General features: G+C 42.3%; 3 protein-coding genes, 1 long non-coding RNA gene, 1 other non-coding gene and 1 pseudogene across 13 annotated transcripts; 3 read left to right on the plus strand and 3 right to left on the minus strand.

The window, feature by feature from the left end:
- The first annotated feature begins 36,302 nt into the window (after positions 1-36,302).
- On the plus strand, positions 36,303-424,068 carry NHS (NHS actin remodeling regulator). 5 transcript variants are annotated; one of them, XM_054473235.2, is made up of 10 exons: positions 36,303-36,407; positions 51,901-52,207; positions 375,412-375,564; positions 380,000-380,133; positions 407,344-407,406; positions 409,451-409,643; positions 412,325-412,456; positions 413,397-416,378; positions 416,691-416,817; positions 419,926-424,068. In XM_054473235.2, the coding sequence occupies exons 2-10, from the start codon at positions 52,177-52,179 to the stop codon at positions 420,530-420,532; spliced, it is 4,422 nt and encodes a 1,473-aa protein (XP_054329210.1). In that variant the 5' UTR covers positions 36,303-36,407; positions 51,901-52,176; the 3' UTR covers positions 420,533-424,068. The 5 variants fall into 5 exon arrangements, with proteins under 5 accessions (XP_054329210.1, XP_054329206.1, XP_054329209.1 ...); XM_054473231.2 differs by lacking the exons at positions 36,303-36,407; positions 51,901-52,207 and adding an exon at positions 55,905-57,131; XM_054473234.2 differs by lacking the exons at positions 36,303-36,407; positions 51,901-52,207 and adding an exon at positions 323,380-323,480.
- On the plus strand, positions 38,836-38,939 carry LOC129025576 (small nucleolar RNA U13). Its single transcript, XR_008497321.1, has one exon. It is a non-coding gene; the product is annotated as a small nucleolar RNA U13 (small nucleolar RNA).
- Positions 339,552-425,085, minus strand: LOC134739038 (uncharacterized). Its single transcript, XR_010125426.1, has 3 exons — positions 424,776-425,085; positions 421,669-421,722; positions 339,552-339,641 (listed from the first exon to the last, which is right to left on the minus strand). It is a non-coding gene; the product is annotated as an uncharacterized LOC134739038 (long non-coding RNA).
- Positions 425,086-425,483: 398 nt separating this feature from the next.
- On the plus strand, positions 425,484-442,970 carry SCML1 (Scm polycomb group protein like 1). 4 transcript variants are annotated; one of them, XM_054473239.2, is made up of 8 exons: positions 425,484-425,735; positions 431,961-432,109; positions 433,346-433,429; positions 433,907-433,987; positions 437,397-437,501; positions 437,891-438,290; positions 439,812-439,963; positions 441,251-442,970. In XM_054473239.2, exons 2-8 carry the CDS (start codon positions 432,077-432,079, stop codon positions 441,383-441,385), a joined length of 990 nt encoding a protein of 329 aa, XP_054329214.1. In that variant the 5' UTR covers positions 425,484-425,735; positions 431,961-432,076; the 3' UTR covers positions 441,386-442,970. The 4 variants fall into 4 exon arrangements, with proteins under 4 accessions (XP_054329214.1, XP_054329213.1, XP_054329216.1 ...); XM_054473238.2 differs by having other exon boundaries at positions 425,498-425,735; positions 433,904-433,987; XM_054473241.2 differs by lacking the exons at positions 431,961-432,109; positions 433,346-433,429 and having other exon boundaries at positions 425,513-425,735; positions 433,904-433,987.
- Positions 442,971-456,931: 13,961 nt separating this feature from the next.
- LOC129025434 (protein FAM136A-like) lies at positions 456,932-461,783 on the minus strand (annotated as a pseudogene).
- Positions 461,784-479,394: 17,611 nt separating this feature from the next.
- On the minus strand, positions 479,395-542,167 carry RAI2 (retinoic acid induced 2). Of its 2 annotated transcripts, none has more exons than XM_054473067.1 (2): positions 541,967-542,167; positions 479,395-481,380 (listed from the first exon to the last, which is right to left on the minus strand). In XM_054473067.1, the coding sequence occupies exon 2, from the start codon at positions 481,354-481,356 to the stop codon at positions 479,764-479,766; it is 1,593 nt and encodes a 530-aa protein (XP_054329042.1). In that variant the 5' UTR covers positions 481,357-481,380; positions 541,967-542,167; the 3' UTR covers positions 479,395-479,763. The 2 variants fall into 2 exon arrangements, with proteins under 2 accessions (XP_054329042.1, XP_054329044.1); XM_054473069.1 differs by lacking the exon at positions 541,967-542,167 and adding an exon at positions 541,378-541,774.
- Between the last annotated feature and the right edge of the window lie 34,549 nt (positions 542,168-576,716).

The following is a 576,716-nucleotide window of genomic DNA, read 5'->3' on the forward strand; positions in this document are numbered from 1 at the left end:
AGCAGGGTTGACTGGTAAGGGTCTTTCCCTAATGAAGCCAGTTCATAAAGATTAAAAGAGGTGACTGCTTCTTCAAATGTGCAGACACCAATACAAAGCCACAAGGAACATGAAGAATTGGAAAAAACATAACACCAACAGAGAACCAAATAAAAATTTAGTGACTGACCTCAAAGAAATGTAGATCTACACATTTTCTGACAAAGGATTCAAACTCATCATCTTAAAGAAGCTCAGTGATCTACAAGAGAACACAGAAAAGTAAATGAAGTCAGAAAAACAATACATGAACAAAGGAGAAGTTAAATAAAGAGATAGAAATCATAAAGAATCAAATAGAAATTCTGGAGCTGAGGAATAAAATGACTGAATTGAAAATTCAATAGAGAACATCACACATATACTTGACTGAACAGAAGAAAGAATCAATGAACTCGAAGACAGATCATTTGAAATTATCCAGTCAGAGGAACAAAAAAAAGAATGAAAAAAAAAAAGAGTGAAGAAAGCCTATGGAACTTATGGAACACCATCAAGTGAACTAATATAGACATTATGGCAATTCCAGAAGTAAAGAAGGAAGAGAAAAAGGCAAAAGCTTATTTTTAAAAATAATGAATGAAAGCTTCCCAAATCTGAGGAGAAAAATGAACATCCAGATTCATGAAACCTAAAGAACCCTAAAATATTGAACTTAAAGAGGTCTATACTGAGATACATTATAATTAAATTGTCAAAAGTCAAAGACAAAGGAAGAATTTTGAAAGCAGCAAGAGAAAAACGACTTGTTACTTACAAAGGAGCCTCCATAAGACTATCAGCAGACTTCTCAGCAGAAACTTTGCAGGACAGGAGAGAGTGGAATGACATATTCAAAGAGCCAACAGGAAAAAAACCTGGCCAACCAAGACTACTATACTTGACAAAACTGTCCTTCAAAAATGAGGAAGAGACAAAGATTTCCCCAGAAAAACAAAAACTGATGAAGTTTGTCACCACTAGACCTGCCTTACAAGAAATGCTAAAGAAAGTAAAGGGAGTTCTTCGAGTTGGAATGAAAGAACACTAAAGAGAAACATGAAAGCAAATGCAAGTATATCTCTCACTGGTAAAAGTAAATATATAGACAAATATAGATTAATGTAATATCCCTGTGTTGTTCAAGGTAGACTATATATTACTACAAAGAAATCAAATCAAAAGAAAGATGGCAAAAGAAAAAGAGAGGAACAAAAGAATCACAAAACTGACAGAAAACAAATAATGAAATGGCAATAATAAGTCTTTACCTATGAATAATTGCTTTAAATGTATATGGATTAAAGTCATCAATAAAAAGATATGGCCAGGTGCAGTGATATGCATCTGTAGTCCCAGCTACTCAAGAGACTGAGCTAGGAGGATTGTTTAAGCCCAGGAGTTCAAGTCCAGTCTGTGCAACATAGTAAAACCCAATCTCTTAAAAAAAAAAAAAAAAAAAAAAAAGATATGGAGTATCTGAATGGATAAAAAGAAGTTCCAAGTATAGGATATCTGCAAAAGACTCACTTTAGATTTAAGGATGCACATAGGCTGAAAGTGAAGGGATTGAATAAGATATTCCATATAAATGGTAACCAAGAAGGTTTAAGTGGCTATACTTAGTTAATTAGACATTAAGTCAAAAAATGTCACAAGAGACAAAGAAACATATACAATGATAAAAGGTCCATTTGACAAGAAGATATAACAATTATAAATAAATATGCACCCAACATCAGAGCACCAAAATATATAATGCAAGCATTGACAAATCTGAAGGAAGAAATAGACAGTAATACAATAATAGTAGGAGACTTCAATACCCCACTTTTATTTTTATTTATTATTATTATTATTATTGAGACATAGTCTCACTCTGTCACCCAGGCTGTAGTGGAGTGGCATGATCACGGTTCACTACAGCCTCGATGTCCTGGGCTCAAGTAGTCCTCCCACCTCAGCCTCCTGAGTAGCTGTGGCCACAGGCATGCACCACCACATTCAGCTAATTTTTAATTTTTTGTTGAGACGGGGTGCTACTTTTAATAATTAATAGATCACCCAGACAGAAAATCAACAAGGAAATAGCAGACATGAACAACAGCATAGACCAAATAGACAGACCTAACAGACATATACAGATCATTTCACCCAATAGCAGCAGAATATAAGTTCTGAAGCACTCATGGAACGTCCTGCAGGACAGATCATATGCTAGGTCACAAAACAAGTCTTAACAAATTTAAGAAGATTGAAATCATTTCAAGTATCTTTTCTGACCACAATGGAATGAAAGTAGAAATCAATAACAAAAGAAAAACAGCACAATTTAAAAATAAACGGATATTAAACATTTTTAAACAACCATTGGGTCAAAAAAGAAATCAAAGGAAAATATCTGAAGATCAATGAAAATGAAAACATAACATAACAAAACTTATGGGATGCAGTAAAAGTAGTACTAAGAGGGAATTTTATACTGGTAAATGCCTACATTAAAAAAGAAGACCTCAAATAAACAACCTAACTTTACACCTCAAGGAACTAGAAAAAGAAGAGCAAACTAAGTCTAAAGTTAGCAGAAAGAGGAAATAACAAAGATTAGAGAGAAATAAATGAAATAGAGAATAGAAAAACAATAGAAAATTTGATGAAACTAAAGGTTGGTTTTTTGAAAAGACAAAATTGACAAAACTTTAGCTAGTCTAAGAAAAAAAGAGAGGACTCAAATAATTAAAATCAGAAATTAAAGAGAAGACATTGCAATGGAAGCCATAGAAATAAAAAGATCATAAGGGACGATTATGAACAATTATACACCGACAAACTGGATAATCTAGAAGAAATAGATAAACTCCCAGAAATATAAAACCTACTAAGACTAAATCAAGAAAAAATAGTAATTCTTAACAGACCAATAACAAATGAGATTGAATCAGTAATCAAAAACCACTCAGGAAATTAAAGCCCAGAATCTGGTGGCTTCACAAGTCAATTCTATCAAACATTTAAAGAAGAATTAATATCAATTCTTTCTAAACTCTTCCAAAAATAGAACAGAGAACCCTTCCAAACTCATTTCATGAGGTCAGCATCTCCCTGATATGAAAGCCACACAAAGACATCACAAGAAAAGGAAACTATAGGCCATTATCCTTGATGAACATATATGCAAAAATCCTCTACAAAATATTAGCAAACAGAATTCAACAGCATATTAAAAGGATCATTTACTATGACCAAGTGAGACTTGTCCCCTGGGATGAAGGGGTGGTTCAACATATGCAAATCAATCAATGTGATACACTGCATTAACGGAATGAAGGATAAAAATTACATGATCATTTCAATAGATGCAGAAAAAGCGTTTGGCAAAATTTAACACCATTTTATATAAAAACTTTCAATAAATTAAGTGTAGAAAGAACTTACCTATCACAATAAAGGCCACATATGAAAAGCTCACAGCTAACATCATATTCAATGGTGAAAAACTAAAAACTTTTCCTCTAAGATTTGGAAAAAGACATGGATGCCCGTTCTTACCACTTCTATTCAACATAGTACTGGAAGGCCTAGGCAGAGAAATTAGGCAGGAAAAATAAATAAAAGGCATCCGTATTAATCTGTTCTCATGCTGCAAATAAAGATATACCTGAGACTTGGTAATTTATAAAGGAAAGTGGCTTAATTGACTCACAATTCAGCATGGCTGGGGAGGCCACACAATCATGGCAGAAGGTGAAGGAAGAGCAAAAGCACGTGTTACATGGCAGCAGGCAAGAATGTGTGCAGGAGAATTTCTCTTTATAAAGCCATCAGATCTCATGAGACTTATTCACTATCATGAGAACAGCACGGGAAACCCCCCCCCCATGATGTAATAACCTCCCACAGGGTCCCTCCCACAACATGTGGGGATTATAGGAGCTACAATTCAAGATGAGATTTGGGTGGGGACACAGCCAAACCATATCAGCATCCAAATTGGAAAGAAAGAAGTAAAATCACCTCTGTTTGCAGATGACATAATCTTATATGTAGAAAACCCTAAAGACACCTAAAAATCCCCAGAACTAATGACCAAATTCAGAAGAGTTCCACAATACAAAATCAACGTACAAAAATCAGTTGTACTCCTATGTACTTACAATGAATTATCTATAAAGAAAGATAAGAAATCAATACTGTTTACAATATCATCAAAAAGAAGAAAACACTTAGGAACAAACTTAACCAAAGAAGTGAAAGGCTTACACACTGAAAACTATAAGACATTAATGAAAGAAATTAAAACAGGTATTAGTAAATGGAAAGATACTCCGTGTTCATGCATTGGAATAATTAATATTGTTAAAATGTCTGTACTACCCGAAGTCATATAAACAGAGAGTAACATGGTGCTTGCCAGGGTATTGGTGAAGAAGGAAATGTGAAGGTATTGGTCAAAGGGTTCACAGTTTCAGTTATACAGAATGAATAAGTCCTAGAGATCTACTGTACAGCATAGTGCTTATATTTTACAATACTATGTTGTACATTTTAAAATTTTCTAAGGGGAAGTCTCTTATGTTAAGTGTTCTTATCACATGAAAAAGATGATAAAGATGGTGGAGGAAACTTTTGAAGGTGATGGATAGGCTTATGGCATAGATTGTGCTGATGGTTTCACAGTTGAATGCCTATATGTAAACTCATCAAGTTGTATACATTAAATATGTACAGCTTTCTGTGTGTCAATAATACCTCAATATTGAGGAGCGCCTCTGCCTGGCCGCCCCGTCTGGGAACTGAGGTGCACCTCTGCCCGGCTGCCCCGTCTGAGAAGTGAGGAGCGCCTCTGCCCGGCAGCTGCCCCATCTGGGAAGTGAGGAGCATCTCTGCCCGGCCGCCCCTTCTGGGAAGTGGGGAGCGCCTCTGCCCGGCCACCCTGTCTGGGAAGTGGGGAGCGCCTCTGCCTGGCTGCCCCGTCTGGGAAGTGGGGAGCGCCTCTGCCCGGCCGCCCATCGTCTGGGAAGTGAGGAGCGCCTCTGCCCGGCTGCCCCGTCTGGGAAGTGAGGAGTACCTCTGCCCGGCCGCCCATCGTCTGGGAAGTGAGGAGCGCCTCTGCCCGGCCGCCCCGTCTGGGAGGTGAGGAGCGCCTCTGCCCGGCCGCCCCGTCTGGGAGGAAGTGAGGAGCACCTCTGCCCGGCAGCCCCGTCTGGGAGGTGTACCCAACAGCTCTGAAGAGACAGCAACCATCGAGAACGGGCCATGATGATGATGGCGGTTTTGTCGAAAAGAAAAGGGGGAAATGTGGGGAAAAGAAAGAGAGATCAGATTGTTACTGTGTCTGTGTAGAAAGTAGACATAGGAGACTCCATTTTGTTCTGTACTAAGAAAAATTCTTCTGCCTTGGGATGCTGTTAATCTATAACCTTACCCCCAGCCCCGTGCTCTCTGAAACATGTGCTGTGTCAACTCAGGGTTAAATGGATTAAGGGCGGTGCAAGATGTGCTTTGTTAAACAGATGCTTGAAGGCAGCATGCTCGTTAAGAGTCATCACCACTCCCTAATCTCAAGTACCCAGGCACACAAACACTGCGGAAGGCCGCAGGGACCTCTGCCTAGGAAAATCAGAGACCTTTGTTCACGTGTTTATCTGCTGACCTTTTCTCCACTATTATCCTATGACCCTGCCACATCCCCCTCTCCGAGAAACACCCAAGAATGATCAATAAATACTAAAAATAATAATAATAATAATAATACCTCAATAAAGTGGCTAAAAAAGTTGTAGAAAGCTTACAGAAAAGGAATCTTGGAAAAGGAATCATATGTGGTCAAAGTTAGCTAACATTGTTTATTTATAATGTTTTTAATGAAATGAACTTCAGGCCAGGCGTGGTGGCTCATGCCTGTAACCCCAGCACTTTGGGAGGCTGAGTTGGGCAGATCACCTGAGGTCGGGAGTTCGAGACCAGCTTGACCAACATGGAGAAACCCTGTCTCTACTAAAATTACAGAATTAGCCAGGCATGGTGGCGCCTGCCTATAATCCCAGCTACTCGGCAGGCTGAAGCAGGAGAATCGCTTGAACCCGGGAGGTGGAGTTTGCGGTGAGCTGAGATCACGCCATTGCATTCCAGCCTGGGCACCAAGAGCAAAACTCCGTCTCAAAATAAATAAATAAATAAAAATAAAAATAAAGAAAGAAATGAACTTCAATATCAAAAGTACACTGATACAGTTTGGTTTTATCTCTGTTAAAAATGACAAAGTAGTCTTGGATTGCTGATCTGCTCTTAATAAGAGATTATAAAAGGTTTTTCTTTACCTTTTAAGTAACCCACCTAGATAAAAAAGATTCTGTGCTTTATGTTAATCATTATCATGTTCTTAATTATGTAAGAGGACTGAGTCTTTTTACTTTTTTTTTTTTTTTTTGAGATGGAGTCTTGCTCTGTCGCCCAAGCTGGAGTGCAGTGGTGCGATCTCGGCTCACTGCAACCTCCACCTCCTGAGTTCAAGCAATTCTCCTGCCTCAGCCTCCCCAGTAGCTGGGATTATAGCTGCCCACCACCACGCCCAGCTAATTTTTGTGTTTTTAGTAGAGACAAGGTTTCACCATGTTGGCCAGGCTGACTCCTGACCTCGTGATCCACCCGCCTAGGACTCCCAAAGTGCTGGGATTACAGGCATGAGCCACCGTGCTCTGCCTTCTTTTTACTTTTTAAAAGAGCTAAGGTTTTTGTACAATTATGTTACCTCCTATAGTTATTTTTGAAATCTTTGATGTTATTTTGGTTAAATAAGTAACTAAATATTGTTTCATAGTGACATAGAATCCCACTTAGCCAAGTGTTTAAAACTTTTGACATCTTTAACAACTTCCTCTTGGGTTTTTTTTTTTTTTTTTTTTTTTTTTTTTGAGATGGAGTTTCGCTCCTGTTGCCCAGGCTGGAGTGCAATAGCGTGATCTTGGCTCACTGCAACCTCTGCCTCCCGGGTTCAAGCGATTCTCCTGCCTCAGCCTCCCAAGTAGCTGGGATTACAGGTGCCCACCACCACACCTGGCTAATTTTTGTATTTTTAGTAGAGACAGGGTTTCACCACGTTGGCCAGGCTGGTCTTGAACTCCTGACCTCAGGTGATCTGCATGTCTCGGCCTCCCAACATGCTGGGATTACAGGCATGAGCCACTGCACCCGGCTGACCCAAATCAATTCTAAGTTAAATTTTACTGATCTCAAACTGACTTTGAGTTTTCCCAAAGGACCCTGGGAAAATCCTAAAGGATTTGTTCACTTTGTAAAAATAAATTTTTTTAAAAAAAATTAGGTTTACTTAATATGTTGAACTGCATAAAAAGCATTGTCAATTAAGAAGAGATGCTTAATCTTCCCTAGGTAATATTAGCATGAGTAAATCTTTTTTTTTTTTTTTGAGACAGAGTCTTGCTCTGTCATCCAGGCTGGAGTGCAGTGGGGCAGTCTCAGCTCACTGCAAGCTCCGCCTCCCAGGTTCACGCCATTCTCCTGCCTCAGCCTCCCGAGTAGCTGGGAATACAGGTGTCTGCCACCATGCCCGGCTAATTTTTTGTATTTTTAGTAGAGACGGGGTTTCACCGTGTTATCCAGGATGGTCTTGATCTCCTGACCTCGTGATCCACCCGCCTCGGCCTCCCAAAGTGCTGAGGTTACAGGCGTGAGCCACCATGCCTGGCCAAGGAAATCTTATTAATATAAGTATGCCAGAAATTGTATAAACTTCCTAGCAACTTGTGAATATCCTTGGTGTCCATGGTATGTCCTGGTATAATGTTATCAGTCATTATTCTGGTTCTTATTTTAAAATGTTGTATGCCACAGAAATAACCAAATTTCCTTGTCAAATGAATTCTTGTCAGATCTTTAACCATTGCTCTTTTAATTCTTTTGTCCTCCACAGATAGTTTTTGTTTTCCTCTTATTTTTCTCTGAAAGCATTTGCAATCACCTACAAGCCAGAGTGCCTCATCTTCAACAAAAAGTGACTGTCCCATAGATCTATGGAAAGGACTATGACAGGCACTCTAGGGTACAATCTTCTGATGGCATTGCTTAAATAACTTTGAGACCATACCACTGGACAGAGGAAGGAGTTCCAGATCTCCAGTAGAGAAACCAGTGGGTTCATAAAATTGCTAACCCAAGATCAAGTACAGTGAGAATTAATTACATGAGACTGAATAAACTGACAAAGAAGGATTATGATTTTTATGACTTTTATTTGGAATATTGCTGGTTCTCTAACATTCCATTTTCTGAATATAAGGAACCCCTTTCCCCTTGCTCTTAAGATATCTGTAACTCATAACAATTTATAAGATTATACTTTTATAAACAGAAATGAAATATTTATCTTTTCTTCCTGCCTAGTCTCTTCATAATTTGGAAACGAAGTGTTCCTCTTCCCATGATAATATAATTATTCACATGAGTTCAATAAGAAACTGTTCTTCTTGTAACAGGACACAATTGGAAAAATTAGTTATATTGTCAAGGCTTTGACTGGAATGTCACATTTGAGAATGATGCATAGAATCAGATATGAACGGACAGTTTTAAGGAACTCAGGTTGACTTTATGGAACCAATGCTTACAAAACCCTCTTGGAAAAGCCAGCCTGGTACCTGGCTTATAGTTCTCTCAATTTTACAGATAAGTAATCAATGTCACTTCCTGGCAGTCCCAAGAACCTTAGGGCATTTTAGGGGACTTGAGAAGAAAGGAATTCACTTAAACCTATAGATATTGCAGGTGAAGTCTGAGGTGAATTCTTGGCTTGGTTTCCTAGCCTCAAGAGGGTTTTTTGTTTGTTTGTTTTTTGTTTTTTTTTTTTTTAGAGATGGAGTCTCTCTCTGTTGCACAGGGTGGAGTGCAATGGCGCAATCTCGGCTCACTGCAAGCTCTCCCTCTTGGATTCACGCCATTCTCCTGCCTCAGCCTCCCGAGTAGCTGAGTAGCTGGGACCACAGGCACCCGCCACCACACCCGGCTAATTTTTTGTATTTTTAGTAGAGACAGGATTTCACCGTGTTAGCCAGGATGGTCTCAATCTCCTGACCTCGTGATCCGCCTGCCTCAGCCTCCCAAAGTGCTTGGATTACAGGCGTGAGCCACCGCGCCTGGCCAAGAGGTTTTAAAAAGTCTAATCTGAGATGCCTTATGAAAAACAGGTCTAGGTAGTCAATGATCATTCTTGCTGCACCTACATAAACAATAAGGACAAACCTAAGGAAGCCAGACTTGTTTTGTAAACAAGAATAACCTTATTTGCTTATCTTTGATCAAAAATAGGGGATGACTATAGAGAGAAATTTTATATTTCAGTGGAAAGTCATAGAACACCCTTTTGGATTATCAGACTCTAATCCTGCTCATTGTCTTTGAGACCTTGTTATCTACTTGTAAATTGGACTGGCTCTTGCCATCTTGCACATTTTGACAGTTATTACCACCAATTTTCCTTCCTTCCTTCCTTCCTCTCTTTCCCTCTTTCTTTCTCTCTTTTTCTTTCTTTCTTTCTTTCTTTCTTTCTTTCTTTCTTTCTTTCTTTCTTTCTTTCTTTCTTCTCTCTCTCTCTCTCTTTCTCTCTCTCTTTTTCTCTTTCTCTTTCTTTCTTTCTTTCTTGGGTCTGGCACTGTCACCCACTGGAGTGTAGTGGCATGATCTTGGCTCACTGCAACTCCCCCAACTCCCGGCTAAGGCAATCCTCCCACCTCAGTCTCCCAAGTGGCTGGAACCACAGGCACACACCACCATGCCCAGCTACTTTTTTGTAATTTTGGTAGAGATGAGGGTCTCGCCATGTTGCCCAGCCTGGTCTCCTGAACTCAAGGGATCCACCCGCCTCAGCCTCCCAAAGTGCTAGGATTACAGGTGTGATGCTACCAATTTCCAATTCTTTCTAGTTTCCTCCAATATCCCTGGCTACAACTCTCCAACTTAACATTTTCAATTTTTCTCCCACTCTCCTGACTTGGCACCACTGAGAGCTAAAACCCGATTGCCAAGAACTTTATTGGGACTCTAAGTTGTTTGTAGCTGATTTCCCCCAGGACTTAAAGAAGCCCTGCAAACTGAAGCTAGACAATGAGGAACCTTCGTGCCTGGAGCTGCTGCTGTGTAGGCCACTCAGGATGCTTAGAACTCAACATCTAGAAATCTCCTTGATTGACTGCTGTAATACCAAATCTAACAGATAATTCAGCTTGTCCCTAATGAACAAAAGGCAGCCAAATAAGAAATGGACTTATATTGTTCAAAGGAAAAATGAGTCTCTCTTCTTTTAGCAAGAATATGACTAAGTCAGTTTAACATGAATCCCCCCACCATTAATATCCGATTATCTTGGCTTACCTTTAGCAAGAATCCTAAGTAAATTTAGCAAGAATCCTCCTTCCCTTGATGTCTCTTCTTAGTAATTTTTATCCACTGATTCCCACTCACTCTGCTCGTTGGTTATAAATACCCAGTTGTCTTTGTTGTATTCAGAGTTGAGTCTGGCCTCTCTCTCCTATTATGATAGTATTACAGGAAAGGGGTCCTGATCCAGACCCCAAGAGAGGGTTCCTGGATCTCACACAAGAAAGAATTCAGGGTGAGTCCACAGTGCAAAGTAAAAGCAAGTTTATTAAGAAAGTAGTGGGCCGGGCACGGTGGCTCACGCCTGTAATCCCAGCACTTTGGGAGGCCGAGGCGGGCGGATCACGAGGTCAGGAGATCGAGACCATCCTGGCTAACGCGGTGAAACCCCGTCTCTACTAAAAATACAAAAAATTAGCTGGGCGTGGTGGCGGGCGCCTGTGGTCCCAGCTACTCAGCTACTCGGGAGGCTGAGGCAGGAGAATGGCGTGAATCCGGGAGGCGGAGCTTGCAGTGAGCTGAGATTGCGCCACTACACTCCAGCCTGGGCGACAGAGCGAGACTCGGTCTCAAAAAAAAAAAAGAAAGTAAAAGTAAAGTAGTGAAAGCACAGCTACTCCATAGACAGAGATAGACAGAGTAGGACATTCCTGAAAGTAAGAGGAGGAATGCACCTACCCTAGGTACAATGCCTTTATATATGGGGAGATGTGCTCTGCTACAAGGGTTTGTGACGGAGGATTAATTTTCTTAATTACTATATTTTGCAAGAATCAATATTATTATCTTTAAAGCAAAATTAGGAATGCCTTTGTTTTCCAGATATCGGGATATCTGGACACTCTCAAGTCTGGGTCTGTTTAGTAAACATTATTAATTTGTTCCCTTAACCTTAAACATCTAGAGGCTAGGAATGCCTGATTTTCTGAGAACGCAGCCCAGCAAGTCCCAGCCTCATTTTCCTAGCCCTCACTCAAGATGGAGTCGCTCTGGTTCAAACGCCTCTGACAATAGTGCTGACACATATTGCAATAGTCCTGAATAAAGTCATCCTTACTATTATAACAAGTGTCAGAATTTTTTTTTCTTAATAATGTTAAAGATTTAAGTCATTAGTAAGGGAACTGGTAACATGTTACAACCAGTTGAAGGGAGAGTCAAAGAACAAACACGTTTATAGATCAGAAATATTGAAATGAATATGCAAATTGAGGCAAAATTGGTCTCTTCTACAGTGGGGGAAGGAAATAATTTAAACCTCTACTGGACAAATTATAGAATTTACATGTCTATGGACACAAATTATTTTGCAAATACAGAGTTGTAAATTAGCTCAATGGCAATGAAAGGCTAGAATCATATAACCAGAAAAGTTGTGCTCTAGATTACTGATCATGGGCCAAATGCAGTCCATTGCCTGTTTTTGGAAATAAAGTTTTATTGGACACATTCACTCGTGTATTGTCTATGGCTGGTTTCATTAAGTTGAGTAGTTGCAGCATTGGCCACACAGCCCACAAAGCCTAAAATATTTACTACCTGGCTCTTTACAGATAAGATTTCCCTTTACCTCTGTGCATAATTTTCCACTATTTTTTTCCCCTACTAATAAGGAACTTTACAAAAAGGAAACTAAGACCAGTAAGTGGAGAACCAGAACTCTAACCCAGGTCAGTCTGATTCTATCATTCGTGCCATGATCAGTGAGCAATTTAGCTAGCTCTAGTAACAAAAAACAATCCTGAGGCTTGTTATAAAGCTCCAAGCATTTCAACTCTTTAGAAATTATTTCATCTTTAAGAAAGAAAATGTCGTCTTTAAAAAGGTATGGGTGCATGTGCATGTATTTGTGTATGTGTGTGTGGAGGGGTGGGATTTGGGAAAGGAGTGACTGCTTTGTTAGCTAATTAGCAAGATTTTACTTTTATTCCTTGGTCTAAAACTACTTTCACAAAAGCAAATGAATTAAATTGCAGCACATTTGTTCTAGACAGGGCTGCAGTTATACAGCATCGAGCAAGGAATTGAGCCAGAAACTGAAAATTATTTCAATTTTGTAGCATTTTTCTTTTAACATTTGCTCCTTCTGAATCTGTCCAGCACCACAGCTCTCTCTATACTCAGTACAAGTTCACTTTGGTTTTTGCTTCTTAAAATAGTTAACTCTTTCCTCCTTCCCACTTTTTACACCTTTTTTCTATTTTAAGGCAGTTGAAAGTTCTAGTCTCTGAAAAGGATTATGTAGGTTAATTAGCATTAAAAAGCCCCGTTTTGGCCTGGTGTGGTGACTCACGCCTGTAATGCCAGCACTTTGGGAGGCCGAGGCAGGCAGATCACAAGGTCAGGAGATCGAGGCCATCCTGGCTAACATGGTGAAACCCTGTCTCTACTAAAAACACAAAAAATTAGCCAGTCGTGGTGGCACACGCCTGTAGTCCCAGCTACTTGGGAGGCTGAGGCAGGAGAATTGCTTGAACCCTGGAGGCAGAGGTTGCAGTAAGCCGAGATTGCGCCACTGTACTCCAGCCTGGGCGATAGAGTGAGACACTGTCAAAAAAAAAAAACAAAAAAAAACCCCTTCTTTTAGTATTTAAAATCTCTAAATACCACCCCCACTATCCACCCCTCCCCTATTTTTTGAATAGGAAGGTAAGATGAAACACTCTAGGGATAAGAGAAAGTTCTGAGATCAAGCCCAGCCCAGTCTATTCTCCAGTCATCTGTGGTAATCAGGTCTTTAGTATCAGGTTGCATTGGAAATCTTTGTTAAATCTTTTTTTGTACATGCTCATAAATAATGCTTCTTGGAGTATCACTAATAGTCACAAGACACAGTGGTGAATTTCAATGACTGAACTGCCATGGAGAAAATGAATAGACTGTTAATAGGATCACTCTGGAATAATAGCTAAATTATTAAACCGTAGTGTGGTGGGTGTCACTTCCTTAGTGTGGCAAATTAGATTTGAAGGTGCAAGTGTGAACGTCTCAGGAATATTCCATTGCACAGCCCTTTGGAGTGATTCTAAACTTTTCTGTAGCCTTCTCTCCTTTACCAGAGCTCACGATTATTTTATTTTCCATTGGCTTTTATTAATAAAGGATGTAGCTGACAGTATCAGTTTTCTGCCATATCCCCTCTGTATCCACCTCTACACCAAAAGCTCTTTATTGCAAATACCTGCAATGCTTTGCCGGAGGAAATTTTCTAGCCCTAGGAGCATCTAGGACTGCCCTCAGGGCAAGCCCAAAGGGTTGAAGAATTAATCCTTCAAAAATGATGGATGTGAGTTGGTGGATCAATACACAGCTTCCCCACTCCTCAGCTGGAGTAGCTATGAGGTAGAGTAGCTCAGGGGTGTGGGGCAGCCATGGCCTCTGGGAGTTCCCCAGCAGGACTGAGCTCCAATTGTCCCTCATGTTTGGTAATGCTCTCTGTATTGGCTGCCTCCCCTTTCTGTCTCATTTCACCTGCTGTTTCTTGCTCCCAAAGGAACGACTTGCATTCACATCCTTGTCTTAGGTTCTGCCTCCGGGGTAACCCACATAAAGACAGACAGTGAATATAAAGATTTTTCTTCACCAATTTATCATGCAGCAAAGGAGAACACTGTAATTAACTTTCATAGAGCAGCCTTGCTGTCTCAGTCCGTCTGGGCTGCTATAACAGAATACCATGGACTGGGTGGCCTAAACAACAAACATTTATTTCTCACAGTCCTGGAGACTGGAAAGTCCAAGACATAACACCAGCAGATTCTGGGTCTGGTGAGGGCCTGCTTCCTGGTTCATAGATAGCCGTCTTCTTGCTGAGTCCTCACATGGTGGAAAGAGCAAGGGAGCTCTCTGGGGGCACTAATCCCTTTCATGAAGGCTCTGCCCACATAATCTAATCACTTCTGAAACCTACCTCCTAATACCATCATTTTGGGGATTAAGATTTTAACATATAAATTTTGAGGGGACACAAACATTTAGTCCATAACATTTCCAAAGTCCTTTGCTCCTGCAGGAAGGCAGCATGTTGTAGCGGGAGAGCTATGGGCTGTGGGGTTAGATTCAACCTTGAGTTCAAATCCTGCTTTTGTCATTGACTGGCTGTTTGACCTGTGTGACCTTGCTCAACTTATTTTGCCCCTGTGAACCTCAAGTTCCCCATTTTTTAAAAAAGAGAGATAATGATACCTCCCTCCAGAAATGCAAAAGAATGAACTATGTAATGTATATCAACAGCTCAGTACAAGTGCTTGGCATGTAGTAGCAACCCAAGAAATGTCAGTTTCTTGACCTCCAATAAGTTTCTCCTCAATCACTACCAGTAGAATGCAGTGTTCTTGTCCTTGCAGCATTTCTCATGGGAGAATAAAGCAGATACCCAGAGTGAGAATATATCAAGATACCAAGCTTCATGTTATTGCAAACAATAGTAAAGATAACTGTAAAGAAAACCTTGTCTAGCTACAATGTTTTTCCGGTCTATCTTTTATTTTGAAAAAAGTTTCTAACATTACAGAAATAAACTGAGTTGTACTAATATTCCATTCTTGTCATTCCATGTATAAATAACTGGATGGTAAAAGTGACATTTAATCTGCCTTCAATCATACCCTTCATTCACCCACAGGGCGCCTGTTGCCTTCCTGCTGCTATCTATTGTCCTCTGGCCTTCCACTTTCCACCTGCTCTCCTTTCTCCTCAGTTGTCTGGAGCCTGCAGTTTTTGGCTTTCACCACTACCAGTGACCAAAGACCTTACCACTCAAAGTCCAGCCCCCCAGAAGATCACTGGACATGGAGACAGGCATGATTAAAGGAGACACACAAAGCTCTAAGCATAAAAGGAAAACAATTGATACCTTCTGATTATACTTAAATGAAGAACTTCTGTTTGACAAAAGACATTATTAAGGAAAATAAAAAGCTTCTATTTCTGTAGGGAATACTAAAAAATAAAAATAAAATAAAAAAAGAAAGAAAGAGAAAAATCAAGCCATAAAGAGAAAGAAGACATTTTCATCTCCTGTACTCAATAAAGGGCATTTATCTAGAACGTATGAAGCACTCCTATAAATTAAGAAAGAAATAGAAACCCAGTAGAAAAATAAGCAAGAATTGAACATAAACCATACAAGATATCCAAATGATCAATAAACATAATAAGACATACTCAACCTCATTACTAATCAGAAAAAGGCAAATTAAATTCTTCACTATGCACCAAATAGATTGGCAAAAATTAAAACATCTCACATTACCGAGTATAACCTAGGATGTGGAGCAACTGAAACTCTCATACACTGGTGATAGGAATGTCAATTGGCACCATCAGTTTGGGAAACAATTTGACATTTGCTGTCAAAGTTGAAGATACTTATACCTAATACCCCCACAACACATACTGTATAATTCCATTTACATAGCTTTTGAAAACAGAAAAAAAACAGTCCATAGTTTATGGATGCATACTTATGTGGCAAAAAAATAAAAATAAAAACACTGCAAGGAAGTTATTATCATAAAGTCAGGGAAATGGTTACCTCTAGGGAGGAGAGAGGGGTCTGTGACGAGCCAGGAGTACAGAGGGGTCTAGTGAAGGGGTTAGCAAAGTTCTATTTCTTGACCTGGATAGTAGTTACAAGAGTGTTTGTTCTACAATAATTCACAATGCTGCATGTTTGTGTTTCATATACTTTTCTATATGTGTGATCTATTTCATTATAAGAAAGTAAAAAAACTTCTTCAAAGTCTACCCTGAGAAACATTGGTTATGAGATTTTAATATACCTTACAAAAAGATTTCCATGATCAAACACATTTTGGAAGCACTGAAGTAAATGAAGGCCAACAAGCCTTTAATATGTCAAGGTATACTGTGAAATTCCCAGAGGAGTAAAGAGTGTACTGTGACTTGTGAGACCACAGAACCCATTTTCTGAGGGACCTCTTACAGAGCACACACTTAGGAAAAGTAGGTGGAAAACAACATCATAGAACAAGTGCCTGTTTCATGAGCCATTTGAGCTTGTCCAACCAAAGGCTTCAAGAGTCTTATGCAAAACAAAATGCCAAGTAGCAAGTAGCAAACAAATGAAGTTTTAGGTGGTGCTGAATTGGAGGCCCTTACTATTCTTAAAATCCTTATCATTTCAAGTGTCTACTCAGTTGATTCCAAACACTGAGTGGTGAGAGGTCAGTCCATACCCATACCCCCACATAATAAATCTGGCCCGTAGCCTTACTTATCTCTCTAGCTATATTTGTTCTAGTTTTCATAGTGACCATGTTGATAACTGTTTTTCTGTGGATGGATGGGCCATTCCATATTTTCTCACTTCCTGCTATTTTATGTCGATTTCAATAACAGCTGTTTATAAGTAAAATCATTCTGACGGAATCAATCATCTGCTGTGATGCTATTGATACAATTCTGTCCTCACTGGGACATGATATCAGTTAGCTTTCACTGTGTAACAAACCACCCCAAATCTAGTGGCTTAAAACAACAACAACAATAATCCTGTGGTCTGACAATTTGGGTTGGGCTCTGATGGATGAGTCTTCTGCTGGTCTCAGCTGGGTGATACTCATGTGCCTGCAGGCAGCTGCTGGGTCAGCAAGGATATTGGCTGGGTGTTAGCTGAGGCAGCCATTTGAGTTCCAGCCATGGATCTCTCTCATCAGCCACCAGGCAGCCCTGGATGGGCTTGTTTATGTGGCAACTTTCACAAAAGTCCCAAGAATAACAAGAGAGGGATGGCTTTAATGTGGCAAGTGCTTTTCAAATCTTTGTTTGAATCACATTTGTTATTGTCCTACTGGCCAAAAAAATCATGTGGCCAAACAGTATAGAGTCAGTATAGAAGGAGACTACCTAAGGACAAGGGTACAGAAGACTTGAACAAATTGGGGGCCATTACTGCAACAATCTCCCAAAGGGACTTCTGGTATCATAACCATTAATTGTCAAAAGTATCTCTCAAACTGAGCTGACTTATGGTAGCCTCTGATACTAGTCAAGTTCACCACTCAGTTCTATTTTTAAAAACAAATGTGTTCATCATTCTTTTGAAGGAATGATCTGAATAGAAAATGCTGATTTAAATGGAGGTGTATTAGGGCTCTCTAGAGGGACAGGACTAGTAGGATATATGTGTATATGAACAGGAGTTTATTAAAGAGTATTGACTCACAGGATCACAAGGTGAGGTCCCACAATATGCCGTCTGCAAACTGAGGAGCAAAGAAGCCAGTCCGAGTCCCAAAACCTCAAAAGTAGGGAAGCCAACAGTGCAGCCTTCAGTCTGTGGCCAAAGGCCCGAGAGCCCCTGGCAAACCACTGGTGTAAGTCCAAGCGTCCAAAAGCTGAAAAACTTGGAGTCTGATGTTTGGTGGCAGGAAGCATCCAGCACAGGAGAAAGATGAAAGCTGGGAGACTTTGCCAGTCTAGTCCTTCCACGTTCTTCTGCCTCCTTTGTCCTAGCCATGCTGGCAGCTGATTGTTTTGTGCCCACCCAGATTGAAGGTGAGTCTGCCTCTCCCAGTCCACTGGGATTAACAACAAAAATGTTAATCTCCTTTGGCAACGCCCTCACAGACACACCCAGGAACAACACTTTGCATCCTTCAATCCAATCAAGTTGACCTCAATATTAACCATCACAAGAGGTTTATTTCATTTACAAAGATATGAAGAAATGTAAACAATTTCCCCTAAGGAAAGTGTGCAAGGTGATTATTCAAGGAAAATTTTATTTATAACCTAAAAAACAGAGGAATTCTAGCAGATATAGATTTTCATTACGTTGCATTTGTTATAGAAATACAAAAACTATGACCTTTCCTTGGTTTGTTCTTTTTATTTAAGAAAATCTGTCTGTTGTGTGTGATTGTTTTTTAACATGACTCTGTCCTGTTTACGGTTTAACCGTTGCAGGCTTCAAATTATTAATCCAAGACTGGATATATTAACTCTGTCTGTTGGAAGAGAAGAAACTTACCACGTTGGGTAATTATGACTGTAGGAAGGCAATAATGAAAAGGCAGACCAGGCCCAGGCCTGCTTTCTGTTGTCTTCAGGCGTTGACAGTCTATGGCTGTGGCCATGCTGAGTTGGAATGGGACTCACATCTCCAAGTCACAACAGTATCTGGAGGCAATTTCTCTCAGGAAATGGCAAGGATCATCAGGTGACTCCAGATGGGATCATCAATCTTGATTCCCTTTGACCACCTAAGGCCACTATCTTGTATCATGACCACAATAAAAGACTGTCACCAAGAATTTTATGTTCCCAGTCCTGTCTTCCACAGTAAAGATCTCCTATATTTTTGCTTCGAATGACATTGAGCTCTATAGGTAATTTAGAACTTGGTGGAGTCATAGTTTTTAAACTTTCTGTTGATGAGATGATAATGATGATGATGAACATGATAGAGAGTAGCAGCTCTTGCCAAGTTCTTGACAAAAGTCATATCATTTAATCTTTATAACCACCTTCTTGTCTCTATTTGACACACACAAAAAATCAAAGGAACCAAGAGATTGATTTGCCCAAGGACCCATGAGCCACAATGGTGGCTCTGAGATTTGAACTTAAATACAATCTGACTCTAAAGTTCTACTCTTAACTACTCAGCCACATCACCCCCGTTAAGAACTTCCTGGATATGTCTGAACATCATCATCATCATCTAGACTTTTGTTGGGCATTTGCTGTTTGTAGTGTGTACAGAACTGTGCTGGATGAGTGGTATAAAAATGCCTCTTGCACAACGGAATGTGGGATAAACAATCTTATAAATAGCTGTCTCTAGTTAGCTGTCTTGATGAATGGGGAAAATATAAATTATAAGAACTTGTCAATTGGCAAACCTGCTTTTAGTTAGAGGCTTAACACCCTCCACCCCCTTTAATAAATTCCTGCGTAAGAGTTGATAACAAGCAGTGAAATTGAACCATTTGAGTTCTAGCACATCTTCTCTATCACATCCACTCCAACATTTTATTGTTCAGTGAAATCATATAAAGTTAGGAAACTCAAGAAAGACCAGGGAGCGTCCTGGATATCTCACAGCTGTAACTTTTAGAAACCAAATCGTTGAGAAATTACCTTTCAGATTAGGTATGGCTTTGTCTCTTGAGTCATGCTAGTTAAAAGCACAGACTCAGAAAGTAGATTGCTTGGGATCAACCACAGATCTGTCATTTCACCAGCTGCATGAGCTTGTACAAATTACTTAACTCTCTGGGCCTCAATTTTTTGAACCAGAGAAATGGAGTGATAACAGTACACTCTGCAATTGAATTAGCATGGGGATTGAGATAATATATGTAAAACATGTAGTGCCTAGCACAAAGTAAGTACTATTTAAGTGTTAGCTATTACTATAACTATTGTGCTAAACAGCTGAAATCAGGTAGAGGCTTTCTTTTTTCTACTTGAAAAATTTTTTAATAGAAAAAGCTATTCTTTTTTCTGATTTTAAAAGTAATGCATCTTCTTTGTAAAAGTTCAGAAAATGCAGAGTTACTAAAAATTGCTTTAAACTTTTAAGTATCCAAATTCTATTATCCTGGTGTCTTAGTTTGTTCAAGTGATAACAAAATACCTTAGACTGAGTAATTACGAACAAAAGAAACTTGTTTCTCACAGTTCTGGAGGCTGGAAGTCCAAGATCAAGGTGCCAGAAGATTCAGTGTCTGGTGAGGACCTATTTCTCATAGAGGACACCTTCTGTGTCCTCAGATGATGGAAGGGCAAAAGGGTGCTGTCAAGATTTATTTGTAAGGGCACTAATTCCACTCATGAGGGTTCTGCTCTCACGACCTAATCACTTCCCAACAGCCTCACTTCTTAATACCATCACATTGGGGATTAGATGTCAACACAAATTTTGAAGGGACAAAAACATTCAGACCACAGCACCTGAGAGAATATATCAAATCATTTAGAACTCAGTGGCTTGAAGCAAAAATCAATGATTACCTGATGGTTCTGTGCATTGGCAATTTGGGCTGGGCTCAATATATCTCTGCAGTCTTCTAGAGGCTTGGCTGGGGCTGGATGGTTGAGGATCGCTTCACTCACCAGCTGACAGTTGGCCAGGGCACCTCAGTTTTCCTCTAGTCATGTTGTGATCTTGTAGTTGCAAGTGCAGCAGCAGAGGCAAAGCTCCAAAACAGAAACCCTTTTCAGGCCTCCACTAGTACATCTGCAAATGTTCCTTTGCCCAAGCAAGTTACATGGCTAAGCACAGGATCAAAAGGTCAAGACATAGACTTCGCCTTTGAATGGGAGGAGTGCCAAAGTCACATTCCGAAGATACAGGCATACAGAGATAGAAATAATTAGTGGCCATTTTTTGCAATTCACCACAGCCAAATACTGTTAAAAACTATATACATATGTGTGTGTACATATATATATGCAGAACATGAAAAATACACACCCAAATGAAATATGAAACATGATGTTTTGTAACTTGTTTTTTTCCCATTAATTACCTACTGGGGACGTTTTAATGTTCTCACTTTAAGGTGTGCATAATTTCCCAATGTTCAGTTTTATTATGACAGATTTAACCAAAGTCTCTTGTGCGACTTTTAGGTTGTTCCCAATTTTATGATAAGCTTCTATGTACATACATTTTTATACATTTTTCTCATTAGTTCTTTGGTATACATATTTGAACTTCTGATATATAGTCAGAATACTCCACAGAAAGATTGTATTCAGAGATGATATTTAAAATACTTAACCACAGAATGGATACTAACCTTAGCATTGAGCAAAGTCCTGGAGGTAATCTTTTAGTTGCTGAACTCTGGAGAGGTCCAGGTCCTGTGGGAGAGAGCTAGGCAGCTGGGGTAGTGGGTAGGGGTCGGATAAGTTATTTACCTTTATAACCATACTGAATATTAGTCACAGAGCAATGTGTGGAAATCTCTTTTTCCCATCACCGTCTCCAACCTGAGATTTTGTCTACTTTTTTCATCTTTGCTAATCTGATCCATGATAATGATGAAAATAATACCATATTTTATTTCGTATTTTCCTAGTGAGAACATTTTTTAAGTTTCATCACCGTTTGTATTGAGTTGGTGTTGTTGCTTTTAATGAGTTGTTTGTTTATGTCTTCTGCCTATTTTTCTTTGAGATGTTAATTTTTTAATTAAAAAGCTAGTATTTATTGATGCCTTACTATGTGCCTAAGCCCTTATAAGACATACCTATTTTAATATTCACTATGACCCTACAAAGTTATTATTATTCCTATTTTAGAGATGAGAAAACAAAGGCAGAGGTTCAGTATTGTGCTGGAGTCAGGATTCCAACCAAGACAGTGAGAGTCCCTAACTCAGGTTCCTTGTCCTTCTGCTCTTTTCTGTTGCCTCTGCAGTATTTACTGGTAAGAACTTTTTACATAGGTATATGTAAAAAAAAAATTATGAGATGCCTCAAACTGTGTCATACATGTTGCACGTTTTCCCTAGTTTGTCATTCTTCTTTTAACTTTCCTTACTGTATTGCTTACTGTACAGGAGTTTAAGCATTTTATGGGAACACTTTAAACTTCAATAAGAAGTTCACAAAACTACTTAACGTGGTCAAATATTTCAGGCTTTTTTCTTAATGGATTCTGCCTTGAACATCATTCTCAGATGTTCCTCACGTGGAGAGTATAAAAATATTCATCTATATTTTCTTCTAAGATAGTGAACTTCAGAATTATCTGAATTAACAAAGTACTTAGGTTCTTACGCCCTGCCTCAGACCTAGTGAACCAGAATCTCTACAATAAGGACTAGATGTGTATGTTTTTAAAAAGATACCAAAACGTCTAGTCCAAAAGGACTGGTATACATACATTTACCTCTTCTTATTCCCCAAAGCACGTGAAATTGGCTGAAGAAATAATAAATTAAGAATATATCTACAAAATCAATTCCAGATGGGTTAAAAGCTTAGTTGTAAAATCCCAAACTTAACTTTTAGAAGCACACATAGGAGAATAGTTGTGTTAGTAAGGGTTCTCTAGAGAAACAGAACCAATAAGATACTTATGTGTGTGTGTGTGTGTATACATTTACATATACACACATGTGTGTGTGTATACATTTACATATACACACATACATACATATATGTATATATATTATAATATATTCATATATGAGAGAGACAGAGAGAGGGATTTATTTTAAGGAATTGGCTCACACAGTTGTGGGGGCTGGCAAATCTGAAATCATCAGAGCAGGCCAGCAGGGGAAATTCTGGCAGGAGTTGATGTTGCAGTCTTGAGTCCAAAGGCAGTCTGGAGGCAGAATTCCTTCCTCACTGGGGGACCTCAGCCTTTTTTTCTCTTAAGGCCTTCCAACTGTTTGAACAAGGCTTGCCCCCATTATGGAGAGTAATCTGCTTTGTAAAGTCTACTGATGTAAATGTTAGTCATATTCAAAAAACCACCTTCACAGTAATGTCTAGATTGGTGTTTGGCCAAACAACTGGACACTATAGCCTAGCCAAGTTGGCACATAAAAATTAACATTCACAATATCTTTTTGACCCTGTGATAGGGAACAATTTGTTAAATGAGACACACACATACACACTCACTGAAGGATTTGATAAATGGTTTGAACAGGAAAAAAAGTGTTGTGTTTTCTCTTTCTTTCTTTCTTTCTTTTCTTTCTTTTTTTTTTTTCCAAGATGGAGTCTTGCTCTGTTGCCCAGAGCTGGAGTGCAATGGCACAATTTCGGCTCACTGCAACTTCCGCCTCCTGGGTTCAAGCAATTCTCCTGCCTCAGCCTCCCAAGTAGCTGGGATTACAGGCATGTGCCACCAAGCCTGGCTAATTTTTGTATTTTTAGTAGAGACAGGGTTTCACCATGTTGGCCAGGCTGGTCTCAAACTCCTGACTTCATGATCCACCCGCCTTGGCCTCCCAAAGTGCTGGGATTACAGGTGTGAGCCACCGCGCCCAGCCAAGTGTTGCATTTTCTGACCTTGTATAGTTCTTCCCCCTCATTTGAGATGTCCCGAATAGACCAGAGTCCACATTAGATAATATACTTCATGGGATCATCACGACTTGCTTCCTTGCCAAAGAGCTATTTTTTTCTTTCATTTCTGTAATGCCTGATAAACACCAAGAAACATAGTACAAGAACATGAAAGAGACAAGTGTGTTTTAATTTAGGTATCCACAAACCTAGATATTAGCTGTGGTACCACAATATCCCAAGCCAAAATACCAAACAATGATGGATTTATTGTTGCCTTAATTGAAAACAAGTCTGATTTATTTTGTAAAATTCAACCTCAAAACACAACTCACCAGACGTGATATGGAATGCTTTTTATGCCGAACTAAAAAACAGAATGCTACTCAGTACAGTGGACTTGAAAATTATCTTGCTATTAATAGATCTCCCGAATGGCTGTGATCTGTTGGATTTAATACATTCAGGTTTTGGCAGCTGCTGAGGACTGAAAACAAGCCGTTCCATACATTATTACTTGATAAAGAAACTAGGTCACAAAATAGCCCTTTGGTGAATTTTTAAAAAATATTTTGAATAGCCCACTTCCAACTTTGAAAACTCTTTGTCACCAAGTACGCTTGGCAAAGCAGCAATGTGATTAGCAGCTTCCTTATCTGAAACTGTGTTAAATTGGGAGCAACTTGGTGTGCTGTTACTTTCATCTCTTCATTTGGCACAGATGCCTCAAACATGGTGCGCCCACAACAAATATTTGCTCAACAGAAAAGCATCCCCCTCTTTCCTTTTATATTTTGAGGGCCTGACACTGACCCACTGATTCAAATGTTTGAATTGGTCACCTTTAGGAACACATTCTCATGGGACAGGTAAAAACTTTTTCAAGAGTTTAAGGTAGCACTGATCTGCTCTGCTAGGCTCAAAATGTTTTTTGAATGTTTAATTGCAAGACATTTCCACCCACTGGTCCCTTTAAAAACAAACTTTTTTAAAAAAGATATTTTTAAAAAAACTAGTGGATTTTAAACTTTGGTTTTTTATTTCAAAACAATACTTGTTTTGAGTTGGATTCCCCAGTAGTGGCCTCTGACATGAAGATTCAAAAAATCCAGTAAGGGAATGGGAGCAGAAAGGGTAGAGTGCCCAGAAGGTGAGATACCTAGCAACGTCCGGAAGAGGCGGACAGCCCTACTCTGGGGGCAGTGTAAGTCCTTATCAGGGAACAAGACAGTTAGACTATTTGTAGACCCTCTCCCCACCAACACCATGATAATTAATGGATCCGGACTCCCTGCATCATGGACTGCCCGGCACTTCTGGCAACCTGAGGACTGTCCTTCATCATAGAGATGCAGATGTCAGCTGTGTGTGGAGCACAGGGGGACAGGTGAGGATGAAGATGGTAAAGGGCTCCAAGGCTCCAAGTGAGACATCGGATAGCATCTGCCTCACTACTCCTCAAAGGATCATTTGCGAAGGTCTCCTCTACAAATGAAGAGGAAGCCCAGGATGAGGGGAAGGAGGTACTACATAGGTAATGTAAGATTTGAGGCAGGCAGCCATATTTTCTTTGACGTCCCTCCCTCTAAGTTGAGTCAATAGAAAAGAGGTTACAGAGGAGTTTGGCTTGAAGATGGATGACTTCAAGTATATGATACTTCCCTCATGAAGGCAACTCTACCAATAGATCCCAAAGGCTGGGGAGGTGGTGGACAGTGAGAAGGTCTGGAAATCAAGAGCAGAAAATCAATCCTGAAAGGGATGCTTGGGTCAAAGACTGAAAAATTAGCTCAAGTTAGGGCTTCACTGAGAAGAAGGGGATTGGAGGAAAAAACTGCAACTGGAATAACCATTATTATAATACAGTTATAAAGCTATATTGTACAACATATACAACAGTGCAATACACAAATAATTTAAATAATTGCAGTACTCAGTATCCACATTTCAAGTACTCAGTAGGCATGTGTAGCTAGTGGCTACTGTATTGGACAGCAAAGCTCTAGGACATTCCATCACCACAAAAAGTTCTGTTAGACAGTGTTCATGTACAGCTTATTGAACATATTAAGAGTTGAGATGTAATGGCCTCACTTTCATCCCAAACTCTTGTTACCTCCCTCTTCATATTCAGCTTATAATAAGTCAAATTTAGCCACTGAAATTTCCCTGAAAAATTTGGAGAAGCAAATTGAAGATGAATAGTACAGAAACATTTTAAAAACTTTCTGTCAGGAGCTACTTTTCTTAAACGACATTTGATTTCTTAGGTCTAACCTGAGTTTTTAGAAGTGAAATGTTAACTCAGAATTAGTAGAAATTGAGCTTCAGATGAACTATTAGAACAATCAGAGTCATCTTCACTTTCTTTTTAGATTGCTGTTTTGCATTATTGATTTGTTTGTGTACTTGTTACTCTTTATAAGGGAAAGGAACAAAATGTGATCTTAAGAAGGAGGAGACAAGAAACCATACAGGAGCAGAAAAAGTGCCAGGATCCAACTTTGTCACTCTCTCCTCCACTACGATCTCCACATGGCCAGAGGACAGGACTTAGCTGCTGGGAGAAATTCCCTCCAGACCAAGTGACCCAGTAGAATTTGGGCATGGTATTTGCACCATCTTCAGATCTGCTGCTGCTTTCATTCACATCCAAGAACATTTGCAAATTGTGGATTGCCTCCTGGACCACCAGTGAAAGTCCAGGGTTGAGGAGATCCTGTGTTATCATTGATCATCTTTTCTCCAAAGTTGAATTTTAGCTTGTCTTAATTTGGGGATCCACAGAAGACCCTGACACAAGGATTCAAGTGCAAATAGTTTATTCATGGGTGATCCCAGGAAAGACTGGTAGAGGGGGTGGTGGGAAAGAGAGAAGAAAAGGAAGGAAGCCAATAAAGGATACACTATCAAGCAAATTTCAAAGTGGAAACTCTGGGATCCAGTGCCTCAGAGTTATCCCACTGAAAGGCAAGAGAGCTGGGGCATTTATCCATCATCTCCCAATGGCCACTGATTAAGGGATGCTGGAGAGTAGGGTACAGGAGCACTTTGGGCCTATTGTACGCAAGAGAAGAGAAAGCCCTCAGGCAGAGAAATGCAGGTTTGGTCACTCAGGCCGACATGCAGGGAAATGGCAATTAATGTGAGATACAGGTGCAGCCTCTACAATCTGCAACATGATTTATTTTTACTTTTAAGCAGGCAATATAGACCTAAGTTTATTAGAGTACAGCCCATCCATGTCCCAGTAGGGCTGACCCACTGGCACAGAGAAGATAATGAATCACTGTCAAATGCAAAAACAAAAGAACCTTTAATGAACAATGCAGCCTTTGGTCAAAACATCTCAAATAGTTGAGAGTGAGGATGAAGCCTTTGGTATTAAAGGCCTCTGAACTGAAAGAGTGGGGAAAAAGTGCTCTGGCTTTCACACCAAAGAAGACATCAAAAAATTTATTTTAACCACTTGCCAGAGGATACATGGGCTGCTTGTGGATTCTGGAATTTTTGAAAGAGAATTATCAAAACTTTCTGCTGAGTCTGATGAAGCCAAGCTGGGGCATCTGTGGGCCAGGAATAAGTACATATAATATATGTATTTATTTATATTATATAGATGCATATATATATATGTTAGTTGCATCTGTGCCATTGTTTATCTGTTTGCAAAACATGCCATATGTTGACAGCCAGACATATGTTCAGCTATATGGAAGATCAGTCAAAGAGAAAGAAGAGCTGAAGCAGCTAAAAAAGGGAGGTAGAAGGAAATATATGAAAGAGAGGAAAACAAACTCTTGTGACTTTGGCTAGATGGTGAATTCCTTGAGCATAAGGGGTATGTTTGGATCATCCTTAATCCTCATTGCCGATAGTTGTGCTGGGTACATGAGAGATGTTTAGTGTATCCTGAGGATGAAAAGAGGTAGCACGTGTGGGGTGCTTAGACCCATGTCTCCTACATACATAATGCATGACAAGTGTAAATTGAATTAATGAAGGAGAAGCTGTTTAGAGCTAAAAAGACTCTTGAAATTTCTTTATATCAGTCTCTTTCTTTTACACATAAAACTTAATTTTGGAGGTGTAATGTGGCAGGTTGGGGCTGATTCTGATCCCATTCTGTATCCTTTTCATCATTACATGGAAGGAATATAAGAAGAAAAAATTGAATAAAACTTTAAAATGTAGCCAGTCAGGGATCATTTTGTAGTGCAGTCCCTGAGCTGCCTGTGGTATCTGCAGGAAGATTTTGCCTGTCTTTGACCGTTTGCTGTTCCATGCACATTTTTAAATCTGCTTATCAAGTTTTACAGAACAAACAAGTAGAAACATTATTATTTTTATTGAAATTACATTGAATTTGTGGACTTAAAGAGAACCAACACTTTCATATGTTGACTCTTCTGATTCATTTTGATAAACAATCCCTTCATTTATTTAAGTCTTCATTAATTTTTGTAAACAAAATTTTGTAAATTTTTTAGTGGAGATCTTGGACATATTTTGTTAACATTACCTTGGATCTTTGGTATTTTTTTGATGCTATTCTAAATGGTATGTTTTAAATTTTTCATTTTCTGTTTGTTGTTGGTATATAGAAGTGCAATTGATTTTTAAATGTACTATATATCCAGCAACTTTGCTAAACTCTCTTATTTCTAATTAATTACCTGTAGGTTATTTTGGATTTCCTTATGCATACAATCACACCATCTGCAAGTCATGATGGTTTTCTTTCTTTCTTATTTTTAATTGTTTTCCTTTTCATGACTTTTGCACTGCCCAGAGCTCTCAAAACAATGTTGAATAGAAAATACCCTAATAAGCACACATGTCTTATTTCTAATATCAGAGAGAATACCCTCAAGGTGATGGGTACATGAGTATTAATTTAACAATTTCTGCACTTTGTATATGTTTGAGAAATTGATTTATAACAAAAAAGTTATTTCTAAGGGAAAGCTTTCAACATTTCATCGTTAAGGATGATGTTTGCTGAAGGTTTTTGGTAGATACTCTATCAGATTGAGGATGTTTTCTTCTGTGTCTAATTTGCTAAAATCTTAAATCATGAATAGAAGCTGTACAGATGAAGTTTTTGTTGGCATCAATTGAAATGAGCATATGATTTCCACCCTTTGGTTGGTTATTGTAACAAATTGCATTGATTTATTTGCTAATGTTCAAGCAGCCTTGCATTCCTAGGACAATGCCAACTTTGCTATTAGTGCTGTATTTTGTTAATATTTCATTAAGGATTTTTACATCCACCCCATTCTGTCCTTGTGGTGTTTTGCTGCCTAGGTTATACTAGGATTAGATAATAAGTTGGGGTTTACTCCTTTTTCTATTATCTGGAGAAGTCTGTGTAAGATTAAGAGCTACAGCCGGGCGCGGTGGCTCACGCCTGTAATTCCAGCACTTTGGGAGGCCGAGGCGGGTGGATCACGAGGTCAAGAGATCAAGACCATCCTGGCCAACATGGTGAAACCCCGTCTCTACTAAAAATACAAAAATTAGCTGGGTGTGGTGGCTTGCGCCTGTAGTCCCAGATACTTGGGAGGCTGAGGCAGGAGAATTGCTTGAACCCAGGGGGCAGAGGTTGCAGTGAGCCGAGATCGTGCCATTGCACTCCAGCCTGGTGACAGAGCAAGACTCCATAAAAAAAAAAAAAAAAAAGATTAAGAGCTACTTCTTTCTTAATTGTTTGATTGAACTAATCAATAAAGCCATGTACATCTGGGATTTTCTTTATTGGAAGGTTTTTATGCATTAAATTCATTTTGTGCTCTTCTCCACCAAGCTTTTCTATTCTTTATCGTGTAATTTTGATAAGTTGTCTTTATATAGCGATTGTCTATTTTATCTAAATTTTCTTTTGAGTAATATAAAATATTTATAATGTCAATTTATCATTTTAGTGTCTATATGAGTTTTTCAGTCCTGACTTTGATAATCTGTGCTGTCTCTTATTTTTCAAGATTAGACTAACCAGAAGTTTATCAATTTTATTAGCCTTTTAAATAAAATCAAGTTTTGGCTTTGTTAATCCTCTGTAATATATATTTGTTTTCATTTCAATATTTTTCTTTTTTATTATTTTTGTCTACTTTCATTGGATTTATCTTGCTATTCTTTTTCTAACATATTAAAATGAATATTTAGCTCATTAATATTAACGTTGTTTTATGCATTTTAAGGCTATACAATCCCCTCTAAACGGTACATTTGTTGCATCTCTCATGTTTTGATATGTAATATTTTTTTCATACTGTTCAAAATAATTTCTACCACAGAGTAAAAAGTTATTTGAGAACAGGATGTTCACATCATTTCCAACTATCACATTACAGATTACTTATTAATTACAAAGTGAGAAAAGTACCTTGTGGCTCCTTGATATTTCACCTAACCTAGTGATCAAACTTGGCATCATCAAAAATGGGATAAACACATTCTATGTCTCCTGATGTGAGGCAGTGGGAAGCACACAGCATTAACTATGTAGTTTTCTCACCAAAAATGTTTAAGCTAAACCTGATAATGAGGAAACAATCAAACAGGGGGTATTCTATAAGAAAATCAGCCTGGACTCTTCAAAAATGTCGATGTCATGACAGACCATAAAATAAAACAAAGAAAAGAGGATTATTCTAGATGAAAGGAGCTAAAGAGCCATAACAACAGAAAATAATGCATGATCTTTAACTGGTCCTGAATACAAAAACAAACAAACACAGCTATAAAGGATATTATTGGAACAATTGAAGAAATTTGAAAATATTCTGCAGTAAATAGTATTATAGCAATTCTAATTTTCTTGGGGCAGTAAGGATTTTGTGGTTATATAGGGGAGCATCTTTATTTTTATAGAATATATAGTAAAGTAACATGGTGTCTGCAATTTTTTTAAACAGGCCATACACACACATATAGAAAGAAAGAAAAATAGTATGACAAAATGCTAACAACTCATGATTCTAAGTGAAGTGTATTCAAGTGTTTTTGTATTACTTCAAATTCTCTATGATTTTGAAATTTTTCAAAATAAGAAGTTGGGAAAATATTTTGTAAATTTTAGTGTAATTTCTTTTTTGAACCCATGAGTTACTTAGAAGGGAATCTCAATCTTTACAGATTTCTGATCACTTTTTGTTATTGATTTTTAAAATATTTTCCTTTCAATCTGAGAACATATTTTTCAAGACTTTAATTTTTTGAAATTGGTTGAAACTTGTTTTGTGGCCCAGTATATAGTCAATTTTTGTAAATGTTCAATGTGTACTAGGAAATAAAAGTGTATTTTGCAGGTGTTGGATGGAGTATTCTATAGATGCCCATTAGATCAAATTTGTTAGCTATTTTGTTCAGTTCTGTATTTTTACTGATTCTTGTCTGGTAACTATCAGTTATTGGGAGAGGGATGTTATAATTTCTCACTATGATTGTGGAAATTACCTATTTCTCCTTGTGGTGTTGTGAATTTTGCTGTATGTATTTTGAAGCCATGCAATTTGCATATCAACTTAAAGTTATTATATCATCCTGGTAAATTTTATCTTTATTATTACAAAGAATGTTGGCTTTAAAGTCCATTTAGTCTGATATGGATGAAGCTATGCCTGAATTCTTTTTGTCTGTGTTTGGATGGTATGTATCTTACCATCATTTTACTTTCAATTGTTCCATTTTCTTTTGTTTCCGATTATTTCTTATAAACAGCATTTAGTTGGATTTTTTGTTTTTAATCTATTTACTTCAACCTATCTATATCTAAGTATATTTAAATAAAATTTCTAAATCCAAAAGATATTACTGTTTTATACAGAATTCATTTACATGTAGCCACATATTTATCATTTTCATAGTTCTCTTTTTCTGCCTTTCTAACATTTGATCTTGTTTCATTTTCTTTTTTCCTTCTGCCTGAAGAGCTTCATTTAATGATTTTTAGCATTCTTTAGCATTGATTTGCTCATAGATAACTCTCAATTTTTGCCTGAAATAATATTTATTTTGCATGTTTTATTGAAGAAAATTCTCACCAGATATGGAATTCTAAGTTGTCAGTCATTTATTTTCAGTACATTGGATATATTAATCATCTGTTTTCTGCTTTCTACTCTTGCTGTTGAAAAGTCAGCTGTCAGTCTAACTACTGTTTCTTTTAAAAGTATCCGTCTTTTTCTCTGATTTCCTTTAAAAGTTTGTCTTTTTGCCTTTAGTTTTCTGCAATTTAACTATGATCTGTCTAGGCTGGATTTTATATATAAAATCGTCTGTTTTTCTGTCTTCTCTCCTTTGGGAATTCCAATAAACATAATGTGGACCTTCTCATTCTGTCCTTTGTAATCTCACTCTTCTATAGTTTCCTCCCTTTGGTCTCTCCCTGTCTTAATCTGGATAATTTCTTGTGACCCTTCTTCCCATCCACTGATTCTCTCCTCAGCTGCTGATAAAGCTGTCAATTGAGTTGTTAATTTTGATCATTTTATTTTTCAGCTCTAAAATTTGTGTTTTCTCTTTGAAGTTGGCTTTGTCATGTTTTATATTGTCTCTTTCTTGCTGAAATTTTCATGCTTGGCTTTTATGTTCTTCAATATAATAAGTGGTAATTTTACAGTTTGTATCTAACAATTCTATATATGTCACCCATCTGTTACTTTTTTCTATCATCTGCTGTTTTCAATTACCCTTAGCCATGCTACCTTGTTTCCTCATGTCCCTGGTTATATTTTATTGTGTGCTGGATATTGTATATAAAAAATTATTTGTATCAATTATTTGTTACCTAGGATGATGCTGCTTTCTTCTGGAAAAGATTTGCTTTTGCTTTTGCTGGATCCTGGGGGTGAGAGCAGTCTAGTATCACCTTTATTCAAAGTCAAAGGTTGGACTTTTTAGAGCCCCCAGATGATGGTGAAACCAAGCAGCAAATCCTGTAAAGGCTCATTTACTTCCTTTTCATTCTTCCTCAAAGGGTGCAGCCTTCAAGATCTCAGTGAAAAGAGAGGTACTTTACCTGGGTTCTCACATTCTGTGGGCCTAGATTTTAACTTTTATCCCCTAGTCCCATGAAGCTGTTGAAAGTGCGTCTCAGTGGTCCCTTCCAAATCAGAAAAAGCCCCTAGGACAGAAGTTGCTCTGAGTGCTTTTCTTAACTTTTAAGGTTACTGTCCTTTTCTGGATCTTAGTCTGATTGTTGCTCACCATCTCATAGCTCCTAGATGATTTTTAAGATGTTTCATATATTTTGTGCAGGTGAGTAATGTAATTGTCTCTCTGCTCCAAACCCATATGTTATAGACTGAGTTGTGTCCAAGCCCCCTCCACCCTCCACCCACACAACCACACACACACAAATTCCCATGTTGAAGCCTTAGCCCCCAATGTGATTGTATTTGGAGATAGGGCCTGTAAAGAGGGAATTAATGTTAAATGAGGTGATAAGAGTGGTACCCTAATCCAACAGGACTCATGTCCTTATAAGAAGAAGAGTCATCAGGGATGTGCATACACAGAGGAAAGGCCATGAGAGGACACAAAAGGAAATCAGCTGCAAGCCAGAGAGAAAGGTCTCAGAAGAAACCAAGCTGACTGACACTTTGATCTTGGACTTCCAGCCTCCAGGATTGTGAGAAATAAATTACTGTGGCTTAACCCACCCAGTCTGTGGTATTTTGTTATAGCAAGACTGATACAACACTCTTCTATACTCCATCCTGTGATGTTGGGGCAGGGACTGTGCAAACCCATTTTTTCTTTTCAAGCTGGCTACCTAGGGGGCACCAGAGGAGATTGGAAGGCAGGAGATGGAGGAAAGGGCATTCTCCTTCCTGTCTGCTTCGTGTTCCTGTGAGCATCACACCAGAAGCATGGCTCCTTGACAATGGCAGTTAAATCTAGTTTGCAATTTTCTAACACTCCAGATCACCTTCATTGCCACCCTTCCCCACCACCACTCCCCCATGAGATACCAGCACCACTGGTTGATGTCACTTCCTGAGAGGTCTGGGTCTCAGCCCAATGGGACCCTCCTCCAAGCTTCTAAGTTTTTATAATTCCTATATCTCTTTCCTTTGCTTCCCAGCCTCAGGAGTTGTAGCGGCCTGCAGCAGATGTTACCTTTGTAATAACTTAGTGTTCTCGTTTTGCATTTTCCATTACCTGGTTAATAACTTCATACCTAGTTGACAATTCTTTATGTTAAATTATCTTCATTAAAATGGGTGATTTCTGTCTCTTCATTAGATTTTCATTGATTCATATTTCGTTAGTGTTTTATGTGTCTTCTGTGAGAGTGTTGGTCAAAATTGCTGTTCTCCCATTAGCAAAATTAGAAGCTCCTGCCAAATGTTATTATTATGTTATTCAAACAATGGTTGCATTCGTTGCATCATCACTAAGGCCAAACCATGTAGTTTTTGCCCCAAGATAGATGATGGGGAAGTCCTATTTTTAAATGTGTCATTATCCTCTTTCATGGGGGAGGGGATCTTTCAGCTCTGTTAGGAGAGATGTACACCTCTGGTCTCATAGGGGGCTGTTCCCCTTTCAGACTGGATACAATGAAAGGTGGCCTGGCCTGCAGTTTAAAGGTTTGTGAAGAGTAGCTGATATGGTCACTCGACTTGAGACATCACCAGCACACATCATTACTGCATTTTGACTCAGGCTGAAGATGGCTTACTAACCACCTTGGCTTTTTAGACTTACAATGATGTGTCTGAACAGGATCTTGCCTATCATCTGGTCCAATGCCCTCCATTCCTAAGTGAGGAAACTCAATCTGGAGGTCCTATGGCCTAACTAATACAAATCAGGAGTAGGACCCAGAATTGCTGACACTATTCCAGTTCTCCTTTCCTTCTTGGCTTTAGTTTCTTATGTGCCCACATGCCCATCTACCTCCGGCCTATCTTATGCTTTGTCTTCTGCTCTCCACCTTTCTAGTCCCCTTGTCTCCCTCAACCCTAATGCATACTGTGCTTCAGCTGAGCATCATCGTTCATTCTTCCCTGAGCACAACACTGATGGTCTTTCTTCTGGACCTTTGTTCCCTTTGTTTCCTCTGCCTAAGATTCCCTTCCCCCTAATCAAACTGTTAAAATCCCCACCCATCTTCAGGGTCAGTGTAAATGCAATCTCTGTCATGCATCTTTCCCTGGAATACAAAGCTGGAAACAATTTCTCCGTCCTCTGTGTTGCTATGACACTCTGTATTTCTGTTGGAACATCCATTAGTTGTACCTTTTTTATAGTTGTTTATTCTCATTTTTTCTCTATAAAATTATAATCCACCTGCATGCAGAGATTCTTTCATCTTTGACCCTCCTCAGTGCCTATCACAGAAGCTTCCATAGAGTAATAATAATAATTGGTATTAAGCCCCATGTTTAAAGTTTTACGTGGATTCTCCCAATAACCCTATGAAGTCAATGCCATTATTAGTCTCATTTTACACATGAAGAACCTGAGACACAGAGAGATTGAGAAACTTGCCTAAGATAACACAACTGGGGACTCTGTCTCAGGGCTGCTAATGCCAAAGTTCAAGCTCTTATCTACAATGCTACACTTCCTTCTAAGGACTATGTGGGGACCTGAATCTATTTTATTGTTATTAAACACTGAAAAGATAATTTGTACTTGGAAAGTATTAAATACTTGAATCTATAAAATTAGTTGTTCTCCAAGTGAACGAAAACACTAAATAAAGGTTAAGATCCCTCAAATTTTTCTCAGTAAAAAGTGAAATGCACTTCAAATTATTTAAAATTTCTGATCTCCTCTCTCTATTTCAAGAGTAAAGTGTAAGTCCTCTCCCAGAAAAGAATGATTTTATAAAGTGTAATGTGGTTTATGAAACCTTTAAAACATACGGAAGGAAAGAGAACAACACGAGTCATTATTATTAGTTGGCTTAAATGTTATGAGAACTCTTGTGGGTGAATAAGGGCTGGCATCACTTCAGGAGTCTGCCATTCTTGGATGGGTGTGGGATTATTGTTCTTTATTTTTATCACCTCAAGTGGGACATAACTAACTACAGCAGTGTCAGTTCTGTAGGATACTAAAGATTAGTATAGGGCTCATTTTCCTCACTGAACCCCCAAACCACTTGGTAGTTGAGGGGATTTTAAATGCAAGGATACATAACCAACCATTCCTCAGAACAAGGCCTTCTAAAACATTTGGCCCTGAAAAGAAACCCAAGGAGTTAGGTCACAGTTGGCTGGAGTTACTATTATATTTTACTTGGAGAAACTACAACAAGGAAGTGATGGGTTAGCAGCAAGGTGGGACACAGTCTTGTGTTTACCTGAGAGGCTGCATGGTGAAGTGTTCAAGCCTAAGGAAGCTTTGACAGCAGACAGACAGACCCCAGACCGCCCATCTGGGCCTGCCATTTAATAGCTCAGTGACATCGGCTAAGTTACCTAGACTGTAAGCTGCACTTTCATCCTGAGTCAAATGGGGATAATGATACTCATCTTAAAAGGTTGTTATGATGACTAAATAGCACAGTGTGGCTTCCCAGACCTGAGTCATTCCTATGTTACAATATCTGTCAGGGTAATTTTGAGGAAAGTTTAGGAAAGGGATCTGTTACAAAAGTGTGGGCAGGGCTCAAGGGAACCAGCTGAGGGACAGGGCAGGACCCAAGGTTAGCAATTGCGGGGAGCTGTTATCACGCCAGGCCTGAAGGGGACAAGAGGAGAAAACACACACAGGACTGGGGAGCTGTTTAGAGAAGGCTGCAGGACCATGGCCATCAATGAAGGGCCCAGTCAGCCTGCAACAGTCCAGCTGAAGAGGAAGGAGGGAACCGAGCATGTACCTCAGCCTCACTCTCCGCCTACCTGCCATCTCCTGCTGGGGCTTCCCATTGGCTGAGCCCAGCAAAATGCCAGAAGCAAGGGAGTTGATGATATGGTCCATGTCAGTCAGCTTCCTGGTAGAGGACAGAGGGAAGGAGGCAGACAGAGGTGGGTGCAGAGGGGAAATGGAACCTATCACTATACTGCCTTGATTAATGTTTGCCCATTTCCCTTTTAAAATAAAATTTCCTTTTATTAACTGAAATAAATTTGCTTTCTAAAAGAGACTTCTTAAACCTCATCCTAAGCAATGATATCCATGAAATCATAGGTTGGATGTGCTAGTTTTTTTCCTTATAATATACAGTAAAATCAATATTAAAATGGAAAGTGCACATATGTACTACATTTTGGGAAGTTTGGTCTCAGTTCAGAGCTTGGAACATAGTAAATACTCAAGACAGTGGTCATTTCTGTTGTCGGAAGTTGCAGATGAACATGCAGTGGAGCACATTGTGCATATTCAAGCTAACTTTAAAAAACGTATGTTACTATTACTAACATGATGTTTTCTCAATGCGTTTTCTGACTATATATTGCTAATTTATAGAAAAACATGATATAAGTGAGTTTTGTGTATTTTTAAAATAACTGGTCCATCTTAATAAATTTGATTATTTGGTCCATTGATTTTCCATTAGATTCCTTTGCTTTCTCCAGGCAAACAAGCACATCAGTTGGGAATCCTGACAAGTTTTTCCTCTTATTGCTGTTTAATGATGTCTTATCATAGTAGCTAGAGCCTATAGGGCAATGTTGAACAACAATGGAACAACAATGGTGGTATCTGGAATTCTTTGTTTCTTCCTTACTTCAGTGGAAATGCTTCTAGCTTTTTGTTGTTTGATGTTTTTAGTAACATTAAACATGATGTTGGCTATTGGCTTATGAAAGATTTTTTTATCTTGTTAAGGCAGTGTCTTTATATTTCTGGTTGACGAAGAATTATTATCAGAATGGGCATTGTGTTTTACCAAATACTTTTTTTTTCTTCTTTCTAATTATTTTTTATTTCAATAGCTGTTGGGGTACAAGAGGTTTTTGGTTACGTGGATGAATTATATAGTGATGAATTCTGAGATTTTAGTGCACCCGTCACTCGAGTAGTGTACATTGTACCCAATATGTAGTATTTTTTATCCCTCACCTCCCCCTTCTGAGTCTCCAAGGCCCATTTATATCATTCTGTATGCCTTTGCTACTCATGGCTTAGCTCCCACTTATAAGTGAGAACATACAATTTTTGGTTTTACATTCCTGAGTTACTTCACCTAGAATTTGGCCTCCAGCTCCATCCAAGCTGCTGCAACAGACATTATTTAATTCCTTTTTAGGTCGGAGTAGTATTCCATGGCCATATTTTATATATATATATATATATATATATATATATATATATATAAAATTTTCTTTATCCACTCATTGGTCCATGGGCACTTGAGTTGGTTCCATATCTTTGCAATTGTGAATTGTGCTGCTATAAATGTATGTGTGCAGGTATCTTTTTTGCTTGATCACTTCGTTTTCTTTGTATAGACACCCAGTAGTAGGATAGCTGGATCAAATGGTAGATCTACTTTTAGTTCTTTAAGTAATCTCCATATTGTTTTCCATAGAGGTTGTACTAATTTACATTCCCACCAGCAGTGCAGAAGTATTTTCTTTTCACCACCTCCACACTAACATCTATTGTTTTTTGACTTTTTAATAATGGCCATTCTTGTAAGAGTAAGGTGGTATCTCATTGTGATTTTAATTTGCATTTCCCTGATGATTAGTGATGTTGAACACTTTTTCATATGTTTTTTTGCTGTTTGTATAACTTCTTTTGAGAAAAGTCTATTCATGTCCTTTGCCACCTTTTTGATGGGATTATTTGTTTTTTTCTTGATGATTTGTTTGAGTTCCTTGTAGATACTGGATTCTAGTCCTTTGTCAGATGCATAGTTTGCAAATATCAAACGCCTTTTAAATGTCAGCTGAGACCTTACATTTTTGGAATAAACCCTGCTTGATTATGATGTATAATTATTTTATTATATTGCTTTATTATTCTTCCTAGAAGAGTTAGATCTTGGTTGAATAAAAGGAGAGTGTGTATGCCTAAAAAGTCATGTTCAAGATTTTAAAATTTTTTAAAAATTATTTTTAAAGGTTTTTGTGGGTACATAGTAGGTGTATATATTTCTGGGGTACGTGAGATGTTTTGATACAGGCATGCAATGCAAAATGAGCACATCATGGAGAATGGAGTATCCATCCCCTCAAGCATTTATCCTTTGAGTTACAAAAATCCAATTACATTCTTTTATTTAAAAATATGCAAAGAAGTTATTACTGACTATAGTCATCCTATTGTGCTATCAATAGTAGGTCTTACTCATTCTTTCTATTTTCATTTGTACACAGTAACCATCCCCACGTCCCCCCCCACCCTCCACTACCCTTTCCAGCCTCTGGTAACCATTCTTCTACTCTCTATGTCCCATGTTCAGGATTTTGAGGAACTAAACATGTACATAAAATTCAAGTACATAGTTTTCTGTGGTTCATAAGCATGATTATTGGGTTTTCATGCTCATGTGTAAGATGTGCCTCCCTCAAACCTTGTTATGACGTTGGCACATTACCCATCTGATGTGAAAAAAATTACATACTATTTACTCTGATGAAGAATAAGGATGTAAGAGCCTGTTAGTAAAATTGTACGTTGTGTGTAGAATAACGTTTAAAATAATGTTATATGAGAAATAACTGTAGTTGCAGGTTCTCAATAAAATAGAAACATCCTTCACTGGTATGCAGGCTATTGAGTCACTATTTTACCTCCAGCACCTTAGTAGTTTCTCAAAGAATGGAGGGACCGAAAGTTAGAAGATTCTGTCTCAGCTGTTCTTACCCTTTCAGAATAGAATTCCAGGCAGAGATTAATTGGGGCCTTGAAAATCTTTCTACTTTTTTTCTGCTTCAGAATCAGACTTTTCTTTTTCTGTACCTACTTAGAGTAGGTAAGTTTATCCTAGTATGAGCAAAGACAACTAAGTAAGTAAGTGACAAACCAAAATGTAGCATAAAGGAGTTGTATGTATGCGTGTGATGCACACATATGCATGGAAGGGATGTACTTTACATTTGTTTTTTTGTTGTTGTTGTTGTTTTTTTTAATTTTAGTAGAGACGAGGTCTCACTATGTTGCCCAGGTTGGTCTCGAACTCCTTGGCTTAAGCGATCCTCCCGCCTAGGCCTCCCAAAATGCTAGGATTACAGACATGAGCCACCATGCCTGGCCACCTTTGTAATCTGCATAAATCTGGGCCACCCTAATGTTCACCTCCGCTTAGTGCATATTCAGAAGATACACTGCTCTAGCAATCCAAAATAATTGAAAACCTATTTAAATTGTTTACAGCAGTATCCACAAAATGTAAAGAGGGAATTCCATTCACAGCACTCAGCCAAATTCCTCTTCACTCACCTTTCATCATAACTTCATCATCACAACTATTGCGTTATGAGAAAAGCCCCATTTCTTTTCAATTTCTTTTCTCTTCCTTGAAGTTACGTACTCTCGACCCTTCCCATTGCAAACCAATCAAACTCTTTTCAGTTCAAGCCCTCACCCATTGGCCAGATATGTATGTTAAGGCCCAATAACTATTAGGCAAAGGCAAAATCCTTACTAGGCAGAGTTTTTATTTTGTTTTGTTTTCCTGTAATACATGCAGAAACAAAATTTCCAGGCAACCTTTAAATGTCTGCTTACCCAGGCCTTTAATTTTCCCCCTCCAGTAAATATTTCACCATGTTCTAATGTGATAGATTCTAAATCTCCTCCACCTCCATCAATGAAATTATAGAACAGCCAATAAACAACAAGGGGTCAAAAGCAGGGAGACCTGGGTAGTCCAGGACCTAGCAAAGGAATTCTGCAAGTAATGGAGTGTTGCATTTGTTGTCAAAAACATGGTCACAAAAAGTACCGTCTCTTCTACTTGGCGTGGTTCCCTCGAAGCTGAAGTTTCCCAAAAAGTATTACTAAAGTCTCAAGAAAGAGCTACAGGAAGACCAAGGTGCATTAAGGTGTCTCTCTGCTTCTTAGAGCTGGAGGGTTTCCAAGGGCTGAGATACATCTAGATGGAGGAGGGGGCCCTGACTGCCTTGGGCAGTTTCTGTCCCTGCCTTTGCCCCTGCCCATGCCCCTCAATCTCTAAAGCCCAGACACCCCCTCCAGCAGAGTGATGAGCCTATTTTTAAAGACGAGGCATACTCTGAATGAATAATGACTTCTCTTTTTCTCTACCCTGTGCCAATCAGTGACTCATCAACCATTTTCTAAATGACTATGTTTTCATTCCCCAGTTTCCTTCACATTGCGATATTAGAGAAGATTAAATGCAGCCCCTAGCTGCCTCCCTCTGCTTTTCTGCGTCTTGTTTTAGAGATGTTAATGCCCCCAAAATAGAAGCATTTCGTTGAATACTGATCATTTAGTGACAAGTGAAAACACACACACACAGCCATGTTAGGGAAAGGTTTGTTTGACTTCCAGGAGGAGGATGGGTAAAAAGAAAAGAAAGTGGTATCTTGGACTATGATGGCAAATGTGGTATCTCATCTGGACCTCATTCCCTGCCCCTCACTGGACTCCTAAATTTCCAGGCTGGGGCCCTTTATTAAGGAGCTACCTACACTTTGTATAGTCACTTTCTACTCCTTGCTATTCTCTTACTGCCAAATCGTTGTTTTCTTTTCTAGGGTTTTCTCTTCCCACTCCTGCTCCCAGACATCACTGTTTCCAAAATGAGGCTTGCCTTTTGTCCCAGGGGAAAAGGGAGGGTTTGGATGGTGAACATAAACTCATCACCATTTTTGGGCTAGTTATACTTCACTTATCCTGCTGCTGATGGGCCTGTGGTCCTATCTTCTTGACCAAAAAGAAGAAAAAAAAAAAAAAAGAAAAGACAAAGAAACCCAACAACCCAATCCCGATCCTTAGATGCCCCTCCTCTACTGTGCCAGGGATCTTCTATTTGTTCTTCTCCACCTTGCTCTGTGATCCATGAGCTTCATTTACATGGATTACATCAACAGAATTCTCTAGTCCACAGACTTCCAGATGAATTTGAACTGGGGAGAGTATCAGAAGTAGATTTGGTGGGTTGGGGGAGGGAGGACAGTGAGATTTAGGTATTTATTCTGCTCAGTTCCATCTTTGGCCTGATTCTGTCCCATGCCCTAAGGTCACTGCTTCTTTCAAGAAAACCTGCCTACATTACTCTCTCCTTCTGGTAACCACCCTTCCTTTGGGCCTAGGGGTGGTAACCTCTGCTGCTAAGTCCTGAGTCCTTGCATTGTGCCCACTTGCTGCCATTGTGTAATTAGTCCCTCAGTAAAAGAACACCAACATGGCACATGTGTACATATGTAACAAACCTGCATGTTGTGCATATGTACCCTAGAACTTAAAGTATAATAAAAAAATTAAATAAATAAGTAAATAAGTACAATAAAAAAAGCAGAGTTCATTATTTGTTTACAGCTTTTCCAAGAAAGCCTTATCGAAATATAATTGCTATTCAATAAAGTGCACATATATAAGAAATTAACTGTACACTTATACGTGTACACTCATGAAATCATAATCACAATCAGAATAAAGAATATATCCTTCAAAAAAAAAAAAAAAAAGAATGCTCTTCAAATCATTAATCGGTTTCCTGTTAAGATCCCAGCTGGCCCTATCTTCACCTGTTCTCCGTCCCCACCCTGCCCTGTCGTCCTACTTTGCTCTGATTTTTCTCTCACTTCCTGCAGCATCTTCTGGCCTCCTTAGGCCTCTAGCATGAAGCACAGCGAGGCTTCTGAGGCATCTGCTGACCCTTAGAGAAACAGCATCAAAGGGGCACAGTGGCAGGGATGAGCCTTTCTGGAGCAAGAAGTACGGCCTCTCAGAAATCTTCAGACTTATGATCTCAACGTGTTGTGCATGAGCTTCAGTTGCTGGGGTTAAAGGATGAGGATTGATTTGGAGCTGGTATCCCTTGACTAGAGCAGTGATTGAAAAAAAAATGGAGGTGGATTTTTTTTATCATGGCTCAAGCCCTCCACATTACAATGTACCTGTCCTGAGCCTGCAGGACTTCTTCCTCTGTGAATCATTCCCAGATCATCTAAGGCCACAGTAAGCTCTACAGCAACTGCATCTCAATAATCATAATAATCATAATTATAATCATCATAATGGCTACCAATTACTGAATGCCAACTCCGAACCAGGCGCTCTGCCTGGTGTTTTGCTTCAGTAAACCAAATGGAAGTTTCCATCTCACTCTTAAGGGCTGGCTTCCGCACGGTATTTGAGAAAAGGTCACATTGAATCCCGATCCATTCCCAAGTTGTCCACTGGTGTCTCTTGGCTTCCCTGAGTCACGTGTTACTTCAGGTTCCACCAGGAGGAGCAAAGAACTTCACTGTGGGTGGAGGTCTGGAGCCCTAAGAGTGCCTGCACTTCGGTATGTCTGGGAGTTTTGCGGGGTCGGGGTGGAGGGGGGTGTAGTGATGATTGCCGAGTCCCAGCTCTCACTTTCCTTCCCGACACAGCCAGACTGTGATGCGGGTCTGTCAGTCTGTGAGGAAGGTTTGAGTAGCATCAAAGGGAAAACCGCCGTGAAGGGAAGGATGAAAAATCGCAGGACCCTTTGAGGTGTTTAGCTGTCACAGGGGGACTCTTAGAAGCACACCCCAGTTCATGTCCTGGCCCTGGTTCTCCGCCTCCACCTCAAGTCAGCTCTCTCTGTTGAAGCCCTTCCTTCTTCCACCTCTGCCTCTCCCCTTTTGGAAATGTTCATCCACTGGGACCGTTCTCACCCCCAGGATGCATCCCTCTTCCCCCAGCAGGACCCCTCCTCCAGTGTGAGTTAGTCAACGAGAGGACCTCTGCCCTGTCCCCTGGGTGGTATATATCTGTTCTCTCTCCCTCAAGACCTGCACGCTAAGGTGAGGGACAGATGCATGTCTTTACTCTTCAGCTTGTCTTGACAGTAGCTGTGGGCAGTGCTTTCTCTCTCTCTCTCTCTCTCTCTCACACACACACACACACACACACTTGCAGAGATCTCCCAAGGATAAATATTGATTCTCGGGGTCAACATAGTCTACACCTAGATGGAGAAAGAATTCTTTCCCTAAGTGCTTCCACACTTTGCAAGGCCCCTCTTCCGCAGTGAACTTGGTACTTCACATCATTATATGATAGCAGTTGGTTTGTCTATTCATTTTTCCCTTTCAAGTTGCTCAGTCTCAGCCCTTTGAGAATGGACTCTTTAATGGCCACCCCTTTCTCTATGCAAAGACCCAGTCCAGGTGGAGAGATGGCCAACTATATGAGATATTGCATTTCTTAGTTAAGGTCCCTCCTCTGCCCGATGGAGTGGGTTTGGTTTCATTCCTCCAGTTCCATATATCTTAATCTCTAGACCCTCACAACTTCCTGGGGTGGCTGAGATTCTTTTCCCACATTCTTTGCCCTAGTGAATGGCCCATCAATCTGGGGACCTAGGAATTGACCTTTTCTCCTTTCATGCTGTAGCCCTTATATCACATACATTACCAAGTTCTGGTGATGTTAACTCCTTGACTGTTTCTAGAACCTATCTGCCTCTTTCCATTTCTCCCACTTCCACCACTCCCACCACTGCTGGCATGGTGGCTGCTAGTCCGTTTATCCCGTCATCCTTCCCGTCCTTTATCTGCCATTGCTGTTCACTTTTTCACTACTTGTATGTGGTCATGCCTCCCCCAACTAAACTACAAGCCCATGAGGGCAAGAATTTTGTCCATCTGGTTCACTTCTGTATCCCTTGTGCCTGGCACAGTGCCTGGTAGGTAATAGGTGTTCAATACTTACTTGCTGAATGAATGAATACATTGTTGAGTCCAATTCACTTATCTCAGAGGCTGGGAGATAAAGCCCCTAGCACTGTCTTGTATACAGGAAGCTGTCGAAGAATACCTGTTGGATAAATGAGTATTTCTTTTGCTCAAGGCCATGTAGCTAATTAGTGGCAGCACTTAAATCAAGTCTTCTTACTCCAGTTGATTCATATTCTTGGCTGTACATTAGAAACACCTGGGGAGTTAAAAAAAATTCCTGATGCCCAGGCTATACTCTAGACCAATTAAAGTAGAACTTCTTGGTGGGGTCTAGATGTAAATATTTCTTAAAGCTTGCCAGGTGGTTCTGATGTTCAGCCAAGGTTGAGAACCGTATTAATCATGAAGTAGGGCCAAGGTAATCCCACACTCCTCACACTGCATCTAATAGAAAAAGTTTGAGAAAAATTAGAAACCTCACTGAGTGAATTGAACATTGAATGCCCTCAAATAGTGGTAGCTTGTGGGAGAAAGAGAGCACATCATCATGTTGGGTTGGGGCCATACCCTGGTAAGAACCAACATGTGTTAATCTCCAAAAGTGAACCCTGAGGGCAGAGAAATTGTTTTGTAAGGTGGGTGTGGGCACTAGAAGAAAATAGGTAATAAGAATGTATTCGAGACTGGTTACTGGGAAGCTATTGCCTAATAATCCCCTTAGACCACAGAAGAGTAACTACAGAGATTTGAGGTGGATTTTTTGTTTGCGTCATTTAAAATGGGCAAATCTCCAGCTGTGTTTACCAAGGAAACCCTTTTAGGCAATGATGGGTAATAGGTCGGAGGAGTTGTCTTCTCCCAGAAAAACATCATGTTGGATAGCAGTAGTACTTGGTGGTTCATATTATCCCAGAATTGCCAACCCCTTTGCTTGAGGCTTGTTTTCAGGACTGCCATATGTGAAGCTGGAAATTATGACTTGAAAGAGAAGTGAGAAAAGAAAGGATGGGTGACTTGCCCAAGGATTGCTTTAAGTCACTGAAATCACTGGGAGAGAATGCTGTTCTCAGAGTTCCCAATTTTGAGCCCCTGCTCCATCCTTGGGATGTTACCCTGACCACAGAGGGCCAATGTCATGCAATTAGAACTCCTTACAATGACAGTTTCTTAAATACATTACTGGGTTTCTTTAAATATGAGGGAACAGCAAAGTAAACCACTGTCCAATAGCTCAGAATTAGATTTTGTCTATTTGTAACATATATAATAAATAGATACTGACATTAATATATAAAGTACTTAAGTTAGGTATTATGACTCAATACAATGTTTAATCAAAATACTGTTTACATGGCCAATACTTCTATTTATAAATAATTGCCCAGAGGGATTTTGCAGAGCTATGAAGATGCATGGACTAGCCTGTCAATTTATTCTAAGTTTTAGCCATTCAAGTGGCATACATAGAAGAAAAAGACTAAGGAGGAAGAAAGATTATACCGATTCCAGGGCTTTACTAAGATGGAATCCTGTTTTGGGTGGAAAAACCAAGCCATAGTTATTGTAAAGCTGATGGAATTGGCCCAGATGGAAACTCAATTTCAGTAGCTTTTCTTACCTCCCAAGTCTAACAGTTCTCTCATGTTACCTTCATTTTACACATTGCTTTATTCCTCTGGTGTGGACATGATCTGCAGTGTACATTTCATGTGTTTTAACATGAAAAACAATAAACCAGCATGCAAGAATTCAGCATGGATTAATATTGAAAACATCAGTGGTTGGAAACATGCAATCTTGAAATCAGAAGGGTCATTTAGGTCAGTTCCTTCCCTCTAGGTATTTGAATGTTTAAACACCAAGATGTTGAGTTTGGAGACAGGTCATTGTAAAAGATCTCTAGGGCTAGAGAGTCCATAAACTCAATTCAGGGTTTCTACAGTCAAGAGACTTGTATCATTTGTTTATTTCATATCTTATCACCTTTTTTCCCTTGGGTGAAGCCCAATTCTTCTTGTTCAGAAAAAATTACAGTATAAGAAGATAGGTCCTAGGGCAGAGGAAGGTTTCATAGGCTATGGGACACTAACAAGGTAGTCTTTGGCAAAAAAGTGGTCACCTTAGGGCTGTGCAATGAAAGAGTAGGGAAGAGTGGGGCAATGTTCTACTTTTGAATACTTAAGAACTGTTATCTAATTATCTACTAATATGATAAAAGATTAAGTTCCCAAGGCATGCTACAGCTGCAAATTGAGCTTATGGCAGAACAATCATAGTTACTCAGATCATATGTGATTTCAAAAATCAGCTATCTCAGCATTTCCATTTTATGGACACTTGAATCCCTTTGAAAGTAATGCCATCTTTCCAGTTCCTTAAAATATTAAAAGATCATTTTCTTCTTTTTGTATGGTAAATAATTAAAAAACCCAATTTTAAGCAAATACTGTTTAAGTTTAGGTTAATAATTGATTAAACAAGTAATTAAAACTTACTAGGAAACACACAATGTAATTTTTTACTACTATTCATAATCTATAAAAACAAATTTTAATATTTTCCTATTTAACAAATGACATTATTTATTGGCCTTAAATTGCTTATATAATAAAAACTAGACTGTCAACAAATTAAATTGACATATTATTTTGTATGTGGTTCTGGGACTGAATGTACATCAAAATTCAGTAGAAATTTAAATCTATGTTCAAACATCAAAATAGACAAAAACTGTTTTCATGACATGATGTTAATAATTTATTTTGTACTTTTTATATATAACACACTTGAAGGTTTTTAAAAATGATAATGTAGGATAAAAGTTTTAATGCTATTTTCCATGAGCACAACAAATCACAGTGTGAATAGTTTTTATTTAGTGCAAATGCAAAATGGTAAAATTATCACTATACTTTCTAAATTTAACATTAATTATTGAGGTACCAGAAACATCCTGATGAGTACATAAGATTTTGATAAGTTGAATACTGATCTAGAGGAGATTATCATAATTATTCCTGTTTTTATGCTTCACATTAACTTGTGCCTCAATATTAAGAATCCTTATGCATCTTATCTTATGCACTGGCCAATTGAGGGTCAAATTATGATTAGTAGTTAAAACTATTAGCATGTTACACTGGTCAGAACCAACAAGGTGGCTAGCTATGTTTAGTTGGATGATGATATATTGTGTGAGTTATAAGCAAGCCCCTCTAATTTCTACTAACCTTAATTCAAATGGGAATGTTTTCTGATGGTTTGTTCCAAAGGAGAAATGCAATAAATTCTATTCCTTATTAATTAAAGAAAAATGGCAACAGACACTGCCTTAGATCAGGATCCCAGGAGCAGAACCTGAGGTGGGGAATTTTCAGTGCAGATGATTTAGTCAGATAATGCTCCCAGGAGAAACCTGTGAAGTATGAAGGAAGCAGAGGTGGCAGGGGAAGGAGCTAAGCAAAGATGTGGATTCAGGAGAAGGCCAGCCTCAGCCTGATGCCATAGAGAGTGCTGGAGTGTGAGTACCAGCACAGGGTTTGTTTTGCACCCTACCATTGAGTCATTGGCCATGGGCTTCCCTTCTTGGGGGATATAATCTTCCAGGTGGGACCCTCTGAGATACAGGAAATCCTCCAGAGCAGGGTGCACCTGTGAGCAGTTAACATCCACAGCCATGGGGGCTGAGTGTGCTGGCTGGGTGAAGGGAATCTGGAAGGGGAATCAACCATCATCTGCTACAGACATAATTTCTTTTTATTATTTTAAGTATATAAACCCAGTAGAAGCAGCTCCTGAATACATAAACTGTTTGTTGTGCCTGTCTCTCCCTAATTGGAAGTTAAGCTCCATAAGGGCAGGTCTTGTTCTCATTAGTTTGCAGATGATTCCTTGGTTCCTAGAATAGTCACAGACACATAGTAGGTATTTGTTGGATAACATCTATGGAATGAATGAATGAGACAGATCCAGAACCCTCATCTCCTGAATTTTGTAGCATTGCTTTGTAGGGAATTGGTACTCCTGCCAGTCAGAACCACATCTGACTGCTTGTACAGTGGCCGACCCAAATAGGGGCATTTTTCTCATAAATACAAGAAATCTGGAGTGGGGCAAATCCAGGTATGGGAGGACACTTGGCTTTATTATTTATAATCCAGGAGCCTTCTCTCCTTTACCATCCTTTGCATGTGACTTTTATCCTCATGTATGACACAGTCACAGGATGGCCCTTCCATCTCAGTCTGGATTCCATTCCGGTGTGTGTGTGGGGGGTGGGGGGAGATGAAAAGGGAAGGAGCAGGAAGCAGCAGCCCCTGTATCAGGAAAACAGAAACATTTCCAGAAATCTCTAGCAGATTTCCATGTAGATGTCCTTGTCCAGAACTGTGTCATCTGGCCAATCCTGAATGCAAGGGAGTCTGGGACTATGAGCAGATTGGCTGGTGACATTGCCACACAGGACAAAATTGGGATTGTGTTAGGAAGGAAGAAGGGGATAATGGGTGTCTGCCACTGTAACAAAACTACACCAGGCCTATGGGTGTGTGAATACAAATACCCAACAGCAAAGAAGGCAACATTCAAATAAAAATGGAAAATAATTTTAAAAACTCAAAATCCCTTCTTTCTTCTTTTTCTGCTTCTCTATCCTTTTATTTTGACTTTCTTAGCAACCAGAGGTGAAGTTGTCCCCAAAGTCAGTAGGCAGGAAATACTTTAAACGTGTTTCAAAACAGATCAAAATGAAGCTGTAACTAAGGCACTTGCCTACAGCCCTTTTTTTCAACAAAATTCTTGTACCACTGTTTATTTTCATCCTAGTGGCCTGGTATTCCATCTGTACACTAGTGAGTGTGTAGGATGGTCACCTTTTAAATTCTTTTTCTCTACAGTAGGAAATTCAGACTCCTGCAATGTTTCTGCTAGTGTTGTCGTTACTATAGGAGACTCCTAGCTGCTATTGTGCTTTATAGCAAGTCTTGAGTTTCTCCATGGAGAAGGTTTTATTATTTCCAGACTCTTATTGAACCCATTATGAGGCCATCGAGACAGGATAAGAAATAAAAATGACTACTTCGTGCACTGGGCTCTTATTCCTGCGTCTTTACAATTGAAGTGGAGAAAGAAAACACCTCCGAAAAAATAATTTAAGAGGCATGGCTGGTTGGTTGTCTCAGATTTGATCCCAGGAGTCCTGTAGTTCATGCACAAATATGAAAAGGACCACATAAGTACATTTTAGTGACATTTTTTAGTTACAAATCTCCTGGTGACAAAATCACCTTTCCCATTAAGGGTCATCTGGGTGCACAATTTAAGGGTTGGCCTTTCTATTAAAGTGCCTTTGCTCCAAGAGTTCTGAATTTCCATTTACAGAGGAGTTCTTTCTCTGAGTGTGTGATCATGCTGGGTTTGAAGTGGTGTGTTGATATTTTTGTGCCTTTGTGTTCCCCATTCATAAAATTGGCTGTAATTTTGGTTGTATTGATGAGGAGGCACTGAGTCAAATATCCTGGCCCCAAGAGGGTAAGACACCATTTCTGCAAGTAGATTTGTTAGCTAAGTTCATCAGAAGGGTATAACAGTTCCTTCCGAAGAATAAGACTCTCACCTAGTATTGCTAGTTGGCCAGATATTGTTTTTGTTGTTTGTTACAGCTTGTCTAATGCAATATCATATATTATTATCCAAGTGAGCGTCTTACAGTGATGTTAACTTGTTATACACCCACATAAAATACATTATTCTCTGGTTTTCTTATTAGATTTACTAACATGTCATTGTTGTACCATTAACATTTAACAGCCTAGGAAGAGGAAAGAACATGCTATATTATACAACTCTTGGCAAAGCCAACACTGATATAGAGAAGTCATTAAGCTTCGGGAAGTTTTTACTTTCTTGTATGCAATTTCTTATCATTAATATACAGTTTGTATTCCTCCCAGGCCCCCTGATTTTGTAAAGGAAATAGAAGGAGAGAAAGGGGGAGGGGAGCCAGGAAGAGCCATTTCTAGTGCGTGCACTTACATCAGTGATTAATCAAACTAATGGGGAGTTCTAATTCGGTGCTTTGCTACCCTTAAGCCCTGTAATTGCGGTGTCTCTGAACCCAAAGGAAACACGTTGCGCTCTGCATGCCCAGGCGCATAGCTTTTAAATCTTCATAACTCTGTAATTACTACAGTGCTTTCCTTCAAATCTGGCTCAATTTCACTTCCTTAATGAGCACCACAATCTTGATAAAATTTGAAGTTTGCTGCCTCTGCTGTTCACAAGGACTCAACCCCAGACTGATAATGTGAGTTGTAGATTTTACTCCCTCAAGTTTCTCTCCAAAAGAGCTGATTTATTACAGGACCACCACAGTCAAAAGGACTTCCTCTGAGTCAAGGCCAGCACTGGGTGTTTTCATCACAGAAGGGTGCTTGGGGAGGAAATTCTGAACAGTTAAAAAGTGGGGAGAGCTTATGAACCCCTGGAGAATGGCCGTTTAGCTTTATTAGCACCCTGTGCCCTAGAGACTGTGGTTCATCCTATCTAATTGAAGACTTTTCTTCATAGGAAATATATTAAAAATCTTCCACTTCCTCTTTATAAACTGAGCCCTGCCAAAGAGTGAAAATTATAAATCAGCTATTTTTTAAAAGAAAAAAACCAACATAATTTCCACATTATTTCTCCTACCACCTGGTTTTCAGGGTTTTTAAAAGACTTGTTGGGAATGCCATTTAGTGATTATAGTCAAAAGCACATTTTCTCCTGCAGCTGGTTGGAGGGTGCCTTAATTTTAGCCACTGTTTTGTTTTTAACCATGTAGCGCTGCCTCGTCTTGGCTTTGGTCTTTCCGTTTCTAACCTGTGAGAACCAGTGCCGAAGCTTGCGTTGTCTTTAGAATCCCTGCTCCAGTCTATGTTCCCTCCAGACAGTGTTAATCGCTCTGGGATTCTGAATAGCACTTAATTCTTATCTCTATTATAGCTTGCCTGGCGTTGCACTACAATTATTTGTTTACGTGTCTGTCTACCCCACTAGACAGCACCCTTTGAGAGCAATGTTTATGTCTTCTTTCCTTTTATATCTCTGGCATCTCACAGAGGCCTAAGCACCCAATAAATGTTTGCACTCAGTAAATGGAAGCATCCGGTCAATGTTTGTTACATCACCAAAGGAACGAATAAGTGAATGAAACTCCATTGTTGTTTGCTATCACCATCTGCTTTAATTCTGTCAGTTATTCTGAGTTACTTATTTGCAGTTCTGACTAAATCCAGATTTGGCATGTTTAAAATTATATTCAGTTGTAAAATGTGAGGCTAGGATTTTTGAAGATTAGAGAGAAGTAAGAATTTCTCCCACAGGAAACAATGTGAGTAATCAACAGTTCTCTGCAAAGGAAGATAAAAAGGCTGGTTGGAATAGTCTTTGTATTCACAGTCTTTGGCATTTTGGGAAAACCATTTTAATAGCATTATTTTTTCTGCCCATGTTTTCCTATCAATAAAATGCAGAGAGAAACCCCTGTCCTTCACACTTGATAGACTAAATGAAGATTTTTAAGGAAGAAAAGCACAAGCTGAAACAAGGGAAAACCTTCAATGGTGGTATATAGTCTTTTTTCTCCCTCGAAACTATACACATGGTAGTTATCAATATATGTGTAAATATATTTATGTGTATGGTGGATTAATATTTTGATGTATTAATGAATATGTTTCTCTCCCAGTGTTTCATGGGAATACCTGTACACAAAGCCACATTCAAGGTTCCTGAACTGGAAGAACTTGGACTTTAGAGTTGCAAAAAGTAAGCTATGAAGGCTTTGGACATCATAAACCACACATATGGAAGAATGCATGCTTCCTCATTCAAGATGGCATACAACCATGGGCTGTGAACTTCCTCCCATGAGCCAGCAAAACTAAAGGAAAGAGGGATTTGGGGACTCTCAGAGCTCAGCAACTAACATTAAACTTCGGAGAAACTCTTGGAAAGCCTGACGATGGTGGCCTCCTGGTGTGGGAGAGAGAGGAGTGAGTAACATCTTTCTGTGACCCTTCAGTCGGCTATGTGTATGAGCTCTTTCCATATGTTTTAAGGCTCTCTGAAGTTTATCCTTTATTTTTCCCTTAAGGTGTTGTTCTGTACTGTAACTTTATTTGTAAGTACGGTTTAAGTGTAGGATAGCCATGAGCTCCAAAAAGTTTTCTGCTTCATTGTGAACCACATGACTCTCCAACGATTTCCCAAGAATGACAACCTCACCCTCCTCCACTCCTCACCACCCAGTTTCAAATCTGCTCTTCTTCCTTCATGAGATATTTTAACATTGCATTTTAAGTACAAACTATATTTATTTACTTTCAAATTGTAGCCCTTCACCTATGTAAACTTACTATATTTTTCTATCTGTGAAATGGTTTAAGTAACTTAGGTTGGGATGGAATGCTCATAATTTTTTCCAATAAAATTAATGGAAATATTTTTTATTTAACAGGTTTTTACTTAGTGGCAGGGCTTTTTAGGAGTAGATTACATTGATTAAATGAGGAATAGGTGCAATTAGGTGGAGCAAAAGACACTTCAGTCACTATAATTCAATGATTATGCTAACGTGCCCCATGTATCTCCTGGCATTTCTTAGCCAAAAGAAATATTTTCAAGTATAAATAATGGTGGGATATTCGAATCAGAACATTTTTAGTGAAGAGTGTTTTAGGAATCTCTGCTTTGCTGCTTGTGAGGTTCTATAGGAAGCCTGACTAGGGTTCCGTGGAGACATGAGGACAGCCAGGTTGACGACAGTGGTGCCTCACGGCGCTCTCAATGCCAATCTTCAAGTTCAGCAAAGCCCTTCTTCCTTCTGGGCTGGAGCAGGCAAGAATGTAACTGTGGGGCGTGGTGACACAGACAGGATCTTTCATTCATTTTACAATGGCATACAGTTTATACTGACCAAACATTTGAATTTATGGGCAAACTGTGCTGGCCTTTGAGCTGCATGAATGACTGCTGGGAATTAGGCGATGGGGTCATTTAAAAATATTTCCTTTCCCTTCTATTTTGGCTACAAGTGCATGGTAAGTAAACATGTGTACATGAATAGTGGGGAGGCGCTGTGATTGGGAGAGATCAACACACACATAACAATCTGGTGTAACAATCAGGTGTAACAATCTGGCTTCAGAAAGCAACCTTGACTTCATCAGAACCTTTTGTGGGAAAATTTGGAGTAAAATGTCACAATTCAGGATTTAAACAAGAAAGACACAGCTCCCAGGTACACTGAAAACTCATCAGCTTAAGACTATTCACATGTCCTGTCAGGATTATACGTGTTGCTACCCTTTTTAAAATTTCAGTATTTTAGTTCTAGAAAGCAGGAATAAAACCCAGAAATGTATGTAGGGGTGTGTGTGTGGGGGTAATTCACATGGGAGGGACTTGAGTTGGGAAAAGGGTAGGATGGGGCCAGCAGGCTGTCTTGAAGCTGCCTTCCCAAAGCTAGCAGTTTTTTATTTAGATGGTGTCACTAATGTGAAACAATCGTTACATTTTCTAAAGATACCTTTATTCATATCTTACAGAGGACTGGGAAAACATCAACCAACCGTATCAATGAATATGATCATTTGTATTAGTTTTGGTTTTGGTGACTTTGAAGGAGGGTGTCTTTCTCCCCAAATAAAACAAAAATGTAATGTGGTCTTGGAAAGGTCACTGGGGACCACCACAAAAAGAAGGGGAGGGGACAGCGAGAATGAAGGAGATCAAAAGCCAAAATTAAAGGTTTTTAAAATTTTAACCAAAGGGCTTCATTAGCACACAGAGTCGAGGAGATTACAAAGAGGGCACTCCTTTTTGCATCCTTGAACTGTGCTTTGAATCATTTTGAAATCTCGGCTTGAATCTGAGCTGATCACTTGGGGGCACACACTAAGGTAGCTGGCCTGTTTTTTAGCTTAATTACCCCCTTGAACCCTTTCTCTCCTGGGCCTTTGCCCTTCCTTTCTGATCACTTATTTTGGGAGCCCTGGAAGGAACTTGCCAATAATCTGAAACTCCCTTTAGGAGTGAGAGTCCCACACCACTTATTCATTGCCCCTGTCAATGCTCAGATGGGCCCACTCCACTGACGCCCTTGCTATTAATAGGACAGGGCTAGGTAAGGGAGAGTGAGAGGCAGGGCAGCCTGTTGCCACAAGGCTTGCTAACCAGATGCCTTTAATATCCCTCATTGTTCTCCATGCTTCCATGTGTTTACGGAGAAGTGTCTGGCTTGCCTACCCAGCAGAACTCATGTTCAGAATTTTGAACGTATTAAAAAGTCAAGCTCAATTTAAAAACAGCTAGCTCAACGCTTTTCAGATTTGGGAGATAAAAAACAAACCTTAAAAGACCTTGTTCCAAAATATTCTTTTCTTTCATTTTTTATTTGGAAAGAAAACCAAATTTAAAGTTGCAAGAAATGTACAATGAACCCTGATATGCCCTTAACCTAGACTATTTTGAACATTTTGCCATATTTTGTTTTTTTGTCTCCCTTCATACATACACATCTTTATTATTATCATCATTCTTCTTGTTGTTGTTACTGAAACATTTATGTGTACTTTGCAGACATCATGGCCCTTTACCCCTAAAGCCTCAGCCTGGATCTTTTATGAACAAGGATATGTCCTTGCCAAAAATTTTGGTTTTTTTTTTTTTTTTTTTTTTTGTAGAGTAAGACAAGGGTTTGTTGAAGCCTTTAAAACCAAAGCGTGGGCCAGTCCAAAGTGCTGACTGTTGGAGCCTCCTCCCTCTCCCGCCTTTAGAGGGTGGAGAGGAGACACCACCGCAGGTCTGGAGGACTTTATTGTTGCCATAAAACATATTTTTCCATGTTCTCTTTAGAAACACGAAAAGAGGCTGCATTCCCAAGATCTGGCTTGTGGCTTTAAAATAAAAAATATTTTTACAGTATACTTTTTGGAGGCATGAAAGCACGTGTTTTATTAACATTTACCAAACTCTTTTTACGTTTTAGTCTGACGGCATACAGCCTGCAGCCTGCTGCAGTCGAAAATGCATGCCTTTTTAGAAATTATACCTTTCAGTTAACTGAAGGGGAAAAGTTTCCCTTCCTCTGTAAATCATCATCTCTCTGATGGAGAACTTTAAAAATCCGGTGTGTGATCAGCACAGTAGGGTGACGAGGAGGTAATGCCGTTTATCTCACCCAACGTGCAATGAGTTTCGTAAGCAGTTTTCTGGGGATTTTGCTCATTGGTGGTTTGGGTCTCATTCATGATATTCTATACAGCCCGTGCCCAAAGCAGGGGGCCACGTGATGCCTGGGAAGGGGTATAAACAGCACTCTGGCTGCTCTGGCCACATGGAGATGCGCCTACGCCCTTCGCCCTCCCCAAGTTGTCTCCTTGCGTTCATAGAGCCAGGGGATCTCCGAGGAGCAGCCCAGTTTTCCCTGTAAGAACCCAAAAGTCTTGTACAGAGCTGGAATTCGGCGAAAAACTTGCTCCAACACGCCAGATCTGCCGCATCCCCAATACCCCACCCTCTTCCCTCTGCGCTTACTGCCCACACCCCTACTCCCAACTTGAGGACTCCCCGCCCCCACCACGCTGACAGTCTCAATTCCAACCCCTTGGATGTGAGGAAGTGTCTTTGCGCCTGAACGCGCCCAGCACGGCGAGGCCACCAGTGACTCCCAGCGGCCGCACAGGGCGCTGCGCCCCCCTCGCCCCGGCCTCCCCCGCCCTGCGTCCGCCCCGTCACCCCCGCGCGGCCTCCTGCGCCCGGGCTGGAGGCAGATTCCTCTCTCCGGGTTTTCAGAGCGCCTTTCCGAAACCTCCTCCCCGCCCAGCCAGGGAGAGAGATCCCGGGCGCAATCGCTCCCCGGAGCGGCCGAGGGGCGCGCGGGGAGAGGCCTGCGCCGGGGTACTTTCAAACTGAGGCGCGCGCACACACTCACACCCACCCACCCACTCACCCACACACACAGACACACGCACGCCCATTTATATAGGCGGCGGCGACGGCAGTGGCCGGGGTGGCGACGGCGAGCACAGAAACGATGGAGCTGAGCCAGTCGACCCTGGTTGGAAGCAAGTGAGAAGAGACCAGGCGCACCCCTAAATTTCTGTGCGGGGCGCTTGTCATCCTCCCCAGGGAACGGTGCACCCAAAGGAGGACTGGCTGGACTGATTTGCTAGGGAGAGGGCGGGGAAGAGGAGGCCAGGTGAGCAGAGAAGCCCCCTGCGTATCCGGACTGCCAGATCGCGCTTTTGCCGGACTCCTGCCCCCTCCCTGCTCAGGTGGGCGCGCCCGGTCTCCAGCTCACAGGGGCGCTCGGAGGAGACCAGAAAGTCGCCACCTGGCTGCGCGGGATGCCTTTCGCCAAGCGGATCGTGGAGCCGCAATGGCTGTGCAGGCAGCGGCGCCCTGCGCCCGGCCCAGCAGTGGACGCGAGCGGAGGCAGCGCTGAGCCGCCGCCGCCGCCCCTGCAGCCGCCCGGCCGGAGGGACCTGGACGAGGTCGAGGCTCCAGGGCCAGAGGAGCCAGCCTGCGCGGTCCCTGCACCTTCAGGGCTGCCACCGCCGCCGCCGCCACTGCCCACGCCGGCCGACCAGACTCTGCCGCCTCACGGAGAGGCGTCCGTGGCTGGCGAGGAGAGCACGGCGGGGATCCCGGAGGCGGCGCCCGCAGCTGGCGAGGCGTCCTCGGCGGCGGCGGCGGCGGCCGTGCTGCTCATGCTGGACCTATGCGCGGTCAGCAACGCCGCTCTGGCCCGTGTCCTCCGGCAGCTCTCGGACGTGGCCCGGCACGCTTGCAGCCTCTTCCAGGAGCTCGAGAGCGACATCCAGCTCACCCACCGCCGCGTCTGGGCGCTGCAGGGCAAGCTCGGCGGCGTGCAGCGCGTCCTCAGCACGCTTGACCCTAAGCAGGAGGCAGTGCGTGAGTACCCGCGCCGTCCGCCCGCCGGGCTATGGGTTTCCGCGCAGCACCCTCGCGCCCTTCCCAGCAGCGGCAGTCCCAGCCCCGCGGCGTCCCGCCCGTTGCAGCTTGCACCTTACTACTCTCGCCTTCCCACCCTTCCCATCCCCTGGGACCCACCCCAATCCTCCTGAGGCTGAGTGGCTGGGCTGGACCCCGATTCAGTGATGCAGACGTGGACAGTGGAAAGTTAAAAGGGCGACCTCTGAAGTCGCAGGCAGCGTGGGCTGAGAAGGAGCAGAAAGCGAGCGTTTATGGGAGCACAGGAGGCAGAGAGGGTCTGTCCTTCACCACCGGGGCTCGCCTTTCACGTCCTTCACGGGGGGTAGGGAGGAGGGTTGCAACTCCTGTGGTTTCCAGAAGCCCAGCCCTGAGCCCTGTAGCCCACACCATGCATGTTCAGGGTTGGGGGTTCCAGGAGTAGTGAGTGTTCTTTTGAGACTGCTGCAGCATCGCGGCTGTTTCGTCACTCGCTGTGACCTCAGGTGCTGCCCCGAGCTCCGAACTTGTGCCTTGCCCTCGTGTGCGACGTAGCGTGGCGCTGCTCGCCTCCTAGACTGAACTCCGTAGTGCTTCTGCCGAAAACCCTTGTGGCCCGAAGGGGCCGCGGGGAGGGTCAGGGAAAGATGAGGCGGGGAGTGTCAGGGGCCCCGGGGAGATCGAGGAGACCCCTGGGCATCTTTTCTGCCCTGAACAGCCCAGGGTTCCTACTAAATGGCTCTGTGCCATCTGCCCCCAGAGGATCCCACAGGCTGTCTTCCTCCGCCCCGGTGCACTGTCGCCCAAATTTACTGGCACGTGGACTTAGGTATGAACTAGTCTGCTAGGCGGGCTGCAGGGAGACGACGAGGAAGGAAGTCTGGGAGACCCCTGGGCATCTTTGCTGTGCGTTGACTTCGCTCTTACGACACCCAAGGGCCCCCAATAAATAGTCATTCTATGTCATCTCCCTTCCGAGGGCAGTCCCCTTGGCTCAGGATCGCCCAAATCTGGCGACGGCAGAATCATTTAGGAACGACCCAGGAGGTAGACAGGGGCGCTGGGTTGGCGCGACGGTCCTTTGGCGCCTAGTCAGGCTGCGACGCTCGCGGCGAAGGTGATGTCAGCGGCTCTGACTTACGTAAGAAGCTTCCTCGGTTGCTGCAGCAGCTGCGCCGGTGCGCAGTGGCCTAGGAGCGCGCGGGGCGGAGGCGCTTTGGAGGCATCCTTCCCTGGGGATTTCCGGGCACCTCTGCCCCACAGCCCAGCTCAGCCTCCTAGCGGTCCCTGCCCGCCCGCGTGTTCTCTCCCTCTTCCCCTCCTCCTCCGAAAAACCCTTTGAACCCCGTCCCGGGAATTCACTGCTTTTCTGCAATAACAATAGTAATAAGCGTAATGAATAAATGATGTGCTCGATCGGTTTTCGCAGCTATAAAAGACCCGGAGTTGGGTTAATGACTGGTTGTTTAAAACGGCAATTCCGGGGATGAGTTCTGGAAAGAATTAGGACTGCCGTAGGCCAAGTCGTATTTTACTTTTGGGACTTGAAATGAGCGCTTTAAATCCTGCCTCCTTTTTACCCCAAACCACACAGCAGGGACAGGCCCTTCACTTTCAACAGCGCAGGTATCTGGGGAGTGCGGTTGTGGGAGTGGTGATTTCACTTCCAAAGAACTGGAGGGAAGTTTTGCAGACTGTTGAGTGGTGCATACATTTCCCGTGTGTGTGTGTGTGTGTGTGTGTGTGTGACACACCTCTCCTTAAGTTAGATTTCACGCGAGTGAAACTCACTGCCAGAGCAGAATGTGCCCACTTCTTTCTCTCTTTAGATGCAGCAGTGGGCAGTTATGTACCTGGAACATATCAGAGTTCTTTCAAGTCCTTTTAACTGTTTGGGGTACAAACTAATAGTTAGTAGAAATAAGAGAGGATCTTGAGTGTGTGCATATAGTTGGTGAATATGTACTCTATACATATTTGTACATGAATAATAAAGATGGGGCTGATTTCTACCTGGGATAGATTTAAAATCTCCTATTATTTTAAATTTTATTTTCTAAAATGCTATCTCCACACTTTATGTCCAGATCTCTCTCTTCTCTTGTTCATTTAAATTTGGGATGGCATTGTTCTTGTTTGATGTCATAAAAGGCATTACCTTTGGGAGAAAAAACACACTTGGTTTAGGTTTCCTAGAATGCAGAGCCTGAGACAAGGATTTCAATGCAATTAACTTATTTGGGAAGGGTTCCCGGGAAGCACAGAGAGAGGATAGGGAAGTGAGACAGGAAAGGGAGGAAAGAGGAAAGCCAGTACACCGTGTAAGCTGGTTAGCCCTGTGGGCAACTGGGGTTCAATCCAGCTGGCGACCCTCTGAGCACACACCTCAAATGTGTTCCACTAATGATTAAAGAAGCTGGAGTATTTATGCACCAGCTTCTTCTTCTCACAGATGGAAGGTAGCACCTGGAGCATGAACTCCATGGCTTCTGGGTCTTGCCCCACATGTAGTCCCAGCATGCTCCCAGGGCCAGGTAGAGAGATGCAAAAAGCCTATGATGTGCACAGGAATGTTGACAGAGGTCCTCTGGGGGAGGGCAAAGTAGCTGTGGGTAGGTCATCAGTGGCATCAGCTGCATTATGCATCTATCTCCCTTTAGTATTGCTCAGGCCTAGGGGAGTTTGAAAGGGAGAGGAAGCCTAAAAGTAAACCTTACTCTTTTTTCTCTTCCTTTGAGGGTGCCTTCACACCCCCTGTATATCCTTGTCACCTGGTCACTATTCCCCTGCATAATCTGCTTGCTATTTCATCCTTGGACAGCTGCTTCCTGTTGCCCTGAGACAGGCTGGGGGGCTTCTTGCAGGGGCAACATGATCTGATGTACACTTTGGAAGAGTCACTCTGGAGGCAAGTCTGGCGGCTAGTAAACCAGTTAGACATTGTGACTGGTGATGGTGGCTAGGACTAGGGATGTAGCTGTAGAGACGGTGAGAAGTGGTTAGATTCTGAATTCATTTTGGAAATAGGATTGCCAGGACTTAACTGATTTGATTGGGTACAGGGTGTGAGAAAAAAATAATTAAGGATGACTCCTAGTTTGTTGTTTTTGCTTGAAAAGCTTAAATAACTTGTAGAATGTGGCTGGGCACGGTGGCTCATGCCTGTAATCCCAGCACTTTGGGAGGCTGAGGCGGGCAGATCGCCTGAGGTCAGGAGTTCGAGACCAGCCTGGCCAACATGGTGAAACCCCGTCTCTACTAAAAATACAAAAATTAGCCAGGCGTGGTGGCAGGCACCTGTAATCCCAGCTACTTGGGAGGCTGAGGCAGGAGAAATGCTTGGACCCGGGAGGCAGAGGTTGCAGTTAGCCAAGATCGTGCCATTGCACTCCAGCCTGGGCAACAAGAGTGAGACTTCGTCTCAAAATAATAGTAATAATAATAACTTGTAGAATGTATTACCGTTTGTAGAAATGGGGAAGGCTAGTGGGAGAGTGAATATTTTCTTGTGGAGGGAATGGAATCAATAGTTTTATATTTGAGCCATGTTAAGTTTGAGATACCTGATGTGTCTTACATAATTACATGTGTGAGTTGAGAGGTCCAGGCTGGAGATGTGAATGTAAGACCTAAGCATAGAGACAGTTTGTGAAGCCTTGGAGCTAGACACAGTGGAGATAGTAAAGAAAAGGAGGCCAGGACTTAGCCCAGGGCAGTCCAACTTTGAAAGCTTCACAGGGAAGGAGAAAGGCTGAGAAAGGACAGCCAGAAAGCTAGAAGGAAAATCAGAAGAGTGTAGTATGGTGCAAGCCAGGAGGTGTTTCCAGAACTGGGGAGAAGTCAACTTGGTCAAGTGCTTCTGAGAGGAAGATAAGCACTGAGAAGAGGCTATTGAGTTTGGTTACTTGTAATTAATTAGTGGCCTTGAGAGGTGCCATTTTATTGGAGGGGTAGAGATGAACGCCAAATCAGAGGTGTTGGAGAAAGAATAGGAGAGGTGGAGAGGAAATAGCAACTACAGACAGCTTTTTTTTTTTTTTTTTCACTCTGTCACCCAGACTGGGTGCAGTGACTTGATCATGACTCACTGCAGCCTTGACCTCCCCAGGCTCCCATCTCAGCTCCCCAAGTAGCTAGTACTACAGGTGTGCACCACTATGCTAGGCTAATTTTGTTTTTTTTCGTAGAGACAGGGTTTCGCCATGTTACCCGGGGTGGTCTCGAACTCTTGGGCTGAAGCAGTCCTCATGCCTCCCAAGGTGCTGGAATTACAGGCGTGAGCCACCGCACCCAGCTCTACAGACAACTCTTGTAAGGCGTTTCGCTCTGAAGGGGAGTGGAGAAATGGAGCAGTGGCTGGAAGGGAATACAGTATCAAGGAAAAATGTCTTAAAAGGTATTGATATTTTAGGCATGTTCAGATTCCAAGAGATGGGTGAATTGATGATCCTGGGAGAGAGAACTAAATAATTATGGATATCATTGAGAAGCTGAGAGGGGATGAGATGAGAGCACCATTTCATCCATGGCCCCCGGAGGGAAGCTGAAGGATACGAGCAGGGAGGCAGGTGGGCTGGTGAACTGCTGGTGGTGGGATGGGGTGTTCTTCTATAAGGGGATCTATTTTCTCTGTAAAGTATGGGGTGAGGTCATCAGCTGAGAGTGTTGGCAATGTGAAGAGAGAAGAGAGGGTGTTAATAAGTTGTCTCAGGGAGGGAACATGAAGGCATTAAGGAAGTGTATTGAGATGATCTCACTGTGTTGAGAGCCTTCTGAGACATGGTCATCAATTCGAAGAGTCCAACTTTTCAGTCACTGAAACCTGAGACTTTGGAAGTACTTCATGGGCCTTGACTCCAGGATGTTCATCTTTAGACATTTTAATGTTGCTGGCATTTTGGTTGCTGTTGATTTATTTAGTTACTGAGTTTTAAAATAAATTTTATATTAAAGTTTAACATTCCCACAGAAAAGCACACAGACCATAAGTGTTCGTCTTGGTTGATTTTCACAAAGTGAACAGCTCATGTAAACACCACCCAGATCAAGAAATAAAATGTTACTCCACCTGAAACATCCTCCCCTCCCTTCAAGCCACCTTTAGTCAATATCCCCCTTCCCAAAAGTAACAACTTTCCCAATTTCTACCCTTATCAATTAGATGTTCTTGTTTTTGAAGTTTATATAAGTGAAATCATATATACTTCTTTCTAGCATTATTCACTTAACATTACGTATGTAAGATTTTTTCATCTTATTGCATATATAGCTGATTGTTCATTCTCATTGCTGAATAAAATTCCATTGTGTGTACATACCACAATTTCTTGATCCATTCTCCTGATGATGGACATTTGGGTTGTTTCCATTTGGGAGCTATTGCGTGAACAATTTTTTCTACATGCTTCTTGATGAGCTTATGTATACACAGTTATTTGGTATGTATCTAAAAGAGGAATTGCTGGATCAAAGGGGATGATTTGTTTGGCTGAACAATTTTCTACACTGGTTGTACCAATTTATAACCCTGGAAGTATATGAAAGTTCTGGTTGTTCCACATCCTCACTGATATTGGTATTGATGTTTAAATTGTAGCCACTTTGGTGGATGTGTAATGAAATCTCGTACTGGTTTTGATTTGCATTTCTCTAATGGCTTGTGAGACTGAACACCGTTTTATATAATTTTTAACTACCTAGATATTCTCCTTTGTGGATTACTTGTTCAAGATGTTTGCTCATTTTTATTTCTCTTTTCTCTCTCTTTTTTAACTTTTATTTTAGGTTTGGGGTACATGTGCAGGCTTGATATATAGGTAAATCATGTGTCGTGGCGGTTTGGTATACAAATTATTTCATCACCCAGGTAATTGCTCATTTTTCAGTAAGGTTCTTTGCACCTTTTCTTACTGTCTTACAGATGTCTTTTACGTATTTTGAATATGAGTCATTTGTCAGCTGTATGTATTTCCAATACCTTCTCTTACTCTGTGGCTTGCCTTGTCACTCTCTTAGTGTTATATTTTGAGGGCAGAAGTTCTTATTTTTGTATAGTCCAGTTTATCAATCCTTTTCTTTATGGTTAGTGTGTTTTTGTGTTCTCTTCTGTTTGTTCTTAAACAAATTATTCACCAACCTCGAGGTCATGAAGATATCTCAGAAGTTCTAGAAATTTTTTGTTTTGCCTTTGTCATTTAGATCCATGTTTCATATGGAATTGATATTTGCAAATGGTGTGAGGTAAGGCTCAAGATTACTTTTTTCCCAAATATGGATGCACAATTGGCCTACTGCCACTTATTGAAAGGACCATCATTTCCCCATTGTACTGCAGTGACACTTTTGTTACCTCCCCCACCTATGACTTTTCTAGAACTCTGTGCTCACCTTTATCTTAGCTTTTTTCATTCTGTACGGTAGACATTGCTGGTGCCCTATCTATATTCCTTTAGCTGTCATCTCTCATGCTGAAGGCTACTTACTGCAAACTCCCGTAACTCTGCCTGGAACTTTTGTTTTGTACTGGCTTATGGACCATGCTTGGCCTTGCTTGTTGGGAAGGCCAGAGGTGCCAGCAGGTTAATGCCTCAGAAGCAGCACTCAACCAAATATGGACAGGGAGTTGGTGGATGAATGCACCAGTGCCATTACTCCTTGGATAGGAGAACTCTGCAGCATTTTCTCCACCATTTCTCAGAATTCTCAAGTAGGACTGAGCTCCAGTTACCCACAGTGATGACTTATTTGATGACACATCCTATCTTTGCTGTCTTCCTTCCTCCGTCTCACTTCTTCAATCACCTATGGGTGTTTCTGGAGTCACCTCCCACATAAACTACTTGCACTCAAACCTGTACTTGCAGTCATAGGGTCTACTTATGGGGGAACTGCAACCAAGACAATCTATTTAATCTTTAAACTGTGAAGGCAAAGACCTAGGGCTGGGGGTATGGTAGAGATGAAGTTTCTCACTCTTTTTCCTTAAACTATTTAGCCCAGGATTATTATATTAGCCACACCCCCAGCTCCTCCCAGAACACTCTATGGTGTGTGTATTAGTCTGTTCTCTCACTGCTATAAAAAAACTACCTGAGACTGGGTAATTTATAAAGAAAAGAGGTTTAATTGACTCACAGTTTTGCAGGCTGTACAGGATCCATGGCCAGGAAGGCCTAAGGAAACTTACAATCATGGCGGAAGGAAAAGAGAAAGCAAGCACATCTTCACATGGTGGCAGGAGAGAGAGCAAGAGCGAATGGGGAAGTGCTACACACGTTTAAACAACAAGCTCTCAAGAGAACTCACTCACTATCACTAGAACAGCAAGTGGGGAATCTGCCCCCATGATCCAGTCACCTCCCACCATGTTCCTCCTCCAACATTGGGGATTATAATTCAACATGAGATATGGGTGGGGATACAGAGCCAAACCATATCAGTGGGTCTGGAAATAGCTGTTACTACCATTAGTGGATGCACAGTTTGAATCCCTGTCTTGGCATGGGAGAGCTTCAGTGCTTCAGCAGTGAGAAGGGTAACAAAAGGAACTCAAATCTATGATAATGAAGACATACCCCCTAAATTTCTCCATGTTCTATTGACAAGCCTTTGAGAGTGTTGTTTATTGCCCTTTGGAATGCATAAGTGACAGCCCCAGGAGATCCAAACTACCTATTTGAGAGAGATAATTTTCAGCCAGAGCAGACACAGAAACTGCTAACCTCTGAAAGGAAGCAGGAGGTAATATATTGGGTGAATTGATCATTTTGGGTTGGTGTGGCAACACTGATCATGGGCTCATTCTGGTTTTGGAAGGATGGTCCTGCTTTTCCTTCCCTTTCTGTTCACTCTACCACTTGTAAAAAACCTTCACAGTTTGGTTAATGTGTTCTCTTGGATGTTTCTGTAATTGTGGTTAAGTTTCTTTTCCTCCTGGCCCTGCTCAGTGAGCTTCTGTGAGGCATTATGAGATCCTAACAGCTTCATTGAAAGCTGCTTTGAAACCCATCACAGAACAGCTGAGAAGAACACAATCTTTCAAGGGTTTAATAATTCATGGTTGTAATTTCCTCATAACCAGTAACAGCATCACATTTCTTTCTAGACTTTTCTTGTTATACTGGATTGGGCTTTTAAATCAAAACTCCTGAATTACTTTATCTGAGAAATCCTTGAGATTCTGTTGGACTGATATTACTAAGGTGATAATGATAAAGATTTCTTTCTTCTGTGTGTGGAGGCCTTTTCTACACAATGCCATCAGGACAGTGTAAAGTCCACATAAACTCTCAGAAACGTCTTCAGTCTCAGCACTTCTAGTCTAGTTTTAATGGGCATTACTTTTAAAAGGCAATGACATATAAAAGTCTCTCCTATTGTCCCATGTTAGTCCCAGAGTCTTGAAGATTCACTGATTTTGTATGACATTTTGAAATTTTAGGGTCAAGGACAATTTTAAATGTAGTTGGAATTTTATTTGATGGTTCAGCTTAATTTCTTTTTGCTTTATTAAAAATTGTGGGGCACAAGATTTTGAGTGACATTCTATTAAAAAATCATAGGAGGAGTAAGACTGGAACAAACAATCACAAAAATTCCTGAAAGTTTTTCTTGCATCAAGAATTCTTCATGAATCCTATCTTAATAACAAGTGGAAACAAAAATAATGAGGTAGGAATGGTTCCTGAATGCAAGGATCTCATTCTGGGGTTGAAATTTGTTGAAACAAAGTTTTGGAGAGCCCACCCACCAGACTAAGCCCAGAGGGCAGGGAAACTGTCTATTTTTGTGAATGACTAAAACAGGTATGTTCAAGTTTTGTTTCTGACGTCTCTCAATCCATTAATGTACATGAGGTTTGCTGTATTGAATGAGTAATCTGAGGACCTGGGCATTCATGTGCTAAAAAATTGCTTAATTCTGGGAGGCCAAGATGGGAGGATTGCTTGAACCCAGGAGTTCGAGACTAGACTGGGCAACATGGTGAAACCCCATCTCTACAAAAAATACAAAAATTGGCCGGGCATGATGGCATGTGCCCGTAGTCCCAGCTACTCAGGAGTCTGAGATGGGAGGGTCGCTTAAATCAACGAGGTGGAGGTTGCAGTAAGCCAAGATCATGCCACTGCATACCAACCTGGGTGGCAGAGTAAGACTATATCCAGAAAAAATTTTTACTTAATTATTATTTTTTGTTTTCATTTTTATATGTTCTAAGCTTAATTGGTGACAGACATGTGACATCTCAAATCATGAGGTTGCTCCTCAGTTTTTAAAAACACTACATAATATTCCCCTGCACAAACCTGCTCAAAGCATTTAACCACCTTTTACCCATATGGTAGCATTTTCTTGGTTTTAGTTATTGTAGACAAATCTCATATAAACAGTTTCCATATATATATTTGCTTATATGTATGAATTTTTAAGAATGTTTTCTTAAAAGTGTAATTGCTGGATCTAAAGATATCTGTGCCTACATCCTTCAAAGTGAAATTAACCAAGAATAAAGTTAATTTAACAAGAGTCCTAGAATCTTGGAATCGTAGAGTTGGGAAAGACCTTAGTACCCATAGAATCAAACTTCTCACCCAGAGTGGAAATCTTTTTTAAGATGTCCCAAATGGCAGCTCATCTTGTTTCCATGCCCTCTGAGACTCCAGGGAGTGGGAAGTGGCCACCCCTGCCCCAATTGTATTGCTGGATAGCTCCCATTCTCAAACATCAAGAGCGAATCTGTCTTTTTGTAATGCAAGCCTTTTCATCTTTGTTCTGGTGTCTCATGTCATACGGAATCTACCTATAACTGCTTTTCTAGAACATCTTTTAAGGGTCTGGAGGTTACTGTTATGGCACTGTCTAAGCTTTCTTCATCCCAGGTAAAACAGCTTCAATTCCTTCAACCAGGCTTCCTAATGCCAAGTTTCCAGGCCATTCCCACTCTGGTTGTCCTCTACCACAGGTGCAGGGCACAAATGGGCCTATTCCTTTCTTTATAAGAATGTCCCAGGCCAGGCGTAGTGGCTCATCCCTCTAATCCCAGCACTTTGGGAGGCTGAAGCAGGTGGATCACTTGAGGTCAGGAGTTCAAGACCAGCCTGACCCACATGGTGAAAACCCGTCTCTACTAAAAAATACAAAAATTAGCTGGGCGTGGTGGCATGCGCCTGTAATCCTGGCCACTCGGGAGGCTGAGACAGGAGAATCGCTTTGAACGCAGGAGGCAGGGGTTGCAGTGAGCCGAGATTGCACCATTGCACACCAGCCTGGGCAGCAAGAGCAAAACTCTGTCTCAAAAAAAAAAAAAAAAAAAGAATGTCCCTAATGTGGTCCTTGTTTTAACCATTGCATGACACTGTTGGTGTAAAAATGCTCTTATGGCCCAGAAAACTCCCTTCCTTTATAGTGGCAGTTTTTAACATGAGGTTTTCTTTATTCCATGTGTGCAGTTGGTGTTTTGAACTTAAATTTCACAAGAGTCTCCCATTGTCTCTGTTAAACTGAATCTTGCTTGCTTTGCTCTTTCATTTCCAATCAGTGGTGATGGTTTAAAATCTTGATTCAATGTGTCAGCTACTGCTCACAGCATTTTGCTCTCTGCATACACCATGAACAAGATTCTAGGCTATCACCCACATCTTTGATAAAATTATTGTTCAGATGGATTCAAGGCCGGAGCCCACTGGCAGGCAGTACTAGCAATGTTTCTCCAAGTTGAGATTAATCAACATTCTCTGGGTATCATTGTTGCAGCAGCCACAGGTGCACTCCTCTACCTTCCTGTTCAAATCGCATTTCTCCACCTTACTCACAATATCTATCATCACGAGCAACTGTTAAGTGGTTTGCTGAAATCGAGATACCATATGTCTGTAGCATTCTTTTGATCTCCCGGTGTAATTACCCAACTCAAAAGGGAAATGAGGTTAATCTGGCTCAAACTGGACTCAATTCCAGCAATCAGAGGGGCCATTTTAATTTTCTTGTATGTAATGGGTAAGGGGTTTATTTGGGGGAAATCTGCTTTGGCATGTTGGTCACAGAAAAACTGTAATGTTGGACTACAGGGGAACTCTGTGGGTCTTACAGTTCATTTCTCTGACTCTAGAGTGTCAGAGTGCTTTTCCCTTCCTTTCCTTTAAGGTACCTGGATGTCCTTGTTCTCTATTCCTCAAGGAAAGGTTGAAATTCATGACCTTTTGGCATTTGCTGAGGCTCAGTTTGAGTAACATTGGCAAGTGTCTGGTTTAACTAATTGTTGAGAAGCAAGAGAGTATGTGGTTGAGAGAGTAGACTCTGAAGCTGAACTACGTGGGTTCAAATCCCAGCTCCACTCCTTCAAAGCTGTATGACTCTGGACAATTTACTGAATTTTTTTTTCTTCATCTGTTATGGAATGGAGATAAAAGCAGTATTGATTGCATCAGGTTGTTGACAAAACTAAGAAAGTCAAGGTGTGCAGGCACTGAGAACTGTGCCTTGCTCATGGTTAGCCTCTGATAATTATTGGCTATTATTGGCTATTTTATTGATACTATAATTGGATCAGACAGAGTAGGAGGTATGTGCTAATTTCTTTCAAGTAGGTGAAAACCTGTGCCTGAATCTGTGAAGTGCTAGCTCAGGGTAAAGTATACAGCTGACCGAGCAATGCTGTGTGTCTCTGCATGGTCAAAGATGTCTATTAAGGTTCTTTGTTGTTGTTGTTGTTGTTGTGGCTTCTTTTTGTTATGCAGAAAAGTAGAGAAAAAATTGACCAATAATCTTATTATCCAGATTCATTCATTTATTACACAGCAGTCACAATTCTAGGCCCTTGAGTTTCATCAGTAAACAAAAAGTTACCAGGACCTTATGTTTCAATGGAGAGAGACAAATCCTAAATAATAAACACAATACATTTGACGAAATTACAAAACATGTTAGGAGGTAGTAAGTGCTGTGGGCAAAAAGAAACTAGAGCAAGGTGAAGGTGATCCAGAGATTTGGGGTGGGGTTACCATTTTAAATGGGGTGGTCAGGTGAGCCTCATTGAGGAAGTGGCATTTGAGCAAAGATTGGAAAGAGGTAAGGGTAAATTACATAGACTGCTGGAGGAAGAGTGTTCCAGTGGAGAGAAACAGAGCTAGTGCAAAGGCCCTGAGGTGAGAGCATGCCTGGTGTGATCCGGGGATGGCAAGGAGGCCAGTGTGGTGGGTGAGGAGTTAGCAAGGAGGAGAGTATGAGGATAAGAGGCCAGCAAGGAGAAATGGCAGTGGGGCGGATCACCTAGGGTCTAGCAGGCCATTGTGAGGACTTTGCCTTTTGCTCCGAGTGGAGTGGGTAGTCATTGAAGGCTTTTAAGCCCAGGAGAAACATGATTGATTTAGAATTTAATAGGATCACTTTGGGTATTGTGGCAAGAAGAGACTGCGGGAGAGGCAAGAGGGGTGGAAGCCAGGAGACCAAGTAGGAGGCTTTTGCAGTAATCCTGGTGAGAGACAGTGGTGGTCTGGTAAAAGTATTGAGAAGTAGAGCTGTTGATGGTTGTTTCATGTTTGGGGCTAGACATGCAACTCATACAGAAGGGTACAACATTGAAAAGAACAAGAAAGCCCTCCTCTCCCCTCTTACTCTGCCGGACTTGCTCCAGACTTTTGCAAAACCATTGAATGTTGAGGAAGTAGGCACTTCTCCTACGGTCTTGTTGATTAATCTGCTGTCTTGGAAAAATTTAAAAAGTGTCCTTACTAATACTCTTTTTAAAAAATCAAGATATAATTTACCTGCAGTGAAATGTACAGATCTTGATGAGTTTTAACAGCTGTATCCACCTGCATAACACACACCCCTATTAAGATAGAGACCATTCTCCTCACTCCAGACAGGTAATACTACTTTCAGGTAGGAAAGCAGTATTTGAACTCTGATAGCCTAACACTATCCCCTACCAAGGTTGTTGTATGAATATGGTCACAGAAGAAGATAATTCCATGGGGGGCTTCTGGGCTTTCGACCAAGACTAAGAATTAGTGATTCCAGTTATAAGATATCCAAGACAAATTGAAACAGTGGAGTTTCCTCACTTTTGGTCTGATGGTGTTGGGCTGTTTATGACATCATTGTGCTGGATTTTAGGGAGAATCAGGTTTTTGACAAGGATAGAAATCTAGCCTCAGAGGCCCCAGGGGTAACTTAGAAGTAGGAGCCTTTTATTTTCTTATTTATTTATTTATTTATTTATTTATTTTTTGAGACAGAGTCTCGCCCTGTCATCCAGGCTGGAATACAGTGGTGCAATCTCAGCTCACTGCAACCTCCGCCCACTGGGTTCAAGCAATTCTCCTGTGTCAGCCTCCCAAGTAGCTGGAATTACAGGTGCCTGCCACCATGCCCAGCTCATTTTTGTAGTTTTAGTAGAGATGGGCCATGTTGGCCAGGCTGGTCTCGAACTCCTGACCTCAAGTGATCTGCCCATCTCGGCCCCCCAAAGTGCTGAGATTACAGGCGTGAGCCACCGCGCCTGGCCAGTAGGAGCCTTTTCTATGATAAAGCTAAAATAACATTTTTAAAAAACATGAAAAAAAAAGACCTTGATACTCTCTGGTACATTTCTAAGTAGCAGGAAATACTGATTTGCAAACTGTGTTTTCAGCTCATGCTGATGCTCGAAGCCTGGATGGAGGACAAAATTGCTTAGAATTGGATTTATGACTGTCCTAAGTGCATTCAGATTTGTGAAATAAGAAGCCCTATTCTAGAGTTCGGTTACTCTTGATTTTTCCTACTAGAAATCTAAGGGAAGGAAGAGGTAGTAGCTGTGAGGACAGATGACAGCCCATGAGATCTAATGTTCATTAGAATATAACATCAATATTTATGTTTCTCTCCAGTCTACATCTGGACTCTGTTCCTTGAGCCTGTATTTATATTTTAATAATGCGAGGAAAGCTTTATTTTCCTTTTAAATTTTGTGTCAGAGTTCTGCTACCTCAGCCCACCCCCTCCCCACCCCTGAAGTGATTCATTTACAAGATGGCGCATGTTTATTCAGAGTTTGATTCTAGAGATTAACTTCAAGAAGTGCATCATGAAGTGCAGCAGGAATAAATACCACAGAAATCCTTTTCCATGTGAGAAGTCATAGGGCTTTCTGCTGCACAAACAGGAGAGACAGAGGCTTCAAAGTTTGGGGCAATGTGGGGGAGAAGTGGGAAAACCTAGAAGAGACATTGGGAAGGGTTCCCTGGAAGATTTTCAAACAGTATCACTTATGTTAAATGCCTTTGGTATGAGAAAAGAGATGTTGGAACCCTGCTCAGGTATCAGATGTCACCCAGTACTCATCTGGCAAACTTTTAGCCTTTGCTAATTAAAACTAATCCAATTGCATGAAGAAAAATATATTGGGTAAGCTTGCCTCTTGTGTGGCTTTATTTTAACCCTTTGCCCCATATCCTAATACCAGCGAATCTCAGGCTGGTTATAGGGTAGAAGATGATAATGAGAAATGGGATTCACTTACAAATAAATTTCAGTCAAGACAATGAGTGGAGCAGGCTGTTAAGAATATTGGCTTGTAAATGTAAAATTGAAGCCCTTCTGGGTTTTCTTGATTGATTTGTCAATTCAAAGGTTTCAGTGGCTGTTGAGTGGGAAGGAAAATTAAAACAAACAAACAAACAGACAGACAGACACCCTCTTTTAATTATCAATTTATGCTTTGCTGTCTTTCCAACTTCCTTTGTGTGCTTCTCTGTGGCCCGGCCAGCCTGGTTGGATCAAGCTTTGCATTTTTAAATCTTAGGTTCAAGGTTTGCTCTCTGAGGGACTGGAGTTTTGTCATGATCACATGCTTGCGTTCCTAACCTGAATAAACTTTCTACTTAAGAGTATATCTCAGTCTTTGATTCTCTCAGTTCCACCACTTAACCAGCTGTGTGACCTTGGACAAATTCTTACCTCAGTTTGCATATCTGTGAAATGGAGATACTATTGGTACTCATTTTTTAGAGTTGTATAGATCAAGTGATTAATTCATGGACAGTGCCAGCAGTGTATGGCATATACACAGTATACATACTATGGGCTAATACGTGTACACCGTTGATAGTACTACTTTTGTTGTTGTTTTATCATTATTATTATCAAGAGGCTTGGGTAAAGGATGTAGGTATAAAAATGGATAAAACCCAGCCCTGTGACTTCTGAACCAGTGTAAATGCTCCGGTCAGCTGGATGCATGGTGAAATGGGAAGAGAAGAATGCTGCCCATTTTCTGCCTTGGCTCGTCTAACTCACGTTGTGAAGCACTGCAAGAACAATTTAGCATCTGGCTGCCATGACACTCTCATTCTTGGGGAAAGTGTACTTCTGCTGATGGGTGGAGGAGGCCTGGATGTGAATGTTTGCCGTCACGGAAGTGGTGGTGTAGAAATGCAAGCACCCATGCCTTTGCTTTGTGAGACCGTCTGTATCTTTTCCTATAATGACGGTATCCTCTCCTATAATGACATGTCTTCTCTTTGTAGTCAGACATCAGGCATGGAACAGCTAGCAGAGGGGAGATTATGGATCTGGCATGGCAGAGAATGCCTAGGTGTTCACCAACTCCTTCCCTTTTGCTCCTGGGTGCATGGCTAGACTACATTTCCCAGCCTCCCTTGCAGTTAGTTGCAGCCATGTGACAGAGTTCTGTCCAATGGAATGTGGAAGTAATAATTGCTCCAATTGTAGGAAGGCCATATAAAAGCTCCTAAACAACCCTCTGTAGTTTGTTTCTGTAGTTTGTTTCTTCCCCACTCTGCTGGCTGCATGCAGAGGGTTCAACAGATGATTCCGAGGCCCTAAGGGATGGTAGGGCCACCAGATGGAAAGAGCCTGGGTTCCTGAATCACCACATGAAAGGCTATCTGCCAGTACTTGATTTGATTTCATGTGAGGAACAAGTAAACTTTTATTTAGGAGATGTTTGTTACAGCAGTTAGCCAACCATGACTAACACAGAGGTACAGTGCTGGGAGCAAAAAGGGCCAGTTTTCCTGAAAATGTGCAGATGACAAAGTTACTCCAAAGTATTTGATGTTCCTTCCCTGAATAAAGGATGTACTAAACTGCAGAGTTTTCTTTTTTGAGAGATACAGAATTCCTATGTGTGACCGGAAGCCATGTGACAGCTTTCCTTGAGTAAGCAAATGGAAATAAAAACTTGTTAGCAGAGTTCCAGTTTCTAGAGAAATGTTGCTACCAAAAGAATTCATTCTGCCTCTCTCCCTTTCTCTCCCTCTTCATATATAAATGATATAGATTGATCTGTGACATGTTTAAAACCTAATTATAATGCAAATAACAAATGTGCACAAATCATGTGTGTACAGCCTCAATGAATTTTTGCAAACTGAACACAGCTTTAAAACTAGTACCTGGGACAAGATACAGAACATTTTTAGCCCTCTAGAAATCCTGCCAATGTTCTCTTCTGATCCTGCCTTCCCAAGGGTAGCCATCATCCTGACCTCTGACAGCATAGATTACATTGGCCTGTTTTGGAATCATATAGTATGTGCCTTTTCTATATCTAGATTTTTTGTTCAAAATTATATTTCATGATCCATTCATGTTGTTACATGTAGTTGTAGTTCATTTATTTTCATTGCTGTATAGTATTCCTTTGTATGAGTATACCATGGTATGGGCATCTGGATAATTTCCATTGTGGGCTATTTTGAATAATGCTGCTGTGAATATTCTAGTTCCTGTCTTTTGCTGAATGTACCTGCACATTTCTGTTGGGTTAAAAACTTCTTTCCTTGAAGTTTTACAAAACTTTCTTCCTCAATAAGACATTTCAAGGCTGTGACAATGACTGTTCTTATTCCTTGCTGTACCTTGACTTTCTGATCTACACCAAGCAAAAGCTTTGATCTGTTTTTCTGTAATGTAAAAGATTATCACTGATGTTTAATAACAAAGTTCTGGTGCCTAAAATAGTGGAAACCCGATCTACTTAAAAGGAATCCCCCCAGCTTTAAAAAAAAATTGGAGCATAGTTGTGGGGCCTTTTGATTCACAGACAGTGCCTCTTCACAAAGCCATGTTTCAAATCACTTGCAAACTCTGCGTAATTGGCGTTTGACATCAGAATCTTTATTGGCACTGCTTCAGCTCTTCCTCTGTGAGGAGAATCCTCTTGGATTTTCAAATTGCATCCTTTCCTTGGGGAAACAGTGGAGGAGGAAGAGTGATGAGTTCTTTAATCACTTGGTTGGATTAGCCTTAGAGTTATCGGGAGTTGCCTTCTCTAAGTGCCCCTACTATCAAGGTTTCATGGAAAATCTAGGCAAGGCAGAACTTCCTCGGAAGGACAAGAGACAAAGAAGTGGGGAGGCCCTCCTATCCATAGCTGAGAGGGTTTATTTTTGTGGTTCTGCTGTCAGAGCCTTGGATGTCTGATCTGAGATGGAGCAACCCCAGCTAGACAGAACTTTGTAGATTTGGGGGTTTAAAAGGCCTCAAGCAAATTCTAAAACTTTCTTTGAACCCCCTGGCATAGGCTCAGTTTCCCTGACTCCCTTGCTGAGTTTGAAATACTGGACTCAATGAATAGTACGACATTCCACCCCCCCCCACCGCACCCTCAGCCCCACAGGGTCCCTCACTGTTTGGTTTGAAATGACCATGATTGGAGAATTGAGGGGTGAATGTTTTAGTCTGAGCCTTTCCCTTCAAGCATATCAGAAATATGTGAAACATCTTTGAGGCCAAAGCAGACCGAAGGCTGCCTTGTGTTTTGATTGAACGTTTAGTTCACTTTGGGCGTGAGGTGTGTGACGCCTTTACAGTTAAGTCTGAAAAAATGGTCGTGAAAAGCCCCCGGGGGACCTGGCTGCTGAGTGACACACAGCTGGGCCTTTGAAAGTGGGCTTTTATGATAAATTTGAACATGGTTTTAGACCTTACTCTAAGTGCTTCAATTTTATCCCCCTAACTACAGAATAAGTGAGCTGATTTTTCCATGAGGGAATTGCTTTGGAACATTAACCAAGATTTTCTTCAAATATAGAGGTGACTATGTAATTTGCTTGTGCCTTTTAAAAACCGATGGAGGCCTAGTGAGGCATCTCTGTGAAGTCAGAAGTTAGACAAGGGATGCTTTTCTTCACTTGCCAGGTGTGGAATGCAAATGAGCTTCATGCAGAATAAGAGGCCTTTAAAACTCCAGGTTGCCTCTGAGGACCTGGTAACTCTTGTTTCAATCCACTGCTTCTCCCAGGTTGCCTATCTTTTCTGTAGGTGACAGCTAAGACCATGGCCTACACTTTGTCTTTCTTCAACCCCCTAACTTCTTCCTATGGCCAACCCCACCCCCAGTTTTTGGAAGATCCCTGATTTTTTGTCTTAGATGACTGAGTGTTATCAACAGGATTCTAAATGTGTTGAGGCAGATATGAAACAAATTCACACATACCACCCCGACATTTCTTGTGTGACTGCCTTCTGCTAGTACAATGTCACGTTATTTCACAAGCCCCTCAAAATTCTGTGATGGAAATATTATAATATTCTTTTGATACATGAGGAAATGAAGGCTCCACTAGTGGCTTTAAGACCACAGTGTTAAAAAATTGTCTGGTCTTGGATTCAAATGTGGTTCTTGCATCTTCAGTTTGGGCGCCTCCTCTGCTCTACCCTCCTTCTCTCTGTCAGCCTACTACTCTTCCTCCCATCACCACCACCTTATGGCCACTGAGGTGACATTCTCCCTCCCAGTTTATGATGGAGAAACAGAGGCAAAGAAAAAAAAAAAGACATGAGGACAATGTCCAGGTGCAACTTTGAACACTCAAAAGGGCTGGGATTAGAATATCTAAGCATAAAGGCCCATGAATCAAGAGGTACTTCTGGTGCAGCCAGAGCAGGCATACAACTGGGTTATAAGTTAACACGTGTACTTGGGTGAGGCTGTGGCTATATGTCTGGTTCTAATTAGTTGCTTAGTTTTCCCCCAAAATTAATAGGAACATGCTGATTGTCTAAAATAAGTCATTCACTATAGCAGGAGTCATTTTATATATCAAGGCCTTTACTATCTAAAGCCAAAACATTCATCTCATGGATACACAAGTTTCTTTTCTAGCTCAGTGGTCACCCTTTTGTATTCTCTAAGGTTGCTTGAAGGCTGGTGTAAATGAACTGTGGGGGACCCCAATTCAGGAACAAATCAACCCAAATTATAATAGATTGCCATTTTTTTCATTTATTCAGATAGGCCAAGATGAAAAAATGATAACGGTCAAGTCTGGGGTGGGTACAAGGGTAATTTTAGACACTACTGATGGAACTATAAATTAGTATACTTTTTCTGGTAGGCAGTTGGCATACACAAAAAGCTGTATGCCAAAGATTTTATTTCAGAATTTGATCTAAGAAAATAATTGCAAAAGTAAATAAAAGAAAATAATATATAAACACTTCAGTGCTGCTTATAAGTAAGAAATATTGGAAATATCCTAAATGATTAACAATAGAAAATTGGCTGAACAGACAACATTACTGTGCATTGGTATATCAAACAACGTTACTACACATTGGTACAGTGAAATACTTTATCACCATTAAAATGATTATACAAATGGATATTTATTAGCCCAGAAATATGTTTATGATACATTCCAAAGTTAAAATGACTTGTTACCAAATACTATGCATTTTATTGCATATTTATTAAGAAGATATAAGAATACAGGAAAAAATCTCTGGAAGGGTATATACCAAATCAGTATTTTAAAAACATATTTTGATCATGATCCACTATGAGAAATACCTTTTACATTTGTGAGTCAGTAGACACATGTAGCTGAAACAATAGTTTATTAAAAATACTTGTATTTTCTTATGTGGTACGTTCTGATATATTTATTTATTTATTTTCTCTTTTTTACCGTATTATCCTATCCTATCCTTTCTTACCCTATTCTACTTTATTCTAATTCTATTCCTTTTCTCTTCTTTCTTTTGTTTCATTTTTTAAAATGCTAGTCATGACCTATTAAGTTGATTTTATGATCTCCTATGAGCCACAAACTGCAGTTTGAAAAACTGCTCTCAAATGTTAACAGTAGTTATGTCTAGTAGGTGGTGAATAACTCTGTTTTGTGAGGAGACAAGATTACTGTGACTTCTCTGTGTTATTTATATGATCCAAAAACTAATGAAAATTTGAAAAATGGTATAATAATTCCATTTATAAACAAATTGATGCCCACAGCTTTTTAGGAAGATACTGATTGTATAAAGTAAGATGCCTACTCTGCTCTACAGTTATTGGGCATTCAGAATGTTCTGGGAAATTTAAAGAACATTATGGCAGGAAAAATATATCCATTGAGACACATAGTTTAAATAATAGAACAAAAAGAAAATAAAACATGACTTTACATCTTCAAACTCAAAAGATCATCAGGCATCCATACATATTGCTTTACCCCAGCAATGTTGCATCATGTCTGTGGGATTTATTTCTATTTCTGATCCAGATTGCATTTTTTTCATACTCATTCCCCACCTTAAAAAAAAAGCTACTAAATTCACCAGGCTTCTTTCTGGCCAGATTATCTTGGCTTACAGTACTGTTGAAGTTAGCCTCCTTTAAAGCTAAAGATAAGTTTAAATGGAAGGTAGTCATTAAGAACTTAGATCAGGAAGCAAAAGCTTTAAAGGAGGATGGGAAGAATCTCGGGCTAGAGCCAGTACACTTCCCTATGGGCTTCCTGCTTTCAGCACAGAGCTGCAAATCTGCAGAACAACCCCAGGAGCCCCTCCCAGCATGGCCACACAACCAACCGGGTGGCATGTTAAGTGAGCTTTCCCTGGGTCTTCTCTGGGAAAACCTTGATGAATAATAAATTCCACAGAAATGATGCAGCATCACTGGGGTAAAGTGATGTGTATGGGTGCTTGGTGATCTTCTGAGTTTGACGGTGTAATATCATGTTTTATTTTCTTGTTCTATTAAATCTCTGGGCACCATGAGCTAACTGCCCATGAGGGAGGGTGATCTGCTGGGTTGTGGTTGGGGAGAGGCTGGCTGGCATTTTCAGGGAAAGAGTATGGAGAGAGATGCTTCCTGCCTTTGAAAGGAATTAATGATAGGAAATAACCGGGGTTGCTTTTCAAGATGTAGTAATTTAGTTACTATTCTTTCAGACTTTATGCTGAGAGTAACTTGGCCTTGCTAAAAATGTAATTTGGAGCCCTGGCCTTCTGCTCATGGAGAAGGCTAAATTCATCCTACCTTTGAAACACTGTGAATAACATATCAAAGTTATTCATGTGCTCATTGATTTATTCATTGATTATGCAATAACTATCCATTCATGTGGTTGTTTGCTCATCCATTCATCCATCCATCTATCTATCCATCCATCCACCCATTTTTCCAGGTATCCATTTACATGGTATTTCTTGGCTAGATGCTGTGTGTTGAGGGATGTGGTAATCACTGGGGTGGGAGAAGGGACTCCAAAAGGAGGAATCTGTCTGTGTTGTTGAGTTGTTCACTGTCTGGTGAAGCAGATAGGCAAGTAAACAAATAATTGCCACAAAGAGTGGGCAGTGATACAAAAGGGACTAACCTGTCTTGATTCATGCGAAACTACTTCTCCTCTTCAGGCCTACAATCATGGAATGTTAACCTAACAGAGGCCTTAGAAAAACTGAAGGAGATAATGTTTTCCAGACTTTATCTCAAGATCCCTGAGGTGCCATTCCAGGGTGTGAAGGTGGGAGTAGGAGAGAGGAATGAGAGGAAAGCTGAGCAGAAGTTCTGGAGCTTTCTCCAGAACCAGAACAGATTCCTTTTCATCTATTTCATATATTGAGGTTGCTTGTAAACTATCATTTGAGGAAAAGGGTTGGCTGCTTAATAATAATTGCAAAGCACTTGACCAGTCCACCATCTTTCCTTGTTTCTCTTGTTTAAAGATCGAGACTCAAAAATGTAAAGTGATTGGCTCAAAGTTGTAAAATCAGCATGTGAACAATCCAGGAATAAGACTTGGTCTTCTAACTTTATGTGGACATTGCCTCTGTATCAGTTAGCTTTTGCTGTGTAACAAATAACCCTAAAAATCAGTGGCTTAAAACAACCACCATTTACTTAGCCCATAATTCTATGAGTTGGCAATTTGGGCTGGACTCAGCTGGGTAGCTCTTCTAGTCTCAGCTGGGCTTGTTCTTGTCTGTGATGAGTTACTGGTCGGCTGGCAAGTCACCTGAGAACTGACTGGTCTAAAGTGGTCTTACCTCTCAGGGTTGGCTGGGTGTTGGCCAGAGTAATTGGGTTATTGAGTTGATAGTCTCTCTTCTTTAGCAGAATTTCAACAGAGCAGGGAAGCATGCACAGCCTCTTGAGGCCCAGGCTTAGGGCAAAGCAAATCATGAGACCAGTTAACACTTAGGGAGTGAAGAAATAGACTCTACTTCTTGACTGGAGAATTTCAAGGTTTTTGGACACAAGGAGAGGAGAATTGTTGCCTTTTTTGCTATCTACCACAAGAATACTAAGTTATTGCTATATCTTTTCTTCTTAATTTAGACACTGGAAAAATACATGTTTGAAACGCTATCTAATTCTAAAGCCATTTTTACAAGGATCTGAAAGCATGGCTCTTTCTGTACACCATGGTGATTCCTACCTACTTGAGTTTTCTCTTTTTTCTTTTCTTTTTTTTTCAGACAAGGTCTTGCTCTGTTGCCCAGGCTGGAGTGCAGTGGTACTATCTCAGCTTACTGCGACCTCCGCCTCCCGGGTTCAAGTGATTCTCCTGCCTCAGCCTCCCGAGTAGCTGGGATTACAGGTGCATGCCACCACGGCTGGCTAATTTTTGTATTTTTAGTAGAGACAGGGTTTCACCATGTTGGCCAGGCTGGTCTAGAACTCCTGACCTCAAGTGATCCACCCGCCTTGGTCTCCCAAAGTGCTGGAATTACAGGCGTGAGCCACCATGCCTGACCCCTACTTGAGTTTTCAAATTGTTTATATTTGAGACAGGTGATAGTTACTGCTTGTGGTAAGGGACACTGTACCCTAAGAACATTCCTGCTTTACTCCCAGTCACAGTCTTTCCATCAACAACTCTTCCTATGGAAAGGAACCTTCAGCTCTTGATTCTGTTAGGTGTCTCTGAGGGATAAATTTATCCTCATCATTTCCACAAACATTTATTGTTGAGTGACTCTTACGTATCATGCACCTCTCTAGATATTGAAGATACAAATAAGTCTAAGATAGACCCCTAACTTCAGGTAACTCACAGTCTGGCAGGGAAGGAAGAAAGATATACAGATAGTTACAGTGAAATAAGATGGGGAAGATGGCTGGAAATTGAATTTTTTCAGTGGTCATTATTTTCTTTGTAATAAGAAGGTGTGATTGTATGATCACGAAAATGGATGTAGGAATGGCATTTGACAAAATTCAAATCTTTTCATGACAAAAACACTTAACAAACTAGGAGTAGAAGGGAATTTCCTCAATCTGATGAAGTACATCTATGAAAGACTTACAGCTGACATCATACTTAACAGTGAAAGATTGAATGCTTTCCCCCTAAGACTGGAAACAAGACAGGCTGTCCATTCTTGCCAATTATATTTAACATTATACTGCAGATTCTAGCCAGAGCAATTGGAAGAAAAAGAAATAAAGGCATCCAATTGGAAAAGCAGAAGTAAAAGCATCTTTACTCACAGATGACATAATCTTATATATAGAAAATCCTAAGGAATCCACAAAAATTATTAGAACTAATAAATGAGTTTAGCAAGCTTTTAGGATACAAGATCAATACACAAAATTCAGTTGTATTCTATACACTAGCAATGAACAATCAGAAAAAGAAATTAAGAAAACAATTCTAAGGCCAGGTGTGGTGGCTCATGCCTGTAATCCCAGCACTCTGGGAGGCTGAAGTGGGTGGATCACGAGGTCAGGAGTTCGAGACCAGCCTGGCCAAGATGATGAAACCTCGTCTCTACTAAAAATACAAAAATTAGCCGGGTGCAGTGGCAGACGCCTGTAATCCCAGCTACTCGGGAAGCTGAGGCAGGAGAATCACTTGAACCCGGGAGGCAGAGGTTGCAGTGAGCCCAGATCGTGCCACTGCACTGTAGCTTGGGTGACAGAGCAAAACTCCGTGTCAAAAAGGAAAAAAAAAAAAAAAGAGTGAGAAGAAAACAATTCTATTTACAATAGCATCAAAAAGAATAAGATATTTAGGAATTAATTTAACAAAAGAAGTGCAAGACTCATGCACTGAAAAACATCAAAGTTCATTGAAGGAACATAAAGAAGATTAAATAAATAGAAAGACATCTTGCATTTGCAGATCAGAAGATTCAATGTTTGCAAGATGGCAATACTCCCTAAATCAATATACAGATTCAATGCAATCCATATCAAAATCCCAGCTGACTTTTTTGCAGAAATTGACAAACTGATCCTAAAATTAATGTGGAAAGGGAAGGAACCCAAAATAGCCAAAAAACAGTCTTGAAAAAGGACAAAGTGGGAGAACTCACACTTCCCAGTTTTGAAACTTATTACAAAGCTACAGTAATCAAGACAGTGTGGAGCTGGTGTAAGGATGCAGATATAGATCAATGGAACAGAGTCAAAAGCCCAGAAATAAGTTTTTACATTTATGATCAGTTGATTTTTGATAAAGGTGCCAAGACAATTCAATGGGGGGAAACAATAGTCTTTTCAACAAATGGTGCTGGGACAGCTGAATATCCACATGCAAAAGAATGAGGTTGGGCCCCCTCCTCATATCATCACAACATTTAACTCAAAAGCAGTCATAGCTTTAAATTTAAGAGTTAAAACTATAAAACTCTTATAAGCAAAGTAAGTCTTTATGACCTTGGATAGGGCAATTAATTCTTAGATATGAATCTTACAGTACAAGTGACAAAAGAAAAAATAAATAGGACTTCATAGAAATAACTTTGTCCTTAAAAGGATGCCATGAACAAAGTGAAAAGTCAACCCACAAAATGGGAGAAAGTATTTGCAGGTCATTTACCTGAAAAGGCACTTTGTATTAGTTTCCTAGGGCTGCTGTGACTACTTACCACAAACTGGGGTGGCATAAGACAACAGAAGTTTATTTTCTCAGTTCAGGAGGCTGGAAATCCAAAATCGTGCTGTTAACAAGGCCATGCTCTCTCTGAAGGTTTTAGGAAAGAATCCTTCCTTGCCTGTCTCTTGGCTTCTGGTGGTTGCCAGAAATTCTTGGTGTTCCTTGGCTTTTAGACACATGATTAAATTCTGTCTCCATCTTTGCATGGTGCTGTCTTCTCAGTGTGTCTTTACATGGCCTTTTTATAAGGATAACAGTCATTGGAGCTAGGGCTCACCCTAATCCAGTGTGTCCTTATCTTAAATTGATTACATCTGCAAAGACCCTATTACCAAGTGAGGTCATATTCACAAGTACTGGGGATTGGACTTCAACATATCATTTCGAGGTGCACAATTCAACCCATAACAGGCTTGTATCCAGAATACATAAAGAACGTATGTAACTCAACAATAAAAAGACAACCTAATTTTTTAAATGGGCAAAAGATTTGAATAGATATTACTCCAAAGAAGACATAAAAATGGCCATAAGCACATGAAAAGATGCTCGACATCACTAGTCACCAAGGCAATGCAAATCAAAACCACAATGAGATACCACATCATCATACCCATTGGGAAGGATAAAATAAAAAAGGCAGACAATAGCAAGTGTTGCTGAGAATCTGAAGAAATTGGAACCGTCATACATTGCTGGGGAACAGTTTGGCAGTTCCTCAAGATGTTAAATGTAGAGTTACCATATGACCCAACAAATTCACTCCTAAATATATATCCAAGAGATCTGAAAACATATTCTCACATAAAAACATGTACATTGATGATCATAGCAGCACTATTCATAGTAGGCAAAATGTTGAAATAGTACAGATGTCCATCAACCGATGAATGGATAAAGAAAATGTGGGATATCCATGCGATAAAACATTGTCAATAAAAAGGTGATTAAAGGCAATAAAAATTATTGATACATGCTACAACATGGATGACCTTTGAAAACATGCTAAGTGAAAGAACACATATTGCATGATCTCAATGATATGAAATATCCAGAACAGATAAATTTATAGACAGAAAGTAGATTAGTGGTTGTCTAGGGCTGGGAAGAAGGGAATGGGAAGTGACTGCTAATGAGTATGGAGTTTCTTTTAGGGGTGATGAAAATATTCTAAAATTAGATAGTGATAATGGTTGTGCAACTCCGTGAATATACCAAAAACCATCGAATTACACATTTTAAAGAGTGAATTTCATCTCAATAAAGCTGTTAAAAAATAAGATGATGTCCTTTACCAAGAGTAGAGGGTATTAGGGGACTTGAGGAAAATGTTGAAAATTTGAAATTCCCATTCAAAAGAATAAGAGAGGGAGCTGTTTTAGTCATATTAGGCTAGCTGTTATTAGTAATAAACAGACTCCAACTTTCAGTGGCTGAACACAAGAAAAGTTTATTTCTCTCATACAGTTGTCTGATCTTGGTTAGGTGACCATCCTCAATGGCTCTCCTCCAAATAGTGACTCAGGGACCCAGGTTCTTTCCATCTTTTGTCTCTGCCATCTTTTTGGTCCTTGGTCTTTTGGATCTTTAGGTCCTGAGCCTCCCCACCCATATGCTGGATGGGGAAAGAGAATGGAGGATTGAACCTGGGAGGGTTTTATGGAACAGGCCTGGAGGTAACTTCCTTTACTTCCACTCACATTCTTTTGGCCAGAACTCAGTCACATGGCCACACCTAACTGCAGGAGAGATTGGCACATACAGTCTACTTATGTGTCCAGGAGGAAAAGATAAACAGGTTTGCTGAACAGCTAGCCAGCTTCTGCTACAAGGGCTGACCAAGGACAAAGAACGATTGCAGGCTCCAAGCCCAGCTTGAGGTGGCATGTTTTCGTGGCTGAGAGCAGGGCTGGATCGTTTTCTCCCGCCGTTCTTGGTGGAACATTCATAGGTTGAAAGTACTGCTATGGGGCACATTCCTGCTGGTAAATGTAGCCCAGTCTCCACCAGTAATATCTGGTGATGGAATAAACACTAGAGCAACCTTGAACACTTTGGCATCTCACCCACAGAATGAGAAATGTAGCCATGCTGTCCACACTGTCATTCAAAGGGGAGCAGGAGATGAATGTGGGAAATAAACTGCTCTTTCTTTGCACTTGGACAAGGGTTGAATAAAAATAAGACTCTGTCCCCTTTTAAGGTTGTGCTTTAAATAGAAATCTGCCCCAGGCCCTTCTTGATCTTTTTCTTCCTGGCTCCCTCTCTCTTAGTGTCCTTCACTCCTGGCCACATCTGCTCCTTTGTGGCTGAGGGGCCTGAGTTCTCCTTGGGAACCAGATTGCCTGGTGGATCCCTCAGATTGAAGCCCCCTCCTCACTTACCTTTTATAAGTTTCCAGTGCTACCCGGACAGGTGCAGCTATTTTAGTTATATTTCTATAGTGGTTGTGCCTGCCCTTCTAGACAACTGCCACTTGTCTTTCTGACAGACTGTTTGCTTGTGTCTGGCTGCTAATGCTGTAGTAAAAATCACCTCGCTGTCCTGTCCTTGTTTTCAGAGGCACTTTGTCTCTTGGTGTAATGCTGGATGTTTAATGGGCATTGTTTATAAGGAATATAAGACGGAATAGTATAGCCTCTTGCTTTGTGTCGTAATTCCCTCTGGGCTTGCTGAAAAGGATGCTGGGAGTGAGGCCAGGCTGGCAGGAAGAGGGATATAAATTAGAAAGGGAGGGAGCACCAGGGCCAGAGAGAAGTGATTCTGTTAAGAGTGGGCCCTCAGAAAAGGTGGCCAAAGGTTTAAATAACAATGACCAAAGTGTGCAGTAAGGAGGGTGGGATCCGGGTTGGTGTCCATGTCTAAGAGTCTGAAGCACTATATTGGTTTCTGGAAGAGGTTTTCAATTGGTGATTATGTTTGCCTTGCCTTATTCTCCCCTAATCCATTCTCTACACTCCTGCAGAGTGAAATGTTGCAAGGTACAATTCCTAGTTCACATTCTTCCATGGCTTCTTATAATAATATCTAAATGAACTGGTTTTCAAGACCATATGAGCCTGCTCCCAGCCTCTGTCCAGCCTAACCTCTCCTTCTGCCTCCCTAGATTCATTGCCATGGCCTCAGTTCTAAGATTCTTCTGTTTCCTTCTTATACGCCAGGCTCTCTAGCACCTCATACAGCTCCCTCTGGTCCCAACTTTGATACCACTTTTTTCCTGGTAGCTTTCCTGACTAACCCTCCCCATTGAGTTAGTTGCCCGTAACACTCTGTGTCTCTCTCTCTCTCTCTCCGTGGCAATTATCTCACTCTATTGCAATTACCTGCTTATTTTTGTGCTCCTCCACTAAACTGGAAACTTCATAGGATCAGGGACCATGACTTAGTCCACATTGTACTCCCAATTCTATAGTCAGAATAGGCTAATTTCTGTAATAAAGAACCCCAAAAGTCTCAGTGTCTGAAGACAACAGAAGTTTTATGTCTTACCCACGTGGAATTCAATGTGGGTGTTCAGAAGATAACCTTCCACACTGTTATTCAGCAATTAGGCCCCTTTCATTTTGTAGTTTTCTTATCTCCTAGGGCTGTCCTCTCTTTCCAAGCCTGCATCTGACAGACAGATGGAAGAAGAGGGAACGGAGAATTGTATAGGAAGGTTTTTAATGGGCTCTGCCTGGAAGTTGGGTACTAAACCCCCACTCATATTCCATTGGCTGGAACTTAGTCATATGACTGCATATACCTGCAGGAGCTGCTGGAAAATGTCATCTAGCCATGAGCAGGCTTGGTGAGCAAGTAGTGGGTCTCTGCATGCCACCAGTTAGTGCCTGCCTGGAATGTGGTAGGAGCTGAGTGAATATTTGTTGAATGAGTGAACTTTGGATTCTAGGTTTCATCTTGATCATTAGGTGATTCAGTTTAATCATCAGGAGGGACATGTGATGACTGATCACAGTGGATTTCAGGGCTCTGGGCACCTTGGAAGGGTTACGGATAACGATAGAGAGAAGAGTAGTGCTGCCTAGGAGTCCAGCTCCCAGTGAGGTGCTTTCCTTCAAATCCAACAGGGAAAGAGATTTTTAAAAATTAATCTTGAATTTTCATTTTTTGGAGAGGACAAAGGAGGAGGTAACAGAGAAGAGGAGTGAGGACTGCTTCCTGGATTTTGTAGACTGTGACAGTGTCAGCTTTTCCCACACATGCCTCCTAGGTTGATGGAAGCAGTGTGTGACATGCTGGTGCATGCACCCAGCTGCCTGTCACTCCCCTGCCTGAGAGGGAACAGGTGTGTAGTAGCACACGTGATGTGTCCACTCTCTGTTTCACAGTTAGAGCATCCCTGAGGCCATGCTTCCTCAACTGAAACATCCACTCAGGCTTCACCCACAATCCAGTTCCCTATGGGTGGAAGAGAACTCATTCCCCAGGTGGGTAGGCAGAAGCAAGATAACCACGTTGTGAGAGCTAGCATGGACCAACAATTTAGTTTGAAAATTTGCCTCCAAAGACAACTTCTGGATGAGCTGGGATATAATAACTCCTTACCTGTGGGTGGCTCTTCAGAATTTTCTAAAGCACTTTCCCACACCTTATCTCATTTCATCCTTGTAACAACATGGTGAGGTAAGAAAGCCAAGAGTTATGATGTCAGTCTTACAGATGATAAAACCGAGGCTCAAAGTAGCTCAGATGACTTTCCCAAGACCACGTGGCTGCTTTTCCTCTCCTGCCATTTCCACCCCAAACCCCCTTGTCCACGTTGTTAAAGCAGTTTCTAGAAGATGTCCTCTTAGTTTGCAGTCAGGGAGACTGGAAAATATGTCTCATGACTGACCTTATCCCTCAACACTGGCCATTTATTTTCCTGTCTAAACAAGCGGGTCTGCAAGAAGCTACCACAAAATCCTCCCCTATGTTTACATCTCTGTGAGCTGTGGATCCATGCCTTCCAGTGTCCCCTTCGATTGTTGGTGGAGAAAACCAAGACAGCTAAAATGTTTCCCAGGTTGCAGCACCCCACATCTCAGCTAGTTACAGCAGTGTCTAGGTAGAGTTGTGCCATGGGACTCTTTTTCATTAAAACCAAGCAAAACAAAGCAAAACACCACAGAGCTAGGACATTTTAATAAATGTCTGTGTGTGCGCTTGCTAGGACACACTACTGTTGCACTCTCAGGAATCATTAACGCTGTCTCCCAACCTTACTCAGACAGAAAGCTGACGTTACCTTGCCATCCTACCTAATTAAAGACGAAGGCTATAGTTTCCCCAGTCTATTATAGTCTAGTTTCTGTATTTTGCCATTGCAGAGGAAGAGGGAGAAGCTAAAGGTTGACTGTGATGTGGGAGGATGCAGCCAGGGGCAAAGAGGGTGAAGATGAGTTGCTTACCCCACAGAACCTAACACCAAATTTTTAGCATCAAAATCCTAACAGCAGAAAAAAAGTATCCCTGTGGAAGAAGGACTGGGCCATGTCAATTCCCAAACTTTCCATCCTTCCTTCCTCCCAACGGCTCAGGTATACCTGAGAAACCTACATCTGCTGGCATCATCTCCCATGCATTGTTTTTGCAGAAGCAGAGCATGACCGACATCTAATAATATCTATGTTGGTATCTGTCTCAGCAAATCCTTTCTGTATTAAAAGATTAATGTAGTAAATCCAGAGTTACAGGGAGATTGTGGTGTTTCCTCTTCTGGTGTCAGAGTGTTGTTTTTTTAACACTATATTTTGTTTTCCTTTTTCACCCTCCCTTCTCATTCCTATAAACCATATTTTGAAGCCCTTCTCCAATTGCTTGATTTTCCTAATAGTAATAAAAAGCCTAGACAATTTGGATGGCATCTGTACCACCTCTTTTAGGGATTATAACCCAATTTTTCTTCAACAGTGAAGTTATGGGTCTTTTATGATCTGGCTTTAGGTCTCTTGAATGAGGCTGACATGAGGATGTAAGGCTTGAATCATAAGATTTTAGGAAAGGCTCTGAAAAGCAAGCTCTTTCTGAGGAGTGTTGATGTTTTTTGGGGGGGAGATTATTTTGCCAGTGTTCAGGTAAGAATTCACATCTGCTTCTGTTACTAGTCATGATAGCTGAATGGTGTGCTTCATTCAGATACTGTGTAGTGATCACTTACTTTGAATTGCATATTAAGACATGTGACCACATAACCTTTTATTTGAACCAAGCAATTTACATGGTGGAGCTGAAGATTGGTTGTTACTGGTTCATTTTTAGTGAGCACTGACTGTTTATAAGACTCTATCCTGGTCAGACTCTCTCTTGAGGTCTCCCAGGGTAAGTCAGCCAGACTGAGACCGACCCAAGGAGATGGGGCAACATTCTGAAGAAAATAGAAAATAGTGCTGTCATGTGGTGAAGAGGCCAGGGAGCATTTGTTTCCCCATGCCCCTATCCACCCCGTTATTTATTGATTCTGCTCATAACGTAACAGTATATGTATTTTTGTTGTTGTTGTTGTTGGAGACAGGGTCTCACTGTCACCCAGGCTGGAGTACAGTGATGTGATCTCCTCTCACTGCAACCTCCACCTCCTGGACTCAGTCCTCCTACCTCAGCCTCTCTAGTAGCTGGGACTACAGGCATGTGCCGCCATACCTGGCTAATTTTTGTATTTTTTGTAGAGATGGGGTTTTGCCATGTTGCCCAGGCTGGACTTGAACTCCTGGGCTCAAGTGACTCTCCCACCTTGGTCTCCCAAAGTGCTGGGATTACAGGCATGAGCCACTGTACCTGCCTGAACAGTATATGCACCTCTATAAAGAATGATCAGATGATAAATATTAATGTATTGCTTGGTTCAACTCCCAGCGTGGTGTTTAATAGCACATGGTGGGTGCTCAGTAGATGTTTGTGGTATTGAGCAATGTGTTTATTCTATGTGTTTTCCACTAGATTATGAGTTCTTTGGAGTCAGGGCCCATGTGTCCTTTGTCTTTGTGTCCCCAGCCCCATCCCCAGTGCGCAGTACATAAGGAGTATTTGTTGAGCTCCCACAAAACAACATCCGTCTGTCAAGGATTGTTCAAATCCCTCCTCCCAACTTGTTCTCCCTTCTCCCTTAGGATAAGCTCTTTTCTTTTATTCTAGTGCCTCAGCCCTGAGAGAATTTTTTTTCCAAGTAATTACCAACTCATGTCATCGGATGCCCATTTGACTAGTCCCAGTGTGTATTAGTCTACTAGGGCTGCCATAGAAAGTACCATAGATTAGGCGATTTAAACAACAGAAATTAATTCCTCGTGGTTCTGGAGGCTGAGAAGTCCAAGATCAAGGTGACTGCCAATTCAGTTTCTGGTGAGGGCCCTTTTCTTGTCTTGCAGATAACTGCGTTCTTGCTGTATCCTCACATGTTAGACAGAGAGAGGGAGAAACCGACGGAGAGAGGAGAGAGAGAGAGAGAGAGAGAGAGAGAGAGAGAGCGAGGGAGCATACAGGCTCCCTGGTGTCTCTTCTGATAAAGATACTAATTCAACTGGATCAGGGCTCCACCCTCATGAACTTGTTTAACCTTAATCACTTCCTTAGAGCCCCTGTCTCCAAATACAGCCCCACTGGGGGTTAGGGCTTCAGCATATGAAATTTGGATACAAACAATCAGTTCATAACACAAGGTACTTGTTGCCCACTGTAACATCTGCTGTTTCCCGATCAAGACAAAGGTGATGATAATTAAACATGGTACTAGACTATTCATGTTAAAAAGCATAGTACTGTGTGTGAAGTATCTTAAATGAGTCAGGCAGGAGCACTTAATGAAAATCTATGGTCAATTGAACATAGGTTTACTGTGCCCTTGTCTTTTCCTTCCATTATTTATTTATTTATTTATTTTTAAATTACTATTCCATGGGGATTCTCCTAAGCTTGTCAATTACAGACAGGTGCTCTTGTTTTGGAGACAGAGCAGCAGTTGTAAAAAGAGGTGAAACTGGAAGGTCAGGATAAGCTGGGTTATGCCATGGCAATAAACATCTCCCAAATCCCAATGGCTCATATAACAAATGTTTCTTTCTCCCCTACACTACATGTCTAAGGGGTGTCACCAGGGGTGCTCTGTTAGTTGTAATTGTTCTTGGATCCAGACTGATGGAGGCTTCATTTTGACACGTGTCACAAAGGAGAATATAGTAAATTGTATACTGGCTCCAAAGTTTTCACCTAGAAGTGCCACATACCACTTTTGCTCATCCCTCATTGGCTAAAGCAAGTCACATGGCCACATCCAACCTCAAAGAAGTAGGTGAAACAATCTTACTAAGAAGGAGGAGAGCTAAAGCTTTCCTTTGGCAAACGGCACTGATTAATACTATAATGGGGTAATAATGAGGCCTAGGTAAACAGGGTAGGACTTGAGCAAAACTTGTGGCACAAATGAGAAATTTTATGTACCTAATGCTTTTTTAGAAAAATGCTGCTTCCAAAACAGCTTTAACATCCAGGATTTCTTGCCTAGCCAGTATTTCTGTGCCTAGAGTGAGATTCAGAGAATGAAACCCTTTTTTACTGAGATCCTGAGAGTTGCCTTTCAAGTGTCCATAGAGTATAAATAACAATAGCCTCAAAGAAACAATTAAAGGCTCTCCGGGTGGCTTATCTCAGATCCACTGAGAAATGAAAACCCCCAAACATGCCAGAACACTAAAAAAATGGCTGTGTCTGAGGGTGGTCTCCTTGTCATGATAAAGCTTTCTCCTCATCCTTCCTGAAAGTGATACCACCCTCATGTTAGCAACAGTATCGCTGTCTGGAAAGGGGCTGGCTGAATCTGGTGGGATTACTTTGAGTTGCATAAACACAGATTGAATTAAGCATGGCGAGTTGATGATGGGGAGTGTAGGAAGAGTCAGGACCTTGCGTTGGGATAATAACTAGTTCATTATCTGCCCAGATAAAGGTCGTACAGGCTTTTAGCAACAGCATGGAAAGGAAACCAGATTGACCTTTCTGACGGCAACTCTCTGCTTTTTCTTTTTTTTTTTTTTTCAGACCTTAGAACACCAGTGAGTAAAGAAATCCGTGTCCCTCCTGACACCTTTCCTTTCCCTTTCCTGGCGTTCCCAAAACGCAGGTCTTCATTTCCATTGGTTTTGAAATGGCTGCCTTTGTTTAAATTACTTATAATAGAACGTTCCTGGAAAACTCTCACATAAGCCCATGAGCAGATGTTAGTATCTTATATGCCTCCAATTTTATATGCTATATCACACCTCTTCCTTCCTCCAAAATTTTGCCTTTGCATCAAAAAAGGCAAACATCCTATCATTTAGTCAAAGGAAACTTCTGCTTCTTGGGCTATATCTTCCAAATTTCTTTAAAAGAGCTCATTATGAATCATTTGGAAGGAGCCAGCACACCATATTGTCTTTGTGTGAAACTTAGAAAGCAGTGTGGTGTGGGTGGAGATACGTCCAACTATAAAGAGAAATTGTAGTTACAAGTGGCTTTCAAGACATTAAGGATATTTTGGAGTCCTAAATTAAGCAATGGCAGGTTAATCTTTTCCCAAGAGGTGGTGATTTTGGCTAAGTATCATAAAAGGGTTATCCCAATGTTTTCAATGTGGTTTCAAGTGAATGATCGTCTCTTATTCATTTTTCATAATCATTTTAATATGCCACATATGTTCCAAAATGGGTTGGCAAATTTATTTTCTTTCTGCTACCTTAGAAATCTTGTCAATAAAATGAAGACTAGTAATATGGATTTCTTACGTAGCTATCATTTTTCTTTGTGAGGGAGTTAAGATGTGTACTTCAGTAAGAGGAATGGGCTGTGTTGAATGCCAGATCATAATGAGGCCTCCTGGCGCCAATAAATTACATTTGCTCTAGGTTGACTAGCCATGGAATGAGGTCATGTATCCTTGATCCAGATCATGAATGTGACAGCCTGCATCTACATACAGTATAACCCAATCATTGCTACCGTACTATATTTCATCACAGTCTGTGTCACCTTCAGGGCATGGGTTTGACAGAAGATGACAGTAGTGATGCATATTATGCTCAATCCTTAGCCTCAAACAACAAAAGGCCTTACATTTAGATTTTTTTTTTAAAAAAGAAGACAATTTTATATCACCTACAGATAATTAACAGGCTCTGTGTGAAAAATGAAATTAGGAATATTGAACTTAGAAATAGAGGAAAAAAATCAAATATTCTTTGAAATATATCCAGGTAGTGTAGAATAACCCATGACCATATTCTGTAAGATTTTCCTTTTCCTGGCTCCCTACCCTATGTTTATATTCACCTCAAATGCACTTTTAATCACAGCTTTTTCTCCATGAGAAATAAGAACAAGTAATTTTTTTTGAAATAAGATAATCTGTTTTGTAAGGGGTAAGTGATTGTTTTATCCAGGAAAGATGTATTTCACAATGGTATTAGAATTATGTGTAGTTTCATACTTTTGGTAACAGGAGATTTTTAGATGAATGTTCAGCCACCCCTGATTATTTATATAGCTCTCTGAAGTTTGCAGTGACATAGAATGAAGTGATAAAGAATGATGGTAAATGCCATTATGGTGTTAAGTGTATCTTTTCATATGAAATAGCGAGAAAAGCCTTGTGCATATATGAAGCTCTTGAAATATGGATGAGTAACATTAGTGTGGCTCCATTTCAATGATATTTATATACTTAAATAATGTATTCTTTTATAATATATATTATATATTAAGATAATATATATGTATTCTATCATCATATCAAGAACATAGCTCAAAAATGTTTTCAGATAAATTGAGATTGAAAACAAGCGTTGCTGGGTGCAGTGGCTCATGCCTGTAATCCCAGCACTTTGGGAGGCCGAGGCCGGCAGATCAGTTGAACCCAGGAGTTCAAGACCAGCCTGGGCAACATGGCAAAACCCCGTCTCTACTAAAAATAAGAAAAAATCAGCTGGGTGTGGTGGCATGCACCTGTAGTCCCAGCTACTCAGGAGGCTGGGGTGGGAGGATCACCTGAGCCCAGGAAGTCAAGGCTGCAGTGAGCTGTGATCACATCACTGCACTCCAGCCTGGTCAATGGGAGTGAGACCCTGTCTCAAGAAGAGAGAGAGAGAGAGAGAGAGAGAACAAAGGTAGCAATTACGCTAAGTCTCAAAAGTTCCTTTTAACTGAATACTTAGTGTGTCCTGATATTTAACATCACTTTCCAATAATCTGAAAAAAGTCTAGTGCTTGTTGACTCAAACTTGAACAATGTTTGCATGCTGACTTATGTGTGAGTCAGAAGGTATCCATTATCTTAATCAAAGATTCACAATTTTTTTTCTGTAAAGATCCAGAGAGTAAATATTTTGAGCATTGCAGATCATGAAGTCTCTGTCACAGCTCTTTGTCACTGAGTGCGAAAGCAGCCATAGACAATACGTAAATAAGTGAGCATGGCTATGTTCCAATGAAAGTTTATAAAAAACAGGTGATGGGTCAATTTGGCTTGTGGGCTGAAGTTTGTCAGCCTCCAATCTTAACTATGAAGCTTTTAAACTTAGCCTAATTGAAAAACTATTTCTATATGGCACCTAGTAGAATATGTGACTACCTGTGTATTTAGTGCTTGTGTGTGTGTGCGTGCACACACACACACACATACACACAAGAATGGAGGTTTACATGCCTTTTTGAGATCAGTCTGGAAAAACTCCTGTACATGTAATTTTGTCTTACAGTCAATAAATATGTTCCATTTTCTAAATAAATACTCCGATTCTCTATGGGATTGTGGCTACCTTATCCAACTAAAGTTTAGTAGTGTTGTCATTGTTATCATTTCTCCTCTCAAGTTCATTGCATCATGATCATATGGGTTGCTTAATTATTACTCTTTAGTGGTGATGATGCTATTCACATGGACTTTTTAAATGTGGGCTGTGCAAGTCGCTTTTGTTATGAGTCATTCTCTCTTGATGTCATTAGCTGTTTTAAACTAGGCATCAACTGAAATGAAACCACAAGCTTAGTTAGATTGATTAATCTTTTCAGAGTCTATTCAAAATACTTTTCTTTCTTCCCAGAAAAAGAAAACTATAGTCATTTGCCCAGAAATGGGAGAGAATCATGCTTTTCCAAAGGCAAAGACTGTTTGTTTTGAAAACTGGATTTATTGGGATGATAAATCTGGCTTGTACTATCTGCTCACCTGTTTGTCCTCAGGGGAGCTATCACTCTATTAATCCTTTTACACTGGAAATGTTGAAATGATAGACAGTTTCAAAAGTTGCACCCAAAGAAAAAGCAGATAAGCATAGAAAAAAACTTACTCTTCTACTTTGGATATGCTTTGAATCAGCATGCTGGGGCACTTCCTTATAAGAGGAAGGCAATCAGACAAGAGCTTTGGTCTTTTGTAACCAGGTCCTGCCTTGTATTTGGGAAGCTCTGTCATACAGAGAATCAGGCTGCAGGTCTTACCTTCTAAACTCTCAGCTTTCACTTTTCTTTCCTGTTTTTTTTCCCCCCCAAAGAAATAACTGATCTTTCCACATCTAAACTGCAGGTGCAGACAGGCACACAAAATGACACTGTCCCAAGGTCCAGGCTACTTCTTCTGGACATTTGATCTGCCAGGTCAAATTTCCAGGAGGACTGGCCCAGACAATGTCAAGATGAGAATTTTTTCCCCTACTGCTTTCTGTGCAATTGGTTGCAGCATCTCTGCAAAACCACTGACATTCTCTTAACCTTAGTTTGCTTTTTTGTGAAATGAGTGAATCCCAGTACAAGGCAGCAGCAAACAAAGGTGTAAAAATCACCTGAGGCAGGAAGGCCAGAAACGAATCCTGGTGGCTTGAGGTACAGTTGTGCATTCATAAATTCCATCAGCATGTTTGGTCATGAATGTCAGTGTGATGTTTCAGTCATTTAAATCATTGATGGTCATGTACTTTTATGTGCAATTCGCTTCTAAAAATATGTGGGCTTTCCAGGCTTTTATTTCATAATGTTCCCCCCACCCCACTCCCCGCGCCAGTGAAACAATTAGGTAATATGTTTTAGAGAATGCCTCTTCTTAGCTTGGGCCTGTTTTCTCTAAGACGTTACTAGCAGTTTGCTCATTAGCAGTGACCAAGAAATGGCACCAGAGATGCTTTCCTGAGAGGTCTCCCTACACTGGGACCTGGGAGGTGAGCCACTGGGTGGCTGAGACCCTGGGAGTTTTAGCATGAGGGCAAAGGGGAACAAGAATTTTCCTAGCCCATAATGTTTTCAGGTATCCACTCTGAAAATGATGAATTGGATGAATTCTACTTTAGGATAGGCAACACAGAGAGAAAGACAGACAGACCTTCCCCCTCCTTGCCGCCTTCCACAGAGGCAGCGGAAGAAAAGATTAGAGGCAGAGCAGCAAGGATTCAAGAATGGAGGACAGAAAGGCAGAAGAGAAAATGGTGAGGCTGCAGTTCTCTGTTGCCCTTGGCAGCACTGCATGGGGGCGGGGGTTGGCTGGTATCTTGGTACTGAGCCTGCCCTGCGCTGCCCCGGGAGGTCGTGGGATATCACACAGGGGTGGAGACCTCGCTGGGGACAGCTGAGCAGGTGACAAGTCTGCACCAAGAACAAGCAAATGTTCTCTGCCGGGACACTGGCTCTATCTATCTGGCTCCTTCCAGGACCTTTTGAACTTGTTCCCTGGGACATGATATAGCCCGCTTGTGGCTCCTCTCGATATTTGTTTTTCCTAAGTGCATTGATCTATCAGAGTAAAAACTAGCCAAAAATAAGGATGGGGAATGAATCAATCCTCTGGACTCCTCTTTCCTCTGCGTTCCCGAGTCTCAATGGTATCAGATGGCCGGTTGCAAACATTTACTTCTGACTGAGTGCCCTGATTTCTTTAGTCTCTTATCTTCTCCCCTTCCCTCCCTCATTTCCTTACCCCTTTTCCCCTCTGCCCTCCTCTCCCCACAGCTTTGGTAAGAAATAGCCAGCCTTGAATTCAAGCATAATTGCTCGGCTGGGGGGACTTCCTTGAAAAAACCTCAAATTTTTGGGCTGTAACAGTGGAAATCTGTTTGAACCCTTGAACTTCCTTTATTGTTGAAATGACCACCTACAGAAACATGCTGGGGGAAAGTAGCAGAAGCACAGTGGTCCCTTTTATGGGAAAAACAGTAGCTGGAATTATTTCACTTTTGCAAGAATTCTGTAATGAGGAGGCATTTCTGAAGGGAGAGTAAGGCACAAACATTCCACAAGTTGGAGATGTCTGGGCTGCGATCGGGATATTGTAATAATCGATGTTTCTGGGCTTAGAAACAGAGTCTTCTTTCTTTTTTTGACCACAAGCATAAAAGCTGGTAACTGTAGCATTTCTGTCTACTTTTGTTGCCATTTGCATGGGCTCGCTCTGGGTACTGGAGATTTTCAGGCGCACAAGCTGCAATAGAAAGGCGACTGGTATTTGCCTCATGCTATGATTTGTATTTTCCAACCAACAGACTGTGTGGACTCTTTCCTCGGTTCACTCAGGCACCAGGATATCTTCCATTTATGGATGCCCTGTTCACTCAGTGTGCCAGAGGGCTTGTGCGTGGGTGGAAATACACTGATAAATCTGGGAAGTCGTTGCTTTCAGTCTCTCTCTCACCCTCATCCTCTCTCCACCCTATCCCCCAACGTTTTCATCTTAAACCGAAAATCAGAGTATGCCATTTATCTGCTTAACAAATGCCTATAACCCTCACCTATACAAGATAAAGTTCAAACTCCTTAGCAAGGCGTAGGTCTGAACCCAGCTCACTTTTCCCAACTCATCTCTTTATACTTCCCTGCTTCCCCTGGACTCCAGCACATGTGATGTGAAGGTCTCCAGATCTACCATGTTTATTTCACTTCATTGCATGTGCTGTTGCTCCTGCTGCTTAAAATACCTTTTCTTCTCTTTTTCACTGCAAACAACTCCTACTCAGACTTCCAAGCACAAGTGAAATATAACTTCCTCTGTGAAGTCTTCCCTAACTTCATCTGCTCACTCCATCCACTTTGCTGCTAAAATGTTTTCATATTTACAGATATTTCTCTTAACAATAATTACTGCATGGGACTGTAATCAAATGTTACATGCCTGTTGCAGTCTGCTGCAAGCCTGGTGAGGGCTGGGGCCATATGGTATTCTGTTTTGGATTCTTAGGGCCCAGCATAGCACCTGGCATCTAGTAAGTGTTCAGTAAATATTTTCTGAATGAGTGGTTGGGATCCATTAGGAAAATGTAGGAGTATGTGTGTGTGTGTGTGTGTGTGTGAGAGAGAGAGAGAGAGACAGAGAGAAACAAACTAGGGAGTGCGTGTTTTGAGTTGGAAGGCAGTTACTGCGATTGGTGTAAATTGTTATCTAGTTACAAAAGAGTCATAGTTTTCTTTCAATGAGCCTTGAAAAAGGGGGTGTTCTCTTCAAGAAATAGATAATTACATTCACCCTCTTTATTACCCTTCTGGACAAACACTTCAATATTGTTATATGATGACACAATGCTTCTGTATTTGTGGGTCTGTGTGAATTTAAGAAAACAGAATACACACACACACACACACACACACACACACAGAGTCTGAGTTTCAAAGACACAAAAACTAAGATTTTTTTTTTTAATTGAAGTATTGCATACCAGGGTCAGAAATTTTTTTTCTGTAAAGGACCAGATAGTAAATACTTTAGGCTTTGTGGGACATTTAGTCTTTGTCACAGCTACTCAAAGTCTACTGTTGTAAAGAAAAAGCAGCCATAGACAATATGTAATTTACAAGAACATATTTTTTTAAAAGGTTTTTAAAATTAACATACAAACTCTCTACATTTAAATAGTGAACATTCAGTAATGATTTTATCTGAAAAATTATTCTTTTCCTGAAACCTTTTCAATGATATAAACCATGTTAGGGTAGATAAGCAGAGCAGCAGGAGCAAATGCACTAAGATTGGGTGATTGCGTCAGAACCACTTTGGTTTCATGTCATCATGTCAACCACAAGACTTGTGATGAAACTCTTCCACCTGCCAAAAGTAAAACAAAATGCAATATAAAATCCAAGTTTTTAGCAATAATTTTACTAACTTATGGCCTTCAGGGTCCATTTTGTCATTTACAGTGATTAATCATTGGCTTATCTGAGAAAGAAATTTTTTCTGCATTACTGTTCCTTATTGGCATTGTGTTAATCAGACCAATCCTAATTGGGCATTAAAAACATGTTCGTAGAAGTTACAGTGTGGTCAAGATATCTGCATATTCTGCAGAATGTTCTGTGAACAGTCTAGTGACTTACATTTGGATGAGAAATAAAAGGCCACGGATTTTGTGTGTCAATGTTGTACCTTTGGTTAATTTTGCTATTTTCCATTTTGTCAGTGATGGCTTCCATTTGCAGCCACATTTGGAGATGCCTCATTTTAAGCAACTCAGGTCAGGATTCTGCTTGATACCCAAGAGCGTGTTCATGAAAGAACTTCAAAAATTGCAAAGTCCTGGAAAAGCATAGGCTTCATTTTTATTATTTATCATGAAGCTGCTCAAATCTCCTCTTAAGCATGAAGCCTGATATTTTCACTGCAGAATATTTGGAAGGTGGTGTCCTTGTCCATCAAGGACTCTTTCCAACAAAACCAAGTAGCAAGACATTAATGCAAAAAGAGAAGGTAAACAATGAGCTAGATGGCAAATGTATGTGTGAATGCCTTAATGTTATGAGAGAGCAAGATGGTGCATTCAGAGAATTCATTCATTCTCTGAATGTTGGAGATGTTTTACTATTGCTTATTTAAAAATAGGCTAGAAGTGTAGAGATAACCTCTTCATCATGCTGAAATGGACTGGCCCCTCTGGGTAATTTCCTCCTACATTTCTGGGAGAAATTTTACAACTACAGTTTCTTCAGCTGGGCCTACCTGGAGAATGTCCCCAGCGGTCCCAAATCTAATCTGTCAAAACAGGATAGTTTCTTTCTCCTCACTCTTGGCTGCCTTCAATCCAATGCCAAGGAGGCCAGAAATTCCCTCAACTTCTTCCAGGTTCGGGCTACTTTGCAGAAAAGATAAATCTCTATTATCTGAGAATTTGTGCGTCCTCAAATCTCTATGTGACATTAGAGCCTATGACATTTTTTTTGCAAAGACCTGGTGAAATGGTCCTTCCCAGTGCGTTTTCACAAGGCTTCTCTTTGTGATGATGTTTATTCAGCCCATTTAATTTGGAAGTGAAGGAAAGAGGAGAAATGAAAAGAAACTGAGGGCATGAGAGAGTCAAAGAATGAATAAAGAAAACTAACGGACGGAGGAAAAGAAGAAGGAAAAGAAAGAACAGCTCTAACAGCAAAGAGCAAGTAGAGGAGAATATTGATGTCAGGCTGGAGACTGATAAACTTTAAGTTTCACAGCTAAGGCTCTCAGAGCAGAGACCACTCCTTCCTTCTCTTGTATATGTATTTGTGGATAGAACCAAAAAGGAATGGGATTATTCTGCTGTAGATATTCTTGTCGCAGTTCTATCTTAGTGTCTTTATAGTTTAACATATATCCTTTCCTTTTATTAAATGCATCGTAAAATCAGCAAGCTTTGCTATAGACTTCCATAAACAGATTTTCCCTTTTTAGTATGGAGCCTGGAAATCTGAAGGACGTGGTACTGCTTATGGGCAGATCATTTGTTTAAACTCTTCAATGGCCTGCCATCAGCACCAGGAACATTTTTAAATTGGGTTCTGAGCTGTTAATCTTTGGTTTGCACTAAAATTCTCAATTGAAACATTTTTCTTTTTCAAGTGGACCTTCTGAATCTGGACATAAACTTCTACCATCTAGTGTGTTTCTCAGAATAGGAACATTTAAAGAAAGCTTTTGGGTGACTGCTATTTCTGGATTGAAGTGAGAACAAAAATGTAGACAAAATGCACATGTAGACAACATGAAAAAAATAACCGTTGTCTTTAATGCTGTGGGAAGCCTGGGTGGTATTTGCCCTGAATTGTGTCAATTTATGTAATGTTGCTTAAACTTGGTCTGCTGCTTTAAGAACCATATATGTGCCCATGTGTGCATATATATGATAGAAAGAGAGAATATTTCTAGATTTAGTGTATAAAGAATAATGGCCTAGGAGTTCTAGAAAGTGAGAATCCGTTAGTCATGGCCATGAATTGCCCACCTCAAGGATCTGTTGCCAACCAACTGTAAGGTATGTACCATGAAAAGCTAAAATTGTTTCCTGATATCACTTTAAAAGGTAAGGTATATGATAGCTTCTTTTCTAGAAAGTCATAATTTTGAATTGTCAAAGTGCCTTGCTTATGAATACTTTTGGAATAAGTAATTCTGTCTTTCCTAATATTTCTAGATATTGGGAGCAAATTCATGTTTACCTTGTGTGTATCCCTCATGGATTTTTCCATTTCCATTGTATTAACTGTGACTTTCTTCAGCAAATCTGGTGGTTGTAGATTTATTTTAATTCTCTGTGCCATAGTATTCTACCTCAGCATGCAATCTGCTGATTCCTTCCCCTTTCTAAAATGAGCTTGCATTTTAATTTTTAAAATTAGTATTAACCGGGTAATAAATATTAACTGAGTACCGACTATGAACCTGACTCTGAGAAATGTCATAATGAGATATTTAATGACAACAATTTGAGAAGCTAAAAAATAATTTGCCAAAGCATATAATTTATTTGCTAGTGCTTTGTTCATTCATCCATTCATCCATTAACCTGACTTCCATCTTCTTATTCCCTATCTGCTCATCCGTCCACCCATGCACCCATGCACTCATCCAAGAATCCATTCATTAATTTATTCACTCATCCATTTATTCACACACTCATCCACCCATCCACCCATCTATAAATCCACCCATCAATTCATTCTTCCATCCACTCACTTACTGAACTATCCATGTACCCATCCACCCATCTATTCATCCACTCATCCATTCTTGCACCCATCTACTCATCTACTCATTCACCCATCCACCAGTCCACCCATCCATTCAGCCACCCATCCACACTTCCACCCATTCACTTGTCCATTCATCCATCCATCTGTCGTTCACCAGACAGATGCTGAAGGCCTTTGATGGTCTTGCACTTATCTTGGCATTTTAAATATAAAGTTGGCAAAGTAGTTCCTGTCTTCTTAAAGCTCAAAATCCAAGCAAGGAGACAGACCACACAAAAAATTATTTGTAAATATTTTGAACTTCCTTATAGAAAAGCAGTCTTCAACCTCACAGTGGCCTTATCTCAGTAAATGTGTATTGGCATTCTTTAATAGTTATCATTAAAAAAATACTAATTTCTCCTTTGGCAACTGAATATTGTTTTCCTGCATTCTTCTGACTTCTTACTTAGAGTTATAACATTTTTATAATGATCTGTAATGGTATGCTTTTAAAATGGAAATAAGAAATATAGAGACAGGTGTTACATGGAGGGGGCTACTAAAATGTAGGAATTCATTTGGGGGACAGACGAGAATTTACTGGTTTTAAAAGTACTTGCCATCTTTTTTTTTTTTTTTCAGTAGCAGGAAACTAATGATTTCTTTTTATTCTTGGGAGGGAGAGGGCAGGGGTGGTTTCTTAATTATGAAGTGCAATTGTTTAGATTTTTAAGTAGTGTTATTCCTGTTATGAGCTGCCCCAGGCAGCCACATCAAAAGCAGCTCTACGTGTGTGTGTGTGCGCACACACACACACACACACACACGCCAGCCTGGATTGTGGAGACAGACCTGGTCTCTCAGACCTGGATTTAATTTCATTGCTTGAAGGAGAAATAAGTTGGTGTGTTCTTTCTGGCGGAGAGTCCTTTTTTCCTGCCTTGTTTTCTAGCTATTAAGTCTGTATTTGCATTTTAATTAAGAAAGAAGACAACTGTTGGAAATGAAATTTGGATGAAAGCTGTGAATGTTTATCATTTGAACGAGTGGTGTTAACATAAGTCTACCTGTTGAAAACAATGGTTTTAAACTTTTATACTGTGGCTGATTTTTTCTTTTTTGTACTTTTTGTTTATATTATTTTATTTTATTTTTGAGACAGAGTCTTGCTCTGTCGCCCATGCTGGAGTGCAGTGGTGTGATCTTGGTTTACTGCAACCTCTGCCTCCCAGGTTCAAGCAATTCTCCTGCCTCAGCCTCCCAAGTAGCTGGGATTACAGCTGTGCGCCGCCACACCTGGCTAATTTTTGTATTTTTAGTAGAGACGGGGTTTCACCATGTTGGCCAGGCTGGTCTTGAACTCCTGACCTCAGGTGATCTGCCCACCTCGGCCTCCCAAAGTGCTAGGATTACAGGCGTGAGCCACTGCGCCCGGCCTCTACTTTTTATTTTTAATTAATGTTTTCCTTTTCAAAAAATGAGATATAACTGACATACAGTAATGTGAATAAATCTTAAGTATATGACTTGACAAATTTTGATGTGTGTACACATCTATGTGACCACCAATCAGATACAGATATAGAACATTTCCAGTGATCCAAAAAGTTCCTTCATGCACCTTTTTCAGTCAATACTCATACCTCGCCTTTCACAACAGTAACTACTATTCAGACCTCTGTTATCATAGATTTATTTTGTTTGTTTTTGAACTTCATATAAATGGAATCGTACAATAATATGTATCTTTTGTGTTGGGTTCTTTTGATCAATATTATGCCTATGAGACTTCTAAAGTAAATAAACCTTATGCTTTTATTCACAGACTGGGGTAACAAAACTATCAGGATTCTACTTAGGTTCTAAAAAAGTGGAATTGCTAACTAAGTTGTTGTTAGTTGGGTTTGTCTGACTTTGTTTTGGCAACAGGAGTTGGTCCCAGTGATAGGGCAGCTAATGATTCAGTCCATCAATCTATAGGTTTTTATTGAAAACCCTCTATGTGCTTAGCGTGTGTCTCATCTCGATGGTTCTTTTCAAATCCAGGGTTTCCCACCCTCAGCACTACTGACATTTGGGGCTGGATCATTCTTTGCTGTGGAGCTGTCTGTGCACTGTAGGATGTTTAGCCACACCCCTGTTCTCCACTCACTGGGTACCAGTAGTATCTACTCCTCTTTTGTCCAGTTATGACACCAAAAATGTTTTCAGATATTGCCAATATCCCTGGTGAGGCAGAATTACCCTCAGTTGAGAGTCACTGTCATAAACCTACTGCCACTGCTTTCTACATTTTAGTTCACAAACTTTTTTGGGTACTTTCTGATAAGAAGAACCTATGAGACACTTTGGAAGAGTAGGGAAGGTGGGCTCCAAGTTCTTTATTTGTTGTGTACTTGGTTGAGTGAAGCACACAGTTTTCATTTCTAGGGGTGGGTAATATTATGAAAAAAAGGTGGAAATTGGTAAGATTTGGTGATAGCTACTGACAGGGTAACTGGGTCAAACTTCAAAGTGGCAATTCTGAAAATGCACTAGCAGTCTGAATCTCCAAGTGATTTTTAGACCTTTTGAAAAATCCAAGGAATTCTAAGACCACCACAGTTTGGAACCATGCCTTGAGTAATAGGCCTGGGATAGACATGAAATTCCTACACTGCATTTAATTAGGAGGTTTTGATCAGGGTTCCAACTGGCATTTGCAGCTGAGGTTTGATTAAGTCCTGTCTCAAAATATGAGAAAACTTGAATAATAAAAGCACTGTGCCAATGGCTTTTCATGTATTTGTTTAGAACCTGCCTTGGTTCCAGGAAGGATTTAATGTGGATTTCTATCATTGCATGTGCTGTCTTCATCAATGGTTTAAAATATCAACCAGGGTGAAGATATAAGAAAGGAATATCGAATCATTGCTTAGAAGAAGACTTGAGCAGGCATCTCCTCCTCCTCCATCTAAGCTTCAAAAGAGGCCTCCCCTAACCAGACAGTCCAGTGAGATAATGAATTAATTAGAGACTTGGAAGGGTTAGCATGAGAGCCTTGTCTGTCTTGCCTCTGGCCCTCTGTCTGCTCGGCTAGATCCTGGTTAGGAGCTTTTGGCAGTCCTCAGGTTGGGGATGAGATACCTTGGCAGGCTTGAGTGGGCATCAAAGACACCAGGAAGGATCCCAGCCCAGTTTCTGGCAATTCTATCTGTCACTGGGTTTTATGCCTGTGTTCAAAATATTCCATTTCTCCATCTGTAAAATGGAGATAATCCTTCTTCACCTTGCAGGGATGTTGGGAGGATTAATTAGCTAGTGTTCCTCAAGTGCTTTGAAGATGAAAAGGCTTGTGGAAGTGCTAAGTATTAAGGCAAGGCAGTGAATGCCTACTGGAAGTGCTCTTCCTTTCCTCATCCTCTTGTCAGCAGTTGTGTTTCTCTTGCCTTTTCTGCGTGTTTCACAGACCAAAGTGCTGGCATGGTAGGTAGGACAATGCATGGATCAGCACAGAACAAAGACAGTAACGCCTTATTTTATGCCTTGCTGCTAACTTGGCTTATCAGTTGGCATGACCTCTGAAGATCTTTTTGCTCCGAATGTTTTAATCATCAAGTTCTGGTGGTTATCCAAGGTGATCCTAATCTACTTTGGGGTGGAGGGAGGAAGTAGTGTCAGGAGAGGTCAAACCAGACCACCTTGAGCTGGAAGCTCCGAAGGAGAAGGATTCCTTGAAATGGAGGTAATTTTTGAGTTATAATAAGTGAGAAGACTGCAAGGGAGACAAGCTGAGAGACAAATTCTCTGTGCTTTTCTCCTCACTTTCACAAACAGGAGAAGAACTTCCACTGACCTAGCAGTAGTTTGCTCCTCCAGGCTGTCATGTCTTCTGATCATGTCTTTTATGAGGTGAATTTCTCCTCATGAAAGACCAGACTTTGAGGAGAGATCCTGTGCAGGTCTCTACAGTGTGGAGATGGATTGATTGGGCCTACAGATTGCAGCTAATCAATTCATCCTTTGCTTCCCAAAGGTTTATGCATTTGGGTGGAGTTCACAATGAGTAGTCTGAGTGCAGGGCTGTGTGGAGAAGCATGTCCACCACTCTTGCCCCGGTGGCTTCTTTAGATAATCTTGCAATCTTCACAGGTTCTTTTCTAGGTATGTTATTGTTTGGAATAACTCCCTTGAGTTTGGAAGAAGAAAATGAATAGTACCAGGTTTACTCAATCATTTGTTAGTTTGCTTGTTATCTTAAAAAATTCTATAAAATTCTTTTGAGAAGTTTCTCTGCTCATTGATCTTGAAAATCTCCTTGCTTTAGAGAATGGATGTGCTCCTCATATGCTAAGGATAAACCAGATTTTGGTAAATCAGGTTATCTTAGGGGTCCCAGATGAGTTTGCCATTTTAACGATGCTTAGAGTGAATCCTTGTATAAGGGAAAGTATCTTGTATATTCTGTATCCTTTAGGAACTCACGTTTGTTGACTTTATCAAATGTTGGGGTGGTGGTGAGGCTAAAGACCAATAGGCGACATATGGCAGGATCTTCCCTCCAAGTGACCCTCTGGAAAGGGCTATACTTACTTCATTTTGGTGGAGCTCATCATAGGGTCAGGAAACCAGGGAGAAAGCTGAGCAACTGGCGTTTATAGATCTTTCTCTTTAAATCAGGTTTGCTTATGATTTGTCTGGTCTTTATTCTTCTCCATGTCTGAAACTGAGTTCCTTGGATTCCCTTCTCTTCAAAGCTCTCTTGGCAACCTTCCGAGGAATGGCAGAGTTCATTCTGATCCACGTCCGGTGAGTGTAGCTCAACCGTGATGGAGCTTGACCTGTCAAATTCACAGAAAAATGTCTGTTACATATTCCAGCTGTTCCTTAAACATGCTCCCTAAGAGCTAGTTCCATTTGTTAGCTGTCAGAACTATGTGGAGGAATTGCTCCAGACCCTCAGATGTCATCAACCACTTTTGTTTATACACCAGTTATTTTCTCTATTAGCAAATCAATGTTTGGCAAAAGAAAGTGCAGGCTAAGAACTTTTCCTGATGAGTTGCTGCCCCCAGCCTTGGAACTCTTCTCAGCCAAAAAAAAAAAAAAAGAAAGAAAGAAAGAAATTGAGGAGGAATTCAGTTTTACATGTTTTCCTTCCTGCTTGCATGAACTGAGGAGGCCTACCTGAAGCTGAATCCAAGCACCGCCTTTGACGTTGGTAAAGATGGGGCTCTGAGCTCACATATCACCTTGGAAACTGGATCCTGTTACTGCTGGGAAAGGAATGCTTGGTTGCCCAAAGCATTAAGGTAGGGAATGTGGATTCCACCTCTCAGTGCTCCTGCCTTGGATCAATTAGGTAGGACACTACCCAGAGATACAGACATGATGGACCAAGTAACTTCTCCAAACTTTGATTCTCTCTGGATCCCGTGGATATGGGAACTGTGATGTCCAGGAGATCCAGAGAGAATCAGAGTTTCAGTGAGTGAAACCTAGAGTGTGTGCTGCTAGGATTTTCCTCATAAACCTGGGTGTTTTATTCTTATGGGCCAGAAAGTTATTTCGTTCCTGAACCCGTGATGTAGACTTCTCAGAAATTCCAGTGGTGTGGAGGATCCAGCTTCTATCAGCTCACAAGAGCTGATTGCACATATCTCTCCCCAACTGCTGTTCAGTGGCATCAAGTTGGTAGCTTGAAATCTGCCATGATGAGAGTATTTACACTATAGAAATTAGCAAATATGGCAAATAAGGGTCCCCACCACCCATGCTTGTGAAACATCTGCCAGCACACCTAGGAAATTATCCTAACACGTAACATCCCCTCAGGCTCACTTATGGGGGCTGTTTAGCTTCAGGGGAGGAAATCCCCTTTGCTCTGATCTCATTGTGTGTACCTGCTTTGCATAGGCAGACTACCCCTTGTTCTCTCATCTATTAAACTCGGCCTGAGAGAGAGCTTCATGAGATGGGTTGTGTGACAGGAGATCACCAGGGTAATGAGTCTGTTCCTTTCGCTGCTCAGCTATATGACAGGTTATTTTACCTCTCTAGGCCTCAGCTTCCTCTTCACTATAATAAAAGTAATTTAGATCGTTAAGTAATTGCTAAGTTTCCTTGTAGCTTCGACATTCTGAAATCTGATGAGTGCTTGGCTGCTGGAAAATGTCATGTGTTTCAAAGGCTTGGGGCACATGCACATCATTCACAGTGACCAGCTGAGCTCTCTCATTTTCTTTCTGGATCTTGGGCTCCCAGTAATTCTACTTTTATCTGGACTTCTATCTTCAGCATGAATGAGCAGGGTGCCTGTAAGTGAGAAGCATAATTGATTAGTTCCTTCCATCTGGGGGTGTCAAAGCACTTTCAAGTCAGTAGTCAGTATCCATCATGGTTGCTCTGCAGGGAAGACTGCCTGAGAGTGCCTGTTTTGCAAGGGATATATCACAGTGGTGGACCCAGGACCCAGAATTATTGACTTGTCTTTTAATCAGAAAAGGGGCTACTTCCTGGTCTTAAAGAAGTTCCAGCTTTGATATTAATCTGCTGTCTATAACCCCAGATCACTTGGCATGCTCGTCCTGGCTGACCTGCTGACAGAACTTGATATATTTCCCATCTCTCTGACATGGAGATAAACCTGAATAGGATTTTGCTAGTTCAGAGGATTTGGGGATACATGTTTAGGTAAAGTTTTCCTATAAAATTCCTTAAAAGAGGTGTGGTGTGGGTTTGTGTTGGGAATAGAGGCTACACTTAATGGAATGTGGAAGAGACCAAATTCACCTTTATGGGGTGCCTGGATGGAAAAGGGGTACTGATAGGAAGTTGGGACTGACCACAGACTTGGGCTGCTTTGTGATTTTGCTTACAGTCTTGCCAATACCTGGCATCTGCCAAAACACGTGTCTCTGGGCCCTCTCTATTGAAATGTACACATTGACATGCACCAACTCATGCCGCTGTTGTTATGATTGTGTTTATGAAGCCATTTACTCTTGAATCAAGAACCTGAGTGCCTTGCTGATTGTTTGTAGGTTTGTTGTTCACTCTGCCAGCGGACTGCGCTGTGTGTGTTCAATGGCTGAAGCCATGATTCCCACAGCTGAAGGTTTGGTCCATTGAGTCTGCTACCATAAAGCACAAGTTATGTGAAGGGCTGGAAAAGAAATAAATTCTTCTGGGATTAACTCCAAAGCAGAAGTACAGTTCTGTCTTGCACAGATAATAGAGGCTGGGTTCAAACTTCTTGGGGTCAGACTGCCAGCTGTGACCCACATTGGAGGTCTACCACCTTTTCTTGTTGGAATTCTTCCTAAGACTATATTTTAAAAAAAATCAAGCACCCCTTGTATATTTTACATTTGATGTCTGAATTTTCTAATCATAAGTTGAATTGAAACCCATCTCACGTGCAGAGACACACATAGGCTCAAAATAAAAGGATGGAGGAAGATCTACCAAGCAAATGGAAAACAAAAAAAGGCAGGGGTTGCAATCCTAGTCTCTGATAAAACAGACTTTAAACCAACAAAGATCAAAAGAGACAAAGAAGGCCATTACATAATGGTAAAGGGATTAATTCAACAAGAAGAGCTAACTATCCTAAATATATATGCACCCAATACAGGAGCACCCAGATTCATAAAGCAAGTCCTGAGTGACCTACAAAGAGACTTAGACTCCCACACATTAATAATGGGAGACTTTAACACCCCACTATCAATATTAGACAGATCAACAAGACAGAAAGTCAACAAGGATACCCAGGAATTGAACTCAGCTCTGCACCAAGCGGACCTAATAGACATCTACAGAACTCTCCACCCCAAATCAACAGAATATACATTTTTTTCAGCACCACACCACACCTATTCCAAAATTGACCATATACTTGGAAGTAAAGCTCTCCTCAATAAATGTAAAAGAACAGACATTGTAACAAACTGTCTCTCAGATCACAGTGCAATCAAGCTAGAACTCAGGATTAAGAATCTCACTCAAAACCGCTCAACTACGTGGAAACTGAACAACCTGCTCCTGAATGACTACTGGGTACATAACGAAATGAAGGCAGAAATAAAGATGTTCTTTCAAACCAATGAGAACCAAGACACAACATACCAGAATCTCTGGGATGCATTCAAAGCAGTGTGTAGAGGGAAATTTATAGCACTAAATGCCCACAAGAGAAAGCAGGAAAGATCCAAAATTGACACCCTAACATCACAATTAAAAGAACTAGAAAAGCAAGAGCAAACACATTCAAAAGCTAGCAGAAGGCAAGAAATAACTAAAATCAGAGCAGAACTGAAGGAAATAGAGACACAAAAAACCCTTCAAAAAATAAATGAATCCAGGAGCTGGTTTTTTGAAAGGATCAACAAAATTGATAGACCGCTAGCAAGATTAATAAAGAAAAAAAGAGAGAAGAATCAAATAGATGCAATAAAAAATGATAAAGGGGATATCACCACCGATCCCACAGAAATACAAACTACCATCAGAGAATATTACAAACACCTCTATGCAAATAAACTAGAAAATCTAGAAGAAATGGATAAATTCCTCAACACATACACCCTCCCAAGACTAAACCAGGAAGAAGTTGAATCTCTGAATAGACCAATAACAGGAGCTGAAATTGTGGCAATAATCAATAGCTTACCAACCAAAAAAAGTCCAGGTCCAGAAGGATTCACAGCCGAATTCTACCAGAAGTACAAGGAGGAGCTGGTACCATTCCTTCTGAAACTATTCCAATCAATAGAAAAAGAGGGAATCCTCCTGAACTCATTTTATGAGGCCAGCATCATCCTGATACCAAAGCCTGGCAGAGACACAACCAAAAAAGAGAATTTTAGACCAATATCCTTGATGAACATTGATGCAAAAATCCTCAATAAAATACTGGCAAACAGAATCCAGCAGCACATCAAAAAGCTTATCCACCATGATCAAGTGGGCTTCATCCCTGGGATGCAAGGCTGGTTCAATATACGCAAATCAATAAATGTAATCCAGCATATAAACAGAACGAAAGACAAAAACCACATGATTATCTCAATAGATGCAGAAAAGGCCTTTGACAAAATTCAACAACCCTTCATGCTAAAAACTCTCAATAAATTAGGAATTGATGGGACGTATCTCAAAATAATAAGAGCTATTTATGACAAACCCACAGCCAATATCATACTGAATGGGCAAAAACTGGAAGCATTCCCTTTGAAAACTGGCACAAGACAGGGATGCCCTCTCTCACCACTTCTATTCAACATAGTGTTGGAAGTTCTGGCCAGGGCAATTAGGCAGGAGAAGGAAATCAAGGGTATTCAATTAGGAAAAGAGGAAGTCAAATTGTCCCTGTTTGCAGATGACATGATAATATATCTAGAAAACCCCATTGTCTCAGCCCAAAATCTCCTTAAGCTGATAAGCAACTTCAGCAAAGTCTCAGGATACAAAATCAATGTGCAAAAATCACAAGCATTCTTATACATCAATAACAGACAAACAGAGAGCCAAATCATGAGTGAACTCCCATTCACAATTGCTTCAAAGAGAATAAAATACCTAGGAATCCAACTTACAAGGGATGTGAAAGACCTCTTCAAGGAGAACTACAAACCACTGCTCAAGGAAATAAAAGAGGATACAAACAAATGGAAGAACATTCCATGCTCATGGGTAGGAAGAATCAATATCATGAAAATGGCCATCCTTCCCAAGGTAATTTACAGATTCAATGCCATCCCCATCAAGCTACCAATGACTTTCTTCACAGAACTGGAAAAAACTACTTTAAAGTTCATATGGAACCAAAAAAGAGCCCGCATCGCCAAGTCAATCCTAAGCCAAAAGAACAAAGCTGGAGGCATCACACTACCTGACTTCAAACTATACTACAAGGCTACAGTAACCAAAACAGCATGGTACTGGTACCAAAACAGAGATATAGATCAATGGAACAGAACAGAGCCGTCAGAAATAATGCCACATATCTACAACTATCTGATCTTTGACAAACCTGACAAAAACAAGAAATGGGGAAAGGATTCCCTATTTAATAAATGGTGCTGGGAAAACTGGCTAGCCATATGTAGAAAGCTGAAACTGGATCCCTTCCTTACACCTTATACAAAAATCAATTCAAGATGGATTAAAGACTTAAATGTTAGACCTAAAACCATAAAAACCCTAGAAGAAAACCTAGGCATTACCATTCAGGACATAGGCATGGGCAAGGACTTCATGTCTAAAACACCAAAAGCAATGGCAACAAAAGCCAAAATTGACAAATGGGATATAATTAAACTAAAGAGCTTCTGCACAGCAAAAGAAACTACCATCAGAGTGAACAGGCAACCTACAAAATGGGAGAAAATTTTCGCAACCTATTCATCTGACAAAGGGCTAATATCCAGAATCTACAGTGAACTCCAACAAATTTACAAGAAAAAAACAAACAACCCCATCAAAAAGTGGGCGAAGGACATGAACAGACACTTCTCAAAAGAAGACATTTATGCAGCCAAAAAACACATGAAAAAATGCTCACCATCACTGGCCATCAGAGAAATGCAAATCAAAACCACAATGAGATACCATCTCACACCAGTTAGAATGGCAATCATTAAAAAGTCAGGAAACAACAGGTGCTGGAGAGGATGTGGAGAAATAGGAACACTTTTACACTGTTGGTGGGACTGTAAACTAGTTCAACCATTGTGGAAGTCAGTGTGGCGATTCCTCAGGGATCTAGAACTAGAAATTCCATTCGACCCAGCCATCCCATTACTGGGTATATACCCAAAGGACTATAAATCATGCTGCTATAAAGACACATGCACACGTATGTTTATTGCGGCATTATTCACAATAGCAAAGACTTGGAACCAACCCAAATGTCCAACAATGATAGACTGGATTAAGAAAATGTGGCACATATACACCATGGAATACTATGCAGCCATAAAAAATGATGAGTTCATGTCCTTTGTAGGGACATGGATGAAATTGGAAATCATCATTCTCAGTAAACTATCGCAAGAACAAAAAACCAAACACCGCATATTCTCACTCATAGGTGGGAATTGAACAATGAGAACACATGGACACAGGAAGGGGAACATCACACTCTGGGGACTGTTGTGGGGTGGGGGGAGGGGGGAGGGATAGCATTGGGAGATATACCTAATGCTAGATGACGAGTTGGTGGGTGCAGCGCACCAGCATGGCACATGTATACATATGTAACTTACCTGCACATTGTGCACATGTACCATAAAACCTAAAGTATAATAATAATAATAATAATAATAATAATAAAAGAAAAAAAAAAGAAAAAAAAAAAAAAAAAGCCCATGGATCCGAAGTCACAATGGGCGTTGCAAAAAAAAAAAAAAAAAGAACTAAGTAGTAAAAAAACAAATAAATAAAAGAAGAAAAAATAAAAATAAAAAATAAAAATAAAAAAAATAAAGCACCCCTTGTATATTTTACATTTGATGTCTGAATTTTCTAATCATAAGTTGAATTCATCACAAAAGTATATTTTCCAGCACATTGTATATTCTCACAGCTCAAAGTCTGATGCATGGGTCAGCAACATCAGTATCCCCTGGCAGCTTGTTAGAAATGCAGAATCTTGGGTCTCTCTCCAGCCCCACTAAATCAGAATAAGCATTTTAATAAGATTCCCAGGTGATTCACATGCACATTTAAGTCTGAGGAGCACTGGTGTATATCATATACATGCTTTAAGTATATCTTCATTAAAACCTTTCAATTTATGAAAAAATTATTAGATCAGCATACATGACCTAACTGCAAAGTCATTTCTTATTGTCAAACCATCAGCCAAGCCAGATTAACTTTTAGTCAGTATAAAGAAAGGGGTTTCTTCATTGATTCAGGTGAATGTGTTAACATGTGTACTTGGCCAATCTTCATCCTTCTGAGTTCTGGTTTTAGGATAAGTAGGCAGCTGGCTGGCCAGATAGATCTATAAGGCACAAAGCTGTGCTATGAATTTGTTGCCTGAATAAAATATGGCACTGTGGCCTTCAAATTTTTTTGAAATGTTCTTTCTTTGCCCTGGGAATTTTCCTTCTAAAGTGATGCTGACTCAAATGATACCTCGGTTTGGGGCTGGGGAGATTTTTACTCCTTAGGAAAATGCACCCTCGTAAGATTGAGAATAGGTGGGCAATTTCCCTTTCTTTATTAAAGGAGGAGGAGGGCAGCTGTGAAAAACAGAATATGGAGAAACAGAGCTGCACAGAGATGGCAGGTCAGCTTTGGGAGGCACGCATATGGAAGCAGAAAATATGGAAACTGAATCTCTTAAAGCTATCCATATACCTACATACTGCCAGAAAGTCTCTGGAGACCCCAGTGGTAGGTGAGCCCAAGTTTAAGAAAATTGAGTTGGAGAATCAATTAATACCCTTTTGGAACTTCCTGGTTTCCAGTCTTTTTATCTCCTTGAATGCATACGTCTCTCTCTCTCTCTTTCTTTCTCTCTCTGTGTGTGTGTGTGTGTGTGTATATAAATAAGAGTCATTAAGCCCCAATTTACCACAACCAAAGCTTTTGCCTGTTCCCTCATCTCCTCTTGAATTCCAACTGCAATTAAATTTATCAAATATTTATTTAATCCAACTGCGCATCAGGTACTACACCAGGCACTGGTGATGTAGAGATGACCAATGGAAACAACAATAGTTATTGCTGATAACGAAGACACACACACTTGTGGAATTCTATAGAGATTTTCAGAAGAAGGGATGGCAAGCAACTTCCAATGTTATCCTTGGAAATCAACCTCCTTATTAGGGGGGAAGTTCCTAAAGAAAGGATAATGAAGTCTGCTAAAGAAAAGATGCATCTGCCTGTGTGTACTGGGGGATGTGTGTGTGTGTGTGTGTGTGTGTGTGTGCGTGCGTGCTATACAGATCAAACTATTGCAGACCTGCAATGTTTTCCAAGTGCTTTAATGTTTAATTCCCTTTGATTTGGTCCACAGTGACATCAAGTGTTCCCGCGGGCAATTCCAAGGTGTCTGAGGACCCTTGCTGGGTATCAAAATCCAGTAAGACCTTTGGAGAAATTGAAGAAGGGGAACTTTATTGGTTTTTAGGCCAGTCTTATAATTTCATTCTGTTTTTTGTCTGCAACACACATGCACGGAATCTTTTATCGTCCGTTAGGCATGTGTCCTACCAATCACAAGACTTAAGATGAGAAAAATAAGCAAATGTTTGATGGAGGGAAAACAGCCGTTGGAATCCTGTGGCTGTTCCCACACTGGGGGGATCAGGCAAACCCAGGATCCATGCATTAGAAAAGAATGGTGCAGAGAGAGCTGTTGTCCCCTTTGAGCTGTGGCCCATGGTAAATTGTTGACTCTGATCCTAGGGTCAGGTTATTGCTGAGTTGCTGTTAGCATTAATAATTATATAATGGCCTTCCCATTTTTCTACCCCATGTGGATCATTTTGGGTGTTTGTGGTAAGAATGTTCTCTAGGTGGCATCACAGAACTTCTCACCAATGCTGTTTGGGGGACCCTTGGGCCCAGTGTCCTCCTTCCATGCCTGACCTTGCAGCTTGACCTGCAGCACTTGCTGCCTTTTGCCCCTCACTGTAACCACTTTGGTTAACTTGGCTGAAGGCTGGAAGCCTCATGAAAGAGGTTCATGGCTATGAACACCCAAAATGATCTCAGATTCAGATTATGCACATATTTTTTCCTTCCTTCCTTCCTTTCCTCCATCCCTCCCTCCCTGCCTTCCTTCCTTCTTCCTTCTCCTTCCTTCCCTTCTTTCCCTCCCCTCCCTCCCTTCCTTCCTTGCTTCCTTCCTTCCCTCCCTCCCCTTTTTCCTTTTCTTTCCTTCTTTCTTTCTTTCTCTCTCTTTCCTTCTTTCTTTCTTTTTTCTTTCTTTCTCCTTCCTTCCTTCCTTTCTCTCTCTTTCCTTATTTATTGGGTGCTAAACATTTATAGCGTAAAATGTTTATTTTAAAAAAACATTTAAAAATAACAGCTTTATTAAGATATAGTTCACCCATTTAAAGTGTACAGTTTAGTGGTTTTTAGTGTATTCACACAGTTGTGCAGCCATTACTACATCCATTTGTAGTCACTCCCCATTTACTCCTTCCCGCAGCCTCTGACAACCACTGATCTACTTTTTGTTTTTAAAGATTTGCCTATTCTGGACATTTCATTTAAATGGAGTCACACAATATGTGATCCTTGGTGTCTGACTTCCTTCCCTTAGTGTGATGTTTTCAAGGTTCATTTATGTTGTAGCATGTATCAGTATTTCATTCCTTTTTATGGATTAAATACATTCCATTCTATGGATATACTACATTTTATTTGTCCATTTATTCATTGATGGACATTTGAGCTGTTCCCACCTTTTTGCTATTATGAATAGTGATGCTATGAATATTTGTGTGCAAGTCTTTGTGTGGACATATGTTCTCATTTCTTCTCTTATATACCTAAGGAGTGGCATTTCTGGGTCATATGATAACTCCATGTTTAACCCTTGGAGGAATAGGTTATGCATTTTTGACTTGTTATTGTCCCATGAGGTCTGAAGGTAGGAAAGGTAGGGAGAATAACTTCTTATGGGGTAGACATCAATGGATCTCAGCAGTGCCCAGGCTGGCAGTGCCATTTTTATGAGTGTAACAAGTTTATCTTCTTCAGCCCTTTGAGGCCTCATTCTCCAGAGACTACTGGCCCTCCCAGGTCTGTGACCCTGGCCAGAACTAGGATTTTTTATTTTTAACCTCTCATAAGGGATGCCTATGAAATATGACCCACTAGAGTGCTTGGTGGACTGTCAACCCTGTATCTGTGGGGAACAAAATCCAGCTGTTCAGCTCGGTTAGCTGCCGTCTCATCTGGAACTGCCTTTCCTAGGCTTATTTCCCCAAACAATGGCCCAAGTTATAGCCTCATGGTTGCCAGCCCCCTTTAATTTGGTCCTTAGTTGCATAATCTGTTATTTGTGCTGTGACTGGCTGTGATTGAAGGCGTATGCTTTTTCCTAAACTCAACAGTGTAGTAAGATGCTTGGTGGACTCCATTAATTCATCTATCCCATGGAGAATGTGAGGAGTGTGTGTAGTGATGGTGAGGGGCATGGCACACTGAGGGGAAAGTACCTTTAAAACAGAATACTGAATTTAATATCAGATCAGGCTGATGTTAAACCTCTGCTTTCCATATGAGAACACTTTCCCAGGGGCTTTAATTGTAAAATGACAAAAGGGTCTTAGTGCAATTTCATTGACAAATGACCTTCTGGTGTGGATTTCCATGACACAAGCAGGGCCAACTAAGAGCTTCGTCACTTATGTTCCTGGAGCACATAGAACAATTTTCTCCCATTTTGTTGAACTTACTTGAACTTGGGGTAGAATACCTCCTTGGACTTATACTACTAGCAGGTTTAGGCTCCCAGTTTCGTTTATGTGTCTTCATCCCATGTATAGCAGTGGCTCCCACCATTGGCAAAGACTGAGCTTGAAATGCCTTGCTCTGGAATTCAAGACCATCTGTGATTTAGAGTATAGTGGATAAGGATGACAGCTATGAAGCTACACTGCCCAGGGGGTAAACACAGCTTTGTGTGACCCTGGACAAACAATTTAACTTTTCTAATCTGTAGAATAGGAATAAGAATACTACCTACCTCATGTGGTTGTTGGGAGGATTAAATAGGTTGACAAATGTAATATATTAGAAAGGTGCTTAGTCAGTGCTTAGCTGTGTTTGTTGTTATTCTTATCCTATGTTCTGTCCACTCATGGCTGTTGGCCCTGCTCAGATACCATCTCTTCTATGAAGCTGTGCCTGAGTGTGTCTTCCTTACTGCTTTGTGCACAGTACCAAACATAGTGCCTAGCATATAATAGATACTCAATAAATATGTGTTGAATGAACAATGAATGAATATCTGTTGAATGAATGCATTTTCCCACTTGGGAGCAATCCACTGTTCCTCTATGCTTTTATATCACTTTGCCTCTACCTCTTTTTATGGAATTTTCTACATTTAACCTTTATTTTAGCTAATTGTGCTTTAAATGCAACCCCTTCTCCAGAAGGTCAGCCCTTGGAGAATAGTGCCTGGGTCAACTGTTTTGGTATTTCCTGTTAGGACTTGCATGGAGGGCAATAAATACTTGGTAAATAATTCATCCCTTTTGGAAACAATGTTCTTAAACCATTAAATTGCTAGGTGTTTTTTTTTTTTAATTAACTGAACACAAACACAGAGACATATGCATGCAGAGACAGTATCCCTCTAACAATTTCATGACATGTTGCCTTCTTTTTTGTTTTCCTAAAGGAAGTGATAAAGGTAAAAGTTGAAGAGGTGGGCAACAGTGGGAGCCAGAGACTCATAATAAATAAAAATGTGAGTTCAGTTCAAAGAACAGGTTGATATTAAAGTTTAATTGGAGTTCAACACTTTCAGAAAATATATAGGTTTCATTCTTCTTTGAATTCCTTCAAACGTTATTTTTGCTCCCCCTTTTTTTTTGAGACAGAGTCTTGCTCTGTTGCCCAGGCTGGAGTTCAGTGGCACATGGTGCAATCTCGGCTCACTGCAAGCTCTGCCTCCCAGGTTCACGCCATTCTCCTGCCTCAGCCTCCCGAGTAGCTGGGACTACAGGCACCTGCCACCACGCCCGGCTACTTTTTTTTTTTTTTTTTGTATTTTTAGTAGAGACGGGGTTTCACCGTGTTAGCCAGGATGGTCTTGATCTCCTGACCTTGTGATCTGCCCGCCTCAGCCTCCCAAAGTGCTCCCCCTTTTAAATAAAAGCTCACAAAGCCACTTGGTTGTCTGAAAAATAATGGAATATTTGACTTGAGTTCTGGGATTGGAAGCTAGTCACTGTTGCTGTGCTTCTTTGATTCATAGCTGGAAATGCTGTGGTTGTCTAGTGGGGAGCTGGGCCTGCCTATTCTAGGGCATGGCTGGTTAGAGAAAATGAGAAGTCACTTGGCTGGTGATCCAACAGATCAGAGCAGAGTTAGTCCACACACAGGCCAGGCTCCTTCCTGGATGCCTAGAGGAAAGGTGGCAGGTCAAAGGGAGATGGATGCCAACTGGCACCTGAAAGGATCCCTGCACTTGGTTTAGGATCAGACAACACTTGACCAAACTGGAAAGTAGAGAAGTAGGTTTTACTGAACTCTTTCACACATATTCTAGGGGAAGAAGCTGTGTGCCTGAAAAACAGGAATATGGAGTGGTTCAAGGTGATTTTTCTTCACTTTGACCTTTGAATTTATGGATTATATGTACCCTGAAGTTTTGGTAAGTTGGTGCAGTTTTAAAAAATGTATATTATCCATGATAAACTAACTTCTATAACATCCCCAAACCTCAGTGACTTAACCCAATAAGTGTTATTTCCCACTCATACCAGTGTGGGCTAGCAGCGGGTGGAGAAGGGTGCTAGGCTACATATGGTCACTCAAGAACCCAGGCTTCTTCCATCTTGTGGCTTCATTCTCTCTCGGGCCTTGGAGTCCTCCACTGGATCTCGAATTCAGCCAGCAGCCCAAGGATGAGAGCAAGTGAGTGTAGGCGAGTGCAAAGGCAGTTTTTATGGGCTTTGCCTGGAAATGGCATTTATCACTTCCATCCACATTCCACTGGGCAGCCTTAGGCCACACCTAGCCACAGGGAGTTTGGAAGCTGTGGTCTAGCAGTGTGTCCAGAGGAAAGGCAAATGGTTTGGTGAAAAACTAGTCAATCTCTGCCACAAAAACCCAACTGGAAACTTCCCCTCTCAGTTGGCGTAAGGAGAAACAGAATATTTTACTGTAGTTTAGAAAATGCTTGATTCAAAAATTGCTACCAGTGTGTCCTGGGGAAAGACCCAGTGCTGAAGACACCAAGCACATTCATTCATTCAAACAATTTTTTTTTTTTTTTTTTTTGAGACAGAGTCTCGCTCTGTCACCCAGGCTGGAGTGCAGTGGTGCGATCTTGGCTCACTGCAAGCTCTGCCTCCCGGGTTCACGCCATTCTCCTGCCTCAGCCTCCTGAGTAGCTGGGACTACAGGTGCCCACCACCACGCCCTAATTTTTTGTATTTTTAGTAGAGACGGGGTTTCACCGTGTTAACCAGGATGTTCTCAATCTCCTGATCTCGTGATCCGCCTGCCTCGGCCTCCCAAAGTGCTGGGATTATAGGCGTGAGCCACCACGCCCGGCCTCAAACAATTTTTTATTAAGCACCTACTCTGGCCCAGGCATTAGGTTGGGTGTGAGGGCCGTGATGGCAAGCAATACCCAGAAGCAGCTCCTGCCTTCTTGGAGCTGGCATCTGTTGGAAGCCAGGCAATTGAATGAAGAAATTCCATATACTATGAGGGCAATGTGAGGAAAACTAGGGGTGTTATGGAAGCTCATAGCTGGAGCCCTGGGCCAGGCTGGGAGAGCCAGAGAAGCTTCTAGAAAGAAGTGACATTTCCACTGACACCCAAAAGGAGGCATATGAAGAGTTCATCAGCTGAAGGAAGGCAAGGCAGTGGATATGTGCCAGGCAGAGGGAAAAGCTCAGTGGTTTTCGGCCTTGGCTGTACTTTGGAGCCACATGAGGTAGACTGGGCCAATTAACTCAGAATCTTGGGTGGGGTGAGGGATGGCAGAGTAGGTCCAGATATTAGTTTTGTTTGGTTTTAAAAGAAACTTTCCAGGTGATCCTGATGTGCAACCAGGGTCAAGAGTCATTAGAATGGTAGGCTCAAAGAGAGGCCAGGAGGAGTAAAGCACCTAGCTGTTATGTGAGGGACTGAAGGCTTTCCAGGTTGCTGAAGGCATCCCAAAGTGAGATGTGTCATGGGATGGGTGGGGAGCAGGGCAAAAGGGGGAAAATGGTTCATTGAGGAGAAGCCACTTCCCAGGCACTCTTTCCTGCGTGTGGAGACAGGGATCCTTTTTCCCCAGAGCTCCAAGCCTGGTGGGCCTTCACAAGCAGTGAGATTCTGCCTGCGGGCTCTAATTATCTCCTCCCCTGCCCTTGGTGATTTGGGGAGGGCAAGACAAGCACAAGGATTGGGAATGTGAAAACCTGCCTCTCCCTCTGAGTTCTTAAGCAGAAAAGGGCCAAAGGGCAAGCCCTGCTCCAGAGTTGCTGTTGTTTGCGTTTCACTGGGGTTGGGCAAGTTGAAGCATCAGAATTGTCAGCTTATGGTTCAGCAGGCTAGTGAGCAGGGTTACAAAGAATCCATTGGGATTTATCTGGTCAGCATGGAATCCTGCACATAATGGAGGAGTCCACTGGCTGTTGTTTCTGCCTCCTCTTGGGCCTATCAGTCTTTGCCGCCATCAGGAGAACCGTGGAGACCCTCAGGTCCCAGGCCTGCATACTAAACAGGCTTGGGTTTTGCAGGACTCATGCTGCCTTCCCCAGGCCACATTGTTTTGCTCATGTGTTTGGAATCCCCTGAAATCCTTGCTATCAAAGATGCCCGTGCCCACCCAAGAGGAGTTACCTTAAAATGAAAAGCAAACAACTTTGCTCTTATTTAGAAAGCATGAAACCAGTGCCTTAACCTTATGGTTTTATCATTCAAACTACAGACTTGGAAAAAGTGTGTGTGTTTTTTTGTTTGTTTGTTTGTTTTTTAAAAAAACTTCAAAAAGTTGGGGCTGGGTGTTGAATTGAAGTCAGGGTTGTGTCTCTCAGAAGGTTGTGAGGTTTTGGGGGAAACACCCCAAATATAGAGGATAGCTTGTTTAAGAATAAAACTGAAGGAAAAACTTAGACCCATTCCTACTATTTTTCTCACAAAATCCCCTATCGTTATTGGGTTTTTCTCAGAGATTTAAAGAAAAGCCCTCCCTTTATCTGAGCTCTGTCTTCTCATGGGGGCCTCTTGGGCATGCATTTTTCTAGACACCTTGGACACTTGGTGTGGAAACAAATGTTTGGAAATGATCTATATCTGGATGCTTTCCTCATAAATATATATGGATATATATAAACTACTTTAAAAATAAAATTTTAGTGATTATTTCTGTGTTATATACTGCAGCCATTTTGCCGGGAGATTCTTGGTAAATATTTAGGCTAAAAAAAAAAAAAATTCAAGCCACCTCTCCCCTTGGTGGTTTCCTGCTGCGGGGGACCAGCTGTGGCAGACCAGCTGTGGCAATATGGAGCCTGACTTGTATCTTTTCAGATATGTGAGTGTAATATCCAGCTGAATGCCTGGGTTTCTATCACCACACAGGAAAAAAAAAATCTGCTAGAATCCAAGAAGTCCAGGGGAGTCACCTTGGGTTCTGTGCCAGAAACAACCTCTCTTACCTCAAAGTTCTCCCATTTGACAGCTGGGGAAACAGAAGACCTGAGATGCCAAGTACCTTTTCCAAAGTTATGCAACTAGTTAGTGGCAAAGCTAGGACCAGAAACCTGGTCTCCTGATGCTCAGGGAAAGCGCATTACCTCAGCAGAGATTGCAGGCAGGTTTCCTATTGCATGCCATCATCACTTGATAGTAGCTCAACACTATGTGGAAGCACTGTGTTGAGAAGGATGCTGCAGCTTGATATTCACACACCCGGAAAACATGCGGTGGGCCATTAGCTTGGTCTGCCTGAGGTACAGGTGAGAGGATTCGTTGCACTTTGTGTGTGTCTCCAGCTGTTATACCATGCTGTGTTTTGATTTTTTAAGTACCATAGGTTCAAGAGTTCCTGTTGCCCTCCCCTGCTGGTGCAAGCCCAAGCTTCTTTAGGATGACCTGACAGACACACATGCACACACACATTGTAGTCCAAAAGCACCAGGAAAACCATTCATCGTTTAGAAGAATTAGATGCCTTGCACTAGGAGGTTTTGATGCGTTCCTCAACTTTGACACATTGAGGTTAGATTGTCTCTCTCCTCTTACCGTTTGTTCTCCTTCCAGTCACCCATTTCTCTGGTAGGCAGGCTCTTCAGGCAAGGGTCACAAAGTGCTGTACCTTCCCTCCTTGGGAAATGGGGCCCAGATCCAGGACAGGAATGAGATCCCTGGGCCTCTCCCAGGGAGGCTTCAGTTTCCAGTGTCATAGTGATCAACTCCCTGGCATCTTTTTGGATCACAATTTGGGAAGCAATTGACATTCGGGTTTTCCTCATCAGCCAGTAGCACTTCCTGTAAGGTTTGATTGAATTGCCTAACCACACTAAGCCTCAGTTTTCCCATCTGTAAAATAGAGATAGTGATAGTTTCCACATCACAGCACTGTCATGAGGATTCAATAACACATATAAAGTACTTGGCAAGTGTCCAACAAATGTTCCGTGTTATTTTTAAGTCACAGATACAAGCCCTTGAGGAAGCATCAGTTGTGTGTGCTAATTTTGTGTGTGCTGTGTGTGAGCATTTCAAAGAGAGGGAGGGAGAGGAAGAGCAAACGAGCGAGCTAGTGGTCTGTGCCTAGGATACATTTCAAAACATCATGCTGTATGTGATAAATACAATTTATATTTGTCAATTAAAAATAAATTTTTTAAAAGGTGTAGTGACACGTGGAGAATTGCCATTAGGTATGCGGGTTTGTGTATTGTTTAGGCTGGTGCATTTGAAACTTTAGTGCATATGTGGATCATCTAGGGATCTTATTTAAAATGCAGATTCAGTAGGTCTGGGCTCAGGGCCTGGGATTCTACATTTCTTACAAGCTCCCAGGGGATGCCAATTGTGTTGGTCTGTGAACCCCACTTTCAGAAGCAGAGTTTCAGGGGTTGATGCTGTCCATTACATTTGGAATAGCCAGAAACTTCATGGCACCACGGCCAATTAGCTGGATCGCTGTATCCAGCAACTGATACCTACTGTAGAAAAAATAATGAAGCACAACTCTGAAGAGCCAGATCCTAGTCCTGAAAGGCAGTGAGTGAGTCATTTTCCTCCCTAGGCCTCGGCAGCTTTCTCATCTTTAAAGGAGGAGGGAAAGGTGCTCTGAGACCTTGCTGTTCCCAGAGTGATTCTCGGCCCGGCATCATTGGGCCACCACAGATCTCCAGCACCCTAAACATTTGAGCAAGTTCCCCAGGAGATTTGCTTGCACATTAACATTGGAAAAGCACTGCTCTAAGACTCCTTTCAGCTAGAAGATTCTGTGAATCTGAAAAGTTCTAATTCCAGCTCTGGTGACAGAAATCTACAAAAACAAATCACTCCAGTTATAAAATGGGGATGTCTTCAGCAAGAAATAGTTCTCCAACACTCTCCTTGGTGATATACAGAGATGGTCAAACTAACAAAATTTAATCTGAACCAGCATTTGCCTGAATTTGGTTGGGAGGGGAGAGTGTTGAGGATCCTGATAGAAATTGGAAATGAGGCACTGGATACCATATTTAGATTCTGTGGCTTCTCTAGACCCAGGGGAGGTGGTATGGGTAGTGTTGGAGAAGCATGTGGTCTGGAGTAATGGCCTCCACCATTACTGACACCTCTCTAGGGAACTCAGTGAATTTCAGCATGATCTCCCCATCTTTCCAGAGAAGTCCCAGACCTAGCATCAGTTCTTCCATCTTCCTTCAAAATTGGTGCACATTGACAGAATGGGGAGAAAGATGGCAGGGGTGGGGGGTGGGGCATGTGCCCATTGGTCTACATCCTAAGGTCACCTTCTGCTCTTTGATGGGGATTGAGGCAAAGAGAGAAAAACTTGTATTCTGTTGAATCCAAAAGGAAGAAGCAAAATTGTCCCAAGACTTCTGTTCCATGGAGGAATTTTTTTAACTATAAAAATATCATATACATATGAAAAAGAGAATGCTATAAGAAACACCACCAAGATTAAGAAATAAACTATTACAAAGAAAACTGTGATTGTAGATTTCTTCCTAATAGCATCACCTTCTTCAACCACACCCTGAAATTTGGTGTTAATAACTCCCAGCCATGTCCTCATATTTTAATATATATTTATATATTCCTAAGCAGCATTTGGTATTATTGTGCATATTCTAAAATTTGTAGATCTTGTTTTGTACTGTTTGTATCTTTCTGCAACTTGTTGTTTTTGCTCAACGTTATGTATGGAGATTTATTCATATTGTTACTTGTAGCTCCCATTGATTCCTTTTTAATTGCTATATAGAGTTCATTATATGAAACTACTTCAGTTTATTTATCTATTCTCCTATTGATGGACACTTCAGATGCTTCTAGTTTTTCTTCCTCCAAACAATGCTACAATGAACGTACATTGCTTTTGTGCATATATGTGTGAGCTTTTCACAGAGTGTGTTGTGACCCATTCATTGATCACAAACTTGAACAAATGGGTTGCAAATAGTATTTTAGAAAATGACATAGAATCAACGGCTTTGGAAAATATCAGAATATGTTGCACATGGTAAGAGTAGTTACTGTTTCATTAAACTTGTCTCAATGACAAAGTAACAAAATTTACTTTGACACCCAATTAAAATGGAAACGAGGCCAGGCGTGGTGGCTCACACCTGTAATCCCAGCACTTTGGGAGGCTGAGGCAGGTGGATCGTTTGAGGTCAGGAGTTCGAGACCAGCCTGGCCAACATGATGAAACCCCCGTCTCTACTAAAAATACAATAATTAGCTGGCTTGGAGGCCCATGCCTGTAATCCCAGCTACTCAGGAGGCCAAGGTGGGAGAATTGCTTGAACCCAGGAGGCAGAGGTTGCAGCAAGCCGAGATTGTGCCTGTGTACTCCAGCCTAGGCAACTGAGCAAGACTCAGTCTAAAAAAAAAAAAAAAAAGGAAACCAGTTTAATGATACAGTAACTACTTTCACCATGTGGGTCACAGTCAACAAATGTGAAAGTTCCAGGGTGGCAGATACACCTAAGGATGGACTTGCTGGGTTGAAGGCCATGTATGTCTTTGGCTTTGTGGGAGATTGCCAAATTGCTCTTTCAAGTGTACCAGTTCACAAGTCTAGGAGATTTTACATCGCAAAGTCCAAGGAAAAGAAATGAACCTCAAGGACAGATGGAAGCCAGAGATTGAGTGAGAAGAAAATAAAGCTTAAGATTGCCACCTTCCTTGCTTTTCTTGTATGCCTCTTCACCCTAAGTAAACATTATGGGTTTTCATGACCTTGTAAATTTGCTTTTAATCTTAAAAAAGAAAAAGGTTTGGAAGTTTGGAAGGAAATTCCTTGTCTTCCTGTCTCTCTGGCCTCAGTTCAGGAAGGGGCGAACTGGAAGGAGGTCAGAAATAAGCAACCCCTTTCCTTTTTGGAATCCATTAATAACAAGTTTGAGGTGAGCTGTGGCTAACCTTTGCTCTCTAGCTGCCATTTGCAGTTTTTCAAAGTTAGACAAAGATTTCTCTGGATCAGAGTCAATGGTGCCATTGTTGCTGTTTGTTTTAAAATTAAGCAGGGATTTGGGGAGCCTAAGGAGCTATCCTCCCATAGGTCATCTCTCTGGGGGACTGGGTCAGTTTCTGTTCTGGTTCCAAACCCTCCCAGGAAGGCCAGGCTCTCAGTGACTGCCCCTCACCCACCACTCCCAGCTGTGAACTGTGTTCTGTCTGACTTATACCCTATTTTCCTGGAAATGTGTATTCTTTTCCACTCTGCATTGCACAAGTAAGAACTAGTGATATAAAGATGGCAGACGTTGGGGAAGAGGGAGCTCCCGAGTCCTTAGCCTGGCCCCTCCTCCGTGCTGGTCCTGGTGCTCTGCACCTACCATCCGTAATCTCAATTCATCCTTGCAATACCCTTTTCTATAGATGAGGAGACTGAGGCTCAGAGAGGTTGGATGATTTCCCCAGGTCAGTCATCAAATAAGATGTAACTCCTAATCTTTATAGAGCACTTTCTACATGCCAGGCATTATTCTAAGCACCTTACACGATTCTCTTTAAATCCTCATCTCATTCCAATGAGAGTAGGTGTCATTATTATCTCAACTATATAGATGAAACTGAGATACTGAGAAGGTGAGAATGTTTACTGAATTGTGGCTTGAGCAGTCACCTAATATTTTGGCGCTTGACACTTTCTATTTTCTGAATGTCAGTAATTAGTGACTTGGTTTTCCTGCCCTGTACTGTATCATGGGTAATGCCCCTTCCCACCTTCCCATCTCCCTCCTTTCCTCCTTCCAGTCTTTCCTTCCTTCCTTCCTTCCTTCCAGCATTTACCAATAGGCAAGGGAGGTGTTCTCTGCCCCATGGGAACCTGAGACAAGCATGCACAGCACAGGGGAAGCAGTGTGGTCACAATGACAGTGACCATATGTAGTTAAGGACCAAAATGAGTGAATGGCGCAGAGATCAGAAAAGGAGGAGCTGGGTGAGCCTTGCGGGAAGTCTTGTAGATTTCACCAGTGAATTTCTACTCACTTAAGCCAGTGGTTCTTAAACTTGAATGAGCGTCGGAATCACCTGGAGGACTTGTTTAAACAAGATGTTTGGGCTCACCACCCCTGTCCCCAAGTTTCTGATTTAGTAGGTCTGGAGGGAGGCCTGAGAATTTGCATTAGTAATAAGCTCCTGCTGCTGCTATTTCAGGAACTACACTTGGAAAATCACTGACATAAACAATAAGTAAGATTTTGTAAGTGGCAAGATAAAGGAAATGAGTGTGATCTGTGTATTAGTCAGGATAGGTTAACTGTCATAACAAATAAATGCTAAAGTCTTTGTGGTGTAGCACAGTAATATTTGACTTCTTGCTCATGTTACAGTCCAGTGTGGGTTGATAGAAGAGTGCCCTGCTCCATGCAGTCATTCTAAGGACCAAACTCCTTCTACCATTGGCTCTGCCACACCCCAGTGCCAAAGAGCCCTGAATTGAGCCAGCAGATGACGGAGGAAAGTATGGCGGATTTGGCAGGTTTTTATGGGTCAGACCTAAAGGAGAAACACATCACTTCTGCCCACTTGCCGTTGGCTGGAACTCAGTTACACACCTCTACTTAACTGCAAGAAAGTCTGGGAAATGTGTCCCAGCCACGAGGTTCCACATGGAACTTGGTTTGACTAGAGAGGAGCATTCAACATTCATGTTGAGAGAATAAATGGATGTTTCATGCTCTTCCAAGGAAATTTGCATCAGACAATTCGGGTCATTATTTAGCATAATTATAGCATAGATTAGAGTGGGGGGTAAATCACCAGATTTAGGCCCAGATGCTCTTTATTCAAAAGCAAAATAGCTGACTGTAAAGTTACATAACTTCTCAGTACCTGTTTATTTTTTTCTCTATAAAAACTGGGATAAGATATATGTGAAAATCACTAGCGTGGTGCTAAGCACATAAAAACAGAGTAGTTATTCCCGTGTTTTCTGCATTCAGATGGACAGACAGTGACAAGCTGTTGTGGCCCTGAGAGCCCCTTCATGTGGACAGCTGTGGGATTCACAGTTTAAAGGACACGGGCACGACCTAATCTCAGCAGTTGCATGGCTATTCTAAAGACTGCTACACTGACGTCTCAGATGTACCATAGGAAATCAGGCCATGCCAGCAAGGCCCAAGGGAACACATAGGCCTCAGACCACAGGATTCATTAAGTACTTGGTTTCTGGAGTCATACTCCCTAGAATCAACACTATTACCCAGCTAGATGACTTTGGCCTTTGGACCTCAGTTTTCTCATGTGTAAAAAAACACGAATTATATTACTGTGTTATAGAGTTGTTGTGACAATAGAATGAGAAAAAGCCAGCGACTATATACTGAGAAATATTTTCGTAAATTTCCTAGCCTCCTGTGGTATTTTACCATGTCTTCCTCTTGGCATGGTTAGCTGAGGCCAATATGGATAGAGGTTCTTTGAGCATGTAAACATGCTATTCTCTGTTTGGTCTTAGGATGGCCACCTGGTGCTTTCCAGAACCGTGTCCTCTCCCCATAGCTTGACTGTCCATGAATGATTCCGGGTCCCCTGAACTGTCCATGGACATGAAAGCAGTCTGAGGGAGGAGGTGGTGAGGAATACTCTGAGCTCTTTCTTAAGGCTGCACCTACATGCTTGATTAGTGGCCCACCACTGAGTGAGCCCAGCAGTGGAGATGAGTCTCCTGGGCTCCTTGATGGCAGTAGCAATACCTTTAAGGTTCTCCACCTCCCCATCCCAGCCCCATTGCAAATTTCCTTCATTCCATCTTGTAATTTGCTCCTTTCAGGTCTGGGCCCTTTAAAAGCCTTTCCCTCCGCCTTGTTCAAATGGTGCAATTGTGGGTGATTGAAACCACATTTTTATACGTGTCGAAATCAGTTCAGCCCTTAGAAAGAAATCTTAATATAAATTGGATCATATATCCTAAGTGGATGCCACCAGCTAATTCGTTTGTTAGACATTTCAGCTACATGGGATTAAGTGAGTGTTTACTCTTAAGCAGTTACATGTGGGCTTCATTAATACACACACTCTGGCATGGCTTGTGCCTAATATCTTGTCAAATAAGGGAGTGTATAGAAGTAAGGGAGCCCTTACTTCCCCAGTGGAATCAGCCTCTCTTAGCTACCAGGGTGGGACTGAGGGAGGTGACTGGCTCTCTCTGACTTGATGTTCCAGAAACTTGGTGTCTTGCACTTCCATTAGCTTCTCTGTAAAGCAGAGGAGGGCAAAATGAGGGCCCATACATATGCATTAGTACAAAGGGGACATGGATCTGGAAACTCATTGTGTGCAAGCAGGCACAAGGGGCTAGAAAAACATCTATTTTGGAAAATGTTTCTGCCCCTAATTGAAATTAGGTTTCCTGCAGCTCCTGACAGGCTGTGGTCCATACCCTTACTAGGCCAGGTTGGGTCAGGGACCAACAGCACCACATTCTTGAGTCCCACCCTAGACCTACTGAAACAGAATCTAATTTTAATGTCCAGTGTATGTGCATTAAAGTTTAAGAAGTGCTTCTCTAAGCCATTTATTCCCAAACTTAGCTGCACGTTGGATATAACTGGAGGGTTTATTAAAATGCTGGTGCCTGAGTCCCATTCCAGACATTCAGAAGTAATTGGTATAGACTGTGCCTGAGCATCACATTGGGATGTCTAAAAGCTCCTTAGGTGATTCTAATATACAGCCAAAGTTGGGGAGCACTACTCTCACTGGCTGTGCCTCAAGTTTCCCCCCATATTTTAGTGCATTGCAATGCCTGGTTTGTAGTTGGGTGGGAGGATTTGAGGAGGCAACCCTGGGAATTTACCCAGCACACCCCAGGTACCCAGAGGCCTCTCTTCCTTCCTGCCTTCACCACATTTCCTTCTGTCCTTCCTGACTTCCCATTTGTCTACTTCCTGAAGAGTTGCTTTGGCCCAATATGTGAGAATGTTGGGAAATGGTGCTGAGAAGGGTTCTGGAAGTCTTACACATTTTTTTTTTCCATCCAGAACTGTCTTGTTGGCTTTGTGTTTTTGCAATGTTGTAGCAAGAGCATCATTTATTTATGACGGCTTTTATTTCACCCCCAGTTCATACTATTTTTTTTTGGTACTTCCAGCCAGTGAGCACTGAAATGTGGGGGGAAATGAGTTTGGAAATGCTTCCTTCCTGGTGCGTGTGCTGGGATGCAGACTTGTATCTGAAATTTTGGATATGTGCTATTGGCTGGTTGTGGCGTAGATCAGAGCCCAAAGGGCACATCAAGCATTTCATTTGGCCACCAGATTGTCTTTTACAACAGAGGAGGTAAGGTATTTTAAACAGGATCTGTGTTAGGCTGGGAAGCCCACAGAAGATGAGAAAGACTCATTTCTCCTAGGAACTTCCCCCTAAGTACAACCAGAAACCCTGGAAATAATGCAAAAAAATAAATAATGCTAACAGTATCTACTTACCCCAAGGGTAAATGCTGCCCTAACTTCTGACATCATAGTGTTATCTTGCCTCTTTTTGTGTTTTAGGTAAATGGCATCATTTAGTTTGTGCTAAATGATTTTTTATGTGTCTGGCTTTTTCCATTCAGTGTTATGTTTTTGAGATTCACCCATGTTGCTGTGTGTAGCTGCAGATTGTTCTAGGGAAGAATTTTGACCAAACATTGATCTTGGACTCTTGGCAGAGTTAAGACTTGAGTAAAACTGAATCTTGAGGCAGTTTTTACTTTTTCTCTTAGTATAGAAGCATAAAACCTATTAAATTAACAGAATTTTAAAAATAAAGATCATTGTTCTTTAACAAACAATTGCTCGCTCTACATTTTCTCTTTCCTCCCAAATCGCTGAGGTCTCGACTTATTTCACTGCTTTAAAAAAAAAAAAAAAAAAAAGGGGGGGGACTGTATATTTTTAAATGAAGAGTGCTGTTTTTACCAAAATCAATCTGGCCTGGTATATGACAACATTAAAAAAAAAAAAAAAAAAAAAAACTCAAAGATAGAGCCTAAAAACTTGCCGACCAAGCAAGTAATTATGCTGAACCCCCTTGGACCCCCTTGGATACTCTCTAATTAGGTGTCCTGGGTCCTCCCAATTCTTAGTCTTTTAATATCCGTTTTTCTCCTTCTCATATTCAGACCTTATGTCTTCGGTTAGTTTCTCAATTCATCCAAAACCGTATCCAGGCCATCATCAATTATTCTATATGACAAATGCTCCTTCTAACGACCCCACAATATCACCCCTTACCACAAAATCTTCTTTCAGCTTAATCTCTCCCACTCTAGGTTCCCATGCCGCCCCAATCCCGCTCGAAGCAGCCCTGAGAAACATCGCCCATTATTTCTCCATACCACCCCCAAACATTTTTGCTGCCCCAACACTTCAACACTATTTTGTTTTATTTTTCTTATTAATATAAGAAGACAGGAATGTCAGGCCTCTGAGCCCAAGCTCAGCCATCATATCCCCTGTGACTCGCACGTATACATCCAGGCGGCCTGAAGTAACTGAAGAATCACAAAAGAAGTGAAAATGGCTTGTTCCTGCCTTAACTGATGACATTACCTTGTGAAATTCCTTCTCCTGGCTCATCCTGGCTCAAAAGCTCCTTGTGACCTACTGAGCACCTTGTGACCCCCGCCCCGGCCCGCCAGAGAACAACCCCCTTTGACTAATTTTCCTTTGCCTATCCAAATCCTATAAAATGGCCCCACCCCTATCTCCCTTCGCTGACTCTCTTTTTGGACTCAGCCCACCTGAACCCAGGTGAAATAAACAGCCTTTTTGCTCAAAAAAAAAAAAAAAATCAATAAAATAAAACTAATAACAATAATCTCCAACTCTGTCACCCAGAGAGAATCACTGTTAATATTTTGGTGTATATCCTTCGGGTTTTGTTCTGTACGTGTTTTAATAAAAGTGGCTTATAGTCTACGTGTTGCTTTGTAAATTGATATTTTTCACTTATTAGAGCAAGAATATATTTCTGTGTCACCAAATATTCTTTTACAACATCCCCTTTAATTATTGCAGATTTTCTTTTTTGGATAACAAAATTAGGCTTAATATATCTGAAACTTCTTTTTTTTTTGCATGAACTTTATGAGTTGCTTCAGCTTTCACTGTCATAAAGATGCAATCAGTAAGTAACATTGCCAACTCTTTAATTTTGGCCTAAATGGCGCATTTGACTGCACCTGGCTTGTGGGTGCCAGTTGGTGTTTGCTGGGTGGTGAGAAGCTGCGTAAGATAGTTGTCAAGATAGGTCTTCATGTGTTTCTGAAATGAAGGCCAATATTAATTGTCTGTCTTGATTTCTGCTTATTTTCAGAAAGCCAGGAGCTAAGGGGTGATGTTTCACTGACTTACCTTTAGGGTAGGGATTATGAATTTTCTCTTTCCCATCTGCCCCAAAGTCAAATTGTGTCTGCTAGGCATTAGGATCACAAGATTCTAACTCTGAAAGCACTTCTTTTTAATTTTACGAAATAATTCAATTCTGTTAACTAGCACCTGTGAGCATTGGTTGATTTTTTTCCCCCTCTTTTTACCACAAGAAATTAAGTGGGAATTAGATATCTAATTATTATGCAGTTTTCTAACTGAGGGCGAAAGGGACAGGTGGACATTGTAGTTTTTATTGGTGATGCTATTGGAGTGTTTATAAAACACAGAACTATTTTGGAAAACTTCAAAGTGTTTTAAGCCAATAAGCTCACTAATGATGAGGAAAAGGAAATAAAATTTCATTGTTTTTATATACATGCAATGGCCAAAGTCCAAGTAATTTTGGCTAATATCAACATTTGCTGGCTAGCACTTTGAAAACAAATAGACACAGTATTAGCAAGATTTTGAGTCAACAATAAAAATTTGGACTTTGGCCACACAGACACACACACACGCACACACACACACACACAGAGAGAGAGAGAGAGAGAGAGAGAGAGGATTTTCTGGCTCTTTCTTCTTTAATTGTAAAACAAGAAGAAATAGCTAGATCTGAAATTCTTTGAGATCTAAAGAAGTATAACTATTTTTGCTTAGAAAGACATTTCCTTATTTCATACAATATGTTACTGGCCATCCTGGGACTTCAGAGTCTTTTAGCTCCATCGCTGTTCCATTCCCAAGTCCCCTCCTTGTTGAACTGATCTTTAAGATTGGGTTTTGAGTTGCTTCCTTCTGATCCTTTTATGTATAGCAGTATATTTTCATCGCATGGTAACCTCCTGGGTGAAATGTTGGAGACAGATATATTACAGGATATTTGTAATTATACTAGAAGATGTTTTAGTGGGAAAGTTCCTTACTTATGATCACAGCATCTCTAAAAACTTTCACTGCTGTCTAGAAAAAAAATCTTTAGAGTTGTCAAATATATTCCCTTTAGAGCCAAGGACATCTTGATACTACCTAATGCCACTTCCCTATTTCTCTCCAGCTTGGAGATCTGGGACATTTCATAGATGTCATGGAATTCTAAAAGTCAACAGAATTTGTAAGATGATACTCTGGGATGACTTGATTTTGTACCTAGTATTTGCTCTAATGAGAATTCGAGTAATCAAACTGCCTTTCTCCTTTCATGAATACCCACTGTGGTTGGGGGCCCATGAATCAGGTCTCCCATCAGGAATTATGGCCATTTGGTGACTTCCAGCTCACATAGTGCCATCTCAGAATGAGTGAACCCAGTGTGCACTCAGGGAGGGAGACATTTGAGTTCTCCAGACCTACTTAAGGCAAATATGTTCCTTATGAATGAGGTTCCTCTCCTTGTTTTACACTTCCTTTACTTTGATCTCTTGCCTCTGGTTTTTAATGAGCAGGAGCTTTGTAGGAAAGTGAGGAGAATTTTTGTCATCTATAGCCTGAGCAGAGGGGAGTTGAAGTTGCATATGTGTGGGCATATACACACACACGTGTATGTAAGTATATGTGCATATATATGTGTGCATCTGTGAGCATGTGGTTGTATGTGCACACTGCACGTTTGCTGGTCTAGGCATTAAGGGTATTGTCTAGATTATAATAATAATAATATCTAATCTTTATGAAGTACCATGTTTCAGGCAGTGCTCTAAGCATTTAATCCCTAAAATATCTATGGCAGTAGGTACTGTCGTTGTCTCCATTTTTCAGATGAGGAAACTGAGGCACAGAGGTATGAAGAAATTTACCTGAGGTCACACAGCTAGAAAATGAGAAAGCTAGGCTTCAGACCCAGGCTGGCTGTTTCCAGCTCTTAACTTGCCCACTCAACTGAAAGGGAAGTCCCTATGGGACGCAAGACCTCCCCTATCTTGCTCCAGATAAAGCTGAATCTTGTTATAATTCAGCTCATTGCCCATGGCAGTGGGTCTGATGTCCTACAGAGCAGAACTAGAAGTGGATTTTGGATACCTGAGAACCTAGAGCTGTAGTGTTCGTGCATTAGGGTCAGAGGACCTGAGTGTAGCATGTTGATGTGTTTGGGGACCCGTCATCCTAGCTAAGGCTGCATTTCTGATAGGAAAGAGAAAGGTGGCATATCAGTTACGTGAAGTTCAAAACCAACCAAAGTCCTCCTCTGAGATACAGGTCAGAAGAGTGATTATCTTGGGAGGGGCCTGAAGAAGTTTGCTGGAGCACTGGGAATATTCCATATTTGGACCTGAATGACCTTAACATGGCTGTATACTTAAGTTTTATGCACTTTACTGTATGTAAGTGATATCTCAATTAAAAAGTACATAAAAATGGAAGCATTTAAATTGACTTGTGCCACTATTGTAGAAGAAGTGTGAGGGATGCCAGGGGAGAGGAATAGACATATTTGATGCAGATTTAAAGGAAAAATCAGTCAGAAGTTTAGAGATGTAGATAGCTCTTAATCTGTAAGAATCAGAAGTGATTTCCAGGAAGACATAATTGCTTATATCCGGAAGACAATAATTTTATTGCTCTTAATTTCATCTTTTTTTTTTATTTGTATTTTGGCTTCGAATCCCCCTGAGCATTTGTGTGTTTGCCCTGCCTTCATTTGATTCTGGCTCTGCCTTTTAAAACAGTTGCTGCTGCCACCTCTCCCAAGTTCTGAAAGATTTACAAATGTTTGAACAGAGAAACAAAGACAGAAAATGGGAGACATGGTCTGGTTTGTTGCAAATGGCTTTTCCTGCCAAGCTGCGGGGAATGGTATTTGGGCCAGCTTTGCCTTCCTAATTGGAACCATAGCTCCTTGGATTGCCTTCAGATTGAAAACTTGAGGGTCTGCCACTCTGCAAGGACCATTTCATGCTGGGATGCTACGTACCAGGATTCTCACTTTCATTGGCCTGTAAGAGAGAACAGCAGAGTTCCCTAATCAGTTTGGCTAACACTGAAAGGGGAGTAGCAAACTTCTAATTTTTTGTAGGTTTTATACTTCTCTGCTACTCTCTTCATGCCCCTCTCCCCCAGAGCTGTAATAATAATACCAGCTAACATTTATTGATAGCTTACTCTGTGCCTGATGTCACTCTAAGCATTTTGCATGTGTTAATTCATTTAATCCTCACCAACTCTGGAAGCTGGTATTGCTGTTGCTCAATATAGATGAAGAAATTAGGCACTGAGAGATGAAGTCAGTGGTCCAAGATCACACAGCTGGTAAGTGACAGAGCCAGCATTTGAACACAGTCTTGTTCCAGAGTCTGAGCTCTTATTCACTGTCTAAATAAAATTGATTACCTGGGCCGGGCGTGGTGGCTCACGCCTGTAATCATAACACTTTGGGAGGCCGAGGCAGGTGGATCACCTGAGGTCAGGAGTTCGAGACAAGCCTGGCCAACATGGCAAAACCCTGTCTCTACTAAAAATACAAAAATAAGCTGGGCATGGTGGTGCATGCTTGTAATCTCAGGTACTTGGGAGGCTGAGGCAGGAGAATCGCTTGAACCTGGGAGGCAGAGGTTGCAGTGAGCTAGGATCATGCCACTGCACTCCAGCCTGGGCAACAAGAGCGAAACTCCGTCTAAAAAAAAAAAAAAAAGTTGATTTCCTGGTGAGGTGATCTCCACAGCTGTCTTTATACAAGCTAGACCTGCCCCATTCAGCCACTAGCAAAACATGGCTGTTAAGTATTTGAAATGGGGCTAGTTGGAAGTGAGATGTGATGTGCTGTACGTGTAAAATACACATTTGGTTTCAAATACTTAGTACAGCAAAAAGAATGTACAATATTTCTTAATAAGTCTTTGCATTGATTACATATTGAAAAATATTTTGGATATATTAGGTTAAATATAATAAATTATTAATTTTACCTGTTTCTTTTTACTTTTCTTAATGTGGCTACTAGAAAAGCTAACATTACATGTGCGACTCATATTGTATTTCTGTTTGTTTCTAGTGCTGAGCTAGACCTTCCTTCCAATCTGCTCCAAATACAGTAAAATTTTGTTCTAGCATAGTCATGGGTAAAATGGACTTGGGAGTAACATACCACACATTAAATTCCTATTTTCCACCACCATCACCTTGCTGACCATTTACAATTTGACAGTTTTTTATATATGAGGGAAAAAATCCAAACCTTTAATGAATGCCTGTCATGCACCAATTATAGTACCATGTCCTTTCACATAATTAGTTGCATTTAATCTTTGTGACTTTTCTATTAGGTCCGTATCATCAGCTTCATTTTACAAACAGGGAAATTGAGGTTTAGTTTAGCAACTTGTCTAGATTTCTATTACTAATAAGGGGGAAGAGCAAGATTTAGATATAGGTTAGCTGACTCCAGTTCTAATAGCAATTCTCCCCCCAAATGGTCTATCTCTTATAGTATGTATCTCATTCTGCATTGTGTTTGAGATAGTTCTGCATGCTTTACCCTCTTATATTTGTTAAATCCTTATGAAAAGGTAGTGTAACCTATAGGAGGTCACAGTCAATGTTCAGTGAACCGAATTGCTTTAACATATGTTGTATGAAAGACTTAATTCTAATATTCTCCTGTGGAGTTTGGTATTTGCCCCATTATTTTCCTCTTAATTGCTGTGGCTAGATTACTAAACCTGCGTCCTTAAATTGCTATTTTATGTCTCTATGGCTTCCTGAGTCTTTGGAGCCTTGTTGATTTATGTAATTCTTTGATTTAATAAATATTTATTAAGTATATACTATGGGACATTTACTGTGCCAAGCCATGGGAATCCAAAGGAGACCAACAATTCCTGAAGGGTCCTTGCCCTCAAGGAACTTATGGTTAATTGGGAGGTAGATACACGTAAATAGGCAATTATGATGAACATCGTTCCTGCCTTGATAGCAGTAGGTGAAAGGGTTTTGGGGGCACATTGTTGAAGCACCTCACCCAATCTAGAGGATATATGAAGGCTTCTCAAAAGAGGGGAAGGAAATGCAAAGTTTCGTTTCCAGCTTAGTGAAAATAAAAATATGATTTTTTTCTCTAACGCCCTGGATTTTATTCATGAAATTTTGCTATGTAGATAGGAAGTGGAGGCTTTACAGAGACAGGAACTAAAGGATAATCTAAATCTGGGGCCTACCTGGGGACCCTGCAGTGGGGCCCCCCCCGGGGACCCTGCAGTGGGGCCCATGGTCTCCAGCGCAGTGCTCCACCATTCCCTGGGCTCAGTATCTTTCTGTTTGTTTTTTTTTTTTTTTCCCCTGTAATTACCCTGAGTCAAATTCTGGGCTTTCCTCTGTACTTTCTTTCAGCTTTGACTTCCACCTGTAATTGCATTTTTGCAGTGTGTCTCAGTTCACATTCTCCAGGGGAGCATGAGAGAGAGAGGCTGTCTGATCTAGATCATTTTAAAAATTATTATTTTCAAGCCACATCATTGGCTGCTTACCAGGCAATAGTTAGGTTGCCCTTGAATCTGGTGCTCACCCTTGGTCCCATCAACTATGGCATGAGAAGGGTCAGGAACAGTTGGCAAAAAAGAAAAAAGCTGCCAAAGTCACTCTTCTATGTGCATGTCTTTTCTGAGCTGTGGTAGGTTGGGCAGTTTATCCAGGGATGTGGCATGGCAGGCCTGGAAAGTTCTTTTAATACCTAGAGAAACAATATAATGGATGACAAGTGAGCAAGTTGGAAAAATCCACAAGCCTGTCTCTTTAATTGTACCAGGGGCGGTCCCTGGATCCCTTGCTTTGAGATTATTTAGCTGTAGTTAAACCAGGCTTGTAGTGCCATGTCCCAGAACATAATCTTTTCCTCATTGTCAGGGGCTCAGAGTGTTATTTCAATATTTAGAAATTTCCCTCCCCCCACCACCAAAAATTGGCTGTTGACATACAGTCTCATTGATATAGGTAGCTCACTGAGTTCCTTTTGAGCAGTCTATCAATGTGGCTTGTCTCTAGGACCAGGGGACAAAAGTTGATCCTAACCTGAAATCCACACCCCCCACCCAAAGGACCTGTGTATAGAAGGCATGGCATTCAGGAAAAAATGACATCTTTAGTTTCACTAATTTTGAACTGGAATTTAGCATTTCCTTCCATTACAAATAAAGACACAAATCACAGTAGTGTTAGCTGTACCTGTAACTTGGTCACTAGCAGAAATCTTAGACATTTCTGTATCATGTTACAGTTCCTATAGAGATCTCATTATTACTTCAAAATTATGATGGTATAAGACTCACTACTAGATCTTGTTATTCAACGTGTTGATAAACAAGCGCACATTTTACTGTATGACAAATTTGCTGTTTAGTATTTGGATAACTGTATTTTGATACAATTGATTTGCTTTATAATCCCATGTAGTTTACCTTATGCATTTAAAATAACTGTTCTGACAAGGGGTCCATTGGCTTCACCAACTTTCCAAAGGGGCCAACACACAGCAAAGGTTTGGAACCCCTGCTCAAGGATGTAATCCTTTGATGAACAAACTCATCATGGAGGTCACTGCTCACTCTAGGAGTTCCTACTGATATGTATCAGTCTGAGAGAGAGAAATCCTGAAGCTGAAATCTTACAGTGATCCTGGGGAGGATGATTCAGGTGATTTGTAGTCAAGAGACAAAGCTATGCAAGTAGAACAGTAACTTAAAGAAGATGGCAGCAGGGGGCCTTTAATTAAAACCATCCTGATGCACCCACACCCATGGTATGTCTATGTCTATGAGTGTGCTCCACAGAGTGCATGTTTTCTTGTCTGATTGTTAATCAGCCCCACATGTTTGTATTGTTATTGAGTGATATGAGTACTTAAGTTGATGCTTCCCTTTCCTGGATTAGAAGGAAGTAGAGCAGGCAAATTTTGTATAGGAGCCCAACTCTGAGTCTTTGGAGCCCTGTTGATTTATAGGCTATTTGATAGCATTGAAGCTCATTGGTTAACCAGTCCTTTCCCACTAGAAAGCCAAGTAAAGGAAGATGCTGGGTAGATGGAATGAAGGAATAAACTCAGGGCAGAAGAGACCACAGAAAACATGGGCTACAGCAAGTCAAGAACTCCTCATGGACACCATCTGGTCAGTGGTCCTAGTCACTGGCAATCCCAGGTGGACATTCATATAGGCTACTTCTGAGGTTCTCCTGGTACCTGACTCAGAGCTACTGACTCCCTTTCTATTCTAGTCACAAGCAATCCATTCGCTCATTCTGCTAGTGGAGATTTACAAGCTCGGTTCAGCAGCTGAATGTTGGCTAGAAGGCCACTTGGTGAAAAGAACTCAAGTTTGCAATAAGGAAACCGAAGTTCTAACTTTTACTGTTCTAGTGACAGCTCTGTGATCTTGCGGGAGCCATATTGTCTCTGTCCACTTCAGTTTATTCATCTGTTAAATGAGTTCGGTAATAAGTTGCCTTCTAGAATTCCTGTGAGCATCAAAGGGTATGAAAACACTTGAAGAAGAACAAAATTTTATGAGTGCACAAGGGACTATCATAAGGCATCTATGGACTCCATCATAAGAGCTTCGTGGCAATTTCTTCTTCCTGTCTTTCCATTTGGTGTTCATTGAAGAGAAGGGCCTGAGGGACTGAAGTTTGTTTCTGTGCCTGGGATACCACTAATGGTCATCTGTCAAATTGCAATAGGAGAGTTTAATTTTATGTTCAATCAGAGCAGGGTTCCTGTTGGTTTCTACCTCTTAGAGGTTGAGCTCCAAGCTTAGGCATGAGGGATATGTGCAGATTTCCTTCTTTACATGGGCTTAATATGGCTATCCCAGAGGGTGCCAGAGGGGAGAGAGGGTTATAGGTAATAGTGAAAAGTAAAGTGGAATTGCCCTTTAATTTCCCCTGTACTACTGTTGTCAGGGGCTGGCATTCCCAGCAACTGTAAGCTGGAATCCCAGGGCTTTGGAAGGATCAAATGTAGTTTCTCATACAAAAAAATACTAGAAATGTTGGTGTTGGAAGAAGAGTTTCACAAGACTAATAGCTACCCCTGGTTACCTCCCAATAGCTAAGACAGCTCCTCTTCCTCCTTCTCCTCCTCCTCATCATCATGGTCATCAACATCACCACCACCATTACTATCACCATCATCATCACCATTATCATGATAACATATTCCATAGCTCATTCCTATGCCAGAGAGCTGTGCCAGGTGTTATGTACATAGTCTCATTTAGCTTCAACAACCATACTCAATTGAACGTAGGCAACTGAGACTTAGAGAAGCCAAGTGGCTTGACTAAGGACACAGCTGGTCAAGTGGTAGAACTGGAAATTGAGCAGGTCTGCTTGAACCCAAAGCGCGTGCCCTCAACTAGCATACTATATATAGTCTCTTTGGCACTTGATAAACCTGTGACAAACACATGAGCAAATGGATAAAAGAATAAATACCAGAGGATGGAAAAAAAGGACTAGGGTTCATGGTAGTGGATTTACTGCAGTGTCATTTATTCTATCATTGTCTGCTCGCTTTGCATCCCAAATATTATTAAACCCTGTTGTCCTGTTCCTGTAAATCTCAACTCAGAGTTGAGCTGCTTTTGCTTGATGTGGCAGTTGAACCCCTCCCTAAATGCCACCATTTTGCTACTACAGGGCTCTTGAACCATGGACTGTAAGGTGGTGTGTAATTTGTAGCCAAGGCAGGCAAAATGGAGCTCTTCACAAAATTTCCTGGAGATATTTGCAGGCAAGCAGCCCCTTCCTGAGAGGAAGGAATTTAGAATTTACAAAGGGGCTGTGAGGTGCATTTTATTACCTGTCACCTCAGCCTGCCAGATACCAGAAGAGACGCTGCGCTGCATTTGTAGAAAAACGAATATAATATGATTTTTTGCCCATGAAGAACTCATGTATGGAGATCTATGCATACAGACATAAATGTGTATACCTCTACACATCTTGGTTTGTATAAAATCTAGGCTCCTGGCCCCTGGGAGATCTTATGCCAAATTATAAAATGAAGTCCATTTGTTCATCTAGAAGAGTCTGGGTTATTGATTTATAAAAATTTGCCCATTGTGAGGCCTCTGAGCCAGTTTAGATAAACAGAGATGGCAAATAATTATCTGCAGATCTGGGATTTCAAACAGGACAAGGGAGAGAGGAAAGAGAGTTGAGCTGCTATTTTTTAATCCAGGCTTCCTCAGTTCCATGTTGGGGATCAATAAACTATAAAAACAAGAAGAAAAAGCTGCAGAGAAGAGAACCAGTTGCAGCTGGCAGAAGAAACCTGCCATTGAAACTGGTAATGCCATTTTAATTAGGCTAAAACATGAATGAGCGCCGCGTTAAGACCTTCTCCTTGGTGCCCTGGGTCGCTGGGAGAGAGAATGCGCTCCCTTTGTGTGCTTTGCCAAAGCCCACCAGCTGCTACCTTGCAGGAGAGTTACATCTGAGTCACTGGTTTCCAAAAGGGCGACAAGTAGGCTATGTGTGGCTGAATGAGAGGGGCCTGTCTTTTCTTGATCCTGCCAGCTTGGGCCTGGACTCAAGCCATCACAGCAATGGCTCTGATTTGTAAATGGGTTGGATGTTTCAAGAAGCTGCTACAAGAGCGGATTGGGGGAGGATGGGAAAACCAAATAAGGTGAAGAAAGAAAGCTGTAGGACTCTGCTGGGATTTTTGAGGCCCAGAAGGCTGTTTTGTTTATCTCAATCTCCATAAGCTGAGATGTATCTTGCCCTTGAGGGGGTCAGTTTTTAATGATAATGATGATGAAGATAGTGTTGATAATAATAATGCAAACAAAAATTAACAGTGAACATTTAACAACCCCTTTCTGTGTATCAAGTGCTGTTTTAAGTTTATTATGTCAATGAGCTCAGTCTTGATTCTAGCCTTGTGATAGCAGTTCTCCTATTATTTCCATTTTAGAGATGAGGAAACAGAAGAACAGAGAGGTCGTCTTAGTCCATTTGTGTTTCTATAAAGGATAACCTGAAGGTGTGTAATTTATAAAGAGAAGAGGTTTATTTGACTCACAGTCCTGTAGGCTGTGCAGGAAGCATAGCACCAGCATTTGCTTCTGGTGAGCACCTCAGTAAGCTTCTACTCGTAGTGGAAGGTGAAGGGAGTCACCTGGCATCACATATCAAGAGAGGAAGAAAGAGAGGGGGTGGAGGGAGGGGCCAGGCTCTTTTTAGCCATCAGTTCCCATGGGAACTAATAGAGTAAGAACTCACTCCTGGGCACCAAAGCATGCATGAGGGATCCACTCTCACAACCCAAACATCTCCCACCAGGCCCCACCTCCAACATTGGAGATTAAATTTCAACATGAGCTTTGGAGGAAACAAATATCCAAACCATAGCAGAGGTTAAGTAACTTACCCCAAAATCCATAGCCAGCAGACCAGGATTTAGAGCTGGAGACTGCGATATTCAAGGCAGATCTCAGAAAAGGACCCAGTGGGCTTAAGGTTTAAAGTATGGAGAGCATCATATACAGTGAAGCCTCAGACTCTCGGCTTTATGAGGGTAGAAACCATGTATATCATGTTCATCGTGGGATCCAGCACAGAATGTATTCCAGGACTGACACAGTCCTTGTGCTCTTTCAGTGCTTGTTGACTCATTTTTGATAAGGCAGAGAAATGCACAACCAAGACATGAAACTTTGTTACATAAATTTAATGAACAAATGCCTATATTTATATTTGTTCTTTTATTTAATAAATATTCTATTGAGCCTCTACTATGTGCCAGGTGTTAGAAGTAGAAAAATGAATACAATGTGGTTTTTTTGCCCATGAAGAACTCATGTGTGGAGATATATGCATACAGCCCAACCTTTTCTCTCAATTTCTCTCACTTGCTGTCTGGGTCTCTCCTAAGGCTCATCACGTGTTACCTGGTGTTAAAGTTTTGTTTTTCATGTGTTTGTGTGTGCATGCATTCTTTTTGTTTGTTTGTTTGTTTCTTGACAGTGTCTTGCTCTGTGTCCCAGGCTGGAGTGCAGTGGCGAGATCTCGGCTCACTGCAGCCTCCGCCCCCTGGGGTTCAAGTGATTCTCATGCCTCAGCCTGCTGAGTAGCTGACACCACAGGCGCACACTACCACACCTGGCTAATTTTTTTATTTTTAGTAGAGGTGGGATTTCACCATGTTGGCTAGGCTGGTCTCGAACTCCTGACCTCAAGTCATCCACCTGCCTCGGCCTCCCAAAGTGCTGGGATTACAGGCGCGAGAGGGAGTCTCACTCTGTTGCCCAGTTTGGAGAGCAGTGGCTTGATATCGGCTCACTGCAACTTCTGCCTCCCGGGTTCAAGCAATTCTCCTGCCTCAGCTTCCCGAGTAGCTGGGATTACAGGCGCCTGCCACCATGGCCAGCTTATTTTTATATTTTTAGTAGAGTTGGGGTTTCGCCATGTTAGCCAGGCTGGTCTCGAACTCCTGACCTCAGGTGATCTGCCTGCCCTGGCCTCCAAAAGTGCTGGGATTACAGGCGTGAGCCACCGCACCTGGCCTGTGCGTGCATTCTTTAGGTCCAGTAATTGATTGTAGTTACTTCAGGCAAACTCCACCTATTATTCACCTTTGTAACCCCAGGAGCAGGGCTACTCTAAGTTTGGTCCATGGACCAGAAGCATTAGCATCACTTGGGAGCTTGTTAGAACTGCTGACTCTGGACTCTACCCCCAGACCTACTGCACTAGTAGCTCTGGGGGAGGGACCCAGGAATTTGTGTTTTAGAATTTCTCCGGGAGGTCCCCATGCATGCTCCAGTTTGAGAAGCACTGCTAAGGATAGGGAAGCCAGGTTCTGTCATGTGTGGTTGCTCAATAAATAATTTTTGCTTGATTGCATACATAAATTACTGTATGAACAGGGAAAGTGGGTTGGTCTTACTAGGTCTGGGCATGACTCCAGGCATCCATTTTGCCAAGTCTGCGGAGACTGTGAGGAGGTGGAGTCGTATTTCCTTCCCTCTCAGAAAATTTGGATGGATGTGTTTAAATGGCTGGGAAGATAGACTCCATCAGCATCAATGTGGGAAATGGTGAGCAACTGAGCACGGAACCTGGTGGGAACCAAGTGAATGGGCCAGTTCGTAATGAAGGCCAGAAGATAAAACAGGGTGGAGTGATGATTTCACAGAAGGGCTGAGAACTCTGTGCAGATGGTTTGGGGCAAGATGCTAAAGCCACAAGTTTACAAGAATTGTATGCTTGGGACTCTTGTCTGTTCCAGGGACTTATTACAAATTAAGCCCTCCCTATTCCTGCATATGTGGCAGAGCGTTGCAGTAAATCTATTTCAAACTGTTTTTTCTTTCTCATCGTATTCTCCTTTTCTCTTTCTTTAACTCTTCCTTCCCTCTCTATCTCCTTTTTTCTTTCTGACCAAGAGGCTATTGTTGTCCGTGTTTTGATCAGGGCAAAAGCTACCCTGTGGCATAACATTTGTTAAGGACAAGGATGTGTGGGTTTTTGTGAGTAATCAGCAGCTGCTTTTGGAGTCATGGTTTTAAGGAATCTCCCTCCCTCAATAGTGTGATCATTCCCTCCTCCCAACACCCCCTTACAAAAGAGAAAACTTGCATAAGAGCAGTTGGCTGAATATAATAAAATACAGCTTGGCATCATGAGCTATATAAACAAGAGGCATTTAATATACTGCATAGAGTTTTGGCAGTGGGAGGGACAGTAGCAGCCAAGGAGACACATATGGCTGGGTTTAGCAGCATCCTGGGCTCATGGGAAGAGGATCCCCAGCTTTAGATCCCTGTAGGGGGGAGGTGGGGTGAACAAGAGGTTAGAAAGATGAAGATGGTTCAGCATCCAGGGAACACTGTTATACCCACATTTTCCCAAGTACAATGTTTATTTATTTATTTTTCATAAACAATTACCTAGTGCTTATTTTAGGTCAGGCACTGTTCTCTAAGCCTTTACATTTTTCAAAGCAGCTTTATTAAGATATAATTTACATACCATAAAGCTCACCTATTTTAAATGCACCATTCAATGATTTTTTTTAGTGAATTTGCAGAGAAATGCTACCATCTTCACAATCTGATTCTGTCACCTCTTATGCCCATTTACAGTTAATTCCAAATCCCACCCCCAGCCCCAGACAACCATTAATTTACTTGTTCTCCCTATTAATTTGTCTTTTCTGGACAGCTGATATAAATTGAATCATATAATATGTGATCTTTTGTGACTGGCTTCTTTCACTGAGAGTAATGTTTCTGTTTGTTCCTTTTGATTGCCAAATGGCATTCTGTTATATAGATAGAGTGCTTTAAATTTATAACCTCAATTCATTCTTATAAGAACCCCATGAGGTAGTTGCTTCTGTTATCAGCAATTACAGATGAGGAAACTGAGGCACAGTTAGGAAGTTGAGGGGTAACGATTCAAGCCCAGGGAGTCTGACCTCAGAATCTGTGCTCTTGGGCTCTCTTGCTATGTTGCCTCTCCATAGGTACAAAATATGTATTCACTTCTAACTTGGAGAGTTTCTTTTACATAATGACCGCTGAATTTCTTGAATACCTACTTTGTGCGTGGAACTTTGCTAGGTACTGTGATGGACTGAGACAGGTTTTGTACCTTCGAGGAATGTAGCATTTTATTTGGTAGGGAAGACTCAGATCCACGTGATCAAGTGGATTCTCTAGGGCCACACAGGATTCCATATGATCCAAAGCCTAAATGTACACGCCAGGTATCAAAAGTCAATGAGACAATGATGGTAGTGAGAAGAGCCAAGAAAAGCTTTTCAGGGGAGGTGACATTGAGCTAGTTCCATCTCCTTGGCCTAATCAATCTGAAATTCCATGAATGGAAGCTTGGAATGATTTAGAGCCCACCGTTTGTCATCATGTCCCTTCCAAACACAAAGTCCTCTTCTTGGTGTGTTCCAACTTTTAGATCCCATGTGTGTGACTATAATTACACCAAGAAGCTTTTCCTCTTAAGCTGTTTTTAATAGAAATGTCTTAAAGAGGGGTTGTTCTCTTTAGAAAAACCAGTTGCTCCACAACATCCAATTCTTGGGCTGGCCACAGAAGCCTGGCAGACAGGGAATCAGAAGTAAGAATGGTACATGGAACTACATGTTAGACTCTACAAGGCCCGTTACAGTTAGCTTGTGCTGTGTAATAAACCACCCCAACACTTAATGGCTTAAAACAACAACCATTTATTTGGCTCACAATTCTGTGGGTCATCTGGGCAGTTTTTCTGGACTGGTTCAGCAAAGCTTTTGGGCTCACATATGCATCTGTGGCCAGTAGGGCTTGTGGCTGAGCCACAGATCTGGCTTTTGGCTGGCCTTTGGCCAGGGTGACTTAATTCTCTTCCATGTGGTCTCTTATCCTTCAGCTGTCTAGCTTAGGCTCATTCACAAGGTAGACAGACACAGGGTTCCTAAGAGCAACAACAGAGTCCCAGTTCCTAAGCCTCTTTTCAAGCCTCTGCTTGCATTATGTTTGCTAATGGCCCATTGTCCAAAGCAAGTCACATGGCCAGCTCAGATTCAATGAGTGAAGAAATAGATGCTACATCATGATGGGAGATCTGTAATGTTATATTGCAAGGATGTTAATGTAGAAAAAGGATGAATTTGTGGCCATTTGAATAATTATCCACCAAGTTAGAGAGTATAATAGAGACAAGGTCAGCCAACACATTTATTAAATGTTTACAGAGTGAAGGTACTATTTAAGTACTATATATATATTCATTTAAGCCATACAACAGCTCTGAGAGCTAGGTGTTATTTTTTCCCTTATTTTTCAGAGGAATGACTTGTATCTCTGAGAAGTGAAGTAAAGTGAGAAGTTGGCCAAAATCATACAACTAGTAAGAGGTGGCCCCAGGATTCTTTTCCAGGCAGTCTGGCTTCAGAGTCTGTGGGCTCTTAACCACTATACCATCCTGCCCATTATGAGCTTATTGAAATTGAGTTGATGTGCCACCAAACTATAGGGATAATGATTAGTATGTAGTAACATTAATTGAAGACCTAGGATGTGCCTGGCACTGTTCCAAGTACTTTACATACGTTATGGTATTTAAATATATGTAAAGTACAGTGAAATGTACTTTATGAAAGTACAAGGCAATCTGATCCATCAAAGACTGCTTTTATCCCCATTTCACAGTTGAGGAAACCAAAGCTCCAAGAAGTAAGTTATATGTTGAAGAGGTTGCACAGTTAGTATATGGGCAAGTTAAGATTCAAATCCAGGTCTGAAGGGTCAACTGTCTTATCTAATTCACGGCATCATTTCACTTATTTACACTTTATTTCACAGTCTCAATTTACAGACATGGGGGAGGGGGATCTGGAAACTCTCCAGAACATAGATGATAATAATAAGAAAGAAGAATAAGGGGCATAGAGCAGAGCATCTAGAGTCATTGTCACAAAGCCCATGTATTTGCTGGGGAAGTTTTTTAGTTGATATTAGTATTTCTTGTCCATTGTGTATGTTGGAGCTGACTGTGCACTGCCCTCACTCCAAGGGGCACCAGTAGCATGAGCCGTGATGCAAATAGCACACTGGGTTGTGCAATGTGGCACCCATGCAATGCTCCCATGCTCACTCATCTGGGTCTCCACCTTGCATAAATTAGCAAAGCAATTAAAATGGACTTAAGTAAAAAATCTGACAACAGTTTATAAGCTCATTACCATAGGACAATGAAGGAAATCTCGGAAGAACTAGTTTACCAAAAAGCACAACAACTCAAAGTAAGAGAGTTTGGGCAGTTGATGTAGAGACAAATAGCCCATAAAAAGCACCATAGCTCCTGGGGATTTGCTGGCGGGGAGGGCAGGTCATTGTCTTGCTACTTGGTATAATGGCGGGTTTTTTTTTTTTCCCCGGAGGAAGAAAGTTTAGATTAGATTTATATGCTTTGGTGCTCAGAGGAAGGAATTAAATAATGTAATTTGGAAAGGTTGTCATAGATGATCATGATGATGATATTAGTATTTCTTGGGTAAAGCATGTCATACCCTGAAAGGCCAGATAAATAGGATATTATTGAAACTGATATTCCAGGGTTGCTGTGGCCTCTTGTGATCCCTGACTTTTCAGATTTTTGCCTCTTGATTTTGTTGGGGCCAAGAGAAAGGTTCCCTTTTGCCATCTGGAGGTTCGCTGAAAATCACCGGCGAGAGGCAGATTGATTAAACTGTTAAAAAGGCATGTAAATGTATTTAGCATGTATACATGGGAGCCTTCAGGATGAAGACCTAAAGATCCAGGGGAAATTGTCCATTTTTATGCTTAGGCTTAACAAAGTATGGAGAGCTGTGGAGAAACAGGGATAAAAAGGGCCTGATCGAATGCTGATAGACTGAGTGGGGAAACCCAGCAAGGCCTGTCAGTCCAGATCCTTCTTGGCCTCTCTGAGCAGCATTCCTTTCTCCTGGGTGTGGGGCAGAACCCTCTGGAATGGGGGTCTTATGACCTGCAGTCAAACAAAGTAGGTCCAAGAATTTCTTTATAGCCAATTTTTACACAGAAAAGCAGAGTGAAAGTTAGAGTTGTATTTTTAGGTTTATGGCTGGCTTTGGGGAAAAGGTGTTCTGGTTTCTATGACCCGCCTTGGGGGAGAGGGATTCTAGTTTCCATGGGTAGCCTTGGAGAGAATGGGACTGAGAGATAGAGGCAGGAGAAGGTCAGAGAAAAACTTTTGCTTCTGAGGCTGCTGCTGAGGCCTTCGTTTTGGGATATTGTTTTTTGAGTCCCACCAGTTTCCTGTAGGGTTGATGTAATTCCAAAGACAGAAAAGTGAGGACTCTCAGAGATCAAGGAGATGGCCCAGTGACCCTTTAAGACTTGTGAAAGAGCATGACTCAAGCAGCTTTCAGACTCAAGAGGTGGCTGGTTCCTCACTGGGAGGGTTTGCACCTAGCCTTGAGGGTGGTTGTGAAGAGTCAGTGCATAACAATGAGAAGCCACAACAAGCAAGTCTGTCCTGGATTGACCAGTGTCCTGAAATGAGTCCCCACCTCCACACCCCACCTCCTATAATTAAGTGATGGAAAGGACTCCCATTTCTAAAATGCTCAGAAGATCAGATAACAGAGGGAAAATGAAGATAAGGGGAGAGGTGATTCTTCTGAATCTCTAGGGTTGGTGCCAGCAGCCAGCTGCAAGAATCAACTTGGAAGATCCCAGCTTAGTATTTCACTGGAAAATGGCCCACCATTGTGCTCAGAGAAAGCTTTCATCCTCCCTTTGTCCTACCATTGTACTCCTTTACTTTATGAGAACTTTGAGAAAAATCCTAGAGCCAGATGCCTTATGTCCCCATATATAGCCAGGCCTGCCTTTGGTCCACCAGCAGCCATGTCATGGTAGCGGTGCATCTGTAAAGGGAGAAGAGGAGGCTAGAGCCAGCTGTATGGAAACACCAGCCTGCCAAACCAAGGCGGGCATGATCTCTGATGCTCTAGCTGGCAATATGTGGACACTGGTATTATATCGGCAAAGTGCTTTAAATTCCTGGGAAGAAAGATGTAGAACAGAAGGGGGGAACTTGCAGCCAGCTTATGAGAGCCATTACCATGGCCAGCAAGTCACTGATGCACAAATGTATATTTATGGGGGCAGCAAGGAGATCTATGTCTCCAGGTAAGTCCCTTAGAATGACTGCAATTGTGGATTGTAGGTGTCTGGGATGCTGAGTTTGACCAGAGCTCAGAAACTTTTGGATGGTTTTGGGAAGAGTGCGATGATACTGTGGGGCAAATAAACGGATGCAGTTGGCTGCTTGACTCATAAAAGTCTTGGTAAATGCCCCAAAGCAAAAATATGGAAGGAATTAAAGAAGCACTTTGGAGGCCTCGATTTAAATTTCTTTTCTGTGTATCATATGTGGTCAAGACAGCAGCAGAGACATTAAAGGAAAGGGCTCTTTGTGCCCTTGTTGGTTCAGGGCTCAGATAAGGGTGAGGTTGTTCTTTGTTAATATTTATAATGGTATTTGTGGAGAGGAATAAAAATGAAATTCCCTTTGGCTAATTTCTCAGATTGCTGGAGGAGTAGATGCAGAGGCAAGAATAGGGTTGCATGCATCTCAGAAGAATCTGCTCTTCCAGGCCAAAAAAAAAAAAAAAAATTACTCCTTACATAATGGAAGCTAGAATCTAAGAGAATGTTCCCTTTCTCTGGGAACACATCAGTTTTGCTTTTCACTGTTTTATACTTTTGTGTGTGGCAATTTCTATTTGCCCTGTCTATGTTAAAGCATCATATTCATCAGTGTGTGGTTCTGCTTTATCATGTGTAATGTCTAACATGCCAAAGCTGTTTTACATCCATTTCCTGAAAGAGCTTAAATCTTGCTGTGTGCTCACCCAGCGACACCCTCCTTGCCCCTGGGGAAGCAGCATTCTGCCGGTCTATTCTTTTCTTTATGGCCTACCTTCGTTATATAACGGAATTTGAAGGTCTAGCATATGGCGATTAGCTGGGACACTGGGTGTGTAAGCATGCCCTGCAAAATGATGTGCATCTGCATGCATGTGCCTTCCTACAAATGCAGAGCACAGATCACAGATGTGGTTATTGTGGAGGTAATTATACATTTGGTCTGAAACCAAATAAAGTTTTGCCCTCCTGCCCTGTCGGGCATCATATTTACCTCATTGACCAAGAGAGAGCTGCAGTGGGGCAGGCAAGAGGGCGAGGCTGGAGAGAAGGAGATAGAGATGCCATATGGAAGTGGTTGGAAAACAGATGGGGGAAGTCTGGAAAAATCCACTTTGTTGTTCTCAGGTGTTTAAAGGAATAGACATTCCATGTTAGGACATTAGAATGGATTTCAGTGCTCAAGACAGGTTAGAATTAGATGATGCAAGGCCACTTCCCAGGTAGAATTCCCAGGTAGTATTCAAACTAAGCTTTGAATAATGATGTTGAATTAGTGGCTGATCAATAAATGGAAAGGCTAGGTCTATTTATTAGGCAGGCTTGAGTGGAAGAAGTTGGCCAGAGTTGGGCTAGTCAAGCACCTCGTAGTGGAAAGAAGAGTCTGAAAATAATCTTATTGTAATCTTGTCAACAATAAAATGGGCTGGAGGAACAGAAAGTTCTTTGCTGGAGGGTTGACGAATCCGGTTGCATCACTGGGGCAGAAGCCACTGCCAGGAGATCTGTTATCTAACTCCAGACCCCTAGCATCTCCTTTGTTATCATCACCTCAGAGGGGTGTTTTGATGCAGTCCAGAAACATAGACCTTCCTGTCCTGGGCAATGCACATATCCAACTTTTATGCCATTGTCTGTACCTTTAGAGGTGATAGAAGCTTGTTTGATGTGTTTGATCCCGTGATGTGAGAAGCTGGACACTCTCTTTGTAGATTCCTTTCATGGGCTTCTGTTGAAGAAAATCAGATTTGAAAACAGTCATGCATAAGCTCTGGATGTCCACGTGAGCCTGCTGTTAATGTACAAAGGCCAATGGACCCACAAGGAGTAAAAGATTTCTTTTTACTGGCTCCTGTACTCAGCATCTAGTCTCAGGGCATAAGAGCTTAGCAGGCCCTGGAAGGGCTACAGATTCATGGTCCTCAGACATGGTAAGAAGAAGAGAACAGCCCTGGATCTCCTGCTTGACTCCTAATCCAGTGGTCTTTCTGCTCTACCATTTTTCAAAATTACCTTTTCTTCTACATTACCTTAATGTTCCTAATTAATGAAGATGGTCTTACTGAAGTTGCCTTTTCTTTCTTTTAAATTCCAAAAAAAAGAAAAAAAGACAGAAATATACTTTTACTTACTAAGGGGAGTTCATCTAGTTTCCCAAAACTGTTGTTCTTTCCTTTCAGCGACAAACACAGCATCTCATCTCTTGGTTTCATTTAAAACTAAACAAATGAACTTAATAAGGTTTCATGATTACAGGAGTTGGGCATATTGAGTTCCTACTTCCTTAGGACTCTTTCTTGAGAATGGAGGGCCATGGAGAGGTGACATTAAATTTCATAGTGATTAAAATTAGATTTTTAGTTCATAGCAATTTAGTTTACCATTCTTCCAAATTATAATTTTGCCAATTATAATTGAACATGTTTTTAGAACCTGAATTTTCTCACTTAAAGTTATTCCCCTAAATATCATTTTAAAAATTAAATTAATTACCATTGCACTAATTAATTCCTTAATTGGCTCTTAACCCAAGAATTAGATTGCCTAGATTTTAACAGAGAAAGCAAAACAGACAAAAACAACAAAACCACACAAGGATTTTTTTCTTAACCAGAATATTCTGAAGGGATCATTTGATCAGATCTATGGTATATAGGTGAAACTGGGATAAAACATTTTTTAAAAGACATTATATAATTAATAAGAGCCATATTTTTGACTTGATTAGTTGGCTATTTTGAATAATTAAAAATATGTAAAATATACTTAGACCCTCTCCATGAGAAAGAACAAATTTGTGGATTTGAACACATGATTATAAATAATCATTTTTATTTTTGTCTCTTACCATCCCCCACTGCCACCCCAGGGATTTGGGAATGGGCTGTCTCTGCTTATATTAAGAACATGTAAAAAATAGACTCATTGATCTATCACAACAGGGAAAGGAAACAAAGCCATGGGATTTCTAGACATGACATGTAATTCTCATACTCTTCTCACCTTCCATACCCTCTGCTGGTTTTTCCCATCATGCTATTTGCCAGTGTTAAAAAAAAATGAGGAATGAGCTCACCATGTCATCTAAAATAAAAAAAGAAAAGTTCCTTGCCATTGATCACAGTTTGTAAAGTACTTTAAAATCTTTCTCTTGCAGCTTGAGATGTGAGCCTTTGGCAGCTTCAGCCATATATGAGGGGACTGAAAGAAGGTGTCTCGCAGTGTGGAAGTTGCTGTTTCCATTCACTCTCAGCTCATCATTTAAAGAAATTGGGAGAGAGCTTTTTTTTTTTTTTCTTACTGAGAACACCAAAACCGATGATCACCACAGGAAGACTTACTTACTATCACAGCTCGGCCTCACCAAAAATTCTTTTTCATTTTTTTAAATTTTTATTTATTTACTTACTTACTTACTGAGACAGGGTCTTGCTCTGTCACCCAGGCTGGAGTGCAGTGACATGATCATGGCTCACTGCAGCCTCGACCTTCTGGGCTCAAACTCTCCTCCCACCGCAGCCTCCCAAATAGCTGGGACTACATGCACATGTCACCATGCCCAGCTAATTTAAAAAATTTTTTTGTAGATACAGGGTCCTGGTATGTTGCCCAGGCTGGCCTCAAACTTCTGGACTCAAGCAATCCTCTTGCTTCGGCCTCCCAAAGTGCTGGGATTACAGGTGTGAACCACCTCGACTGGCCTTAATACATTTTTTAAATTGAAGCATAACATATACATATAAAACTGTACCAAAATTAACAGTATAGCTTGGTGAGTTTTACCAACGAATATTGTAAGCACCCCAGAAGCCCTTCCTGTCTCTGTCTACCTGCCCTGCCCCCAGGATAGCCACTCTTATGACTTCTAACCCCATAGATTAATTTTCTTGTTTTGAACTTTATATAAATGGAATCATACAGTATGTGCCCTTTTATACCTAGTCTCTTTTGTTCCACCTTATGTTTGTGAGAATCAACCATGTCATGGTGTATAGCAGTGGTTCATTCATCCATGTTGCATTCCATGGTGTGAATAGACCACAGTGTATTGATCCAGTCTGCTCTCTATGGGCATTTGGATATTTTCCAGTTTGGGGCTATTACTAGCAGTGCTTCTGTGAACACTCTTGGATGTGACTTTTGGAAAACATGCATTTGTATTTCTGTTGGGTGTATATCCAAGAGAGAAAATTCTGGATCATTCAAGAGGGACTATTCATAAATCTTGTTTTGTTTTTTTCCTCCATCTTCTCTAAGAGAGGGTAGTTATGGGATTTCAGGACTGGAGGAGGCCCCACAGAACATGTATCTGGCTGGTGTTTTTCTGATTCTGCCTCAATATCCTCTAAGGAGTTCAGGCATCTTCAGTGAGGGGAGAAGCGAGCTTGTGTGGGGCTCTGGGGCTCTGCTTCAACCAGAGCAATGCCCCCTTCATCTGATTCATAGACAGTGGTGAAATTACAAAGAATATATTGTTTCAAGAATGAGTTCTATAAGTTTGTTTGAGTCTCACTGTGTCACCCAGGCTGCAGTGCAGTAGTGTAATGGCGTGATCTCGACTCTCTGCAGCCTCCGCCTCTTGGGTTCAAGTGATTCTCGTGCCTCAGCCTGCCAAGTAGCTGGGATTACAGGCATGCACCACCATGCCTGGCCAATTTTTGTATTTTTAGTAGAGAGACAGGGTTTTGCCATGTTGGCCAGGCTGGTCTCGAACTCCTTACCTCAGGTGATTGGCCCGCCTTGGCCTCCCAAAGTGCTGGGATTATAGGCCACCATGCCCAGCCGTTTTTGCTTGTTTGTTTGTTTTTTGTTTTTTTTTTAAAGAGTTTGAAAAGAGATGATTTGAGTTTATTGTTTTCACTTGAGAAAGGGGAAAGCAGGCCTACACAGCAGACTGGGGTGGATTGATGTACGTGGGGGGTGCTGGCATTTTTTGGGTGCTATTTTACTCAACCCTGCAAATCAACTCTATGAGACAGGCGTGTTCTTATCCCTATTTACAGCTGGGGAAACTGAGGGGGTGAAGCAGCTAAGTGACATTCCTAAGGCCACCCATCTAAACGAGGCAGAGCTGAATCCAGGTGGTATGACTCCAGGGCTTCCCCCTGCTCCCTTAATTATCCAAACCAGAATACTCTACTCCCACGCACTGCCCATTTCACAATCTCCCTCACAGACTGTCAAGGGCCTGCATGAGCCATTATGGTGACAGTGGTTTACTCTTTGGGTTTTTGTTTCTCTGGTATGTAAAGCTATTGCGCAATAAGCCAAGGCATAATATAGAGACAGACCCACATGAAACTGACTCCCCCACTTAAGTTCATTTCAAAGCAGAATGTAATCCTTCATGCTTACCCTTTCACATGCCCGATGTTATATGATTGTTGCTGGAACCCTGTGAGATAAGCATGGTAAGTACTACTGGCCCTTATTTTGCCAATCTCTCTGCCCAGGTCTCTTTACCTGCTCACTGCACTCCAGCTACCACTGGCTTCCTAAATATGCCACAGGTCATTTGCACTTATTGTTTCCTCTGGCTGGAATTCTCTTTTCTCAAATATTCTCATGGCTTGCATTCTCGGTTCCTTCAAGGCTCTGCTCAAAATCATCTAATAAAGTAGACCTTTTCTTACCTCCCTATCTAAAATGACATCTCCATCATGTTCTACTGCCTGATCTACTTTACTTTTCTTCAAGGCAAGTCTGCTTCCTGACTTGTGATATATTTATTTACTTTGTTTCGTAGCAATTGACAGACAAGGTAGGCTTCAGGTGGGATGGGAGTGGGGGGGTGTTGATCATTGTGTATCTCTGGCACATCAATAAATATTTAATGAATGAATGAATGAATGAAACTGGTGTTAAAATTTAGATACTTTATACCCAAGGAGGGTAGCTGGAAGTTATGTTTAATGGGATAAGCTTGTAGGTGCTGTATCTCCTTACATTTCTAATATTTGTTTTGCTTTCTCTCTTTTTTCTTGATTATTCTTGCCAAAGGTTTATCTTTTCATTGAACTTTTCAAATACCCAGCTTTTGGTTTGGTTGAGCCTTTTATTCCATGCCTTTCTTCTTGTTCAGCTCTATATTTATTTACTTTGGTTTGTATATGTCTGTTATATCTCTGCACATTAAAGATTGTTTGAGTGCAGAGACCATAGCCAACCACAGCTATGATGAGGCTTGCTGACTAGGTTAGACCTTTGAGCCACCATGTCTGGGGGTCTGTGGTTTAAATCTCTCCTTTGCCAAGCTTTCCCATTTTTCCATGAGCCACCGGGGTGGAAAACAGCAACACTTAGATTTTTAAAAATAACAAATTATCCAATTATCATTTCAACTAAGCTATTTTAAAACAACATTTCAATTGGTATGGACTGGTTTCTAACCTATGAATATGATTGCTGTTATAGTATCATTTGTTAATTCCTTTATAACAAATGTCTTCTATAGCTCGCAATATTACTTATATTATTTTACTGCTGTAATTGAAACCATAGGGAGATGAAGGTTATGCTAGAATGAAAAAGTTCAAACCACATTTTGGGGCTCTTTTTTCCAGATCTAAGTGAAATCCGTGTTAGAATAACAAGACAGAAAATCTGTCTCTATAATTAGGAAATTACTGGAGTCAGAATCAAACTGTAGGAAGGTGCATAGCTAAGGAATGCTTCTAAGACAGTAGAAAATAAAGCCTTATGTGAAGAAGGAGAATCTCTGCATGGACCTTCAGGGATGGGGATATGTGCTTGCAGGGCCAGGGAGGGAATTGATGGGAGCTCCATATCTAGTTAAAGCACTTAACCTCTGGGGTGAAATCTTAGTCCAGAGAACACTGAATGGTTTCACAGCAAAATGTCATCTGATGAACCCTGCTGTATAAAGTGGCAGAGAAGTGGTCGTAAATTTGTTCGGGGATTCTTGTGTCTCATTCTGACTTTGGTTTGCAATATAATAGGTTTGATTTTCCTAGGAAGTCTCCTGATGCCATGTCCACTTGTGTTAAGATCAAGGCATTTAGTTCGTATGTGAAATGTGATCAGGGAATGCACCAAAGATTCGGCATCTTGGGGGCATTATCTCTGATCCTAAGATAGATCAGAGAAAGTGAACGGGAAGGAGAAATGATGAGGGAGGGCAAGATAGATAGATATTGAAAGAGAGAGAGAGAGAGACAAGAGACATAGCTGGGCTGTTTAGGATTATGAAAAAGCATATCTGTAGTGCCCTGTTAAAGATGAAAATTTTACCCCAACCCCATTTTTCAGGCTCCCACCATTAGATCCACAGTGAGAGAATGTGAGAGAGACAGAGAGATCTGATTCCCAATATTCCTTTTGGCTTGAAGCTCCTTTGATTCTAAATGCAGGGAAGGACATTCTCTGCAAGGCAGAGCAACTTTCAACGTACCTTGAGAGTTCAAAAGTCAGTGTTTATCTCTAAGTGCTGTTCAACTATGAGCACAGGAAATGTTCCCTGCAAATCCTGTGTCCAGGGGAGATTGCATCCAGCATCCAGACCACCATAGACCCAGGTTAGGGTGCTTTTTAGAGTCGGATGGGAATCAGTCTGGATTTTTTGGACCCAAAGGACACTGACCTGGTGGAGTGATGTAGCCACCGTGTGCAGAACAGTTTTCATGGGTGAGTCTCTCAACGTGTGATACCAAAGGCGTGTTTCTTTCAGCAAAGGGAATTCAAGTTCCAAACAGCAGCTGTAACAGAAGGAAAAGGTTGTATTCTACTTTTTCAAAGATGTCAAAGGAATAGAGACCATGGATTAAGTACAAATTTGGGTAAGGAAGATTCAAATTTTCCAGTGATTTGCAGACACTGAAAAGTTTGAACATAAACACACATGATTTATTTACCACAGAATATCAAGACTGTCGAGCCAAGTCAGGAAGCAAGCGTGTGCCAATAAAATCTTGACAGATACCAGAAGAAAAATGAGAACCCAACTTAGTAAGTGGTGGGAAAGAATAAGTGGTGGTAGATGGAATCCTTTTTAAAGAGCCCATATAGAAATGAGTGAGTGTAGTGTTCTTGAACAGTGGCCCATTTATACTGGAAGCTATTTCTTTGACATATATGAACCAGCCAGATCACTGAGAGGGAGGATGCTTCTTCCCACAAGAAGAGTAATCTGATTGTTTTTCCTCAAATAAATAACCAATTTATTATCGACCCAGACATGCAATTGTTAAAGACACTAAGGTTGTGCTGTTCAATATGGCAGCCTCTAGCCACAGAGCTGTAAGCACTTGAAATGTAGTTAGTGCGATTGAGGAGCTGAATCTTGAATTTCATTTAATTTTAATGAGTTTAAATTTTAAAATGGGTGTTTGATTCAGTTATTGGAAAAGTTTTTGTTCTTTGCAACAATTCTGGTATGTGAATCTACTTTTCAACCATTTCATGAAATCTAAATATAGATCAAGTAATTCTGATGAAAATTTACCATCCAAATTGAGCTGTGCTTTAACTGTAAAAACACATGGGATTTCAAAGACTTAATATAAAAAAAGAGAATGTAAAAATCTCATTAGTAATTTTTTTACATTGATCACATGTTGAAATGATAATATTTTAGACATAATGGATTAAATAAAACACATTATTAAACTTAATTTCACCTCCTTTAAAAAAATTTTTTATGTGGTTATTGGAAAAAATTTAAATTACATATGTGGCCTGCATTCTTGCATTATATTTCACATGAACAATGCTTTATTTATTTATTTATTTATTTTTAACTTTTATTTTAGGTTCAGGGGTACACGTGAAGGTTTGTTATATAGGTAGACTTGTGTCATAGGGGTTTGTGGTACAGATTATTTCATCACCCAGATATTAAGCCTACTACCCAATAGTTATTGTTTCTGCTTCTCTCCCTCCTCCCACCTTCCACCCTCAAGTAGACCCCAGTGCCTGTTGTTCCCTTCTTTGTATGAACAAGGTTTTACGTGCCACATTTGGTGGATAAGGCTAGCTTTGCCACTGAAGATCGAAATGAACTGGGAAATGAGAAAAATAGTGAATCCTTTACTCTTGTATGAACTGAAAGTTTTCCCTGCTCTTCCCTTCTGTTCCTGAGCCTAACCACTAGGTGATTTATTTAATGTAAGTCTTTATATCCTGAGAAAGCTAGGTATTAATGAACTTTGTCATGTGCTATTTAAGTCTTAAGCTCAATGAAGAATCTAGTTTGTAAGTGATTTTAGGACAACGTGCTTCCTTCTTACACATCTGTCTTAGGTTGGGTGCCTAGGACAGACTCTGAGATGGAGACCTGTGCACAAGAAAGCTACTGGGGAGTGCCAGTGGAATCAACACCTGCAAGGAGTGAGGGAAGCAGGGCTGGGCATAGGGAAGAGCTGAACCACCATGCAGTAGTACAACAAAGACCTCAGCTGTGGAAGCAAGCTGGTCCTTTAGAGTTGTCCCAAATTGAGGCAAGGGGGCCTGGCCTTCGTATTTTCCAAATGACCAGTCTTTGGATGCAAGTTTCCTCTAGGTAGGGGGCAGGAGCTTGGGCGAGGCAGCTCCTTTCTGCAGAAGGCAATTCCCAGAGCAGGAAAAAGCTGTGAGCTCTCAGAAGCCAATAATCCCAGCAGCTGGGAGATGGGGTACCTCAATCCAGAATGAGAGGTCTTGGAGGCACCCCACAGCATCCACTATGACATCTCAATCTTGTTCTAATCATAAGCCCCCAGCCAGACCCAGACAGGCAAAGCCTTTCAAATGGCATCATCCTAGACCTGGGGAACTGAAAAAACTCCCTGTGCCTGAGAATGAGGAGTAGGGTATGTGTCTTCTTGCATTCCTCTCCTTCCTGCCCTGGAATGAGCCATAATTTCTACAACACAGAAGTAATAAGGGATTGGGGGAAGGGAGGGAAAAATAGAGACAGATAATAGAAGGATGAATCAATATGACTCAACCACTTATAAATCCCCCAGTGGCATAGATAGGCAGAGAGCCATTTTACTTTCCTCTAACTTCTGAATTGGGCTGTAGCCACAACCCAGCAGCTATTTGGAAGTGTGGAGAAGGATGAGAAGGAAGCCTGGTCCCAGAGCAGACACCCTGCCCAGATCAATTTAGAAAGAAGTCAAGACTGTCAGCTTAGGCTAGTATTTCACTGACTTCTAGTCACACGGAGAACGAATGTCATTCAGATAATAAGCCAAGAAAGAAAGCAGGTCTTGGCCTCCAGTTCTTTCAGAGAATGACCTGCGGTTGCTGCAGAGGAAATAAGAGCTTGGTAGCCATTCAGTCCCTGAGAGCTTGACCCCAATTCTTCTCTGTGTGTCTGTCTGGCCATCCATCTGGTTGTTCTGTTTCCCGTTTTCTATTTTGTCCTTTAGGACAAATTTGCATCTTAGTATGGCTTCTTCCCAAGCATCTCCCCTGCCTGTTTGCAAACACTGATTCATCAAAGATGCCCAACAGCCTGTGATCATTGGGCAGGGGCATTTTCCCATAAGCCTTTGCTGCTTCTCCTGCCAGTTATCTTTAATTTAATAGCTGTGCATGTCACACATGTACATACTCACAGAGGGATGCACACATTCTTTAACTCACACACACCTCTAAAAGCACATTAGTGCAAACTGGGTTAAAGCTACTTCCAGCTACCTCACTTCCCTTCCTGCCCCCCACCTCGTCCCTTTCCTATCTTCAGCCGCCTTGCTCTTTGCCTCTCATTTCACGCTGCCTCTGAGAGAGAAATCTCATTATTTCTGATTTAGGAGCTCCTGTGCCCTCCCCTGCTACATGTCATGCCCGCTGCCAGCTTGTTACAACATCACAAGAGAATTCAGAGCTCTGATTTATCCGCCAGAGGAATGCCTCTAGGGAGGATGGGGGTGGGTGAGACTGGAGACCAAGAAAGGGTGTAAAAGTGGGGAGGGATTGGCAGAGAAAGCCTGAGTTTTTAGAGCCTTGGTAGCTTCAGGATGCTTGGATTAGCTGGGTTAGACCACACTATGAATATAGCACATTTTATCAGAAGCCTAAAGAAGAAGCAGTGCAGCTTTTGTTTATTTGATTTTGGAGATGGGCTGAGGACATGTCATTGGGGCTTGGGCAGAGCTATTGAGGGATGCTGTAATGGGCTTTTTAATCCCTCCCTCTCCTTTTCCTCCTGGAAAGTAGTAAATGGTGAGGACAGTCATGTAACTTATAATTTAACAGTCTTCATAAATCCATCTTTGCCCCATTCATTAGCCTAAGAGCAGGAATTAGATGTCTGTGTTGAGCTTAACACGTGGGCACATAGTGGGATTCAGAAAATGTTTGCTCTATATGTAATGCAGAAATCAGCCAGGTTTCCCTACTGTCTTGGATTTGGTTCCCCCAGACACAGATCCTGGCATAATGATTCAAGTGAAGGTAATTTATTTTGTGTGTGGGTGTGTGTGGGGGGGTAGGATACAGGATAACACTACCTGTAGGTAGTGAGAATATGATACAGGGAAGGAGGGCAACAAGTAAAGGACATTATCAAGCTGAATCCTACAGAAGGATTATCCCACCCAAGGGGCAAGGGAGCTGGAGTATTTATACACCAACCTCCCAATAATCATTGCTTGGAGGCTGCTCCTGGAGGCATTCATTAGTTCTTGGCATTTCCAGCCCACCTCGTGCACGGGCAGAGTGACCTTCTACAGTCCTGGTTCAGGAAAATTAGCCCGTAGGCTCAGAGATGCAGGCACTAGCAGTTGGAAATCTCCTGGTGCTTACCTGAAAGGTCTGAGGGATATGTGCAGGGGCACTGACAGAGTCTGCTACAGTAGCCAAGTTTCATACATCCATTTATCCACTCAACAAATATTTATTCAACCACTCCTATGTTCCTGGCACTGTTGTAAGTGTTGAGGATACAACAATAAACAAAACACATACAGATCTGTTTTCAGAGAACTTGCAGTCTAGTGGAGGTGACCAACATAAAATAAATATGTTATACTCTCCTTAGGTGATGACACTGTAATGAAAAGAAAAATAAAGTTGGGGAATAAGGATTGCTGAGGGTGCCATATTAAATCAAGCAATCAAGGAAAGCCTCACTGAGAAGTGGATATGTGAGTGAAAACCTGGAAGGAATGAGTCATGTGGATATCTGAAGAAGAGAGTTCCAAGCAAAGGAAATAGTAAGTGCAAAGGCCCTGAGGCTGGGGTGTGTGCCTGTCATATTTGAGGAATAGCAAGGAGCCTGGTGTGGTCAGAGCTGCATGGGTAAGGCATGAGCTGTGGGAGAAGAGCTCGGAGAAATCCCAAGGTGAGGGCAACAGTGCAAGACATGCAGGATCTTTTGGGTGATTGCAAGGCCTTTGCCTTTTACTCTGAATGAGATGGAGAGTCATTGGGGGGCTTTTAGCAAAGAAGGGACACATTGTGGCTTATGTTACTGTGTTGGGAACATACTGAGGCAGGGCAGGGGTGGATGGAAGCAGGGAGATCTTGTGCAAAGCACATCTTCTAGGACCGTCTATTTTACTCCATAATAAATGAATTAAAGATGAGAGTGGGAACAGGTCTCTTGAGCCCTACATGTGGAACTGGCATGATACAATTTTTGCTTCATTTTGTTGGCTAAAACAAATTATAAAGTGAGACTAATTTCAAGGGACGGAGAAATAGACTCACCTAGTGATGGGAGGGGTTGTAAAGTCCCTTCGCAAAGGGGTGTGGATAGAGGAAGGCAAATTATTGTGGTCATTTTTTGCAAATAATCTACCATTGCAAATGACCTGAAATTGAACTTTGAATATCCCTGTTCTTAAAATATCCTGGGGCTACCTCACCTCATGTTATGGAGTAAAATGGAAGGTCCAAGAAGATATGCCACGTTCATTTTAGATCCTGCCCACCACAGATGTCAATGGGTATTCATGTGCCAGGCAGAGATGAGGAACTAATTGTGAAGCTACTTCCACTTAACCGCTTTGCTCCTTTTAACCTTAATACCATGTCCTTTGGCCAGCTTCTTCTTTCCCTTCTCATCCTTGCGTCTTCCAGTTCTCCTTGAGAACAAACACTCACTCCCTTGTGTCATGAAGAAGATTTTGCCAGATCTTTAGTAATCTTGTTCCTGAACACTTTGCACCAAGTTTCAAAGTTCACATCAAGTAGTGACCAAGGGATTTTCCCAGCCAAAATCAGACCTCCATCTCTAACGTGCTCAAGATGAATTCTGTGCCAGTTGTTAATATAATCCATTTTCGATGTGCTTTATAAATGAATGGGCTTGACCTTGAAACCAACACCAAGGTTCTGTGGATTGGGTGGAGAATGGTATTATAGATGTGGTGTTGATAGAGGTCTCATTCTATGCTCTTTTACTAGTGTAGTTTATGGCTATTGCTTCTTGAAGCCAAGGTCTGTGCCTGTTTCTTTGATTCCCCTCCCAATACCTAGGACTTTGTAGACTCTCAAGTAATGTGACCTTGAAATTTAAGGTGAGTTTCTACAACACTCTATCTAATATCTTAGACCTTCCGCTCTTCTCAAGCTAGGAGGGAAGGATCTCAAAGAATTCCCATAGATTAACTAGATTTTTGTATATCTAGACCAGTGCTGTCCAATAGGATTTTCTGTGATGCTGGAAATATTCTGCATCTGCAGTGTCTAATATGGTAGCCACTAGCCACTTAGGGGTATTGAGCACTTGAAATGTGGGTAATGTAACTGAGGAACTGAATTTTAAATTTTCTTTAATTTTAGTTTAATTTTATTTGAATTTTTTTTATTATACTTTAAGTTCTGGGATATATGTGCAGAAGGTGCAGGTTTGTTACATAGGTATACACGTGCCATGGTGGTTTGCTGCACCCATCAACCCATCATCTACATTAGGTATTTCTCCTAATGCTATCCCTCCCCTAGCCCCTCACTCCCCAACAGGCCCTGGTGTGTGATGTTCCCCTCCCTGTGTCCATGTGTTCTCATTGTTCAACTCCCACTTATGAGTGAGAACATGTGGTATTTGGTTTTCTGTTCCTGTGTTAGTTTGCTGAGATAGATGGTTTCCAGCTTCATCCATGTTTCTGCAAAGGACATGAATTCATCCTTTTTTATGGCTACATAGTATTCCATGGTGTATATGTGCCACATTTTCTTTATCCAGTATATCATTGATGGGCATTTGAGTTGGTTCCAAGCCTTTGCTATTGTGAATAGTGCTGCAATAAATACATGTGTGCATGTGTCTTTATAGTAGAGTGATTTATAATCCTTTGGGCATATAACCAGTAATGGTGTTGCTGGGTCAAATGGTATTTCTGGTTCTAGGTCCTTGAGGAATCACCACAGTGTCTTCCACAATGGTTGAACTAATTTACCAACAGTGTAAAAGCATTCCAATTTCTCCACATCCTCTCCAGCATCTATTGTTTCCTGACTTTTTAATGATTGCCATTCGAACTGGCATGAGATGGTATCTCATTGTGGTTTTGATTTGCATTTTTCTAATGACCAGTGATGATGAGCTTTTTTTCATATGTTTGTTGGGCACATAAATGTCTTCTTTTGAGAAGTGTCTGTTCATATCCTTTGCCTACTTTTTGATGGGGTTGTTTTTTTCTTGTAAATTTGTTAAAGTTCATTGTAGGTTCTGGATATTAGCCTTTTGTCAGATAGATAGATTGCAAAAATGTTCTCCCATTCTGTAGGTTGCCTTTTCACTCTGATGATAGTTTCTTTTGCTGTGCAGAAGCTCTTTAGTTTAATTAGATGCCATTTGTCAATTTTGGCTTTTGTTGCCATTGCTTTCCATGTTTTAGTCATGAAGTCTTTGCCCATGCCTATGTCCTGAATGGTATTGCCTAGGTTTTCTTCTAGGGTTTGGACTCTCATTTACAATTGCTACAAAGAGAATAAAATACCTAGGAATACAACTTACAAGGGATGTGAAGGACCTCTTCAAGGAGAACTACAAACCACTGCTCAAGGAAATAAGAGAGGACACAAACAAATGGAAAAACATTCCATGCTCATGGATAGGAAGAATCAATATCATGAAAATGGCCATACTGCCCAAAATAATTTATAGATTCAATGCTATCCCCATCAAGCTACCATTGACTTTCTTCACAGACTTAGAAAAAACTATTTTAAATTTCATATGGAACCAAAAAAAAGAGCCTGTATAGCCAAGACAATCCTAAGCAAAAAGAACAAAGCTGGAGGCATTATGCTACCTGACTTCAAACTATACTACAAGGCTACAGTAACCAAAACAGCATGCTACTGGTACCAAAACAGATATATAGGCCAATGGAACAGAACAGAGGCCTCAGAAATAACGCCACACATCTACAACCATCTGATCTTTGACAAACCTGACAAAAACCAGCAATGGGGAAAGGATTCCCTATTTAATAAATGGTGTTGGGAAAACTGGCTAGCCATATGCAGAAAACTGAAACTGCACCCCTTCCTTACACCTTATACAAAAATTAACTCAAGGTGGATTAAAGAATAAAATGTAAGCCCTAAAACCATGACGTTTTAATGAATTTAAATTTAAACTTAAATACCATATTAGCCTGTGCATCTCTAGATAGTGCTTCTCAAACTTTTCTATTGAAGTGCTCTTGATGGTAGAAAAAAGATAATGCATACCCTGATGGTTTGGGGGCTTCAATTTTTCAAGTACAAAATTAGTTTGAAGTTAGTTTAAAAAATGCATGGCGAGTTTGCATTTCTCTTTATAATATATATATTCTAACATGGAGCCAAGTGTATGGTCTAGAAACATGTGCCCATGACTTCCTTATTACACGGCTTCCATGTAGTCTTGAGGGGTCATGATGGCCAGTTAGACATAGATGAATGCATTGCAAGTAAGTTGGCTTAAAGTTTAAACTTTACATTCTTCCTATTTTTAGTGCAGCCTGAGAATAAAAACATCTCATCAAACACCCATTCAGTGTTATGAACGACCTTCTGGCTGGTATGGGTTATAACCGTCTTACTGCAGTGCAAATCTACTATTTGATTTAAAAGAAAATTCTCTCCCAGAAATCTCTTCAAGTGCATTTAATGAATAAGGTGGTGTCCGTAACTTTCTGTGACATTTACTTTAATAAGCCATGGGAGTGATTTAGTGATCAGTGGGCACTGACATTTGAGGAGGGAAAGATAAACTCTGCTGCTTCTGACATGACTTTTTTTCTTCTCCTCTTGACTCTGGTCTTGCAGCCATGGAAACTTTGTTTCCTGAGAGAGATGCTGTGTTCTCTGGCTTTTGGAAGTAATCTATTTTTTTTTCCTTTAACAGGCAGCCACAAATTAATTTCTCTTTTGTGTATTTGATGTTGCAAGTGTTTCTACTGAGTAGAGTATGTTTTCCACAGTATTTGAACTTTCTGTCTTGTTTTGTCTTGTGTGTGTGTGTACATGTTTTTCCTCAACATGGAATTTGTTCTATCATGTTTGAAAGACAAAACATGGAATAAAAAGGATTTTAAAGGGAAGATTTTAAAAAATCACTACACAAATACATATATAACTACAATTATAACCCTGACTATATATATATCTGTACAACCACCATACAGACCAAGATATATAAGAACATTGTCCTTACTCCTCAGGAGGTTCTTCTGTGTCCCCATTCAGTCCATACACCCTGCCCAGAGGCAACTATTCTGACTCGTGTCACCATAGATTAATTTTTTCCTCTTCTTAAACTTCGTGTAAATAGAATCATATAGAATACAGTTTTCACTTACTCTTAGCCAAAAGGTCAAGAAGCAATCAAAATGCACTTTTGACATTATGTCTATGACATTCATCCATGCTGTGTGTATCAGTACTTCATTTTTAAATTGCTGTATGAGTCCATTATGTAACTATATCACTATTTATTTCCTGTTGATGGGTATTTGGGTTGTTTCTAGCTTTTGGCTATTACGAACAAAGCCGCTGTGAATATTCTTGTACTTGTTTTTTGATGGACTTCTATACTTTTCTCTTTGGGCATATACTTAAGAGTAGAGTTGCTGGGTTATCAGATTAAAACGAAGGTTTGGCTGCTCTAACAAAGACCCAGTATAACAGTGGCTTAGACAAGGTAGAAGTTTATTTCTTTCTTATATACTAGTCAGGGACCTAGGATCAGTTCATCTTGGTGCTCTGTTATTCCCAGGGTGAGGTCCTCATTCTGGTGGTCCAAGATGACTGACCGCCATGTCCACATTCCAGACAATGGATAGGAGAGAAAAGGGGGAAGTCAACAACATGCCCCTTCTGCAGAAGACAAACTTCCCTAGATTCAGGCACAACACTTTTGCCGAGACTACATGGATCAGTATTTGATTCACGGCCACCCTCCCACAAAGTGCAAGGAGTCATCTATATTTTGGGAAGCCTTATGCTCATCTAAATATAGAAGAAAAGAGGGATAGATATTGGAATATTATGAACATCTTCTTCCAAAGCTTACTTCTTGGGGTTGACAGATGCCCCACTTGGGAAAATGAAGGTATAAGGTCTATGTTGCAAGGTTCTTCCCTAGCCCAGGAGAACCTCTGAGAACTTTCTTGACTCCTTGGAACAATTATACCAGCCATGCCACCTAAACTTACTAAGCATGGATGTTGTTAACTCGTCACTTGTGCACAGCTGTCTTCCCAATAACTGATCTGTTTTCTATTGATATAGTTTGGATATTTGTCCTCTCCAAATCTCTTGTTAAAATTTGATCCCCAATGTTGGAGGTGGGTCCTAGTGGGAAGTGCTTGGGTCATGGGGTTGGATCCCTCATGAATGGCTTGGTGCCCTCCTCAAGGTAATAACTTCTTGCTCTATTAGTTCATGTGAGAGCTGGTTGTTTAAAAGAGCCTGGCACCTCCTCCCTTCTCTCTTGCTGACTCTCTCACCATGTGACATGTCGGCTCCCCCTTTGCCTTCCACGATGAGTGGAAGTTTTCTGAGGCCTCACCATAAGCAGATGCTGGCACCATGCTTCTTATACAGTCTGCAGAACCATGAGCTAAATAAACCTCTTTTCTTTATAAATTACCCAGCCTCAATTATTCCTTCATAGCAATGCAAATGGACTAATACATCTGTAAATAGAATATTGTTACACTTATTTTTTTCACTGTTTATTGTTATTTTCCTAGTAGGAGACTGCATCTTGGCTCAGTCACTTACAGTTTGTGTTGTCTCAGAATAGTTGCTTATTCTCTCTGCGCCTCTGTTTCATCATCCATAAAATGAAAATAAAAATGCCCATCTTGAAGAACTATTTTCAGTAACAGAGATAATATACACCCAATATAACTGGAGCTCCACCTGGTCCAACCTTTGTGTAGTATCACAATAGGAAATGTGTAGCGACCAGAAGTGATAATAGAATGGAATCCTTGTTTCTCAAAATGTTAAAGGAGATCCAATTCACAACCTACAGAAACAGTTCTTTTTAAAAAATCTGCCTCTTTTCATCTCTCAAAGACACCTAAGCATCTCAGAAGGTTCTTTCTCTCTTTCGTCTCCATTCTTCTCAATTCTCACAAACTCTCCTAGACTCTCTAATAGCCCATCTATACGGATGTTTATTTTCCATCCCTTTACCCACTTCTTTCCACCTTGATTCTTTTCCTCTTAGAAGGAAAGAGGCCATGATTTTGCTTACATCGTTAGTGCTTTTGTCAGTAGCAAGTGTCTGATGTGTGTCACATAGTAGACAATCGGTGGTTGCTATTTGCATTACTATCAAGATGAAGATATTGGTCTTCTTTGCTTATCTAGGCCCCACTTAAGGGTTCCAGTAGAGATGTTTACCACTGAGGTTGACCCTGACAGCAGGGATATGTGGTGGGTGGGCTGTTGTTAGTCATGACAGCTGTTATGCAGTTTACAAAGTATTTGAGTTTCATTCATTCACTCATTTAATTTATATCGATTCATTTATTTATTGATGCCTTTCAACGGTTCCAAAAGAATCGACAGAAAAACATCCAACAGAGGATGAAATAAATAAATAATAAATATGATCAAAGATAAATAAAACAAAGCCCCCCAAAATGCATACCCCAAGCTGATGTTCATCTCAGAGGCATTGGGGAAGCTAGAGGAATGTGACTATCCAGCCTCGCAGTCATTTTGAGGATGAAAGCTTAAGAATCATGTGATAATGCCTACCCAGGTATAAAGTGCTCAAGAGATTATGTGGTAAAATGAGCTTTATCTCCCCAGTGTGCACCTTTGTGACTATGGTGGATGCCTGGTCTATTTTGCCTGATTTCTGCATTGCTGCCTTAGTGGCTGGCTTTGAACAGAAGAGGCACCACGCTATCAGCTCCCAAGATCTTGCGGCCCAGCTGGACCTCAGATACGCTTAATCACTTGTTATTCGTCACAGACAGCTTAGTGAGTTTTTGGTATTCTGAGGACTGTTAAAAGATGAGTTTTTTCTTTTATTAACCTTTATTTTATGTACGGGGTACATGTGCAGGATGTGCAGGTTTGTTGCTTAGGTAAAAGTGTGTCACGGGGGTTTGTTGTACAGATTATTTCATCACCCAGATATTAAGCCTAGTATCCATTAGTTATTTTTCCCGATCTTCTCCCTTCTCCCACCCTCCACCCTCAGGTAGACCCCAGTGTCTGTTGTTCCCCTCTATGTGTCCATGTAGTCTCATCATTTAGCTCCCACTTACAAGTGGGAAGATGCCATATTTAGTTTTCTGTTCCTGCATTAATTTGCTATGGATAATGGCCTCCAACTCTATCCATGTCCCTGAAAAGGACATGAGTCCATTCTTTTTTATGGCTGCATAGTATTCCATGGTGTATATGTACCACATTTTCTTTATCCAATGTGTCACTCATGGGCATTTGGGATGATTCCATTTCTTTCCTATTGTGAATAGTGCTGCAAAGAACATAAGCATGCATGTGTCTTTATAATGGAACGATTTATATTCCTTTGGGTATATACTCAGTACTTCATAACAAGTTTGGGTGCTGGATCCTTGGCTGTGGTATACGGGAGCCAGCTTGTTCACAAGAGCCAGTTGTGTGCATTTCTTCCCAATTCCATGTTCAGTGACATTACATTGGTAGCTGATGTGAAGTCATCCATGGTGGGAGTATTTACACCACAGAAATCAGCAAGCACTACAAGTCGGACTTTTTTTTCCCTATGGAAAGTCATTTGCTAAACACTTACCAGCATAATGTCAAGTAAAATAGATGCTACTATTTCGAAGAGCTGTGGAAATAATTTCAAGGCATTCTCTGGACTCAAAACTGCTGTGTGACATTGCAAAAGAATTCCAGATAATGCTTACATCTGACCCGAGAACCTGAATGGAATTACCAGAATTCCAGGTTGGGAGACTCAAAGGTTGAACATTGTGATGAATGTCCTTGATTTGTTTGAAAATCATATGGGAGAGAGGAGGTTGGAATTTTCTGCTGAAGCCAGAAGCTGAAAGCCTGATATCACATCCAGGGCCAGGACTCTGAAGCATTCCCTGCAGGGCAGCATGGAGTTCAGCTGAGATGATCCTTCCTGACACATCCTTTAAGAGACAGAGAGGATGACAAGAGAACAGAGAGGCTTATCTCTGTGCAGCTGATGCCCTTGTCCTAGTAACTCAGCTGACAAGGCATCCTTTGGCTCCCGGTTGTCAAATCAACCAGCACTTTCATGTCTTCACAGCCAGTAGCCAAGGCTGGTGTGTTGGCTGTAGCCAGAGAGTTGTTCAGGATCAAAAGTCACCACAACCCCTCAAATACTGCTTTAAATGTACCTAATTAGCCAGGAAACCTTTCAGTCTTTGTTGTTCTTTCAGGATGCATCTAGTTTGAATAGTGACTAACAATGTAGGCTTTGGAGCTTCACTAAATTGGGTTCAGATCCTGCTTCTCTTACCTACCACCTGTGTGACCTTGGGCAAGTAGCTTTACTTCAGTTTTCTCATTTCTAAAATGGGGATACTAATAATATTTAGCTCAAAGGTTTGTGGAGAAGAACAAAAGGACTGCTTCATCACATGTTTCTAAGTGCTTTGAGTAGGCCAGGGGAGCTCCTGCAGTGGAATTTCTGCTGCCAACTTTTGGGTGCCCACTCATTCCCAGTGGGAAGGATAAGAGATATCTCAGGGCTTTTTTAGGGAGCTCTTGAAATGTCTCAGCAACATGACAAAGTAGTAACTGCCCAAGCAGCAGTTTATCCACAGTCCCTCTCTATAAGGTGAGCTCCATTTCCTCTGCAATGCTTGAGCCTAACCAGCAAAATTATTTACTTCCTAAACATTTTTCCAACCTCCAAAACAGCTCACAGGTGCAGACACTCTGGCCTCGAGGAATCTTCTAGTGCTGAAGGTGCCATGTCTAGGTTTTCTGAATCATAGATCATGGCAGAATATTCGTGATTGGTACTGGTTGAGCACATCCACTTGCCATGTTTCCAGGACTCCAGAAGTAACTGTGGCCAGTTCCTGTAGGAGTCAAAGCATGAAAGTAACTCAGGAAACACCCAGTCAGTGGGGATGGAGTTGGGAATTGCATCCGGTGCTGTCATGGATTGGAGAGCCTTGCCTGGGGCCAGGTAAGCCATAGTTAGGATTTCTGGTGGGTAAGAGAGAACACCAGGCAGTAAGCACCATCCTCCTATTCAGTGGATTTCTCTTTTAAATTTTTTTAAAGTTTTATTTTATTTTTAATTGACAAATAATACTTGTATGTACAACTCATAGAATTAGAGAGTAGAATGGTATTTACTAGAGGCTACAGGGAGGGGATGGGGAATGGAGACATTTTGATTAGTGGCTTTCTTGATGTTCTGACACCTCGTGGGGACACGGAGCTGAGACTTTTCCAGGGGGCATCTGCTCCACTGCTATCACCCAAGTAAGTCTGTTAATGCCCCAGAAGCTGTGAGAATAATAATAACGATAATAATAAAGTAGCTACCATTTTTAGTATCACTCCAGGGATTCTTGTTGTTTGTTTGAAATATGGCAATCTAGTGAAACCTATGGATCCCTTCTCAGAATAATGTTTCCTAATGCGTAAAGTATAATACATAGGATTACAAAGGAAGCCAAGTATATTGAAAGACAGTTATTAAAGTATTTTAAAAATTCCAATATTATAATAGATATATGCTCCTTTATTACTACATTAAATAACAAGAGTTAGTGGTGAGTCTAACACACATTATAATTTGAAGTAGTGGTGGTGTAAATAATATTTCAATACAGCAACTTTAATGTGATATGAAAATATCTGTAATTCCTATTGGTAAGAAACTCACAAGTACTGCTAATACCACCGTGGTTTGTTACTTTCACTCATAATCGAAGGAAATATTAAATTTCAGTTACAAATGAATGAAAAATATCTATTTGTGGCTCTCTTGACCAGTTTAGGAACTCCTGTTTGTGTCAGGCATTGTGCTATTCTCTGAATGTACATTATTCCTAGCCTTACAGTCCGGCAATATTGGAGTTCTTATTCCCATTTTACAGATAAGTGCCCTGAGGTTTGGAGTCAGACTAACTCAGCCACGGTCACATAGCAGTGGAGCTTGCTGTCCAGGCCAGGGCTTTGTGATGGCAGAGCTCAGGTTTTCCCTCTCACACCTTGCATGCCTTGAACTCCTGAGCCACATTTCCCCCTGAGAGACACTGGCATAAGAGATGCCCGGGGACTTTTAAAGGAACGTAGTAAAGGCACTCTTTCCTAGACTTTCCATAGTTCTCCAAAGAGAAAGCAAGCTCCTTTCTTCTTCTGAAAGCCTGTCCTGTGGAAGTATCAAGCAGCTGTACTCTTGGATCTCCAGGGCCACATTTTGGGAATTCCCTTGAGTCTCCCAGCAAATGGTAGGTGGTCCTATTCCATTGATGTGCCAGAGCTGACATGTAAAGGCTTGCAAGAGCCAATTGTGTACATCTCTTCTCACATTGGTAGCTTGAAATCAACCATGGTAGAACTATTTACATCATGGAATTCCTAAACACTACTAATGAAAGCGTTTTTATTTTAAAAGCCAGTTGTTTAACATTTACTCTTGAACATGCTTCTTTGTCCCTCATGTGTTCCCAGTTCTCACTCCTTCAAAGGAAAGGGTTTGAGCAACCAACCACCACACAGCTGGAAGAACTAGCTTGCCTTGGTAACATAAGGTCTTGGCTTACTTGCTTGCTGTCTTCCTCCTTCCTGGGTACTGAAGCTGTTTTAAAATGTAGGTTTTATTATTATTCAGGCACAGTGAGGCCAACAGATCAGGAGATGGACAATTCCATTAAAAAGACAGTTTGTTACTCACAGATCCTCCCAAGAGGAGAGGCTATACCACACCATGGGGGCCCACAAGGGGAAGCACTAGGGTGGGTCAGGAAACAGGAGAGGGTACAACTGTGGACAGGAGTCTTACTTGTGGTTTTCATGGGAAGGAACAGGCAAGGCAGGTAATCAGGCTTTGGATTGGCTAGTTTCAGGAATTTCAGTGGGCTCTGGGGCGTCCCAGAGCCAAGTACCAGACAACTAAGGACATCTATGCCTTAGTTGTCTGGTACTCGGCCCTGGGATGATTAGGGCAGGTGGATGGTGACCTGGAGTGTGAGAGCTCCATAAAGGAAGTGGTTGGGATGTGGACTCTGGATTGGTTGGTTCACATATGAAAGGAGCTCTCCCAGGTGAGTTGTTTGCTATCTCTAGGAATTACCTAGCCCTGGGAGGGGCAGCTCCTCTAGGGTGAACAAGGCCCCAAGATGTCAAAGCATCAAAAATACAGAATTAATGCAAAAGCCAACACTGTCCTCAGAGTGGATGGCAGCAGCATTAGATTGGAGTGATTTCCCAATAAGTGGTGTGAGAGGCCCCCCTCTTCATTTAGCTCCAATGGCGAGAATGTTTTACATTGCACATATTGGCAGCTCCGTTGTCCTCATAAAAAGAAGCATGATAGAAAGTAAAAGCTGAGACTTAATGGCCAATTTAAGCTTGAGATAACTCTGCTATGGTAGATCTAAAGAGGCTCCAGGTTACCTACGTAGCACCAGTCTCAACCCTATGTGCACTAATTCAAACTTCAGGGGACACACATTTTGCATTTCTACAAACCAAGTGAGTGTTAGGAAAAATAAACACTCACCAGTTCTTTTTATGCTATCACATTCTATGTTGCATATAAGAAAAAAATATCCTTTCTAGAGAGTTGTAAACATTCTGCACACGACATCCATTATGTTATAGCTTGCAATGGGGTCCAAATGGAATAATCTGCAGACTAAACCCTTTCTTTATCCCCAGAGCTGAGGCTGAGGTCAGTAGGACAGTGTGGGTGAAACAGCTTCTGAGGTGCCCTCTGACTCTGAAATGTGCTGACCTGGAGTTTTGCCAGTTGGCCCAGGTTGGATAATAGACTGTTAGATGGCCTACATCTAAGGGATGATAAAATAGCAGCCCAGACCTTGATCCCTGCTCCTGCCAGGTTCTAAAGCATCAGCTCTGGGTGGTGGGGGTGGGGTTCCGGGTGGACTGCTTTTCAATTTTCCCAAGCCCCAGAAAAGCAGTCGGCTGTTACAGACTAGGATTGCTTTAGCCTGAAGGAGAGGAGAAATGCAACTTACTGCCTTTCCGATCCTAGGTTTGCGCCGGGTTGTATTGAGCAAAAACATGGCAGCGTTTTGGATTCTGAACATCAGTGGCAATTTGAAGGCTGTGGAACTTTCTATAGGGCTGAGAGGATCCTGGACACTGACAGCCTTCCTGTTGAGCAGACACATGGCTGGCTAAAGACTTTGGTCACCATGCAAGCCTTCCTCCCCTAGCTGGGACTAATATATCACAGGGCACAACTTGGCTTCTAAGAATCAGCATATTAGGCAGCAAAACATGATTTCACTGCAGGAACTAAATGGAGATGGTCCTGAAGCATGTGTTTCCCCAGCACCTAGTGTGACGTCTGTCTGCATGTAGTAGGTGCTCAGTAAATGGTAGTTGGGTGAATGAACAGATGCTTGTTTTATGTGTCCTACAAGGAAAAGACAACAATTCCTCCTGTTGTTTCTTTTAATAATGAGAGTTGGCCAGAAATGGAATGGAGTGACTTTTAAGATTTAACATTACAACCTCAAAGTATACAAGCTGTAGCTAGATAGTAAAAATAACAGTAGCTATTGGTCACTCATTGCTGTATAACAAATAACTCTAAAATTCAGTGGCAAGTATCTATTGTCATGTTTTCAGTTTTGCGGATCAGCCATGGTGACCTGCTTCAAGCTGCAGGTCTGTGCATTGATTAGCTAATGTAGGCTGGGCTTGGTTCTCATCTTCATGTTTGGTTCCAGTCTGTTCCACGTGGCTTTCATGCTTCTGGGACAATGGGCTCTCCAGGGCATGTTCTTCTTATGGCAATGGCAGAAGCACAGGAGGACAAGCCCCACAGAACAAGCACATTTTAAGCTTCAGCTCACATCGTATTTGCCGACATCCCATCAGACAGAGCAAGTTATATGGCCAAGCCCAAAAACAATAAGTAGTAAAATATACTTTGCCTTCAGTGGGACCAGGAGGGAAATTAGTTATCACTGAACAATAATAAGCAACAACAATAATAAATGAGCAATAAACAAACTACCTACCATTTATTGGATGTTACTGTGTGCCAGGCACTGTTCTAAGCATTTTCCATGCTTAGAACATTTTCCGTATTCACTTTCCAATAAACTTATCGAACCACCATAACAACCTAATGGGGTAGGTGCTGCTATGGTTAAGCTCCATTTTACAGATAAGAAAACTGAGGCACAGAATGACTGATGAACTTGTTGCAGGGCACACATCCAAGAGGCAGTGGAACCAGGATTCACACCCAGTTAGTCAAGCCCCAATGCCTACTCTCTTAGCCACTCTACTCTCCTGCTCCAGAAAGCAAGAAGCATGCTAAAAAACTTTGGGGCACTTTGAAGTTTGCAAAATGCTAGCACAAATGTCTCATTTAATATTTCATGGAAGCTGGGATAGGCTATTTCCATTTACTAAGCACGAGGACACTGAGGCTCAGAGAGGTTAAGGAACTTGCCCAAGTCACACAACTGGGAAGTGACTGAGCCAACATGGAGTCCCGGGCCTTGCTTCTAGCAGGAATTCCACTCTTGTGAATGAGGAGCAACTCAGCAGTTATCCAGGGTTTTTTTCTGCCTTTGGGCCTTGGGAGGCTTCTAATTTAGGGCGCCCACCCTCTAACGCAGCCTTTTACTTTACTTATTTATGTATTTTCTGGCTGAAGTATTTGTGCCCTTTTCCTTGGCATGGGATTGATGTCATGGCAAGATAGCTGTGCTCTAGTTCTCACGGTCTCCAAGGCCTTAGTTTCTCATGACATGGCATGTCCCTGAGTGTCCCCTTCTCTCCCTGATGCACCCGCCCTTGCTTTCTTCCTCTACTGAATGCTGCAACAGCCTTGGCTGTCCTATGTGTCCGGTTACAGGCTCAGAAGGGCAAGACCAGCTCAGAGGCTCAGAGGCTGTGATTTTAGTCCTGGATGAAAGGCAAGGGGAAGCAAAGGGGACTCTTTAACAGGTGTACCCAAGCCACAGGGCTCTATCTCCTGAACTCTGGTAGAAAGCAGACACTTAGGGAAGTGTCTCAATGTGAGCAATATTTTCAGGATCCAAAGCCCCCAGTGTGGGGAGTGCCAGGGAGTCAGGAGTTCCCAACACCAAAATAAAAAGTGCGGATTGACAGCTCTGAACATAACCTTGTGCTTGCTGCCCTGTGCAGTGTGGTGGGGGGCAGGGGGTGGAGGTTTATGCCAATATATGCTCCCATTCTTGCAACCAATTTGAACAAGTCTCGAAACCAGCAAAAATCCTATTAATGTGTTTCTCCTCACCTGTATCCTGCCGGCATCCCACCTGCCTGCCTTTCCCTCCCACCTCGCCGCCTCGCTTCTGTTAGAATCTGATGGCTACACTACTGTCATTCAGGAGTTTCCGCTATGGGTAGAGATTCCCATACATAAGGCACAAATGAGCCAGAAAGGACAAGCAGAGAATGTTACATTTTATTTGGCCCACTGCCCAACATTTCTTACCTCATTGCCTGAATTCTGTCATACTAGAGTCAGGGCTTATCTTCAAGACACTGGAAATTTCCAGATGCTTCCAGCTCCCTTTCCCCCGTTCTGAGCCCTCCAGTCAGGGTGACGTTTGGGCTTGAGGGCTGAAGGACCTGCATTTTTTGGTGGGGGAAGGGATGGGAGACGTCCTGCAGTTACAGGCCAGAGAGGCCTCCTGTGGGGTTACAGGGGCGATGTAGGTATGCAATCACCACGTCCAGAAACTTGACCTAGACCTGGAAACTAGAGCCGGCATTTCTAACTTTTTCTATGCCATGGACCTCTGGGGCAGGCTGGTGAAATCTGGACTCTTCTCAGACTGAGGTTTGAAAATATGTAGAATTACAAAGGACCTACAGTTACTATGTAAATACAGTTATGCAAATATGAATTTGTGATATAGTAAAATATGTGCTTCTTATTAACCCACGAATTATCAAGATCTAGTTGAAGTGTTAAAGTTGTACTATTTCCAGATATCTGAAACAACTGTTTCTGTGATGTGAAAATATCTGTGTTTTCTTTTTTTTTTCTTTCTTTTTTTTAATTATAATTTAAGTTCTGGAATACATGTGGAGAACGTGCAGTTTTGTTACATAAGTATACATGTGCCATGGTGGTTTGCTGCACCTATCAACCCATCATCTACATTAGGTATTTCTCCTAATGCTATCCCTCCCCTAGCCCTGCACCCCTCGACAGGCCCTGGTGTGTGATGTTCCCCTCCCTGTGTCCATGTGTTCTTATTGTTCAACTCCCACTTATGAAAGAGAACATGTGGTGTTTGGTTTTCTGTTCCTGTGTTAGTTTGCTAAGAATGATGGTTTCCAGCTTCATCCATGTCCCTGCAAAGGACATGAATTCATCCTTTTTTATGGCTGCATAGTATTCTATGGGGTATATGTGCCACATTTTCTTTATCCAGTCTATCACTGATGGGCATTTGGGTTGGTTCCAAGTCTTTGCTATTGTGAACAGTGTGGCAATAAAAGTACAAGTGCATGTGTCTTTACAATAGAATGATTTATAATCCTTTGGGTCTATACCCAGTAATGGGATTGCTGGGTCAAATGGTATTTCTGGTTCTAGATCCTTAAGGAATTGCCACACTATCTTCCACAATGGTTGAACTAATTTACACTCCCACCAACAGTGTAAAAGCATTCCTATTTCTCCACATCCTCTCCAGCATCTGTTGTTTCCTAACTTTTTGTTTTTCTTTGTTGTTGTTGTTGTTGTTTTTTGAGATGGAGTCTCACTCTGTCACCCAGGCTGGAGTGCAATGGCACTATCTCAGCTCACTGCAAGCTCCGCCTCCTGGGTTCACGCCATTCTCCTGCCTCAGCCTCCCCAGCAGCTGGGACTACAGGCACACGCCGCCACGCCCAGCTAATTTTTTGTATTTTTAGTAGAGATGGGGTTTCACCGTGTTAGCCAGGGTTGTCTCCATCTCCTGACCTTGTGATCTGCCCGCCTCGGCCTCCCAAAGTGCTGGGATTACAGGCGTGAGCCACAGTGCCCGGCCCTGTTGTTTCCTAACTTTTTAATGATTGCCATTCTAACTGGCGTGAGATGGCATCTCATTGTGGTTTTGATTTGCATTTCTCTAATAACCAGTGACGATGAGCTTTTTTTCATATGTTTGTTGGCCGTATGAATGTCTTCTTTTGAGAAATGTCTGTACATATACTTCACCCACTTTTTGATGGAGTTGTTTTTTTCTTGCAAATTTGTTTAAGTTCTTTGTAGATTCTGGATATTAGCCCTTTGTCAGATCAGTAGATTACAAAAATGTTCTCCCATTCTGTAGGTTGCCTGTTCACTCTGATGATAGTTTCTTTTGCTGTACAGAAGCTCTTTAGTTTAATTAGATGCCATTTGTCAATTTTGGCTTTTGTTGCCATTGCTTTTGGTGTTTTAGTCATAAAGTATTTGCCCATGCCTATGTCCTGAATGGTATTGCCTAGGTTTTCTTCTAGGGTTTTTATGGTTTTAGGTCTTATGTTTAAGTCTTTAATCCATCTTGAGTTAATTTTTGTATAAGGTGTAAAAAATGGGTTCAGTTTCAGTTTTCTGCATATGGCTAGCCAGTTTTCCCAACACCAGTTACTAAATAGAGAATCCTTTCCCCATTGCTGGTTTTTGTCAGGTTTGTCAAAGATCAGATACTTGTAAATATGTGGCACTATTTCTGAGGCCTCTGTTCTGTTCCATTGGTCTATATATCTGTTTTGGTACCAGTAGCATACTGTTTTGATTACTGTAGCCTTGTAGTATAGTTTGAAGTCAGGTAGCATAATGCCTCCAGCTTTGTTCTTTTTCTTAGGATTGTCTTGACTGTACGGGCTCTTTTTTGGTTCCATATGAAATTTAAAGTAGTTTTTTCTAATTCTGTGAAGAAAGTCAATGGTAGCTTGATGGGGATAGCATTGAATCTATAAATTACTTTGGGCAGTATGGCCATTTTCATGATATTGATTCTTCCTATCCATGAGCATGGAATGTTTTTCCATTTGTTTGTGTCCTCTCTTATTTCCTTGAGCAGTGGTTTGTAGTTCTCCTTGAAGAGGTCCTTCACATCCCTTGTAAGTTGGATTCCTAGGTATTTTATTCTCTTTGTAGCAATTGTGAATGGGAGTTCATTCATGATTTGGCTCTCAGTTTGTCTATTATTGGTGTATAGGAATGCTTGTGATTTTTGCACATTGATTTTGTATCCTGAAACTTTGCTGAAGTTGCTTATCTACTTAAAGAGATTTTGGGTTAAGACGATGGGATTTTCTAAATATACAATCATGTCATCTGCAAACAGAGACAATTTGACTTCCTCTCTTCCTATTTGAATATCCTTTATTGCTTTCTCGTGCCTGATTGCCCTGGCCAGAACTTCCAATACTGTGTTGAATAGGAGTGGTGAGAGAGGGCATCCTTGTCTTGGGCCAGTTTTCAAAGGGAATGCTTCCAGCTTTTGCCCATTCAGTATGATGTTGGCTATGGGTTTGTCATAAATAGCTCTTATTATTTTGAGATACGTTCCATCAACATTATTGAGAGTTTTTAGCATGAAGGGGTGTTGTATTTTATTGAAGGCCTTGTCTGCATCATGTGGTTTTTGTCATTGGTTCTGTGTATGTGATGGATGATGTTTATTGATTTGCGTATATTGAACCAGCCTTGCATCCCAGGGATGAAGCTAACTTGATCGTGGTGGATAAGCTTTTTGATGTGCTGCTGGATTCGGTTTGCCAGTATTTTATTGAGGATTTTCGCATCAATGTTCATCAGGGATATTGGCCTGAAATTTTTTTTTTTTGTTGTGTCTCTGCCAGGTTTTGGTATCAGGATGATGTTGGCCTCATAAAATGAGTTAGGGAGGAGTCCCTATTTTTCTATTGTTTGGAATAGTTTCAGAAGGAATGGTACCAGCTCCTCTTTGTACCTCTAGTAGGATTTGGCTGTGAATCCACCTGGTCCTGGGCTTTTTTTTTTTGGTTGGTAGGCTATTAATTACTGCCTCAATTTCAGAACTTGTTATTGTTCTGTTCAGGGATTCAACTTCTTCCTGGTTTAGTCTTGGGAGGGTGTATGTGTCCAGGAATTTATCCATTTCTTCTAGATTTTCTAGTTTATTTGCATAGAAGTGTTTATGGTATTCTTTGATGGTAGTTTGTATTTTTGTGGGATCAGTGGTGATATCCCCTTTATCTTTTTTTATTGTGTCTATTTGATTCTTCTCTCTTTTCTTCTTTATTAGTCTGGCTTACAGGCTATCTATTTTGTTGATCTTTTTTAAAAAAAAAAGCTCTTGGATTCATTGATTTTTTTTTTGAAAGGTTTTTCATGTCTCTATCTCCTTCAGTTCTGCTCTGATCTTAATTATTTCTTGTCTTCTGCTAGCTTTTGAATTTGTTTGCTCTTGCTTCTCTAGTTCCTTTAATTGTGATGTTAGAGTGTCGATTTTAGATCTTTCTTCCTTTCTCCTGTGCACATTTAGTGCTATAAATTTCCCTCTAAACACTGCTTTAGCTGTGTCCCACAGATTCTGGTACATTGTGTCTTTGTTCTCATTAGTTTCAAAGAACATCTTTATTTGTGCCTTAATTTCGTTATTTACCCATTAGTCATTCAGGAGCAGGTTGTTCAGTTTCTATGTAGTTGTGCAGTTTTGAGTGACTTTCTTAATCCTGAGTTCTAATTTGATTGCACTGTGGTCTGAGTGACTCTTTGTTATGATTTCCATTCTTTTGCATTGGCTGAGGAGTGTTTTACTTCCAATTATGTGGTCAATTTTAGAATAAGTGAAATGTGTTGCTGAGAAGAATGTATATTCTGTTGATTTGGGGTGGAGAGTCCTGTAGATGTCTATTAGGTCTGCTTGGTCCAGAGCTGAGCTCAAGTCCTGAATATCCTTGTTAATTTTCTGTCTCATTGATCTGTCTAATATTGACAGTGGGGTGTTAAAGTCTCCCACTATTATTGTGTGGGAGTCTAAGTCTCTTTGTAGGTCTTTCTATTGGTGATGGAGTAACAGGTTCTGTTCATACTATTGTGGTTTGTTGCCTATGATCATAACTAAAAGGAATGCTACATTTCAGTTAGAGATGACTAAAAATAAAATTTTAAATTTCTCTCCAAGTTTCTGGACCCCCTAAATTCTAGCTTAAGGTCCCCTGATATAGGATCAAGCTACATGGTGACTTGTAAGTTCTTGGAGGGCAGATATTATGTTCCAACCACTTACATACTTGAATTCTGTTTTTTGTTGTGGAAAATGTCAAATATATAATAAATGGAACAATATGATGAACCTTTCCTAGGTACCTATGAATCAGCTTCAACTATTACCAACTCACAGCCAATATTGTTTCACCTATACCTTTACCCACTTCCCTTCCTATATTATTTTGAAGTCAGTCCTAGACACTGGATCGTTTCATCCCATACTTTGACTTATACATAGCAGGTGGGCCATTACGTATTTGTGGATTGCTGATGGCTTGATTTAGAAATGCCATTAGAGGTGCTTGCTTCCAGTGATCATGGGTCAGTGTCCCAGAAGTGTGGACTGGGGTCAGAGAATCCCCTCCCTGTCCTCAGTCATGGTCTATTCCATGCTTCCCAGAACATACGTGATGCTGCATTATTTATTTATTCATTTCCACATCTATTTTCAGTCTTTTTCCACTGCAGTGTAAACTTCATGAAGGAAAAGACTTTGTCTGCTTGTCCACTGCATCGCCAGTCCCCCAGCACAGTGCCTGGCATATAGTAGGTGCTTAGTAAACTCAGTACATTTCGAATGAGTGGATGGATAGGCCCCCTGAATTGAAAGTGAATGAGGAAAGGGAAGTTATGGAGATGTATGCTATTTCTACTCAAAAGTAGGGTCCCTGTACCACAGCATCAGTATCTTCTGGAAGCTTGTTAGAAATGCAGAATCCCAGGCCCCACGCCCGATCTACTGAGTCAGAATCTGCATTTAAACAAGATTTTTAGGTGATTCTATAGTTATGTAACAGTTTCAGGAGCACTGCTTTGCCACCTTAACCTGCAAGGGAGAGAATGACAACCAGGAAGAGCTTTCCACTGATTTCCAAGATGTTACCAACCAGGAGGGCAGGGCAGGGCAAAGGAATGCACTCATTGGTGAGTTAGGGATCCTAGTTTTGAAGTTTGGTTCTCTGGGCCTCTGTTTCCTCATCTGAAAGGTGGGTGAATAAGACATTGCTCCAAGGGTTATGGGAAGATTAAATGAGGCAGTGGCTCTGGTGTGAAGTACAGAGCAGGTCCTGGATGACTTTTTTTTTTTTTTTTGACAGAATTTCACTCTATCACCCAGGCTGGAGTGCAGTAGTGCAATCTCAGCTCATTGCAGCCTCTGCCTCTTGGGTTCAAGCGATTCTCCAGCCTCAGTCTCCCTAGTAGTTGGGATTACAGGTGCATGCCACCACACTCAGCTAATGTTTGTATTTTTGGTAGAGACGGTGTTTTACCATTTTGGCCAGGCTAGTTTCAAATTCCTGAGATCAAGTGATCCATCTGCCTTGGCCTCCCAAAGTGCTGGGATTACAGGAATGAGCCACCGTGCCCGGCCCTGGATGACTCTTGAACTAATTCCACATGGCTGTCTTTCAAAAATATGAAGGAATGACATTTGTTCATTTTTCAAATGCCATTTGATATTTTTGACTTCTGACTCCAAACTTGTTCTGGGAATCTTCCCCCTTCTGTTTAATCATACCTGTGGAGAGTGCTTGGAAAAAGTGTGAAGTGTGAGGCTCACCTTTGGTGCTCCCAGCCATTAACTTCTGCACCCTTTCTCCTTTTCTGGGATATCTTTCTCCTTATGGGGCATCACAGACCCTCTTCCATAAGATCCTGCTCCCAGGCAAAACAGCCAAGATGACAGTCACATAGCATTTAATTCCCTGAGAACTGGGGGTCCTTGATGGTAGAATAAAATTGTTTTCCTTGATGTAGGTATCAGAGGGCTAGTGGGGGAATTTTTTAAAAACCCAAAACGTTTTGCATGTGCATGCCATTGAGGAAGGGACTTCCCAGCCATTGTAATATTATAACATCCCATGGATAAGTGCCTGGTTTGGCCTTGGGTGTTAAGAGTTCTGATGGTCACAATCACTTCTTTGTGTTGGAGCCATGGACCAACAAGGTTGGGTCAGTTCAGCTCAAGAACAGTTGGACAGATTGAGGCACTTCTTACTTCTAAACTCACATTTGGCTGTTCTAATCTGGAGGTATTCAAAACAACTGGCTGAGGCAGGGAAGCGGAACTGAAGCTTTTTAATGCTTACAGGGAATATTGATAGCCCAGGTGAATGCTCCTCACCCCCTGCCTCCAAATACTCCCCAGCCTTGCCTCACACATCCATTACATGATACTCTGTGTTTACCTGGGGCTTGTCCCAACAGAACTTAGTAATCCTACTTCTATCTTGGTCTGGCTGTGTATTTACATGGTAAACATTTCTACAAAAGACAGGGAAATATTCACTTCAAAATACCCTATAAAAATTGCCCTTTAGAGATGAGTGGATAGGAAAAAGCAAACATTTTATATTTATAAAATGAATCATTTTTATAAAAATGTTACTCATAGACCAAAAACTTAATAATAATAATATTGTTGGTAGCACAGTAATACTTTTATAGATTTGTTTCGCATTGTAGAGATATATAGATGTATTCTTTCATATACATAATTTCATCTAAGCTTCTCAGAATCCAGTAAGGTAGACACCATTATCTCTAGTTTTAAAAATGAAAAAACAGGGGCTTAGGAAGGTTGTATAAATGTCCAGTATTATGCTCCTAGGCAGCCTGAAGGTAAGGCTATGAGGCTAGGTCTTCTCAGTCAAAACTAAATGCCTATTGGCGTATTTCAGCCAAGAGTACCTTAGAAGCCCGTTGTAAACCCATTGGCACACAGCTGTCTCAAAGTATCTGTACGATTGAGTATCTAACCAGGAAAATGAAACTACTGCAGATATTTCACACAGAGGGAATTTAATGTAAGGAATTGGCTCCACTGATGATGGAAGAGCTGAGAAGTCACACAGGGAATGGTAACGTAACCTGGAGTTTAGCAATGGTAGTAACCTGCTGCCTCTCTCAAGCTGGAGGGACATAGAGAAGGGGCCAAGCTACCAGAACCTAAGGGCTGGTGGCACTCTGGAAAGGCTGGAACAATGGTGAGCCAGCCTGGAGGGAGTGGAAACCCCAGAGGATACATGGCCATGGTCTCTAAGAGTGAAGGGAGGAAATACCCTACCTTTTCCCTTCCTCCTGCCCTCCAATCTCCTCTGGGTGCCTCCTCTTGGCTGAGCCCAGCTAGAAGCCAGTAGACCTGGGATATGCAGCCTGCAGGGGTAAGCAAAGCAGTAGAAGGTGAGGAATGGATCTAGGGGAACAGGCCCAGGGCAGCACAGCATCTTTTATTCCTAGGTATGGGTGCACTCCTGGAACTAGGTTTGTGCCATTGAATTTTCCTCCTCCAAGGACCCCTGATTTAGCCTGTTTTTTTGGTGACACCCACCTCCTAGTTGCCCCCCCCCCCCCACCTCAAACAGGCTTGACAGCAATCCATTTTTGACCACTTTCCAGGATAAAAAAGGAAGAGCTCAGAAGTTTGTAAAGGTGAGAGAAAGTGGTTTAGATTTGTCCAGTTATGCGTTTGAGACCCAGATAGAAACTCCTGTTGATTTTGGGACACAAAGACCAAAGCTCCAGTCATTCAACAAAGGACTGTGTCAGTGAATATCTTGGCAAGCAGATGTCAAAAAGAGCACTGCCAAATGTCCTGCCAGGAGAACTGGTTTGGCAACAAGCTGATAGACCCAAAGGACTAGAATACACCACCTGTTCTTCTTCTAGATACTACTTAATCAGCTCTGATTAAAATAATAATTTCAACCTTTGTTATTTTGCAAAACTCTCTCCCAATTTGCTGGATTTTGCAGGACTGTTGTCTTCATCTATCCACTGCCCTCCCTCTACCCCCAGGATCCCGCTTTCCATAGATATTTCTCTGTTAAAGGTAAGTTTGTTTGCAGGACTTTTTTTTTGCTGCCGTTCATTCCACAACCTTCTATGTAGATAATTGGAGACATCTGATGCCCTTAAACTAAAATGGGAAAACCCTGGCGGAAGAAAAATTGTGTCTGTGGTTCATAGCAGTTTTGCAAACTTTTACCAATGAAGAAAGAAACTCATGGTTATTTGGGTTCATGATTGGGATGAGATAAAAGGGAAACCCTACACCTCATTCAGGGTTGGGTGCACAATAGGTTCTCATAAAAGAAATGCTCGCTGAATGGATGGGAACATGCAAAATGTACAGTACCCTGTTCATTCCCTTTGACAGGTGCCTTTTTGTTTTAAATACACACGGCAGCATTTGATAGCATGCAACTAATGTCTTGGAGTTTTTCTGGGGACTTAATAAAGCCCAAATAGTAAAAGGTCTTCAAGGTTTTGTTTGGTTTGTTTTAAGGAGTTGCTACCTCTGTCCTCTGTACCGTTGAGTTTATGCTGAATTTGAGGCTAATGTATATGTTGAGTCACTTTATCTGCTTGATCACTTTTATATTCTGTAGCTTTAAATATTTATTATGCAAGCTTTCAGAGAATGACATAACAGTCATGTATCAACCATTCAGTTCTACCAAAGCTAACATTTCTCCCATACCTGCTTTCTGTTTAAAGAAATAAAATGTTCGTTAGAATTGAAAGCCCTTGCTTTCCCATCCTAATCTAATTCTGTCCTTTCCCCGGTGTTAACTTTTATTCTAACTTTTGTATTTCCTCACCTTGATATGTTTTAATATTATTACTATGTATGTATATATTCAATAATAGTATTAACATGTTTTTAAATTTTGCAGAGCTCATATAATGTATGTCATTCTGTAACTTGCTTTATGATTTAAACATATTGATACACACGGTGTACTGTATTCATCTTTAACTGCCCTGAGGAATGCTATTAAAGGAATACAGTACAATTTATTTATGCATGCTCCTATTGATGGGTATTTAGATTACTTCCAATTTCTTGCTCCTGCAAACAGTGCTGCCATAAATAATTATGTCAAATGTCCTTATGGCACATGGGGGAAAAGGTCTCTAAGGCAGTGGATCTCAATCTTTTGTATACATCAGAATTGCCTAGGGATCTTTGAAAAGTCCCACTGCCAGGTTGCACCCAGACCAATTAAATCCGAATCACTAAGGTGAAGCCCAGGCACCTGTATTTTTTAAAGCTCCCCAGATGATTCCAATGTGCTGCCAGCATTGACAGCCATTGCTTTAGGTCATATAACTAGAAATGAAGTTTCTGGGCCAAAAAGTTTGTTCCTCTTCAGCTTTCTCGATATTACCAAATTATTCTCCAATGTGGTCTTTCCAATGGAAACGCCACCAGCAGGGTATGAGATCTCCTGTGCCTGTGGCATTATCTCCTCACCTAAACTTGATTGATCTTGTCCCTGCAGGGATCTCAAAGGAATCTGTCGAGAGATATCCCTTTGATGGCCTCCCACACCTGCCTCTATCTGATTCATCCCCTGGTAAAAATTTTGCCTCGCCCAAAAGTCATGGAGTAGGAACCGTTCTCACAAAGTATAACTAAAAACTTGGGGCATCCAACACCACATGATTTTGCAATTCAGGGTGTTGCAGTCAAGAGGTTGTTGCCATTCATTCTTGTTTGTATAGTCTAACATTCATTTCATGGCATGATGTGGTGCTTATCTGTGATGTCTAGTTTTGGGGGTAGAAAATGACACAAGCCTTGTTGCTATGATGTTGCTATACCTTCCATTTAGCCACAGGTCCAATATGATAGTGCCCTGAGCATCTGGAAAAACAAGATGCTCAGCCCAAACTCATACTTCCATGATGGTTAGATCAGAGTTATTGTGGAGAAACATCAAAGAGATCCTAGCCTTGACCTTAATCAAGCTATAGCTGTGTCGAAATAAATAATTTCTAGCCATGATGTCCTCTCTCTTTGGACATTGTGGACACTTGAGTGAGGTTTTTTAAGCTGCTCACATGCTGAAAGCTTATGTTAAACACTCTCCCTGTGTTGGTGCAGATTTAGAAAATTTCATGGATAAAAATTGATGGGGTTATAATTGTTACCCACTTTGAATTTAACAACCTTAAACATAATACAGTAAACTTCCCTCATAGTGTGCAAGTAAAATGCCATGCCATGAGGTCGATGAAAAATTGGGCAAGTCTTCATAGCTACCTGGCCAGGAGTTCCAGAAGTCTGACTGTGTGGTCAAAATCTGTTCTAGCACTGGCTGCAGTTTCTGGTGGCAGTGGACCTCTCTGGCTTAAATATTCATGGGGATGATTCTGGGTCCTATGGTTGGCTAGGATACTCCAGGAATCTCCTGGGGAGTTGGCACTCTTTCATTGGCCTATTTGGGGAGATTGGGTCAGAAGAATACTGGGGACTCAGGGACTTACTGTCTTCCTCCCTGCATCACTTGCTGACACAGGGTTGCCTGCCATTTCCCAGTCCAGCCTCACCTTCCCCTACACAATTCTTCTATTCGCTTTCCCCTAAATAGAAGTTTATTTTGCCCCTTTTTGAAAGCACAACCCACCACTAACTGCATTCAATCCAGAATCTTGCTATCATGGGGTGCCTTATTGCAGGGTTTTACTCCTGAACTTATCTTTGCTTCCAACTCTGCATCTTGGATTGGGTTCCCTAGAGACAGCACCCGACACAGGGATTCTAGTGCATGTGATTTATTGGGAGAGAGTTCTCGGGGGAAACCTATAAGAGTATGAAGGAAGCTGAATGGGGCACAGGACACTGCTGAGCTGGAATGTGGTCTCAGATGGAGCCTAGCTTTGCTTTTATCTGCAGGGAGAGAGCTTTTGTCATGGGAAAGGAGTGACTTACCTTCCAGGCAAGGTGGCTCTCATCAGCCAAGGAGAACTCTCCTGAGAAGTGAGTAGTTGTGAGACACTAGCAGCGACCACTCTCAGTATTTGGAGAATAGCTACACAGGCCTGATAAAGGGGATCTGGGTGGGGCGCCGTGTCCTGGGTGTAGGGCTCTGAAAGGAGATGAACTTTCAGCTCTCACACATTGCCTTGCAGGGCTCTGACAGGAGATGGGCTTCATGTGGATAGTCACATAACAAGCATGACATCCATGGGTATGGAGTGCTATAAAATGACTATGTTTAATAATGCATCTTTCTTCTGGCTACAGGTCTGAGTATATTTTGCTGTTTTAATCTTAATCCTGGAATTGAGTCTGGGACTTCCTCCGTGCCTGTAAACCACTTTGATTTTGTGTTGAGAGGTATTCTGAGGCACATGTGTGAACTGATAACCAGGATAAGTGGCATGATGAAATTAATCCCCTAGTAGATGGGAAAGGAAGGCCAGTGCCTTTCCCAGTCTGGGCTTCTAGAGATGATTCACAAGCTGGGGCTTTAAGGCATGGAGAGCAAACAGCAGACACAGGAGTGTTGGATGCAATTACTTCCTTAAGCCATAAAGCCGGAGAACCCAGATGATTGAAGTGAATGTTTGTTAGGCTGAGGTCAGGTTTGATTTTGCTGGGAGCCTTCCTTGATTCTGATTGTGTCTTATCATTTGTTTGTCTTCTGAAGGTTGTGGAGGAGGAGGGAAGGATTCATAGAAATGCCCTGGCTGTGATCCCATTGTTGCCGGTTGTAATGTCTGGCCACGTTTCCTCCTGTGGTGTCTGATTAGAACTTCCACTCTGATCAAGCAGCAGGAGCAATAAATAGCTAGGTCTGTGCCTCCTTTTCTATGTGAAGCTAGGGAAAGGACTTTATGAGCTTTAAGCGGTGCCTTGATGGAAGACTTTACGCCTCTGCACATACTGTCAGATGCTCCCTCAGAAGAGAATGACAAAGGTTCAAGGTAGCATGGAATAGGGACAAGTGTGTGTGGCTTTTGCGTTAGGCAGACTGGGGTTTGAATCTTGATTCCAGTGCTTATCAGCTGTGCAAGCTTTCTTAGTTGAGTCCCTTACCTGCTCCCAGACTCAATTGTTTCACCTGAAAGTGGGGATAATAGTACCTGTTTTAAAGGGTTATTTGAGAGATTAAGTGAAATAGTGTTGTATAAATTGCCTGTCATGTTGTAAATACTCAATAAGTGACATCTATTATTAGAGCTTTCTTTAAAAGTTGTGCTGCATTTCTGATTTAGGGGGAGGTCAGAATAGACCAGAGCTAATAGCCCTTCTTGAGGCGATCAAGAAAGGGATCAGGCCAGGCAGGGTGGCTCACAGCTGTAATCCCAGCACTTCAGGAGATTGAGGAGGGAGGATTGCCTGAGCCCAGGAGTTTGAGACCAGCCTGGACAACATGGCAAAACCCTGTCTCTAGAAAAAACATCAGCCAGGTGTGGTGGTGCATGCCTGTGGGCCCAGGCTGAGATGGGAGGATCAATTGAGCATGGGAGGTTGAGGCTGCAGTGAGCCGTCATTGTACCACTGCACTCTAGCCTGGGTGACAGAGCAAGACCCTATCTCAAGAAAAAAAAAAGTGGGGGGGATTAGGATATTTAGAAGGACTTACTTCCTTGAGACCATAGCCAAGGTGGAAATAAGAGAAGGTCAAGATGTGTGGGTGGGGCTTGCACAGTGGCTCACACCTGTAGTCCCAACACTTTGGGAGGCAGAGGCAGGAGGATTGCTTGAGCCCAGGAGTTTGAGACCAGCCTGAGCAACATGGGGGAAACCCCATCTCTATAAAAATTAGCCAGGCATAGTGGTGGGCGCCTATATTCTCAACTATTCAGGAGGCTGAAATGGGAGGAATTCTTGAGTCCGGGAGGTCAAGGCTGCAGTGAGCCATGATTACACCAACTGCACTCCAGCCTGGGCAACAGAGCAAGACCCTGTCTCAAAAACAAACAAACAAACAAAAAGATGTGTGGGCTGGGTAACAACAAGTCTTGAATGTTCCAGGACGGTGATGATTTCAGATATTCCCTTTCAGTGAGAAACCAAGTATATAGATTTGGGGTTCGTAGAAAACATGATCACTATCCTTGTGAGAAAATGCAGCTCTAGGCCAACTTGCTTGGGAATATTAAGAGTCTTTGGCACATCTTCAAAGAAAAGTTTCCCTATGGGGTTACTTCTGACGTTTATGCTTCCAGTTTCAATTGTTTGGTGGAGAGTCCATTGAACTCAGTTAATTCTTTTTATTTACCTCAATGTTCGATATGACAGGCCAACATTTTAAACACTATTCTAAATTGCAGCTTGTGTACACTTGGGAAAAAAGGGCCTATTCGTCTCCTCGGGTCTCCTCCATTTTTTTCCTCCTGCCTTGGTTAATGTTCCCTTCTCCTTGTTGAATACTTGGAAGTTTCCTTCCAAAGCTTGGGAGGGGCTAGTTTCACAGGAAGGTCACGTGAACAAGATCTCATGGGCAGTTCATTGACTCTGCCCAGCTTTAATCTGTGCAGTTGAAGCAGGAGAGTGAAGGGCAGTGGACAGACACTGTCCTCTCCCTCTCCACTTATTCTCCTCCTTCCATGCCCCTTTTCTGCCTGGAACCTTCTCCATGCTCTAGTTAACAAATGTGCATTTCAGCATTCAGGCTGAAACTCAACTGCCAGCACAAGGCAACTAATGCCATTTGACTTAAGAACAATCTGCATTTAAGAAGTCAGGGTTTTCTAGTCTGCCCGATGCTTCTGTTTTAGAACAAATTAAAGAGGGGGACCTCAGCCCATCTTTATATCCCAGCTTTATCCATTTACCTGTCAGAAACACACCCTGTTTTCCTTTGAGTTTCTCTACATCCCACTTTCAACTCTTCCCTCTCTTGTGCCTCCAGTATCCTGAGTCTACAGTTCCCACCTCCATAGCCCCCAATGCACACTGTGAACATCCTCTTTAAAAATGACCTAATCTTTCTAGAACCTTAAGCCTGGCAAAGAAAAACATATCAATGCATCCCTTGCCTTCCTGGCCCTTATAAATTTTAAAATGACACAACATGTATTTCTAGAAGGGAAAGTGTTATTTGAATTCTTGGGTTTTGCCCTGGCAATGATGGGCCTATTAACCTCCCATTAACATTGGCTTTTTGATGATGGCCAAACCATTATCCTTTTCGTTTCACTTTTTTAAATTACTGCTTGATTACAGTGAAAGTGTTGTATAAAAATGGTAATGTTGGAGTGAGGATGCCCCACTTTAGGACCTCAAGATCTCAGTGACTTTATTTTGCTTAAAGAAACATTTATATGGTACTTAGTATGTGTCAGGTCGTGTCCTGTGTGCTTTACAGCTACAAACCCACTTAATCCGTATCACAATCCTATGTGATATAGACTACTGCTATCTTCATTTTACAGATGAGGAGACAGAGGCCCAGAGAGGTCAGGTAACTTACTCAAGGTCCTGTAAAATGCTGGGGTTTGAACCTACTCATTCTGGCTCCAGAGTCCCAGCTCAGAACCACTAGCACTGTTTTCTCTCTGTTGAGGATTATCTGGGACACTATTGCTTTATTTGTACAATGAAGGAGTTGAAATTCATTCTAGGACTAATATCATGGGGGACAGTGATAATTTCAGGGTGTTTTGCAGGCCAGAACACCTGGCTTTTATAATTTTTGTCCTGATCCATGTGTCGCAATAATTATTTTGGGTACAATATTCTGTGCATAGCTCTTAAGTCCCATGCCCAGCCATTCTGTGGTCCCAACATTGAGGAGGAGAAACAACCCTTGAATGAATTGACTTCCCAAAGCACATTCCAAGACCCACCAATGCAGTGCCATGTTTGAAAGAAAGGGTTCCCCAGACAGGAAGTCTGGGAAACACTGCATATCACGTCTCACCCTTTTCAGGAATCATAGCACACTGAACATGTTAGAGGAACCTAGTTGTTCTGCAATTGGGAAACCAATTCAACTTTGATTATTCAAGTGTTTACCATCCTTGTCTTACCAGGAAATCTACTCTTTGAGCAGCATTTTATTAGCATCCCCTACAACCAGGCTTCTGAAAGACACTACGGGCACACTGGCTGACACATTTTTATAAGTGGTTTCTACAGCTTTGAATCTGCAGAGATGTGAAAGTTTTACTCTTTTGTGCTGGTACCCATCTGTGTATATATAGCTGTATAAATATTAGGAACAACAGGAGTCTTCTGTAAAAAGATACATATCTACCACCTCGAGATTCTCAGCTAACAAGATATTTATACTTCTCCCACAGCCATCCTTATGGTGAAAATATTCAATTAAATACAAACTGTACATGTGAAGATGTGAAATTGACCCTCAAGCTGTCTCTCCCTTCGCAGTTCCATGCCAGCTAGAGAATGTGGTCAAACGTTGACTTTCTCTCACCCTCTTCTTACATCATCTTTTCTTCCCATATATTCTTGGGCTTTTTCTGTATTTATTTCCTTTGGCTTTCCATTTCTATTTTCCCCTCCTTCCTCTACCTTTCATAATTCCCAAAGACAAGGATGTTCAGGAGAGAGAGGACTGGCAGCTAACAGAGCAATGTCCCTAAACACTGAGGCTGGGTCGCCACATGTGGCAACGCAGTGTTTCCAATTGCTGATTTATTATTTTTACAATGCCCACTTGCAAAAAGGTTTCTTTACTCCACTTGCTAGTTTTCTTTTATGGTGTGTAATTTTGAATTAAAAAATTAAAATACATGTATACTTTTAAAAATAAAACCTAACTCTAAAGAAAGGAATAAAATAAAATGAAATGTGAAAGTCTTCCTCTCCCCCGAGTTCTAGTTTTCTCTCCAAAGATAAACACTGCTATCAGGTTCATGTGTATCATTTCAGAAAGGTTTTATTCAATTACCTATGTGTGTGTGTGTGTGTGTGTGTGTGAATATATATGTATATATATAATGTAAATCAATCTATCTCATACTACACACAATGTTCATTATCTTGCTTTTTAGTTGCCTTAATAACAAACCTTAGACATCTTTCTAGTTCTAAATTAGCTACTCATTTTTTTCATCAGATGCAGAATATTTAAAACTTTATAATATATTGAACCAGTACCCAATGACAGATGTAGGTTTTTCCATTTTCTGCTATCAACATTGCTGCATTGTGTATTCTTTTACATATAATTTGGCTTACTTTTGCAGCTATGTCTGGGAGTAAATTCCATACAGTGGAATTGCCAGTTCAAAGGGTGGTATGTTTTCTAACTGGAGAAAAGTTTGCCAAATTGCCCTCCAATTAGGTTGCACCATTTGTGTTTTTACCCTGTGTGTATGAGAACCTTCTTCCTTCCAACCTGCAACAACCTTAGTTATTACCAAGCTTTTAACTTTTGCTCATCTGAAATAGCTGATACAAGTTATATTTACTGATTTAAAATGACAACTGTCATTTTTATTGTGATTTACTTTATGGAATACAGATTACACCTTCTTATTTAATCTGCATAATGAATAGTGACATCGGGATCAGTGTTTTTTTTTTCCATATGAGGAAGCAGAGGCTCAAAGAGGGAAAGTGACTTGCCCGAGCCAAGCAGTGAGAGAACAGAGAATCAAAACCAGGTTTCCTGACTCAAGATTGATTGATTGACTGATTTTTCTAAATTGCACTGTCTCTGCAGCAGGGGTGAGGGTGAAAATATTGTGTGGATATGTGTGTGTATGAGTGTGTGTGCATGTGCCTGTATATGCATGTGTGTGCATCTGTAATGGGGAGCCGGGGCCTGAGGAGGGAAGATGACTGAATGTAGAATCTTTTCCCTTCTTCTCCCCACTAGTCTCCCTTAATACCCTGAAAAAGAATCACATTTGAGCATCAGGTGCTTTCTTCAACATGATCAGATTTAATTCTCACACCCAGCATCATTCTTCCTCATCTGACTCTCGGCCAAATCCTCACTTTGTGGATCCCACAGAAATAGAACTGAGGAATATGGAAATAAGAGGCCATGTGTGAAATTTAAGTTAGAGCCAAGTCAGAACTTTGTCACCTCACATTTCTAAAGCACTCAGTCCTAGAATCAGCACCCACAGGCTGCTTTTCTTATCTCTTATTCACACACACCCCACTTAAAGTCAGGTGCACTTGGCTGGGTATGGTGGCTCACATCTGTAATCTCAGCACTTTGTGAGACCAAGGTGGGCAAATCACCTGAGGTCAGAAGTTCAAGACCAGCCTGACCAACATGGCAAAATCCCGTCTCTACTAAAAAATACAAAAATTACCCAGGTGTGGTAGTGGGCTCCTGTAATCCCAGCTACTCGGGAGGCTGAGGCAGGGAGAATTGCTTGAACCTGGGAGGTGGAGGTTGCAGTGAGCCGAGATCACACCACTGCACTCCAGCCTGGGCGATAGAGTGAGACTCTGTAATAAATAAATAAATAAATAAATAAATAAAAAGCAAATAAATTCAGGGGCACTTGTCCTGATGGTACTGAGAGACTTCAGGGACTTAGAATCTTTGCCTCTTTCTCCTTGTGACTGTTGGTAATTCCTTGAGAGAGAGGGTAACTACAGAAATGTCTGCCTTTTAAATTCTCAACAAGATATTGGATTGGCCTCTAGCATCTATTCTCACATCCTTCCAGCATATCTTCCTGTAATATGCTAGAGAGGCTGGAAAGCTAGAAATGATGTTTTCCAGACTGCCTTGCAGCTAGGTTCCAGTTAGAAAGTAGATTTTGTTAAGTAGATGTAGCTACTTAATCCACTGGGGGATTTTTCAGGTTCACTGGCTTCTAGGGCATAAATCTGTGACATATCTTCCCCCTGGCCACATTTAAGGATGGGGAAAAAAACACCAGTCAGATTAGATGACTAATCTTGCTAAAATGGAGTATAGTTTGAAGTGTCTACTTTTCAGATTCCTTACTTCCTTTTGTAGTTGACGGATTTTTTTCCAGTCTGTATCTGGGTTGTATTACAATCCCATTGGCCAGTCTTATTAGGCTTCTTGCTAAAGCAAACAATCCCTAAGTAGCCAACAAACAAAAACAGGACAAAAGTTTCTACTCTTCCTTTGTAAAAGGTGACATCTTCAGATGCCATATATTATGGGCTTCATAAACGTGTACTTAGTTCACGGATCATTAACAATCATGAAATGAGTGGAGAGATAATGTTATTGATGTTTTGACATCTGGGGTATTTCTGTGTTGAGATATTTTCTGTTGTAACTTGGGTGCTCCTGTGAACTTGTCTGTCACACCTTTCCCGCCCTTCACTTGTGCTGGAGTTTTGCTTTGAGATGGAAAAACACAAATACCTAAAAAAACATACCTCACCCCACTGTAATGAAGATCAAAGTGAAAAAATGAAGAATGGCAAGACATCCCAGGTGTGTTTTTAAATTCCCAGAAAATTTTGCCTCTGGGGATTCTCCGTGCTTCTTGCCAGAAAAGGTTTCCCCTTTTAGAACGGAAGGCACTGTTGCTTATTTTTCAGTTACAGATGGGGATTTTTAGTAAAGACCTGGCCCCCTCTCACCATTGTTTACCTGAGGTGTCTGATCACTTTCTTTATTGGCATATTGCCCAAGACAGAGACAAAACTGCTAAAGGGTTTTGGATGCATTAGGTGAGCGAAAGGTGTGTGTTCCTCTGTCTCTAGAGCACAAATTCGATTAGCCCTTTTTATTAGGAGTCAAGAATGACACTCAGTCTTAACCTAGCTCATCTCTCACACTGTGGCTTTGGTGTTTCACCTTCTTTCTCTGAAAGATGGGGACAAGCATGATAAGGGACAGCATTTCTTGGGTGTTTACTCTGCCAGGCATAGTGCAAAGTGTTTTGCATATACTATCTCATTTAATCCTCATAGTAAGCCTGAGGTTGTTATTGTTATTATTATTATTTTGGAATTGTATATTTTTTCATTGAGGCGAAATTTGCATAACAAAATTAACCATTCTGGAAGTGAACAATTCAGTGGCATCTAGTACATTCACATGGTACAACCATCACCTCTAGTTCTAAAACATTGTCATCACCCCAAAAGGAAATCCCATATCTGGTAAACAGTCACCCCACCATTCCCATTTCCCCCCAGCCCCTTCCCACCACTAATCTACTTTCTGTCTCTATGGATTTGCCTATTCTGGACATTTCATATAACTGGAATCATACAATATTCATTCTTTTGTGACCAGCTTCTTTCAGTTAGCATAATGTTTTCTAGTTTCATTCATGTTACAGCAGGTATTAGTATTTCATTCCTTTATATGGCAGAATAACATTCCAGTGTATGGATATACCACCTTTTGTTTATCTTTGTTGTTGTTGTTTGTTTGTTTGTTTTTGAGACTGGGTCTCACTGTCACCCAAACTGGAGTGCAGTGGCACGATCTCGTCTCACTGCAACCTCCACCTCCCAGGCTCAAGCGATTCTCCTGCCTCAGCCTCCCGAGTAGCTGGGATTACAGGCATGCACCACTACTGCCCGGCTAATATTTGTGTTTTTAGTAGACAGGGTTTCACCATGTTGGCCAGGCTAGACTTGAACTCCTGACCTCAAATTATCCACCTGCCTCGGCCTCCCAAAGTGCTGGGATTACAGGAGTGAGCCACTGTGCCTGGCTCACCTTTTGTTTATCTATTCATCTGTTTATGTACTTTTGGGCTCCTTCTACCTTTTGGCTATTGTGAATAGTGCCATGTGAACATTTGTGTGTGTATTTGCTTGAGTACTAGTTTTCATTTCTTTTGGGCATATACAAGGAAAGTCAGCATGTGGAAGTGTGGGTACAGAGAAGGTAAGTATGCTAGTAAGGGTTGGAGATAGGATTCAAACCCAGAGCCTTCATGTAACCACCATGTGGTGCTGCTTCCTATAATACAGCACTGTCCCTGGAATCCCTCTTAGGGAACTAGCTTATAACAAAGTCTCTTTAGCATTTGGTAATGAAAGTCCTGCAGGCATGACGGGGTTCAGATAGAATCCCTTTAAAGTATCCACTGCTCTCCAGCAAATGGTGTTGTTGAGAGGCATTCTTCTTTATTCTTGAACTTCAGGTAATAGTTAGAAGTTATTTATTTATTTATTTATTTATTTATTTATTTATTTATTTATTTATGAGACAGTCTTACTCTGTCACCCAGGCTGGAGTGCAGTGGTGTGATCTTGGCCCACTGCAACCTCTGCCTCCCAGGTTCAAGTGATTCTCATGTCTCAGCCTCCAGAGTAGCTGGGACTACAGGCACCCACCATGATGCCCGGCTATTTTTTGTATTTTTAGTAAAGACGAGGTTTCTCCATGTTGGCCAGGCTGGTCTCAAACTCCTTACCTCAGGTGATCCACCTGCCTTGGCCCCCCCAAAGTGCTGGGATTACAGGCGTGAGCCGCCACACCTGGCCCAGTAGTTAGAAGTAATTTTAATCTCTATGGCATGTTACTCTTAAAAAATATTTTTACGTAGGGTTTCCATTTGGCCATTATAACGACCATCTGAGGTAGCCAGCTTTATAACTTGCATCTCCATTTTACAAATGAAGAAACTGGGACTCAGAGAGGTCAAGGAACTTGCTCAAGGTCACACAGCTTAAAGGTAGACAATCCAGGACCTATACTGGGTCTTCTATGGCCTTGTTGCCTCTCTACTTAGCAATCAGAAATGGTTAGAAAACAGGCACATGCAAACTGCCTTCTTTACATCAAAAGCTAGTTGTAATAAAGGAGTGAAGTTTTACAGCTGTCATGCCATAATAATGGTAACAACAGCAGCCACAATAGTAGCAGCAGACAATTCCAGCGTCTCTACATTGTGCTTATGCAGCAAATATAATCCAGCACACAGTAACTTTCTACTAACGTTTTTTAATCAGTGCACTTTAGTATGTGGAATAAGCATCATGAAAGTTCTCAACCCTGAAATGTGTACCCTGGTCTCCCAGGATCTACCTTGAAGTTTATCCCCGACAGTTTGTTCATCCTTGGTGACCTTACCATTGACTACAACTAGAAACTGTTATTTTATTTCTCTTTTTCAGTATCTCCTTCTATTTCCCACTATCTCAGATCATATGAACCATCTCCTGTTTTGTAGTTAAGCACCCTGGAAGTGAAATATCAAGTGAGCAGAAAGAGCTAGGCACAGAATTCTGGGTGCCTTTCTAGAACTTTCCAAATTGCCTTGCTTTCCCTCGGAGGGCTGAGCCCACCACACTTCTCCCTGAGTATTGGTCATGGGCCTTTACACAGCCTCCCAGTCTAGGTCTCATTCTATCTCATGAATTTACTGGTTTGCAGATGCCCACCTCCTGCTTTCTTGTTGGAATATTTGTTCCTAAGATGTCACGTGAAGATGATTTCAATGTGAACCACTACTAGTGAACAATGGGGAAAGCATTGCTTCCCAGGATGGCCAATACATACCCATGCCCAAGGTTAGCACTGTTCCTATAGCAGCAGCTGAGCTGGTACTTAAGTAGTGAGGTTATAAATTGAGTGGTGAGGCTGTTTAGATTTTCCCAAAGTAGCCTGGGTGGCTGGTCTCTCCATTTCCCTTTATCCATGAGGGATGGTTCTGTCTTTCTGATTCAGACATTGTTACATGTAAAAATAAACTCCAGCCTTATTACTCTGAAATTTTATATCTGGACATTTTTTGATGTGGGCATAAGGCTTCGTGGCCTATTTAACTGAAGACATAGATTTATTTACTCATCAATTCTAAAGCAATATTCTCCATCATTCAGTTTCATAGATGAGGGCTTTATTCATTTGACCAGCCTCAGAAATGAGCCATATTTGGGGTTAAGGAAAAATAAGGAATTGAGGCTGATGCACAAGAGATTGTCCCTGGTTGTAGATGGACTGGCTGGCTGCAGAATTCCAGGTCTGTGTTCAGCCATGGGTGGTGAGGTGGGATTGCCTTGGCCTTAAGCTCTAGGAGATTAAATGTACAGCAATTTCCTGAAGCTGAGTTATCTCTAGGAAGAGAGAAGCTGTTCTGGGGCCTTAAGTCACCTTACTTGTGGGTGGGCAGGATGTGACCTTGGCTGGGAGGCCCTCATGCCTGCCCCCTCGAGCTCTCTATAAGCCACTTACTGCCATTGAAGATTAAGGGAAGAGACAAATGACCATAGCCTGCCTGCCACCTCTTTGTTTTCTGACAGTGGGTGCAGTTGGGGGCTGGAGGGGCTGAGCACCACCGTAGGTCTCTCCATAGTGATTTCTAGGCACTCTTCTGCCCCTGTCGCATAGTATAGGAACTTCTCCTGAGGCCAGTCAGAATCTGGCAGAACTAGTGTATTATTTGTTTGGCATTGTTTCCCAGGCTTGCCAGATAGACAGTCACCTTTGGAGGCTGGCAGTGGGATGGGGAGAGGTTTGTTCATGATAAAAAAGCTTCTTAGGCGCTTCCTCTAGAGAATTTGATTCAATAGATGTAGGGTAGGTCCCAGGAATCTATATTTTAACAAACCTTGTGTTATTCCTAGTGCCAGGCAAGCTTGGAAAACACTGGCTTACAGTAAGAGGTTTTGAAATGTGCAATCCCATCTCTTGTCTTCTTTTCTTCTGCAGTATTTTTCCCTTTTCTGCCTTGGTGGCAGATGCTCATAAGAAGATGACCCATATCCCTTGGATCTTACCAATTCAGTGTGCTCCAGTGGGATTTCCATCTATTTACATCTCATTGCCTTCCTGGGGACTCAGGAAGGAGGGATCCATGAGGGATGGTTCTGTCCTTCTTATTCAGACATTCAGGCTGGAATTACCCCCAGGAGCAGCCCTCAACCAGGAGCCAAGAGGAGTTGGTGTATAAATACCCCAGCTCCATCGCCTCTCAGCTGGGATAAATCTGAGCCATGTCCTGCACCATTTCCCAGAATTTCCCAGTGGGATTAAACTCTAGTCATGCACAGTAATAATATGCTTGACAATGCACTCTTTATAGGCTGCCTTTCCTTCCTGTCTCACTTACTTGCTTCTATATTTCCTTACGAGCATTTCCTTGCCTCTCAAATAAACTACAGTCAGTTCTGCTATAACATGACAAATGAGTTTCTAGAAAATCACCATGCTATGCAAAATTATGCAATAAAAACCACAGGGCTTGTGGGATAAATGAGATTGGGGGCACAACACTTAAAAACGTAGTGATATATAAAAAATAAGATAGGAACCTAATAAAAATTGTAGTTTTACACATATTGTATGTTTTAAAAATGCATAAGTACAAAAATAGATATGGCATTTTACCTAGAAAAATCCCTGAAGGTGGCTTGTGGAAATGGTTATTGGAAGAGTTGCAGCTTGTGACTTACCATGCAACAGTGGAAGGAAGGTGGTCAGAAACCCGAAGAAAAATTTTAACACCAGATGTGGATGGTTGTGGCTTCTAAGGTGAACTGAGGTAGCTGGTCGATGTTCAAGGTGTGTGTATGTGTGTGCATTTTGTAAATGCAGCTCAATTCAGCTGGGTGCACTTTTCTGTGTTCACCTACTATTTCTTTCAGACAAAATGGCACATAAGCAAATGTGAAATTTGCATGATGCCCAAGTCATTTCCTAATGTATCAGTCACATTGGAACAAATTTTTGTTTTTAAGACAAGTGTTTAGAGCAGAATTTTCCATACTTGTGCTCGTGTTCTTGTTGCAGGGCTTGCTTCTAAACCTAAGCTAAAATTACCTATCAATGACAGCTTGATGGTGGTTTTATTTTTTAAGTGGCCCTTCCTCCTGTTGAACAAGGCTGATAAGCAAAACACAAGCCCCTTCACACCCAAGTAAGTTCAGTAGAGACTGTGGCTGGATGTAAGAAGTGACAACTTAAGCCAGAATGTCCCTGTTGGAGGCTCTGCACTCCAAGTTACCTGGTCTCACCTACTCATTTTCTTGTAACTCACCTGGGGACTGCAACCCTGTTTTACAGGTCTTGAGAATCTTGGCTGCCTATTTACAGTTTCTTGGAACGGGCTTAAACCTAAAATCAAATGTCAGATTATTACGAGCTGAAGCAGAATTCTGTAAATGCTCGGTTTCTTCATTAGGGGAAAAAATTAACGTGGAACCTTGGTAGATATATTACTCACCTGCATTCAGTGCTTCCCAGGAGGTAAAATTACAGTATGAGCTCAGTGTATTCTTAATTTCCCATGGTAGGTTACAAATGGGCTCTTTTCTATTCTACAACTTCTTTAATCTCAATACCTTATTTCTCCCACGTGTAGCTCTACACAGTCAAGCAACTTATACACCACATGGCTCATTTGTCTAACTGGTTCTGCTTTGGTTTCAAGTTCATGCTTTCTATAAACTTGATTTTGACCTGGGTGTGCATGCAGGCTGCAAATTCAATGTTTTTCAGAATGTGGACTTCAGATCAACCACATCAGAATCTCCCCCAGAGAGCTTGTTGCAAGCACAGCTTCTTGGGCTCCACCCTAGACCTCCTGAATCAAACTATTTTGAGAGTGGGGCTCAGGATCTACATTGTTTTCTACAAGCTATTGGGTGATGCTTATGTGCACTCAAGGTTGAGACTCACTGGTTTCGACCAGTGGGTCTCAAGTGGGGCCAGTTGTGCTTCACAAGGGGACATTTGGCAGTGTTTGGAAATGTATTTGGTTGTCACATCTGGAGGGAGGTGCTACTGCCTAAGTAAGTAGAGGCCAGGTGTGATGGTTAATATTGAATGTCAACTTGATTGAAGGATGCAAAATATTCTTCCTGGATGTGTGTATTAGTCTGTTTTCTGCTGCTGATAAAGACATACCCAAGACTGGGCAATTTACAAAAGAAAGAGGTTTAATGGATTTATAGTTCCACGTGGCTGGGGAGGCCTCACAATCATGGCAGAAGGCAAGGAGGAGCAAGTCATGTCTTACATCAGTGGTGACAGGCAAAGAGAGAGCTTGTGCAGGGAACCTCCCCTTTATAAAACCATCAGATCTCATGAGACTTTTTCACTATCACGAGAACACCATGGGAAAGATCTGCCTTCATGATTCAATTACCTCCCACCAGGTCCCTCTTCCAACACATGGGAATTCAAGATGAGATTTAAGTGGGGACAAAGCCAAACCAAATCAGCATGTCTGTGAGGGTGTTACCAAAGGAGATTAACATTTGAGTCAGTAGACTGGGAGAGGCAGACCTATCCCTAATCCGGTGGGCACCATCTAATCAGCTGCCAGCGTGGCTAGAATAAAGCAGGCAGAAGAATGTGGAAGGACTTGACTTGCTGAGTCTTCTGGCCTTCATCTTTCTCCTGTGCTGGATGCTTCCTGCCCTCAAACATCAGACTCCAAGCTCTTCAGCTTTTGGACTCTTTGACTTACACCAGTGGTTTGCCAGGGGCTCTCGGGCCTTTGGCCATAGACTGAAGGCTGCACTGTTGGCTTTCCTACTTTTGAGGTTTTGGGACTTGGACTGGCTTCCTTGCTCTTCAGCCTGCAGAAGGCCTGTTGTAGGACTTCGCCTTGTGATCATGTGAGTCAATTCTAATAAACTCCCCTTCATCTATACATATATCTGTTAGTTCTGTCCCTTTAGAGAACCTTGACTAATACACCAGGGATACTGCTAAACTTCCTATAAGTGCACAGGACAGCCCCCAGGACATGTAAATGGTGCCAAGGTTGAGACACCCTGGTTTCAACCCTGAGAGGTTTCTCCAAGGTCTGCTGCACTTATAGGGCTGTTTCCTTTGTCATTATTTTCTTTGGTTTCTTTACAACTGGATGGCTTAGAAGCAACAAAGTTCTCTGGATAAGCAGAAATGTGTGTGTGGGGGGGGCAGACTGGCAGCTTTATGTGGGTAGAATCAGGGTCGGTATGAGTGATCACTGACTCCTTGAAAGATGCCTTCCCCAGAATCCAAGAGTTGAACTATAAATCAGGTCAGCTTAGGTCATCCTAGAGATGAGGGGCCCTTGCAGATTTGGAGCAAATAATACAAATTTGGAGAAGCAGAATGGGCTTTTCTTTCAGTGTGTGTGGATTCTTTGTCAAACATACTCAGTTGTTATTACCTGACGTGTACATGATACAGTGAAAGCTGCCCCTATTCATCACCTAGGATAGTGCCTGTATGACCCGTCCATGCTTCATGTGTTACTGACCTGTGCTTACTAAAAAATCTTCAAATATCTTCTAAATCATCAAAGAGGGGTTAGTGTGTTTAATACCATTTCAACATTGGGAGTATTCCATTGTGCCATGAATCTTTGAAAACCGGTAATTCATGTATAGGATAAATGGTGATTCAACTGCCAGCTCTGAAATTCTGAGTCTATGTTATATACCAAGGAATATTTATCTGTTTTATAAGTCTATTATTCAGTGATAAGACTTGTCCACATTATGTACAAAGAAGGATGTTTCGACTGCTAACTAGTGAGATTTTACAAGTTCATGTATATTATTGAAATGTTTTTGTATATGCTGTAGCTTGAATGTAGAACCTCTTTCATCTATAGCCTGTTAAAGTCTGGAAAACCTTTTAGGTTTTCCTTTAAAATTTCCTTTAAAATGACTAAAATGTTAACATGGTTTGGATAATTATAATGCTTAACATCTATTGAGCACTCACACCTGCCAGATGCTCTTCTAAGCACTGGACATTTATTTTGCTCATTCAATTCTCACAACCACCCTATGGGATAGAGGTATGATTATTACCATTTTACAGATGAGGTTAAATATGAAGGACACGCAGCTAGTAGGTGGCCAAACTACAACTGGAACTCAGGCAGTCTGGGTTCTTAACAAGAGTATTATTCTGCCTTAATTACTTCAAATGTAGTCAATAATTTGTCACATCTGACTTGAATCAAATGAAATAATCATTAAGATGATTTTCCTGGTCCAGTGTAGAAATGGGACGCAAGCCACATGTATAATTTTAAGTTTTCTAGGCGACAAACTGTTAAAAGATGTAAAAAAAAAAAAAAAGTGAACTTAATCTTAATAGTATATTTTATTAACCAACATATCTGAAGTACTATAATTTGAACATGTGATCACTATAAAATATTATTAGCATTTTTCATTTTTCTTTTGTAGTATGCCTTTGAAGTTCTGTATATATTTTACACTTACAGCATATCTCAATTCAGACTAGCCAAGTTTCAAATACCCCAAAGCCATATGTGACAACTGGCCACCATATTGGACAGTGCATTCTTAGCTGATACTTGGTAAGAAGCATTAGGCTTGGGGAACTGAGTTTGAATGATTTTTGAAAGGCAGGAAGATTGTTTTCCAATCCTGCTTATTTAGCTCAAGTCAGAGAGAGGCCTTAAATGTTTTTCCATATTTTGACAGACTTCGGTGGCTACTTCTTTCCAGGGGCTGGCTTCTGCAAATGGACCCAAGCATTTATACCCTCATGTGCACACATGCCCCTCCTCTGCCAATAAATATTCTTGAAAGGGGATTTAACTTACAACACACACACACACACACACACACACATACACACACACAGGAAGAAAACACTGACCATCTTTGTTACCAATGTGTTATTTTCATTGGATTGAGGAGTGTACAGGAGGGGAGAGATGTTTCATTTGTGCCTGTGTGATATCTTCCTATGTCTGCTTGACCTTTCAACCTCCACATACTGCCAACTTGGCCCCAGTGTAATTCAAGTGGAACACACACACACACGTGCACATACACATTTTAACCCAGGAATGGGAATATATGGATCTACAGCCTTAAAAGCAAAAGCTTGTTGCATGGCTAGCCCAGAACTCAAACAAAGCTCCCACGCTTGTGTCATAATGGCATCAAGTTTGATGAAAGACATCAGCTCAACTCAGAAGCATATAGGGCTGCTTTAAAGCCTAGAAGAGCAAGTGCCTTTTGTGTATCTGTCTAGTGGAAGACGTCTATCCCTGATTGCTGGATAAAATGCACAGAGGCGCCCCTTGACCACTCAGACCAACAGGAACATTAGCCATTGGTATTGTCGTCTTTCTTTTAATTAAATTCATGGGAGCAAGTGGTTCTTCTAGAAAAACACAATCATTGAGAAGCAACATACTGCAGTGAGAAGATCACGGATGAAAGGTTTTAGTCCTGACTTTTGCCATTAACTAGCCATGTGACCTTCATCCCTCTAAGCCTTTGAGGTAATAAAGGGACTTGGGATTAGATTTCAATCCAGGATGCACATTAGAGTCACTGGGGAGTTTGTTGTTAAATGTTGATGCCCAAATCCAATTCTAGACCAATTAAATCAGAACCTCTGAGGTTGGAGCCAGGTTGAGAATCACTGGATTAAATGATCTGTAATTTTCCTCTAAGTCTTCAATGCTGTAGTGGATCACCTGTTACAAATAGTATAGCATATTACCTACTTCCAAGCCTTAGGAAGGAAAGTGTCATTTGCATTGTGTGCCTCCTATTCCTTTTGAATCAGTCAGGGCCCTGGTTTCAGGGTGGGAAGTCAAGTTGGGCTGCTATCTGCCTCAAAATCTTCATTCCTAAGGAACTACTAGTATTGGGGAGAATGTTAGAGGGCTGATTGTGTTGTAAATGGGCCCTCACTCTTTTGGTGGAAAATTAGGGGACCAGAGAGAAAGAAGAGGAAGATTTAGGTGTCTAATTTCAAATGCTATTTGTTTGTAAGAGAGAGAAAATCCATTTATTTTAATTCAATTTCAATTAGTTAGGCCCTTTCCAGTCTCAGAAATGATTTAAGATATCAGGGGAGGAGAACTAATATTAGGTGTCTCCATTCCTCCCTCCTGAGAAGAGTTCCATAGAGAAGGAAATGCTCTGGTGTGTCTCATCCGTATTCCCTAGAGTGTAGATGAAATCAGAGTATTTCAAGGGTGGGTGATTGTATCAGTCAGGACCAGCCCAGTAACAAATGACTCCCAAATCTCACCAGTTTACAACAGCAGATGTTTATTTCTTGCTCATGAAAAATGTCTGATACAGGTCAGCTACAGCTCTCTCCTGTCTCCTTCACTCCAGGACTGGGGCTGATGGGATTGGTCTCTGCCTAGAACACTGCTGGCCCAAGTGGCAGCTAAAAGAAGAGAAAATGGTGAATCACACACTTGATCTTAATGCTTATGCTCAGAAGCGACACAACCCTTCTGCTCACACTTAATTGGCCAAAGCAAGTCATGTGGCCAAGCCAACTCTGAGTTCAACAGAGCAAAGATGGGGATGTGTCAACCTTCTGCAAGGATAAGGATGAAAACGGTAATACAATCTACTACGGTAGCAAAAGATGCTGTAGTAAAGAGAGTCACAAACTCCCATCTACACAAGGAGTGAATGCATGGCCACAACCCAAGTTAGCTCACAGCTGTCATGGCCTCCCTCTCCCTGCCCCTCCAGTTGATCTACCAGAGTTCACTTTTGCCCTGAACACACCAAGCAAGAGCCCTTGGGACATACTGTAACAGCAATTCCTGTCATGCTGGCCTCTGCTGATCTTTGACCTTTCCAAAATCCTTCCATCTGCTGAAAGATGCTTGTTTGCTCTCCATGCAGATTTACTGATGACTTGAACAAAGATCTAGGATGGGCCCAGCCTTTCTACCTGGCGGCAAGGAAGCATGGTGGCTGGGAACAATGGTTCTCAAATTTGGCTGCACACCAGAGTCACCTGGGGAGCTTGAAAAAATACTGATGACTAGGTTCTACTCTCTGAGATTCTGATTTAGTTGATCTTGAGTGCAGCTTGGGCTTGGATGATTCCAATGCAAACTCTGAGAACCTCTGGTTAAATGCACTAGCTTCCCAGCCAGCTGAGACCTGGGTTCACAACTTGACTTTCCCATTTCTCAGCTGTGTTGCTTTTGCCCAAGTTACTGTATTTCTCTGTTGCTTGGTTTTCTCATCTGTCTCTGTGTCATAGGCTTTTGTTGTGATAATTAGAGAAGGGTGAATAAAGCACTAAGTGTTGTGCTTAGGTCCTAGTAAGTGTTCAATATGTATAATAATTGCTGTTACTGTCATCATGCTGCAGCTTCCTGTGCTGCACCAATGCCTCCTGGAAAAACCAGCTGTTCTACTAGATTGGCCATTGAAGAAATGGTTGTAAAAGCCATACTTTGCTATTAAACATGATTACATTTAGCAATGGTCTAAGCAATGGGAATGAATGCAGCTTTTGGCTTTCCTTGACAGCTCAAGACCTCACAGCAGAAAAAATCCTCTGGACTTTCTGGAACCCTCACCACTCATTCTTTCATCTCCAGTATGGAAGGCTTATTTTGGGGGAAGTGGTTATGATAAAACCAAAAAGTAAAAAAAGAAAGAAATGTAACAATTTTGAAATGTGTCTTTCCATTGTTTTGCGGCCCATTTTAGTTTCCAATATGAATGAGCAAGCTGTTGAGAAGTAAGGGGGACAGCATGTTGCTGTCTTCCCAGGGCCTTACACAACAAGGAGGCTTGGGCCAGCTGGACTGAGACCCAGGAGCACTTGCACACGCAAACCGTCCCCCCAGATGTTCCGGAGTGTGTTTGGGTTTCACTTTGAAATAAAACACGAAACATGGGAAGTGCCAGGAAAGGGCAGGGTGGCTATCAGATTGAAAGAGCTCTAATACCACTTGCTTCTAGCTATAGTCGTATTTCTTTGTGGTTTAGGATAACCCACCGGGACCAACATCCTGAGGGACTTAGGGGAAGGAAGAGAGATGATCACTGGTGTACCTTCCATCATCATCATCATCATCATCATCATCATCATCCTCATTTCATTTAAAATAAGCACGTAGGGCTCTTCAGTCTTTTAATTCTGATTTAGCAAGTTCTTTGCCTCTTAATCTCTCAATTCCCAACATAAGGCATTTCCCACTGCCCACCCCCACCCCCATTTGTGCTTATGGAGTTTTTAATGATTTAATGAGCAAATGTCAAGACTTACATTTCTGTTTCCAGGAACTAGTTCTTGATCATTCCTAATTCTTTGCATATGACACACACATCAGAGTTAGTTCCGTTTGACATTTGTGAATTTATGGGAAACCTCATCTTTGTGGACATTTAAAACTTGGCTGCACCCACTGAATCCACCCTAGGGAATAATTTTGCAAGGTTCCCTAAAGGATTAGGCGAGATAACCAATAACATGCTGTTTCTGTAAATTCCAATTCTTGGGGGGCTTTGATGAGAAAGGCACTTTTTCATTTTTGTTTTCTTTCTCCTGCAAACATAGAAAATAGGAATGTCTCTGAATGATTAAGATCTAAGAGTGGATAATGAAAGCACAGACAGTGATAGTCTTGCTGACTGCCAAGAAAGCAAGCTCTGTAGGGATTTGGGGCTGGCTCGGAGGATAGCATGGATTGCTCACATTCTATTTGGACAGAAAGTAGAATTGCTGGATCTGAAACATTTTACCCCTTTTAGGAATTGCTTCTCCAGTTGTGGACATCCAGCTGGGTTAACATGCTGTCTGAGGGGCATCATGCTTATTGTCATGTTAAGAGGGGTTGTAAGGGAAGAGAGGGAGTGACTGGAGAGAGAAAATTAGCAATTTTTAAATGGAATTTCCCTAAGCATGATTGGAAAGTAGAAACACATTTCCACCCATTCTAAATATTGCTGTCATTATTTGGGTGAAATTGTGCAAGCATGAACCCTCTTTCTTAATTGCAAGTGTGATTTCAAGATGGAGAAGAGGCTGAAAGTAGAGGGTGTTTTCATTTATTTGAACTGGGATGCATACCCTGCCACCACTCTCTTTATTTACAGGTGTATTTTAGAGCCTGCTTTCTCAAAGTGGGATCCATGGAGCCAGCAGCATCGCATCGTCAGGGAGCTCATTAGAAACAAAGACCCTCAACCCCACCCCAGACCCACTGAGTCAGAATCTGCATTTCAGCCAGGGCCCAGGATGGCTGGCTCGCACGCACAGTACAGTCTAAGAAGCATTGCTCTTGAGAATTTTAAAGAGTTATAGGTTCTTTCCTTGCTGCGTTGACTCTCTGCAACCCAGTTATGTGAAGGAGCCCAATTTAGCCCTCTCTAAGGAGCACAAAGCTAGGGGCCTCACTGTGTGCTCAGAAATGTTATATCCATGGTGGGAATAGAAATGTTCTGTTCCAGAAAGTCTAGTTGGAGGGATGGCAGGGGCAGGGTGGCAGATCTGTTTGAGATGCCTCTTGTAATGTGTGACCGATGAGACCTTGCAGAATTAAGCTGGGTCTCCCATTTCTGTATGCTTTTGCTACTGAGGAAAATCTCCAGTGAGTTCTACCTTTTTCTCCTGCTCACTATCCCTTCCTTTTTTTTTTTTTTTTTTTTTTTTTGAGACAGGGTCTCACTCTGTCAACCAGGGTGGAGTGCAGTGGCATGATCTTGGGTCACTGCAGCCTCGACCTCCCTGGGCTCAAGCAATCCTCCTACCTCAGCCTCCAGTATACCTGGGACCACAGGTGCACGCCACAATATGGGGCTAATTTTTTTGTCTTCAGTAGAGACAGGGTCTTACTGTCTTACCCAGGCTGGTCTCAAGTTCTGGGATCAAGTGATCCTTCCACCTCAGCCTCCCAAATTGCTGGGATTACTGGCGTGAGCCACCATGCCTGGCCTATCCCACCTGCTATTGTCCTACAAATATCTATTACATGTAATGCGTTATATGTTTCCAAAAGTGCTTCTTTGGGAGAGATGTCTGCTCAATTTTTGCTAGCTTAATTTTCTTCTTTTAATCATTCATTCATTTTGCAAAGCCAAATGTATTTTTATTTGCTAGTGCTTCATTTTCATTATTAAGCTAGCTAAGGCCTGGTCACCATAGCTGAAGCAAAGTGGAAAACTAAGAAACGGTCTTCATTTAGTCGAATGATGTTGGACAGTCAGGGTTTGGTTCCAATTCTCTGGATAATTCCCTGGTTGCTTCATTTTGGTTTGGCAGAGGAAGCAGCCCGCATGCTCAGCCCTTAACTGGGTTTTGTCAAAGTCAAGATACCTTGCTCTCTGCTCCCCTGGGGGCTGTGGCATGAGGCCCAGGCTTGGAAGACAGAGACAGGTAGGTCCTGGGCCACAGCCATGTCCAGCTACAAGGGCCACTTGAGAGATGGTGTCCACTGTTCTTTGTGGCATTTTAAGGTCGTGCTTTCTGATTCTCTGCTTTGTGCTGCCTCCGAGTCACCTGGAGCAAGCTCTTAGTTAGTGTGGATTCTGGCCTCAGAGGAATGCAGTGGCTCCTCCAGAGCCACCCCACTGACATGTAGGATAAGGGGGCGGGAAGGAGAGCTGGAGAATATTTCAACCTTGGCTTTTTCCAGATGGTTTGGCCTGGTTGGTGCCATAGCCTCTGAAGAACCTGTCTTGGGAGTGGGGCTCTGTGTCAGGCCCACAATCTCCCCCTGGGGCAGCTCTGACACATTTGCTCAAATAGTAGCCAGAAGCCGCCCCCCGCCCCCCGCCCCATCCCCCCCATCCGGAAGCAGCCCAGGGCGGTCTGCGGTCCAGGTTTCAGGAGCTGCAGCCGCCTGGGTGTGGCTGCTCTTCTGAAGTTCCTGGTGCTGCCATCTGGAAAACCCGGACTGGATTTCAGTTCAGGCCTGGCTCAGAGCAAATGTGGGCTTGCCTGTAGCAGGGAAGCTTTCTTTGTGAGGTGTTGATTTAGAGAACCCGAATGTTAATTTGTGAAGTTGGTGATTGGTCTGTTAGGAGCCATCTTGTGACACTGCCCCTAAATCTTTCCTTGTTTTTCTTAAGATAATTCCTCTCCAAGTTATTATGTGAGAACCCAACAAGGCCACCTTCAGTAACTGCAGTTGGGAAACTGATGTGGCTCCATCATGCAGTTCCAATTCATCTTCTTCCTGGTACCTGCTCTAGTTACATCAAGAAGTCAGGTTTGCACTGGTGTATGGTTCTATGTTGGAGGTCAGAGGTCGTCTCTGAGGTTACGTTGTCCATCACTTGCTAGGAAAAAAAAAAATGGGTAAGGAAGACTCTTTGAAGAAAAAACTTCTCACATTGGTGACTGTCTTTTGAGGAGTTGTCCATGGTCAGCAAGGCAGTTCTGTCGCTAAGTATCATGAGTCTAGCATGTGTGCTCATGGAGTTGGAATATGGTGAGTAGGGGTGGTAGTGGGGAAGTACAGAGTGCCTGATGGCTCTGCAGGGAGAGAACTAGGGCACCATCAGGCTGAGTCTTAGAGCCTGGCAGTACTCAGGCCTGACAGAATGCAGGAGTGCTGGAATGGAAACTGAGGTAGCAACACAGTCACATGGCTGGGTGGACACAGCAGCAATTAGGAAACTCAGCAGCAGGTCCCACTTGAGAGGCAGAGACCCAGTCTTCCTGCCAGGGATGTCTTTCCAGGGCCCACCCCCCAGGCCTTCATCTCTGCTGCTACCAAAAATGGCAGGGCTGACACAGCAGGATTGCTTATCTCTACTGAGCAGAGCAGATGAGGAAACCGAGGCATAGAGCAGCCATGAGACTCATCCCAAGGCTCCTGACAGTCCAGAGGCAGAGCCAGTAGTGGGGGCAGTCTCCCCGGATGAGCTGACCTCAATGGATCTCTACACAGAAGAGGGAAAACAGATAGGGCAGCATCCAATAAATACCCCAAAAGCTCATCTTGGAACCTGTGAGTCCCTGCGTGTGTTTCTTGGCTTCCCAGGTCCCCTCACACCTCAGTAAAAGCCCAGTCTTGTCTTTCTCTCCCAGCAGTGCCGGCAAAAGAAATAAGACTTCCAACCACTACAGTGAAAAACCTGCAGGAAGAAAATGTTCATAAAGAGTTGAACCATGGCCTGAAGTGGTTTTGGTTTTCTTTCAAGGCCTGCAGCATCCTGGAGTGCCAGGGGCCTGTGGTCACAAAAGCTTCATCTCAAAAGAAGCTAAGAGGGGGTCCATTCTGGGGAATACTCTGGACAGTGCTATGAAGGGTAGCTGGGAAGAGAGCTGGCTCTCTGCTGCATATTGACTACTCTGGGGTCCAATTTTGTCTTGCCCTTGCCCTTATCCACCGATAGCAAGCTCCACATTTGGTGATGTTTGCTTGTTTGTTTCACTTTTTATTTTGAAATAATTAAAACTTACAGGACAGGTGCAAGAATAGTGTAAAGAACTCCTGTATACCTTTATCTAGATTCACTAATTGTTCATATTTTGTTGCATTTATCCCTTCTCTCCCCCACACTAATTCATGTTCATATATATGTGAATTTTTTTGCTGAACCATTTAGGAGTAGGCAGCTGTCATCAAACTCCCTTTACCCCTTGCATTTCCCAAGAATGAGAATATTCTCTTGTATATGTACAGCTATCAAATTTAGAAAATATAATATTTATTTCATACTTTTATGTAACCTGTGTCCCAATAATGCCCTTTATCACAATTTTCTTAAGGTTCACAATCTAGTCCTGGATCCCACATTGCATTTAGTTGTCCTGTCTCTTTTGTCTCTGTTAATCAACAACAGTTCATAAATCCTCCTTTGTCTTTAGTGGCCTTGACATTTTTGAAGAATACCAGCCAGTTATTTTATAGAATGTTCCTTAATTTTGGTTTCTCTGATGTTTCTTCACATTTACATTTGGATTTAGGCATTTTTCAGTCGGAATGCTATATAGGCGATGTAAGTGATTTGTTCTCTGGGGACCATATCAGGAGGCACAGATGTCCATTTGGCCCTTGTTGGTGAGGTCACATTTGATTAGTTAAGCTGGTGTCTGTGTAGCTGTTCTATTTCCTTTTGTAATGAACAAATATAATTTGTTGGAAGATATTTTGACATTATGTAAATATCCCATTCCTCATCAAACTCTCTCCACCTAGCTTTAGCATTCATTGAGGATTCTTGCCTGAATAATGATTTACTCTAATGGTTTCATCCATCATCCCTTCTATATTTGTTAGTCCAAAATAGTCTTTGATTGGGTGGGAAGGCATACCAAGCCTGCCGATCTTAGTAGCTGAGCTCACAGGGAGGAAGGGCCTTGATTTCCTCCTTGGACTCTGACTGACAGCTCTTTTGAAGCAGTCCTGTTCTGTTGGGTGTATGTTTTGACACATGTAGTAACTCATTTTGGAAATACTTATTGTTTACTAGATAACTTTCAAATAAGTTTTTAAATACTTTACAAAAAAATGATAGGATGTTGGTTGCATATGTTATCATTTATTTTTGTGGCATCTGCTGGAAAATTGCACCTGGTTCTTTTACACAGTATTGATCAACAGAAACCTGATCATGATGATAGCAATAATAATATCTTCTCACCATCTGAACCCTGCTCCAGAGAAAGGGATGAAATTAGAGAGATTGTTTGAATTCTGAGAAGGATGGTTGGACTAAAAAGAAAAACCAGCTATTGGAAGCAGATGAATTAAGTAAAACATGAATTTCCAGGAATGTTTCAAAATACTTGTGTGGGAGTTCTTTTTGGAATGTTAAAGCAGTGAATGGCATTGCTTGGAATTTTGTTTTTTTCTTTATTGATTTTGGTTCAAAACGAATCCTTAATCAGTTTCTAGCCAGTTCATTTTTGTCTATTTTTTGCAGCAATTTACTGTTTTGTTTTTGTTTTCTTTTTTCTTTCTTTCTTTTTTTTTTTTTTTTTTTTTTACAGTGGAAGGGGTTTTTATGGGAGAAACCTTTGATTATTGTTTTAGTGGGCCTAGAATATTAAGTTCTTGGTTTTGATTTTTGTCTTTTTAAATAGTTCTTTATAGCCCATAGTAAGAACAAAGGACTAATAGGGAATGTTTGGGAGGTTTCTCAGCTCTTATATATTGTTATAACACTGGTTGTTACAGTTGCCATTAAGGTTGATGTTTTCAGAACAGCAGCAAAAGCTATAAGTGGACATGAAGGAAAAGCAGCTGTTTTTCATAAAACTTACAGATGAACCAATGCTAGTTACTCCTGTGATGAGTGATCTAGAGCAGCCTTTCCCTAATGTGTGTGTTCCTTGGAATGTGCATGTGTGTATACACACAGAAGAGAGAAAAGGGAGAGTAAGTTCATGGTCAAATAAGTTTCAAAAACATTGCATATCGTAACTCCATATTGGAGAATCACAAGGTTAAAAGAGTATAGTTAATGCTTTGAATGTTATACCTTTGCTAGAAAACAAACTACCCCAAAATTTAGTGGCGTTGAACAACAAACATATATCTTAGTCTGTGGTTGAGCTCAGTGGTTGTTCCAGTCTGGGCTAGGCCAGGCCAGGTGGTTGTAGCTGGGCTAGCGCATGTGTCCACAATCAGTGATAGGTCAGCTGAGGCCTAGCTGATCTAGATTGGCCTCATCTGGGATGTTCCCCCTGGCAGTGTCCTCTTATCGTCTAGCAGGCCAGCCTGGGCTTGTTCATATGGTGATCACGGAATTCTGAGCATGCGAGCAGAAGTGCGCAAGGCCTTTCGAGATCCAGGCTTGGAACTCAGACAGTGCCACTTCTGAATTGCATTGGCCAAAGCAAGTCACAGAACCAAACCCAGATTCAAGGGTTTGAGAAATAGACTCCACCTCTCGATGGGAGGGCTTACAAGGTCTCATTGCAAATGGATGGGGAGATACCGAAAGGGGAATGATTGCAGCCATTTTGACAGTCTAGCAGAGAGATCAACTAATGCGTGACTGGCTATTATTTCTATGCGCATTTCTGGGTTTGGGAGAATTTGTAGGGGAGGAGGAAAAGAGATACAGATCATTGATAATTGCAGAAAGTAAAAATAAGACTTCAGTTGGGATTTAATGAGCTAATCTATTTCAAGTGCTTTGAACTTGCATGTAGTAAGAGCTCTATAAATGTTGCTGTTATTATTATCAGGAATGCATATGTCACTTGAGGTCCTCAACCTCACTTAGAAGTGAAGCAGGAAGATTCATTTGACAACAAAATGAATAAAACTTCAGATACTTGTGCAAAACATATAATCAAGTGAAGGAATTTAAATAAAATACCCCCAGCAAAAACAGTCTGGAGCACAGAACAGACATTTTCCTCTGGGGGTTGAAGGTGGGAAGATGTGTCCAGTTTTGCCTTCTGTGACCAGTTCACCCTGTTGGGCTTGTTTCCGAGGTAAGGTCAGAGCTTGCCGGGTTCTTGCTAAACTGGAGTCTGTAATAAAGAGGGTACCCAGGTGTGAAGAGTTTTATGTTCTCAGGACTTGTTCTTTGTTTATTTAGTTAGCCTTTTATTAAGTGCATTGGAGCCTTGGAGGGCTCTGCAGTGGCTTTTGTTGCATGATAAAGGCGGCACGTAGCTTTTCTTTGGCTGACTTGGGCTCCCAAGTGAAAAAGGCAGAGAGGGCCCTGCCAGCTTCCCTGGCTCTGCCCCTTCAGGACATTTCGGGGAGCAGTCCAGTGACTGACGCCAAATGCCCTTGAGCACTGTGCCAGCCCCCTTGACTGGAAGCTGGGGAAGGAAACTTTCTCAGGCCCTCTCTCTCTTTGCTTCTATTTCCCCTTTCATTTTGTGGTCTGAGCAGCCCCCGCCCCTCCTTGCGCAAACCCCTCTGCAGTTAGCATCAACAAATCTCAAGTTGTTTGTATGTGTGTCTAAAAGAAAAATTCTCTGAGGATTAAAAGTAGACACAATAGAGGGAGTGCTCCCTTTTGCTTTAATCACTTCAGGCTCCTACGTGTTGACAGGAAGTTTTGTTAGTATCCAAGTTTAAGGAAAGGAGCATTCAGGGGTGGCATTTTTTTTTTTCCTGCGTTGAATTCTTAAAGTAAGTTTGATAAGATATCTGGTAAACCACAAGCCGCTCCCTTTTTAAATAGGCTTCACTGCCCCCTTGGCCTGCCTATAAAAGCGCTGCTCCCTTCAAAGGGACCCATAATCATGCTGAGTCTGTGGGTTGCATGACTATACCCACTGGTCTTATCTGCAAGATGAGTTTGATCTTCCTGGCTGAAACCTGTGAGATGTTCCTTTATGTCTCCACATTCTTTTCTTCCCTTTCTGCTCCCAACCCCACCCCCAAATTAATTGGTGTCTGGTGACTTTTTCTACTGCTTCCTCTTGTTTTCTGTGGCTTTTGTCTAGGGCAGTGGGGTAGGGTGATTCTTCCCTCACCCCCAGGGGACATGTGGCAATGTCTGGAGACATTTTTGGTTGCCACAACTGGAGAAAAGGGGCATCTGGTGAGGAGAAGCGAGGGATGCTGCTAAACCTCCTACAATGCACAGTGCAGCCCCCACAGCAGAGAATGATCCAGCCTCAAATGTCACCAGTGCCACCACAAGGAGCCCCTGATCTAGCAGGTTGCTTTCTCGTAGGGTGCTCCTGCTTCTGATATGGCTCCTCCCTCTCTCTCTTCTTCCTCAAGAGGACTGTTCTTGTGTCTAGTATTGGTTACATCACCCCTGCCCTTAAATAACTAAACTCACAGAAGGAGAAAATTTTTCCTTAAGGATGCTACTGACTCTGGAATCCTTGAGTTACATGTGAATAACTGGGTCGTGCATGTCAGCATTAAGAAATAATCACAGAACTCCTGATTCTGGGTTGCTCTGGGTGGCAGCTGTGCTGGGTTTACCAATGGAGGAACTTCATGGCTGCTCATCTTTGACTCTTTTCTGAGGAACCAAATCTCTCTGGGAGTGCTGACTAACTCACCCCTTCTTCAAACACGCTGTGTGGCTTCAGGATATGGCTGCTGGCTTTAAAAAAGAAGGAAAAATAAATTAAGACACCCACACTTCAAGACAACCCCTGTGAGTATATGTTATACTGGGAATGCCCCATTTCTCAAATATTTATAAATATATGGTCTCTTGGAATGTTCTAGGTCTGTCATTTGGGAAGGTTAGACAGCCCTGGGCTACCATCCTTTTTCATAAGCACAGGACACTTTCACAAATACCAGATTGACAGCTGGATGATGCCAAGGGAATGGTGATGTGTTGCCCTGTGTATATCTGGGATGTGTTGGACATCCCTCCCTTCCTTCCTTTTCTTTGTTTTCCCTCCCTCCCTCCCTTCTTCCCTTCCTTCTTTCCTTTCTTTTTCCTTCCTCCCTCCTTCCCTTCTTCCCCTCCTTTCTTTCCAAGCACATCAGTGAGAATGTAGCACAGCTTGATTTTCTGAAGTCCGTCAACTACTGTGTACTGCTTGTCAAGAAGGGTGCTATATAAGCTGAAATGCTGCTCTAAATTTCACATTATCCCTTCCTGCTGCTCATTGAGTTATTTAATTAGAAGCTGCCATATTTTCTAGGGAGAACACTTTGAACAGAAGGCCTGATTTCACTGAGAATGGATGCCTTTATTATGTGTCAAGGAGCTAAAAATTGCTAGTAAGATGTCAGTGTGTGTATGTATATGAAATACAGAAAAGTGCACGTACATATATGAAGAGCAATCAAAAGAGAAATGCGAAGGGGTTGGGAAACGAAGAGGTGCCAGATCCAGTCGATGATTTGGTTCCTGCTCAGGAGTGTGTAAGCTTCAGTTGGCTCCAGTTTGGCTAACACTGCAATGCCTTTAGTGTCACTGAAGCCGACAAAGAAAGCTGACGCGTTGTTTTTCTAGGGGGAAAAAAAATGCTCTCCTTCCACATTCCCAGTGCAGACAACAGCAGAAAACAGAAATGAGACTGAACTGCCCAGAGTCCACACAGACTCCAACTCAAAGTCTTTGAATTATGTATTCAATTCTTGCCACTTTGCACATTTTCCCTTAAAGAAAAGAGAAAAAAAATCAGTTCATAGTAGTTCTTAAAAAGCATGGAGGGGCATTCAGGATTCAATTCATCCCAAGAGGCAGATTTTAAGTTTCATTCTTAGAAGGAGATTTTGTGTTTAGGATATGACAGTGTGGAGTTCATAGGAAGGGATGTCAGCTAAAACCAACTGCATCCTGTCTTTTGAGTTTGTTTTCCCTTTGGTGTCCCCTGTTGACATGTGCCTTTCACTTCTCTTGGAGACTCTCTGGATGTGCAGGCTGCTTCATGTCCTTTAGGCTCTTCTGTGGCAGCCAAGGGGGTTTCCTTTTTTCTTCCCTCTATTTCTGGGCCACAGAGAGGAAAGAACAAAGATGCTTTCCCTGCACTGACTCCAAGTTGAAGCTAATCAAACTCCCCTCTGAAAGGGGTTAATCGTTTTAAAATAGCTCGAGAATAACTTGAAACTGACTTTCAGTAAACACGTCCAGCGATCTCTGGATTTAAATCCCCTCCTCTCCTCTCCCTCTCCAGCCAGGTCACTGGATAGAAATGGCTTATTTCTATCTGCTCACTGGGTTTTTCAGCCCTGCCGAGAGAGATGCCAGTGCTGGACTTTAATGTGGAGGAAATTCAGTTAAGGAACATGACATTTCTCAGGTTTCTGGAGAGATGGATGTTTTGGCTTATGTTGAGTGCTACCCACCCCATTTGTCACCAGCAAGCAGGTGGATAGTCCCTTAACCTCTCAGAATGGGGTGAAGGGATGATTTGGACCCTTGTTACTCAAAGTGTGGTCCTTGGACTAGCAGTATCGTCTCCCCTGGGAGCTGGTTAGAGATGCAGAATCAGGGCTCCACTGCTGACCGACTGAATCTGAATTTGCTGTTTAACATGATCCCCAGGTGATTCAGACGCACATTAATGTTTCAGAGCGCTGGTCCAGGGCAGTGGTTATCAAATTTGAGCATATATTGGAATTTGTTTCAACAATCCTGTTAAAACACAGATTGCTCAGCCCTACTCTCAGAGTTTTGAATCCATCAGGTTTGGGTCAGGGCCAGAGAATCTGCATTTCTTCCTTTCTTTTTTCTTTTTTTTTCAGACAAGGTCTCACTCTGCCGCCCAGGTTGGGGTACCGTGGCACAATCATAGCTCACTGCAGCCTCAAATTCCTAGGCTGGTCTTGAACTGCTGGCCTCAAGTGATTCTCCTGCCTCAACCTCCCAAAGTGCTGGAATTTCAGGCGGGAGCCACCCTGCCAGCCAAATCTGCATTTCAAACAGGTTCCCTGGTGATGCCCATGCTTCTGGTGAGGTGGAGGAGCACACATTGGGAATAGCTGCTCTCGAGGAACCCTGGCCCTTCTGGCAGCCTTTATTTCTCTCTCCATGGAAACCCTCACACCAGCCAGGCTACCCTTGCCCCCTGCCTCATGCTTTTAATTCCCTTCCCCTTTCTCCCTTTGGAGAGGCCAGTACCTCCCCATTATGAACCTCCCCCATTTCCTAGCTGTGAATCCAAACCCACACTTTCCTTTCCTGGCCACTCTGAGCTTTCCCATCCCGCTTCAGTGGCCCCCCGTTCTTCCCCTGGTGCCCCAGCCTTCCCAGTTAGATTGCAAGCTCCAAGTGGGCTTCCCCCTCCCTCACTATCCCCCTAATCCATCACCAGGATCATTCATTTCACTGCCCAGTGTCTCTCAGATCCCTCTTCTGCCCTGTACCCTAACTACCACTCCTGTGATCTAAGCCCCATCTTCTCCTGCAGCTGTCTTTGAAGGTCTCCTTGTAGCCTCTCTCGCATTTGTCCAGTCTCTTTTCTACTATCAAGTCCAAGTGACCTATTCAAAGTCTCCTGCACCATTATTCCCTCCTCCTCCTCTGCCACTGCTTCAGCTCTTTCTGTGACATCACTGGTCGTAGCCTACAATCCTGAGCATGGCCCTGAAGGCCCCTAGGGTGGGCCCTGGCTATGCTTCTCTCTTTCTCTCTGCTGCCCCCCCCGCCCCCCGCCGGCTTTGTGCTGCAGCCACACTGGCCTATTTTCAGGCCCCCACAGGGCCTTTGCACAAGCTGAGGTGCTTTCTCCAGCCCCACCTCACCTGCTTAGTGCCTCAGCATCCTGCCAATGGCCCCTCAAGCTTCCCCAGGGAGGCGGTCTCTGACCTTCTCCAGCCAGTGAGATTCCTTTGTTGTTGACCCTCCTTCTTATCCTCATAGTGCTTTTTGCCCTATGCAGTTATATATCCAAAGTGTGACAATTGGATTAATGCGTGTCTCTCCTGCTAGACTATAAGTTCCATGGAGTGAGGACCCATTCATTTGCGTTGATTCTTGTCTCCCCAGGAGCTGGTATCTAGAATGCACCCAACAAATATTTGTTGGTGAGGCCAGTGGGATCCTTTGCAACTCCATGCAGTGGTTCACACCCCATATAGACTGTCTACTCCATATAGGGGGTGTGTAGGAGCATGGGTCTCCTAAAATATGATACTGGAAAATGAAAACTTTTAAAAATTGTTTTAAATATAAAAGAATTCAGCTTTGAATGTCTAGATAATTGGTAGCATGAATTGGCCCTCGAGGTCAGGAAGACTTCTTTGCTCTGGTTTTAATTAGTGCAAAGCGGAAGCCATTTCTATGTAAATGAATCAATCCATCGAGGCACACTTCTTTAGCCCTGATTATATGCCAGGCACTGGACCAGAGCCCCAGGAAACAAAGATGAATGATATAGTCCCTGCCCTTGAAGGGAGGAAAAGCAGATGGCTGGTCCCTGGAGACCTTCCTAGCAGTAAAGAATTCAGTAACATTATGGACGATGGCACCAGAAGTGTGCCTTGAGTTTAGTATCAACCTCAGTGCTCCCCTCACTGTGCATTTGAAGGCTTCCTCCTTTACAAAGACAAGAGCAAATTCAGAGAGCCTGAGACGTCACCATGAGATATGGTCTATAGAATGTCTCCCAGGAAGGGATGAGATCTTGGTCCTTCAGTGAAAATGCCAACATTATTGGAAGAAAGCCCAGACCAAGGAAGGGGCTAGGGCTGGGGTTCTGGAGTAAACTAACTGCTAACCTGGGTTCAAACCCTGGCCCGGCCACTTACTGGTGGGCAACTTGGGCCCTTTTCTTAACTTATCTGAGCCTTAGTTTCTCATCTATGAAATGGGTATAATAGCTTCTACCAGTAGAGTCATGGGGAGGAATAAATAAAATCCTGAGTGTGAGGCATTCAGCACAATGCCTGTAGTATAGAGATGCTGAATCTATTGTTATGATGAGTATTAGCTCTGCAGAGCAGGGCCTACCAAAGACCTACTCGGATTTTTCTATAGTGAACAACAACCATCACCAGAAAAGGCCAGTAAGTTGCTGGCAAGTGTCTGCCCTGCCCACCACACAGGAGTATGGGGGCAGCAAAGACATGGGAGAGGGCCAAAGCTCTTAGAGAAGTGAAAGTCATTGGCATGGCTCTATATGGAATTGTCTCCAGTGTGTGAGTCTATGTGCTTAAAAGTCCTTTACAGATTTTTGGGCAACCTTTTTTTGTAAGGTTGCTCGTTGATTTTTATTTTTTTGAGTGAGACGGGGTTTTGCTCTGTCACCCAGGCTGGAGTGCGATGACATGATCATGGCTTACTGCAGCCTCGACCTCCCAGGCTCAAGTAATCCTCCTGCCTCAGCCTCCCAAGTAGCTGGGATTACAGGTATGCACCACCACGCCTGGCTAATTTTTGTATTTTTTATAGAGACAGGGTCTCTGTATGTTACCCAGGTCTTGAACTCTGGAGCTCAAGCAGTCCACCTGCCTCGGCTTCCCAAAGTGCTGGGATTACAGGTGTGAGCCACTGCACCTGGCCTTGTTGACTTTTAAAATTATGACTTTTAAAGCAATCAGGGAATAATCACTTACAAGTACTGAGCACAAAGTGATGACTCCTGCTAGGAAGATGGACAGGGCTGGGGTCATAGGCATGGCCTTGGGTCTTGGAGAACTGAGTTTGCTTCCTGACACAGCCCTTTGGGTCCCATGACCTTGGGCAGCCCCCACAGCCTCTCTAAGTCTTGCTTTCATGGCCTGCACTATGAGGTTAATAGTAATGCCTATTCTGAGGGCTGTTTTGAAGATTACATGACATAAATACAGAAATGTCTAACACTATGTTCAATAAATTGTTGTTTCTCTTCTCTTGCCATTAATATGCACTTTTCTTGAGCAAAAGTCTTGTCAGCACTTAACACAATTAATTACAAAACCTAATTAAGGGAGTCTATAAGTGTGATATTTTACTGTTTTCTCCCTTTTGATGATGAGTTCTCTAACCTACTGAGAGGAAGAAAGGCTTCTTCAGACTGTTGCCTGAAAGGTCATTGTGTGTGTGTGTGTGTGTGCATGCACACATATGTCTACTCTCACATTAACACACTTTTCCCAGGATGCATTCATGATGCCCTGGCAGCCAGTGGGTCTTTGGAAGGAATTCATAGGATTGAGACTATGAGTTGATTTCACGAGCAGAAAATTGTATATTTTGATGAGAGAACATTAGAGAATGCCTCCCGAAAAAGAAGGTCACAGGGAGGCCAGTGTGGTTAGCGATGCCTGGGACATTGACTTTTGGGAAGTAATGTCATGTTTTTCTTCCCCCAGGCCCATAGCTACCTTTGCTTAGCCAGCACACGCCCTCATGTTGGAGACCTCGGTGGCTCTTGGTGGATTTTTGTGTTGCTGTAGCTTTCCTGTTTTGAAAGTTAGGGACAAGAGCTCAGAAAGCAGCAATGTCTTCAAAGAGAGAAGTTAAAAGTATAGTTATGACTCTAATGACTCTAGTGGCCCCATAAATGGCAACTCCCCAGGGTCTATGGCTTCATGAGAGACCCTTGGCCAAATCCACTGTGGGGTTCCAAAATTTAATTCTATGGACTCTTCCAAACATAAAGGCAAGTTTATAAAAAATCATTTCCAACAATTTCCACAGGCCCTGGTTGTTTGATTCAGGAATTGAATAAGTGCCCAGATTCATGTTCAATGTTTGGCCTTGCTTTTCTAGCAGATGCTATTGGTGCCCACCCACAAGTTCTTGGCATCTGGTGTCCCAGTGCACACCTGGAGAGTGTCCTACTCCAAGTGTCTGCAGTCCTCTGCCTGAGGGCTTTCTGTCAGCCTTCGAGCAGGGCAGGCCCAGAGTGCCTGGGGATTAAAGTTCCTGAACAGCCTTCAGTCAGTGAAAGATGAGAGCTGGAGAATCAGTACCCTAGCTTCCTCACTTCTCAGGTGGGCCAGCTCTGAGCTGTGTACTACAGTGTCTCCCAGAGTCTCCAAACAAGATTGAACCTCAGTTGCCTGTGGCAGAAACCTGTTTCATAACCTACCTTTATGGCTTCTTTCCCTTCCCCATCTCACTTACCCCCTCTCCTACTATGTTTCCTGAAAGCATCTCCCAAACATATCCCACCGTTTCCTCTGACCTTGGGCATTTCTTGAGATTTTGTCCCTCTTCTATAAAATGATGCTCACAGGTTGCTTCCGCTGGGGTGTGATAGGTGGATCAGGTGGAACAACGATTTGTTGCATGGGATGAACTGAGCATTCCAGGTCATCTAGAATCTCTGTGCCTACTAGAAGCAGTAAGGGAGGCCCTCTCCTAGTCACAACCAAAAGCACCCCCAACACTGCCATATACCTGTAGGGGGCAGCACCATCCCTAGTCAAATACCGCTAACAGATATTTCTTGTCTGCCCTAGTTTTGACATCCTAGGGTGAGTTGATTGATCAAGAACCTCAGACTGGGATAGGGCCCACCATGGTATATTTCAGTCTGGAGAGTGGTGAGGAGTGGCTGAATGGTAACTTTTTCTTTTAGAGACAAGGTCTTGCTCTGTCACCCAGGCTGGAATGCAGCAGTGTGATCACAGGTCCTCACTGCAGCCTTGGACTCCTGGGCTCAAACAATCGTTTTGCCTCAGCCCCCCACAAGTAGCTGGGACCACAGGCGTCCACCACCACGCTCGGCTATTTTTTAAAAAGCTTTTTGTAGATATGGGATCTTGCTACGTTGCCCAGGCTGTTCTTGAACTCCTGGGCTCAAGTGATCCTCCCATCTTGGCTTCCCAAAGTGCTGGGATTACAGGTGTGAGCCACTGCACCCAGCTGGTAACTCTTGAATAGATTCTGTATTGTCAGAAATAACCACTGACTTGCCTCCTTCCTGAAATGTTGAAGAAGGGAACATTTAACTCATTCCCTCTGCTTCCCTAAACTCCTTGGCCAAGTTCCCCCTTCATTCATTTGACAGGTCTTCCCTGTGTCTGTAGCTGGTGATGAACTTTAAAAACTTGCATTTGGGCTGGGCGCGGTGGCTCACGCCTGTAATCCCAGCACTTTGGGAGGACGAGGCGGGCGGATCATGAGGTCAGGAGATCGAGACCATCCTGGCTAACACAGTGAAACCCCGTCTCTGCTAAAAATGCAAAAAATTAGCCGGGCATGGTGGTGGGTGCCTGTAGTCCCAGCTACTCGGGAGGCTGAGGCAGGAGAATGGTGGGAACCTGGGAGGCAGAGCTTGCAATGAGCCGAGATCGCGCCACTGCACTCCAGCCTGGGCAACAGAGCGAGACTCCGTCTCAAAACAAACAAACAAACAAACAAACAAACAAAAACAAAAACTTGCATTCGGACCTATGTGTGCTCCAAAAGCACTGGCTCTTTCTTAGAGCCAGCTCATCCCTGGGCAATAACATCTCCAGCTGTCTCTACCTAGTCAGAGATCCATGTGTAGAGTATAGAGGGAAGGAAAAAGTACTGGAAGGGTTGCTCCATCTGAGTCAGAGTCAGATTTGTGATTTATTGATTTATTCCTGAACCATTTGTTGTTCTGCTAGTGGGGTGGTTTGGGATTTTCTGTTTCTTACAGAAAAGTTAGAGGAACCCAATAAATTGCTTCTTTTTCTTTAAGAAAATCTAAAAGTATATTCCTGTGTGGGCAAGATAGGTCTCACTTATGCCACACACCTAGCCACTGTCTGACACGTAGGAAACTTTCTATAAATGTGTACTGTGTTGACTAATCAACAAGTTCTTGTTCATTGCATGAAACCTTTGAGAATGTTTCTTTGCAAAGCCTCTTTTTTCCATTCTAAGAAGGTATTTGAAGACCATGCTACCAGGCTTTTATGGTGTATGGTGAGTTGAATTTTTCCAGGAAGGAAACTTTTGGGGAATTCTAATCTTGATTTTCTATAAAGTGATTGAACTGTGGAGATAAATTGAAATATGAGTCATGAAATGTATTGAAATAGCAGCAAAGACTTGCCAGATGGAAAGCAAAGCAAAGACTCTTGTCATGTCCAAGCAAGACAGAGACCAATTTACAAAAAAAAGGATAAGTGGGGCATCTTCCTTCCATCTCTCCCATCTCAGGCACGTATATGGCATCAAACTTGAAGTGAAGTTTCTGGTAGATGTTTTGCCTGTTCTATTAGGTTTTGGAATCAGCAAAACTGACCAGCTAAGTTCGATCAAAAGCACTATTAGGAGATGAGAGCTTTATCTTTAAATGTGATCCAAGCATAATGAACAATGAAATTCCTGTGATTAAAGGTTTAAACTGGGGCAAATCTACACCTAGAAGAAGACAGAATCTCTTTGGATGAGGAGGAGAAAGCAAAGTGAATTGGAAGTAAATTATGTAGCTGAAAAATTTCCAGTAATATGCTTCCTAGCCTGCCCCAGGCAGAGATAAGGACAGGGTCCTGCCTGGTGCTACCCTGAGCTAACTTCTCAAAAATCAGACACTTTGGAGGTGAATTTCTGTAAAAGGACAAAGTTGAACTTCAAAAAAGAAAAGTATCAGGTCCCCCCAAAATGGAGGTGGCCTGTTGGCTCAGCAGAGTGGCTAAGTCAAGTAGGAAATGTGGCGTCTGGCCTAGCAGTGACAGGAGACTATGTTGCATTAGGGGTTAGACAAAGGTCAGCAAAGCCAAAGGGTTTAAAAGAGGCGGGCGTGGGGACTGTCCTGCTCAGCTTCCTGACCCGCCAGGCTGATGTCAGAGGGTTTATTCAGATTTGAGGGCTTTTGTTTGGGGGGATTGGAGTGATTCCTAAGAGACAATGCCCGACTAGAGGCTGGGGGCACGCGACGCCTGAATTGAATTTGGGCAGTTGCTGAGCAGATGGGGATCAGAGGGGAAAACAAAAGGGAAGCTGTTCCCAGCACATCCACAGGAAGGGAGAATTGCAGAGCCAGCCGCGGGCAGGAGGGCTTCCTGCTCAGCCTGGCTGTGGAGGCCTCCAGTGCCCCCATCTTGCGGAAGGCCAAGCATTCCCAGGGCTAGTGGGACTTTGGCCCTTTCGCAGAGAGGAGAGAGGGTGGAAGTGGAGGCAGGTCAGGAGCATGAACTTCTTGAGTTCAGATTTCAGGTTTGTGCATTTCCTCATCTGCAGGCTGGCAAGGTTCCTGGAATCATATAGTCTCACACCCTCATTTTCAGGTGTGGGAGCTGAGACCTGTAAAAGTGCACTGCCTCTCCTGGATTCTGTCAGTGTCTTAGGTTGGCTTTCTCTAAAAGCAGACATGACATGAAGAATGGAGCAAATGCTCTTTGCTCAGGGGGGTCCTGGAAGCAGTGGTTAGGGCCTGGAGAGGTAACACAGGGACGAGAAGGAAGCTGACATAGGTGCATTAAAGAGTAGGCTCCCAGCATGGGCAATTGGGGCTTTGTCCTGCTGGGGACCTCTGGGAAACTAAGCAGAACACACTTCAGAGTTTCCTGCCTAGGGGCTGAGGAAGCTGGGGTGTTCTTCATAATTCCTGCCCTTTGCTGATTGCTCCCAGAGATGTTGAGTCCCTGGCACTTCTGTGCTCCAGTGACCAGAGAAAGCCCTCAGGGAGAGGGTCATAGGTGTATGGAGCAGGAAGCCATGAACACGTGCAAAGTGGGAAGGGGCTTCACCGGATAGATTTCTGGTCATGCTCTTATCAATTTCCTTAGCTTGTGGGGAAGCCAACCTTTCTGAGGCCAGGACAGCATTTCTCTGGGTGTCCAATATTGCACAGACAGATCAAAAATGCTTTTCTTTGCTCTTAAGTGGGGCGTACACTTCTCTTCTTCCTGGGAGCGCATTAGATGTCCAGGTTGGATGTACAGTGACTCTCCCTCTCTCCTGCTTCCCTGTCTAGCCACTGCTCTTGTCTTTCTGCCTCCCTTTCAGCCAGGCTTTTTGGCTTTCCATTTTATTTCCAGTAAAAGCCAAAGTCCCAAGCACCTACAGGAGTCTACATGATGGGCACATGCCCTCTACCCACACGCATCTCTCATGACACCTCTACCATTTTTCCTCTTTCTCACTGCATCCCCACTGCATTGCCCCCTTGTTGCTTCTCAAGCCTACCATATATGCAGGGTCTTCCTTCAAGGCCTTTGCCCTTGCTGTGCCCTCTGCCTGGAATGCTTTCCCCTGAAAGCATGGCTCTGGCTCTTTCCTCTTTAGGAGAGAGTCATAGCTTGCCTTATTGGTTAGTGAGGCCCTTCCCAACCACCCCATTTAAAACATCACACAACCACTCCCTTTCTCTGTCCTCCTTCCCTGCTTGATGGTTCTCCACAGTCTTTAATCCTCTGCGACATAGCATATAATTGGTTTATTTAACTTTACACCATGTATCTGCTTCTCTGCTTGGCCTTTCTTGAATATAAGCTTCACCGGGTCAGAGACCTGTGTCTGGTTCACTGCTGTATCTCCAGTGCCTAGAATTGTGCCTGGCACATAGTAGATGCTAAGCAAAATTATCGAATGAATGATCAGCGGCGATTAGACAATGTTTTCTCCTTTTCCTCCCTTCTCTAGCTCCTAGCACATGTCTGGGACCTTTCTGCCCTAAAATTGAAGCAACCCCAGGGAAGTTTCTCCTTGTGCAGTAGACAGAGCAGAGGGTTTGGACCCTAGCAGACCTTGGTTGGAACCCCTAGGTTCAAAATCCAGCTCCTCCAAAATTCTAAACATTACCAGCTCACCAATATCCAGCTCTTCCCTCCTTTGGGCACATGGAATCTTACACTCCTCGGTGCTCTTTAATGGGGCAGGGTCACATGACTAGTTCTGGCCAGTGGGCTTTCAGTATAGAAGAGCAGGTGTGAGGTTTCTGTTTGCTCTTGTCACCTGCCTCAGCAAACCCTGAAGCCACATGTGGAGATGGTGGAGCCTGTGTCAGCCTGGATCCTTGAGTAATCATGTGGAACAGAGGCTTCCACTATCCTGCTTTGGACATGTGATGTGAACAAAAAGCAAACCTTTAATTTTGGAGTTATTTGTTGCTACAGCATAACCTAGCCTATTCTAACCAATAGAATAGGCTAGTAGGAAAGTCATTTCACTCTGAGCCCACACTTTCTCATTCATTAATAATCTTTGTACCATAGGGCAGATGTTCAACATGGTATGTTGAACACACTCATACTTTAACTTATGACTTCCACAGTAACCCTAGGGAGGAGTTGCTGAGGACTCCATCTCTCTTACAGATGCAATATCTCAGCCAGGTAGACATAGCATGATGCCTTTACAGTCAGAAAAGGAAGCAAATTCTGTGACATGGGACTATCAAGGGGTTTCTTGGTGCATTTGGGCCTTGACCTGGGTTCTTTAGAATGGCAAATTTTGCCACCAGGAAAAGGCAGAAGAGATTGTGAGTGATAAAAGCTAAAGCAGTCTGGGCCAGAAGAGCTATATATGAGTTCTATGTCTATACAGCATGTGACTTTGTTATTTGAGAAAGTAGAATGTCAGGTTGAGGGAGAGAAAAACAGATCAGGCCAAAACTACTAGGCATCTGATTTGGGTGGTGGAGAGAGGGTGGGCAGAAGAGAACAGAAATGGTGAAATCTGGATCCTAGTTCTTGATAAACCGTCAACCCTCTGAAGAACTTTGGAAAATTAATTTCACTTATCTGAACTCTGGTTAGGGCAAAACACAAGTCATTTCCCAAGAGTCTTTAAATAATGAGCATCATCACAATTGTAAGGGCTCACACTGATTGAATGTTTATTGTGTGGGCTGGGCACGGTGGCTTATGCCTGTAATCCCTGCACTTTGGGAGGCCAAGACGGGTGGATCACTTGAGCCTAGGAGTTCAAGACCAGCCTGAGCAACATGGCGAGACCCCGTCTCTACAAAAAATTAGCTGGGCATGGTGGTGTGTGCCTGTAGTCTCAGCTACTTGGGAGGCTGAGGTGGGAGGATTGCTTGAATCTGAGAGGCAGAGGTTTCAATGAGCCAAGATTGCACCAATGTACTCCAATCTGGGTGATGGAGTCAGACCCTGTCTAAAAAGTAAATTTAAAAAAAATGTTTATTATGTACTCCTTGCCTTGCCTTTAGTGGATTACTTGAATCAACTCATGTGACTTTCTCCACAATGCTATGTGATAGACACTGCCATTGTCCTCATTTCACAGATGAGGAAATCAAGGCACAAAGAGGTTAAGAGACTTGCCTGGAGTTAAGTAGCAGAGTTGAGATTCAAACTCAGATAGTCTGACTTCAGAGCCAGGTTTGAATGTGACTGGTTCCTGCACAAGGCTTTTCTATGAGATGCGTAAAATGCTTTAGTGGATAGATCTTTCCATTTTTCCCTCTGGAGGGGGTTTAATTGGTATTTGTCTTCCCTCTTCCTCACAGGGTGATTGCGAAGGTGAACAGCTTAGTAACATACTGGGAGTGGGAGTGGTGATACAGCCCACTCTGCAATGCAGGGTGTGTGGTTAAACCTGTAAATTAAATGTTGATAATGATAATGATTTTTACTTTACGGATAACATTTATCACATGTTAATAAAATATGAAGTAAGACGCACGTAAGTAAAGAATGTAGTTACTCTGTCCAGACCCTCTGGAATTTTTTAAGGGTCTTCCCCCACTTCAGCTTTGATGGGCTTTCAGCGGCCAGCCCTGCAGCTCATCTTTGGACTATTGGACCTGCATTGACCCCAGGATGAAAGAGCCCAATGTATCTGAGTTTGTGAACACACACACAGACACACACACACACACACACACACACACACACACACACACACACACACACTTTAGCCAAAGACTGATGGGTACAAGAGCCCAGCTGCCTTACCTCAAATTGAGACAACTTTGAGGTGTAACTCACACTCTAGAGTTCCCCGTGCAACCTCAGTGGAACTTTGCTGGAGAACTTCGCCTTGCTTAGCTCTTGCCCTTCTCTCTTGGGAGCATCTCTTATCCAATAGCTTGTAATCCCAATTTTCTTGGGAAACAGTGAGAAGAGAAAACATTGAAAAACAAACCAGTAGGGACATCTAAAGCTTCAAAAGAGGCATGGCAAGGAGGGCTTGATCTTCTTGGTTTGACAAGTCATCGTTTGCTGATTGCTTGACATCCATTACAGAGCCAGGCCTGCCACCAGCCATCTCTGCCCCACCTCCCTGCCAACATTGTCCTGCAAGACGGCCAGGGCCTTTTGAAGCAGCCTGTGGAGAGCCTGCCAGGGTTCTGTGTACCTGCATGCCTGCTCCCCAGTTGCAGAGGAGCAGTTTTTACATTTCTGCCACTTGCCTGACCTGCTGCGGCAAAGCAGCCCACTGGGAAAACTTGGCATCACTACCCGGCACTGGTGCTCATTCCTTCCTGGCATTGGCCCATGCCAGCAGGAACAAGGACAGTGCCAAGCATGCCACCATGGTTGTGCCAACCAGTTCCACTGCAGCAGTGGCCTGAGGATGCTTGAACCTGCCCGGCTGTCATTACAACTAGTGCCAAAGACATTGAAGGGGGATGGCCATTTCCTTGCAATTTTCTTTCTTCAAGCAATTGTGGCTTGCTGGGTCAGCTTCAGAAGCATTTATTATTCACATGCCTGAATCCAGAGAAGGTAGAGCTTCTACAAAGTGACACAAAGGGAACTTTTCCTTTTGGAAGTCCTGAATCCAGAGAGAGAGAGAGAGAAATGGGGGAGAAACAGACCACAGAGACAGAGAAAGTTGAGATGTGTAGTACTCAGACCTGGGTTCAACCTCAAGATCCATGACTTCTAGGCTGGATAACCTTGGGCAAGTTATATGATCATTCTAAGCCCCAGTTGTCTTGTCTACAAAATTGGTAGAATAATTATATCCAGCTTGTAGGATTTTTATGAGGAGTAAAGGAGATATAAGTAATAACACAGTGTATAACACATAGTATTTATTCAATTAATGTTAGTTGTTATGATTACTTGTATATTATTAATAATGTCCTCATACATGTTTTATCCTCTGGGGGAGGTGGTATAAACCAGTGCTTCTGAAACTTTAGTACATAATAATCATCAGGAGAGTTGGTCAAAATGCAGATTTCGGAGCCCTGCCCCCAGAGATTCTGATTCTACAGGTCTGTATTTCTAACAAATTCCGTGGTGATACTGGTGATGTTGGTCCACGGGTCATACTTTGAGCAGCAGCATTGGTATAAGCCACAGGGCAGCATTATCCTTATCTGCAACAGATATTCTGATGCATTTGAGGGATGGATGCAATGCATTTCGCCTTAGTTCTTGCTTTACCTGCCGGCAACTCCTATTCCATTTGGCTGCAGAATGAGTGCTTAAAATTGTCCTAAGCATTGATAAGATGAGAAGGCAGAAGCTAATGACTAGAAAAACTAACATAACTAGGAAATGCTTAGAGCTTGAAGGTTGAGCCCATTGCTGAATCTGACGCTGCTTAGAAGTCAGAACATATTTCAGTCACAGATAAGTATGGGTTCCTCTTCCCAGGGAAGGCAGACGGAGCTGATGGAAGGAAAACATGCTCATTGTCTGCTTCTCTTGTATAGAGCTCATGCAGGGGGGAAAATAAGAGTGCTTCAGAAATACTCTGTAGGCAGTTCTTGTTTTTTTTTTTTTATTGTAGTTATGAGACATGAAATCAAAGACTGTTACTATCAAAATAAGAGGCTAGATGGCTCTCCATGTCCTGTCAATTTCCCCTAACATCTTCCTGTGTCGGTGCTTCTCTTCAGAGTTTGGGATTTTGCTCCCTTTTCCATGCCCCCTCCTCTTTTTCCTTTTGATACCAGGAGCTATTTCACTCAAAAGTGCCTGGATTCTAGGAGTACTTTGGTTTGGGGCCCTTCAAGGCCAAAATGAAGATAAAGAGATGGAGCTGCGGGGCATATATAAATCATGGTTTCTTTGTTATAATTTCTTTCCAGATTTTTCTAATTGCCCACAATTAGGAAATGTCACTTTTATAGTCAGAAAACCTAGATAATATTTTCTTTCAATCAAGATTGATAAGTCTGTCCATAGCCTATAACAATAGCTAATACCTCTTAAGTGCTTTGTCTCAGCCAGGCAGACACTATGCTAAGTATTATCATGTATAACATCATTTAATTCTTGCTACAAATTGAATGAGATTAGAATCGTTGTCCCCATTTTATAGATAAACAAATGGAGACACAAAGAAGTGAAGTGACTTGTTCAATGTTGTAGGGCTGGAAAGCGACAGAGATAGGATTTGAATCCGACACTTTGGACTCAATTTTTAACCATGATGCTTTGTGTATAATCACAACCATGTAAAAAACATAAGCCAGGCAAAAATTCAAGAAGGAAATGTATCAACATTTGACACTGATTTGTCTGGATGGTGCAATGGTACGACTATGGACTTTTTTCCTTCTGCTGATTTTCTGATTATTTTCTCAATGACCATATACTATTTTTCCAATAAAAATACTTTATTTATTTATTTATTTATTTATTTATTTATTTTTATTTGAGACAGAGTGTCTGTCTGTTGCCCAGGCTGGAGTGCAGTGGCGCGATCTCGGCTCCCTGCAACCTCTGCCTCCCGGGTTCAAGCGAATCTCCCTGCCTCAGCCTCCTGAGTAGCTGGGATTACAGGCACCCACCACCATGCCTAGCTAATTTTTGTATTTTTAGTAGAGACGGAGTTTTGCCATGTTGGCCCGGCTGGTCTTGAACTCCTGACCTCAGGTGATCCACCTGCCTCAGCCCCCCAAAGTGCTGGGATTACAGGCATGAGCCACCACACCCGGACAATACTTTATTTATTAATTGGAAAAAATCACTTAGCTCAGTCTCTTTCCTCCAAGTTCAGTGTCTAAAGTCATCCTGGGCAGATGATCTTTTGTTATTCTGTGAAGAGTCCCAGCGACACTAACTCTGCAGGAGCTAGTCAGTTTGGTTAATCATTCCATAGATTTACCTATGTGAGGCCCCAAAACTGGGTGACTCCATTTTCAGGATGGAAGGACTCCTTGTAATCATGTGCTCTCCCTGCTGGGCAGGGACCTGCTGTCAGGAGACTGTGCCCTTTGAGCTGTTCCTCCAGGTGTTGAAATGAGCTTGTGCTGATCATCCAAATTCCTGCTTAGCCACCTTCATGCCCCAAAGCCTGCATTGAAGAGTGTGATGGCCAGGGCTAGAGATCAAACGTGTGCCCTTGGCCTCTTTATTGATCTGGGGAGGCTAATTGCTGGAACAAGCAATTCCCAAATCTCAGCAGCTTAATACAATAGACATTTATTGTTTGCTCGGCTAATAGTCCCATTTCAACGTTTTCTGTTTCAACATTTGGCAGGAGGTCCTCCACCTGGTCATTTGGAAACCAAGCTCTTCCACTCTAGAGTTTTCCGTTGGATCGTCTATACCTGGCCAGTCCACAGAGGAGTCTTACCGGTAGGAGATGTCTGTGGGCCAGGTTTGGAAGTGGTGTACATCACATTGGCCAGGACTCATTCACATGGGCATACCTGACTGTAAGAGCAACTGGGAAATGTAGTCCAGCTCCTGCCTGGGGAGCACATAGCTGTCTCTGCCATGGGCCCATTCATTTGTTCAATAAATATTTTTGGAGTGTCTGCTGTCCAGATACGCCATACATTGGTCAGTGTCCAGGCCCATGGACATTGTTTGTGTCCTGTTTGCTGTAGGAATGAGGCATTTTGTCTGTTCTCTAGGTCAGAGCCAGATTTGGAAGGGTCCTATTCAAGTCCAAGCAGAGGTCACTGTGCCTGACTTCTAATCTTTTGGGGGAGTGCACAAGGTGCTGTTGCCCCTACAAACACCATAGTTCCCATATCAGTTGGGATTCAGCCCAGAGAAGAGCAACATGCCAATTATTTTAACAGAGAATTTAGCAGAAGGCATTGGTTAAACAGATCTTAGAGGATGGAAGAGGCAGAAAGTGTAGCAGAGGTGGGAACTGCAGAAAGCAGTGAACACCCTTAAGACTGGGCTGACAAAGGGAAGGGATTAAGGTTATGAAAACTTTAGAGTTAATACCTTGCAGAGCTGAGACCCAGACACCTGAGGAGGAAGTGCTGCCTGGCTAGTGCTGGTGTCTCAGAGAGGGTACAGTGAGACTGGCTCAGGGACTGCCAAAAAAAGGGACTAGATTCTGGGGCCAATTGCCACTGCCTGAATGAAGGGCTATTATCAGGGAATGCTCATGGAAACAGGAGGAAAGGGAGGCACAAGCCCCTTCTTCTTCCTCCATCCTGCCAGTCTCTGTCTCATTCCCCTCCTGGCAGGGCCAAACAGGGTGCAGCTGGCAAAACAGAAATGAGGTGTGCAGAGTCCCAGCTCTAGTATCACAGAGCAGAGTATAGAAAAAGTGGGTTTGAAACTGAGAGACAATAACTTAAAAAATGGTGCAGGGGCTTTGTTTCAATCTCACACAATTTATGTTTTGGCTACATGGTGCAACCACAGTGGAGCTTCAAGGGGTCACTCACCCAGAGCAACCTCTGAGTATGATCTATTCATTCATTCATTGGTTCACTGAGCACATAACTGAATGCCAGGCATGTGCTTGGTACTGGAGATAGAGCTATAAATAAGGCAGTTCTTGCCCACAAGGAGCTCACACCACACCTGTACACACATGGCACACACATGCACACATATATGCACATGACATAAATGAAACAAGGAATGGAGAAGCACTGAAAGATCTGGGATTAAAGATACAGGGCTTTTTTATTCTTGGCTGCTGCCACTGAAAGATTGTGCAGAAATGAGTTTAGCTTTTCTCATTGAAGAAAAATGAGAGGAGGAGAAGGTGGCATTTAACACGTCCTTGGCATGGCATGATCATTGATTGTTCTGCTGCCTGGACTTGTTCTACTGATCAGGGGTCAGATCAAGTGGAGGTTGACCTTGACTCAACAGAATGAGAAAAGTATAAAATAAATGAGGGCAGTCAATGTACGCTGGCCTCTTGGAGGCCTCTGCTTTCCTCCCTGGGGTCCAGGAGGAGTCTGCTCCTTTTCTTTGCACCCTTTAGGCATTTGCTACAGGGTGCCCAGAGCTAAACTTTTTCTTGCATTGGGAAGGTGGTACATTTTCCATGATTCTGTGTGAGTGGAGAAGAAGGGCCCTGCAGGTATGATTTTTTCCTTTAGTGTAACAAGTTTTCCACATGGGTGTCCTCATTTGACATTAATTGAGCACCTGCTGTGTGCCAGTCACAAACAACCAGACAGACTCTGGATTCAAAGCAGTGAGCAGTGTGCGCTGCTGAGCACATCCCCACCCCTCTGATCCAGGCAAGTCACGAGTCATCTGGATACCCCCTTTTTTCGTGTATTGAGCATCATGTTGCAGGGGAGTCCTGCCATTAGTTATACGACTGAGGGAAGCCACATACTTTCCTTGAGCCTCTGTTTTCTCATCTGTAAAATCGGAAGTGAGATTAGATGAGCTCAGGAGTCCAGCCGGTATTCATTCAGAGCCCACTCTGTGCCATACTCTGCATGTCTCTAGGCTGTCATTATGGTGACCCATTTAACTTAGCATCTCCCATACAGTCCTGATTTTATATAGTTTGATTCCTTTCAATAAAGGGAAGTTCTAAATATATAACCAAATGTGATTTAATGTTTTCTGTTTTCTTTAGACATTTTATCTGAGTTGGGAAAAATGAGGCTAAGTGTTAGAGGTGGTGGCTATGAGGAAGTAATGCAGGTGTTTCTGTTATCTCTTGCTGTAACTTAGTGACTTACAGACACATACACTTATTCTTTCTCATGATCCTGTGGGTCAGCTGGGCAGACTGCCAGGTCCGAGCTGACTCAGCAGGGCTGGAAGGTCTAGGATGGCCTCACCTCCATGGCTGGCGTCTCAGCTGCGGCAGCTGCATTGTTGGGTCCTCTCTCCATGTGGTCTTGTGCCTTCCAGGAGGCTAGTCTGGGCTTGTTCACATGGTGGTGGAAGGGCCCCCAGAAGCAAGCAGGAGAGGACAAGCCTGGAAGCACAGGTGTTTCTTCATGTCTCTGCTTGAGTCAGACTTGCTATTTTCTCATGGACCAAAGCAAGTTGCAAGACCAAGCCAGAATCAGCATAGGTGGGGAGGACCCAAGGGCCATTCTGCACACAGTTTTTGCTGGATGATTACATTACCAGATACATTTTGGAGGCTTGTTTCCACATGGGGGCTGGCTGGCTAGAGGGAGGCCAACTGTGAAGGTGTCAAGGACATGGAGCTTGATAAGAAAAATGGTGAGGCTATTAAGAGCCAGGAAACCAGAAGGAAGAATAGATTTGACAAATGAGTTTTTTTTTCCCATGCAGATTGGGGTGCAGATGGGTCTCACACCAGTGCTATCTAACAGACTGCTTGAAGTCATTCAGCCATTTTTCCTGGGCTCCATCTATGTGCCAGTTTTGTGGACCCCCGGGGAACAGAGGCTGGGGTGGGGGTAGTAACATAGTAGAATCATATGAGTTCTTGACATGGAGACGATGGGAGAAAAGATGAATTTACTACAGGAGAGATTCAAGACTGCTAGAAACTAGGGCCATGCATGTATGCACATGCACCACACACACACACACACGCATCCCTGCATGCACATACACATATAGACATGCATGTGCCCCTACACATGTTATGCTCTCTCACACACTTGTACACACATCCTCATGTGTACATGCTTGTACATGCCACACATGTGTATATGTACCACATACATGCATAATCTTCCAAACAGCCTCAGAGGACTCACGGAAGCCCATCCTAGGGGATCTATGAATTGCAGAATAAAAGCCAGGCTGCAGAGAGGAAAGGGAAGAGGGCTGACAACAGGCCCCTGGGGGATGGCTGCCCCTCCTTGCTTTTAAGGTGAATGTTGAATCAAGACACCACCATGCTCTGCTCTGCATAATGATTCCTGAAATACAATTTTGTAACGTCATACTTGTCCCATTTTTTTTAAGAACGGGGTTGACACATGTCTGTTTAAATTAATTTTCCCATCTCTATGGATGCATTTGGGGGAAACAAGTTTTCCTGCTTAAAAACAAAGAGGGTAGGGGTGGAGAGACTGGAAGAAAGGGAGAGGGAGACCTATTTAAAAAGGTTTCAAGATGAGTAGGCCCCTCATTAAAAAAAAAAAAAAAAAAAAAAAAAAAAAGAAAAGAAAAGAAAAGCTAGGCTGCACATTAGCATCAGAAAAACAGCCCTCTTCAGTGTCTGCCAGGGCCAGGGCCAGGTCCTTTAGTGGCTGTGAATAACAGGCTCTTCTGGAAACCGTGGAAGGCAACAAGCACTGTCCTTGCCTTGCTGCCTGAAGGGCTGAGTTTTTCCTTTAAGTACTACTTTGGTGCTAACTGCCCCCGTTGTTCCTGGATCTCTTCGTCCCAGACACTCAGCAAAAATGTGGCCTCATCCCACCCTCCACCCTCCCCACTACCATGAAAAAGAAAGACAAGCTGTCGGATGCCCCTCCCTGCAAGCCCAGGGCTCTCCTCCTGTTTCTGTTTAGAGGTTTTCAGCTGACAAGAGTGTCAGCTTCCATCCCAGCACTCAATGGCATTACAGCCAGCTTTTCACAGCAGCGGTGGATGTGAGGATGCGCTGACCACAGAAAAGCTCGTTTCTGTTTAGCAGAAGCCTGAGGGCGCAGGGTGGCAGCTGCTGCTACAGTCTCTTACAGAAATGGGCACCATTTATTCTCCAAGAGGAAGCTCAGGATGATCTTCTCAGAGGTAGAAGGGCAGCTGATATCAGCACCGGAGAAAACAGCTGGGGGATGAGAGACGGGAGGGAGCAGGAAGAGGGATGGGGAGAAAAAGAGTTCGGGAAGCCTTTAGCCCTGGAAAAGGAACAAATGTGTTTGAGTTGGGCCACATCTTTGGTCTGGATGGGGGGACTTGAACAGGCCCCTTGGGTCAAGAAGGGATGTCTTTTAGAGACCACGAGAGATTTGGAAGAAAGATTGAATTCATTATTACTAATGGGGAGCTCAAGTTCAAATGCAGGGCATTTAAACTCCTTACTGTAGGGTCATGATTTTTCTTAAGACGGTAAAAATAAATGTAAATAAACAGGTAAGGTGTTGATTTCTTGATACCGAAAGCCTTCAAAGACACAACTCTCACCATCTTGCTTATACATACAAGATGCACACACATGCGCACTTGCACACACACAGCTGGCTGGCTTTGCGAGGCAGAAAGGAATTCATGTCACAGGGCAGTCTGAGCTTGTTCCTGACCACACACTTAGCTTTTCCTTTTGGAACATCTCAAACCTTCCTTGGACTTGGCATTGCCTCTCAGAGACACATCCTGGGGACGAATGTTTTATTGTTTGGGTGCTTTCAAGATTCTAACTCACTAAAGATAAGGCTGGTGGATGCCTGGGTCAGCCTCTGGTGGCACTGTGGTGTTGCAGCAACAAGCAGTCAGAGGCAGGATGTAACCACTGGTGCCTGGATTTTGCTATTGCTTAGCCATGGGGTGGCCATCGGACACCAATGTCAGGGGCTGGTCTGCTGGCCTGGAGCTGAGCCACACAGGTCTGGCCTGGAGTCACAGAAGTGGTCTGGTTGGATGCCCATGGGGCTCCCCTCTTTGCTCCAGCCCCGCTAGGTATCCTGAATGTCTGGAGTTTAGGAGGGAGAGGACACCCAAGCCACTGTTGCCTGTCACCTGGATTACTGAGGCAGCCCCCTAATGATCTTCCCACTTCCCCCTCTGCCCACCTTGAATCCATTTTGCATACAACTGCTAGGATAGTCATTTTAAAAGAGGTCTTATCACGTCTCTCCACTGCTCAAAACCATTCAAAGGTTGCCGACTCACTCAGGATATGAGCCAAAGTCCTGGGTTTGGAGTGGCCCACAAGACCCTGTGTGATCTGGCCCAGTGTATCCGCTACCATTCACCCCATCTGCACAGCTCTATGCAGCTGCACTGGCTTCCTGCTGGCCCTAGAACACACCAAGCCCATCCAACCCAGGGTTTTCTTTCTTGCTGTTCCTCTGCCTGGAACAGTCTTTCTCCAGATATCTACGTGGCTCCCTCCCTTATGTCCTTCAGAATTCACCTTTCCTGACTGCCCTATTAAAAATTGTCACCTGCTAGGCTCTCTGAACCCCCCTTCCTCACTTAATTTTTCTGCATAGCGTGTATCGCCTTAACTATGTATTTTGTGTATGTGTTTTGTTTAGTATCCACCTCCCCCATTAGAGTGTAGGTTCCATGGGGGCAAAGGTTTTTGCCTTATTTAACACTGTACCTGCAGGTCCTAGAACAGTAGGAGCTCAATAAATGTTCCTACAAAGAATGAATGGATCTGGACCAGAGAATGTCTTTCTGGATGACACCCAAATCATCACTCAAGTCCTGGTGCTTCAACTGAGGTGCAGAAGCCAAATTCTTTTTCAGCCTTGAAGACTAGAGTAAGCAGGATGGATTGTCTCTGGAACCTGCCCCCTTCCCTAGCAGTCTTTTATTATTATTATTATTATTATTATACTTTAAGTTTTAGGGTACATGTGCACAATGTGCCCAGCAGTCTTGATGTTGATGGCTGCACCTAGGCTGGCCAAAACTGCCCTGTCAGATCTTCCTCCCATAAACACAGCACTTGAAACAAAAAGAATGGCCTGTTTCCATGGTATCTGTTAGAGCTCCTTGGTCTGGTAATACTTGTATTTAAAGCTTCGTCATGGTGGGGTGCAGGGGGGCCCCTTGATGAAGCTGCCGGTCCCATAAATGGTAGCATGCAGCAGGTGCACAAGTGCAGAGAATCAAATGAAGGAGGGTGGCCTCTCAGCGTGCTTCCCTGATGTGCCCGTCTCCTCCCTGTGCCTGTTCGTTGCCCTGCCTGCACCCTTTTACAGATGTTCCCTGCAGTAGACTGGGCCTACCACACTGCAGCTGTGAGAGGAGGAGACCCTTGTAATCACTGCAACCGTTCAATGCAGGGTGCTCCAAACAGCCACCAGCACAGATCATATGGGTTTTCTGTTATAGTATTTAGATGCTATTTATAGAGTATCTGCTCTGTGCCAGGTGTTTTACACATATCTTTAGTCTTTACAAGAATCCTCCCAAAGAGGCATTATCATTCCTCTTTAAAGGGAGGAAACCGAGGCTCAGAGAGGTTACTAACTGGTCCAGGACCAATTAGGAAAGTAAGTAATGGAACTGAGTTTTACCAAGGTCTGGCTTTAAAGACCACACTACCTCCATGGCTACCTTGCATCTTAATGCAGGTTTTGCACTACACAAGTCCAAAGGTGTTCTGAATGGTGTCTCCTGGAGTGTGCAGTTTGCATAGCTGTACACAGCCAACCCTAACCATCTGCTGGGAATAGTATTTGGCTGAGGGATCAGTTATATCAGTTTGAAATGCATTCCACTGTAAGGAATAGAAAACCTGAACTGTTGGAGCAGGAGGGCATTAAACAAAATGGGGTTTTAGTTTTCTCACAGAGCACGAGGTCTAGAGACAGGAGGCTGTAGGGATTGGCTCAGCAGCTGAACAGTGCTGGGTTTGGTGTCTCAGAAATTCTCTTGGCCTTTCTTCATGATTGCAATATGGCTGCTATAGCTCCAAGCATCATGTCTGTGTTCTAGGGAGAAAGAAGATGAGGAGGGTGGCATTAGTCACATCTGTTCCCTTTTTATGAAGAAAGTTAAACTTTCCCAGACTTCCATCTGGGATCTTTGAAAATTTGAATTTCAAGGCTTTAAGGGAGAGGGGGTGGGGAAAGAACTCTAGGCTAGTGCCTGCCACCCCAGTATTTGTGACTTCCTAGCCAGATGCATTTTAGCAGACCCTGTGGTCAGTAGTGTTCTATTCTTTTTATGGCCACGCCAAACCAACAGAATTTATTTGTCCTGGGATGAGGCATAGAAGAAGAATCGGAAGGCAGAGCGATGCTCAGATATGGGTTGTGGCCTCCCTGAAATAGAGAGGAATTCTAGATCCTTCATGTTCAAAGCATCAGCATCATCCGGGAGCTGTGAGAAATGCAGAATCTCAGGCCCCAGCCCAGACCTACTGGATTCAAGTCTGCATTTTGGCACAGTCCCCAGGTGATCCACGCGCACATTAATGCTTGAGAAGCACTGTTTCCAGAAATTGACTGATAACACAGGACTTCTTCTTTACTTCTACCAAAGTTCTCACAGCTTTCAGCTCTTGGGCGACCAACTGATCCTGGTTTGCCCAGGACTGTCCCAGAGTTAGTGCTGACAGTCCCATGTCCTGGGAGACTCCCCAGTCCTGGGCAGACCACCCTATCACTCTTATCTGTGGGGGTCCTACCCTCCTCCTCCCACCAAACTAAGGCAGAGCCTATAACCAAGAGGCAGAAAGCCTAGAAAACTTCCTTTGAGGAGTCAGGAAAGATAGATAGTGGTCTTTCTTTTGGGGTATGGAATTGAACAAGGCCTGAGCCAGGACTCACAAGAATAAGAACATGGTAAGGCCCTGCCCTCCTAGTGGGAGGTGTGGAGAGCTGGCAGTGAGACGGTTAAGAGCCCTGAAGGCGTTTGATCCAGGTGGGTCTGAGGTATCATTACTGGACTTAATAATACATTAACAGCCAGCATGAATGGGTTTTGGATTAAGAACTTGGTAACAAAGCAGATTAACTCTTTCCTCACTTCTTTCTTTCATCCCTTCATGTTGCTTTCTTCCTTCTGCCAAGAAAATAGAAAAGAAATGCCCAAATCTCACACAGGAAGCATTTGTCATGAGTAGCACTGGTGACTCAAACTTATTTTTTAGCCCTGCCAACCAAGAGCAACAGGAATGAACTTGAGTGAACTGATTTATTAGTGAAAAAAAACCAACTAAAACTTTTCCTGACCTCATACCTCCTCCCAGACCTTCCCGTTCTGCCTCCCAGCTTCCTTCTTTCCTTATTCATGCCCTGGGCAGCCCATGTGGCTACATGGAAACTCCTGTTTCGGGGGCAGGGTAGGGGGGCGGTGCTTGGGAGACTGCTTTCTCAGGCCTCAAGCTCCATTAACAAATATTTGCAATGGGCCTACTGGAGTTGGAAAGAGAAGACAGAGCCTGGCTATGGATGCCTGGGTGTCTGGGAGCCACTTGACAAGTAACACAGCACAACACAACAGAACTTCTGTGTGCTACCTACAGAATGGGGGCAAGACATTCTAGAACAGTGGGGACAACTTCCTTAAGAACTACAATTTGCTCCTTCATTTTGGCCATTCTGGTGGCTCAGCGGAGTTTTGGGAAAACTCTCCCACACAGCTAAGGAGAAGAGTGCCTTCCCCCAGGGCCTTTAGTCAGCTCTCTGCAGCCCAGCATGTCCATATTTGTCTCCCTCTTAACTACTGTGCAATTGTCTAAGAGATGTTTTGGATTCAAGGAAACTGTCGACCCAGGAGCCTTGCTGTAGACTTGCTGAGCTGCTCCAGACCCTTCTGTTGTCCATAAGGACAGCTGTGAAGTGTCAGGGTGGAGTTCCTCATTCCAAGCTTCTGTGACTAAGTTTCATCAGTGCCTTTCCTCAGAACACTGTGCAGAGACCTTTTAAACATTCCATATTCTCATACACAGGCCAGAGCTGGAGGGGGGACATGGGTCATGAGGATGGTCAGGGATGACAAGGTGATGATGACAAGGTCATCAAGGAAGATGTTCACGTGAGGCAGCATTTGCCAAAAACAGGCAAATAAGGGCAGCCCCTGCCTGGTCTCAGCTCTGGACTGTCAAAGCCTTCTGGGCCAGCCAGGTTTAAGTCAGTTCCTTCAACGGCTGGAGTTCTGTGTGTTTAAACAAAAGCATGTTATGCAGAACAAGGAACTGTGTCGTGGTTGGCCCAACAGAACCATTCTAGTAGGAGCCATTGTTCACTGACCCGTATATGTTGAGACGTGTGTCTGTCTGTTGTCCCAACCAAATGATTCTTTATTGTACTACTGTATTTGTCTCCAAGAGTGTGAAGCCCAACTGGAAGACTCATGTTTATTTTGCAGTACTGTCAGTAATGGCTGTTTTCTTTTTTAAAATTATACTTTAAATTCTGGGATACGTGTGCAGAATGTACAGGTTTGTTACATAGCTATACATGTGCCATGGTGGTTTGCTGCACCCATCAACCCGTCATCTACATTAAGATATTTCTCCTAACACTATCCCTCCCCTTGCTCCCCACTCCCCAACAGGCCCTGGTGTGCGATGTTCCCCTCCCTGTGTCCGTGTGTTCTCATTGAGAAACAGCTGTTTTCTAAGGGACAGTGGCCATGTTTACAACTACAGTGACCGTTAATCTTTGAGTTAGAAGAATCTTCCTTTCAGGGAGTTCATTGTGTTGATGCTGAGGGGGACTGTGTGAGGGCTGTTCAGGAAGTGGGGTGGGGCTGGCAGCGGGTTATTTTTTTTTTTTCAAACCTTGGTTTGGATTTGTTTCCCATTCAGTAGTTTATCTGTCCCCTCACTAGACTGCAGTGATGATTTGAGCTCCAAGGCCGTGAATCTCTGTTGCGTGTGGCTGACTACCTAAAGCAGGGCTTCTCACAGTGGAGAATGCATAGCATCATCTGGAAAGCTTGACAGTGCCCAGATGCTGTGCCCTACTCGCAGGGATTCAGATTCCATAGGTCTGGAGTGGGGCCCAAGAATTGGCATTTCTCACAAGCTCCTAGATGGGGCTGATGCTGCTGGTCTGGGGACACACTCTGAGTAGCAGTGGGTCAAAAGAGGTGCCAAATGCTGTTCCTCTCTCTAGCTCCTGCTTAGCACAGGTTGCATATGTTAGGATAAGAGGAAATCAGTGTGATCTCTACCTTTCCTTTTGAGCCTAGCTCTTAATTTCCACTCTTCCAATCCTCACTGATGGGGGAAGTTAAGATACCATCTTGGAGTGTGAAGCAGGAATCCTAAGTCCTAAGGGATTTTCCTGGATTCCCCCCATACTCCCTCCTCCACCCACCCCCAGGAGGTTTTGGGGGCCTAGGAATTCCTGCTGGCACTGCAGTAGCAGGCGGCTTGCATCTGGAGTTACACCCTTCAAAGGTCTCTGGAGGAACAGGAACAAACCGGAGGAGAAAATTACATTTGAAATAATTTATTTTCACATGCAGGGGAGAAATCACATTTGGTCTAGATTCATGTAAAGAAAACAGAGATTAGATTTTTTAAAATGTGTTGCTGGCAAGAGAGAAGAGCAGACGGGTTTGGATAAAATACACATTCTGTTGAAACTGGCCTTCAATCCCAGACTACATTTAAAGGGCTTTTGAGTTAGCCTATGGAGGGGAATCAAGTCTGGATTTTATTTTCAATTGTTTCTTTCTTTTGAAATACTTCCTAGGTTGGTACTGGGAGTGACAGAAACATCTGGACTGCAGGAAAGATTGTTCCTAGAATTCTGAGCTTTTTCTATCTGAGCAGGCTGATTTAGAAGTCTTATCCAAGATGAGAGAAGATTTTCTCTTGGAATTTCTGGCCAAAGCCAGAAGAAACAGGAGTCTAGGGAAGGCAAGGAGGGCAAGCTGGAGCAAGAAGCGAAGGCTGCACAGACCATGCAAATGGCCTCGCCAGGAGGGCTCCTCTATAGAGCCTTAGTGTGGAAAAGGGTCAATGTCAGGTTTAAGTCCATCACAAAGATGATTAAAGAAACAACCACAGCAACAGCTGATGCTTATTGGGTACTCACCATGTACCTGGCTCTATGTTCATCATCATATGAAATCCTTACTTAGCTCTATAAAGTAGTTACTAGCATCATCTCCACTTTATAGATGAAGAAAATGGAGAGAAGTTAAATAATTTTCCCAAAGCTGTACTGGTAGGAAGTGGCAGCGTTGAGCTCTATCTACAGCCCGGGCTGTCTGACTCAGATGCCCATTCCAAGAATCAGTTTAGATAATCATATAATAATTACCATCAGTAGCATTATCATTGTCAGTAAAGGGCCATTGTTTGTGTGTATGAAAATTGGTTAGGTTGGATCATATGAAAGAGCTATTTTTGTAGGCAAAAAATGGCTGAACATTGGCAATTTCATACGACTTAACAAAATATCGTACCTTATGATTAGTGGGAGGAGTGATAAATTGTGTTGTAACTAAAAAATGGACTACTATACAGGAATGAAAGTTGACTGGCTTAAAACATGGAGAGAGATATATATATATATAACATACTGTTGAGGAAAATATCTCATTGCAGAAAGATACATGAAATATAATACCATTTATATACAGATAGGTAAATATATACAAAGCTATTTGTTGTTAAGGGGGATTTTGTGTGTGTGTGTGTGTGTGTGTGTGTGTGTGTGTGTATTCAGGCTTTCTCTAAAGACAGAGAAGACCCTTCTGATGGTTCCCTTGGCAGTCCAGATGTGTGAGAGAGTTCAAATAACCTCCAAGAGCCATCCACTTAATGATGAGAGTCAGGGTGTAAATATCCCAGCTCCTTTATCTCAGGGAGAATATTTAGTGACAGAGATTCTGTGATATATATATATATTTTGCATTTCAATTTCAGTCTGGTTCCAGAGAGCATCTGGAGAGGAAGGAGGGGAAAGTGATGAAGGTAGAATACAAGGAAGGGGCTTTAAGTATCTTTGTAATTTGTTTTTTTTTTTAAGGCTGCATGCTACATGGGCCGTACACAAGTATTCACCAGGTTATTCTTTATACCTTTTTGCATTAGTTGTCTATCACTGCATAACCAATCACCCCAGAGCATATCGGCTTAAAACAACACACATTTACGATCTCACAGTCTCTGTGGGCCAGGAGTTTGGGCACAGTCTAACTGGGTCCTCTGCTCCGGCTCTCACCGGCAGCATTAAGGTGTCAGCTGGGACTGCAGCATCTCAAGGCTCAACTGGGGGTGGATTTGCTTGCAAGCTTGCTCATATAGCTGTTGGCAGGCCTCAGAAGGTCCACTTCCAAGTTTACACACATGGTTGTTGGCAGGATTTGGATTCTCATGGGCCATTGGACCAAGGCCTCAGTTCTTCACTGGCTGTTGCCCAAAGGCCTCTCTTAGTTTGTTGCAATGTGTCCCACCTCATAGGGCAACTCACAGCCTGGCAGCCAGATTGATCAGGGTGAGCGTTTTGAGAGAGAGAATAGTCACAATATTTTATAACCTACTTACAAAAGTGACATCCCATCACTTTTGCTGTATTTTGTTCATTGGAAGTCAGTCACTAGGTACAGCTGACACTCAAGTGGAGGGATTTACACAACAACATGAATACCAGGAAGCAGGGATCATTGGGGGAGCCCTTAGAGGCTTGCCTAGTACAATATGTCTGAAATATCTTACAATAAATTTTTAAGAGAAAAAACATATTTAAAGGTGAATTAGAACTGATTCCTGGCGTTACAAACTCCTTAATCCTCAGTGGCAGCAGCCACATTTCTGGCTGCTACTAAATCTTGCCTGTGCCTCCTGCCCCCATCTCATTCTCCACAATGTACATCATAATCAATGACAAAATTAATTAAGGATATTTTCTCATTACTAGATTTAGAGAGATGTCAGTATCATATCAAAAGTGCTTTTATTTCTTCAACTATACCTTTGTGGAGTCAATGGTAACAGTACCTTTCAGAAGTCTGTTTTCCAAAGAGTGCCCATTGGCTAGAGTCGTAAAGAAGGCATTGTGGAACAGTAAGATGTACATGGGCTTCGTAGCCACAGAGCTAAGTTCTGACCCCTGCTCCACCTGTTACCAGCTGTGTGATTTGCTGACAGATACTTACACTCTTAAAAAGCTAGTCTTCTCATCTGTCAAATGAGAGGAATGGTACCTATCTCAAAGCTTCCTGGAGGATTAAATATACAAGAAAACATGTGCTAGTCCTGGGGCAGTGATCAGCACAAAGTAGGTACCTGACAAGGTGAGGAAAGTTTCCTCTAGATCTCTTACCTTCCAAAATGCTATGTACCCCTTCATGAGCAGGTTATGCAAATTGTTTTGAAGGGTGACAGTGTTGGGATGCCATGAAAAGAATGGATCTTCATATTTGACCCCAAGATTAATTTCCTATTACAAACTTAAAGTTTCATGCATTCATTGATTCATTTTTTCATTCATATACACACTCATTCATTCAACAAATAGAATTTCTTAAAGAAAGTAAAGGCCAATCTTCTTCAAAACTCTAATGCCTTTTTATCTCCCAGGGGTGGATAGGATAATCCAAGTTATATATAAGCAGTTTCTCATGTCCAGGGTAGCAAAAGCATCAGATGTGGTGCAAATCTACCTGTTTCCTATGTGGCTCCCTGAGAGGGCTGTTCCATCAAGGGAAGATGCTCCAATGTATGCTAGCCTTTGAGATTTTGGCTTAGTAGAGGAGAGGAGCTAGTGCCCAGAAGGAAATACAACACCATGGGATAGAGGTCCATGTAAACATGTTCTTTGTGGAGCCCTGCCTGCCACTAGGATACCCACCATCCCCACTGGTTGACTTACTGCTACATACTGGCCTTTGCATCCAAGAAAGATTGTAGTACTTGACTTCAGAGACCTTTAAGCAGAGGCTTGATTCAAGCCTCCTGAGTCAGCTGAAATGAGGCAGGGTGCTCTTAGCTGGAACCTGGGCTAAGGCATTGGCCTCCATGCACCCCCATTGAAGAAAAAAAGTAGAGCAAAAATCCATATTGTTTATTTATGAATTATATGCATGTGTTGCTGTATTAATAAGTTACTTACTGTAACAGTCTCTAGGCCCCTGCCCATATCCCTAACCTTTCACATTTAGAGGAAGCCTTCTTTTGATAGCCAACTGCCAGATTCTTCATCTCTTTGCCTGCAGTCTTTCTCTAAAGATGGAGAAGACCCCTCTGCTGGCTCCCTGGGCAGTCCAGACATGCAAGGGAATTCAGACACCTCCCAAGAGCCCTCATCCGCTTAATAATGGGAACCAAGGTGTAAATATCCCAGCTGCCTTGCCCCTGGGAGAATACTTAGTAGCGGACATTCTGTGCTTCTTTTGCAGCTTCTCCCTGTGAGACTAAGCTCCAGTTGCTCGCTAACTCTCTCTTTATTGGCTTCCTTCTCTTCCCTGTTTTACTTCCCCATCACCCTATCAGGGTTCCCTGAACCTCTGAAGTAAACTCTTTACCCTGGAATCCTTGTATCTGAGTCTGCTAGAAAAACCCAATTTATATTTAAAAAAAACCATAAAAACAGACCATTTAACAGTACATAAATATACATACATATACACATAGTCTAATGTTTTTCCTTACCCCTAGAGTGCACACTCTGCATTTTGAAGGCCGCTGGTTTAAGGAACTTAGAGGCTCCCATTTCAGTCTTGTAATCTGATATCTCGAGGTTGATATCAGAGCCAGCCCTCTCTCCCTTGGGCTGCCTGCTTCCAAGCCCTGTTTAACTTACTCAGGGTGGCTTGGCATACTTTCACGTTGATTCATGGTAGTGATTTCTGGGTCACAGAGTAGCCAACTGGAAGGAGATCTTCAGGATTGGATTTGCTGCACTCCTGTATTTGAAAGAATAATTTCTGTATCTTGGACTTTCAATGAGGAAAAAAAAGCAAAAACAAAAACCTGCAAGTTCAGAGTTGGACAAAAGTTTCTCCACAGGCACTTTACCCCACTTTGGGACCTCATAGTTTCTCTCAGTTCAGCTTTCTGTGTAAGGGAGACCAGGCAACAGGTACATCATTGCCACCTTGAATCATCCTGCTATTACATGATGGGCAGCCCCATGAGATCGGGATGGTATGAATATTCTGACTTGTCATCTTTAACCCCAGCACATGGTTCAGCACTATGTGGACATATAAACACACTTCAAACAGCCTTTTGCTAGAAAACAGACTCTACTGGCCCCAGCATAAAGATTTGCAAGAACCGAATGCTCCCTTATTTTCTCTCTGCCTGGAACAAAGCCTCCTATTGTTTTTCAGGTGATCACATTCTTTAGACATTCAAGTTTAAGTTGTTCCTCAACAACTGAATTCAAAGCTAGAGGCTTACTCTGCTGGCTGTGCCTGCACAAGCAAACAGTCCCACCCAAAGGCCCTTTTCTCCAGGGCCTCCCAGTGGCCTTTAAATTATTTTGGTCTTCAACATCACAGTCTCCCAGAATGCTTATCAGAGGATAATGTCACCCGCTTTCATGCCTGCCCACCATTTCTACTCAAAAGCCACTCCTATTTCTCTACCGGTAGCTCATTCTCTCAGAAATGAACCTACAGCAAATAAATGTCCAATGAGGCCTGGCTTGTAGGGAAAGTCTTGGGTATCCCTATGCTCTTCCAGGTTGGCCATCCAGGACATAAGGTCCATGAGCTTAATCTTGTTCTAAGTTCCCTCGAATTTCCCATTGACTCTATTTTCCTTGGCTGAATAGATGTTGTTGCTCTGTAATAGTGAGAAACAGTATCTGTGGTGATGGAACAGGCAGAAATAAAAATATTTCCTTAGCTCTTTCCTCAGTCCTAATCCCTACAAGTCTTGCCCCTTACCTTTGCCAGATCATCCACTTGGGAGGATTCAGAGGTGCTGTCTCCATTCCATCGTCTGGGAAGGAGAAGAGGTTTCACACAAGTTTCAATTTTGTATTAAAATAAAAAGTCCCCTCTTGTAGGGTTTTGAAGGGAGGAGGAAGAGCCAAGAGGAGTCTACGTCTATACTCCTCAAGCCACTGGATAGAGTTACTTTGAGTTCTTCACACATGCAAGTGCATGCGCACACACACACACACACATATCATGCCTTCCCAAGGCACTGGCTTGGCTTGGCAGGAATGCCGGATTTGGGCTTGGAGAGCTGTCCACTGCTTGGTGCCCACTTTTAGAAACTAAAGAAGTGACCCAGGTTCATGGGTGAAGTTTTAATGAGAACTAAGTCACTGAAGCAGTCAGGGAATAAACCCCAAGAACAGAAATCATGATGCTAATCTCCCAAAATAGGGCAATAAAATGTTGAAAGGTCTTAAGGGGTTGTGAGAGGGAAGATTAGGGAACTGGGGCACGTTTGTCTAATCTTGGAGGATGATATGAGGGATCTAAATTCATATGTTGGTCAGGAATAGACTCCTACTCCACATGAACCAAGGTTTGGTGTTTCTGGCTTTCATCTTCCCTAATATTTGTTCTCACCCATTTCCTTAGTACATGTGTATGTGTGTGTACTGTAGAAAAACCCTATGCTACTGTCCTGAAATTGTAGATTCTATAAATGGATTGGGAATGACCATCTTAGGTTGGGTTCCTCAGAAGCAAACCCTAAAACAAGGCCTCAAGTGTAAGTAGTTTATTTGAGAGGTGGTGGAAAAACTGGTAGGAAGAGAGGAGAAGGGGTTAGGAAAGGGAATGAAGCCAAGGAAGGGTTATTAAGTGAATTGCTACTGTGAGTAACTGGAGCTGAATCCCAAGGGAGACTCTGGGAGGCTATGCATAGAACTCAGAGTTATCCCACCTGAGGGGTGAGGCAGCTGGGATATTTATACTCCCAACTACTAAGAATCATTTGTTGAGAGATGCTCCTGGAAGTTGCTAATTCCCCAGAATTTCGGGCCAAACCTGTGGGTATAGTGGCCTTCATCAGTTATGGGAAAAAGCCAGGCACAGAGACACAGGTAGGGGGTCTTTGGAAGTCAGGTGCAGTGAACTGAGGTGAGAGGTATAAGGGAGATGGGGAGGGCACAGATGGTGGCTGCTATAATCACAAAGGGGTGGGTTTGTAGATTGTTGGGGAGGAAGACTTTCTCATAGTTATGGTCTTGATAAATATTTCTATCCTTTAATAAAATATAATGGAAGTTTTGGAATAATAAACAAAGAATCTTTAAAGAAAGAGAGTTTTACAAAAACCAGAGGATAGTGGTGTGGGATCCAAAAATTAATTATACTATACATTTGAAATCTGTGTATTTCACTGAAAACAAATTATACCTAAATTTTAAAAGAAGCGGGTGTGAGATTCCAGATTGTAACATCTTTCAATAGAATCCTAAGCTCCTGCTTATTTGAGATATACTTGCCTGAATCCCTAAAATTCTGCCTGGGCTGTGGACCAATAGTTGAAGCATTTTCTCTAGAACTTCAGTCAGAAAATGTTGAAATGTGCTCTGGGTAGTGACTCCCCAACAAGAAAGCAGGCTCCTTCAGCTGCTTCTGTGCCATGGTTTGTGCCCACGCTGCCTTTTCTAGGTTTTCCTTGTGACCATGGCTTGCATTTTCTAAGAGAAATGACTAGGGATTTCATGTCTGGGGCCACAGGACAAACATCTGCAATGCAGAAGAAACTGACAGAGAGAGCCCGTTCTTACTAACTTAACCTGTTTGGTCAAACTAGCTGAGCCCACCTGCCATGCCTAAATAGGGAAATGATGAGATGATGTCCTAGGATGGGCACTAGGTCAGGACTGACCTCAATGCCTGGCACATAGGGGGCATTCAGTTAATGTTTAATGAGCTGAGCAGATTTGCTTCAGCTCACTGACATCGCCTATGACTAGCCTCACCTGAGAACAGAACAGGGTGGAGGTGGGTGAAGCACCAATAATGTGGAGGCCATCGGCCCTTCTGTTCTTTCTTGAAGGACCCAGATGTGGAGCTGATGAGATGGGCCTTCACAGCAGAGGAGCTTTCTAATGACTTTTCAATTAATTGACTTGAAGCTGGTGGGGAGAGTGCCTGAGTCTGAAAAGGATGAAAGGTATTGAAGAGGAAAAGCTTTGATGTCACTGCAATCCCATTCAGATTTGGAAAGGTTTTTTCAGGAACTTTGTATTTTAACCACAAAAGCCTCATAGGGTCCATCAGTCACGCAAGAAGATTTTTGTCATTCTCTGGGATTGGTGGGTGATGAGAGGCTGAATGGAAAGCCAGAAAGGAAGGGCTGTGTGTGGTTTCTGTGGGTGGCAAATGTATGTGATGGAGTGGGTGGACGGGTGGGGGAGGTGGAGAGGAAAGGTACACAAGGAGGGAATGGGGGTATGTAGGTGTGAATTACATTTTCAGGGCAGTGCTATGCCTATTCTACAAAGTTTGGCATGGATATGTTTTTTCAACAGGTTTCGTTCTTTTAGACTCAGTGACTTCTTACTGTGTTTGTTCCTAAAGCTAATCTAATCTAGGTATAGTAACCAATATAACCTGGCCATTTAGATACATGCCCACTCCCATACAGCATATTTATGCAAAATTTAAATAGTCAGAAAACTTACAGAAGTACAATTACCTCGCAGATCAATAATGAATAGAATTTTAGAAGTAGACAGACCCGAAACAGCAATTGTGCTGTTTTCTGCTAATGGTAAGACCATGGAGGTTTGGATGTGAAACTGATCTCTCATCCACCTAGACCAGGTCTTGGCCTTGGTACTCATGACATTTAGGGCCAGGTAATTCTTTGTTATTGGGACTGTCCTTTGCATTGTAGAATGTTTAACAGCATCCCTGGCCTCTACCCACTAGATGCCAGTTGCACTGTTCCCTAGTTGTGTCAGCCAGAACTGTCTCCAAACATTGCCAAGTAGCTCCTGGGGGACACGATCATTGCTGATTGAGAACCACTGGCCTAGATAGAAGCCTGGTGGGTCCAGCACTTATTGTACTGTCCTATGCAGTTTGGGGGTTTCAAACGATGACGCTTATGTGGCTTCAGAATCATGTACAAACATTGAAATGGAATGATTCTATGTGTGGTGTGCATGCTACAATTGGCAATGTTCAAATGCCAACCAGGCTATTTGTCTTACCAGGACACTCCATTCTCTAACAGCTCTAAATGAGGTGTTTCGTTTTCAGAATGTGTTAGGTTAGAGCATGTCAAATTGCCATTTTTTTGTGTATGGCCCTAACGGTCAAATACCAGCAATTTCATAGATTTAATGGGAACACACCAACTTTAGGAGATATGTCCTGAGAACCTTCTGAAACTCCCCCAAACTGTGAATGTGGAAATGTTTGTTTAGGCTCATGACTCTGTCCTGTCACATTTCAAAGGCGAGTCCAGTGTTTCCACGCGGAGCCTTGCACCACAAGCTAACTGCATTGCAAAATTCCCCTCAAGATTTCTTTCTCATCCTGTGGCAAATTGGGTACAGCCACTTTTTTTTTTTTTTTTTTTTTTTTTTTGGCAGCAACTCCCATTAAGAGGTGGAGCCTATTTCTCCACCTCCATTGAATCTGGGCTGACTTTGTGACTTGCTCTGAGCAACAGAATGTGGCGGAAATGGTGTTGTTCAAGTTTCAGAACCCAGATCTTTAAGAGGCCTTGTAGCGTCCGCCTTGTAGTGTCCCTCTTGGCCACTATCCTGAGACTGCCCTGCCAGGAAGCTGGTGTAGCTCACTGGAGAATGAGTGGCCATGTGGAGGACTGCCAAGGCACCCTGCTAACAGCCAGCACCACTAACCAGACGTGTAAGCAGGGCCATCTCAGACCTTCCACTCTGCTGACCCTCCAGCCAAATCCAGTCAAATGAGCGAGTCCAGATAAGACCAGCAGAAACACCACCAAGTGTATGCACATAATCATAAGAAATCATAAATCACTGTTGTTTTAAGTTACTAGATTTTGGAATGGCTTGCTATGCAGCAGTAGATAACTCATAAACATCCAATGGCAGCTTTACAGTTTTTAACAATTTCTTAGAGTTTGACTTCAAATAGAGAGCAGTGAACCCATGCCCCCCTGGGCTGCTGGATGGTGGCTAGCATCTCACTAGCTGAATGCCTCATGCCTTCACACCAGCCTTGCAGTGGGCACCATTCAATCACATTTTTCAGGAAAACTGCTGATTTCTATATTTGGAGGCTATGAGAGAGGGCCAAAAAGTTATAAGTAAAAGCTATACTAGGCCAAGTGGCTGCTTTACGTAATGACCACCTGCACAGCATTCATATGTAGTAGACACCTCATATGTTCTGCCGATGAATATACACCACATACAAATGTCACACATATACACCCATTGCCTACTGAGTTTAACCATGATCCATATCTTAGGCATGGTTATGTGACTGAAAATATCTTAAGCCTACATTTCCTACAATTATAGTTTGGAAGGGGATATTTCAAACCAAGAATTTCTTCACAAATGGTGAGCTGTAATTGACTTTCTGTCTTTTTGTTTTGTTTTGTTTTATTACAGGGTCTTACTCTGTTGCCCAGGCTGGAGTGCAGTGGTGTGATCACGGCTCACTGCAGCCTCGACCACTCTGGGCTGAAGCAATTCTCCCACCTCAGTCTCCTGAATAGCTGGGACTACAGGTCCGCGCCACCACACCCAGCTAATTTTTAATTTTTTTTTGTAGAGATGGGATTTCACCATATTGCCCAGGCTGTTCTCTAACTCCTGGGCTCAAGCGATCCTCCTGTCTTGGCCTCCCAAAGAGCTGGGATTACAGGCGTGAGCCACCGTACCCTGCCTGACTTTCCATGTTAATCACTGAACATCTCTTGATCTTCAGCAGATGACTTAGGAAGCCCTTTCTCTATTATGTAAGGAAAACCGTACTTAGCATTCTCACTGTAGTTAGAACTCACAATTCTTTGTGATTTCTTTAATGTTGCACACACCAGCTCCCACTGGACTTTACCTGCGTGAGAAGAGAAATTCTGTCTGTCTCTTTGCTCACAGCATCCCCAGCTCATAGCGCAGGGTTTTGTCCCTGTTTGTTCCTCAATAAATTTGTGGACCAATGAACGAATGAGTAAATGAATGAATTATGGAAGCTGAGAGCCGAGAGAGACCTTAGAATTCATTGTCTTCCATCTCCTGCTCTGCTTTGTAAGAGAAGACACTGAGATTCAGAGAGGATTAGCATTTTTTTTTTTTATTCCAGGATTTTTTTCCTTTCAAAAGCCACTTGACACACTTGCTTATCTGATCCGTTACAGCTTGTGATTATGGAAGAGGAAACCGAGAATTCCTTCTTGGACTCAATGGGATGTACTGTGAACATCCCTGACATTGGGCTAGCCTCGTGCCATTCAGGGCAGGCTTCTGTCCACCCCATTTAACCTTGTGACTCACTGAGGGGCTGTCAGACCCACCCGGGCACTGAGCAGGCACCAGATATACCTCTCAGAGTTACATTATAATCACTATTCATCTGCCTGTCAAGCTGAGCCCTTTTCTGTGCTCCAGAATGTGAAAGCAAAATGGCCTTTTCCGTTATGAAGCTAATAATAGTTCTCATCTTGATTCTACTTAACACTGAACTGAAGATTTGGCCTCTAGGGTGAAGCTCATAGTTAATTCATTTATTTTAAAAATAATTACAGAAACCGTAAAAGATACATCACAATTGGGCCCATGAGTGGTCTGATTCTCAGTGTTTCTCAGTAACCAGTTGTGTGCTGGGTGCTTGAAGAAATACGAATGTGGCAACTGCGTTTGAAGCCTTAGGCAGAAGGTGAAGCCAGAATGGAATTCCTCTGCAGTCACTCTGGTTAGGAGCAGCGATGCCCAGCCTCCTGCCACCCACTCACTTCATTCTCTGTGATGACCTAAATGAGAAAGACAGTTGGCTTCCTTCCCCCTCAGCTCAGTCCCCCGTGCAGACAAACAGGCTGCATCCCTGGCAGACTGCACCGGGGTTATGTGCTGTCTCATCCATTCGAGAATGATCTATAGCTTCAAAGGAAAAAATTAACAAACAAGCAAAATCGACCCCTGTCTAGGAGGAAATGGATGGGTTTTGGGGCTTCCACCTCCCCCCCACATATTGCCTATGCCCTTGAGCCCCAGGGAAAGAACAGCTAGTGAAGAAAAGAAGCTGTTTCTAGTTGTTTGTGGAGCAGGGAGAAGAAGAGAGAGGGGGAGGAAGAGAGAGAAAAGAAAAAGAGAGGAGGGAGAAGGAGAGAGAGAAGGAGGGAGAAGGAGAAGAAAAGAGAGAGAGAGAGAAGGAGAGAGGGAAACAGGCAAGAAAGAGGAAGAGAAAAAATACCCAGACAGAGGGGAGGAAGAAAGAAGAAGGGAGAAAGGGAAAAAGAAAGAGGGAGAGAAAAGATAAGGACTAGCTTAAAAGAGGGCAGAGGGGTGATTCAAGTAGTGATTTCAAAATGTGAATAAAGCTATTTAAAGTATCTTTTCCCTCCCCAATTTCACTTTGTCCTTCCAGATATAGTTGTAAGTAGCCCCTCCCCCACCACCCAGTCCTCTTGTCTAATTCTGAAATATATTGGAGACTTGGCAGCACAGGCCTCAGGCAATTAATCCTCAGAAGCAGTAAATAAATTCAACCTTTCCATGGTATCTGGCTACAAACGTCAAAGAGAACAGTTCCCACTCTCCTGGCCTCTTGGTCAGCTAGCATGAAAGCCATGGACTTGTTGCTGGGCACATCAGAAACAGCTGTCCATGTCTCAGCCTTTCCCATTCCAGAGTGCCATCCAGGGGAGCTGTCCCATGTAGAAGGCAGCCCCAGAGAGGGCCTTCCCCTCCACGTGTGCTGGATGTGATGTTCATGCTAGCGCAATGAAGAACCCATATGGTTTGCCATATGTATTATCACTATTCAGGGTAAAAACTAAGTAAGACAATCTCTATCAAGCATATGGCACAGAGTAAATGATCAGGAAATAGTAGTTACTATAATCTGATGGCATAATAATAGCCAACAGTTTTTTTTCTCTTTAGCACTATGTGCTGGGAACTATTCTAAGTAAATCTTTTTTTTTTTTTTTTTTGTCTTAATGAAACGAAAGTTTATATACAAAAGTCTATTTCAGTCCAGACAACTCCGTAGGGAAATTGTCCTTCGTGTAATAGATCAGTATTCCAGGTTACTTAGTTATTATTATTATTATTATTATTATTATTATTATTATGCTTTAAGTTCTGGGTTACGTGTGCAGAACATGCAGTTTTGTTACATAGGTATACAGGTGCCATGGTGGTTTGCTGCACCCATCAACCCATCACCTACATTAGGTATTTCTCCTGATGTTATCGCTCCCCTAGCCCCCCACCCCACAGAGGCCCCGGTGTGTGATGTTCCCCTCCCTGTGTCCATGTGTTCTCATAGTTCAACTCCCACTTATGAGTGAGAACATGTGGTGTTTGGTTTTCTGACCTTGTGATAGTTTGCTGAGAATGATGGTTTCCAGCTTCATAGATGTCCCTTCAAAGGACAGGAACTCATCCTTTTTCATGGCTGCATAGTATTCCATGGTGTATATGTGCCACGTTTTCTTAATCCAGTCTATCATTGATGGAAATTTGGGTTGGTTCCAAGTCTTTGCTATTGTGAATAGTGCTGCAGTAAATATACGTGTGCATGTGTCTTTATAGTAGAATGATTTATAATCCTTTGGGTATGTGCCCAGTAATGGGATTGCTGGGTCAAATGGTATTTCTAGTTCTAGATCCTTGAGGAATCACCACACTGTCTTTGGACTAATTTACACTCCCAACAGTGGAAAAGTGTTCCTATTTTTCCAAAACCTCTCCAGCATCTGTTGTTTCCTGACTTTTTAATGATTGCCATTCTAACTGGCATGAGATGGTATCTCATTGTGGTTTTGATTTGTATTTCTCTAATGACCAGTGATGATGAGCATTTTTTCATATGTCTGTTGCCTGCATAAATGTCTTCTTTTGAGAAGTGTCTGTTCATATCCTTTGCCCATTTTTTGATGGGGTTGTTTGCTTTTTTCTTGTAAATTTGTTTAAGTTCTTTGTAGATTCTGGATATTAGCCCTTTGTCAGATGAATACATTGCAAAAATGTTCTCCCACTCTCTAGGTTGCCTGTTCACTCTGATGATAGTTTCTTTTGCTGTGCAGAAGCTCTTTAGTTTAATTAGATCTGATTTGTCAATTTTGGCTTTTGTTGCCATTGCTTTTGGTGTTTTAGACATGAAGTCTTTGCCCATGCCTATGTCCTGAATGGTATTGCCCAGCTTTTCTTCTAGGATTAAAATGGTACTAGGTATTACATTTAAGTCTTTGATCCATCTTGAGTTGATTTTTGTATAAGTGTAAGGAAGGGGTCTAGTTTCAGTTTTCTGCATATGACTAGCCAGTTTTCCCAACACCTTTTATTAAATAGGGAATCGTTTCCCCATTGTTTGTGTGTGTCAGGTTTGTCAAAGATCAGATGGTGGTACATGTATGGCGTTATTTCTGAGGCCTCTGTTCTGTTCCATTGGTCTATATATCTGTTTTGGTACCAGTAGCATGCTGTTTTGGTTACTGTAGCCTTGTAGTATAGTTTGAAGTCAGGTAGCATGATGCCTCCAGCTTTGTTCTTCTTGCCCAGGATTGTCTTGGCTATGTGGGCTCTTTTTTGGTTCCATATGAACTTTAAAGTAGTTTTTTCCAATTCTGTGAAGAAAGTCATTGGTAGCTTGATGGGGATAGCATTGAATCTATAAATTACTTTGAGCAGTAAGGTCATTTTCACAATATTGATTCTTCCTATCCATGAGCATGAAATGTTTTTCCATTGTTTGTGTCCTCTTTTATTTCCTTGAGCAGTGGTTTGTAGTTCTCATTGAAGACGTCCTTCACATTCCTTGTAAGTTGTATTCCTGGATATTTTATTCTCTTTGTAGCAATTGTGAATGGGAATTCACTCATGATTTGGCTCTCTGTCTGTTATTGGTGTATAGGAATGCTTGTGATTTTTGCACATTGATTTTGTATCCTGAGACTTTGCTGAAGTTGCTTATCAGCTTAAGGAGATTTTGGGCTGAGATGATGGGGTTTTCTAAATATACAATCATGTCATCTGCAAACAGAGACAATTTGACTTCCTCTCTTCCTATCTGAATACCCTTTATTGCTTTCTCTTGCCTGATTGCCCTGGCCAGAACTTCCAATACTATGTTGAATAGGAGCAGTGAGAGAGGGCATCCTTGTCTTGTGCTGGTTTTCAAAGGGAATGCTTCCAGTTTTTGCCCATTCAGTATGATGTTGGCTGTGGGTTTGTCATAAATAGCTCTTATTATGTTGAGATACATTCCACTGATACCTAGTTTACTGAGAGTTTTTACCATGAAAGGTTGATGAATTTTGTTGAAGGCCTTTTCTGAATCTATCAAGATAATCATGTGGTTTTTGTCATTGGTTCTGTTTATGTGATGGATTGCATTTATTGATTTGTATATGTTGAACCAGCCTTGCATCCCAGGGGTGAAGCCAACTTGATTGTGGTGGATAAGCTTTTTGATGTGCTGTGCTGCTGGATTTGGTTTGCCAGTATTTTATTGAGGATTTTCCCATTGATGTTCATCAGGGATACTGACCTAAAATTCTCTTTTTTTGTTGTGTCTCCATCAGGCTTTGGTATCAGGATGATGCTGGCCTCATAAAATGAGTTAGGGAGGATTCCCTCTTTTTCTATTGTTTGGAATAGTTTCAGAAGGAATGGTACCAGCTCCTCTTTGTACCTCTGGTAGAATTCGGCTGTGAATCCGTCTGGTCCTGTACTTGTTTTGATTGGTAGGCTAGTAATTATTGCCTCAATTTCAGAGCCTGTTATTGGTCTATTCAGAGATTCAACTGCTTCCTGGTTTAGTCTTGGGAGGGTGTATGTGTCCAGGAATTTATCCATTTCTTCTAGATTTTCTAGTTTATTTTTGTAGAGGTGTTTATAGTATTCTCTTATGGTAGTTTGTATTTCTGTGGGATTGGTGGTGATATCCCCTTTATCATTTTTTATTGGATCTATTTGATTCTTCTCTCTTTTCTTTATTAGTCTTGCAAGCGGTCTTTTTTGTTGATCTTTTCAAAAAACCAGCTCCTGGATTCATTGATTTTTTGAAGGGGTTTTGTGTCTCTATCTCCTTCAGTTCTGCTCTGATCTTAGTTATTTCTTGTCTTCTGCTAGCTTTTGAATGTGTTTGCTCTTGCTTCTCTAGTTCTTTTAATTGTGATGTTAGGGTGTCAATTTTAGATCTTTCCTGCTTTCTCTTGTGGGCATTTAGTGCTATAAATTTTCCTCTACACATTGCTTAAATGTGTCCCAGAGATTCTGGTACGTTGTGTCTTTGTTCTCATTGGTTTCAAAGAACATCTTTACTTCTGCCTTGATTTCGTTATGTATCCAGTAGTCATTCAGGAGCAGGTTGTTCAGTTTCCATGTAGTTGTGTAGTTTTGAGTGAGTTTCTTAATCCTGAGTTCTAACTTGATTGTACTGTGGTCTGAGAGACACTTTGTTGTGATTTCTGTTCTTTTACATTTTCTGAGGAGTGTTTTACTTCCAATTATGTGGTCAATTTTGGAATAAGTGTGATGTGTTGCTGAGAAGAATGTATGTTCTGTTGATTTGGGGTGGAGAGTTCTGTAGATGTCTATTAGGTCTGCTTGGTGCAGAGCTGAGTTCAAGTACTGGATATCCTTGTTAACCTCCTGTCTCATTGATCTGTCTAATATTGACAGTGGGGTGTTAAAGTCTCCCATTATTATTGTGTGGGAGTCTAAGTCTCTTTGTAGGTCTCTAAGGACTTGCTTTATGAATCTGGGTGCTCCTGTATTGGGTGCATATACATTTAGGATAGTTAGCTCTTCTTGTTGAATTGATCCCTTTACCATTATATAATGGCCTTCTTTGTCTCTTTTGATCTTTATTTTAAAGTCTGTTTTATCAGAGACCAGGACTGCAACCCCTGCTTTTTTTTTTTTTTTTTTTTTTTTTGCTTTCCGTTTGCTTCGTAGGTCTTCCTCCATCCCCCTTTATTTTGAGCCTTTATGTGTCTTTGCATGTGAGATGGGTCTCCTGAATACAGCACACCAATGGGTCTTGGCTCTTTATCCGATTTGCCAGTTTGTGTCTTTTAATTGGGGGCATTTAGCCCATTTACATTTAAGGTTAATATTGTTATGTGTGAACTTGATCCTGTCGCTATGATGCTAGCTGGTTATTTCGCCCATTAGTTGATGCAGTTTCTTCATAGCGTCAATGGTCTTTGCAATTTGGCATGTTTTTGCAGTGGCTGGTACTGGTTGCTCCTTTCCATGTTTAGTGCTTCCTTCAGGAGCTCTTGTAAGGAAGGCCTGGTGGTGACAAAATCTCTCAGCATTTGCTTGTCTGTAAAGGATTTTATTTCTCCTTCACTTATGAAGCTTAGTTTGGCTGGATATTAAATTCTGGGTTGAAAATTCTTTTCTTTAGGAATGTTGAATATCAGCCCCCACTCTCTTCTGGCTTGTAGCGTTTCTGCAGAGAGATCCGCTCTTAGTCTGATGGGCTTCCCTTTGTGGGTAACCCGACCTTTCTCTGGCTGCCCTTAACATTTTTTCCTTCATTTCAACCTTGGTGAATCTGACAATTATGTGTCTTGGGTTGCTCTTCTCGAAGAGTGTCTTTGTGGTGTTCTCTGTTATTTACTGAATTTGAATGTTGGCCTGCCTTGCTAGGTTGGGGAAGTTCTCCTGGATAATATCCTGAAGAGTGTTTTCTAACTTGGTTCCATTCTCCCCATCACTTTCAGGTACACCAATCAAACGTAGATTTGGTGTTTTCACATAGTCCAATATTTCTTGGAAGATTTGTTCATTTCTTTTTACTCTTTTCTCTCTAATCTTGTCTTCTCACTTTATTTCATTAATTTGATCTTCAATCACTGATATCCTTTCTTCTGCTTGATCGAGTCAGCTATTGAAACTTGTGTATGCTTCACGAAGTTCTCGTAATGTGGTTTTCAGCTCCATCAGATCATTTAAGCTCTTCTCTACACTGTTTATTCTAGTTAGCCATTCATCTAACCTTTTTTCGAGGTTTTTAGCTTCCTTGTAATGGGTTAGAACATGCTCCTTCAGCTCGGAAAAGTTTGTTATTACTGACCTTCTGAAGCCTACTTCTGTCAACTCGTCAAACTCATTCTCCATCCAGTTTTGTTCCCTTGCTGGCGAGGAGTTGTGTTCCTTTGGAGGAGAAGAAGCATTCTGGTTTTTGGAATTTTCAGCCTTTCTGCTCTGGTTTCTCTCCATCTTTGTGGTTTTATCTAACTTTGGTCTTTGATGTTGGTGACCTACAGATGGGGTTTTGGTGTGGATGTCCTTTTTGTTGATGTTGATGCTATTCCTTTCTGTTTGTTAGTTTTTCTTCTAACAGACAGGCCCCTCAGCTGCAGGTCTGTTGGAGTTTGCTGGAGGTCCACTCCAGACCCTGTTTGCCTGGGTTTCACCAGCAGAAGCTGCAGAACAGTAAATATTGCTGCCTGATCCTTCCTCTGGAAGCTTCATCCCAGAGGGGCACCTGCCTATATGAGGTGTCTGTTGGCCTCTACTGGGAGGTGTCTCCCAGTCAGGCTACACAGGGGTCAGGGACCCACTTGAGGAGGCAGTCTGTCCATCATTAGAGCTCGAATGCCATGCTGGGAGAACCACTGCTCTCTTCAGAGCTGTCAGGCAGGGATGTTTAAGTCTGGAGAAGCTGTCTGCTGCCTTTTGTTCAGATATGCCCTGCCCCCAGAGGTGGAATCTAGAGAGGCAGTCGGCCTTGCTGAGCTGCGGTGGGCTCTGCCCAGTTCGAGCTTCCCTGCCACTTTGTTTACACTGTGAGCATAGAACCATCTACTCAAGCCTCAGCCATGGTGGACGCCCCTCCCCCCACCAAGCTCCAGTGTCCCAGGTCTATCTCAGAATGCTGTGCTAGCAGCGAGCAAGGCTCCATGGGCATGGGACCCACCGAGCCTGACAGGAGGGAATCTCCTGGTCTGCTGGTTGCAAAGGCAATGAGAAAAGCACAGTATTTGGGCTGAAGTGTACCGCTCCTCCAGGTACAGTCACTCATGGCTTCCCTTGGCTAGGAGAGGGAAATCCCCCGACCTCTTGTGCTTCCTAGGTGAGGCAACACCCCACCCTGCTTCGGCTCACCCTCCGTGGGCTGCACCCACTGTCCAACCAGTCCCAATGAGATGAACCAGGTACCTCAGTTGGAAATGCAGAAATCACCCGTCTTCTGCATCGATCTCGCTGGGAGCTGTAGACTGGAGCTGTTCCCATTCAGCCATCTTGGAACCAACCCCCCTATTCTGAGTAAATCTTAAATCAATCCTATGATGTAGGTGCTGTTACCATTATAGATGGGTAAACTGAGGCACAGAATGGCTCCAGTTCCTAGGACCTAGACATGAGGGTCTGTTTTAACATGATGATATTGATCCTTCATGAGCACAGACAGTGACAATGAAGGGAGAAGAGAATTCAAAAACATCCACTGCCTCCTCTTCATCTCTGGCACCACTGCCTAAAACTACTACGTACTCTTACCTGGACCATAGCAGCTGCCTCCTTCCTGGCCTCCCTACGTCCACTAGTGTTTGCTGCAGTCCGTTCTGCACACAACCATCGAAGTGATCCTTTAACTCATGGGTCACACACTGGCGTGCCCCTTTATAAACTCTTCCTTTCCTTCCCACTGCGCTTAGGATGAAATCCAAGCTCCCGGCCGTGGCCTGCAAGGCCCTGCATGACCTGGCAAGCTGTTCCCACCTGTCCAGCTTCATGCTGGGCCATACTCCCTCTGGCCCAGCACCCCCTTGGCACACTGACCCATCACCAGTTTTTAAAATACATGCAAGCTCTTTCCTGTCTCAGAGCATTCACACCTGCTGTTTCCGCTGCTATTTTTCCTATCACTTCATCCTCCAGAACTCTGCTTAATGTTACCTCCTCATACTTGAGTATCCCTCCCCCTCCTCCATTTTTTCTGTATCTCAACACACTCATTATATCCTTCATCAATCTTCTCACAATTTATTAATAGAAGTCTTTTCATTTATTTGAGTAGGTCCTTGATTTCTCTTTACTTCCCCTACTAAACTATAAGCTCCATAAAAGCAATAACCATGTCTATATTGTTTGCTGTTGTACCTCCAGCACTCAGCACAATGCTCTTCTCATGGTAGGTGTGCAATCAATATTTATTGACACACAAATGGCTGGTGTATCTGGCATGTCTAGGATGTCTATTTGGAAGCATGAAGGGTTATGGCTGGGGCTCAGCTCCTCTGACTTCTCTGACTGCCCCAAATCTTCTTTATACCCCCTTGCCTGCCATTGTGTGCCCCAGACACGAGCAAAGGCTTGTCTCATTCCAGAGAGTGGTACCCTTCTTGGAATTTCAACACAAAGAGGCCACAGATCTGTTGCACAACAAGAAAAGATAGTGTCTGTTGCAATTGGTTCTCTTGGCCTTGTGGCAGGATGCAGAGTGAAAAGTAAAGGGATATTAGAAGTTCAATAGTTCTCTCAATGTCTGGAGTATCCAGGAAATGTTATAGCACTTATAGAATACCTAATATGTTATTCTCTCACTATCCTCAGCCACCCAAAATAGTTGAATCTCTGACTCACAGATAATCAATCATGTATATATTCACCCTCCAATAATTTAATATTATAGAAAGTGAACCAGAATTCAGCTTTGCACCTTTGGAAGTTAATTTCTTCTTTGTATGATTACTAGAGACATTCTCTGATAAGGGTAACGAGATGTATAGATTTGGTCTCTTCCCACCTTCCTGACATTCCTTGAATTTTTCTCAGGAAGACTGATCCAAGGCAAATCACATTTTTTCTCATCACCCCACCTTTGTCCTGGCCAAAGGGTGAACTATGGGAAGATCTCATGGGTGGTGTTCTAAACAACTTTCCCTTGATTAAATAACCCTTCTCCCAAGGGCTATTTGTGTGGTTTAAATTACTTAAAAATAAAACAAACAATCCAGAGTAAGAGAATTAGTTTGAAAAACAGAAGGTTACCAACAGCCTTGCCCTGTACAGCTGGAAAAGATGTGAAAAGCACAGGCTCTAAGCACCCAAGAGGATAAATAAACGTGTCGCAAGTGCCATTAAGAAAACACATCTGCACACTGTCAATGGTGAGGATAAACACACAATTGTTTTCCCTTTCACAAGAAGCAGTGATGGGGAAAGGCGACTTATGGACCCTATCCAGTTCTGTTCAATTTACAGCGTCTCAAGGTTGAGGGATGGGCACTTATCCAGCCTTGACGCATTCCCAAAATCTCTCATCAGAAGCAAATCTTCAAAGAAAACAAATAGTATGTTCATTCTCCTCCCAGTGCACAGACAGGAGAACAAACAAGGAAAGAAAGAAAATGCCCTAAAGGTTATCTGGTGGACCTCAGTTGCCCAAGATTGTGTTTTTAGACCCGACATCCTTCTCTGGTTTTCCTCCTTCTCCTAATCCCCCTGCCAGTAGGAAGATCAAATGGAACTGACATAAATATCCTTCCCAGCTGTTAAGTGTAGCCATTGTTTCTTCTTTTAACACTACACTACACTCCAAACTTCCAGGGTCCATCAACTTCCCTAGTGTCTTAATGAAATAGATTATACATTTTTATGAACCATAATCAGAATTCATGAAAGATAACTAGGAGCCTAGGGAATTATGATGGATCCATTGAAATCCTCATGGACTTAATTTGAGAAAAGGTTCAAATGCACAAGAAAATAAAGGCGACCTTTTGGAGATGCCAGGCACCTGGAACCTCTGTGCTTTGTACTTCTAGGGTTACTGATAGTTTGCTATAGAAGTCATAAGTTGAATCTTCTTCATTTTTATTAGATCAAATGCCTCTTATATTATGTGCCTAAATTGGAAAATGGAATATGATGAATGTCTTACACCAGGCTTAGAGTCAAACATCTATATGCCCTTAGCCACCTGAATTTTAACATTTGATCTAAAGTGGATTAAATATCCACTTTAAATTGAAATACCCACTTTAAATTGAAAACCTCAATTTTTCATACTAATAGAAGGTGGCCAAAAAAACCTGCCAACACCTCAGAAATCATTCACATTTGACTTCGGAAAGTGTTCCTGGTTTATTGGCTGACATGCTGAAAGTTGGCTCTAAAGATGATAATGAAGAAATATGGGAACTGACTCAGAGTTAGAAGCCTGTCTGTGTCTACCTCATTCTGTCTTGTCTCCCTTCCTCTACTTTCTGTACTTCATCAAACTCTTTCCATTTTCTCATCTTTAAAAAGGGATAGGAGTGTTCTGGCAGGGTGGTTAAATGAGAATGTTTCCAAGGACTCCTCCAGTACTACAGTTCTGCAATTTAATAGAACATATATGCCCTGATATAACTTCCAGCTATTCATGCATTCATTCAACAAACTTGTTTGTGTGAGTGCCTGTTAGGTGTTACTGTGCTAGCCATGAAACTAGCACCATTCTTGTCCTAGAAATAATATAAAATATGTTTGTTAAATATGTAGTAAGCATTTCATAAATGCTCTTGAAGGGTGTACACAATAGAGGCTACAACAGCTTCTCTGAACAATCCTGTGGTTAATGATGTTCTTTAATTATGCCAACATCCAATACCTCATGTTAAAGACTTTTAGCATTTTCCAGATGTTGGAAATGATCAGAAAATTATATATTCTCAGTAACTATGAAGAATAATCTGAGTTCTTCGTTGTGGATGCTGAGGCCCAAGAGGTATATCCTTCATCAAGGTTACATGTGGGTAGAGGTAGATGCCTCCTGCATCCCAGTGTTGGGGTAGTTAGCTAAGAAAGTAGGCTCGAGGCCCAACTGCCGGGGTTCCAATTCTGTCTCTGCCACCTATAGGTTAAGTGATCTTGAGCAAGTCATTTAACTTCTCTGTGTTTTAGTTTCCTCCTCTGTAAAGTGGGGCTGGAATAGTAACGACTGCATAGGGTGTATGGATTCAGTGAGTTCCTATATATCGAAATACTCAAGAGTGTAAACAGTATAGTTTCATGTGTAATAACAGCCATTAGCAATAAGAAGTAAGGCTGGACTGTTTTCTCACATATGGCAGAAATTCGATTGGTGTTATAAAATAATCAAAACTGGTAAATAGCCAGTTCTTAGATCTATCTGTCCAAGATATTTCATGAGCAGATTGTATTTCCACAAACAAAGAAAAACCTGTTTACAACTGTACCTGGCATATAGTAAGTGCTCAGTAAGCGTTAGCTATTATCTCGCTGCACTGCTCTCATCTCCTGCAGTGTTGGAGGTGGTGTTTGAAGCGCTTTATTGGAGCCAAAGGATAATGCTCCCAGCCCCTGACTCTGTGCGCATGTGTGTGAGTGTGTGTGTATGTGTGTGAGTGTGTACCAGTGTACAAAAAGGTGTGTTGTAGTGGAAAATCAAGTAACTCACTCAGTAAATTATCTCAGCCAAAAGTTCAGTTGCAGGAAATCAAATTCGGATTTGTAAGCCTGGTGAAATTCAAATTCCTTTTAAACATTTATTGCCATTTCTAGGCAAGAAACATTTCCCCTGATCATATCATTCTGGCCGGGAAGTCTTGCATTTTAAAGCAAGTAAAAAGTGAAAAAAATAATTCTCAGTACATGACACAATTTACAGTTAGCTTCTCAGGAATGTGTGTCATGTTTTAAACTTGAGTAGGTTGATGCTCTCCAAACATCCCAGTGCTTCATATTTATAGAGTGCTTTATTTTAGTGTGTTGACAATGAATGAGAAAAAGCGGAACTTTCTGTAGGCATTTTTTCCTGATGCTATTTTGATTTGAATGCAGCCTTGCTTGCTTCTCCTGCCTTTTTCAAGCACTATAGGATTCCATTCTCTCTCTCTCTATCTCTCTCTCTCTCTCTCTCTCTCTCTCTCTCCGTTTTATCCCCAAAGGAAACACTTCAATTGCCTTTATTGATGAGGAGAGGAAAAATCTAAACATCAGGCATCCAGGCTAACGAGGGACAGGCGGACATGCCAACTAACAAAGAACAAAACCAATTACCCCCTCTTTACGCAGGCATAGCGGATCCAGATGGAAACAGTGAAGAACTGTAGCAGATACTATGAGTGCCCTACCCCTATCCCGTTGGTCCAGTCGGTGGTCACCTGTAGCTCAGTGGAAATCGGTTACACACCTAGTTTCTCACCTCAAGAATTGCAGTCTTTCTGTCTGAAGGCTTTCTCTGGGCTTCAGGAATGTATTCAACACCCACTCCACCCTGCTGCAGAGTAACTGGCAACCAAAGTTGGGTGAGGGGGATGATTTGGTGGGAGAATACCCTAGGTTCCTCCTGGCCTTGGTGAGATGTGTTCTCTACTCTCCCTCAGAGGGTCCCCAGCAGGATGGAGTCCCAATTGCCTACTGGCATCCTTCCCTTCCCTGTGTCACATCCCCTCCTCTCTTTCTGGCCTTCCTAGAATTACCCAAATCATGCACCTGAATCATCCTTTCAAGGTCTGCTCTTTCGGGGAACTCAAAATAAGACAAAGACCTAAAAATATTTCACCAATGATAGTCATTATCCTGCCCCTTTCCCCACTCTCTCCAAATGCCAGAAAAAAAAAAAAAAAAAAAAGAAGGGAAAAGATGGACTGTAGAGCTATCATATAACCCTTCATTTGAGCATTCTTTAATGCCATACACTAGTTTGGGATGTACAATTCTCTTTAGGTACTTAAAGCTAAGGTTTCTTCAGCTGCTAATTTTCATTAAGCTATTCAGCAAGTATTAATTGAGCACCTACTACGTACCACACACTATCCTGGGTACTGGGATGATATTAGTGAACAAAGCAGAGAAAGTCCCTTCCCTCTTCCTCTAGTGGGAGGGGGCAGACAAGAAACAATAAATGTAATGAATAGATAAAGTAGATAGTATGTTAGAAATTGATAACTGCTATGAAATAAAGCAGTCTAGCCCAACACTGAGCACAGGAGCTCAGCAGTGGGAGGCGTGGGGAACTGGTTGCAGTGTTAACTAGGGTTAGCAGTAGCTTTTCTGTCTCCTGCGGAGGACAGAGTGTGGAGCTCGATGCTGTGATTTGTTGCTCCTGCCAGATAGCCACTCCCCCTTCTCATTTCCCAAGTCAGTCTCCAAGGAGAAGCTAATGCTATTAATAGTCACTAAGGGCAGGAAACAAATGTCTGTCTTCTCTCCAGATGGAATTCTTTGCTCACATTGACTTCTTTACTCATAACTAGAGCTTGGCTAGCAGTATACATCAAGAAGTAAATGTTCAGTGAATGAAGCATGCATGTCAGGAGGTCTCTCCGTTTGAAGTCCAGTTGAACTTTAATGGGCAACCTTGCTGTAGCCAGGACCACTGGGGTGGGGAGGGCAGTGAGGAAGTTGGAGAGCGTGCCTTGTTCAAATTCCTCTGTAATTAAAAGTGAAGCTTAATCATTAGTTTCAAGGGCATGGGGTGGCTCTCAAGCACAGTGGGGAAATCTGAGTTTTACCTTCTCTTGCCTCCTGGGACCATGCAGACGTGATCTCAAGGCTGTGACTCTGGATGAGGTTACCAGGGAGACAGGAAGCAAGGGGCAATTCCAATATCCCTCCTCACAGGGTGACATCAGAATGTGAGTCCCCCAGAAATGGGAAGAGAGACTGGAGGTGGGGGAGCCAAGCCAAAGAATCCAGCTGAGAAGACACAGGGGCCACTGCAGAGGGTGTTTTGGGCATTGGGACCACCAGCCATGAAGTGAACTGAAGGAAGGGAGAGAAGTCAAAGACACACAGGAGAAGTGTGTTGGAATTGGCTAATAATTCCAACAGAGTAAAATGAGGCCGTCTGTAGCTGGCTAATAATTCCAACAGAGTAAAATAAGGCCGCTGCAGCTGGTTTATTCTCCACTCTGTGCTTTCTGTGGAATCGCTTGGAGGAAAGGCAGGCTGGCCTTTGGAATTAACAGGTTAATTAGGAAATTGGGATTTCCTGCTTTCTAGGGTTGCCTTTCACCTTCCCCTTTGTGGTGACTTGAAACTGATCAAGGCGAGATCTCCTGCGAACGTTTGGAATGAAACACTTTGTCAGGAAAACAAGCAAGGAAATTTGACAGCTGCTTGATGTAGGACAGTCATTAAATTTTCAAGAATGTAGGTCTTCTATTATTTAGTGACGTTAATCTCTCTTCCAAAAAAGAAACAAAAAAGATTCCAGAATTGCAGAGTGAGGAAGTTGTGCCATTGGCTCTGCTGAAAGTCGCCAAGGGCCCTGCCTCCACACTCCCTTTCTTGATGGGGCTACTGAGCTGGTTCCGTCTGGCCGTTGAATGAAAATCAGATAATTCAGTTGGGTTTTCGGGAGCTGTTATGGAAGCCTCAAATTCATTCAGTTTCCTCACTTACTTTCTCTTTTCTCTTCCGTTACCTGCTTTTTAGCTATTTCCTTACTTTTAAAACCCAGCATTGGAGAAATGGGGCGAAGAAATAAAACTTCAATCAACCATTTGTTCTGTTGCCTGAGGGTGTTTCTGGGAGGAAGATTTGGTACAAAGGGAAGTTGAAATGCTGGCCAAAAGGAGATTTTACAAAATTCTGTAGCTTTCCTTGTTTCCTGTCACTGAAGAGGGATAACTAAGAATTGATATATTTATTTTCCAAGAAAGGCTGAAACACCATAGGGCGTAAAAGCAAGGTTGTGTAGCAGGGTTTTCTTCAACTCCATCCATACCTAGAAGTGAGAGGGGTTGTCCAGTTAGGAGGTGGATGAGGGAATGATAGGAACTGCTTCTCTGGTGGCTTTGAGAAGAGAGAGTCCTTGGCCTTTTCTTGGATATGCTAGAGCTCTTCGGACATGGAGGACAGTGTGCTCCCTGGGCCTGCTGGGATACAACCTGACTCTGCACAGAAAAGCCTTTTAGATGCATGGTGTGTTTCCCCACATTCTAGGTGGGTGCAATGGGGGCTAAGTGCTCAGGGGTGAATCCTGCCTCTGCAACCTTCCTGCAGCACGACCTAGGTCAAGTCACTTAGCCTTCGTGTGCCTCAGTTTCCTGTTCTTTAAAATAAAGATAATAAAACCCAGGTTGTATAAGTGTGTGCTCACAGGCAGACATTCATACCCATACACATATGCACACAGGTATGTAAAATGGATGCCAAGTTAGGAGGGGCCATAGCCAGCTGTGAGTCTGAGCTAACTGGGTCAGGATGGTATGGGCATTGAAGCCCTGCCTTGGCTCCCACTGGGACCATATGCCAACCTACTGATTGAGTCATTGGTTTGGTCTTTCTATCATGAGTTGGCGTTTAACTGCTCTGGGAAGAATCTGGATGTTTTATAACTTTTGGGATAGAACATTCCACCAGGCTCTTTCTGCATGTCATTTGGAGTGCCACTTTCCAATGATCTTGCATAGCTAATCAACAGATATTTCTTGGCCACTGTGTACATAATTCTAGGTGCAGGAGATACAGGGGTTTGCAAGTCAGATAAGGTCCTTGAGCTCAGAGAGCTTATATCCTAGGGAAGAGAGGGAGATAATGAACTACGTCAGGTGGCGGTAAGTGCTATGGGAAAGATACCGCAAATCCATCCCATAACAAGTAATGCCTCCAAGTCCATTCATTCATTTGGTATTGATGGATCCTCTGAGGATGATGTAACAAGCCTCCCAACTTCCAGGTGTTTACGCAAATCAATCCTCTCTCCTTCCTCCCTAAACAAGGTATCTTGTGTTCAAGGGAAGGATCTGGAGTAGTTAATCTTGAGCAAAACTAATTCAGCCTTGAAATGCCCACCAGACGTGGCCACCCAAACAAATTATTTCCGCCAAAGGAATGACACAGGTGAATTCGGAAGACCTAGATTTGGACTGGCTGTTGTGAGGAGGAATTCCCCCAGCAGATAAGCAACTCCTGAAGGAAACGAAGGAAAGTCAGTCTTCATGCCATCCCACCTTGCCTCACCCTGCCCCACTTCACATTTAAGCCAGAGATGTCCACAAATTATTGTAGGATTTCCCTGTATACTTTCCTTTGTTAGGTTTGACTGGGGATAATCTCATAGCTCTAGTGAAAGTTTTCTGCTATTTGGTGGGTTGTAAATTGAATCTTAATGAGGTTTTAGAACAATGTTCATGTAAAAATATATTTAGGCCATTTCCAAAATGGAGCTTATTAATCCAATTATGCAAATGTATGTGGCAACCAGCAGATGTCCCTGATTCTTCTTCCTCTCTCTCTGTCTCTCTCTTTTTCCTGCTCTGTTTTCTGAGAGGGTTGGGAGTTGGCATAGAGGAAGCCCTGATCAAAGTGGATAATTTGTTTGCTGAGACAGGCAGTCCTGTGTCTCTGTAAGAAGACAAGAAGCTTTCCTTATGGGGGTATGATGGGCAGTGAGGAGAGTTTGAGCTGCCGAGTTTTCTAGATTCTCTGATTTGAAAATTAGAGACTCTCAAAAGAAGTCTGTCCTTCCTGAGTAATTGCATCCTGACATTGTTGAACTTCCTCTGGGTTTCGACTTTCATACCCCTCAGAGGCTCTGAGGAGGGAGGACAAAGGAGAGGCCACCCCTTCCCTGGGGAGGGAGGGCAGGGTGGGGCACACATCCCAGCTACTCCTCCTAGTGGCTACTGCTCCTGCTTTCTGGGCAGAGAAGCTGGGTGTCTTGTTTCTCCTTTTCCTCTTGCCTGCTGCCTTGGTGGGCCTCCAATTGGTGTTTGTTCACCATCAATGTCTCGTGGCAGCTGCCACACAAAGTTCTGTTTTTGCAAAAGGCGGTGGCATCAAAGATAAACATGGGATTTGGCAGTAATTCATGAATTTTATTCAGCTACTCTGTTCTTGTGATATGAACAAACCTTGTTAGACCAGAGCCACTAGTGTGGAATTTGGGATGTTGATTCACCAAGGACTAGAAAATGAGTAATGCTGGGAAAGCTGGGAGAATATTTTAAATGCCTCAGAAGATGAAGCATTTTAAGCATCCCCAGTCACTTGAGGTCCCCTTTTCCAATACCTTTTCACAAACAAATAGTCTCCCTAGAAAACCTTACTGGGTGATACTTGGTTGGCCTGGCTTCAACACTTAAAGACGAGAGCTATACTTTCTTTTAAAATATTGTCATCAATATAGGAACTTAGCTTTTTTTTTTCATGTAGTCTGAATTAGGCTGACTTTACAGCTTGCAACATCCTTTTTAATTGGAGAAGTAATGCAGTTGCTTGCGGCTAAAAAAATAATAAACAGTAATGCATACAATTTTTATTTATTTTTGTGAGGATAGAGACAGGGTCTAGTTATGTTGCTCAGGCTGGTCTTGAACCCCTGGCCTCAAATGATCCTCCTGCCTGGGCCTCCCAAAGTGCAGGGATTATAGGCATAAGCCACCATTGCCTGGACTACAATTTTTTAAAAGTGGAAAGTAGCCCCTCTCCAAACTGTTCCTTAGAGTTAATCATTATTTATTATTGCTCTAGCTGCGTGTCCTTGGACTGGTTACCTAACTTCTTTGTGCCTGTTTCGTCATCTGTAAAAGTGAGACAATGTTAGCACTTACTTCATAGGGTGGTTGTGAGGATTTAGTGCAATATCTGACATTTTCTGGGCTAAACTACTATTAGCTATTGTTGTGAGTAATATGTGCTTTTTCTGTATATCAGTGCTGAGTACATGTTTCTTAGATTCAGACTTTAGGGGTATGGCAAACATCAATGAGCAGTGTTTTGCCAGCAGCATTTTCACCCAGGATGGGGCGATGTGAGTGAAGAAGCAGGGCCCTCTGTTTGGTTTTCTAAAGATCCAATGGTATCCAGTGTGGTTAGATTTTCTTCATGGTTGCTCTCTTCAATAAGAGAGGAGAATACCTGGAATGGGCCTTTTGCTCTGAGGAGGGGTCCGCCAGGTAAGGCTATTCCTTCCCTTGGAAGCACCTGCAGCCTTCCTACAGATGCCACCATCCAGAGGAGGCCCCACCTCCCAGGGATATCATGGGGGATTTATGGCCAAAAATAACAATAATAATAATAATAATAATTAATAATAATAATAACTCAGACTGACTTAGAACCAAAATCACATTCTAGATGAGCTGATGGAAGATCGATTGAGGTTTTAGGGGTTTTTTTATGAAGTGAAAAAAAGAACTGTTTATTTTGCCAATTTCACTATAAAAAATAATAAGAATGTGTCTCTGTGGTTGTTTGTACACAGAAAGCAGAAGAAATGAGAAGAACCTCGAAGTCATCTGGCAAAAGGCGGGACCAGACTGGAGATGCTTTTTTTTTCTCTTTTCAAAACCAGGAGTGTATTTGTTATCACACAATTTAATTCAAAAAGTCCAGTGGTAGAGTCAGAGCACCCATCTCCTTGTCTTGGTTCTGCCACCAACCAGCTCTGGGGCCTGGGACAAATTACTTAACCTCTCTGTGCCCCCTCTTATCTATTTAAGAATATGGGTCTGGAAGTTCTTGTCTTACAGAACCATGCTGGTGGTCTGAGAGCAGTGACAAGGAGGTGCTGTGGGTTGGGTGAGTGTGGGCGTGTCTGTCCTTTGTATACTGCAGACTCTCTTCTCTGGATGTGCCAACTGAGAATGGCTACAAGAACATCAGAAAACAAGCCACCGCCCTAAAGGTACTTAGATCCAAAGAAAACCCAAAGCACACATGTAAAAGCTGCTCAAACACGTACAAAGGAAAGCATACAATTATAGTCACCACGAGAGCATTTAATAATAATAAGATGCCTGAGAGAAAATGTAGCTGGGAACCCACATGGGATTGACAGAAGGACAGGACACTTTGTCACTTGCTTTTTCAATAAAGAGATCAGATTCTCCTTTTTAACCACATGCTCCTTGGCCACCTTCTGTGAGCAAACACAGGATTTATCAAAGATCTGAGAATGCTGCTAATGTTGCTTGACCCCTGGTAGGACTAGAATCCATGACTTCTTAGCCCAGCCCTCTGATCAACCCTGCCCATCCACCAGGTGTTGGGAAGCTGGGCAGAGATGCCATAAGCAAAGGACTGCTGGCTGAAGCACCATGGGAAGCACGGATGCTCCTGCTCTATGGCCAAAATGGCAGAGCAGCCCTGAGAAAACTTTCTTGGCTGTGCTGTAGGCTTTACACAGGCTTGTTATTATTTTTTGAACCCTCTGAGATTGACAGGGCAGGAAATGGTATCACGATTTTCTCTTAACTTCTAAAGTGACTTGCTATAGTCACCTAGGTTTTTCATGAATTATAGAAGAGAAGGGGCCTAAAAACTGAATTTCCCAATACCTGGGAAAATGCTGATTTAGTAAGTTGGGGTTTCTAGGAGAAGATAGAAATACATTGACATATATTAATCCATTGATTAATTAATTTATAAGGCAACTTCCATCTACATTAAAGAATACACATTTTTTTCACTTAATAAAAATGAGATCTCTCTCATGCACTTCTTAAGCTTCTTCTAAAAGCAAACTACCAAACTGGTAACTGTCCAATTAGTTGGAATAAATTGAACAGGTGCCCTCAGTTAATTGTCAAACTGAGTAGTCTAAAAACCACGTAACACCACCAAGCACAGAGTGTTCCTTCCCTTCCTCATCAGGTTTGCTGCTCTGGGAACAGGGTTGAGAACCCCTTCCAGTTTCAGTCCAGCGAAGATACGTTCTTTGGCCGTGAACTAGAAGCCAGTCCTCCATGCAGTGCCTTTCGGGCTGAAGCCAATTGTCCACTAAATCTGCTTGGGAACTGATTTGTTAAGTATTCTTTTCCTTTTGTGACATTTTTCAAGATAAACTTACTTGGGCCAGCCTCCTAGAAAACCTTTTAAAATGCTAATTACGCAATTGTGCAAATAATGTAAAAATGAGTCCTGTGGTGCACTCAGCACTTGACTAATTAACAAGCAGTAAATGAATCCTAGCCTAGCAAATTCTGTACCGGGCTGTGTGAATGGCAGAGAGCTTCCTGGGGCCACAGTTGGAAGCGTGGTTTTAAGCAAATAGGTTCTTAGAGAAATTGACCAGTGAAAATCAAGAATTATTTGGTCATAGCATAATCTTTTACCAAAATTGAGTATCATTGGTGGATTTGATTCAGCAAATGTTTGTTGAAGCCTTGTAAGGCTCTATAATAGACCTAGGGAACAAGGATACAAAGATGAATTAGATGTGAAGGATGTCCTGAAAGCTAATGATCTTGTGAAAGACAGAGGCGAGTAATCAGAGACTACAGCGGGATGGCTTTTAACTGCAAGGACAGAATACCACAGTAATGGTGGCTCCAATGATAAAGATTGTCTTACAAAATACAATGCCTGAATGTAGATGGTTCTAGGGTTGTCTCTTCCCATTCTTTTGCTTTGTCATTCTCAGCATGCTGGCTTTGTGTTCTTAGGCTTGTCTCGTGATTGCAACATGGTTGCCTTGTTCCGAGCATCATATTCCAAAATAACAGAGTTCAAAAGCAGTAAGCAAGTCAGGGGCTGGGGAGGGGTGCAGTATGGTAGGATATCTATGCTCTCACATAGCATTCACAAAAATAAGTCACATGGTCACTCCTAGATGCCAGGGTTGGGGAGAGGGTGCCTGGAAATCCATTCTGGCTCTGCAGCTACTTTCCATCAGCAGCTGAAGACTATGGAAGGGATTAAAAAATTTTGTTGGCCAGTTGGACATCTCTGCTACATAATACAGTAAGTGCTGTAGTACAGATGCATACAGAAGACAGAGACAGTTAATTCTGCCTTAAAAAATAATGGGAGGTTTTGTAGAGGACCTGACAGCTTAGCTGAGTCATTAGGTGGATGACAGAGAGAAATGTGCAAAGCATAGAGGCATGAAAGAGCTTATCAAGTTATTGTGCTGTTTGTGGGGGATTTTTTTTGCCCTCTTTCCCCGTTTTTTGGTCAAACCTCAGTATCTAGCAAGTCATTTAACTCATCAGGGTTTCAGGATCTTCATCTGTGAAAGTGAGGCAGTTGGACTCTGTAAACATAAAATGGTCTCCGTTGTTCTTTCATCCCTTTTTTGTTTAAACCTTCAGAGTAGAAGTTACGTAGATACTAACAGTCTCAACATTTCTTGTACAGATATAGCAGGGTTCTTTAATCTTATCTCCTCTATAAAAATACATTTCAAAAATTTCTCAGGGAGGCAATGTGGCATCGTAGGCAGAGCATGAGATTGGGAATCACGGATCTGCATTTGAAGCCAAGCTTTGTCATTTCCTTGCTGTGTGACCTTGAGAAGACACAACATCTTTAAGTCTCAGTTTCCTCACCTGCAAAATTGAGATTATAGTACCTGTCTTCCAGGTTTCTTGGAAGATTTAGTGATAATTGTTTTTCAACACATAGCACAGTGTTAGATACTTACTAGGTTCTCAATAATTCACAAAAGAAGAAATAGAAATGGCCAATACATGAAGTTTTATTTTTATTTTTGAATTTTTTATTTCCATGGGTTTTTGGGGAACAGGTGGTATTTGGTTACACAAGTAAGTTCTTTAGTGGTGATTTGTGAGATTTTGGTACACCCACCACCTGAGCAGTATATACTGAACCCAATTTGAAGTCCTTTATCCCTCCCCACCTTCCCACCCTTTGCTCCTGAGTCCCCAAAGTCCATTGTGTCATTCTTATGCCTTTGCATCCTCATAGCTTAGCTCCCACTTATAAGTAAGAACATACGATGTTTGGTTTTCCATTCCTGAGTTACATCACTTAGAATAATAGTCTACAATCTCATCCAGGTAGCTGCGAATGCCATCATTTTGTTCCTTTATATGGCTGAGTAGTATTCCATGGTATTCCACGGTATGTAGGTGTGTATGTGTGTAACATTTTCTTTATCCACTCATTGACTGATGGGCATTTGGGTTGGTTCCATATTTTTGCAATTGCGAATTGTGCTGCTATAAACATGCGTGAGTGAGTATCTTTTTCGTATGACTTATTTTCTTCTGGGTACATACCCAGTAGTGGGATTGCTGTATCAAATGGTAGATCTACTTTTAGTTCTTTAAGGAATCTCCACACTGTTTTCCATAGTGGTTGTACTAGTTTACATTCCCACCAGCAGTGTAGAAGTGTTCTGTTTTCACTGCATCCATGCCAATGTCTATTATTTTTTATATATTTTTTTGATTATGGCCATTCTTGCAGGAGTAAGATGGTATTGGATTGTGGTTTTGATTTGCATTTCCCTGATCATCAGTCATGTTGAGCATTTTTTTCATATGTTTGTTGGTCATTTGTGTATCTTCTTTTGAGAATTGTCTATTCATGTCCTTGTTTGAGAGCAATACATGAAGTTTTAAATGTTCAATGAGAAATAACTCTGTGTGTGTGTGCAAGTGTGTATGTATCAAATGGGCAAACATTTTTTAAATTGGTGATCCCCAGCATGGGTGAGGGTGTGATGAGACAGAGATTCTCATATATTCCTAATGGGAATATGAAATGATACATTTCTGGGGGACTGTGTGGCAGTTGGAATCTGTCTTTTGAAAATGTTCAAACCCTTTGACCTGGTAATTCAAAATCTAAAAGCTTGTGCTAGGTGGACCATCTATGATGATATGATAGGATATGATTAGTATAAAGTTGTTCATCTTGGTGCTATCTGGAATAACTAATATTGGAATCATCACAAATGATCAACAACAGACAATTTATTAAATGAATTAAGCTCCATTCATGGTTTTTAGTATTACCCAGATATTAAAAATCATGTTTTGGGAAGATATTTAATGATACGGAGGAAAGGGTTGTTATATAAAATTATTTAAAAAGGGCAGTCTATAAAACAGTATATATAGTATAGTCCCAGTTTTATAAAAACAAACACCATAAATGGAAAAATGACTGGCAGTAAAATGCCAAAATGTGAAAATGATTATCTCTGGGTACTGAAAAAACAAGGGTTTTTTATTTTCTTCTGTGCCTCTGAATTCTCCAAGCTGTCTTGCATTGTGCATGTAATGATGTGGAAAACACTTATAAAATTAAGAGAAACTATCATATCAGGTTAGAAAAATTACCAAAAATGTCAGAATACAAATGGACTCCAACTATGTAAGAATACACACACATCCCCCCCGCCCACACACACACAAAGAAAAACCAAGAAGATGAAAGGAACTATGTCCAAATCTTAGTAATTTTCTCTGAGATGGTGGAATGATGGATTATCATCATTTTCTTCTTTATACTAGTTTGTATTTTTCCACTTGAATAGAAAAAGAAAATCGCCACCAAATAAAACATATAAAAAGAAGTTTTCTTGACTACTGTGTTCCATGTAGTCACCAGCTCTGGTAGCCATAAGCAACACATAAATCTGAAGACCAGGACTTTCACCCCACAGCTGGGGAATCATTTGTCCTATGTGGAACCTGGTACCCATGTTAATCCTCTGCCTCCTGAATACATCAAGTCCCACATTGTAAAAGGCAAAAGGACAAGGCCAGAGTTACTGTTGATGGAGAAAATGAGTGGATTTTGCTGGTGTAAGAGATAGCAATAGAATCTGTGCTCTAGGTCGCAGGGAGGGCACCCTGCATTTTGCAAACTTGTGCTTGCTGATCCAATAGGCACCCCTGGTTGGATGCAGGGAGCTCTCTGGTGGCCAAAGGGTGTCAACGCAGCAATTTTTGCACTTCAACAACCAAACCCAAGATCTACTAGCCGAGGTCAGAAGCCAATGCATACTTGCAGATTACATTTTGAGCCCTAATAATGGGTAGGAAAACATCTGTCTCTATTCTTTCCATGGTATTTGGTATGGAGACAGGATCCTCCACCCTGGCCTTAAAATTTCACATAGAATAGGTATGCTTTCTGCCTTCGTGCCCAGGTCAAACTCACTTGACACTGCTTAGTTTTAAACTGTGTAATAAATTGCCCAAGGTGTACCAACTAATGTGTGACCCCGGATCACACTGCTTGCCCCACAAATCCATACTGTGTGAAATTGACCTTGCTGGTTGTTTTTCAAGTGGGTCTTTATAGCATCATAGAATGGAAGGAGCCTTAGAAACAAAAAGACTGAGACAGAGCTTGCTGAAAGAAATGACTCATTACTGGCTGAACCGGGAATGGAATATATTTCCAGTCTTGAGAATTTTGTCCAGCAGGCTCCCTCATTTCCCTCCGGCTGCCTTTATCTGAGGTGGCCAACTTGAAACCAAAACTAAAGCTGCTGACTCTCATGGTTCCTGGATAGTCTTGTGTTTCTGTGTGTTTGCATCATACTGCGACTGTGCATCTGAGATGGAGTGGTCCACTGGTGTGTGTGTGTGTGTGTGTGTGTGTGTGTACATGTGCATGCAAATACCTGTCTATCTCTGTCATTTTATTTAGGCATAGTCCATAGACTCAACCATATTATACATTCCTTGGAGATGATCTTCTATGTCTTTTGTACTTCAGTATAATACTATCCAGAGGTGTTGGAGCCATTAGCACAATTCAGGCTACTTTCTTTGTAAGCCATGATTGAAAACAATGTCTGACTCATTTGGGTCCTTAGACTCAGGACTTTCTTTATAGAATATTGTTCTATATTTAGCTTTTATGTCAGCCCTAGGTTTTAAAGAGGCCTGAAGATTAGTGGAAACTTACCCCCTGGGTATTCTAGAATGTTCCATTGAGAGGTAATTAAGGGGAAGAAAAGGAACAACTTGTACTCCCCAATTGGCAAGCCAGCGACTTGGTTATATATTTCTTTTTGCTGGAGCAAAAGAGCTTTGAATTCTATCCCATTTTAACATCGTCTCAACAATCACCAAGGTAGTTTAATAATGGCACCTTAGAACTTTGCCTGGCAAATAGAAATCTGAGGATAAGCCCTGAAATGTTCTCTATAGTCCATTTGAGTGTTCTATCAAATTTATTCATTTTGACAATGACTTTTTAAAAGAAGAGAATTGTGCAAGGAAATGATAATTTTAAGTGGAGCTTAGGAATGTTATAATAAAGCCCAGTGCTAGGACAAAGCAAGGACCAGCTTGGTGGAGGGTTTTGGAGGCAGACCGATGGGGTTTGATTTTTGACACTGCCAAGCTGGGAAGGAAGAAGTGCAGGGGGTATAGACAGGGCAGATGGGCCCTAGATGGTTGTTACATGTGTGTGATGGGTATGTGGAATTTCATGGTAAAGTTCTATCTACTTTGGGGTATGTTAAAAATTCATCATTCACCATAATAAAAACCTAAACATTTTTCCAAAAAAAAATTTAAAAGAAGAAGGAAACAAGCTTGGCCAAGGACATTCAACAAGTAAGTGGCAGAGAAAAGCAGCAGCATGTAATGTAAGAGCATACTTATTGAAACATCATGGCACAAAATTAAAATGAGCACAGGCTTTGAAGTAGGATATGAGTTCAAGTCATGACTCTTACTCCATTTGTAAACTTAACCTCTCTGACCTCAACAGTCCCCTCCGTTATAAAATGAGGATACAACACTCACCTCCCAGAGTTGCTGCGACCATGAGAAATTAACATATATGTCAAGCACCTAGAACTCTATTTGGCCTTGATAAGCATTCCTGCTTTTATTATTAATATAGTAAGCAGATTAAGAATCCCAGTGGATTCCAGTGGGCCCACTGGGAAGGAACATATTTCGGAGTCACTATTCCTTTGGTCTTCAGGAAAACAGGAGCTCTTCGGGCACATGGGGAAGACCAGCCAAGAAGTCCCAATTTCTTAGAACTTGGTAGTTTGGGAGTCTCTTTCAGGCTGCAGCAACTTAATGGGGATGATTTCCCATCAAATCCCAAGGGATACCTAGTTGTTTTGATAGGAGAATGCAAGAATCCTTCACACAGGAAGGACTTCAAGAATAAATGACTTATCAGTGTGGAACCGAGCCCCTGATCTCCTGTTTCCACCTCCATCCAGGTACCCCTGGATTCCCAAAGGAAGAGGTATGCAGCTATTGTCAGCAATGAGCTGTAAACTTCTTACATGTCTATGTCTATGTCTATTTTACTTCTGTATCCACAATACATGGCTCACAAGGGATACTAAGGTTTTGAGGGGCTTTTTGATGAATGGATGAGTAGATGGACAGATGGATGGGAGAGTAGGTGGATGGATGGATGGAGGAAACTGACCTGAAGCGGGATGCCTGTGTGTCTGTGTGTGCTAAGAGTAGAGTTTTCTTTTTCAGTTTCTTTTTCATACCTGTTTTTCCTTTTGTGAAGTCTCCACTAAGGAGAAGCAGCTACTATATACCAAATAGTCTACCACTGAGTACCTATTGTGTACCAGGTAGGATAACAATGAACATCTAGTTTTTATATTATTTAATCTTCCCAACAACTCTGTGAGGTAGGTCTTATTAATACCGCTTTACAGATGAAGAAATCTATGTTCAGAAAAGTTGAATAACTGGCCCATGTTTACCCACTTTATATAATAAATCCATGCTCTTTCTGGTACACCATGCAATGTAAGCATTCCTATAGCAAAAGCAAAACAAAACCAAAACCAAAAACAAAAACAAAAAACATGCCAGTGTAGAAGTGAGGAAGAGGGTCACTAACTCAAAGGCAGAAGAAAGCCCAATGGAAGAAAGGGAGTCTTTGCTTGGATATCTGTGAGAGGGTGGGTGGCAGGTGAGGGAGGGCATGGATCAGTAAAGGGAAGATAGAGGTACCTGGCAGTCTTACACGCCGAGGCTTCTCCTGCAAGTGGAATTCAGTCATTGGTTGGAAGGAGTAAGGTGGGTTACTCTGTCTCCGTTCTGCCTGGGGTACCCCTGGGATCAGGCTATTCCACCTGTCCAGGCAATCTCTGTCAACAAATTCTAAGGCAACTCGGAGGCAGTGGGGGAGACTGAAGGTCTTGCCTGTCCTATTGCCTTTGTTTAGGTTCAGAAAAAGAAGCAAACAGAACAGGAGAAGACACTGAGACATTGATTCTTGTGCATGCCCTTCATTAAGAGTGTGCTCTCAGAAGGGGCATAAGGGAAGCAGGCTGTGACTGGGGAAAAGTTCTAAGCAAGTTTGTGGCCTTAGCCTAAAGACTAGCTACAGTGCAATCTCACTGCAGCAGGAATTGCACCACAGAGTTGATCCCACCTTGAAGTAGGGCACTGGCCTTTTGTACCATGCTATCAGCCAGTCATTAGCTATGGGTTGCCTCTGGGAGAGGAGGAATCACCTTCTGAGCTAGATGATTCCCATTGGCCAAGGGCAATTCTCCAGAGAAGTGAGTTGCTTTTAGCAGCCAACACTCATAGCTGGTGGGGAGGAGGATTCCACCAGAGTTAAGGGGATCTGGGTGGATATCAACAGCAGCCACTACACCCACCAAGCTGCTATATATGTTCCTGCTGACATGGAATATACGTAGAAGTTGTGTAGGGATTTTGGCTCTTCTCATTCAGATGCAGGCTGCCTTGTTGGGTGCAGATAGCTCACCTGCAAGCTCATTCTTTGATCCTGAAGAAGAGTGGGTACCAAGCAAGGATCCTTTCCATGAGACTGATGGTATAGACACTTTACCTACCCATTCTTTGTGAGCCATCTGCTGCTGAAGTCCTCCTCTGTCTCAGTTGAAATTTAATGTGGCAACATCTGCCCTAGGGTTTTAACTTTAATGGCATTTATCATGCATACTTCCCTTTGATGTAGGACAGCCAACCTCATGACATCTTCTATCTTCTATCTCCAGGTTTTATTTCTCCTCTTAGTTTAGATGTCCCTCATATTCTCTCTAAACTCCTGTCCAACCCTTCCCTCTCAAATCTTGTTAATACTTAACCTGGGGTCAAGGTTTCTTTGGGTGCAGAACAATGAAAAGGCAATTAGCTAGCTGGCCTTGAGTGCTAAGGGAGTGAAAACTGGTTATGACTCTAACTTGAGACATTCCTAAGAGTAGGCCTTTCCTGTATGGTCAAGACTGAAAGAAATAAACGGATGTGGGCTTTTTTCTTGCCTTTAGACTTTATGGATTAGTCATAGGATCTTGTTGAAATTATTCAGTCCAGAAATAAGTGATTAACATTTAACTTCTTTAATGGGCAATTACTCAACAGCTATGCCAGTGGGTAAATATTTACTTATCATCTATTCCAAGGAGTGAATGTTAACTTGAGTCAAACAGTTACTTGTGTTGGTTCTTTAATAGCGGAAAAGTGAATTTATGTGGCTCTAAGAGTTCCAATTTCCCACCAAATAAGAACTTACTGAAGGATGTTCAGAGCCCTGGGCTGGAGTTAAATTACAGACAATTTGCTTACCTACTCCCTCCCTCCAAAAAAAGAGATGAAGATTTTTTGTACTCACCACTGTTTATTGAAATCTGGTAGCTTCAAATCTCACAAAGCCAAACAAATTCACTCAGTTTTTCAGTCTGTAGGTCTGTGACAGCCTCTGTTTACCACAAAACTGCCTGTATCTTGTCACTATGGATGCAAGTCAAGGCAGAGGCAAAGTCTGGATGATGAATGGCTTGTTCTTAGTAATGTGCTTGTAATTGTTCTTCCTTAGGATGGGAAGGATGGCTTGGGAGGACCTGTCTGTCATAGAGGGAGTTGGCAGCTTCCAATCTCTTTGCTTGCTTGTCTACGATGCAGCCAATGGGACTAATTCGACTATCCCAGACATGTCCAGATGGATACACAGAGCATATGGCTTGAAGACCCAGTTATGGGAATAACAGGCACCATTTCTGAGACTTTCAATTCACTTCCAACAAATACATTTTAATCAACAGGCAGGAAACCAAATTAAAAGTTGAAACATGAACCAAGGTCAAAGGTTAAGGGTCAGGATGTGGGATTTTGGTGTTCATGCTCCAGGTTTGGCCTACCATGCGGAGAGGTCAAAGATGACTGCACAGGGAACCATTGGGAGAGAGGAATGTGGTGTTGCAGTTTGTAGAAAGTTTGAGAGTCTGGAACTTGGTATATTAGTCAGTACCAGCCACTCCAAGTCTCAGGGGCTTTACACAAAGTTTATTTCTTGTTCATGTCACATTCCAGGCGTGGGAGTGGGGAGGTGAGGGATCAGGACCTGTGTTCCACGCAGGCATTCAGACTCCCAAGCTCCTTCCATTTGATGACTTCCCTGTGCCCTAAGGCCTTCAAGTCCACCTCAGCTACTGCATCCAGACTGCAGATGAGGCAAAGAGAAAGTGTGGAGGATAGCATGGAGGTTTTATGGGCCCACCTATATTCTGGCCAGAACTGTCACGTGGCCCCACTAACATGCAAGGGAGGCTGGGAAATAGAGTCATCTGTGTGCCCAAGGTGTAAAGGGAAATGTTTTGGTGTAAAACTAGCCAGTGTGTCATACATGGCTTCAGGAACTTAAGACTATTCTTCCTTTTTTTTTTTTTTTCTTTTGAGACGGAGTCTTGCTCTGTCACCCAGGCTGGAGTGCAGTGGCGCCATCTCGGCTCAGTGCAAGCTCCGCCTCCCGGGTTCACGCCATTCTCCTGCCTCAGCCTCCCAAGTAGCTGGGACTACAGGCGCCCGCTACCACGCCCAGCTAATTTTTTTTTTGTTGTTTTGTTTTTTTGTATTTTTAGTAGAGACGGGGTTTCACTGTGTTAGCCAGGATGGTCTCGATCTCCTGACCTCGTGATCCGCCCGCCTCGGCCTCCCAAAGTGCTGGGATTACAAGCGTGAGCCACCGTGCCCGGCTATTCTTTTTTTTTTTTTTAAGAAAAAACAAAAAACTGGCAGGGGTAGGGACAAGGGGTACACTCTTCCTCAGTGAGCATTTGGAAGAGAGCTGGAGAAAGAGCAAAAGAAGAGAGCAGGCTAGAAATGACTTAAAAATTAGTGGGATATTCCTGGAGAGTTGCCAAGCTAGAGGAGATTCACTTCCACTCATAATGGGAGATAAAAATTGTTCTCATTTGGGTTTATTTTTTTTTCCAGGCACAGGCTTTAGAGGGTGAGTTAAACTTCCTAAAGCAAAGGATTAGATAAGAGGGAACTCAGCTTTGATTGAAGAGCCAGCTGTGTCAGAAAGTAACAGGGAGAGGAAGAGTGGGTCGAGCCACACCGCGGGTACCTGATTGTGGTGGACTCTGGAGGTTGCCTGTAAAAGGAGACACTCCTCAGGCTCCTCATTCACTAGGGAGGTTCAGTGAAGAACAAACTCAAGCGAGAGAGGGTGCCCAGAATGATCGCAGGCTCATTTCTGGGAGGGTAGGACACTCCTGCTTGATTCTCTCTCTTCTCTTTCTTTTCTTTTCCTGTCTATGAATGCAGCCCTGTCTTAGCTCTTTTTGGAGGAGACCTGTGAAGGAAGGGAAGGTTCTGACTGGGAGCTAGAGGAAAGGCCAGGGTTCAGGACCTGCCCTACCCAGCAGGTAGAATCAGGGGGCTGTGGCCTGGCATGGGTCCTGACTGGATGGCACTCTCCCTCCCCAGCAATTCCAACAGGCTTTCTTGGGCGGGCTCTTTTGTGGCAGTTCCTGGCAGTCCCAGATGTGGCTCGTTGTCAAGCCTCTGGATCAATGCCCGGAGCCTGTTGGGAGTCCAGACTCCAAGTCAAGAAGAACAGAATTAACTGGCCAGGCGCCAAGATAATATTTTTCCCTCATAAGCAAGAATGCTGCCTAGGAAATAAGTTTAACTCCTTTCTTATTTCCTTAACTCTTCTTTAGTCTCCTTTCAAGTAGTTAGTGATCATCAAAAGACATTTTTAAGTGTGTCCCCACAAAGAAAACTGTTATTTAACAAACACTTATATGATGCCTACTCTGTGCCTTATACTAGTGTTGTACAAATATTAACTTATTAGATTGTCACAACAACCCACAACAAAGGTACTATCATTATCCTCACTTCACAGATAAGGGCATACAGGTGAAAAAGGTTTTGTGGCTTCCCTAGGATCATGCAGCTTATAAGTGGTAAACCTGGGATTTGAACCAAGGCAATCTAGTTTAGAGTCTATATTCACTATATTGACCCTTTCTATGTTCTTTCCCCAAAGAAAACACGGATTGCTTTCATAAAATGGTATAACATACATATAGAAAAATGCACAAATCCTAAGTGTACACTTCCCTGAATTTTCACAAACTGAACACACCTAAGTACCTACTCTCCTCACAAAAAACCCCCGAAGATCACTGGCCCCAGAAGAGCCCCTTCATGTCACTCCCCACCCCAAGGATAACCCGTATACTGATTTTTCCTTCATTGATTAGTTTGAACTGTTTTTTGAACTTATGTAAGTGGAATAATACAGCCTACTTTCTCTTGTGTCTGATTTCTTTCCCTCTGCATCATCCTGGTTGTTGAGTATAGTTCAAATTTCTTTCTTTTTGTTGCTGTGTAGTATTTCATTTTCTGAACATATCACAAGTGATTCATGAATTCCGTTATTGATGGGCATTTTGCTAATATCCAGTTTGGGACTTTACAGAGAATGCTGCTATATACACATCTTTTGGTGAACACATGGATATAGTTCCATTGGGTATATACCCAGAAGTGCAAAGCCATAGGGTAAACAAATATTCTGCTTTCACAGGCACTGCCAAGCAGTTTTCCAGAGTGGGGGCACCAATTCACAATCCCACCAGCAGTGTGCAAGAGTTCCAGTTTTGCTAACATTTGGAATTTTCTGTCTTTTAATTTATAACCATTCTGGTGGGTGGCAGAATTTTTTTGTTTGTTTTCTTCTGTTTTAAGAAAAATAGTCTATTTTTTACAACAGATTTAGATTTACAGAAAAATTGAGATGATAGTAAAGACAGCTCCCATATACCTCCCACCCTATTAACATCTTACATTAGTATGGTACATTTCTTAACAACTCATGAACCAATACTAATATATTATATGTTAATATATACTAATATATTATATGTTAATATATACTAATATATATGTTAATATATTATATACTAATATATTATATATACTAATATATTATCATTCACATAATTATTTTTAAATTGCAAACGCACCCAAAAAATGAATAACAATGTTAATGTCTTTTATGTAAAATGAGGACCATTAGATAACAGTTTGCCAGTTACATTATTTAAATAACGGGATGGGTTGATGACTCTAGTACCATTCTTTGCTGGATAAAGTCAAAACCACCAGTTGATGCAGGGAAGTTGTTACCTAGCATAAACCTTTATGATGATCATTCTGTATCAGTGGGGCTGCTATTTAAATGTCCATTCTTGGGCCCCTCCCCACACTAAGAATCAAAACCTCTGGAGATGCAGACCAAGAATGTGCCTTTTGATCAAGAAACTTCAGGTTGTTCTAATACATCCTAAAGCCTGATAACCTATGTTTTAGACATAGGAAAGCAAGCCCAATAAATAATGCCGGTAATATTTTAAGTCTAGGGGGCATATCATTTTCTGGGCTGGGCAGCTAGTACTAAGACACTAATTTAGTTCTGATTTTAATAATGTAAAGGTATATGGACAAAAAGGCAGCCTGTCAATACCAGAGTTCTAAGGAGGATGACTCTTGAGTTAGGTTTCCCAAGACCTTGAATAAAAAAGGTTGCACTGGAAAAGTTAAATGATGCTGCCATCCCCAGGGGGCAAGGCAGCTGAGACAGAGAGAGAAAGAGAGAGAGAGAGACAGAGTTGGGGATTGTGGCCCTTTGGCATCTCAAAAGGAACTTGAATGTCCGACAGGGTGTGGAGGACAGCAAGAAGAGATCAGTGTGTAAAATATTCCAATGGCAAATTCCAGAAAAGCGTCAGCCACAGCTAAATGGGACAAGAAACAATATACGTTAATTTAAGACGACGCCGTCAATTTAGTGGCATGTTTATTGAAATAGCCCTTTGCATGTTAAAAACAGCACTAGGGTATGGACCTCTGAATCCCTGCAGGAAACTGTACAAATTCCTAGGAGGGAACAGCAGCCCCAAATCTGACTTTAATAACAAAAGGCAATTATTTTTAGTATTTTCCAGTAGATCTCAGCTGTCTGGTATTGTCAGGCTCTATTCATGGAGAGGTGGAATTTGGAGAGAGTTAATTCAGTGAATGGTGAGTGGCGGGGGAGGAAGGGAAGGAGGAAAATAAGGTAGGGAAAAAACACAGAAAGGTTGGGGGTGGGGAGCGAGAAGGAAGGAGAGAAGGAGAGAGAAAGGAGAGAATGAGAATATGAATGGGAGCTTGTGAGCTTTTCCACTCTGGTACTATTATCTGGCATGATGGCCCTCAAGGCAAGGTGCCAGTCATATAATAATAAATGCCAAGATCAAACCTCTAGGAACAAATATAAAGGGACTCTAAAACAAGCAATTTGTCAGACTGGTTTCAGGGTACAGAGAAGCATAAAGAACTTGGGAGAAAGTAAGTCACCGATAAATTCTCATGGGACCAACAGGAAAGCCATTATAGGTGCTAGCATTGTAACTAATTAAGAAGTGGTAAAACCATAGAGGAGGTGGCATTGGAGGGGATGGTAGCAACAGGTTATGAAGGAGAGGAAGGGTATGGAATTAATTTTTTAAAAGTTGCTTGCAAAACCCAAACTTGTAGATTCAGCAGATTTGATGGATGAATACCTGGGTGAGGAAGAGAAATGGACATTGTGTTTCTTGCCAATTGTGTTTTGAGAAATCGTGGAGAAGCAGGAAGGTTGTCAAGTGGAGAAATGACTCTGTAGAGCATTTGTCATTTATAGGAGGTAAAGCACAAACTTGTCAATTACAGGCCAGAAAAAGAACATTATTTTGTTCTCAAAGTAAGGAATAAACATGGAGGAAAATACTAAAAGATTCTAGGTGTGGTGGAACTGTTTATGATGGGCAGCTTCCACATCTTAAATCAAGACAAATGGATTTGATGATGGAAAAGAGCCATCATCCTTAAAAACTTATGTAATTATTGGACAAGGAAGAAGAACATTATGTCTAGAGCTTTAAAAGATGTTTCTATGGTGTCCTAGGAAATCTCGTGTGGAAATTCATCCAGATTGGCTTGGATACTAGCAGTCTCATGTAGATTTTTCAAGTGGCTTAAGGAGCACAGTCCCCAAACAATAATTCATAGAAACATTTCAGCCTGGGAGGAATATAACGACTTAGTTTTTAAAGGTTTGCTGTTCACTGGTGCTTCATTCCATCCCACCCTCGATATTCTGGGAAACACTGTGAGAGATACTAGCCTCTTTTACATAAAAGGACATATAAACTCAGAGGCATTAAGTCACTGCCTAAAGTCACAAAGCTTATTTAGAAGCTCACATCAAGATCCCAACTATTGTTATTTAACCTTGAGAGTCACTTTTCAACACGTTCTCTTACAAACTTGGCTTTAACATATAAATGTGAGGTGTCAGTGCATGCCAGGAAGATAAGAGGATTGCAACCAAAGTCCTCCTGTGGAGCTTAGAGCTGTTGACTAAAACAGCAAACAATTCCTCCTTCTAAATAATGCAAGCTAGGATTCCTAAGGAATAGGATTGGTGAGATCAGGCGTAAGAACTGATCACACATACACAACAGCAACAACAACAGACAAACAAAAAAACAGAGAACCAAACCTATGTGGCTCTCAAGGCATTCCTTGGCGAACTAGGTGATAATCTGAGAAATCATTTTAGAATCTTCCCAGGAAAGCATCTTGAGTGCTTAGAACTGGTAAGGCAGAGAAGAGATGAAGAATCACCGCTTCCATCCACATGGCCTCTGGTCTTTGGTAATAACTGACAATGTTTCCTACTGTGCCTCAGAAATTGGGTGGGACAGGCTTTCAAGGATGAAAAGGGGAGATTGCTCAACTGGAGAGGGCCCACTATACTCTAAGAAAGGAGTGAGCCTCTGGAAGGTGCCAATGAGACACTGCTAGAGAAAGGTAGTGTATTTGCTGCAAATGGAGAGGAGATAAATATCCTAGTGAGATACCTATGACCTTGCATGGAAAACAGTATGGAGTAGCCTAGCATGGATGCTGCAAGTGGCTTGCTGCTTTACTAAGCAATTTAACTTTGACTTTTTTTTTTCTCTGAGAACAGTATTTAGGGATAGAGAAAGGTTCAAAGACAGAAGACATTGTTTATAGTTCTTTTTTTTTACATTTTTAAACTTTTAATAGACAAATAATAATTGTGGATATTTATGGGGCACAACTACAATTATTATTATTTTTTTTAAAGACAGGGTCTTGCTCTGTCACCCAGGCTGGAATGCAGTGGTGTAGTCATAGCTCACCGCAGCTTCTAACTCCTGGGATCAGGTGATCCTCCTGCCTCAGCCTCCTGAATAGCTGGGTTTACAGGCATGTACCACCACGCCCAGATAATTTGTAAAATTTTTCTTTTGTAGAGACAAGGTCTTGGTATGTTGACCAGGCTAGTTTCTGACTCCCAGTCTCAAGTGGTCCTCCCATTTTCACCTTCCAAAGTGTTGGGATTACAGGTGTGAGCTGCTGCAACCAGCCTATAATTCTTTAAGTGGGGTTTCTTCTGTGTGTGTGTGTAGGGGGGGCCCTTAGAACATGAGGCTACTTGGCAACAACCCAGCTGCTGTTAACATGAGAAATTTGTTAAACTTTTAATTTCCATTTTTATGTGCATTTGTGCACACATTTGTATTTCTTTTCTTTGGAATTTAGCAACAGTGATTTTAGGCTTGGGTGTTTAAATCAAGATAAACTACTTTTCTTCTTTCTGAAGAGTGAATTCAAGAAATATGGTGGCCAAGAGCCAGAATAGTCTCAGACGAAACATACTGGCTTCATTTGGAGATACTGAATTGATTCTTGTAACCATTTCAAATCTCTCTCCAAGACATTTCAGAGCTCAGAAAATAGAACAAAAGGAATTTGCTTTTTTTTTTTTCTCTTTCCAGAATCTACAGCTTCTCACCAATGCCTACCAAACCTACTATACAGTTAGACATTTCTTAATTTATTCACATTCTCATTATTAATGGTTCAAACAAAGAACATAATAAAATACAGTTATAAGTGTTAAAGGTGTTTCTATGACTTCACACCATGGTTCAACACCACCTTAACATTACTGCTTTCATAGCCAAGTCAGTAAGCCTCTTAAGCCTTAAGTCTGATTTACACCCAAAGCTAGAGTGGCAGTAAGAGGGGGCACATATTTTAATAAGCTACTGAAACTTCTTTTGCCCATAGCATTGGCCCAGGTGCTATTAGCTTGATTTCAATGACCTCTCATAGTCATTGAAAGGAAGACTACAGATTCCTGAAGGGCTATGAGTTTGCCTCTTTGATGACCTCTTATCTTTACCCCATATCATACTACTCTGGGACCTTATGAACATCACTTAAACAATATCTGTGTCCTCATAATAAAATATTGTTAATATTCTTTTAAATAATAGTGTTAAAATATGTCAGTTAATAATAGTGTACAAATACAAGGTATTTTATGTAGCACAAATATATATTAATAAATTACATCTCCAGATAAGAGTTGTTTATATCAAGTTAATGGTACATTGCTTTAATAAAGTGTCTCCCAAACTACATGGTTTCCTCAGGATATTAATAGATCACACACACACACACACATACATATTAATGTGGTTCAAAAAGTTTGAGAAAACTGGATGATTTAAAAACAAAATGGGTTTCTTTATTGCAGAACCTATCAAAGCCTTTAATATCCTGAAGTACATTATAACTCTCTCAAAGAGGATCAAATATGAAGGGTTTTCTAAACTCATTGGAAGATGCAGCTCTGTTACCACATTTGGGATTGGGTTCTATAAAACACATTTTCAGAGATGCTGTTTTAGAAAGTAACTTCCTGCAACAGCGATCCTTTATAGGGCAAGCAGGCCATGCCTCTAGGAATGAGGAATTTCTGGGACTATTCAAGAGGAAGAAGGGGAGAAGGAGTTGTTGACCAAGGGTAACCAGGTATCTGAATAATTAAGGTCTTGAGGCCAGGAACTCCTTGAGGACTCTTTGAGGTCACCATCATCAGCATGTAGCATAGGTATTTGTTATTTGATTGTTGGGTGAATGAATGCATGCATGCATGAATGAATGCTTCCCCTAAACCTGAGTAAGCCAAGCACCAGCTGGTCCTGATTATCTTTGGACCCAGGGTCATATGAGAATGTAGAATGCATCCTGATGATTTGAGGCCCCTCACATTAAATAAATGACCAAATCAGATGAAGAAATGTCAAAGCTGGCTCACCCTCGGGTGTCTCACAACTGTAGCCCGACCCCAATAAAACATTCAAGGGCAATTCAGGTTGGGGCAGGAGGTGCCTGATGCCTCCCAGTTTGACTTGAGAAAGATGAAGGCATGTCTGTTTACATTCTGAGGTGGGTTTTAAAGACAACATTGTGGATATTCTCCTCTGCTCTTACACTGACATAAAGGGGCATCTATTCTCAGATGCAGGTCCTGACAAATCTTGTAAGCTATGCCTCAAGTACTTTGTTATTAATGCCAGACATTTGGGAATGTCTAATGTCTTACTTTTAAATATGAATTAGAACAGATTTAAGGCTATAGCTAACTTCACTCTCACTCCCAGCTTGATATGCTTTCTTGAGTGAGAGAGAAAACAGCTTGCTTGCCAGGAATTGTATTCGCTTGCACCATCAGATAGATGTATCTTATTGGAACAAAAATGATGAGAGTGCTGTAGTAGAGGTTGGAGAAATGCGTCTTCCACACAGATGCTAAGCAAGAAACTAGGTAAAGCGCTGGTCCAAAGACCCTTAACTACAAGCCAGTGGGTAGCTTAGTTAACTTAGATTTTCTTCTCTTTCTTTGGGGCTCATAATGTTTTCCCTGCTGGTGCAAATTTTGATGCTCTCTTACCATGGGTCAGCCACCTCAGCCCCTTTAGTATAGGGGCCCTAAAGGTCTCTTGCCCATTGTCTTTCCTTCATACAATTAGCCCTATCCCCCATCCTAAGCACTCATTGCCAAGGAGCACCATTCCTCTTAGTTTTCTGCTGGCCGTTCTTTGTCCTCAGCCCTAGGTGGAGGTCCAACTTCCTTGCATCGTCTCCTGTCCCTGCATACAATGAGCAGGGGCTAGCCAGCCTCCAACTCTGGAAGAGTTTGTCACTGTGGGGAAAGGGTTAATGTAACCTTTCCCCTTCTCTGCGGAAATCTGTCCTTGTTTTAACTTTCCAGCTCTGTTGCCCTGGAAACATGGTGAAGGTGGAATGTCAGCTGTGTTACCAGGCAGTATTGCTTATAGTAGAAATGACCCAATTGTTAAATTGCTTTTATGCCACAGGATTGTAAATGAATTTGAATACCTGGTGAAAAACCATAGCTTTGGGCTTCCCTGAGTGTCAAACTCTTGGTACTGGCATGTCCCGTATGGGGCCCCTGGAAACTCTAGTTGTTTACAAGACATATTAGCTCCTGTGGGGTATGGGGCTTCTAAGCCAAGATGGACCCTATACTCTCTGAAGTGCTTCTTGTCTGTTTGCACCTGATCTGCCACTTGGGGTTCCAGAGAGGAGGCCCTGGACAGCATGTGGGCTGCTGTAAAGACCCCCACAGAGGAGGGATGCCTGAAGCTATCCTTCTGGCCATGGTGGTTCCTGGCAGTTTGTTTACGAGTAGATTCCCAGAAGCAGTGACCTACAGTGGTCTTGTGAGTCACTGTTTTGCTGAACTGAAGGAGGTCCCTGGTTGACATGAGAGTCACGAGAGGGTAGGCTTGTTCTCCATACTTGCTGGGGCTTGACATATTGTCTTCCCGCCAAGTTTCCTCACACATGCTGGTCTGGCTCTTCAAACATAAGTTTGCAGGGAATTGTTTCTCTGTCACTGGAAGATATTCAGAGCCCATTTCCATAAAAAATGACCCTGTTGATTTATTGTCTTTGATCAAAAATGACCAGTTGGAGGGGCTAAAAAGGATTTCTATTCCCAGTTTTTCTAGAAGTTTTCTATTTCCTACAGATGGGGTGGTTCGTACTGCTTTTAAATCTCTTAAATGCCTTGCACTCCCAGAAGCCTCCTTAACATATAAGTTTCAGAAGGCTGGAGCATGTTTTCAGTGTTTCATTTTACTGAGCATATTCAGCTCTGCCACTATTTGTGGGCTCATTGACACAATTCATACTGAGACTCCTCATTTAGCGGGCTGAGCTTGGCAGGAGGAGTTCAATAGCCAACATTTATCGAGCAGTTATAACGAACCTAGGAACCGTTCCAAGTGCTTTACGTGTATTAATGCATAAACAACAACACTATGAGGTAGGAAATATTATTTATGATCTTCGTTTTAAACATGAAGCACATGGGGCACAGAGTACATTAAATGACTTGTCCAGGGCCACATAGCTTGTAAGTGACAGAGACAGTGCTCACACTCAGGGAGTCTGGCTCCAGGACTCAAGTTGCCCCTCTGAGTCTCATGATAAAAGCAAGATCTTGTCCAGCCTCAGGGAGTTGAGGGTTGAGGCAGTTTGAGGGTGTCCTTGGTGGTCCCTGGTATACTTGGTGGATCCAGACAGCAGTTTCCCACTGGTCAAGCAAGGAAGTGGAGGATGTTTTTGTTCCCTGCCTTGTAGAAGAAAGCAGAGATAACCTACCCCGTCGGAGTACTCATCCAACAGCATTCACCAAGCATCTCCTCTTAAGCACTGTAGTGACTGCCAAGGATACAACAGTGAACCAAAAGGCTCCAACTCCCAGCCCGTGGGGAGGTTCTACTCTAGTGTATTTCCTGGTCAGATTCTCCCATCCACAAAAATGAGGAAGGGGAGAATCAGGAATAGGAAAATAAGTACAAAAGTAAGGAAAGAGGAGGAAGGAGAAATGGTTCAGGCTTTTCTGTTTCTCCCGCTAGTAAGGAGTTATCTGTTTCCCGGTATGACTCCTTTCCCCCTCCTGCCTCACCCCATTACAAAACAAAATGGAATCACTGATCACACAGCCTAATAGAACTTTCTATGATGATGGAAATGTTCTAAATTTGTGCTGCCTACTAGTGAGCCACACTCAATCAAGTAGTATTGAGCATTTGAAATGTGGCTAGTGTGACTGAGGAACCAAATTTTTAATTTTCTTAATTTTAACTAATTAGAATTTAAATATAAATATATGTCACTACTGGCTTCTCTAGTCGAAAGTGCAGCCCTAGAACTTTCCCATCCTGAATATGGCATCAAGACCCCTCTTCCCAGCCTGATCCAGGTTTCTTTTCTTTTCTTTTTCTTTTTCTTTTTCTTTTTTTCTTTTTTTTTTTGAGACAGAGTCTGGCTCTGTCACCCACGCTGGCGTTCAGTGGCATGATCATAGCTCACTGCAGCTTCCATCTCCTGGGCTCAAGCAATCCTCCTGCTTGTCTCCAGAGTAGCTAGGACTACAGGCAAGCTACCATGCCCAGCTAATTTTTTTGTTTTTAGTAGAGATGGAGTCTCACTATGTTGCCCAAGCTGGTCTTGAACTCCTGGGCTTGAGCGATCCCCTTGCCTCCACCTCCCAAAGTGTTTGGATTACAGGCGTGAGCCACCATGCCTGGCCAGGTCCAGGTTATTCCAATAAATTCCCAAATTGCACTGGGAAAAGTTTAAGGAGGTGGCCAGAGCTCTAGCTTTCAAATGTGCGTCGATGGATTAAAACTTAAATCCACGAACATGGGCCGCAAAACTCCAAATCCAGTCTTTCTCTTCAGAGTTGAGTTTCCACCCACTGCTGTTTCCTTTGAACACATTTCCAGGTAGCTAAGTAAAACAAGAGATGCTCAAAAATCGTTTTTGTTCAAAAAGGCAAGTAGGAGGTAAGAGAAAGGGCAGGAGGGGAGTGAAAGAAAGGCTGATATTGTAGCATCCTACCAATCTTTGTTTCTAAATCTCAGCAGCCTTGAAAGAGAACATTAAGATATCTTTTACTCTCAGGCCTGGCTTCCCAGGGAGAAGGAGCCATAAATGAAAGCCTGCTTTGTGTGGCTATACTGTGACTGCAGAAACAATGAAAAGACTTTTTTTTTTTTGGATATAAGTTTGTGTGTGTGTTGAAGCCCTTGTCGCTACAAAGCAATCTCAGAATTAGCTACTGTTCACCTTCTTGGCTCCAGTCTTTCTAAAAATAATTATGATAGTAACTTTTTAAAAACCTGCTATCTATACTCAAGGCAGTTTCTTGGATCCTAAAGGATTTAACAAATAGTACTCAAAGCCTCAGGACCTAGCTGACCTAATCAGCTTGAAACTTGAGCAGTTTTTAAAGACTGAATCAGATATAAAATACCCTTCACTGAAATCCTGGCTGTTGGGATTTAGGCCAAGGTTGAGCTTTGGTTGGGACACACCAGCCCAGCCAGGAATCCATTTGATTGGTCAGTGCTCAGACCATGCAGTTGTGAAATATTTTGAATATCACCCCTGGATATTGTGGCTGTGCCAAGCCTCCAGGAAATGAAATGATTGCAGTGGAAAGGCACTGAGCCACCCCATCATTGATTTATTTAATGCCAAATTGAGTCAGACAGCCAGGGAGACAGGTGTGCAAATAAATAATTACCTTATGGAAAAACTTGAGCCAAGGCTAAAGTGGAAGTGTTTATAAAAAGCGGTGGGAGGCCAGAGGAGGAAGACATTGTTTTGACCTGGGGTATCAGAGAAGTTTGAAGGAGAAGGTGATATTTGATCTGGATCTTGAAGGATGAGTAGGAGCTCACCAGGACACAGGACATTCTAGGCAGAGGGAACAATGTTTGAAACACCAAAAAGAGGAATCACAAGTTCCATGTGTTTGAGCATAGCATTTGGGTGATGGTGGTGGTTAGGGTAGGAAGTCCAACCAGAAATAAAGTGGAGGATCTTTGTTGGTGTCATATTATGAAGGGCTTCCAATACCATGGCAGAAATTGACTTAATCCTGTAAATAATAAGGAGCCAAGACAGTTTATGTTAGCATGTTGAGAGATGATGGGGTTTGATTTGGAGGAAGACATTTACAGTCATGTGACAACATCACCAGAGGAGACAAATGGACTAGTGTTGGGGAAATTAGCAAGGAGGCAACAGTTCACATGAGAGTTAAGGGGACCATTGATGTATGGCAGTAGCTGAGGTGATGGGAAGTAAGGAGTGGCTGGAGTTGAGTGCCACTGAGACATAGGATTAGCAGCTATTGGTTACTGGATTTGGAAAACAGGAAGGAGGTCAAGATGGTTCTGAGGACTCTAGCTTGGTGGGCCTAGTGGAGATGGACATTTTAAACTAAGATGCGGCAGCCTTGGGTAGAAATGGGATGTTCAGCTTTAGGCAGGAGACTTTTGAGATGCTTCGTCCAGGAGGCAATTGGAAGTCCATCAGCATGTTATACTAGCCCTACAGTTGAGCATGAAGGCTTTTCTCTTTCAGTTCTTTCTGAGTTGTTAATGATCTGTTATATTCAACTGGCTTTCCTTATTTGTTACACAATCGAATAGTCAGGGTTCCCTGGTGACTGCAGAGTTTCTACAGAAGTACTTAAAGATGATCACCTGGCTGGAAGGAGACTTCTCTTGAAGTCTCCATTGCACAGGAAGTACATTGCTTTTAACTGAATTGTGTATTATGGGTCTATAAAAATAGGACAAGGAAAAAGAACTAATATCAAATAAATCACTTTAGGAATATTACCAAAACATAATTCTTTACCTCTCACATGAGTGGTATAATCAGTTGCCCTGGGACTGATCAACACAAAATAAAACAAAACAAATATAATTAATGAAAATGTATTACTGCATACTTTGCTCTCATTATAAGGGATACTTAAATGGTTTTATAGAGGCAGAATAATTATTTGTTCATTTGGGGTAGATTTTGGTGGGAATCTGATGGATATTTGGAGGGGCTAATAGCCCTCCAAGCCATCCTTTAGTGCTGCCATTATGAAGACTTAATTCCAATACATCAAGCTGAACAATTTCTTTTCTAACGTCCAGATCTATCACCTTGCGGCCACATTGCTTCTTGAAGATCCTGTTTCAACTACAGAGATTTAGCTACTGGAGTTTTGCTTGTTTCTATTGGATTGAATTCTACATCTATTGAACTGTTTCTCTCATGAATCATTCACAGGATATAGCCAAAGTAATGTAACTTTGTCCCCCTTTATTAAGGCTTTTATTCCCCCTTGTCTGGGCGGTGATAACACTTGCCTCTCCAAAGACTGTGAGAAGTCATTGTATGCAGTGAATTTAGATACCTTCCTGGGTTTGTGATCTGCAAACTTCACTCCATGTAATCACATAGATCTGTAACCACTACTCATGTATGATCCTTGGTGAAGTCTGCTAAAGATTACAGCAGATATGCCCATTTAGAAAGTTTTACTGGCCACTGTTTTGTTTCAGGATGGCTGGCGGGACCACAAATTGAGCTTAAGATGAATCTTGAAACCCTTTAGCCATGTCCCACATTTGATTAGAATCAGTCAACCCCTTTGAAAGTTATCATGAAACAAATAGGCAGATAAAAGCAAAATGCTGAGTGGCTGAGGTGAAACAGACCCCTTGTTTTGGTTGGTTATTTGATCTCAACCCATATCCTGTCATTAGGCACATTGTCAGATTTAAGAACTAATTCTAGACTTCCATTTATATGAGGGAAGCCAGTGAACACAATAAGAGGGGAGGAGAAAACCCACATGGTTTGTTGCAGCCATGCCTACTCTCCGCTTTCCTTTTCCTTGTTCCAGAGGCACCTTTCCTGCATTCAGGCTCAAGGCTGTGCCTGCACATATGGACCCAAATCAGTGGACAAAATGTGCTCTTAGCTAGTTGAAGGCTTTTAGCCCTCCCCCTACTGAAACATAACATGTGATTTTCTGGTTTAAAATAAAAAGTTAAGGGGAAGAACTATCAAAGGGAAAGAAACATTTTGAAAAGTTTTTCTTTTTTTTTTTTTTTTGAATAGAAACTTGTCTGACTGTTTCATAATAAAGTTGGCTTAGCAACGTTAGTTCCATTTAAATTATCATCAACAGGTAGGCTAGGGAAGACTATAGGGCAAAATTCTCAAACTTTCAGTATTTTCAGCAGACAAACAAGAACCAAATTATCCACACTCAGGTACTTAGAGAAGAGATGAGGGAGTCTCCTTGGGAGTGAAAGCCAAGGGTCTTCAAATCCATACTATTAAGGAGGGGACCTTGTGAAATTTGTGTTCTCAGGGTGTGTAGATGCAACCAGTTAGAGAACTGCCACGGAAGCAAAGATGTCAGTGTTGGTTGCTGTTCAGATCTTGTGCATTTGAAGAGAACCAGAATTTTTGGTACTTTTGGTAGAGAACTTTTGGTAAAGCACAAATGCATGGTTAGTTAATGAGATTCAATAGTAAAATTCATTACTGCACCTCACCCCCCTCCACAGACAACAAGTTTCTTCTAGGATTGCCCCCCACACCCCCAGCATGTTATTATGAAAAGTTTCAAACAGCACAGTTTTCCCCCAAAGTACCAAACATCACCGAACTGGAACAAGTAGTAGGAATTTGAATCAGGTAGATTCAGACACCAAATTGACTTTGCATGTTTCCCCATGACTTTTTTTTTTTTTTTTTTTTTTTGGCAGGGCCAGACTTACACATTATTGTAAAAATGTGGCTGTTCATCTTGCTGAAATAGACAAACGCCGTCTTCTGGCACTTTGAGCACCTCAAATTTGAAACTACTAGTCTTCTGTTTCCTGCCTCTTTCTCCCGGTTCTGTCAATCATCCTCCCACACTCTCACTTCCAAGACCCCCGAATCTCAGAGGCATCTTTGGTGCTCCCTGTCCTTTGCTTCTCCAGGTCCAGCTGGGTGACAGGTCTCCCTTGGAAACATCTTTCCCAGCCTTCCTTGTTCCTTTCTGGTTGCTACTGCCCTATTGCCCCCCAAATTTATTGAGCATTTTTTCATGCCACATCCCATGCAAAGCACTTTCTACACATTATCTCATTTAATTCTTATAGCAGTCCTATAAGGAAGGTAATTATTATCCTCATTTTGCAAATGGGAAAATAGATCAACACTACTTTTGCCTTGATTGCCGCCCTGTTCACTGCACTCTGGAAATGCCTTGGATCTTCCATCTGGTCCACTGTTTTCCATGTTTCTGTGCCTTCCTCGTCTCTCTATCCATCCAAACTCTGCTTATTTTGCCAGGCCCTGTTCTGGCTTCCACAGCAGGAAGTGATCGTTCCTTAAATCAGAGCTCTCACCACCTATACCACTCTCTTGTTCAACCTCAAACAGAGCTTTGCAAGGCATTTCTCTCCCATGTGCATGTCTTATCTTCCAAACTAGATTGCATCCCCTTGGCTGCCTGTGTGTGATAGGTATGCCGTGTAGATGTACTGATTGATCGTTTTTCAAAAGTAATTGCTGTTTTCATCACTTTTTTTTTTTAACATATCTCATAGTCATGATGCAGTAATGACATTGAACAAAAAAGTAATGGTGCTAAGGCTGGGCACAGTGGCTCAGGCCTGTAATCCCAGCACTTTGGGAGGCTGAGGCAGGTGGATCACTTGAGGTCAGGAGTTCAAGACCAGCCTGCCCAACATGGTGAAACCTGGTCTGTACTAAAAATACAAAAATTGGCCGGATATGGTGGCAGATACCTGTAATCTCAGCTACTTGGGAGGCTGAGGCAGGAGAATCGCTTGAACCCTGGCGGCAGAGGTTGCAGTGAGCTGAGATCGTGCCATTGGTCTTAAAGGTAGTGTCCCAGTGTTTCCAAGTGCCAGGGTTAAGATCCAAATGGCCATTCGTACTACAAGAACAACCCTTCCCCCTAGATTCAGTTTATTTGCAAGGCCTAACTTCATTTCCTTGAGGCCTTCTACTTGTTCTGATCGTCATAATCTTTAGAACAAGAGCTCTTCCCTTCTGACTGCCTGTGATGAAAGCAGCATTTTCTGCCCCCCTTCTCAGAGCTTCAGAAACTGAGTTTCTGAAGGCACATCTAATGGCAGCACTGGAGGAAAACCCATCCCTGGCATCTGAATTCAACCCAGGTTCATGTTTAGAGCACAAATCTCACTTCTGTTCTTGTAACTTCTCATAAGAGAATGACCCTTCCCCTCCACAGTGCATGCATTCTATTCAGTTCCTCTTAAGGTGGCCTTTTAAAGAAATATTTTAAATGTACTGTGACAGTGGGATAAATACTGAAGAGTGCAGTTAAACACAAGAGACTTGAACTTCAGATAATGGTCAACAAGATCATTCTGACCGGTGGTTCTATTGAGGATGACAAAAAATGATGGAAAAATATAAAGAAGCTACAGATCCATCAGTTCCCCATGAAGTTGAATTAATTAATGGGTTTGTGGTTAATCTGCTAGTAGACCCATTTTGCTCAATATGCACTTTCTTCTGGGGGTAGGTATAGGGGCATAGTGTTTGGTTTGTTCTTGTGAGATTAAAAGAGACACCTGGTATCACTTAGTATCAATTGGACTGGGGAGGTGGTGTTAAAGTGCTGAGCGTCCTCCAGAAGAAAGTCTGCACTGTTGAGAATACAGGGAGAGAGAGAGGATGAGTGATAGCTATAAGCAGTGGCCCTCACTTTTCAGAGGCGTGGAGCTGTTGACAGAACAAATAATCACATCTCAAAGACTTTGAAGCTCCTCACATGGTCAGTAGACAAGAGGCCGCAAGGCTCAACCATAAATGCTGGAATTAGTTCTGAGAGCAGAAGGAAGGACTTGCCTTTGCTTGAAGCCAAAACCAATCTGAAACCACAGAACCTCAGCCTGAGGGCTAGGGCTAGGCAGAAAGCTTGCTTTTGAAACCTGAGCTCTCCTTGCAACGGTGGTGGGGGTGGGGGTGTTGGTGTATGTTCCACTTGTACAAGCAAACCCTCTCATAATTTTGACCCTGAAAAAATTACATAATCCTTTCATCACAGCGGGTTACATTTTCCAAGGGCAGAGCTTTGACTTACAACTGATTATAGGTGTATTGTTAGGACTCCAGCACCCATGCTTGGTATGTGTTTGTTTCATTTCCAATGTTACATGTATTAAGTGTCAACAATCTACACTCATGCTACCTCACGTTTGAAAATTAACTCAGGAAATCACAAAATGAAGACTTTTCCCCTCCTTAGCAATTTCTCATCTTCACTGTGCGATAAAGGTTTTTGCTAACAGCCAAGTACCGCACTAGACATCAGGTAGGTTCATGGGCCTGTGGTCTGTTATCAGTGTCTTGTGTTAATCCAGGCTTTCTTCCAAAGAGTTTGCAGTGCTTTTTTTCAGACATCATATCATGTCACATCTCTTCTTCCTCCTGTGTTCCCTAATCTCACTTAATGACAACACCATGAGCTCCTTTCCCTCTTCCTTTACTTCCCTGATAGCTTAATATTCCTCCACTATGCCTTTTGCATCTTCCCTCTCTTTCTCACTTTTTCTTTCCCTGTCCCAGGGCAGGCTCTTGTCATTCATATACATATATATATATATATATATATATATATATATATATATATATATATAGTCTCACTCTGTTGCCCAGGCTGGGGTGCAGTGGCACACTCATGGCTCATTGTAGCATCAATCTTCTGGGCTCAAGTGATCCTCCCACCTCAGCCTTCTGAGTAGCTGGGACTACAGGTGCACGACAACAGGCCCGGCTAATTTTTTTTTTTTTTTTTTTTTTTTAGAGATGAGGTTCCTCCATATTGTCCAGGCTGGTCTCCAGCTCCTGGGCTCAAGTCTTCCTCCCACCTCAGCCTCCCAAAGTGCTGTAATTACAGGCATGAGCCACTGCACCCAGCCATGCTCTTGCTGTTTCTTGCTTGGAGTATTGCCATGGTCTCCATGATCCCATCACTCCCCTCCTCCAAAACCACACTACTCTCAACTGATTCACTTGTCATTTGGTCCCTTTGGACTTTTCAAACCTCATCTGTCAGGACCTCTCTCCCTTTTCCCGCACACCATTCCCTGAACGCACTATCCACTCACATGCATTCGTTGGCTCAGCTGTTTCCATCATCTGCACTGCCCACCCCAGAACCCCACTGCCAACATCCTGCATGCCTATTGCAGTTCATCTTAAGTGTTACTGCATGGAAAGCCCACCCTGATTGATATCCATAGGCGGAATTCATCACTGTTCACCCTTGTGCTCTGGGAGCCCTTTATTGTGAGCTCAATTTCAGCATTTAGTTCAGTCTACCTTTAAAAAAATAGTTAATTACGTGCTTGAAAACAACTAGATTGCAAACCCCTTGAGCCCAGGGACTATGTCTCATTTGTCTCTGTGGCCCACTATAGCACCCAGCAAGTGGCCTGGCCCTAATGACAACCCGGTAAATGAACAGAGTGAGCGATATCCCTGTATCAAAGGTAAAGAAAGATTAGCATTTGCTGCTGTAAGGATGGCTAAAGGGATTCATTTGTCCAAAGTCCTTCAAAGGGCAAGTCAAGTTGAGACACTGTCACTTCTGTCACAATCCCCAGTTGGCTGGGTGGCGCCACCTCTTCAGAGATCTTGGCAGTAGATTTTTGGTTGCCATTTGTTATTTTATACGTTGGGTGGGTCTGTATGTATGTGCATCTGTGACAAGAACTTGGCTGGGCAGGTAGGTGACATCTGCTTGTGCAAATCTCTTTTCATTCTTGAATATAGTTGTACCTTAGAAATACAATGCAAAACACAGATGTCATTTAAAAATGTCTAATAATCAAATTACAGAAGTAAAAAGAAGCAGGTGATGTTAGTTTTGATTATGTGTTTTATTTAGCCCCAAATGTCCAAACTATTACCATTTCAAAATGCAATCAATATTTTAAAAGTATTAATGCGATGTTTCATATTTTTTGTATTGTCTTCAAAATCCCATATCCATTGCACACGTGCAGTGCATCTTAATTCAAATGCTTAATTTTCATCAGAAATACTTGATATGTATTTAGATTTCATAAAATTTACAGTTGAAAAAGTAGATACACATATCCAAATTCTTCCAAATGTATTAAAAATTTTCCCAATAACTGGATTTAATATCAGCCTCTACATTTACATTTGAATTAATTAAAATTAAACAAATTTTTAAATTCCATTCTTTGGACACACTAGCCTTGTTTCAAATGCCCAATAGCCACATGTGACTAGTGGCAATTGTTTCGGGGCATACAGTCCTAGGGCACAAAGATTTCTAAGTATCATTCAGCTTATTCCTCTGTCCTCATAATTTAATTGTAAAAGAAAAAAAAAGTGTGACAGGGATAGTTATTAGAGAACTTCGATTAGCCAGCTGCCTTTTCTCCCCACCCTTGCCATCAGCTTTGTGAAACTGGGGCCTACTGCTGACTTCCCGGGACTGTCGTGAAAGTAATAGGATTCTGTTGACAAAGCACTTGAAAATCCAGGGATGAAAGGGCCTGTGTAATTCCTGGGTTTGTTGGCCAGGCTAGGCTGTGAATCGGGGTCTGCGTCTGTACTGCAGCTGCCCCTACACAACCACACTGATCTGTGCTTCCTTCTGCAGCCAAGGTCTACACCAGCATCTCACAGCACATGAGTCAACTGCATGTTTTATCGTCCCCAGCACTGGGATGCCATGTTTTTAGATGCTCATGGCTTTGATTAGATTATAACATATTTGAAGTTTCAGTGCTTAACTGCTTTTGGGTGATCAAATATGTGGAAAACATCTTTCTCAGCCAAATAGCATATTTTCCAAGTCCAAAAGAATGGAATATATTTTTCGCCTTCCTTCAAGTTTCCCATTGAATGTCACCCCAGAGACCAATTTAAAGCTTGAAAAGTTTGGACCAAAAATGTTTGGTAACAAATGAAAATGAGATGTGTCACCTAAGCCAGTATCCAGTCGGTGTCTCATTCAAAACTGTGAAAGCACTCGGTATTATTTATTTATAATAGGAAACCAGGGTTAGGAATTGATTTCCCCAGAATGCTGCTAGGGCAAGGCATAGGGCCCTGTGGCTGGCTCTGATGTGAGATTTGAGACCTAAGGGGAAACTGAAATGACTCTAGACCCTTAAGGGTTTTGAAACAGGTGCAGTCTCTCTTCTTTCCCTCTGGAAAGCATGCTGTCCACAGTTGGATGAATGCTTCAGCAGCAGTTCACTGAGCTCCTGGATGAAAATGGCAAATTTCTCCCCAAATGAGCTTATTATCTGCTGCTGTTGGGTGCAAGGCATCCCTCAGCTATGGCGGGAATTACAGCTTCCATCTGTTCCCTAATGTGAAAAATGTGTGCAGGCCTCTGTGCTACCAAGCTACATGAACTTTAGACATTCAGATCTGCTGACACATTTGGGTCGTGGCCTCAGAATGGCTTTTGTCAATTATTTCATTACATATCCAAATAACCATCGTGAGGGTGGTCTGGATTTGTGATCTGTGACAGTGTGGTGCTGACATATTTCTTGCCCTTGGAACTATCTGTTTTTTGGCTTTGTTTAGGGATTGATGATACATAAGTACTCAGTATATTTAATCATTATTACTTTTGAAGTTAGCACAGTACCACCGTTATGAAAAATTCTTGAGTACAGTTACAGCCAAATCCACATCATTAATTCTTGGCTTCTTCCCAAACTCTCCAGTCTTTCTCCTTGCTCCATTATTTTGTTCAGACAAATCAAATAATGCTTTGTGCTTAGAGAGCAACTTTCATCAGAAAATTTTAAGACCCTCTGCAAATTTTTATTTCTCTAAGTACAAATAAACATCTTCAGAGAGCCATGCATATTTAAGCATGTTTATTTGTGCTGGGTTTTTTCAATGGGTAAGAAAAATTATGGCTTTCTGTGTGCTCACTTTGGAATAGAGACATGCAATGTACAGACTTAAATTTTACTTGACATATTTAATAAATATCCCTTAAGTAAGTGATTAGATACAGAGTCATATATGTTCTTGAGAATATGGCCAGGCATTAGTTTCTTCTACTAATTTTATATACTTGAACATTGTCAGAGTTACAGCTGGTGCATTAGGTGGATAATTTGTTTCTATCAATTAATAACTGCTTCTGATTGTCACCTGGAGGAGGAAATGCTTTGACTAAAGTAAGCAGGATTAACTCACCAATTGAAAATTACAGTCTGTTATTTAAGACTTAACTTGAAGTTTAATTGTTGTTGGGTGGTCTAGTGGTTGGTTAATTGGTTTACTCAATACTACAGATCTATTTTCACAAACTGATCCATTCTGTATTTTTTCACACTGTTAGGTGCCCTTATGGCATAGAAAATGCTGGATATTTACCCTACTCTATATTCTTTTTGTTCTGGACACACAGAGAGACTACATTTCCCAGCATTTGTTGTAGTTAGTTAGATAGAACCCTGTGATTGAGTTATGACAAATGAGATGTGAGCAGAAGTAATGGAGTCCACTTTCAGCCCTGGCCTTAAATTTTTCCTTTCTAGTCCTCCAAATAGTCTCTCCTTATTGGCCTGTTAGCTAGATTCAGAGAATCTGGTGACGTACACTAGGCCTATTGGAGAAGGTGGGGCCACAAGATAGAAGGAGCCTGATTCCCTGAATGACTGCATGGAGCAGAGCATCTCAACTGAACTGTGTGTGTGCTCAGCTCCAGTGTGACAGAAGCAGGAAACTGACCTCTGTTGCCTAAAGCCAGTGAAATATGAGAATTGTTTGTTACACTAGTTAGCCCACCCTAACTAATCTTGTATATGTGGCAGAAAATCAGTACTCTCCTCATACACATTCTACAAGTTTCAGAGGGGCATGTAGAACACACTTCTCTGTAATTTGCACTGAACAGTAGGTCGTGAAAATGCATAACCAATGAGCCATGTGGCTCTTTGATCACCATGTCCAATTAAGCCACATGGTTATGTGATTTTCTGGTTTGAGTCAGCTTTTTATCTGGGGCAGATGCAACTGTGGACAGTTTCTTGTAGTAAAAACTGATCATTTCAGTAAGTGCTTCTCCAGAGGATGGAGAGGAAGGTACAGAAATTCATGTTAATTACCAAACACTTCAGGCTTTAGCTTCAAATTTTTTTTCTCTGAGAAACCTTTCCTAACCCCACTCATGTCTGGGTTGCTTGCCTCCCATGCCTCCCACCCTGTGTTCTTGCCACTGCCCATGCACCTACAGCGACTTCTTACCTCACTGGCTGGTAATGTCTAGCTCTTGATCTTGACTCTCTTTCTTTGTAGACCATATGTCTCAGAGGGTAGGGGCCATTTAAACTTGGCTCAGTGTTGTGTCCCCAGCATTCTGCCCAGTGCCCGACACATACACGTTGTTGACTGAATGATTAAAGGAAATAAATGAATGACAATGGGATTTTGGTTATCAAGCATGAACAATAGCCTTAGGATCATTCATGAGCTGCTCCTCAGACCACTTAAGTAAGGCAGGCTGTATTTTTTTTCCTGCCTAACAATAGGAAATATAAGAAGGGAAACTGATGTTTATTTTTAATCAACAGTCAAAACACACATCAGAATTAGAAACAAGGGCAGAATCTATTTTCAGGTTTTGGGTTATTAGCCCCTGTGAGTTTTTAAGAGTTGAAACTCAACTAATTGGTAGCCCAAATTCCTTAAAAAAAAAATGTTTTAGAGCAAAAATACAAGTAGAAGTTAAAGCCAGATCATCTGTTTATGGCCCAAGACAGCTCTTGATGTTTTACTCTTTTGTGCATTCATTTGATGAACATTTATGGAGCCTCTTCTATGGCAGAGTCTGTTTCTAGGTGCTGGGACCCAGTAGTGCACAAGACAGAATGAACCAGCTCTCAAGAAGGCAACAGTTGAGTGGTAGACAAACTGGCAATAAACAATCAAGAAAATGTCAGATGGGATAAAGTTCCCTGAAAAAAAAAAAAAAGAGAACAGATTGATGTGATGGAAAGTTCCTGGATCCCGAAGATTCCATAGTCAGGAAGGCCTCTGGGGAGGGGGTATTTCCCTGACACAGAAGTTGAAGCCTGAATGACCAAAAGTAGTCAGCCATATAGAAATCTGGGAGGCGAATATTTTGGGCAAAGGAACATATCTGGACTTCTCTGCTCCTGAGATGAGGGCAAGTGGCCTGTCCAGGAATGGGACTATGTCTTGAGTGGTGGGAGCAGAGAGTATATTGGGTAGGGAGGGGAAAAGTGGAGGGTTGAAGGAAGGAGTTGGGGTGAGAGACAGGTAGAGGGTTGTTTGTGGAAAGCCTCGTTTGCTCTGTTTCCAGAGCCTGGATTTAAGTCAGAGAGCAATGGGTAGCCATGAGAGAGTTTTTAAGCAGAAGAGAAGAATGAGCCACCACGCATTATAGGAAGAACACTCTGCTGCTCTGCAAAGAAATCACCCCAACCCAGGCCCCAGATGAAGGCCTGATTACGGGAAAGGTCAGAAGGTGTGAAAAGAAGCAGCCAGGTCTGGAACCGCTTGGGAGGTAGAATTTAAGGCCCTTGGAAGTAGACTGGACCTAGGGATTGGGGCAGAGGACAGAGTCCCGGGCAATGCCCAGGTTCCTGGCTTGGGTGTTGGATATAGAGGTTACAGGTGCCCACCTCTGAGACAGGAAGCTCCGAGGAAGAGTGAGTGTGCAGAGGATGCTGAGGAGTTGGTTCTGGCCATGGCCAATTTGAGGTACCCATGACATTGCCTATGGGGACCATACAGGAGACATTTAATATGTGGCTAGGCCAAGAGAAAAGAGGTAGGCATTCTGGGTAAACAACCAGGTGCTAATACAGAGGAAGAACACAAGAAAAGGCAGGATGAGGTCAGATTCTGAATGTTTAACCACTTGATTTTATATGACATTTATTTTTGCTTCCTTGTCCATCTCCTCAAGATGGTGGATAGTCATTTCTGCCTCTCCAACCTAGTCTGCTGCAATCTGGGCTTTCCCTGGTCTCCTTTCTGCTCCTACCCATTAGCTTTTATCCTCAGAGATCTTCCCCTTCCCGACACATGATCTTGCTATTTCTTTTGTCCTTTCTCTGGGGCTCTAGGAAATGAGCCCCCCAGATAGTGACTCATTCCCTGAACATTAGTGATGAGCAGGCTGCTGCTGGAGCCTGTGTGCAAGCCTGGGTTTATGCCCTAGCTCTGCTGTTCTCTAGCAGTGTGGTTCAGGCCTCCCTTTCCTCATCCGTAAAATGAGGGGATTGGACTGAAGAATACTTTGAGCTTTAACATTTTCTAATTCTAAGTTGTCTCAGTCCTCGGGGTGAAGTGAATGGCCTCTTCTGAATTGGCAGTTGGAGCTAGTGTAATAGCCATCAATACCTGAGACAGAATAGCTTTTGTTTGTGCAAGGCCCTGAGGAGGCTGGGTGGGCTGCAGCTGTTCAGCTTCAATTAAAAACATACACAAACCTCCTGCTTTGTTTCGGTTTCAAACCTTGACCATTTGACTGAGTGTGTCTGAATTCCTAAGGCTCCAATGTAGGTGTGGAGAGGCACCACTCCATAGGCTTCATTCAACCCCCTTGCTTTTCAAATTTCATTTATTGAGGGCAAGAGACATTTCAAAGTCCTGGAGATACAAGGAAAGAATGTACCTTGGCTTTAAAAGCCATTGGCAAGCAGCTTCCCGTGCCCATTTATCCATCCCTAGTCAAGGGTGTCTTAAATGCCAACATGGGCTTGTGAGCCCTGGTATTTGGGCAGGCATTTCTAAGTGGCTTAAGAGAGAAAATGAGTCTGTCAGTTATGAAGAGTTTGCCAACCGCCTGTAGTGGTCTTGAAGCAACCTCACTTCCTCCAACAAAGGCAGGAGTCCCCATGGCTAAACAAAATCATGTTCTGGAACCTCAGGCAGTTGTCCTGTCACTTCAGGGTGGGATGTGTGCACAGGCCCTAGGTCCTGAGGCTGCATCTGTACCTGCTTGGGGCAGGAATAAGTTGATAGCCTCCGGGCTGTTGGGGTACACCCAGTAAGCAAGCCATGACCAGAAATGAGTTGCAATTCCACTGAGAGTGGTGATGGCCTGGACAGCAGGGCGCAGAGCAGGATCCTGGGCAGATGCAGGACGATGGGTGCTGCAGGCCAGCAGAGCAAGCATTTAGGCCCCTGCAATCAGGCATGGTTTGAGATGTCTAGCAGTCAGGATCATCAGAAGTAGAGGCAAAGTGTATGGGAGGGCTCCACAGGCGGGCCAATGCCCAGACAGAGAGGCAGAGAGGGGTTTCTCAGTGACCTCTTATTTTATTATTTAAAAAAAAATTTTTTTTTTTGATGGGTGCTTGCTCAGTCACCCAGGCTGGAATGCAGTGGTGTGATCATAGCTCACTGCAGCTTCATCCTCCGGAGCTCAAGTGATCCTCCCACCTCAGTCTCTCAAACAGCTGGGACTATAGTCATCCACCACCATGTCCTGCTAATTTTTTCTTTTATTTTTTGTATAATAGAAACGAGGGGTCTCCCTATGTTGACCAGGCTGGTCTCAAACTCCTGGGCTCAAGCCATCCTCCTGCTTCAGCCTCCCAAAGTGCTGGGATTATAGGCACAAGCCACTGTGGCTGGCCCTCAGTGACCTCTTTGATGTCCCCTGCAAAGTGTTGTTGGCTCTCCAGGCAGGGAGAAGGGAATTAACATGAGGCAGAGGCAGCTACTGCTTACCAATATGCATGTTCTTTTCTTCGTGGACACACGGCCAGGAAGACTAAATTTCCCAGCCTCCCTTGTAGTGGTGGAGTCGTGCTAGACAGTGAAGCCCAGGCTCTTTCTCCTTCTTTCATTTGCATGTGCCTGTGGGAAGTGGGGTTGGGGGTAGGGGGGAGGTGGAACTGCGGCTAGGCTAGGAGATGTAGCTTGTTCCTGATGAAGGTTGGGGTGAAGTGCTCGGTCTTCCAAGAGGCCTTCACAATCTCCCCGAGAGACCTGGATGAACCACAGGATATAGGTATGAGTCTCAACTGACAGGAACCTAGGGTATTGGAAGTGATAGAGATAGCAAAAAGTGATTTCTTGACCGGAAAAATATCCCCAGGGGCCTGCTGGTGAGGTCACATTCATGTCCCTTACATAGTGGTGCCCTCTGTGAATCCTGGCCTCTCAGTCCCTCCTCACTGTCTCCCTCAGTGAAAGAAAGGAACACAACCTGACACACCCCCATCCTCCATGCTCTTCTTCCTCATGCCACACCCTTCCTTGCCCTCTGTAGCCACACCCTGGGGCTTCACTGTTAGTGTAGCCTGCAGGGTCTGCATAGCACAATAGCTTGCGCCACATCTGGAATTATCACTGGAGTTGTAGGTCTCAAGCTCAACTGCCTACACAGCCAGGCAGCCAGCTTCAACGTGTGACAGAGTTGGCATAGCATACTAAGGAGTAGTGGGGACTGGGATGCTGTGTGTGTTGTAAGCAAATAAAGGCATTCAAAGTCAATTTAAATATACGTCATCGTACTGTTTAAGCAGGACAGCTCCCCCCAAGCTGCCTACCTCCAAATGAAATCTTCTACTATTATTTATTTCTCACAAGGACTAATGAAAGGGCAAAACTACAAGCCATGTCTGAAAATTCTGGTTTACCCTTTTCTGTGCCTAGCAGAGCATGGTGTAAAAACAATAATTAGTATTTGATTTCTTTTTTTACCCTTTGAGTGATGTCTAACATACATACAGAAAAGCATCCAAATCATACAATTCAAGAAATTATTACAAAGTGAACACACTCCTGTACCGGCTACTAGGTCAAGACTTAAAACATTATTAGCTTCCCAGGATACCCCATGAGCTGTTCTTCTTCCCCAAAGGAAATCACTCTCTTGATTTCTAACACCATAGATTAGATTTACCTGATTTCTAACTTTAGAAAAATGGAATCATACAACATGTACTCTTTTGTGTCTAGCTTTTACTCAACATTATATCTGAGATTCACCCATACTGCATGTGACAGTGGCTTGTTCATTCTCATTGCTGTATAGTATTCCATGGTGTGAAACACTAGAATTTCTTTATCCATTCTACTATCAATTAGCATTTGGTTATTTGTGGGTTGTGGACTCTCACTAATAGTCCTGCAGCATGAGAGAAAGCCCTCAGGCAGAACAACAGAGAGAACTGGATGTTTGTGGTGGGAAATGGTCACAGTAGCAACAAGTGGACTTAGAGGTGAGCCAAGGCATGATGGGAAGAGATGACAACAGCATCCGCTACCAAGCCCCTCTAGAACAGCAATTGTCAAACTTATAGGTCAGGATGGTTTTATACTATTAAAAATTATTAAGGGCTCCAGAGTGCTTCTGTTTGTATGAGTTATATAAATATTTATCATATTAGAAATTAAAACTGAAAAATAAAAATATTTTCTTAGTAATTTATTTCAAAATCAACAAACAGTAATTACATATACTACATTATATATATTACACATTTATAAATAAAATATTTTGAGGAAAAAATTCTATATTTTTCAAAACAAAAAATGTCAATGAGAAGAATGGCATTCTTGTACTTTTTTTGCAAATCTCTTGACTAGCAAGCAATGTGGCTTAATAGAAAACTGCTGGATTCTCATATCTGCCTCTATGTTCCATCTGGTATGGTATCACATGTTACTCATGAAAGAATGAGTGAAAATGGCAAGTAGTGTATTAATATCATTATAAAAATAGTTTTGACTTTGCAGACTCCCTGAAAGGATCTCAGGGACCCCCAGAGGTTCCCTGAACTAAACTTGAGAACCACTGCCCTAGAACACCATGGCCAAGTGCCAGCCAGCTTTAGAATAGAAACGTCCAATGAATTGAAACCTCTGAGTTAGCCCACACAATGGGGAGTTGCTACTTACTGCAAATCACCATGAATTAATTTGCTTCTTAGCTGATTAAAAACCCATATTTTCTTCTCAACACTTTATAATCCTTCAGTTTGAAATGTACTGCTTTTGTTCATTTTAAGCCAGCAATGTGCATTAGAAATATGATGTGAGTCATTTATGTAATTTAAAAATTTTTAGTAACCATTTAAAAAATGCAAGATAAATTGGTGAAATTAATTTTAATAATGAACTTTATTTAGCCCACTCTTTTCAAAATATTATCATTTTGGTATATAAAATAAACATAAAGTATAATCATAAAAATCAAATCATATAAAATCAATATAAATTATTAATGAGATAGCTTACATTCTTTTTTATGCTAAGTCTTCAAAGTCCAGTGTATATTTACATTTATAGCACATCTGAATTCAGATGGTAAATTTTCATCAGAAATACTTGATCTGTATTTAGATTTCATATCATTCTATAAAATTTGAAAAAGTAGATTCACAAATCCAGGTTCTTCCAAATGTACTTAAAAGTTTTCCAATAACTGAATGCAGTATCCATATTCAAATTAATTAAAATCAAATGAAATTAAAAATTCAGTGCCTTATTCACACTTGCTACATTTCAAGTGCTCTATAACCACATATGGCTAGGGGCTGCCATGTTGGAGAGAGCAGATCTAAATTTTTAATCCTTTGCTTTTCTTATCTATTCTATCCCTTTGTTCTTCAGTGCTTAGAAACTTGATTAGGAAAAACTTACTCATTCTCATTATTTGCCTAGAAAACTGGTGCCATGATGGATTTCTTCATAGGCAAGTTAAGATATTTGACAAAGAGAGAGGTAGGGGTGGGAGAATCACTGTGTAGCCGTAGTTTGCAATGGCAGGTTCCCTTTCAGCTTGGCTTCCAGGACTTTCTCATTTGATATTTTCATAAAACTAGAATAATCTCACCTTGTTTCTGAAACAGGTGTGAAATATGCTGCAGCCCCCAGCCAGCCCTGGAATGGACTTCTTTCTGATTGGACATGGCAGAAACTTCAATGGGATGACACTATGGACTTAGACCAGGCTGCTGTGCTTATTTGAACTAAGCACTGGGAAGTTTGCTAAGTTCTTAGTGATGAACTCCACGTCAGTGTCAGAAAGATAAGGCAGGTTTTCTTGCCTTTTGTCTCCTTGCCTTCATTCAATGGTATGCTATCCAAAAGGTAAAGGGACATAATGGACTGAAATTCTAAGCTGAAAATGCAGCTCTGAGGTTAGCATCTTATAACTCAAAGGCAGCAAAAATAATTTAACAAGTTTCAAAGGAGAGAGCCGAAGAAAGTCTGTACAGAGTTATTTAAAGATTTTGTTCTGTTTGTGAACTGCATCACTTCCAAGCCATTTTGAATATAGGAAAATGAAAAGTTACTCCATTTGACACAATGGAGATCTCTTACTTATTACTCTCCAAATGAAAAAGACGAATTCCAAGTCTAAACATTTGATCCCATTGCTGCAAGTTTTGTGGCTGGTCAATTGTTTGTCATTGAATGGGCAAATGAGAAAAATGAGTTTTATCTCCCTCTAATATTTCCCCTTCCTCAAGTTGATTGCTTAAGCTTTTAGCCAATCTTACAATTCCATCATATCCATTCTCCTAATGTTGGACTCAACAAGAATTCTGCATCTGGGTGCATGATGTCATTTAAAATAAATCTAAAAGGAACTGGAAAGCTTCTGGAATTTCCTTATCTGAGGTAGCCAAGCTAAATAGACTTGATTGGCATCCATCAGGAGCTCAGTGAGGGCTAGCACCATTCTGGTTGAAATGATTTCATGCTAAATGACATGCCAAGACTGAAGTTTTCCTTGGCTCCTTGTTGAACCAGATACTCTAACTTTTTTGTTTCCAAGCCCACAGTGCAGAGTGTCAGAGGACCAATGACCACACAATACTACCGGCTAGGCACAAAATGCCTTTCAATTAATACAATCAACTCAGAATCAGGAGTTACATAACTAATACAGCAACTGTGCACCATCTTGAATACACTTGGATTGGGGAAGCCAAGCCTTTTCTTTAGCACTCACACTAAAGGTACCAGAGTCATCAAAAGATGAACAAAAGTTCAGTCTGAGTGCTAGAACTATTAGGGACCTCAGTGATCATCTAATGCTGTCTCTCTTTTCCTGAATGGTCTTGCTCTTAGGACCATTTAAATGTTCTTTCTCCTTTCTGGGTAAAATACAGTTAATACAGTTTTGTTTTTACTAGGATCCTCGTGCAATCTTAGGTGAAGTGTTAGCTAGTTCTAGAACTGTAGAAAATCCCATGGTTTCTCCTCCTCTCCCATGCCCAAATCCTCTTCTACCTGCTGGCTGATGCCTCTAGTTTTACCATTCCAGGTTGGTCCTCTCAGCAATAGGCTTGATTTCCATTAAAATGCAAAAACCCTAGGACAGGCTTAAGCCATTATCAGGTGTTTTTCACTTTGTTGTGAAGGAAGGGTCAAAGTAATATGTTGTGGAATGAAAGTTTTATTTCTTTAAGGCCAGAGGGTTAGAGAAAGGAAGAGGAAGTGCCAGCCTGGAGGGCAAGGTTCTAAACTGGGAACTTGGGGACCCACATGGCAGCTCCACAGACTCTCGCTCCTTCTCCCAAAATGTCTTTATTTGTATGTATTTGTCTTTGGACTCCCTGTGGTGATCAGGTACTTGGTAATTGTTCTTGCTACAACTGGAGCTCTGCCAAGTGGAAGGTTCCAAACTGAGAGGCAGCTCAAATCCGGGATGAGGGTCCCCAGCCTTGTCAGAAGGGTGTGTTAGTGCTTTTTTTTAAATCCCAGTTTGTGGAAGCAGCAGTGGGGATCTGTGCAAAGAGGGAAGGTTAGAGTGTTGTTTTCAACTTCATTTGATATGGGAACTCTTTATCCAGGCTCAAAGGAGAGCATTGCATAAGGGGGCATATGTAGCCTATCATGCATGCATATGCATGCTTACACCCATGGACTCACACACATACACACACAACTCTGTCTGCACATGAATGTTCCTCCTGAAACACTCAGCAAGCAAGTAACAGATGTTTCCTGTGGGTAGGTGGGATTTCAGTCCTGCTCTTGCTTATTGTCTGTTTTACTAGGATTGGAATGTGAGTGATGGGAGATGGTAAATCTGTGCTTTCTGAGGCAGGATAATGGGTTCCCTACCATTTATCATTGGGGTAACCCAGCATAGTGGTCAGGAGCCCACGCTCTGCCATTTACCACCTCCAATGCCTTGGGCAAGTTGTTTAACCTCTCTACACCTCGGTTTCCTGATCTGTAAAATGGAGGTAATACTATTATCTATCTTGTAGAGTTGTTGTAAGAATTAACTGAAATAGCACATACAAAGAACTTAAAACCATGCCTGACACATAGTAGGTGTTCAATACGTATTTGCTGAATGAATAAACCATTAAGTTTATCATTATTATATTATTACCATGAAGAAACTTCCATTGCATGTTGGTTTTAGATTTAGTGGAAACAGTGAGGAGAGAGTTAAGAGTTGTGACTTCTGTTATTACAGTAGGGCCAGATTGCCCTGCAGGCTCATCTATAGATATTTCTCAATGTATGAAGGAAAAGGGAAAACAACAACTAAATGCCTGAAAACAAAACAATGAAATCTGGGGTGAGGGGGAGAGGGAGATTGACATCTTGCAATTAAAGAACAGCTTCTGGAGAGACAGTTGAGTCAGGCCTGGATATTTCCTGTTTCTAGCTCCAGACTTTAGTTGGAAGTATTGTGCTTCCTCCTGAGTTGAAATTAATCACAAAAGCAAAGCATATTGTTCTCTTTTTTGCAGCACTCCTCACTTCTTGCTCCCTTCTCTGCTTCTTGTCCTGGGTCTCTTCCCTGATATAGAAACCAAAATGGCAACACTTCCTTGATGAGAGCAGAGACTGAGTAGCGTGGGGCTCTATAGTGGTATGGAGTACTATGTAAACTCTTCTTGGTTAATCTCCTGATGAAAAGCAACTGATGGACTCAGGAACTGGGTCCTGAGTGCTTTATCACTGAGGCTCCCCATTTCTTGACCATGTGGTGAGGACGGCTTCAGCGGACACTGGCATCAGGCCTGGTGGATGGAGGTTGGAGCAGCTGAGGGGCAAGGCAGCTCCAGGCCACAGCCAGGCCTTTAATTTTCTACACATGTTCACATATGTACAGGAATCCAGCAGATGGGCTGCAAGCAAGCTTGGGCAGCAATCCACTGACAAGTAGCAGTAGCTCTGAATAAATCACATTGGCCTGGGCTGCAAATTTAGCTCCAGGGAGTGGGGACTCAGGCAAACAAGAAGAAAAGGCATTCACCCAACTTTTTCCTGAAATGCCAGAGGAACAAAACAGGTCAGTGGTGAATACAAAATTAGCTTCTGGCCACCCTCCAAAGTGATCTGACCTATTTGGGACTCATCAAGAATAAGGCAAAGGAAGTTCAGTTGCCTGCATCTTGATCTGTCAAGGGAGAAGAGAGAGGGTACAAATCGCCAGGTGGCCAGATTCCCTGAGTTACTGGTTATGGAGCATATGAATGGATATGGCTGGAACTCATGAGAAGGGCTCTGGGACATTGACTTTGGGCCAACTCCTAGCACAACTTAGCATGCAAATGATAACCCTGGTGGATGCATTGGTAATCTAGTGTGCCAGCTTGGTGGCCCTGGCCACTGAAAGGATTGTATCGCATTCTGAAACCCTTCCTGCAGTCTAAGGCCATACCACCCTGAATGCACCCAATCTCATCTGAAACCCTTCCTGCAAGTTAAACTCATATCCAAGATCCTTATGTAAAAGAGGACCTTGGGCCAAGCCAGCAAAGGGACATTAGAGCCCTAGCAGAGTGCAAAGCTGACCACAACTCCTAGCAGGTCGGAGCTGGTAGTGGATGCTGTTGGTGCCCTGCCTACATCTCCTTTACAAGCTAGTGCATTGGTCCTCCAGCTGCTGTGAGTGTTGGCTGCTGAATGCTATAGCTGCCCTCTTCCCCAGAGACTTGCTGTTGGCCAAATGCAAGCCCCATCAACCATCTCACTTCCAGGTGAGACCAGCTCTGTGGTGCATTTTGTGCCCAAGAGATCTCCGTGGGATCAGGCTGTAGCAAATATCCAGCTGAGACTATACTCCTGCTCAGTCCCTTCCCCTACCATATCCAGCTTCCTTCATGCCCCTTCTACTAAGAGCACTCCCTCCATACATTACTTGAACAATAGTGTTAATCTTAACTTAGACTTTGCTTCTGGATAACCCAATCTTAGGCAGAGTTGGGAGGAGGGGCATTTATGAATAGTCTCAAACCTGACTGCACCTCAGAATCACCTGGGCAGCTTTAAAAATACAGATTCCCAGGCCCCACCTCCAGTGATTCTGATTCAGTGGATCTGGAGTGAGGCCTGAGATTCTATAGTTTTCCTGAGTTCAGTGTTTGGTAATTTTAATGCAGCTAGTCCTTTGACCAATGAGAACCACTCATTCTAGCCCATTGTCGTTATTTCTTTTCTTAGATCGTCTAAGAAACATTCATTGATCAAGTTCAGGAACAAATCACACAATCTGTCAAAGACACTAAGAAGCAGAGATTTAAGTCAAAAGATCCACAGTCCTTGGCAAATCTCTTGGAGTCCAGCATACAATGCTGACTCTCAGAACTTTCTCAGCAAATTGCATCTTTAAATTTTTTTCATGTGTCCTGAAATGTACAGGTCTATTTGGTTGGGAAAAGGGAGAGACTTTTGAGACATCAAGTTACCATGGAGTTTTCCAAAAAGGGATATTTGACCAAGTTTAGAATATAATTCGTGCTTTCCATCCTCCATGCTCAGAAGTGTTAACCTATTAACCCTTCTTTCACTAGCAGACCTAAATCTTCATTATTGTTGGTTGTGTGGATGATTTAGTGATGAAATTCAAAGAGAAACATTTTGTTTTGTTATCAGAGACTCTATATTAGGAAGATTTATGAATAGGTTCTCATGAAAGACACAATTCTAGGGATTTTTAAGCAAATGGACAATTAAATAACTGAATGAAGGTGGCTCAGACTAATGCAGAATAGGGGAGTATTCTAGATTTTGTAATGATATTGATGATAATAGTGATAAGAACAGCAACAAAACATGATTGCTAAGATTTGTTTCAGTGCTTAGTATGTATAAGACCAAGCACTAATTGTTTGATCTGTATTATCTTATTTAATACCCCCATCAACTGTTTGAGGTAAATGTATCTGTTGGGGATCATCAAAGGCTTTAAAAAGATGAAACTTTATTTCTTGCTTGTGTAAAAGAAGTTAAAGGTTTGTATGCAGACTCAGCAATAATGAGGTACCGAGGCTTCTTCCGGCTCCTAGTTCCACTATCCCTAGATTGTGGCCCTCATCTTCACAGTCTAAGATAGCTGCTGGAGTGCCAGCCATCACATTACTGGCCTAAGCATCAGGATGAAAGAAGGAATATGCCCCTTGTCTTCTGGGGAGTCTTTCTAGAAATCCCGTACCACAGTTGCTTTGACCACATTGACCAGGTAGCAATCCCTAGCTAAAAGGGAGACCTGGATATGTAGAATTTCGGTTGTATGGCAATGGGTACAGTTTTTTAAATGAGATTTTATAAATTTGAAAGAGAAGGAGAATGTGGAAGGTTTACTAAGAAATTGACAGCTTATGCCACAGTAGGTAATATTCTTATCCCCATTTTGCAGATAAGGAAAATAAGGCACTAAGAGACTGAATGACTTGGTGAAGTTCACACACTTTATAGGTGGTAGTCACAGTAGGATGCAATTCTCTATGATCATCCCTCTCCTGACTGCTATTTCATCCTGTCCATTTTTTTTTCCGATTTTGTAAAACGGTTTTTTTTTTTAGAAAAACATTTATTCATTTCCTGCTTTCTTCTTGGTGTGCCTTTTACCACCTTTGCATAGATCCTAGCCATTCTTCAAAGTTCAGCTCCAGTGCCCCAGAAAGCCCTCCCTTGCACCCACAACTGCTTTCTAGTAAATATTTATTGAGTACCTATTATGTGCCAGGCACTGTTCTAGGCACTTGGGCTTCATCAGTGATTAAAAAAACAAACGAAGACCCCGGCTAGCTTAATAGTTCTGTGACCTTGGTCAAGTTCTGTGAGCCTCAGTTCTATATGTGTAAAATGGAAATAATAAAAATTACTGTGCAGAGTTATTGTAAAGATTAAAGATGTTACTGTATATAAAGTGCAATTACTGGCATATCATTAGATTTTGAAAAATGATGCCTTTTACTATTATTATTGTTGCTTTTATTGTTATACTATTGTACTGTATTATTATATTCCCCTAATGAGAAATGCTATTCCTTATTAGGCTGTAAACTTCTGGGCAGGAATAGTATCCAAAGCCTTCTGGTATCACTCAAATACTTGATCAAAGTCAGGGCTTATTAAATGTTTGTTGAGTGGATAAAAAGAGTTTTGATGTAGAGAGAACTTCCTGCTTACTTATGCTGTAAATTTAGGAAACAGTAATAAACAGCCTGAGACCCATAGGAAGGGTTTTTTTGGTTTGTTTGTTTGTTTGTTTTAGGGGAGGCATTGTCCAATTTAAACTGTGAGTGTTGGTGAGTGGTGTCCTAAAGCAAAACAAGAATGAGTAATAATCTACTCCTCATACTCTTCCGGAAGGCCTCAGAAAGAAAATATATCCTCTTCCTTTCAGTTTCTTTTTTTCACCTTCACTGATAGATTTCATGTTCCAACAAGTCCTGCTTATCTCTTTTTGTGTTTTATTTCTGTCTTCTAATTCTCTTCTCCATCTCCGATCTTTGCTACCTATGGGAATAGGGCTGCTGGCCTAGTGTCCACAGAAGAAAACTTCTGGAAATCAGGAGGCATTGTGCATCCAGGGTCCTAGAGCTGTTACATTCTAGTCCTACGGACAGCACCCCAGCAAGAGCTAACCAGTGCTTGCATCAAAAGTGCACATCAGGTTTGTTGAGCGCCAAACTCCCTTTATTTTGCCATCTCAGCCCAGCTTTCCCCTCAGCCCTTCTGCAAAGGTGAAAGGCAAGTTCACAGGATGCAGGGCCTTCTTTCTTCCCTGACATCTGGTTTGATTCTGGGCAGCTAAATAGTGGCTTTGCCATGAACAACAAAAGCTAATTCACTGTGGTGGTTTTTAAACACCAAGTGCAAATATTTTTCCTTTTCAGCTTGGGGTCACTGGAAGGGAAAAAACAGGGCTGAGAAGGAGATTAACCTTTTAAAACCTATTATGACTTCCCAGAAAAAATAAAACAATGGCAGCATTTCCTTTCATTCGCGAGAGTCTTTTCATGAGTGATTGTTGTTTGAGGCAAGATTGGGGCCCTGAAGAAGATTTTTAAATACTAGCTTAGCTTGGTTTTCTACTCAAAAGGCCACCATGATTGCTTTTAAGAACCCACACAAATCCCTGTAAAGCCCAGGGCCACCCTCTTTGCTTTCTCTCTCTTCTGTCTTCATCTCTGGCTGACCTTCCCTCCTTCTCTCCAGCCCTTTGCTTTCTTCCCTCAATCAGGGGCCTGACTCTCTGCTAAAGGGAGGGGATCAGTGCAATTAGCAGGATTTTAGGCAATGGCCATGCCAGCCACTGATGCCACTGACAGATGCTTGGGAGGCTGAAGATTCTGTCTGGGCCATTTCTCTGAGGTTCCAGCCAGACTTTCTGTTGATTTGGGCTGTCTTAATGCATCCCAGAGCCTCAGCGCCGTTCAGTTCCTCTTCAGAAGTGAAGTCACCCATTCTGGTTCTTGCTGCGCATGATTAAGGAGCAGAAGTATCCAATACAGGGAGTCACAGCCATCAGCAGAAATCTGGCAGATGAGAAAAAAGCAAGTCTATCTGCCTCACTAGTAGTTCTTTTAATGTTCTCTCTGGACTGCAAAGGAAAAGCTCGTCTCCCACTCTTCATTAATCTTCTTTCCTTCTCTCTTCCCTTTCCGCTTCTGCACACAGATTCACTTGCTGGGCTCAGGTGGGAGGCAAATCGTGTGCCATGACAACACAAGGCTATTAGGGCAAAGATGTGGAAGTATCTAAACTCTCCCTTTCTTGCCAAGAGGAAGATCTGAACAGGGTCCAGGATGGTTGCTGTTTGTGAAATGGTTTGAGTATTCTTGCTATGCGCTATTACTGCTGTTATCAGCATCACGAGAGTCTAACATGTTGATACAGGTGGTGTGTGTTGAGTGGGGGTAGGTGGGAAGGGATCAGAAATTGATTTGTAACCTGCAAAGAGCAAACTCCAGTTGTATCGCCTCCACCCGCACCATTCTTGTCCTTTCGGTGTGTGTGCAAATATTTGCAGACCTGTTGAATAGCGCACCCTCACACCAACCTAAAATTTCACAGCCAAGTAAGCCAGCCCCATCCTGGTGAGAAGAATGGGTGGCAACCTGGGGCAGCTATGGAGTGATGGGATGAAATGTATTCCTTCTCCTGATCAGGCAGTTGGTGTAGGGGCTGGGCTGCTGTGGCTCCCTGGATTTGGGTATTTGTCCAGCTTCCTGTCTCTGGCAGTGTGCTAATGGTTTCGATAGCCACATGGCACTTGGCAGAGCTTCTTAAACTGGTGTGGCCCGAGACTCTGCATTCTAACAAGCTCCCAGGTTGATGCCTATGCTCCTAACCCCCTGGCCAACTGCAATTGGAGTAGCAAGGCTATAAAGAAGTCCCACTGCGACCTAAACTGCTCCAGGGATGAAAAAGGAAAGTGCTAAGCCCCTCCTCTGGAGACAGGGTGTGTCCAGGCTGCCCTGGAATCCTGATTTGCCATTCAAGTGAACCCTGGAGGGATTAGCAGCCAGCCTAGCACTTGGGTGAGACCATCTCCCCCTCCAGGGGGGAGTCCTAGAGGCAGCACAGAGGTTCTGTGAAAATCTGCCATCCTCCTTGCAGAAGGTTGCCCTCTCTCGCCCTCCATCCCCCCCTGCCCTGCTTGCTGACTTAAGCAGATCAGCTTTCAGCTCTCTGGCATTCAGAGACGTCTTTGCATAAAAGAAAAGGCCCTTCCTTAAGGAGCAGAGCGGGAATCCAAGCATGGCTCTGGCCTGCTGCATGCCCAAGAATGCAGGTATTTGGGGTTTGCAGCATTTCTTGGCAAGACAAAGGGGAGGGGGAGGCTGGGTCTAACGAAGAGGGGCTTGTGCTGTAGCCACCTCCTATTCTGGGGGAGAAGAGAAGTGTGCTTCCCAATGAAAGTGAGCCCTTTCACAGGAACAGCTGTGAGGAGGGGAATCTGCACTTGACCCTCACTCAAGGCTGACTTTGACATTTAGGGTCAGTGGCTTCTAAGCTTTGAGGACCTTGCATTGTTCATACTGGCTGGCCAACGTTTTCACCTTTGCTCTCCTTCTGAGGCATCAAACTACCCAAGACAAAGAGGACAACCCTTTCTTCCTTCTCCTCTTCTGCTCTGACATTTGAATGTCTTAAAGAAGGGCCAGAGGGTAGCTCAAGTAGAGATTCCAGGTCAGGATTCCGGGGCTGTAGCTCAGGACTGCTGGGAAGGGGCCCCATCCTGCATGGGCTTGCACCAGGCCCTATGTTGCTTTCTTCTCCTCCAGCACTGCCCCCTCCAGTCTTCTTGGAATTCTTCAGTATCTTACCTTCATCCTGAGATTACAGAGAAAGATTTATTTATCTCCCAGTGTCCCCAAAACAGCCCTGAACTGAGAGTCCCCAGACCCAAATCCCCCAACCTCTCGTTTCTGTTACATCTTCAATGGCCTTACACAAATCTGTTAAACCACTGTGGGGCCTGTTTTGATTTCTTTAGCCCTCTAAGCCCTCCTTCACTATACTTCTTTATCACATAAGTTTGGCCATGCAATTGAACCCTATTTGAAAAGCATTGAACTTTTTACAGTATTCTTCCAGCACTGGGGTTATTAGTCCTTCAGTTGTAACTCAGGCTCCTTAATGTCAAGGACAGTGCCTTACTTTCATTTCTTGCTATGCGCTATTAGGTTGTTCTGCAGGAGGTGGCCAGTGTGACAGTTGACACTGGCCGCTCTCCTTGCATCAGCTAAACCCCTTCACTGCACATTTGCCTCCACTGCCTCTGCGGAGGCTGACACAGGGCCAAGTTTCAAGGGTCTCCTATTAGCCCAACTGCTACCAACACTGTGTATGCAGCCTTTCTTAATGAAGGGTTTGTCCTACCTGCTGTCTGAGAACACTCTCTCTGAGCTGCCTTTCCAGGCCATGATGATGGGGAAGCACTGTTGTGTGCAGCTTTGTTACTTAAGATCCCTCAGGAGAAGAAGGAAGCATGCCTGTGAACCAGGCAGCTTCCAATGGGTGTCATGGAGCCTCTATCAGTTTGTTCAGGACATTGTGGTTTCTGAATTTTATGGCAGAGAAGTTGTTCAAATACGAGGCCCTAATATCATATATATTTATGATAAATAACCATTATTTGATAGGCAGGCCAATTATAACAATTAAACACCTCAGACCAATCAAATCAGAATCTCTGGGAGTGGGTCCAGATAACAGTGCATGTTTTTAAAACTCCCCAGGTAGATTCCAATGTGCAGCCATAAGAAGTAAGAACTGCACTCCTGCCCAAACCCCCAATTCCCCTCAGGGAACCAAGGAAGACAACTAAGGGCCTACATTCATACATTTTCATACAGATCAGTGGATTCAGGAGAGAGCGTCCAACAGCCAGATAGTCTTTATTTATTAGGCCTGAAGAACTAAGTAATGGGAGAGAGTACCAAAGAAATAAGGCCCTGCCAGAAGTTTCAGTTTAGGCTCAATAAAAAAGATGAGAAGGCCTTTAGAATAGCTCGACCCAGTTTTCCCTCAAGAGTTGAAGATCCAAGGCCTATGCGTGGCTGACATACCAGGAAGGGACTGGGCGGGGGTGGTGGTGGTGACAGGGCTACTTGGCAGAGGGCTCAACTTTTTTGGAGCTGCTGGTGTGTCATGAGTTTGGCTATCTTTGGGCATTAGTCTCAACAAGGTCATGGTACTCCTGCCAACTCTGGATGGTTCACAAGTGGGAAGACTAGGCCCTTAATCAAAGATGCCTTCAAGTAGGACTTGGCAGATACTACATTCAGCACAATAAAAGCTGAGGGGAAAATGACTGCTTTTACCTTAACACAAATTTTATTACCACCAGGTTTCATTATAAAAATGTTAGAGGTTTGGGTGTGTGTTTATAACATAAACAATGGAGTTACTCTGATCTTCACCAGCTTTCAAACTGGAATCTCAAAGGGAGTTCTATTTACTAGATTTAAAGCCGTGGAACAATTGTTTCTCATGACTGCCTTATAAGCATAGGAATAATGCAGGGAGAAACAAACTCTCTGTTTTCTTTCCTTCTCAACCCCTGCAAATTTCCCCAATCTGGAGGAAGGCACAGCCACGTGCTGGATGTTGTAGCTGATAGACTATATTTGGGCTAGGCTTACCAGGGACAGGATGGTCTTCAGGAAAAGTGGGCATGTGACTCAAATTTCAGGCTCCTGTTGCGTCTAGCTTAGAAAGGTGTCCTGGAGGCTTGGACAAGTGTGAGAATCACTTAAGCTGATCAGGCAAACTCTCAGAAACACAGACCCTTATGCCAACCCATAGTCAGTGGTCAGAAAGTACAACAGCTACTGTCATTATGTGTTCCCAGATCTCTGGGCATTCGTCTTTCCCAGAAGCAAAGCTTTCATGTCATTATCAATGTCATCTTAGGTCCCTTAGTTCATTCCTGGGAACCCTGCATTCAGAGGGAGCAAGGCATAGGCTGCCACTGTCTTATGGCAAAGACCATTTTGTCAATTTTACTGATGTTCTGTATTTTAAAATTAATGTATCTGATTTTATATTCTTTGCTGGAGATTTTAAATTATTAAAAATATTTCTTAAATTGAATGTTTCAATAAAAAATGTGAGAATTGAAAACTATAAATTTACCTCAGAGTATAGCTTTGGTAATTTCCATTGGTTTTTCTATGTGGGCTTATTGTTGTTGGTTTCATCCTCTGAATAGTTAGTTTTTGGCAAGACAGCATGGTGTGAGGAAAATGGGCTTTGGTGTCTGCCAGATCTGGATGTGAATCTTTACTCTGCCCTTTATCAGTTGTGTGACTAAGTTATAGGATCACAACTTCCTTATTTCTAAAATGGAGATAATAATATCTGCTTGTTGTATTCTTTAAACGACGATGAAATGAAAGAATGCAGGCAAAGGACTTAGCATGGTGCACCTAGTAGATGCTCAATCCATGGTTGCTATGGATAGTAATAGCAAAAATAATACATCACTGGCACAGGCAAAAGCTTTGTGGCTGGGAAGTGCTCTTCATTTGCATGTCTTGGGCAGAGGGCCAGGACAGTGGGTATCCTTTCTGGATCAAACTACTCATCCTAATGTCCTCCAGAGACACTGGCAGATGGGACATGAAATACCAACAGTGTGCCTAGGGGAGGGCATGCAGCCAAATGTTACACTGAATTGAGCATGCCAAGGCAATCCAGGAAAAAACTCAGCATAAAAACTCACCATTCAGAAATTCCCCTGAACTGTCTTGATCTCATTTTCTCTTGTGGGATGTTCCTCAATGAACTGAGCTTCCCTACCCCAGATCTGGCTTCTTTCCTGGCTACCCAGCTGGGTTGCTTTCCCCTCTGTAGGGTTTTGACTGCACATCCTAGCCAGAGCCTTGAGGGAAGTGAGCATTTGGGAAGCAAAACTTTATGGAGCAGCATCTCTGTGCTGGGCATTAGGCTTGGCTCTGAGCATCAAACATGACTAAGTCACAGTTCTGTTCTTGAGGACTTCCAAGTCAGGTGCCTTAGTCCATTTTCTGTTGCTATAACAGAATACCACAGACTGGGTAATTTATAAAGAAAATAAATGTATTACTTACAGTTCTAGAGGCTGAGAAGTCCAAGATCAAGTGGTTGCATCTGGTTGGCTTCTGGTGAGGGCTTCATGCTGTGTCATAACATTGTGGAAGGCATCCCAGGGTAATAGGGGGGTTGCACTGAGAGCCAAGCTGGCTTTTATAACATATCTACTCTTGTGATAACTAACCCATTCATGTGATAACCCATTTAATCCGTTAACCCATTAATCTATTAATCCATTTAATCCATTAACCCATTAATCTGTTAATCCATTAATCTGTTTATCCATTGGGTTATGGAAAGAGCCCTCATAACCCAATCACTTCTTAAAGACCCCACTTCTTAATACTGTTAAATTGGAGATTATGTTTCAACATGAGTTTCTGAGGGGACAAACATTCAAACCATAGCATCAGGAGAATACTGACCCGTGAACATCAGAAAGGCTAAACACAGTGCCTTGAGGCCCATCCACAGGAAGGAGGAACCAACTCTTTCTTGTGGGGTGGCATGGGAAGCCAAGTGAGGCTGATGGAGGAGAGGACTTTTAAACTGACTTTGTCAGGATAAATAGGTTAAGATGTATCAAGTTTTCGGTAAGTTTTTAAAAATGCCTGTTTGCCTTTGGTTGATTCTTGCCTTCTCTGAGTCTGCGGGGCATAGGAGGTGATGGAGGAGATGGTAAGATTTAGGAAGAGATAAGGCTGCAGGAAGCTATAAGCAACTGTAATCTGCTATCCACACTCTCTCCATCCTGCAGAACTCCACTGTATATAGAGGTAAACTGAAGTGGAAGTTACTTATCTGTGTTCAAAGCAGAATCTTCTAATTTTCTCTGAAGCCCACCCTGTACTTCTGAATACTTTGTTGGGTAGCATGGCTCTTTCTCTCCTAGTCTTTTTGGCTCAGCAAGAATATCGGAAACTCCACTCTCCTGAAGGGTATTACTTTTCATGGCCTTGCATGTGGCTATAACTCATTGATCTTGAATGTAGCTGCACCCCCAGCTCCTGAAATGGCAGAAAGGACATACAGAAGGGGATTAATCTCAGCCATATCCATTCACAACTGAAACACAGAACTGGTTCTTCAGCATCCAGAGGCCAAATGTCAAGCTCCAATAAGAGGAAAGATGCAAATGCTTCCTCAGCTTCAAGGAACTGAGGCCTCCCAGGAATGTTGTCTTTGCTCCTTTTTTGATCCCACCTTTGCAACTGAGTGAGGAGGAAGTTTTCATTTATTCTTCAAGATAGAGTAAATCACTCTTCTCTCACCACCTTGTCTTTGTGTTATGCTTGCCATGGATGACATTTGGCCATTAACAACTAAGCTCCCTCTTCCATCTAAGTTTTTATCCCTGGAAACATTCACAGGCAAGTAAGAGCTGGATGATTAATTTTCGAATAAGGATGTGTTTGAGAACAGGCCAGGGGCACACATCAACAGCTACATAGCCATTGGCTTAAATGGATGATAAATTCTGCATCCCAACTAATACAGGCCCATAGTTCCTGCTTTGAAAACCAGGGGTGATGACAGGGGCCATGGGTTTCTAGTGCTTTCCACACCTGTCTCAGAAAGCAAGCAAAATAACCACTTGGGAGAATTAAGATAATTGTGTGTTGAGTGTTTTTCCCTAAGAAAGAGTTGATTTGTTGCTTCTTTTGATTAGGCTTTTATTTTTGCCCTTCTACCTCTCTCCACTGAGTTTTTAGTTGCTTCTTTTTTATTTTATTTTATTTTTTTACACAAAAGACATCATGGGTAAGAAGAGGAGATTTTATTTTGAAGAACAATGACCACATTAACAAGGTGACAACAGATAAGCTAAAAGTCACTCCATTTTCTGCCAGGGAAAAATGTCCTTTGCTGCCAAATCACATTCTGCTTCTCTTTGTCTACTCTCCTTTTATAGGAGGGTGGCAGGCCTAGCCACTGATGGACTCAGAAGAAATATCTGGGAGATAAGATACACCCTTGATTCATATGAGAAAAGAAGCTTTTGGGTTCAATGATAAAAAATAACTTCCTTTCCTGTTCCACAACATTCTTGTGGCTGGAGCCCTCTGTAGGACAACGACATTTCTCTGCCCTTGGTCCAACATATCAAGCTGAAAATAACTATGAATTCAGAAACTTGGTAAAGGGCAAAAATCCAATTTATTGCATTTAATAGATATCTAGGCTTAGATTAGATTCTGTAGGTATAGAATCTGCCCTACATCCTGCTCTATATTTGGGGCAAAGCTGAGAACCTCTCTATCTTTAAAGTGTCACAGCTACATTTAGAGACCCAACCCATTCAGCATTCTGTGAAAGAACAGTAGAACCAAATATCCATGTGTGATTATATTCCCAAGTGTGTCTATTTAAAAAAAAGAAAAGAAAAGAAAAGAAAAAAACAAACTTCAAAATGATTGGAGAAAGAAAAACTGGGTGTGGGATGGAGGAGGTGACAAGGGAAAGGGAAGGAAGCTTCTAAGGAAGTGAGATTTGAGCTAGGCTTTGATGAATTGTTAGAAATGTATTAGTCAGAGAAATATTTTAGGGTATATCTTTGTTGTTGTTGTTGTTGTTGTTGTTGTTGGAGTCTCCCTCTGTCACTCAGGCTGGAGTGCAATGGCACAATCTCGGCTCACTGCAACCTCCGCCTCCTGGGTTCAAGCGATTCTCCTGCCTCAGCTTCCCGAGTAGCTAGGATTACAGGCGCAGGCCACCAGGCCTGGCTAATTTTTTTGTATTTTTGGTAGAGATGGAGTTTCACCATGTTAGCCAGGATGGTCTCGATCTCCTGACCTCGTGATCCACCCTCCTCGGCTTCCCAAAGTGCTGGGATTACAGGCGTGAGCCGCCGTGCTCGACCTAGGGTATATCTTTCTAAGTTTTGGTTTCTTCTACAAAATCTCATAGGCTTGTTGTGAAGATTTAATGGCATAATTAAAATAGTGCACATGGCACACTGCTTGGGACATAAGGACTGAATAAGTGGTTGTAGTTGTTGTCATTGCTACTATTATTATCATTGCAATTAGGAGGTGGTATTGGAAGTATGTGAAAAGAACCTTCGTAGGGACATGATGCTATTACCACAGGTAATTAAAGCCCTTTTTCCTGACCCCTTTTTCTCTGATCTTATCCCATTCTTTCTGAGACTGTCATCTTTTATATTTTGGCATACTTTGGTTAATATTAGTTCACTTCTGGCAAGATGAAAGCAGACCCAACCAAGTATCAAAAGATTTTTTTTAACCCCACTCCATTTCCCAATATAACATCTTATACACTGATTTACAATTTCAGTAGTGGGTGGATATTCGAGTGAAGATGTAAACATAAAACCAATAGCTTATGCTATAATTTCTCCAGGGGTCTTTGTTTTTAGCAACTTATTTTAGCAATTTCAAAAAATATTCACTCCGGTTATTTTGATTTTCTTCTAATCTGTTTATCTTCCAGTGATTTCATTCAAGTCACAAAGGAAAGGTGTTTCTGGAAATAAGCAATGAAACATTTCTTTTTTAAGTTTAGCAGTTAATATGGCAGTATTTTTGCCTCATAAGTGATGGATATAATGTGTTTGAGAGGGGCTTGTCCACTGATGTTAGGGACTGAGGAGATTGTCACATGCAGTGGTTGGGGGAAACTAGGATGTTAATGTTAAAAGTAATTTAATGACTCATGTGCTCAGGAGGATTATGCTAATTGCTTGGTCATAGCTTATCCTCATCACAATCCTCTGATTCAGGTACAATTATTCTTCTCATTCCATAGATGAAGAAAATGAGGCTTAGAATATTTACATAACAACTTGCCCAAGATTACAGCTTAGTTGTTGCAGAGCCAGAATTTAGACTCAGTTCTCTCTGGCTCCAAAACCTATGTTTTGTGTGTGTTTTTCTTTTTTTTTTTTTTTTTTCTCCAGTAGGTTATACTGTCTGCAGGGGTTTGAAAATAATGATCCCAAACTAAACATGGGAGTGATGTTTTTAGGTTATCATAAAGTGCCTTGGGGAAAGTGGGAGCTCTCAATGAGGTTAAGGGTTAAAAGATGTGCTATGGCCTGCGCTACAATCTCTGTTTAGTTTATCCAAAGTAGAAGGAATTTAGTTCTGATTTGAAGGTGCAAAAACTGATCAGAAGAAATGGCCTCAATCAAAATACAAGACTGTGAACTGAGAAGTGGTGTCACTTGGACAACGGACAGAGCCAATAGTGTCCTGTGTCTTGAAAAAAGGGAGGGGCATGGTAGGTAAAGCCTGTTACCTTCAGTTTTGGTTTCTTTAATGACACTAGAACTTTTTGCTAATTAACTTGATTGCCTGCAACTGATATATTTATTACTAAGCATTGTTTATCAGTGACATATTGTTCAAATATTTGTTTCCCAGGAGAAGGTTGTAAATGTCCTCTGGGATCATAAAAGGTGATGGATTAACAAGTGCTGGTAGTTGTGGTAGGTCAAGAAGTTACAATGCAGAATTTCCCATACCGTTGTTTGGATATGTTGGCAGGTCAGCAAGAAGAGATGGTGTTTTTCCATGATGAGAAAGATGATAGTTTGTCCTCCAATTTCTTAGCTTTAGCATCTGGTGAAGTTGCTTGCAGGGACTATATTTTATCTTATCTCATTCAAAGTCTCTGAATGAAGTAACAAGTAGCAAATATGATTACAACTCTTTCTGTAGTTACAAAAACCTATTTTTAAATGTCTCCCATCTACAATTGGCTATCTTCATACCATCATCTGCTTTCTCAAATTTTCCAAGGCCATTTGCTGTGGATAACCACAAAGCTGCCCTGGGCCAACAATGCCACCTGTTGACTGGAACAGAGAACTCTTGGATTCAACATCTTTTTCCCCTCCACCTCCTTTCTTGCACCTTGGAATGATAATGCATGTGTCTCTGAAGTTCCCCACACCAGCCAGATGTTCCAGTCATACAAAATTGCTTGCTATTTCTCATCACATCATGCTCTCTCACACACCTACAGGTCTGTGTACACTAAAACCTCTGAATGCTTTTATGACCTATTTTGCCTGGCTATTTCTTCAGTTTAGAAGCCTTGGCTTAAGCATCACTTTTTTGGGGGATGCCTTCCCTGAAATTGCCCAGGGTGATTTAGATATCTCCCTTTCCATAGCCTATATGTAAAGGAAAGATAGTTGTGCCTGTCTATCTTTTAGTGGATGGTGGTGCTTCCAAGGGAAGAGGGTGAACCAGTACCCCTATAAGGACCTGAGCCAGTGGTGGAGATAGGGAGGGATAAAGTCAGGCATGGCCCCAAACAGTCTTTTATATCATCATCTGAATTTTTTTTTTTTGTAATTGCATGCCTCATCCTAAACATTCTTATAAAATTAGCACTATTATCTATGTTATGTAATATAAAATAATCTCTCCTCAATCACTGAGTAAAGCTAGTGGTCCAGGAAGATCCTTCTATATTTATCCTGTGGCTTCCTGAACTGCCAGGCACACTACACTGTATCTCGGGAGTATGCGTAAGTCCCTCTGAAAACCAGGTATAAAATAGTGTCTTTCAAGGCAGCCATTCAATGGTCTCCTTCAGAGGAGGCACTAGGTCTTTCATCTCTGCTATAGTATTGTCTAGTGGATTTTAGATACTCAAGAAATATTATTTTTTGGAATGAGTTAATCTTTCAAGTGATATCAGACATAATAAAGAATCAGTGTCATTAATCTTCAAAAAGACAGATATTTCATTTGTAGACCCCAAAGTCTCCATCAGTCTACTACTCTTTCTCTAATTATTCTTGCATTTTATCAGGTACTGGCATTTAAAATTAATTTTTAAAACTATCTCCTTGAGTTATATTAACATTGGTTACTCACTACCATGATACCAGTATTGTTTTCCACTCTTCATTGCAAATACATATTTTCCAGCAATATTATGGGGGAAATAAGCCTTGATGGAAAAACCTGGAACTCTAAACATCATCTGTAGTTTCTTTTCCATGGGAAAATATGTCCTGAATTAAAAGGGAAAACTGACTTAGAAATGAGCTTTGGAACACTTCAAGGCTGAAGAAGACTGCATTCAAGCATCAGACTCCTGCATCCTACGGCTCCAATTTATACAGCTTACTGCCCGAAGCCTGGGGGCCTAAGGGAGGGAGCCTAAATCCAGAGACACAAAGTGACATCCTAGAACTGCTGAAGTGGGCAGGGAGGACCTCAGTGTGGTCCCCCACTGGGCTCTTTCAGAGTTCTATCAGCATCATCACTAGGCCATCTTGGATACATATTGACCATCCCAGAAAGCCAGAAAACTTCTTTCTAACACATCCTACTGAGATTTACATCTCTGTGATCCCAAAACTGTTCCCTCTTGAGACAAGAAACATCCGAATCATCTGTTTTCTCTGTTTTAAAAAGTCAATTTTTAAAAATATTGTTTGTTAAGAAATATTTATGAGTGAAGGAGCTCCTGTGTGCAAAGCAACTTTCTAACACATGGTCCATTTATTATGAAGTTATTCTGCAGAAACTTCCTGTTGCTTTGTCTTTCTCCTTTTATGTATGTATGTATGTATATATGTATGTATGTATGTATGTATGTATCTCTTTAGAGACGGGTTCTTGCTTTTCTGACATCCAGGCTGGAGTGCAGTACCGTGATCACGGCTCACTGCAGCCTCGAACTCCTGGGCAGAAGCAATCCTCCCACCCCAGCCTCCCAAGTAGCTGGGATTAGCAATCATGCCCAGCTAATTTTTTATTTTCTGTGGGAACAGAGTCTCACTATTTTGCCCAGGCTGGTCTCAAACTTCTGGCCTCAAATAATTCTCCTGCCTCAGCCTCCCAAAGCGCTGGGACTACAGGCACGAGCCACCATGCCCAGTTCCCTTTCTCCTTTTAGAAGTGAATTACTCTAAACCAAAACCTTACAAGAGCAAGCCAAACTGTGCCTTGATTCTCTTTCATGTCAAAGTCTAGGTGGTAAGACATGGATAAGGGGCTTTTGACAAGAACAGGAGACTTCTTTACCTGGCTTCTCTAGTAAAGCTTCTAGTATCTCAGAGGGGCCGTTGATTCTCCATACCTGGTCATTTCTCCATACCTGGTCATTTCTCTTTCCTGCTATTCCACTCAACCCTATCCTCAAACGAGGAAACCTTCCCTCCCAATTGAGTACATGATACTTTTATGTCTCCTCTGCTCTGGAAATATCATTTCTGATTCTGCTGGGAAGGCAACCAATGGAGGTCTCAGCCTAGAGCCTTAATCCACTGTCCTAGGCATGTTCTCAGACTGGGAAAAACTGTTGGGAAACAAGTTCAGAACCTGAACTAGGTGAGACTGCAAATACTGGTATAGACAGGTTTGTTTTAATTTATAAGGTTGCTCAGCAAAACATCCCCTGTTCTGGAACACAATTAGTATGTTTTTAACTGCAGATATAGAAAAAATTGTTTAGGGTACAAACCAATATATTTTCTTAGGTTTATAAGGAAGGTTTCCTTCTCTCTGTTTCTCCTTTATCTACTCTTTACGAAATCTTGCAAGAGTAGACTAAAAGGGACCTCCTTTCATTACACATCTTTTTTCCTAAGAAGCAAAATGAACTAAATTAGTTCATTCACTCAGTACTGTAAATACCAAATGAAAAAGCCATAGATGTATAGATGTAAATACTGCTTTTGTAATGATTTTTTGTGTGTGTTTGTATAACTAGAAGGCACTGGGAGAAAGAAAAAAGAAATTATTCAAAGTTCAAAGGCTCCAAGATTTACTAAGAAAATAAGAAAAGGGGGGAAAAAAGCCCAAGCATTCACATGCTAAGATAGCTGAAGGATCAAGTAATATGTTACCCCAGCATTTTCTTCAAAAGAAACGGCTTTTGTAGAAACTGGTGGAAAGTCCAAATCTGAACATTTTTTTCTGATTATAATAAATAAAGCCAGTAATCCCCGTAGAGATTAAAAATGCAGGCTTTGGAGTTGCTTTCACTATGCTGAAATTCCAACATACAGTCAAGGTTGAGAACACTGCTTTAAGTACTTAGTTGTAACTTCCTTTCTCAGATAGTTCAATTTGGCCCTAATTTGGTTTATAATTACAGCATTCTTTCCTTCCTTTTGAGAGTCTCCATCTGTACATTTCCCAAGTGTGTGGAAAGGGAGGGTGGACATCTCTTTCCCTGTCTCCCACCTGTGTCTTTGCATACCTTATCTTCTTAGGAAGACAGCATGACTATTGTTGTTAAATACAAAACCGACCCCATATTCTAACAAATCATAGTTCTTCTTGGCCCACAGCATTACTTTTTAATTTCAGTGATGGATTTCTAGGGGTCACGCATTGGCATTAGCAGTCTTTAAACACATCATCTCTTTTTCTCTTCCTTCCATCCACTGATTGTTTCTTCAGGGAGGCTCTGAGCCATTCACCTTGGTGATTCTTTCCCCCAAACCATATCACTCAAAATCAAGCTGCCAAGCCCAGGATTGGAGGAGGAAAGGTGGTCTTCTGGAACTGTATCCATAGGAATCCTTTCCGAACTGGCACTTTCATGGGGCATATTGAAGTACTGTGAAGACCTTGAGCAGCAACAGTATTTGGAGCCATCAGAAAGGATTTACCTTTTTTTTTTTAAGTCTTTAGTTTATGATCCTTGTGCTCAAACCAACAATCTTCAACCATCAGTATCTGTTTTGACATATGGCCAGAAATTTATTTTAAAGAACGGCATTAGTTAGCCTTTTCTGCATAAAAAATCACCCAGTACTTAGTGGCTTAAAATTTAGTGAGTGGTTCTTCTGGTCTGGGATGGCTCAGTTAAGCTCTGTGGAGTTTGCTTATGTGTCTATAGTCAGCTGGGGCTGAATGACCTAGAGTGGCCTTATTCATGTCTGGTGATTAGCAGACCAAGATGGGGGTAGGGGACAACTGGGCCACCTGTACCTCATCATCCAACAGGCTGGGCCAGGCTTCTTCATGAGCAGCAGTAAGCAGGGCAGGTGCCAAGATCAGCAGAAGCAGAAGTTGCAAGGCTTCTTGAGGCCCAGGCTCAGACATGTACAATGTCACTTCCACCACATTCTTCTGGCCAAATCAGGTCATAAGGCCTGCTCAGATTCAAGGTGGAGAAATAGACTCCATCTCTTGCTGGGAAGAGCTGAAAAGTACCATGGCTATTTTTGAAATCTACCGCAATAACGAAGCACCTGTATTTGCAAATTTTTATATACATAAATTAAAATGGATTTGAAGTTCTTCCAATAGTAGGGTAACTCTCCTTGTATTCAAATAAATGGGAGAAAAGGGAGTGGAAATTTCCCATGGTTATGATAATGAGTGGTTCATGTAAATACCATGGGTCATGAAAGAAAAAGGTTTTGAACAGCTGCCCAAGAGACAGTGTAGTGAGGTGGAAAGAGCATGAACCTTGAAATCAGACAGACCTGTGTTCAAACTCCATCTCTCCAACTTGTTAGTTGGGTGGCCTTGGGCAAGTTATTTAACCTCTCTGAACATCAATTTCCTCACCATAAAACAGGAATAATAATACCTAAGGCACATATCTGTTGTGAGGATTAAATAAGATTACGGGGTAATGCCTAGAACCTAGTAAAGAGCCATTTCATGGTGCTAGTTTCCTTCCTTGACCGCTTAATTTTGTGAAATCGGTGTGTAGTGGGCATAGTGATTCTTTCATTCAGAATCAAAGCTGTCTCACCCCTTTCCCTTCCAGATACCAGCTTGTCTTTTTTCACATATTGCATATCTTTGAGAGATGACTTCAATACAATATTTTTCAACCTGGGATCTTTGCAATGTTTGCAAACATAAACTTACAGTTAAAAATTCCAAGACAATTCTTAGCTTTGGTGCTATAGATTATTCACATTTTTGAGTTGTGTATAGCTTGCTTTTTCTTTATGGTCTGGGTATACTGTGCAATTTTGGAAACCCACCATCAGAAAAGGAGGCTTTGAAATAGTAGAAGTTGGGCCCCAATGTCTGGGAACCATGTTTTTTCAGAAAGGATGAATTTACATTGGATAAAGTTTTCAAACATATCCAGGAATTCTAAGTAGTGAGGTTAGTCTTTGGGGGCTAGAGGAGGCCAGGTTGGGCAAAACCTTTGCTTAATCTTCTCCTCTGATGCATTCTATAGGGCTCCATTTTGGCTAAATCATCATAATTCCCACCAAGACAGCACAGAATGATAATGGTTTTATTTATTATTTTATATTCATTGCCGGTATATGCAAAGTTTTAGAGCTTGCTATAAATCAAGAGGGATTATCACAGCTGTTACTTATTTTAACAGGTCACAATACAGTAGTTTATGCCAGATGGTTTGGAGAATTTTGAGGGAGAAATTTTATACAGGCAGCCATATAGATACTAGCTTGGGTAGTCACACCCTGAAATTAATTTACATTTGTTATGATATAAAATATATATGAATAAACATATAGTTCCTTATGAATGAGTGATCCATTTTATAGCAGCTATTTCTTCTGGAAGTCAAGGGAGTCCCTTGTGAGCAGTGGTGGGGCAGCAGCAATAGTAATGTGCTGCTACTGGGATAGGTGAGAAGTAAAGCTCCACCACATGCATAGCTCTGGAGGGGACATTCAACTTGCTCCAGGGAAGTAAGCCTTGGAGACAAAATTGAGTTTTCATAATTGGGTCTCAGCACGTATTTGAGTCAAAGAGAATAAAGCAGGAAACTCACCCTAGGTAAACATAAGGAGAGAATGGGTATGGTATAAATACAGTAGAGCTAGAATTGGGATCCTCAAGGTCACCCTCAAGGTCAGTCTGGGACCAAAAGGTTATCCAGCCCTGGGCAAATCACAGAACATATTACTTCCCTTGCAGATGCTGAAGTTTATGGGTAGAATGGCCAATTCTGGATGCTCAGCAGAAACAGGAAGATAAAATAAGTACTGATGATCAGAAATCATTTTAGAAGGTATTTTTGGTTCCAAGTCTCATAGAAAAATTGACTTACACAATGAAAGACGTAGAGAAAATTTTACAGATCATCTGTACCCTCTTTATTTTATAGATGAAGAAACAGACCAAGAGGACCATTTAAATATGATCATCTTAGTTTTTTCAATAAAGAAGTAAAATCAGACTGTCAAAGTATTTGGGCTCCATTGGCTTCCTCCAATCTTTCTCCCCTTGATCCAGCCCCACGAGTTCCTCTCCTGTATCCCACCTCATGATGGGAAAGGACCACATTCCCACCTATCAGAATAATCCAAAGACCAGGTCTAAAGCACACCTGGATTTTCTTGGTAAACTGTCTGAGGCATAAAGTTAATATACCACCTCTTGAACTGAATTAAAACTATTTAGCCTTGTAAAGTCAATTCTTCCAGCTCCTGTAAAATAGGAGTCAATTAAGATCTGTTTGTGTCAACAAAATAGTAAATTAACCAGAAAAGGTAAATTTAAAATGGAGATTTGGAGCATATAACAGCTAAAATCTATTATGTACAAAATCAGGAAATGACAGTATTTTGACAATTGAATAGTCCATGCATGTTGAAGGACAGAACTGGAATCTGTATCATGGAGTCCCCCAAGATGGCTAGTAGAAGAATGAAAGCTTTGAAAATTTGTAAGCTCAGCAATACAGAAATACCCCCACTCTTCTCAGGGCTGCTGAACTTCCAATAACTTCAGCTTTCAGGAATACAGCACCAAACCTGGAAGTAAGTGAAAAGAGTTTCCCAAGTCTACAAATAATTGTCAGCAAGCCCACATGTATCCTTTTGGCTCTTGCTGGAGAATTGGTAACTCTTCTTTAATGGACAGATGTTTCCCAGCCATGGGTGTCTGTTATCCCCAGCTCACTGGAGACTTAAACTCTGGGGAAAGGAGCTAGAAGAAGGTTGAGAAAGGAATGATAGTGGAGAACTAAATACCAACGAAAGAGCATGGAAATCCAAAAAGGGGTCTTAGAAATGTGTTACCATAGAGACCAATAATAAGCTTTCTTAATAAAGACCCTAAGTAATCAACAAAACATTAAATTGTGTTTTGTAGCATCTGATTAAAGAGATAGGAAAGTGAATTACTCAAGGTAGGCTAATTCTGGTAATAAACCCCCAATATTTCAGTGTCTTACCTCTCACTTTCCTTGCAGTTTAATGCTGGTTAGCTTGCAGGTGGGTACCTAGGCTCTTCCCATCTTAGGAATCCACCATCCCGTAGAGCCTCTGTGTTCAGCCAGCAGGGAAGACAAGAAAGTGTGTGTAGGAATAGGTAAGAGTTTTTATGTGCCAAGGCTGGAGGCACACGTAACTTCTGCCCACATTCCATTGGCCAGGACTCAGTTAGAGGGCTGTACCTAACTGCAAGGGATGCTGGGAAATGTAGTTTAGCTGTAGGAGAAAGAAGGAGACAGTTTGGTGGACAACTAATTAGCCAGTTTCTTCCAAGGAAAGTATAAAATATGCTTCAGAACAATAAGGGGCTTCAGAAAATTGTTCTTGGTTGGATAAACTTTAGTTATATGGAAAATTACTTATGTACACTTTACCATTTCCTGGCAATACTAGTTAAAGGAAATAGTTATTTCCTGAGCCACACTGTAGATCAGAGGTTGGCAAATTATGGCCCATGGGCCAAATCCCACACACTCTCTATTTTTGTGAAGAAGGTTCTATTGAAACACAGCCACATCCATCCATATATGCACCATCCATGGCTGCTTTTGAGCTACAACAGCAGAGTAGAGTAGTTGCAACAGAGACTACATAGCCAGCAAAGCCTAAAATACTTTCTACCTGGCCCTTTACAGAAAAAGTTTGTTGACCCCTGCTATAGATCATCACTGTCCTAAAGAAGGACACATTTGCAAAATTGTCTGTGAGACCTAGTATCCTTGGCTTTCAGTAAAAACATCAGTATGTTGAAGAGACATCTGCACTCCCATGTTTATTGCCGCACTAATTGCAATAGCCAAGATATGAAATCAACCTATGTCCACTGACAGATGAATGGATAAAGAATATGTGGCTTATATACACAATAGAATACTATTCAACCATAAAAAAAGAATACAATCCTATCATTTGCAGCAACATGGATGAAACTGGAGGACATTATGTTAAGTGAAGTAAGCTAGGCACAGAAAGACAAACATGGCATGTTCTCACTCATATGTGAGAGCTAAAAAAAAGGTCACATAGAAGTAGAGAGTAGAATAGTGCTTACCAGAGGCTGGGGATGGTGGTGTGGGGATAAGGAGAGTCTGGTTAATGAATTAAAAAAATTACAGCTAGATAGGTGGAATACATTCTAGTGGTATATAGCACTGCAGGGTGACTACAGTTAACAAGAATTTATTGTATATTTTGAAATAGCTAGAATAGAGGATTTTGAATATTTCCAACACAAAGAAATGATAAATGCTTTAGATGATCAATTTGCTAATTACCCTATTTTGATCATTTCACATTGTACACATGTATTGAAATATCATACTGTATGCCGAAAATATGTATAATTATTATGTATCAATTAAAATAATAATTTAAAATATATATCAGAAAAGTAGGATACCTATATGGACTGGGATGTAAACTCAGTCCTTAGAACATCAGCTGCAACTGGGCCCAGACTCTGCTGTATCCCCACAAGCACCCAGCACAGTACCTGGCATCTAAGAGATACTCAATAAGGGCTTATATTTGAACCTTTGATCCATAGGAAGCATCAGGTACCCTAACCACCATACAGGGGATAGGGGGACCTAAAAAAAATGCAATATGAGCATTATGTGTGAAGACCTCAAACACAGGTAGGAAGGAACCATCTTTGTTGAGCTTTTATTACGTGCTAGGCACTATCATGGTGCTTTATTGTTTTATTTACTCTTTTAAGCAACTCTATAAATTAGGTATTTTTATTTTCATTTTACAAATAAGAAACTGATTCAAAGAAGATTCAAGATTCAGAGAGTCGAGTCAAATAATTTTCCCAAGGCCACACTCGTTAAGAACTGGAGGAGCTAGGATTCAAACACAGGTCTTTCTGGGTACAAAGCCTATGTGGTTTTCTTTTCTTTTCTTTTCTTTTTTTTTTTTTTTTTTTTTTACCTCTCTGCCATGGGACTTGCTAAAATCTCATTGAAATTTAAGCAATCTAGTTATATCATTATTTTTGCCATCACTGTTAACAACCACCTCATTATTGTAAAGATCAATACAAAGAAGAAAAGACAGGGCCATTTTCACTGCTTTGTGGAATTCTGCGGACTTCATTGTCAAGGCTCTCCCGTGATAGAGCAGACCTGAAAACCCCGAGCAATGCAGTTCATTTCCTTGGGCTGCGTGATTAGTGACTTGGCCACTAGCTACCCATGCACTTGCCAGGGATTGCTGTCGAGGGCAGCCATTTTGCTCACCTTAATGTAAATTCTCATGTCAAGACCTGAGAGGTTTGAGTCTGTACATGGTGAGGCTTCCTGTTTGAAGTTGATCTGAGAGCTTGTTAACATATAGATGGCCAGGCCTCACCCCAGAGTCTGATTCAGCAGGTCTGGGAAGGCCTGAGAAGGTGTATCTCTACCAAACCCCCAGGGGCTGCCAGTCCTTTGAGAAGCAAGGCTAAAGGAAGGATTTCCCTTTACCTTTGAGAAGCTCTGACTGGTATTCCCACCCACTTCACATCTCCCATCAGTAGCCAATCCATTAAGCCTTCCCAAAGCCTCAGGGGTCCAGGTCTGCTCTTGGCAGGCAGAACTCCTCCCACTGATCCCTCAATGACATTTGACATTATAAATCACCCAGCCTTCTTAAAACTCTTTCGTCCATCCCCCTGTTTCTGAGATGGGGCCCTTCCCCTCTTCCATCCTGGTCTCCTGCTTCTCTGAGTAATGTCTCTCTTCCTCTCTGATGGCCTTTTCCTTTACCCACCCACCCCTTAAACTTTGGGGTACATGGCTGTCTTCTCACCTTCACTGGGGGAGTGGCCATGCCATCTCCTCTCACCTCATCCGTCCAGTCCTAGCCACACTCTGTCTTCCGGGGGACTCCCACCAGATTCTCTGTCGTTGCCAGCAGCTGGCAGCCCTCCAAGGAGGCTAGTGGAGAACAGCTAACCCAGACTGACTTGGGTTCTAGGTGATACTTCATGTGACCACAATCATTAATTCACAGTAATGCCAATTAGGAAATATTCTTTATTTCACACACAGGCAAACCCCAAGATTTCTTATGACCTTGGCAAGTGGAGTGTTTCACAATTGTGAATTCTGGAGAAGTTACAGGCCTGGTGGATATAGTATTGCCCACACATGCAAATCTGCCCAGCGCCTAAACATCCCTAGTTGAAAATAGGCAACCCAGTCAGAAAAGAGTCAAATTTTCCCTAAATAGGTTTCAAAGACATTGCCAAAAACAACATCCCACAAGTCATCTTTGGATAATTTCATTCACTGGGTTTCTTCTTGTTATGTATGGTATTAGGATATATCCCATAAGTGTTGTCTTTGAAGTGGCCCTAAATGGCTCTCTGCCTTCTGCACTAGGTCGCTATATCGAGAGCCTACCAACTTAAGCTATGGGCACACACACTGCCATGGTTCTTAACCCTGGTTCAACCTCAGATCTGGTTTAGTAAATCGCCGCTCCCTGGAGATTAATACATGGCTGCAAAGGCATTGTCCTTGCAGTGTTTTTCAGCCTGGGCAGGGTGAGATGTGTCTAGGATGCGAGGTTTCAGCGTCCGGAGATGAATGGGGGGAGGGGACGCAATGTCACATTTTTCGGGTGCTCTAGTCCTGTTATATGCGGGCACATGCTCTACGCCAGTCTCTGTCCACCCTCTTGCCCGGGCTGGAGGGGTTGGCACGGTCGGCGTTTCTGATTCCTTCCTCTGCTGTTGGCCATAGACTAGGGATAAGGGAGGTGAGAAGAGAGCCACGGGGGTGCGGTGCTGAGCAGCTGCGGTCGGTCCAGCCTGTTGGTGATGTGCGGAGCCCGCCACCACTCTGGGCATGGGTAACGCGCAGCCCCAGCGGTCGCGCTACGGGAGAAGGAAACACAGAGGTACAAGAAATCCGGATCCGGGATCCTCCGCAGCCTCTGGCTTGTCTAAGCTCACAGGCCGGGCTTTGTGGCTGGCTCCCGCGCGCCACCGAGTTTGGGGCTGGCGACTGAGTCCTGCAGCTCACTGCGGCTGGCGGCAGGGGACGGATTATTTTTAGGAGGTTCCCTTTAGCCCGGTGGAGCTGGGAGATACTCGCGGAGCCAGGCGGCTGTCCGCGGAGCATTGGTGCAGCCGTGCCTTGCTGCCCGGGAGGTTTGGCTGCCGCAGTCCTCTCCATTCACTGAGCTGTAAATCGAAGCTGTCTACACCGGCAAGGCTCTCGATCCCAGCGTGGCCCCAGGGCTACGTCCCGCCCAGGTCTCCCGGCACCTGATTTCCCAGTGGTCAATTAGGTGTCTCAGCCTGCAGCATTGAAGCAGTGGAGGGGCCAATGCCCCTGCTTTGATGGAGCGCGCCGTGCGCAGAGACCTCCCCAGTCGACTTCCTCATCAGAAGGCAGCATCCATTCATAATTCTCTGCCTGTGGACCGAGTTAGGCTGGAGCTGGGCATGGACTCCTGCGATCTCTCTTTTTGCATCTGAAGGAGAAACTAAGATAAAAGGGAAAAGGAAGGGGGAATGCAGTCCTAACGCAACAAGGCGCTGGAAAGTCCCCGAGAGGCCTCTCTTTTGCGGGGAGAGGGAGAAGAGGCAGATTCCGAGCCCAGCGCCCCAGCCAGCTGCTGCTTCGCTGCGGAGCCGGCACGCATGCCTACCTCACCTGACGGCCGCATTCCCGGGGAGCCGGCGCGGGGCCCGGCGGCGCGCCCAGGGCGCACGGGCGGTAGGATTTCTGCACCAGGGGAACGATGCACGGGCGGGCTGCCCAGGGCCGAGCCTGAGCCTGAGCGGGCGCCAGGGGAGGCTAGCCTCGGCGTGGCGCCCCACCGCAACCCTCCGGGATGCTCCACGACTCGCAGCCCAGGCCATGCGGGTGTGTGAGATGGGACCAGCCTGGGGGGAGGGGGTATGGGCAAGTGACATCATTTTAAACTAATTTCTCGCACCTCTGGGTGCTGGGTGAACTTGGGGGTTGGGGGAGGCTCGAGGCGCAGCCCAGCCGCGCGCTAGCCCGAGAGGAGATCCCCCTTGGTCGAGATCTGAGAGCTGGGTCCCCTTGGCAGAGCTGAGCGAGGGTGAGCTGACAGTCCAGGTGGACCGCGCATAGCTCGGAGGGGCGAAGGGAACAGCGCTGGCTTTCAGAGGTCTTTTATTATTTTTAAAAGCATATTGCAGCTGCAGCTTTTAAGTTTGCCGCCTCCTCCCTACCCTGATCCCGGATTCTGGGGCGGGGCGGCACTTTTCCACGCTGCCTACCCTCTGGGTGGAGGGGTCTGCAGGGGCTGCAGCGTCTGGTGTTGGGTTTCCTGCAGGGGGAATGAGGATTCGACGGCGCTGTGAGTGGTAGGGCGCCCTGAGGTTTGGCCTTTTGAGGGCTTCTAAGGGCTGGGGAGAAGTCGGGGATCCCGCTTGGTGCCCTCTCCTGTTTTCCTGCCCTGCCACTTGGTGTTGGATGACATTTTGCCTGTGCAGGGGTTTCACTGTCAAGGAGCTGTGATGCTGTAAGGCAAATGGACTGTTAGGATGAGCTGGAAGAGAGGGGAGTGAGCTGGAGCTTTTCCTTTTGTGGCAGTGTTAACCCCATCGCCCCCACCTCTCTGGCACACCTGTCCCCTGGGGTCACCATCTGTGCGCATGAGTGGGGCAGCCTGACCCACTAGCCATTCCAGGGACAGTGAGCCAAAGCTGGACTTGCTCAGGGCATGCTAGGCCAGGAATGTGTGGGCAGTGAAAGAGCAACACCCTTCCTCACCCCCCTTGAGGGGAAGACTCAGCAGGCCCCGCCATGATGGTGCACAGTGTTTTGCCATAGTGTGGTATGCTCTGGAGTTTTGGAGCTCTTGTTTTATGAGGTTTTTATTTTACAGTTTCTTGCCTTTTGGTGACCAGTTTGTTTTTCACAGCTGCTTGTGAGCAAGGCAAAGATAACAGCATCTAAAAATAGCCCTGCAGTTGGAGGTACAGCTTGGCTTGACCCCGCTATTAGAGGGGTGGGGTCTTCCTTCCCAGCTCCTTGAGGGTGGGCCAAACTTGGACCCCCAGACAGCCTCAGACCAGGTCCACACATCCTTCAGAGCAATTCACCTTCAGGTCTCAAGGCAAGGCAGGGATGCTGAGTGCTGGTCCATGTGAGAAGGGCAGCAGCTCTGAGAAGCCTCATCCATTCCCGGGTGAGGCCCAAAGCCACTGGGCTGCAAGGCTGGAGGATGGGAGCCTGGACAGGGGTCCCTCTTTTGCCCCCAGCCATGGATATCCATCCCTGGCTTTACATCCCCTGGTTGGATCCAGCCATATGTATGGGGCTTCCTCCTTTGCACTTTAAAGCCAACAAGCAACTCCCTCACAATGGAGTTCGTTCCAGAATACAGATGGACAGAAGGGGCCAGGTGGCACTCAAACCATGCCAACTTCCTACTGTGTTGATAGCAGCTGGGCTACTACTCTTTCCTTTCCAGGTGGAAACCCCTGGACAGTTGGGTGAGGAGCCTCTTCCTGGTCAGCAGGAGGGTGGCGCCAGCCTGTCTGAAGGGGGCCGCCTCCAGCTGATGGTGAAGAGGCCACCTGGAATGGAGATAGAAAGAGACTGAGGACTTTGCAGTGATTGCAGTGGAAGCAGGAAGTGCAGGTCTTCTGTGGGTCCTAGATTCTGTGAGCCTGCTAGGCTCCCCTCATTATTTATTTTCAAAAGCCTTCATTTCTTCCCTGTTCACTTTTTCTTTCGTGGTGATGGTGGTAAAGTCCAGCTTGAAGAAAAAAGGCCCCCTCTGTTCTTGATTTGGTTGGATGATAGGATTTTTATTTATTTGGCAAGAATGCATTAGCAATTGCTGAAAAATGTAAATGCCTATTTTTTTCTCCAGTGAAATAAATGAACTAAACAGCAAGGGAATGTAAGGGCAAGCATTCTCTGTTCAAGATGGAATCTACCAAGTGATTTTCTCCTCTCTTTCAAAATGAATTTTGATTGAAAATTTTTACCTTTATTTTCTGTATGTCATAACTATAATCACTGGGCAACTATTAAGATAGAGATCGTGATTAGGGGGAAGGAAGAGACCAGGAAACAGCACCTTTGAGATATCCATCATTCCTCTAGTCTTCTAGTGGAGACTTGCGCACAGTTGCTAGTTTATCTTTAAAATTTCCACCATCTTTGTGTTCCCCATGAAAGACAAAGGATTAATGATGATGAAATGTAGTATAAGGCCAGTGCAACAGTGGCCAAGTTTGGCCAGCTTAGAAGAGTAGATATGGGAAGACCATGGGTTGAGATTTCAGTTTTATAAGAACATCATTGGCTTGGCTCGACCTGTACCAAATAAGATATCAATGATCCCTTGGTCTTAAATAGAAAGGGCTGCTTCTTCTTGAAGATCAGAACCTAAACCAGCAATTGACTAGAGACCCACAGTGAGCATATTGGTCAGGGAAAGATAAACACCATAATAGGTGAGCCCCAAATTTCAGGGTTTAACACAATAGCAGTTTATGTCTTACATAATGTCAAACCAGCTTTTTGTCTTGTGATTATAAGGAACCTAGTCTCTTCTCTTCTTATGAATCTACCATTCCCTAGGGCCTTGAAGCCCCTGCTGGGTCTTCTGCATCCAGGAGAAGGGAAAACAAGAACATGGAAGATTATCCTGGAAACAGCACCTCTCACTCCCACCCACATTCCATGGCCAGAACTCAATCACATGGCCACATCTAACTGCAAGGGGACTGGGAAATCTAGTCTGTGTGCAGTTTGTGCTATGGCAGTACACTCTCTGGCATGGAGGGGCCCTTTTTAAGCTCTACTTTGAGATTGGAGTTTGGCTCTGGACAAGTCATATGGCAAATACAGATCTCCATCTTAAAAATGGTGGTAATTCCACCTCCTCTTTCCTGTCTCAAAGGGATTTGGAAAGATGTAGCAATATAAAAGGCTCCTACAGGGACCATCTGGTCCAACCTCTGTAGGCAAGGTCATTATCATTTTCCTCAATTTATAGATAACTTTCCCCATATAACACAGCTGGTTTATAGTAGGGCTGAAATCATACCTAGATCCCCTTCTCTTGGCTCAGTGCTCCTTCTACCATGCTATGTTGACCCTGGCGTCTTATGAAAACAGTTATATAGGATATTGTTTCTGAAAGCTGACATGCTTTCATAATGTGTAGTCATTAAAAATGACTTCATATGATTTAAAATCCATGTATGATCTTCTTCTGGTTCTTACTGTATAATCACTTATAATCAGGCAAAGAATAACCAGACACTAATCTATGCCCTGCACATATATAGCTCATTTAATCCTCACAATAACCCTAGGAGGTAGAGGTTATTATTATCCCCATTTTACAGATGAAGAAACTGAGGCACAGAGAGAATAAATAACTTGCCCAAGGTTTTACGGCAAACAAGTGACAAATTTGGGATTCAATCCTGGGCACTATGGCTCCAGAATCCAACCCTAGACTATTTTACTATACTACCTTTCTGATCTGGTAGACTCCTTCTCCAGCCCTTTCTGGGATGTCCAATTGGGACATTTTTAATTTCCTTTTTAAGTGAGTGACCTTGAAGATCCATGAGGGGAGTCATTTGTAAATTTGCTGAGGCATGTCTTTGAGCCTCAAGCATATAAAATGGATACACAGGATTGAGCTACTCAGCTAGTGAAGAAGCTCAGCTCCCAACCTCCAGCTCCAATAGCCCAATGAAGCTTTTTTTTTCTTTCAAGATTTTTGGGATAGACACTATTGTGTAGTCCGTTACCATTGTGAAGTAATAAAAATGTCTGTTTCTTTGTGAAAAGCAGCCGTGGTCAACCGTAACCTTTGGTGCAAGATAAAGAGGCAGTTGACTTGGTAGGGGCAGGCAAGGCCATCATAGTCACTTAACTCTGGGAGAAATTGCTTTTTGTGGTTGTTTAGCAGGAGAAACCACCCCCAAAATTTACTGGCTTAAGATACAAGCCAATCTATTGGTTCAAAATTCTGCAATCTGGGATAAGCTCAACTTGACAGCTCTGCTAGTCTTGCTGGTGGTTGGTCAGATGGTATGTCACCTGCAGGCAAGGTTCAGCTGGGTCACTGGGCTGGCTGTGCTTATGTCTCTTTCTGGGTAGTCTCAGGGATTCTCCCTCTCCACATAGTCTTTCCCAGTGGTCTTTCCATGTGATCACTCCAGCAGGGTAACTGGATTTCTTACCTGGCAACTCAGAGTGCCCAAGGGTGCAAAGGCAGGAGCTTCCAGGTTTTCTTAGGTTGGGCCTGTGTCTTGTTTTACCAACAGAATGAGGCAAGTCACAGGCCCAGCCCAAACCCCAGGTAAGGGAATTAACCAAGGGCATAAATAACAGGAGACCTGGAAACAGACATCCACAAAGGTAAAGTCTGAAGCTTCTGTATTTACAAATTTGAGGATTCCCAAAGATCTCAGGAGGAGTTGACAGTACGATAAAATGTAGGTTAAATAAAATCCATTCCTTTTGCTCCAATGGAGCAAGACTATTATATTAATAGATGCTTGATTCTTTCTTCATCCTGAAACTAACAAATCATTTATGCCCTATGGAAGCATCGAGGCTATAGATGTGACTGCCCAAAGAGAAGAGGAACAGAAGTGTGTGACTTCTGCTCTCTTGCCGCTGCCATACTGTCTCAAAGGTATCCATTTTTTAAAAGGTATCAATACCTATCCTCAGACATAAACTAAGGATAGTTTCTGAAAAGGCAGGAGCATACCAATTGGATAAGAAGGCAGGAATATTTATTTTTTCTTTTTATTATACTTTTAAGTTCTGGGATACATGTGCAGAACGTGCAGATTTGTTACATAGGCATACATGTGCCATGGTGGTTTGCTGCACCCATCAACCCATCATCTAGGTGGTAAGCCCCGCATACATTAGGTATTTCTCCTAATGCTATCCCTCCCCTTGCCCCCCACCCCCTGACAGGCCCCGGTGTGTGATGTTCCCCTCTCGAAGACAGGAATATTTCTAATCTCCATTTACTTTTCACTGGCAAGTCACACATTCTGAGGGGATTCAGCATGCACAACAGGAGTCCCTGCCTGCCTCAGGAGGTAGAGCTGCTCTCCTGCAGAAACAGGCTAGTGCGTTCAATCCATTGGGACTCCATTTCAGATTATTTTCCCCAGGCTTCTGAGTCACTGTAGTCAGTGAGGGTGCAGTGGCTACTTTGATTCACTGTCTACCCCTCTTCATCAGGGCTCAAGCACTTATTTCCCAAGCACTCATTTGCCAGAGATAGGCGTGGTGGCTGACAGCTCACAGCTGCATCCCTCTTTGGGAATTGTCCTTCCCTGAAGAAAGTCACCCCGTCTAAGGTCACACTCCTTCCAAGGGCAGCACTCACTCATCTGATGAATGGTCAATACAGTAGTATAAAGGCCCACCCACCTTGCCTCAACTCAGGACAATTCTACAGGGCCATCCCAGCTCTAGAGCTCCCCATGGGATGGGCTGAGCCTTTGTTGTGACTCTTCTAGCCCAACTTCTCGCTCTGCCCGGCCCTGCTTAATCCATTTCCTCCACAGGTGTTGCCCCAGAGAACATTTACTGATATGCTTCCCACACCCCAATTTCTGTCTCAAAGCTTACTTCCAAGGAACTTTTCTGGAGGTCAAGTGAAGGAGGGGTTATAGATTGGGCTACTTCCTACTACAGGCTGGGCCACTGTGGGCACACACAGAAGTGGGACGTGCAGCCTGGGCCTTCCCCAAACTTCCAATTGAGAAGACATAACAAGCACTTAAGTGACAGCATGAGAAGTTAAGCAAACATAATGTACCAGAGTCACAAGTAAGTCTGATGCCTCAAGGATTTTCCCCTCCTCATACTACCCCTTACAACATCCCCCAAAGTTGTATTTTGTGTTTTTTTAGGGGATGGATGATTCATGACATTGATTATATGGTTAACAATTGTGCCTAAGTGCTCTCCCACCTGATTATTTCTTCCTTTGGGCATGGCACTGGCAATCAAAATTTATCTTTCAAATTAAGGCTATAATTATATTTTGATAAAGATCTAGCAATTCAATGAGAATGAAATTTTGAGGGTTGCCAGGATACGGATGACTCTGGGTTATAGAGAAGGGTTTGCATGCAGAATACTAATAGGTGGTTCAGCGCTCTTATCTAGACCTTTCCAATAGCGTCTGATAATGCAGGCCCATCAAGTACTGTTTCTCTGCTATTATTCTAGCAGGATAAAAGTAATGAAAGATATAAGCAGGGTTTTATGAATGAAAAGGTGATTCATCAGATGTCTTTTGGTCTATTTCACCACAGTTAAGAAATACAGTAATAATAATGTGGTGTTACCTCAAAATCTAGGAGACAAAAAGCTTTCTCTTATTTCCTTGCCTCCTCTTTTATTGTAAATAGAAGCAAAATGTCTTAGATATTGGGTTATTGTTTTTCATTGGGAATAGGGACCTGTGTTTGCAATGGTGTTGACTCCCAGGAAAATAGAAACTGTAGAAATTGGTATGATGTTATATTTTGACTTTTCTTTACTTTTCCTTTCCATTTTACTCTATCTGATTATTATTCATTCATTCATTCAACAAATGTGGACTCCCTAGTATTGTGCAGGCTCTGCTTGAGGAACCTAAGAAAGTTTAAAATGGATAACCATGCATGGAAATAATAAATAATGACACAACACAGTAGCATCCAACATGTCATTTCGTGGCATGGGAGGGAGGGAAGGAGTAATATTTTTTGTTAAGTGAGATATAATTTACATACAGTTGAGTTATGCATAAGTCTTAAGTGTTAAGTTCAATGAGCTTTGACATATACATCCATGTAACAACCTCCCAAAACAAGATATAATGCATTTCCATCATCCCAAAATGTCTTCAGTACTCCTTTCCAGTCTCTCTCCCACACCTTTTGGCAACCATTATTCTGATTTCTATCATATAGATTAGATTCACCTGTTCAAGAGCTTATATAAATTGAATCGTAAGTATGACTTTAAAAATGTCCAGCCTTTTTCATTCAGCATAGTATTTTTGAAATTTATCCATGCTGTTGTATGTATCAGTAGTTTATTCTTTTTATTGCTAAGCAGTAATCCATTGTAAGAATATACCATACTTTATTCATTGACTTAGGCTGTTTCCAGTTTGGGGATATTATGAATAAAGCTTCTAAGAATATTCTTGTACAAATCTTCGTAGATTTACATTTTTTGTTTCTTTTTGGTAAATATCTAGGAGTGAAATTGCTTAGTTATAGGGTAAATGTATGTTTAGTTTTATAAGAAACTGGCAGAGATTCTTCAAAAATTGTATCATTTTGCACTCTCATCACCAACGTATCAGAGTTCTAGTTGTTCTGCATCCTCATCAATACTTGGTATGTCAGGAGCCATTCTAGTGGACATGAAATGGTATCTCATTGTGGTTTTCATTTGCATTTCTGTGATGACAAATAATGTTGAACACCTTTTCACGTGCTTAGTAGACAGTCATATATCTTGTGAGGTGTCTAATTAAGCCTTTTTCTCATTTTTAATTCTTTTGTCTTTTTATTATTGATATTTTTTATTTGTAGTAGCTCTTCATATACACTGAGTAAAAGTTCTTTGTTAGATATTTGTATTGCAAATATTTACTCCCAGTCCTTACCTTGCCTGTTTTTTAATAGTGTTCTCTTGATAAGCAGAAATTTTTAATTTCGACAAAGTCCAATTTATCAATGTTTTCTTTTATGACTAGCCTCTTTTGGGCACTGTCAGAACAATCTGCTTCCCTCAAGTTCATGAATATTATTTCATACATTTTCTTCTAGGAGTTTTATGGTTCTAGCTTTTATGTTTAGGTCAATGGTCCTTCTCTAATTACTGGTTGTGTATGGAGTAAGGTAGGGTCAAAATTCATTTTTCCCCATATGTATATTTAGTTGTTCCAGAACCATTTGTAAAAAGAAAACCAGAAAACTTCCTTTCTCCCATGGAATTGACTTAACGCCTTTTTCAAACAATCAGTTCAACTGTGTATGTGTGGGTCTATTTCTGAATTCTCTGTGCTGCTTCATTGATCTATATGTCTACTTTCTTGCCAAAACCACACTGTCTTGACCTCTGTAGATTTATAGTGTCTTGAAATCAGATAGTAAAAATCCTCCAAATTTGTTCTCTGTCAAGATTGTTTTAGCTATTCTAGAACCTGTGCATTTTCATACACATTTTAGAATCAGCTTGTCAATTTCTTCAAAAAAGCATGGTATGATTTTGATTGGCATTCATTTGAATATATAGATGGATTTGAAGAGCATGGACATTTTTAACAATGTTGTATCTTGAGGCCCTGGATATGCTATAGCTTCTGATCATATAGGTCTTCTTTAATTTCTCTTAGCAAAGTTTGCAGATTTTAGTGTAGAGGACTTGTATATTTTCTGTTAGATTTGTTTGTCCTTTGTATTTGATATTTGTGATGCTATCATAAATGGTATTCTTTTCATTTCATTCTCTAATTTTTCATTACTAGTTTATATACAATAATATATAAATCAATATATAATCAATTATATTTATATGTATGTATATATAAACATATAAATGCAATTGATTTTTATATGTTGACCTTTTTGTATCCAGTGACTTTTCTAAATTCACTCTTTAGTTCTAGCAGTTTTTTGTAGATTCCATAGGGTTTTTAACCTATACAATCATATTGTCTAAATAATGACAGTATTCTTCTTTTTTATCTTTTTGTCTTATTACACTGGTGAGAGTGTTTTTTAAAATTCTTCCCAATCTTAAGGGAAATCAACATTTCACCATTAAGTATATTAGCTATAGATTTTTCAGAGATGCCTGTCATCAGGTTTCCATATTAGGATTATACAGACTTCATACAATCAGTTGGGAAGTGTTCTCTCTTCCTCTATTTTCTAGAAAAATTTATGTAAATTGGTATTATTTCTTCCCTAAATGTTTGATGGAATTCACTGGTGAAGCCATCTGGGTCTGGAATTTTCCTTGTGGTTTTTATTAAGAATTCCATTTCTTTAGAATTTACAGGACTATTTGTATTTCCTATTTCTCCTGTGTCCCTTGCTAAGTTTTTCAAGGAATTTTCCGTTTCATCTAAGTTGTTAAACGTATCAATACTGTAGGCTAGAGTAGGCAGAAAAACCAAACATATCACCTGAAGTAGGACTTTGAAGAGAAGAGATTGGCTAGACAAGGAGGGGAGTCCTGGGGAAAGAATGGTGTGAGAAAAGACATGGGGTGTGGGCTTACCAATGGTGTGGGTTGTTTAATATGGATTATCCCCATCTGGTTGTAGTGGAAGTTTTGGGTAAAGAAGAAGTGGAAAATGATGATAGAAAGATACCTTGGAGCCAGATCAATGCCAAATTGTGGAGTTTAGATCTTATGTAGGAAATGGAAAACCCCTATATTATTTTCAAACAGGGGCACGGCCTGCAGAAATGGTATTGAGGGAAATGATTTAGAATGATGGATTGGTGAAAGGAGAAGGGTAGAGGTAAATGCAACTCTTTTAGAATGGTGCAGTATGCAGTGGTAAGCACTGCCTAGGTGAAACAAGTTTGATAAAGAATGGAGCTAGGACCGAGTAGGGAAAGGCGTCTGAGTATTTATTTCTCTGTACACAACGTGGTGTTATGCACCTTGTACAAACTTCTCACACTCTTAATATTTTCTCTGTTCCCATATCCATCTCCTCACCTGGACATCCAGCTCCTCTGGGAAAAGACCCCAAGGTTTATCTATGCTAAAGTACTAGTGACAGCATGCAGTAAACACTTAGTTAATACCAAGTGAATGAATGAAAGCTGAAAATATGAATGAGCAACTGGATGAATGAATGAGTGAATGAATGAATGAATGAGCAGGCAGGATAAAAAACTGGATTCGTCAGGATAGGATAGGCTATGCTATGATAACAGATAAGCCAACAAAGCTCAGTGCTTTAACACAATAAAAGTTCTCTTCCTTCCTTACACAAAGTCTGGTGTAAGTCATGTACCCTCCTAGCAGCACGGGAAAAGAGAGAACAAAGGCTCTTGGGAAGTTTGGTTAAGGATCCAGCCTGGAAGTGGTGTACATCACTTCTGCCTACATCCCATTAGCCAACACTGAGTCATTTGGCCCCCACAGAACTGCTGAGAAAGCTGGGAAATACAGATATGGAATGGAAATTTGGTAAACACTAAGGACAATTAGAAAGGAGCAAAAGGGAGCCCTAAAACCTATTTGTTATTGCTTCCAGCCTGAGAGAAAGCTAAGTCCTAGAGATGTTAAGGGACTTATTGAGGACTCCCCATACAGATTACAGATTACTTCTGCCAATAGAGCTCAGACTCTCTGGCCTGCCTTTCAGGCTTTAATATTTATAATCTCGTGGCTCACTTACTGCTAACTAATTTTTAGAAGCCAACTCCTCCAAGAGGAACTGTGAGCAGAACGAAGCACTAATAGACTCTGCCATTGGTTACGCGGTAGCTCCAGCCAGAAGCACAAATGGAGAGAGGCAAGATATGGGTCAAGGCAGGGAGTTTTGATGATAAACCTCCCAGGAGTCAGCAAAGCAGTCCTGCTTTGGGAGGCATCTGTGCTGAGCTCATGCCAGCTGCCTAAAGAGAACTCCACATCCTCTGTGATCTGGAGTCTCCCATTCAGGATCAAACTAGCTGCCTCCACAGGGCCTGGAATGCACGGTGAGGGCTCTGTGGCTTTGGAAAATGCTGCCGAGGTGTCTCAGGTGGAGCCAAAGATGTGAGGGGAAGTACCTCATCTGCCACAGGAGGGTAAGCTAGATGGAAGGAGGTTGTGTTCCTCAGCCAGATTTAGGTATTGTTTGGTTTTCAGAGTGGTGTGAGCATCAGAGATGATGAAGGTCAAGCACATGGGTTGAAGCTTGGTCTAAGGCGAGTTCTCAGGAGAAGGTGTTGGCAATAGGAGGATAACCATGGAGCAGGAGAAAAGAAGCCTCTCATCTTTCTTAAATTTAGCAAGGAGAGGGGGCATCAATGACAATGCATAGAGCCTGCTGCTTTCCCCTGGAGGCAGCTTCCGTAAGCGGGGTCGTGGACAGTCCCCCAGCTCCCCTGCACCAATCAGTGGTTCCACATCAGACTTTCTGCCTCACATTTTTTTTCCTTTTTAAAGGTACAGTTAAGGGCCAGGCATGGTGGCTCATGCCTATAATCCTAACCCTTTGGGAGACCAAGGCAGGCAAATCATTTGAGCCCAGGAGTTTGAGACCAGCCCTGGCAACATGGCAAAACTCCATCTCTCTTAAAAAAAAAAAACCCAAAAAACAAAACAAAACAAAAATTAGCCAGGGGTGTTGGCACACACCTGTAGTCCCAGCTACTCAGGAAGTTAAGGCGGGAGGACTGCTTGGGCCCAGGAGGTCAAGGCTGTAGTGAGCTATGATCACATCACTGCACTCTAGCCTGGGTGACACAGTGAGACCTTGTCTCACACACATACACACACACACACACAAACAAAAGTGCAGTTAAATAGAGTGAAATTAAGAATACAAACAAAAATGACAGAACTCTCAGAAAACAGCCATCAGAGAAATGGGAAGTGAGCATATTGGAGGAAATCATGAAATAAAGGATTAAAGGAGATACTGTAACTGTGAAATGAGGAAAGTAAGACCTGTTCTAATGCCCTTTGCCTCACTCCTTCTGTTCCTGCATTCTGGCTTTGCTGTTCCTCAAACATTCAAACAAGATCTGACCTTGGGTCCTCTGCAATTGCTGTTCTTTCTGCTTGGGATTCTCTTACCACACATTTTCACACAGCTCACCCCTTCACTGGATCAGGAGCCTGCTCAAATGTCACCTTTGCAGAGATGCCTTGCCTAACTACTATCTTAGTTTGAATTCCCCTAGAAGTAGACCCTGAGACAAGGATTCGAGTACAAGTAGTCTATCAGAGAGACGAACTCAAGTAACACAGCAGGGGAGTGGGGAAGTGAGAGGGAGAAGGGAAAGGATCTAAGAAAGGTGTGCTATCAAGCAGCCACCATGTGGGTAGCTGTGACTCAGTCCTGCTGAGGAACTCTGGGAGACAGTGTAGAATACACTTCAGAGTTATCTTGACCACAGAGGAGGGCATCTGTTACTGCTCCAGTGCGTGCCCTGCGTGTGGGCCAAGCATTCTCCCATTGTCAGAGGGGAAAAAAATCACCCTTAGGCAGAGGGTCTTGGGGAATCATGAGAAGCAGCCTTCTGACTGTTGAAGTGAATGCTGAAGGCACATTGGCAAGGCAAGAAGCATCTGCCACAACATCCTCTCTAAAATAGCAACCCCGTCACTCTTTATCACCTTGTTCCACTTTCTGACTTCACAGAATTTACACCACCTGACAGTACATCTGTATGCTTATTTGTCATCTATCTCTCCCAGTAGACAGCAAGTTCCAGGAAGACAGAGACCTCATATGTCTTTCAGTGCCTCAGACGGAGATAGTGGGTGTTTGGTAATTATCTGTTGAGTGAATGAATATTCAGAGAAAGACTGAAACTCGTTGACATCAATATTATCCTCAGCACATGAAAGAGTGAGAGAAGCAGGCAGAAATCAGTTGCAGGAATGAAAGTAAGCAATGGACAATGAGGGCCATAGTAGGAGCTTCAATATGAATGGATAAGAACATTATTCCAGTTTCCTGGTCTGATGTTTCTGGGGACTTAAAGATTTCATCCTTGCCATGGCCATAACAGCTATTATTTTTTGACCTATATACCAAATGGAAACAACAACAACAAGAGTTTCTTTGCAGGCTGGGAAATTTAATATATCCAAAAAAGGGCACCCTAGTCTTGATCCACTAGAGGGCTCAGGCCAAGGACAACAGGGAAAGAAATGTGAATGGGACAAACGAAGGAAGTAGGGAGAGAGAATGATGGAGAAAGTGTGGTTCAGGGAAGCAGGTGGCAAAGGAAGGGCCTAACAACCTTGGAGTCCTCACTAAAAATGGAATATTCAACTGGGATTTTATTAACTTTGAGATAAGCTTTTGGGGACCTATTCAAGTAAACACAACCCACCCCAAAGCCCCAAATCCTCACTTGTTACTGTAAAGGCCTGTTAGTCCCATAGTTCAGACCCTGAATGCTCTGCTCCAGGCCCCTGGCTTGAATTCACCCCAGGAAGAAGAAACTTCTGCAGTATGTTGTTGCTGAAAAGGCAGCTTGCCTGGGCAGCCCTGGTAGATCCTGCTCTCTGTGGCTTTGCAGAAAACCCCATCACAAAGGACACTGGCATTTATAGAATGGACTTGAGCCCATAGCTACTATTGAAAGAAGACTCAGAAGTACACAATGGGAAGCTGACACAATGGTGAAAGGGATGGGAATCTGGGCATCTCTGTGTGCCACTTGTCCCCAGTGGCTTTTGTTCTGGAAAGAACAGATTTTTCTGTGGGTGGATAAAAGGCAAATAAATGTTGTATTCACCAAACCTATTGGTTTGACAGCTTTTAAAAGCAAGTTACAAAAAGTCAGAAGAGTGGCCAAAGCTCATTCTTAAATAAAATGAGATTCCCAAGTTGTGTTTAGGTTCCAATTGCCTTCTCTTCAATACCTTTATCTTTTCATGTAAACATTCTTGCCCTGATATTTAATTCCTCACAGAACTGACAGAAGAAGCCTCATAACCACCCACTAACAGGGGTCTGTGCTATGTCTACACAGGACTGAATCCGCACATTTAACTGAATTCACTGGCAACTTTTCGGAAACATCCAGTTAGAGGACTGGTTTATGGGTTGTGTAAGTGTAATGAAATAATTAATGGTTCTCATTTGTTACTGGAATGACCAGATTAGCCAGCTGTTTTTGCAATGTCAAATTCTGTCAAAAATGCTTATGTCTGGAGTTGATCCATTGTTAGAACAATCAGTGTGACGCTACATGTGGCTTGGGCCATTGCTTGGGTTCAAAACAGACCTCTAGTCTGATGACACTGACTCATTCCATTCGGTTTGCAGGTTGGTGTCATCTGCAATTTCACCTCTATTCCAATTGCTGCATGGGTTTGAGGGCTTAAAAAAATAACATACAAAAAAGTACTTCCTTACTCTTTGAGGTTATGGCGTAGCCCGTTCCTTTTCTGATCATCATCTTTGGCCAAGTTGGTCTGGCCTGGATGTCTCTGAGTGAGTGAACTCTGCAACGAAAGTCACTCTCTGGGGCTGGAGGGTGCCTGAAGGCCAGAGGTGGTGTTGGGTTGGGTGACTTCCTGAGAGAGTGCTGGGAAGGCATCTGAGCATGGGCTGGGCCACAGGCACTCCCAGTTCCTAACGCACTGCCTGAGGATCCGCCCTGAAGAGAAATCAAACTCACCCTTTGGGCCAACCAGGTGCTTGCAGCTTTCACTGGCAAGTCTTGGCAAGGGGTGTGTTAGAACAAAGAGTTACTCCACCTGCAGATTCCAAGAGCTAATTTGAAGGTTGAGTTAGCGAAAAAAAAGCAAAAGAGGGGGGAAAAAAGCCAGCACTTAGCAGAGCTGCAGCAGAAAAGCAGAGCCCCATTTAGTGTACCCTCCCGCACAATCTTCATTTCTGTGGATGCCCCAAAGCAACTCCTAATTCAGCCTGACTCCTATGCATCAGGCTTTCAAGGAAAAGCTTTTGTTAATACTGACTGTAAATTGAGGGGGTGGCTTTAGCAATGTTTTCTGAAGAACAAAAACTTTGGCAGATTATTTCTATAGCACACCGGTGTATTTAACAACATTAGACAACCTTATTAGTTCATAGAGCAAGCATTTATGCAGTACCTACTATGTGTCCAACACTGTGCTTGATGCTGAAATATAGAGAATAAATACTCCTTGCCCTGAAAAAGCATCTCATTTGACAGGGAAACAAGCAATTAAAACAGTGTATGGGTGGTCCTGTCTTGTTAACCCAGGTCCCCGATTCAGAACTGATCACCATTTAGGGAGGGGCTGTGATAGGATTACATTTGTATAATAGTGGTCTAGAAATCATGTCTTCTCGGCAAACTAAAAGAGGAAAAGATGAAAACATTGGTCATCCCCTTACCTAAAAGTTCCAATGACTTAAAGGGACATAAAAGCATCCATTGACATGATAGAGCAGTGAAAGCAGAAGCCCACTTCTGGTAAGAGCTGGTAAGATACCAAAGCACTGGAAGGGCGAGGCTCTAACTGCACTCTTGCCATCTGAGTTGAGAGGGATGGGACATACAGGAAGGAAAAACTAAAGAAAAGCACATAGTCAAACAATGATACAATAGAAGCCATGTCCTAGGCTAAATAGGGACCAAATGGGTACTCATAGCAATGATATAGCGAGTTCAGTGAATTAGTGTACCATTAGCTGCTGTAACAAACCCCAACATCTCAGTGGCTTAATACAATTCAGGTTTATTCCTCACTTGCATAGTGTCCAAAATGGGTTTTGCCTCATTGGTGGGTAGCTCTTCTCCTAGCTGGAATTGAAGGATGCAGATTCCTTCCATCTTAGGAATCTACTGTCTTCAGTAGATGACTTCTAAGGTCTCTGTACTCATCTTCATCAAGAACATGAAAGGGGATGTGTGGGAGGTTTCAATGGGCCAGGCTGGAAGTGGTGTGTGTCACTTCTGCTCACATTCTACCAGGTGGACCTCACCATATGGCACACCCAACTGCAAGGGAGGCTGGGAAATATAGTTTAGCTTTGTGCCCAGAAAGAAGAGGAAATGGCTTTGGTGACCAGTGAAGCCAGATGGCCACTCTGAGCTACAGGAAGAGGTCATTCCACTAGCTTTCAGCTCCATGTGGACAGGGACCCTCACTCCCTCTCCTTAGTGTCTCTGATGCCTATGCTTGAGAATCTCAGGCCTTCCTGGTCATTAGGTCGCCATTGTCATTTCCTCAATGCCACACCTCCCACTATTCTTACTCTCTTTCACATCTCCCTGTTTTAGTTCATCAGAGTGCTTATCACTACCAATGACATTCTTCCTTATCAATCAATTTACTTACTGGCTTTTGTCCTATCTGGAAGTAAGTTCCATAAGGACAAGGACAATGACACATGTCATGTCCACCATTCTGTTGCAGTGCCTAGCACAGTGGTTGGCACATGGGAAGTCCTTAATAACTCATTGCTCAATGAATGAATGAACGAACTGGGCCTTGGGAGGTCTTGGATGGCTTCACAAAGGAGGTGCAACTCGAGCTTGGTATTGAGTAGAATTTGTCTGGGAGGAGATATCAAGTAAAGAAAGGACATAGATTAAAAGGAGACAAAAAGGACCACAAGATATACAGATTGAACCATTTATGGAATTGAGCCAGATCCATTCAACTCACATTTGAGCACCTATTACACACAGGTCAGTGTTCTAGACCATTGCTTAGCTGGAAGATGAAACACACACACACACACACACACACACACACACACACACACACACACACAAAGAAAGCTCGTCTCTATCCTCAAACAACTATTTTGAGCTCTGCTTTGAGCCAGGGACTAAGACACTTCCCTTTACATAAGAGGGTTAGGCTTGAGCTCCACATCCCGGCCACCAAGGCCCTCCACTGAACCACTTCAGTCTTCCTTTCTGGGGTGAACATGGTCTCCCCACACCAATATCTGCTCCTTTGTGGGGAAGTGATGTGGGGCAGAAAGATCTTGGGCCTTGGAATCAGATGTATGTGCTTCCAGTCCTGCCTCTATGGCTTATCATTTTGCGGCCCTCAAGCAAGCAACTTAACCTTTCTGTGCCTATACAGTAAGTTGGAGATAATGAAATGTTCATCCTGGGTTTATTGTGGGAACCAAATAAGATTAGCTATATTGAGGGCCTAACCCGCTGTGTGGTTCATGGACATGCTCACTAAGTCATCTTCATCTTCTTCCTAAGCAGCTCCCTACCTGCGCCTCTCTGATTCACATGACTCCTGGCCAAGCCACAATGAACTACTCCTGAGACCTATATCAACAGACTCATTCTAATCTTCATATTATGTTGGATCACAGGAAATTGCTAATATTAAAAAATTTTTGCCTCAAAAGGGAAATTCCAAATGGTTTAACCTAACGCTTTAGCATATGCTGATCTCTCCCGGCATTTGCTGATCCTAGCCAGCCCTTAACCCTCCTCCTACTTCAATGTTACCTCTTCCCTGCACCCCTTCCCTAACCAGAGAGCATGTCTCTTGAACTTGTGTGGCAGCCCACTTGATCCCACCTTGGATTATCACCTAATTTGTCTAATATGGCTACCAGGTTATAAACTGCTTGATGGCACTGATGGTGTTCCTTTCTCTTTAAAGCACCTCTGCACAGTCCCTCAGACATAATAAGAGGTGACATGTTTCCTTTCCCAGACCCAAGTGTGATTAGCTGGGGCCTCCAGTACACCCGGAGGGATTGGGGTCAAGCTTTGCTGATGATCCTCCGCACCATGCCAGCCAGCACCGGGGCCCAAGGCACTTGTTCTCTAATGCGACCCTCTAGAATCAGTTGCCTGTTATAACTTTGCTCTCTCTTCTCCCCTCATCTCTGTCTGCCTCAAATCAACCAGAGAAGAGAAGCACAAAATGCCTTGAACTTGGGAGGGGGAAATAGGGTGTCATTTATCTGGCTTGAGCGATTATTGAGTTTTTGGCTCTTCATTTGCTTACTTAAGAGCTGTAACGTTGAACCACATGAAATTGCCAATATTCAACTATTTTGACCTACAAAAATGTCAATTTCATAGAGTTCAACCTAGTTTTTAGTATTTGGACTCAGGCACAGTCACTCAGGGGTGAAGCTGTCTGAACCCTGTGTGTGGTCTACTCACCAAATCCTCGGTAGAGAGATCCCCATGGAGGCTACTCATAGCTTCTGATGGGCCTGTGGCCTTTAGTAGATTCTGTCATTGCTTGTGGAGTTTCCATCATAGGCTCTGGATTCAAAAAGGGCTAGTTCATATTTCCCTTTTCCCTGCAGGTGCCAACATATCTGTTTGATCTCTGGGATAAATGCCAAGACCTCCAGACTTGAGTTTTCAAGTCTTCTGGAGATCAAAGGCTCTCCTCATCACTGTGTGGGCTTCTCTGTGCTGTTACTCAACAAAGCAAGGCCAGCTCCTGCAAGGGCCAGTGGCAGAGTTCACGAGTCAAGGAAGGAAGGGGAGGAGCTCCTAGTTTTCGAAATACTGCCACATGTGGAGCAGATGAATGTGAAGGGAAGGAAGGCTTTATGTTTTTCTCAAATAAACTGGAAATTTAAAATGCAGGAACTTTACATGAATTTTAGTTATTTATTAACTAGATCCACCTGAATGGGATGGCCAGGAGCCTTTCATAGTTTTCTCATTTTATGTACCCAAAGGAATACACAGGACCTTAGCAATCATTGCACTCAACACCTTCAATCATTTCATGTGACTTCCAAACAAAGTACCCTTTACTGTACATTGCTAGTAGAAAATATCCTAATGACAAATGAAAAACAAAAAGAAATCTAAAACTGAATTAAGTTGTCTTATTGTAGTCATTTTGCAACTATTCAAATAAGTAATTATGCCATTAGGAATCAAGATTTTCAGCACATGAGAAAATAGATCAATTATAAAATCAAGGAAGTTAAACTAAAACCTGTAATCTTAGATTTGAATTGGCAATAAGGTTTTAAACTCATGATTTATTTTCACCTTCTGAAACTTACATATTTTCTAGTCCTGTCTACTGAAGAAGTCTAGAACCAATGACAACCTAGCAACAATAAATACCCCTACCATGCAGAATGTGGTCTCTAAAGTCTGTTCCCTCTGAGAGGAGTCAGGGCTTCTTCAAGAAAGGGCTGATTCTAGGTCTGAGGCAGCAAATGTGCAAGATGAACGTAGGACACCTCCCTTGATACCACTGCACACTCAGCTAGATTCAAGCTAATTGAGTCACAAGAGAACCCATCTCTTCTGACACCAGAATGAATCCATTATGGGTTAAGTATTTGCCACTCATCTAGCTATGTCTATTATAGAGAGCACATAACTCATTACAAATACCTAGGCTTTTGGGGTGGAAATGTCCTTGGAAAAGAATGCCTTTTGGCTTGCAGGCTCATGTATTTATAGCTTCTTTGTTGGCCCAATAAAGAGCATCACTTCTCTTCTACCTGCAAAGATACTAATTAGCAAGTAGTGGTTCTAAGTAAGTATAGTGGAGGTGGTATGTGGGGCCTTTTGTAAATATTTTAAAATTTTCCATCATCACTTATGCTCTCTAAGTAGATTTTAAGAGACTAACCTCCACCTAGGAGAAGGGATTTATTAGCATATATAATTGGATGTCATGTGCTAATTACCTTACTGCTTCACAATCTAACCAAGCCAAGGGCATCTGTCCAAGAGGACAGAAGAGGCTCCATGTGCCATATTGGAAAATAGAACCCTTTTTTTCTTATATCCAGTGGCTGAGTGCAGTGGTTCTTGAATAAAATGGTGATTTTCACATGCTTTTTCTGACCTGCCTGTCCCACTCCAGCTCCATTGTCTTTCCTGGGATGTCAGAGGCACCCATGTTTATGACATCTCATCTTAGTTTGAACAGGAGTGAAGGGATTTTAACATGTCATACTCATCTTCATGAGTGCATTGCCTCCTTTCTTCTCTATTTTTCCCATGGAGAGAGCCTGCTTTCAAGAAACTATGAGTACTAAAGGATGATACTCACGGTCTTCCCTGTAATCAGCCTCACCTGGTTCATCTCAAATAATGGAAAGAGATTTGTGTCATTCACCAAGGAGTTTTATTTTTAACCCTTGTTAAACCCATAATCTTGGAAGTATTTCTTAACTATTTATTTCACTCTCCTGAAAGAGCAAATTCCTTATTTCTGATTAGTATTATCTTTCTATACTTTTACTTGTTTGCAAACTTGTAACACTGACAGTGTCTCTTCAAGGGGTGTGGGGCTGATGAAGTAAAGATTGGGTCAAGCCCCCATTTCTCCTACCCTGGTTTAAGCTCAGGCATGGAAGCCTTGAAAACTGGCACAAATGTTTCACGACTTGGTGATGGGCTGGTCATTTTCAGTACAGGTTGCTGAAAAGCAAGCACTTTACTGCTATCTAAGAGCACAGTGGCCTTTCTGGTAAAGCTAACCTTGGAGTTGAACTAATTATTAGATTGAACTATTGAGATAGTTTTTTAAGGACAAGATGGTTGAATATCATCAATTTAATGTGGTTCAATCTAATACCTACCTTGTTACCTGGCCTCTGTGGTCCACTGACTGGCAACATCAGCATCCCCCTGGGACTTGTTAGAAATGCAGATTCTCAGATCCCATCCAAGACCTACAGCATCAAGATTTCTGGCAGTAGAATCTGTTTTAACAAAGTCTCCAGGTGATTCCTATGCATACTGGAGTTTGGGAAGCTCCATTTTAATCTATTATGTTAATATTTAAGTCTGCCTTTGAGGGCAGCCTTCTTAGTTCCCCAATGGTGTGGTTTGTATCTATACAGCCTCACATACAATGATGGTTCCTGGTTAAGAACAAATATTTCCATCAGCATTGTTGAGGCAGGATGGTACATTTTAACAAGAACAATTATGAATCCTCTGCCTATTGTGTGCTCTGTGGAATGGTAGCTTAAACAGTACAATTTCTAGCTTTGCCAAGCGACTGCCACCTTAGTGTCTGGTGTTTTTAAAAGGATGTACCTTGCTGATATATATATCAAACACTAGGCTATGTGTACATCTAAGATGCCAGTCTGCTCCCCATCCTTTGATTAGGGAGCTGGACTCTGGGGTTAGCTGTGTCTTGATAGCCTCTGTTCAAACTGGCCAAGGAAAGGACAGCCCGGTTCATGCTAAGGAGAGCAAAATCTCCAGTCTGGCCCATAGCATACTCACAATCACATGGAGAATGTGGCCTTGACAGGGGTTTTTAAAGAGAGATGCTCCTTGCGGTCTGTGTTATAACTGGGAGCTAATCCGAATCCAATGCTGGGAGAATGGGTAAATAAACTACAGTACACTCACGTGGTAGAACATTATACAGCTGTTAATAAGTATTGAGGTTGAGTCACAAAGGAAAATTCTTTTATTTCGTTTTATTTTTGAGACAGGGTCTCACTCTGCCACCCAAGCTAGAATGCAGTAGCACAATCTCAGCTCACTGCAGCCTCCACCTCCCAGGCTCAAGAGATCCTCCCGCCTCAGAGTACCTGGGATTACAGGCGCACACCACCACACCAAGCTAATTTTTGAGGTTTTGTTGTTGTTGTTGTTGTTGTTGTTTGTAGAGATGGGGTTTTGCTGTGTTGCCCAAGCTGGTCTTAAACTCCTGGGTTCAAGTGATCTGCCTGCCTTGGCCACTGCGTTTGGCCAAATTCTTTTATTTTTAAGAAGCAGTATACAATAGGGTATATATGCTATATCTCAACTATTTAGAAATGTACTTGAAAAAACTGCTTGGAAACATGCTAGCATGCTAACAGTGGCCTTTGGTGACAGGATTAAGAGTGGCTTTTTGTTGTTCTTTTAGACTTTTTTGAATGACTGTGTGTGTGTGTGTGAGAGAGAGAGAGAGAGAGAGAGAATTAGTCTGTTCTCACACTGCTATAAAGAAATACCTGAGACTGGGTAATTTATAAAGAGAAGAGGTTTAATTGGCTCATGGTTCTGCAGGCTGTACAGGAAGCATGGCAGAATCTGTTCCTGGGGAGGCCTCAGGAAGCTTTTACTCCTGGTGGAAAGCAGAGTGGAAGCAGGCTTCTTACATGGCAGGAGCTGGACTGAGAGGGGTTGGGGGGAGGTGCCACACACTTTTAAAGAACCAGATCTCATGAGAACTCACTATTGCAACGGCAGCACCAATGGGGGTGGTTTAAACCATGAGAAACCACCCCTGTGATCCAATCACCTCCCACCAGGCCCCACCTCCAACACTGGGGAATTGCATTTCAACATGAGATTTGGGTAGGGACACACATCCGAACCATATCAAAGAGAGAGAGAGAGCTGTATTTTAATCTTTGTAGCCCTTTCAGTACTACATAATAGACATTTAATAAATGCTTGAAAGAAATAAAGAATAAATGAATATTACATCACAAGCACTTGGATGACAGGGATCCTGTCTTACCCATCTGTGTGTCCCCTAGTTCCTAGCCCAGAACTTTGCAAAAGTAGCTGCTCAATACAAGTGAGTGGGTTTGAAAGGTCCAGACTCCCAGAGCTGCTGGACATGTCAACTTTATCTAATACATTTTTCCTGATGAAAAACCAAGTTTGTACTGCACCTGAGTCAGTGCTTTCTATAAATCAGAGACTCTTCTAAAATATCCTCAGGCCCTAGAATGTGTACTATCTCTCTAAGGTTGTGCCCTCCCCCACTCACTTTCCCCACCCCTGCAATTTTTCCTTGTTTTACCACATTCCCCTCTCTACCCCTTCTCTCTAACCTCTTTTGATAATGCCATCCATCCCCTCTCTAGACCCCTGTGATTGAGAATTTCTTCTTTGTATTGAATCTAAATTTCTTCTATTGCAATCCTGTGGATAAATGAAACCCATAGTTGGTGCAAAACCCCACTTGAGCTATTTGTGCCAATTTCATTTCCCTGCCAAAGTATACAGGGAGTCATTAACAAGTAACAAAAGCAATCAAACACATTTCCTTTAAGAATTTATGTGGGACAATGCCTGGCATTGTCAGGGATCTCAAGAAGTATAAGCTGTGGCTCCTCTTGTCAGGGGCATAAGGATGTGGCTGCAGATGTGTATGGCAATCTAAGATAGTATGTGAGGAGTGCAAATGAGAGGTAAGAAACAGTGAGTGGCCCAGCAGCTTGGGAGTGGGAAGTAGAAGGCTTTTGTTGAAGATGAGGCTTGGAGGGTAGATAGATGGCAAACAGTGCAGGCATTCTAGGGATACAAGCCAACCAAAGTAACCAAGTTGGGCTCTCCTTTTTCCCTGATCCAATCCTCTTCTGAGTTATTTGCTCTGGAAAACTCAGAATGCAAAAGAGACAGAACACAGGGAAGCAAAGGAGTTCAGATATTTCATATACTGAATACCTGAGTACATTGAACACCCAGCTTTCTATCTTTAACCAGAAGGAAGAAAGGGGAGTGTGTGTGTTTCCACTGCTGTAGCAAAGGTTTTCCATCAATGTCATCTTTCCCTGATGATACGTATACTCTAAGTCTCAAAGTGGCTCATAGTTGTTACTGGTAAATGGGCAGGGCCCTCTCTTGCAGCCGTAGTCCCCTCAGAGCAAGTCTTGGCGGGTGTGTCCTTCTGTAAATAAACACAGGGCAAACCCTGGCTTCTGTGGCTGGTTCATCTCAACAACTGCTCTCTGAGCTGAAGTGCACCTGGAATTTTAAAATAAAAATGGATGGAATGTGTACTATCCACAGGTGAGAAGTGTTTCCCCCACCCCCCAAAGACAATCTGATAAATGTGAAAGGTAGAAAATAATGACCGAGAGACATGAAGGGTGCAGAAGCTAGGCTGATTATCCCCATGGGAGGAAGAGGCTGCTGAGGGAAGTGCATGGGCCTCGGCTGAGAAGACCTTGGCTTTGGTTTTTGCCTCTGCCAAAAATCAGCTCTGTGATCTAGGGTCAAATATTTTAATCTCAGTTTTCTCATCAGCACATGAAAGGAGTGGCCTAAACAGTGGCTTTCACAGTGTTTTGACTGCTACTCAGAGTAAGAAACACATTTTTACATCACAACCCAGCATACACACACACAAACACACACGTGTGTGCACATGCACATGTGTGACACAAGTGATAGCTTCACAAAACAACACTGCATACAGTGCTCTTGGGTATTTTCCAGTCTGCTCTATTTTATTTCATTGTTTCTGTTTGTTTGTTTGTTTTTTAATTATACTTTAAGTTCTGGGGTACATGTGCAGAACGTGCAGTTTTAAAATGCTAGTCTTGACCTGCTAAATGGATTTCACAATCCACTAATGTGTCATGCTCTTGCAGCTTGAAAAAAAAAATACAGAAGTCCATAATTTCCGAGGTCCCTTCCAGTAGCAGAATCCAATGACTCTGCTAGATGCCTAAAGGAATTTTCTTAAAACAATAGCTGAGCTGTGACAGATGACTATGTGCTTACATTCTGGAGGAAGTGTCTGGTATAGAACATGGCAGCAGAATGACCTGAAGATAAACAAGTAAATTACAAACTGCTGCTAAGAAGAATGTCTAGGACTGCAACTCTGCCACTGGCTCAGAGAGTTAGGATCGCTGAGTCATTACACTAAATGCTGTCCAAGTCAATAGATGGCAGAGACTTGGGGACATTGAACCTGTCAGAGAGGTCACAGGCTCCCCAGTTGTGGGCAGTCTTCTTTCCAGTTTCCAGAAATGAGACCCTCAAAGAGTGATCTTTTGTAGCCTCATCTTTGTTTATACTTCACTCAACAAGAAGACAGGCAAAATAAAGTGAAAAGAACCTTGGAGAGCTCCAGACTTTCCTCTTGTGAATTTGGACCCTGATCCTGGCCTCCCAACTTCTTTTGTTTTCAGCCGAGGAAAGGGAACTAATATTTATTAAGCAGTGACACATGCCAAGGATGTTGTTACTTAATTGGAGCCTGAACCACTGCATGAAGGCTCTGTGATTTCCCTTTCATAGAAGACTTGCTCTGGATCACACTGATGCTGTGATCCATCTTTCCATCCCAGAGCCCAAGCTCTTTCCACCAGCCCCATCCTGCCATAGCTTAACTACAGAGTCTGGGTGGATTTTGGTGACTGGCATCAAATGGAGGGCAGGACAGGACAGGGCAGCACAGCACTCAGAGATCAAAAAGTTCAAACCCCTCCTTTATAAAGATGGGGAACTTGAATCCAGGAAAGGTTCAACGACTTGCACAATGTCACACGGTGACAGAACTGCAACTAGAACCCAGGCTTCTACTGGTCTTTCCACAGGACGTTGGACATTAAAACAACAATGGTAACAGCAATAATGAAACAATCTTCCTGGTATGAAGCAACATTTTGTTTTAGAAGCTGGGAAAACTATTTCTAGGGGAAAAATTGTTCTAGATCCTTTTAGCGTACAAATAAACACACAGATATGTTCTCCTGTTCTGTAAGTGTTGGAATGTTTCAAGATGCTGGAATTTGTTAAGAGACCTAGATCTTTCTGATGCTGAGAGGTGAACATGAGACACTTCATCCATAGTGGGGAGCAAATCTGATTTATTATGGTTCTACAGAACAGGAAGCCCAGCAAGGAAAGACTCTGGGAAATCGGCTCTGGCTTTGGGCTGCTCTGTAGGTGACAGGAGCCTTGGTGGTCCTTGCTCTCCTTGTACTTTACCCTGTTCCTTCCTCCAAACTGCCAAGCAGAGTTGGCAAGGGGATGGTTACCGAGGAAGAAAGGGCAGGCAGGAATAAATGGGTTCATTTGGTGAAATCCCCTTCCCATCCTCCCAATAGATCTGAGCACTCAGGCAGCAGCAACAGACACCTTAGGGAGATTTCCCATTTTGCTTACCAAGCTGATGGCTCCTGAGCATTGGCTTCAGTGTAGCAGGGACCCAGAGAACAAACCGGCTATGTATCTGTGACACTGACAATTTCAGATGCTTATTAATTGATTAATATGCCAACACACTCCTCCCTGTCATGGGGCACCAGAACGGATGGTTTGTGGAGGGATGTGTTCCTGCCCACAAAGCTATGTGTTGGGGGTGGCTGTGATGGTAGAAGGGCAGGAAGAAGATTAGCAAGGTGTGGGTGGGTAAATGTGTCTGCAGGCACTCTGAGAACGTTTAAAAATTTTTCTTCCCTCCCTTGAAGGGGTACAAATTCCATTTCTGAGTCATTTTGTGCATTTTTCTGAAAATTTCACCACATGTAGTAGTCAAACTTTGATCTCAGCTGTCACCTCCCCCTTCTTAAGGAAGAAGGAGTAGCAGGGGAGAAAGCCAGTGGGGTGGGGATGTGAGGTAAGGAGGCTTTCTAGGAAGGGAGGCCAAGAATAAGCATTTTGCACTGCTCCCAGGGGGCATAAAGCTGTAAGGCAGTGGGATGCTCACAAGGCTAGGAAAGAGAGAATCAAATGAGTAGCGCCCCTAGCAGGGCAGGGGAGATGGGGCTAGAGAGGCTGGGGCAAGACTAAGTTTGCCCCTGATTTTTTACCCCTTCCCAATAGTTCCTAAAACCAAGCTTCCTCCTGCTCTTAGAAACGGGCCTAGTCTTTCCAAGAGAGTGGCAGCCACTAGTTTTCCTTAATGTCTAAGTTAGCTCATTTCAGAGGACCCCAGTGACCATATCCATCCTTCCAATACATCACTATGAATCAAGATCTTGACAATTCCATTATCTCCAGTGTTTGACAGGGGAATGAACTAAGATCAGTCTATAAAGACTTTTCATTGCCCTGTGGACATTTCCTGCGATGGCATTTTCTTTCAGCAGTTTGGTTTTGTGGTTATCTGTTTGTGGTGTTGTCTTTCTGGTATAATAGAATGCATCTTCCCAACCTCCTGCTAGGCACTTTCTGGAAGAGTCACTCAGTTCTTGGTTATACCTGATGCTATGGATGATACAGAGAGTAGCAGTTCTGAATCTTTGTTCTTTATTTTGAAAAGCACTAGATCCTTTTTATGTGTCAGATGGCCCATTCTCACTCCCCTACCCCATCACCCTTAGCTTAGGGAAACTTATTTCAATATTGGTTTGGGAAAGAGTGGCAGCTTAGAAGCCAAACAGAGATGGTTTCTGATCCCAGATCTTCTACTTACCAGGTGGATGACTTAGCAAATTTACCTACTTTCTCTGAGTTCCCATTTCCTTATCTATAAAATAGAGGCAATATTTTCCTCTTTGAGTTGTATGAGGGTACTATGATATTATTAATATAATGCACCTGGCTTAGAACTTGGCATATGGTTGGAGCTTCCCACAAGAGCTTGTAGTCTTAGATGAGGGAAATGATACATCCAAATAACCTTTTTCCTGTTGTGGAGGATAAAAATGACACATAGATCCTTATTTCCTGTTGTAACCCTTGTCATTATCTTCCCCTTTCTTGGGGAGCAGTAACAGAGGGGAGGAATTGACAAGATAAAGCAAGTGACTGACTCTAGAGAAGTAGATAAAGTAGTGGGAGTGTGCATTAGTGATATGGTTTGGCTATGTCCCCACCCAAATCTCATCTTGAATTGCACCTCCCATAATTCCCAGTGTCATGGGAGGGACCTAGTGGGAGGCAATTGAATCATGGGGGCTGGTTTTTCCCATGTTGTTCTTGTGGTAGTGAATAAGTCTCATGAGATCTGATGGTTTTATAAAGGGGAGTTCCCCTGCACATGCTCTCTTTGCCTGCCACCATATAAGACGCGACTTTGCTCCTCTTTTGCCTTCTGCCATGATTGTGAGGCCTCCCCAACCATGTGGAACTGTGAGCCCATTAAACCTCTTTCCTTTATAAATTACCCAGTCATGGGTATGTCTTTATTAGCAGCATGAGAATGGACAGACTAATACAATTAGTTTTCTATTATTATTTCTATTATTGCATAGCAAATCATTGCAAACTTAGCACCTTAAAACAACACCTATTTATTATCTTTCAATTTCCATGGGTCAGGAGTCTGGGTATGGGTTAACTGGGTCCTCTGCTCAGGGTTAACTGGGCTGAAATCAAGGTGTTAGCTGGGCTCATCTCATCTCATCTCATCTTAGGCCCAGAGTTCTCTTTCAAGTTCATTGGTTGTTGGCAGAATTCAGTTTCTTGAAGTTGTAGGAGTGAGGCCCTCAGCTCCTAGAGGCCACCTGCCATTCCCTGCCACATGTCCCTCTCCACAACACGACAGTTTACTTCTTCAAGGCCAATAGGAGAGCATCTCTGTTGCTTTTTGTCTCTGTTAAGTATTAACTCAGGATTATACTCTCTCTTTTGATTAACTCAAGTCGATTGAGTACAGACCGTAAAACCCTTTTCACCTTGTAATGTAACTAAGTCACAGGTTCTTCCCACACTCAAGGGAAGGGGATTATACAGGGTATGTGCACAAGAAGGCAGGAATCTTGGGAATCATCCTAAAATTCTGCCTATCACACAGTGGCCCCTGGACGTATCCAAATAAACAGAGGAAAAACCTTCTTGCTTTGCTTTGTTCCATTTTTATGAGAACAAACATTCCTAGGGCACTAAGCCTGCTATCTTGCATAACTCAGCCATGGTGAGATTGTTAAAAAGGGAGGAAAAGGGAGCATGGTGAACCCGAAGATGCAGGGCAGCCTTACAATGGCAGTGGAGCAGCTCATGAATGAATGGATTCAACTGTGGTTGAACTGTTACTTAAGAAAAGGAATAGATTTTTTAAAGAAGGAAAAAGGGGACAGTTTTCCCTGGAAGAGCTCCATTAGTGGCTGTCTGCCTGCCTCTAGTGGACACATAATACTAGTTAATGCTCTGTGACCAAATGACGTCACTGAGAGCAAAGGCATTAAAGAGTTTTCCTCCTTTCCCTGTCTAAGAGATAGACAGGATGGTGGCAACTGATGAGTGAAATGTTCACCTGCTAATGTGTGGCAGAAATCCGATATAGCTTCTCAATGGAGAAAGAAAAAGATTTTGGAAAGAAAAAGGTGATGATCCCTGGCCCTGAAGGTTGTCATTGTGAGGGTTGGTTCTTCCCAGGAGCCATGACTATGCTGCCCATGCTGGAACTCATGCATTACTCTTTGTATCTGTGAATTAACAGTCCCAAGCAGCAGGCAGAGTTTAGCAGCCCAGGAACTCAGAACTGGCTTGCCCAACAAGCACAGTAGAAATGTGTTTAGGGTATCAGTAAAGCATGGGCACCAAAAAATGCTTTTTTTTCAGGTAACTTGATATTTAATATTTAATAATGAAGGAAGAGAATTTGCTGAACATCTTTACACTAATTTTATGATATGCCAATTGATTCTGAAATTTGGGATCACCTACTGCAGAAAGGTGGAGGTGGAGGAGTGAGGACTATAACCTTTTTGGTGTTCAAGGCCTCTAGGGTCTTGATGCCTGAGACCATCCCTGGGGAACTGTATAATACCAAAATAGGAAAAGTCTGCCAGTGTCATTGCTCCCAAACTATTTCGTCCAGGCAGAATCACAGTTAAACCATTTTGCACAAAGCCAGAGAACAAATGCTTTATGAGGGTAGGGATTCCTGTGTGTTTTGTTCTGTGCTGTGTTCCAACACCTAGCACCGTGCCTGAGACTAAGAGCTACTTGGGAATATTCCATTGGTGGATGGATGTTTCCATTTTCAGCAGCCTCTTCCCTTCCCTCATGTTGCCCAACTCCTTTCACTCCCACAAGATCCCAAGGCATCATCAGAAGACATTTTGTGTTTCTCAAACCTGCCTGATGATAAAAATAACTTTTCACATAATATAGATTACCAGGCCTTTCTTTTGGAAATTCTGATTCAAAGTCTAGGTTGATGCCCAGGAATCTGTGTTTTTGACAAGCACTTCTGATGAGTCTTTTCTTCAGACCAACATTAAGATAAATAGGAGGGGCTCAGGTTTTCCCCACACAAGAATTAAAGAGCCATGGCCACTTGACCTGGTTTCTGAGGGGCTGTCAAAAGTTACCACCCTAAGCCTCTGGTCAGCAGTGCTGAGGGAATGAGGGACTAGAAAAGAGTCTTCTGGTCTACCTCGTAGTCATCTTGGCCCAGCCCTGTATCCTGGCTCCCACCTTCCTGAAAAGACGAGCCTAAGGGAAGGGGTGCTCAGAAGCCCCTCTACTTCTAGGACTGCCCACCTGGCTTCTTGCCCATTCTTTCCACAGACAGGCTTTCTGTTCTGTCCCTTCTCCCAGCTGTCATAAGCACATGAATTCATGGTCCTCTCTGTTGGGTTTGGTAATGGCCTCTGCCCCATTGGGTAGGAGTTGACTTTTGCATGCAGGGAGAGCCTGATTTCTCAGTCAATCCCCCATTACTGAACCAGAGTGGAAAGAGATGAGACTGGGAGGTGGGGGGAGTAGGGTGGGCCCAGGACAGGAGTCTGGATCTGGATAGTGTGTCTGGAGGGTAAAGCAGACTGGGCCAGTTCATGCCATTCCTGAGGCGGACAGGCTACCCAGGTGCTTGTGAGGTCCTCTTTGCAGCTATTTCTTAGTAAAAATCCTCCTGGTTCCTAACATCTGCTTCCAGCAGAATTTCTGTTTAACTCATGGAGAGTTCCATCCTAGGATCCATGTGTACATGAAGAAGATGAGGGTGAGTTAAATGCTGTGTTTGGGGGAAGGAAGCCTTCCTTCCTTGATCTCTTGGATGAGTTGCAAAAACTCATCTTGCATCTGCAGTTTCCCTCCCTTAATACTCATTACCCCTATGATGGTTTCTTTAATGCGTATGCTCACCCCTGGGTGAAACCAAGGAAGAGCAATGCTTTGAAAGATGGCAGGCAATGGAGCCGGTAGGTGTAGGGCATGATAAGCATACCTTGGGGATGGGACCACAAGGGACAGAGGCAGGGCAAGGTATAGGCCAAAGTTCAGGTGGACAGCAGGGGCGGTGTGCAGAACTACAGCTCTGAGGCCTTGCGGCCAGAAGTCTGGAGCTGAGGCAGCCTTTCCATTCAGCTCTGAGGCTTTCCTCCACATTTTTCAGAAACAGGACCCCCATCTCCACCCCCAAGCAGGCTAGCCAGGGGCTTGTCAGTGTTGATGAGCGACTGTGCCAAGGGTGAGGAATGAAGGTACGGAGAGGAAATTAGCTAGTCATAGGTAGACGGTTGGTGTCTTGGAGCCTCCCGTGCCTCGGCTCAGGGACAAAGGTTGTCCCTATCAGTATCGTAAATGCCAAACCTTTCTCCGGCCTTGAGTTAGTTCTTAATGTGAATGCAGTAGTCTGGACTTCCACTCCACCCAGACTTTACTCCTGTCCTCTTCCCCACCCCAGGGTTGGCCAAAAGCACAACTTAAAGCCACTGATGGACAATGCCCTGTTTCTTTGTCTTGCAGCCGTCTCCAACCTGGACATTGAGAGTAAGCTGAGTGTGTACTACCGCGCCCCGTGGCACCAGCAGCGCAACATCTTCCTCCCAGCCACAAGGCCACCCTGCGTGGAGGAGCTGCACCGACACGCCCGGCAGAGCCTGCAAGCCCTGCGCAGAGGTGACAGATCCTGGGCTTGGGGGCTTTTGCGGGAGATAACTCGGAGGTTGTCCCATCCAGGTGTCCTCTGTCCCATCAGCCCCAACACGCCCCCTTATTGTAGCAAGTACTTTGAAATGCTCCCGTTTCTACCCTGAAATGAAATCCATGGGTAATATGCCCTACCCATACACATAAGAAAAAATAATATTATGGTCTAAATATGATAATAAAGAGAAATTAAAAGGAAATTATTTATAATAATATCTATTTCAATATGCAAATGCTCAGGCGTGACCTCACTAGAAGACATCATGAAGCAGTCAGATGTTTGCACTTGTCAAAAGCAAGTCTGGATTAAGTACAGACCTTCAGAAACTATTCCGAGGGGCAGGAGGGCATGGCCATAAAAACTGGTACATTCAGTATATATTAGATATGGGCAAAAAATAAATACTTTGGATTATAATGAAAAGGGAATTTGGCTTGACTCATAAATAGGCACTAGGTTTTTCCCCTATAAGAGATTCTGATGGAACATTTAAAATTGTGTGAGACCTGGGACACATTTTCATTGACCATCCTCTGCATTATGGGATGGCTGTCATCTTTGGCTCCCATCCAATCATTGTAACAATTAGAATGATCCCCTAGAGGGCTCTTCTGCTTCTCTTGAGAACCAGTGATCGGTCTAATGCCCCCATTCTTTAGTGGGACATGTGGAGGCCTAGAAAGGTGAGGAAACTTGTTCAGGGTCACACATAGCAGGTTAAGTGTGGTACCAGGACCCAACCTAAGCCTCTGAAATGCCTGCCAGAGCTCTTTTCCTCCTTGCCATACACTGTGTCTCATGGAAATAGATACTGATATTTACATGTCTGTCACAGTCCTGAGAAAGCTAGAGATAGGGTCATAGCAGTCAAAATAGGAATACAGTTTTTTCTTACACTGGTTGCTTTTCAGTGCCTTAAAACCATTCTAATTAGGACAAGGGGTAGCATCATTGTTTTAGAGCCCCCTAAATAGGCTATCAGAAGGGGACATGTCAGCTATTTTTGGCTTTTAGATTCTTGCTGTGGAGATAGATGGTGTCTACACATTCAACGTCTTTCTTCCAAATTCCCTACACTCTTTTAAGAAATGGCATTTTGCAAAAGTATTAAAATGCAAGTAAACTATTTTAATGTCATTACCAAAGTAGAGAAACAAAATGGTGATATTGCTTTCATCTTATTTATTCCACATTTGTATAACTCCTGCCTTTTCCCCTATCCTTATCTTCAATAGTTTGTTGCCTTCAATTATCATCTTTTTTCCCTCCTCATCTTTTTTCCCTTCCTCATCTTTTTTTTCCTTTTAATGAAAGAGCTAACCTCCTAATATCCCTAAAGCAACTGTTTCTAAAAATTCTCCTTGGTTATTAGGGGAAGACATTGTGACACAATGAAGAGTGATGATCAGTATCCTCTAGAAGCATCTTTGGCATACTTACCATTCACTTCAATTTTATAGTTGGCTAAGAAGCTCTTTTTTAACTTAAGCCACCTTCTGAAAAATCTTTCTTTCCACACTTGCCATTCCTTTGCAGCCTGGATTAGGCACCCTTCCCATAATATCCTGTGCATCCTCCCATCCTGCCACTTAGAATCTTATAATCAACCACTATGGGCCTGTTTTACCAACCAACCACTAATAAGCCATTAATCTATGAGCAACTCAAGGGCAAAGATGATATCTTATTAATTTATTTTATTCAAAGCACTTAGCATGAAGCTGACATACAGTAGGCCCTCAATGAACATTTGTGGAATTGAATCAAGTTTTGCAAAAACCTGGTTGAACATTGAGGGCACAGGATGACTATAAAGGAATCTGATTGTTCTCACCAAATCCTTTCTCAGGTCCCATCATTAGAAATCTTGGGTAACATTAGCCCTTTAGGTATAATTATTTTTATCCCTTTATTTTATTAATAAGTCATCCCTGATTAGGATTTTATGGATTCCACCAGATAACACCAAGCTGCTCGTAAACTATCACATTTCACTGCTTTGTCAGGTTTAGACTTAAAGCAGAACTGAAGAACAGCAAGTGCCAATATCAATTTTCTCTGAACTTCCTCCTGGGGGGCGGTGAGAGAGGGATGTGGGGCCTCCTGGGGTTTGGAAGGAGGACTGTGGAGATGCATTTTACCCTCCACAGACTGGCTTGTTTTGCGGTTGGCTCAATAGCATATCTTGGGTGTAGTAGTTTTAATAGCACTGCAGAGAGCCATAAACAAGAATTATAGCCATCATGGAATTAAAAACATGCAGTGTAGAATTAAAATTAGAAAGTGACTTTTTTTTTTTAACCTTGTCCAAGAAACACAATAGCATACTGCTGTATTCATCAGCATAATCTGCTTCTGCCATCTGGTGGCCATGAATAATACTGACCTATCAGACAACTGCCATGCTCAGCAAATGCTGCAGTGAGCCTCCCTGTAGGTTCTCTATTTGGACAGCTGGAATAGCCTTGCTTCCACCATGAGGGAGTGGATAATGAAACAGACAAATGAGGCTGTGGTGGCAGCAGCTCTGTGCTTCTTTTGGAGGTGAGACTGTAAGGAGAGAGCTGGAGGACCAAGATTAAAACCTAGAAATTGGCTGCCTTCAAGATCTGCTTGATAGCAAACCCCCCAACAAATTTTATTGAAGGCAAGGGAGTGTTGTAGAACCTAAGAGTCAAAAAGCAATAACGTATGCCACCCACAAGGAATCCCTGGTCTAGTGGAGAGACAGACAAGTAACCAGGTAATTTCAATACAGTGATAGGGAGGCTAAGAAGAAATGTACCAAGTCATTTCATAGAGCTTCAGGGAGGGCTTTGTGGAGGAAGTAGCATCTACATGTATTTCAAGTTATTTAGGCTCTGATTACTTTTTTTCCCCCCTTTTCTTAGTAATTATTTAATGCTCAGAGCCAGTAATGGCTTTATGTGATGCTATCATTTATGTTCATAAGCCATGGAGAGAGAGATTCATAAGCAACTATAAATAGGTAATTATATTTTATATTTCCTTTCCTTTCAAGTTTCAGGCTGCAGCATAAGTTTCATTGGTGTAAGGGAATAAGGAGCAAGATTCCACTGCAGTTTCAGGCTCTAGTGGACTAATATTCTCCCTACCTCAGCACCAGAAAAAGGTATTATTAGGGAGCCATTAATCTAGCCTGCCTACTCCCAGCCTAGGGCAAAGAAAGATATATATTTAAGATTGTATAGGAGGGGAGCGATTGAATGGAAAATTGAGTTGATGTCTCCCTTCCAACTACTCCCCTCCTTTCACTTCTTCCTAACCAGTAATACCTGTAAGCGACTCTTCTGTATGGATTTAAGAATGTAAACACTTTTCCTTGTGTTACCCATTTAGAAAAGCCCACTGTTTGCTTGCATAATGATGGTGGCATTGGAGGTGGGCACTTTAACAAGGAAGACATTTATCTTAAACAGCCTTCTGATAAACATTGACTTTGGAGGCAGTTTAGCAAAGACTACCTACATGGTTTCGAAGACTTTGCTCTGATTGCTTATGGGAGCCAACATTTGTCAGAAGAATCCCAAGCAAAGGGAGATGGGGAATACTATCACATCTTCTCGACACAGACACTACGTTCAGGCAGTGAGGCACACGGACAGCCAAGTCAGACATGGATAGAATCAGAAAGTTCAAGAGTGCTCAGTTCCTAGTTTAGGGGGCAGCACATTGAATAGGGCAAAGAAAATGGAGCCAGCACTGGGGAGGCCTGTAAGAAACAAGTAACAGGACCTAGAAAAGCCCATGGCAGTGAAGGCACCCACCACAGCCCATTCGAAATACAGAGAAATGTAATACATTCTAATTTTAAAAGACTAGACTTTAATGAAAGCATAAATTCACTCTCAGTCACTCAGCAAACATGTGATGTAAATACTCCCAACATGAGTTATTTCCAGGTACCAACAGTTGAAAAATGGACTCACACAAATTCCTGAATATGTAGCAATCAGCTCCCCTGAGCCAGTGACAGCCAGCTCCCGTACCCAGTGGGTGGGCCGGGCAGCTCTGTTGTGTCTGTGCCTACTTTCCACCCCAGTACTGATGGCAGCAAATCTTCCACTATGTTCTCAACTTTTGTTGTTGTTGTTGTTGTTGTTGCTTATGTTGTTTTGAAATAAGTCACACCAAACTCAGAAGTGAGCCCTCTTGTACAGATTATGAGATGGACCCACTGAAATGTATGCATCCAATTTCATATTAATAGTAAGTGAAAGTTCAATTAAAAACCATTCTGAAAATCTTATTTGGTATACAAATTAGCTAAAGTAATGAAAACTCACTTTTTTTTTTACAGCCTTTTGCTAACACTCCCAAGGGGAAAAGAGAAATTGAAAATGCCAAGTGTATTTCAGTATTACTGCTTTTTCTCCTTCTCAGAACACCGGAGCCGGAGCGATCGCCGAGAGCAAAGAGCAGCTGCCCCCCTTTCCATTGCAGCTCCTCCACTGCCAGCCTACCCTCCAGCTCACAGCCAGAGGAGGCGTGAGGTTAAGGACCGTCACTTTTTAACGGTAAGCTTGGTGGCCACCTGCAGCCCTATGCTTGCTGCTGAGGAAACATCAGTTTGTCTGGGAGTCAGTTTCCTGCCTCCCAGTGAGAGAGGCTGGGCTGGCTAAGAGCTCAAATCATGGGCATTTGGGAACAAATTAATTTCCCTTCCTTTCATTCCTGAAAGAAATGCCTCTTTTTTGGAATACAGACATATTTTTTAGTTAACTGGTAGCACGATGCAGTAAAGCAAGAATAGTTACAGACTAAAATCAGGAAAAGAAATACATACTTCAAACCTCAGTTCTTCTGCTTGCAAGCTGAAGGATTCAGGATAGGTTACTTATGTTCTTTGCCCTCAGTTCCCTCATCTGTAATATAGGGATATTAATAGTACCTGGTTTATAGGCCTAGAGGATTAAATGAGATAAGGCATGTAAAGCGCTTAGCCCAATGACTGACTGATACAGAGTAAGACCTCAAGAAATGTTAACCACAGCTGCCACTACTGTTATTACTGGTAAAGTGACAGCATGGCTGACTTGGTGGGGTGATCTGGTAAAGAACTTAAGTGACGTGAAAAATTACAATTTGAAGAGTAATCATGTCATCATTTCATGCTTTCCCATTCTCCAAAGGAGGCTAGTTCTCCAGGGTAACTTAATACCGTGGTGACGTCATCGCCTCTGGGCCTTTCAGCCCTGACCAGATGGATGTGGCTGTAACTCAGCCCAAGCCCTCAAGCATGGGTCACAGATGATGAAGCTGAGCCCAGCTCAGAACACCTGCAAACACTATCAGCAGCCACTACAAACACATCACCGCAGATGTGCCTTCTGGGGCCTCAGTGGGGACAACTGAGCACTTTGTGCCTCTGAGCAGGCATCATTGAAGTGAGGGACTATGGCTTTTGTGACCAAATCAGCCCATACTGCCTGTCTGAATGTCTGCATTCCTGCTGTCTTGTCATTCTGGTTCAAGACCCAAAGTCTAAAGAAGTTACAATAGTGTGGGTACGAGTTAAGGTTTTTATTAGAAATTAAATTTGCATGTATGACTCTAAATTGTGCACTCTTATGACTTTTACAATGTGCAAGAGAGATGCAAAATATTTGGGTCACATGGTGACAAATATCCAGCCAAAAACAGACTTTATCTAAATGAATCCACATGATATAACATCCAGATAAGATCTTGAGTGATACTGGACAAAATATAAAAACATTTTTCCTATTTGTAGCTGGACTGCAGGCAGGTCCTTCAGTGCTCATCAAGTGCACACTGAGCGCCATGTCGCACTCACTCCATTGCTGCACTGCAGCCCAAGGATAAGAAAAGGAGACAAGGGCCTCTTAGGGCTTTCTAGTTCTTCAGATAGAGCAGTTTCACATGCTAGTGATTTGTCATAAAGCAGAAGTTCTTAAGCAGCTCATATCTGCTTGCTGAGGCATTTGCTTTTAATGAGGCATTTTCTGCATAAAAATGCTAAAATATTTTCCCATTCATTATAACATGTTTTATGGCTAATTAAGTTGGTTTTCTTGGAAGGGGGAGGTGAAAGAGAAGAATTTTGAGCATTTACAGAAATTACATAAAAATATAACCCTTTCTCATGATCTGCATAATTTTTAATAATGTCTAAATACTAAAGTAAGACTATAGGAAAAGGCTTAAAATGATGAATAGCAACGAGAGTACTTCATTTACTTACCCAACAAATATCAATAAGAGAGGACTATGGATTATACTTAGGTAAACTTCAGTAAGTTTATCCATCCCAAATGATAATACTTAGTATTTCTAAGTAATTTTAACTGTTTTATTTGTTCAAGAGTTTGGGTCACTACAAGGACTAGAAGATTTTCATTTGAGTTATATCCCTTAGGCCTGGACAGAACATAGTTCAAGCTTACAAGACTGTATATGGCTGAAAGACAAATGGCTGCAGGTATAGAGACAGGAAATTTGTAGTCAAATTGCTGGATAGACATTTTCTTAGACAACTCTCCTTTCATGTATGAGATTTGGTGAAGCCATGCTTTTCGTCCTTTAAGAAAGCATTCATAATGAGATTGATATACAGTCTTCTGCAACTCTGCAGGCTATTGTACTGTACCTTGGTCATTAATGGCATGGACCATGAAGCTAAACTGCCTGACTTTGAATACCAGCTCTACCACTTGCGAGCTGTATGACCCTGGCAAGTTAGTCATTTCAGTGTCTTGGGGATAGAAGTAGATAGTACCTCATAGCCTTGGCATGAGAATTGAACGTGATAATACACGTAAACAGTACCTCATACATAAGCACTACATAAACATCAGATGTTATTATTATTATTAGCCAATCAATTTCCTGAAGTATCTATAATATGGTGATAAGATCATAGGTCCAACCATGTTTAAATCCCAGCACTACAACTTTTTGGATGTGTGACTTGGAAAAAGCTATTGTATCTTTCTGACTCCCAGTCTCTTTATCTGTAAAATGGGGATAATATCAACTTTACAAGGTTGTTAAGGAGGCTAAATATGATGTTTTATAAATAAGATTAAACTATGTATATGTATTTGTGCAAGTGCCCAGCACAGTGCTTAAAATACCTGAATGTGAGTCTGTATTCAAAATCGTTTACAATAAAATTCTTACCATCAAATGAAAAGCCTATAACATATACTCACATATAAGACTAGAGGAGGTATAAATTGTTACACTCTTTCTAGAGGGCAAAACTCTAAATATTCATAACTTTGATCCAGCAATTTTACATCTAGGAATTTACCCCAAGGCAATAATCAGTGTATGAAAAGATTTATTCACTAGGGTGTTCATCAAAGCACTGTTTACAATGGGAAAGTTAATCACAAATATCCCAAATGTCTAACAATAGGGACTTAGTTTAATGAATACTAATATAACTATAGGATAGAATACAATACCAAAAATAGTGTTAGAGAAGAATATTTAATGACATGGGAAAATGTATATTTTATTATCAGGGATTTTTACATAGTTTATAAATTTGTATATAGTATAATCTCAAAAAATGTCAATGAGTGTATATGTATGTGTACATATACATACGCATAGGGGGAAAAGGCTGGAAGATTGTATATCTGTGATTCCCAAACTGTGTGCTGAGGTGCCTTAGGGCACTGCAGTGAACTCCTAAGGGTGCCATGGGATATTTTAAAATTTCAAGGGACAAAGTGTCATCTGTCTGGTGGCATCTGGTGATGTCTCCAAAGTAACCTCATAACTCCTACAAGTGAGAAGAGAGGATGCTTGGTTTCTTGACATTTAATTTGTACCAAAAGTTCTCCAGGGAGAACTCACAGGAAACGGGACAAGCCAATTTAGCATAAAACCCTAAACCCTTTGTTAGCTGAAAATTCAAGGAGTATCTCTAATTAAAGCCCATCTAAGAGTCCTTACTTATCAAGGGTGGCAAAGGAGGTCATTTCAGGAAAAGGCTTCCTTAAAAAAAAAAAAGGGTATCTATTCCATCCTGCTGGATTTTGAAATTCTATAGCCAGAGATTAGTTTAAGATCATTTATTTATAGGGACATGAAGTTACTGTGGACCTGAGCTACAGAGAAGAGATCCAAACAAACTTCACGAAATCAACACTTGCACATAGCATCTCAACCTTTTCTTTAATGCACCACAGAAACTACAGCTTTAGGCTGGTAAAGGATCTGAAGACTTATCTGGGCCTGGCTAGGAACCAAATATAAAAAGTTTGTAGTAAAAATGTTCCCAAGGGCAATATGAAAGAGAAATTGCCTGGGATCAACTTCTGTCCACATGAACTCTTGTCTGCAGACTGACTTGTTAAGCGTCAGAATACTGATTATTTAGGGAAAGGTAGGGAGAGGAAAGGGTTCCCGGTGAGGTGTGTTTGTGTACTAAACAAAAACCCAGTTACTGAAAGTCATTTGCCTCCAGGCAGAATTTCTGGGGAATTTTTCTTCCTTGTCTAGGCTGTGGTCAAATTGAGAATGGCAAATGTGTATGAAAACAGGAGCATTTGCCAGAGCTGTAACAGGTAGCCTGTTCCCTGCAAATCCAACCATGTGTTTTCACTCTTGGTACTAACCATTAGAAGTAGTCTACACAGCCTTTCTTTGGTAAGAAACAATACTTTTATGTGCTCAAAAACTATTAGACTTAGACTTACAGTGCTGATGGCTGGAAAGTAGCCTGTTTGAGGCAGTTGAATACATAGGTTTTTTGATGGATCGAAATATACACTGAGACTCCCAGGTAGCTGACGATAATGGTGACACCCTAGGTCCCCATCTCCCATTATTTCCTCCAAAAATGATATAGAACAAGAAGGGAAAAATAAAACTACACAGAAAAACACACCATCAGCATAACTTGAGGACAGAGAATTCCCAAACATCAAATTGACTGTTAAGTAAAAGAGAGAAAACACCAAGTCTCAGCATATTTCCTCCTGTTACAAGGTGAGGGAGGGCAGATTCAGAAAGCTACATGGAAGAGATGAACTAGCAGTGGGTCCTAAGATTGATCTAAAACCACCACCAGAAAAATTGTCTGCCCTAAGTCTGAAAAATACTACAAATTTTTTCAGATAGACACAAACTACAAAAACGGACCTAAAAGTATGCATATTTTACAGGAGCAGTTTTCTCTATATAAAGCTTCTGGGGGAGACAAAAGACAAACAGGAAGGGAAATCTGCCCTTCAGCAATTGGGAGTGAAGAAGAAAAGAGGCAAAAAGGAAATTTCTAGGACCCTGCAAGACAAAATAAAACCAAAAAATTCAAGGACACGCAGGAGTTGTGTCCTTCAACTCCTGCCTCACCACCAAAACAAACAAATACACTAAAATATTTAAACTTCAACAAACTGACAGAAGATGGTGCCATTAAACTAGGGATCTTGTGAAACACACCAAAGCCACACAAATGAGTAAGAGATAGATTAGCAGATCCACATAGAGTGACTGCAAAAGATCAATGAAAGAATATATGAAGCAAGGGTTTTATGTCCAACCATGCTGTTCATCAAGTATAGAAAAGCAATTTTCAACATACAGGAACTTAGAGAATTTTGCACCCATGAGTCCTTTATGAGGCATCTACCACAGGACAAGCTTCATCCAACCAAGGGATAATTGGGGAAATGTCAGTAAAAGGATGGGTAGCATACATTTTAATACATGTAAATGTAGATCTAAAACTAAAAGTATAGTGGAGATGAAGATAGAATACTAAGGTGCAATTTTAAATGTTGTGACAACAGAGAATGATACAACTAAAAATGAGAGAAGGGAGAGGCAAAGAAGAAAATAGAATAAGCTAATTGATTACTGTCTAGGCAATAAGTGGCTGTTAAAGGATACCAATAAGAACTAGTTAACCAGATAGTAAAGGCTTGAATAATAAAAAGGGGACTAAGGACATTAAAATGGTATAAGAACAAAGAAGACTACTAGCAAAAAAAAAAAAAAGAAAAATACAAATCTTCCTAAATACCAAAAAATTGTTTTATATAAAGAGAGAAGACAACACATCTTACAGAGGAAGAAACATAACAAATATAACAAAATACACATAATTATAACATTTATCAGAGTTTAGTCATATCAATGAATATGAGTGAGCTTAATTTGCCTATTTAAAAACTTTTCAATTTGGCTCACAAAGCAAACCCAACTATATGCTCTATACATTAAACACACACAAGATTTTTATTTATTAATTAGGTCCTGATTGTTTGAAAAAACATGACCAAGAAAAAGAGAGAGAAAACACAAATAAAATAAGCAATGACAGGAAAAAATACCACTGAAACAAAAGAAATTTTAAAAATTATAAGAGACTATTTTGCAGACCTCTGTGCAAACAAATTTGAAAACCTAGATGAAATGGATAATTTCCTAGAATAAAAATTGCCAGAATTGGCCTCATTAGAATTGGTAAGCTTAAACAAACTGACTTCCATGGGAGAACCAGAAGAAGTTATTAAGGAGCCATGCCACTAAAAAACATCAGGCCTAGATGGTTTCCCAGAGGAATTCTACTAAACCTTCAAAGTCCAGATGTTCCCAATGCTCTATAAATTGTTTATGAACATTGAAAATGAAGCAAAACTTACCTATTTCTTTTATGAAGCAAGTATAACATTGACACCTAAACTGATAAAGACAGTCAGACCAATATCACTCATGATTATTGATTCAAAAATACTAATTTGAACATTAGCAAACAGAATATAACATCATATTATATTAGGAGATTAATATGCTGTGACCAATGGGATTTATTTTAGGAATGGAAGGTTGGTTCAATATTAGGAAATCTATTAGTATCATATATCATATTAACAGATCTAGGAGGGGAAAACCCGTATGGTTAGCTCCTTGGATACTGGCTAAGCCTTAAACAAAATTCAATATTTATTTTTAATTAGAAATGCCCCTAATGTTTCCATACATATTATATATGTATGTATATATATCTAATGTTAGAGAAAACCCCATTTACAGCAATAACAAAGAAGACTAAATACTTAGGAATTAATTTACCAGAAATGTGTAAAACTTATATGAGAAAAACTTTAAAGCACTCCTTAAAGACACAACATTAGACTTTTTCAAATAGAAAGACATCCCCTGTTCTTGGATAGAATGATTCAACACTACAAACAAATCAGTTCTCTCTAAGTTACTTAATAAGTTTAACACAATTTCAATAAAAATACCAATAAGCCTTATTTTATGGAGTTAGATACTTATGGGAAAACAAACATATAAAACTAGCCAGGAAAACACTGAAAAAGGAAACCTAGCCCTACCAGACATTAAGATATATTTAAAGCCTCTATAATTATAATATTGTGGTATTGGCACATGAATAGACAGATATATCAGTAGAATAGAACACAAAGTCCAGAAAGAGACCAGAGTATATATAAAAACATTCAATAAAGGCAACATCACAAATAACTGAGGCAAGAGATGGAGTTTTTTAATGATGCTGGAACAACTGCATAGCCATTTGGTGAAAGGAAAAATTTGATCAGTGTTTCTCAACCTCAGCACTGTTGACATTTTGGGCCAAATAATTTTTTGTTGTGGGGACCGTCTTGTGCATTGTGCAATGTTTGCCAGCATCCTTAGCCCCTCCCCTCACTTGTGACAACTCAAAATGTCTTCAGACACTGGACTATGTTCCCTGAGGGGATAAAATCACCTCTAGTTAAAAATCATTTAATGGGATGCATACTACCATACACAACAGTAAACTCCAAATGGATCAGGGACCTAAACCTAAAAAATGAAACCACACAAGCACTAGAAGAAAATATGCATGACCTATTCTTTGACCTCAGTCCAGGGAAACACTTTCTAACTCTGGCTAAAAATACAGAGGAAAGAAAAGAAAAGAAAAAAGAAAAGATTGATGCATTTAAACAGTAAACATTTTCGCATGCCCAAACACCATAAAGGAAATCAAAAGACAACTGAAAAACTGGGAGAAGATATGTGCAACAGAAAAAGGGCTAATACCTCTAATTGATAAATACCTCTTAAAAACTGAGGGATAAAGAAAAGAGCAAAACCTTGGAAGAAAAATTGAGGAAAAGATGTGAACAGACAATTCAGAAAAAATATAGACATGTTTCTTCAACTGAAGAAAAATTGTTAAAGCTCACTCTCAATTAGAAATGCAGGCCAGAGATTATGCAGCATGTAATCCCAGCATTTTGGGAGGCTCAGGTGGGAGGATCACTTGAGCCCAGGAGTTTGAGACCAGCCTGGGTAACATGGTGAAACCCCATCTCTACAAAAAAATACAAAAATTAGCTGGGCCTGATGGTGCAGGCCTGTAGTCCCAGCTACTCAGCAGGCTGAGGTGGGAGGATCACTTGAGCTTGGGGAGGTTGAGGCTGCAGTGAGCTGTGATCACACCACTGCACTCCAGCCTGGGTGACAGAGGAGACTGTCTTAAAAAAGAAAAAAAAGAAATGCAAGCAACACTGAGATTCCACATATTATCTATTAGACTGGCAAAAATTAAACAATGTAACAATGTATTCTGTTAGCGAAACTGGAGAAACAAGCACTCTCATACATTGCTGGTGGAAATTCAAACGTGGTCCAACCTAACTGAGGGCAATTTGGCAATATCTAACCAAACTACATACGCACTTAACTTTTGCTTCTGCAATTCTACTAAAGATACACCTCCAGTAATACAAAAACTGTATTTCTTTCAGCATTGCTAACAATTAGAAGATGTTGGAAACAACCCAAATACCTATACATAGAAGAGTGATGGAGTAAAAGAAGCAGGAAGACCTTTATGAACTGATAAGGAGTGATTTCTAAGACATACTCTTAATTGAAAAAGGCAAAGCCCAAAAAAGTGCCTAGAGTATGCTACCCTTCATGTTAGAAAGAAGGGTATATAGTCATATAGCACATAATAATGTTTCTGTCAACAACAGACTGCATATAGTCTGTTGGGCCCGTAAAATTATAATGTCATATTTTTGCTGTACCTTTTCTATGTTTACCTGTGTTTAGATATACAAATAAATACTTCACATTGTTTTACAATTACCTACTGTATTCAGTACAGTAACATGCCACACAGATTTGTAGCCTAGGAGCAATAGGCTCTACCATATAGCCTAGGTATGTAGTAGGCTGTACCTTCTAGGTTTGTGTAAATACGTTCTAAGATGTTTGCACAAGAAAATTGCCTGAGGATGTATTTCTCAGAATGTATCCCAGTCATAAGTGATCTATAACTATATAAGAAAATATACAGGTAGCCACTTATTTGCATAAAAGAAAGAGTCCATTCTGCTGTGACACAACATATGCATCCCTAAAAATCTCCACACTATGCAAAATTGCACAATAAAAAACAAAGGGCTTATGGAGAAAATGGGAGTTAGGGGCACAACACTCAAAAATTTCTTCCATGACAACACACACAGACACACACACACACACACACACAAATAGGAACCTAATAAAATACAATAGCACAGTTATACACATTGTAAATGGTTAAAAATACACAAATACTGCAATAAATTGGCACTTTACCCAGAAAAAGTCCTGGAGGTGCCTAGGGATTGGGCAACAGAAGGGCCACAGCTTGTGAGTTACTGGGAAGGACTGGAAGGAAGGTTACCTGAGACTGGAGGGAAGGTCATAACACCAGGTGTGAGCAGGTGTGGCTCCTAATATATGGAGTGAACTGAGGTGGCTGGTAGATATTTGATATGTGTGTGTGTTATGTACTCTTATGCAGCTCAGTTCAGCTGTGTGCAGTTGCTGTGTTCATATAGAGAGTCTCACGTTATGCTCAAATGTGAATACTTAAGATATCTTAGGTATTCAAGTGATACCTAAGGTATCAATCACATTGGAACAAATTTGAATCAATATCAATCACATTGATATCAATCACAGTGGAACAAACTTGAATTTTCAAAACATGCGTTATAATGAAATTGACTGTACAGGAAGGATAAACCAGAAATAAATGAGATGGATTTCCCTACAGGGGATGAGTGGGAGTGGGGTAGAAAGAAAGGGGGAAGGGGATGGTGGTGGCAGGTTCAAGGGGGATGGCATTTCTCTGAGTATATTTTTTGGGTTATAGCTCAGGTAATGTTTTATATATCCCCCCATAAATAAATAATTATCATCAACCAGGATGTGAGGAGAACCCCAAATGGAAAACAAACAGCACCAAATAAACCTAACTATATTACAAATGAATAACAACCACCCTGAAAGAGGTGGGGAAGAAAATAGCTAACCTTTAATAACTTTGGAAAGCAGTATTTTTGTTTCATTTTAACCACAAATATTTACTGATAGATTAATGAATATAATTTTAAATGGAACAGTAAGGCATAACTGTGGATTAAAACACCTTGCTTCATGCCTGTAATCCCAGCACTTTAGGAGGCCGAGGCAGGCAGATCACTTGAGGTCAGGAGTTTGTTCGAGAGCAGCCTGGCCAACATGGTGAAACCCCATCTCTACTAAAAATACAAAATTAGCCAGGTGTGGTGGCAGGTGCCCATTAATCCCAGCTACTTAGGAGGCTGAGGCAGGAGAATCGCTGGAACCTGGGAAGCAGAGGTTGTAGTGAGCCGAGATTGCACCACTGCACTCCAGCCTGGGTGACAGAGTGAGACTCTGTCTCAAAACGAAAACAAAAACATCTTGCTATACAACCAAAAGGGGAAAGTCATACACTTAGGAATCTTAAATATGCAAGTCAAAGAGCCTTTGAGGTACCCCACAGATGACTATCAGATAATTCTTCCCTTTTATATAATTCCTATATTACATCACTTGATCACAAAGTTAAAATTTTACTTTAAAAGGAATCCCTCATTCATTCACACTTGAGTCATCCCACCTGGCCACTCCCCTGCTTCTCACCCCTTCCCCATCCCTTTAAGGTGGTATTCTTTAGCCATTCCCTTCCTGAATAATTGTGTGGGTCAGGAACGGTGGCTCATACCTGTAATCCCAACACTTTGGGAGGCTGAGGCTGGTGGATCACTTGAGCTCAGGAGTTTGAGACCAGCCTGGGCAACACTGTGAGACCTCTGTCTATAAGAGAAAAAAAAAGAAAGAAAGGAAAGAAAAGAAAAAATAGTCAGGCATAGTGGCGCACACCTGTAGTCCCAGCTACTCAGGAGGCTGAGGTGGAAGGATCACTTGAGCCCAGAAGGCAAAGGCTGCAGTGAGTTGAGATCCTGCCACTGCACTCCAGCCTGGGTGATAGAGCAAAACTGTGTCTCAAAAACATAATAAAAAAAAGAATTGTGTGTACGTTTTCCTTCTTAAGCAAAGAAGCAAGCAAACAGGTAAGCAATGAGTCAGAGAAAGTCCACCAAGGGCAGATTTATGAATGAAGAGACTTACACAGACAGATGTTAGGATGACAGCAATCTGATTACCTGATTCAATGAAGTCTAAACCAAGCTGACTCTAGCAAAGAAGCTGCACTGGCTTGCTCAGAGGCCTATCATTCCACCTCAGATTGGCCACAAATGCAAGACTCCATGTTTCTAAGGGATTAGCAGTGGTCTACATGAGAAGCCAGGAAGCCAATATAACCAGGCAGCTGATGCTACAATACATTTGATGCTTTAGATCTCCATTAGGAGCTGACTATAGCTTCCAGCATAATCATTTGCCACATGTAAAATCCTTCAAGATACTGAGGACAATCTTTAAATCTCAGATAGGATCAATTAGGAATTTCCTTAACAGTAATCTATTTGGAAATGTGAAGTGGAAAGCATTCCAGTGCACATAACATTGAGGCATAAACCATGCTGCAGAGGTGTGAATGCAGGAGGCTCAATAGGGTGCCCAGCCTCCGTGTTCAAAAAGCCATGAGAAAGCCCCCAGGCATATTGTCAGTGCAGCCATTGTGGTGGCAATGGTGTCCCCAAACTAAGCAAATCAGCAGGCATATGGCTATTTTCTGAAGAACCAACACTACACTAACAAGAGTAGCCATGTAGATATGTGTGTGGAGAATCACAGGCCAGAGAGAGAGAATGACCTGGGCAAGCCACCTAGAACACTTGGTTGTACACCTTGCGCCTTTCAAGAAGAGCATCTCCACTAGGTGCAGTGGCACGTGCCTGCAGTCCCAGCTACTTGGGAGGCTGATGCAGGAGGATCGCTTGAGCCCAGGAGTTGGAGGCTGTAATGAGCCATGATGGCACCATTGCACTCCAGCCTGGGCGACAGAGTGAGACTCTATCTCTAAAAAAAATTTAAAAATTAAAAAAAAATTTTTTTTTTTGAGATGGAGTCTCACTCTATCGCCCAGGCTGGATGGAGTGCAGTGGTGCAATCTCGACTTACTGCAAGCTCCGCCTCCTGGGTTCATGCCATTCTCCTGCCTCAGCCTCCCGAGTAGCTGGGATTACAGGCACGCGCCACCACGCCTGGCTAATTTTTTGTATTTTTAGTAGAGACGGGGTTTCACCATGTTAGCCAGGCTGGTCTCAATCTCTGGACCTCGTGATCCACCCGCCTCAGCCTCCCAAAATGCTGGGATTACAGGCATGAGCCACCACGCCCGGCCAAAATTTTTTAAAAGAAAAGCATCTCCATCAAGCAGACCTTTGATGACTGACTGGGCGGAATGGAGGGGACTAAGAGATGGTCACATTCTTCTGAGAGAAGTGTTGGTTCCTGAAAAGCTCCCAGGGAGACAACATCCCAGAGGCCCATTTATGAGTGAAGGTAAATAAAAACTTCCAGACCACAGAACTTTCTTGCCAAGTCAGAAATATATTCAATAGGCACAGCTTGGGGTGCCACGTGGAACAGAGGGAATTTGGGGGGTTAATAAAAATCAGGGAGACTAAAAGACCAAGTGCAGTTGCTGCATTCACACCCCTGTTGGGTGACAGAAGCAGGAAGCAAAGGACATATGGACAAGATTGAAGGAGCATGCGGAAGCCTACAGTCTAGTCCAGTGAAAGAGCTTGGCCTGGTTCCCCCTCTCACTTTCTCAGACTGGATGGACATGTGGTGTCAGCAGCAGAAGAGTGGAGATAACATTTGGAAATGGAGAACCAGTGAATTCAGGCTGAAGAGAAATAGACTGGGTGTACTATTCTGTAATGCCCTGTTTGCATCAAAGGCAGGCTTGTGTTGGCCGAGCACATCTAGAGTTGTCATGCATCAATAGTAGCATTTTGGGAGACGGGGCATGATGGAGTAGAGGTGGGGCTGTTGGACAGGAGGACTCTCAAGTTCCAGTTGTTAAATACTAAAGAGCACAGAACAGTTTAGTGTCAGTTCTTTAGTCAAGAAATCAGATGTTCATTTTCTGTTCTATGTCCACCTTCTCCAAAAACTTAAAACATCCTGTGAAAGATATTGCATCATCCCCATCCCAGTTAGCCTCCTGGATGGTTCTGTCTGTGATGATGCCCAGTCGCTCATCTGAGTTATTCCCTCTGACCATTATGCATAGCTCCTGTAACAGCTCACTGCAGGAGACGTTGTCTAACACCTATCCAAATCATATAATTAAAAAGCAAAGTGAAGTTTGCTGCTTCAGCTGTCAAGTGGTTCTGGTCCATTCACATCTTTGCTCCTTTCGTAATCATCAATGGGTCAGAAATGAGCCAAGGTTCTTATGAATCCACAGAAGTTCATCTGGTCCTCCCCATCTTAACCAAGTGACCAAAGTTAATATCACCAGTAAGGGAACACACCTGTACATGGACCTCCTGATGTGATGCATTGAGATAACACTTCTGTGAGAGACCCTTGTCAAAAAATATGTTGCCTCAATCTAATCATGAGAAAACATCTGACAAACCCCAATTGAAGGACATTCTATAAAACAGTTGACTAGTACTGTTTGAAAATGTTAAGGTCATGAAAAACAAAGACTCACGCCTGTAATCCCAACACTTTGGGAGGCTGAAGTGGGAAGAGTGGCTGAGCTCAGGAATTTGAGACCAGCCTGGGCAACATAGCAAGATCTCATCTCTACAAAAAAAAATTTTTTTAATTAGCCAGGTGTGGTGGTGCATGCCTGTGGTCCCAGCTACTTAGGAGGTGGAGGTGGGAGGATTACTTCAGACTGGGAGGTCGAGGCTACAGTGAGCCATGATTGCACCACTGCACTTCTGCCTGGATGACAGGGCAAGACTGTCTCAAAAACAAAACAAAACAAAACAAAACAAAACAAATTGAAGGGGACTGAGGAAATTTGACAACTGAATGCAATGTGCAATCCTGGATTGGATCCTGGTTGAAGAAAAAAGCATCAATGGGAAAACTGACAAAATTTAAATAAGGTTAATAGATTAGTTAATAGTATTTATCAATGCTAATGACCTGGTTTCAACAGATGTACTATGGCTATGTAAGTTTTTCCATTAGGAAAAGCTGGGTAATGAGTAATGGGAACACTGTGCTATTTTTACAACTTTTCTTTAAGTCTAAATTATTTCAAAATAGAAACACACACACACACACACACACACACACAGTTGGCGCCATGGACATTTCACAGTTTCTGGGTTGGCACTTACACCGCTAGTGCTTCTGATGGATATACGACTTCAGGTGAAGGTGAGTTCACCCAAGAAATGCTTAGTGCAGTTTCTTTAGTTTATATAACAAAATCTAGAAGATCACAGAGAATCTGATATAAGGTGATTAAAAGCTATCATGGTATTGAGCACTTTGGCTCCGCGCACACTGTCACAGCATAGATTCCCATTTCAGACTATGGAGTCAGTTAGCCATAGCAGTTCACTCTCACCTGCTGCTGAATGGAATGTTCAGCTCATTGGTTCTCATCAGTCATGTCTCTCAGTCCAGGCCTGGGTCTGCAAATACTTGGGACATGCACTTGCTTTTCTCTTTCGCAAGCCTAAGGCAGACATTCCTATTCAATTACAGCACTGTTTTCCACTGAATCCACACAGCCACTACTCACCAGGGTTAGCACTTGAGTTGAAACATCTCATCTTTTTCTGCTTTCACCCTGCAGTAGAGTCCATGAGGACCCTTGAAGCCCAAGTCCCTGCTTAGATTCTGATATCTAGACAGATAGGCAAGGAGGTCACCCTTCCTTAAATGTAGTGGGATGCCAGCAGTCTCAACAAGTTTTCCTCTCCAAGCCTCATCAGAATGATTGAGGGGTGGGATATCTGATGGTCTCTATGGCAGTGGATGAAGATACTTGGTATGAGACGGAGCCCCTATGGCAAAAGTTGATTTGGTTCCAGAGGAACACTAAGACCTAAATCCTCATCATCAGGATCAACAGTGAATTCATTTCAACATATTGCCTTTACAGTTGTATTGTTTGCCAGACTTAATAAAATTAGCCAGGAGCAAAATATCAGGGATTCTTTGTCATTTCACAGCCTGATAATCCAGGGATTTTAAAATAAAAGACTGATGTCAAAACAAACTTTTCTTTTTACCAAGGATGTGCCTTTGAAGGGCAGGGGACATTCCAACTGCCTTATTGGGAAAGAAATGAAGGAAGTCACTCAAACTAGGACCCAGACCATCTTAGTCTTAGTCATAGTTCAGAGCTATACACAATGACCATGTTTACTCTCCCATTTTCTATCAGGAAGAAAAAAAACGGGTCTTATGAGAAAGCAGCTTCTGAGAAAAATCAAAGTAACTTGCAGAGGAGCTAGCCAGGAGAGAAGATCAAAGACTAGAGCTGGCAGGAAGGGTGTTCCAATAGTACTTGACCAAGAGATAAAGACCTTCTCACTGCCTTGTTCTCTTTCCCATCCCCAGCCCCGTCTTCTCTTGTTCATCCTCTTCCATCCTTCCCTTTCTCTGTGAGTTCATTTAAGATTTTCAGTTTTCCATTGGTTTACAATAGAGTTGGGATTGAGAAACGCTGATCAAGCCTCGCCTTTGCTATATAATAGTTAGACATATCCAGACTTGTCCTAGACAAGTCAATTTTACCTTTATAAATTGTCTTCATAGTTTTACAAGCTCTCTCAAAAGTATTCTGTTGTTTTATTAACTTCTGTCTAAAATGGTTCATCCATCCAAATTAAGTCTTTCTTGCTTTGGCTTAGGTAGGTGTTCTCTGTATCTCAGATAATTTGCTCCTTTAAACCAGTTAAGGAAAATACCAACCTTGCTATGCGAATCTCTGACATACAAATTATTCTGTGATCCCAAACCTTCAGTTCCTCCATTCTGCCCAAAGAAATAAGTTCAAATCCTTAGCCCAACTCTCCAGACTCTCTACAATTGGGTCCTAACTTACCTTTCGAGATAGATTTCCCACAAATCCTTTGACAGACCATAGACCTCAGCCAACCCAAACTAAACATGCTTCTCCAGAAAACCTCCTGTACTCTCGAAACAATATCTCCACTTGAAATGCCCTTTCTCCCATTGTTTTCTCATTGACTCCTTCATTTTGAAAAAAATTAACTGAATGCCTACTATTAATAAGTACTAGAAGGATACAAACACAAATGAGACATAATCTGCTTCATCCAGAGTACATGGAGACTAGAGGCAATTCTATTGTATTGACTTGAAGGTGTGAACACCTAACTGGTGTATGGTGTTGGAATGGGGTGGGGTGGCAGGATTAAACTTCATGGAAAACGTAGTATTTGAGAAGGCCTTGGAGGATGGGGTAGAATTTTGATATGAACACTGGGAGGAAAAGGATTATAGAATGAGGAAACCATGAGAGGCAGGAGATGGAGTGTATATACATGAGTTCAAATACTTTGCTTTGGCTGGTAAGAAAAGGGGTGTGTCAATAGAGGGAACTGGCTATAATGCTTCAGTAGGCCAGATATTGAAGGATCTTGAATGCCAGACTAGAAAGTTTGAATTTATTCCATAAGCCTAGCAAATTATTGAAGGGTTTTGGGCACAAAAATAACAATTACCTGAAGGAGCTGTGTTTTATGACAATATCAGGGTATGTGTGTATAGGATTAATTTCCTCAATCTCTAGAGATTGCTTTTTGGTTTAGTAGAGAGAGGAGCGTTTGATGTTAGTGTCAGGTATAAGATTGCAGAAGTGGTGATGCCTATATACCTCCCATTTAACTCACCTGTTTGGTCTTTGGAGAAGGGAGATGGATCTTGGAGACTGGCTATAAATAGCTGGTGACTTTAATTGTATCTGCTGTTCACATGTGGTACTTTTCTTGAAGTAAATCAGCACAACACCTGGCCTGTGGAATGATACAGCTATTGACCACAATAAATTCTTTTCCCCTCTATACCCATTTTCAAGGCTCACCAGAAGCAGTTTGCTTTTGAGATCATGTCAGCTCTCCTCTCTGCCATAACATAAGCTGCAGAGATCATTGTCATCTTGACACCCCACATCACGCTGGTTCATATTGTCCTGATTGGACTCAGAACAGGAAGGAGCAACGACCTGAGATACCTTAGTCAAGAGCAAGCCAGAGGGTAAAAGCCTGGTTCCATGTGCTTTATCAGTCAGGCTCCAGTCAGGAAAACAGAAACCAAGCCAGCTATTTTCACAAAGGGAATTTAACATAGGTACATTATTATTACAAGACTGACAGGGCAAATGGGAAACTGAGGTGACACTGAGATAGTAACAGCAGCAAGAAGCTAACATTCCCAGGGCTGGAGGAATGGAAGGAAGGGGTTGTAGTTATTGGAGCAGCCTGCAGTACTAGAACTGACTTCTGGAGAGTAACCATGGCCTGGCTGGTGCTGGTGCCTCAGGAGCTCTGGAGCTCAGAAGCTTCTGAGGAACTGGGACCCAGACCTCCGAGTAGGGGGTGCTGCCTGCCAGGTGCTAATGCATCAGAAGTTCCAAAGAAGGACCACACACAGCTGGAATCTAGAAAGGGGTACTGGACAGCTGGGTCTGACTAGCATCTCTGACAGGGGCCATAATGAGGCTGGTTCTGGGAGTGAGGAAACAGATGAGGGCTGAAACCAATTGCCATAGCTGGGGGCAAAGGACCACTGCTGGGACAATGCTAACAGAAACAGTGCGTGCCAAGAAGTAAGTCCCTTCTTCCTCTTCCAGCCTTCTAATCTCCCTCTTGCACTCCCACTGGAAGAACCTAACAGGGAGGAGCTGGCAAGAAAGAAATGTTTGCAAAGTCCCAGCAGGGCACAGAATAGGTTCAGAACTGAGAAACAATAGCTAATGAAAACATTAGCCAATGAGTCTGGTTCATATTAAATACTGTGAGAAATAAAGAAAATTCCTTAGTTTTGGAATTCTTTCTCTCTCTTTTAAATATTGGCCTGGCTGTGGAACTGTCAATAAAAGTACTTGTCTATACACATCATTACAGAATATTCTCAGGTTGACATTCTGTTGCATGCCTGAGACTTTTTTCACTGTTCAAAATATAGGCAGACAATGGAACACTACTCACAATAAAAAGGAATGAATTATTGATAAACACAACAACTTGGATGGATCGCAAAGGCATTATTCTGGGTGAAAGAAACCAGTCTCAAATGGTTACCTAGTGTAATTCCATTCATATAACATTTTCAAAAAGATAAAACCATAGAGATGAAGAACAGATTAGTGGCTGACAGGGGTAGGGGTTGGGGGAGGTTGTGACTACAACAGAATACCACAGGGGAGTTTTGGGGGAGTAATAGAACAGTTCTATGTCCTGATTGTGGTCATGGTTACAAGAGTCTATACATGTGCTAACATTAATAGATCCGTACTCAAAACAAATAAAAAGGGAAAAACAGTAAAGGCAGAATGTGCATGGTTTGTGTGTGAGGTCTTACATTTTTTGCTTTTTAAAAATTTGCAGTGATGAGGTCAATTATGGCTCTGCTGAGCTTTAGCCACAGCTGGCCTGAGTTAGCAGTGCAAAGGTTCCCTTGGAGTGGGCCTGAGTGTGTGACATTTCTGCAGTTACCACACGCCTCTGACTTCCCCAGCTGAGGGCCATGGAGGAGTGCTGCTGTCACTTCCGGGCTGTTCTGTTGACTCACATTTCCAGCTTCTCTGATATGGGTGAGGGTATTTGCACTGTTTGTAGCAGTTCAAAGACTCTTTCTTCCCTGCACTTCAAAGCCTGGCCTGCCTTTTCCTTACTCATGTCTTTTATTTGGTTCTAGCCACCTTTGAGGGTTGATGGAACTGAGTGGCCCTTGGCAGTGGCTCCACTAATTGGCAAAGCTGACCACAGGGGATGAATAACATACTGGCATCAACATCACAGTGATCATGGTCCAGTGGGCCCTGTTTTGTGTTCTTGACAGTACAGAGCAATTCCTGGGAATAAATGACTGTGCTGACCAGCCAGCAGGAAGCATTCTCCATCCTGGGCTCCCTATAGCTCTCTTTTCCATTCATGTGGGGACTATTTTCCACAAATGTTCCAAAATATAATTGGTTATGCTTTGCACATTTAAAATGCTTCATTAATAGGATGTGATTAAACAAAGTGTTCTTGAACTTTAAAATATATAAAATTATTTTGCATTCCATTACCCTAAGAATTTTTGTCCCATTCCAGCTGAGATCAAAAGGAGAGAGAGAGATGCTTTGCAGTCACACACTCTCTTTCAGAAAGCCTCTTTTTGGGTGAAAACTGCACCACTGTCATCGCTATTCAAGCTTTGCTCACTAGGGACAGTTGTCACACCCCAAACATCTACCAACAGGATAGGATTTAAAAGTGAATGAGCGTGTACTCTTTTTGTGTCTTGGCTGCTTTTGCTACATATACTTTTTTGAGATTGATGTTATTGTGTAGTTTTCCATTGTATGAATATAGGATTGCACAATCTGTTTATCCATTCTGCTGTTGGGAGATAGTTGGGTTGTTTCTAGTTGTGGGGTATTGTTTGTTTGTTGACTTTTATGAATAAAGCTGCTATAAGCTTTGTAAGTATTTTATAAGTACTTTTGTGCAAGTTTTTTGTGGACATACTCATTTTTTTTAAGTCTATATACCTGAGATGGAATTAAAGGGTATACATATGTTTAAGATTAGATACTGCCAAATAGTCTCCAAAGCTACACCATTTTACACTCCCACCAGCATTTATGAGCATTCCAGTCGCTCTATATCTTTGTCAACATTAAGTGTTATTAATCTCTTTCATCTTTTTCATCTTAGCCCCTCTAGTCCACAGTGTGGTTTTCTTTTGAATTTTCCTGACGAGTAATGATGTCAACCACCTTAATATATGCTTATTGGCCTTTTGTATGTGTATATATATATATACACATATATATACACGTATATACGTGTATATATATATACACATATGTACATATATATATACACACATATATATGCGTGTATATATATACACGCATATATATGTGTATATATGTAAGGTCTTATTCTTGTTTTCAAATGTAACACATTTGTATACACATATACACATACATGTGTGTATATATATACACATATACACATACGTATGTGTATATATATACACATATACACATATACACATACGTATGTGTATATATATACACATATACACATATACACATACGTATGTGTATATATATACACACATATACACATACGTATGTGTATATATATACACACGTATGTGTATATATATACACATATATACACATACGTATGTGTATATATATACACATATATATACATACGTATGTGTATATATATATATACACACACATATATGTGTATATATATACATATATGTATATATATATTTTGCTAAGTGCCCCTCAGGAGAATCAAGAAAGTGGTGATAGCTATATCTCTCAGGGAAAGGAAGTAAAGGTATGATTTGGAAAAGCAGACTTATCAATAAGAGGATATTCCCCAGGCCTGAATAATAATGCTTTTTTGTGTTTTAAATAAATATTAATGTATATGGTGGTTAAAGAAAGAACTCAGTAGGCACCTGTTCCCAAATATCCCTCTCCACAACCATTACCCAGAACTTCGCCACAGTGATTGGAATAAATCACTGTGGACTGGGTTTTTCATGAGTTGTTGTCAGCACCCTAATAAGGGTGCATATGTGGGCTTCTTTCTAACCTTGAAGCTGGCTGAAAGGTTGGTGTGAAGGGTTTAGGCACTTAGGGTTAAGGATGGCATGCCAGGTGGGAGTGCTGCACTCAGGTACTTTGGGTAAGCATGAAGGCTCTGACTGCTGAGGAGAGAGTGGTGACAAAGGACAAACCCGGAGAGGGAAGAAGCCTTAAAACAGAGAAAGCATAGGATGTGCCTTAAACTTCTGCCTACCTCTTCATTGTGTTTACCCATCATTGTTCACCTTGATGAATGTTGGAGTTGAGGAGAGGGGAAGAGGGAAACACAGGGTGAATGTAGAATGATGTTACTAAACATGTTGGGAAGATAAGAGCACAATGCCAACCTTTGGGAGATTTTGAGACAGTCTCAAGGGAATAAAAAAAGTACTACATAATTGTAGCAACAAGAATGACATGTGAAGAAGGCATTGTCAGACTTCTTGAAGCCTTTGAGAAACATCAAAGGAGTTCATATTTATATACAATACATCCACGAACACTCCTGCACAGGAAAAGCTGAGGCCAATAGGACACAGTATGTGCACAAATGCAAGGATTTGGTTTAAGGACAAACGAGCCCCATGGTAGAGTGAAAATAAAAGCCCATATCACCTCACTAGAAACCCAGTGTGGTTTGCAATGGACATCTTTGCTGTAAGGTCTTATTCTTGTTTTCAAATGTAACACAGCATCCAGCCTCCAGTAAATATTTTTCATATTTAAGACAGCATGATAGCAATAAATCAGCTCTGAAAGTCAACTGCTATAAGTGCCATGTGGTATCAGTTAGATCACAAACCAAAGCCAATTTTTCAAAACATTTCCTGCTGGAATACCCACAACATTTTAACAGATGTATTTTGGGCTGTTTCGAAGGAAAATAAGCCCCCATCAGCATATAATATATAACCCAAAAGAAAGCAAAATATGGAGTGGAGGGATTATTTTTTCTTTTAGTAGTAAGAGAAAGATTGGGGATCATCTTGAAACCCTTGGGGAAGTGCTTGTTCATAACCACAAAAGGGGAGAAATTAACTTTTCTCACACACATACCTCAAGAAAGACTGGAGTTTGAAAAATCTTCCTTCATTATATACCAAAGACATTTATTTGGCTGCTTTTGAGCATAATGTTTGTTATTTCTTATTCTGAACACTGGTCGTAAGTATAATTCTGGCTTTTGTTGAAGCAACTCATGGGAAGCTAGGGAAAGGATTTGAGGATATGACTGATGAGGCCAGCAGGGACAGAGATGGAGTGAAGGCATCAAAAGAATCATCTTTTGTCAGGGACAAGATGGGCATGGCTGGTAGTTTCTGATTATAAAATGCTGCAAGTTGGAGTCTGAAGCTTCTCAAAATCAGTGGTAGAAGGGCCAGAATAGGAGTCTGGAAAAGGAGGAGGAAATTACTCTTTTTTTTTTTTTGTATTTTTCTTCAACAGTTTACTATGAAAAATCTCAAAGGTACAGAGAAGTTGAAAGACTTGTACAGTGAATATGCATATATATACCCATGAGGGAGAAATTATTTTTAAACTGATGGTTTGTTTCCACTGGGGCCAATTTTGATCCATATCAAATAAATGATCTTGAATGAATGAATGAATGCCTAACACTCCTCCTACCACACTTATTCTGGGGAAACCAAAGTTGTTCACTGCCACTCTTGTACTGAGTGATGATTCCACAATCAGGAGTCCCCTGTCGATCTGCTTCCATTATCTGTTGTTTTGGATGCTTCCTGCTCATGCTGTCTTATCTCCTCCTGTGCTTTGCTGTCTTTGACCTTGTACTGGATGTTGTACTGAAAAATTATATGTGGGTGGCAATAATTTGATGTTATTTCTCTAGAAGAGAATTTTTGTTTGCTTATGCCAGGCACGTGAGCATGTTAGCTGTACAACACATATTTATTGAGCACTATTGAGGCAGTAAAAATAGAGTTATGAACAAGAAATGGTTAGTCTTTCTCTGAATAAGCAACGGGATTCATTTAAACAGTTGTGGAAGAATAATTTAGTTCATATAAGTTTGATCAGCATCCAGCTTTCCCTAACCTTATCCATCGGCACCCATTAAGGTGTGGCAGGCTGAGCCATGCAGAGATGCCCTGAGGTAGCAGTTCTCTTGCAGTTGTATTTCTTAGATAATTTAGAAAAAATATATACTGTGAACCGATTATTGCATTCATCATATAAAAGTGTAATCAGAAATACTCAGAATAATCTTACTTCTTTTGACTAAACATCCAGGAAAGAGGATGCTTTATTTTATTTTTAAGGTTTTTAAAAAAATGTTTCAATAGTTTTTAGATACAGGTGGTTTTTGATTACATGAGTGAGTTCTTTAGTGGTGAATTCTGAAATTTTAGTGCACCCATTCACCCAAGCAGTGTACACTGTTACCCAATATATAGTCTTTCATCCCTCACCCTGCTCCCAAAGTCCCCTTCCCCAAGTCCCCAAAGTCCATTATATCACTCTGTATGTCTTTGCGTCTTCATAGCTTAGCTCCCACTTATAAATTAGAACATATGGTGTTTGGTTTTCCATTCCTGAGTTACTTCACTTAGAATAATGGCCTCCAGTTCCATCCAAGTTGCTGCAAAGGACATTATTTCATTCCGTTTAATGGCTGAGTAGTATTCCATGGTGTATATTTAACACATTTTCTTTATCCACTCATTGGTTGATGAGCATTTAAGTTGGTTCCATATTTTTGCAATTGCAAATTGTGCTGCTATAAGCATGCATGTGCAAGTGTCTTTTTCATACATGACTTCGTTTCCTTTGGATAGATACCTGGTAGTGGGATTGCTAGATCAAATGATAGTTCTATTTTTAGTTGTTTTCCAATTTTATTTAACTTTTATTTTAAGTTCAGGGTTACATGTGCAGGTTTGTTATATGGGTAAACTTGTGTCATGGGGGTTTGTTGTACAGATTATTTTGTCACCCAGGTATGAAGTCTAGTACCCATTAGTTATTTTTCCTAATCTTCTCCCTCTTCCCCCCTCTAGCCTCCCATAGAACCCAGTGTGTGTTGTTCCTCTCTATGTGGAGGGCCCTCTAAAATACTAGACTAAGGCAGTTACCAATTAATGGCAGAAATATAACTGTATATTTATATACTTATAGCTCATTTTAATATTATAAACTTAAATACTCTGAATCTGCAGACCATCTGCAGGGACTCTAGAGCTTGTGTCTAAGTGGAGGAACCAAAGAACACAATCCTTCCACATCCAAGCTCCAGAGTACCTAGTTTCAACCCTCACAAGCTAGAGGTTGGAGCTACTATCAATATAGTGGAGAGACCAATTAGCTGAGGAGGAATCTGCTATGGAGTGTAACCCAAGGAGACCTTAACTCTCTATCACAATGACCACAACTGAAAAGTCTGTGCTTTCTCTGGACTTGCCATCCTTAGTCATTGTCAGGTGTGACCTCATGCTTATTTAATGGGGTGGATGGGTTTCTCAAACAGATGAAAAATGAAGTCCACTCCTTACCCCTCACTACTGGAAAAAATATTCAACAGGAGAGCTGACTTAGGAGATTTAAGACAAACTACCATAATTTATGTATTAACATTAATATCATTCTGCAGTTTCTGACGGTGTAATTTTTTGAAAATACTTTCATGAGACACCAAAGCTTTTGGTTTCTTTGAAGTAGGTTCCTTTCCCATGTAGGCTTTGCTATCGGGCTCCCTTTTTTCCTACTTACATGAGTTTTCTCTCTCATTTACACATCCTGGTTTCTTACTTGAGACTTCCACATCATTGTCTGTGGCTGAGTTTTAGGAGAGAACCAGGTTAGTGTCTGAACTCAGACCACATATATCACATCTGTCAAAATGGTCACTTTCAGCAAGGGAGCCATAGACCCTACAAAATCATTAGTCTTAAATAAGATCTAGATCAAAATTAACTGGGCCCGAGGAGGAGACATTTGCTTTGCTTAAACATTAATAAGCAACTCTTTCAGTTAAAACTTAGAAAAATAGAACAGAATTAGACACCAAGCTTTCCCCACAAAAACGCATGTCTGCCATAGGCTTAAGAATAACTAGGCCCAGCATCCATCCTTGCTTCCATCCAAGGAAGCAAGGATCACTGGCAGTTTCCTCTACTTGTTTCCACCTGTTTGCATGAAGACGGTAAGTCCCTTGGATTCTGAGGAATTTACTTCCTCCTGAGATCTTGAGCATTCCCCTTACCTTTTTTTTTTTTTTTTCCTCCGAGACAGAGTCTTGCTCTGTCACCCAGGCTGGAGTGCAGTGGCGCAATCTTCGCTCACTGCAACCTCTGCCTCCCAGGTTCAAGCAATTCTCCTGCCTCAGCCTCCCGAGTAGCTGGGATTACAGGCATGCACCACCACACCTGGCTAATTTTGTATTTTTAGTAGAGATAAGGTTCCACCATATTGGCCAGGCTGGTCTCGAACTCCTGACCTCAAGTGATCTGCCTGCCTTGGGCTTCCAAAGTGCTGGAATTACAGGCATGGGCCACTGTGCCTGGCTGTCCCTTACTTTCTTTGGGGTTCCCATCACGCTAAAACACACAGAGACAATATCATTCAGGTGCACAAATATTTTGATGAGTTCTTACAGTGATGCATCATGGAAGACTGAAAGGCAAATCAAATGTGGCCCCTGACCTCCAGGAATTCGCAATCTAACAAATGAAATAGACACATCCAGGGCCAATTCCTGTTCCATTAAGGCCATGCTGTAGGATAAGTGCTATAATAGAGGCACAGCTGAATCTAAAGCTGATATGGCTTAGAGTTTTAAAAGTTTCAATGGCCTTCTCAGTAGATCCTGAAGAGGTGATTCTGGTTACCAGATTATTCTCCAAATAGGACTGGCTATATCATTTCTGGGGTCCAGTGCAAAATGAAAATGAAGAATCCTTTATTCAAGAATTTCAAAACAGTGATAGCAGAACCTGAAACCAAGTATGGGGGCCTTCTGAGTGCAGGGCCCTATGGGACTGCTACACAGATCACACACCCATGAAATTGGCCCTGTCTCCAAATGTGGTCTATGAATAGGAGAAAGAAGTAAATTTTGAACAGTCTAGAGAAGGAAATTACACATAGAGAATTTTCTTCCAAGTAGTTCACAAATAAATAAATAAACAAATAAAATCACTCCAACGAAAGCAAAGAATTCAATCTTCTCCAAATTAGCAAGTGGTGCTGGAATCTAAAACATAACAAAGTTACAGTTTGCAAAGACATTTTCACAGATACTTCACAGCTACAAGGTAAGTACATTAATAATAATAATTGTTGTAGTAGTAGCTGGCACTAATGTATAGAACTTATTAAATGCCAGGATTCTTCTAAGTCTATTACATATACTTTACTCATTTAATCCTCAAAACAGCCCTGGAGGGAAAATTCTATTATTTGTCTATCTTACTACAGATGAGGAAACTGACCTTAGAGAGGTTGAGGAATTGCCCCTGGCCATACAGAAAATAAGTGGTGGAGGCAGGATTTGAATTCAGACAATCTAGCTTCAGAGTCTGTGCTCTTAACCACTATTTATGCTACCTCTGAAAAAATAAAGATAGGAAGGAAAGGAAGGAGGAAGGGAGGGGGGTGGGAGGGAGGGAGGGAAGGAAGAAAGGAAGAGAGGGAAGAAGGAAGAAGGAAGGGAAGGAAAAAGGAAGGAAGGAGAGAAGGAAGAAAGGAAGGAAGGAGAGAAGGAAGAAAGGAAGGAAGGAGAGAAGGAAGAAACGAAGGAAAGGAGGGAAGGAAAAAGGAAGGAAGAAGAGAAGGAAGGGAGGGAAGGAAAAATGAAGGAAAGAGGGAAGGAAGAAAGGAAGGAAGGGAGGGAAGGAAGAAGGAGGGAAGGAAGAAAGGAGGAAGAAAGGAAAGAAGAAAGGGAGGGAGGAAGGAAAGAAGGAAGGAATTAGGAAGGAGAGAAGGAAAAAAGGAAGGAAGAAGGAAGGAAGGGAAGTAGGAAGGAAAGGAAGAAGGAAAGTAAAAAGGAAGAAGGAAGGGAGGGAGGCAAGGAGGAAGAGAGGGAAGGAAGAAGGAAGGAAAGAGGGAGGGAAGAAGGAAGAAAGGAAGAAAGAAAGAAGGAAGGAAGGAGGGAAAGAAGGAAGGAAGGAGGAAGGAGGGAACGTAGGAAGGGAAAGAAGGGAGGAAGGAGGGAAGGAAGAAAGGAAGGAAGTTAGGAAAGAAGGAAGGAGGAAGTAAGGAAGGAAAGAAGGAAGAAGAAGCGAAGGAAGAAAGGAAGGAAAGAGGAAGCAAGGAAGGAAGAAGGAGGGAAGGAAGGAGGGAAGGAAGAAAGGAAGGAGGGAAGGAAGAAGGAAGGGAAGAAGAAAGGAAGGAAGAAAAAAGGAAAGAAGGAGGAAGGGAAGGAAGAAGGGAGGAAGGAAGGAGGGAAGAAAAGAAGGAAAGAGGGAAGGAAGGAAGGAGGAAGGAAGGAAGAAATAAGGAGAAGGAAGGAAGGAATAATAAGGAGAAGGAAGGAATAATAAGGAGAAGGAAGGAGGAAGGGAAAGAAGGAATGAAGGAGGAAGGAGGGAAGGAAGGAAGGAAGTTATCCCAGTATATTATTTCATTAATATCATAGATTTGGCCTAACCAGTATACACTGTGTTGTGTGCACGTTTTTAATTTTTTCTTTTTTTGCATTTCATGTTCATAGTTTAACAGCACCCGTTCGCCCTCCCCCACTGAATGTTGCCACATGACCCCGTGGAGTAGAAAGGTATTGGTTCTGAGAACATTCCTTCACGGCCCTATCCCACTCTGTCCAGACACTCTTCCTTTTTTCCCTCTTTTAACTTTATGGAAAACTTTCTTGTTTCTAACTAACGGTTTTTCTTTAAAATCAATTTAAAAAGTGGTATTTTCCTAACTTGAATTAAATAGAATATAACTTACGACAGTCATGCCATTTGCCTTTTTCCCCCATTCACTGCCCCCTGCTCTGCAAACTGCATCACCTAACACTACCCTTGGACTTTGCAGTCTGGCAGAGGAAACTTTTCCTATATTTAATTTATCAGAACTGTAAATGTTCAGCTTCTCAAATCAAAAAAGGAGAACAAGACAAAAGGATTCTCTGGCAGCCAATCGTCCTGTCACCATTAAATAAAAAGTGTTTTTGGCTGCTGGTCAGAGCCTGTAGTCAGGTCACTATCCTGTCGACACTTTGCAGTCCATTGTTATTCAAGGAAGGAATCGCCTACAAAATGAAGCCTCTGGTGGTGGGGGGTTTCTCTCTAGTGCTCATTCTCTCTCTTTGTCTCCCTCTTTCTCTCTCTCTCTCTCAATCAGTTTCTCTCTCTCTCTCTCTCTCTCTCTCTCTCTGTATGCACCAAACTTTTTTTCTTTTTGGAAGTTACCTAGGAAACAAAGTCTTTTGTTCTCGAACTTTATTTGAGCTATTCGCTTCGCTGGGAATCTGCACAAAAGCTGAAGAGAGAAAGAAGGTTGCAATATTTTACTAAAACGTTCATGACGAACACACTTTTCCCAAGGGGGGAGTCATATCCTGTTGGGTGTGTTGGGGGGATTTGCAGAAACCTCTGATAAGGTAAGTAAATGCCGGGGGTGAGTTTAGACAAGTGGCTCTGGAATCAGCTCTTTAAGGGGACTTGAGAACAGTTCGTTTGACAATAGGTGAAATCCTCTGAGTCAACAGGGCATGATATTTCCAAATGTAAAGATGGGAAAATTTTTTTGATGATCCTAATTTTAGGGCAGAATATTATTAAAGTCTTACTGAGATAACAGCAAAAGATATTTATTTTATACAGATACCCACCTTCCTCCAAATTGTGTAAAAAATAAATAAAACTAGGTTGAGTGGTGAAAACTGAGTCTTTTAATCATCTAGTTTAGAAACCCAACCCTGAAATCAAAACTGGGATGGAGCTTTTTAAATAATCTGGGCTAGGAGCCCAACCCTGAAATAAAAGTTAGACAATATTGATATTTATCAAAAGTTTGGATGGAGAATTTTCCAATGTCATGTAGAAATCAAAGCCCCTAACTATACAGCTGGAGGAAGTCTCGCACCACAAAGCTGAAAAGAAAATAAACTAGGACTGTTTTACCTTTCCTAATTCGAAAAATAAACTCACTGGAATATTTCCCCCCAGTAACAGCATGTGTATTTTCCGCTGTCGTTGGTGGGGGGAAATTCTTCACTTTTGCTTTTCCATGTGCATACAGTGTTCATGAAACTGAATTTTTAAAATGTTATTTAAAAATGCCGTAGTCCTGCAGTGAAATTAACTCCTCGTGTTTTAATGCGGTTTCTCAGATTAGGTTGGCTTGTCCTTCAGGTGATGGGTTCTGGAATGTCTCCTGACTCCAGGTTTTCTGAACCTTTTCATAGGTGTCTAACTCATCTTCTTCCTTTGATCCTAGTCATCTAGAGATCTCAAAACTTTTGATAGAAATTTATGGTGAGATAGCTTGAAAGTGGATCTGTCTTTCATTGGAGTAGAGACTCAGTTTTCTTTGGTGTAAAGTTTGGGGATTTCTGGCTACCTTGTCTCTCCTGTTAATTCCATTTAACCCGAGAAGCATGTTTATTTAGCCCATTTCTTTCCCTTTGTGTTGCTTGACTATTGAAATAATACTTGCAATTAGTTGTGCTTACTAACTATTTCTAGGAATTCTTCCTTTGTCCTAAGGGCCTATTTCTGACCTCATTTTTTCTTCTCTAAACTAGGAAATTCCTTATATGTGTGCTTATGTATAAACTATGATGGCTGAACCTGACTGTACTTTGTTTGCAGTCCCATCCCCCAGAGGATGAAGATACAGATGTCATGTTAGGGCAGAGGCCGAAAAACCCAATACACAATATCCCTTCTACACTGGACAAGCAGACCAACTGGAGCAAAGCACTACCTCTCCCGACGCCAGAGGAGAAGATGAAACAAGATGCCCAAGTGATTTCTTCTTGCATTATTCCCATCAATGTCACTGGTATCGTTCTGGTTTTTTCTTAGGGGCAGTCGGGTCAGAATATTCTGTGTATTAAATATGTTCAAAATCTGTGCTGCTAAGAATACCATTTTGTAAACAAGTAATGCCTTTTTGTCATCAAAATACAAACCCAGAGGATGTTCAATATGCTTTTGTCAGGTTTTGAACATCAATTTACATGTTTTCCGCGGGCCACTTGTTATGTAAATTATGGACAGTTTCTTTTTGAAAAAAATCACCAAATAGCTCTTTGGCCATAGCTGACTGAAATAATGGAGAAAGCGGCAGTGATTAATCATATGATAATGATGTGTGGCACTGCAAGAAAGAAAACAGCAAACCCAGGCTTCTCAAACTGCAAGTAATGGTCCTGTAGGCCAACTAGAAAATCTGTTTTCATGCTTCCTTGGATGAAGGTAGGCTTTTTAAAAAAGACTGTTAAGACTTCTGTATTGATTTGGGGGATTTTTGACCTAAAAATATATGGATACATAGATGAAGGCTGAATTCTATTTTAAAACCAGCAAGGCTGTCTTCCTTTCACTCTCTTTTTTTCTCCTCCTGTGTACTGAGAGTGTGAATATTAGTCTAGATAGAATGGAAGCACAGCCAGACCTTTCTGAAAAATTTATTGGCAGCAGTTATAAATTCCACAATTGGATCTAGTAATCGTAGTTGTAAGTAAAATAATGTTATAAAATATTCTAACTTTCAAAGACATAAATGGTCTATCCATTGGGCTTTCTTACATCTCTAATAGTTACATTTTAACTTATTTGTATATTGAAAATTTCAAAACAGCCATGTTATGACTGATTTTCATATTGGTACCATATTACTAAAGATTGCATGTCACTTGAGATGCATGTTGCACACAGCTATTATTAACCCCATTCAGATTTCTCTCAAATAAAGTGGGGAAGCAAATGGACCAGATATCTGGGACAGATATTATTTTTTTCCTGAGAAAAAAGGAGTCCTAGTTCATGGGTCTGTGGTGAGTTGGGAGTTAATTTTCCTGATGACCTATTCAACTTGTAAGATAAATTATTCTAAAGATGTGCCCCTATCTGATCTCCACAATCTAAATGGGATGTATTAGGGGAGTTCAGCTGCCAAAATGGATCATTTTGGCACCCTCTTAAGCTAATTTTCATTTCTGGAAACCTCTGATTATTAGCAGCACGTGCTTTTTTCATGGCACTGTAAGTAAAATCTCATTTTCAAATTTAGTGCTATGATTATGGGCCATTATTTTATGATTGAGGGAAAGGGACACTTTTTCCTTCTGCTTTATTTCAGGAACTCTCTGATTAAAACTTAGATCAGATGTTGATTTCAAGAGCTTTAATGAGAACATTGTTAATGATGTCCACATAACACAAAGTGTCTGCGTCTATATATAATGCATTCTATAATTACTAAGACCAGAATGAAGGATTTTAATTTTGGGTTGGAACTAAGAAAAATTCCATTAGTAAGAATTCTCCAATAATATTGTAATTATTCATCATATGATATCTCATACAGATTTTTCAAAGTGAGTTCTAGAAACTGTTGGCACTGTGACATTAAACAGAACTCAACTCTTTCATTATACAGCTGAACCAAGACTTGACATACCACCCAGCCCCATGCTTAACAATCAGGATAAATGATGAGGTGACCAAATTCCAAAGCACGGCATTGTGACTTTCTGAGGCAAAGCTCACTCTGAAAAATCCATGGTGCAGACAAGAGTTTGAGTTCCTCACATCCCCTCTCATCATTCTAGTTGTGATGGGACTGCATGTAATGTTGATAATGTGATTATGGAGAGAGAAACTAACAAGCACCATGGTTTGCCCTCTGTGTTTACAAAAACAAACCTATGGGATAAAGACTGGGAATTCCAGCTTTACAGTTGGTATAGAAGGTGGATCCATTTAAGTGCAGAACTGGGGACTGCCTTGTATGTTTATTTTATATTGAAAAGACATCTCATGCTAAACCAGAAAGCATTCAGTTTAGTAAATAGAAGAAAGTAGACAGAGTTGGGTGATGATTTTAAAAAACAAATCCTTAGACTGTTCAGTTTCCTCACAGCAAAAGAGGTGTGTGTGTGTGTGTGTGTGTGTGTGTGTGCGCATGCGTGCACGCGCACGCACGCACGCAAGCACACATGCATACATGGGGAATGCGAGAAGGTTTGGACCATAAGAGATGGAGGGAACAAAACCTCACAAAGACAGCTTTTAATGAAGAAATGGGTCAGGATATGTTAGCTGAGCTAATTCAGGTTATCATCCTGGCTGCTGATTTACTATGCAAAGGTATCAGCTTCAGAGAGCCCAGAAACAGATCAGTAAATAGTAGTAACTAAAGGTTATAAATCCTTAAGGAGCCATTTCTGTGTGAGAGGGATTTTTTGGATGTCTTTTTCTCTTCTCTTTCTTTTGATTTTTCTTCTTTGCTTGTTTTTGTTGGCAGTGCAAGCTGTTGTGGAGAGCTGCATTTAGAAGTAAAGCTTAATGTACTGCAGTATAATTTAAATAAGAGCTGAATAACAGCTCCCTTATATTTGTTCACAGGCTTAACCCAAACTCTTTCCTTACTTCCCCTCAAAAATATCACTGTGTTCCAAGTAAATGAAAATTTGTTTGCCATTTCTAAAGCTAATGAGACCTATTTGTGGGTTGCAGGAGTTGGCTTTGACAGAGAGGCTAGTATACGCTGCTCTCTGGTTCATTCACAATCGGTACTACAGCGGAGACGAAAATTGAGGAGGAGGAAAACCATCTCGGGTATCCCCAGAAGAGTTCAACAAGAAATAGGTGTGATATCAAAAAATGTTAATGGTTAACATTCCTCCGCCTAGTACAGATGATAGGGAGATGAAATAGAAGAAATAGATGAAGTAGAAAAATGATTAAACATTTTAACTTGTAGAGGTTTTAAAATGGTGTCTATTTGTTTTGTATTCAGCAAACCAGGTGGTATTACTTTTTAACTCTCTATTCTTGACTGTGAAGGTTTGACCTTATAGATTTAGGCATATACATTCAGGTCTTACGGCTGAAATGTAATACTTAGCTGATTTTTGAAAGTTTTATTAAGGTGGAAATTGTGAATAAAAAGTAGCAGGAGTCAATGAAAGTCTTCTTTTTGGAAAATTGTAACTTAATTTAAGAGAGATATACTTTCATGTCATCAATTATTTTAAAAGGTAAATTCCAGGCATATGCAATGAAATATTGAATATTGATAATATGATACCTTTGGTGACAATGTTTCTGTTTAGTGCATTTAAAATATCTCTGCCTATGATTTTAAAAAAATTATTAGGGTATCATCTCTTGCAAATAAGATTTTTATTTCTAATAATGAGACGTATGATTTTTATTTCGTCATGTTTATATTACAAAATAAAAATGAAGAGTAGTGGCCAAAAAGATAAAATGTACTTTAGCTTTTAAAAGTAGTCACTTATTGTGGCAAATTAATGTGATAGTGAAGAGAGGGATAATTCACAAAAGACATAAAAGCATATCTTCTCTTGGTATGTATATATACATATATGAGGGGGACGTGTATATACACCCTAAAGCATTTTAACTCTCTCCTAATTCTATATATTGATTTTTTTTATGTTAAAGAAAAAAAAAAAAAGCTCTAATCTGCCAGCCCACGCCCACAGATCTACAGACATAGCTCAGAATGTCTGTTGGTCTGCTGATATAGAAAATATCTCATTGTGCTTTCCATGTGCCCTAGATTCTGATGAATCACCAGTGGCCAGGGAAAGGAATGTGATTGTGCACACAAACCCAGACCCCTCCAACACTGTCAATAGGATATCCGGAACCAGGGACTCTGAGTGCCAAACCGAGGATATTCTGATTGCTGCCCCATCCAGAAGGAGAATCAGAGCTCAAAGGGGTCAAAGCATTGCAGCTTCCCTTTCTCATTCTGCTGGCAACATTTCTGCCCTAGCAGACAAAGGTGACACCATGTTTACTCCTGCAGTGAGCAGCCGCACAAGATCTCGGAGCCTTCCCCGGGAAGGTAATAGAGGTGGGGATGCTGAGCCCAAAGTTGGCGCTAAACCCTCAGCATATGAAGAGGGAGAGTCTTTTGTGGGTGACCATGAAAGAACCCCTAATGATTTCAGTGAGGCTCCAAGCAGCCCGAGTGCCCAGGACCACCAGCCTACTTTGGGCCTGGCCTGCTCTCAACATCTTCACAGCCCCCAGCACAAATTAAGTGAGAGGGGAAGGTCACGTCTGTCCCGAATGGCTGCTGACTCTGGCAGCTGTGACATCTCCTCCAACTCAGACACGTTTGGGAGCCCCATCCACTGCATCTCCACTGCTGGCGTCCTCCTTAGCAGCCACATGGACCAGAAAGATGACCACCAGTCATCCAGTGGCAACTGGAGTGGGAGCAGCTCCACGTGCCCCTCGCAGACCTCAGAAACCATCCCTCCTGCAGCTTCTCCCCCACTTACTGGCTCTTCACACTGTGACTCAGAGTTGTCACTAAACACAGCCCCTCATGCCAATGAGGATGCCAGTGTTTTCGTGACAGAGCAATACAATGACCACTTGGATAAAGTGAGAGGCCATCGGGCAAATTCCTTTACCTCCACTGTTGCAGACCTGCTGGATGATCCCAACAACAGCAACACAAGTGACAGTGAGTGGAATTACCTACACCACCACCATGATGCCTCCTGCCGCCAGGATTTTAGTCCTGAGCGTCCCAAGGCAGACAGCCTGGGCTGCCCAAGCTTCACAAGCATGGCCACTTATGACAGCTTTCTGGAAAAGTCTCCATCAGACAAAGCGGACACTAGCTCTCACTTTTCAGTAGACACGGAAGGATACTATACCTCCATGCACTTTGACTGTGGTCTCAAAGGTAATAAGAGCTATGTCTGTCACTATGCAGCCCTGGGCCCAGAGAATGGCCAGGGTGTAGGGGCTTCCCCTGGTCTTCCAGATTGTGCCTGGCAGGACTACTTAGACCACAAGAGGCAGGGAAGACCAAGCATCTCTTTCAGGAAACCAAAGGCAAAGCCGACCCCACCTAAACGTAGCTCATCATTGAGGAAGTCTGATGGAAACGCAGATATTTCTGAGAAGAAAGAATCAAAGATAAGCAGTGGTCAGCACCTGCCTCACAGTTCCAGGGAAATGAAGCTGCCTCTTGATTTCGCCAACACGCCTTCTCGAATGGAAAACGCCAATCTTCCCACCAAGCAGGAACCTTCTTGGATAAACCAGAGTGAACATGGCATTAAGGAACCTCAGTTGGACGCTTCGGATATTCCACCATTCAAAGATGAAGTTGCCGAATCCACGCACTATGCAGACCTCTGGCTCCTAAATGACTTGAAAACAAATGATCCTTATAGATCTCTATCTAATTCAAGCACTGCTACGGGTACCACAGTCATTGAATGCATCAAATCTCCAGAGAGCTCTGAATCCCAAACATCACAATCAGAATCAAGAGCCACCACCCCATCTCTTCCTTCTGTTGACAATGAGTTCAAACTGGCTTCACCAGAAAAGCTGGCTGGCTTGGCATCTCCATCAAGTGGCTACTCAAGCCAGTCTGAAACGCCAACATCCTCTTTCCCTACAGCTTTCTTTTCAGGTCCATTGTCTCCCGGAGGTAGCAAAAGAAAACCTAAAGTCCCAGAAAGAAAATCCTCACTACAGCAACCCTCTTTAAAAGATGGAACTATATCACTGGGTAAAGACCTTGAACTTCCAATTATACCTCCTACCCATCTTGATCTAAGTGCTCTTCATAATGTCTTGAACAAACCATTCCACCACCGTCATCCACTGCATGTTTTTACTCATAATAAGCAGAACACAGTAGGAGAAACACTGAGGTCGAATCCTCCACCGTCCCTTGCAATTACACCAACGATCCTGAAATCTGTTAACCTTAGGTCTATCAACAAGTCTGAAGAAGTTAAGCAAAAAGAAGAAAACAATACAGATCTCCCTTATTTAGAGGAAAGCACACTCACAACGGCTGCCTTGTCTCCAGGTAAGATTAGGCCGCATACAGCAAATAAATCAGTATCTCGTCAATACTCCACCGAAGATACCATACTGTCCTTTTTAGACTCTTCTGCAGTTGAGATGGGACCAGATAAACTATATTTAGAAAAAAACTCTACTTTTGATGTGAAGAATCACTGCGATCCAGAAATCATAACATCAGCTGGTAGCAGTCTTCTAGATTCAAATGTCACAAAAGACCAAGTGCGTACAGAGACTGAGCCTATTCCAGAAAACACACCAACCAAAAACTGTGCTTTTCCCACAGAAGGATTTCAGAGGGTCTCTGCTGCCCGCCCAAATGATTTGGATGGTAAAATAATACAATATGGACCTGGTCCAGATGAAACTCTAGAACAGGTACAGAAGGCACCCTCTGCAGGTCTGGAGGAAGTTGCACAACCTGAATCTGTGGATGTAATCACATCTCAGTCAAACTCACCAACTAGAGCAACAGATGTAAGCAATCAACTTAAGAATCAATTTGTTATGAGCCGCCACCACAACAAAGTGCCTGGTACTATCAGCTATGAATCGGAGATAACATCTGTAAATTCATTCCCTGAAAAATGTTCCAAGCAGGAAAATATTGCTTCAGGTATTTCAGCCAAAAGTGCCTCTGATAACAGCAAAGCAGAGGAGACCCAAGGAAATGTGGATGAGGCTTCATTGAAAGGTCAGTCACTGATAACTTTGTCATAAAGGAAATGTGTCTCATGGCACTTCCTGGAATTTTTTCTTATGTTCCCAATAATACAGTACAGCCCTGGGTGTTGGTTTCCCTCCACTATTTCTTTGCACTTATTAAAACAATTGAGATAAAAGCTTTTGTTACTGGGTGAGTAAGCTTTGACAGGTATCTCTCTCATTTTTAAAAAATGGCAGCAAGGTAATTTCTGTTTGTTTGTTTGTTTGTTCCCTGAGTCAGTGAAGTACAGTAGCGTGCTGGGTAACTTCCTCTTAAAGATTCTTCTGTTCTTATTTTAAGAATCATCACTGAGTGATGACTCCATCATTTCACCACTTAGTGAAGACTCCCAAGCTGAAGCAGAGGGTGTGTTCGTGTCTCCAAACAAACCTCGAACAACTGAGGATTTATTTGCAGTCATTCACAGGTGAGGCAACATTACCAAGTCCCCGAAAACAAAAGGTACAACAAAGGTTTTGCTCCTTCAGGTACTTCTCACAAATGCAGATACAGGAAAGCTTTTCGTAATTGTAATACATTCAGCAAAAACAAAAGCAAGCAAAGAATAATTTTTCCAAATCAAGTTGATAGACTGATATGCAAGTTGGGAAATAGGATCTTTATATAGAGTTTGATAGACCTCGATTGAGAGACTTTCGTAAGAGTGGCTTTATTTTTCCCCAGGAAAAGACATTCTGGAACAAGTTTTTATGTGAAAACAATCTGTGGTTAAGTGACTTGGAGTGAAAGCTCAAACTCTAGTGTAATCTCTGACTTTTGAATACTTTCTTGAACCTAAAAAATATGATCAAAGCTGTAGTCATATACCAGCAGAGACAAACAGAAGTTGATTCACCATGGATGCACTAAAATCTCAGAAATCACCACTAAAGAACTTATTCATGTAACCAAATACCACCTCTTCCCCCAAAACCTATTGAAATAAAAAATAAAAAACTCACATTGTACCCTGTAACTATATACAATTATTTGTCAGCTTAAAATAAAATAAAACTTAGAGAACACACACACACACACACACACACACACACACACAAAGTTGATTCACAAAACAGTCTCAAGTTTGAGAAAAGACAATACGTGTTCCCGTCCATTTTATAGCTCAGAACAAGTAATAATTTCTCTCTGTTTTTCTTTCTTCTTAGAACTTAAATTTCTTTAATAGTACTGGCCTTCATCCCCAAAATTAATGCCCATATTCCATGAATACAGGTCTTTTGGGTTGCTTTTACAGGACAGTGTTGTGTCCATGCTGCAAAGGCATATTTCCTCAACTGCTGCCATAAGCCCTTGTGATCCATGGTCCATATTTGCAAAAAATATTCCTTATAGCTAATGACCAAAGAACAGAACAGGAACTAGCCCTTGGACACCTAATCTACATCCAACTGAGCTAGCCAATCATGATTTGCCATGCCTCCTCCTTTCACAAACACAACTGTCTTCTTAGACCTCAGGAACCTAGATGGAACTCCCAAGAGATACAACTTGGGGATTGTCTTTTCTACCTAATAAAGTTATCATTTTTGAAACAAATTCATCGCAAGCAGCTTACAATCTTTTTCTCCTGGAATTCTACTTTTTATAGGAATTTCTGTTTTCTGTTGATGTGGTTCTCTCATAAAGAAGGAGTACTGCTGTTCAACAATTGTTTTAAAAGGAGCCAATCAGAAACACCTTCTATGTATACCTTAGCAGGCATGCTTCTCTACTCAGAAGGTGAAGAACCATTAGTTTATTTTCCTTCAACCCTGTGCCTAGTCTAAGCTCTGAGTATATTTCCCTCACCCCCACACTTTATCTTCAATCCCAGGAAAAATTACTAAACTGCTATGTAAGTTAAAAAGCTATGTAAGTTAAAAAGTTACTCCCAAAGGACCAAATGCTAGTGTATGGAATAGTGGACAGGACGTAAATAGTGGGGTCAGAAAGACCTGGATTTGAATCCCAACTCTGCCACTTCCTATGCATTCTTGAGTAAGTTAAAACCTCTGGACCTACTCCCTTATTGCACATGGGAATGCCTATAGCTCACGTATTTGATTTTGATGATAACATTTTTTTGTGTCTAGAATATGGTAGGTGCTAAAAGCCAGTGTTAGTTTGAAAGCCCTAACTTAGTGGAGTGCCAGACACTGCCATATACAAGATATCAACCACAGAGGTTTCTGTGAACCAAAATCAAGCAGATCTACACTTGTGAAACTCACATTTTCTCTACTGTATGAATCTTTAAGTTGATGAAAGTGCATGCTGCCTATCAATGAACTGAGTCATACTGAAGATCCACCAAATTTATGCCTGCTGATCTACCAAAGAAAATCAATAATATGATGATGGGTGTCAAGGTTCAATAGATGTATTGAGTTTGGTAATCTTAGACTTGCATTTGTGCAGGGTTTACTTATTTATCTATTTACTTGTTTATTTACATCACAGCAAAAAGAATTATTTTGTTTTCTTGCGAGCTTACAGTATACAAAGCTTTAAGAGCTCCAGAGATGGTCTGGGATTTCAATTCCCCACAGAGAGCTGGCTTACTGCTTAATATGCTCTTGATGCTCTTAGGAAGCTATAGGAAATGATACCTGCAGCCCAAGATGAATTGACTTAAAATGTCATTTAATTATGTTTTTATATGGAGGGATTTTAAAAGGTAGAATAGTATAATGTCTGCTGACATATCCATCACCCAGGATTATCAGCTGTCAAACTAGGGCCAATCCTGTCCCACCCACACCTCCATCCACTTGCTTTCTCTGGTATTATTTGGAAGCCAATTCCAGACATCAGATCATTTCATCTGTATTGCAGAGACAGAGTTAATAAGAAAAAGTTATAGTCTTTCACCCACTGGAACCAGAAGTATAGTTTAGTTAGCAGTATAGTTTCTTCCTTTTTTTTTTTTTTTTTGAGACAGAGTCTTGCTCTGTCGCCCAGGCTGCTGGAGTGCAATGGCGTGACCTCAGCTCACTGCAACCTCCGCCTCCCAGGTTCAAGTGATTCTCCTGCCTCAGCTTCCTGAGTAGCTGGGACTACAGGCATGCTCCATCATGCCCAGCTAATTTTTGTATTTTTAGTAGAGACGGGGTTTCACCATGTTGGCCAGGATGGTCTCGAACTCCTGACCTCAAGTGATCTGCCTATCTCGGCCTACCAAAGTGCTGGGATTACAGGTGTGAGCCACCGCGCCTGGCTGTTAGCAGTATAGTTTCTTAAACTTTTACAAAGTATCCTCTAGAACCTCTAGCCTCCACATTAGCCATTATCTGAAATGATCATCTCTAGGACCTAATTTGTGTCCTGGTTATCAGAGAATTTCTTTCAGACTGTGGGTGCTACAAGGACAAGGAACATATCTTACTTTTCATCTCTATAGCCCTAATGCTTAGTATCCCATCATATAGGACAGGCTCAAAATGCACTTTAAACAGATGTTTGAACGCGACTGAATACTTCAGTTTCATAAAAACGTGAACTGAGATGTTTGCCCCATTTTCTCCTTTTCTCAAAGATCCAAGAGGAAAGTACTTGGAAGAAAAGATTCCGGGGACATGTCTGTTCGAAGCAAATCGAGAGTTCCCCTTGGCAGTAGCAGCAGCAGCGCCAGTTCCATCACTTCACCCAGCAGTAATGTGACAACCCCCAACAGCCAGAGGTCTCCTGGTCTCATATACCGAAATGCCAAAAAGTCCAACACATCCAATGAAGAGTTTAAGCTGTTACTGCTCAAGAAAGGCAGTCGCTCAGATTCCAGTTACCGCATGTCTGCCACTGAGATCCTGAAGAGCCCCATACTGCCCAAACCTCCTGGGGAGCTCACAGCAGAGTCCCCTCAGAGCACCGATGATGCCCATCAGGGGTCACAAGGGGCTGAGGCATTGTCCCCACTCTCTCCATGCTCCCCACGAGTTAATGCAGAAGGCTTTTCCTCGAAGAGCTTTGCCACCTCAGCATCAGCAAGGGTTGGACGTTCTCGGGCCCCTCCTGCAGCCAGCAGCAGCCGCTACAGTGTCCGCTGCCGGCTGTACAACACGCCCATGCAGGCGATCTCCGAGGGAGAGACGGAAAATTCTGACGGGAGCCCACATGACGACCGTTCCTCCCAGAGTTCAACATAGACTGCCTGTACCAGGCTGCCTGGCAAAGGCCAAAACCCTTACTCACATGAGGATGGAGGAACAGAATAGAGGACTTGGGAAAAGTCTCAACTTGATGGGGTAGCATCACTGCCAAGCAATGAATGAATTTCTAAATACAGTATGTGCTGGGTAAACAGAAAGTGGTTTAGACATTCTTGATTAGTTTCCATGTTTTAAGTAGCTGCAGTCTTTCATGTTTTTCTTTAGCATAGTTTGATTTATGCAATCTCCTTCCTTGTAAAAATAGAGGATACAAAAATGTCTAATTTTCATGACACCTAGAAAACGTTTTCCCAGAGCTGCCTATTCAGAAAATAAAGCCCTCACTGTCATTATTCTTTAAGAAGATGAAATTACTCTGGAGGTTTGGTATTTTTTTACATTAAAACAAACTAAAGCAAAATTTAGAAGAAAGAACTACACATATGTAAATACCATATTTTTGATAAAAATGTGTAAATAGATTTATCAATGATGAGTGGACATGTGGTCAATTATCTACTGCACACCAACTGTTTATAGAATACACAAAAATAAAATGTAATAACTGTATTCTGTGAATACCATTTTCATATCAAATGCCATATTTAAATGTCCACCAATATGATTTCTGAGTGGTAAACCTCAAATATGAATTTTAAACTGGTGAACTAAAGGAAATCTTGAGGTCATATACTGAAATATGAATAATTTAAAATAATGAATTCAGATCTAATCATTTTTGTGACAAATTGCAGCACCAAACAAACTAATAGCAACTCATGGCTGTGATTTGTTGTGTGGTAATTTGGACAGAATGAAAAGCATGCTTTTGATTTTTTTTTTAATCAGTGAGAGAAGTCATCATTCTCAACACAAAGCCCTGAACAACAGCATTTGACAGTGTCCTTTAGATTTTAATTTTTTCAATGGATTGCTTTAAAGAGAATGAGTAGGGAAAACAGTAGTTAATTTTAGGTTATGTTTTATATTAGGCTACTGGGGACATAAACGGTCATAACTAATGACTATAATCATTAAACTCCTTAAACAGTTTAGAAATTAGCTCCAGGTTCTTAAACTAACAAAAATAAAACCTAAGCATGCCACAGAGCTATTGAATAATCAGTAAGTACCTGTAATGAGTTTTCAGTGAAGCTTTCTCTCTGTGCTGATGAGATTCATGCTACCTAAAAATTAACAGAAATGACACTGTGAACAATGTAGTTGGAAAATAGGTATGTGTATATGCATTATTTATATTCATTGTTAAACTGGGAATGGGGAACAGCTCTGGTTCACAATACTACATACAACTGAGTTTTTGTCTGGTTTTACTATAGTGTCTGCTTGATGGCAAAAGGGGAGGGTGGTGGGTGGGAGAGGAAATGTCAGGGCAGGTGCTCTGATAAAATAAAGGCAGGGAAACAAGCTGAATTACTTGAAATTACTTGAATTTTCTTGTCTTAAAACTGAAAAAAAATGTAGTTATAAGTTAAAATCTGCAAATGGTTTTTACACCTCTGATTTTAACATGAACTGATACTAATGTTTGGAATCTTATGTCAGAAATACAAGCAGCTATGTACTTAGAATAGGTTTTGAATGGGAGAGGTAGAACGTAGAGAGAATTAAGAAGGGATCTGACTTATAAAAGACTAGAATGTGATTAGAATGATAGAACATACCAATGTTACCAAGAAATTGACAAGCTGCTGGCTTTAAGCTTACGCAAGTGGTAGTTGGGAAAGTAGGAGGTGTGGAAGGGGGTTTGTATTTTGGATTAATTCATGCAAAATGAAGGAGGAAGCCTGGTCTAAGAAGATACTGTCTTTCAATAGAAATGATTTCTAAACTGCTACAGATTAAGAACAGATAATTTGATTGCTGTTGTTTTGTTTGTTTGGAAAGAAAAAAAATGTCTGGCTTCTTCTACTATTTGTTTTCACTACCAAACTGTGTTACTAAATTTCTTGTCTTCCTTGTACGTAAAATGGGTGCTGGGGGTGGAGGGGTATAAGAGGAGGGAGAGTCAGAGAGAGTGTGTATGTGTGTGTGTGAGTGTGAGTGTGTGTGCACACACACACTGGGGATAGATAAGCTACCTGGTAAAGGGTTTGAACATTTACAAAGTGTTACACTTTTTCTTAAAAGAAAAATGTTTTGGGGTTTGAATAAAATGGACCATCATTTCTCATTGGAACCCATTAATTAAGAAAACCAGCATGGTTTGACACCACATGGGAACATGAATAAATCTGTCTCATGATTTGAAAAGTACACCTTGCAAAGTTTTAAAAATGAAGTTTTTAGGCAAATGCGATAAGAAACCGTCATTTCCAGTCACAGTAGGCGATCTTTTGTAATTTCATAAAAGCAGTTCGTTTGCAGTATGGCTTTTGTGTAGTTAGGGGTTTTTTTAAGCGTGAAGAAAGGTATGTGGGCTTTAAAAGTGATTCTAAATCTTGAATAGAAAACACATGAATTGGCTTTAATAAAAATGTCACCGTTTTATTATTGACATTAATTTAAGTAATGGTACCATATATTTTTTAAAATACATATTGACTTGAATTGTGAGGCAATAAGATACCTTCTATATGTAATGATCACAGAACTAACCCTTATAATATAGTTTTACTTATTTTGTTTACGCTAAAAATCTATAGCAGAGTTTCTCTATTTTATATTTCATAGATTTAAAAACCCAAATAAAGATGGATTTAAAATTCACTGTGGAAAAGAGTATTGAGTTACAAACTGAGAAGAAAAAGCAGGAAGTTCCCTAATAATCTGGAATATTCTACATGGCTTGATTACATAGCAAACAAGACCAAGATTTAGGGCTGTCTTTAACATCACTGCCGTCTTGAAGCAGGGTACACACATTAGGTATTTTGAAGAACATCAATCCGAACTTTTCTTCTGTTGTTTGCACTGATGCGATTTTTTGTTCTTTTATGTTTATACAACGTATCTATGTTGTGTAGGGGAAATTTTTTCATTTTTTAAAAATTCTACTTTGATTTTGTTGTTGTTTTGTTTTGTTTTTGGCTAAGTAGAGGACATGGACTAGTTGTAGCAAACAAAACATGCTGTTTGCTCTTGCCAAAGGTCAGTGAGTGAGTGCATTTGCTGCAGTGGTGGCACGTAGAGAACTAGATGGTAATAAAGATTTAAAACTATGAAGAAGGCTACAGTGTAACTATTTTGGTACTAGAACCAGTTCATGCTGGCCGAAACGACAATGGTTTATGGACTTGCATCCATTTTGTATTTTTGTAATATTTGTAAATATGAACTTTTTAAATTGCTGCAAAGATGGTTTCTTTTGTAAGATGTTTTCAACGTTTACATTCAATCCAAGCCTTTGTATATTTTAGAGCTGTGCAACACTTTAAGTCTTGTATTTATTTTTAGTAAAAATGGTGACAGTTTCATTGTGAACCCCTCTCAAAAAAAATGTATCAGAAAAGTTTGATTACCTAGAAAGTGTGTATAGAAACTGCAAATAAACGTGACTGCAATTAAACAACCGGTTTCTCTCCTCACTGTTACGTAATTGATTTCTTGGGGCTTCACAACAGTGTTTTACAGGCAACAGGACATAAGGGCAGGATCTGTTATGGCAAAAGTAGGAACAAAAAGAACATAGACCAGCCTGTCCAACATGGTGAAACCCGTCTCTACTAAAAATACAAAAATTAGCTGGGCACGGTGGCAGACGCCTGTAATCCCAGCTACTCTGGAGGCTGAGGCAGGAGAATCGCTTGAACCCAGGAGGCAGAGGTTGCAGTGAGCCGATATCGCACCACTACACTCCATCCTGGGCAACAAGAGCAAAACTCCATCTCAAAAACAAAAACAAAAAAATAACATATACTATATCTATAATGGGCTTTAATCTAGCTTCGTATTTGAGAGGAAAAATAATACATTTCCAACGTCCAGTATACTTTCTTTGTAGCTCCTCTCTGGGCCAAGAAAAGATGTATAGCTTTACTTTGAAATATCTGCCTGCTTTGCTTGTAATAATTACTCAGACGGTGTCTCCTTCCCAAGATGAGCAGCCTCGATATAAGTATGTAAGACTATATGCCACTAGATGATGTCACATAGCCTTTATTACAATAGCAAAATTCTATGCCAGGTACTGTTCTAAGTGCTTTGCATACATTAACTCATGTAATCCCTATATTATACCCATTTTACAGATGGGGAAACTGAAGCACAAAGCGGTTACCTGGCTTGCCTAAGGCCATAGGAGGACTGTGTTGGAGCTGGGGGTCCAATCCAGTAAATCTGCCTTCAAGGTCTGCGTTAGTTCCCCAGTCCAACTTGTGGGTGGATGCTGGAGACTGGAAATATCTTGCACGCCCCCAACCCTGGCCCCCCTCGCCCTTCCTACCAGACTTGGCTCAGGGCAACTGCTAAGGCCCCGCCCCTCTCCTCATTCCAAGTCAATCACTGGCGTGCGTCCAGGAAACCCAGTTTACGTCGACGTCTCTGGTGCGACACAGAGCGCGGGGGAGGGGCGGGATCACATTAAAAAAAAAAAAGCTTCGGACACCCCAACAACGAAGTGGGGACACCACGTCCCTAACTACAACGCCACTGGAAGGGTTGCGCATGCGCGCCAGCCTCCTGCGCAGCCGCAGAAACCACTCTCAGCGCGCGTCTCTGAAAAGTCTAACGTCCATTTTCAATCCTGCGGGTCTTGCGAAAGAAAACCTGAGGTAAGAGGCCCCGCCCCACAGCTATCTCCTTAGCAAATTCCCGCCCGTGGCCCCGCCTCACAGCCATCTCCTTAGCAAATTCCCGCCCTCGGCCGCGCCCCACAGCCATCTCCTTAGCAAATTCCCGCCCTCACCCAAGGACTGGGAGAGCACCCGCGGATTGGCCGATCAACGGTGACGCCTGTCAGTGGCCAGTCGCCGATTGGTCAGCGGGTAGTCCCGCCCCCCCCTCCCGAACGGCGAGTGTGGGAACTCGGAGTCGCGGGAGCTCTCCGATCCACTCAGGGGTCAGGGCATCACTGGTCTCGCGTGCGCGTGACCAGGCCCGGTTTCCGGCGCCAGGACCTTTCCGAAGCGTAGAGTGGCCTAACGGTCACAGCTGTCGCCCATCGGAGAGGCAGGACTACTGCGAGCAGTTTTACCGCGACCTCCGGAGGCCGGCGTGACAGGCTCTGTCACTAAAATAGGTCTGTCCAGTCGTACTTTTTCCTCACCTTGAGCTTTCCCGTCACGGGAATACACGATTTGGCTTAGGGGCCGGGGCTCTCCTGAGGAGAGAGGGTTTGCTTTGCGGGGAAGAGCGAGTCTTGCACTTCGCAGCCTCAAATTTCAGCCGCGGTGTGGAGGGGGGTGCTTTGGGTGGTCCCCACAGCCTTTCCGGAGTGCCCGCGCGTGTGAGCTTTTGAGATTTGACAATTTGTGAAGTGCTTGGTGCTGACTTTCGGGGACGACAGGATCCTTTTACAGTCATTCTCCTGTCAGGGGAGGCAGGTGGGGAGCGAGGAAGGATCCAGACTTTGTTAACAGTGCTTTGAGTTTAAAGAATTGACAAACTCCCGAGTTGATTTCCTGTCAGACCTTTTGCGGTTGAGACATAGAGTCTGAGGCTTTGATGGTAACCGCGTTTGATTTAGAGACAGACTGTGCAGCTTCGCTGTTTTATTGTAAACACGTAAATGAGGAGGAAGAGAAAAACGTAGGGTGTTGGGAGCAGAGGCGGGAGTCGGGAGATCCTGCGAAATCGGAGTCCCTTTGCAGCGGGGGAGGCTGTCGAGGCGTGTGAGGGCCCGGCCCCCTTGCCGCGTGGTTGTTAACAGGAAGGCCCTGATTTGGTTGGTGGCGGATCGCGTCCCTCGCTCCTCTCCCCGGCTCTCCCCGAGTGCGGCAAACTGGCTTCAGTTTGACTAAAAGATAGCGATTTTCCAAGCAGCTTTGCCCCGCTGTGTTTTCTAAAGCGGGGCGTGGACTGGGCGCCCTTTTGGGCCTCACTTGTCCGGCCTGCGGCAAGTGCTGGGCGATGGGATGCGGTTCTGGCGGCAATGGAAGGGGCTGCCTTTGAGAGACCCGCAGGAAGGTTTAGAAAGTGATTGTTCTTTAAACAAACAGAGCGGTCTGGCTGTTGTAATCGGCCCCGTTTTGCTGTGTGTTCCTCAAACTGGTCCCGGTGTGAGTGGTGCTTCATTGTGAGATGTGCCTTATCTGATGAATTAATGGCAGGTGAAAGCCTTGCGCCTCCGGAGCGAATATTTACGACTTTTGAAAATGTCTTTAATGTCTAAAAAAAAGTCCTTTAGAAAACCAGACGGCCTCTTGTTCTTATGTTATCAAGAGTTTAGATTTCTGTGGTAAATACAAGTGAGTTTTATTTTAAGTAAACTCATTTTGCGAGATTTGAGATTTGAAAGTGAAATTAATTAATTTTGCACAATCTAGCCTTGGGCTCTGAGAAAATGTAAAGCTGTAATTAATCTTGTGGGACGAAGTGAAAAGGAACTAAAGTGTATGGTGTAATGAATAGTTTAAATTTCTGTGGTAAATACAAGTGAGTTTCATTTTAAGTAAACTCATTTTTCTGGGATTTGAGATTTAAAAGTGAAATTAATTCATTTTGCACAATGTAGTCATGGTTGGGCTCTGAGAAAATGTTGTGAAGCTGAAATTATCTTGTGGGAAGAAGTGAGAAGAAACTAAAATGTGTGGCATTATCAAGAGTTTAGATTTCCGGGGTAAATATAAATGAGTTTCTTTTAAACTCATTTTTGTGGAATTTGAGGTTTAAAAGTGAAATTAATTTTGCAGAATCTAGTCATGGTTGGGCTCTGAGAAAATGTTGTAAAGCTGTAATTTATCTTGTGGAAAACAATGAAAAAGAACTTAAATTTATGGTGTTATCAAGAGTTGGCCAGGCACGGTGGCTCACACCTGTAATCCCAGCACTTTGGGAGGCCGAGGTGGGCAGATCACTTGAGGTCAGAAGTTTGGGACCAGCCTGGCCAACATGGTGAAACCCAGTCTTTACTAAAAGTACAAAAATTAACTGGGCATGGTGGTGCACGCCTGTTACGCTAACTACTTGGGAGGCTGAGGGAGGAGAATTGCTTTAACCTGGGAGGCAGAGGTTGCAGTAAGCCGAGATCATGCCACTGCACTCCAACCCGGGTAACAGAGTAAGACTCTGTCTCAAAAAAAAAAAAAAAAAAAAAAAAAAAAATTAGATTTCTGTGGTAAATATAAATGAGTTTCATTTTAAGTAAACTCATTTTGTGGGATTTGAGATTTAAAAATGAAATTAATTTTGCACATTCTAGTCATGGTTGGGCTCTAAGAAAATGTTGTAAAGCTGTAATTGTTTACCTTATGGGAAGAAGTGAAAAGGAATTAAAATTTATGGTGTGTCTACTATGAACCAGGCATGATGCTGAGAGTATAACTGTGTAATTTTTGGCCTAAATAGCCCTGTGAAGTAGATATTATTCCAACTTTACAGGTTAGAAAATTTGAGGCACAGAGAGGCGAAATATTTGCCTAAAGTGAAACGGCAAATTTGGCAATTTGGACTTGGATTCAAGTGTTTGTAACTAAAGCCCAGCTCCTTGCATCATACCCTGGTACCTAAAAGACATAACAATTCATTTCAGGTGCAATGTGAATGAAAATTACGTTATGACCCAGGCTTGTTGTCTATGTGCTCCTTGAGAAATAGTTCTGTTGGATAGATGCAGTCAATACTCAAAAGCCCTTGCTATCTTTGCCATGCATTACTCTAAGCACTTGACATGTATTAATTTAATCCTCACAATTCCATGAGGTATGTGCTATTATCATTCCCATCTTACAGACAAAAAAAAAAAAAGGATTTAAGTAAGTTGTTCAACTTACTTACACAGCTAGTATGTGGGGGAGGTGGGACCCAAACCCAGGTATTCTGACCACAAGCCTAAGGTCTTAATGCTGTTTGATGCTGCCTCTCATGTAACCAGATATGTGTGACAGTTGCCGTAGAAGTATTAAAGTGTGAGTGTTCTTGTAGTTCAGGGAAAGCCGTGTCACATCCACATGGGATGATCATTGGCATGGTGCCCTTGCTTTTTGGAGGTGAAACTTGAAGTAAGCCTTGAAGTTGAATAGATTCTCCTAGGCGGAGACACAACAGGGTATTATGGACAGAGGGCATAACAGGAGTGAGAAGCTCAAAGAGTGAAAGATTGGTGTTGATTTGTATATGTACCAGAGATGTAAACACGTTGGGAGTCCAGTGATGGACTCACTGCACAGTGCTCCTGTGTCTAACTACAGCCAAATTTTGACAACATTGTAATTAATCCAAATAGGGAGTTCTCTGTTCTCTGGATGTAAGAGCTTGTAACCATTGTCTGCAAACTTGCCTGAAACAGGCTACATAGTAAATATTTTAGGCTTAGAACTGCTGTCCCCAGCCTTTTTGGCACCAGGAACCGGTTTTGGTTTTGTGGAAGACAATTTTTCCACAGATGCAGGGACGGGGGAGTGCTAGCGGGGTATGGTTTCCTAATGAAACTGTTTCATAAGGAGAGTGCAACCTAGATCCCTCGCATGTGCAGTTCACAATAGGGTTTGTGCTCCTGTGAGAATCTAATACTGCAGCTCATCTGACAGGAGGCGGAGCTCAGGCGATAATCCATGCTAGCTCTTGCTGTGCTCCTAACAGGCCAAGGACCAGTACCAGGCGGTTGCCCAGGGGTTGGGGACCCCTGGCTTAGAGTAAAGGGGCAAGTGGTAAGAAGTGATCTCTGCGCAGTGGGCGGGGTCCTGATTATGGAAGGACCTTGCAGGCCATGGTGGGAGTTTTGATTTTACTGTTATTGGTAGCAAAGGTATACCAGGTGATTTTAATAATGAAGTAAAGTGCATAGAGTGTGGTGGTAGACTGCACCATTTACTAGCTATGGGACCTGGGTAAATTACTTAAATCAAGCTTGTCCAACTCGCCTTATTTTGTTGTTGTTGTCATTGTTGTTGTTCTGTTTTGTTTTGTTTTAGGCTTTCGGCAGCCTGAAGCTATGCTTTTTAGTTTCTGTCTCTAGGGATAAGTGGAAAAGAGGGATGAGGAAGGGGCTTTACTGGCCCAACCAGAAACAAGCTAAGAACCCATGACTATATTCCCTCCCTTGGACACCCCTAATAAACGTTCTTTGCTTCAGTTTCCTCATAAGGAAAATGAGGACAGTAATAGGACCTATCCCACAGGGTTGTCAGTAATTTAGCAAGATAGAATACCTAATCAAATAATCAAAAGAAAGTACAAATTAAATTAGAAATAATAATTTTAAACTGTGGTTTTGCTAAAAATTCTGTAATTATGATGAAATGATTATCCTTCTGGATAAAAATAATTTGTCAAAACAACTCAAGAAAAAGTAGGATAATTTGACTAGATCATCAACCATGGAGGAACTTAGAAAATGTTATAAAAACTGGACCCAGAGAGTTTTTTTAATAAATTCAACCCTTTAGAGCACAAAAATTGTCATGCGATGTAAACTTTTTTAGATTATAGAAAGAGATGAAAGGCTTCCCAGCTAATTTTGCAGAGCAATTTTGATACCAAGTGTTAATAATGTAGCAATACAATACTGATTCATTAATTGTGAGAAATATACCATCTCACTAATGTAAGATCGTAGAAATAGAGATGCAAACAATTTCTAAATAAAACACCAACAAATTAAATGTTGTTGTTTATAATCAGCTGGACCCCTCACCCCAAGAACATTAAGAAATGTGTTAATATGTTGCATCAGTAGATCAAAAGAGAAAAGTCACTTAGTCATCTGATGCCAAGAAGCTATTTGGTACTATGTACTATCTGTCCTGGTTTTAAAACTGCATGCAGGACCAGCAGGATACTGCCTTAGTTTATTTTGGAACATCTGGCTGACCCCAACAGCCCTCCTTAGTGGGAAGAAGTAGAGGAGAATTTTCAAACGTTGAGACCTATCCATTGTTTCTACCTCTAGGAATTTATCCCATAGAACTACTTGCACAGGTGCAAGACTGTTCTGCAGTGTTCTTTATAAGAGCAAAACTTTAGACGTAACTTGAATATCTATGAATTGGGGGCTGTGTTTAATAAATCATGGCATATTTACAAGATAGAACACTGAGAAGTCGTTACAGTAACTACAGTAGACCTAAAAGTACTGGTTTGGAAAGACTCTTTCCACCACAGGTTAGTTTTGCCTGTTTTTGAGTTTAATATCAATTGAGTCATATACTGTACTCTTTTGTGTCTGGCTGTTTTTAAACCCAAGGTTATGGTTGTGAGATTTGGCCTTGCTGTGTACAGCAGTAGTTGGTTTATTCTTATTGCTGCGAAGTTCCTTTATATAAATATACCACAATTTAATTACTGATAGCCTGTATAAGTTTTATGGTCAGAAAACTCAAATAGTTTAAAAAGTGAAAGTTGATTGAAGTTACAGCTCCAATTAGAGGTATTTTATAACTTGATACTTCTATGCAAGATTAGTCTGCGTTTATCTAACTCGAGTTAGTTCTCCCATCTTCTTTATCCCCTTTTGATTTCTCTCTTTTGGGTTCATGGTCATTAGTATCTCCACTATAGAATGAAAGGGAAACAGGAAAGAGATGAAACCTGAATCTCTTAATTGTGCCTCTCATTACTGCTCTGGTTCAGGAAGGATAAAGTGGGGCAGCTCTTTCATTAACGTACCCTTCCCAGTAACTGTGATGCAGACATTCAAAGCAACTCTCTAGTACAAGATATAATCCGATACTGTTGCAGCCAGTTTTCTAGTTCCATAGTTAAGTGACTCAGAGCCATAACCAAACCTTCCTAATTTTAGATTGTTTGGCTTACCTTTCACATCCATTTATTTAGGTTTAATATAAAATTTAATAAGGCAATCCTAACTTGAAAGTTGAAATGGACCTTAGAGATCATCTCAACTGGTGTTCGAAACCTGGTGGATGAGGAGGTGGTGTCTCTTGTGGTCTGCCCAGCCCACGTAGTGCGGGGGGGACCCAATCCAGAATAGACTCCTGGCTTACAGTTTGGAGGCAATGCTTTCTCCTTAGTCAAGAGGCTTTTGGAGCTCCTTTACAAAAGCAGTTAGCCCTTGGGTTCTCTTGTTCATTTGTTTCCAGCATTTACTCTGTAGGCTTTAAGTTACTAAGCAGTCACTTCACAGTTTGTAATTGTGTTTGATTTGATTCTTATTTCTAGTCACGGGCAATATGGCCCTTCAGTTTTGAAAGATTTATTCTAAATTGGCCATGGAAGAATTCTGGTTTTGTCACTCTCTAAAATTCAACCCAAAGTCCAATTCTATTTGAGTTAGCATTCTGAGAGTATATCCATATTATTAAGGTAGTAAGTGTATGAAGTAACTTTTTTATGCGTTGCTTTTCAGGAGTAGAGGTTTACCACTCTTAGGTGACTAAGCAGTATCACAAATAAACCCTCCAGCAAGTTTAAAAATAATTAGGTCCAACTCAGAGGAAGTGGAGTTTCTCCTGTTGCACAAAAATGATGTCTAGCAGCTCCAGTGAAATCGATGTGGTTTGTATTCAAATTGAAAATCTGTCTTTGTTCTTTTTATTGTGCTATACTTCTATTCTAAATTTAGTTTAATTTTATACAGTGAAATGCATAGATCATAAGTAAATTTTTGTTATGTATTTTAACAGTAATATATAAAGCTCTTGTGACAATTTGTGTACAAGTTTCTTTGTGAACACACACTTAAATTTCTTTTGGGTGAACAGACAGAAGTTGAATTACTAGGTCATGGAGTTCATGTGAATTTAACTCTGTGAGAATCTGCCATACAGTTTTTCAAAGTGGTTGTGCTGTTTTTACATTTCTGTTATATTCTTCCATATTTCTTAATCCTTCACGTTGAATCAGTATGTAGATTATTAAACTGTAAATAATTTGGCTTAACAGAAAACACCTTTTTTTTAGTCACATAAGGACATAGATATTAATGCTACCTAAGTCGTCTAGGCAATTCTCTTAACTACTGTCAGTCCTAATGTTTTTCAAAAATCTTTGGAGATAATGTTAACTGCCTACCAAGAGTCATTTTTCTCTGACATAACTATGTAAAAGCACTTTGAAAAGCATAAGGCACTATACAAGGGTAAGATAGTATATTTTTAAAAGTATTGAACTGTAACCCAATTCCATATGTTTTTGTGATTTCTATCATGTATTTTGAAACAAAAACATACATAGCTACCAAGTATGTTTATTATAAAATTATTCCCATAGTTCATAATTCATTCTTAGGATGAAGAGTTATTATACTGAAGTGTAATGGTTATTTACTCCTTACTTATTTATACCCTGTCTTATTTTTAAAAGTTTTAAGGTACTTTAGAGATTAATTTATCAAGAAAAATAGGTGCTCAAATGTTTTCTATCTTGTCCACAAAGGGGCACTGTTGGATTATTTAGAAATCAAAAAACATGTAACATTTATTTCTTTGTTCATGGTTAGAAATATTTGCTTTTAAAGTATTTCTGGTGCTAAAGGACTAGTCTTTCTACCATGAAGCATATAAAGGGTTAAGCTCAGTGAAAACTGTTGTCTTAAGTGTAGTTGGGTTAATGAGAACACAGTTCTGCAAATACATCTTTTCATGTAGTCATAGTATTTACAATGAGCAAAGGTCCTTTGATATCACAAATAGGCCTTTGTAACAGCCTCTTGAAAGTGAAATTAAACCCTCAACTTTTCTTTTAGTTCTGTCTTTCATCTTCCCTTTTAATTTGTTGATAAATCTTCCTCAGGTAAAAACAAGAATACCTACTTATGATGAAGATGACAACACTATTCTTTATGCGTATGAAACAAAACCTGAATTGGTCAATAAAGTATGTTAATTGCTAATTGCCAAATATATTAACATTTGCTGTTTTAAAGGAAAAGATGTAAATTCCTCATATACTGTGGAGTTCCCGTAAACTCACACTCAAGAAAATATCTCTCCCCTGAATTTGTATGCTTGCTTTCATCAGAGAATGAGCACTTAACCAATTTACTTTCCCCTTTTTCTTATATAGTAGAAAATTAAGAGCAGTTTTGTACTCACTTTCAGTATAAAACTCTAAACCTGAATTCTTCTGATATAATAAATTCTTTTCTTGCCCCTTCCTCAATTGTCAGTTTTTCGTTCTCATATTAATGTGAATTTTAAAAATCTCTGCTTAATTTAAGACTTCTGAAACCCCTTGAAAAGTTGGTGATAAATAAAAACAATTTAAATAAATAAATATAGCTCCCCCCTGCCCCCAGTGTTCAGTTTGGCCGTTACAGAAATAAATCATTAACTACTTTTAAAATATTAGCAGGAACCGAAGATTGTATCTGACGCATCCTGTAATACTGAAGAGCAACTGAAGACAGTTAATGATGTCCTTATCCATTGCCAGGTATGGAAGTTCTGTCTCTTCAATGTAGTTTTCTAAAATGTTAAGCAAAAACTCTCTTTATCTTACATAAAGGGAAAGTGTACAATTAATTGAAATTTTGCCTATCAATTTATTTATGATTATCATCCCATTGTGATGATTTTTTAAAAACAATTTATAGTTAGAACCACATCTCCTGAATAGCAACATGTAGATTTTATAGCTTTTTAAAAAGCCCATTACCAACCAAATGTAGTTATGTCTCTTTCATCTACATTGCTCAGTATTGAATTAGTTTCCCCTACAAAATCCTTAAAGGAAATTGACTGATTTGGATGAAATTTAGTATGTGCCTAAATGCACATCAAGATATCTCAATGGAAACAAAGTGGCAGCCCATCAAGGTTTTGTAAAGAAATATACCTAAGGTAGTTTTGAGGGGTTGTTTTAAGAATCACCATGTTAGTAGAGATGTGATTACTGGGAATTTTGTGAGTTGCATACCCTAGAGGTAATGAAGGTTTATATATATATATATATATATATATATATATATATGTATGTATGTATGTGTGTGTATATATATGTATATATATGTATATGTATATACATATATATATAAAAATAATGTTTCTTACCATATATAAGGTTTCTTGAATGGAATGAGCTAACATACTTTGGAAAGTAAAATTGTTTGGGTGTCTATCATGATCATGGAGAACAGAAGTGGAGTGCTTCCAAGGGACACATGCAGTCTTGGGGGGAAGTGGGTGCAGAGGCGAGCTGGGAAGGGAGGGAGCAGGTTCTCCCTAGCCTGCCTCCCCATGCACTGCTAGGTCATGGTCTAGGTCAGCTTGCATGCTGAGGTGGGAGGTAGCATCTGTGGGGGGAGGTGCCCAGGGCCATGGTCAGCCTGAAATGGCCCCAAGGGCCCCTCTCCATTGCTGCCAAGGGGCTGGCTCTTTCTTCCCCTACCCGTTCTAGATCACAGAGGTGGCGCTCCAGCCTGCCTTGTTCTTTCATCCCAGTTCCCTCTTGAGTCCATCTCCATCCTGCTTAGGCTGGGAGCAGAGGAAGACCTGGCCATCCCCTGCCTACCTCAGCTCCCTAGTCCTGCCTCTTCACTCCTGGAGATGGTGGAGCACCTGGGCCAGTCCTCTCCTCTGAGTCCTCATAACTGTCCCCACAGCCAACCAACTGCCCTCATCCCCGCCCTTCTTCTGACCCCTTCCCGACTATTCTAGTGGCCAGGGCTGACACCCTTGCTGCTTTCTGCATCTAGTCCCCTCCCTGAACTCAGAGCTGCCCCCCATCGGGCATCCTCCTCTTTCTCCTCTGGCTCCAGTCCTTGTCCCTCCTTCCCCTCTGTGAGTTCTCCCACATCTTGGAGAAGCCATTTCTCTTGCTTCCCATCCCTCCTTTCCTGTCATCCTCACTCTCTTCTTCCTGTGACAGCCCCACTCCTGGAATGTCATTCATACTCCACACCTGGCTGCCTGTTTTTCTCTCTGGGTATTTATGAACCTGCTGTTCCTTCTATGCTGTAAGCCCTTCCATGCATCCTCACCTGGCGAGGGCCTTCTCATGTTTAATTCTCACTTCAGACCTCACCTCCTCTGAAAAGGTCTCCATGACTGCAGCCTGGGTTAGGACTGCTTTTCTGTGCATGCTTAGCCTCCTGTTCCCGCCTGTGTCACGCCACTGATAATAACAATAGTAACATGAAGAGACCACTGAGCACTGTTGGACCGGGCATAGTGTAGTGCTGATACTGTTAGTATTAACCTAATACTATTAGTATTAACCTAATACTATAGCAAGGTTCTCGTCCTCGAGAGAACCCTGAGAGAGCTTTTCATCCTGATTCCCTACATGAGGACACTGAAGCACAGAGAGGTTAAGTAACTTGCCCAGGGTCACACAGCCAATAAGTGGCTGGACTGTAGTATTTGACCCCAACCATGTTCCCCAAGAGCCTGCACTGTTTATCTCAGTGCCGCAGCCCTGTGGTTCTCACTAGGGCCATCAGAATCACCTGGGGGGGCTTGTGAAAACATAGACCACTGCTCCCCCTCTCAGAGTTCCAGGTTCCATAGGTCTGGGGTACAGCCTGGCATTTGGCATTTCTAATGAGCTTACAGGTGATGTTGATGCTACCGGTCCGTGGACCACACTTTGCAAACCACTGTTCCAGGCTGTTTATCACTTTGTCTTCTGGAATCCTCTTTTTACTTGTCTCTTTCCCAGCTGAGATGGTAGTTCCTCTAGGACAGGCTGGAGTGCAGTGGCGCAGTCATGGCTCACTGCAGCCACAACTTCCCAGGCTCAGGTGATTCTCCCACTTCGGCCTTCCTAGTAGCATGGACTACAGGCATGCACCACCACGCTTGGCTAATTTTTTGTGTTTTTGGTAGAGATGGGGGTTTCGCCATGTTGCCTAGCTTGTCTCCAACTCCTGAGCTCAAGCGATTCACCTGCCTTAGCCTCCCAAAGTGCTGGGATTACAGGCATGAGCCACCGCACCTGGCCAGAAGCTTTTTTTTTTTCGGTTCATGTTCTCAATACCTAGCAAAGTAGTTCTGCCAGGTGGTAGGCCGTCAATAAAGGTTTAGTTGAATGAGTGACTGAATGAATGAATGAATGAATGAATGAGGAGATGTTTCTGGCCCTTTGTTTAAGTGTATTTTTCTTTGCCCAAAGTTTCTGTGTATTTCAAGAAGAATTCTCAGATTTTTATCAGTCTCCTATGTGCTTGATTACAATGTTTCTGGCCCTTTGCTTAAGTGTATTTTTCTTTGCCCAAAGTCTCTGTGTATTTCAAGAAGAATTCTCAGATTTTTATCAGTCTCCTATGTGTTCGATTGGCACATAAGAGATGTGTACTTAAAGGTTTTGTAAGGTTAATTGCTGACTGCATGATTTAAAAATACTTTGAGGCCAAAAGTCATATCTGTTATATTTGGTTCAGTGTTCTTTCTGGAGTGGAACACTCACTGTCTGTATATAATATAGACTTCATATTTGTACATATATGAACATATATGTTACGTATATCATAAAGTGAGTCTTTGTTCTTTTAGCAGATTTCTTTCCTAAAATAGCACCTTCCTTGATGTGCAGTGTCTTCATCATCAATGTGCTAGCATAGAGGCATTGTGGGACATCATTCACCAGCATTAGAGCTTCCTCAATTCCTACATGGAGTAGAGCAGGGGAGGGGACGCTGGGGCTCCTGAGCTCAGCCTGTTGGCTCTGTGTCACCTACAGCCAGGCCTTGAATAGGAGCAAGACATTTCTGATGGCTTGAGAACTTTTGTTGTATCTAGCAGTTAACATTTGACTTAATGGTATTTTCACGTTACTTTTCCTTGAAATAAAAATTATATTTTACATTGTATACCAATTATATGACTACATTGCATTATGATAGGTTATATATGATGCTATGCAAAACCTGGATAAGAAGATTGATGTGATTCGTAGAAAGGTTTCAAAAATCCAACGTTTCCATGCGAGATTCCTGTGGGCAAATCGTGTAAGTGTTATAAAAAACATTTTTACAACTGTGATAAACCTCTGGTTTGTAAAGATGCCAATAAGCTAGAAGTGAGAGAGTACCAGTATCTGTGTGAGATTAGCAAGGCATATCTATACTTGTAGCAGTAGATGGAGACTAAACTCTGTTGGGAGAACGCTGAAATTTAGGTTTGATAATTTATGATGCTGCCTATTTTTATGTTTGTAATTATAATGTGTAAAATACAATTAAAATGTAGGATTGAAGAATTATATAATCAAAAGGGACCATTTATTTTTAATAATGTAAAGCAATGTTGCATGGAAAATAAGTATTAATGTATTTACTACTAATTTTATTTACTTTTTTACTCACCATTGGTTTATGCTGTGTTTGTGTGATTTCAGAAGCGATATGGATACAAAAAGTATTCTTACCGGCTTGCTAAAAAGCTTAAACTCCAGAAAATGAAGAAAAATGAGGTTTACGAGTCATTCTCCTACCCTGAAAGTTACAGCCCCACTTTACCAGTGTCAAGGCGTGAGAATAATTCCCCGAGCAACCTTCCAAGGCCATCCTTTTGCATGGAAGAATACCAGCCAGCTGAGCCGGAGGAGGACCCGATCCTCAGCCGCACTCCGAGTCCAGTGCATCCCTCAGATTTCTCTGAGCATAATTATCAGCCGTATTATGCATCTGGTGGTGCAATGTATGGTTCTTCTTCAGGGCCCTGCCTTGGCAACCCTCGGGCTGACAGCATCCACAACACTTACTCAACTGACCATGCTTCTGCAGCACCACCTTCAGGTATGCTGGCCCAGGGAGAGCCCAATTTGGTACATGCCCCTGAGATGATGAGTTGCTCAGCTTTGTTAGAGAATAGGTATACTGGATCATCTCTCTGCCTCCCTTCTGGTTTTGGTGAGTTTGAAATGCCATATTTACAAGTAGCACTATTTGACCTATATTTATCAACATCCTTGATGTAAACTAGTGGAAGCTGTTCGTTTCCTATTTTGAGGGCTGGTTTTAGGTGATATTCAGAATGATGACTAACATTTATTGAATGCATATTATGTGCAAGGCACTGCGCCAATGAACTGACATGCCTCTTCTCCACTTATACTCATAACGACCCCATGGTTTTGGCACATTTATTACGCCATCCCCAAGGTCACAGAGCTGGTGAGTAGCACTTCTAGAACTCTGCCCCATTGTGCTTTTTCAAATCTTCTATTTTTATTTGCCCTTTCCCTAGATAAATAAAAAACACTCCTGATATGGCAAGAGCCCAGATGGTAGGGAAGAAAGGGTATGTTTTTGGCTAATTCACACACACAAAAAGATCAAATTGTGTTGATGGTCCTGGTTGGAGAAACAAATTTTCCTAACTAATTACAAAACCCACTTTAGTCATCACACACTAATTTTAGGGAGTCTAACACTCTGGGTGAGTAAAAGGATACTTGTCAGTACACAAAGAAGTTTCAACACAACTTAGTGTAGAGCATAGCTAAAACTTTCTGAAGTATGAGCAGTTAAACTGTCTCATATCTCAGTTATTTTTTAAACATATAAACCTTTGACCAAAATCTCTATTACTATGCAATTAAACATGAAAGGGGAATTAAATAAAATGTTAGTTACTTCTGACCTAGTTCAGCAGAAAATAATCTTGTTTTCTTCAAAATGCACATTAGCACTTAAGCCACGAGAGACAGGAATCTAAAAAGTAAAGCGATACTAAAAATAACCTTATTGACTACATGGGGAAGATTTGATAAAAGTACTATATTTGGTTCTTAAAGATAATGGGGTTGTTATTGAGATTCATTGATTAAAAGGAACAAATTTAAGCAATTATAAAACTGTAAATTTGGAGAATTTCCATTATATTTTGCTAGTAAAATTAACCTAATCTAGATAGATAAAGAGAGAAATTCCTTGAAATACTTGAAGAGAGTCATAGGTTAGGTTAGATTAACCTAATTTTACCCAAGTGACAGATCTTTTGCCATATTTCCCTGTGGCCAAAGAAGACTTGGTTTACTTAGTCTGTTTTGTGATCTTTGAAACTTTAATGCAACTTCTGAACCAGCTTTTGCTATTTAGGGGAGGTCAGATGGGACACTCTTGTGTAGGCATCCCCACATCATCTTTATATAGGCTTTCACTAGATTTTACAGTTGGAGTCTTGACTCCTTGCTAGGAACATCACAGAAGGATCCAACAAACAGAGCATTCTTCCCTACCTAACATCTCTTCTTTCAGGATAATGATCAGGTCAAGTGTGATTTGTCTTTTTTTTTCCCCCCCTCTCCATTGAAGTTACAAGGTCACCATTTGAAAATGACTGTTACATAGAGGAAGGAAGCATCACTAAGCACCCTTCAACTTGGTCGGTGGAAGCAGTGGTCCTGTTTCTAAAACAAACAGATCCTGTTGCATTATGCCCTCTTGTCGACCTCTTCAGAAGCCATGTAATGTATCTTTTGATCCTGTTTTCCTGCTGTAATGCGTTTGAATGACCTCTGTGCAGGTCTTTCAGTTGGATACTGTGTGAATGGTGGGAGAACCCTATTAGCTGATTTTTCCATATACTAGAAAGCTTATTTTGCCCAAGGTTAGCCTTAAATGGTAGGCTAATGGTCTGTTCTTTAAACAGTCATAGAAGTGCCTAAAATACAAACTGCCTCAGCTTCTTAAGACATGATGATTCAGCATGGCCACTCAGGTGTACCTCCCCTTTGTAATGACAGATACAAAGATCCTCCCCCTATCTGCTCCCAGCTGGGCACCAGGACCACGAGGAGGAGGAGGTAACCACAAGCTATAACAGGGTGGCCTTCTTTTTATATAACCAGTGATTCAACAACTGATTCCATTTGCCTCGATTATTGATGATTTGTAATGCTAATACCCTCTTGCTATTATCAGACCATTTACAAAGTAATATCCTAGGCCGAAGTTTTATAAGTTCTAGTTTCTTTAATTTCGAGTTTTACTTAGTAGAAAAAGTATAGAAGTGCCAAACAAAGGTTGTACTGTAAGGGATTTCAGACCTTTTCAGATAGTGTTAAATGAGTAAATAAAATTTTATTTTTAAACTGGAACATACAAAACCAAATCATATGCTTCAGCAGCATAAGTTGATCAATTAAGATAAGGAATTTTAGGAGGATGCTTTGTGACTATGTTTTATTTATTCAGATATTTTCACAGTGTGTCCTAACAAAATTAGTAGCCACATATCTGATTTTTAATATAGTAAGAAAATTGGTGATGAGTTTTAGCATCTAATTAGCTTCAGACAACTAATTGGCATTCATCATAAAGACAACATTGTATAGACATTTACAGTTTACACTGATGTTGACTTACTCATCTTCCCAGCCCTTCTCAGAAAGTTAATGAATATCTGAAATTCATTTTTACTATTCATAGTCTTTACTATTTTGTCATGGATGTGTAGTATTTTATTCAACGTACAGTATATATTTAAAATTAAGTTTGACACAGTTTATTTTTTAAGATATTGTTAAATTTCCTTTTTCTTAGAACTTGAAGTGAGTTTATACATTACCAAATGGTGCTTCACTGTACAAGTTATATTTTAATAGTTTTCATAAAGTAGATGCATATTCAGAGAATATACATCTGCAATGAGCTGCTCTCTAGTTTGCTTTACATGTTCTCATAAAGAACTAACCATTCTAATGAAAATATGGAAGCATTATTAATTATCGTTAAGTTTCTTCTCTCCATAGGAAATTGACGGGAAGGCTCTGCTCCTACTCACGAGTGATGTGTTGCTGAAGCACTTGGGGGTGAAGCTGGGAACGGCTGTGAAGCTATGCTACTACATTGACCGACTTAAACAAGGAAAATGCTTTGAAAATTGAAAAAATCCTTGTGCAAATTTAGATTGGGCCAACTTCTAGAGGCACCAATGCCTTCTTAGTGTAGAATCATTTTTCTGCCCTTTAGTCGTTTTTGTTTTGTAGAAAGTATCTCTCAAAATATATTATAGCTAGAATTGTAGAACTATGTTATAGTCAGTCTACTTCTTTAAAAACCACTTAACTGCTAGATAGTATTAGAATAGTCCAACAGGAAATTCATTCTTTATAGGTCTTTAAAAATTACTTGTATTATATTGTTTACAAATATATTTCATGCAAGAAACAGAAAAAAAAAAAACCCTTTGATTCTGGTTCATCTCGATACAGAGAACCAAAACAGCTAAGAGAGGTATTATCAGGGTTGACAACTCCTATGATTGAATCTATGGGAATTATTCCTCAGAAGAGAATTTAAAGGTGTACCCGTAGATATCTCTTTCTGGAGTATTTTATCTGTCTGATGTTGCAGTATTCTACAAGTTTCCAGAAAGAGAATAGCCATATAAATTATTTTCCTTTCTGCTATTATTTCTCTATATGTTTTATTTATTCAGATTTAGAGAAAAAAATAAGCATATAAACTTTTATTAAGTGCCCTTAACAGTTTTAAGATAAACTATAGGATAGATAGAATGGTTATTTTATGCAAGAAATATTGTACCGCAAGGGTGGTTTGGATGAAGTCTGACTACTTTTTTTCAAACAAACTATTATATTAAAACTTTCATATTTTGGCTAAGTTTGGACATATAACTACACTTTCATTGTTTGCATCTCTCTATGAGGATACCTCTGTCCAAACTTTTAAAAGGCATAACTTTATGTGTTTATTCTTCATATAGATAGTATTTTATATTTTATTCTCACCCGAAATATACACACAATCTTTTTTAAAAAAATTTAAAATGGCATTTTGTATTGCCACAGAGGTAGGATGAGCCATATATTAGTGAAATGTTTTATTTTGTAAAATGTAAATGAATTATTTGCCATCATTAGTACCTCTCAACTTACTTTTTAGAGGACAAGAAACAATCTGTAGATTGGTTTCCATACAGGGAAGTTCTCTGTCCTATGCAATGTTTCTAATTAATTTGCTTAATTCTGAGCCATTAATCCTGCTACACTTTGAATGATACATTAATTCAGACTAATCTTTGGGGGCTTTATTTTGTAAGTTAGAACTTTCAAGGGAAACATGTTCAACACTATTATTTTGTTATAAATTTATAACTTTGTTATTACATTGTATAACAAATATAAGGTTTATAAGCTATGAGAATTGGTGCTATCACCATTAGCTATTTGCTGTAATGTCAAGAAAATGTTCACCAGATGCAAGAATGTACCTTTTCTTTTTAGAAAGCCAAATGTACTTTAGACATGAATGCAACTATTTAAAGAATAGCTTCATCTATGTTATTCCTTATATGTCATAAGATTCTTACTTAAACTTGGTCTTCTTTCAAGTTGTTTGTATGAAGATGCTGTACCCACTTGAACAGTCCTCAGGTGTTTACATAAATACTATGTTTTACAGTTTTCATATTTTAAAATATTAATAAATCACAACAGTTCATTGAAAGCCTCAGATGTGATTTCATTTATCATCACTGTATTACATTAATGTGTGTATTTGTTGTAATGTGTGAACTGAAACAGAGCCACTCTAGTAAGCTTGTGGCTTTCCGTGTCCAAATACTTGAGTTTTAAAACCTGCCCAGATTATACTGAGAAACAGATGCCTAAAAGCCAAGGGCTGATTTCTTACAGGGGTCTTCAATGAGACCCCAGGGGGGCTGTAAGAAGTTCAGTCGATGAGCTGTATCTGTACTCAGAGCCTTTGTTATTTATGATATCATCAGTGATGCGAGAGTGCTAGAAAATGCCTGTGCCCGGAGATATCTCATCCCATCTGAGCCTGTACGCCTGGCTGGCAACTCCAGCTGCTCTTTTACCACTGGGGGCCAGAGGCCGCCTCCTGGATGCACCTGCTCTTGGCCCTCTGCCTTCAGATGGCCCAGCTGCCCCGGTGGGATGCCCTTGGAGGACTGGGGTTACAGTTGAGTAGCCTCACTTATCCAACCCCTACCCCCACCCCAGGAGTTGTGGCTCCAGCCGAGGAACCCAGAAACCCTCACTACTCTTGCTCCCCAGCAGCGTGTCCTGTGATTCACTGGAGACAATAGGGCCCCGACCGAGGCTCCATGGGTGATGCTCAGCAACTGGAACGGGGGTGTCAATTTGAGTGATCTGAGACTTGAGTAATTCATGGCTCCTTTTTTTCTCCTATCTGGCTTATAAATTTTTAGTCCATAGACTATCATGCCATATTACCCTTCTTGTGAATTTTCCAGACTTGAAATGATCTTCCTCTGGCTTTACCTCTCATTCCATCCTTTGATGCTTTGTAGCCTGCAGAATTCTGCATCTTGAGCTCTAAGACCTTCCAGGAACACCTAGCATTTGCTTTGGTCTTTCGTCTGTGTGATTTCTTATTGTTGAAATGTCTTACAGTACACGTTCTAGAGTGGGATTTCCTAAACTTTTAAACCAAGGCCTCCCTCTGTAGGCATAGAAACACCATGCCCTTCTGTAATATTCAAAAGTAAAAAGTAAATACTGTGAGTAGTGGCAGTGTAATTGGGAGGAAAAGCACAGCTTTTTCAAGCTGCAGAAGGGATTGTCCTCGCAGTTGGCTGAGTACATGAAGTAGGTTAAAATTTCTGAGGCTATAGCTGGATGCTGGGGCTTGCTCACAAAGTCTCCTGAGGCTGATCCAGGCAATGTGGGAGAGCTTTAGGTTTGAGAGGATGTGCAAGCGAGAGCCCACCGTTGGAATACGTGGCGGACAGTCCTTCCTCTCTTCTGGCTGTTTGCCCTATTTTGTCAGCAGGTTGATGTCACTAAACCTTAAGAGCGACACTCCATAGTTAGCACATGCTCAAATTGAGCTTGGCCACTCCCCCTGCTCTAATAGAGGCCACTCTAGTGTTATGGGATCACCTTTCTGCCTGTAGGGATACTATCAGCATTGAGGGGAGATGTTTTAGAAATAAGGGACCTAGCTCCTCTCCTCGAGCTGCCTAGAACATAACAGACAAACCAGCGTTCATGAAAAGGAGAACGTCGGCATTTATGACAGAGCGTATGAGTCAGTGCCAAGTGCCCATAAGTGACGTGTCCTTATGCATCAGTAGTGGTGTGTTCTGTTCTTCTGCCATAGGACTGAAGCACTTAAGCACATGCATTTGTGGAAATAATCCCTCAGGGACAACGGGGTGGCCAGGGCAGGGTTTTGGCCTTGCCAAGCCCTGCTCCTCCTTCGGCCTCACTCCTCCACCTGGCTTTGGCTAGCCTTGGAGGCTCAAGTCCACTGATGTCAGGGGCGGGGTGGGTGCACATATTCCACGGGGGCAGAAATCAGTCCGTTGGGAGCAGGACACATATCTTACAACTTCCTTTTACATTCATGTAAGACGAAAAAGATTAAGCTTCTCTGCAGTTAACGTACGGAGTCACTGATGTGTTCTAAAGTGCTGAACATTGTTGGTACTTGCCACCATCCCAGCGCTTCTCGGTTCCTACCTGTCCTTAGAGGCATAAAGCCTGGACGCGACACTTGCCACACTCCTTTGCCAGTAGACCTGGATTCTTAGATTCTGCCCCAAGAGACCCTGTGCCCTGATTTGGGGAGGAGGGAGGTGAGGAGAAGCCGCTTCCTTCTGGTGGCTGCACAGGACAGGCTTTCGAGCATCAGCAGGAGGCAGATGTGGGGTTTGCCAGCAGCCTCTGGATATCACCTTGAGACTCACCCACTTCAGTCGTGCAGGCAGCTGAGACCACTGGGGGCAGGGGAGCTTCCCTGTGACTCTTGCAGTCCTGGATTTCTAGAAACTTCCTCTGCCTTCCAGGAGCCATATAAGCTTCTGATTCTGTATTAAACCACTTCCATTCTGAAGATTCAGAATGGCTCATATGTTCCTGACCAGACCTGGACTTGTTTACCTTCTTCAGCATATCTGTCTTGTACAGGCCCACTGTTCAGAAAGAAGAGTAAAACTTCCATAGAAAGGGCCCTTTATATTATCTAGTTTAAGTAAACTAGTATATTTCATCAAATCTAAGACCTCTTTGATTGTAAGATGCACCACTGTTTAATAGTAAAGGAAAATGCTACCCATTAAACTATCACTCACCATTGATTATAAAATGCAAACTGGTTTCATAGATGTTAACACGTGAAAAGATGGGTGGCTTAAGACCTATAAAATGTTAGCTCTCAGAAGCTGAACAGGTGGTTTTAAAAGCTTAATGCAAAGAAATTGCACTAGTTGAATTGAAGACTAATACAAATTAAAACAAAACCAATCTAATCAGATCTGCCCCGAATTCACAATTACCAAGGAGACTTTGAAATGTGAAATTATATCCATTGCCTTAAGTAAAAAGCCTTACCACAAATGTGTATTTTTTCTTTAGGTATTAACTAGTACTAGGATGAAGCCATCATACTTAGCAAGGCATTTAACAATTTCCTTGCATCCAGCCAAGGAAAAAAAGGGGAACTTGGAATGATTATAGAGTCTTAAGAGTCATGTCACCCAAATGCAATGCACAGACCTCATTTAGACGCTGATTAAAAGAAAACAACAGGAAAAACGCATACATGAGAAAATCCAGGGAAAGGTGAATACCCAGTAGATATTAGATGATACTGAAGAGTTGCTATTAATTTCTAACAATGGTGCTAATTGGTATTATAATTATATTTTGAAAAGATGGTGCCCCTATCTCTTGGAAATAAGTATCTTATTAAAACTTTACAGATTAAATAAGATGATATCTGGGATTACTTTGAAATAATCCAACGGGGAAGGAGATGCAGATGAAATAGGGTTGGCCTTATGTTGGTATTTGTTGTGGCCAGTGATACATACACGGGAATCCATTATACAAATCTCTCTACTATCATGTATGTTTGAAATTTTCCATAATAAAAAGTTTAAGTATGCAGAATATGAAGACAAATTTCTCCATACTTTTCAGAGATGTCTGAAGTCAAGCAGCATTCACAACACAGAGGATTTTAGTAAATTAATGATCAATATTTAGACTTCTTGCTTGAGGTTTCTTAGTATTAGCCAAAGACAGCTAAGCCACCTACAACTGAGAAGCACCTGTTCTTCCTGTTGTGGTTGAAAAGGAAACAAGTTTGAAGTAATAGATGAAAAACAATACAGGGCAAAGGATCAACTCATTCCTTTGTCAGTAAATAATTGGGAGGCATGTAGAAAACAGGAAGACTTGAAGACACCAATCCAGATAAATGGCAGGGTGGCAGGTCTGCCATTCTGTTGAATGAAATGGCAGGTGTTTCTGAAACTCATCAGTGTCTGGTGGAATCTGATGCTGCTTTCCCGGAGAAAGGGATGGTCAGAAAGGGAAGACCCTCATCCCTTCACCCATGCTCCTCTACACTCTGCCCTCTTCAAAGGGGCTTCTGCCTCTAGGGTATTCTGGGGAATTCCTCCAAGTACAAGGCCTGGTGGTTTCAAAGTTGTTAGCACTCTCTCAGTTGGTTATTCCAGTTATTACCTCTCTAATTGTGTTTGCTTTTCAGACAAAGGGATTCAGTTCCTTTTTCATTCTTTTTCCCCATATACCGTCCTCTTCCATACACCTGAAGAAGCCCCTCATGACTCATATTTGCCAATATACGCCATTCTCCATGTTGGGAAGTCTCTCTCCCAGGAGAGTCCACCTAGGTCAACATGACCATGAATATCACTATGAAGTCACTACCAGTGGGTTTCCAAAGTCCATAAAATCTCTGTTTTTGGCCAGGCACGGTGGCTCATTCCTGTGATCCCAGCACTTTGGGAGGCCAAGATGGACAGATCACTTGAGGTCAGGAGTTCGAGACCAGCCTGGACAACATGGTGAAACTTCGTCTACTAAAAATACAAAAATTAGCCAGGCGTGGTGGTGCACGCGTCTAGTCCCAGCTACTTGGGAGGCTGAGGCAGGAGAATCACTTGGCAGAGGTTGTAGTGAGCCGAGATCACGCCATTGCACTCCAGCTTACTTGCTCACGATCCGAAGTAGATGTCCTTCTGCCGGATGGTGATTTGGGGACCCAGGCTCCTTCTGTCTGTGGCTCCACCATCCCTAGGGCCTTGGGGTCCTTGGACTCCTGGTGGCAGGGCACACCTCACTTCTGTTCCCATTCCATGCACTGGACCTCAGTCACATGGCCACATCTCACTGTAACAGTGGCCAGGAAAAGTCTGTGTACCCAGGAAGATGAGGAAATGGGTCTTTGGTAACTAGCCAGGAGATGTATAGTCTCCACTACACACCACAATCCTAATATCAGAACATCACCTGTTCATCCCTCTTGTAAGTTTGTCAGTTTCTCTGTGGCACCCCTCTAACCCCAGGACACACACACCTGGCTCCCCTTAGCCTCCTTCCCTGATATATTATCTTTATGTCACTTAAACTTATGGCTGCTTAGATTATTGTTCCCAGCAATCAACTCTTCCCTGCAAAGAATATTTCTTCCCATCCATTGCCATGGGACTTGCAGTTTCTCCCCGAAGGCAAACTCTGTTGCCCAGCCCATTGTTGCACTTGGCCCTGAACCCTGCTTTGGCATTCAGGAGGTACACAAGTGAACTGAAGAGCACCACATCAAGCAGATGCCTTCCCATGGGAGAGATCATCTGTCACATGCTTCTCCCTCGGCTGTGAGCACAGCATTGGCCAGACAGGGCTGCCCCTTCAGACTGGGTTCTGGAGCAAGCAAGAAGGCCTGCTGGGGCTGGGCCAAGGTCATCCTGTGGCCTCCTTCATATTATGTGAGCAAGAACTAGTGTCTACAGTTGTAACTTACTGGGATTTGGGGATTCATTACCATAGCTCAAAAATATGGTGAGATGCAACTGATACATTTCCTGCCACGGTTCATTCATTCATTCACTTGTTTATTTATTTGCATATTGGATGTCTTTCCCCACTAGAATGAACTCTTCATGAGGGCAGTGAATTTCACCAGCTTTGACTCTTGCCATCAGGAATCAATTACTTGTTGATAGAATCGTAATCCTGGGAATCAGATTGAGGCTATTTTTAAGTAGCAAACACATACTGAGCCATTCCACAAGTGTCAGTGAATGACTGACATAAGGTGCCATTTGGCCTTTGGATTATTTTCTGGTTGGTTTCACTTCTGTGTTTTACATACAGCCAGTCAAGCACTGAAACTATAGGAAGAAAGAGGGAATTATTGGAGGATGGTGTGGCTCTGAAGAGAATTAAAAACTGGTTTAACATGACATTTTACTAGCAGCCATTGAGTCATTCACTCTCGCCTTCTCACTAAATACCTTTCAGAAAATGAAAATGACCAGAACACAGGGTATCCCTGAAAATTAGAAGGGCAGGCAAGCTTTTGCCCATCTGGGAAATATTTCTACAACTCTCAGGCCCTGGAAGCTGGATTGAGAAAATACATACATCATCAATTCTAAGATGTTCTTTTTTTCCCAGGCATGAACGTGTCTGACATCTGGATGGGTTTTACAATCCACGGCGTCTTCAGATGCCATGTAGTATGGTCATTTGGGGCGTGGCCATGCTGCACCCCTTGCATTGTTCCTTCAGGTTATGTCAATTCCAAAACACTCAGCAAACCCTAGCCAAGGAGGCGGCTGCAACACCTGGAGCTGGGGCGTGGGTAGCACATGTGGACCCCACAGGCACAGCACTGCAGGTGGAAGCTGAAACAGAAGAGCCCTGATGGGAGCACACACTGCCAAGTGGAGTTTTCAAACCCCATGTCAAAGAACCAAGAAGTCAGGGAGGAAAATGCCCCATAAGGCACTGCAGACTGGCAGGCAGCTGGGCATGAGAGAGTGCACAGCACAGGCACCATCCCCAGCCTCAGGATGCTCAGTCTATCTGGGAAGACAGCATGAAACATACAAACACCTACGGAACTCATGAGTGTGCAAAATGCGGCAGGTGGCGTAGCCATGAGAGATCCACCAGGCAGCCTCTACCTGGCTGAGAAGATTGTACAGGGCTTGTGGAGAAAGCATCGTTTCCACCAAGACCTGAAGGATGATGGGCAGGGGTCAAGGGAGGTGTGTGTTGAAGGCCAAAGACCCTGAGCAGGAGTGAGCTTCTGTCAAGACACACCTGTCCCTCTTCCAGTAGGTGTGTGGCTTTCTTTTCAAGACGTCCTCAGTACATCTGGTGACCATTTGATTGAAAACCTTTATCTTTTCCACAGGATAAACCAATTGTTCCTACACTTTTCCCCAATGGGTAAATTCATCACCTTTATCACATATTAAATCCTTATAAAATGTTTTAAAAACATAATGCATTATTTGTGTGGAACAAAATTACCCCCAAACTTAGCAGCTTAAAACAACAAACACTCATGATCTCTCTCTCTCTCTCTCTCTCTCTCTCTCTCTCTCTCTCTCTCTCTCTCTCTTTGAGATGGAGTCTTGCTCTGTCACCCAGGCTGGATTGCAGTGGCGTGATCTCGGCTCACTGCAACCTCCGTCTCCTGGGTTCAAGCAATTCTCCTACCTCAGCCTCCCGAGTAGCTGGGATTACAGGCGCCCACCACCATGCCCATGTGCAGCTAATTTTTGCATTTTTAGTAGAGATGGGGTTTCACCACACTGGCCAGGCTGGTCTCAAACTCCTGACCTCAAGTGATCTGCCGGCCTTGGCCTCCCAAAGTGCTGGGATTACAGGCATGAGCCACCGCACCTGGAAAAACACTCATGATCTCATGCAGAGTCTGATGATCAGAAATCTGGGTGCTGCTCAGCCGCGTGATTCTGCCCCAGGGTCTTACAGGTCATACACACGCTGTCGGCTGGAACTGCAGTCATCTCAAGGCTTGACTACGATGGGGCTCTGCTTCCCAGATGGCTCACTCACATGTAGGATGATTACACCTCGTCCCCGGAGTTAGCACTGAGAGGCTTGTGCCCTGGCTCACCCCGCAGTCCCGGGATGGTTGGTCACCCACACACGTTGACTGGAGCCCTTGACTCCACTGTGGCTTTTGGCAGAAGGTCCCTCCATTCTCATGGGGCTGCCACCTCAGCCACCTATTCCCTCCGGTACAAGGCTCCCAAGACTGTGGCGGATGAGAGGCAGAAGCGATTCAGGTGAGAGGCAAAGGCACCTGAAGACCTTTCACAAAATTGAGCACAGGTTCAGCAACAAGGAACATGTGAATTACAGGAAACAAATATTGTCTTTTGTAGCCTAGGGTCAGAAGTGACGACTTCTGCGGGTGTTCTGTTGGCCTGCAGACCATCCCTGATTCACTGTGGGGTGGATTTCACAGAAGCAGGACTACCAGGGGGTGGGGATCACTGCAGGTCAACTTGTGGGCTGATACCACACATGAAAAATGTTGAGCTTTGCCAGTGTTTAAAGAAACACAAAGTAAATAGGGTGTGTGTGATTCTTCACCTTTTATAAATTTAGCAAAGTCATGGAGGTCATAATCCCAAGAGAATTAGTGTAGGAACAGAAAACCAAATACTGCATGTTCTCACTTATAAGTGGGAGCTAAACACTGGGTACTGATGGACATAAAGATGGCAGCAATAAAAAAGCGGGGACTACTAGATGGGGGAGGGAGGGAAGAGAGCAAAGCCTGAAACACTCACTGTTGGGTGCTATGCTCACTACCTGGGTGACGGGATCATTTGTACCCCAAGCTTCAGCGTCACATAATACACCCAGGTAACAAACCTGCGCGTGCACTCCCTGAATCTAAAATAAAAGTTGAAACAAAATTTAGCAAAGGTCAAAGCAATGTCAAATACTCATGCTAACGGTACGTGAATGTGATGTAACATGTCCAGAAGGCAGTTAGGCATCACATAGAAAAAGCCTGAAAAAGGCACATACCTGTTGATTTAGTAATTTCTCTACTTCCAATGTATCCTTCAGAAGTAACCATGTGCTCAAAGAGTAAGGTATTAGCAAGCCTGTTCATCACGATATTGTTAGAAATGACAAAGGGCTCATAAACGAGTTCACAATAGGGGAACTGTTGAAATTATGTTACACCCATTCAATGCACACATTTGCAGTCATGAAAATTTATACAGGGGAAAGTTATTTATTCACATGGAAAGATACGCGATATGTTGATCAAAGCAGGTCACAGGCGGATTTGTAGCTTTCCTTCTCCAGGGGATTCCATTGTGTGTTTATGCCCAGATATCTTTACACTTCTAGAAGACATTTGGAAGATACACATAAACCCGTTTATAGTGGGTGTGGAGGGACAGGTGGGATTCTGGCCATGATCTCTTTGTTTTGCTTATCTTCACTCTCTGATTTCTCTGCAGTGCATTGCTGTTATAATAATTATTCAGTTTCAAGAACACAGGCTATATCATGTCCAAATCACTGTGGAACACAAAAGGCAATGAAACATTGCCATTTAGCAGGCAGTAGAAACAGTCAAAACATAAGGAAAAAACATAATGTATGTCAGAAGACCAACTTAATGTAATGACATCATATAGAAATAGATTAAAAGTCCACGTTAAAAAGATTCCAGGATTGAAACAATCATATGCTTTTGCCTAACTTATCATTTACCTTAAACATTAGAATAAAGGGTCGAGCTGGGCTTGGTGGTGCTTGCTGATGTCCCAATTACCGGGCAGGCTGAGGCGGGAGGGTTGCTTAAGCCCAAGAGTTCAAGACCAGCCTGGGCAACATAGAGAGACCTATACATAAAGGACTGGATAGACCTATACATAAAGGACTGGACAGAAACTGATCAGCAAGCAAACAGAAAGTGTCACCGTAATAATACTGATCCAGGTGAGGGAGAATTAGAGGCAAAAACAGTCAATGCATCAGGACTGGCTACCTGGTAAGAGGTTCAAGCACAGATCATGAACGTGTGTATGATCAATTACACGTAATCAAAAGTAGAAAGCAGAACCAGGTGGACCTCATGGATAATTTAATAGAAAGGCAACAGGAATGAAAGACTTTGTTCTCAGCCTTTGACATATGTACACAAAATTAAATGGTAGATATTGATATCATTGTAAAGGCATTATTAATAGACATCAAATTCAAAAAGAGAACACAGCCTTTTCAGGATTCCATAGAATGTTCAAAAAATTGAGTACCTACCATGTTACCAAGAACCCTCTGAATGACAGAAAGCACAGTACAAGCTATGGTCTGGGGCAGAAATTTGGAAGTTAATGAGACCCTCTGAGGCACTAACAACAAAATCAACAATTACCACCACCACCTTTCTAGGCAAAGCTTCATTCCTGAACTTTCTTCTTGTGTTCCTGGCCCGTGTATCCAACTGTCAGCTAATGTCTCCACCTCCAAGCCACAGCCATCTCCTGTTCATCATCCCTGAGTCTTTTTCCCTCCTCTTTTTACCACTCTACCCCTCTCCAGTCCTGCCTGTGTCAATAGCACCCTCAGGGAGGAGTCATGAGTGTGGGTTTGGCACCTGCTACTGCCTGTGCACCCCCAAATCATTCCTAGGGACACCTGCCTGAGCCTCAGCCATCTGTATTGGCCCTCCCACTTCCTCAATGTCCTGGGGCACTAAAACTCCCCTGGAGGAGCAGGAGAGGGGAGGAATAGAAAGCAAGGAGTGGTAAAATGCCCACCTCCTGCGTCCTTTAGTTCTTACTGCAGTAGTTAGAATGGCATTTGGGTACTTCAACAGAGACAGCCTGAGCCCCCAGAGCTTCCCAATGGTAGAAACTGATTTCTCTTTCCTCTTCACACTGGGGGTCTGAAGGTGCTCCCACATCAGGGATCCATGCCCCTCCCATCTTGTTGTTTTCTTTTCCTCAGCATGTGGCTTCCATCTCGTGGGCTGACATGGTTGCCATAACTCCTGCTGTCACATCCGCATCCCCACTTGGCCACTCCTGGCCTCTGGAAAGTCTTGTCCCAACATGGCCACATGCCCAGCCCAGTCCTTATGCCTTCCTGTGTCCATGCCTCACACGATATCATACTTTCCCATCTCTTTCTGTCTAAGAGTGATCCATACACACCCATGATCTGGTCTATCCCTACCGATTCCTTTCTTTCTTATTGTGTTCCACACCACACGTGATCTGGCCTACACTCCTCCTTCTGCCTTGCTGTGTTCCATATCCACACATGGTCTCCATCTGCTCATCTCTTTCCGTCTTTCTGTGATCCACACCTACATATGGCATAATCCCAGCCCCTCTTACTGTCTTACACTAATATATGCCCACCCACGTACTGCTCCCTGCCTGGCACTTCCTGTTTTTCTATCTATCATCCCACATGTGACCTGGGCCTTGCCCCACACTTTTCTTTCCTGCTGTGATCCATCCGCACACACAGTCTGGTCTATCCCTACCCATTTCTTTCTTTTTCCAGCGAACCATACCCACACATAATCTGGCCCTGCCCATATATTTCTGTCTAACCATGATTCCTACTCACATATGATCTGGCTCTGCCCATCTCTTTCTGTTTTCCTGTGATACAAATCTATATATTATCTCTGACCGCAATTTTTGTCTTAGTGCAATCCACACCCAATCGTGAATTTATCACTACCATCTCTTTTGGTCTAAATGTGATCCATCCATGCATATGATTTGGTCTCAGCTTACACATGCATTTCGGTCTTCCTGTGGTCCACACCAACACATGGACTAATCCTTGCCCATCTCTTTTTTTCTTAATATGATCCATACCCAGGCACTACTGTGTCTCTGCTCTTCTATTTCCATCTTTCCCGCACATGATCTGATCTCTGCTACTTTTTCTCTTGCTTCCTGTTTTCTGTACCCACATAAGTTCTGTTCCTACTGTTCCCCTTCTAAATGTGATCCACATCAACACATAGCCCTGCTCAGCTCTGTTTCTGGCTTCCTGTGATCCATACCTGCACATGATCTGGACATGCAGATCTTTCTTTCTTCCTGTGGTGTATACCCACACAGGATCTGTCATTGCCCTTCACTTTCTGTCTTCCTATTCCCCGTACCCATACAAGACCTGGCTCTGTCCATCTCCTACTGTCTTCCTGAGATTCACAGCAAGACATGATCTGGCTCTGCCCATCTCTTTTTTTCTGTCTTTCTGTATTCCATATCTACACACAATCTGTCATTTCCTCTCCATTACTGACATCCTGTGCTCCAAAACCACACATGATCTGGCTGTGCCCATCTCTTTCTGTGCTCCTGAGAACTATACCCACATATAATCTGGCTCCATCCTTCCCTTCTGTCTTCCTGAGACCAACACCCACACATGATTTTGTGCTGCCCATGTCTTACCGTATTCCTGAGGATCACACCCACGTAGGATCTGGCTCTGGCCACCTCTTTGTCTTTCTAAGATTCCCACCCACAAACGATGTGTCTCTGGCCATCTCTCTGTCTCCCTGAGATACACATGCACACATGATCTGGCTCTGCCCCATCCCTTTTGGCCTTCCTGTGATTCAGACAAACCCACTATGTGTCTCTGCCCGTCTTTTCGTGTGTTCCTGGATACATACCGAGAAATGATCTGGTTCTTCCCAACTCTTTCTTTCTGTGTTCTATACACATGCATGATCTGTCATTGCTTGTCATGTACCGTTTTCCCATGATACATGATCTGTCATTGTCCTTCACTCACTGTCCCCCTGATCCATACACACATGATCTGGCACTGCCCATCTCTTTCTGTCTTTGTGATATTCATGCAAAAACATAATCTGGCTCTGCTCATCTCTTTCTTTTTTTTTTTGCTGAGATCCATATCCACATGTGCTCAGTCCATTCCAACTATTGCTGTCATCCTGAGATCCATACCGGCACGTGATATGACTCTGTCCATCCCTTTTTGTTTTCCTGTGATTCATGCCACACATGATCTCACTCTGCTCATCTCCTACTGTATTCCTGAGATTCATAGCTACATATGATCTGCCTCTGCACATCTCTTACTATCTTTCTGTGTGGGATACCCACACATGATCTGTCATTTCCTATCAGTTACTGTTTTCCTGCCCTCTATACCCACATATGATCTATCTCTGCCTATCTCTTTGTCTTCCTGATATTCATATCCACACATGATCTGCCTGTGCTCATCAGTTTTTGTCTTCCTGTGATCCATACTCACACATTGCTTTATCTGCCCATTTCTTTTTTGTGGGGGAGGGGAGAAATTAAACCTTATTTATTTTAAAAACCAAACAACTAGGAAAATATATCACTGCCTGGAAACAGTGAACAGACAGGCTATATTATCATTTCAAGAAATAACCTGATAAAACTGCAATGAAGTTGCTATCAAAACAATCAGGTGCCATGCTAGGGCATGAACACTGTGTGTTGCAAAGGCCCCAGGCAAAAGTGGTCTTTGGTAATGGGGGACTGCCCCTCCTTTGCCACAGCTTATCTTAGCCCAGGTCACTTACTTTCTCTTCCTTGAACTTCCTGTGGTCAGGGGTTTGTCTCAATTGGGCTCTGTTCATTCAGGGGCTATGTAAGCAATGCTGGATTTAGGCTTTCATTGCATTCTGTTCTATGAAAACCAGGTTTTTCCAAATCCACTACTTCACAACTCTCTTATAATCAACCAAGTAGCGAGCAACTCCTTCGTTCCTGCTCATTCCTGGATACTGGTATAGATCACAACCAAAACCTTCTTTTCTTCCAGGGGAAAATGTGAGGGCAAGATTTTCCTGTCATTCTTCAGCAGACAGCCTCAGGGCCCATTGGCCAATAAGAGGGAAGCTCTGCTTCCCATAACTAGTGTGATGTCACTGCTCATGTTTTTGTGTGGTCCCCAGGCTGAAAGATGCAGTGTGTAAGAATTTTAAGAAGTGCACATCCACACCTTGATGGCCAGAAGAGGGTATCCACAAGGAACCTTTCAAACTTCTTATCTAAACTACTCTCCCTCCCAATTCCACATCTTAATATCAACTTTATGCCCTTGAGTAAATAATTTTAGAAACCAAGGAAACAAAGACCCTGAAAACTCTTTTCCTCTTCCAAGTTAGTGACCTCATGGATTTTGTTGCCCAGCTTCTGGAAAATGGTGTAGTGATGCTTCTGGGAAACAGGAGGTTGGCAACGAACAGAAACAGCTCTCCTCAAACTCCACCGAATCTGCCCTACCATCCTGGTGGGCCCTGTGGAGGAAGAAGAATTTGGTCCTGCAGAAGGGTCTGGCTTGTGACAAGGGAGATCCCTACTGCCAGGACAAGCCCTGGCCACAGAAAATATCGACTTGAAAATATTTTCCTGTAATATCTCTGACCCAAATTTTAGCACCGTTTTTTTTCCATTTCACTTTTTAGGATTGAACCAGTTTCCAGAGGCTAGTGGCATATGCCTTACACTTGGTGCCATCCTTAATTTCTTCATTCATGAACTTGGCTTAAAAGATTAAACTTTCCATTCCTTTTAAAAATATATTTTTGCACTCAGCCCCCATGGCCACTAGCAAAGACTTTTATTTCCCAGTGGATAAGACAGACACCTTCCTTGCCTTGCTCATTGTCTGGATGAGGTGCGTGTGGCCATCCACACCCTTGATCACACAATCGTCCAGTGGCTGCTTCACCTGCAGCTCCTTCCTCCCTCCATCTGCTGAATCTTTGGCTTTGTCATTGCAACGCATGGTACGCCCGGTCAGGCAGTCCTGGAACTTCTCCAGCTAGCTGGTCCCCAAGGCATGGGCTTGAGCCAGAGGCGCATGCCAGCACTCAATGCACCGGTGCACCTGCTGCATGTGCACAACAGCTGGTGCTGCACCAGAATACGAGGCCTTGCAGCTTCCGGATGGTCTATCTCTCCAGACTCTTCACCATGGAGTCCACCTCCTGCACCTGCAGCTGCTGCAACTCCACTACGACGAGTCTGCACTGCCCCCCTATTTCTTACTATCCTCCTGTGTTCCATGCCCACACATGATCTGCTTCTGCCCATCTGCTTCTGTCTTCCTGAGATCTCTGCTGACACATGACCTGGGTATGCTCATCTCTTTCTTTATTTCTGTGTTCCAAATCCCATATGTTCTGTAATTGTCCTTCAGCTAGTCACTTTCAGTGATCCATACCCACACACGATCTACTCTATCCATCTCTTACTGCCTTCCTCACATTCATACCACACATGATCTAGGTCTGCTAATCTCTTTCTGTCTGTCTGTGTACCATATCCACACATATTCTGCCATTTCCTATCATCAGTTACTGGATTCCTGTGCTCCATACCCACACATGATCTGACTCTGCCCGTCTCCTTCTGTCTTTCTGAGCCCCATACCCACGTATGAGCTGGTTCTGCCCATTTACCTGGGCCTTCCTGAGCCTCACAACCACTGATGATCTGCATCTTGTCACCTCTTCCTGTCTTCCTGAGCGTCACACCCATACATGATCTGCCTCTGATCACCTCTGTCTGTTTTCTATGCCTCCCCCACACACGGATCTGTGATTTCCTATCAGTTAATACTTTCCTGTGTTCCATACCCATACATGTTCTGGCTCTGCCCATCATTTCCTGTCTTCATGAGATCCCTACCCACACATGATCTGGCTCTGTGCATCACATTCATTCTTCCTGAGGTCCATACTCATACATGAAGGGACACTTTTACTGTCTTTCTGACATTCATACCCACACATGACCTGCCTCTTTCCATTGCTTACTGACTTCCTCATATTCATACCCACACATTACATGATTCTGCCCATCTCCCACTATCTCCCTGGAATTCACACCCAAACATGATCTGCCTCTGCCCATCTCTTACCTTCTTTCTGACATTCATATGCATACATGATGTTTTGCCCATCTCTTTCTGTCTTCCAGACACTCATACCTACACATGATCTGCCTCTGCCCATCTCTTACTGTCTTTGTGTCACTCATACCCACACGTGATCTGCCTCTGCCCATCTCTTGCTGGCATCCTAACATTGATACCCAACATACCTGTATCTGCCCATCTCTTTCTTCCTGACATTCATACACACACATGATCTGCCTCTGCTCATCTCTTACTGTGTTCATGACATTCATACTTGCACATGATCAACTTCTGCCCATCTCTTCCAGTCTTCCTGACATATATCCTCGCATATGATCTGCTTTTCCCTATCTTTTACCGTCTGCTTGGCATTCCTCCCCGCACATGATTTGTCTCTATCTTTACTGTCTTTGTGAAGTTCATACTCACACATGATCTGACTCTGCTCATCTCTTATTGTCTTCCTGGAATTCATACCCACAGATGCTCTGCCTCTGTTTATTTCTGACTGTCTTTCTGACATTCGTATTTACAAATAATCTGCGTTTTCCAGTCTCTTACTATATTCCTAAACATTCATGCCCACACATGATCTGCCCTTGCCCATGTTTTACTGTCTTCCTGATAGTCATACGCATACGTGATCTTCCTCTGCCCATATCTTGTTGTCTTTTTGACATTTATACACACACATGATATGACTCTGTGCATTTTTTGTCTTCCTGAGACTCATTTCCACGCAGGATCCGGCTATGTTCATAAGTGTCAGTCATACTGTGTCATAAGCACACATAATCTCTCCCTACCCATGTTTTCCAGTTTTCCTGTCATCCATACCCATCTATTACTTGGCTGTCTCCATCTTTTTCATACTTTCTCTTTTCCATTCTCTGATATGATTTTTCACTTGTCTTCACTTTCTGTCTTCCCGTGACCCATTCCCACAAAAGATCTGGTTCTTCCCTACAAATTCTGTCTTCCTGAAATGCACACCCACTTATTGTCTGGCACTGCTGTTTTCCTACTGTCTTCCTAAGATTCCTACCTACACAAGAAGGGGCTATGCCCATTCCATTCTCGTTTGTTTCTTTCATACTCACACGTGATCTGCCTTTGCCCATCTCTTATGTCTTCCTGACATTCAGAACACACATTGTCTGCCTCTGACCATCTCTGTCTTCCTGACATTTGTACTCACACTTTATCTGCCTCTGCTCATCTTTTACTGTTATCCTGACATTCATATCACACATAATGTGCTAAGCGTATCTTTTACTGTGTTCCTGAGACTCATGCCTCAGCTGATCAACCTCTGCTTATCTCTTACTGTCCTGATGTTCATAGCCACACATTATCTGCCTCTGCCCATCTACACCCGATCTACCTCTGCTTATCTCTTACTGTCCTGACGTTCGTAGCCACACATTATCCGCCTCTGCCCATCTCTTACCGCCCTTCTGACATTCATTCCTACATGTGACCCACCTCTGCCCATCTCTGTTTTCCTGACATTCACAGCCACACATGATATGTCTTGTCCTACTCTTACTGTCATCCTGACCTTCATAGCAAATGTGATCTGCCTCTCCACTTCTTACTATCTTCCTGACATTCACACCACACGTGACGTGCTAGGCTTATCTTTTACTGTCATCCTGACACTCATACCACACCTGATCTGCCTCTGCCCATATCTTACTGTCTTTTTGACATTCACACCCACACATGATATACCTCTGCCAATGCATTTCTGTACAATTGACATTCGTAACCACACATGATCTGCTCTGCCCACCACTTACTTGCTCCGTGACATTGATACCACATTGATCTGCCTCTGCCCATCTGTTACTGTCATCCTGACATTCATACCACACATGACCTGCCTCTGCCCATCTCTAACCGGTTTTGTGAGAGTCATACTCACACATGATCTGTCTCTGTCGATACCTTACTGTCTTCCTGACATTCACATCCAAAGATGGTCTTCTCTGCCCACCACTTCCTTCCTTCACAACGTTGACACCACACACGATCTGCCTCTGCCCATCGCTTACTGTCTTCCTGACATTCATACCCACACATGATCTGCTCTACCCATCTTTTCCTGTCTTCCTGACATTGATACCACACATGATCTGCCTCTACCCATCTCTTACTGTCTTCCTCACATATATACTCACATATGATCTGCTCTTCCCATCACTTACTGTCTTTCTGACATTCACACACACACAATCTGCCTCTGCCCTTCACTTACTGTCTTATTTTCATTCATACCCACCCATAATCTGCATCTGTCCATATCTTACTCTCTTCCTGATACTCATAACAACACATTATCTGCTCTGCCCACCTCTTACTGCCTTCCTTACATGCATCCCCACACATGCTCTGCCTCTACACATCTATTACTGCCTTTCTGACACTCATAGCAACACGTGCTTTGAGGCTGTTCTTCTTTTACTGCCTTCCCGATATTCATGCTCACACATGATCTGCATCTGTCCATCTTATAGTGTCTTCTTGACATTCATATGCACACGTGGTGTACCTCTATTCATCTTTTGCTGTCTTCCTGCCATTCATACTTACACATGATCATCCTCCGCCCATCTCTTCCTGTCTTCTTGACATATATCCCCGCAGATGATTTGCCTTTGCCCATCTTTTACCGTCTTCCTGACATTCATCCTTATACATGATATCCCTCTGTTCATTCTTTGCTGTCTGCCTGACATTCATACCCACACATGATCTGCCTCTGTCCATCTCTTACTGACTTCCTGACATTCATAGCCAGACATGTTTTGAGTCTGTCCATTTCTTATTGTATTCTTGACATTCATACCCACACATGAGCTGCCTTCTCCCATCTCTTACTGCTCACCTGACATTTATACTCACTTGATCTGCCTCTTCCCATCTCTTTCTGTCTTCCTGACATTCATACTCACATATGATCTCCATCTCTTCATCTCTTACTGTGTTCCTAACATTTATGCCCACACATGATCTTTGTCTGTCCATGTCTTACTGTCTTCCTGAAATTCCTACCCACACATATTTTTACTCTGTCCATCTCTTACTGTCTTTGTGTCACTCGTACCCACACATGATCTGCCTCTGCCCATGTCTTACTGTCTTTCTGACATTCGTACCCATACATGATGTGGCTCTGACCATCTCTTCCTGTCTTCCTTTCATTGGTACTCACACAGGATCTGCCCTCGCCCGTCTCTTCTGTCTTTCTGTGCTCCATCCTCATACCTCTTCTGCTCCTGTCCGTGTCTTTCTGTTTTAGTAGGGTCCATATCTACCCGTGATGTGTTTCCTTCCCTTCTCTCGTTGTCTTACTTGATTCTGACCCTTACTGAATATTGGACCCATCCTTCTCCTCTCGGCCACTCTTGTGAAGCTGCCCTGGCCATTTCTCCCACGCTTCGGCATGTCCAGCTTCCTCCTGAATTCGGGCCCCGCCTTTGCAGTGGCTCTTCCCGGGTTTCTCTGTTCCCAGGTGTTGGGGCTTCTTCCTCTTTGAACCATTCATGTCTCAGTTCCAATGTGGCCTCTCAGAGAAGTCTTCTGTGACTGTCCCTCTTGGCACGTCCTCCCTTCCTTGTCATCCCCTTTCACTTTCTTCACAGTGCTCCACGCCTTCGGAAAGAATTTTGTTCATTTCTGTTTCCCTCCCCTTGCTGACCAGAAAGAAGGTCAAGGTCAAGGCCTGGTGTGTGCGGCTGCCGGCTCTGTCCCCGCCTCACGATTGTGCATGGCGCCCTGGAGGTGCTCAGTGAGGATGTGTTCAATGAAGAAGTGAATTCCAGGAGTCAAGACACAGCTCAGCAGGAGTGGCCATGCATGCTGAAATTCACGGGACCCTAAGGCAGAGGAAAGCTGGGAGGAGCCAGTGGATTTGGACTGCAGAAAGCCGGTGGTCGGCTGTGGCTAACTGCGCTTAAAAGACCCACGAGGCGGAAGGTGATGGAAGGAGGGACTGGGGGGTGGGTTCAGGGAGGAAAAGAAACGTGAGAATTTGAGTGGCTGGAGAAGAAAACACGCGGCCGCAAGTGTGTGAGGCAAGCCTCGGGCCAGGGGCTTGGCTGTCCTTCGGGGTGGGCTGGTCCTCCTCTCGTGTTGCCGTCGTGGAAGGGATCTGGGGCTCCTGGCCTGTAGACTGGGCTTGGCTTCAGGCACCAGGAGCCGCTGTCTACACGTAAGACAGGCGCGAAGAGCTTAGGTTGGAAGGCGGGTGTTTAGAGGACACCGTGCCCCGAGGCAGATTGAGGGGCAGGAGGACTGCTCAGGTGGGATTCGCGGGTGAGGACCGGGGGCTCAGTGAGAGGGTTGGGGAGCTTGATCTCCTGGTGCAGCAGCGGGGCTGGAGAGGGCAGTGAAAATGGAGACCATCAGAGATAGCCCTTGGGCCATGGGGCCGGAGTCCAACAGCAGTTGGCGTCATTCCGCAGGGGGAGGAGTCGTGGAGCCTGGAGGGGAGGTGCAGAGGCTTCTCAAGCCATCCAGGGGGGTGCCAGGGTCATGGGGCCACAGAGAGCAGAGGCCCAGCACTGGAAGCCAGGGAGGCGGGAGTCCAGGACAGGGTGCCCCGTGGGTGAAGGCAACACACGGACTCCCGTACCAACACGTGTGCGGGTCACCAAACCCACACCAAGTCAGAAATTCCAGTGCATGCAGACGGTCTACCAATTCCTGCTGGGGGCCTGCGGAGGGCCTATGGGTGCCGCCTGTTCTCAGGGCTGGCTCCCGCTGGCTTGGCCCTGTCCACGGAAGCCCCTCCATGGCGCTTTCCTATGCCTCTCCTTTTGGGGACGCTCCTCTGTCCAAGAGCCTCAGAGCCTTTCAGAAAAGGGTTGGAGAGGGAAAGACCTGCCCAAGGCACTCAGGGCTGGGCCCCCCTCCTCTGCCACCTCTGCCTGTGTGGCTTTGTTACAGGGCTCAGGCAATCCGAGTCTGTTTTCTCTTTGGTCCAACGAGGATCACCCCTCCCCCAAGGGTTGTGACAGTTCAGAGAGATCAAGATGGGAAAGCATCTTGTCCCAAAGGGTGCCCACCCTGTCCCTGCCTGCCTTCTTGCCTTTCCCACCCCCAGGCCCCGCTGCTTCCTTTTCTACAGCCTGGCCACAGCTCACCCCACCACACGCAGTGAAACTGCAGCCTCAGGAAGCCTTACTATTAAGGAAGACTTTGAATTCCTTCTTCAAATTCTTCTGAGCTTGGGTGTTGGAGTCACTAGCTATGGGTTCTGGGTGTCTGTTTCTCTATCTATAAAGTGAGGCTGGGAGGATCTCATACATTGGTATGGACTATGTTCACATAGTGTCCTAGGTTAGAGTATCACTTTTTACTGACTGTGAAAGCAGCTGAATTATTGGACTCTTTCTCCATTTTGCTCACTCCATTCCTGGGGAAATGGATGGGATTTTTTCTGATCAGTAAATTTGGGAACAGTAGATTAGTCAATAATCTGTCCAGATCCATCTTCTGCTTCTGGGGTTTCTGGGTGGGTGAGCCTGGCTAATACTGGAATCCTCTTGCAGACCTCTTGCACTCTCATGTTCAACTGCATCCTCTAGTAGGAGAAAGAAGATATTTTAGCCTCCGTCTTTACTCTTTTATTTCTCAACTTTTCAGGACCTGAGGGCAAAGAAAAGAGGGATGACATTTATTGGAGCCCCCTTGGAAAGTAGGTGTCTAATCTCTCTCTTTCTCTCTCTCTCTCTCTCTTTCTCTCTCTCTCTCATACACACACACACACACACACACACACACACACACAGAGTCAGTCATCAGATTCCGTTGCCTTCTTCTCCAAAACGCAGCTGATTCTGTCCATCCCTTTTGTCTTCATCTCTTGCTGCATCATTTTACAGACATTAGCTACCCACATTCAGGGTCAATAATGGTTATCTTCTCCAGGTTGTTACGCGCCATGAATCTAAAATAACTTTTATGTAACCTGAACACATAATCATAATAGTGGCCTTCAGATCTCTAATATGACTCTTTCCTACCTGGCTAAACTCATTTCCTACTATATTGTGACCCACACACTTTGTGCCAGCCAACTTATCTTTATACTGTTTCAATTTTCTGAACACAGACCTTCCTCTCACCTCAAAACCATTTGAAATAGACAAAGCAGCTCTTTTCTCTTGTCTATTAAAGATACCTCCAATGATCCCTGCTCCCTGGTATCTGTACCCTTGTGCAATCCTCTCCCATTCAGTGTAACTTGGACTTACTGAATCCCCTTAAGGACGGACGTGATGAGATGTCAATTCTGCAATTAGATTTTAAATGGTATGGGCTCTGTCTTAGACATTTTTTCAAATAGCTTGCTCTAGAGGAAGTCAGCTGCCTTGTCATGTGGCATCCCAAGAGTTGCACATGTAAGGTCCAAGGTTGGCCTACAACTTTGTAGGTGAGCTTGGAAGTGGATTCCTACCCCATCACCCACTGAACTTTCAGATGAGATCTCAACCAGCTTGACTGAAACCTCAGGAGAGATCCTGAGCCAGAACTACCTGGGTAAGTTGAGATTGGGCTCCTGACCCATAGAAACTTGGAGATAATCAATGTTGTTCTGCAGCAATACATAACTAAAACAATGGCTTCCTGCTTTTTCTGTCTTTTTTTTTCAGGATTTTGCTCTGTCACACAGGCTGTAGTACCACATGGGTGTCATCATTGAGAAGCATTTATTGAGTGATGATTACTGTTTTTTAATGTTGCATCTTCTTTTATTAATTTATGTCTCAACATATTTCATAAGTGAGCCTGGCTGCTTGTGAAATCAATAGCAATGCTTCCGTTAGAAAAAGTGCAGGTACACAAGAAATGACTCTGGTCAGAAATGTGATCTGCAGTGCCACGATCACAGCTCACTGCAGCCTCCTTCTCCCTGGGCTCATGTGATCCTCCCACCTCAGCCTCCCAAGTTGCAGAGACTACAAGCGTGTGCCACCATGCCTGGCTAATTTTTGTACTTTTTGTAGAGATAGGGTCTAGCTTGGGTTCCCAGGCTGGTCTTGAACTCTTAGGCTCAAGTGATCCTCCTGCCTTGGCCTCCCAAAGTGCTGGGATTATGGGAAAGAGCCACTACACCTGGCCTTCTGCCTTGTTTCTAAAAACAAAAAGTGTGTTTGATTACTAATCTCTTTTCCCCAAATCTCACTGCCAAGTTGTCCTCCCTTTGATTTCCTCTCTCCACCGGTAATAACAACAGAATCTGATGGAAAGCTGTCTGTTGCTTATAAATTCTTGATGGCTGGTTTTTGATTAAAGTCCTAATCTGTTAATTCCGAACTCTGGAAATCTTTGCAGAAAGTCCCAGTGAGATTTTGAAGGAGTGAATGCACTTTCCTGAAAGTGAAAATATGCAAAGTTCCTTCTTGGTGTGTGAAACGTTTGATATGCGCAACCTGCTCTGGTAGTTATTTTTAGATCTTCTCTGTTGTGGAGTGCCTGGGTCTTGTTTTCACTTGTCTTTTGGTGTTTGTGTATGACTGAATGAGGTCAATTCCAAGGAAGACTAAGGAGTTGCTGAATATGCTTTAGGAGCCAGTTATGGATATGTAGATTTATTTCTTTTTTCCCCCCTTTTGTTCTTAAAGAATTGGTTTTTGCTGTTTACTTTTTCTATACATGAGTGTACATCTTATTCCTGTATGTGAAGTTTAGCTATAATATGTAATCAGCATTAGTGTCACCATTGAGAAATATTGAGTGAAGATTACTGTTTTCTAATGTTGCATCTTGCTTTATTAATTTATGTATCAACGTATTTCAGAAGAGAGCATGGCTGCTTGTTAAATCAATAGCAGTGCTTCTGGTAGAAAAAGTGCAGGTACACAGGAAATGACTCTGGTGAGAAAGGAGTGCCCTGTTATACCCTTTCCTGAGCTACCTAGGGCAGTCAGTGACACATGAGCATCCCTCTATCAAGAGACTGTCAAGAGGCCCTGGCCAGGGTAAGGAATGGTGGCCATCAGCATTGAGTTCCACTCCAGATATTGTCAAATGTGTGCATTACCTGCTAAATGGATATACTTATGACGATAGTGCAAAGGATTTTAAGCCTTATTATTATGTCATCATAAGTGAACTGCCTGATTCAGATGTGGTTTGAATCAATATGCTGATATTGGTCAGGATAAGTCATGCTATGTTGCAGTAACAAACAAAGCCTGAAATCCCAGTAGCTTTGCTTGTTCTCTCAGGCAAAGTCTAGTTCTCTGTGGGTGCTGCTTCTTTGTGTGGCTCTGTTCTACTTTTTTTCAGGGGGAGCGGGAGCTGTGCTATTTTAACACATGGCCTCTAGGACCATCACATCAAGGGAAGAGAAAAGCTGGAAGGTAGTTCAGGGTCTTTTTGTTGCTTCAGTCCAGAGGTGACATGTCGTGGCACTGCTACTCAGATCCCACTGGGAGAACTAGTCATATGACCTTGCTTAAATACAAGAGAGCTGGGAAGAGTAGTTTTCCCAAGAAGAGGAAGAGGGAAATGAATGATTTGGTGATACAAATAGCATTGTTTCTACCACAAAGCTTTAAATGTTTTTCACACTAAAGTAATTGCAAACATGCTTTTGAGATGGGCCAGTTTGGTGTTTTGAGTGACACTTGTGGGGTGTAGTGCATAGGTGTGCAAAGGTGACTGGAGGCAGCGGTGTCTGGCTGGAGCCCACCTGTTGCTCCTAAGGAGGGTAGTAATCCTTCAAGTTCTTGTGTGCAAGGTTTTGTGCCTTATGTTACAGATTTTCCAATGTTTAAAAGGAAAATGGAAATGCAGATCTTCATGTAAAATCCCCCAATCTTAAAATGTAGTCTTAAATATAGGAAAAAAAAAAGCCAAACAAAATGTGCTTGCAGGACTGATTTGACCTATGCGCTGCCAACGTAAGATTGTAGCTCTTTGTCCTAGGAACTTGGGATCTTGAATGGCCCTCTATTTATCTGTGGGGTAGAGCAAACCTTGAATTCCTCAGAAGTATCTTGGCTCTGCCTGTGAGCATTCTCTCAGTTCAGGTTCAAGTTGTTCATCCTCACATTATTCCATACTCAACTGACTGCTGGAGCACTTGGGGCCATACTTAAAGTTCAACACATATTCCCTGCATTCCAGGTCATTGCCAGGCTGTGCAATCTAGAAATGTTTGGTAAACCACAGATATTGGACATGATTGAAACATGGAATGGATATTGGGGAATTGTTATGAAGTTGGAGAGCTAAGCACGGCCTGGAGCAGGAAGGAACTTGGGCCCCTGAAAGGGTGGGATGGTGTGTACTGGTCCCCTCACCCAAATGCAGGTGTGGGAGGAGGACATCCATCATGATGCTACGTGAGATTTGCTTCACCACCAGGAGCGAGGTGAGTGAGAGGTGGGCCCGGAGTCGTGCACCTCACAGAGATCAGTGTGGGCCGACGGTGTCAGAGGAGGCTACAGCCCAGGTCGTGCCTCACTAGGAGGCTTCCTCCAGCTGGAGGTGCTGCTGCCTTCTACCACTCCTGGGGCACACTTGAGGCCCCACTTCCTGGACCTCCTCCCGGGGTCTCAGTGCTAGACTCAGCCTGGGAGACAGGCTGAAGTTCTCAGGCAAATTTTGCTCTACCAAGGCCACCCTTTTGTAGGTAACCACCAGGCGCATGGACATCTCTGGGCTCAGGCTGGGCATCAGGCGTCCTGACAGTTCCCTTGGTGATCCTGGGGTGGAGCCGGGGTAGGGAACCCGGTGTCTGGCAGAGTGACCAATACCGGCTGTGTCGTGGGAGCGCCCCTGGCCCGCCCTCCGTGCTTGCTCGAGGGCAGTGGCTGCCAGGCTAGGCCTGTGCTCCCACCACCCCTTCCGTCCCCCAGCTCCCCTGAGTCGCATTCCAAGATCCCCAACATTCTCCTGCTCTGTTCCTATCGTCCCCAGAAATGTCGAGGTCACTGCTTCAGCTCTGCACCCTGCAGTGTGCTGAGTCCCCAGCTTTCATTTTAGCCTGTCCCCAAGGCTACCAAGTCCCAGGCCAGCCATCTTCTCTCTCCCTGGCTTTGCTGGGACACAGTTTCCCATTAATGAAGGGTGAGGTGGTTCTTTTCTGAAAATCTGGACCCTTCAGGATTTTCAGTCTGGGCCCTCCCCAGGGATGTCTCAAGAGGCTCACAGAGGAGGGGTGTATGCTAGGCAGGTACCCGTGCCAGGACCACTCTGGAGGGAAGATTCCTGAGGTTGTTGCTGCTGTCTGCCAGCAGAGGGCGCTGTATCCCAGCGCAGATGAAGTGGGTAAGAGGGTGGTTTCTTCCCAGCAGGTGGGTGGAGAAGCAGGGCTGTTCTGACTTTTTGAATTCCTTTGCTGCAAAAAAAATCCTCTTCCCGTGGTGGAGAGGTCAGCAGCTCTTAAATGGCATGAGCAAGAGATTCCTTTTCTATGCTCACCTCACAAACCCTTTTCTGTAGTTATTTCAAATACACTTGCCCCCAATTTATATAGCAGATGTGTTCTTCAGAAGTTGCCCACATGCTAGATCGTGTCTCATGTGCACTCAGGAAACCTCCCTCATTCAAAAAAGAAACTGATGTTATCTCTTGTAAAGCAAACTTCAGATTTCTAATTCAAATAACAATTCATCCACCCTAAGGCATCAGATTCTTGTAAGAAGAGTTTGATAAAGGGGGTTCAGCTGTATAATTTACTTTTGAGGAAGCCTCAACCCCCCTGCTCACCAGGTTGCAGACTTCTAAGGCTGCATAGCCTCTTGGTGTCACTACAGAGCTGCCCCCAGGGCATGGCTTTCCATGGACCCTGTGATTGGACGGTGGCCTCTGGATAAGGGACTGTCCCTGGGTAGGGACACCTGAAAGTCCCATCCTCATCTAGCATCTATTCACTGCAAGCAAGAAAGGGAACCCTGGCCCGTGTGCACCTCCTACTCATGGGCCCTGGGCGTTTGTGTTATCTCATCAATCCCCATGACAAAGGCAGCTGAGTTGTGTGGTTTTACTGATGAGGAATCCAAAGCAGGGTGAGGTCTAAGAACACATGCCACTTTGATTCCAGGCCCAATTTTGCCTTCAGGCTTCTTTCTCCCAGCCTGTGTCACTTTTTCTCCTATTCTAACGAGTTCATTTTCTTGCTGATAGACAAGCGATCAACCCTTTTCTCAGACCAATGGGAAGGAAATCAAAATGACATTTACATTAGTTCAAATATTAGTCAGTAGTCTGGAAGCAGGCATGAAAGTGCCTGGCTGGAAACCCACTTTTGTGGAACAAAGTGGAATCTAAAACTCTGCTTACTGGAATTGAAGGCTTTTTAAAAATCTAGAATTGTGGTGACCTTGCTCCCTATTATTATCTGTAAACAAGATATAATACAAATACATTTATTTATCATTATTTATATCATTTATGTCCCTTGCTCATGCTTACTGTGTGCTCATTTATTGAGTACCTGTCCTTGGTACCCCAGTGCACAAACTCAGATACTTGAAGATATTTTATTATTTCCATTTCACAGTTGAGAAAATGGAAGCAGAGAAGTTAAGTGACCTGCCCAAAGTCATACAGATAGAAAGGAGCAAAGCTGGGAATTCAATCCAGACTTTGTGGCTCTAACACTGGCACTCTTAACTTTTACTCAGGGTCTCCAGCCATCCCCCTGCTCAGGTGTAGTGACAGACACTCGTTCTACTTCTGATGCAGAAACCTCTTGTGCTTGGTTATTTCTCATATTTCAAGAAAGAAGAATGCATGGATTTCTAAGAGAATTTAAAGGTTGTGTTCAGCCAGTTGAAAGATGTATAATAGTCTCATTTCATTATGACCCGGTGGGATACATAAGATAATGAATTGGGGCGTAGAAAGAAAATATTGAACCTATTTATGTTTGTTTCATTTTTTCCAACATTTCTATTTTTGCACTTGTTTTATAATGTACATATTTGTTTGGTAGTCCATGCATTTCATTTATAAAGAAATCCACAAACTCTGGAGAGGTGAATGCTCAAGCATTTTCTTTGTATACCAGTGATGAGATGTTGACTATTGCTTGCTTTATGTTTTATGTATATTTTTATAAGAGTGTAGAAACCACTTTTGAAGAATCCATCTGGTTTTGAAAACATAGTAAGCCATACGGTTTAAAGGAATCAAGTAGTTCATCTTCTTTTGCAAAGTCAATTATAGATTCCAGATATTTGTTTTGTATGTTTGGGTTTCCATATATTATACTGGTTTGGCTAAGAAGGGCACACTTGCACTTTCCACATAGGTTCAGTGCAGTCCACACACATTTACTGAGGGTCCCCTACATGTCAAGCACTGTGTTAGGTGTATGAGATACAATGACAATGACCTTGGCCCTAGAGGAGTGTGTGACACAGTGGGATAGACAAAGTCGTACTTTCAATTGAATGAGATGGATGAGATGATATACAGATGTGTGCACATGTTGCTATGGGAGGGCAAGAGGGGCTCTTAGCTTATGCCAGAGCAGTCATGGAAAACTTTCTGGAGGAGGTGTTGTTTTGAGCTGAATCCTGAAGGATTAGTCAGAGTAAGAAGATGGCGAAGGTCAAGTGCAGTGGTTGGTGCCTATAATCCCAGCTCTTTGGGAGCGTGAGGTGGGAGGATCACTTGGGGCCAGAAGTTCGAGACCAGTCTGGGCAACAAAGAGAGACCCCTTCTCCAAACAAAAAACAAAAACAAAAACAAAACCCAAGAAGGTGGGGAGGGAGTGTCAAGAGGAGGGCACTCAGGGGTGGAACCTCACAGGCAGGGTTGGGAACTGCTAACCTTCCTGTATATCCCTGGAGCTTACACATAGGGTGAAGCAGGGAGTTCTAGCCACAGTGCTGGGCTGGCCGTGACCTCAGGAGGCCTGCTGACATGTGAGGCCACAGGGTGCGGGGAGGTATCCAACACCACAGGCTTTTATGCAGCAGAACGACATGGTGAAGCTTGCCTATTACCAAAATGATCCCGGGGTGGCAGTATAGAGGAGAGAATCAGGCAAGCTAAAGATGGGTGCATGGTGCCCATCCGGTTCTGATACCACTGTAAGAGTCTAGGCAGAGGATGATGTGGGCAGGCTCAAGAACGGTAGTATGGAGGAAAGGAATGACGGATTTGAGGAAGACTGGGGAGTCAAAGTCAGGAAGACAGGTATCTGGGAGGTGAAGGTGAGGGAGAAGTCATGAAGAACAGCTCCACATTTCTTGCTTGGAGAACCAGGAAGCAGGCAGCAGCAGATGCAGAGGGTGTACATTGGATCTGAGGAGGGGTTGAGGATGCGTGATGCTGTCTAGTTCTAGGATGATGAATATGAGACACAAGCCTATTAATATGGCGGGTTGGTGAGGGGGAGAGAAAGAGAAAGAGGCAGAGAGAAAGAGAGAGAGGAAGGGAGAGAGAGAAGGAAAGAAGGAGAGAAAAAGAGAGGGGGAAAGAGAAGTCAGGGCTGAAGATAGAGATAAGTAAACAAAATAAAAATGTTGGAGACAACTATGAGAATGTCATCCTAGGAAAGCACAGGGAATGAGAACTGTAGGCCTGAAAGAGAGGGAAGAGGTGAAGCATCAGCATCGTTATCTGCAGAGGTCAAAATGAAGAGACAATCAGAGAGACCAGAGCATGGGGAGAGAGGTGTACCAGGAAAGCTAAGGAGGAGGAGGGGGATGAAAGTGCCTCATACCTCCATGTCTTCACACCTGTACCTCCCAGAGGTCAGGGAGATGAGGCCTGGGAAACAGCAAGGGCTCCCTGGGAAGTTCTTGCCATTTATAAAATTAAGCAGAAGCAGCACTTTGGGGAGTTTTTTTAAAAAAGAAAAAAGAAAAAGGGAAGAAAGAGGGAAGAAATGAGGATAGGAGGGAGGGAGGAAGGAAGGAAAACTTCAGTAAAACATAAATTAAAATTTTAATTATTTGAAAATTTGTGATTGCTCAAATGGGCTCTGCTGGATTTTAACCTTGATGGTCACAACAAAGGAAGGGTCTAAAGAGTAAATAAATAGGACGCGAGACCATACCCCAAATGTCTAAATCATGGTGTTCCATTCATCTGGTGCTTGTACAAGTCACCTTTGACTAGGATCCAAAATAGGGCCAAACCAGAAAGGCCTGACAGTGGCCAAGCTTGGGATGGAGCCAATATGGCCAAGAAATGATATGTATGAAAGCAGAGAAGGTGCTCCAGGTTTCAATTCAATAAGCAACTATTGAGGCTTTGCCAGATACTATGGGCTATGGACCAAAAGCTGTGCCTGCTCTCAGGGAGCTTCCCACCCAAGGGACAGAGACTGGTTCAATAAAATGGGAGAGGCTTTCCTAGCCTGTTCCTCCCCTGCAGGGAGTCTCAGGGAAGCATGGGGAGGAGAGGAGCTGGGGATGGTCTCCCTAGCGGAGACACTGGGGTTGGGCCTTGCCAAGTGGGGAAGGAAGAGGCACTTGCCAAGGAACAGGGGACAATTTCATGGGTCAGTTTCTGGATGACAGCCAGGTGGCCAGTGATGGTGATCAAATCATGCCTTGTCATGGAAGCTGAGAAGGGAGAGGATAGGAAGAGATTTTGAAAACAAACCAATAAAAAGGCAAAGAAGGAAGGCACTCATGTGGAGTTGGCACTGGGGACAGGAGAGTCAATACCAGCTAGAGACAAACAGCCCCTTCCCTGGACAGCCTGGAGGGCATCGTGTCATCTCAGCCCTGGCCAGTCGCCCCTGCTCATAACAATGACCGAGTCAAGGAAAGGTTTCCTTTGCCAAGACGCTTAATGCATTTTGAAAAGTTTCCCATTGAAAACACTTCCAATAAAAGGATTCAGAGCTTGAAGAATTGGCCTTCCATTATCTGGCTCTCACACTGCCTGTTGAGTGGTATTCCCCAGACACACAAAGAAAACAGGCTATTCTCCTCCACGCTCAAGTACCTTAGGAGCACCCATTCACTCACAATAGTTGAGATCCTCTTTACCAATAATGTTATCAGTGTGTTAACACGATTTCCCCAAGGACTTCCACCAGGCAAGACCTTGTTAGCTGCTTTCCATCTGTGCCTGAAATCACACAGCCTCATTTAAAAACCATCAGTTGTTAACAAAAAATGATTAACTCTGTATGCTGGTCCTGCCACCCTGAAGACTGAATTCCTGAGCGCACTTGTCATTCCAATGGTCTCCATTGCTATGGTGGCCACCTTGGGGACTGACACCTGCTGACATCCTGTAATCAGAGACCAAGTCTTTGTTTTGTGGGGACAGTGCTTGAATGCTTGACTGTTACTCTGGGCCTCGGTCTCCCTTCAGTGGAAGGGAAGGATGGTCAGGAGTCTGGTTTCCTCATTCTGAGCCTACAGGTCATTAGATCACATGTTCCCTAATTGTCCTCTTTGCTCCTGGATAAGATGTAAAGCAAAATAGTGGAGGGCACATTGCCCTGCTGTCCAGAGCCCTGACAGGGAGGTGCTGGGGGAGGGAGGGGGAGGTGGCATAAAGCTGCAAAGCTTCAAGGCCCTACAGGGTGAGGCACCAGACAGGTGGGACTCCAGACCAGAGTGGCTGTTGTTTTGTGATTTTTCTTTTTACACCCTAGTCTGCTTCAGGAGAGTTTGTTTAAGTTAAGAAGCCTATGGCCTAACAGAGTTTGAACCCTGACAGAGAAATAGCGAGGACCAAACTGAGGGCCTGGGAAGGTCTGTTCAGGGGAAACCACTTAGGGGAGGGGATTCCAGATTCCAAGAAATGAGCCATGGAGGATGACATTCCAAGCAAAGTTGTGACAGCCAAGAAAACCTGGGAAATGAGGAGATATTAATGGGCATATAATCAATCAAAGATGGGGGGGCCAATGGAAAATGGGGACATAGTAACAGAGATATAACTATCAAAGATGGGCAGTAACTATTCAGTTCTAGGAGGATTTGCTGGAACCCATAGTCAGTTCCCAATTTCTATCTGGGATTCTTTTATTATTTCTTAAAAGGTAACTTTGTTGATATAATTCACATATCATAACAATTCACCCATTTTAAAGTGTACAGCTCAAAGTTTTAAAAGTATATTCACAGAGTTGTACAACCATTGTCACAATCAATTTTAGAATCTTTTCATCACCTACCTGGAGTTCTTGATTCTACAAAGTAGATGAAGAAATTGGGGAAAGAGCAATCAAGATGACAAAAGGTTATAAGATAGGAAATGGGAGAAAGTGAGAAGAGACAGGATCCTTGAGTCTTGAGGATAGGAGGCTGCAAAAAGGTCTAGTGCTTAAATTGGGAACTACTAAAAGAAGGAGGTTTGACTTTTGTTTCCATTAAAGACAAACAAAACACTGGGCTCACTTACAGCAAAAAGGATTTAGGTAAAACATGAGAGGAAAAAAAACTTCCTGGCAATGTTTGTAAATTTCTGGGGGGGGAGGTGGTTATGCTGTCCTTGGAAATAAGACCAATTTATGGAGTGAGATTTGAATAATGAATAAGTCCTTCCAGTTTTATGTTTGTAAAATAATGAGGAACCTGTTAGGACTGGCAGAGTGCCTACCTTTTCTGTGAGATGGGGGTAGTCTTGCTGACCCCTGTTTACTAGAGAGAAGCTTCTAAAGTGCCCATAGCATGTCGAATGAATGACAGCCCTATGGATGGGTGAACAATGGTACCAAGTAAGTTTCCTGATCAGATCAGCCTCATGGTAGTAAATCAGAAAATGTGAGTGAGGCATCAGAAACCACAGCTACAGCTACAGATTCCTCTTCCTGATTGTTTCTTGATTGCATTCATTCATCAAGGACTTTTTGAGCCCCTGCTGTGGGCCAGGTGTCAGGCACTAGAGATAAAGCAGTGGTTCTGGACCAAAGATGATGCTACCACTCAGGGAACACTTGGCAATGTCTGCAGACATTTTTATTATCTTGCAGGAAGAGGTCAAGGATGTTGCTGAATATCCTACAACACATAGGACAGTCCTCACCCCCCACAAAAAGAATCAATCATCCAGCCTCAAACGTCAATAGTGACAAGACTGACAAACCTTGAGACAAAGAAATAAGATTCAGTTCCTGCTGTCAAAGAATTCAGCCCCTGTTCATTGCGGTGTTTCTAAATGTGATTTGAAATGAGTCCTAATAACAATTTCTGCATTGAAAAAAAAATCTTCAAGTTCCTCACTTGAAGAGACCACAAATTGGGAAAAACCACCTTCCCAATACCATTCTGGACTGATCACATGGAGCTATGATGTAATAAGTGTTTATTACATCCTTACTAATTGCCTGACTTACCAAACTTTAGATTTAAAACATTATTAAGCAGGGGGAGGACTGTTTCCTGGTGGCCTTTATCATCTTTTTTAGCAGAGTGAACCTACAGGTGTTTTTCCTTTTTTTTTTTTTTTTTTGGCAGGGTCATCTTGTTCTGTTGCCCAGGCTGGAGTGCAGTGGTGCCATCTTACTCCAGCCTGGACTTCCCAGCTCAAGTGATCCTCCTACCTCAGCCTCCTGAGTGGCTGGGACTATAGGTGCCACCATGCCTGGCTAATTTTGTGTATGTATGCGTATATACATTTCTTTGTAAGGACGAGGTTTTGCAATGTTGCCCAGGCTGGTCTGGAACTCCAGGGCTCAAGTGATCCTCCCACCTTGGCCTCCCAAAGTGCTGGGATTACAGGTATGAGCCACTGTGCCCAGTGGGTGCCTACAGTTTTATCTGAGTGTATACAGAGAATACATTTGGATGGAAAATAACCTACTAGTGGAATTAATAATAGAAAACCTCAACAGTTCATCACCTTTAACTCGGACTTATTTCTAACCTCAGCAGGGCATAACTAAAATCTCACTTTACTTAGAAATCCCTTGGTCTAATAACAGTTGTAGGTGGATTATTTGCAATATTTTGGAACTACTTCTTTCAAGCACTTATATATACCACTTACGATAGTGTCAACCAATATGGGTTAATTAAATTAAATGATCAGTTTGTTAAAATAGCACCCTAAGGACCTCAACTATACCCTATTTTGTCTTGCTGATGTGGGAGGTGAGTTATTTGACCTGGTGGTAGTAAGTTCTGGAAAACTGCCTTTTTTATTTAATGAGGAGTAAAGTCTGCTAAAATGACCTCTTACGCTTTTTTCCCTGCTGTTAAAGTTTTCAGCTTAGCAGCTTTTGAGTGTGGCTTTTAGAGGCTTGGCTTCCCCACCCTTCAGCTTGAAATCACCTCCTCACCATTGTGCCAAGTGCTCTGGGCATTCCAGCTAACTGGAATGGTCTTGAAAATAATTGAAGAAAAATCCGTAATTCAGACTCTCTGCTAATTCATCCTGGCTTTTGCCCCTGAAGAGTCCAAATTCCTGTGGGTTCATTGGGCTTCAGACCCAATATTTAAGACTACGACAAAGTACATATTTTTGAGTTGTTGATGCTTAAAACCTGAAAGCAGAAAGCTCTTCTGAGCCTCAGTTTCCTCACTTGTAAAATGAATCTAAATCCTTTCCTGTCCTGTTGTATTAATTATGCTCCTTATGAAGATAATGAGTATATTGACATATTCTCTCAGTAATTGGCTTCTCCCTCTCTCCCTGTCTCTCTCCCTCCTTCCTTCCTTCTCTCTTTTTATTTGGAGTTTTTACCGTTGTAGGCCTATTTTTTCATGCTAAAAGTGTGAGACTTTTGCCTTTCAATCTAAACAAATCTTTGACCTCACTTCAGAATATTCTACTCACTGTTAAGGACTTCCGTGGTTAGAACAGTACCTGTTCCTTCTTTAAATCTTTCTTCTCCCCCCCGCCCCTACTTTAGAGCTACTCGTTTTTCCTCTGCCAGGATGATCACTACCCACAAACACAGATCTTCACAACTTGCTCCAATTTCTTATAATTTCTGAACTGAAGCCAGCTGAAGCCATCTTGACAAGTCTGAGCAAATTTGAACATTCCTGGTGACTAATCCTATTTCCTGAAAGGCTGATCTTTATGCTGGTTGGCCCAAAGCGTTTTTGAAAGAGATGACATATCAAGTCTTGAGGAAAAGCCTGCTGGAAATCCTGTACGGCCGAGACCTGAGAGTAGGTGAACTGGACATAGTTGTGAGGGGTGGGAGATAAGAGTGATCACAGCTGGCCAAATCAAGCAGAAGAACCACAGGGCCTGAGAGTGTGTTGGTGGCCCTCTTTGTGAGCCCTGTGGGGATCACACATCTCTGTCCAGGAACCATGACTCTGGGCTAATGGCTCTTCCTCAAAGGTTTGTGTGAAAGGCTGCATACTCCCGACGGGAGAAGGGGCATGGAGTTGAACCACCAGGGAACCCTAGGCTCACTGGGGCCACAACAATGGGTGCTTTCCCTTCTCTTAATTCCTGGCCGGCTTATAGCCAAGCTGACTGGATCCCAGTTTCCATCAAACGCCTGGATGAGGGGCAGGCAGAGGGTGTTGCTGCTCCAGTGGCACAACCCTGATCCCAACACAACACTCGGTGTGCAGCCTTCACAGAGCTCAATGGGCAAGCCTCCCAGTGCCAGCCAGTCCCCATTACAATAGCCTCATCCCCAAAGGCTCCCAGTGTTGAATGGGAAGGATCATAAATGGGGTTGGCTGGGGCGGGTGGGGAGGCCTGCCCCAGGAATTTATCCCAGGGATGGGAGTTGTTTCACACTGGCTCAACACCCAGGGTCGGCTGTGTAGCCAGCCTTTCTCACCCAGCCAGTGCCACCGTCTCAAGTTGGGTGGGCAGCCTTCCTGCATCAGCTGATGGGGCCCGTGTCTTTACAATACACTGGGAAGAGCTGCTGAGTCTCTGGCTTTGAGGGGACAAAATTTGCCACTTGTAGAAGCTTGAAAGGATGGCGTGTGGCTGATGCTATAGACTGGGACTAGTCAGCCTGACAAGAAACAGCTACTTGGTCACATTTTGAGAAAAAAAAAATTAACAACACAGGAAAAGAGCAGGAGAAAGAAAATTCACTCTGGGTGTATGATACAGGGCTAGCTAAAGCTGTAACCCTGTACACGGAGGGCCTGGTAATAAAAGAACAGTCTCACAACTGCTTTTCCTCCTGTTCATGCTCCCTGTAACAGCTGGATACATACTAATTGCAAGAAGTGGGGGGGGGGGGAAGAGCTTTAAGTTTAAAAGCAGGCGTGCAATCATCAGTCTCTTGCCAGCACAGTTTCAGACACAAGTGTGCTGTGCCACCTAGCAGGTCTATTTTAAATGCACATTCACAGTTCCTCCAGTTCCTCATTTATGTGGGTGGCCTTTGCTGTCAGGGTAGAGCTGCAGTCTCCTTCCACGCGCATCGTTTCTGTCCATCAAGAAATGGCTTAACCAGGGATTCTCAGCCTCAGCACAACTGCCATCTCAGGTCAGATCATTCTTTGTTGGGGTCTAGGGGCTGTCCTGTGTGTTATAGAATGTCTAGCAACATCCCTGACCTCTACCCACTAGATGCCAGTAGTAATCTCTCCCCCTAGCTGCGACAACCAAAAGTGTTTCCAGGCTTTGCCAGATATCCCCCGGGGGTTACAATCACCCCATTTGATAATCACCAGGCTAAACTAGAAAAGAATGACTTTGTCTTCTCTCCCTGGCTCCACCCTCAAAGATCTCTATCCAAGGCTGGGAAAAAGTATGAGCCATCTCTTGATCCACTAGCCTGCACCACTACTTCTGACTTGCAAGATTTTCAATCATTGAGAACAATGCTCTTACTGCCCTTGAAAAGAACGGCATTTCCAACTAAACTTTTGGTTGGTGGGAAGGAAGCAGGTTACTTTTTTGTTGTGAGACATTTGTCTTGTCTTACACTATGGAAGGTCCAGGCACAGAATTCTACACACCCAAGAACTATATGAACTGGAAGGAGCCTCGGGCACTTGAAACTCACCTCCCTGTCCCTTTTCTTTGCCACTTATTTATTTATTTATTTATTTTACAAATGAAATAAAAAAAAACCCAAGGCCAAAGTGGGAAATGACTTGCTCAAGGTCATCCATATTCCTAACCCTCCTTTTACTGGGGCATAGGGCAATATTTTCCAATATGCCTGAAAAGCTTAGGTCTCTAATCACAGATAACTTACAGCTTTTTACAAGCAAGAGTTTTGGCCAAATTATGCCAGTTAAAGAATGTAAATTTTATAAATGATGAAATACTGCAACCAATTAGTGCAAACAAACATTTATTGTGAAATAGTCATCCTACCCTTTATTAGGTATTACATCATCAAAGCACTTTGTGGCAATGAAAATAGCTTTTTTTACCCCTCTAATTCACCCAATATTCCATTAAAGCTGCAAAAAATGTGCAATCTGCTTGAAAAATAGGTTGCTCTTATTTACTCATTTGTGAAAAGTCAAAAATTAAAAAAGAAAATGATACTAGCATACAGGGCCTCTAGAGCCAATTCACCTTTCCATTTCCCAACTACTCCCCAAAATAATTAACAAAGATAATTTGTTTTAAATGACTTTTTATAAAACCAATGCACCTTTCCCCATATTATAATCATACAAATTTTAAAAAGCCGTTATTTACTTTCTTGGAAAAAAGGTGGCCAGCCGTTGTTTTTTGATTGGGAGCATGTGTATTTCCTGGGAGTTCACTTTCTTTAACTTTATGCTCCGGCTTTTGATGGGTTTCCTAAGGGGCTCTGCATTTCCCATGGACTCTTCCCCTTGGCTGTTGATATCATAGCCCTGAAGCACGGAGTCTTCTCTTTTGAAGGAGAAGTTTTTGGTGGACACCCCCGAGAGGCCTTTGATCTTGCCACAGAATATGGTAGGCACAGCATCTTCGACAGAGACAATGACCTTGGCCGCCTGGGACTCGCCCACCATCTCAATGTTATTTTCAGCCTTGACCTCGCTGCTGGGGTGGTTGGGCTGGCTGAGCATCTCGGTAGCGGCATCACTGCTGCTGATGTGACTATCCATCATGGCTGGGGCCTCATGGGATGTGGCAGGGGCAAAAGAAATTTCCATGCCACTGGGAAGTTTCTCCATCACTGTGTGACCTGAGCTGTCCACTGATGCACCACTGTCATACAGTGTCTCAGGGGGAGGCTCGGATTTCCGGTGGGCTGCCACTGACAGGTCTAGGGCTGCATCTTCCTGGAAGATTGGGGGACTGACTTCGCCAGCCTTGAGCCAGGGCACTGACTTCATGGAGAGATCCAGGGCCTCGTTCTCACTTCCCATCTTAATGACCGTGTGGCGGCTGAACTGGAAGTACTCCTTAGGCTGGAGGATGTCAAAGGGCTTCAGTTCATCTTTTTCCAGAGGGGTCTGGGTGCCTTTAAAGGGGTGCAGGCCGAAGGAAGATGGTGGCTTGGGGAAACTGGAGCTGAACTTGGATTCAGAACTCTGAGGCACCGGAATGGGGATGGGAATAGGGACTGGCACAGGCAAGGGGACGATTACAGGATACGGCACCAAGAGGGTGGCTGGTGGGACCAGGGGGGACAAGGGGGAGCTAAAAGGCTGGGGAGGCACGGGGGCATAGCCAGGAGGAGGCTGACAGGGTGGGGGCCCGAGAGTGCCCTGGGAGGGAAACAAATTCTGGAGCACAGCTTCAAATGGCAAAGTGGGCTCCTGCGGCTGGCTGGGGATCCTCAGGTCCAGGAGCTGGGGCTGGGCCTCGGGGTCCTCCGCTCCCTGGAAGAGGTTGTTGTGGATGGTACTGGAGGAGCATGGGGCCTCCTGCGGCAGGACCAGAGGGGAGTTGAGGTGCTGAAAGACGTGCTGCTCCAGCACCACAGGCAGTTGCACGGGGCCCTGGGTGGTCATGACGTAGGTGGCATTGCCATTGGGATTGAGCTCTGGTGCGGAGCTTCCCTCCACCTGCATGTGAATGGGCATCACCACTGGGCTCTCCCCGAGGCACAGGGGCTGCAACACAGTGGCCGCCACCTTCAGAGCCATGCCACTCTGAGACTCGGCAGGGGGATTCAGAATGGATGGGGCTGGCACGGTCACCAGGGCCTTCTTTACCAGGTCAGTGGAGTTGATGTTCCAGGCTTCGGTGGTGATCAGCTGAGCCATGCCATTCTCCAGTCTATTATTAGCCAAGGTAGGAGGGGAGTCGGTCATGTCCATGGAAAGGTTCTGGGACTGCAGGTCATCCATCACTCAGCTCTGATGCCACTTGGCCTGCAACACAGAACATACAATATGAATCTTCCTTAAAAGACTATTTATAATTGCCTTAAGAGCTCTCTCACATCTTTAGAAAGTTTCCACATTTTAGTTAACCAGGGAGCATAACCCATCTCTCTATGTATATGTTCAGGTTATAGATATCTCCTAATATATACAAACACAACCACATGATCATGTGTGCGTGGAGAACCCCAATTTAACAGATGATTAAGCTATAAATGCAGATGGTGTAATCAGTAAATAGCCAAGTGAGGTTAAACCGGGCATTTTTAAAGCCTAATTCTCAGCTTATATGTTTAGCCTTCAACAAAAATGAAGTTTCAGTCCAAGTTGCTATGTCAGACAGTTAAGATATGCCGAAATTTGACTTGTTCAAATTCAAATAAGCAGTGAAGACTTACTTTCCTTTAAGGAAAAAAATAATGCCTTGTCACATTTGAATATGCTATGACTATGGAAAACGGCATTTTAAATACTCTGTAGCAATCATTCTTCCAAAAGAGGTTTGATAAGGAAGAGCAGTCCATTTACACAAGGGTCATTACGGTTGTCTCTCTGTCTCCCTCTGACCAATGACATTCCCATTTCTCCCAGTAACAGCAAAATCCATTCCCCAGGGCAAGGTGAAGATCGATGATGACTTGCATGAATGGTCATTGGGTCCACTGTCTCTTCCCCAATCAGCTCATCTATCTGATCTGTGGCCCCTCCTAATATCTAGCTGCCAAGAGGAAGAGGGCATTGGTGAGCCCAGGGCTGGGGAGATGGAACACTTGTTGGAAACGAAAATCCTCAAAGGTCAGGCACACTTTCTCAATGTCCTTGGCACCTCCCACAGACCTCTGGCCACATCCTCAGAGGCCAAAGGCACCTAGTGCGTGTGCTTCCTGGTGGAAGCAGGGCTGCAGATGCAATAGGGCTCTCCATGGAAACCTGTCCATATTTGGCCTCGTTACCATGGAGAAGGCAGGCACCATGTCTAACTCAGGGATCTGAGCAGCCTTGGAGTCTGGTTGGGCTCAATAATAATTCAATAATCCTCAGTTTCACTGGGCAGGCCTTGGGCAACTGAGATTTTTTACCTCATCTATCCCAACTGCCTAGACTTTAGTCCTGTGGTCAGCTTGTCCTCCTCTCCTCACCCCGAAATTACCAACACAACCTCCAAAGAAAGAGAGGTGGCCCAGCACACCATGGGGCTAGAAATAAACAAACGAGGCCGGGTGCGGTGGCTCATGCCTGTAATCCCAGCACTTTGGGAGGCTGAGGTGGGCAGATCATTTGAGGTCAGGAGTTCGAGACCAGCCTGGCCAACATGATGAAACCCCATCTCTACTAAAAATACAAAAATTAGCTGGGCATGATGTCACGCGCCTGTAGTCCCAGCTACTCTACTCGGGAGGCTGAGGCAGGAGAATGGCTTGAACTCAGGAGGCAGAGGTTGCAGTGAGCCGAGATCGCATCACTGCACTCCAGCCTGGGTGACAGAGTGAGACTCCTTTAAAAAAAAAAAAAAAAAAAGAAAAGAAATAAACAAATGATGTCTCACTACAGTAAGGCAGCTTTAACAAATGAACAACTCTGTGGTATTTCCAGGCAATCAGAATGTGTCATATGCACAGAACAAGGAGTTTCTCTGAGGCAGGAGGAGAGGCGGGGAGGGAAAGGATGCTGTGCAAACAACTTTGTGGAGAATGACTGGTGGGCCACACCTTTGGCAGGATCCAGAGCGTGTCTCCCTCTGGAAGCCATGAGGTGACCCAGCATGCTGGCCAGTAACCCCCTTGGGACAGAGTTGGGAGGCAGCCTGGCCCCAGGGAGGCTGAGGGGGCTTGCCCTAGCTGAAGGGTCTGGTTATTTATAAGTGAATCCTGATTCAGCCCAGAAGACGCCATGCCTCTAACATGCCTTTTTTTTTTTTTTTTTTTTTTTTTTTTTGTGAGAGGGAGTCCTGCTCTGCAGCCCAGGCTGGAGCGCAGTGGCACGATCTTGGCTCACTGCAACCTCTGCCTCCTGGATTCAAGTGATTCTTCTGCCTCAGCCTCCCGAGTAGTTGGGACTACAGGTGCACACCACCATGCCCAGCTAATTTTTGTATTTTTAGTAGAGATGGGGTTTCACCATGTTGTCCGGGGTCATCTTGAACTCCTGGCCTCAAGTGATCCTCCTGCTTCGGCCTCCCAAGTGCTGGGATTACAAGTGTGAGCCACTGCACCTGGCCTCTAATACACCATTCATTCATGCATGCATGTATGAATTCATTCATCCACTCATCCTGAGTGAAACAGACGAGGTTCTTGTTTTCATGGACATTATACTCTAGTGGAGGCAACACATCTTTGATCAGAGATTTGCTAGCATGCAAAGGCATCAACGTTATGCCAGGAGAGGCATCCACATCAGCAGGACAAATATTTGTTGGCCACTTGCACAAAGCCCTATGAAGGCCCTGAGAACCTAAGGCCAGATCCTTGTCCCTCACAGTGGCCAGAACCCTTGGGGAAGGGTAAGAAAAGGCTGAAGGGAAGCTGCAGTAGGACTGGTGAGGACAAGGGCAGCTACAGAAGTCAAGACATGTTCTGTGCCACATTTGGTCTTCCTGTGGGGTTAGGATTATCCAGCTGTGAGACAGCTTTCTCATAACAGCTGCATCTGTCCACCCTTGCAGAAATGGCAGCTTCTCTCCCTCCCTGTCTGCTTCTCTCAATCCCCTCCCAAAGGAAAGAAGACAAACTTCTGGATGCCTCCTCCACCTGCTCCTTGCACACACCTTCAGCTTAGGTACCAGCTCTCATCATTTCCTGTGAAACCTCAATCTCCTCCCTGCCTGGCTTTGGTCTAGGCCTGCTAACATTCCCAGAACAGTCCTGCTCAGAAAGTGAAAAGAGGACTTTGCCAGGCCAGGCAGCCTCCCTCAGGCCCCTGTTCCTCCCATGGATGGCAAGAGCTACAACTCACTGAGCATCTACCATTTGCCACGCCCTCTGTTGAGAACAACCCAGCCAGAGGGGTCTTACAATTATGCCCATCTTGTTGGTGGAAAAACTGATTCCACAGGGAGATTAAATAACTATCTTAAAGGTACATAAAGGCTGGGCTTCCCAGGCTTCCCTTCGACTGGGAGAGCTGCGAAGGCCACGCCCCTCCATGCATTTTGTTTCCTGGCAAAAGCAGTCCCCACAGCCTCTCCTTCAACACCGAGTGCACGTGCCCGCAGAGGCATGCAGGCAATAGTACGTGAGCATCACATTTCTTCAAAGCGGAGGCCACGTCCTTCCCAGTAAAGTCATTGAACTGTTGTTCTTTTTTCCCCCACAAGGGGCCTCGTCTGTCCCTCTGGTCACCGGAGTTCCTCCTGTCCTTGGGGACTGCAGCCCGGAGTGGCTATGGTTCTGTTACTGGAGGGCTTGAGGGGCCTCCATCCTCTCAGCCTACTTCTGGTTACTCACCTATCCCCAGCCTGCCTTCCAGAGACAGATGTCACATGGGTTGGAGGGCATCTCAGCACCAATGAGCTAGAGAGGCCCTTGCATCCCCTGCTGTGACTCAAGTCTCTGGGAAAAAGGCTGAGGCCCAGTGGGATGAAGGACAGAGGACAGGCCAAGGTGTGGGTGGAAGGGAGCAGTATGCAGGATCTCAGGGCAGAGGGGAAAAACCCCTGGCCCAAACCTCACTTCCACCTCCTTCAACAGGACAGCTCCAGATCTGCCTGACTACTCAGCCAAAGCAGGCCCGAGAGTAGCCCTGGGCTTTTCCCTAGAGAGCTGCTGGCCCTGAGACAGGCTTGCCTGCCTCCACCTAGTCCCCACCAAGTATGGCGCTGGCCCTGGGACACCCAGGCAAAGGAACATGAACTTGGCCTTCATCATGCACCCTCCCACCTCCCAGAAAGCCTCGTTCCGTCTTTCTCACTACATCTCCTCCTCTTGCTGTTCAACCTGCCAGCAAGCACCCCACTCTGACTCTGAGTCAGCAGCTGAGGTGGTCTGGGTGCATCCAGTGGGAGCATAGTGGGTGTTGCTGCTGCAGCGGCTCATACTGGAAGCCTCGGCGATGCCCTAAGAATACAAAACTAGCTCATGAATCGTGGGTTCAAAGCGTGAGTCTGTATCCCTGAGGACAAGCCAAGTAGCCAGATAATGACTGGAGAGAAGGTGGAGGCCCATCTCCCCACTCAGACAAGCTGCTGATTAGCTCGGGCCTAGGGTGGGTGGGGGACCTCTTCAAATCAAGGAGCATCACAAGAGCTGGTTGATGCTCAAGCCCAGGGGGCATGAATTTCTTCAGAGGTGACAGAGAACATTTCATTTGTGTTTTGCAAAACATTTTCAAATGTGTTTAAATGAGGGCACCCATCCATCCCACCTGCCCCTATTATCCCTGGGGGTGTGGGAGTGGAGGTCAGTAAACAGTGGCAGTGTGGCTGGGTAGGAAGCAGGCAACCTGGATCTGCAAGTTGCTGGAGACCCTGGAGACCTCGCCATCTTGGTTTGCAGCCAGTTGCTAGGGCCTCACCGCCATGTAGCCCATGTACCCCCTGTATGGAGACAGTGGGGAAAAGACTCAGGGCCCAGGACAGATGAGGAGGTAGGGAGGGACTGGGAGAGTAGCTCTGCTTGCAGACTTTTGGGGTGTATTAATCTGTTCTCACACTCCTATAAAGACATACCTGAGACTGGGTAATTTATTAAGAAAAGAGGTTTAATTGGCTCACGGTTCTGTGGGCCATACAGGCTTCTGCTTCTGGGGATCAGGAAACTTACAATCATGGCAGAAGGTGAAGGGGAAGGAAGCACATCTTCACGTGGCCGGCAAGAGGTGGGGGGAAGTGCTACACACTTTTAAACAAGCAGATTTCGTTGAGAACTCTATCATAAGAACAGCAAGGGGGAAGTCCTATGGTCCAATCACCTCCCACTAGGCCTCTACCTGTAACACTGGAGATTACAATTTGCCATGAGATTTGGGTGGGGATACAAAGCCAAACCATATCATGGGGTCACAGAACTGTTATCTGAACCCCTCATCTAATTATTGCAAAGATCTAATTATACCAGAGGCCGGTCTCCCTAGGGTCTGACCATTAGCCTGGAGCTCTCTCCCACCTCAGCCTTCACCCAGCCAACGCCTGCTCATCTGTCCGACTTAACGGGTTCAGCTCTAAAGTTGCTTCTTCTGAGATCATCCCCCACCCTCATTGGGCTCCCAAAGGACCCCAACTTGACTTTGCCTAGTCCTGACTCTGCCCAGCCCATACTGGGATTTCTTATTTACTTCTTTCTCCAGGAGCAGGGGATAGTCTCCCACCTCATATCTGGCACTAGTAGGTGCTGAGAAAATATCTTCTGGATGAAGTGGTGCGCGAATGAACGCCTAAGCCTTCCTGAGCCTGGTGTTCTCATCCTCACCCTCTTGTCGCAGGCACACCATTTATACACTCATGGAGTGTCAAGGTGGGCAGGGACATTAAAGCTGACATCTCCTCAAGCCTCTTGCCGACTCTTTTTATTGATGAGTAAGCTGCAACTCAAAAAGGCTGACTAAAACTTACACAAGGCCACTTCTTTTTTTTTTTCTTTCATTATTATTATTATTATTATTATTATTATACTTTAGGTTTTATGGTACATGTGCGCAATGTGCAGGTAAGTTACATATGTATACATGTGCCATGCTGGTGCGCTGCACCCACTAACTCGTCATCTAGCATTAGGTATATCTCCCAATGCTATCCCTCCCCCCTCCCCCCACCCCACAACAGTCCCCGAAGTGTGATGTTCCCCTTCCTGTGTCCATGTGTTCTCATTGTTCAATTCCCACCTATGAGTGAGAATATGCGGTGTTTGGTTTTTTGTTCTTGCGATAGTTTACTGAGAATGATGATTTCCAATTTCATCCATGTGCCTACAAAGGACATGAACTCATCATTTTTTATGGCTGCATAGTATTCCATGGTGTATATGTGCCACATTTTCTTAATCCAGTCTATCATTGTTGGACATTTGGGTTGGTTCCAAGTCTTTGCTATTGTGAATAATGCTGCAATAAACATACGTGTGCATGTGTCTTTATAGCAGCATGATTTATAGTCCTTTGGGTATATACCCAGTAATGGGATGGCTGGGTCGAATGGAATTTCTAGTTCTAGATCCCTGAGGAATCGCCACACTGACTTCCACAATGGTTGAACTAGTTTACAGTCCCACCAACAGTGTAAAAGTGTTCCTATTTCTCCACATCCTCTCCAGCACCTGTTGTTTCCTGACTTTTTAATGATTGCCATTCTAACTGGTGTGAGATGGTATCTCATTGTGGTTTTGATTTGCATTTCTCTGATGGCCAGTGATGATGAGCACTTTTTCATGTGTTTTTTGGCTGCATAAATGTCTTCTTTTGAGAAGTGTCTGTTCATGTCCTTCGCCCACTTTTTGATGGGGTTGTTTGTTTTTTTCTTGTAAATTTGTTTGAGTTCATTGTAGATTCTGGATATTAGCCCTTTGTCAGATGAGTAGGTTGCGAAAATTTTCTCCCATTTTGTAGGTTGCCTGTTCACTCTGATGGTAGTTTCCTTTGCTGTGCAGAAGCTCTTGAGTTTAATTAGATCCCATTTGTCAATTTTGGCTTTTGTTGCCATTGCTTTTGGTGTTTTAGACATGAAGTCCTTGCCCATGCCTATGTCCTGAATGGTAATGCCTAGGTTTTCTTCTAGGGTTTTTATGGTTTTAGGTCTAACATTTAAGTCTTTAATCCATCTTGAATTAATTTTTGTATAAGGTGTAAGGAAGGGATCCAGTTTCAGCTTTCTACATATGGCTAGCCAGTTTTCCCAGCACCATTTATTAAATAGGGAATCCTTTCCCCATTTCTTGTTTTTGTCAGGTTTGTCAAAGATCAGATAGTTGTAGATATGTGGCATTACTTCTGACGGCTCTTCTTACAGAGGTCACCAGGCTCTTGTTTCCGGAAGAGCAGAGGGTCAGACCCGCAGGTGCCATGATGGGAGAACATGGCAGCCACTCACGTTCACCAGCCACGGGAGACTCTGATGGGTCAGTGTTAGATGCCCGCAACAACAAATAGGTGGATTTTAGGACTTGGAGAACAGCCTAAATTAGAGGTCAAGTATTTTGCTTTTTAAATTAAGCCATCTATCAAGGTAAGTTTCTTCGCCTACAACAATCACATCTTAAAACACATGCTGAAAATTTTCTCAAGATATGCATTTTCCAATTGTAAAATATCAACAGCTTTGGTTTCTACGGAGCACGAGACAGCTATCAATTATTTCTAGTCAAAGTAGGACTGTCTACCCAAGCTTGTCCAACTCGCAGCCCAAGGGTCGCATGCGGCCCAGACGGCTTTGAATGCGGCCCAACACAAATTTGTAAACTTTCTTAAAACATTATGAGATTTTTTTTGCAATTCTTTTTTTAGCTCATCAGCTATCATTAGTGTATTTTATGTGTGATCCAAGACAATTCTTCTTCCAATGTGGCCCAGGGAAGCCAAAAGACTGAATACCCCTGGATGCCCTTGTTGCTAAAAGTGGGGTCCTTGGAGCAGCAGCAGCAGCAGCACCCAGGATCTTGCTAGAAATACAAATCTCAGGCCACAGCCCAGACCCACTGAATCAGAATCTGCCTCCCAAACAGAGTCCCAGGAGATGTGTATGCACATTAAAGTCTGAGAAGTGCTGGTCTACCACTGGTTCTCAGATTTTGCTATTCATTGGAGTAATCTGGAACTTAAAAAAAAAACCATGCCTAGGTCCTACCCCTAACACTCTGATTTAAATAGGATGCAGCAGGTGATTCTAATGTACAGTGAGGTTGCCGACCCTTAATCTAAAGGCCAGAGCACACGACTGCTGGTCTGCTGACCTTCTCAATCGCCCATCTTCCTTCTTACTTCCCAGAAAAGACTGAGGCCATCAACACACCAAACTCCCTCCTCTTCCCCCCGGCCCCCGCAGTGTCTCCCCATGTACCCCCACCCCCAGGAAGACGTGAGATGGCTCTCCCTCTTGCAAGGCTGACTTCCCAGAGACCTCTGCTAAGAATCTTGCCCCTTCCATTAATGCCCTATTCTGAATCTATTTTGTGCTTTCCATTCGGTACTTAAACCAAACCTTCAATGACTAACCTAATTCTGCATAAAAATCGCCAGCCACTCTCTATGAGCCAAGTAAGAAAAGCATAATTTTCATCATTTAATTCTATATGTACATGGTTTTACCATTTGGGACTTGAGATGCACTAAATATCTAAGAAGTAATTCCAACTGGGTAACAACTGGTTTTTCTCTCCCCATAGGGTATAATAATTGTCAATTACTTGCCCCAGTGGTTAAATTTTCTAAGCTTTAAACATCAGTACAGGGCCTTTTTACCAAAGCTGTGAACATAATTACCACATGAATGTAGTCTCAAATTGGTTAAAATATGAGGAATACACAAAATAGTCACCTGCCTTATGGTCGACTGCCTTTTACATCCAGAGGTCTACACAGCCCTCTGAAGGGAATATGAATGCCCAGATTAGCTTTAGAGATGAGTTCCCTGACACGCTAATTCATTTATGAAAACAGTAGTGACCACAAACATTGCAACTGGGACTAAACTTCATGAGGACAGACAGTGGCTATGGGGAAGATCTGTTAGGGAGGACAGAGTACAAATATTATGTCTGATCTGATATTTGTGAAAAATAGGAGAAGTGGAGCCAAGCATCAGAAACTGGCCATAAACAGCAGGAGGGCCCAAGGTCTTCCCAGGGAGAGGAGGTAAGGTCATGCCCTGAGGTATCATAAAACTTATTTATGTTTGTTTTATCATCTAATCTTTTTAATTCCTGTTTTTTATTTTATAGTGTATGTAATAAATATAGGAAGGCATATAAATCTAATTACATGTGTGTGTGCATGTGTGTGTGTGTTAAGGGGAGTGTTCAAATTTTTTTTTTCTAATAGGAGTGTGAGAATGAAAACGTTACAACTCAGCAGGAGAAATGAAGCTCTCAGGGCCCAGGGAGACTTCCAGGGTGCCCCCACCTGAACAAGTTTTAGTGTTACTGGCCCAGCCTACCCCTTCTGGGTTTTTTGTGTTTTTTGGGGGAGAGTCTCATTCTGTTGCCCAGGCTGGAGTACAGTGTGCAATCATTACTTACTGCACCCTCAACCTCCAAGACTCAAGCAACCCTCCTGCCTCACCCTCCTGAGTAGCTGGGACTACAGGTGTGTGCCACAATGCCCACCTGATTTTTACTTTTATTTTTGTTGAGACTGGAATCTCACTATGGTACCCAGGCTGGTCTTGAACTCCTGGCCTCAAGTAATCCTCCCACCTCGACTTCCCAAAGTGCTGGGATTACAGGCATGGGCCACCATGCCTGGCCCCACCCCTCTTGTTTTGAAGAACAGGAACCTGAGACTCAGAGGAGAAGTGACTTGCTCAAGTTCACACAGCATAGAGTACACTGACTCCCAGACCTGTTCTCCTTCCTTAAAGGCACATTACCCCACCTGTTGCCTCTGTTTCACATTTCAAAGGATGCTGAGGAGCACTTGAGTTTAACACACGAGCTATAGAGTAAGCACAGTCAGTCACCCAAGATTAGAACATCTCTCTTGGAACCAGCATCTAACGCCGAAGTATGTGGGATGGCTTTATTCAACCAACAAAATGTCAAAAAGTTTGACAGATGAGGAGCTTGCTCAAAAAAAGAAGAACACCCCCATGCCTTGACTCAGTGATATCTAATAGATAAGTCATTGAAATGAAGAGATTCAGGACACACATGAACTTTTCATGACTGTTGGAATGTTGTTTTATACATCTGGGACTCAGTTTCCTCTTTTGTAACATGGGGGACTGCCCTACTCTCACTCAGGCCTCCTTGGAGCCAGTGGTGCCTGCTGGGGAGGAGTCAAACCTAGCCTCCCAGGAGCTGCCAGAGGAGGAATTGCTGTGGGCCCCAAAGGATGGGCAAGTGGGAGCACCAAGGAGTAACTGGAAGGAGGACGCCACCAGCTCCCAGGCCTGGTTTTCCAAGCCTCTACTACCTTCAGCCTGCCCACAAAGGATCTATGATGGGTTTGGGGGCCCACATGGGCCTGGCTGCAGGGCTGGAGTATGGAACTAGATTTGCATCCATTCATTTTTATTTGTTCTTTCAAAAATGATGTGGGCACCTACTGTGTGCCAGGTATGCATCTCTTATTCCTCCAACCTGATACCACTTTCTTTGTAGGCAGGTTGCCATCTCTCTTGGCTGCATTCTCAAGATATTAACCAAATCCATATTATCCCAGGATTATCTGCTTTTAACAGGGCTCCTTTAAGGCTCACATTTCCTGCAGAGGTAAAGAAGCAAGTCTCTAACGGAAGAATGCCAGTCCCTAGACAGCTGGAAGGGGTGATGTTCATGCAAGGATCTCTCTAAGGAAAAGAACAAATGTATATTCTAGAGATGGCTGCTCCTGATACTAACAGGAATGAACTGCCTTCCTCAGGTCTTGGCGAACCTCAGCATCACAGAAGAAAATCATAAAGAGCTGCTGGTGGTGGTAGGGGACGCTCACCTGGACAGGGGACTGTGAGAGTCAGCAAGTGCCCATCCCTGCATTGGGCCAATGCCCTACAGTTCGGTTGGACACCCAGAACCCCAAGCACCCTCAGGTGCTGCTGCTGGAACAGCCATCTCATGCAGGAGCTCAGGTCACGTTTAAGGTCTTGGGCCAAGGTCTATCATCTTAAAGAGCTATGGTTTTTGGACATTTTTCTGGCAACAAAGAAATCTCTTAAATGTGGAACAAAGAGGAGGAAAAAACCTGCCTCTGGAAGAGAAAATACTTCTAATTAGATTGAGATACAAAGGTTAAATTTTTTGTTCTGGGAAAAAGACTGTTTATAATCCTGTGTCATTAGCAGGACATTTTCCAGAGACCAGTGTGCCAGAAATAGACCCTCTGAGGGGTCACTGGAAGGAAGGGGTGCAGATTTCTGAAGTACAAAGAACTGGAGTTCAGATTTTCCCCTTCTTCTAATGCATGTGAATCCCTTGCCACCCTTTGGCATGGAGACAGTGTCAGCCTCACCCTGGGCACTGGGCCCCCTATGAGAGTGGTTAGGAGTATAAGCTTTGAACTTAGACAGGCCTAGGTTCAAACTTCAGCTCTGCCTAGTTTTGCTAGCTGTGTGACCTGGGGCAAGTAAGTTCTCAGCCTCAGTTTCTCTCTGTGTAAAATGATTTAAAAAAAAACCTGTCACATTGGGTGGTTGTAATGATTAAAGGAGATAAGCTAAGTAAAGTACTTGGCACAGTGCCTGACATACAGAAAGTGCTCAGTAAATCATGGCAATTATCATTGTCATCATCATCACTGGTACCATCATCAACGTCATTAGCATTATTGTTGTTACCACTGTCGACACAGTCTTCATCTTCACCATCATTCTCATTGTCAGTGCTATCATCATCATGGTACCATTGGCATCATCAGATCCACCGGCCATATTTCTTGTGAGCATCTTGAGTAGTATCACCTATGCTCCCTTTGCACCTGAATGGGTTTATACATTCGCAACCCTGTTTGTTCAAAGATTCATTTAAAAATCAGCTACTAGGAACTAAGAAGGCACTTACCATAAGATTGGTGTTACACCTGATGGGAAGGTTTCCAGGCCAGCCCACAAAAACTCACCTAACACCCAACATAGCTGAAATGAGCATTTGAAGTGAAAACAGAAAACAATGCTCTCCCAATGTTAGAAATTAAATATAGTGGGAAGACAAATAAATACACAAATCTGTTTCTTATTCAGACTGAAAGGCTGGGGGAGAAAGAAAAGGTGGCCAAAACCTTTTGTATCTTGAATATGGACTCATGAGCACTTTCAAGGGTTCTGAAGTTACTGCTGATTGACCGCACATAATTTCACTTCATATCCTTCAGTTTTCCTTCTCCTTTGCACAAGAGCTTAAGTAGCTCTCCTCTCCTACTTTTCAGTGGTGATGAAGCTCATTTTCTCACTCACAAAAACATGGAAGAAGTGGAAGCGGAGAGGACGATGGTAAGGATGAGAGAGAGAGAAAGCAAAGAGCCTTTTTGAGGTAACTAGGCAAGAGTTGAAGGAGAGAAGATTCAAAAGTTCATGTAGGTCCAAAGGAAAGATTGGTTAGCTATAACAGAAGAGTGAAAGAACACAGAGAAACTGAGGAAAGCTGTGAGGAAAACACTGAATGAGAGTTACTCAGCTGGCCACAAGGGGATGCTGTAACCTACAATAGCTTGGTTGCAGGACAGCAGGATGGAGGGAGAAACAGGACTGGAACTTCTTAGCACAGTGAGGACATGGTAAAAAAAATAAAATATAGCATTGTTTACAAGTTTGAGTACTGCAAGTACCTAGGGAAGGTGCTCCAAATTTGGGCAGAACTTCTCCTATGCCTCTAAAATCATCAAGCACATCCCCTTGTGACTTGGCTGAGTTATCAGTCCCAGGAAAAAAATCTAAATGTACCTTCTTTCTGTGTCTAATATTTATTTTTGCCTACCCCCCAGCTCCCCCAATCTCTCCTTGGATAGTCAGAATTAGGTTTCTCCCATCAAAATTGGGTTTTCCAGAAAGAAGCTGATAAACTCATTCTCAATGAGGTGCAAGACTGATAAGGCTGAAGTATTATGTTCCTTTATTGGTATAATAAAGATAATCCAGCCAGTAATAAAGCTATGGACAAAGAAATGAAACTACAATTGAGTCATTTCAGACACTGGTCATGGGGAAGAACCTTCCTAGCTGTCTTGAAATCTCTCCATAGAGACAAGAACCTACAACTATGATTAAGTTTGCTGGGCCCATTGGAAGGCACCTGAGATCAAATAAAGGGGGCAGGGGCATGACCCTGACCCTTAAACACTCAGAACTAAGGAAGGACATGAATGTGAGTCAATTATTCATTCCTTTATAGACACAATCAGCAAACACTTATTGCTCACCCAACACGAACCTCCTGAGTATGTGCCTCCCTGGTGCAGAGATTTTAGCAGCATCCAAAGTTGTCCAGGGCCCTGTTACTGAACTGGCTACCTCCTGAAATGCTGGTTTCTGTCTTACCAGGTTTCCACGCAGAAGTTAGGGCTCTCAAAGGACTGCACTCCCATGCGCAACACCCTACTGCAGCGCTACAACCACAATGGCAACTTCATGACCATCACCAATCATGTGCTCTGAATCATTACTAATGATGGTGATGAACAGGGCAAGGGGAGTGAAGAGAGGAGGCTGTTGGGTTTTGGTGAACTCAACTAGCTAGTTGTCTCAGCTTGGGCTCCCCCACAAACAGATCCTAAGGCAAGGATTAACTGAAAGTAATTTATTTGGGAGAAGATCCCAGACAACACCAGTAGAGGAGTGAAGTGGTGAGACAGGGAAAGCAAGGAAGCCAATTTATCAAACAAGTTACCGCTGTGGGCAACTGAAGCTCAATTCCACTGGGGAGACCTCAGAGTCATCTCAACTGAGAGGCTAGGAAGTTGGGGTGTTTATTCACCCACCCCCATCCATCACTGGCCAAGGGCTGCTCCTGGAGGATGTAGTCATTCCTTGGCACTTCCAGCTAGCCCAGCATGCAGATCTAGTGTGCTCCTGAGACAAAAACCAAAAACCAAAAACTCACACCTTTAGGGAGCATCATGGATGTTTGCAGTAAGTAGCATTTGGTGTATAAGAGGCCAGTTTGGGCAGGAAATGGCAGGACACCGACAAGTGTCTGCTACACCAGCCATGGCCTGGAAAGTCTCAATGCTTATGTGAATATCTAAATGTCATTAATTTAGGCCACCATGACCAAATGTTTCCCCAGTTGGTGGTACCTTCTGTAACCCCTGTGAAGAAGACACTCCTTTATAATAACAATGCTCACACTACAGGGGAATCAGCTCAAAAGGGGTGTGACTCAAGATCTTATAAAAAAACAAGACACACGAGGGGGCCAGAGATGACTATCTTTCCAAAAGCAAAACGTTCAAGAGATGGTCAGCATAGCTAATGTGTTCCTCTGCTAAAATATAACTGGGGCCCTCCAGAAAGTTCTTTGAATCATATTTGTGCTGGCTGGAATGCAAGATGTTCCTGGGATGAGTCACAGAGGGAGTTTCTTTTCTGGTGATCTTGTGTTCCAACTCAGGGACCAAAAATCAATAAATAAACAAACACTACTTCACTTCATCAGCTGCATGCTGCCCAGTAATAATAATAATAATAACCTCGACCCGAGAAGTACAGACAATGCAGGAAGGAGAGGGTGGAGAGTACTCATCTTTTAGACAGGGAAGCTTCTTTCTGGAATTCTGTTTTGTCAAAAGCACCCTTCTGCCTAGAGGCGCAAAGAGCAGAACAACATCCTCCGCAGAATGTTAGCGTTGGTGAGGCTTTTGAAGTCCCTAAAAACTCACTGTATGTATCCTAAAGCAAGTATCATGGTTAGAGCTAATATAGCATAAACAATACGAAGTTGGGGTGGGGGAAGGAAAAAGATCGGCTGTATAACATCTGGCTAGTTAGCAATAACGATTATAGGTATTATTTCCTATTTTATTTGGGGGAAAAGTTCTAGAATGCATGTGTTTGCACACATACATGTGCACACGTGCACACACACACACACACACACAGTGGCCAAGTAGGAGTGAAGCCACCTGTTGTCCCTCTAATAGTCAAGGGGGATCCTTAAATCAGGATTCTCCCTCCTCACCTGTTCCACCTCAGGTATTTTTCCCTCTGAATTCCAGTCATCAAATCTTTATTGTTGCAGGTGACCTGTGAACTGGACCTTGCCACATGAATAGGATTTTGGCACAGGAGATGGTGGAATGGAGGAGGGTTTTCTAAAACTGCAGGACAGAAGGAAAGGCAGAAGAGGACAGGTGCGTCCGGGGCAGGCTAGTAGGTTAGGTGCCTGAAGCCCAGGGCTGGTGAGGGCTTAAGGGAGAGTCAAGAGTGCTTCAAACATTAGAGGGGTTAGCTATTAGGTTGGTGCAAAAGTAATTGCGGTTTTTGCCATTCCTTTCAATGGTAAAAACTGCAATTACTTTTGCACCAACCTAGTAGCTCTTTTAAAGGGTGTTCAGAATCACCCATCAATTAACCTTGTGCCCTAAAGGACTGACAACTCAACCGACACAATCTTGATGTTCTCCCAGGCCCTGACAAGCAGGAAGCCATCAATTCACTAGTGAGCCATTAGGTTGGGAGGAAAAGAGAAAACCGTTTAATTTGCAGGGCTTTGCTAGCTCCTCCTCCTCCTCCTCCTCCTCCTCCTCCTCCTCGTCCTCCTCGTCCTCCTCCTCGTCCTCCTCGTCCTCCTCCTCGTCCTCCTCCTCGTCCTCCTCCTCCTCCTCCTCTTTCTTGTTCTTCTTTCTTTCTTTCTTTCTCTCTCTCTCTCTCTCTCTTCCCCCTACCCCCGCTTACTCCCTCTCACACACACACTGACAAGTTGATAATAAACCATTTACTAAGCATTTACCATGCACCCCACTAGGTATTTCACATTTATTTTCTCATCTCAGTTTCTAAGCATCCCCGGCAGACTGGTACCACCTTGGTGTGACTGGGTTTGTTGGATTGTTGCTTCCCACCCCGCCAACTCCCCACCCCCAGGAACTGAGCTGTGAATCCCCGGGAATGGTTGTTTTGATGGGAGGGGGGGTCAGAGCTTTCCAGAACATGCACAACATTCACTGCAGGGAAGGCACTTCTGGAGGAGATGGAAGAGAGAGAGCAAAGGAGCAAAGGTTCCTGGTTGTGTGCAGAGAGTAGGTGAGAGTAGAGAAAGGCAGGAAGGAAGAAGTAGAGATGTCTTCGGTCTCTGACCAGAACCTAGGATTTCTCAGCCTGCGTCTGCACCCCAGGCAGGTTTGCCTAGCTTTGCTGTCTTGGCCCAGCCCTGCTTGGACTTCCCTCTCCACCATTACCACTGCAGCTAGCGAATATTGGCCCATGAAGGACACGGCTTGAAATAGGTGCTCCCTTTTCTTTTTGGAGCTCAATTCTCACTTCCCATGCCTCTGGTCCAGCTTGCATCCCAGGCAGGGGTTCATTCCCATGCTTCCCAGAAATATTTCATCTGTGGCTGACTGGCTAGCTGTTCATCAAACCCATCTCATCTTCTTCCTGGACTACATTTCCCAGCCTCCCTTGCAGTTGGGTGTGGCCATGTGCCTGAGTTCTAGCAAAGGGAACGTGAGTTGAAAGTGAGGGGCGCCACTTCCAGGCCTGGATCCTACAAAGCTTCCTTCCATATGTGATGCTCCAACCCTTTTCCCCTTACCCTCAGCTTGATGCAAAAGGACCTTTTAGAAGCACCCTGTTGAAGATAGTGGAGTCACAAGATGGAAGGGCCTGCATGCCTGAATCACGGCTTGGAGGGGGAAGGGCCGCCTGCCATCAGGAAAATCCATTTGGGGCTTTAAGTGAGTGAGAAATCGACTTCTATTGTGTTTGAGCCACGGTACTCTTGCAATGTGTCAGTAAGCAAAGCTAGCATTACCTTAAGTAATGCAGAGCTTCCTGGGACCCACCCTGTGCACAGTGCTGGGGGCAGGAAGGCTTATCTCTGCTTGTTGGGAGCTCCCACTCTATTACTTCCACCAAGCTCAGAGCACCCCAGAACCCACTGGCTTTCATACCAGTGGCTTTCAAACCAGAACCTTAGAAGTAGCCCAAGTACTCACAGCCCAATTCCAAGCTTCCACGTGCTAGCTTTTCTGCAGTAAATTCACTGAACACCCTTGGCTGCTCTTCCTGACTTGAATCAGTGTATTTACATGGGGTCAGGACCATTCTTTGCTCTGTAACTGCATAAATATCCACTGAAAGAGTCTGTTTCATTGGCATTCACAGAGCTGGCAGGGATAAGGGAGCTGCCTCCAGGGAGCAGGAAAAGGCAGGGTTTTCAGCAGCTTCACTCCCTGGAGCCCCATAGCTGCTCAGGTGGCCCTCACCCATGTGAGAAGGTGGGGGTTGTGGGAGGGAGAAGCAGCAGGTCCCTGGCACAACACAGGCAAACATACCTGGGAAGTCGGCACACCTGGCTTCTCGCCAGAGGAATCTGCTAGGACTGCAACCCCCTTCTCTCCTTGTACCCTTTGATGGTTTGCTGGTTTGCAGAGCAGAGAGGCCTGGATTTCTACCTTCTCTCCACACTGGATTCTCTATAGGAAAGGTCCCTGTAGATAGTCCTTTAGGAGAGTTAGCATCTATGGCTCAAGGATCTAGGGCCAGCTTTCTCCCTTGGTGCCCTATATAATTGATTTTCTAGGCAAAGACTGCCCATTCAAAAGCATCCTCCTCTTCCACTGACTGCTGATGTTCCACCCCTAGCAAGCCCTTGCCTGTGTCCAACATTATTGCCCTCTTATTGGGTTCTTCTCCCAAAACGCTGGTTCTAAAGACACTGGGTCCTTGCCATATTGGAGTGACCAAACTGACACCATGGGGGCTCTTGTGTGCAAAGGGCCCATCCAAGTATCTTCTGTAACCTTCACAACCACCTGAGGAGGTGAGCAGAGACTGCCCCTATTTTATAGATCAAGAACCCCAGACCCACCTCAAGCCCTGCAATAAACGTCAGAGCTGACTTGAACCCAGCGTCCCACTCCCTAAACCAAGGTTGATAAAATTCTCCCTAGGCCTAAGCTCTCTGGCTCCAGAGGTACATGACTCAGGGCTATGGTGTCTGTGACTTAAAATACACTGGCACCTACAGTGGGACATTTTCTGTCTGACTTAGGTGACCCTAACTCAGTTAGCCACCATTCTGCTAGCAAGTGCACACCCCATGGAGGGGAAGTTCAAGTTCTAATCTGGAAGCTCCCATCCTGAGGCTGCTACTGGAGTTCCAGTTATCTCTTCATCTCCATCAATACTCAAGAGCACCAGGAATGCTAGAAATGTGTGTTGTTGTTTTTTTTTTTTTAAGTGGTGAAATTGATGGCTTGCTCTTTAGCATGATGGCTATTTTTAAAAAGGGTAAAATTCATAATACTCAATTTCAAGATATATGGATTGGCTGAAATATTTTAGAGGCAGGCTCCATGCTTGTGAGGACATAGTTGGAGAATCCAGGAAAGCCCATAGCTGGCACTTCCAGGGATGGCTCCTAATGGTTCTGATGCTTGCCACCTAACTGGTTCCATGCCTGGCAACTGGATTTTGGAGGATTTCCAGTTGCCTATGCCAAATAGACGGTAACAAAATTCTGCCTTGGAAATGTTGTCATATCTGCCTTGAATGGTCAGAGCAGCTGAGAGGACAAGCCGGCTGGGACTCCCTGAGCAGGCTCACGAGCTGTTCTGTGCCTGCCGGCTGCTTACATGTTACATCATCTGATCAGTGTCTGTGTGGCGTGCCACACCATTTGCCCTGAGACTTGTCCTGTGGCTGTCACAGTGTGATTCAGAGTGTTCCCTGTGCAGGGGCCCTCCTCTTCTCCACTCTGACTCTCTTGCCGGCCTCCTTCCCCTTCCCTAGTTCCCCGCTTTAGGGCTTCAGCCTTGAGCTTGCCCTGAGGCAGCCCACAGACAGCCCTCAGGGCTGGAAAGACTCTGCTTTAGGGACAGGGATGATTAGTAGAAACCTCCGTAAACATTTAACGCGTGGTTTCCCTCCTATGAAAAGCTCAGACCTTTTCAGTGTCTGAGCTGGCATTGACTGACATGCTGGAAAATTCTTTAAAATGTCCTTAAAAAACAACTAAGCAACCATATCTCATCCATTACAATAGCTAAACATTTAAAAGACGAGAAACACCAAAAGTTGGTGAGGCTATGGTGCAAGTGAAACAATTGTCCACCACTGGTCAATGGCACCACCACTTTGGAGAACTGTCTCGCACCTTCTAGAAAAGTTCAGTAACTACCTGCCCTGTTGTCAGCAATTCCACTCCTGGGTATTCTCCCAAAAGAAATGAAAACCTATATTCATAAAAGACTTGTACTCACATGTTCGTTGCAGTCCTATTCATGAGAACCACAAACTGGAAGCAACCTAAATGTTGGTCAACAGGTAAATGCCACACCCAAACCGTGGAATACTACTCAGCAATAAAAAGCAATGCACTGCTGCTACAGGTAATGGCACAATTGCACCTCAAAACCACCATGTTGAAGGAAGGAAGCCAGATACAAAAGTGCACATGCTGTAAGATTTCATTGACACAAAGTCAAAAAACAGGCAAAAATACTTACAATGCTAGAAATCAGAAAGTGGTTGCTCCAGGGAGGGAGGAGAGGGAATGAATTGGAAAGGAGCCTGAAGGGCCTTTCTGGGGTGACAAGACTGTTTTATAGCCTCTTTCAGGTGGTTACAAAGGTGTGTACAATTGTCAAAATGTATCCATCTGACCACTTATTAATTTAGGTTAATTATTCCTTGATTCAAGAAAAGAGACATTAAAAATACTATTGAATAACCACAGAAAGGAGAAAAACACTCAGTGGTTCTGCATGTGTGCATTGTGGGTTTTCACCACTCCTGAGCCCAGTGTGGAGAGGGGAGCTGGATTGAAGACTGTTGGTTAGCCAACGGGTGAGGACACTTCCCTGGGCACCTGCCAGGAGGCCCCTTACAAAGCAGGCAGCAACGTCAGCCCCCAAACACAAACACTCAATGAAATAAAGCAACAGGGGCCCTGAGGAAGCTGGCTTGAGAGTGTGGGATAGATAGCAGGCTTTGAGCCAAAACCACTTTCCAAGAAATGCCAATGTTTTTGTATTTGGGAACGGAGAGGGAGTATTAAGGCAAGCAAGAGCCAAATTGTGTTGGTCTTTGGACAACAATTATGCTCAACTGAGGGGGCCCTGTGGGAGAGACTTCAAAGTGCTGCTACTGAGACCTCCTCTGTGGGTCTCTGGGATGCGGCACCCATAAAAGCGCCGACTGGAGTGGAAAGTCAGAAGTTCCTTAAAGGCAAAGGCCTCCTATTTTGCATGCTGGAGAGGAATATTCTATTTCCCTAGTAAGAGGCTGGCCAAAGTCACACCCATATACCTTCAAATAGCCAGCGGAAGCTTGTGATCTATGGCACAGGAATGAGCTTGTGAGTCAAGCCTGCACACACATCCTGGTTCTGACCTCTTAAGAACTGTGTGGCCTTGGGAAAGTGACTCGGCCTCTCTGAGCTGCAGTTTCCTTGCCTGCGAAATGGGGAAAATGACACCTACTACTGGCAAAGTAGAAACTGCCTGAAGCCTAGTAAATGCTGAACACAGAATCATATTTGGGCTCCAAAGGTCTTTCCAGATTGTCTACGCCAACCTCTTAGCTGAAGAAGGAATCCTCTCCAGCCAAATCAGCATTCTTTTGTAAAAAAAAAAAAAAAAAAATTTAGAGACATTTAGAGACAGGGTCTGACTCTGTCACCCAGGCTGGAGTACAGTGGGGCAATCATAGCTCACTGTAGCCTCCAACTCCTAGGCTCAAGAAATCCTCCCACATTAGCCTCCCAAGTAGCTGGGACTATAGGCGTGAGTCACTGTGCCCAACCTTAAGTTAGCATTCTTTTTTTCTTTTTTAATTTTTGGATCTGAAGTGTACCGAATTTGCATAATCATTATCCTTGGATCATGACAATGTTCCATGCATGGTCCACTTTTTTGATTTTATTCTAAAAATTGTTTCTTTTTAACACTATCCAATTTAAAATAATAAAATAAACGTGTCAACAGTCCCCCGACTCAACAACATGTAAGTCTGTCGCTGGACTTTCCAGTCTATTTCATCAGTCCCTTTGTCCACCCCTGTGCCAGCACCATGTTGTCTTCTTATACTTTCTGATGGTGCTAGGCACTAGGAAGAAAGTCAGTCAGAGTAAGTGGATTGAGGGTGACGGGGAGCAGGCTGTGGGGAAGGGCCTGCTTTGGAGAGGGTGATCAGGGAAGGCCTCTTGTTGAGCAAAGATCTGAAAAAGGAAAAGGAGACACCATGGCATCATGGCATAATGGCATTCCAGCACTCTAAGGAGATGTGTGTGTGTGTGTGTATGTGTGTGTGTGTGTGTGTGTGTGTGAAAAAGACAGAGAGAGACAGACAGCGAGAGAGACAGAGAGGTGGGAGAAGGGGAGGAGGAGCTAACAAATTTCAGAGTGGTAGGAAAGAAAGGCAGGGGATAGATGACATATGGCTTTCTAATTTCCATTTCTACAAAGACTATTTAGTACAACTCATTTTATAGCTGGGGAAACAAAGGCTCAGAAAAGGTGACTTGGCCTAGGCCACGCATCTAGGTAGGGGCAGGGTTTTGGTTAGAATTCAAGGCTCTGTGCACCTTTGTGTTGACCCTCCGGGCCCTCAAATGATTTTCATTCCACAAAATGCCTCCAAGCAGCTTTCAGGTAATGAAGTGACAAACGGTATATTGAAATAGTGTTCTTCCAATCACAAGTTCTTTACCATGCAAAAGATTATTTGAAGACTAATTAGAATTCTGAAATTCTTTCATGGCTAATTCCTTACGGCCATGTCAAAAATCCATGTGAATATTTCCAAATTATTTTCTTATCATAGGCAATATTAATTCTCAAGAGGAAAACCAAACACATGCTAGTGACATTCTTAGAAATCTGAGTTGGGTGTTGTGATCATATAAGCACAAGCAAGAGTTTGTCTTAATAACTGAGAAATATATGATTAATAATTTTACATTTATTTTAATACCATTCCTTCAGTTCAATAGATGACAAGAATTCTTATTCCTAATATTGTGGATGTAAATATTAACGTCAGGGGTTTAAAGGTTCATTTACCCCCTCTCTTTTGAAACTCTGAGCTGGGTACAAGATAAAACAGGAGAGAGACCCGTGACTAAAGACATTTGAGTAAGTCTGACCTGCATTCCCTATTAAATCTTCAGGGTAAATGGATTTCTCAAATCTGTTTTCTTCTTTGGGCAGCTAATCCTTTCCTTCCACGAGGAGATTTCAGCCCCTCCACTCTCTGCCCCATGTGCTGTTTCCATCTTGCATCCCCACATTAGACTCTGATACAACTGCAGAAATTATGACTCAAGAGATCACAATTACTGACTTCCGAGAGCCTCTGATTTCTCCCAGAAGAATGAGCAGAGGAGAAGTTCTAGGTACTTTCAAAGACAGATGAATTCAGGCTGTTTTTGAATCATGCCTAGGCTTTTCTCAGTCTCTCCTTTTTCTTATGAGGACAATTCTAAAAGTATGCAGATGTGAGAGTGCTAACTGCAGAGGGTCCTGCCTGCCCTTGGCACAGGTAAGAACCGTCTACTTTTAGTTACTTATGTCTCCACAAGATCAAGACAACTTGGTCCAGTGGATGCAACGAAAATGACTCAAGCTGTTGAATGATTCTCTTCCTAAGCTCTCTGTCCTAAGCCACTCTGCCACTGTGAGAGTATAGGGATGCTGATAAATCTCATAGGTGTACACTCACTCGTCCCCTGAAGTTCTGTTTTGAGAAAGAAAATACAATGCAAAGGCATAATAAATCCAAGAGAAGTCCTTCTGACTTGTAGAGAAGAGGCCTCACTTAAATGAAATGAGATGTAGATGCCCAACTCAGCCACTGACTGGCTGTGTGAACACTGACAACTCCTTTAGCCTCTCTATGCCTCAGTTTCCTCATCTGTAAAATGGGAGTGATGACAGTGTATATGCCGCAGGGTTGTTAAGAAGGGTAGATGAGTTCACGTGTGCAAGATGCTTGAAACAGTTCCTGGCACATGGTAAATATTCAGTAGGGGTTAGCTATTGTTATTATAACAAAAGATAGGGAGCCAAATGACCTTCACTGTGGAATCCTAAATAAATAAGGCGAGGATTATATTTGAAACTATAAATAAACAATAAATAAGATGAAAAGAGGGATGATTTTTCTTCTCAGCAGCTTTTCCATGGCAATGGTCAGTCTATTCAAACATAAGCCTGGCATGGTGCTGGCCTCCCATGGCCCACAGTAGGCAAGATGTGTGGTGGAACAGTAACTATCATCAAGTTTAAAGTGACAAGTGTAAGGTCAAGAGCAGAGGTGGTGGGGACCTGATGCAGGATTTTCATCAGGCTAGACTCTCTAGGATGAAGGGTGGAGAGGGACAATCAACTCTGGCTGCACAAGAGACTTTGATCAGGTAGCTTTGAAAGACCCAGATAAGTCTACAGCCATACCACCCTGAACCCACCAAATCTTGTCTGAATGACCCAGATTCCCAGGCTACACCCAAGGCCAGTGAAATCAAAATCATCCACGGTTGGGCCTGGGCATCAGGATTTGTTTAGAGCTCCCCAGGTGGTTCTGATGTGCAGCCAGGGGTGAGCAACCCTCCTCCCAAGTCTGGATCCCCTTTCACCACTACGTAAATGGATAGCTTATCCTGGCCAGTCTTCAGGAGGCCCAGACACAATCTCAATTCTCTTCAAAGAGACAAAGAGAAAACCCACCAAGCCCCACCCAGGGCAGGAATCAATTAATATTTGTTTACAGGTCCACAGTGCCTGGTATACAGTCTTGGTGATGAATCAATAAGTGAATGAATAGATGAATAAATAGATAAACGAATGAATGAATGAACGAACAAACAAACGAATACAGCTGCATAGCAAATGTCTGCAAATAAGGAAGTAAATTGGTTAAAAACTTTCTAGAGGGCAATTTAAAATCATTCATATCCACTGACCTAGAAAATCTACTTTTTGGAATCACCTCAAGGAAATGCAGGCCCTGGCTGGATTTTCTCCCAAGTGCCTGCAGTGCTGATTAAAGGGAGATCCAAGGGCTATAGAAGTGAAGAGTAGACACTCTAGTGCAATGGTGCTCTTGCAATCCCATTTCCACGGGGAGGCGAGAGAGGGGCACCCTCAGACAAGGACCGTACTTTTTTCTTTCATTAGGATTTGGGATTCGCACAGACTTTCAGTTAAGAACTCAGTGCAGACTCCAGAATTCAGTGGCCTAAGCATGAAAGAGACTCTTCTAGGTAGGAGAAAGCTGATAGGAAAGTCCTGCCAGCCAGTCAGTTAGGCCTTTAAAAAAAATCACAGTAAGGCAGAGTCCAATGTCTGATTTTGAGCAGAGCAGCCCCCCTAGGATGAGTTAACTGCAAAATGTGCCCCTGTGTGGTTAATGATGTGACCCAATCTTGCCAGCTGGTAGGAACAAAGGTGTCAGCAATTTGAAGCCTTGTGCAACACTGCAGATGGTTATTAACTTGGGGAAGTTAGGAACCTTCCCTTTCTGCAAATGGGATGGATTTGCCTTTGAGTCCACCTTGAAGGCATTACACATTAGAGGGAATCCATTCATCAAGACCCAGGGCTTGCTCCTCAAGACAGGAAGAACAGCCTGCATCTACCGTGCAGGTGATGAAGGGCTTTCTCCACTGTGTCTGCAACAGCATTATAATGGTGGGGCTTTGAATCAGGGGCTGGAATCAACAGGAACAGAATTTTGCAAATATGCCTTTGAAAGTCAAACCATCCCATCTGAAGCTATTAAATGTGCTTGTATGTGTATGTACTTCTTGGTACTTAAGAGAAAATAGAATCATCATTCCCTGGGCAAGACCACTTATAAGAAATTTGGTCCAGAAAAAATATTATTCTTGTGTTACAAAATCAAAGCAGTGGGGGGAAAAAATCAAAGGAAACGATCACTCAGGAAAAACGTCCTGGTTCCAAAATGCTGCGGGAGACCGCATAAAAAGCACAGTAATATTTAAGCTTGTGCTAAACAGATTTTTTCTACAGTCACTTTTTACCAAGTGTAAGTTTCTATATGCTCTGTCAAATGCCTCTTTAAGGATTTATTCTGAGGGATTTTCTGCCATTCTTGGGCTTAAAAGTTCAGGCAAGGTTAAGGGGCTGGATGGACTTTGGAAGTGAAAAGCCACATAGGGGACAACCATGAGAACATGGCACTGAGAAGGCTGAGGTCAACCCTCTGTGCCCTGCCTGGCCCATTTATAAAGGGCCTAGATAGTTCTCCTGAGTCACAGGCAGCCCTTGGCCTCAGCCAGCCATTCTGCAATGAACATGGGTCATGAATGTCACAGAGTTCCAGGGGCTGTGCATGTGTGGCTTGGCTGGTACTGTCCCATACTAGGAAATCATCAAGAGGGTTGACGGTGGGCAGGTAGTGATGTCTTAGGTACCAAGGATGACATCACCACTACAAATATCATTGTGACCATTACAGTAAGTCTTACTGAAGAAAGAATAAAACCAAGTAATTCCCTGAAAACTGACCAAAGCAGTATTAAGAAATGTTATTGAATTATTGATCCCTTCAAATGCAAGTGCCTATTCCTTGGTGAAACCATATGTTCTAAAACCAAAAGGAAAAGAGAACAGCTGCTCTCTACTTCTCCACAGAGGTCACGTTGACCTCCATGTGGCCAGATCCACTGAGAGTCTCTTGGCCCTCATCTTACTCATCTCAGCAGTGTTTGACACAGTTGACTACTCCCTCCTTCTTTTAAAACATAAATCAAATAGTTTTATTTGTCTGCATAAAACTCTCCAAGGCATCTCATTGTACTTTAAAATAAAAGCCAAGCCCTACAAAGCCCTATCTGATCTGGCCCCACTTTAACCCATTCCAAGAAGGTACCAAACTCTTTCCTGCCTCAGGGCCTTTGTACTGGCCATTTCCTTGGCTTGGAATGCCCTTCTCACAACTGGTTCCTTCTCAGCTAAGTCTCAAATCAAAACAGCCTTCTTAGATAGAGAAGGTTCTATGACCATTTGGAACAGTCACCACCTCCATCCCAGTTTTCGTCTCTCGTATCAGTCTCGGTGTGTCTTTCCTTCAGCACCTATCACATTTGCAAGCTATCTTTTTTTTCCTTTGTTTTCTGTTTATAGTCTGTCTCTTCTACTTAACCTGGAATGTTAGCTCTCTGGGAGCAGAGAGCTCACCCAGCACCCAGAATAATACCTGGTTCATAGACAATGCTCAATGAATATTTATTTGGAGGGAGGAAGGAAGGGAGGGAAGGAGCGAGAGAGTGAAGGAGGGAGGACAATGTTCCCAACTAGTGTGTCCAAAGACTGATATACCTCAAATTCATTACAGAGGTGCTACCAAATATTGCATAGTGAATTGATATGGTTTGGCTCTGTGTCCCTACCCAAATATCATTTAGAATTGTAATCCCCACATGTCAAGGGAGGGACCTGGTGGGAAGTGCTTGGGTCATGGGGCTGGTTTCCCCCGTGATAGTGAGTGAGTTCTCACAAGATCTGATGGTTTAAAAGTGTGACGCTTCCCCCCTCATGCTCTCTCTTTCCTGCCACCATGTAAGATGTGCCTTGCTTCCCCCTTGCCTTCCACCATGACTGTAAGTTTCCTGAGACCTCCCCAGTCATGTGGAACTGTGAGTCAATTAAATCTCTTTCCTTTATAAACTACCCAGTCTCAGGTAGTTCTTTATAGCAATGTGAAAACAAACTAATACATAGATTCCACTTATTTTGGCTACAGCTGAAGATATAGAGAGTTGAGTCATTGTCACATGGAATGTTCAGTTGATGGAAGGTAAAGCAGCATTCGACTTATGATGAGTAAGAGGCACTGCATTGGGGAGCTAAGGCCAGACGGCCTGCCCACTGGGATATGGAGAACTTGACTTTGAGACTACATAGGAGAGCATGGCCAGGGCAGTGGGCTCTGCTTCTACAGCAGCCCTTAGTGCAGAGAGGGAGGGAATGAACTCTGTGATCCCCTTGCAGGCCACACAGAATCATGGCTCAGAACCCCACCCAAGTTACTGCTGGCCCATAACCAAACTCTGAGTTCCAGGAAGGTAGGGGTGGGGCCTTGTTCGACAACCAATAAACATTTGTTGAGTGGCTGTATTTAACAGAACTTCTTCATCCATACTATTTATGTTTTATTTACAATACACTTTTATACACAGTGCTTACTGTGTATACACAGTGCCAGGTACTCTTCTAAATGTTTACAAATATTCAAGCCTCACAAACACCCCTAAAAGAGAGATGCTGTTATTATTACTATTTTAAAGATGCAGAAACTGAGGCATGAAAAGAATAGGGAACTTGCTACTCAGCTGCAGAGCTGGAACGTGAACTTATTGTAGCCTTGGCTCCAGAATCTATGCTCTTAACCACCAGCCCATGCTATCAAGAGTGTCTACTGCCACAGCACCAGCACCATGTACCAAGAACAGGTGGGTGGGATGGCAGCTTGGGAAAAGGGTGAATGGGGCAAGTGGGTATTTACCCTTTAAGGGATCGCTGGGTTAAGTCTCACATACTTCATATACCACTTTTTGTTGCCACCTCTGCAGGCTGAGGGAAGGTGGGGAGGTTGAAGCTCGGGGGTCCATTTCCAATCCAGTATCCCTACCCTTGCAGGAGATCTCTTTTTCCCTTCATGTTTCTACTATAGTTCTAGGCCAGCAATTCTAAACCTGGTACAATTCTGTCCCTGTTGCCAAGAGGACATTTGGCAATGTCTAGGGACATTTTTGGTTGTCCTTAACTTGTGGGAGGTGGGGAGGTTCTACTGGTACTGAGTGGGTAGAGGTCATGGATGCTGCTAAACATCCTACAAGCCATGGGACAGCCCCCCGCAGCACAAAATAATCTGGTCCCAAATGGTAGTAGTGCTATGGGTGGGTCACCCTGGTCTTGGTCCAGAGACTACCGTTCAGAAAATTAATAAGAAAGGTGGTAAGGACATCAAAGGCAGGCCCATCTGTGAATCACCGAGAAATGCCAGCTGCACCACTACAAAATCTGCAGGGAAGAGGCAAAGACCTTCCTGCTTGCCTCCCTCTCTCTCCTGATTCCTGGAACCACAGCCTCTCCCTCCTGCCGAGAAGCTAAGAACAGCTCTGGCCCACATGGCCCATAACAGAGGTTGCTAATACCCGCTTCCTTTGGCAGCTTCTTAATGCTCTTGGCTTGGCATTTGGTATTCCTCGAGCCCTTTTGCCTAATTACATTCTAGAGATGAAGGGAAACCTATGTATAATTCAAAAATGAACGGCCCTACCTTTGATTCCTCTAAAACATGCCAAATCAGAGTAGAACTGTGCTACTCCTCCAAATAGATTATGGGGATCTCTGGAGAAGTAAGCGGACCTTGATGAGCCCAAGCTGTACCCCAGGGCAGAGCACAAGAGAATCTAGAATGGTCTTTATGGATGATAAAATGAAGAAAACTCAGGATCAGATTTAGGATGGAAGAGAGTGGGGGAACTACGTGGTATGGTAAACCCAGAAGGTCCAGGCTTGATTGCTGGTTCTGTCCCTGAGCTCTGTGGCCTGGGATTATCACTCCGCTTTTCCCATGTATAAAACGGGGTTTGAGACACCCCCATAAAGATACTGGGAGGGTTGGTGGAGGAGGCTGTCAAGGGCCTCACACTGCATGTGGCTTAGAGTACAGCCTTATCAAATTTTTGTTTGTTCATCCTTTTATTCACTTACCACCATTTATCCTTTTAACCATCTCGACATCCGAGGGATCCAAAAGCTATTTATGCCTCTAGCTTACCAACTCAGGAGCAGTAGGATGTCCTGAGCACTCAGTAGAATAATAATGAACGAAAATAAACCTGAGGAGCGCTGGATGTGACTTGATTTGCAGTCATTTCAAGGAATCATAGAGTTGATTGGATTTTAAAATTGGGCTTCAGCTAATGAATACATGTGCAATCCAGAGTCAAAGGCATGTGCTGAGATGTGATTTCATGGCCATCGGTATGGAAAAAAAAAAGGTCTGTAATGGTGTGGATAGGATGCTGTCCAGGGAAATGGATTAGGCTAGCAGTTCTCAAAACAGGGCTAATGATTGAAATCACCTGGGGATCCCTCTGAGCTCACAGATTCTCCATCTGACTCCCAAGAGCCCAACCTCATGCATCTAATGGGGTCCAGAAATGTACAAGTTCTAAACTCTCCCCAGGTGATTCTAAGGTCAGCTAGATTTAGGAACCTCTTGACGGGGTTTCTAAATTGTGTGGAGCAGTTCACCAAGTGCCAGGCAACAACCCATGATCCTTAAATCTCTTCCAAAATCCTTAACCAAGACGTTTCGCAAGCATTGTTTGAGGCTGCATTTGCTTTTACATCTAAGAGAACATTTTTAGATATGAGATTTGTTTTCCTTCCAGCAAGATGCTCTACATCACTACTACCAATTAGGCAAGTTCATTTAAAAGCTTTGAATCCATACTTGTAAAATTCCCCCTTTGCTCATCCAACTTTATGTCTAAACAGTGCAGCTGATGGCTGTACAGTTCCATTTATGAATTCCACTCTTGTGAATGTATTTCCAAAATTGTTTCAGAATTTCTTTGTCTGGGTAAGCCAGGACTGCTGGTTTTAATAAGAACATGGTTTAAACATAGTTATCCAGGTCACTGATATTTCATGGCTTCCCAGAACACAGACAGCACCCAGTACCCAGAGAGAACCTTCCCCTTTTCAAACAAACACTGCCCTTGCCCAACTCTATCCTTTCTTTTTGCAAAATAACTCCCTCTCCACTTCCCTCACACACCATTTTTTCTTTAGAAAGAGTTATATGGTGTAATAGAATGAAAACTGATGTTAGACCAAAGGAAAGGCAAGTACTGGTTACAGCTCATCAACATCACAAAGTGGTCCACAATAGTGTCTAGCAAAGTGGCTTGCACACAGTAGGTCCTCAACAGCTAACTGAATGAATTCAATTATTTGAGAGAACTCTTGCACCTCCATTTAGGAAAACCCAAAAAAATATTCTCTGAACAACTGCGACATTCCATAGCATTCACATCTGAGAACGTGTTCTATTACATAATCAACAAAGTAAAAGGAACTTTATTTTTAGCTACTGGACTTTGCAGGGAAGATCAGAGTCCCATTTTAAACTTCTCTTTCATCCCTAACCTTCAAATGACACTCCTATGATTTGTTTTTTTTTTTTTTTTTAAAGACTCAGTTAAAGATGGCCTGGAACACACTTAAAACAATACAAAACAACAAGAGAAATAAACCAGATGGCAAAAAATCATAAATCAGGACAAGCCGAGCTGAACAAGCTACAAAGGAAGGCATGGTCAAACTGTGAAGGGAAGAGGCACTTCATCCCTCATGGATAAGTCTCCATTATTGCTTCCTTGCAAAGGAAAGCTCAGAGGTCATCTGGGGTGTTGGGGGGTGTTATACCTCCACAACCTGTCACAAGCTAGGCTAGAAAAAGCTGCATAATAGTTGGGAACCTCCAAAGGGTCAGTACTCAGAGCAGGTAAATTGGGCATTGATTCCCATATGATAGAAAAATAATAGTTTGTGAGGATCTTTGTTTTAATTGAATGATGATAAAGGTAGAGAAAGAAGAAAAAGAAATTGACCCAATGTATCTGTGCTATTTCTAACACATGATGAAAACAATGAGAACTATCCTCTAGAAAAACCATCCATCCTCATCTTTTCTACAAACATCCATAAAAGGACATACCTTACACAAACATCATTGGCACCCTCTGGGCTGAGGAAGGCAAGAAAGGGACTCTAAAATTTGAGACTCATCTTGTTTGGCTGTGTCTCTGATACTGGAATAAATGTTTGGACTTTTCCATGGAGATAAGGGCTTCAGTTCTGGGAGATGTGTTTTGTTTTATTGGATCTGTGTGATAGCTGGTAGAAAGTAAAATATTCAGGGGGTATTTTTAATATATAATGTTGATATATGGACATCTGTCAACCTGCATTGGACTGGCCTTTCAGCTCTTACAACAGCTGCCATATATTTGTCGTACATTAAGAAGCTTTTTTTTAAAAAAAAAAAAAAAAAAAAAAAACAATAACTGGGCCTCTTAGGCAAGAGTACATGTCCATTAGTTTTAGATACTCACAAGTACATGCTGTTCTGTTGTAAAACAACACGCAGAAAATCTGGCCCTAAGTTTTCCACCCTGGAGCCCTGTTTACAAACATACTGAATTATTAACCCCAGAACATCATCTTCACCCCTCTCCCCATTTTATCTACGTGATCTGAAAACTTGAAGAAGGTTTTCCAAGGCATGCTTGTCACTCTGAATTTATGGGCACGGACAATGCCAAGGACTTCCGTTCACTACACACTGAATGTTTTTCACCAGCCAATAAGGACTCTCGGAGTGGGAGAAGAAATGTGGCTACGTGTTGGGAATGTAAGCAGCACAAAGGGATTACATCAATAGACCTAAATCTGTCTATTTCCTTATCATCCCCCACCCTCTTGGTTGATAGCTGTTATGAGTGCATCAGAGTTTGCTGCAAATGGCTTTTCTGAGCAGCCCTAGAACTTTGTGGATATGCTAAGGAAATCATGAACTGGTAGTGGATTGTCTTTCCCACCTGCTTCCAGAGCTTCCAGAATTTTCCCAATTAAAGCACTCATTGCCTATTATCTCTAATCAAAGCAAGCATTGCACTGTATTGTAATCACTTGTTTAAATCCTACCTTTCTTGCTATAGGAAGTACTCCAGAAGGAGGGGGAGAGATCACCACTGTCTTGTCGTTACCAATCTATCCCCCAAACCTTGCAAGGTGCATGGTCTGTAATAGAAGGCTAATAATATTTGTTAACTGAAATGCACTGATAACAGAGTCAAAAGGGCTCCCTCTTGTAGGGTGACCAATCGTCCTGGTTTGCCCAGGACTGAGGGGCTTCCCAGGCCCTGGAACTTTCAGCACTTAAACCAGGACAGTCCCAGGCAAACCGGGAAGGTTTAAACAACTGATCTCTTTTCGTTTCTGCACCACCAGATCCAGGTTGCAGACCCACCCTCGCCTCCCAGGAGTTCCCAACCCTGTCGCACCTGTACATACAGCTGCTCGCCTCACCCATCAGCTGGAGGGAGGGGGCAGCCTTCTAAGGTGACATCCCTTTGTGGCCAGTTTCTGCCCAATGACAAATGACTTCCTTAGCCACACTGCCTGGTCAGCTTCTTTATGAGAGGCAATAATGGTTTCTGTATTTCCCAGATTCAGAAAATGGGCAGGTGTCAGAATGATCAGGAGAGATTCCCCAATTTAAGCAGTGTCCCTGAGTCTGCCCAAAGGTGGGCATGATGCCAGATACCTGTGCACTCCAGATGAAAAACTGCTGCTCTCCTTTCCTGGCCACCTGCAAACCCACCCCAGGTCCCCCTGCCTGTCGGTTTCTAAAGCTCACCTTCTTTTCTCCCGTATTGGGGTTAATGGAGGCTAGGCGCTGAGGTCCCTCCTTACCCCACAATTATGCTCGGGATGTGATAAAGGAACATGAAGCTCACTTGAGTCTTAAGGGAAAGATAACCCAAGACAGTCTTGCCATTCAGGATCCAGAATGCTTGTTTATGCAGTGGTGAGTGGATTTTGCCACCAGTTGGAAACAAGTTCACCCACGGGCACATCATTCTTGCTTATTTCTAGGATGCCCTTCTACAGACTATCCAGAAAACATAAGTTAAAACTGAAGGCAAGGGAAAAGCCAAAAACAACCCAAATGTCCATCAATAATACATAAACAGTCTTATATTCATATAATGGAATATTACAGAGCAATAACAGAATGAATTACTGATACAATGCAACAACATGGATGAATCTTGAATATTTACACTGCGTAAAAGAAACCAGACAGAGAAGTACATACTGTCTGATACACTTCATATGAATTTCGGGCTGGGCACGGTGGCTCACGCCTGTAATCTCAGCACTATGGGAGGCTGAGGCAGGCAGATCACTTGAGGCCAGGAGTTCGAGACCAGCCTGGCCAACGTGGTGAAACCCTGTCTCTACTAAAAATACAAAAATTAGCCAGCCGTGGTGGTGTGCGCCTGTAATCCCAGCTACTCAGGAGGCTCAGGCAGGAGAATCATTTGAACCCGGGAGGTGAAGGTTGCAGTAAGCTGAGATCGTTCCACTGCACTCCAGCCTGGGTGACAGAGTGAGACTCTGTCTCAGAAACAAAACAAAACTGAAGTTCAAAAGCAAACAAAACTGATCTTTGCTGTTAGAAGTCAGAGTAGTGGTTACCTTGAGCCAGAAGAAGAGAAAAATAATGATTGGGAAGTGAATGTTTTGCAGGGATGGAAATGTTCTATGTCTTGATTTGGGTGGTGGTTATATGAACGTACACATAGGCAAAAATTTATCAACTTGTATACTTAAGATGAACTCGCTTTACTTACTTTATACCTCAATTTAAAAAGTAAAACAAAACAAAAATACAAAAGCAATGGGGGAGATACTTGCTTTGAGCTTGATCCAGCAAGCCATGTCAGGCACGTCATTTAACCCTGGGGAAAACATTCTTACCTCCTCTGTAAGTACATTATTCTACCTACCTGCTTTGGCTGTCAAATTAAATTAGATAAAACTGAGTGGGGTGGTTGTTCAATCTCATTTGTTAAATGTATGCTCGACAAAGGCAATGCTGTCAATCCCAATGAAATTAGAGTTTGTCAAATGAGGAAGCTGATTTTTTTTTTTTTTAAATAAAAGACAGATTTTTGCATTTAGGGCTTACTCTCAAATATCTTTCTAGCAGCTGTATCTCTCAGCCTATTAGTCAAAGGCAGGCACCCAGCCAGCTGTTTGCTGGATTCAACTTCCCCGTACATAATCATTTCAAAGGTCGTGTATATGTTAATTTACTACCTGGTTGTTATTTAAAAAGACTTTATTATATCATTTTATGGTGATTTATTCTTCCTCCTCCTCTAAGAAATTCTGGATACTGGAACACCCACTGGCAGGGTAGCTCTGGGTGAGTATGAGACTTCAAAGAAATCACTGTTGTCATTTTTCAAATTAAACATGAACACACACAAGCAATGTGTTTTGGTCAGACATAATTATGATCACCATTGTCTGGAGCTAGAAGGAAGAAGTAGCTTAAGCAAAAATGATTCGTATTTTTTTTTTAAAGAAGAGAGCAAGCGAGATACACACAGCGTGCCTATCTAAATCATTACTTGACAATAGCAATGCCCATGTGGTGAATTTGACAACGTCTAGGTCTTTATAATTTGACTCGCTTTACTTTTTTCCTGGGGACAACTTAAGGGCTTCATAGTTGATTATAAAGCAATGCAGTTTCATTTTCTATGGGTTCTGTGAGGCCCACAGTATCCTTAAGCTTGGATCATATGGGAAGAGAATAAAACACCAACAGGAGAAAAAAGGAGGTTGAGGAGAAGGCAGGGTAAGAGAAGAGAGGTGGGATTCCAAGGTAGCTTACAGAAGGGGAAGGCGGTGGATTGATGGAAAGAGGTCGCGTATGTCACACTATTTCATATGGCAGGCGTTACAGAAAAGGTTTTTATGGTGGTGGCTCAAGGAGGAGAGTTGTGATGAGAAAGGCAAATGGCAGAGAGCCACAAGAAGAGGGAGGCCTAGAGAGATCAGGCCCAGATAAAAGCACTGATTTGCTTTCAAATGAACATATCAGTGCCTCATTCACTTTTCACTGGCACCTGTAATCTCAGAGACCTCCCCAACATGTGCTCATGTTGGAGAAAAGAATGATTCAAGCACAAAATCGTCAGTGAGTGATCACCATTGTTCTTCTGCTCAAATGTCACATTAAGGCACCCATACGCTACCATTCAGAAATCTATTAGTAATATAGCGAAGTCAGGAACTTCCCTGACCTACTTTTACCAGACAGTGGATGCTTCTAATTCTGCAATCAGTGAAACAGTAAAACGATTAGAAAATGTGTGTAGCATGGTGTGGGATCAGACCAGGCAAATACAGCTGCTGGGGAAAGGTTAATAGAATGTAACTCAAACAGCTTGTGTGCTTCTAAATTTGCCCCAGGCAATGAGGGGCACCAGGCCAAAGGGAATCCTTCAAAACCAAAACCACACTCCTCCCTCTACCATTCCCAACTCTTGGATAGCCCGAGTTTATCTGTGCCTTCATATTCCCTGCTCCCCAGCCCTTCCTGCTCCAGCTGTGCCCTCCACACAGATAAACCAAGATCTGTATCTGCAATTTGACATCTTGCCCTCTTTAAATACTGTAGGCCTTCAGATCACCCCAGCCCCACTGAGATAGGTCCCTGTGTTTATCCCCCCAGAACCACAAACTCAAACTCAAATCATCAAATGTTATAGCTAATTATATCCCACTGCCCTAAGCCCCACCTCCTTCCTCTGTTCCCTTTCTTATGTGGAAAAATACCCCTCCAAGAAAAGATGAAAAAGAAACTGGACAAACTGCTTTGTGCATTATGGTTTTTCTCCCTAAAAAGATTCATCCTGGAATTCTTTTAAAAATATTCATGCTTACATTACAACTGAATTTTGGAAAATTTAGAAAAAATGGAAAAATTCATTCAGGAGTCTTATGCCCCCAACAAATCAAAACTATTTAACTTTATTGTTTTGTTTTTTACAGGAAACAACCTATCATGGCACAGATACAATTTTTGTCTTTTCCTTCTCACACTGTATTTTATGATAAGCCATTTTCCTCAGAGATACAGAGTAGCTGAGAATCCCCTTAAGTAACAATGCCCACCCCTCAACTCCCATCCCTGCAACCCCTGTGTCTTAAATGATTCCATTTCCTCACATCTTTTTGGAGTTACATGTCTATCATGCACAAACAGTATCGGAAGTGACAAGGACAGGGAGCAATGGGACTAAGCTGTCTGCCTCCATTGTAGCTTGAAAACTAAGTACTACAGATGCTCCTTGACTTACGATAGGGTTATGTCCTGTCATGTTGAAAATATTGTAGTCAAAAGTGCATTTCATACACCTAACCTACCAAAATCATAGCGTAGCCTAGCCAACCTTAATGTAAACTCAGAACATTTATATTATCCTATTGTTGGGTAAAATAATCTAACAGCAAGCATATTTTATAATACAGTGTTGATTATCTCAGTAATTTACTGAATACTGTACTAAAAGTGAAAAACAGAATGGCTGTACAGGTATTCGAAGCACAATTTCTACTGAACAAGTATGACTTTTGCACCATTGTAAAGGTGCAAAAAAATTCTAAGTTGAACATCATTAAGTTGGGGGCCATCTGTATTTATTATGGTCCTCCCCTGAGTTGGCCCCTGATCACAAGCTTCTCCACAGCAAAGATATCTGACGATGGCCTTGCTGAACCCCAGACCAGGCGATGCAGACAGTGTCATGGAATTTGCAAAATCCCCAGGCAAAATTAGTGTATGTGCCAGAAAGCATTTTTCCTTGGGGAGGAGCATGGTTAAATTTGGATTCCCCCAAAGGCAGACCCTGTGACCAAGATCTGAGTGCATACAGTGTATGTAGAAGGGGACCACAGGCAGCACCCATGGAGCAGTAGAGAAGTGAGGCAGGAAAGGAAGGCAAACAATTCAGGATGCGTTAATGAGCAGCTGACTTCTATGAGCAACTGGGGCTAAGTCCCACTGGGAGTTAACCTCAGGTTTCTCCCTACTGAGGGAGAGAAAACAGGGGCATCTGTCTTCCAGTTACATTGCATCATCAGTTGAGGGCTGCTCCTGGTGACATATGCTCCAGAGCCTCTTGCTTGCCCTGTACCTGGGCTAAGCATGCTTCCAGGGCCAGTACTGAAGTCTTGGAGCAGAGAGCTGCAGGGGTTCGAAGTGAGCACACAGATAGGTGGAGGTGAGTACCCAGGAGGTAGGGGTCAGCCAAGATAGCTTCCACTATAGAGATAATCAGTCAAAGAGCAAGCTGCTGCAGATACCCAAAAGACCAAAGCCCACCAGTGGGCAGGTGCAAGCCTGTTTGTTTCTCTTTCTTCACTCTCTGAAATCCTTCCTGACATCCTGTGGATGGGCAACAGGCTGGATTTTTCCAAGGTCTGAGCTCCCTAAAAGTAAATTGGGTATCTTTAGAAGTCGTCTGCACCCAGCCTTACAGGGCTTCTAATGGGAAATCTTGGCATTGGAGCCCAAAACACAGCTCGCAGATCCTGAAGCAGCCAGTGGCCCTACCAAAGATCCCCACTTACCTTCCAAGGAGTAATTTAATCACTGGGAAACCTGGATCATAAACACTGAAGTTCTCAGAAATGATGTCTGTTTGGTAGTGGAATTCTGCATCCAGGCAAGCCTGCCACCCTTCTTAATGTGATCCTCTTCCCCCAAAGGAGAGAAGTCAAGGCAGGCCTTATGCAAGTTGACTGCTTTATTCTTCCTGGGAAGCCTGCTGGGTTAAGTTGGGAGTTTTGTTATTGTTGTTGTTTGATTTTTGGCAGGGGGTTATTTTTTGCAAGCTCTATCTTTGTCAAATGCTATCACAGGCAACATTAAGACAGATCTACATATGGCCACAAAAAGACATGTTCAAGAATATTTGTAGCAGCTTTATTTGCAATAGCCCTGAACTGGAAACCACCCAGATGTCCGTCAGCAGGAGAATGGATAAACAAACTGTAATACAACCATACAATAAGATACTACATGGCAATAAAAAGGAAGGAACTACTGACACAAGCAACAACATGGATGAATCTCATAAGCATTATGCTAAGTGAAAACAGCCAGACAAAAAGACTACCTATACTGCATGATCCTGTTCATATGAAACTCTAGAGCAGACACAACTAATCTACCGATACCAAAGTAAGAATAGTGTTTGCCTTTGGGAGATATCGACTAGAAAGGGGCTCAAGGGAGCTCTTTAGGGTGCTGGAACTGTATTCTATTTTGATCTGGGGTATGATTATATGGGTGAATACACATGCACTTAAAACCCATCAGCACATAAGATTTGTGTACTCTGTGACTTTACTGTATGTGTTACATATACACCTCTATAAAAAGGTAAGATAGACTAATATAACAGTAAGTTAAAAGAATAATAAAATAAAACAGGACAGCTCTAGAGAATACTGTCTCTCTCTCTCTTTCTCTAACTGTGACCAGTGGAAACTTAAGCCCTTGCCTAGAGCTTGGTCTCCTTAGGGAGAAAATGTTCGAGAGGGTTATCTTGGTGAAGCTGGCATTTTTGCCACAGGAAACAGAGAAGACAGAAGGAAAAACTCAACATGAGCCCAGAGGTCTTTGGTGCGCAACATGAATAGTTTGGGGGAATTTAACCAGGACCGCCTCAAACACACACACACACACACAGCACACACACACACACACACAAAACACAGCACACTCATGCATTGAATCACATTCACACACACTCCATGCCCCCTGCAACACCACATGCACTCACATCCCACACTGCTGCTGCAACACACCTCACACAGTCACACACATGGGACTGCACACATCACACATCATATACACGGCACACTCACATACTCAACCACATCACACTGCACAGACCTGCATACACACAAAGCACACATCACATGCTCATACCACAAGGGATCATACACACAGAGTGGAGGCAGCCCCTCCCCTCTCAGGGTCAACTCTTAGAATGCCAGCGCTGTTTGGGTAATCACCTCCTTCTTCCCACTGCCAACCACAGTCACTGTCATCATCATCATCATCATCGTTCCAGAAACATCCCTCATGGACAGGAACATCTCAGAGTGCACGCAGCTGTGCCTACAAACAAAGACATCTGCCTGGAGCTGCCTGCTCACCCCAAAAGCTGTCTGGGCACATCAGGTTTCTGCCTGGTTCTGTGGAGTGAGTGTCCTGCAACCTTCAGCTCCAGCCCTGACAGGAACCCTGCGGCGACATCTATGCACCATCCTCCTCCCTCTCTCTTTCCCTGTCCTACTGGCCACTGCCCCCTTCACAGTAAGGAGCCTTGCTTCCCTTCTTAGTGTGGAACAGTGTCCATCCTGGGCCCAGATCAGCCCTGACCTTCCAGACAATGCTGACTTCGTTGCCAGGGGAATGCAGAGAAACCAGCCAATATCCAGAAGGTGCCATCCTCTCAATTTGGGATGCTGGCGCCTCCTTGCTGTTAGTCTTTGCCATGGACTGCCATAGCTGCAGCCTTCTGAGATCCCGGAAAACCCCTTTTTTCTGCTGTTGCTACCTTAACTTGAAGAACTAACTCCACCGAGTCCATTTCAATATCTGTTGACCATCTGGACCTTCTGCAGAAAATAGGTCTCCATGTGTGGAAGACAGTGAAAAATTCCCATCAGCGTACCCACCATTTAACTCTCAGGAATCTCCCCCAAAGATAAATGCACAAGCAGGTTTATCACAGCTCTTTTGTGTTATGAAGACTGGAAACAACCTAAATGTCAACTGAGAGGGAATTGGCTTAGTTAATTATCCCAGATTATTACACCAAATATTACCCAGTCCTTGCAAAGGAGGACACAGGTTGGTATGTTCTGACATGGAAAAAAATGTCCAAGGAAACTATTTAAGGGAAAAATAAGTGAAGAAGTCATTTGGCAGGAGAGAATATAGATTTTCTATATTTTCTACGTGTAACATGAACTAATTTTTGTTGAGTGAGCATGTGTGTATGTGTGTGTGTGTGTGTTAAGAACTTAAAGAATAAAACCAAGCATGTACCAGTTTTCTCTGATAATATTACAGAGTGCTATTCATGTCTTTGTTTCAGATATCTATAATGTTTTTATTTTTAAATATGTGTTACTTTTTTCAGTCAGAAAGAGACAAAAACATTTTTTTCTAAGTGTCCATCACTGGCCCTTCACCCATTCTTTTTAAAATCTTGGATTACCAATACTCAGAGGCAGCTGGACCTTGAGGCCAGTGAGTTCAGCATTTTCTAGCTATGGGGTCTGGGCATGTGACTTTGCCTTGTTGAACCTTCCTTTCATCCATCATCAACAAGCCTCATTGAGAGCCTACTCAATGCCACCCTCTGTGCCAATCCTGGGGTGACAGTGGTGGACAAAATGCTCATCCCCTTCCTACTTGGAGTTGCATCTATCGGTGTAAAATAAGGAATCTTTGCAGGGCTACTGAAAGGATTAGTAACATAAACAATTCCAGGCACATAAAAGGCCTTTGAAAACTATTGGCTGCTTAAAAAAAAAATCCAAGGAGTATGACTTAGTTAAGGTAGGATAAGCTACCTAGTGAATTGCTCCTAACTTGTAATTGCTCAATAATGAAAGCTTATGTCTTGTTTATGTAACTGTCTAGGGTGGGGGCTCCAGATCTGGCAGTTCTATTCCATGAAATGGCCTTCCCTAGGCAGAAGAGGCTCTGCCATCTTTAACTGTGGCTTTCAAGGTGACCTTGGGACTTCACTCCATCCCAGACAGCCAGTGGATAAGAGAAGAGCTTGGAGGAAAACCTAGAAAGCTTTTATGGTTGGACCAGAGGTGCACACATCCTTTCTACTCACATCCCATTGACCAGAACTCAGGCAGATGGCCACACATACAACTGCAAGAGAGACTGGGAAATGTAGTCTATCTGGGTACCTAGGAAGATAAACAAAACAGGTTTTGGGGACTAACCAGCAATCACTACCATGGTGAATTAGAGAGGGAAACAAATCCCTATGACTTTGTTTGTGAGTGTTTATTTGTGGCCAGTCTGCAAATAGCTGATGCTCAAAGAAGTCTTTGCTCTAGGAAGTTCAGAAGCTATTTTTTTTTCTTTTTTTTTTTTTGCTGAACTTTTAGTTTTTTGGAAGAACTCTAAGAAGACATCTGTTTAAGCCTCTCTTTTTTATCATCAAGGTTGTCCTGCCACCGTCTGAGATACTACTAAAAAACAATGCCAGCCCCAAGCTCTGACTTTCACAAGATTTGAGATGCTGTCAAAAATAAATGCCAGCTCCTCAGATTCTGTGTGAAAGAGATGCCAACACGCATCTAACTCAAACTAAAAGCTGCAGACAAGAAGCTGTACCATGCATACATTGTCACTCCTACTCCACTAAAGAACCTCACATGCAAACCAGTGAATCCATGGATTAATCATGGCAACTAAAAGGAAATATCATTTTTTCCCTTAAGCTCACACTTTGCAGAACCAGTACTTATATGTCTGTCTGTCAGAGGCTTACATCACAGATTCAGAAGGCTTACGATTTAATTCTACAATATGGTTTGCAGAAAGTCCATGTGTGTGGTCGAGATAGGGACAGTACGTGTACAATACGATACTATTCATTCGTTCATTTATTCATTCATCCATTCAATCAATATATATTGAGTAACTCCTCAATTACGAGCACTGTAGGTCCCCGGCTGAGGATACCAAGATGCAAGACACATTCACTGTGTCGTGGGGGAGTCAGCTGTGTGAACACACAATTACAATGCAGCAGGACACCTGCTGCAGTGGAAGCACGTGCAATGGCAGTGGAAGAAGCACAAGAAACAGATTATTAAAAAGGCCACTCAATTCTTGGTTATTTCTCTGATTTACTTGGCACAGAAGCATCAAGTAACTCATCAGAAATCTTCCTATGGCTCATTAGATGAAACGACTGGAAATGTGAAGAGAAAGGAAGTTCTCTAGGGCCCCAAGGGCTCTTTATTTATGCTGTCATTAGAAAGAAAGTGGGCAAAGTACTAGCAGCTGCAGACGTTGGATCTCTCCTGCGTACTAGGCATCTTGCATACTTGTCACTCATCCTGACAGGCAGGTATCACTGCCACCCACTGTACAGTTGGCATCTCTGAAGCCAGAGAGATGAAGACACTCGTCCCATTATGTAGTAGTTGGTAGACCTGAGAATTTGGCCCCTTTGACTCTAAAGAGCGACCCCTTTCCATTGCATCCCCTTACTGCCCACAGTCCATGGAAAACCAGGGAGAACAGACCCAGTGGACAGAGGGAGGCTTAGTCTCACTGCGAGGGAAAGGCAGCAAAGGATGGTGGAAGGCGTTAGTCTCAGGAGCTGATGCTCACCCCCTGGGAGTAATATGAGGATAAACTGTCGTCATTCATTCATTGATTCAATATTTATATTAAGGAACTGCTAGGTTCCATGTGCTTGGGGGATATGACAGTCAGTAGAAGAGGAGAAATAAATATGCTAAAAATTTTTTTGTCACCCATGAGAAGTAATAAAACAGGTACCTTTTCATTTTTTATGTTAATAATTAGGGAAACATAAATGATCGGCAAAGTTTTGAGAAAATCAATTTAAGCACAAGAAGACTTTGAATTGTAAAGCTCCAAACTCCTGGAGAAGATAAAGAATATATGTATAGGAAAAAAAAAAAAGACTGTGAGGACATGAACCAAAATGGTGATAGTGGCAATCTCTGGGTGGTAAGAATGCAAATGATATTTATTCTCTTCTTGCTGTCTTCTCATACTTGTAAATGTTTTAAAGTAAGTATGTCTACTTTTATGATCATAGAAAAACAAGATTTACTACCAAGGTAAAGAAAATAAAACTCCAAAAAGCCAGAAGAGGAGGATTCCTGTGTTTCATCCCTTTCTCTCCTGGCACGTAGGCAGTGACCGGCATGTCAGCCAGACAGCTATGCCTCACTCGTACAGTAACACCCAGTGATATCTTATTTCAACACACTGCCTGATTATTTCAGAACTCACTCGCAGGAGTGGCCACAGGAGGAAATATGCACTCATCACTGAGATATTAGGGACTGAATCCTGAAACTTGATTTTTCATTACGGCATTATGCCATTTTTCAATTAAGACAGGTTCATCTTTTTTTTTTTTTCTTTAAAGTGCTGATGTGTAAAACCTCATTTCCTTCCTTAGCACACTTGCCTGTGGGTTTTATTTGTAATGCATTTCCATGCACTCCAACGAGTGGCAGAGAAACTGAGCTCGTGAGCTGTGTTGCGACAGTGCTCCTGGTGCTGGAAAGGAAACTGCAGCTCTGTGAGAACAATGCTCTGGAAAATCTGTAAAACCCAGTTGAACACACCTAAGGTTTGCATGAAAGGGCAGACATTACTCATGGCAGCTTTGACAGTGAGAACGGAGACAGAAAAGCCATCCAGCCCTTCAGCAATGAATGTGCCTGGATGAATTGGTCAGGTCTAATCTAGAAGCCAAGGAAGAACTAATGTCTTGATACAGTGGATTCATTGCATTATCTTTTTATTAGAAGTATTTTCCATGTTCTTGAATAAAAAAAAGATTCTGACCCTACTCCCTCAAGTATTAAATCTAGAAATGAAAATATCCTCACTCAAACTAACAGGGTATGTGAGGGGCTTAGGTTCTTAACATAAGATTCTATTTCCTGCTAGAAATATTGTTTCAGAAAAAATAGAAGCTATGATAGAAGGGCCACAGGAAACATCTGTGTATACAAACAGGCCAGCTCACTAGGAATAAAAATGCATTATGCATCACGAAAGTCTAAATATTTTTATTAACATAGTTTGTTAACTAAGAACTGAGAAATAAGGTTCCCTAAGAGTACCCCATCAAATGCTTTCTTCAATATTTCATTTTATTCTTAGGAGAGAAGTTGCTCGGAAATCTTATCTTAGATTTTCGCAATGAGTTTTCTATTAAAACTTATTTCTTTTCCATTTCAGGCAGAGCAAAGCTCTGGGCCAAGAGGGTTAGGGAATTTGTTTCATAAAACTGACAGCTTGGCGAGTATTCAATCACTCGGCACTCCACAGCCCAGGAGAACAAATAAGTCCTTTGCTGATGCCGCTCCAGACACATTACGATGTATGTTCCATAGCTTGATTCTCACCTTCCTACTTTTTGCCTCCTGCACCAAAAAGAAAAGGAGGCAGAATGCACATAGAAAAATACAATGAAACCTACGAAGAAGAGAAATTCATCAATCATACTCTCATTTGGAAGTTGGAGAAAAATGTCCTCGTTGGATATGCTATTGCTGTTTTATTCACTGTGCCTGGCTTTACCTTCCAGAAGGCCAGTTGATTCAGAGGACTCCCAGCCATTTTATTGTCCTATTCTCGGTACTCCCAGACATGTGTCTTTGCAAGCTCTGACAGAGGCTTTAATAAGGCAGATAAAGCAAGCTTGGTGGCTGCCTTTGGCCCAGGTGGTGCCAAGAACAGGTTACTGGCTTGCAGCCTGGGCATTGTCTTGGGCAGAAGAGGCCAGCCTGCCCCAAACCCTATACCAGCAAGAATCCAGCTTGGAAACTTCCTGTTTAACAAGCCTAACTCACAGCAGCCAGAGAAAGAAAACCATTACAAAATTTCTGCTCCCACCCTCTCCACCAAAACAAATTGCAGGACTGGTTTGTTTTGGTACTCATACACAAAGCTATGATTTAAAAATCCCTGTATGTGATACAACAAATCTATGCTGTTAAAAGATAGTGGCTATTGTTGGTGAGGATATTGAAGAGGGCATGAAGAAGGTTCCAGGGGCTGGTGCAGTCCGTGTCTCCTTCAGGGCACTGGTGACATCGGTGTGCTGTTTGTGAAAATTCTTCAAGATGTACACTTAATAATATATGCAATTTTGCGTATGTATGTAAGAATTTTAGACAAAAATCCACATATGAAAATTTGTGTTAGATAATTTTTAACACTTCTCCCATCCATATAGCTGGCTTTAAAAACCAAACATTACCAAGGAAAGAATAAACCATGTCACCCTACTGCTTAAAAATTGACCTATTTGAAGTGTGTGTGAAATAGACAACCTTTTAAAAATGCTGATACTATTATTTAAGGTCTAATGTCTACTCCTCATACAGTGGTACAGAGTGCCACAAATGAACAAGAAGACTCATTTTCTCTCTCAGACTCATTTTAGAGGGCAGGGTATCACTGAGGGCACTTTCCAAAGACCCAAGTCCCATTTGGGGTGGTTCTCAACTATCTGAACCACATGGCCATGGCCGAGGAATCTTATTCTTGCCTTTTTCACACCTTCCTCTAGTTTTCCCTTTCGCTTTTATTTCCCTGAACTGAATTCCTCCTAGACCACCCTCCATATTCTAGTTGTTGAGGGTTCAGGTGCCACCACGAGAATAAACTCTGAGTGCTTTTCCCTGTCACTGGTGTCCTAAGATGAGTGTGTCACCTCACTCTGCATTTTTCTTTGTGTTTCTGAATGTACCTGAAGGCTTGCACCAGGACCCAACAGGAAAAATCCCTTTCATTAGCTTCCTACTCCAAGCTCTCCACTTTGTACCATTTACAACATGTTGCCTGTTTATTTACTGAGGTTTGCTTTGCAAGAGAAATCTTTGGGATGGGGGTGGAGAAAGGAAGCTTTTGAAAACTTAAAAATTTTTAAATTTGGTTTCAGTAGAGTGATGAATAATGGAGGATTACAGTTGCTTTGCAAAATTAAAATCTGAATGGTCTACTGCTACACAAGAGTCTGCATCTTGCTGTTCCTAGAAAAATAAAAAGTCTTTTCTAATCATGATTTTAAGGATGTAGGAATGCATTATGTAAAGAAAGTGTTTTTCTCACTCAAGACGCAGTTTAACATATTTCCATGTCCAGTTAAGGACTTTCAAGTCCCAGATTCCAGCAGGACTGAAGGATTTGTTCACTCATCTGAAATTCAGCTGAAATATCTAGACAGGCATCAGATGGGTGGGATAACAAGAAGGGCATAGGGCAGTCTAGTTTCCAGGAAGGCAGGGTAAGGATCTCAGGCTCCTATTTTAAGAGAAGTGCTTCAGTTGGAACCAGAGAAGCTACTGGAAAGGGTTTGGGATATGTTCTTGCCTTTTCTATTCCCAAGCTCCTTTTCTTCTCTGTGGTGGCATCCCCATACTGACGCCAGTTCAGGTGGAAGTAAATCTCCACTGCTTTGGTTCCAATCAGCTCAGCCATCCATGTTGCAACATTTCCCCTGGCAGGTGGGGTGACTTACTCACCCCGGTTTGCCCAGGACTGTCCGAGTTTTAAAACTGAAAGTCCTGTGTCTTAAGCACCCTCTCAGTCCCAGGCAAATGAGGACAGGATGGTTGGTCATGCTAGCAGCAGGCCACCAGCTAAACCCCTCTGCCCTAGCTGGGCCCAGTCAAAGCCTGAACCAGCAGGCTCACCCAAAGTCCCCTCCTGCTTACAGAGTCTGACCTATTTAAAGCATATGTATTTGTGAAGTGCATTTAAAGCTGCGGACTGAAGGTGCTCCTGGCTGTTGACTATGTCTGTCAGGTTTTGTTTTTGTCCCCAGAATGGCTTCAAAAGGCTCTTCTGACCCATTAATTTGTTTTCATTGCATTTCCTTCAGAACTGAGGGCTCAGAATAGGATTGCCTGGGCCATACCAAGATTTTCTGACTACTCACCTAGGCCTCGCTGCAGGGAGAGGGGAGGCCAAGATACCCACTCTCTCCCTTCTTCTGAGTTTCCTGACCCACCAGGGGGCCCAAAAGACAGAAACCAGGGTGCTGTCATCATTTAGTCTGTCTATCAGCCTAATATGATTTGGCTATGTCCCTATCCAAATCTCACCTTGAATTGTAATAATCTGCATGTGTCAAGGGCAGGGCCAGGTGGACATAATTGAATCATGGGAGTGGTTTCCCCCATACTGTTCTCATGGTAGTGAATAAGTCTCACGAGATTTGATGGTTTTACAGATGCGAGTTCCCCTGCACAAGCTCTCTCTTGCCTGCGACCTTGTAAGATGTCCCTTTGCTCTTCCTTAGTCTTCCACCATGATTGTGAGGCCTCCCCAGCCATGTGGAACTGTGAGTCCATTAAATCTCTTTCCTTTATAAATTACCCAGTCTCAAGTATGTCTTTATTAGCAGCATGAGAACAGACTAATACAAAGCCATCACCCAGCCTCAGAGAGGCAGCCTCCTAGATTCTTTCTGAATCCAGCCACTAGCCTCCCCATCCGCTGCACTCCTCTACTTTGGTTCTTCCTTGCCTCTCTTTCTGGGTTCCTGAAACAGGGCCTTTTTGGTCTTCATTCCCTCCACCTTCCCCATCCCCCACCCTCCAGGACATCTCCACTGGGAAAAAGACCAAACACATAAACTAGGTCACGTCAAAAGCCTCCTGAAAACTGCTCAGGATGAAGTCCAAGGTCTTTATCAAGGCACACAAAACCCATTATGATGTGGGCCCTGCCCACCTTTTCTGCTCATCACTCAGAACTGGCCCTTTTGCTGCCTCAGTTTCTTCATCCTGCAAATGAAAATAGCTGTTTCTGAAAGTGACTGTGTAGTTGAAGTGAAAGCAAATATATTAAAGCCCTGGCCCAGTGCTTCAATTCCATCTTAGGTTTGGAGAACATGGAGTCCTTTGCCCCCAGCCACAGAAGTAGTCAAAAGGAATGAAGGGGAAGGGTGGAGCACTTGGCATAGCCCTCTGCAGAAAGCAACGAATTTGAAGGCAGCAAATAAGTATCCATATGGATAGGAGAATGAAGAGCTTCCTGTCCAAATATCCACAGTGGAGTTAACAGCGGGTTTGGCTGACTAGAGGAAAGCAGGCCTCAGCCCCTGGTGATGATGGTGACAAAGACCAGAGAGGGCCAGAGCTCTGGGACCCACTACGTGCTGGTATTTACTGAGCTGCTCATGGGTAGATGGCAGAGAGCTAAGTGGTAGGAAAATGGAAGTATTAAAAGCCCAAGAAATTTACATTTCAACACCAATTAATGGGGACAGAGCCTCTATAATAATGCAAAAGAGGACTTAACTTCATGCCTTTGGAGACTTACTTTTGGAAACAGACAAACTGAGGGAAACTTGTGTGTTAGCACTTTTTTTGTTCAATCTATTATCAGCATCTAAGTGCTGCCAGGAGCCAAGGAGGGCTGGACTGTCATAGACTGTGATTAAAATGAGCTTTAGGAAGTGCTGCCTGGCTCAAGAGAATGAATGTTGGTTTGAGACCAAGCCACAAAAAAAGACACATGATTTCTGCTCTCAAATAAAACAAAAAACGAAAAAAAAAAAGGGTAGGGGAGGGAGAGACAGAAAAGAAAAAAGCTTAGTCTCTGTAGGGGAAAACAGAAGATTTGTGCATACTCAGAAAAAAAGATTCCATATCGCTCTTTCATTTTACAAATATTCATAAGAAAAACAGCTCAACAGCTGCTTTGGTGAGTAACCTCAACTACTTCTTTCCACCTGTATTTAAAAAAAAAAAAAAAAAACAAGAACATTCTTAGCACTGCTGAAATGGAGATCAAGTGTTAAGGTGGCTGACATCACAATCTTCTTCCAGGGACCTTTCCAGACCTTCCCTGGCCTCCTGGCCACTCATACCCCCTCGCCTCTACCCCTGCCCCAGGGAGGCTGGCTTTTGCCCTCCAAAATGGACAAAGACTTTAATTAGGGTGAAGAAATAAGTGTGGGGGCACGGAGGAGTGGGGGAAAACCCAGCTTCATTATCTGTCTGTCTCACCCTTTCCTAGTCAACTTTCTGCCCTGTTTAATTACAGAGAACAGCAAATTGGACAGCAAATGGGCCTCTCTGCCTGGGCTTGCCCTAGATTGCTAGGGTGGTCAGGCAGTTCCTAGAGCCCACGTTTCTTCCTTCACCTGCAACTGGCTCTCCACCCTCTTCCTCCCAAAAGACCCCAAATTAAAATGAATGCATTCAAGAACAACTGCTAAGGAAGTGACCAAATCTAACAGTTGCCCAAATAAAGCCGGGATGACGAGGAGAGGGTAAGCTCTTCAGGACAGCAGTGGGAAGGAAGCTTCTCCCTGCTGACTTGAGCCAGCGACCACTGCTCCCTGAGGTACAGAGGCAATTCTAATGCACACTTGCCCTTGAGAACTGCTGGCTACAGGCCTCTGAGAAAAAGCAGAGCTGTGTTTTGTCTAGAGGGAGGAAGAGAGATGTAAAGTCTGCAGAGAGCAGACAGACGGAATGGTGCGGTGAAACAAGCATATTCTAGAGCTGCTACCAAAGTGTACATTCAGTAAAATCCACTTCCTCAGCCACACCAACCACATTTCTAGTGCTCCTACACTTACTTGTAGCTAGTGGCTACCATATTGGACTGTGCACAACATTTCCATCATTGCAGAAAGTTCTACTGAACCACGCTGTACAGAATCCCAGTTCCACCTCCTGTAAGTGGTGTGATCTCGTTTAAGTTACTAAACGTATCCAAGCCTCTGATTCCTTCTCTGTGAAATAGAGTTCATAATACGTATACCTACCTCATATGGTTGTTATGGAGCTGGAAATAAAATAATATATGTAAATCACCTGGTACCACTGTCCAGCCTATAGCAGGAGCTTGATAAATGATAGGTAATATAATTGCTTTTATGATTTCATGAGCAGTCATTGGAGGATGTTTCCTAATAGAATGGACATTCTGCATTGGCTAGGATGGACCCGTTCCACTATGTTTGAGTTGTACATTCCAAAGCTTGGGTAAGTGGCTCAGTTCTCAACAGGATAAGTAGTAGTGTAATTCTGAAGCAGTACCCAGTTGCTGGCAGGCCAGAAAGGTGGTATCCTAACCCAGAGTGGTAAGAGACTTGTAGTAAGGCTGCAATTCTTGAAACCAGAAAGCCTCATTTTGTGAAAGGCTTTCTTTCCTTTTCTTTTTTTCTTTTCTTCTCTCTCTTTCTCTCTCACATTAAACTCGAGCCTTCCATTTTCTTCATCCAGAAAGATGCTCAAGATACCCCATAACCTTTTTGGAAATCTCCCCCCATATAAGAAAACAAACAAAACCCAGCACAGAGAAGTTGTACAACCTACAGACACCCTCCCATGATGCTTTACTGAATGCCAGTCGAAGCTCTAGGAGAGAAGAAATGGGCTGGGAAAGTAGAGAGGGCTTGATATGTGGAGTTTTATTCAACCTTATTAGGTAATGGGGGTCACTGAATGTTCTTGAGCTAGGGTGACAAGACTAGAGAGGTGCTTTAGCAGGAGGAAGCTGATGCAGGCCTGTGGAACAGCAGCTGGGGGGAGCAATGCAACAAATCATGCAGAGCAGTGAGGAGAACAGGGCCACACTGGGGGGCCTTTTGAGGCCTGTGCTCATGACAGCAGTGGGCATGGCTGAGGAGAGGGTGAAGTGGGTCAAGCCCACGAGAACCGGCAATGGAGTTGACATTGGGAGTCAGGGATAAAGGGCCCAGGCTCTCAGCATTGAGGCTACACGCTTGTGCGTTCATGTTCAAGAGGCCAGTTTTGCCCCCTCAAACTCCTCCAAAGAAGCAATTCCATTCTTCACGTGGGCTTAGGACAAAGCCAGCTCTCTATGAGTGAGGGGTCAGAAGAGCTGAGTAAAGAAGGGACTCAGGGAAACAGCCCCAAGATCCTTCCTCAGGTTGCTGTTTCTGGCTTAGGAATCATAACAAAGCCTCTCCTTCCAGGTCTACTTGGGCTTCCTGGGTGAACCTCAGACTTTTGAATGTTATGGATGAGTAACATTTTTAAAATGAAGGATCCAATATGAGTTAGAAAACTTCTGACTTTGTCAAATCAAGATGTCAAAATACAAATGTCATCCACTATCTCTTGATAAGTTGTAAAAGAAAGTTTCACACCAAGGACAGTGGGAAAGATCATTTTGGAATACAGGGCAGTTTTGTAAAGTGGAAAGGTTTAGCTTTAAACAAAATAAATTCACTGCATTTTCACTTTTCTTCCACTTCACTGTGAAGGGGCAGAAATCCTGTCCGATACAGGCAGTGGTCTGCAAACCTGGTCTGTGGGGACCACTGGCTTATGTGACATTCTAAGATGTATCCCCTTGCAGTTTTGGCTGTAAGCTTCAGCCCTGATGACCTCAAATCCAGCTGCTCAGCCTCTATGAGCACAAACAAAGCTTGGGGTTTCTGGTGTGGCTGTGTCCAACACGGAAGGGCAGGGCAGAATTGGCCTTTTCTAACCTTCTTAAAATGCCAGTGATAGGCCAAAAAGGATCTTAGAACAAATGGCCCCATATTGATATTTTCACATTCAATAATTTCATATTTGGTCTAGAGGGTTAGTGATTCTTTTTTCATAAAAGGAAATTGCATCCAGAGCTAATTGCTCAATCTGAAATGGATCTGGACATTGTTTAGATGTTGGAAAGGAAACGGTAACATTGTAGAGCTTTCACAAAGAGGGGAGCATTATTTTAGAACAAAATTTAAATGGAAATTAATAGGAAATGTAACTCCGTATGGTTTTCAAAGCTTTGATGTGCATAGTCGAAAGAGTATCCCTATTTTGTGCTTTCCTTGACATTTTTCTTGTTTATAAAATGCAACAGGAGATTCATCAGCACAGGCTCAATCCATTCTCATCCATTGATTGCTAGCCAATCAATGGCCATTGTAATCTGAAAAAAAGTAACACTGGTTTCTATGACCCTTTCCAAGCACAGCAGTGTTCAGCTAAGCTTAATAAAGAGAAAAACAGCAAGGACCATCTGGAAAACACTCTTCCGGAGTCTCGAAAGATAGTGGCAGCCTCTGCCCAACCTGCTATAAATGTCTCAGAAACAAAACAAAACAAAACAAAACAAAAAACACCCGATTTTCAAATCTGTTTCTACTTAATACAGCTGCAATAGGGTTTATTTAGCTTTTCCCTATAGAAGGAAGACTGTTTGCATTTTTGTGACAAGTTCCTAAATGTTTTTCACAGCCATTTCCATTGCCATTATTTTGAGGAACAACATACCACTCGAACCTGTCTGTTTGCTTCTGCAGCACACAGCGGTGGCCCCAGTGGCCTCTGCACCACGAAACTGGCCTCCAACGCCCAGATTTATGATCCTGTTTCCTCTCCCAGTGTTGCAACCATCACCCGAATCCTGGCCTGCAACGGACTGGCAACTTAGAATGACCAAGTGTCACGTGCTACAAATCAATTATTTATCCGCCTGAGCCCAGCACACTGTGGATCCCTGCCAGCTAGTTGCCTCTCTCTTCATGGCAACAAGGAAGACTTCAACTGCTCTTCAAGAGATGCTGGAACTCACCAATGAAGAAGTGGTGCTGGCTTGCCAAATCCCCCAATGCTCACCTTTCCATTTTTCCTCACTGGCTAGTATGCAAGGGAATCCCACACATGACACTCTTTGGAAAAGGTCAGCCTACCTTGGATGGCTGCAAAATGAAGTGGCCTATGTTGACTTCTGCACTGAACAACTGCCCTTATCCTTTACCAGCATCCCCTGCTCCCATATCACTCCCAGAGGCTGGCAGGGGAGGGCTGACTGGGGAACACTTTCCCTGTATAATGAGTGATCCACTTCTCTGCCCTCTCCCTGCCCCCCAAACACCCATTGCATTTCTATGTATGGGCAGGGCATGGTTTGCCCCCATGACGCCTTCCTTGTATAAGGCATGACCCTCCTTTCTAGCCTTTCAAGGGACTACCAGAAAGAATATGGCTGAGGGCTTGTCCTGGTGGCAACATTTCATCTGCTGTTGCTGCCTGTAGGCATTACCAGGTGCTAGCTGCCTGAAGGAGAGTTGCTTCAAGGAAACAAATGTGTGTAAAAGGAAACAAAATTGCCAGGGGTGATGGGGGCCACCTGAATTTCAACTTCCAATCATTATGAAAAATGATCCATCTACCGAGAAAGTACTGTTGACTTTCTCTCCCAATAGTACTGGAAAACATGGAATTTAGTGGTGGGTAAAGGGCTGCTACAATCTGAAATGAGTCCATTACAATATTATGAGCAGAGCTCTCACAAGTACACTAAATGGCTAAATTAATTGGCTTGGACTTAAGATGCTACCGGAGAAATGACAGTGGGGAGGGGCTGGGGGTGGAGGAAGATGCCTGCTGTCTTTGAAGTCATGCCTGGAATCAGGTGCATATGAAAAAGAAATTAGGGAGGAATAAACCTGTTCTCTTTATGAAAAACCAGAGAAGCCACCAGTTCTTACAATGTGCCCTCCAATCACCTATGACTTATAAAATTGCCTGCCTTGAAAAAGTCTCCGTGCTTATACAATCTTATAGACCCTTCCACCAACCTTAGAATTAAATCACGCACATGACCCACTTCCAACTGTTAATTAATCATGCCCATGAATTGTATTTATAAAAGTCAGAGGGGGAAAATTGTGTCTTTTATTTTGTCAAATGGAATTTTCCAAAAAAACGCAAAGTACTTATTAAATTTTGGTGTAGACAAGTGGTCTTCGACAGGGCTAATTTTGTCCCAGAGGGGACATTTGGCAAGATCTAGGGTAGGAGGATGTGGTGCTAATGGTGTCTAGTGGGTGGAGGCCAGGGATGCTGCTAAACATCTTAAGGTGCATGGGACAGTCCCCTGCAACAAACAATTCTCTGGTCTAAAATGTCAACAGGGCCAAGGTGAAGAAACCATGCTCCAGATAAAGCCAAATATGCTTGGCCTTTAACATTCATTTTTTTTTTCTTTAAAAAGGGAAAGGATCCCATTTGTTTCAAAATCTAAGGAAGGTTTACATATATGTTGACTAACATATTTACTCCTTTTCCATATAAATGAAATACATTCTCCATCTGAATCTAGGAACATTAAAGAAATATTGTGATGATGGTGGGGGTAGGTATGGGATATTTTAAATGCATATTTCATCGTCTAAATGGGTGGAAATTAATATCTCATAAAATAAAATGATTATCTAGTTATGTTCCATACAAAACCAAAATCAATACACTGTATCTTACCTAACCTGCAATTAGAGTTTTTAAAAAACTAAAACAAGGAAATGTTATTCTTTCCCATTTTTTGCTAGCTGGGCACACACTTCTGAGCATGAGGCATTAAAAAACAGGCAGACAAAAACCTTTTTTTTAAAAAAAAACCATATTTTTCCAGAGCACAAAAAGCTTCCTGAATCTTTCCTTGTATTTACTGTAGATTCAATCATTCTTTAGTGAGCAAAACATGCAGCCCATTCTCTTGGTTATGCTTGCCTGGCTTTCCAAATGCCCTCAAAACTAGGATGATGAATCACATACTTTGGCCCCATTGTGCCAATTAATAGTAAGCAAAAGAATTCCACACGGCCAAGATAGGACTTTCTGCCTGGTTGTGCGTATGGGGGTGGGGAGGGATTGTTCAGCCAATTGCTTTCAGAGAATCCTTAGAACAGGTGTTTCAGTTCCCTAAAATTCCTTTCATCCTAGAACATTCTATGTGGTTTTGCAGTGCCCCCACTTTGGGGATGGGCTTTGATCAGGAAAAACCTATGTTCCTACAGTCAGCCTGGAGCTTCCAGGCTTAAAGCACGAAGGAAAGAATGGCTGACAGCTACACCATTTCAACCCTTCCAGGCCTCCGTTTCTTTCTCTGAATTATAAGGGAAAAGTGGCCATACACACAAAGGCAAAAATAACAACAACAATAAAAACGCCCAAACACACCCAGTCTTGGCTGCCAGCACGGCCCGATTCTGCTGCTGAAAAAGAACAGTTGCTACAGTGCAGCTGGAGGAGCTTTTCCAGGGAACTGGTAATACCCTGGCTGTTAATGAATTATTTTTCGCCAGAATGTCGGATTCTTCCTGTGCTCCAGTAAACAGTCTGCTTCTGCCATGTGAAACAAAACCAACTCCTTCTGAGGAGCCCAAGGAGGTCAGCCAAGGGTCCCCTGTGAGGGCAGCCCCCTCAGGAGCCAGAGCCACAGGCGCCTGACCTGTAAATCACTGCAGTCCCAAGTTCATTATCCCATCCCTTTCCGTCTATTCATGCCATGACCAGTGCCCAGGGAAGGACCCAGGAATGATGTGATGTGATGATACCATAGTGCCAGCCAAAATCCTTCTTCTACCTCCCTGAACTCTCCTTTGGCCAGGTTTCTTCATCTGCTGTGCTATGGTTGTGTGAAGTTGACCTTCCTTGCATTTATTCTGTCTCCCTCGCAGAAATTTTATTTATGTCCTTGCTCTTGTTCTCATCAAGCTGTCAGGAAATGACAGTGTGCATTCTCTTTTTTATTTTCTCTCCTTTAAGGCTGGCCCCAGCCCCAAATAACCCACTGTCAGCATGAGGGTGTCTACTGGCGACATTACTCTCCAAGCACAAATCCCTGGGATGGATAGTACTTTAAGCTGCTACTAGAGCAGGTGTCAAGGAACTCTCCGATGGACAAGGACACCGGCCTGGGGTGGATGGGGTCGAGGAAAGGAAAGAGCCATTTCATTCAAGCCAGTCCTGCCTGTGCCCATTCTATTGGGTTTCTGGGTCCCACATTCCTCATACAGCATGAGACTGAGCCAACATGCTCATGGCTAGTTTCCACGGGGAACCTCCATCATGGCACCTGAGCTACTGAAAATCAAAATCGCTTGATGCCAGGCTGCTGTGGCTACTGACTCAGCCTCCTGCCTCCCACCTGCCATCGAGATGGACAGCATTTATGTCCCCAGAACATCTGGGGGCTGAAGTCACGAGGTTGGTTAGTTTGCTCCAGAGCAGCTCTAATAGAAATGTTTACGTAATTTAAAATTTTTTTGTAGTCACACTTAAAAAAATAAAAGAAGCCAGTAATTTTAATACTCTATCATATTTAACTAATATATTCAAAATATTATCATTATACCATGTAATCAATGCAAAGCTTATTAATGAGCTATTTTGGATTTTTTTTGTATTAAGTCATAGAAATCCCATGCATCTGTTGTATTTAATGCACATCCTAATTTGGACCAACCACTTTTCAAGCACTCTGTGGCTGCATGTGGCTAGTGGCTAGTGTGTGGGACAGTGCAGACATGCAACATTTCCATCATCATAGAAAGTTTTATTAGACAGTGCTGTGCTGAAAGACCAAAAAGTTGTGGGAAGAGGAGTGACAGGTGTGAGCAGAGTGTGCTCCAAAGTTCTTTAGAATTACTGAGTTGTTGGAGCTAATTACAGCAGAAATTGGAATTACAAGGATTGGGATGTTCAAAGAGCCCAGCCCTATGTCTAAGTAGAGATTAAAATGGGCTTTTATGAAAGGCCCTGGGACCATGCATAGTCTGAATGTGTCTGTCCCCTCCAAATTCCTGTGTTGAAATCCTAATCCCCAACGTGATGGTATTAAGAGGTGGGGCATTTGGTTGGTGATTAGATCGTGAGTGGAGCCTTCATGAATGGGATGAGTGCCCTTGTAAAAGAAGCCCTAGAGAGGTCACTTGCCCCTTCTACCATGTGAGGGCACAGCAAGAAGATGCCATCTCTGAACCATGAAAAAAGCCCTCATCAGACACTGAATCTGCCAGCATCTTGATCTTTGACTTCCCATCCTCCAGAACGGTGAGAAATACGTTTCTATCATTTATAAGTCACCCAGCCTATGGGATTTTGTTATAGCAGCCCAGATGGATGAAGGCAGACCATGCCCATGTTTTGGGGTGCTGCCCCACAGCAGTGGGAAGGCCAGCAAGTATGATCATGGCTCAAGACATCTGCTGGCTAAGCTGCCTCCATCTTAGCTGTTCTGGTCTGTTCAGGGCAGGGGCTGGGAGAGAACACCAAAATCACCTACTTCTTCCAATAACAATTCTGGGTTTGAATCTAATTTGGTGAAGCAGATACAGAAACGTGATCAAATTATGTGTGCCTGTGTCTGTGTGTGCATGTGTGTTCGTGTGTGTGTTATTGGCAGGAGAGAGGAGGGTCATGTGTGAACTCCAGAAGTATTAACCTGGCCGCCAAAATCAGCTTCTCACCAGCTGCCATCAGAGGACAGTGAAGTGGCAGACTCAGGAGGCTCATCAAACATTGTGAGCCGTGAAGGAAAGGCCTTGAGTCTGGAAAGAATGAGATGATGGGCACCCGGGCAGACGATCAGGTGGGAGGGAGAAGTGGTAATCAGAGGCATTCTCCAAAGACAAGAGCTGCCAACTCTACAGCAAGGATGTCACCCTGATCCCCAAATCAAGCTTAATTCAGAATCCCACGCAGGCTTTTGTGTGTGGGAAGAGTGCAATTAGCCATCTTTCCCCCTCATTCTCTGAGGTCTCCCTCATATTCTGATCAGGGAGGCAGCATTCAGGAGCTCCTCATACATAGATTCAAAGCCCAGCTCCCTCGGTGGCTCCAGAATTTCTAGGAGGTTGAAGACTACCACCTGGTTGGAAGGGGGCTACAGGGCTTGCTTTAACGATATATTTGCATAGCAAGTCCCCTCCTCATTTTCCTATAGACTGTTTGTTCATTTGAGACAGTTTCTAGTTAAAAATACCTCACCCACCCTTTGGTCCCATCGTGGACTCTGAGTTAGTTGCTTAACCTTTCTGAGCCTTAGTTTCCTCACCTACAAGATGGGAATAATCTTGCCCATCTTCCAGGGATTTTGTAAAGATTAAACTGGGGCTTGTCAGCATGGAGCTACCAAGGGCTAAAACTGGAATATGACACCAGGAACTTCAGGCCCCCAACCAAACATACAAATCTCTGGATCTCTCCTTGCTGGGTCTCCCTTAATAATGATTTACAGCTCCCTCCCCACTGCCATTCACTCCATCAGTGCCATCATTTAGGCACTCAACTCTCATTTATTAAGCAACAGTTGGGTGGTGGGGACTCCAAGATGAAAGGGTACAGTCTGTCCATCTGACATAGGGTATTTCGGATCTATCTACTTGGCACATAAGTATGCACTGTGGGTGACTGGGTTGCCCACTGGTGGGCTTCTACCTTCCCCCCAGTCCCCACCAACTGGGTATCAGATTTTGCCAAGGTGGAGGGGCTAAAAGATCCAGCAGGAAGAGATCCAGAGATTTGTATGTTTGGTTAGGGGCCTGGAGTTCCTGGTGTCATACTCCAGTTTTAGTCCTTCGTGGTTCCATGCTGACGTGTCCCACTTTAATCTTTACAACGTCCATGTGAGATGGGAAAGATTATTCCCATCTTGTAGGTAAGGAAACTGAGGTTCAGACAGGTTAAAAGAAATAAATAAGAGACCTGGAGCAGGGGAATAGGGACATGTTGCCCCTTTAAATCATAACCATGAAAGTCTGAAATCAGATACACAACTGGAAATTTATCTGAGCCTCAGATTCCTTATTTGTAAAATAATTCTTCCATCACAGGGTGGCTGAGAAGGTTTTTACCGCATGTGAAGGGCCTGGCAGACAGAGGCCAACAATACATGTTAGTTCCCTTCCCAATTTCCCTCCACTACCATCCTCTCCAAAATTCTAAGCTTAGGGAAGAAGCCAGAGAACAGACGTTTCCTATTTTCTTATCATAAATTTGGAGCACGCTGTGCAGGGCTTTCTGCACATCCAGAGTATCTCCATTCTGGGTTAATGGATTTGGGAGGCCAGTCCTATCCTCAGCTTCTGGGTCATTACAGCTAGAGCATTCCCAGCAACAGCTCCTCACACACCTTCCAGTCTTTGATTTTTCTTTCTTGTAGTTCAGATGGTCCTGTCTCAGGGACTCTGTATTCTGGATACAAGAATTTGAAATGTGTCTTACAGTTCTTCCCCAACTGCCCACCAAACCGAGTTCTCACCCCAGCGATCGGCATCACTTGGAAAACTGTCTTTTCATTTGTTCCTCAGATGAACAGGTTTTCCCGGGCAAAACATCACCACTGGAGGTCTTGGCTTTTTTTTCACAACCCCCTCGGGTGCCTGAATGGTCCCCTGGGCTGGTGCCAAAGTAGTCACTACCCCCAAGTTCCAGTCTGACTTGGTTCACAATGCCTGGGCCGCCCTGGGGATGCCTCTAGTGGGCATCTGTCAGGACGAGAAGCGAGTGCCCATTTCAAGGAGACTGTGTGTATGTGGGGGTGTGGGGGCAGGTGGCTTCTCTGGGCTTGTAAGAGGCAGAGAAACTGGGATGCCACCATCTTACAATTCTCTGCCTTCCAGCCCACCCCTGGCTTCTCATGTTCCCGTTTGAGAAGAAAACTAGTCTTCATACTGTCCCCTTCCGTATTGTCCCCCTCCCACCTTGCCACCCCTCTACTGTAACAAAGGCATGTCCACACCACATTTTCAAAGTTATCACAAGTCTCTCGGCCCACCAACAACCAATTCTGATGACTCCAAAGGAGCAAGAGAGACATCTAGAAAACGGTGGGAAAGATTCCCTGAGAAAAGCACAGAAAACCTTGCCTGATGCATGCAAGGCTAAGAATTGTTTTCTCCCTGCTGGCTGCTTTTCTCTCTGTTCTAAATAGAAGCTTCCAAGAATCAGTTAAATAAAGGGATCACACCAGAGGATGCGAGATAATGCTAAACCAACAAAAACAAAGACCCAAATGAAACAGACAGAGCCATGAGAACACGCGGTTATCAAAACTTTCTTTGGCCATATCTATTTATCATCGCTGCACACCCGGGCTCTGCGGAATATCATTCTGTTGATGTCACTTATCCTCAGCAAAATATTTACACATCCTTAAAAACGCCAGATGAGGGGGGCCGGCCCGCGCACTGCCGCAAGCCGCCCCTCAAACCCCATCGCTGGGTTCTGAACAGCCCAAGACATAGGGGCACGACGGTGGATGGCACCAGCGGGCACAGGTGAGAGCTACCAACAGTTCCGGGAACACGGTCACCCAGACGCTGCGCCGTGCCCTCCCCACCTCTCCCCTACCTGACTCTGCAAGCAGCAGCCACATACCCGATATGGTGTCGGCGCCTCCTTGTCCCCCTCTCCTGCCTTTTTCATTGATTAAGTTCTCAAACCATTGTTAAAGCTGGGTTGCTTTTTCCTTGGAAAACTGGGCTAAATTCATTAAGCTTCCCTCTGCCACAAAAGGAATATTCATAAAAGTTTGGCAGGCAGAAAGGGAGACTGAGTGAGTGCCATGGTGTGGGTAACAATCCGCTCCTCCAAAGCCACCTTCTTCTTCCGTGCCCCATCCCTCTCTCCATCCATCCGTCGTGCCCCAAACCTACTCCAGGGACTTCTGATAGGGAAACACAAAGCAGCAGCTGTTTGGCAACATTTCTACCCCTCGCCAGCAACTGTGGTGGGATGCCATTTCCCCACCCAGGCGGAGCTTATCCTGAACAATAGTCGGGCTTTAAATGGCAAACAAGCAAACACACAGAGCACAACCCCAACCCCGAAAAAGCCACCGCGGAGAGAAGCAATAACTCCCTCCGCAGCAAAAGGCGCCACTGAAACGCACGCAAAAATGCAGCGAGAACGTTGCTCGGTGCCTAACATGGCAGAAAGCCCGAGCTGGTGCGGCCACCCCAGGGCTGGGCATTGGGGGGCACCGGGGCTCCCGGGGCGCCGACGCACACTCACCCGGCTCCGGGGGGGATGCGGGGCTGGCCGCGCGTCACAAAGAGGAGCCCGGCGCAATCTGGCAAAACCCAACTTTCCACCAGGCTCGCCAGGGCCGCCAGATACGTCAACAGAATCCATCTTTCGAAGGGCCTGGAAGGCGCCGGGTTTTCCGGGCCGGGGCAGAACAGCAGATCCGGAGACTGCCCGGTGCGGTGCCCGGGCGCGGAGTCCGGCGTGCACCGCCCTCTGCGCCCTGTGCCAGTGCGGGCGGCGGCCCGAAACCCACTTCGGGGCCCCCGCCCCGCCGGCCGGCGCCGCCTCCCCGGCAGTCCCCGGCCCCGCCGGCCAGTGCGCGGCGCCGGGAACGGGAGCGGGGCCCCGGCGCGCCACACGGGCGGCGGCCTCGGCCCGCGTCCCCGCCCCCGCCCGGCCCTCCCAGCCGGCCCCGGCCTCCGGGCGCCGTCCTGCCCCCGGGAGCAGGCCCCTCCCCGGGCGCCGGGCCCCGCCAGGCGCGCCCAGCCCGGCGCGCCCCCTGCGTCCCGGTGGCAGCTCCGCGCGGGGAGGGCAGGGGTGACCCCGGCCCGCACGGGGGCGCCGCGGCCGCTACCTCGCAATCGCGGCCGCCGCCTCCAGGAAGCCGCGGGGTGGTCGCGGGTGCGGGAACTCTCCGGTCTGGCCTCGCCGCCGGCCGCCTGAAGGGGGTGCGCCGCGGTGGGAGCCGCCGTCGCCGCTGTCACCGAGCCGCTGTCGCCGCCGCCGCTGCTGGTTGTGCGTGAGCGTGTGTGCGCCTGTGTCCGGGCGAGTGTGTGTCTGCGTGCGGCGCCCGGCCTTTACTATATACACCAAGGGGTGGGAGGAGGCGGGGAAGGGGAGGGCTTGGGGGAGGCGGCGGAGGAGGGGGAGCAGGAGGGGGGCGAAAGGGTACCCGAGGAGGCGGCGGCGGAGGAGGGACAGGTGATCTCGCCCACGGGGAGGGCGTGGCCGTGGGCGGCGCGGGGTGCCAGGAGGAAGGGGTGTCCGGGGCGGGGAGGGGGACCTTGGGGGGAGCGCCGGGGGAGGGCCGGAGGAGCTGGGACCCTACTGCCTCCCGGCGGGCTGGGGACCATTCCAGACCCCAGGATGGAGAAGAGCGAGGAACAGAGCCCAGAAGGGAGGAAGTGGCTGGCTGATAGAAGCGGGGGAGGTGGGAAGGGCCCAGCGATCACCCGAAAATGCCAATTGTGATACCGGTGGAAGATGCTTCTCACAAGGTGGGAGATTAAGAAAGATCAAATTAGTCCACCTACATAATGTAATTTCCATCCAAGAGGTGATTCATGTATCAATCTAACCTTTATTAAGCGCCTAGTGTTTGCCAGATACTGGGCAAAGAACTGGAGTTACAGGGACGGTGACTGTATGATTGCTGACCAGTAAATAAGTAGTAGGTGTCAGTTGTACTATTGATCATTTTAAAATTGAAAACAATAAATCCTTAGAATTCTTGAGACAGCCAAGGAAGCAACCAAATTGGTTTAATGATTCTCCAAAGATGTAAAGATTTTTTTCTATTAATCAAAACAGGATGAAGATATTTGAGAGAGAATAGCAGAGCAGAAATTATTTAATCAGAGCAGAGAACAAAATGAATCTAGTTGTTCTTGGTAGTCTCGAGCCTCCTGAAGTTCCAATACTGTGTGTATTAAACATGACTTTCCTCTTATCAAATCTGAGTTTTATAACACAGTTTATAATTAGTATGGGAGCCTGAACTTGGGTTGAAAGGCTGTATTCTAACTATGTTGTGTTGCAAGCATAAGGTGGTAGTAACTGAGGCTGAATGATGTCTGTCTTGAGCACTTTTGCCTTTGTGGACTCCTTCCTCCGTAGAAAGATATTACAAATTAAATTTTACAATTGCATTTCTGTAAAGATGAATATAATAGTATTATATATTAAAACAGTTTCTTCAACCTAAAAATTCATTTTTTCTTCTGATTTTAAAAGAAATTAAAAGATTTATGTGGATCCCTAAACATGAGCCCCAGGCACTATGTCTACTATGCCTAAGGGAGAAGTCAGCCCTGGTAGTACCATTCCTTGATACTGAATTTCCTCTTTTGAAAAAGAAGAGTTAAATTAAGAAGTACCCAGACCACACAGGGGTGGAAAGACACACAGTGCAAGTTTAAGAATTGATAATAATGAATATCAACAGAAAGTGTCAGTTTCTACTTGTTTCAATCAGGTTTTGGGGGGTTTAAAATCAACTCCAACTAATTAATGATACCTGTGGAAATATTTATCTATGAATGTGTCTTCAATCATTTCAGCAACCAAAGACTTCCTCTATAGATCTCATAACTGTTCTAAGTTCTTGGATAAGGTATGTGAGGTCTCGGTTGCCAAGACCTAGCCTGAATACAACTAAAGACACAGCTGGGCAATTATAATTGGGCAAGTTCATGGATGAAAGATCCATAAAGGTTTTGTGTGTGTTGAGGGGGTATGTGTGTATAAGGTAGGAATTGATATCCTGGAAGGCAATTACTAGCCTATTTCTTTTGTTGGCCTCATCACAACCCTGGGTTAATGTTTGATCCTCACTGGCAGTTGTGATTCATATTTGCTGCCCTTTGAGGTGCTTATGTTTTCAGGAAAGATTATATTGATTCAGATTAATGCAGAAGAAATAGGCTTCATGGCCCCCATTGCCAAATAAACATACAGTGGCACCCTTCTGCCTTTTCATCCTGGCTGCCCTTGCAAAGGGAAGGAAAAAAGTTTCATAAAGGGTAGGTCTGGATTTGTGTGTGCGTATGGGGTGGTGTTTTGGGACATAAATAGGACATTAATGTGGAATAATTTTGTTCATACAGTTAAAGGGGTGCCTAAGAAAGTGGAGGGAAGAAGGAACATGCCGAAACAGCAGGAAAGGACAACCTCAAAATCTTCCAGGATGGGTCAGGGTGATTTTTGAGATCTGTAATTGTAATATTTGGTGATTTCAAATAAGTACCCAAGAAATTTCCCATCCCAGATCTTATTCTTTTTACCCATATCCTGCTTCTCTCATACAGCATCTCCTTATAATCCAGTTTTCACATACTTGCCAGATGAGCGATTTGTTTGTTTATCCAGTAAACATCTATTAAGCACCTACTAGCTGCACAGTCACTGAGCTAAGGATGTGGGTTAGAGATATGGTGAATATATGGTTTCTGACCCCAGTATGCTCACAGATTATTAAGAACTGTCAATAATACAATTTGACATTGTGTGGTACATGGTGAGTTATAAAATAGGCTGGGTGAACACCCAAGGAGTGGGCCTATTCCTGCACTGGGAAGGAATAGGGAATGGCATGGGGCAGGGAAGTCAGAAAAGGTTGCCAGAGATGGTGACAGTTGCTGAGTGCTGAGAGATAAATAGAAGTTTCCAGAGTAAACAAAAGGCCTTCTAAGTGAAGGGAGCTGAAGCTGGGATGCAGAACACTATCTAGAGGCTGCAGATATTTTGTAAGTCCAGAGTAGAGGCTGTGAGGAATAGTAGAGGAGGGGGAAAGGGAAGCTACGGGTCACTTGAAGTCCCTGGTCTGTCCTGTCAAGGAGCTTTTCCTTGCAGTCAGTGAGAACCATTGAAAGGCTTTAAGCAAGGGAATGACAAGGAAAGATTTGGATTGAGGAATGATCACTCTGTTGGTTGGTGTGGTGGGCTGATCAGAGGGAGGTGAGATTGGCAGCAGGGAGACCAGGTAAGAGAGGCTGTTGCAGTGATTGGTCATGCCAGCAGAGACGAAGAGTAGAAACTTGAGTCAAGTGGTGCTTGGGGTGCAGAATCAACAAGGCTTGATGATGGAGGAAACAGGAGTAAGGGTGACTGACACCTGGTTTTCTGATTTGGGTGACAGTGTGGGTGGGGGCGTGGTCACTGAGATAGAGGTCCCTAGGAAGAGAAGCAGATTTGGGGCTGGCAATGACGAGTGTCCTAGGTTCCCCCAGAAGCATATCCTGAGACAAGGATTCCAGTGCAGAAAGTTGACGGGAAGTGAAGGAAACACTGTAGGGGAGGAAGGAAGGAAGCCAGAGGGACAGCCATCAATGGGAGGCATGTTCGCAAGGCCAGTTACCACTGTGAGCAACAGGCAAACTCTTCGACAGGATACAAAGCACCCACTCCAGAGATGAAGAAGCTAGTTAAGAGCGGTCCAGGGGGTGCTGATTTTCTGGCAATTCCAACCTGCCACCCAGCATAGGCAGAAGATCCTTCCCAAATACAGAGAGAAGATCCTGGCAGCTGGATGTCTGTGGAGCACATTGAAGTGGTAGCACCCAAGGGACATGGGTGGTGCATCATCAGTATCTGCTCCAGGGAGTTCTGGTTAAGACATCTCGAATTGGAGGTGCCTGTTGATTAGCCACGTAGAGATGTCCAGTAGGCATTTGGAAGAGCAGATCTGGAGTTCAAAATTTAAGTTGCAGACCAAGATTTTGGAGTTGTTAGGCCCCGGGTGTTGGTTGAACCAGTATTACTTGGTGAACTCTGTAGAAGACATGTGTGAATTGGGCTGGTGGCTGAGCCCTTCACCCTGGGGTACACCAACACAATCTGACCTCATCTTTATGAATATATGGGTTTCTCAAGGGGTTCCTGAAAGCCCTGAAATTGTAGAGGTCAGTTTAATGCTCACCAGTGTGAATGCATCTGGGGAAATTGTCTATTGCTTTCAAGAGATTCTTAACTTCTTAAGGGGTCTGTATTTTACTGAAGTGGAATAATGTATTTAAAATGGAAACTTTGTTTTACAAATGTTTTCGTGGTTAATAATATTTACTGGGTGATTGAGTGAATGAGGCAGGCATTTGAAAACATAATCACAAGGCAGAAGGAGAAATGCTGAAGAAAATGCAAGGGATAACTGAAGCACAGAGGACCGAAATCAAACCCAGGTTTAGGGAAAGAGGATGGAAAGCATTCAGAGAAACAGTCCGATGAGAATGACATTTTTACCTGAGGAATGTTCAGAGCTCATGAGGTGAGGGAAAGGTTTTGACTATTTGGATGGGACAGAGACATCTACTGCGCTCTGCATGGGGGTGGGGAGTTTCAGTATTCTTCATCTGAGGACTTCCTATGAACTGTTTTATCCACTTTGGATAAAATTAGCAAAGACCGGATCAAAGGATATGTGAGTTGGTCCTTTAGTTAGGCAATCAATAGGTATATACTGAACAGCTATTACTTTAAAGTACTAAGCTACCTGCTAGAAAGCAAAGAATAATAAAGTACCAACCCTGCACTGCATTGAAGCCTCTCATTGTCCAGTTGTAGCTCTGTCTAGTCTCACAAGCAGTAGAGCATTGCATTTCACAGAGATTTTTGAGAAATTATCACAAGTAAGAAGCAGGCTCATTATAAAGGGCTTTGCTTGTGGCTGCTGTATTCTGTATTCTCCATTTTTCTTTCCTAACAGAACACTAATATTCAGACATCCATCCCTCTCCTGTGAAACCTATGTACCTTAGAATTTCATCCTATATTTAGGGTAGGTCTATTTGAGCTAAGAAAAAATGCATCCCTCCTGCTATAATTAGGGCCAAATAAATGAGAGGAGAGATTTGCTGGGGATTCCCAGCTAAGTTCTTACTCTCTAGGAGAGCATCCCTCCCTCTCCCGATGGATGTGAGGCTAATGTAAATCCATTTGCAACTGGCAGCAAAAACATTATGCAGGTGACCACATAGTTGATCACCTAAAGCAGGATGCTACTGAGGGTGAAAGGGGTTGCTATTAACAACTATGTCAGGGGAAAAAGCATAAACTGGGTCTTTCCAGTAAACCAGGATGGATGGTCACTATTATGCTAGGAACCAGGCCTAGAAAGGAGTTGATGCTCAAGGCATCACAGCAAAAGTAGAGAAAGAACTTAGGACCATGGCTAGGTTGTAGAACTACTAGAATAAGCAGCTCTAGAGCCACCCAACCATGCACTTCTGGTTATGTAAATTATTACACTGCTTTATAGGTTAAGCTTCTTTGAGTCAGGTCTCTATCACTTGTAATTTCATTGAAAGCATCCTAAGACATACATGCAGTAACTGGGTTGTCTTTGTTTTGTTTTACCTCCAATTCTGGGGATAAAGGCCATTCTTGAGTCAAGCAATCTGACAAAAACAAGTGTAGGGAAGAAGTAGGTTATGGATTGTCATGGTAAACTGACTTTAAAGTCAAACGAAGGCGATAATCTAAACTAAAACGCGGGTGAAGGCCCACTGTGCATGGGGCCGTTTCTGTTTTAGCTGCGCCTTCAAGGCACACTGCTGCCTCTGATGGAGGAGGGCAAGACTCCTGTGCAAGGGGTCAGGATGGGGAACGTCTGTCCCCTGCTCTGTCACTGCTCTGTCTAAGTGGCTTCGAGTAAGCTCTCCTCTCCCTCTGGGACGTAGATGCCTCACACCAGTGGTAGCCATCCTTCCCCTTGCGTCTCATCTCTCTGAGTTGATGGTGCACATTGAGGGAGGCCTCATGGCTTGCACCTCCTGCAGATGCCACTTTAGTTCTCCCAGTGTGGGCGGCCCGCAGTAAGTAGTTGCTAAACTGACTGCTATCTCCCCTCCCATTTGGGCTTGATCTCTTACTCCAAAAGAGCTGGAACAGCCACTTCTCCTACAAGTATCATGACCGTCAAACACACCTTCCTTTTCGGTGTGGAGGGGGGATATGGGTAGAGTGGGGTTGGGGTTGGAGTCACGTGACTGTCACTTGAGGCCACCAGGGTTTGCCCAAATCCATGGAGAGCCCTGTACAAGCCACGTGAGAAGCCAGGCTGCATGAGACAGAGTAGGGTCCATGAAGGTCACCAAGGAAGGACCAGAACATGATTATAGCCCCAGTAGAGAGTTGAAGTCAGGGGCATGAAATTATAAGGCAGGGGATGTCAGTGAAGTGAAAAATACACCCAGATTTGTTTTGGGCAGTGAATTATCTTGTTGGATGGGACACCTGTGCCAACTGTGGCATGAGTGTGGGTGAAATACTGGCACATCACAGATCAGGGGTAGGAGAGTTCAGAGATGACCCCGCACAACCCAGCCTTCATATGCAGAACATGAGGCTCAGAGATGTTTGCATGGAAGAACTGGATACACATGCACAAACACACGCACACAAGCACATGCACGCATGTACACATGCAGGTGTACACGCACTCACATGCACGCACACACGCCCGCACATGCATGTAAACGCACACATACACACACACACACACCCATTCTCACATGCCAAGTCCTGTTCCCTTTCCAGGTGTGAGACTAACCTTTTCCTCTCTTAGAAGTTCATTCACAAATGAGCCAGATTCATCCCTGAGTAAGAAAGAAAAAATGGGCAAAATTGCGCTGGACTAATGGGGATTAACAATCAGAACATTGCCTAAAACAGATCCTAAAAAGTAACTGTGCAGACACTCCAAGGCAGGAGTGTTATTGTTAAAGAGGACAATGGAGTGGCCCATAAATATCCTCGATTGCCCAGATACACAGGCCCCTGGTGCCCGTCTCTGTGGTGAGTCCGAGATCTAGCTCTGCAGTGGTCGCTTGGGAGAAGGGCTAGTGAGGGCTTTCTCAGCCATCAAACCCATTGGCTTTTGGTAGGGATTAGTTCCCCCAGAGACACAACCTGTTTGACCTGGCTCACATGCATTTCATGAACAAATGAGACTGTGGTAGTCAGTTTCACAAACGATCTGTGCCACAACCTGCATCGCATGCTCCTACCACCCTCAGCGTGTCCATGGCTTGTTAGGTCTGCTCTGATTCACGCACTGCAAGTCTCCCCAGTGTAACTGGCAAGGGTTCTGTTACTATAAACTCAAGGAATAAGAGGAGTTGCCAGGTCATTCATTTTTGAACAGGACATCAATGTGTAGTACAAAAGAGACTTTAATAGTTTCATTTTTCTTCACCTGGGAGAATTTCTCAAATTATAAAATTTTATGAATGGAACAATGTTATAGAAGAAGGAAAAGAGAGCAAGTGTAAAATCTCTCATGTCTAGGCTGGTTAGCATTTTTAATTGCTGTCTTTGCATTTGTGGCCTCTTTGTGCCAAGTCAACACCTAAGTGCTATCATAAGATCACTTACCAGCAGCCCCTGCTCACCTTGGCCTCTTTCAGGCGAATTCCCTGATGCTCTTCACCCCTAGGATTATCCTTGCCCAATTTCTGAGCCAGACCACCAGTGTGTTGGGCCCCAGATGAGGCCTGCTTCTCTCTTCTAAGCTCCTCGTGTTCTTGAGGGGAGTACACTAGGTATTGCTCAGCCATGGAGCCTTAGCATTCACCAGTCATCGTCCATGACCTCTTCCCACATTGGCCACATTTATAGAACTAGGTTTCTGGGTCTGATTGTCTTCGTAGCTCTCAAAGCTTCCATTAGAAATGTGGCTCCACCACCCAGCCCAATTCACTGAAGTGTCTCCATCAATCTCTGATGTCCACATTTCTGTGCACATGGGAGAGAGTTGGTTTCTCATTCACTGACATCCTGCCTTAAAGGAATTGTCCTCAAACTTAACAGGCACTTTTCATAAACAGCGGGCCACTACCATCTTGGATTTCTGTTTCACTCCATCTATTAGATGAGTCCTTGTTTTATGAAGAAGAATCATTTTAGAGGAAATAGAGGTGACATTTTGAAAGCTACAACATTATTGCTTCGGAAAATATTCACAATTAATGTAGAAATACTGTAGAATACATATAATTTATTATTTTTTAAATGAATGGTTCATTGTAATAGTCATTAAAGATTAAATATAAGTGTAAAAGTGTATTGTATCTTCAGCATAAACATTCAATTATAATCACTTTCAGTGATCTTTATATTTCAAGTTTTTCTCTATACTATTTACTCAACTGAAATAATATTACATGTGGTTTTAATCCTGTTTTTATCCCTTAACATCTTCAAAGAATAAGCATTTTATCATAGCATTCTAATCACACTACACGATCAACATAAATATCTTTAATGGTGGCATACAATTTTATTAGGTGAATTTATTACCATATACTTAGTTTTCCCCCATTAGAAGTATAAGCCATTTCCAAATCTACTGTTAAAAAGAACACTGCAATTAATATCTTTGTGTATATCAATGTTCCCCATTAATAATTATTTCTCAGCATAAATACACAGATGTAATATTTCTGGGGCAGACACAGAGACATGAACATGTTGCCAAACTGATTTTGAAAAGGATATATGAGGTCTGAGACCACCTACCTTGTGAGTACTCACCAGTCTGGGCCAAAAAATTTGACTCATTTTGTTTTAAAATGTATTTCTCTGATTCCTAGCAAGGTGAGTCTTTTTATTTGTGTACTTGCTACTTCGATATCCAAGGGAATTGTCTTTATTCACTTTTTCGTTAAATCACAGTGTTTGCATCTTATTGGTGTGTATGTGTCATTTACTTAATGCAAAATAAATGTTTGTCATACTCGCAACAAATATATACTCCATTTTCTTTTCATTCCATGAGTGTGGCTACTATTTTATATAAATAAGATTTTTATTTTTGTAAAGTTAAATCTATCCATCTTTTGTGTTGTGAAGTCTTCTATTATTTGAGTAAAAACTAATAAATCCTAATTAATTCAATTTTTATTCATTTAGATTTGTTTGGTATTTGTTGTAAGGTGGATTCTAATTGTATCATTTTTTTCCCCAAGTAGTTGGCCAATTGTCTCAACGCTATTTAATATGAAATACCTTCTCCATTAATTTGTGCTTTCTATTTTAGCAAATAATAAGCTAATATTTAAAAGATTCTAATTCAGGGCTGTCAGTTCTGTTTTGTCGTTCTGGCTCTCGTTTTTTAAGATAAAACTTTTTATTTTGAGATAATTATAGATTCACATGCAGCTGTAAGAAATAATACAAAGAGATCCCCTGTATCGTTTACCCAATTTCCCCATTGGTAATGTCTTGCAAAACTATAGTGCGATGTCACAACCAGCATATTGACATCGATACAATTCACAATCTTATTAAGATTTCTCCAGTTTTATTTGTACTCAGGTGTATGTGTGTGTGTGTGTGTATATGTGTATTTGGTTGTATGCAATTTTATTACATGAGTAGGTTTGTGTATCCACACTATAGTTAATATATAGAACATTTCCATCACAACAAGGATCTCTCTTATTGCCCTTTTATAGCCACATCCACCTCTCTTCCTCCCATCCATCCCATCCCTACCACTGGCAAGCAACCACCACTCTGTTCTCCATTACTAATTTGTTTTTCATTTAAAAATGTCACATAAATGAAAGTATACAGTACATAACCTTTTGGGATTGGTTTTTTTCACTCAGCATAATTCACTGGCGATTCATCCACGTTGCTGTGTGTATCAACAGTTCATTCCTTGTAATTGCAGAATAGCATTCCATTGGGACGTACATACCATACCATGGTTTATTTAACCATTAACCTGTTGGAGCACATCTGGGCTGTTTTTGGTTTTGGTCTGCTGTCAGCTTTGGGCTACTATGGATAAAACTACTATGCACATTCCTGCATGGGTTTTTATGTGAGCATAAGTTTTCACTTCTCTAGGATAATGCCCAAAAGTTCGCTTGCTGGGTTGTATGGTAATTGCATGCTTCGTTTTTTTAAGAAACTGCCAAACTGCTTTACAGAGTTGTTGTAACATTTTACATTCCCACCAGAAATGTATGAGTGAACAAGTTTCTCCACATACTCGCCAGTTTTTGGCATTAGAACCATTTTTATTTTAGCCATTCTAATAGGTGTGTAGTGATAGCTCATTGTGGTTTTAATTCGTATTTCTCTAGTAGCTAATGATGTTGAACATCTTTTCTTGTGCTTGTCTACCACCTGTATGTCCTCTTTGGTGAAATGTCTGTTCATACTTTTTGCCCATTTTATGATTGGATTGTTTGGGTATTTATACTGTTGAATTTTGAGAATTCTTTATATATTCTAGATATTAATTCTTTGTCAGATGTGCGGTTTGCATATATTTTCTCTCAGTCTGTATCTTGTCTTTTTATCCTTTTAATATGGTCTTTTACAGAGAAAAAGATTTTACTATTTATTTATTTATTGCCTATGGATGTCCAATTGCTCTAGCACTACTTTTTGAAAAGGCCATTTTTCCTCTTTTGGATTGTTTTTGCACCTTTGTCAAAAATCAGTTGGCCATATTTGTGTGAGTATTTCTGGATTCTTTATTCCATTCCACTTATCTATGTATCCATGTGTCTGCCCCTCCACCCACACATACTATCTTGATTACTGTAGCTATATTGTAATCATTAATATCAGGTAGAGTGATTGCTTCTACTTTATTCTTCTTTTTCAAGATAGTTTGAACTATTCTAGTTATTTGGCCTTCCAATATAAATTTTAGAAAAAGCTTGTCTATGTCTATAAAAATTTTTGCTGGGATTTTGATAGGAATAGCTTTCAATCTATAGATCAAATTGAAAAGAAATGACACCTTTAGTATGTTGAGTCTTCTAATTCATTAACTTAGAATGTATCACCATTTATTAAGGTCTTCTTTAATCAGCACATTGTCACTTTTCAGTTAAATTCAGACCTAAGTATTTCACTTTCTTTGCAGTGATTGTAAGTGGTATTGTGTTTTAAATTTCTGCTTCCATATGCTCTTTGTTAGTATATAGAAATAAGACGGATTTTTTGTGCTCATCTTATATTCTGTGACCTTCCTAAACTCAATTATTGTAATTATTAATTCTAGAATATCTTTTTATGTTTTAGAAATTCCTTGGAATTTTCTACATAAGCAATCATGTCATCTGCAAATAGGAGCAGTTTTGTTTCTTTCTTTCCAATCTGTATGCCTTTATTTGTTTTTCTTGCTTTACTGCAGTGGCCAGAACTTCCAGTATTATGTTGAGTATGAGTGGCAAGAACAGACATCTTTACCTTGTTTCTGATCTTAGGGAGAAAAATATTCAGTCTTTCACCATTAAGTATAATGTTTTCTATAGGTTTGCTGTAGATATTCTTTGTCAAGTGGAGATAATTCTCTCTTCCTAACTTGCTGAGAACTTTTATGATGAATGAGTGTTAATTTTGACAAATGTGTTTTTTGCGACAATTAATATTGATTATCTGATTTTTTGTTTAGCCTGTTGATATGATAGGTTACATTGATTTATTTTTGAATGTTGTATCATTCTTTTATATCTGGAATAAATTTCACTTGCCCCATGTGTATTCTTTTAATACATTTTTGGATTTGATTTGCTATTTTGTTAAGGATTTTGGTGTCCGAGTTTATAAACAATATTGATATCTACTTGTACTTTTTTTGTACTATTTGTGTAGTTTTGATATCAGGATATTTGTCTCACAATGTAAGCTGGAAATTTTTTCTCTTATTCAATTTCCTGGAAAAGATTATGTATAATTGGTGTTAATTATTCTTTAAATGTTTGATAGAGATTTCCAATGAAACTGTCTGGGCCTGGATGTTTCTTTTTGAAGGAGTTTTTAAGTTACAAATTCAATTTCTTTAATGGTTATAGGACTATTTATTTAATCTTGGCTGACATTTGGTAGTTTGTGGTTTTGGAGGGATTGGTCAATTTATTCTAAGTTGTTAAATGTATTAGTATAAATTATTTGTAATGTCCCCTTATTTTTCTTCTAATGGCTATGAGATCTGTAGTGATAGTCTCTGCTTCATTCCTAATATTGGTGAACTTGTTTTCTTTATTTTTATTTTTATTTACTGTACTAAAATGTTATCAATTTCATTTCATTTTTTGATGAACCAGCATGTAATTTTATTTCATTTTTACTCATTTTTCTGGTTTTCATTTTATTGATTTCTGCTCTTATGATTTCCTTCATTCTGCTTGCTTTGGGCTTATTTTACTCTTCTTTTCCTAGTTTATTGAGGTAGCAACTTAGATTACTGATTCAAGACCTTGCATCTTTTCTAATGTAAGTTTTTGATGCCATAAATTTCCCTCTCAGTGCTGCTTTAGCTGCACCCCAGATATTTAGTTATGTTGTATTTTCCTTTTAATTAATTTCCGTATTTTTTTATTTTCTTGGAGACAACCTCTTTGACACATGGATTATTTAGCAGTGTGTTGCTTAATTTCCAGGTGTTTAGAGATTTTTCTTGCTCATTCTTTCTGTTATTGATTTCTACTTTGATTCCATTAAGGTCAGAGAACATGCTGTATATACTTTTAACTCTTTCAAATGTATTGAGATTTGTTTTATGGCTCAAGATATTGTCTATTTCAGAGATTGTTATATGGATTATTGAAAAAGATGCATATTCTTCTGTTACCAAGTGGGATGTTTTATATATGTCAATAGGATCCTGATGGTTGATTGTGTTGTTCAGATCTCCTATACCCTCTCTGATTTTCTTTCTAGTAATTTTATCAGTTGCTGAGATAGAAGCATTGAAGTCACTAACTATAATTGTGAATTTGTCTATTTCTCTTTTCAGCTGTATTAGCTTATGCTTTCATTCATTTTAAGGCTCTGTTCTTGGATGCACGTATATTTATAATTGCTATAGCTTCTTGGTATATTTACATAATGTCTCTTTCTATCTGTAGCAATTTTCTTTGCTCTAAACTTTATCTTACGTTAATATAGTTTTGTTTTTGTTGTTGTTTGTTTGTTTTTTTGAGATGAAGGCTCGCTCTGTCGTGCAGGCTGGAGTGCAGTGGTGTGATCTCGGCTCACTGCAACCTCCACTTCCCAGGTTCAATCGATTCTCCTGCCTCAACCTCCCAAGTAGCTGGGATTACAGGCGCCTGCCACCACGCCCTTTATTTATTTATTTTAATTTTATTTTTATTTTTTGTATTTTTAGTACAGGCAAAGTTTTACCATGTTGTCCAGGCTAGTCTCAAACTCTAGACCTCAGGTGATCCACCTGCCTCGGCCTCCCAAAGTGCTGGGATTACAGATGTGAGCCACTGCACCTGGCCCTAATTGTTTTAATTAAAGTTTGCATAGTATATCTGTCTCTATCCTCTTACTTTTAACCTACCTATGCCCTTCAATTTGAGGGTTTTCTGTAAACCACATATAGTTGAGTTGTTTTGTAAATCCATTCTGTCAATATCTCTTTTTATTGATATATTCAGACCTTTTACATTTAAGATAACTATTGGTATGTTAGAACCGTAGCCTACCATTTTATTATTTGTTTTATGACTGTTTCCTCTGTTTATCATTTTTCTGTTTCTGTCTTCTTGCCTTCCTGTGGGTTACTTGTACATTTTAATAAATCTGTCTTGAATTATTTATAGTGTTTCTGAGTGCATCTCTTTATATAGCTTGCTTAATTGTTGCTCTGGGTATTACAATATAGATATGTAATGTATCACATTCTACTGGTAGCAGCATTTTGCCTCTTCAAGTCAACTGTGGAAACTTTAATTCCATTTAGATCCCTTTAATCTGATTGCTTTCAAATATAATTGTGTTGAGTATCAAGTGTTATTATAACTAATGTTTTAATCATTAAATATAATTTATGAAGCTTGTAGGAAAGATGGTCTATTTTATTCACCCGGATTTCTGCTCTTTCTGTTGCTCTTTCCCACTTCTTGATGCTCCAAGATTTTTTCTTTTATAATTTCCTTTCTGTTTGAAGAATTTCCTTTAGACAATATTTAAGGGTAAGTCTGATAGTGACAAATTCTCTTGGTTTTCCTTCTTCTGCAACTACTTTGATTTCCCTTTCATTCCCAAAGGATGTTCTAGATTGGCAGTTCTTTTCTTTCAGAACTTTAAGAATATTGTGATCACTTCCTTCTGGCCTCCTCGGTTTCAGATGAAAACCCCATTGTCATCCAAATTGGTGTTCCCTGATAGGTAATGCATCATTTCTCTCTGGCTGCCTTCAAGATCTTATCTTTGCTTTAGTTTTCAGAAGTTTAACTATGATGTGTCGTGATACGGATTGGGGGGAGGTTATCTTGTTTGAGGTTTGCTCAGCTTCTTGCATCTATGTGTTTCTTTGGCCACATTTGAGACGTTTTCAATCATTATGTCTAATATTCTTTCAACCCCACTCTTTTTCCTCTTTTTCTGGAACTCCAATTATATAAATGTTTGATCTTTGTTATTGTTCCACAGGTCTTTGAGAGTCTGTTCATTTTTTTCCAGGCTATCTCTCTGGTTTTCAGATTGTGTGAATCTTCTTAATTCATCCTGAAGTTCACTGATTCTATCTGCTGACATATTTGCTCTACTATCAAGTCCATCCAGCAAGTTAATAAATATGGAGTATTATACTTTTCATTTATAAGATTTTCATTTCATTATTTTTTATAACTTGTATTTCTTTTCTGAGGTTTTTTCTACTTTTTCACTTATTTAAAAAGAATTCATTATTATTCATTTGAAGTTATTTATTACGCTTGCCTTAAATTCCTTGTCACATAATTCTAGCATCCTATTTATCTTTTTGTTGCCATCCCTGGATTGTCTTTTTTCATTCAAGTTGTGATTTCCCTGGCTCTTGATGTGGTGAGTGACTTTTTATTGTATCCTGGACATTTTTTGCTTTTATCTTAGGAGATTCTAGGTCCTATTTAAAGAAACCAGTTTAGGTTTAGCATACAGATCCTGATCTACTTTTTTGGACTGTGGTTTCAATGACAGTTTAATTTTCAGAGCCTTTTCAGTGCTTCTTGGTATGCTTGATTTAGCTGGTGCTGCTGGGACTTCCACTGGTCCCTGGTGGTGCTGCCTGAAAGGATCAAAATGGTTTCCTAGGGCAGGGCCACCTGGTGTCTCAAGGTGGAAGAAAGGAATCTCGAGCCCATAAGGATAAAGAATGCTTCCTAGGAATAAGCAGCCTATTGTGTGTGGCAGAACCATCTTGCCAGTGCCAGCCTGCCACCCAGTGTCTCTCAGTAGAAGTGGGGGTGTCTCAGGTCTTGCAGGGGAAGAGAGAATTTGCCTTAGCTGCTTATTTTTAGCAGGGCTCCTGATCTATCCTTCTTACCAGCACTGTAGGCTCGCTGGGCATTATCAGTAGGACTGCCATTTATTCTGGTGGAGAAATCAGCCTACCTGCACTACCTTGTGTTGCCAGGTTGAGGGCTTGGAAATGCCAGGCCAGGGTTGCCTTCTTCTATTGGGTAGGGGGATATAAGACACTCTGCTGCTGTGTTGTTCCTTCAGTACTGGAATCCCAAACCAGCTCACCTTCCTCTTATCACCTTTCATAGTGTTCTTTTAGTTGCCTTTTGAGTTTTTTCTAAGGTTTATAGTTGTACTTAGCAGGTAGGAGCAGAGAGAAACAGGTCTAAGCCATCTCGTCCAGACCAAAACTTCATTTTAATTGTTAATTTCTTGTTTTACAATTAGAGAAAAATTCAAGAAAATGATTATTATGATTATTATATGATCAATACTAAAAATACTTTTGGCATGGAAAGCAAACACATTTTTAGAAATGATCTGCTGCAGGTGTCAAATATATTAGCTATGCCACCAAGAGTGGGCAAAGTAAAAGGAGAGATTAGAAAGACTGTGAAGAATGGCCTTGAAGCCAAGGGTGGAAAGAGTGTTAAGAAGTTGAGAAGGTTTATTATATTTGTTTTATGATGGGATTAGAAACCAGAGTATCTGAAGCATTAGGTTGCTTGCCCAAAATTGCTAGGGCATTTGAGTGCAGGATGGTTGCAGAATTCAGGATTATGACATTCCAAGACCATGGTAACAGCACACTGTTTCCCACAGCACTGCTTTCAAACTCCAAACACAACATTTGCTAGAAGATATACTGCAACAGTGAAGTTAACCTTTTGCTTATCTGGCAAATGAACAAAAAGTTTCAATAGAAGCAAATGTTTACTAAATTCGACTAGTATTAAATGTCTGTTATTAATTATGTCTTAATCATGCTGCCTGGATGGGACTTAATTAATGTTCATGAATTCATTTTGAGATAATAATTAGCAAGTGGAGTGCTTGCTCTTAGAAGAAGAATATTAAATTATTATTGGCATTTGGAGAAGTTTGTGAAACCATTATTTATGTCTTTTTTTAAGCTTCTGACTTCTAGAATTTATCTACAACAATTTCGAATAAGTCGCATTTCTCTAAGTTTCATTTGCCCATGTTTCACTTCCACATAAGTTAAACATTTGCTCTCAATAGTATATACAGGATTTCAGATAAAAGCTGACCACTTTCTGATTAAATGTGTTTGAGTCTTTCGTTTGATTTTTAAAATTTGACCCTGAAAAAAATATATGAAATGGATTTAAAATTTTTAAGGAAACATCTTTTTTAAAAAACTCAAAACAAGATACCTCTTCCCACCCAGGAAAACAACCCTTTAGGAAAACTGTCCCAAGTGAGGCCAAACTGCAGATAGCATCCTGGATGAAAAGATCTGCTTTGCTGCCCAGTTCAAAAGGTCTATGCATTTTGTTTATTGGACTGTGGTTATTTGTTATGTTGAGACATGGGAAACTACTCTCTAGGAATAGATTACGATATCTTTGGAAAGTCTATTAACACTTTCAAGACATTGGGTTGCCATCTCCCCCATGCCCCAAATTTGTCCAACACATTAAATGGTTTCCCAGCATCCTGAAAATGTGAACCAAGCTTCCACAAGTGTCTATCTTGCAGTTAGCTTATGCTTCTGCCTGAGGTGTAACTGGTTTCAGTGGTCTTAGCTTCCTTTTACATGTCTCATGGTATTCATAGTAAAAGTTATGATGCTTTGGTAATTTGAGATCTCACCTCACAGCTGAGCTATTAAATCATGACTGTATGAGGAGGTGAGATGCCAAGGATTTGGGTGGGAATGATCAGGTTTCTAAATTATGGGAGCAAGAAATTGTTAGTATAAATTATTACTCAATGTGCAAGAATCTAAGGGTCAGGTCCACAAAATATCATTCATGTGATATACAAATGATTCACCAAAGGGAGTGATGCACGTACAGGGCAGACTCTAACATCTATAATTCTGCAACTCAGGAGAGCAAGAAGCAAGTCTGCCCTTGCAAACCTGCTTAGAAGAAGCACTATTATTATTAGTTCACCTCCTTATTTGTTCCTGTATATCATATCATCAACTGGTGCTTTAGAGTACTTCCTTGTACCAAATACTGCCCTATAAGAAGTGAACAGGTTAAAGTGTCATTGTAATTTTTTATTTGCAATGTGGCCAGCTCTTTAGTGCCAAAGTGGAGGAATGATTACTTGATATTAAATAATCATTTACTTATTTGATAGTAGAAGAACCCAAATTATTATTTGTAACCCAAATGTTTTCTTGGGGATATGAATGAAATCAAATTAACCCAAACTTCCTGGCTTTTAACTCTATTTACTTATTCAGGGTCACCAGCTTTCTGGAAAAGTCCGCCCTTTCCCAGTTGAGTATTCCTGGATATCCCCAGCAGGAATTCGCAGGGAGCTCATGAATCAGTATGGCAGCTGCAGGTCCCACACATCCATTATAAAAATTTCCTTCTCTTCCTGAATTGGCTTCCCCTTGTCAGTGTTATCTGCTCAGAAGTAGAGTGAAAGCCTCTTCCCAGTGCTGCTGCTGATGGTGAGAATTCCAACTTCCCCACCAAGTACATTCTCTTGCCATGCTCTCTAAATAGTCCATGATGCAGTAGCAGACAGCATTCTGTTTTGGGCAACAGTTCAGAGATTGTCTCTATTCTCTACTGTGTGATATTCTTTGTCATCCCAGCCCCCAAGACAAAAATACGTGTATTCAGTCTCACCAGAGTATCTCATAGAATGTCTCCTTCCATGTTAGAGCTCAATATCTTTTTCCACTGGGGATCAAAACCATGCCATGAAACCAGGCAGGAACAAAAATTTTGCCTTCTCCTTTCTTGTCCTCACTTCTAATTTCTCCAGCCTTCTCTACCTCCACACTTAATGCATCTAACTCCTCTTTCTTCCTTCAGACACCAAAGTAAAGACCTGAAGGACTCAAGGACATCAATTCACGGAAATACTGCCCATCCTACCACAAACCCTCAACCTCCAGTTGTAAGTGATTCTCTGTGAGCTCTTTATTGGCCTCAATTGTCCACTTGGCTTTGGTTGCTTAGATATGGCCTCAGATTCTCTAGAGCAGTGGCCTCCAAAATGGAGTGATCATACCCCAAGGGTGAATGAGATAATATACTGGGGTACACAAAGCAAATGTTAGAATCATTAGATAGATAGATAGATAGATAGATAGATAGATAGATAGATTCAGTTTGACTACCATTTAATATGTAGATTGCTACCAGTGAGCTTCCTCTGTCTATATAAGCAGGTCATATGTCCCATGTGCTTTTAGAGGTATTCTGGGGAAGGATGGAATGTTCCACACTGAGAAGGGTTGACAGTGGAGCCCTCATGTGATCACTTCTTTCAGTGTATTGCAAAGTATTGCAGTTTACATGTTCCTGGTGAGGTAGCATTACAAAGTATATTAGCCAGTTGTAACTAAAAACCCTCTCACAATAGGTATGTAACTTTAAAAAGTCCTTGGCCGGGTGCAGTGGCTCACATCTTTGGTAGGCCGGGCAGATCACAAGGTCAGGAGGTCAAGACCATCCTGGTTAACACGGTGAAACCCCGTCTCTACTAAAAATACAAAAAAATTAGCCGGGCGTAGTGGCGGGCGCCTGTAGTCCCACCTACTTGGGAGGCTGAGACAGGAGAATGGCATGAACCCGGGAGGCGGAGCTTACAGTGAGCCGAGATCGTGCCACTGCACTCCAGCCTGGGCGACTGACCGGGACTCCGTCTCAAAAAAAAAAAAAAAAAAAAAAAAAAAAATCCTTGCAAAGAAACCATGGATCAAGATACTACTATTCATTCAAGCTTACAAAATCAGAAGAAAATGGCAGCACTGCCAATTCTCCTACCCTAGTTGTAGCTCAGCACCAACCACATTACATAAAATAATGACATTATAATCAGATTACTTAAAAATAGAGAGCATCAAGGAGACCATTTAAAATGTTATTAACTATTATCTTAATTTGCCCCACTCCAACAAAACAGACCCCAAGACAAAGATTTAGATAGAAGTATCCTATTTGGGAGGTGATTCCAGGAAGCACAGTAAGGGAGTAGGAAAGTGACATACAAAGGCCAGAAAGCCAATAAAGGATATGTTGATGATTGGGTTACTACATGGGGCACCAGGGACTCTATCCTGCTGAGGACCCTCTGAGAGACTGTTTGGGACTGAATTATCCCTCTGTATTAGTCTGTTCTCATGCTGCTAATACAGACATATCCAAGACTGGGTAATTTATAAAGAAAAAGAGGTTTAATGGACTCACAGTTCCACGTGGCTGGGGAGTCCTCACAATCATGGTGGAAGGTGAAGGGGGAACAAAGTCACGTCTTACATGGTGGCAGGCAAGAGAGCTTTTGCAGGGGAACTCCCATTTATAAAACCATCAGACCTCTTGAGACTTATTCACTACTATGAGAACAGTATGGGGAAACCACCCTCATGATTGAATTATCTCCACCTGGCCCTTCCCTTGACACATGGGGATTATTACAATTCAAGATGCAATTTGTGTGGGGACAGAGCCAAACCATGTCACCCTCTGAGGTGCAAGGAAGTTGGGGCATTTATCTATTGACTCCCATCCCTCATTGGTTGGGAGTCATTCCTGGGGTGTTGGGTCCCTAGTACTGCAGGCCTCGTGCATACTAGTCACACTTTTTTTGTTTGTTTGTTTTAAGGAGCAGAGAGTTTAACAGGCAAGAAAGAAGGGAGAAGACAGAAGGAAGAAGCTCCCCCATACAGAGACAGAGGGAGGGGGGCTCCAAAGCTAAAAGAGGAGGTCCCCACTAGTCACACTTTAATAGTTAGAGAATGTTTTCATTCAGAGAAACACGTGAGCTGTTGCTTGTATAGGAACCCTACAGATGCCTGCTAGGGTGGACCAAGACAATACAGGTTGAGTCCTGATAGTGTCTGCCAGTGCAATGAAGCTTTCTGTGACGCATATTGTTTGTTGATCTATTAGCAAATGATAACAGGAAGACATCACGATTGGAAAGTACTTTAAAAATATTCATTTTATATTTCCCCCATCCTTTCAAAATGTACTTTTGTGTATGTGTTTCATTATGCACATAATACATCAGAACAGTAGTGCACAAATACAATTAAGAAACAAATATATCTGTGTTGGTGGTACATGCTCTAAGTATTTTTTTATTGATATAGGTGCCTGGATCAAAAACATTTTGGAGTTCACTCCTCTAAAGGGGGCTGGAATCTCAAAATGGTTTGTGAGCACTAACTCCAAATCCTGTTGAAACATTGTAGGCCAGAGAACCATGGAATAAAAACCATAAACCCCTTTTTCCCCAGAGGAGTCTTACAATGGATTCTCTCCCTCTGCTCTCACAAGATATCTAGCAACTTGGTTGCATTTATTTATTTTATTTATTTTTTTATTCTTTTGAGATGGAGTCTTGCTCTGTCACCCACGCTGGAATGCAGTGGCATGATCACAGCTCACTGCAGCCTCCAACTCCTGGGCTCAAGCAATTCTCCAGCCTCAGCTTCCTGAGTAGCTGGGAGTATGGCATATGCCATACACTTGGCTAATTGTCAATTTTTTTGTAGAGAAGGGATCTCACTCTGTTGCCCAGGCTGGTCTTGAACGTCTGGCTTAAGCAACCCTCCCGGGCCAGCTTCCTAAGGCATTGAGATTACAGGTATGAGCCACTGCACCTGGCCCCTGGTTGCTTCTTTAACTTCTCTTTGGACATCATGGCACTGAAGAGCAAATTGCCTTATAGATGAAAATGTCAAAATGTGGGGTTCATGATGGGTAAAGAGGAGAGAAAATAATACAAATAGATGGTATTGAAAGGAAGAGGCTCTGATGATCCAGTGTGTGGCCTTTATTTCACTGGTGGACTCTGAGAGAGGATGAGGTACATCTCATGATTTTTGGCTATGATGTTCTCCATGTTGAAAAGGGTTGTTTCCCCAGGGAGTGGGGTGGGGGTAGGTGGGCAGCCATAAGGAATTACTATTTGGTCAGATTGATCTTTTTGGTTTGCCATTTAGTGCCCTTTGTCTTAAGTAGCCTGACTGAGCCAACGAAGTTTGCTAAATCATGACTTTTCTGGGACCTGCTTCAGTCATTAATAATTAGCACATCAGTAGCCTGTATCAATCATTTATAGTGTCTCCAGTATATTAAAACTCAAGAAGTGCTACAGATAGGGTCATGAGCCATCAACAATGGTATTCTGTTTGAGACATGAGAACTAGAGGACAAATTTTGGAAGGACTTATCTTTCTTGCAGACTTCAAGGCTGGAAAGGTACTACCAACACATATGAGTTCTGTTTAGTCACCTAGCCACAGCCAATCAACAGTTGCTGAGTAGCTGTGCTAGGGCTTTGGTGGATTGGGCAAGATGGAAGGGAGGGAAGCAGAGAAGAAAAGAGAGGGGAGAGAGGGAGAAAGGAAAAGAGAGGGGAGGGAAGGATGGAGGGAGGGAGAGAGAGGAAAAGAGTAGGGAAGGAGAGAGGGAGAGCGGGAAGGAGAGAGGAAGGAGGAAGAGAGGGAGGAAGACAGAAGGGAGAAGGAGGGGTGAGGGAAGGAGGAAAGGAGAGAGGAGAGAAGGGAGAGGGAAGAGGAAGGGTAGAAGAAGGGAGTGAGGGAAAGAGAGAATGAAGGAAGAAAGAAAAGAAAGAAGAGGTGGAAATCATCTTTGGCTTTCTTACAAGTAGCTAACTGTAAGCAAAGCTGCACGTGGTGATTACCAAATAAGATAAGCAAACATGGAAGCATCTTAAGAGCCTGGACAAAAGCTGTGGGGATCAGGGAAGCATCCAGAAAGAGGTAAGATCTGAGCTAAAATGGATCATCACACCTGCAGGGACTGTTAAATTGGATTGCGGGTTCTCATCACCAGAGTTTCTGAGCCAGTGGGTCTGGAGTGGGGCCTGGGCATTTGCATTTCTAACAAGTTCCCAGGTGATGCTCATGCTGGTGATCTGGAGACCACACTTTGAGAACCAACCACTTCTCTGGAGGATTTTAGATATGTAGAAGGGAGACCCATGTGAAGGGTTAAGATGAGGAAGACGTTAAGAGGAATAAGGTGGGGAAAAGAGGAAGACCTGTTTAAGAGGATTCTGAAATGAAGGGATTGTACAACAGAAGAGCGAGAGAAAAGAATGGAAAGGACTTGGGAATCTATCCTATAGGCAAATGGGAGTCATTGAATGTGTCTGAGTTGTGACATGGCATGATGGAAACTTTAGTTTGGAAGTGCTTAATCTGTCATCAGTATACTCTATGGTGTGGTGCGAGGCAGGGGGAGAGATGGATGCAGAAAGCACATGTAAGAGCTCATGAATGTATTTAAGTGGTTTAAAGTCTATTTATATGCTGCTCTTTTCAAACAGAAGTAATGAAAAAAGTGCTTCTTGGGGAATTAAATTTTGGTGAGGAGCATGGGCCAGCATTCCTCTTGGAAAAGAAGACAGAGGCAAACAAACGGGATCTGAGCTTTGGTCTTCCATTATTCAAGTTTTCCTAAAAAGTGATAGCATGGAAACCCTCAAGTCTGCTCAGAGCCTGTGCCAATTTGATGGGAGAATCTGCAGATTTTCAGGCAGCAAGTTGGTCCATGATGGCCTTCAACCCAGGAGTGAGAAATTTTCTGCTTACAGATTTGACTCAAAAAGGCTCCAAATTAACCCACCCTGGAAGTGCATCACTAAGGGGGAAATTTCAATGTTTAAAAAATTGTTTATAATAGGATCACATTGAATTTTCTTCTTTTTTTCTTTCTCTGAATATAAATGCAATTAGTGTGACACTGATTCTACATCAGGCAAGAGAATTATGTGGTGAGGGCACACACACACATACACACACACGCACGCGTGCACACATACACACACACACACACACACCATTGAGCACCGGCCAGCTCCGCTCTGCTCTGAGAGAGCTTCCTGGGCATATTTCTGCATGAAGCGAAATCAATGTGGGTGAAACTGAAGACCATCTATGGGAACCTTTGGAGAGGTAGATGAAAGAAGAGATGAGAGGCAAAGGTGAAGACTTGGGAAACAGTCCAAAGAAGCTCTTTCAATGATTCAAATCATTATTTGAAATTGATGTAGCCATCAGTGAGGCACCAAGTAAGCCTGTAGCCCTGTGCAAAGGAGCCTAGAGACGACATGGGGTGGATACAGTTGAGAACAAACCTTTGGCATCTCCCAGTGTCCTTTGGGTCTTTGTTGTCTTCAGCTCCAGCTCGCTAGGCAACGCTTCTTCTGTGTGGTTTTTCTTCCATTTCCCGCTTTTCTCCTTCATTAGCTACCACCCAGCTCCCTATGGGTTGAATAATAATTTAGCACAAGTTCAATATTTTCAAAATGTTTTGCAATAAAATCTTATTGCCTCTGTTCCCTGTGGCTAGTGGGCTAGAGGCCTGGTATGACTGCCCCAAATTTAAAAGCAGGAAAAATAGGGATGATGGATCAAGTGATTTGCCAGAGAAGAAACAAATGAGATTAGTGCCTGTTACTTTTTATCCCAGCAGATGAAATAAATACAAGAGCTTGATTGTAGTAATTATTTGAGGAAGAATGGAAAACATCATTCTTTGTGATTCTCATGTAATGAATGTGGTAACAGAGAAGATGGCTATGCCAGTTTTTAATTTGATGGAGACTTTGAACATATTTCCAATTCCTTTAGTACATCCCAAGTTTTCTCATGCATAATATGCAGCTAATACAATAGTTAATATCTACTATAGGGTCATTGTAAGGATTAAATGATCTAAAACACGTTGAGCATAGAGTAGTATGTGGCATCTAATAAGTGGTCAATAAATTAATTATTGTTATTACAACAACAACAATTTGTTTTAAATTGAAAACTTCAATATTCAAATATTCCAAAAATGTGTACCCTACAATGCCTAGATGAAAAGGAATCAGGCCTAGCATGGTGGTTGATGCCTGTAATCCCAGTACTTTGGGAGGCCGAGGCAGGCAGATTACTTGAGGTCAGGAGTTTGAGACCAGTCTGGCCAACATGGCGAAACCCCATCTCTACTAAAAATACAAAAATTAGCCAGACGTGGTGGTGCACAACTGTAGTACCAGCTACCAGGGAGGCTGAGGTGGGAGAATCGCTTCAACTTGGGAGGCGGAGGTTGCAGTGAGCTGAGATCATGCCACTGCACTCCAGCCTGGGTGACAGAGCAAAACTCTGTCTCAAAAAAAAAAAAAAAAAAAAGAAAAGAAAGAAAGAAAAAAAAGAAAAAATCATACCAGTTTTCCTGAAAACTTTTTTGGAATGACAAATTAAGGGGTGGGGAATTGAGTAAATGAGTAGTCCACCACTCTTCCAGGACATTTTTAAAATTAAACCCTTCATTTCAGGTTATATGTATCAGGGCTGGGTGTGCCTGTGGGCAAATGAAATACAAAAGTTGCAGGTGCCATTCCTGCTTCTACCTACCTGAACCCCATTATAGCAGAAGTTATTTCCCTGTTACTAGGAAGCCAAGAGTATACTGTGATCAGGCCCTGATGTGACACTAAATTTATCTGTGACTGCTAAGGCAGTCAATCCTGCCTGTCACACCTGTGTCACTTCTCAAATATAAGCCTCACATGTCATCTCTCCTCTTGCATACTCTTAGCCAATAATTTTTTTGTTCTGCTTTCCACCTCTCTTGTTCTTCCTGTCGTTCCTAATCCTTTTTACAGTGTTCCCTGGAATTTCCATACCCCTTTCCATAGCAAGCAACCCTGTCCACTCCCACTCTTCCACCATCTAGTGTTAGTTCAAATCTGGATCTCCCATGAAGCTCTACTTCCTGAAGCTGTCTTAGGCAGATGGTGTTTATTCTACTGAGTTTTGTGGCGATGATCGTCATCATCTACCTGTTCTCTAGCCAAACTTTTTTTCCTCCGCCTTTATATGAAGACCTCTTGGAGAACTTCTACTTTCAGGAAAATGAAGTAGCTGTACTTTTACCCATTCCTCCTGCTAAGGACAACTAAAAACCCTAGAGATTATATATGAAACAAACATGAGAAGATTCTGAAAGGTAGAAAGAAGAAAGCAAGCCAGCTGGGGACCTCAAGACCTGATGAACAACAAGGCAATGAATTCCCTGGGTTTACTTTTTGCCTCATACATCCCGGACTTGGACTGGCAATCTGGGAACAGCAAGAGGAGCAGACCGAAAAAAAGCCCCAACAAAAGCCTGTTCTCTCTAGCCAAAGTACCAGGAAAGTGCCTAAGACAGAACATTTAGAAAATAACCACTCCACTCCAACCAAGCACCACAGAAAGAACTGTGGCCTCACCCCAAGGGACATCAGCAAACCCTGAGTGAATATTCTTGACTTCCACCATTGCATGGCTGTAATGAGGCCCTCCTCTCATCAGAGCGATGTCAGAAGAAGCTGAGTATGGAGTCAGGGCTTTCATCCCTACTGGGTGATAACAAACACACTCCCCTTGTGGGAAGCCCGTTCTCCTATCTTTATCTGGCAGTAACAAGGCACCCTTCCCTACTGGGATGATGTCAGGAGAGGCTCAGTGGAGAGTCAGGACTTTTGCCACCAGTCAGCAATAACGAGGCAACCACCCCAGAGCTGTCATTGTCCAGAGCGTCAATGGAGGCTACATAGGGAGTTTAATGACATCTCAGATGACAACAGAGCCTGCCCGAGGGACTTGAACTTCTGTGCTCACTTGACAGGGACAAGGTGGCACTTCTACTTCCCTTGCCAGAGCAGTGTCAGCAGAAACCAGCTAAAGCAAAAGGTCTAAATACGATCCAGAGTATCATAGTATAAGTGTCCAGGTTTCAATAAAACAATCATGTGTCATGCAAAGAACCAGAAAATTCTCAATTTGAATGAAAAAGACAATCAATGGATGCCAACACTGAGATGGCAGAGATGTTAGGATTCTATTATACACATTTAAAAGCAGTCATAATAAAGATCCTTTAATGAGCAATTGCAAGCATGATTGAAACCAATAAAAAAGTTGAAAATCTCAGCAAAGAAAGAGAAGATATAAAGATGAACCAAAGGGAAATTATAGAGCTGAAAATATAAGAATCAAAATAATAAACTCAATCAATGGGCTCAATAACAGAATGGAGAGGCTAGTGAACAGAATCAGTGAATTTGAAGAAAGAACTATAAAAATTACCTAATCTGAACAACAGAGAGAAAGAGACTGAAAAAAATAAACTGAGTTGTAATAAAAGATCTAACATCTGGGCATGGAAGTCCTGGAAGGAGAGGAGAAAGAGGATGGCACTAAAAAAGTGCTCAAAGAAATAATGGTTGAAAACTTCCCAAATTTGGTAAAATAAGTTAATATACAGTTTCCAGGAAGTAAGCAAACCCCAAACAAGATAAACCCAAAGAAATCCACACCAAGTCACATAATAGTCACACTTCTGAAAATTAAAGCCAAAGATGAATCTTGCAGTAAAAGAGAAACAACACATTACCTATTAAGGAAAAACAATTCACATGACAGCAGATTTCTCATCAGAAACCACTGAGGCCAGAAGAAAATGGCACAATATTTTTCAGGTGCTCAAAGAAAAGAACTGTCAGTTTAGAATTCTACATCCAGTGAACATATCCATGACAAATGAAGAAGAAATCAAGACAATCTCAGATGAAGAAAAGTAAGAGAATCTATTGCCAGCAGGCCCTACCCTAAAAGAATGGCTAAAGAAAGCTCTCTAAACAGAAAGGAAATGATAAAATAAGGAATCTTAGAACACTAGGAAGAAAGAACAACAGGCTGAATAAAAATATGGGTAAATACATTTTCCTTCTCTTCAGTCTTCTAAAGTATGTTTGATGTTTGAAGCAAAAGTTGTAACACTGTCTGATGTGTTTCTAAATGTATGCAGAAAAATATTTAAGATAATTATATTACAAAACAAAAAAGGGCGAAGACACATAAAGAGAGGTAAGGTTTCTATACTTCTAACCCAAACTGGTAAAATGTATAGTAAACTGTGATAAATTATGTGTGTATAATGCAATACCTAGAGCAACCACTAAAAAAGCTATGCAAGGAGATACCATCAAAAATACTATAGGTAAATCAAAATTGAATTTTTAAAAATGTTCAAGTAAAGGAATGTTCATCTACAGGAAGACAGGAAAAATGAGAACAGAGAAATGATAAACAGGAAAAGTGTAAAACAAAATTATAAATGGAAGACATAGCATTAACACATCAATAACTACATTAAATGTAACTGGTCTAAATGTATGAATTAACACAAAGAAATTGGCTTAGTGCATTAAAAACTCAACGATATGGTGTCTACAAAAAACTAACTTCAAATATAATGATATAGGTAGGTTGAAAGTAAAAGGATGGAAAAAGATGTATCATGTGAACATTAGTCAAAAAAAAAAAAAGCAGGAGTGGCTATATTAATACTAGATAAAGTAGATTTCAGTGCAAAGAAAATTGCCAAAGACAGAGGGGGACATTACATAATGATAAAAAGGTCAACCTTCCATAGCAATCTTAAATGTCTGTACATCAAATGACAAAGCTGCAAACTATGTGAAGCAAAACAACAACACCAAAAAAAAAAAAATCCAATGTAACTAAAAGGAGAAATAGACAAATCCATAATCATATCTAGAAACTATGGTACCCCTCTCTCAGTAGTTGATAGAATGTATAGACAGGAAACTGAGCAAAGATATACAAGAACCCAACACAACCAACAATCAATAGGATTTAATAGACATTTATAGAATACCTCACCCAACAACAGAAAAATACATATTATTTTCAAGTGTCCAGGGATCATATACCAAGATAGACAATGCTCTGACCATAAAACAAAACTTAACTCATTTTAAAGAATTGAAATAATACACAGTATGTTCTCTAAGCCCAAAGGCCTCAAACTACAAATCTATAACTGAAAAAAAAACAGGCAAGTATCCAAACAATTGCAATTGAAAGTTAACACATTTCTAAATCATTCATGTGTCAAAGAGAAAATCTCAAGAAAAATTTTAAAAATCAAATTGATCAAGATTGAAAATGTACAAATCAAAATATATGAGACTCAGCTAAAGCAGAGAGGGAAATTTATGACACTAATTGTTTACATTAGAAGAGAACAAATTCCATATCAATAATATAAGCAGATCAAGAGCCTAGGAAAATAAGCCTAAAGCAAGCAGAAAGAAGGAAATAATAAGAGCAAAAAAAAAAAAAAAAAAAGAAATTGACAACAAAAAACAATAGAGAAAATCAATGAAACAAAAAGTTGTTTTTGTTTTAAAGAAAATCAGTAAAATTGACAAACTTCTGGCAAGACTGAAAAATAAAAAAGAGTGACAAATAAAATCACCAATATTAGGCCAGGCACAGTGGCTCACGCCTGTGATCCCAGGCGTGGCCGAGGTGGGCAGATTGCCTGAGCTCAGGAGTTCAAGACCAGCCTGAGCAACACCGTGAAACCCCGTTTCTACTAAAGTACAACAAATTAGCCCAGCGTGGCAGCGTGCGCCTGTAGTCCCAGCTACTCGGAAGGCTGAGGCAGGAAAATCACTTGAACCCAGCAGGTGGAGGTTGCAGTGAGCTGAGATCGCACCACTGCACTCCAGCCTGGGTGACAGAATGAGACTCCGTCTCAAAAAAAAAAAAAAAAAAAAAAAAGAATTAACACTAATTCTAACAATCTCTTACAGAAAACAGAAGGAGAGAGCTTTTTTCAATTGTTTTTATTAAACTAGTATTACCCTGATACCAAACCAAAGACAGTACCAAAAAAGTAATACTATCTCTTGCAAATATAGATACAAAAATCCTTTAAAAATATTTCAGCAAATAAATTCACCACCATATTAAAAAAAGAATTATACACCATGACAAAGTGGGACTTATTCCAAGGATGCAAGTCTGGTTCAAATTCAAAATCAATCAATGTAATCCACCATAATAACAGGCTAAAGAAGAAAACTCACAGGATCATATCAATTGATGTAGGAAAAGCGTTAGAAAATTCAACACCCATTCCTGATAAAAAGAAAAATCTCTGTACTAGCAATAGAGGGAGAATTTCTTCAACTTGATAAAGAACATCTACCAAAAAACTACAACTACCACTATATTTAATGATGAAAGACTGATTTCCCTCTAAGATCAGAAAAAAGTTTGCTCTCACCATTCTTATTCAACAAAGTGCCAAAAGTTCTAGCCAGGGTAGTAAGAAACAAAAAAGAAATACAAGGCATAGACATTGGGAAGAAAGAAGTGAAAGTGTCCCTATTTGCAGATCATATGATTGTCTATGTGAAAAATCCTAAGAAATCTACAAAATATTCCTAGAATAAATGAGTTTAGCAAGGTGGCAGAATACAAGACAAAACATATAAAAGTCAATCACATTTCTATATACTAGCAATGGACATATGAAAACCAAAATTTAAAATATAATACCATTTACAATTGCTATAAAAGTTAAATACTATGTGTAAATCTAACAAAACATGTATGAGGGCTGGGCACGGTGGCTCACACCTGTAATCCCAGCATTTTGGGAGGCTGAGGCAGGCAGATCACTTGAGGCCAGGAATTCGAGACCAGCCTGGGCAACATGGTAAAACCCCGTCTCTACTAAAAATATGAAAATTAGCTGGGTGTGGTGGCACACGCCTGTAGTCCCAGCTACTTGGCAGGCTGAGGCAGGAGACTCTCTTGAACCCGGGAGGCAGAGGTTGCAGTGAGCTGAGATTGCACCACTGCACTCCAGCCTGGGTGACAGCAAGACTTTGTCTTGAAAAAAAAAAAAGTATGAAACGTGTATGCCTCAAACTATAAAACACAAATGAAAGAAATAAAACAAGATATACATAAATGGAGAGACATATCATGTCCATGGGTTGAAAGATTCAACATAGAAAAGACTGCAATTCTCACCAAATTTATATACTTGCTTAATACAATTTCTATCAAAATCCCAGCAAGATTTATTTTTTAGTTATAGGCAAGATTATCTCACAGTTTATATGGAAAGGCAAAGGAACTACAGTAGCTAAAGCAGTTTGGGGCAAGAAGAATAAAGTGGGAGGATAACTTTTCCTAATATTAATGTTACCGTAATCAGAACAGTGTGGTTTGTTGGAGATACATAGATCAATGAAACAGAATAGAGATCCTAGAAATATACCCATATAAATATGCCAAACTGATTTCTGACAAAGGTGCAAAAACAACTCAAAAGAAGAAGGATAACCTTTCCAACAAATGGTGCTGGAGCAACTGGACCATCCATAAGCAAACAAACAAAACAAACAAAAAGGATCTCGACCTAAACCTCGCACATTACCACATTATACAAAAAATAACTCAAAATGGATCATAAACTTATATACAAAATGTCAAACTACAATACATTTGTTTTAAAAATAGCAGAATGTCTGAGCTCTAGAGCTAGACAAGAAGTCTTAAACTTGATACCAAAAGTGTGATATGATCCATAAAAGGAAAAATGGATAAATTGGACTTAATCTGCACGAAAGCTTTTGTTCTGTGTAAACCCTATAGAAGAAGGTAAAGACAAGCTATAGACTGAGATAAAATATTTGCAAACCACATATCCAACAAAGAACTAGTACCTAGAATATAGAAAGAACTCAAAACTTAACATTAAAAAACCTCAAACAACCCAATTATAAAATGGACAAAAGACATGAACAGACATTTCAACAAGGAGGATATACAGATGGCAAATACTCACAAGAAAAGATGTTCACCACCATGAACCATTTGGGAAATGCAAATTAAACCCACAAAGAGATATGCCTACACCTATCAGAATGGTAATAAAAAACAGTGACATCACCAAACACTGGCAAATGCTGACAAGGATGTAGAGAAACTGGATGGTTCATATACTACTGGTGGGGATGTAAAATGGCATAGCTAGTCTGGAAAATCATGGAGTAATTATTTTTAAAAATGAAGCATGCCACTATCATATGATTCAGCAATTGTACTCCTGGGCACCCATCCCAGAAAAATGAAAACTTATGTTCATGCAAAAACCTGTTCATGAATGTCCATAGTCTCTTTATTCTTAATAGCCCCAAACTGAAAACAACCCAGATGTCCTACCACAGGGGAATAGTTAAGCAGGCTATGGTGCTACTCAGTAATAAAAAGGAATGAACTATTGAGACACAAAAAAACTTGGATGACTTTCCAGGGAATTATGCTAAGTGGAAAAAAAAAAGCACCAACCCCAAAAGATTAAAAGCTGTATGATACCATTTATATAACATTTCTGAAATGACAAAATTTTAGAACTTAGAACAGATTAGTTGTTGCCAGTGGTTAGGGATGAGGTGGAGAGGTGGAAGAGAGGTGGGTGTGGTTTAAGAGGGCAATATGAGAGATCCTTGTGGTGATGGAAATGTTCTGTATCTTGACTATATCAATGTCAATATCTTTGTTGTAATATTGCACTACAGTTTTGTAAGACATTAATTACCATTGGGGGAAACTATTATTATTTGTAATATTTATTAGCTGCATGTAAATCTACAATTATCTTGAATAAAAAGTTTGATTTAATACAAATCTTTTTAAAATTCCTGCTTTGAGAATCATTATCTTCTAGCTGTACCACTCACTATCTCTTTTCATCACTGTCATCCACCAGATGGAAGTCGATGGTGACTTGGACTAGGGAGGAAGTGATGAAAATTGTGAGAAGTGGGTGGTTTCTGGGTGTATTTTAAAGGTCAAACCAAAAGGGGTTGCTGATGAATCAAATGTGAAATAAGTGGAGGGATCCAAAAATGGCTCCAAAGTTTTTCCTGAGCCATCTGGATAATGGATTTACTTCCTGAAATGGGGAAGACTGCAGGAGAAGCATGTTTTGGGGGAATGTTGGGAGTGTGGCTTTGGACATCCTGAGTTTGAGATTCCTAGACCTCCAAGTGGAGATATACAACAGGCAGTGGAAAACATGAGTCTGGAGTGAAGAGGAAAGGTTAGATCTGGAGAATCAAAGTGAGGAGTCATCAGCACGTGGATAGCAATTGGTTATGAGTTTAGGCAAGATTGCCTAGGTAATAAGTATGGGAGAGAAGTAGCTTATGTCTGAGCTTAGGGACTCCAAAGTTTAGAGGACTGAGGAATGAAGAGAAAACAGCAAAGACACTAAGAAGCAATGACCAATGATACAGAGGAAAGCAATGAGAAAGGAGGGCTTTGGAAATCAAGACCTAACTCTCTGACCATCCTTCTTGACCTTTTAAATGAATGAATGAATGAATAAATGGGCATCTGGTTTCATCTTCAGCCCTTCTAACCACCATGTATATGCAGATTCTCCCTAAATTATTGTCTTCAGCATTGACCTCTCCCTTAAAGTTCTAACTTATAAAATCCATTGACCATTGGACACTCTGTTGAGAGAACATAGGTACCTGTTCTAGTTATTCATTAATGCATAGCAAATCACCCATAAACTTAATGGCTTCAAACAATAACAATCATTTATTATCTCTCACAGTTTTTGTGGGTCAGGAACTCAGGAGTGACTTGGTTGGGCAGGTTTTGGCTCAGGATCTCTCAGATGGATGCAGACGGCTGGGATTGAAGTCATGTGAAAGCACACTCACTCACATAGTCTGGCACCTAGGCAGGGAAGACTCAAACCATTGGTCCAGGTACACCTCATCAATCTTGGAGTTATACAATGCACAATGCAATGGCAGAGTATGGCATTTCAGGCATAAACAAAGTGGTATCCAATCACCCTCCAACTCTCGTGGCTGGCAAAGTCCAAGTACATACCAGAACTCAGTCGTTTGGAACCAGAACCAGATGTTGGTTTTCCAGATATGGGACAGAATCTTACCAGATAGGATTGTATTATCCTTGTGTGTCTGTCACAGGCAGTCTGTTCTTCTGGGATGCCAAAATTGTTTATCTTAATCCCCCAAATCACTGCATTCTCTCATATGCATGTAATAAGCAACATTTACCTTGTTGACAATCCCTACAAGCCTCTCTGTGAGCTTTGTAGAAGATTGCCATTGTGGGAGTATTCTATGTATCAGGGTTAACAGAAGTCTCCGTTTGTCAAGACAGATGTCCCAAGTTTTACACCTGTTATCCTACTTTTTAGTAGGACCCCTTTTACTCACCTCAAATGTGTCCTGGTTAGGTAATAAGTTTTATATACCTATATAATTTCTCTACTCCAAATGTGTTTCCTCCTTGCCATTGTATGGTTTCAGAATTAATCTTGAAGTGCAAATTATTCCTCCAGGAAGCAATAGGCTGATGTGTCAGCAAAGGGTTCTGAAAGAGAAAAGAAGCAGTCTTTCCCTAAGTGTGGGGTAGGGGGCAAGTAAGAGCCCAATGTGTCCAATGTCAAAACGGAATCCACATAGACACTAAATGTAAAGTCATTTTCCTCATAATAGTAATAAGTAAAGCACGCAGAAGCTCCCTTAACCCTTCTCCACTTAATTGATTCACCTAATCAATCAGTATTATCCACTGGAAGCAATACTGATTCCCCAGGGCCTGCAGCTGCTCAGAGGTAGAGGGGTACTCTCTAAGATGCCAGGATACTTCTGCTCCTGCTGGTTGAGTTGTATATTTAGCCAAGAGTGAAATGAGTTTGTTTCCAATTCTGCTTATGCTTGTAGTTGTCACTAGAATTCTGTAATCTGAAGTGACCCAAATTAATGAAAATGACCATAAAAGCCTGAGAGTTACTGGATAGACGTCATTAAGGCAAGTTGCTGGAGGGAAAAAAAAAAAAGGTGGGGGAACGGCTATTGGTTTGGATGTAGTAGATTCAAAAAGATTAGGGGGACATTAGAAAACTCTAGAAAGAGTCTGTACTCAGATTTCCTCACAAATATGAGAAAATTTGTGATTGTGATTGTAGGAAAGTTGTGGCTACTCAACAACTTTTGAAGATCTTTTCTAGGTTTTGAGTATTTTCCTCCTCAATGTAAAAGTCAGAACTTATTCTCCCAGCATCCCTTGCACCTGGAGAGCAGGCACATGACCTAGGCTCTGCCCAATCAAGATTTAAGTTAGAAGTGAACAAATATTTATTGAACACTTACTTGGTGCCAAGCATCGATATAGACCCTATGATGATAAAGAAGTTTACATTCTAGTTGGAGTAGACAATAACCAAATATAAATTATTATATATTAGGTGATGATAAGAACTATAAAGAAAAATGATATAGGTTAAAGTGATAGAGAATGATGA

Source organism: Pongo pygmaeus, chromosome X (genome assembly GCF_028885625.2).
Source record: "Pongo pygmaeus isolate AG05252 chromosome X, NHGRI_mPonPyg2-v2.0_pri, whole genome shotgun sequence".
NCBI classification, from domain to species: domain Eukaryota; kingdom Metazoa; phylum Chordata; class Mammalia; order Primates; family Hominidae; genus Pongo; species Pongo pygmaeus.

Bases quoted from the DNA above. Each gene is read 5' to 3' on its own strand.
- RAI2 (XM_054473067.1), bottom strand. From the start codon at position 481,356: ATGGATGACCTGCAGTCCCAGAACCTTTCCATGGACATGACCGACTCC.
- SCML1 (XM_054473238.2), top strand. From the start codon at position 432,077: ATGATGTCTAGCAGCTCCAGTGAAATCGATGTG. The intron at 433,988-437,396 runs GTATGGAAGTTC...GCATTATGATAG, and splicing joins ATGTCCTTATCCATTGCCAG to GTTATATATGATGCTATGCA. The intron at 439,964-441,250 runs GTAATGTATCTT...TTCTCTCCATAG, and splicing joins TCGACCTCTTCAGAAGCCAT to GAAATTGACGGGAAGGCTCT.
- NHS (XM_054473231.2), top strand. From the start codon at position 56,564: ATGCCTTTCGCCAAGCGGATCGTGGAGCCGCAATGGCTGTGCAGGCAG. The intron at 380,134-407,343 runs GTAAGCTTGGTG...TCATGTTCATAG, and splicing joins AGGACCGTCACTTTTTAACG to TTTAACAGCACCCGTTCGCC. The intron at 416,379-416,690 runs GTCAGTCACTGA...TCTTATTTTAAG, and splicing joins GGATGAGGCTTCATTGAAAG to AATCATCACTGAGTGATGAC.